The sequence below is a fragment of the Hyperoodon ampullatus genome (genome assembly GCF_949752795.1).
Source record: "Hyperoodon ampullatus genome assembly, chromosome: 7".
Classification (NCBI taxonomy): Eukaryota; Metazoa; Chordata; class Mammalia; order Artiodactyla; family Ziphiidae; genus Hyperoodon; species Hyperoodon ampullatus.
Genome location: NC_136920.1, coordinates 72,679,809 through 73,226,123, shown reverse-complemented (window position 1 = coordinate 73,226,123; position 546,315 = coordinate 72,679,809). Strand labels below are relative to the sequence as shown.

Sequence of the window (546,315 nt, the reverse complement as noted above, 5' to 3'; positions counted from 1 at the left end):
TTCAGGAGGAAGGTCCAGTGTACACTGCCTCTCTGCATTTACTGTCATCTGAAGTCAGTCTTGCTGGTGGGTGATTCTGTAGTCAAGATTGTGGCCACCCATCCAATGATCTACATGTCCTATAAAGCTTATCTAGCAGAACAGAATTTTCTCTGTCAAAATGAGAGAGCTAGAAGGTTCATGAGGTTATAAAGAAATGAACATTCTAATTTAAGATGTTTTAAGGTATTCAGGGAGCCAGACAGCCTACTCTATACGTCTCCCAAGAGAAGAAAGACCAATTTGGTCTCACTCATCACTGAAGAGTTTATATAGTTTAGATCTTTTCTTAAAAAATGAAAATCTACTTGTAAAAATTATCAGAATAGAAACTAGCAAGGTTTAATCTAGTGTTAGGTTTGAAGCTAACATTTAAATGAGTTATTTTTGTGTATACATTTACTTATACATGGTAAAGGAAGTTACAGCTTTTTTATAGTATACAAATGAACATAGGTGTATTAGCCAGCCAGAATGAAATAATTAGCATACACTTGATGAATCACGGTTTCTAAACACAATAAACACACATCATACACTGTTTTGGACCAAATGGCAACTACATATATAATATACAAGGCAAGTACTGGTACATCAGAGGTACCAAAATACCTTATTTGATGCAGTGACTTAGGAATTATAAAAAATAAGTATCATCCAACATTTGGATGCTAAATAAAAGAGCTGAGGGGCTAAACAGAGAAGTCACTCTTCCCTCCTTTGTTCCGACTTTTAGGAATTTGAGTTTATTCAAAAGTTTGACGTATTTAATCCTGTAACTAACTACTATCTCTCTTTCGGTAACTGCAGAATGGTAGTTTTAAGCAACTTTAAAACTTGTGCTCCTTCTGAATTTCCCAGAGAGTTTCTGCACCCTTTTTCAGACGGGCCTCTTCTGCAGAGGTCAGCTTTACCTTTATGAGGTCTGTAATAACATTCTCTCCCAGGATACATGGAACACTAAGGTATATTCTTCATTTATTCAATAGTGGCCCTGAAAGTAAAGACTTAAAAATTATTCCTTTCTCTTTTCTTCTAACAAAGGTCTGCAATATAAAAAACAACAGTTGCTGGGTGAATTGAGTATTTAACAGATTTGTAGTATGAACTGTGGCAGAAAAAGATACAAGGAAAGAACAGTTTAAAACAGATGACTAGACATATTTATCGTTCACATTCATCTGCCATCTTCCCACATAGGCCCCAACCTCTTGCCATGTTTGCTGGGACCAACCCTCCTGTTCCTATCTCCTTGCCTCCAAACCACTTCCTATCAGGGAACCACTTCAAAATTCCTATTAATTTATTCCCAGTGATTTAATTCCATTGTACTTTACCTTCTCCCATTCAAACTAGCAGAGGGATCTTACCCAGGCCCCAACTTCCCCCTCCCCGGGAGACCAACTGCTAATACTTTTGTGGTCAGTGCTTCTTTCTTAGGTCTCTTCACTGGACCTCACTGAAACTGCTAGAGAACAACTCAAAATGTGGCAAGACCTACCACAGTGGTTCCCAATGTTACTAGATATCTGTAGAGCTAGTTCACTCAGTTAAATAATAAAGATGCAATAAGACTTTTATCTAATAGAATGTATAAGAAATACCACACTAGGCCAGGACAAAGGTCTACAAAGGTAGGCCTCTTCCTCCTCTACCACCATCCCTTTGTCTCTGTCTCTTCAGCAGCAGCAGCAAAGAACAGATTTTAGGAAGAGAGGTGCTTCCACAAGATCAACTTCAAAAATTTTTATCAATGCTCTTTCACCTCTATCTTATGTTGATATTAAATATTTTTTCAAACATAAACATCCTACCTTACTCATGGTGGAAACTGGATGCACTCCTAAGATTCTCCAGAATACTTTGTTAAATCAGCACAGGTAGGGCAACACCCCATTTCTTTTTAATCAACTCACAGCCACTGTGGAGTTGGAAGAAATCATGAATATAAGTTAATTTTAGAAGACATACTTGTCTTTGAACATCCATATTGTGGCAGCCTGACAATGCCACAAATCTGATATGTTTCCATCAATAATTTCTCCTAGGAATTTCTTACAGGAGTTGGTTATGTAAGGTAGGAAAACAGAGTTATGACGGTAAGTACAGAGATCCAGAAGTTAATGTGAAATCAATTTTACTATTAACTGTAAAGAATATATGGCAACAATTAGAAAAAATATATTGTCAGTTAACAAGTGAGTGCCTACTATATGGTAGATACTGGGTTAGGCTCAGCAGTGAGTGAGACAGACCTAGTCCCTAACTGCTTAAGAGTTTATAATGTGAATATGTTCACACCAAAATAAAAGTAGAAGTGCTAAGGAAAGAAAAGTCCGGCAGATACAACAACATATACTTAAAGGACCCAAGTCTCATCCCTCTGGCACAATTCAGGCTTACAGCTAACTTCCAAGGTACTGAAAATACAAAACATACTACCTGGCAACCACTACTTTGTGGACATTTTCCTACTGCTCAGGTCTTTATCAGTTCCTTTATCTGAGTTCAGAACCTTCGGAGAGACCACAGCAGTGTTCACTCCACTCCACACAGGAACTAAGAAAAAGATACCCCCAAATCCATTCATTACATAGTATTATATAACAGGTGGTGGTTGTTTTTTTTTTAACCTTAGCAAAACTGTTACAATTGCCCTGAGTGGTTTACAACTAGGAACACTCAACAGAACTATCAAAAATTCAGATGTCTAAGCCCTACCCCACATCAGCTAAATCAAAATCTTAAGCGATGGAGCCCACAATTCTATCGTCTTGGCAGAGATTCTCCAAACAAGAAAGTGACAGTTTTGAAATTTTCAACTATAAATTTTAAGTTTTAACTCTTATCACTTCAAGTCCTTTTCCATAGCCAGGGGTTTGTATTAGATTGATTTCAAGGTTCTTAGCCAGAAGAAAGTAAGATAAAAAGGACTGCTATCATATTAGCACCCCTCCTCCTCTTCCCTTAATTTTCTCCAGTTAATAGGAAGAATTCATGCTACTTGAATTACAATACTGACCTTTCTGAACTAGAGTATCCCAACTTAAATGTAAACTACATCTTGTTACTTACTGCTGTGTTAAGAAAGCCTTATAATCTTAATTGTACATATATGTAGGATTGTAGTAACATTCTCATTTTTTTCAAACTTGTATTTCTGGTAAGTTATTTTATTATAAAAATAATGTGCTAAAAATTAAAACACTACTAAAAGGACCTAAAGTAGAATAAAAGTCCTTTCACCCAGGAGGTATTTTACTTTATGATTAAATATATGATCAATACAGTCTATATTTCAGAGAGTGTGCACAGCTCAGTGGTACTTTTAGGCTTACCACTTAAGTCTCTGTGCTCTCAAAGGACAAACCATGACAGCTTTCAGAGTGGACACCAAGCCTCTGCCCAGTCAAGAAATGGAAAGGGGCAGTGGCCAGATTACAGCCACTCCCGATAACTACAGTTTTGGGGAAATGCTCTTAACTTCCATGCTACAAAGTTAAGATACCCACTGAGAAGAAGAAATTCAAGTCAGAAAAAGTTCTCACTTTAACTGATAAACTTTTTTACATTTATCTAAATTAAAACTAAGTCTGATGTTTCATTGTGGGGGAACAAAAACAGTTCTCTATCCAACTTCAGTTACACCATAGTTTCAACAATATCTACCCAATAGAAATAAATTATGAAAACCTTTTGTTGCTACTTTGTATAGACTTTTGTGCAGAAACACACATTCATTCATGCCATTAAAAAATTTAAACACAAATCAATATCCCTTATCAAGTCTTTGAAATAATTTTTCTCAGAGAATAATCCATTTAGAGCAAAAAGCTTAGTTAAGAGGGAAACAGAGAAACAAGTATACATGGAATATAACTGTCAGGCAAAACATAATCAGGCCTTAGTCCCACTAGGCAAGGGAAAAAAATTTGGCATAGTCTGATGTTTTGGGTATGTGAACTATTTTAAACATTATTTTATCAGAATTTTTTCTCATTGAATTTAAAAAGTGGTAACTATTAGCCAGAAAGTTAGTGCAGATACAGAAATGGCAAACAAAAGAGAATTTCAAAAATAAAAAAGCATTACTAAGGATACACAGAGATACTACATAATATATGAAACAATCCAACAGTACATAATAATCCTGAACTTAGATGCAACTCATTGAAATGGCCTCAAAGTACATTGGAAAAAAATCGGGAAACGCTAGGTGGATTTGAGTAACTACCTTTATCAGAAACTGACAGATCAGTAATAATTAAAAATTTGTAATTTAGTAAAACTAAACCAAATCAATAAGTGTGAATGGATATAGAAAGATCATCCAATTAAGTCCATCCCCCCCCCAAATACATAAAGGAACATTTACAAAAACTGTATTAACTAGGTCACAAAGGAAGCCTTAACAGATTTCAAAGAGTGGATGTTAACCTGCATTTCTCTGATCTCAATTCAGCTACGTTAGAATCAACCGCAATATAACAAATTTTAAAATGTTTCAAAGCTAAAAGCATACTCTTAACTTGCTGAGTTAAAGAGAAAATAAAACTAGGAATTACAAAATATTTATACCTGAATGACAATAAAAGTGCCACAAAACAAAAGAAAAAGTGGTACTTACTGTTAAGTTTATATTCTTAAATGCATTTTTTAAAAACAAGAAAGATCAAGGATACAAGTTACTAACCATAAAGTAAAAGGAAGTTTTAAAAAATAAGCAGAAAGTAGTAAGATTAAAAACATCAGTATCAATAAAATAGAAAGTAATTCTTGGGGAGAGGAGGACTAATAAGTTAGAAGAACATCTAGCAAAATGAGGGCACAATGTCCCCAACAAATAATATTAGGAAACAGGAGAGGTAAGCACAAATACAGTAAAGGTTTAAAAAGTCATAAAATATGAAACACATGCCAGTATAAAACTTGGATGAAATGGACAGCTAGAAAAATTCCTAAAATGACTTAAGAAGAAATGGAAAATCTGAATAAACAAATTACATTAATGAACTTTTAACAAAAATCTAGCCCCTCACCCTTTCAACTGTTTTACAAACAAGTTATATCAAAATTTCAAGGAACAGTTTGTTCTTATGCAACCTATTTTATTAGATAACAGAAAAAGGTTTTTGGTGGGGATATAGTAAAACCTTGATATCGAAACTGAGCAAAGACCAGATAAAAAATAGTAAGCTCATATTATTTATTTACACAGATACACAAGTACTAAATAAAATATTAGCAAATATACCTAAGTGGGGTTTTTGAAAAATACTTCATGACCAAGTAAATTTTACCCCAGAAATGCAAAGATGGTTCAATATCAGAAAATCTATTAATATATTACACTATGTGAGATTTAAAGAAAAAGATCATTTGAATTGTACAAAAACCTGATGAAATTCCAAATCTATTAGGGTTTAATAAAAGTAAAACTCAACAATCTAAGAAGAAAAGGAAACTTAACCTAAAAAGGTATCTATCAAAAATCCAAAACAAACCACAAATAATGAAGAAAAATTAGAAGTATTTTCATTACAGTCAGGAACAAGACAAGGATACACCCACTATCACTGTTTCTATTTAACATCTAACTGGAGATCCTCCTAGCCAATGCAATAGGACAGGAAAAAGATAAAGGTCTTAAGTACAGAAAAAAGGCCTTATTTGGAGATGGTAGGTCTGTCTAATAGAAAATGTCTAGTAATTTGTAAACTATAGAAACTAAAGATCAGAAAGAAAACAAGAAATAACAGAGACTTGTGGGAGACCATTAAATACACCAACATGCGTTATAGTAGTCCCAGAAGGAGAGGAGAGAAAGGAGCAAACACATTCAAAGAAATAGTGGGTGAAACTTCCCAAATATGAAAAACATTAATCTGCACATTCAAGAAGTTTAAGGAACTCCAGGTAGGATATACTGAAAGGGATTCTTACTTAGACACACCATAGTTGAACTGTCAAAAGCCACAGAGAAAATATTGGAAATAGGAGAAAACAGACTCACTGCATACCAGAGAACCAAAATAAGTTAACAGCTAACTTCTAATCTGAAGCAATGGAGGCCAGAAGACAGCTGAATGACTTTCAAAGTGCTGGAAGAGAAACTCAACCAAGAATACTATATGTAGCAAATCTATATTTCAAAAGTGAAGGCAGAGGGCTTCCCTGGTGGCACAGTGGTTGAGAGTCCGCCTGCCGATGCAGGGGACACGGGTTCGTGCCCCGGTCCGGGAGGATCCCACATGCCACGGAGCAGCTGGGCCCGTGAGCCATGGCCACTGGGCCTGCGCGTTCGGAGCCTGTGCTCCGCAATGGGAGAGGCCACAACAGTGAGAGGCCCACGTACAGCAAAAAAAAAAAAAAAAGAATAATTAAAAAAAAATGAAGGCAGAATAAAGACATTCCCAAATAAAGATTGAGAGAATTCACTACTAGCAGCCGACCTGCCTTACAACAGATACTGAAGAAGTTTCTTCAGGCTGAAAGGAAGTGATGCCGGGCAGCAATTCATACCAACATGAAGAAAGGAGCACTGGTAATAGTGAAATATAATTTATTTATATAAATGTTTGTGTGTGTGTGTGTATACATACATACACACACATACACCTACCTCTTATTTAAAACACAACTGCATAAGACTATATAAAATTGTTGGGCCTACAAGATATATAGACAGAAGGTATTTGACAATAACAACCAGAAGAGGAAGGGAAAGATACTAGAGTAGAGCAAGGAAGTGACACCAGACAGTAACTCAAATCTAGACAAAGAAATGAATACCAAAAATGAAAAATAAGGTTAATATAAAAAAGTTCATGTATTTTTGTCTTAGCTTCTACAAAAGACTTAAGATTATATAAAGTAATAATTATAACACTGTATTGTTGAATTTTTAATACATATAGACATATACAACAATAATAGCACAAAAGTGGGTGAGGGATTGATGCTACAATGGAGCAAAGTTTCTATATTTTATTGGAATTAAGTGTGCAAAAATGTGAAGTACATCCAGGTACCTTAAGCTGATACTGTAACCCCAAGAGCAACCACTAAAAAAAAACCCCTCAAAAAACATAATTTAAAATTAATTAAATAATTAAAATGGTACTTTAGAAAATGCAAAAAAAGTCAGTAAAGGAGAAACCAAGGAACAAAAGAAGACACAAGACATAGAAACAGCAAAATGACAGGCATAAATCCAAACATATCACAGTAACAGTTAATGTGAATAAACAGTCCATTCAAAAGGCAGAGATTTTCACACTGCATAAAATGAGATCTAACTATATTGCTCTCTAGAAGAGACACACCTTTTTTTTTTTTTTTTAGTACTATCTGTATTTTGGGGTCATTATCCTATTTTAAGACAATAATATTTGTCTTTCTCTGTCTGACTTCATGTAGTATGATATTCTTCTAGGTCCATCCATGTTGCTGCAAATGGCAATATTTCATTCTTTTTTAGGGCTGAGTAATATTCCATTGTATATATGTGCCATATCTTCTTAAACCATTCACTCAGTATGATAATCTCTAGGTCCATCCATGTTGGCATTATTTCACTCTTTACTTCATACACACACACACACACACACACACACACACACACACATCATCTTTATCCATTCATCTGCAGTGGACATTTAGGTTGTTTCCATGTCTTGGCTATTGTAAATAGTGCTGCTATGAACATAGGGGTGCATGCATCTTTTCAAATTATAGTTTTCTCTGGATATATGCCCAGGATTGGAATTGCTGGATCATATGGCAACTCTATTTTTAGTTTTTTGAGGAACCTCCATTCTGTTTTCCATAATGGCTGCACCAACTGACATCCCCATCAACAGTGTAGGAGGGTTCCCTTTTCTCCACACCCTTTCAGTATGTTATCTGCAGACTTTTTAATAGCAGCCATTCTGGCCGGTGTGAGGTGATATCTCATTGTCATTTTGATTTGCATTTCTCTGATGATTCATGATGCTGAGCATCTTTTCATGCGCCATATAAATTTTAGGATTATTTGTTCTAGTTCTATGAAAAATGTCATGGGTAATTTGACAGGGATCACATTATATCTGTAGCTTGCTTTGGGTAGTATGGCTATTTTAACAATAGTAATTCTTCCAATCCAGAAGCATGGGATAGCTTTCCATTTCTTTGAATCATTTTTGATTTCCTCTATCAATGATTTATGGTTTTCAGCATATAGGTCTTTCACTTCCTTGGTTTATTCCTAGGTGTTTTTTTTAATGTAATTTTAAACAGGATTTTTTTAACTTTCTCTGATATTTGATTGTTAGTGTAGAGAAATGTAACTGATTTCTGTATATTAACTTGTATCCTGCTACCTTGCTGAATTCATTTGTTAGTTCTAATAGTTTCTGTGTGGTCTTTATTATTCTCTACGTAGAGTATCATGTCATCCACAAATAGTGACAGCTTTACCTGTTCCCTTCCAATCTGCATACCTTTTATTTCTTTTTCTTGTCTGATTGCTGTGGCTGGGACTTCAATACTACATTGAATAGAAGTGCTGGGAGTAGATTTCCCTGGTGGCTCAGTGGTGAAGAATCCACCTGCCAATGCAGGGGACACGGGTTTGAGCCCTGGCCTGGGAAGATCCCACATGCTGCAGAGCAACTAAGCCCGTGAGCCACAGCTACTGAGCCCGTGAGCCACAGCTACTGAGCCCGTGAGCCACAGCTACTGAGCCCATGAGCCACAACTACTGAGCCCATGTACCACAACTACTGAAGCCTGTGCACCTAGAGCCCGTGCTCTGCAACAAGAGAAGCCACCGCAATGAGAAGCCCACGCACCGCAATGAAGAGTAGCACCCACTCACCACAACTAGAGAAAGCCCGCGTGCAGCAACAAAGACCCAATGCAGTCATAAATTAATTAATTAATTAATTAATTAATTAATTTTTAAAAAATACAGTAATTTGGCTGAATATCACAACCTAGATTTCTGAGCTCCAGATTCATAATCAGCTACCAGCTACCTGTTTGATATCTCCTGAGTATCTTTTCAGATATCTCAAATTTAACATGTCCCAATTGGAAATCTTGGTTTTTCTCCCCTAAACTCAACACTCCCTCCTACTTCCTTCACTGACTCCCACCTCCTTGAGAGCATCACAATCCAGGTAAATGGAACTACCATCCAATCAATGGCTCAAGGTAAAAATCCAGAAGTCATTTTTTACTCTTCCCTGTCCCTCACTATACAAAATCTGTCAGTGGTCCTGCATGTTTTATTTCCAAAGTATATCTTAAATTTGTCCACTTTGTGCATGCACCAGTGAGGAGTCTAGTACAATCTTGGAGGGTTAGTCAATAAAGTATTGTGCTTTCACTTCAGCACCCTCAGCAATCTGGAAAACAGCGCAGATATGAAAGTCTTTAAAACTTGGATTTACACACGACGATTCAGCAAATTATCTTTTCATATACGTTAGTATTTAAAGAAATCTTCATTATGGTACACACACTGATTATGCAAAATACATGTTAAATTAACAAAACAGGAAGCGATTCTGGCTATATCAGTAGTTTAGAGTTTAATACCCATTATTTTTCTCTACCAAGTTACTAAACCCACCCTCACACACAAAAAAAATTATTATTCACTGAACAGCAAAATAAAGGTGACCTGGATTGGAAACAATAATCACTTTGCAGTGGAGACTGTGTTAGATAATACTGGAAATCATTAATTTAAACATGGACACATTTCTCTGGATTAAATCAAGGTATGTTTCTCTTTATCTGGCCTGCACCTTCTGTGATAATCACTATGTTGAGTTTGCAGTGACAAAGTAATCTGGGGAAAGATTTGAATAGAAAACATTATGGGAGAAAACATCTAACATTTAAGTACACATTTCCTGTTCAGCTCAATCACCACACTTCTTACTAAAGAGTGAGGTCCCTCAGATCTTCTACTATGCCCACAGCACTCTTAATTTCAGGAAACTAGTACTAAATTTTCCTTGTACATTTGTTTTAAAAACCTCCTAACATACATACCTCTTGCACTTCATAGAATAAAAGGTCAAAATGTACATTGTTCTGGTAAATGAGAATGTTTACTTAGAGATAGATGTGGTATGAAAAGACCCTTGAACAGGGAGATATTGGTTCATTCATTTGTTCATACAATTACCTCCTGGGTGCCAAGTAAATAAAGTACAGTAGTTAAGAACTTAGGCTTTTGAGTCAAAACAAAGGGATCAAATCTTTACTCCATCACTTTTATTTAACCTTGATGTGCAGGTGCATCATCTATGAAACATCATAGAATTGTGCTGAGGTTATTAAATAAAATAAAGTGCTTTAGCTCAGTGGCTGGCACAAAACGGGCAATCAATTAATGATTACTGTCATGATAATTACTATTACTGCTGCTCACAGGAACTCAGTCTGGTGCTGTAGGAAGCCCTGTAAACAAATTAAGTACAACCTAATGAAATCTGAACATGTTATGAGACTACAGGGTAGGGAGCAACCAACTTTATAACAATTGGGGAAGTCATGATATAAAGATATGATTTTCTTAGATATTTATTAATGTACTATTAGAATATTTATAGTATTTAGCTACGACAGTAACCTTTGCTGGAAATAATATTTAGGATTTTCATGAAAGGGCTGCCATGTTGCAGATCCACTGTCTCACCCATCAATTTGCCTTCGTCGGCACCCACAAAGGCAAGGTCATCACTCAAGCCCTGAAAAGACATCAGTCAAGTGGGAGAGGGGGCATCCGGATTAGCTGGAGAATGAAAGAAAATCCTTATACTGGCAATCTGTATCGACCTTATGAATTATCAGACTCAGGGAAGACGCACTGAATCTGTTCAACATGTCATCATGATATGAAAGTCCAAACCAGAAGAGAGACAAGCTACAAGGAGGAAAGCTCCAGCTCACAATTAGGAAAACAAACAGAGAAGCCATTTAATAAACAGAACAGTCTCTGGAGGTAGTGAACACCTCTTCAAGTTAAGCTGAGGCTGCACAATGATAAAGAAGGGATTCTGTAGAAGGAATTTCTCACCGGACTATGAGCTCCTAGAGAAGAGGAAGTCATTCATTTTCACTCATCTGGTGCTTAGCATTAACCTGGCACATAGAAGCTCAATAAAAGTTTTTTGAATAAATAGGTTAAAATATAGGGCCCTTTCCAACTCTAAAATTTTATAGTTCTTTTATCAAGCAATGTTACATGCAAAAAGGAATCAGTACTATATATTTCTAGCATGCTACTTCATATGTAATAAAGGAGGAAAATTATATATTGTATTTGCAAAAGAAACTCTAGAGGATACAAAAGAAACTGACAAGTGGTTTCCTAAAGTGGAATTTAGGGGAAAGGTTGGATGGAAACAGGATGAAAGTGTGACTTCTCTATGTACATCTCTTTTTTTTTAAACATCTTTATTGGAGTATAATTGCTTTACAATGGTGTGTTAGTTTCTGCTTTATAACAAAGTGAATCAGCTATACATACTATGTATATCTTTTTATATTACTTTTATTTTTTAACCTTGTAAATGTATTACCTTTTGAAAAATAATGTTGTAAATAACTACATATTATCTTTATTATATATTATTAAAATCTTCACCGAAAAAACCAATGGCTTTGAGCTAGTACTTAGAAATAAATGATCAAGTATCCATAATTTAAGTAATGTCCAACTTATATTGTTGGATCTTCTTACTTTACTCTAATTAATGGAAATTCAAAGCCAAGCACTTTAAACTTGAGTATAATTTGTTAGCCTAGAAGTCTAAACTGTATCACAAGGAAAAGGTTGTTGCCTAATGAGATGCCAATGCTTTCTGGATACTCTAAATTATTTACAGAGATTATAGTAGCATGGAGCAGAATTACACTATTGACAAAATTACCTTTGAAAGATAGTTTTTAAAATGTTCTGTGTAGAAATGAGCACACCTAGCACTCAGATCTTGGGTTATAATATCATGCTCCAATAAAAGGAATCAGGGCTCCTTGTGGAAAAAAAAAGGCTGATTTACGACTGAAGCAGAAAATATATGACATGAAGAAGCTGAAAGATCTTATATGCCAGAAACTACAGAAGTGCTCAAACTAAACAAAAACCCTATGTTGATGGGGTATGTCAAAGGGACACAGTAGTCAACTGAATGAGCTCCCAATGGCCAAAGCTGGAATGACTTGAGAAACAAAATAAAGATGCGCTTAATTATAACCCCAAATGTAAAATAAAATTCATGAGCCCATACTGATATTAGTCAATGACTGAATGAGTGAATAAAAAGGAGGGAAAAGACAAATCTCCCATGCAGAAGAATCCCAAATAATTTATGAAGATACTTTACTCCCAAGGAGAGGGAACAGAACTCCCCACGCCCTAAGTGTGGGCTGTACAGAGACTTCCTTCCAAAGAGCACAGCATGGAAAGACGGAAAAAAGAGTAATGTTACAGTAGCGAAACCTAACACTACCTCAGCAAGTGACTGAGGTCAACATCAACTGTAATAAATCATGTTGATAGTATGTATTCTGGAAATGATGTGATGAAAATGCTACCGAACTTCTGTGTCTTCCTCCCCAAAATCCATTATTTCAGTCTCACCATGAGAAAACCCCAAATTCCAATAGAGGAGCATTCTACAAAATATCTGACCAGTACTCCTCAAAACTGCCAAAGTCATCAAAAACAAGGAAAGCCTCAGGAATTCCCTGGTGGCCCAGTGGTTAGCATTCAGTGCTTTCACTGCCAGGGCCTGGGTTCAACCCCTGGTTGGGGAACTATGATCCTGCAAGCTGCGTGGCGTGGCTGGGGAAACAAAAATACACAAGGAAAGCCTAAAAAAGAAATTGTCATGGTCTAGAGGAGTCTAAGGAGACATGAATGACTAAATGTAATGTGGTATCCTGGAAGGGATACTAAAACAGAAAAAGAACATTAGGTAAAAACTAAAGTATGGACTTTAATGACAATGTATCATGTATATATTATCTATATACACTTATCTATTCAGGCAACTTGAAACAGTCTGTGGCTTTTTTCTCCTCTATAAAATAGATCTAATAATTACTTTTCAGGGCTGTTAGATAATGTATACAAAGCATATTGTTATTATAATCAATGTTGTAAACAAATGTGTTGGTTTTCATGTATGTGTATTCTTCTTAGCAATGAGGACACTGCTGATAAAGACATTATAGCTGGTAGGACAAAATGCGTCATGAGGAATTCCTATGATTGCTGGAAGCAGCAGGTGACGGTACCTGACGCTCTCGGTGCCTTATGTCATTTAGACGTGAAATCCAGGCCTAATCTTTTAAATCCAATAAATCATGCCAGGATTAAAGGCTACAGAAAGGTAGCTTGAAGAAATCTTATATTCCATTAATAAAAGCAAATCATAGCTAAAAGAGTTTATTATGATTTACCAAAACTTTATGGGTTCAGATCAGGGTAATATTCTTAGAAAGGGGTCAGATCTTTTTAGTCCTGTGTCTCTCCATTAAAAGTGGAAGCTAACTTTATTACCTACATCAATACTAAGAAAACTAAACACTAAAACTAACCTAACATGAATAAAGAAGGAAGAGAAATAAAAATAGAGACCAGGAAATGGGAGAGAGATTTTTAAAGGAAAACGATTATTGTATTTGTTACTAGTAGGACACCTACCACAACTGACAAGTTGCACACTCTTTTTCTGCCACCTATTTCTCCAGTTGTTTTACTTGTGAGCAGAGTTTCCTAGTCAAGCAAAGGGGGACCTCATAGTATCACCACATGAGTGAAAGTGAAATGTCAACATGCTTTCACATAGAGACGCTTCTAACACATAGGATACCATCCTAAGAACTAGAAAAAGCAGCCCCCTCTGGGTGGAACAATTAGAAAAGAGCACCTGTTCCTCTGGGTTAAGCCAGCAGGGGCTGGATAGGCCCCCATTCACCTCTTGAACTAGACACAACCTGCACAATGGTATGTGGTGGCCTTGCCTCCAACTAAGGAAAACTTGGTTAACCCAATGGCACAGAGCACATAACTTACTTTTTCTGGGGGGTGGGGGAAAAGGTAGATTTTTAATAACTGCTTTTATCACCAGGTTAAGTCATGCAGTTACAAAGTAGTTAGAAATTTCTGAAAGGATATTATTATTTAAAAAACTCATTCTTACATAAATAATATCTAGTACTTCATTGGGACACTACTGTTCAAAAGGTCCTGACCAAACAACTCCCAAACAAAACACAACCCTAGGCTGTTTCCAGCCCACTGGGAATGAAGCCATGCGCAGAAGATGAGGCCTGTAAAAGACGACACAAAGTCAGGGCGAGTCAGAGCCTTTGGTAATGCTCAGAGCCGCCAGCCAGACTCCAAAGACAGAGCTCAAGTGGTTTCTCCTGAGACACTCTACTTGAATTATTGTTCAATTAGTCAACACAACACATCTTCAAAAGAGAACAATTAACATGATAAGGAGATGACTGCATTCTTTGGGTTGTATGTCATAATTGTGGTTAGTAAATTCTGACAGGCTTAACAAAATAGCCTCCATCATTTGCAGGTATGAAATTCTCTACCAGGCTTTTTATTTTTGCTGGATGACAAAATGCGATTGATAAGCTATAAATGATACTGTTTTATGTTATAAAAATACTAGCTTTTTTCATTTATTATATTTACAGGCATTCACTGCTTGAGTCAAGGTTAGGCTTGTTAAGTGATTAAAGGCAATTTTATTACAGCAGCATGTATTTATTTTATTCTAAAAGAATAAAATGCAAAAAGAGAAAGTTTGTTTGTAACCTGTCAAAAATTGAGCTATTTTGCTGATGTAAAATACCAGTAACTCACTTGAGGACCATGCTACCTTCTGAAAATGCCATATACCTGCTTCTTACATGTGTCAAAGCACTTGATAGACTTGTCCAGAGCTGAAGCGGCAAGCTACTGACTGCTCTTGAACAACAGGTGCTTCCCTGGGGCTACAGCTGACTGTGCTGGGAAGCAGCCGGAGCAAGGCAGCACAGGCAGATGGAAAAAAACTTTTTATTTAAAGGCAAAATGCCCAAATGGCTCTCTGGCATAGCTAATTTCTACTATCCCGTATTCGCTTATATATGATCCCCTAACCTTAATTTTTTTCTTCTTAAGGGACTGATTTGGATTAAATTGTTGAGAATGGTGTATAACTTACTTTTTTTTTTTTTTTTTTTATAACTTACTTTTAATAAGATGCACAGGCCATAGCAACTGATCCACTTCCTTACTGGGATGAATGGCCTCTTCTGAAACGAAAATCTTAAAAGTCACGCTTGACGGTCGCCATCTTGAGGAAAAACTGCAAAGCCACAAAGCCTCTTCCGATTGATCTGGAATTGGTCTGTAGTGAGAGGGGGCATATAGAGAACTCCTGGGCCCCGGTGGGTAAGGAGGCGCTGCAGACACACAGGGAACGACAATGACCAGCAAAGCAGCTGGATAATTTCTGGCCAGCAGCCCAGCATCCAGGAGGCAAACCAAGGGGAGGAGGAGGAAGGTGGGTACAGTGAAGAGGGGTTGAGAGGGCGTGAAGGAAGGAAAAGGGTCTGCTCCACCAAAAATGAGACCTACCACCGGTAAAGTTATTTCAGCCTTTGCCCTGAAGCCTCTGCTCTTCCTTCCCTCCGCCCCCCGCGCCCCCATTCTTCTCCTCCCCCAGCTCTTAGCTCCAGGACCGAGCCCAGGGTCCAAGAGCCCACAGTCCCCAGGCTCGGCCGAGGACGTCCAGGCGCGCGGTACTTCTGGCCACCCTCACACGGGTGAAGGGCCAGCCGTCCCTCAGCGGGATGCATGCCGCCTGCAGGGGACACAGAGTCAACGCCAGGCAAAAAGCATACACTCCGGCGGCGCCCACTCTCCTGCTAACCCGCAGCACTCCCGCGGCCCAGCTCATGGCCACCCGAGGAAGAGGAAGAAAATGGAGGAAAGCGGAGGGAAAGCTGGTGGAAGCTCAGAGGAGGAAATCCTTTAGCTACTGAGGCTGCGTAAGGCGGCGCCCAGCCCGTATGGACCAGGTGCAGCGGCGAGGCCAGGAGGCGAGCTCTGAGGCACTGCGCCTGCGCCTGCGCCTGCGCCTGCTGTCTGTTGCAGGTTGAGGTTCCTGTGGCTGGTGGGTTTCAGAGAGGCTCCTTGGGCTCCAAGCGCACGAGGTGCAGCAGGCACACTTAACTAGAGGGCCTCAGCTCTCAAACGGAGTGTTCCTTGCCCAGAATCCACCAGGGAGCCCACGTAAATTTATTTCTAACGAAATCTTGTCCAGATGTATCGGATAAGGGCTTTTTGACTCTTGATTGGAAATTTTTCACCAGGGCTTTGGGAGAAAGGGATCTCAGGGCTACTGTTTACCGCCCAAATATGAGCTGAAGTAGAAAAAACATTTAATTTAAACCCTCTATGCAAAGGAGATTTTTAAATAAGATACAAAACCCTAAGAATTTGATCAGGGCAGTGCTAATTGATAACCATATATACAATTGATAACCATTTCTACAACTCATTATTTATGAAGTCATTAAATGTAGAATCTAATAAAATCCCCCTCTCATCCGTTAATTTGGGATGAACCAAGGTTTCCAATTCTCCCACCACATTCTACCCAATTAACTGTTTTCTTACTCATTTGTGAATCATAAAACATAATACACATCTGACAAATTCTTTTACAAAATGTAGAGCGGTGTTTCTCAACTTTTTTTCATTATCTTTCCCTCAAGAGCTTCTTCAGACATTAACCCTAATCGTTCAGCTCCCTCACCTGCCCCCACAGCATGAGATTAAATATTATGGAGTGAGACTTTTGTCTGGTAGGGTTGAGCTTTGGAGAGCCAAACCCTTGTAATATCAAAGATTTTTTTCACCAACCCTGCCCCCACCCAAAAACCAATTTTCACCCCCTTGGGGCAATATTGCTCCAGCTGAGAACACATGATGTACAGCAGTTTTATTTCCTAGAATATTCCCTGTAGAAAGTATATTTTGCAGCTTTTTGATCTCTGCAAGGATCTCCTAAAATGAAGCTTTAATTTGGTGTAAGAGAGGAGCTTAAAACAAGGTAAAATCCACAGAAGACTCCCCTCCCCCCCCATCCTAACTAAACTCTCATGACCATATTTTGTACATTCAAGGGAAAAGTTGAAAAAAAAGTAAAGACAACAAAATAATGGGAAACTAATTATGTTCAGTAATAGATGACTGACATGAAAGCTATTAAATAGCAAGAGTAACAGAGAGTGAACTGTAAATCTCTGACCAAATGGGTTTGCCTCCACTAGAGCCATGTAGGCCCTCAGGGTCCGCATATATGCCTTCTAATTTTTCCCACTGGTCCTGTCCTAGTCTAATTTGTAAATTACCTTGGTCCTGATTTTTTAGTTTTTGTTTCACTGTGTATTTCCTATAGCTGCCTTAAATTCTTTGTGGAATCAAGGAAATATATATTTTTGTATGAAGCACATGCACTCCTACCTTGGACACCAAGAGGGAGCTACCAATTGACTGTTACCAAGCATCCATCAATAACCAGTTAGATGAGGTTCCCTAAACACTCACTGTGAAATACTTGAGGGCAGAAATCATGTCATACTGAACTCATAACCATAACACAGCAAGCATAGTAGTAGTTTGCTAAAAGAATAACCTAGAGGATGGTCTAAACTCTCTGTGTGGTATTTCAACAGAGGGACCAAATCAACTATTTGAGTTTATATTAATTGGTATAATACTTGCAGGGTTGAAGATATTTCATTTAATTTTTTTATGCCATGAAGTTATATTTCTATTTTCCTTCTGATATACATTGTCTTAAAAATAAGTACTTAGAGGGCTTCCCTGGTGGCGCAGTGGTTGAGAGTCCGCCTGCCTATGCGGGGGACGCGGGTTCTTGCCCCGGTCAGGGAGGATCCCACATGCCGCGGAGCGGCTGGGCCCGTGAGCCATGGCCGCTGAGCCTGCGCGTCCGGAGCCTGTGCCCCGCAACGGGAGAGGCCACAACAGTGAGAGGCCCGCGTAACACAAAAAAAAAAAAAAAAAAAAAAAAAAAAAAAAAAAAATAAGTACTTAGAAAAGATTATATATAAACACATAAAGTTAATGAAGCAATATAAAGTGAATATGCTGGTGCCCTAATGGAAGAAAGCACAAAATGAAATTTCAGTACTAGAAATGTTGTTGTTTTATGAGAAGAATCATAAGTTCTATATTAAATGGATTATTATACATATTCTACTAAACCTGAAGACAACTTTTACATATATGACATACTTAGGAAGTATAACTTACATCTGTACAGGTTGAGTATCATTAGAATAGAGTAATAGAGAAATTCCTTTACCATTTCCTTTTTCTAGCCTTGAGAGGCTGGAGTTATGTCATAGGTCCAATGTTCTTTTATTTTTTAAAGATCAGGTGAAAATACTTTCAAAATGTAAAATATACAGTCTACTATCTTCTGTTCTATAAAACATGGAACATTAAGAGGTTTTAAAATATCAGGTCTTTTTGGACATCCCAAAGTGTGTTTGCACTCTTCTTTAAAAGGGCCTCCTCCTCAGAATTCAAGTTAACTTTCACAACATCTGAGACACCATTTTGGCCCAAGACACAAGGGATACTGAGAAAGATTTCTTCTTTTATTCCATATAAGCCCTAAAAGGCAAAATAAGGTTATTATTCAGTAACCTGATATGGAAAAGCAGCTATGCAAGAGAGCTTCAGAATAAGAATATACAGAGAGACTATGGAGCTCAAGAATCATTCGGAGGGCAGTGGAGTGATCGTCAACAATACGAAGAGCATCCTAATGTCCTATGACCGTAAGAGCTTGTGTTTAATGACATGAAGAATGTGCCAGATGCCTTCAAAGGGGCCAAAAAGGGCACTGTCTATTTTACTCCTTACCCTTGTCATATTTCTTTCTAAGCGGAATGCCATGCAGTCTGATGAAGGACTGTGAGATCAAGCAGGCTGTGTTTGGTGTAAAATAATCAAGAGAACAGTGAAGGCAGAAGCAGGAAGTGGCTGTGCAGGCTCTGCTTTGTATAATCTTTACATCAGGGGATGCCACTGGGTTTGGACAACAGATGCTAACAGGTGGCTTCTCAAGCTTCCAGAGGTGAAGCCTCTGGTGGAGCCTAAGGTTCCAGGTACTCACATGCTCAGCAGGGTTTATGTAATTCCCCTGCCAGTCACCAATGGAATGTACTGCTGCCTTCCTGGCTACCACCTGGCTACCACCTGGCTTCTATCCAGGACCTTCCATGATGGACAGGGCCATGGAATAGGTGCAGCCATGGCCACCACCCTATCCTAGGGCCATGGAACCTCCCATCAGCAGCCCTGATGTTCCCTCCACTCCTGCAGCTGAAGCCAAGGCTGTAGAGGCAGCTGCTAGAGCCTATTATAACCTGGGTAACCCACACAATGCCTACATGCCCACAAACCACCCTCCACCTCCTCCCTGGAAGGTAAGAAGACCCAGTAGACCTCTCACACCTCTCTGCCCCCTACCACCCATTGCCTTTTCTTACCCCAGAATGTAGGGTTGGAGGAGGCAATGGGAAGGTCTTGTTGTTCCTCCATGTGTGCCTGTAAAGTTACCAGGAACCAGCGTTGAGAAAGGGAGAGGCTCCTTGACCCTGGAGTGGTGCCTCCCAGCTTCCCATAATAGTTCAGAGCCCACAGGCACTACTCAGCCAAGCTTCCCTCTCACCGTCTCTGGGGCTCTCCTCAGGAGCTCAGCGTTCCTGTTTTACTCTAGTGGCCCACAGAGGGATTCCCTATCCACCTTTTCCACTGCAGTCCAACTCCCTCATTTTCGTAGCCACTTTATACTCAACCTCATGATCTGCATCAGAACAGCCACATGTCTTCTCCTCAGGGTCCCCTGCCAGGCTCTCCTCACATTCACTCCACTCTGGTCCGTGCCTCGCCATGGAAGGCCACTGTCCCACCAGACTGTCAGCCCACATTCCCTTCCCAGCCACATTCCAGCTGCAGTCACACTTGCCTGCCCCCGCTTCCCTTTCCTGTCCTTGGTCATTCTGTTGCTCCCTCTGTGTAGCACAATACCTTTCAGAGCTTTAACATGAGCTGCCAGGGGTTGGGTGGCATCAGGAACAAGGCAGCGTGGCTGGGGCAAAAGCCCTCCTGCCTTCCATGCTAGTGTTTCAGGAATTTGTTCTCTCTCCTTTCACTGTATCTCTTCCTACTAGAAAGGGCCTCTTGGATTAGAACTGGAAATGTATGTCCATGCCATTATGCCATTTGGGGGCTGCTGGGTAGACTGGAAACAAGGGCCCTGACCTCCAAGGCTGCCCTGGCCTAGCCCTGTGTACTGCCATGACCTGCTGCCCACCCTCAGCCTATCCTCTTCCCTTTAACCGTCATGCCTGGTTGGCAGTATGACCCCTGGATGCACTGAAATTTGCTTCCTTTCCTCATAGACTGGCCATGAAGTGAGGAAATGGTTATTTAAAGAGAATTCCCTATTTATCTGACAAAAAAATCAAGTTAATATATTAATGTTAAATAAACTCTATTGGCAACTTTATTTGTTGAAAATGAAGTAATAAAAAAGAAGTAACTGGGAAAAAAGATTAAGAGCATACAAATGATTTTGCTCTTTATGTCAAATGTTTAAGTATTTCCTATAAACTCTAACTCATCCACTGATTTGTTCAGTAAAGACTATGAAATTCCCATATTACTCAATCTCTTTTCAGGAGCATTCATTTGACACCTCCCTGACTCTTCTTCAGGAGCCCTCTGGGGGTAATTGCTTATTCCCCACAGCCCTTTGTATCCTCAAAAGAGGAAGAGTGTGGAAGCCACTGTATACTCCTCACTGTCTCTTCCAAATTATTAATCTCTTGCTCTCTTAAAAACAAAAAAAATTCCCCCTATTTTTTGAGGCCCATCTTATTCAGCTCTTCTTCCCTTTCTAATGACCGTCTACAAACCTCTTGAGTTTTCCATCTCATTCGTAACAGATTTTGACACCAGCAATCTTCTCTCTCTGTCCCAGTTTGTGCCATTATCCTTGGTGACTTAACTGTCCATGTGGATAAATGAACCAATTCCCTTTGTTTCCAGTTTCTTGTCTTCTTTAGCTCATGGGACCTTCTCCCACCCCAAGAATCTTACTCTGAACCTTGTTATGAGGTTCCTCCATATCCAACTTATATTCCTTTCTTGTAACTCTTTTGCTACACCCTAAGACCCTTTGCCTATTTTAATTTTTATAAATATTTCTTAAATTCTTTATTACTCATTTTCTTTTTGTAATTTATTCATTTGTATGTAGATAACATTTAAGGGCAATGGTGTTGAATTTGACTGTGACCCTTTAGCAGAAGGTCAAACTCATTTTTAACAAGTATAGAAACCAAAACTACCTACACCTCTATCTATCTCTCTCTTCCTCTCTTCTCTCTCCCCCTTTAACAAAACTCCACAAGTAAAACCCAAACCCAGATGAATTCAGTTATCTACTTTCTCCACTCCTGCACTCAGGTCCCTAGAGAAAACCACACAACCAAGCTGATCTTTAACTTTTGTCAAAATTAATGCTTATCTACCTCAAATAAGCATCCACCTGACAGTAATTCTGCCTTTATTTTTTGTCAAATTCTATTTCTCACTATCTACAAAGATGCTTTCAAATCTTCTCAAACATCTGACTTTTCTATACCTCCCTTGACTTTCAGTAGATGATTTTGTCTCCTTTCACTAAAAAGATAGAAGTCATCAGATGCTTTCAATGCCAAACCTACAAACCTATACGATTCACTACCTATCTTCTCTTTGTTATCCCCTATTTAAAAAGATAGTTGTCCCTCCTCCTTTCTAGGACTAATACCTTCACCAATGCTCTGGATCCCACCCTCTCTGCTTATTACTTCTATCTTCAATATCTTCTTTACATCTTATCTTTGAAACAACAACAACAACAACAAAAAAACTTGCCTTGCCCTGATTTTCCTCTCCAGTTACTGCTCTCTCTCCTTAATTTCACAGCCACTTACCTCAAAAGAGCTGTTTATACTGGCTTTAATTTCTCCAGTCCACTTAAAAGGTTCTCAGATGGAGGTGATTTTGCCTCCCAAGGGACATTTGGTAATGTCTGGAGACATTTTTTTTTAACATCTTTATTGGAGTATAATTCTGGAGACATTTTGGATTGTCAAAACAGGTATGCTACTGGCATCTAATGAGTAGAGGCCCGGGCTGCTGCTAACATCCCACAATGCACAGGACAGCCCCAATAATGAAGAATTATCCAGCCCAAAATCAATAGTGCCGAAGTTAAGAAAACCCTGGTGTACTCCAATCAGAATTTTTCATTTCTATTACTTTATTAAACATCTGCTAAGGTTATCAATGACCTCTGTTACTTTATCTTCCTGGCATTTTTAACCCTCATTTTATATGACTTCACATAAATCAAGAACAGAAAACCAATCCTTTCATCTTTAAGGCTTCCTCCTTTCACTTGGTTACCATGATTCCATGTTCTCTTGTTTTTCTTTTAACTCTGGCCACCACTTAGTCACCTTCGTGGACTCACACTATAAACTCTGCTGTTAATACTGAAATTCCTCAAGACTCAATCTCAATCTATCTTCTCACTTTATACTCTCTCCTTAGGCAAGCTCATTGAAATTCATGGTTTCAGTTACCATGTGTAAGGGATATCTACTGTCTTTGCTTGTCTAGTATCTCTCTTTTTTTTTTTTTTTTTTTTTAATGTTGACAGAACCTCTCTTTTCCTTTCAGGAACTGCCTCTCTCCAAACTGACAAGTATCACAGGAATGGACAAGTGATCCCAGAAAGGCCAATTATCAAGAAATTAATATGGGTAAAGGGAGAGGCAGGGTCCTGATACTATAGGTTCTAAGCCTGCAGATGCTGGGGGCCATCTTTGTTGCCCCATGGAAAAAGTCCACATGAGCTTGAAGCCAATAAGAGTGAAAAGATGAGCCAAGACTGTGGAGAGAAAAGGTAGCTCTAATGATATAGTCTGAGCATGTGGTTCAGGCCTCCTTGGCATTTCAGTTACATGAGCCAATATATCTTCTTTTTGCTCAAGCTAGTTTGGGTTGGCTTCTGTGGCTTTTAACTAAGAGTCCTAATATACACTTTTTATGCTGATGATGCTCATATTTATAACTCCAACCCAAAACTCTTTTATGAATTCCAGAAGCTTGTACCCAACTGCCTATTTCCTCTCAGATATTGCAAAGGCACCTCAAATTCAATTTCTCCATAACTACAAACATGATCTTCAAACCTGATTCTCTTTGAATATGCCTTTCCTCAGTGGATTATATAACCATTTATCTAACTGTGCAAAACAGAAGCCTAAGAATGACCTTTATCTCCCTTATTTCCCACTTCATTCCATTATCAAGACCTATGAATTTTACCTCTTAAATATAGTATAACTCAAATTTGCCACCTTCTCTTCATCTCTACTACTACCATCCTCTCTGTTCTGAGCTAATGCACATCCTCTTCCCAAGTTTACTCACCTCTACTCTTGTCCCCTTCAAATCTGTTCCATCCATCAGAGCCCCAGGAATCTTTTTAACAAAAGAAGATTGTAAAACCAGTCCCTTTCTTAAGTTCCTTTGGTGGCTTTCCATAGCTCTTATGGTAAGGACCCAAACCCCTTTATAAGACTTTCAGTGGCCTGACCCTGCTTACTTCCTCCAGCCTTATCATGTACTTCCCTTTGCTCCCTTTGCTCTGTGCGTTTCAACCACTGACCTTTTTTATTTTTTTCAGATCCTCAAGTGCTCTCTACTTATATCTACCTCAGGTCCCCTACACATGTGTTCCCTCTGCTTGGAATATTAGTCCAGTCTTGCAAATTAACTTGTACTCATTATTCAGATTAGGTCATTTTACTTCCTTAGGAAATCTCCCCTAACCACCACAAACGCCCCCTCCGCAGAGTAAATTCCCTTCTTGTATACTCTAAGAACTTCATAGTTTGTCATCATAGCACTTAACACAATGTGTTATTATATATTTGCTTTTGTAATTGTTTTATTAAGTTCCTATCTTTCATTAACTCTATGAGGTCTGGGCCTCTATTTTGTTCACCAACATATTCTCAAAATTTTGTATAATGCCTGGCACATAGTAAAGACTCAGCAATATTTAAACAAAGATGATAAGTGAAGATTCTATTTAAGCCTACCTTAACCATAGTGGAAACTGGATGCACTCTCCTGAGATTTTTCAAAATTGATCTTACCAGATCTGTCACAGACAGTCCAACAGCCCAAGAGGTATACCCCTTCAGCTTGATAATCTCATAGGCACTACAGTTGTGGAAAGTAAGAGAATCAAATTCATGAGAAGCTGATTCAGAGAGAACATAATATTTTTCAAGTATCTATTCTGAAGCAACCTACATGTCAATACCACTCTTAAAATTTTCTCAGAGATGTCTTCTTGAAATTATTTATGAATAGGCAATAAAAATTTCTATATTATTCTCATAAACTTCATTATTCACTTCAAATAATAATTCACCCTTCATTTATCATAAAGGTGGAATATTAGGTCATTGTGCCACTCAAAATGAAACTTCTAGTTTTAAATTTTTTCTTAAATATCCAAACATAGAGTCTGATCACCTTGAAAGTTGGCATATACATCTTGTTGACCACATAATATTGTTACTAAGGTGCCAGTGTAAATTTAAACTTTATATAATTATAAGCCAAGTTACACATTTTTCCCAAGAATATAATATTAAATCAACAACATACTGAAGTATGGGGAAATGTTCATAATACATTTTCAAAGGAAAATAGCATAATCCTAAACATTATGTAATTTCTTATCTCAGCCTTGTAAAAAACACAATGCATTTTTATAGGAACTTTAGAATCATATCAATCCACCAAATTATTGTGATTATTTTTGAGTGGTAGGCTTACAGGTGAGATTATCTTCTTTTTTAAATTAATTAATTAATTAATATTTTGGCTGCGTTGAGTCTTCGTTGCTGCATGCAGGCTTTCTCTAGTTGTGGCGAGCAGGGGATGCTCTTCATTGTGGTGCGTGGGCTTCTTATTGCAGTGGCTTCTCATTGCAGAGCATAGGCTCTAGGCGCACGGGCTTCAGTAGTTGTGGCACGCAGGCTCAGCAGTCGTGGCTCACGGGCTCTAGAGCGCAGGCTCAGTAGTTGTGGCGCATGGGCTTAGTTGCTCTGCGCCATGTGGGATCTTCCTGGACTAGGGCTCGAACCCGTGTCCCCTGCCTTGGCAGGCGGATTCTTAACCACTGCACCACCAGGGAAGCCCTGGGGTCACATTATCTTCTTTATGCTTATGAATTTTCTTATTTTCTACAATAAATATGTATTTTATTTTTGCATTGCCACCAACAGTGATCTCGGGTTTGGATTGACAGTAAAACTCAAAGGACAAACAAGTTTTAACCTAGCTCTTAGTTTATATAGTTTTGAGAAAAGGATCCAGGACAAGAAACACAGAATGTACAGTATCATTATTTGTATCAGATGGTCTTGCAACTACCTAGGCACAGTTTCAAGGCCCCAGGACTGCACACAACACACTCAGTAGCAAATTACACTGATGTGTAAATGGACAAGCTCAACACAGGATAGTTGGGGCTGGACTACACTTATTGTGGTGTCCTGTGATTTGACTATCAATCCAAAACCAGGGGCACTACTAGAGGCCATGAGGATTGATGTCAAAATTAAAATTAACTTTCAGATCCTCAATATAACCAAGACTCTGTGGGGTAAGTAAAAAGAAAGGAAGGAAAGTTTTGCCTAGAGACTGATTGACTAGTGGTGTATGAGTTGAAGAAAGCTTTGCAGTAGATAAGTGGGGGCAAATCTTACCAGTAGAATCTGGATGACAGGTTTACCCTCTCAGGAATTAACAAAATGTCTTGAGAAAGAGAAGAGGGTTGAGAAGAAAATGGCTAAAAACATAATCCTTTAGTTGCTATTAACCATCCTAATGAAATTAAAACCGCTGGGGTAAAAGGGAGGATAGAGAAGCAGTTTCAAGGCTAGTATTTTAAGACAAAAACTGACCCATGTTGTAAACTAAATGCTCTATTCAGAACCTGGAAAGACATCCTATTAAATCATGATGTCACTCCCCTGCAATTGTTAGTTAGGCACTGGAAAATCAGAGGCTATAATATAAAAGAGTTGAGTCATTTTTAGATAAGTACTAGCAGTATCCTGAGGATTCTTTGCAACTATAGATACTCTGCTAAATGAACAAGGGGCAAATAATTTAATGCTGGACACTGCATTGTTGAGAGGACTAACTGGAATGAGTACTGATCTGTAACGTGTTGCAGTGTTTGGTATTCAAATCATACGGGACTACAGTGGAAAATGTGATCTTAATCACTATTCCCTTATAGCAATAGTGTTTCAAATGAAAAAGAAACTAGCAGTCCCTGTAGTACAATTATCTGGGATTGGGCAGACAAAAGCCTAACACTGTGACCTCCCTATAAAGATGCGCTACTCCATGACATCTGGAAACCAGTATTGGCTAAAACATGTTCCTTTGTGGCTGGGTTATAACTGAGCCTCCAGATCAGTTAGATTCCTGCGTTTACTGGGAAATGGTCTCTAGTGGTCCCTGAAACTGGAAATATATAGTACAATATATGGGTAAGGGACATTTTTGTTAAGATATGAAATGATACTGTAATATTAACATATGTTTCATTTGCTAGGTATGAATTTAATCTCTTATCCAAAGCTTTGTGGCATCACAAAGGTTTGTAGGTCCCCTTAAGGAAATTTAAGAAAATGAAACATACCAATAAAAATTATCACAGTGAAAAGATATTTTGGGATATTGACCTGAAACTTCCAATTGATGTAGAAATAGTTTGACTAGAAGAAGAAATAAATTTGCTTTAGAGAAACTGAACACATAAATGCATCTATCAATAACTTTAATAAGGTACAAGTGATAGTAAATAAAAGGGCAAAATAAGATAGTCCAATTAGTTAAGAATTACCAAAACATCTGGTGAGGGATTTTGGTTACCTATTGGATCTTATAGATCCTGGTGATTATAGGTGTATACAAGCTTGTTTTTTTTCTATGTGTAAAATATTAGGACATGTTTGTCACAGGAACATTGCAGGATATATGATACAAAGATAATCACCCAGGTCATGGGTAAATGGTTAACAGCAGGTATGGACCCTTTCCAAAAAGGCAGGAGTATCTGGGAAGATGACTTTGAGTTTGCTTTTTCACAAAACAGTTTTCTAGGTTTAAAAATCTAGTTAAATACTGGAGGATTCTAGGAAGATGGAGAAGTAGGAAGCACCAGGAATCTATCTCCCCAACTAGACAATAACTGCACTGCCAGAATCTGTCTGATATAACTTTTGGGGGAACTCTGGAGTCTTCTGAAGGCTTGAAATTTCCAGGGGAAGGTTTGTATGTTAAACTGTGGCTAGTTTCAGCCAATTTCAGCCCTTAGCAGAGTAGCAGGGCTGTTTACATGTACCCAAAGCAGTTTGTGCACAGCCTGTGAAAAGCACCCTTTCCTCCAAATATCAGAGATCTGTTCCCTAATGACTGATTACTGCTTCTGATGACAGAGGTGTAGACAAAGAGGGCAAAGCCATTGTTGTTGTACCTCCCCACAACTGCTGCAAGCCTCTCCCCCTCTGGCTAAAGTAACCTCCAAGGAATGTAAAGGGCAGGCACCCTTTCCCCCTTCCCTTAATATTTCTTTTTCCCCTCATGGGAGCCAGACATTAAAGACCAGAACATACAAAAGCAGTTGCATATTTGGGGGAAATTAGAAAGTAATCACGTATGCCCAGGGAAAAGCACAGGCCTAGAAACAACCTCAAAGACCTTAAGAGTACACTTCAGGTTGGTCCTTGGCACAGAAACAGACTTCAACAATCAAAAAACAAAAGCAATAACAACAAAAACCCAGCAAACCCCGGGGAAGGGATAGAATCTGATAAAGTTGTCATATATTACTAGATTCAAACATCCAGTTTTCAACAACAGCAACAACAACAAAAAATCACAAGGCATACGAAGAAATATAAAAGTATGGCCCATTCAAAGGAAAAAATGAATCAACAGAAACTATCCCCGGGGGGAAAAAAAACTGATGGCAGATATACTAGACAAAGACTTTAAAACAGCTGTCTTAAAGATACTCAAAGAACTAAAGGAAGATGTAGAGAAAGTCAAGAAAATGATGAGTGAACAAAATGGAAATATCAATAAAGAAATATAAAACCTAAAAAGAACCCCCACCCCCAAAATTCTAGAGCTGAAAAGCACAATAACTGAAATGAAAAAAATCACTAGATGGACTAAGAAGCAGATCTGAGCAGGCAGAAGACAGAATCAGCAAACTTGAAGATAGGACAATGGAAATTACTGACTCTGAGGAACAGAAAGAAAAAAGACTGAAGAAAAGTGAAAAATAAGATCATCAGCAGATTTCTCACCAGAAACTTTGGAGGCCAGAAGGTACTGGGCAGATATATTTAAAGTGATAAAAAGAAAACAACTGTCAACCAAGAATCATATCTTATATCCGGCAAAACTGTTCTTCAAAAGTGAGGGAAAAATTAAGACTTTGCCAAAGAAACTAAAGCTGAGGGAGTTCATCACCACTAGACCAGTCCTGCAAGAAATACTCAAGGCAGTTCTGCAGGGTGAAATAAACAATAACTTGAAGCCATGTGAAAAAATAAAGATCTCAATAAAGGTAAATGCATGGGCAGTTATAAAAGCTAGTAATATTGTAACAATGGTTTATACTTACACTTTTTATTTTCTGCATAACTTAAGAGACTAATACATTAAAAAATTAGTCTAAAAGCTAGTATTACTGTGACTTTGGTATGTAACTCCCATTTTCAAATTTAAGAAACAATTGCATTTAAAAGAATTATTAGTTTATATTTTGGGGCAAACAGTGTGCAAAGATGCAATTTTGTGACATCAACAATCAAAAGGGGTAAGGATGGAACTATGAAGAAGCAGAGGTTTTGAATGTTATTGAAGTTAAGCTGGTAGAAATTCAAATAAGAGTATTATAACTTCAGGGTGCTAAAGGTAATCCCCCATGGTAACCAAAATGAAAATAGCTATAATAGCTATAGGATATATACAAAAGAAAATGAGACAGGAATTTAAATATTTCACCACAAAAAATAAACACAAAAGAAGACAGTAATGCAGGAAATGAGAAACAAGAAGCTCTAAGGCATATAGAAAGCAAATAGCACAATGACAGAAGCCCCCATTATCAGTAATTACTTTAAATGTAAACAAATTACACTCTCCAATCAAAAGAGACTGACAGGGCTTTCCTGGTGGCGCAGTGGTTGAGAGTCTGCCTGCCGATGCAGGGGACACGGGTTTGTGCCCCGGTCCGGGAAGATCCCACATGCCACGGAGCGGCTGGGCCCGTGAGCCATGGCTGCTGAGCCTGCACATCCGGAGCCTGTGCTCCGCAACGGGAAAGACCACAACAGTGAGAGGCTCGCGTACCACAAAAAAAAAGAGACTGACAGAATGGATAAAAACACATAAGCCAAGTACATGCTGTCAACATGAGTACATGCTGTCAACATGAAACTTACTTTAAAGCCAAAGACACAAATAGATTAAAAGTGACAGAATGGAAAAAGATATTTTATGCAAATAGTAACCAAAAGGGAGCAGGGGTGGCTATACTAACGTCAGATAAAATAGACTTCAAATCAAAAAAGTTTACAATAGGCAAAGAAGGACATTACATACTAATTAGAGGTTCAATAAAGAAAATGAAAGAAAACAAAACAATAATTATAAACATGTATGCATCTAATAGCAGACCATCAAAATACATGAAGCAAAAACTGACAAAACTGAAGGGAGAAATAGACAGTTCTATAATAATAATTGAAGACTTCAATACCCAACTTTCAATAATGGATAGATCAATCAAACAGAAGGTAAGTAAGGAAATAGAGAATTCAACACCACAGACCAACTAGATCTAACAGACAAACAGAACACTTTACCCGACAATAAAAGCATCTACATTCTCCTCAAGTGCACATGGGATATTTTCGAGAATAGACCATACGTTATGCCACAAATTAAGTCTCAATAGATTTAAAAAGACAGGCATCATACAAAGTATATTCTCTGACACAACGAGGTGAATTTAGAAATCAATAACAGAAGTAACACTGGAAAATTCACAAATCTGTGGAAATTAAAAAGCACACTCTATAACAACCTAATGGATCAAAGAAGAAAGCACAATGGAAATTAGGAAATACTTAGAGATGAATGAAAATGAAAACATAACATAAAACTTATTGGTCAGAGAGAAAGCAGTGCTAAAGGGCAAACTTATAGCCATATATGCTTACATTAAAAAACAAGAGGGGCTTCCTTGGTGGCACAGTGGTTGAGAGTCCACCTGCTGATGCAGGGGACACGAGTTCGTGCCCCGGTCCGGGAGGATCCCACATGCCGCGGAGTGGCTGGGCCCGTGAGCCATGGCCGCTGAGCCTGCGCGTCCAGAGCCTGTGCTCTGCAGCGGGAGAGGCCACAACAGTGAGAGGCCCGCATACCGCCAAAAAAAAAAAAAAAAAAAAAAAACCAAGAAAGATATCAATCTAACATTACAACTTAAGGAACTAGAAAAAAAAGAACAAATTAAACCCAAATCTAGCAAATGGAAGTAAATAATGAAGATCAGAAATAACAAAATAGAGAATGGAAAAACAATAGAAAAAAATCAATGGTTCTTTGAAAAGATTGACAACTTTTAGCTAGATGAATTAAGAAAAAAAGAGAGAAGACTCAAATTACTAAAATCAGAAGTGAAAGTGGAGCCATTATTACTGATTCTAAGCATTACCCATTTACCAAGGCCAGACAAAGTCACTATAAGAAAAAAACTAGAGGCAGAGGCACCACATGGTCCCGGGCAACTTCTGGGTTGGAGCCGTACGCCATGGCCCAGCATGTCGGAAGCGGGTGAGGAGCAGCCCATGGAGACAATGGGCGCCACCGACAACGGACACGAGGCCACCACTGAAGGCAAGTTGCCAGCTGGCACTGGGGTCACGGCGGGTGCTGAAGGCGGGAGTGCGGCGCCCCAGGCTGGCAACCAGAATGGCATGGAGGGCTACTAGATAAACGTCAGCAAGAACGAGGAGGATGCAGAAAAACTGTTCATTGGTGGCCTGAGCTGGGATACCAGCAAAAAGGACCTAAAGGACTATTTTACCAAATTTGGAGAGGTCGTTGACTGTACAATAAAAATGGATCCCAGGGCTTCCCTGGTGGCACAGTTGTTGAGAGTCCACCTGCCGATGCAAGGGACATGGGTTTGTGCCCTGGTCTGGGAAGATCCCACATGCCGTGGAGCGGTTAGGCCCATGAGCCATGGCCGCTGAGCCTGCGTGTCCAGAGCCTGTGCTCTGCAACGGGAGAGGCCACAACAGTGAGAGGCCCGCGTACCGCAAAAAAAAAAAAAAAAAAAAAAAAATGGATCCCAACACTGGCTGGTCAAGAGGGTTTGGGTTTATCCTCTTCAAAGATGCAGCCAGTGTGGAGAAGGTTCTAGACCAGAAGGAGCACAAGCTGGATGGCTATGTCATTGACCCCAAAAAAGCCATGGCCATGAAGAAAGACCCAGTAAAGAAAATTTTTGTGGGGGGGTCTGAATCTTGAAGCCACTGAGGAGAAGATCAGGGAGTATGTCGGCACGTTTGAGGAGATTGAAGCCACTGAGCTTCCAATGGATCCAAAGTCGAACAAAAAACAGGGCTTGTTTTCATCACCTTTAAAGAAGAGAAACCTGTGAAGAAAGTTCTGGAGAAAAAGTTCCACACCATCAGTGGAAGTAAGTGTGAAATCAAGGTGGCTCAGCCCAAAGAGGTTTATCAACAGCAGCAGTATGGCTCTGGGGGCCATGGGGGTGGCAACAAAGGGAACCGAGGCAGCGGTGGTGGTGGTGGAAGTGGAGGAGGTCAGAGTCAGAGTTGGAATCAGGGCTATGGCAGTTACTGGAACCAGGGCTACAGACCTAGCTATGGCGGCTATGACTACTCACCTTATGGCTATTAGGCCCCAGCTACGACTATAGTCAGGGTGGTACAGATTATGGGAAGAGCCAGCGATGCGGTGGCCATCAGAATAACTACAAGCCATACTAAGGCTTTGGCAGGAGTGCCCAACTGACCGCACATACTTTGGATATCAAATGAACACAGTTATGTACCAAATTTAACTTGGCAAACTTTCTATGGCCTTTCCCATGTGCATCTTATTTAAAATTCCCCCCCTGGAAATCACTCTTCTATTTAGTATTTCCAGAGCTCTAGTTATTTTAGGCAGAGAGTCTGTGGTGTCTCAAGAGGCCAGAGGGGCATTATAGGCTCATTTTTATTACCAGGTTACCCAGAACCAGACTGGAGTGTCTGCTTCCTGCTGCCGCTCTGCAGCCTGGATGTGTGGACCCTGGTTGTAAAGAGTAAACTGTATCTTAGGAAAAAGAAAAGAAAAGAAAAGAAAAAAACTAGAGACCATTATCCCTTATGAACAATGAGGCAAAAATCCTCAACAAAACACTAGCAAACCAAATTCAACAGTATGTAATGGATTATACACCATGATTTATTCCTTGAATGCAAGGATGGTTCAAAATACCAAAATCCACTGATGTAATACACCACATTAAGAGAATAAAGGAGGGAAACCACATTATTGTCTCAACTGATGCATAAAAATCGGTTGACAAAATTCAACACCTTTTCATGATAAAAACACTCACGAAACTAGGAATAGAAGGAAACTACCTCAACATAATAAAATCCATATATGAAAAACTCACAGTGAAGGTCATACTCAATGGTGAAAACTAAAAGCTTTTCCTTTAAGGTCAGGAATAAGGCAAGGATGCTCACTTTTGCCACTTCCATTCAACACAGTATTGGAAGTTCCATCCAGAGCAATTAGGTAAGAAAGAGAAATAAAAGGCATTCAAATTGGAAAGGAAGAAATAAAAGTATCTCTACTTATAGATAACATGATCTTACATGCAGAAAACCGTAAAGATTCTATACACACACATACAAAAATTGCTGAACTAATAAATGAATTCGGTAAAGTAGCAGGATACAAAGTCAACATTAAAAAATTGCATTTCTATATAATGACAATGAACAATCTGAAAAGAAAATTAAGAAAGCAATTCCATTTACAATAGCATCAAAAAGAATAAAATATTTAGGAATTAACTTAACCAAGGAGGTGAAAGACTTGTACAATGAAAGCCACAAAACTTTGCTGAAAGAAATTAAAGAAGACATAAATAAATGGAAACATCTTATGTTCATGGATTGGAGACTTAATATTATTAAGAGGTTAATACTACCCTAAACCATCTATAGATTCAGTGAAATTCCCATCAAATTCCCAAACATATTTTTTGCAGAAGTAGAAAAACCCACCCTAAAATTCATATGGAATCTCAAGAGACTCTAAAGGGCTAAAACAATCTTGAAAGCTGAAAGACTCACACTTCCTGATTTCCAAACTTACTACAAAGCTACAGCAATCAAAACTGTATAGTACTGGTATCAAGACAAACATATAGACCCAGTGGGATAGAATAGAAAGCCCAGAAATAAACCTACATATCTGACATTCAACTGATTTTCAAAAAGTGTGCCAAGACCATTGAATGGGAAAAGGGCAGTCTTTTCAACAAATGGTGCTGGGGAAACTGGATATCCATGTGCAAAAAATTAAAACTGAACCCTGACCTAAAACCATTTACAAAAATGAATTCAAAATGAATCAAAGATCTGAATGTAAGACCTAAAACTATGATACTCTTACATGAAAACATAGGGCAAAAGCTTCACAACATTGCATTTGGCAATGATTTCTTGGATAGAACACAAAAGGTAACAAGAGAAAAAACAGACAAATGGACTTCATGAAAATTTTTAAGTTTTGCACATCAAAGACACTATAAAAAGAGTAAAAAAAGAACCTGTGGAATGGAAGAAAATATGTGTAAATTATCTGATGAGAGATTAATATCCAGAATATAGACAGGACTCTTAAAACTCAACAACAACAAAAATAACAACAAAACAAACAACCCAATTCAAAAGTGGGCAAAAGACTTGAACAGACATTTCTCCAAAGAAGATATACAGATGGCCTATTAGCACATGACAAAATGCTCAGCATCACTAATTAGGGAAATGCAAATCAAACTACAATGAGATACTACCTCACATCCATTAGGATGACTACTATCAAACAGAAAATAACAAGTGTTGGTGAGGATTTGGAGAAAACGGAATTCCTGTACACTACTGGTAGGAATGTAAAATGGTATATAGCCACTGTGGAAAACAGTATGGTGATTCCTCAAAAAAACTAAAAATAGAATTACCACATGATACAGCAATTCCACTTATGGGTATATACCCAAAATAATTGAAAGCAGGATCTTGAAGAGATATCTGTACACCCACATTCATAGCAGCATTATTCACAATAGCTAAAGCATGGAAGCAACCCAAGAGTCCATCAAGAAACGAATGGATAGGCAATATGTGGTATATTTACATACAACAGAATATTATTCAGCTTAAAAAGGAAACTCTGACATATGCTACAACACGGATGAACCTTAAGGACATTATGCTAAGTGAAATAAACTAGCCACGAAAAGACAAATACTGTATGATTTCACTTACATGATATACTTAGAGTAGTCAAAATCATAGAAACAGAAAGCAGAAAGGTGGTAGCCAGCGCCTGGGGTGAGGGATTAATGGGGAGGGATTGTTTCATGGATACAGAATTTCAGTCTTAAATTATGAAGAGTTATGAGATGGATGGTGGTATGGTTACAGAGGATTATGAATGGTTTTTATACCATTGAACTATAAACTTAAAATGATTAAGATGGTAAATTTTATGTTATGTGTATTTTATCACAATTAAAGAAATAGGAAAAAAGAAAATAAATACATAAATTATTTATGTATAAATTATTTAAGATAAAAGTAGAATAGTAATCATAATGGAACAAGGTTATCAGCATTGCATATTATGTAACTCTTGATGTGTGCATTGCACCAGGACTAAAAGACTGGGAACAAGCATGCAAATCCTGAGGACTATGTGACAAGAACTGTATTAAAAACTGCTGGGAAACAAAGGCAGTGGCTTTCCTGTGCTGGGGTAGTCTGCTCTCATCCTTTGCAACTGAGTGTGCCCCCAGTAGTGATGGGGCCTGGAAGCTACACCTGAGAGTTTGCAACACCTCCTGAAGTAAATGCTAATATTCCATACTGTGTCTTCTGTCCAGTATCCTTTCACAAAGCTAGACAAACTTAATGCTAGATTAAAGTCTATTATGTACTGTTAGTTTGACAGTCTGAACTCTAGACCACTATTGGTAGCCATGTACAATACTCATTTTATTTTTTATAATTGTGGTAAAATTTGCCATTTAAACCATTTTAAGCATACAGTTCAATGGCATTAAGTACTTAAACAATGTTTTACCACCATTACCACCATCCTCTCCAGAACTTTTTCATCTTCCCAAACTGAAACACTATACCCACTAAAGTGGTCATGTGCTTTAAGATCAGAAAATAATATAGTTTATTTTTTTTAACTAAAAGTCATGTAGAGAATAAAACTAACCCATAATCACTTTTTTGTTATACTGTATGCCTTTTTTAGTCTCTGCCCTAATTCTTATACATTTTTGTAGGGTTGCTATCATAAATATACATTCAATAGACATGTGGCAGCTTTTATAGATTTAGTATTCCAGTTTTGAACATCCAAAAGTGATTTCTAAGTTCTATAATTTTACTAATATGTATCTTAGTTAAAGCATGAAGGAGAATCACGTATGCTATTCAGGGGATGTGTACAGAGTCAGACACTTCATTTATAAGTAAACCTAGTTAGTTAACTTCTGATCATCTGCGTTAGTTTCATGTTTCTTTTCATCAAGTCTTTTGAACTTAATCAGTTCTAGGTACCATTCTAAGCATTCTACACGTACTAAGTCACTTACTCTTCATAATAGCCCTCTAAGGTTGGCTCTATTACTATCCTCATTTTAAATATGAGGAAACTGAGCTTTCAATATTTTAAATAACCTCCCAATATCACACCACTAATAAATGGTGAAGCCAGGTTTGAAAAAACCTGGGCAACATGGTTCCAAAGTCCATGCTCCTAATCACTATGCTATATTGTTCTCAAACACACATGAGTTCTTATGAAGTGAGAAGTATATTTTTCTATTTGAAAAATGCCCCCCAGAAGAAAGCTATGCATTATGTAGATCTGAATTTGGGGATTTTCAGAATGTTATTTATCTCACAAAAAGCAAAGATCAACTTTTATACTTTTTGTCTGCAAAATTTGTTCTTACAATTGATTATTAAGGCACTAAGAAAGTGAATGACTAATGTTACCTTCCAACAACTTGTTTATGGATAGTTTTCCACTGGTCCTTGTCTGAATCAGTTCCTAACTTAGGGTCTAGAGTCTTCAGAGCAACACCAGCAACGTTTACTCCACTCCATAAGGGCACTGAAAGAAATAAATCTCAGAAGGAGCTCTTCTTCCCAGTACTGCATCAGTTGTTTAAGTTCAGTGGGTTTTTTAAGAATAAAGTTAGGTTACTACCTTACGCCATATATAAAAATAAGTTTCAAATAGACAAAAGAGGTAAATGTAAAAAATAAAATTATAAAGTATTATAAAATATGTAGAATTTACTTGTAATTGTGTAATAAGGAGGCATTTTAAGCAAGATACAAATATAGAATCCACAAAGAAAATAATCTATAAGAAATGATAAAATATTATAAGAGGGAAAAGAGCAATAAATTAATACCATACTATTAAACCATACATGGTTTTTTAAAAATAAAATCATGGAATACTAAATGGGAGAAATTAAAACATATCTGGCAAAATAACTTTTTTTTAATATAAATTTATTTATTTATTTATCTTTGGCTGTGCTGGGTCTTCGTTGCTGCACGCGGGCTTTCTCTAGTTGCAGTGAGCGGGGGCTACTCTTCGTTGCGGTGTGCAGGCTTCTCACTGTGGTGGCTTCTCTTGCTGTGAAACACGGGCTCTAGGCACACGGGCTTCAGTAGTTGTGGCACGTGGGCTCAGTAGTTGTGGCTCACGAGCTCTAGAGCGCAGGCTTAGTAGTTGCAGCGCATGGGCTTAGTTGCTCCGCGGCATGTGGGATCTTCCTGGACCAGGGCTCGAACCCATGTCCCCTGCATTGGCAGGCGGATTCTTAACCACTGCGCCACCAGGGAAGCCCGCAAAATTACTTTTAATAATTTTCAGGAGGAAGAGCTAAGACAATAACACATGCCAACAGGGTCAAATTAAGGCACTAGTCAAAGAAATATTTGTTTAAGTCAAATCAAAAGTATTTATTATACTACGACCCTTGAAGTATAAAGAAAAGAGAAGGGCTCATTAAATGTTTTGAATCAACAAATGGATGATTGAATAAATGAACAAATGGTGCCTATTCTCAACAGGTCTATTGGCATCATGGAAAGAAGACTTACACATATGACATAATTAGAGAACACTGTAAGTATAAAGTTCTAATTGTGTAGAAGAGATTAAATGTTTAAGTTAAGAAAAGAAAATGGTTCGTGTGACCTAAGTAATAGCTTAAATCACATATTAAGCAATTTTATTTCTATGAAAAGTCAGGTAAAAACAAATCTATAGAGTCAGAAAGTAGATTAATAGTTGCCTGGGGCTAGAGTGGGGGTGAGCGCAGGAGTGGGAGTTTTTTGAGGTGATGAAAATTTTCTACAATTAGATTGTGGTGATAGTTGCACAACTCTGAATAAAAAGCCAGTGAATTATACACTTTAAATGGGTAAAGTTTATGGGATTGTTTTATATCTTAGTAACTCTGTTTTTAAAATGACAATGAAACTGCTCCAGACAAAATAAACACTCATTGACTTTTAAAATAGCTATATGCTCTATGCACTATTTTATGAGAGGTAGCTAAATCAATGACACAAAAGACTGAAAGTAAAGGAATAGAAAAAGTTAGTAATATGCCAAAAAAATAAGTGCTGTACAGCTATATTCAAGAAAACATGCATTATTAAAGATAAGAAGTGTGATTGTATAATGATGAGTTTACACTTACCACTTGAATCACCATGTTCTCCAATAATCCAACCATGGCAGCTTGTGGGATGTACACCCAACTTCTCTCCAATTAGGTAACGAAAACGGGCAGAGTCTAGATTACAACCACTTCCAATTACACGAGTTGCAGGTAAGCCACTTATCTTCCAGACAACGTATGTCAAAATATCCACTAGGAAGAAAAATTTCTTGTTAGAAAAAGATTCATAGTAACTTCCTTTTACAATTTGATTTTTTGAATAGATAGACCAATTGTCTTAGAATCAAATACAGATTCATTACAGAGTTCAAAATGAAGCAAATCAACAAAGAAAAAAGATAATCTCCCAGATGCGTTTTTAAAAGATTAAATTATTCACCATCAGAATTTTAAAACAAAAGATTCTTTTTTGAAATAACTTATGTGCCTATCTGTATACTTAATAATTGGTGAATTATACCTCTTTAAGATCACCTAGATTTTTCCTCTCCATCACCACAGCCTCATCTAAACTATCAGAATCTCCTACCTAGAATAAGGCCACATGCAGGCTCAGGGCTATATGCAGGTGAGTGCATGCTCAGGAAAAACATGAGAAGATCCTAAACTTTAGCTCTGTCTAACCATGAGGCTCTGTGAAAGCAGGAAGTGAAGGCTAAGGCACGGTTATAAACTGCCTGGCTAAGTGTTGAAGGCATGCCCCAACTTGCACACAGAGCCTTCCAGCAAAGACTGGGAGATATCTTTTGGTTCCAAATATTTAAGGAAAGTTCTGTCCAATCACTGGCTGACAACTAAACAAATAGAACAAAGGCTTCTGTGTTCATGTATAATAAAGAATACAGACGACAGAATTAATTCATAAAAGTCATGAAACAAACAAACTACAAGCATCAGCAAAGCAAACCCTGGGAGGGAAGAATTTGACTTACAGAGTTTTCTTGCTATACATTTTTAATGTCCAGTTTTCAACAAAATAATTATGAGGCATTAAACAAAATAAGGAAATATGGATCATACAAAGGAAAAAAAGCAATCAATAGAAACTGTCCCTGAGTAAGCCCAGATATTGAACAACTATCCTACCTTCAAGTCCACTGATTCTTTCTTCTGCCTTCTCAATCTGCTGTTTTGCCCCTCCAGTTAATTTTCACTTCAGTTAAGTTTTTAACCTCAGAATTTATATTCAGTTTTTTAAAAATAATTTTTATCTATTAATATTCACTATTTGGTGAGATATCAGTCTTATATTTCCTTTTGTTCTTTAGACTTTGTTTGCTTTAGTTCTTTAAACATAGTTAGAACAGCTGATGTAAAGTATTTGATAAATCTTTATTCAATTACTCTGGCTAGAATTTCTAGCATGATGTTGAACAGAAGTGGTGAAAGGAAGCCTCACTGCCTCGTTCCTGGTCTTAGGAGGAAAACCATTTACTCTTTCACCACTGAGTATAAGCCGCGCTGTGGGTTTTTCATAAATATCTTTTATGAGGTTGAAGAAATTTCCTTTTATTCATAAGTTTACTAAGAGATTATTTTTCAAAATCATAATACAGTATAGAATTTTCTTTAATGTTTTTTCTGCATTATTAGCCCCTTTATCATTATATAATATTCTTCTTTGTCTCCAGCAATAATTTTTGTGTTAAAGTCTAATTTCTGTGATATCAGTATAGCCACTCCAGCTCTCTTTTAGTTCCTGTTTGTATGAAATATCTTTTTCTATCCTTTGACTTTCAGCTTATTTGTGCCTTTATTTTTTTTCTCTTTTTTTTCAATTTTTATTGGAGTACAGAGTTGATTTACAATGTTGTGTTAGTTTCAGGCATACAGCAAAGTGAATCAGTTATACATATACATATACCCACTCTTGTTTTTTTTTTTTTAGATTCTTTTCCCATATAGTCCATTACAGAGTACTGAGTAGAGTTCCTTGTGCTATACAGCAGGTTCTTATTAGTTATCTATTTAATATATAGCAGTGTGTATATGTCAATCCCAGTCTCCCAATTTATCCCTCCCCTCCCCTTATACCCTGGTAACCATAAGTTTGTTTTCTACATCCATGACTTTACTTCTGTTTTGTAAATAAGTTCATTTGTACCCTTTTTTTTTTAGATTCCACATATAAGCCATATGATATTTGTTTTTCTGTGTCTGACTTACTTCATTCAGTATGACAATCTCTAGGTCCACCCATGTTGCTGCAAATGGCATTATTTTGTTCTTTTTATGGCTGAGTAATATTCTATTGTGTATACATACCACATCTTCTTAATCCATTCCTCTGTTGATGGACATTTAGGTTGCTTCCATGTCCTGGTTATTGTAAATAGTCCTGCAGTGAACACTGGGGTGCATGTATCTTTTCGAATTACGGTTTTCTCTGGGTATATGCACAAGAGTGGATTGCTAGGTCATATGGTATTTCTATTTTTAGTATTTTAAGGAACCTCCCTACTGTTCTCCATAGTGGCTGTACCAATTTACATTCCCACCAACAGTGTAGGAGGGTTCCCTTTTCTCCACACCCTCTCCAGCATTTACTGTCTGTAGATTTTGTGTCTTTAAATCTAAAGTGAGCCACTTATAATTAGTCAAGAAAAAGAAAAAAAAAAAGATAAAAGGCATCCATATTGGAAATGAAGAAGTAAAACTATCTCTATCTGCAGGTGACATAATCCTATATATGGAAATCCTAAAGAATCCACAAACACACACACACCAAAAAAACCTATTAGAGCTAATAAATAAATTCAGTAAAGTTGCAGGATACAATATCAACACTCAAAAATCAGTTGTATTTCTATACACCAGCAATGAACGATCAAAGAAGGAAAATAAGAAAACAATTCAATTTTCAGTATAGAGTCAAAAATAATAAAGTACTTAGGAATAAATTTAATGAAGGAAGTATAAGACTTGTACACTGAAAACTATAAAACATTGCTGAAAAAAATTAAAGAGGAAATAAATAAATGGAAACACATCCCATGTTCATGGACTGGAAAAATTACTACTGTTAAGGTAGCAATACTCCCCAAATCAATTTACAGTCTCAGCTCAATCCCTATTAAAATTCCAATGGCCTTTTATGAAAAAATGAAAAAGCCAATCCTAAAATGCATATGAATTCACAAAGGTCCCTAAAGAGTGAAAACAATCTTGAAAAGGAAAAGCAAAGCTAAAGGACTCACACTTCCTGATTTCAAAACTTACTACAGAGCTACAGTAATCAACACAGTATGCTACTGGTATAAGGATGGACATATCAATCAATGGAACAGAACTGAGAGTCCAGAAATAAACCCATTTACCTATGGTCAATTGATTTTAGCAAGGGTGCTAAGACAATTCCATGGGGAAAAAATAATCTCTCCAACAAATTTTGGGACAACTGGATCCACACGCAAAAGAATGAAGCTTGATCCTTACCTCACACCACATACAAAGTTAATTCAAAATGGATCAAAGACCTAAATAAGAGCTGGAAATATAGAGTAAATCTTCATAACTTTGGATTTGGTAATAATTTCTTGGGTATGACACTAAGAGGAAAAATAATTAAACTAGACTTCATCAAAATTAAACATTTTTGTGCATCAAAATATACTATCAAGAGAGTGAAAAGGCAGCCCACAGAATAGGGGAATATATTTGTAAAACAGATATCTGCTAAGAGTCTTGTATCCAGATTATATAAAGAATTCTTATTACTCAACAACCAAAAGACAAACAATGCAATTTCAAAATGAGCAAAGAACTCAAATAGATATTTCCCCAAAGAAGATGTACAAATGGCTAACAAGCATTGAAAAGATGCTCAATGTCTTTAGGCACTAGGGAAATGTAAATCAAAACCACAATGAGATACCATTCCACATCCACTAGGAGAGCTAAAATAAAAAAAATAGAGAAAGTTTACAAGTGTTGATGGGGATATGGAGAACTGGAACATTTATAGATTGTTGGTGGGAATGTAAGTACAGCCACTATGGAAAACAGTTTGGCAGTTACTCACTAAGTAAACATAGAATTACCGTATGACCCAATATTTCTACCCGTAGGTATATACCCAAAAGAGCTGAAAACAAGTGTTCAAATAAAAGTTTGTACGTGAATAGTAGCACTATTCACAATAGCTAAAAGGTAGCAACAACTCAAATGTCCATCAAGTGACGAATAAATAAATACATTGTGGTATAGCTATACAGTAGAATATTATTCAGTCATAAAAAGGAATGAAGTACTGATGCATGCTGAAACATGGATGAACTCTAAAAACATTACCAAGTGAAAGAAGACAAAGACAAAAGGACACATGTTGTATGATCCCATCTATATTAAATATCCAGACTAGGCAAATCCATAGACACAGAAAGCAAATTAGTGATTTCCTGGGTATGGAGAGAGGGGAAATGGGAAGTGACTGCTTAATGGGTACAGGGTTTCCATTTTAAGTGATATAAAATCTGGGCACTAAACAGTTGTAGCAGTTGCACAAAATAAAATGTACTTAATGCCACTAAATAATATACTTTAAAATGGTTAAAATGGTAAACTTATGTATATTTTCCCACAATAAAAAAATACTTTCACTCAAAAATTTTTACTAGAGACAAAGAAAGACATTATATAATGGTAAAAAGGTCAATAGGTGCTGGGGAAAAAAGCATTTGACAAAATTCAACACCCATTCATGATTTTAAAAAAACTTTCTGAAACTATGAAGAGAAGAAAATTTAATGAAAACCCCACATTAAACATCAAACTCAATGATAAAAGACTGAATAGAGTCCCTATAAGATAAGGAACTAGGCAAGTATGTCCACTGTCAACACTTGTTGTGCAAAGGTGACATGCACAAATACCACTAACACCAGAGGCTATAGATATAAGCAATGTTTACTGAAGAAAATCTTAGAAGGAGAGAAGTAGGGAACCACAATCTGTACACTGAATTCTCTTTATTCCACAGTATAGGTTAGGCACAGATCTTCTCTATACAAAATTGCCAAGGGAAGAGAAGCCTCCTTTGGCTGGCAAGCAGGACGTTCTCTTGAAACTCCTACAAGAGAAAGAGTGAGCCCCACCACCTCACTATGTTACACATTTATATGTTAGCTTTGGAGGGAATGGAAACCCCTAGTTTCCTTAAGTAACAAAAAATTTATCAAGGGATAGCTGGATTCAGGAACAACGGTAAGAAGTATGCATTTCCAGGGCCAAGGTCTACATACCAAAGTCCCTGAAAAGAACCATGCATGCCGGGACTTCCCTGGTGGCACAGTGGTTAAGAATCCGCCTGCCAATGCAGGGGACATGGGTTCGAGCCCTGGTCCGGGAAGATCCCACAGGCCGCAGAGCACCTAAGCCCGTGGGCCACAACTACTGACCCTGCGTTCTAGAGCCCGCAAGCCACAACTACTGAAGCCCACGCAGCCTAGAGCCTGTGCTCCGCAACAAGAGAAGCCACTGCAGTGAGAAGCCCGTGCGCTGCAACGAAGAGTAGTCCCTGCTCGCCGCAACTAGAGAGAGCCCACACGCAGCAACGAAGACCCAATGCAGCCAAAATAAATACATTTTTTTGTTTTTTTGTTTTGCTCACTGTTGTAGCCTCTCCCATTGCAGAGCACAGGCTCCAGATGCACAGGCTCAGTGGCCATGGCTCATGGGCCCAGCCACTCCGTGGCATGTGGGATCTTCCCAGACTGGGGCACGAACCTGCATCCCCTGCATCAGCAGGCAGACTCTCAACCACTGCGCCACCAGGGAAGCCCAATAAATAATTTTTTTTAATCTTTAAAAAAAACAAAGAACCATGCATGCCAGGAATGCTGACGACAGCTTAAGGCCTTGCTGTCCCTCCACAGGCTGGCTCAGTTCAGCTGATTCAGCTATTAAGCTACCAAAAGGAAGGAGGAAATGAGTTTCCAGGGTCATACAGATTTGCCTCTCCTCGTTACCAATATTCATCACTGTACTGGAAGTCCTAACCAGTGAAATGAGGCAAGAAAATAAAAAGATCTTCAAATTGGAAAGGAAGAAGTAAAAGAATTAAAACCAGTAAATGGTTTGAAGATGACACGATAACGTACAGAGAATATCCTAAGAATATAAAGAGAATTACTAGAATTAATAAGTGAATTTAGCAATGTTTCAAGATACAAGGTCAATATATAAAAAAATAGTATTTCTATATGCTAGCAATTAAACAATTAGAGAATGAAATGTTAAGACAACTCCTTTTATAATAGCATCGAAAATATGAAATATTTAAGGATAATTCAACAAAATTTGTGTAAGACCAGGCTTCCCTGGTGGTGCAGTGGTTGAGAGTCCGCCTGCTGATGCAAGGGACACGGGTTCGTGCCCCAGTCTGGGAAGATCCCACATGCCGCGGAGCAGCTGGGCCCGTTAGCCATGGCCGCTGAGCCTGTGCTCCGCAACGGGAGAGGCCACAACAGTGAGAGGCCCACGTACCGCAAAAAAAAAAAAAAAATTGTGTAAGACCTAAACCTGAACACTACAAAACACTGCTAAAAGAAAATAAAGAAGACTTAAATAAATGAAGAGATATGCCACATTCATGGATTGGAAGACTCGGTAGTGTTAAGATACCAATCTCTTCAAATTTATCTACAGCCAGCATGTGTTTGTATAGAAATTGATACGCTAATTCTAAAATTTATGTTAAAATGCAAACAACACATAATATCCAAAGTAAGTTTAGAAAAGAAGAACAAAGAGAATTTATACTAATTTAAAGAGTTAGTGTAATCAAGATGATGTGTAATAACAAAATATATATGGAAATCAATGTAGAAAATAAGGAATCCAGAAGTAGACCCACATATATGATAATTTTCAACAAAGTTGTCACAGCAATTCAGATGCAAAAAAAGTATTTTCAACAAATGTTGTGAAAACTGGATATCACCATTGAAAAAAATGAATATCAACACTTACTTTATATTAAACACTAAAATTTATATGAAAATGAATCATCATCCTAAATATAAAAGATAAAACTATCAAACATACAGGAAAAAATCTTCAGACTTAGGGTAGGCAAAGGTTTCTTAACTAGGAGTCAAAAGAGCATAAAACACAAATAAGAAATTGATAAACTAGACTTCACCAAAATTAAAAACTTTACTCATTGAAAGATATCATTAACATTAAGAACACAAAAAGGCAAGCCACAGACGGAGAGAACCTATATGTGATACTTAATATCTGACAAAGAGACCTGTATTCAGTATATATAAAGAACTCCTATAATTTAATAATTAAAAGACAAAAGATCTAAGTTTTAGGGGCTTCCCTGGTGCCGCAGTGGTTGAGAGTCCGCCTGCCGATGCAGGGGACACAGGTTCGTGCCCCGGTCCGGGAAGATCCCACATGCCACGGAGCAGCTGGGCCTGTGAGCCATGGCCACTGAGCCTGCGCGTCCGAAGCCTGTGCTCTGCAATGGGAGAGGCCACAGCAGGGAGAGGCCACATCAGTGAGAGGCCCGCGTACCGCAAAAAAAAAAAAAGATCTAATTTTAAACATGGGCAAAATATTTGAAGAGACCCTTCACAAAAGAAAACATACTAATATTCAATGAACACATGAAAAGATTCTCAACATCTTTAATTATCAAGGCAATACAAATTAAAACCATAATGATATTGGAATGGCTAAAATTGAAAAGACTAACAATACCAAATGTTGACAAGAATGTGGAGCAACTAGAACTCTCTTGCAGTGCTAATAGGAATGTAAAATGGAACAACCACTTTGAAAATCTGTTTGGCAGCTTCTAATAGAGTTAAATATATATTTACCATATAACCCATCTATTTTGCTCCCAGGTATTTACTCAAAGAAATAATGATATATATCCATGCAAACACTTGTTCACAAATGTTTACAGCAGCTTTATTCATAATACTCAAAAGCTAGAAATAACCTAAATATCTGCAATTGGTGAATGGATAAGCAAAAAAAGTATTTAAAATGCATAAACAAAAGAATAATCAATCACTCTTCATCCATAAAAAGGAACAAATCACTGATACTCCCAACGATATGGATGAATTCTGAAAAAATCATGCTGTGTAAGAGAAGCCAGGCAGAAAAGATTCAGTATGATTCCATTCATTTGAAATTCCAGAAAAGGGGGCCAGAGGTGGAACAAGGGATGGAGTGCAAAGGAGCACAAGAAAACTTTAAGAGATAATGGAGATGTTCTTATCTTGATTATGGTAGTGGTTTCATGGGTGATTACATCTATCAAAACTCATTGTGGAGTGACGGCTGCAAAATGGCCCAATAAGACCTACCTCACTCATAACCCCCCCTCAACAACAATTTGGCATTCACCTATGGACAAAAGTACCTTTATGGAAGCTGTGGAATCTAGCACCATACACCAAGGGACCCCGGAGGAGACTGGCCTAACCGTGAGTCATGTAATAGGTATACAGACCTCAGTCCTGGCTGTGGATCCTACAAATGGCCCATATGTCCCCAGCCCCTTTCAGCTGCAGTCCAGTAGCCCCTGGAGAACAATGTCTTAGATAATCAACCACAGACAAGATAGCCTTTGTGGAAGCCCAGGTTTCCAACAGAGTAGTTCTAGGACACCACTGGAGCAAAAAAAAATATATGAATTTGGATGCATAGTAAAAGGAACAGTTTACCTTAACCTACAACACTCCTTCCCCCAGATGGCAAAGCTCAGGGCCAAGAGAGATCTTCTTAGCCTATGATTTCTTCCACAGGGGGAAGTGAGAGCATGTTAGTGAGCATCCAGCTTCCCTAGATGTGTGGATCACTGGCAAAGAGACCCATTTCTCTCTCACCCCATCTTGAGTACTGCATCTTGAGTTGCATGACTGGAAGACTGGAAGAGGCTGGGACAGTGGCAAGTAGGACCCTCACAGACCGTTAATGTGACATGGATCTTACTAACTGCATTGTGGACTCCATCAAGAAGACCCGCTCATAAACCACTGGGGATGCCTTGTCTATGGATTCTCCCCAGGTAACCCACAGGCACTCCTAGCTCTCCACGCACCTCACCCACACATATCCCCAACCTGTGGCTGGCTTCCTGTGTGTGCTCCCAATGGTAGCAAGAGCAAGCTTTGGCACATGGCTAGTGAGCACAGCCCAAATCTGTGGGTCAGGAACAGACCACAAACTTCACCTTTATCTATGTCCTTGGGAAAGCAATGTCCTTGGGAAAGCCTCCTTGGGAGGCTGTCAGCACCTGGCCTACTGAACTGAGGGTCAAGAGAAGGCATACAGGCTTAAGAATTCTGCCACACAGGGAGTAAGAAGCATGGAGTAGGCATACACATAAAAGGTCTGAGAAAGCCTCAGAATCCCTAGTAGAGCTGACAGAAGGAATTCTCTCCTGAAATCAGTGGGTAAAAAATAGAGATGACAGCTATTTCAAATGCAAAGACGGCAACACAAAACTTCAAGGAATGTGAGAAATCAAGGAAACATAACACTACCAAAAGATCAAAATAATCTTCTAGTAATCAACCCCAAAGACATGGAGATCTACAATATATTCAAGAATTCAAAATAGCTGTTTTAAGGGAGCTGAATGAGCTACAGGAAAACCGAGAAAGACAATACAATGAAATCAGGAACACAATTCATGAACAAAATGAGAAACTTAACAAAGAGAAATCATAAAAAAGAATTAAATTCTAGAGCTGAAGAAATGAAAACTGCAATAGAGAGCATCAACAGCAGAATGGATCACTGGAAGAAAGAATCTGTGACTTAGAAGACAGGGCATTTGAAATTATCTAGTCAGAGGAAAACAAAAGAGTGAGGACAGCTTATGTGATTTATGAAATTCCACCAAAAGAAAAAAATCTGCAAATTATTGGAGACCCAGGAGAAGAGAGGAAGAAGGAATAGAAAGTTTATTTAAATAAATAATGGTTGAGAACTTCTGAAATCTGGGGAGAAATGTGGGTATCCAAGTTCATGAAGCTCATAGGTCAGCAAACAAATTCAACTGAAAGACATCTTCAAGAGACATTACAGGACTTCCCTGGTGGCACAGTGGCTAAGAATCCGCCTGCCAATGCAGGGGACATGGGTTCGAGCCCTGGTCCAGGAAGATCCCACATGCCGTGGAGCAACTAAGCCCGTGTGCCACAACTACTGAGCCTGCGCTCTAAAGCCCATGAGCCACAACTACTGAGCCTGCGTGCCACAACTACTGAAGCCCGCCCACCTATAGCCCATGCTCTGCAACTAGAGGAGCCACCGCAATGAGAAGCCCATGCACCACAACAAAGAGTAGCCCCTGCTCGCCGCAACTAGAGAAACCCCGTGTGCAGCAACGAAGACCCAACACAGCCAAAAAAAAATTAATTTAATTAATTTTTAAAAAGAGACATTACAATAAAACTGTTGAAAATCAAAGACAAAGAGAGAATCTTAAAATCAGCAAGAGAAAAGAAGCTTATAACTTACAAGAGAACCCCCATAAAACTTCAGTGGATTTCTCAGAGAAATCTTTCAGGCCAGGAGAGAGCGGGATGATATATTCAAAGTGCTTAAACAAAAAACTGCCAACCAAGAAAACTCTACTCAGCAAAGTCGTTGTTCAGAAAGGTTAGAAAAGATAACATCTTTCCCAGACAAACAAAAACTGAGGGAGTTTATCACCACTAGATCTGCCTTACAAAGAATAATGAAAGGAATTCCTCAAGCTAATTATTATAATTATAAATTATAATTATAAAATTATTATAGTTAATGAAGGATGCTAATTAGTAACAAGAAAATACACAACACACTGGGTAAAGGTAAACGTATAGTCAAATTCAGAATACTCTACTACTGTAATATCATAGTATATTAGCCACTTAACTGTAATAAAAAAGTCAAAGGACAAAAGTAATAAAATAATTTGTTAATGAATATACAGTATAAAAGGAGGTAAATTGTGACATCAAAAACATAAAAGGGGGGAGTAAAAGGATAAAGTTTTTTTTATGCAATCAAAGATGTTGTTATCAGCATAAAATAGATGGTTATGTCTATTAGATGTTTTATGTATGCCTTATGGTAACTACAAAGTGAAAAGCATATACACAAAAGATAAAAAGAAGGTAATCAAAGCATACCACTAAAGAAAGTCATCAATTCACACAGGAAGGCAGCAAGAGAGGAAGAAAAGAACAAGGGAACAACAAAATAGCCATAAAACAGTTAATAAAATGTCATTAGTAAGTCTTTACCTATAGTAAGTAACTACCAATAATTACTCTTAATGTAAGTGGATTGAATTCTCCAGTCAAAAGGCAGAGTGGCTGCATGGATGAAGAAAACACTACCCAACTATATGCTGCTTACAAGAGACCCACTTTAGCTTTAATGACATACACAGGCTCAAAGTGAAGGGATGAAAATAAGGATATCCCCTGCAGGTGGAAACCAAAAGAGAGCTATACTTGTATCAGACAAAATAGACTTTAAGCCAACAACTGTTAAAGAAACAAATAAGATCTTTGTATCATTATCAGGACATGCACCCAACATCAGAGCAGTTAAATATATTAAGCAAATACTAATGGACCTGCAGGGAGAAATAGACAATAAAATAATAGCAGGGGACTTCAATACCACCACTTTCAACAGTGGATAGATCATCCAGACAGAAAACCAATAAGGAAATGTTGGACTTGAACTATACTTTAGCCCAAATGGACCTAACAGACGTACAGAACATTCTGTCCAACAGCAGCAGAATATACATTCTTCTCAAATGCATGTGGAACATTCTCCAGGATAGATAATATGACAGGTCCAAAATAATTTAGCAAATTTTAAAAGATTAAAATCATACCAAGTATCTTTTCCAAACACAATGTTATAAAACTAGAAATTAACAGGAGGGAAACTGGAAAATTCAAAAATATATGGAAATTAAACAACACACGCCTGAACAACCAAAGAGTCAAAGAAGAAATCAAAAGGGAAATTTAAAAATATCTTGAAACAAATGAAAATGGAAACACAACATACGAAAACTTATGGGATGAAGCAAGAGCAGTTCTTAGAGAGGGAAGTCTATACAGCATTAAATGCCTACATTAAGAAAAAAGAAAGACCTCAAATAAACAACCTCAAGGAGCCAGTAATAGAAGAACAAACCAGGTCCAAAGTTAGCAGAAGGAAGGAAATAACAAAGATCAGAGTGGAGATAAATTAAACAGAGACTAAAAGGACAATAGAAAAGATCAATGAAACGAACACCTGGTTTTTTGAAAAGTTAAAATTGACAACTAGACTAAGGGAAAAAGAGAGAAGACTCAAACAAATAAAATCAGAAATGAAAAAAGAGACCTTACGACTGATACCACACAAATACAAAGGATCATGACACTACTATGAACGACTATATGCCAACAAATTGGATACCCTAGAGGAAATGGATAAATTCCTAGAAACATAAACCTACCAACACTACATAATGAAGAAATAGAATAAATGAACAGACCAATAATGAGTAAAGAGATTGAATCAGTAATCAAAAATCTCCCAACAAAGAGAAGTTCAGGACCAGATGGCTTCCCTGGTGAATCTACCAAACATTTAAAGAATTAATGCCAATCCTTCTCAAACTCTTCCCCAAAATTGAAGAGTAGGGAAAACTCCCACACTCATTTTATGAGACCAGCATTACTCTAATACCAAAACCAGATAAGGTTGCTACAGGAAAACTACAGGCCAATTTCCCTGATGAATACAGATGCAAAAATTCTCAACAAAATATTAGCAAACCAAATTCAACAATATATTGAAAGGATCATAAATCATGATCAAGTGGGATTTATCCCTGGGATGTAAGGATGGTTTAACATATGCAAATCAATAAATGTGATATACCACATTAACAGAATAAAAATAAAAATTATATTACCATCACAATAGATGCAGAAAAAGCAATTACCAAAATTCAATATCTGTTCATGTCAATATCATATCAACAAAGTGGGTAGAGAAGGAATGCACCTAAACATAATAAAAGTCATATATAACAAGCCCACAACTAACATCATACTCAAAGGTGAAAACCTGAAAGCTGTTCATCTAAGATCAGCAACAAGACAAGTGTTCCCACTCTCACCACTCCTATTCAACACAGTACTGAAAAGTCCTAGCCAGAGCAATAAGGCAGGAACCAAAATGAAAAGGTATCCAAATTAGAATAAAAGAAGTAAAACTGTCTCTGATAACAGATGATATGACCTTATTTATAGAAAATCCTAAAGACCCCACCAAAAACTAATAGAACTAATCAGTACATTTAATGAAGTTTCAGGATACAAAATACAGAAATCAGTTGTGTTTCTATACACTAACAACAAATTACCTGAAAAATAAATTAAGAAAACAATCCCATTCACAATAATATCAAAAACAATAGATACTTAGGAATAAATTTAATCAAAGAGATTAAACATCTGCACACTCAAAACTATAAGACTTTGATGCAAAAAAATGAAGCAGACACAAATAAATGGAAAAACAACCCACGTTCATGGATTAGAAGTAGTAATGCTGTTAAAATGTCCAAATATCCAAACCATTCCATAGATTCAATGCAATCTAAAATACCAACGGCATTTTTCACAGAAATAGAAAAAACAATCCTAAAATTCATATGGGACCACAAAAGACCCCAAATAGCCAAAGCAATCCTGAGAAAGAAGAAAAAAGGTAGAGTCATCACACTGCCTGATTTCAAACTATATTACAAAGCTATAGTAATCAAAGCAGTATAGTACTGGCATAAAAACAGACATATAGACCAATGAAACAGAATCGAGAGCCTAGAAATAAGCCCTTGCAGATGCTGTCAATGGATATTTGACAAGGGAGCCAAGAATACTCAGTGGAAAAATACAGTCTTTACAATGAATGGTGTTGGGAAACTGAATAATCACATGCAGAGGAATGAAATTGGACCCATATCTTATGCTGCTCACAAAAATTAACTCAAAATGGATTAAAGCTTTAATCAGAAGCCTGAAAGTGTAAAACTCCTAGAAGAAAATGTAGGGGAAAAACTCCTTGACATTGGTCTTGGCAATGATTTTTTTGGATATGACACCAAAAACACAAGCAACAAAAGCAAAATAAATAACTGGGACTACATCAAACAAAAAAGCTTCTGCACAGAAAAAGAAACAGTCAAGAAAATGAAAAGGCAACCAATAGAATGGGAGGAAATATTTGCAAACCATGTATCTTATAAGGGGTTAATATTCAAAACATCTAAGGAACTCATACAACTCAATACCAAAAATTCCGATTTAAAAATGGGCAGAGATGGGCTTCCCTGGTGGCGCAGTGGTTGAGAGTCTGCCTACCGATGCAGGGGACACGGGTTCGTGCCCCGGTCTGGGAAGATCCCACATGCCGCGGAGCAGCTGGGCCCATGAGCCATGGCCGCTGAGCCTGCGCGTCCGAGTCTGTGCTCCACAATGGGAGAGGCCACAACAGTGAGAGGCCTGCATACCGCAAAATAAATAAATAAATAAATAAAAATGGGCAGAGGAACCAAACAGACATTTTTCCAAAGAAAACATACAAATGGTTAACAGGTGCATGAAAAGATGCTCAACTTCACTAATCATCTGGGAAATACAAATGAAAACCACAGTGAGATATCACCTGACACCTGTTAGAATGGCTATCACCAAGAGGATACATGTTGGCGAGGATGTGAAGAAAAGGGAATGCTCGTGCACTGCCTATGGGAATGTAAATTGGTACAGCCACTATGGAAAACAGTATGGAGGTTCCTCAAAAAAATTAAAAATAGAACTACCATATGACCTAGCAATCCCACTTTTGGGCATATATCCACAGGAAATGAAATCAGTATCTCAAAGAGATACCAGCACTCCCATATTCACTTCAGCATTATTCACAATAGCCAAGGTATGAAAACAACCTCAATGTCCATCTACAGATGAATGTCTAAAGAAGATGTGGTATATAGATATACAGTGGAATATTCAGCTACAAAAAAGAAGGAAATTTTGCCATTTGTAACATAGATGGACCTTGAAGACCTTATGCTAAGTGAAATAAGTCTGACAGAGAAAAAAAATACTGTATGATGTCACATATGTGGAAACTAAAAAAGCCAGACTCATAGAAAGAGAGAATAGAATGGTGGTTGCCAGAGGCTAGAGGAAAGGAAAAATGGGGAGATGTTGGTCAAAGGATATAAACTTCCAGATGTAAGATGAATAAGTTCTGAGGATCTAATGTTGGCTATAGTTAACACTACTATATTTTATATATATACTTGAAAGTTGCTAAGAGAGTAAATCTTCTCTTAGTGAATCTTCTCCCTCCTTTCTTTTGTGGTGTTCCCACCACAAATAACCACATTATATGCATTAAACTTACATGTTGGGCTTCCCTGGTGGCGCAGTGGTTAAGAATCCGCCTGCCAATGCAGGGGACATGGGTTCGAGCCCTGGTCTGGGAAGATCCCACATGCTGCGGAGCAACTAAGCTGTGCACCACAACTACTGAGCCTGTGCTCTAGAGCCCACGAGCCACAACTACTGAAGCCCGTGTGCCACAACTACTGAAGCCCGCGTGCCTAGAGCCTGTGCTCTGCAACAAGAGAAGCCACCACAATGAGAAGCCTGCGCCCCGCAACAAAGAGTAGCCCCCGCTCACTGCAACTAGAGAAAGCCCGCGTGCAGCAGCGAAGATCCAATGCAGCCAAAAATTAAATAAATGAATAAATAAATAAATTTATTTTTAAAAACTTACATGTTATATGTCAATTATATATCAGTAAAGCTGGAAAAAAACAAAGTATTGTGTATTTGGATGGGTGTGGTTTATTGTCATAAATTTACCTAAATGACATTGTTTTAAAAAGAAAAAAAAGGAATGGTATGGAAATATCATCCTTATGCAGTTAAACGGAGTAGAAGAGACTCACCTGGATTTGAAACAATAAGCATCCTACAGTCAGGACTATTTTGGACTATGGCAGGAATGATTGATTTCATGATATTCACATTACATTGGACCAGGTCAAGGAGACTTTCTCCTTCCTGCTGACGTGCACCTGCTGTGACAATAACTAATTTGGAGTTTGCAGATACACTGTAATCTAAAGAAGGAAACAAAAGAAACTATTTGGATCAAGACTGCCATAATCATTGTGCTTTAATTCTTTAAAAGTCTATTGTATGATGATGGTATTAAAGTACTACCTTCATGTCTGGCATTTGCAGATGAACAGATTTTCCATATAGTAATGTTATCTTGTATAATCTGAAGGAAATTTTGTCACTATGATTTACCAATGTTCACATGGCTTTTTAAAAAAAAATAATAACAGAACCTACCATGGCTTTTAGCCCACATTCTCATTTGTTATTAAGGCCTGAGGGACTGCAAGTCAGCTTTCTGGATTTTCAGAAATACCATATGAATCAGAAGCTTAGAACTCTGAGAATTTATGTGTGTTTCATGATTCAAAGAGTGAGAATGTATTTACTTACATTATTTACTTAAAATTATTATTATAACGTGTTTATGTATTTGAGATCATAAACAAGTTCTTGATTCACACAAGAAAATTAATTACCTTCTAAATCTGATGACCAGTTGTAAAATGTTTCACCTATTAAACCCAATGACAGGGCTTTCCTGGTGATGCAGTGGTTGAGAATCTGCCTGCCAATGCAGGGGACATGGGTTCGAGCCCTGGTCCGGGAAGTTCCCACATGCCGCGGAACAACTAAGCCTGTGCGCCACTACTGAGCCTGCGCTCTAGAACCCGCGAGCCACAACTACTGAGGCCTGTGCACCTAGAGCCCGTGCTCTGCAACAAGAGAAGCCACCGCAATGAGAAGCCCACACACCACCACGAAGAGTAGCCCCCACTCACTGCAACTAGAGAAAGCCCGCGCACAGCAACGAAGACCCAACGCAGCCAAAAATTTTTTTTAATAAATTAAATAAATAAATAAAAAAAACCGACAATATGTTACAATGCTCACTATCCCATACTGGACTTTTTAAAAACTATCATATACTTAGAAGTTATTTTCTATTTGGATGTCAAAAACTAAATTAGCTAAAATCTCTATATGCCATCTCCATTTTAAAAAATTTATTTTTATGCCCTTTTGAAAGGAAATTTGCTTGATTTTAAACATACTATTGCATCTCTATGATCATTCTTATATCTTTCTAATCCAATTTATAAACCATAAACATTTGAAAGGTTTTCCTGCCCCAGTAAAGATTTTAATCAGAAAGACAAACTTAGAGAATTTCATTTCTTAGGCTGGCAAGTTTCACATTAATCTGAGAGATTATCTTTCCCTTTTATCAAATAAAAGATCTACTCAGGGCTTCCCTGGTGGCGCAGTGGTTGAGAGTCCGCCTGCCGATGCAGGGGACACGGGTTCGTGCCCTGGTCCGGGAAGATCCCACATGCCGCAGAGCGGCTGGGCCCATGAGCCATGGCTGCTGAGCCTGCGCGTCCGGAGCCTGTGCTCCGCAACGGGAGAGGCCACAACAGTGAGAGGCCCGCATACCGCAAAAAAAAAAAAAGATCTACAGGAGGAAGTTCTCTTCTCTCTGCGTACATAGTCTACTCACTCTTGCTCAAAGACCTTGCTTGACATCATCTTCCATAAAGTCTTATCTAACCACAGAAATCCAAAGTAATCTCTCAACCTCTGTCTCTCTCTCTGTAACTCTCTATCCCAGCCCCTCGTTTTCTCCCTCCTCCCCCCTCGACTTTTAGAGAATAAACGGGCAAAAAACCTTGCAACTTCTCCAGAATCATCTCGCCATAGCTCAGATCAACTATTTGAAATATTATGTCCAACAAATTCAGTTAAAGTGTATACCAGAGTAAAATATCAAGTCTTTTCACAATCTGCCAACAAGTTAACTTACTAGCTTTGTGTCTTATTTTTATTTCAGATTTTCCAGGTACCCTGATTCTGTTAATGCCATCATCTCCTTACCTGTTATTTATTTTCCTTTCTAAATATAACTCAGTCCTCCCAGAGACCGCAAACCATAGTGGTCTGGAACAAAGGCTTTTTCAAATACCAATTCCTCTGCCAGGCATCCCTTAATTATATCATTCATAAATACTACTCTGACTTCACTGAATTTTTATAGCACTTACTGCCTATAATTCTCAAATAGTTCTTATTTATAGTGCCTTATATTACCTTCCTGTGGTTATGTTGTATTTATACCCCTAACTTGATCATTATATCCATAATAACAGATTCTGGTCTCATATTACCTTAAAACCTTAAAAAGGTTTACAACCTATTCATATTTAAATAACATATTAAGTTTTATCTGTTTTGAATCATAAGGTATGTATTACTTTAGATAAATATTATCTGACATTTATCCATGTTAATGTGTGTCCCTGTAGTTCATTCACTTTCATTGCTGTGTAATATTACAGTGCGTAATTGATCAACTTAGTATTGTATACAATGAATTATTTCCAGTTTGGGGCTATTACAAATGACAACACTATACATCCTTGTACATGTATCTTAGTGCACATGTACACAAATTTCTCTTGGGAATATACCTAGGAGTGCAATTTCTAGGTTTGGGATATGTTCATGTTCAACTTCACCAGGTAATGACAAACTTAAAAAAAAAAGTAGTTTTACTATAATACAATTCTACATGTCATGCATGAGAAAACCTATTGTTCCACATCCTGACAAACACTTAATATTATCACACTTTTGCCAATCTAATAGGTGTGTAATGGTATATTGATATACTTTTTATTTTCTTGGTTACTAATGAGATAGTCATTTCCTATATTTATAGGCAATTCGAGTTTCTTCTTTTGTGAAATGTTCAAGTCTTTTCCTATTTTTCTATTGGGTTACCTATATTTATCTTATTTATTACACAAGTACTTTTAGTCTGAACACTATTCCTTTGCCAGTTGTTTATGTTGCAAATATTTTCTCTCACTTTACGATTTGTCTCTTCACTCTTTTACAGTGCCTTTTTAAGAACATAAACATTAAACTTTATACTCTTTCCTTTACTGTTCATGCTTTTTGTGTCCTTGTGTTTAATAAATTCTTCCCTATCCTGAGGTCATAAAGATATTCTATGTTATCTTCTAAACAGAAGCTTTGAAGTTTTGCCTTTCATATTTTTGGTCTTTAACCAATTTGGAATTGTGTGTGTTATCAAGAAACGGTTCAGGGGACTTCCCTGGTGGTCCAGTGGCTAAGACTCTGTGCTCCCAATGCAGGGGGCCCAGGTTCGAGCTCTGGTCAGGGCACTAGATCCCACATGCCGCAACTATAGATCCTGCATGCCGCAACGAAGATCCGTTGCAGCCAAATAAATAAATAAATATTTTTTTTTAAAAAAAGGAAAGGGCTCAATTTTATTTCTTTCCATAAAAACAAATATTGCCATAAGAAAAAGAATTTATAAGTCTGCAAGTTTCCCATTGATCTACAATATGATCAGTGTTATATAACAATCTTTTGTTTGTCTCTGCACTTAATTAGTGTAGCTTTGTAATAAGTCTTGATATCTGGTAAAGCAAGTTCTCACCACCTTGTTCTTTTTCAAGAGTATTCTTGACTGCGCAGCCCAGGCTGTTGCCATGGTGAAGCTGAGCAAAGAGGCTGCAGCAGCTCTTCAAGGGTGGGCACTTTGCCATCCACTGGAGCTCTGTTCCTTTTAAGATTTACCTGGGATTTGAGAAGAATGCCTGAACCTACTGTTTTGAACCTGCTTTGGGGATAAAGGACTATTTGGTGATCTGGATTTGGAAGCGATCAATGGACAGGAAGAACATGGAAGGTGTGCACTCTGCCTGGGAGGTGAGATGGAACATCTTTCAGACATTTACCAGTTGGATGGCACAGGGTTCTCAATGCACAGCTGCATCTGTGGGAGAGTGGAACCTCTACTGACTTATTTATGATAGACTGTATCAAAATAAGTGTTTTTAACAATGTTTTAAAAAAGTGTCTTGTCTATTCTTGGACCTTTGAATTTCTGAATGAATTTTAGAATTAGTTTATTATGTACAACAATAACAACAACAATAAAACTTGTTGGGTTTTGACTGTGATTGCATATAATCTATAATCAATATAGGAAGAACAGACATCTTACAATATTGAGACTTTTATGAACAAGGCAGATCTCTTCATTTATTTAGATATTTAACATCTTTCAATGAGGCTGTATTATTTTCTGCATAAACGCTATTATACATGTCTTGTTAGATTTATTCCTAGGTACTTCCTATATTTGATAACATAAATAATACCTTTAAAATTTTTTGCTTCTTTTTGAATAGCTTTTTAATAATTAATAATAGTTAATATTATTAAGTTAATATTATTAATAGTTAATAATTATTAATAGTTAATAATTTTGTGTCTGGCATCCTTGCTAAACTCTTATTTAGTTCTATATGTTGTCCCTCTTCTTATATTTATCTTCTTTTTGATTTTTTTGTAAAATCAAAAAGTACATTTTTATAATTTTACTTCTTCCCCTTTACTAAAAGGATTGATTCAGGTACTTATCCTGCCATATGACTAGAAATTAAAGGCTGAATGATTTTTTAAAGTATTTTAATACAGGAGTAGCTCTTTTAACTTGACTCCACTCAATAAACTCAACAGATAAACTGATGTAAAACATACTGATACTCAAGGCACACTGAACACTCTCAACTAGCAGACTTCTGTCTAGTACATCTGTATACTTCTGCTCATGAGTTGCTGCATATCAAGAATCTGTCACGCTTATACCCAAATATATTTATGCCAGATATATCTATTAATTATATAATATGATGTAAATCACTAAAATATGAGGGTGAAAGAAATATATGGTAAAGGTAAACACTACATTCAGGATTGAGATATGAATAGATGTAACACACAGAATGTATCAAGTGAATTGGTAATGTTTTATTTCTTTTGCTGGGTGTTGGATACACTGATGTTTGTTATACTTAAAACTTTTTATATCTGAAGTATTTCATAATTAATTTTTTTAATGATTGTTACTATGAAAATTAAGTTGAATGCCTTAGAAAGACATATTAAAAGAAAGTTGTTTAAAAATCTTCCTTTTAGGTATGAGAGAAATAAAAATGGAGAAAAACCATAAAAATTTAATAGAATTTTGTGATTAGACTGCTTCATGAGTATCTTTAAATTAATTACAGTATTTTAAAGAAATAGAAATGATTACTACTGGTGTGCTATAAAAAACACACTGCAAAACTCCAGTCAGCTGAGCCATAATCAAAGTCCTTGACCTACAATCAGAAAATCAGCAAATGAAGTTCTAAGTACATTAACATGTTTAGGTCAATATAAAATTTTATGACGGTTCTTTCTAACAGGCATTTTAAAATTAAGTAACCACTTTCAGTTCCAATCATGTTAGATAAGAGGGATTCTAGTAGAAAGTACATCTGTTGAATCACATTACCAAAAAGCACACTACATACATCAGTGTATGATAAAAGTTATTTTTCCTAATACTCTAAGGCTTCTTAGTTGGCCAACACATGACGCTAATGCTAATGGGGCTAAGCTCTCCATTTGCTCTTCTATAGCCTCAAACTATACCCTGAAACCTGATCCTCTAAAAACACACATCAAAAAAACAGGTTAAGGGGCTTCCCTGGTGGCGCAGTGGTTGAGAGTCCGCCTGCCGATGCAGGGGACGCGGGTTCGTACCCTGGCCCAGGAAGATCCCATATGCCATGGAGCGGCTGGGCCCGTGAGCCATGGTTGCTGAGCCTGCGTGTCCGGGGCCTGTGCTCCGCAACGGGAGAGGCCACAACAGTGAGAGGCCCGCGTACCGCAAAAAAAAAAAAACTAAAAATCAGGTTAGGGACTTCCCTGGTGGCGCAGTGGTTAAGAATCAGCCTGCCAATGCAGGGGACACAGGTTCGAGCCCTGGTCCGGGAAGATATGCCACGGAGCAACTAAGCCCATGCACCACAACTACTGAGCCTGCACTCTAGAGCCCGCGTGCCATAACTACTGAAGCCCGCGAGCCTAGAGCCCGTGCTCCACAACAAAAGAAGCCACTGCAATGAGAAGCCCGTGTACTGCAACAAACCCCACAGAGCCATAAATAAATAAATAAATAAATAAAGCAGGTTAAATATAGATAAATGTATCAGTAATATGACAAAACTATTCAAGACTGCATATCCTTGAGAAAATATATAAGACTGAATGACAAGTTTAAAAAGCATTTATATGTCAGTTGTATAAAAAAACAAATGAAAAAAGGAAAGAAACAAAACCATTAACAGATGAGATTTAAAATTTTCTTTATACTTTTTTTGTATTTACCAAATTTTCTCCAATTAGAGTGGAATTTTTTTTTTTTTTTTTTTTTGGTATGCGGGCCTCTCACTGTTGTGGCCTCTCCCGTTGCAGAGCACAGGCTCCGGACACACAGGCTCAGCAGCTATGGCTCACGGACCTAGCCGCTCTGTGGCATGTGGGATCTTCCCGGACCGGGGCACGAACCCATGTCCCCTGCATCGGCAGGCAGACTCTCAATCACTGCGCCACCAGGGAAGCCCCTGGAATGTTCTTTTTTTCAAAAAATTAAGCTTCTAAACTATATGTGTTAATTACAATAGTGCTATTTTTTAATTTTATATTTATTGACAACAGTTTGATAAACTTCATTACTTGTTTTTAAAGCTCTGAAAATAACTTTATAAAACTAACCTTTTCCAGAGACAATCTTTGAAGTATTAAAGAAAAGACTGCCATGCTGAAGATCCATTGTTTCTCCCTTCAGTTTGTCCACTGCAACATCAACAAGGGCAAGCTCATCAGCCAAATCCTAAAACACATGAAAGTCCTGAATAAAATGTTCCCATTTCAATTTTAGGAGAAAGAGAAAAAATTTTGTGTCGTTATTTTATAATCAAAGGAGTGTTACATTTTTAATAGAAAAAGTGGTATAAAAATAATGGTCTTTATGGGAGTTCCCTGGTGCCCTAGTGGTTAGGATTCTGAGCTTTCACTGCTGTGGCTCCAGTTCAATTCCTCAGTCGCTGGTCGGGGAACTGCAAGCTGCAAGGCATGGCCAAGAAAAGTCTTTTAATGTGTCTAGAGAGACCAGAAGTTAAGGTAAACAAAAGAATGTAGCAAAAATTATTAATTGCTTTGCCTTCCTGTAATTGTTAAGCTTTGTAGGATTGGTTTTCTTCCACTTCAGGTAACAGTATAAAATGAATGAAAAGTTATGAAATCCTTTCAAAGGTTTTTATTATATTTAACCCTTATGCTTAATTTCTGAATTGGCTGAAGTTGTTTTTAGTATGAATGCTTATGGCCAAAATATAAAGGTAGCCACCTTTATATGTGGGAAACCATTTCATGTGGCTCAGTATATTACAATTCACATCCGCCCTCCAACCTAGGGATAGATATGCAGATACCAGACCCAACCAATTGTTCCATCCTTCCTTCTGGCTGCAGCAATTAGTTCACAAATGGGTATATGGCCCAGGCATAACAAATGAGCACAATGTCTATGAGGTTAGAAAATGGAGGATGAGAAATGAAGTCCCGTTTTTCTTTGCAATCATAAGCTCTAATGATATAAGACTCTAAGAACAAACTGTATAGCCATCTTCACCACCATATACAAAGACCCTGCCCAAGAATTAAGCCAACAGAGGAAGTATAGACTAAGATATGCAGAGACTGTGTCTTGAAATGTCTGAATTCCAGAATTTAGAAATATCTGAAGCTAGCTCTACTGAGATTTTTCCAGTTACATGAACAATATACAGTCTCTATATATTATACTATACTCTAATTTATTGAGCTTTCATCACATGCAACAGAATATAGAACTATATAGAAGGAATGTAGGGGACTTCCCTGGCAGTCCAGTGGTTAAGACTCTGTGCTTTCACTGCAGGGGGCATGGGTTTAACTAAGATGCCATGTGGCCAAAAAAAAAAAAAAAAGAAGAAGAAGAAGAAGAAGAAGGAATGTATTCCCTCAGATTCCAGTGGCCAGATTCCAAAGGTGAACAGTAAGGGAAAGGAATCAAAGTCCCTATTTACTACTGTTTCCCACCCCACCCTCCACATCGGGCACCATCTGGCCTTTCTGTAAAACTGTAAATTCTAAAATTTACTAAATTACGTGTCATACATCAGGAATAGGATAAGGATAAGGAGTTTCATCCAAAAGAATCATATATCACTTTTCAGCTAACTGATAAGAAAACCAGATCATGCTTACAGATCCATTTTTACAACTGTGTATCTGTCTGGTCTGGACAGAAAAACAGAAACCACTCTAAGCATTTCAACAGAAGGAATTTTTTTTTTTTTAAGAAGATGTTGGGGGTAGGAGTTTTTATTTATTTATTTATTTGTTTTTGCTGTGTTGCGTCTTCGTTTCTGTGCGAGGGCTTTCTCTAGTTGTGGCAAGTGGGGGCTACTCTTCATCGCGGTGCGCAGGCCTCTCACTGTCGCGGCCTCTTCCGTTGCGGAGCACAGGCTCCAGACGCACAGGCTCAGCGGCCATGGCTCACAGGCCCAGCCGCTCCGCGGCATGTGGGATCCTCCCAGACTGGGGCACGAACCCGTGTCCCCTGCATCAGCAGGTGGACTCTCAACCACTGCTCCACCAGGGAAGCCCCCTCTTTTTTTATTTTTAATAAATTTATTTATTTTTGGCTGCATTGTGTCTTTGTTGCTGGGCACGGGCTTTCTCTAGTTGCAGACAGCAGGGGCTACTCTTCGTTGTGGTGCCCGGGCTTCTTACTGTGGTGGCTCTCTTGTTGCAGGGCACAGGCTCTAGGCGCAGGCTTCAGTAGCTGTGGCTCACTGGCTCAGTAGTTGTGGCTCATGGGACCTAGAGCACAGGCTCAGTAGTTGTGGCTCATGGGATTAGTTGCTCCGCAGCATGTGGGATCTTCCCTGACCAGGGCTTGAACATTGGCAGGCGGATTCTGAACCACTGTGCCACCAGGGAAGCCCAATCCCCCTTTTTTAGTCCCATCCTTTAGCTCTGTCTTGTGAGGTAACTGATACTTCCAACTCCTGAGCCTTTCTGGGGTTCTGGAACTTAACTGGCTTTGCTTCTTCTCATCATCTCCCTATGCAGGTTTCTAAAAATTGTCTAAATAATGTAGTAAAGCTTTTAAGAGTACAGGATATGTGTCCAGATTGCCAAGTTTTGAATTCTGGCCTTTTCACCTACTAGCCATTTGACCATGAGAAAGCTATTCAACATCTGTGCTTCAGTATTTTCATTTATAAATGGAGATGATAACAGTATCTACCTCCTAAGGTTGTTATAAAGATTAAATAATACCTTTAAAAGATTTAGTGAGGTGAAAAGCTTAACGTTGGAAACTACAAAACTGCTGAAACAAATTAAAGAAGACACAAATAAATAGATATCCCATGTTCATGGACTGGAAGATTTAGTATTGTTAAGATATCACTACTGCGGGCTTCCCTGGTGGCGCAGTGGTTGAGAGTCCGCCTGCCGATGCAGGGGACACGGGTTCGTGCCCCGGTCCGGGAGGATCCCACATGCCACGGAGCGGCTGGGCCCGTGAGCCACGGCCGCTGGGCCTGCGCGTCCGGAGCCTGTGCTCCGCAACAGGAGAGGCCACAACAGTGAGAGGCCCACGTACCGCAAAAAAAAAAAAGAAATAGAAAAATCCATTCTAAAATTCCGATGGAATCTCAAGAGACTCTGCATAGCTAAAACAATCTTGAAAAGGAACAAAGCTGGAGGTCTCAAGCTTCCTGATTTCAATACTTATTACAAAGCTACAGTAATCAAAACAGTGTGGTACTAATATAAAGAGACATGCAGACAAATGGAATTGAACAGAGAGCCCATGGGAAAAAAAACCTCTCACATATATGGTCAGATATTTTTTTGACAAGAGTGCCAAGATCATTCAATAGGGAAAGGACAACATTTTCAACAAATGGGATAACTGGATATTTACATGCAAAAGAATAAGGTTGGACTATTTACATTATACCATAGACAAAATTAACTAAAAATGGATCAAAGACCTAAATGTAAGACCCAAAACTATAAAACTCTTACAAGAAAAGATAGAGGGAAAGCTTCATGACATTGGATTTGGCAATGATTTTTGGATATGACACCAAAAGCACAGGCAACAAAAGTAAAAACAGATAAATTGAACTACATTAAAATTTAAAACTTCTGGGCTTCCCTGGTGGCACAGTGGTTGAGAGTCCGCCTGCCGATGCAGGGGATGCGGGTTCGTGCCCCGGTCCGGGAAGATCCCACATGCCGTGGAGTGGCTGGGCCCGTGAGCCATGGCCGCTGAGGCTGCGCATCCGGAGCCTGTGCTCCACAACGGGAGAGGCCACAGCAGTGAGAGGCCCACATACCGCAAAAAAAAAAAAAAAAAAAAAAATTTAAAACTTCTGTGCATCAAAGGACACAACCAACAGAGTGAAAAAGAAACCCAAGGAATGGGTGAAAATATTTGAAAATCATTTACCTGATAAGCAGTTATTATTTAGAATATAAAAAGTACTCCTACAACTCAAAAAAAAAAAAAAACAATTTAAAAATGGGCAAAAGGACTTCCCTGGTGGTGCAGTGGTTCAGAATCTGCCTGCCAATGCAGGGGACACGGGTTCGATCCCTGGTCCGAGAAGATCCCACATGCTGTGGAGCAACCAAGCCCGTGTGCCATAACTACTGAGCCAGCGCTCTAGAGCCTGCAAGCCACAACTACTGAGCCCGTGTGCTGCAATTATTGAAGCCCACACGCCTAGGGCACGTGCTCTGCAACAAGAGAAGCCACCGCAATGGGAAGCCCATGCACCGCAATAAGAAGCCCACACACAACAATGAAGAGCAGCCCCCGCTCGCCACAACTAGAGAAAGCCCGCACGCAGCAACGAAGACCCAGTGCAGCCAATAAATAAATAAATAAATAAATAATAAAAAAGAAAAATAAAAACGGGCACAAAAGATTTGAAACAGACATTTCTCCAAAGCTATACAAATGGCCAACAAGCACATGAAAAGATATTCTGAAAATAGGAAGGAAAATTCAAGGACTTCCATTGTTATTTTATCAAATTTGGTACTTTTTATTTTATAATGAGAATGTAATACTTATATAATTTTTAAAAAAAATTTTAAGTGTAAGCCATTGGGAAATATGATTTTCACCCATTACTCTTCAAGGAAGACAAAGTGCTGAATCACTTTAACAGAAAATGTTATACTATTAACAAAATAATATAATCAGTGTGTCTCCTAGGAATAAATTTAAATAGTCTGGCAATGCCTAACAGATGGTAAACTCCAAATAAATGTTTCTTAAATTGTGTAAAAATCAGATGATACTTATTTGCTCCAACCCTGCACTCATGATCATCTACAAGACCTAAAAGTGCTTATTTTCAGCCACAGTATAGGTTTATCACTTACCTTCAATAAGATACAAATAGCACAAGCCATGCCTACAGCACCAGTTCCAACAATGGTGATCTTACTCTGGGAGACTTTATCTTCTTCAATTAGATTCTCAATAAGCTGCTCCTTGACAGTTGACATTTTGAGAACCTGATAGAGATAATGCAATTTCAGTGAAATCAAAGTCCCTGAATTAATCACACTCATACCTACCGATGTACTAACCACACTGAACATCTAAGGAACTACCTCTTGAGTTTGCAGAATTTTGGAGCCAGGAGCAGGGGGAAGCCAAAGAAAAAAATTCCTGGTCGAGGAGTGGAACACGGACCAGTCTATCTATCCGTATTAGGGACTGGGGAACCAACAGGTTTTTAAAGGTTCTCCCTGCCCCCAGCCACCATTTTCGCTCCAGTCCCAGTCACTCACAAACGCTTAGCGTGGCGCAACAGTACAGACAGCCCGAATGCGCAAGTCACGGCCGTTTGGCTGCTTTTTAAAGTTACACCAGGAAAAAAAGACGGCAAAGTCCGTTGAGGCGTGAAGCCCAGCGACAGTTACTCCCTGAACCGTTACGCAAGCACGCTCCCACGCATGGCTCTCCTCCGTCAGCACGCAAGCTCCGCCCCCGGCCAGCCCGGGCGCAGGCGCATTGGCTCAGGCTTGTCCTCTGGCCCGAGGGGGTTCCGCGCCACCTGTGGTTATGTTCTCTTAATATCGGTAGGTGGAATCCTAGACGGTCTTGAAGAGTGTGCAAGAGAGGGATATTGGCGTGTTGTTTCATTTCCTTCAGCGGGCCTAGGCTTCGGACTGATTTTAGGGCGAAGCTTTTTGGAGGCCAGACTACCACGTGGTGGGCAAGGGGCCAGGCTCGAAGTCGTCGTGGGAAAGAACTCTCCTGGGAGCGCCCCATAATCTCCAGTGGACCAGCTAAAACCAGCATCCAGAGGCCAGTCCTTCCAAATCTGAATTGATAGTAGCTAGTGGAGGCGAGATTGAAGATGGGCAGCTATCTTGGGACATATATGGCAGAGCTCAAGGCCTGAACGGACCTAACTTACCTCTCTATGAGAGGGCATGCTGAAGGGACCTGGGCCCCGAGGACGAAAAGGAATTTAAGGAAAGAGCAGACTTGGGAATGATCAGCCTGAGTTTCAGAAACAAACTTTTCAATGCACTTACATGCCCTTGTCCGAGCGTTTATTTGCAGGAATTTTAAAAATTATGATTAAGTTCTATAACTTCAGGACTGAGTGGTGAAATAAAGTTTGAATTTCTCTTGAGAACAGAGGGTAGTAATGAAAAGGAAAGGCCATGTCTAGTTTTCTAAGGGTGAGTTTAATTTATGCCAAGGATTTATAACTCACAGAAGGGGACACAACCTCCTTTGTCATCTTTTGTCATCACTTGCATTTGAATCCTTTTCAGAATCTAAAGGATAATCTATTTTCTGTATCAAAGCCAGTAGTTTGGTTTTTTTTTGTTGTTGTTGTTTTTTTTTTTTTTTTGCGGTACACGGGCCTCTCACTGTTGTGGCCTCTCCCGTTGCGGAGCACAGGCTCCGGATGCGCAGGCTCAGCGGCCATGGCTCACGGGCCCAGCCGCTCCGCGGCATGTGGGATTTTCCCAGACCGGGGCACGAACCCGTGTCCCCTGCATCGGCAGGCGGACTCTCAACCACTGCGCCACCAGGGAAGCCCAGTAGTTTGTTTTTAATGTGGGTTAGATCATGCAGTGAGGCTGCTTAAAACCCTTCAATGGCTTTCCATTACACTTAACCAGTTTTTACCACAACTTAAGAGACATTCGAGACTTGGCCACCTTCCAACTTCATCTCAAGACACTCACCACACTTCCCTCCAGCTTTTGGACAGCTTTTTCCTGTTCCATATATCTGGAAAGTTCTTCCCCAGCCCCTCTCAAAGTTGATTCCTCATTTTCAGTTTCGAACATAAATGGCACTTCCTCTAGCTTTCCTTGACTAATGTCTCAACTACCATCGGCTCCCTACATCTCTCCTGTTTCTCTTATGGCGCTTTTCACAACCTACTACCAGCCCCAAGCAAGGGGTTCACAGGAGTGGCAGTGACTGTTGGTCCTGTACTACCACTTGCTTGTGTGCTTCCTTCCACAGCAGCTCCTGGCCCTTGTACCTCATTTACCACAGGGCTGTGAGCGAGAGACAGCTGCTCTGGATGACCTCCAGATTCAAGCTCTACACCTGCCTCAGGCCAAAAGAGGGGTCATTTTAGTAGTGACCAAACTCCAGCTCTAGGTGAAGAGGCTCTTCATTCATACCTGCCCAAGGCACATGTTCTGAATGTCCCCTTTGCTTCCTCCACTAACTGGCAACTTGTGTGAAATGAGTCTAAGTCCTGCCTAATCCACTTCCCAAGGTTATTAAGACTAAAATTAGATCATATAACAGTAAAATCAGGGCTCCTAGCAGAGTTGGCCTACCCTTGCCTGGCGCAGGAAGGTGCAAGGTGAACATGGAACACATAATGTACCAGAAAGTAAGGAAGCTTTGTAAGATTAAATCTGAAAATTCATGAAAGATTAGTTTAATAAATCTGTTAAGCATTTTTTGTCACGTTGATACTGGCTAATTTATTGTATGAAATAATAAGAAGTAAGGGTAAATACTTTTTTTTTTTTTAAAGACTGAAGATGCGTCAAAGTCTACAGAAGGCTATAGGAATAATTACACATTTCTTTGGGGGGTAATTAAAAAGTTCTTAGATAGTGGTAATAGCTGCACAACTATGTGAATCCACAGAATTGTACACTTTAAAAGGGTGAATTTTGTGCGATGTAAATTATATCTTAAGGCTGTTATTTTTTTCAAAGCCTACAGGAAAGCAAATCCTATTATAACAGCTAATTGTCAAGCCTATGTAGGTTAGTCCTGTCCTTCTACATTTGAGACACATTAAAAAACAAAACAAAACATAATTCTTTCCCTTATCTAGCTCTCAAGAAGGAAACTTCGGAAAAAAAATCCTGGAGGAGTGATGACCATAAAGTTGTTCTAGTTAACCTCTATAAGTATGGTTTTTAGGCCTGGAGAAGGTCACAGTTATAGAAATATTTTAAGGGAAATCTAAAGAAAATTTTTGAGTAGACAACCACCAGGACTGTTTGGTTTAAAATTGTTAAGTACCATTATGTTACTGCCTCCAGAGAGTAAAGGTTCTTAAAAATTTCTGTCCCCCTGTAGTGGCAAAGTACCACTGCTTATGTTCAGTTGGCAAATAATGTTTTTTACATTCATGTACAGAATGTTACCTGTGTGAACTGTAGGGTACAAGTTATGATTAGCACTATAATCAAGTTATCTCATAATACTTTGGGCCTTAGTATATTAAAACGATTACAATGGAAATGGTAACAAAACAGCTAGTCAATCTAGTCACACCCTTAATACATTAGTTCTTATTAAAGTCTGGTCATTAGAAACAGTACCCCTTAAAAAATCATCATAGTGTTGCCCAAGAATAACCTAATGGCTCCCATTAATGTAATCAACAAATAACATCTTTATCACTTTGTATCTTAATAAATTAGCAGAGTAGTCACTGTTCAAGGTTTATTTATTGTTTTAGTTGGTGTAACAGAGAGTTGGCTGCATCATTTATGTTGATTTTTCTTTTTTACATTACATGGCAATGTATACTATTCTGATACATATAGTACATAAAATAAGATTCTTTAGAACAGTTATGCACAAGACATGCAATACTGGATTTATAATCAATCCCAGAATGTGATTAATTGCAGAAAAAAAAGTTGGACTAGGCATCTTGGCTAAAGGAACCAGGAGTTATATAACACAGAGTTAAATACGCATCTGGTTTGAAGGGCAACTGCAGCATCTGCAACATTGTCAGTGGTACCTCTTGACGAAATAGAACTATTTTACACGAACCAGTTTAGGACCACACAAGATAAGTGCCATGCAGCATCAGGATACAGCTGCAGGGTTTTATGAACCATTCCTATTGCTAATGTTAGGAAACTGATGTTTTTCCTAGGCTGTCTTAACATTACTGCTTTAGTCACAGATCAGATATAAAGGACAATATGCACAACCTCCAACTAAAATCCTGTTGTAGCCTAGACAGTGAAGTGGTATGATATTAGACTTTAAAACTGCAGCTCCTTCTGGATCCCCCAAAGTGTATCTGCACTCTTCTTCAAACACGCCTGTTCCTCAGGAGTCAGAGTCACTTTCACAACATCTGAGATTCCATTCTGTCCCAAGACGCAAGGAACACTAAGGAAGACATCCTCTTTTATTCCATACAAACCCTGAGGACAAAAATGAAAAATATTTTACGTTTTTTCTATGCATTCTGGGATCTCCCAAGAATTTCATTCTTTACAATTATGAAGCTTACTTAATACAACTTGATAAGTAGAAATTGCTTTCCAGATTTTCAGTTAGGATGTAATGAACAGTGTAAAAGAAAGTCATTAACATAGCAGCAAGATTTCCATTCTAAAAGAAAACCTAACTGATTGCCATTATCCATCGTATTTGCAATTTATTTTTGGCTGCCCCGCGAGACTCGTGGGATGTTAGTTCCCCAACCAGGGATCAAACCTGGGCCCTCAGCAGTGAGAGCACAGGGTCCCAACCACTGGACTGCCAGGGAATTCCCTGTTTTTATTGTATAACACTTTAGTAACTCTAACTTGACTGTGATTTCTGTTTTTCCCAAAGGAAAAAATTTGTTTTATAGTCTTCCACCCATCTCAACAAAACTGAGTAGAGTTTTTCAGTCAACAAGTTATCAAGTATCTATGTGCTGAACACAGTATTGGTGGACATTAATCCTAAAGCTCAACCATGTCTTTGCAGAAAAGAAAGTTGCAGGTGCATTAATTTATTTCACTTAAATCAATGATTGAGGACTTAACATTAATCTAATTGCTTTCTCAGAAGTTTTTTTTTCCTTTAAAGAACAGGAAATAATGGCATTCAAGTAAAACCTATTACTACATAGACCTACCTTAATCATGGTGGAAATCGGATGCACCCGCCTAAGATTCTTCATTATACTTTCTGCCAAATCTGCCACAGATAGTCCAATGGCCCAGGATGTGTAGCCTTTCAGTTTGATCACCTCATAGGCACTGTAGGGTAGGGAAGTGTAGGGAAGGACAGGGAAGGGTAGGAAAAGTAGGGTGGGAGGAACAAAGAAAAAGCTTTCACTGAACATATGCTTTATAATAAACCATTTTTATAGTAAATAATACTATATAAATAATATAGTAAAGTTGCATTATATACCTAAGTGTAACCTTTGCACATGTATGCCAGGATATTATGTATGGGTATGTTCACAACAGTATTATGGTAATAGCAAAAACCTGGCAACATGCCCAATGCTCTCCAAAAGGAGAATGGATAAACTGTGGTATACTCATACAATGGAATATCACATAGCTGTGAAAATAAATAACTGCAGCCACATGCAACAAAATGGATGATTCTTATAAATGCAATACTGAATTTAAAAATGCAAATCCGAGAAGATTACATATAGCATGCTTGACTTGGGATTATCTCAAGAGTGTGTATGTTGCGGGAGGCGTACACAGGGATCAGTGGGAGGAGCACAGAATTCACTCGTTTCCAAGCACCAGCAGACTACTAACTCCAACTCAACAAACGCTAGTTAGTTGACAGCGACTGTCAATGCTTCTTGGGTTGGATGATGGGTTAACAGGTTTTAACTAAACAAATACAAATAAGAGGGCCTTGCCTACACCCATCATGATTCATTCTCCAATTCCATAAACTTGAGATCCACACATGGCTACCTTACTTAAAGTAGATAATGCCACTAAGTTGAAAGTTTCCCTATTTGAACCATTTCTGACAGTTAACGATTATTTTCATTTTTTGTACCATTATGAATATATATACCTTGCTTAAAACTTTCTAATCATCTGAATAAATAAGAAGCTAGCTGTGTTTCTATTCAGAGACTATTATAAGTTTTTTAAAATTAATTAATTTATTTATTTATTGCTGCGTTGGGTCTTCGTTGCTGCGCACGGGCTTTCTCTAGTTGAGGCGAGCAGGGGCTACCCTTCATTGCAGTGCTCGGGCTTCTCATTGCAGTGGCTTCTCTTGTTACGGAGCATGGGCTCTAGGCCCGCAGGCTTCAGTAGTTGTGGCATGCAGGCTCAGTAGTTGTGGCTCATGGGCTCTAGAGCGCAGGCTCAGTAGTTCTGGTGCACAGGCTTAGTTGCTCTGCAGAATGTGGGATTTTCCCGGAGCAGGGCTCAAACCCTGTGTCCCCTGCGTTGGCAGGTGGATTCTTAACCACTGTACCACCAGGGAAGTCCCTATATAAGATTTTAAAATTCTGATTCATAACTAAATGAATCATATGCTTTTGAAGTAAAGACTGAATCTCAAATAGGGTAGACTTAATCTAACTTGATTTATCTTAGTTTACATTACAAATACAGAAAAGATTTATCATACTATAAATTGATAATTATGGCAAATAAAGATAGACTGTAGCACTAATGTCTGCGATTTTTGTTACTTTTCTATTTATTTTTACGAATGCTCATTAACAACTAGAAATGAACAACTGTAAAGATGAGGGAAAGATTCATAGATGTATAAAGCCATACAGAGATTCAGCATCTGTCTTCACAGCCCTTCAATAGTTGCGTCAATCTCTGCATTTACACCAAGGCTTCCTTGACTGTCCCAGCTGTACGTGGTCTTTCTCTCCTCTAACTGTTGATTGGCAAGTCAGCATGCACTACTGCCTTGAATATCTCTTTGTGGCCTTAATTGCCATTTTAATATTTGACCACGTTATAATGTCTGCGATTTTTAATCCCTTTACCTGTTTTATATTATAAGCTTTAACAAAGCTTTAGAAAACATGTTTTCTGACAACCAAATGCAAATGCTATTAAACTTTTAATCTTTTTTTTTTTTTGGCCACACCATATGGCTTGTAGGATCTTAGTTCCCCGACCAGGGATTGAACCCACGTATGCAACAGTGAACGTGCAGAGTCCTAACCATTGGACCTCCAGGGAATTCCCCAAACTTTTAATCTTTTAAATAAAAATAATAAGTTTCAACCTTCTGTGTTACAAATTATGAGATCTATTACCTGTCAACCACCTGTTTGTGAACTGCTTTCCAGTGTTCCTTATCTGCATCAGTGCCTAATTCGGGGTGCAGATTCTTCAGGGAGACACCAGCAACATTCATTCCACTCCATACAGGCACTAAAAGAAATAGTACAGAATTTATTTATTCCCATGCACCAGCCAGCAGACTAGTAATTCTGACCCATTCTTCTAAAATTGTCTTTTCTTATCTAAGGAGGATTATCTCCTTTTGGTAGGTGGTCAAGACTACCAATACTCTAACTTTTAGATTTTCATTGATTAGATTATGTAAAGCTAAGAATTTTCACTATATTCGAATCTGTTTTCCTAACTTGAGATACTATGAGATCATAAGAGGAATTTTCTTGGCATAAGGAACTGAGAACTCTGCACAAATTATAACATCTCTCAACTGTGGTAATAGATTTCTTTCTCATACACTCCACTTGGATTGGCTTACCTTTTCAGGGACAAGCAATTTGAGTCCAAATAGCTGTGATATTAAATGAAGTATCCTAAACACTATCATCTTATTTAATATGTCCATTATAATAAATAAATTTCATTCCCCATCCCTTATACCAAAAAATGTCATACAAAATGGCTAAAATCTTAGCAATTCTTAGCATACAATTATACCAAAAGGTAAGATTTCTGGAAACCATCTACCCTAATGAATGGATATTTGATTTAGGCTCTGATTTAGTAACGATACTCCTGTCAATTTTTTTTACACAATTTCTTGAAAACAATAAGAGAAAATAAGTTATGCTTACCACTAGAGTCTCCATGCTCCCCAAGGATCCATCCATGACAGCTTAATGAGTGAACTCCCAGCCTTTCCCCCATGAGGTAACGGAACCGGGCTGAATCCAAATTGCAACCGCTTCCAATAACACGGTTTTTGGGAAAGCCGCTTATCTTCCAAGCCACATAGGTCAAGATATCCACTGTGAAGAAAATATTTAGGCACAGATACTACGTGAATCATTAGATAAGGACTGAGTACTCAGGATACATGGCTCTGTATAGATCTTGATATTGATCATGACCAATCAATATTTTTGTTAATATTTTTAAGCCTCTATACTGTGTATAATATAGCAAATACATTAAGTATTCAAGAAGTGTAGTTTAATGAAAATAAGTTGTGCATCAATAACACATTATTGGGACTTCCCTGGTGGTGCAGTGGTTGAGAATCTCCCTGCCAGTGCAGGGGACACGGGTTCAAGCCCTGGTCCCGGAAGATCCCACAGGTGGCAGAACAACGAAGCCCGTGTGCCACAACTACTAAGCCAGCGCTCTAGAGCCCACGAGCCACAACTACTGAGCCTGCAAGCCACAACTACTGAAGCCCGTGCACCTAGAGCCCATGCTCCGCAACAAAAGAAGCCACCGCAATGAGAAGCCTGTGCACCGCAATGAAGAGTCGCCCCTGCTCGCCTCAACTAGAGAAAGCCCGTGCACAGCAACGAAGACCCAATGCAGCCAAAAATAATTTTAAAAATTAAACAACATATTATTCATAAACTTATCCCTTATCCAAGATCTTCTTAGGCAAGTAACAAATTTTAAAGTGCAGACTACATTAACGGCATTGTATCCCTTTTAATGTTTTAAACTTAACTATTTTACAAAAACACAAACTCACTCTCAGGAGGAAAATGAAAAATATGAGAAATAAATATATATACAGATTATGATATATATTGATACTATCAGTTTTACTCTATCTTTTTTTTTTTTTTTTTTGCAGTATGCGGGCCTCTCACTGTGGTGGCCTCTCCCGTTGCGGAGCACAGGCTCCGGACACGCAAGCTTAGCAGCCATGGCTCATGGGCCTAGCCGCTCCGCGGCATGTGGGATCCTCCCAGACCGGGGCACGAACCCGCGTCCCCTGCATTGGCAGGCGGACTCCCAACCACTGTGCCACCAGGGAAGCCCTAGCTCATCTATTTTTATGCCATTAAAAGTCTCACCTGGATTGGAAACAACAAGCAACTTGCAGTTTGGGCTGTATTTTACAACATTAGGAATGATGAATTTAAAGATGTTCACATTACGCTGGACCAAATTAAGACGGCTTTCTCCCTCCTGCTGACGTGCCCCAGCTGTGATAATAACCAGCCTGGAGTTTGCTGTCACGCTATAGTCTAGACAAAAGAGAAACAATAACCAGATTAAGGCCTTCAAGAAAACTCCAGCAAAAGTTTGTTCCATTAACTTTTTTAACGGACAGTTTTATCAGTGTTTTGCATATATGGCATATATGCCCAGACTCCTCCTTTTTGGAGTTCTATCACTGTGGCCACTTACATGGAGGAAGAATACATCAACACCTTCCTTGTATTCTGGTTTTAGTTATGTGGTTGGCTTTATATAACTATGACTGGGGGGAGCTGAAAGAAATTAAATTTATTTCATAGTCATATCAAATGAGACACATCCCCCAATGTGTCACCTGAGGTCAATGCTCACACTCTTCCACACTCCTATTTCTACTTAACTACTTAATTGTGGTCATACCAGCTCAGGGATAGGGTCTTTTTTTTTTTTTTTAAGCAGGGGCAACTGTACACTTATGAAGCATGTCTTGCTTCTAGATACCCTATGGCACAGGATGGTTAACCCTGGGTTGAAGATAATGAAGGGAGTCACCTATCAGATAGATGGTCAATGATTTTCATGTGTCAAAACAGACTCTATTAGGGCCTGTGTCTGTTTCCTGGCTGGTAATTTTAAAGTGTGATAGGGTTAAGCCAAGAATATCTGCTGAACAGACTCATTTACCCTAGTCTCAACCTTGTGTTACTGTATGAAAGGAAGCAGTGGAAGTAAGTATATTTAAATATTTGAAGCAATATGGTAAAATATGGACCTACAAAGCTTTGCTAATTACATTCTAATTCAGATGCTTTCCACACCATGGACGAACTGGATTTCCATTTAAAACCATTTGCTGGAAATTCAAACATTGATATCCATAGGTACCAATGCAAAATTGTTCAAAGGCTCTCTTATCCTGTATAAAAAAGAAATCTTTGAAGAGCTAGGATTCTCAAGCCTGATAAAGAATTAAGTCTAGCATAGAGTGTAATACAAACATGTTGAAATCAACCTTTGCCAGAGACGATTTTTGGTGTTCTAAGGAAAAGGCTGCCATGTTGGAGATCCATCATCTCTCCCTTCAGTTTGTCTTCTATGACATCAACAAGAGCAAGTTCATCTGCCAAGTCCTAAAAGACAAAAAATTTTCAGTTCAATGGAAAATTCCTATTTCCAAACTTTTAGAAGGGCATGCAAAATTTCTATATTTCTGGAATAGGAGAGTTCAGCTACTTTATTAAGTATTATCAGGACATACCTCAAAGTAGAGGCAGGCCTCCATTTAAGAGCTGACTCCCAGATGACCTATACATAGGAAAAAGCACTGACCCTCTCTCCAATCATCTCTCCTCATTGGAGCAACCTCTGCAGGAGGTCCACCACTACTGTACAGAAGCACAACACTGGATTGGCAGTGACTAACAACCAATTATGTAAAACTGCTCTATTTAGTCTCTCAAATTCAGTTTTACACATTGATTTTAGGTTGTTAGCCATTAAATAGATGATACTGATTAGGATTAAGACTTTAAAAAGTGATATTCTGGATCATTCCCTGGTTACACGTTTTCCATATATTAACCAACACCAACAGTTTTATTACATAAAGACAGATTTGTGCATTACAAAATGTTGGTGAAAAATAGCCTTCCAGATGAACCTTTAAAAGTTCATAGGTGCATCTCAGACAAGGAGCACCAGCAACAGCTTTAATACAAATGGAATGAGGACTATAACCACAGAGGTATACTAGCTGAGCTGCAGATCTACCCTTAATCATCTACAGTATAATGAGTGGTCTGGCAGTTACTCTTAGCCACACCTGAGTTGGGGGCATCACAGGTGTTTCATAGGCTTGGGAAAAATAAATGACATCAATTTCTGAACCAATGGGGAAAGAATAAGAGTTGGTATACTATGTGGTCTAAGAACATATAGAGCAACCTGTGTAGTTACAAGACCTTTGCATAGCTCATTTCTGCCTTCAGTCCCTTCTCATTTCAATCCTTTTCTGTTCAGAATCCAGAATTCATCATTTCACTCTCTTATTAGGAACTCCAAACCTGAACTTAAAATGAATTAATTTATGTATTTTTGGCTGTGTTGGGTTTTCGTTGCTGTGTACGCACTTCCTTTAGTTGCAGCGAAGGGGGGCTACTCTTCATTGTGGTGTGCGTGCTTCTCACTGTGGTGTCTTCCCTTGTTGTGGAGCACGGGCTCTAGAGAGCAGGCTCAACACTTGTGGCGCACGGGCTTAGTTGCTCCGTGGCATGTGGGATCTTCCCGGACCAGGGCTCAAACCCGTGTCCCCTGCATTGGCAGGTGGATTCTTAACCACTGTGCCACCAGGGAAGTCCCCCAAAGTACTTTTTATTCATTCACAAGTTCTCTTTTTCTAATTAAATTTTAGCTCCATAATTGGTACCAAAACTGCTATCCAAGGAGGGGGGCAGAGGGGATTAACATGGGTGGAAGACTTCCCACATTCAGTTTAATTTTTACCACGTATATATATCAATTTCAATTCCAAAATTACTTTTAAATAATTTTAGCTTGTTTAAAGGCATGGACTCTACTTTTTCATTTGTAGGAAACTAATGCAGGTTAATAAAGCACAGTGAATTTAAGAAACTGGGTCTCCAGCCTAAAAACCTTTCATTTTTGTAGTTTAGATACTCTTTTGGTATAGCATCATGTTTTACAAGTTTGTTTCACATAAAGTTCTTTGAATGAGTGCACGAACCTAAATATCTGTATGTACAATGTGATAATGCAATTCTTGGAGAGTGAGTGGAGGATGGATGGAGTCAAGGTATCCTTGGCTTCCAGAGTGATAGGCTCTCACTTACCTTCATTAAGATACTGATGGCACAGGCCATGCCAACAGCACCAACACCAACCACTGTAATCTTATTGTGGGGGGCATGTTCTTCCTTAAGAAGATTCTGAATCAGCTGATCCTTGAGAGTTGCCATATTGGACTTAGAACCGAAAGGAATCTATAAGGGGAAAAACATGCACTGTCACTGCATCCTCTTTAAACTAACGCTTATTAACCAAAAGGTGTTCTGAAAAAGCTTCTTTTGCTTCCTTTTGGGGTAGCTGCCACTAAAAATCACAAGAGATGACTAAAAAGGGGGAGGGAAAAAAACTTAAAGACAGACAAAGGAGAATTGAAAGGCCTAATGCCAGGATCTGGTCTGACTAGGATCTTGGTGTAAACGTCCTCACCTTGGTGTGGAAAAAAAATATTGACGTTTGGGTGTAAGTATAGCCTCCTGAGGGCTCACTCATCTTGACTTGTTAAGTCCAAGTGGAGCTGGCCTTTCCTCAAACAAGATCACTGTGAGCCGCCCGCCCAACTCTACTCCCGTCACCAGGACTCCTGCCAAGCCCCTTCAGGACCACAGGTACGTGAGTAAAGGGCCTTCGACGGCCTCACCGCGTTGCCCAGCGCCAAGGTGAGCTCTGCTCATGCGCAATCTCTCGTTTTCTTCTTCCTCACCCCAACCCCCGCCCCCGAAGAAGCGGCGGAGCCCGCGGATTTTACGCCCCGCCCAGACCCAGAAGATTAGCAACTACCCCTCCCCCACCCACCTACCCATTCAGTAACCCTGAGCGCAAGCGCATTTCAGAGTGCTAGTGGCCGCCGGCTACGGAGACGTGGACCCTAAACCAGACAGCACAGCGGAGGCTTGCGAGGCCCCGCCCGTGAGCAGACGTGACCAGAAACTAGCCTGCTCTCTGGGTCAGAGTGAGCTCAGAATCAGACTTTAGACTAAACTAGCTCTCCTACGCACACACGAACAACGTGAAGCCCGGCTGGCAGCCTGCCCGGCTGGCAGCCTCCCCGGCCTGGCGCGCTGCCAGAGCCAGATTTTAAATCGTGATATTAGGAACCCGGGACTGTTAACCAACCCACAGGGAGGCACCTCGTGTGGCTTCTGCCGTGATCCTCGTTGCAAGGGCGTTAGGCCGGGTATGAGGAAATTTTGTTACTACAGGAAGCTGCAGAGGCCTGAAGCCTGGAGCCCTAAAGTTAATAGATACTTGGTGGAACCCTCGATTTCCAGAGCCGGGGACGGGGGCTTCGACTCTGCTAATCCAAACCTGCACTGCATTCACTGGAGAGATTGTCGTAGATTGCATCCCCAAAGCACCACGTCTAATCTTGACACTGCCCCAAAGGGCAAAAATATCCGACAGGAATTCCAGGCAGGCAGCCCAGAGTCACCAAGCTGGAATCGAGTCTCTCCTTACAAATCACTGCTATTTCTAGACGGCCTTGTAAGGTTTCTGGCAGCCTGACGGGGGAAGGGAGTTCTTTCAGCGGACGTCTGGTTTCACCAAAACCTAAGCTCTGGGCTGCAGCGCTCCCTTCAATGTGGGGATACGGGTGCGGGTGAAGCCCTGAAGAAAGAGGGTCTACGCCCCAACTCTGCCACCCACTCACTGTGACCTTAGAGATGCCCCAACCAGTCTTAGGTTCCCCCATTTGTCAAAAGGAGGAGAAGGTACCGGATGATCCTCCTCTCATTACATTGTCTGAGAGGCGGGAGAGCTGGTACCCTTTCGGCTGCAAATTTGCATGCATCATGTCTAGCACAGCGCCCTATAACATCGTTAGCTGCTTAACACACGTAACTTGCGCAAAAAGCGCCCTTTAATCTGCAAGCAGCGGCTGCCCCCAAGGAGCCCACCTCTCGAGAGTCCGAGGGTTAAAATACAACCCGAGCGGCACCCAGCGCCTTTCCGGCTTCCAGGAAGCCTCCCCAGACTGCTGAGGCTTTTTCAGTTCCATGGACTCCCGGAACCCGACTTCGAGTTCTGTGCAGTTTGCTCGTTTCGAGCCCGGAAGTATGCCCTCAACCCCACCCTTCAGACCTGTAGTCTCCGGGCCCTTCTGCATCCACCCAGGCCTTCGACCTCAGGTTAGGTGCGGCCACCTCCTTGGTTCCCCAGCCCGGCCAGAAGCCACTGTGCCCACTTAGAGCCAAAGCAGGGTGCGGCCGGGCCCATTTGTGGCATGAGCCACCGCCCAAGTCTCAGGACTTTGCCTCTGGGAAGCAGCGCCCACCCCTCCCGTGAACAGGCAGCGCAGGGCCAGCTTAGCCCGAAGCAGTCGCTCTCCCCCTCGGGCGCAGTGCGCGCCGGGCCCGATCATACCGGGAGTACACGTCGGGCGGGCGGGCGTTGGCGGCAAGCGGCGCTGGACCCGGGGTTGGCGGCAGCTGCTCGGGTACTCCGACTGGAGAGCGGGAGGGGCCTTAAATAGTATCGCGAGGCTGACGTCAGGGGGGGAGCCGGGCGGACGTGCGGGAACCCACGTGTGGGTTGGGCTGGAGGCGGGCTCCGGGCGGGGCGGTAGAGAAGCCCCGGCGGCGCGCGCGCATCCTGAGGACCCGCAGGCTGACCGACCCACGTGCGCCGAGACATCTAAAGGGCTTTCCAGAGCCACGCTACCTCCGCACAAAAGTCCGGGCCAGAGTCATCAGCCGGGGTCAAGCCGACCTTCAATTTCCTCTTCCATAAAATGTGAAAGTTACTCTCAAGGAAGGCTCGATCTGAATTTTTGCCGCTGTTGCCCAGTGCCCAGAACAGCTCCTACCACGTCATAGACACTCGACAAATATTTGTTGAAAGAAAGAAAATGCCTAGCACACCGTCAGTCTGGTTACCTAAGTCGAGCGATTTCCAAAAATTGACCCTGCTTGTCCCCCTACTGCTAAACCTTCCAAGTCCCACAGTTCAAAAGTAAAGCCTCAGCCTCTCTGGTCGGCACTCCCTACTGCCCCCCACCCACCCCGGCCCAGCACCTTGTGTCCCAGCCACGCCTAAGAACAGTCTGGGGTTTTTTTGTTTTTTGTTTTTAGCATATCACGTTAATTTTACCTCCAGGCCTTTGCTCACGCTGGTTCCCGGCCGGCCTTCCTCCTCCACCTCTTCCAGCTGTACCCATCTTCTGCTACTCCCCCCACTCCCCCCACTCCCCCACCACATACACTTACAGAGTCGGTATCTCCCTCCTCTCTGCTTCCACCACACAAGTCTATACATCCTTCAAACCTGTTTGCCTTCGAGGTGTGTGGGGCTCTGCTCTCCCACCTGCGGGTGAGTCTCTTAAGGGCATGGGTGAGTCTATTTCCTCCCTGCACCTGGGGCACCAATTTAGCCGCCAGCTCTGAGAAAGATCCCTAATCATGGCTTCCTTGGTTTTGAAGGGAAAACTCTAACCTCATCTTCAGAAAAACAGGGCATCTCTCTAGCACATCCTAACCATTTTCCCGTCCCTCCAGGAGGCCCGGAGGAGCCCAGGAGGCCAGGAGGTTTGGGGAGGACCTAGGCTGTCTCCCCAAACATACAGCTGGAGGGGCTGAGGGCCAGCCACAGGTTCTCCAGGGTTCCTCAGGGCAGGGAGGACTGCAACAGTGTCTGTGGTTCCTCAGTCTTTGCAACAATGTCCTCATTCAGTCAGGGCTGGGCCCCTGGCTTCCTATCAATGCAACCGCAGCTGTCCGGAGGAGGAAGGCAGAGCATGGAGAGCAGACATTAGGCTGGGGAGACAGGTAGGAACCTTCCCCAGGAGGGCTCTGGCACAACCTCTGAAGATAATCTAGGCAGAAAGTTTGCAATCCCCTAAATTAAGGCACCTAACAACAGCTCACTCCAAGCACAGCTTCCCTCTTTTCATGTAGAACAGGAGCTTCTATTTAACTCTACAAATATGAATCAAACACGTACCATTTACTCAGCACCTCCTGTGTGTTAGGCAGCAAGCTAGGCAATCCCCATACTCATCGTCATTTTAATTCTTTGGAGCAGGCATAATTATCCCCATTTTTCAGATAAGAAAATTGAAGCTCAAAGAGATTACTGACTTCGCCAAGGTCCTACAGCCAATAATTGATTTCAGCTGGTACTTTAACCCAGGCTGATGACTCCAAAGCCTGTGATTTTTCTTCTGTATAGGATGTTGTCTCTCCCCCACCCCTTACCCCCCAATTCCACAAAGTCAAGAAATTATATAGCGGGCCCAAGCCAGTCCCAGGCTCAGTTTTCAGTGAGAGGCAGTGGGTGGCAGTGGGTGTCTCTGCCTGTCTGCTCGAGCTGAGATGGGTCTCCGCATCCTCAGGCTGGGACTTACACCATTGGCACTCTTGCTTCTCAGGCCTTTGGCTCGGGCTGGAATATATACCACTTGCTTTCCTGGGTCTCCAGCTTGCAGACAGCAGATCGTGGGACTTCTCAGCCTCCATAATCGCACGAGCCAATTCTTTATAACAAGTCTCATTATATATATATTTTTTCTTTCTCTGGAGAACCCTGAGTAATACAGTATCCTGACTAATGCAGTCCAAACAGAAGTATTTCTGTATAAAAGTCAAAGCCGAGGGTGGGGCAGGAAACTGTTTCAGAAGGCAGAACAGATTTCTCACCCTGACCAAATGTTTTTTTTTTGGGGGGGTGGCCTCTTTAAAAGGGAAAATCTCACAGAGAGGTGGTTTGACCAGGGGACAGGCTGGCCTCAGAGAATGGGTGCTACTCAACATCCAACATAAGATTTTCCTAAAGTGACCCTGGCCAGAGAATGGTGTCTACCCAAAACACAGAGTCATTCCTTTATCCAGTAAGTACTTATTATCTTCCTCCTCAAGAACATTCAATGGCTCCTCAGTCAGTGGCCTCCAGGATAAAATTCAAATTCCTTGGAAAGGCACACTAGGCTTTCTATGATCCAGTGCCCACATCCCTCTCTGGCATTATCTCCTATTTTCCTTCATGCCAGTCCCAAGGGTACTTACCACGTTCCCCAAATATGCCACCCACTTCCACGTGGGCGGTTCCTTCAACCCACATGAGGCCCTTCGCACCATCCCTGCCCACCCATAACCCACACCTCCATAGATCAAATGCTGTTCCTTGGGCTTTGTATTAAATTAGTTCTTATTGCTGTGCATCTCTTTCTCTCAGTACACTGTAAGCTCCTAATGGACAGAAACTTTCTCATTCATCTCCACATCACCAGCATTTATTTGTTTAATAAATGTATTTTGAATTATGTACCTGCTGTGTAAAGGGCACCATTCTAGGTGCTAGGGATACAAAAATGAATATGACAACTTTATAAGCCTTCAAAGCTTTCTCCACCATTTAGTGGAGAAAACCAACAACATCCCCCTCTATAGTTAAAGTGCAAGATAGAATGTAAACTAACACAAAAGATGTAGAAAATATTGCTCTAGTATTCAGAGGAGAGAGAGGTCCTTTGGCCAGGGAGACCGGTGAAGGATTCTTGGAAGAGGTGAGATCTGAGCTCAGCCTAGAAAAAGAGTTCAATTAATGAAGATCAGGTGTTGAGAAAGCAGAGAACAAACACCTGGAGACAGGAAATTCAAGGTACGTCTGGTGAATCTTTAGCTTTAAATGCCAGGCTGAGAAATTTGGGGGTTTGGGTTTTTGGTTTTTGGTGAACAGTGGAAGTCACTGAAGTTTTGGGAAATGGGAGAGATAGGGTGAAAGCAAGGTGGTTGAAAGGTGATGGTTGAGGGTCCTGAGTAAGGACATTGTTACACAACAGAAAGCTTCAGAACACACACAGCTCCAACCACCTCTGCACAAAACATACTCTTCTCTGACACACCCTACATGTCCCCATGGCACCTCTGAACACTCGCTGACAGCCTGACATTTTTTCACCTTTTCCACAGTTGCAAAGCTGATGGCTTTCCTAAGGTGCAAGGTCCAAGATGCAGATAGCCTCTTCCATCTCCATCCCTGATAGGCCAGGGCCTGCAGCATATGTGCCAAAGCAGAGGCTCCTCTCTCTGGGAAGAGAGCAGGTGCCTGCCCCTGGGAGACTGCTTCATGTCATCCCCCCAATCGCATCTTCTTCTCGCATGATGGGAGGGGAAGCTGAAGACTCCAGCCCGACTCCTCAAGTTCTCCTGGGTGCCATCTCTTCTGCTATCCTGATGTCTCCTTGCCCCCAACTCCTTCTTCTCCCCTCCTCCAAGCTGGCTCATCCTCAGGCACTAGGTGCTGCCTCTGTTTCCCTTTTTGGCTTAGACTGTCATTCCCTCCAGAGTTCATTCCTCACATGATCCCCTAACAATCCCCTCAGAAACTCTAAATTCCCTTTGCTGTATACTGAATGTTTGTGTCCTGCCAAAATTTATATGTTGAAACCTAATTCCCAATAGAATAGTATAATTTTTAGAGGTGGGGCTGTTAGGAGGTGATTAGGTCATGAAGGTGGAGACTCCATGAATGGGGTTGGTGCCCTTATAAAAGAGACCCTAGAGAGAGCCCTTGTCCCTTCTGCCATGTGAAGACACAGCAAAAAGGTTGCCATCTATGAACTTGGAAACTGCCAGCATCTTGGTCTTGGACTCCCAAGCCTCCAGAACCATGAGAAATAAATTTCTGTTGTTTATAAGCCACCCAGTCTATGGTATTTTGTTATAGCAGCCTGAACGGACTAAGGCATTACCCTTCCAGCCACTTTCTACCCCAGGAAAGAGATAAGACCTGTGTGCCCTTTTCTCTCCATCCTTCCCTGGCAGGGAGTTAGGCCTCAATCTTAACATCCCATTGACGAGTTCCAAGGCAAAGACTGCCACCAGAATATAAGTGGCTCCCAAACTGAGGCCTTCCAATATCAGTGCTGCAGAGGGAGTCCCAGGGCCTCTCCAAGCCAGACAATTCCCAGTGTAACAGAAGATGTCCCTTATCTAATCACAGCAGGGGAGGACTGTGGGAAGCTGAGACAGCCTTTCCCTCTGACAGGTTGGGTGGCAAGGACAGTGACAGTAGTGGCTTGGCAAAGATGAGTGAGCAACCTGGTGAAGAGGCAACCCTGACCTGGGGTTCTTGCCCCAGCTTTGTCATGGACCTCTGGGTGACATTACGGCAGTCACATTCCCTCTGTAGTCTCAGCATCCCTGCCTCTAAACATAAGAGGGGGGGCTTCCCTGGTGGCGCAGTGGTTGAGAGTCCGCCTGCCAATGCAGGGGACACAGGTTTGTGCCCCGGTCCGGGAGGATCCCACATGCCGCCGAGCGGCTGGGCCCGTGAGCCATGGCCGCTGAGCCTGCGCGTCCGGAGCCTGTGCTCCGCAACGGGAGAGGCCACAACAGTGAGAGGCCCGCATACCGCAAAAACAACAACAACAACAACAACAAAAAAACATAAGAGGGTCTCTCTCTTCCGGTTCAAACATCCCGGGAGGCTCTGAGCTAGGGAGTTGAGCCTCCACACACACCTTCATTTTTTCAGTTTTGCTCAGGACTCAATGGCAAAGGCTGCCCCCTACTTTGGAAAGTGATTGGGGCTACTATGGGGGTGGAGACAGACATCCAAGGCTCCTGGCTCCACCCATGGCAACAGAAAATCCATGCCTGTCACTCTCTTGTCCCCATATTAGCTCCAAAACGGGGTCCAAAATTCCCAAGGCACTGGTGGGTATTGGATTGTTAATAAAAAACAGTCTCACAGGGCTTTGAAAGTGAATTACTGATAATAGGAACTCATCTCTCTTTGATTCCTGTGTAGATGTTTCAAACCTTTACCAGATGGAGAACTACATTCCAAAGCCTAGCTCAAAAAAGAAGGGCAATTTCCTCTAAAAGTCCAAGAGGATCAAGCCAATTGTAAATATGAACACCACCAGGGAAGTGTATTGGTAATTTCCTGGGGCTAGGTGTGGGAAATGAATGGAAGTCTTCTTAGCTGTGCAACTGCTGACTGCAGGGCCCTCTCACTGAAATTTGGGTCCTAGGTTTTTGTTCAAGCTGTGGTACACAGGCACTCATCTAGCTGCACCTCACAACGCAGGCTCTACTGGAGAAGGAGGCCCTCTGCCCTGTTGTTTGAGCCTGCTCAGAGCACCCTGACCCAAAAAGGTAGCCCCACCTCATTTTTCCAGGGTACCAGAAGGGAGCCTGGGATTCTGTTAAGAGGAACAAAAGAGAGCTCCTTTGAACCCCAGGAGGGACCACAGGCTGTGATGGGTACAGACATGGAGAAGGCTTCCCTGCAGCTGGGTAAAGTTCATCGGGCCTTCTTTTATGTGTAGCTTAGGGGGGGCGTTCATATGCATTCTCTCAAGGCATTTTCACCTCAACCGAGAGAAGAAAGCAGAACAAGAATTTTGACCTCTGTTTTACTGGTGAGACTACCAAATCTCAAAAAATGTAATTGCTTCAGGCCCCTCATAGCTGGAAAGCAGCCAGGTGGATTTTAAACTCCTGGTCTAGTTTTTCTTCTCCTATGCTACTCTGCCCCTCTGTCTTTTTTTTTTTTTTTTACATCTTTATTGGAGTATAATTGCTTTACATTGGTGTGTTAGTTTCTGCTTTATAACAAAGTGAATCAGCTATACATATACATCTGTTCCCATATCCCTTCCCTCTTGCATCTCCCTCCCTCTCAGCCTCCCTATCCCACCCCTCCAGGCGGTCACAAAGCACCGAGCTGATCTCCCTGTGCTATGCGGCTGCTTCCCACTAGCTATCTCTTTTACGTTTGGTAGTGTATATATGTCCATGCCTCTCTCTCGCTTTGTCACAGCTTACCCTTCCCCCTCCCCATATCCTCAAGTCCATTCTCTAGTAGGTCTGCGTCTTTATTCCTGTCTTACCCTTAGGTTGCCCCTCTGTCTTTCCTGGGGTGCCTCACAGCCTGGAAAGCAGTTAGTCCTTTGCTCTCCGAATATCAAAGGACAAATGTGATAAATACTTCCCAAGGTCCAGACAGCTCATCTGCCCACAGGGCTGCTTCAGGGCCCTATCTAATAATCTAATCAGCCTCCCTCTTCCTGGTGCTCCATTAGCTTGGCAAAGTCCACATGTGTGCAGGGCCAAGCTCTGCCCTCTGTACAAACATACTTGCAGCGTCAGGCTGTCTTAAAGGACATTTTAACTGAGCTGATCTTCCAGTTTTAGCCACAGAAGGGATGAAAGCCTAGGAGAGGCCCTCACAGCCTTGGCCCTCCTTTACCCACTGAATCAGTGAGGGAGATCAGCCCCTCACACCTGCCCCTGCTTTGCTTACACTGCAGGGCCTCTCTGCAATCCGATTTGACTGCAGGGCAGACGTCATTGCGCAGTGGGGAAGTAGGGCTGGGAGAAGGGAAGGGAAGGGAAGTGCTCTTGACCCTACTGTAGTGTTTCGGGGTGGTGACTAAGAAACAGGAACCTCCCAACTAGTCTAGCGTTTTCTTCCCTGCACCAGACACCACGGCCTTCTCTACCAGCCTGGGCTGCTTCCTGGGCACTGTGGGTATGGCTCTACTCCCGGCTTGGCTTCTGGGGTTTTCCACTGTACCAGAGCCGCTTCGAACAAACCCTGGCTTGGGACTGGCAGCTTGGCGGAGAGGCGTCGCTCTGCAGGAGGCCACACCCCAGCCACTGAAGCCACAGGATTGCAGGAGGCCGCCTCAGCAGAGCGCTGTTCTCACAGAGCTCCTGGCCTCAGCCTCCTCTGCAGCCCCCTCGGCTGCAGGCTCATGATGTCACGGAGTCTCCCCCCAGGCTGAGCTAGTTCTCCAGCAACCAAATTTCTCCTCCTCATTTCCTAAGGGAGGCTGCCTGGCAGCCATAGATGGGCATAGCCTGTGCCAAGATCTCCATGGTAACCAGGGGCCACAGCTTCCTGCCTTGGGTGACCGATCCAGAGCCAGCACCCTTGGCAGGGCTCCCTTGCAGACTCCAGTGGGGCTGACTGTCATTCGGGGCCATCACACCCCACTGTCGTGCCTGGAACTTAGGAACAGCCTAGGGAGGAAGCCCAGCTGGGTTTCCCTGGAAGACTTCAGACCCAGCAGGAGTTCTCTGAGAAAAGTCTTGAAACGGGGCAGGCTAGGAAGGCTCTTCTTTGGAGTCCACCTGCTCCCTCCCACATGGAATTGATTTCTAAGGGCAGGCTGTGGGGCTCTGGTGGTAAACCTTTTTTAGGGTAATGGGTGAAAGTTGAAAATTGCACAGTGTGTTAGTTGCCTTTAGACTTTGCTCTCCCTGGCAGAGGGGGTGCTGGCGATGCAGGAGACAGTTTGCCATGGATTAGGCAAGAATCCCAGGTCCTTGTTACCCCTACCCCATAAAATGGCCCCTGATGCATTTGAGGAGCCGGCAGGCTCTTAACCAGGGTGGGTGTTTATCAGTGTGGAGTCAAAGACTCCAGAGTGACAGGGAAGGTAGGGTGGGTGCCCCGGGAGCAGAGATGGAGCTAAAACTCACTGCCACAGTGTCAAGAACTGGGGCGGCCTCTTCAGAGAGATTCCGTTTCCAGGAGAAAACCAAATCAGAATGCCAAATGGAACTGCTCCTGGTATGACCCGCTCCTCCTCTCAGCCCTCTGGGCGCATCTCCGGGAGGGAGCCTGAAATTCAGTTGTGTGGATAGTGGACCGGGCGAGGTTCATAGCCTTCCCTGTGCCCTGGGGTAGTCCTTCTCCTGTTCAACTTCTTTTCCCAGTCTCTGAGGGGAGTTCAGTTTTTGCTCAACTTGTGCCTTGGGCTTTTGAGATGCAGAATCAATACCTGGTTGGGGAAGACTGTGCATTTGGACTGGTAATGGAAGGGAGGATTTGGGTCTACAGGATGTTAATCTGTATAATAAAGAGGAAGAGAAAATGTCTCAAGGGAATTTTGGAGGCAGTGGAGGTGGAAGACTGGAAAAGAGTTGCCTTAACTTCTGCTGATGAAGGGAGATTTGAGAGTAAGGAGAATTCTTGGTCAATGCTTCTATGGACATCACTGTCATCTCCACTCTCACTTTGCCAAAGGGCGAGCCTGGGATTTGAGCTATTTTGAAATTACTTGTGATGCTGAAGGGTGCTTCCTAGTCAGTGCTAGGACACCAGACCTTGCGGGTGCAGACTTTGTGAACATTGCAATAATAATCACTCCCATGTTTATTGAACATTTAATATGTACGTCCCCAGCACTCCCACTAAACCCTTTAAAAGCACTGTTTAATCTTCACAGCTGCCCTGTGGAGTAAGGCACATCATTACTCCCGTTTTCCAGAAACAGGAACTGAGTTTTGGGGAGGTGAAGGCACTTGCCCAGAGTCACACAGCCCGATGTGCTATAGCCAGGCTTCAAAGACATGAAAGCCAGGTGGCATCTGGGCAAGTTCTCTGCAGGGAGACCAGGTGCAGCTACTGCCCGCGATAGCAATTTCCTCTCAGGAAATTGCTAGGCCGCGCTGAAGAGGGCTCTCTGTGGAAGCCGTAGCCTCTCACTGACCTAACGAAGCAGAAAAATCAACGAAGTTGACACCAGGCACCTCTCCATGGAGGCTGTTCCCTCACCGCTCTGAGCAGCAGGGGTGCGCCGGGGGCTGGCGTGATCATCCCGGACAGCTCCTGTCAGCCTGTTTTCCCGCCATTTTGTTAGTCCTGGGACAGAGACGTTGGGGAAAACAAAGCCCAGATTGACCCTTTCCGAGGAGGGCCCTGTCTATCTTTCTGTCCAGGCCTTTCAGAAAACAGACATCCCTGCAAACTCCTCCACTTGGAGGGATACTCTGCACATCTCCTAAGGGACAAGGAGGGGCAGATGGCAGAGCCTCCATCTGTGCTGCATTCCTCCGCTGCACCAAAGTTACTGTCCTTCAGGAGGAGGGTCTCCATGGGAACCTCAGCTTTGGGAGCCAGTCAGGTTCAAACCCTGACATGACTCCTACTGCCTGTATGTTTCTGGGCAAGTCACTTTCTAAGCCTTACGCATCTTTGAAATAGGAAAAACAAGGAAATTGCTCAATAAACCATATTCCTATCTCAGGAAATGAACGGAGGAGAGAGGCAAGTTTGTGGTCACTGCTCTGAGCGTTTGTTTTATGTATTTCAGACTCTAATTGGTTCAGAGCATTCTTCCTGGCCCTGCACCCAGGCCGAGCCTGACCCCTTCCTCAGGTGAGGATCTTCTAGAACCTGCACATAATGCCTGCTTTATCCAACCTTTTTTTTTTTTTAAAAGATACTTTATTACCTAGTACTAAAAGTGGTTGTATATACAAGGCTGGGCTGGTCAGGAGGGGCTGAAAGTTCCCTAGTGTTTTATGGCATACTCACCTTATGATGTACAGCTCATGGCTGTTTCTGGCCACCCTACGCTGGCTGGTCTCTGCCCCTTGCATGGATTCACAAAGGCAGCCCCTGCCCACGAGACCCTGGCCTCCCTCAGTTTTGGTTCTCTCACAGTTTGGAAAGAGAGGCAGCCATGCAATGTCCAGACAGCAGCAGGGTGAGGCCCATGTTTCCAGGGGCCAGGCCTGCTGTTGTCTTTCCCTCAGTATGGCTCTTTGCTTTGGCCTCACACTGCTCTGGGTTTGACTCCTGATTTCCACCACTCACTATGAGAACTTGAGCAAATTACTTCCTCTCAGGGGGCCTCTGTAGAATGGGGATAATACCATTTTCATAGGTTGTTGTGAGGTTTAAATGTAAAGCACCCAGCACCCAGTAGGTGCCCAATAAATGTTAGCTTCCTTTTCAATCCCTGGGGGGCAATCTGGAATGTTGAAATGAAGATACTTCTGGGAAGCTCTCAAGAGCCCCAATCGAAGAAGAGGGATGGCCTCCAGGAGCTGGGAGAGACCTTTGATACTACCTGTTGCCCCACCTGCGCTGCCTCATCTGGGCTGGAGCTATGCCAGGGGCAGTTCTGAGACAAGCGAGTGGCCTCCCTGAGGCTGAGAACTGAACGCTCTGTCAGTGACCAGCCCCTCCCATGTGCTCACCCTGCATCTCAGAGCCGCAGGAGAAAACGTGCAAAGGAATGGGGGTCTCTGGTGGCAGAAATGCAGCTCTAAAGAGGGAGGCAGTTTCTAAAGGCCAGCTTTGCTCTTCTAGTGCCCACACTCTGCAACTCACAACTGGCTAACTCCAACCAGACCTGAAGGATTTCTATGTCCATTCCACAAAAACAAACAGTGAGATGCCCACACTGGACAATCCTTAGTTTCCATTCCAGCTGGGGGAAGAGCACAGGCCCTAGGGCTTTTTTAGAAAGAAATGTGCTTCTTAAGTCTCCTTTCTGGATCATGTAGCACTAGCTAGCTGCAACTCAGCAGCATTGGTGTTTAGCAAATATCAGTCATTGTCACAGTGTTTGCCATTCCTGAATAGCACCCATACTACTCTATTCAACATGCTTCTTTAAATTGACTCCCCATTTTACTTAGCTTCATCCCTAGCAAAAATGTGCCTGATATGCCAGTTACATTAAATATATATATATATATATACACACACATTAAAATATATAACTATACAATTAGAAATTTGAAATGCTCAGTCATCTGATATTTACTCAACCCCCTGGAGGTGTGCTAACCACACTTTAGAAAACACTGGGCTAGTGAACAGCTTAGCAGTGGGATCATGTGATATGCTCACACACACACACACCAGGGGAAAAAGCACGAGCTCAGTAACTTTGGCTTGCTCTATGACAAGGAACGGAGGATAGCTAGTAGGGGTTTGGGTTGTGGACGAAGAATGCTGCTGGACAAATCATAAACAAAGGATGTTGTGGCCATCAAGTCATCAGCCACTGCAGTCACCCCCAACGGTGCACCCTGAGTGGATTCAGGATGGAAAAGAATAGTATGCTGGCCCTAGATAGTTGAGGTGCATATCAAAGGAATGATTTCAGTGAGCCCAGACTCTTGTACCTTCCCATACAGAGAAAAGCGCTAACTTCCTTAACTTGAGATGTTTGTTTTTTCTTTAATTAGCAGAAACCTTTTGATGTTCAACTACCTGGTTTGTTTTTGCAAAACTCTTATACATGCTGGCTCCTCCCTTACCTCTTCAGAAGGATCCTTCAGAGCTATATGAGAGGCTGTCTCCCGGGCTTAAGTCCTCAGTATGTCTGCCGAATAAAACACAATTCTCAACTTTTAGGTTGTGCATTTTTTTTCAGTCAGTTTAGAGCAGTCATCTTACGGGGCCTTTAGTCATGAAATAGTGAGCATTCACCTCGACACTAAAATAACCAAGATTCAACACTAGTGGGTCTCTGGTTAAACGCTGCAGATTGAATTCATATGTTTATCTTAGTTCCTTCCCCAAATCCTACTAAAATAATGGGAAAAGAACATACAAACGTGTAATCACACAAAGACCAAGAGACTGGAAGAGGAGACAACCCCAGCTGAGGTCTGTCAACCACATTTTAGAAAGCTGAAATCGGTGTGACTAACATGAGAGTGAAATCCAAGTGGTCACAGAGGGAGGTGGTGAAGAGATGGAAGCTGATTTGCACTAGACGGACTCAGGAGCTGGAGGGAGCAAGTCCTGTGGAAGATAGGAGTACAGTGTGGGCCTGAAACAAGGGATCTAAGAGACCAGAGACTCCTGGATTCCTTCCCCACCTGCGCAACAAAATGACTGCCTCCTGCCTCCACCCTCACTGAAAGTAAGGGGTTTACTCTTTGGGGAAATGCAATCAGGACGCAAGCACAGTGGTGAGAGGCACTGGGGCATAAGAGAATGTCTATAGACAGAGAACCCCCTTCCTGAGGCAATTCCCAGAAAGCTAGTCTCCAGGCTTATACTCCCAGGTAGAGACACAGAGCCTCCTTCTCTGGAGAGACAGAATGGTCTCAGAGAAAAGTTCCCCAAATACTGACATGTGAGAGACCTGGCTGGCAAAGCGGCTTCCCCCGTTACCCCGGTGGACGTCCTCTATTCGACAGACCTGCCTGTGCACATGGAGCTTCTAATCCACGTTAAATAACTTGCTCAAATATAAGGGCCAGCTGAGGGGTTTTACAGTCTGTTCAGAGTTTGGAGTGAAGTGGCCATAGGAGTGTTAGAAGATCAAGCCAACTGGAAACTGTGGTGAAAGAAAAGTTGGTCAAGAAAGTTAAGGGAACATTAGTACCCTGCTCAGCTGTGATGCTGGATATCTTCTATTTGCCCTGCCGGCCCACTCTCTTCTTCTCCACCCTGCTCTGGGTTCTGAGGGGCTGACCTGAAGGAACCACACAGCAACGGTGCCCCTATGCCCTCTGCCTTCCCTGCAGAGACTGGGGGAGAGGGAAAGTGAGATGGAGCCCTCCCTGTGGGACTGTGGGTGGGTTGTGTCCCTTAACTCCTGTCAGGGTCTCTTCTCTCCTGGTAACCACTTCTTTCCATCGTCTCATCAGGCCTAGGCCTGGTAACTAGGATACCGCACTATAACTTATGGTTTCTCTCTACTCTGCCTACACTTTGGAAAACTGTCCCTTTATTAAGCTCCTTAAATCACCCAATTTGAGGGTGCCATTTATTTCCTGCCAGGACCCTAACTGAAGCACCAAACTATTCACATTATCAAAATGTGAACACTGTTGATCATCAAAAAACTGTGAAATAACTATATTGGGAGGCTGGAGAGAGGGAAATGGGAATAATGATAAGAACACTAAATCCTTAATGACCATAATAGTGGAGAATAACAAAATTGGTAAATTGAGAATGGTATAATATAAGCTAAAAGAGTTGAAAGTGATTAATTCTGTGATGAGGGAAGTTGGTGGATTTGATGTTTTGGTATGCACCTTTTAGTGTTTTTGATTTTTTAAATTATGAGCATGAATAACTTTGCTAAAAAACAAAATTTTTTTTTTTTTTTTTTTTTTTTTTTTTTTCGGTACGCAGGCCTCTCACTGTTGTGGCCTCTCCCGTTGCGGAGCACAGGCTCCGGACACGCAGGCTCAGCAGCCGTGGCTCATGGGCTCAGCCGCTCCGTGGCATGTGGGATCTTCCTGGACCAGGGCACGAACCCGTGTCCCCTGCATCGGCAGGCGGACTCTCAACCACTGCGCCACCAGGGAAGCCCAAAATTAATTTTTAAAAAGTAAAATGTCAGGAGAAAACAGGACAGCGAAGGTCCGTTGAATTCTTCTGAGGACCCAGCACATAATAGAGGCTTAGGCACCAACAGCAGAGCTGGAGCCTGGATGGCCCTCCCTTAGGGCTTCAAATCCAAGAATCTGTGTCCGTCACTGCTCTTCAGGAGAATGAAGCAGTCTCCCAGCCTCAGAGCCACATGTGCTTGTCAGTGTGTGGCCTGATAGCACAGATCTCCCTTTTTCCATTATTTAGAGCAGGGAGAAAAGAAAGTTCCAACCTGCCTGAGCAGGGTGGGGAGACAGTAAGGCGATTAGGGAGAGAAAGGTCAATAGTTCGCAGCTGCACAGATTTGCTTTGAAGAGCTGAGCCTGAATCTTAGCTCTCCACTCTCAAATTGGAGTCAGGGTATTTAGGCAAGTCATTTCACCCTTCCGAGACTCAGTTTTATTAAGTTCCATGAAGGCACAGTCTATTTTACCCATCATCTAGGACAGTGCCTTTTCCTGACCCGGAGATTTTATACAGTGGGGTCTGTAGACTGATGTATAGTAGGAGCTTGATAAATAATTGTTGAGTGAATCCTAAGGATTAAGAATGTACATATAACATGGCAAATATCTGGCAAATAGATCTAATAAATATTAGTTTTTTTCCCTTACTCTCTGGTCCCTATCAATGTTGACATTTTATGCCAGCCTGAGTCAATAAGCTTTGAGCTGAAGCCAGGTAAAGGTAAATAATAAGAAATGGTACAAAGAACAATTTTTGAGTGCTTAGTTTGTGCCATGCAGTATTCTAAGCACTTACATTTATTAGCTTATTTAACCTTCACAATAAATCTGTAAGTACTCTCATTATGCCCATTTTAAAAGTGAGGAAACCGAGGCATGAAGTGATGAAGTAATTGCACAACTATTAAGTGGCAGGGTTGGGATTTGAACCCAGGTCGCTCAGCTGTAGAGCTTGAGTGCTTTCTCGTTTACTAGATTTTTACTATTCATGTAACACAGAAAATTGATCACTATTATGTTTTTAAAGAAATTCCTTCTTGCCTAACTAAGCTATACTTGTAATATGCAACTGTCCAGATGACAAATCACCATGTTTAGGTCTGGGGATGTGCTCACTGAAGCCTGTTAGTGACCTTGTTTTGAAGAGAAACCCCTTCACCTGTTTTATCAAGTTTCAAGGTTGCGCTCCTGCTAACTCAGCATATTTTCAACCCGTTTTTCTTTGATCCCAACCTCTATTTTTTCTCTTAATTTTTATTGGAGAATAGTTGATTTACAATGTTGTGTTAGTTTCAGGTATACAGCAAAGTGGATCAGTTATGCAGATACCCACTTTTTTAGATTCTTTCCCCATGTAGGCCATTACAGAGTACTGAGTAGAGTTCCCTGTGCTGTACAGTAGGCCCTTATCAGTGATCTATGTTATATATAGTCGTGTGTATATGTCAGCCTCCATCTCCCAATTTATCCCTTCCCCCGCTTACCCCCAGTAACCATAAGTATGTTTTCTACAGAGATCCCAGCCTCTATTTTTTTTTTTTGTTTTTTTTTTTTTGTTTTTTTTTTTTTGTTTTTTTGTTTTTGTTTTTTTTTTTGCGTTACACGGGCCTCTCACTGTTGTGGCCTCTCCCGTTGCGGTGCACAGGCTGCGGACGTGCAGGCTCAGCGGCCATGGCTCACGGGCCCAGCCGCTCCGCGGCATGTGGGATCTTCCTGGACCGGGGCACGAACCCGTGTCCCCTGCATCGGCAGGCGGACTCTCAACCACTGCGCCACCAGGGAAGCCCCCAACCTCTATTTTTAAGAAAAAATTTTAGCAAGTACTTAAAAGATAACAGGATGTGCTTCCCTTCCCCTTCTCACCAAAAAAAGGAAAGCTTTTTTCCCTAAATATCAAACATAAGATATGAAATGAAACATCAATTTCAAATGAACTTTGGATTCTAATTTACAGTATCTTTTAACTTACAGTTGTCTTTTGATCTGTATTTTACATCCCAGGGAAGAACACAGAAACGTTCTCCTCACGTTCTCAAACGAATGGCATTTATTTCATAAATACTGCAACTGAAGTGTGAAATCAGTAAGAAGCAATTTTATATGTATATTTTAAAGTAATTTGGAGAATGCAGGGCACCACAAAAAAGTGACTATTAATACATCTATTAAAGATAAGCCATGAATATTAGATTTGGGCAGTTTTTTGGGGGTAGAAGTACAAAAGTAAGCACCTTTACTGTTCTTTGAGGGAATTTTCTTCCATTTAGATTTCTAAACAGTGAAATCGAGAAGATGCTGCCTCTCACCGTGTGGCTCAGTGAAAACCTGTATCAGCATTAAGGACAGCACTCACCCTGCACATGTCAGGTGTTGGACTCTGCTCCAAGTGCCCGATATATACTCTATTGGTTATCCTCACAGTAATCCTATCAGTTAAGTACCCTAACACTCACTTTATAGATGAAGAAGAAACCAAGGCACAGATTAAGTCAAGTCACACATCTAGTGAGCTACGCAGCTGGGATTTGAACCCAGTGTAGGTCCAATGACTGCTCTAATGGCTCTGCTACACCATGTCTCTACTGCTGCTGAGGCTGCAGTCAATCCTGGGAGGGCCTGTTATAACACTACTTTTTCTCTACTTTTTATATCTGTGGGTCTAAATGTTCTTGGGTGATAAGAATCTGATTGTACAAGTAAAATTCCAAGGAATTTTTGCATTCAGGCCAGACATAGCCTGTTCTTATGGATAACCAGGTGCCAGAAGTAGCACACTAATGGATAAGATCAAAATTCACAAAAACTTAGCTTACAGAAATGGGACCATGAATGGGCTCTCTATGGAGATAAGCCCCATTGTCAGGGTTTATCTTAAAGGGTATAAATGTGTGCGCACGTGTTTCTTTGCTAGAAAGATCTTAGATTGTAGGTAAGAAAAATAATTTTAAGCACATAGAAAAATGTCCAGGAGAAAATACACTAAGCATTACCTCAAGAGAATGAGATTTGGGGGTAAGGATACAGAAACATTTTCTATTATTTTATATATGGCAGTACTATTCAAACCTTAAAAATATTATACTTTTGTAATAATTTAAAAAATGGACATTAATGGTCAGTGATTTTGTATTTGTCATTCCTTTTTCACTGCTCTGTTCACCACTTAGGTCCTCGAACCAGAAAGATATAAATTTGAGTAATAAAGGTCTTTGAATTCTAATACCTAGTGAACCTGAATTTGACATGAGGGGAGGGCAAATCCAGTGAGGTAAGTATAGACATTTCTGTGATTATAACTAGCATGTAGTTGAGTCTTGTTTTTCAATCCAATCTGACAATCTTTGTCTTTTAGAGTGTTCAGTCTGTTTTAATTGCTAGTAAGTTGGGTTTAAGTCTACCATCTTGCTATTTATTTCTATGACTACAGATGAGTAAAATTTTAAATTTAAGCCAGTTTAGGGATTTCCCTGGCAGTCCAGTGGTTAAGACCCTGCAGTGGGGATGTAGGTTCAATCCCTGGTCGGGGAACTAAGATCCGGCATGCCGTGCTGTGCGGCCAATAAGCAAATAAATAAATAAATTCAAGCCAGTTTATCTTATGCGTCAATCTCAGCCTACTTTTCTTTTTAAAGATAATTCATTTTTATTTATTTATTTATTGGCCGCGCGCACAGCTTGTGGGATCTTAGTTCCCTGACCAAGGATCAAACCCGGGCCCACAGCAGTGAAAGCACCAACTCTTAACCACTGGACTGCCAGGGAACTCCCTTCGGCCTACTTTTGTTATCATTCATCCCAACAAACACAGCAGGTTACCAGGTGGCCATCGAGGGTGTAGGTTTTTCATGCTGTTTTGTTAGGGGGAGTGGAAAGAGCTGGATCGCTGGCTCCACCTCAACAGGTTTAATTCCATGTTTGTCATAAATATTAGGGATTCTGCAAAAGACTATGAAAACAGGGCTCTGTGGTTACAAAGTTTGAATTCCAAGGTCTTTTCTGTGACTTAAATACACACCCAATCGAGGATATGGACTACAAGCTAAGGCTGATCACCCCTGAACCAGGTTCTAGGCAATGCTCCAGCTCTGAACAGTTTAAGAGCTGAAAATAACTAAGACTCCCCTGGCCTCAGGAACTGGGAAAACAGCTGAGTCTTGAAGAAGCTAAATTGGGAAAGGGCAGAGGTAATGCACTGAGGACTCCCATGCAAGTTCTGACACTGGAAATAGCAAATCTAAGTTTAAAACAGGCAGCTTTCCATACCAGGGCCACTGTTGGCTCCAGATGATATATGCACCAATAGGAAATCACTTTCTGGATTAAACCCTCAGCCTGGATGAGTGGCTTACCCTCCTAAGTTACAGGTGTTTAAGCAATCTTTTGCTTTCCAGACTGAAGCAGATGTCACAAAGTATCCTACTCATTTTGCAGTGTTAAGTCCAAAGTAGACTATCACTACTGATTTTGTTTTTCCAGGAGAAACTCATTCTCCTAAGGCATGACATGCTTTCACTATACTATTGTATTTTGCAGCCCTTTGGGCTAATGGGACCCACTAGGCAGAATAACCCCATAATGTGATTTGCCGTGGAAGAAGTACAGGATAGAATTGGAGGCAGGAATGACTGACGGGGCAGTCAAAGGAAAAACTATGCAGTGGAAGCCTGGGCTGGGGAATAAAAGCTTCCAACTTCACAAGCGTCTTGTCCCATCTCAGTGACTGCAGAAGCTTAGCAGTTTAGAATAAGCTCTGACACTTAACTGGGGTAAATTACTTAACATCAAAACCATTTCTAAAGGTGCTAGGAACAGTGCTGGTTTATCGCAGCTCTCAATCACCAGTGGCTATCATTTTCCACAATGGGAAGGTGGGGCCATAGTAGGTCTAAACAGCTGCCAACGTTCATTTTGAAAGGACTCCAAGGATCAAATATTTCAAATGTAAGCTGGACTTGAAAGTTAGAGCTACCTCTGGTGAAATCTCCCTTAAGTCCTTCATTCCTTATGAGACTTAATCATACACCTTAATGAAAGTCTTTATTCAGTTCCCTCCTTTCTATTTACCAGAATTCCACTTTAATTTGGACCTAGTCTGGATTATTGTTCCAAAGCCTTCTAGGTTTTGGCATCCCCAACTGCTGGACTTTTAATCCAACAAACCAAACAGAACAAGCAGAATACCCTCAGAAAAACAACTCATGTGCTTAAAATTTTCTCCAAGGTCCCCCGTGCCTAATGGGTAAGGTCTGAATTTACCTTGGCCTTACAAAGCCATCTGAAACCTGAATTAAACTGGTTTTCCCAGCCTCTTGTCACCTCCAACTCTCCAATCCAACAAACACTCTTGTCCCAACACGTGGGGGGGGGGGGTGCCTTTCAAAGTCTTCACATCTTCATCATGCACTTCCCTGTTCAACCTTCAAGGCTTAGCTAAAATGTTCCTTCTTCAGTGAAGCCTACCCAATTCCCCCAATGGTTTCTTCCTTCAGGTTCCATTTATCACTTAATCTCTAACAGAGCACTCAACAGAGCATTTTCTTTCTTTACGTCTGCCTTTCCCAACAGACGTACTCTTCCTTCTATTTCAAACATTTTTCTATCTGCTCGATTGCTATTGCTTATAGAGTAGTTGTGGTAATAATTCATTTGAAATGCACTTTGTAAAACTGTGAAGTGTAACACACCATTACTAAACTGATCTGAAGGAGAAATGGGACGACTGAAGCAGAAGAATGATGTTGCTACTTTTCTTTTACTGGTTCAAAGTCTGAACAGGTTTTCAACCTGTTGTAGCCATTTTATGAAAGATAACCAGCTTGTATAATGGCTTAAAAAAATAACGAGTGGCCCTCGAGCAGCCCACCCAAGTAAGCACCACACATAAGGAGAATCCACAAGATGTGTTACAGTTAAAAGAGTATCTATAAAAAGTTTTACTTTTTTCTGTAATTTTTAATACAAGACACCTAAAGTCTTAGATAAATGGTGAGCTGATACTATCAGGAACAAAATATGGCACAGATTCCAAAAACAAGAAAATATCTTTTTTTTTTTTTTTTTTTTTGCATTTAGGCTTTGCAGTCACTATGCAATGATTATCAATTCGCCAAGGACCGTAACAGTCAGATACTGGAGAAAAAGAGATATGAGAAACATCTTTTATTTTTTCTAAAGAGGTGAAAATAAGTAAGATTTCTTATATCTCTCACTCATTAGATTTTTAAACTCTTAAAAATGCAATTTCTTTTCAAAGCACATGCCATCTTAAAAAAAAAATCTTAGCAATGTACATTTGCACTCAAAGAAAAACATGCAGCACATTGTCCTCTGACAAAATTCTGCATAAAAACCCCACACGACTTTCTGCAAATATGTCCCCTCTTTATCTTTTAGGGACTCCAAACCACAAACATTCAGTGCAATATTTATTGTTTCTTATTTCCGTAGGAAACACAGGACCAATGATGTCTTCTGACTACAACTGTTTCTGGATGGCTGAGCAACAGTCTCCCTCTGCTTTATTTTAAAGTACTCTCTTTAACTTGCTGATGTAAGGTACAACTAGAATTCAGCAAAACTTGAGGATCCAAGTGGAAGATGGAGGAGAAATACTTAAGGTGTACCCTGTGCCATAAACTTAGGAAAAAAAATTTACACAATAACAAAACAAAACCAAAAATCCTCAGATTTTATCAATGCACCCTTTTAAAAAGTTTTTTTTTTTTTTAGATTCCTGAAAGCAGCTTAATGTGAATCAAAAGCAGTTCCTGAGTAACTGCTGTAAACAGTGTCTTTTTAAAATATATATATATATATATATATATATATATATATATATATATATATATATATATATATATATATATATATTTGCAACTTAGCTCATTTTGGTTCTGCCTTAATTTACCTCCCTAGCTTTTAGTTTAATCATAGTTCCCTTCTTTTCAGTTCTCAATGTGCAAGTACAATAGCATCAGCTCCGAGTCGGCATGGTACAGATGTTTCTTGTCACTTTCTTGTCACATGCAGGTGTGATCACCTGCATGTCTGACAGGCCAGGTTTCCAGAGTCACTGCAGGTCACAGTTCTCTCAGTCTCACAGAACCTGTGAGAGCCACGGACACTTCACGTTTTCTTCATCAGACGCCGTGACTGCCACGTGTGGAGCTTGTTGTAAGCTGTCTGGAGCATCTCCTCTATGTGACTTACCAACTGAAAAACATAGCAAGACACTTAGGCAACAATGGTAAAGCCTGGGGAAGTTACTGCTTCTGATTCAGATCTGGCACATACTTCAGTGTTGTTCGCAAGCTCTTTTTTGTTTCTCCAATGAGGCAACACACAAGTCCTCTGTGAAGGTGTTATCAGACACATTTTGTATAGAAAGGTAAGAGGGATGGTGGGGTATAGTAGAGGCTGGAAATTCACCTGCTTTGCCTGCACTGTATGTCTGCCCTGTCATTAACCAGCCGTAGGACAACACGAAATCCTGTGTTCTAGGCTTTAGTTTCTTTAGTCAAATGAGAAAGGTGAACTAAACTGGTGATTTCTAGATTTAAACATTAGTCTCTTGACTAAGATCAAGGGGGTAGCATCAACACTAACTTAGAGAAAATTTGAAAAATGCCCCACTCCCCTGAAGATTCTGAGGCAGCAGGTCTGGGATGAGACCCAGGCATCTTTTGATTTTCAAAAGCTCCTCCACTTAATTCTGCTGCACAGCCAACCTTGTGAAGCACTTTTCTATGTTCTCTAGAGTCTTTTCCAGGTCTAACACTTCAGGATTTCAATGTAACTCAGCAGATTACAGAAAAATCTAAATGGTCTCAAAGTTTCACACAAGTATTATGTCACGCCTTAGGTCAGGACTACGTATCTTGAGCAGAAAAAAATTTTACCCTCATCACAGACATAACTAGAAGTCAACAGGACCACACTGATCTAAGCTGATAAAGACTCCTAAGGCAGAGTGCCTTTGGATTATCTGTTTCCTCGGAAGTGGACAGCGTAATTTACATGGTTGGAAGTAAAAGTCTTATAAAAAGTCTGCAAGTCAATTTTGGCAGCATGGGGACAGAGACCAGGAAGTCCTAAATCCTTGTAGCATGCCAATAACTTAGATTCAATCTGAGGTAGTTAAAAACAAAATAAACTCTTATTTACCAAACCTGTTATCACTGTGTGTGTGTGCGTGTGTGCATGTGTGTGTGTGTGCACGTGCACAAGGGGGAGTGTTATGTTATTTACTTCTGTCTGGGAACTACACTGCTCCTTAGGCTGCAGTGGCTCCACAGAACCAGTTAGAAGAGATGAACGCCACAGCCTCCTGTAAGGCTGCACATGGCCTCAGAATTCTTTTGACTATAGTGCTCCAGGCAGGTACAGTCAATTGAGAAGGCACATAAACTGAAATCTATTTGTCACCCTTGCTCTGCTGTGGGAAGACACTTCAAGCTTCTTTTCTGATTATAAATAACATTGTTATATTTTAAGAAAAACCACTTAGAATGTTTAGGGAATAAAAACTTACTAAAAATATTACTGATGAAGATTTTTCAACTTTCAACTGTAAAACTCTGTTTTGATTATCCTACTTACTGAAACACTGAACTCTAAATTTGTACATACTACTTTTTTCCCTGTCATCTCTGAGAAAACTTGCATTAACACACAGAGAAACAATCTTGTGTGGTTGCTCTAGCCTTGCATTAAAAACAACGCTAAAGGGTTTCCCTGGTGATGCAGTGGTTGAGAATCTGCCTGCTAATGCAGGGGACACGGGTTCGAGCCCTGGTCTGGGAGGATCCCACATGCCGCGGAGCAACTAGGCCTGTGAGCCACAACTACTGAGCCTGCGCGTCTGGAGCCTGTGCTCCGCAACAAGAGAGGCCGTGATGGTGAGAGGCCCGCGCACCGCGATGAAGAGTGGCCCCCGCTTGCCACAACTAGAGAAAGCCCTCTCACAGAAACGAAGACCCACACAGCAAAAATTAATTAATTAATTAATAAACTCCTACCCCCAACATCTAAAAAAAAAAAAACTATTAAAAAAAAACTGTATAAAAAAAAAAACAAAAAAACAAAACCACGCTAAAAATCCTGGGCATAAGGTGACACTTCTCATTGCCTTACCCACTGCCCTGCCCTGCTGTCAACCAGGGAAGCTGAAGGCAGACCATAATCCAGGAACTGTTCAGCTTACTTTCATAGAATGGCAATTCTACCTTTCTTTGCATTGCTACATTTGTACTTGCTACTCAGGTTTTCAAAATAAATACCTTTAGGAACGTACATATAGGTTGTAAATGTATAAAGAAAAGCATGGAGGTGATTATTACAAATCCTGGTTAGTCATGGCCTTGAGAGAGTGGGACAGGGACACTCAGGGTACTGGTTCTATTTTTACCATGATTGGTGGGTACACAGATACTTGTTTTACTATTTAAAAGAACAAATGTATTTTATACACTTCTGAATGTATGACACATTTTACAATTAAAAAACAGTATTCCTGGGACTTCCCTCGTGGTCCAGTGGTAAAGAATCCGCCTTACAATGCAGGGGACACAGGTTTGATCCATGGTCAGGGAACTAAGATCCCACATGCCACCGGGCAACTAAGCCTGTGCGCGGCAACTACAGAGCCCACGCACCACAACTAGAGAGAATCCCGTGCACCGCAAGAAAGAGCCCGCGGCGCCGCAACGAAAGATCCCGCATGCCTCAAAGAAGATCCCGCGTGCTGCAACTAAGACCTGACGCTGCCAAAAATAAAATAAATAAATGCTCTTAAAAAAAAAAGAAAAAAAATCAGCCTTAAAAAAACCAAAAAACCCCCCCCAGTATTCCCAGCAACAGAAAAAAACCAACATATATACTCATTTACAGGAAAGCAAAGTTAATGTCATCATTTTACCACACAGAGAAGAATATTAGGCCAAAATTAAATTGTTGCCTTACATTTGTGCTTAAATACTGTCTCCGAATTTTTTCTTGGAATGGGCAGAGTTTTGTAACTTGGAATCGTTCCAAATTACTTTTCATTTTCACTACCTAAAAAAAGATGAGAGAAATAATGAATTACAGACTCTCAAAGAACCTACAGGGATCAAGAGAAAAACACACATAAGGTTTCTTTTTCTTTCTTCTTCTTCTTTTTTTTAAGATTAACTGGCTCCACCAGGCAGAGAAGCAATATCAAATATATTTAGATTCTTTTGATTTATAATTCATATCCTTCCTGATATTTTTTGTGCATATGTATAAATGCATATGTAGGAAATATACAGTATACACTGTTTTAAAATTCCACTTGGTTTAACGGGAACATCTTTAAGTTATTAAATACTAAGTCGTCATTTAAAATGGATGTATCTTTAACCAATCCCCTTCTGGTAGATATTTAGACCATTTCTACACAGACAGTGGTAGAGAAACATCTCTATGGCTCAATATTTCCATACATTCATTCTTAATTATTTCCTTAGGTTAAATTTCTAAATGTTGAATTTCTGGGTCAAAGCATGTCTTAAAAAGGTAGTACTTGTAGTGGAAGAAAGGACTGTCTTCTTAGCAACTTGGCCATCACTGATCATTCTAAGTTTTTTATCCTTTTACAAATTATAGATGACAAATGCGTTTTTTATGTAGCTTTAAAGATAATTTATTTGAATACTGAGTATGAAAATTTCCTCTTAGGTTTATTGGGCCACTTGCATTCTTCAGTGAATCGCCTGTTAAAAGTGTTTTGCCTATTATTTTAAATGGGGTATTTATCTTTCTCTTAAAGATTGTTTATAAGAGCAATCTATATAGTAAAGCTATTACTACTTTTTTAAAAATTGAATTATAGTTGATTTACAATGTTGTGTTAGTTTCTGGTGCATAGCAAAGTGACTCAGTTAACTTTTAAGATGCACAATTGTAAGTTATGGAACTGGTCTGGATCTCAAGTTTCTTTGTATACAAAATGGGTGTCAATACCTACTCCATCAGGATGCTGTGAGGCTTAAATGAAACAATATATGCAAAGTAGTGTTTAGCACACGGTAAACACTCAATACAATTTTCCAACTTCAAGATAACACTTCACTAAGTTACGCTACTACAACAGCTGGCTGTGTTTGGAATCGGTTCTGACCTTTTCTTCTAGGAATGGCGTATTAACGGGAAAGCAGGACCAGAAGTGCCGTAGAAGTTCCCCAACAGCCACATACAGGTGTTTCAATTCAGACTGAATATCATTTGGCACCATCTCTGCAAAAGAAAAAGTGGTCCATAGGTAGTCTCTGAAAGAATGACAACTCAGAGAATAAATCTGAATGCGCACTCTACCAATATTAAACCAGGATGTGCTATTCTGAGACAAGTTACTGATTTTGTGGCTGACAGACCACAGGATTTCCTTGGGGTTTTGGAGGAATTTTCAGGTTTTGCTTTAAGAGGTAGGAGAGGAAAAAAAATGTGTGACTAGCAATGTCACACATTACTAGTGTGACACAGCAATGTGCCACTGTTCGTAATATTAAAACAATACTGAAACATAAACTCTTGTCTAAATATGCTTCAGGATCTGGATGCATAAAAACAAAACAAAAATCCCAGAAATGTCCCAAAGAGAAACCAATAAAACTTAGCACTCTTCTCAAATTGCTCTTTTGAGGTTATTTAGGTAAAGGGACAGCAACAGGAGGTCCAGCACATACGGTTTATGGCTTGCTGTGTCCCTCCCTGCATCAGTGCTCCTCCAGGTGACAGTGCTGTGATGGTACTACTGGCAGCACTGCTTGAGAGAACCTGAAAGAAATTAAGACACAAAAAGTGGTTTCTCTTTTTTGGCCACCTTTTTAACTTAACATTTCAGTTCTATAGCAAAATGTCCAATAAGTCTTCATTCCTGTATAAATACATAAGTTATAGCAACCAGAGTGAAGGCTAGAAACACAGTATGTGTAGAAACAGAATACCTACCAATCTTCCAGGAATACCAGGCAAGTCTATAGGTACCTCAAAATACACACACTTTTGTCTAGTCAAGCCCCCCGCTTTTTTTTGTGTGTGTGTGTGTGGTACGCGGGCCTCTCACTGTTGTGGCCTCTCCCGCCGCGGAGCACAGGCTCTGGACGTGCAGGCCCAGCAGCCATGGCTCATGGGCCCAGCCACTCCGCGGCACGTGGGATCCTCCCGGACCGGGGCACGAACCCGCGTCCACCGCATCGGCAGGCAGACTCCCAACCACTGCGCCACCAGGGAAGCACCCCTCCCCCCACCTTTTTAAAAGTATAGTTGATTTACAGTATTGTGCTAGTTTCAGGTGTACAGCAAAGTGATTCAGTTACACATGTATATATCTATATTCTTTTTTTGATTCTTTTCCATTATAGTTTATCACAAGATACTGAATATAGCTCCCTGTGCAGTAAATTCTTATTGTTTATCTATTTTCTATATGGTATTGTGCATCTGTTAATCCCATACTCCCAATCTATCCCTGCCCACCACTCCTCCTTCTCCTTTGGTAACCATAAGTTTGTTTTCTATGTCTGTGAGTCTGTTTCTGTTTTGTAAGTAAGTTCACTAGTACTATTTTTTTTTTTTAAAGATTGGGAGTGAGTTATTTATCTATCTGTTTATTTATTTATGGTTGTGTTGGGTCTTCGTTGCTGCATGCGGGCTTTCTCTAGTTGCCAGGAGTGGGGGCTACTCTTCATTGTTGTGCACGTGCTTCTCACTGTGGTGGTTTCTCTTGTTGCGGAGCATGGGCTCTAGGTGCATGGGCTTCAGTAGTTGTGGCACGCAGGCTTATCAGTTGTGGCGCATGGGCTTAGTTGCTCCAGGGCATGTGGGATTTTCCTGGACCAGGGCTCGAACGTGTGTCCCCTGCATTGGCAGGTGGATTCTTAACCACTGTGCCACCAGGGAAGTCCCTGTATTATTTTTTAGATTCTACATAGAAGTGATATCATGTAATATTTGTCTTTCTCTGTCTTAGCCAAGCCCTTACTTAAGTACCAACTTAACTTAGGAACTCTTAGCACTGAAGGTAAAACTGAGTTTAAGGAAAGAAAAAAAAGACAATAAAACGAATGTTAAATCCTTACTGGCAGCTGACATAAGAAAGTCCAGCAAAGCAGAAATACATCATTTGTCATTTTTCAAGGAAGTGAATACACCTAGCCAAAAGGGGAAAAAACCCCACATTCCCCACTGTATCCATATCAACATTTAGGGACATAACTGATCTATCTCTTCATTGAGTGCCTAACAAGTACCAAGGGATAGCCATGGAGAGGAACAAATCATTTGCTGAATAGCTCAAGCACAGGTTTAGTGTGTCTCAGTGGGGTTTTTACAAGTAGAAACCTATGTGTGTATGGGCTGGATGAAAAAAATATTTAACTTGGTGTAAAGAGCACATTATAGGACAACTATGAGTCAAGGGGACATGAATGTTCACTTTATTCCTATTTCCTTTTGTTAGAAATGTTATAGTGCATTGTAATCAGAAGTCTCAGTGACTGCTGAGCTTGCCAACTGGTCACTGGCTACACTCAGGTATACACATCTGAGGGCAGATGACCTCTTCATGTGTCTCAGATAATGAAATCACTTTTTTAGGGGTGTGCGGAAGAATCTAAATATTTAAGACTGACCACAGCTTAAAAAAGTTAGGTGGACCTACTTTGGCCCAAGGGCCAGATGTTGGAGAAGTATAGTCTAGAAGGAAAGATGTAGTCAAACAATCCCATATTGTTACGTGAGCATAAGTATGTACAACACGTATTGCCTTGCTCTGTCCACTGAGGGGACAATGAAACCAGTAGCAAATGACATCCCAACAGTAATGAGTACACCTAGTACTCGCATCTTTGTTTCTAAATCTAAACACTTAAAGGAAGATTCTGTGGCTGGGCAGGGAAAGGATAAGATGAATTTGGAACATCTATCTCACTGTGCCATAAAGTAAGGAGGTGCTCAAAAATTGATGAAGATACTGTCATAAAGATACCGGAGCCAGTGTAAATAGCATGGGAAGCATCTGACTACAAAGGGGCAAGGGTACATTTTTTGGGTTGACAAAACTGTTTTTCATCGTGTTGGTGATTACACAACTGTACATGCACACTGAAAATCAAGGAATAGCCTGAAAAGGTGTATTTTACTGTAGGTAAGTTATACCTTAGTTTAAAAAAAGAAAAAACTGATAGCAACAATTTATAACCCATAGAATAATATAAAAATCCATGCTTATAAATAAATAAATGTAAATAAATAAATACAGGAGACAGGAAGGGAAGCTCAGAAGGTCAACTGATGGGAGGATAGAATTAGAAAATCACCATTTAACCACCAATATGGTAATAACTGTTTTCAGCAATTATCAACAGATTCTAAAATGCTAGTGGGTAAAAGTTTGATGGGAAATAAAAAATTTAGTGTCTCCCCACAAGATACTTATTACAAAGGGAAAAATAGTAAGTTTTTGGCGGAGAAACCAGGTAGATAGCACCTTAACCAAGTGATCAAACGTTAATATTGCAAGTTAGGACAAATACATACGTGCTTCCTGATATGATGCATAAGGGACAACATATCACTTACACATCATTCTGGTGGTATTTTTGCCAAAAACGCATAACATGAAATACACTCATGAGAAAATAGAGAAGCTGAAAGTGAGGGCATCCTCCAGAAAACTGGCTTGTACTCTTCAAACACCAAGGTCATGAAAGACAAAGACTGAAAAACCATTCCATTTTAAAGGAGACTAAGGAGACATAAGAACTGAATGCAATTCATGCACCTGACTTGGGAAGCTGGACCAAAAATAAAGGTTTTCTTTTACTATAGGGACATTAGTGGTACAATTGGTGACATTTTTGTAAGACCTACAGGTTAGATAATAATACTTTATCAATGTTAACTTATTGTTTCTATAACCATACTGTGTTATTTATGAGAATGTCTTGTTTTAGGAGATATGGACTGAAATATTTAGCTGTAAAAGGATCTACTCTCAAAATGGGTCAGAAAACTTTTGCAACTTTTTGTAAATCTGAGATATTTCAAAATAAAAAGCAAAAAGTCAGTCCCAATATGTGATAAGCACTACAATACAGTATGAATTCAGTGTCTCAGTGTTTATGAAAACAAAGAAAAGAGAAAAAATAACTCATTACTGGGCACATTGAGGACTGCTTTACAGAGGCAATGGAATTTGAGCTGTCTTGAATTATTATTATTAGTTCCCCAGACACAGGCAAAGGGCATTCTAAGAAGAGAGAAAGCATGAGCAAAAGTACAGGAAGCATGAGGATGACATGATTAAAAAACTCTGGGTAGTTTATAGTGTGTTAGGTTGGAGTATAGGACTCTTGGTTATGTGGGGAAGGGAACGGTGGAGACATGGCTGGAGCTGGGACTCGAGATGTGGGTTACAGCCAGATTACAGAGTTTGGCATGTCAGACAAGGACATCCAGACAATTACTGTGGGAACAAAGCAAAGGGAGGCAGTAAAGGTTTTTAAGCTGCAGAGTGATGTGATCAGAATCATGTTTTTAGCAAGATAACTTGCAGTGGCAATGTAGAAAACCAGTCAGGTTTGCCTAAGTCAAGGTAATGGAGTCAAGAAATACTGAGTTGACAGAACTTGCTGATCCACTGAAGTATGTACAAGGGCAGGGAAAAATAAAGAGTATGTAGAGAGTGATGTCCAGAAATTTGGGGAAATCTGGGAGATTTTTCCAATAAAACTGTGTATATGGAAGAAAAAATCAGCAATCACAAAACTCATTATCTTACTTTTCATCATCATCTTATCTTCAGGTATGCCAAATACCTCTTTTCTCTACCTCTGACTTTTTCAATTTATTAAGCAGAAATATGTCTTTAAACCCCATTAAAGTATTAGTTGTACAGTTCAATTTGAATGTGCTCATAAACTGAGAAAACGGAATGGGAATTCTGTTTTTCAAACAGTACAAGTCACCTACCTGAGTTAATTTGGGTGTATAAGCTTCCATTTCTTGTCTAATACTTTGAAAAGAATTAATAATGTCCTGGCTTGTTGCATACTGTAGTGACTGGATTGGAGTTGGACCATGATAATACCTGAAGATTAGCAAAGAAGAAATTACTAAGCATACAGAATAAAGGTGCTCAACATTTGTCTTTCAAATATTTTAGCAGTCTCAAGACAACATTCTCCCCAAAGTAAAGAGTTAAAGATATTTCAATAAAATAATTTAATTCCTGTCAGGGCAATAGGAAGAAAACAGCACAGATAGTCAAAATTTATTTTCTTGGCTTCCATCATTTAGGATCCTTTCCTGAGATGCACAAAGTAAATTTTTAAGGAAATAAGATACTGTATTTTATGGTAACAAACTAATTAAAACTTGAGTTCTATACTTGCAGAATATATTCTGCAATGACTTGTAATATAAAACTATTCTGTCTCAAGTTAATTTAATATTAGTCACCAAACTTACCTATCTGACTTCTTGAGGTTTAGTGCAATTGTTTTTATGGAATTATTTTTTCCCAAGTCTTCATATTCAATGGACTCTTGTAACTTCGCCTATAATTATCAACACAACACTTTTTATTGTAAAATTCTCTTACAAAAATAATGAACATGACTGAAAAAGCAAAACTGTACAGAGGGTAAAATATGAAGTCTTCCCAAAATGAGTCTCACTTCCTAGACATGACTGCTCTACAAATAGCTGAAGCCATTTTTTCACCATCCACTTACACAGAGTACCTGTTTTCCTACACTCTGACCAAACTAAGCATTACTGAACCTTTAATATTTGAAAATCTGGTAGATGAAAATGTGTATTTTACTATTTTCCCCCCAAATAAATAAAAATTAATTTTTTTACGTGTTGCAAATACTTTTCTTCCAATTTGGTGTTTTTCAATTTTAATTATTCCCTTTATGCTTATTCTTTCTGTGGGTTAATTTTTTGCTTAAATCTTTGATCCACTTAGAATTTATTTTGAAATAAGTAGTAAGGTAGGGAATCTGAGGGTTTTAAAAAATATTAAATTATTAATCAGTCCCCCAACACCATTTGTAGAATAATGTCTTTCCCCACTGATTCTGAAATGTCATGTTTATCATATATGCATTTAATCCCTCCATGTAAATATTTGGGTTTACTTCTGGATTCTTTATTTTGGTTTTACTAATGTGTTTTCTCCTGGACTAGTAACAAAATGCTATATTTCTATAGCCTTATAATAAAAACACATTAATTATAAGACATGATGACAATCTATGTAAACATTTGGGAAAACAATTTTACAATATTTCATCCCTACAGAGCTATGGAATTCATCTGGTTAGCTCTCATCTGTAGCTTCCCAGACTAGGATCAAAACGTTTAAGATATTAAATATACCTCAAAAAAGATCAATCTGAAAACAGTATTTTAAATTGCCCCTATTTTAAGAGTCTGAATAGTCCTCTTATAGTATAGGAACAAATCTGACCTCAGCATGCTATTCAGAGTAACACATCAAATCAGTCCCACCTTACCTAGACTCAGCCTAAGCTTTTATTACTTTCTCAGCTCTATACCCTTGAGCCAACTTCAAAGTATACTGATGTCATTACCTTTCCCATATGTCAAGCTCATTTCTACCTCTGCTGTTGCCTTACCCAAGTCATGTCCCAACCTAACCTCTTATATAAATCCAAATCCTAAGCCTCTGCCAAGGCCTAGTTATTCACCTAACTTTCATACTTTTTTTTTTTTTTTTTTTTTTTTTTTGTGGTACGCGGGCCTCTCACTGTTGTGGCCTCTCCCGTTGCGGAGCACAGGCTCCGGATGCGCAGGCTCAGCAGCCATGGCTCACGGGCCCAGCCGCTCCGCGGCATATGGGATCCTCCCAGACCGGGGCACGAACCCGTATCCCCTGCATCGGCAGGCGGACTCTCAACCACTGCGCCACCAGGGAGGCCCCTAACTTTCATACTTAACTGAAAGCTCCATGAACATAAAGACTCTGTCTATTAATACTTCTGGATTTCTCATTCTATAAATCGCTTGCAGAACACACAGCAGACAACTACTGACTTGAAAAAATATCTAGAGTCAGTTTATCATTGAATATTGTGAAAATTCACACAATGATTTTTGACAATTCTTTCACTACCAAGAATCACAGGTACTTAGTGCAATATTGCAAAGAAAAGCCTCACTTCCTAGATTTCTTCTTTAGCATCTCTAACTTACATTTTAGATTCACTTTGCTTAGTTTAGAAAAGAAATATCTTACTGACTTTGTTAATTTTAAAGGTGTATATCCCTGTAGAAACATATTAAGTGACTGAAATATATAAAAGACTCGCCCATAATTCTCTTTTAAAAATCATAAACTTAATTATATCATATTAGTCTGTTCTGCAAACTTTATCTACTTGCTCACTCTTTGGTTCCTATTGTAAATCACACAATTACTATACTTTAAATTGTTTTATAATTATTCTTTTGATTTTGTTTTACCTGTAGACACTAAATTCTTTGAGGACAAGAACCCAATCTTATTCTTTTTTGTTTCCCACCACCTAATATGGCATGTAAGGCAACTCAAAAATGGTTTCTTGAATTTAATTTTAATGAACTGAACTATCGTATGGTATATGTGAACTCTTTTTAATTCAACATATCATTAATCCTTTTAAAAAGCCATTAATTGTTGCACGCATCAATCTCCATTGTATGGATGTATCACGGATATTAGGATGGTTGCTATTTTCTCAATTATAATACTGCCATGAGTATTTGTATCTGAATCTTTGCACACATCTTTATTTTTTATAAAAAATAAATGTCCAAAGTGGAATACTATACAGAAGTGGAATTAAGGGTATAAACCTTTAAAAATTTAATACATATTGCCTGATTGCTCTCTAAGGAAGCTTTATCATAACTTATTTTTATAACGAGGGAGGGAGGAACTTAAACTGAGGGATACTGAAGCTTGGCAAAGTTGCAGGGAGAGAAGAAACATACAAGTAGGTAACTGTTCATATTCCCCCACAACCTCTTTTCAGTATTTAGTGAAAGACATTTCCAGTTCTGAAATGCCAGGTTTAACATGAGGGCCAATCTTATCTTTTAAAATCACATACACTACCCTTTAGTTTTTTCTTTCTGTCATATTGTCTTTGTTGAATACTCTTTCCCAGAAAATAAAACTGTATGTTAATATGTGTATGTGTCTACAGGTGAAGGAAAAAAATAAAACAAAATAATAAAAAGTTAACAGACTTGAGTCCATGGAAAGAAGGTTGGAAAGCCAAAACTGAGGAAGTACTCTTTAAAATGTTCTACAATTTAAGCCAAATGCTTAACAACTTGGTCAGAAGGAACTGAGTCATCTGAACTGATCAAGGGTCAACATAAGGTACTTGCAGTTACATAAGGTATCTGGAGAAATGTGAGTTGTAAATGTCCCAGACTTTTTACCCATACCCTTTTTACTGCTGGCTGAAAGCTATCTACATCTCCAGAATTTCCATCAATGCTGCTGGGCTCGCCATTTTGCTCATTTTGTGCTTCTCTGAAAACAAAGGAAAAAAAATTAATGTTGAAAACCACAGGCAGAACAACAACAAAACTCCATCTGGCTATCATGAAAAACCCAGTTACTGCATCTTAGCATGTGTACTTAACTGTTTCCTGAGACCTGCTGCCAGGACCATGGCACTGTGATGGTTAAATCTCTTGATGATGGCAGCATTACTATTCTCTCTTATGGATTTAGAATTAGAAGTAGACGGCACAGAGGAAATGCCATAGCCCTGTGAGAAACAATTTAGTAGATTAAAAATTAAAATAAACTTCTGGTTTTCTTATCTATTATGAGAGACATGTTGAGCCATAAAAACTTTCTGGATGACAGGACTTTATTATTCTGAGCATTATCAAATACTTACAGGTAAACATATAAAAATAAGTGACATTATACACACAAAAAATGAAGAAATACTACTAACTGCTTTTAGTATCACAAAAATACCTTAACTGTTAAGTGCTGCATTTTCTTCCTAAAGAGCAATTTTGGATCTAGATTAAAATACTAGTTAGAGGGACGCTGGGCTGTAAGCCAGGATACTTAGTTAAAACTCATAGGGGCTATGAAAGAAGAAGTGGTCACTCCCACCTGAGTGGGGTGCACAGAAGGTAGGGTAGGTTCAAAAAAGCTTCATGGAGCACCATAAGATGAATAGGTGCTTGCAAGGCAAAAACGGAGACATTTCAGGAAGAGGATTATCAAATAATTACTGAGTGCCTAATACCTCCTATGTGATGGGGACAGGCCAGTAATACGAACAGTCAGCCTCATGGAACTTACAGTCTACTGATAGAAGACTGACAACTGACAAGTAAAACAAAGTAAAAATAAGACCACTTTTGAAAGTGACAGATGCTATGAAGAAAATAAAGAAAAGAAATGGAGAAAATAAAGACATAGTGTAGTGACTGGAATGGGAGGAGATACTTTAGATAGGGAGGTTAGGGAACTAGGTCTCACTGAAGAAGTAACATTAGAACAGATGTCCAAAAGATGGGTAGAAGCTAGTTAGGTAGAAGAGCAGGAAGAAGGAACAGCAAGTGCAAAGGCCCTGAGGTAGAAAAGGCTTGATATGGACCTTAAAGAAGGCAATCATGTTTGGAGCACGAATCGAGTGGAAACAACCCCAACTGAGGGAGAAGTAGGCAGAGGCCAAATCAAGAAGAGCACAGTAGGAGTTTTGATTTTATTCTAAGTTCAATGAGAAACCACTGAAGAGTTTTACATAAGGGGGGCATTATGATCTGATTTGTAACTCTTACTGCTAGGGAAGAATAAACTATAGGGAACAAAAGTTGAAATAAGAAGATCAATTAGGAGGTTAATGCAAGCAATGAAGCAACGGTACCCTAAAAGCAAGAGGGTGTAAGTGTCTACGGAGACAGAGGAGATGTAGACAGATCAGAGATGTGTTGTTCATCAATTGAATGTTGGAGGTGAAGAAAGGGGAGGAATCAAGGAGACTCCTAGGTTTTGGCTTGAGTAACTGAGTCCATGGTAATGTTTTTTTTTTTTTTTTTTTTTAACTGACATATGGATGACCCAGGAAGGAATAGGTTTTTGAGAATGGGAATCAAAGGTTCTATTTTGGACATGTTATGTTGAAGGGTGTCTGTGAACTACCTTAGTGAAGATATCAAGTAGGGAGCTGGATATATGATTTTGGAGTTCTGGGGTTAGACAGACCAGGACTAACTGGGAGTCATGATTACATAATTAGAATTTGAAGCAATGGAATAGAAAGAATGTATTTACAAGGAGGCTCAAGTCTGTATCCTGGGACAGAACTACCAGAGGATGATAGGGGAAAAAGAGGCATTAAGGAACAATTGAATCAACCAACATTTTAATTAAAAGGACTGGTTATATAAATTTTTATATATCCCTACAAGGGAACACTAGTTGCAAGTCTGTACCCTTAAACAACATCTCTCCAATTTTGCTACCTCTCCCCAAGGTCAGACTATTAACCTCATTTTACAAGAAAACTTAGAAAAATGTTTCTAAACCACAGTTTAAGCCAGGTAAGTCTATGTACTTAACAACTGTGTGGTATATTTAGCTCAGACTAATAGTGATAACAGGAAAAGTGAAGAAAGGTATGCATAACATACCACCAATTTTATTAAAAAAAATTAAATTCCCCCTCCATCATATTAAGCTATATCTTTTTTTTTTTTGCTTTATAACAAATTTAATCAGTTATACATATACATATGTTCCCATATCCCCTCCCTTTTGCGTCTCCCTCCCACCCTCCCTATCCCACCCCTCCAGGCGGTCACAAAGCACCGAGCTGATCTCCCTGTGCTATGAGGCTGCTTCCCACTAGCTATCTACCTTACGTTTGGTAGTGTATATATGTCTTTTTTAAAAAAATATTTTTATTTTATTTTTGGCCATGCTGCGCAGCATGTGGAATCTTAGTTCCCCGACCAGGGATAGAACCCACGGCCCCTGCATTGGAAGCGTGGAGTCTTAACCACTGGATGCCAGGGAAGTCCCTTAAGCTGTATCTTAAGCTTCATTTTCTCCAGGTGATTAAAGAGGGCTACGTTTGTAATGTGTTGAGATTGACCAAGGAAGTGACTGAATGGTGAGAATTTTCAAGAAAACAACTGAATTTCATTAGGGAAATGACTCACTGGGACACCAAGGGTTACTTTCTGTTAATTTAATAATTTAGACTATAGGACACAATTTTAACATTGGTTTTCTCACGTGGTGCACGCATACACTAAGAGGAAAAAAGGGGGGGTAAAAAAAAGGAAGGAATGAGCATGTTTATATGGCCAACAGAATAGTAGCCAAAGGAAGGGCAAGCAAATTAAAAGGTAACAGTGTCAAGAGAATACCTGAGGAAAGCAGGTTCCTTCCTAGCCTAGAAGATAGAGGCAGGGATACAATTAGCCTTGATCAGAAGGGATCACCTATTTCTCCGTGATTGGATAAACTTCTCAGTCTGGAGTCACGATGCTGAGGTAGGTAGCTCATACTTGATGGTCTAGCTGTTGAAACATATTGGGGCTAACATAGGGTAAGGGTCATGACCGTGCTCAAGATCTGGCAAATAGTGGGCAACCAACAATGTTTGTTAACTTTTCCCTGTATACTAATACTTAGTCACATTTATTTAGATTAATGTTAGATACAGCATAAAAAACATTGTGTTAAACCTTCATTAATACCTAGGCAACTGTTGATGGGGGAGCTAGAAAATTCTTTAAAAGAATGTTTTACCAACTCATATAGAAATTTCAGTTCTCCAAGGCAATCTTAATAATAAACAGTGCTCTTGAAAAGCACTTTTGATAAACCACTCCAAATAACAGTATTTTGTTTGTTTTACCTTCTAACAAGTAGAATATCTATACTCAAGGCAATTTTAAAATTATACAAATGTTGAAGACTAGGAAAAGGCTATTTTCTCTCGTAAATCCTTTTACTACTACTTACCTCATCTAATGGTTTATCTTCCAAAGCTGTCAAATCAAGTAGTGGGTTTTTCACTCCCAATGAAACCATTGTTTTTAACCCTAGAAAATCAATGAAACAAAAAGTTGATTAAGTTTTCCTTTCTCAGAAATAAAAAAATTCACTAACAGCATTAATGACGAGAGCAGCAAATTAAATGCTAGAGTGTGCTTTCTGCCCATGGACGCCGCCGAGTAAGCATCGTTGATGTCTCCCCCGCCTCCACTGCCGTCATGTCTAAGTCAGAGTCACCCAAAGAGCCCGAACAGCTGTGGAAGCTCTTCATCGGAGGTTTGAGCTTTGAAACAACCAATGCGAGTCTGAGGAGCCATTGTGAGCAGCGGGGAGCGCTCACAGACCGTGTGGTAACGAGGGATCCAAACACCAGGTGCTTCAGAGGCTTCAGTTTGTCACATATGCCACTGTGGAGGTGGATGCGGCCATGAATGCAAGGCCACACAAGGTGGATGGAAGAGTGGTGGAACCAAAGAGGGCCGTCTCAAGAGAAGATTCTCAAAGACCTGGTACCCACTTAACTGTGAAAAAGATTTTTGTTGGTGGCATTAAAGACACTGAAGAACATCACCTAAGAGATTATTTTGAACAGTATGGGAAAATTGAAGTGATTGAAATCATGACTGACCAAGGCAGTGGCAAAAATAGAGGCTTTGCTTTTGTAACCTTTGATGACCATGACTCTGTAGACAAGACTGTCATTCAGAAATACCACACAGTGAACGGCCACACTGTGAAGTAAGGAAAGCGCTATCTAAGCAAGAGATAGCTGGTGCTTCATCCAGCCAAAGAGGTCGAGTGGTTCTGGAAATTTTGGTGGTGGTTGTGGAGGGGGTTTTGGTGGGAATGGCAACTTTGGTCGTGGAGGAAACTTCAGTGGTCGAGGTGGCTTTGGTGGCAGCTGTGGTGGTGGGGGATATGGCGGCAGTGGGGATGGATATAATGGATTTGGTAATGATGGAAGCAGTTTTGGAGGCGGTGGAAGCTACAATGATTTTGGCAGTTGCAACAATGAATCTTCAAATTTTGGACCCATGAAAGGAGGAAACTTTGGAGGTAGTAGTTCTGGCCCCTATGGTGGTGGAGGCCAATACTTTGCCAAACCCCGAAACCAAGGTGGTTCCAGCAGCAGCAGTAGCTATGGCAGTGGCAGAAGGTTTTGATTACTGCCAGGAAACAAAGCTTAGCAGGAGAGGAGAGCCAGAGAAGTGACAGGGAAGCTACAGGTTACAACAGATTTGTGAACTCTGCCAAGCACAGTGGTGGCAGGGCCTAGCTGCTACAAAGAAGACATGTTTTAGACAGTACTCATGTGTATAGGCAAAAAACCTCGAGGACTGTATTTGTGACTAATTGTATAACAGGTTATTTTAGTTTCTGTTCTGTGGAAAGTATAAAGCATTCCAACAAAGGGTTTTAATGTAGATTTTTTTTTTTTGCACCCATGCTGTTGATTGCTAAATGTAATAGTCTGATCATGATGCTGAATAAATGTCTTTTTAAAATAAATAAATAAATAAATGCTAGTGTGTGTCAAGGATAAACAGTTACCTTTTTCATCTATTTTGGCACATTCTGCAAAGAGGTCCTTTGACCCAGTATTCAGCCGGTCCCTGTGAAAATAATGGGACTGAAAGAAACGTGTCCAGAACTCCTTTTCTGTCATGTTGTGGGGAACATTTTCTGCATATTTCATTTTTACTGTGAAAAAAACCCATAATAGTTACATAGTGAATTTCCAATTCTTAAAACCCCTCAAATTAGTTTCAAAATAGACTAATAGCAAAACTAGATTATGAAAGTATTCAACTTTACAAACTGTATATAATAATTGTAAACATAACTTGAGAGATTAGGTGAGGCACTACCTTTATGAATCTTAACAAATTACAAACAAAACCTTATTTTGAATATTTATTTATTTGGCTGTGCCGGGTCTTAGTTGAGGCACACAGGATCGTCGTTGCAGCACGCAGGCTCTAGTTCCCTGACCAGGGATCGAACCCGGGCCCCCTGCATTGGGCGTGCGGAGTCTTAACCACTGGACCACGAGGGAAGTCCCACAGAACCTTATTTTGTACCAAGAAAATTAACAAGTTTCAAAGTTTTAGTGGAAACACCAAGCTTCTTGGAGTGGGACTTCAGTCTGCTTATTTGATCACTTATATATGGACACTTTTAATCCAAGGCACCGTATTAGGTGCTGAAGAAATAATAAATAAAGATCTCCATAACCCACTGGACTATCAGTTCGGCACTCCAGATGCTTACATTGTTCAATAAGCAAAGAGATTAAGAGGTTTACGTCTCTTAAGCTAGAGAGCCTAAGTTTAAAATTCTAGGTCTGCCACTTACTGTCTGTGTGATGCTGGACAAATTAATCTTTCTTTATCTTGGCTTCCTCATCTGTAATATGGGGGTAATGATAGTACCTACTTCATAGGTACTATCTGTGATGATTAAATGAGTTAATATACATAAAGGCCTTAGAATGGTGTCTGGCACATAGTAAACACTACATAATTATGTTATCAGAAAGATAATAAAATAATTACATTATAATGTGGTAAGACACAGAGCCCTATGGAAGGAATGGGGAGGGGGCTTATATCTGCCTAAGATAGTCAGGATTTTACAGAAGTGGCAATGAAGTGATGCTTGAGCTGAGTCCTGTGGGAGAGGGATGTTTCCTAAGGACTAAAGGGGCAGGAGTGAGGAAGTAGAAAGAGAGAATAGTGTATGGCTTGAGAGCTTTGTTTAGTTAGAATGACTGAAGCAGATGCTCTCAACCTTGGCTGCACATCGTAAATCACTAGAGCTAGAATCAAAACATTTATACTTTTAGGATGATTTCTGCAAGGGAGGCAGCATGAAGGATGATTTGAGTTAGTGCTGTAGAGACTCATTTATTGATGCCTCTGGAGCATGTCATCTTACTCATGTATGTTAAAGGGTATATAAAGTTTAGGAACTTCCATGGTGGTCCAGTGGTAAAGAATCCACCTTCCAATGCAGGGGACGCAGGTTCGATCCCTGGCCGGGGAACTAAGATCCCACATGCTGCAGGGAAACTAAGCCCGCGTGCTGCAACTACTGAGCCCTCACACCTCAACTAGAGAGCCGGTGTGCTGCAAACTACAGGGCCCACACACTCTGGAGCCCATGTGCTCTGGAGCCCACGCACCACAACTAGAGAGAGAAAAATCAGCAGGCCACAACTAGAGAGAAGCCTGCACGCCGCAACGAAGAGCCCATGTGCCGCAATTAAGACCCAATGCAGCCAAAAATAAAATAAATAAAATAAATTTAAAAAATATATACATAAAAAATATTAAATATTAAAGAAAAAAAAAGTTTAAGAACCACCGGTGGAAAGAATGGTAACGTCATCATACCAATGGATTGATGACAGCACATTATATGCTAAGCCATTAGTATCTACCACATGTCAGGCACTGGATAACGTACTTTACATATTTTATAGCACTTCATCACAGGAATAAAGGTAAAGCCTTTTGCTTTTCAATGATACATTACTGAATTCATCCAAACAAATATTTTAACTATATGAAAGAACTGATTCTTCTTACCTGCTGGATAGGTCCTAAATATGGACTCAATGATATCAGTTGTTAAATTGTATCTCAGACCATTACATCCATCTGTTTGGGGCCGGACATCAGCCTAAAATAAAGACCACATATATATCTGTATTTGTTAGAATATTGGGGGAAGATGCCTAAGAACCCAATGGACACTGGACAAAGGTGGTAAAACAGACTCTCTGAATGAAATACAGAGACAGAGATAAGTCCCTCACCTATACTTTTGGCATAGAGACAGGGCTCACAGAAGCCTGACCTGGTTTCACATAATTTTAGTGAACTGTAAAATCTGCTTTTTGAAAATACAACATGGTCAAATAGGCACATTTAAGTGTGGCCAAAGGCAGATATCTAGTGGAACTTTAACATAAAACTTATACAGTTACCAAATATTTAACTATTTGGTTACTAAGTAGTTAAATATTATCTGATTGGTTTCTTTAAGAAGGCCTTATTAATTCAATTCGCTGCTAAGCACTCACAAAGATGCCAAACATGTAACTGCTACTCAAATTTTTGTTAAATGTATAAATACTGCTTTGGTTTTACCAGAGTATAGACTGAATTTCACTTTCTAATTCCACACATAAGGTAGTCTCAATTTTCCTCTTAAGATACATTTTACAAATCTTACTTTTTTATAACCTGGTGGTCACTATACATTTAAACTTTGCATTATAAGTAAAATATTGCAATCATTAAAAAAAGGTAGCTGAAAGCCCTAAATTTAAAAGTATTAGGGGAAATAAGCATTAGTCCAGTTGCTAAAAGATTCTTTTTCAAAAGTCCATTTGATTTCCAGCATACTAGGGTCAAGTCCAAAAAACTAAGAAAATATAACTGGCAAAAAATATATAAATTAAAAAAGATACTGTATGTATATTTAAAATTATTTTAGAAGAATACCATGGATACTGAAGTATCCATTAATTTACTTGACGAAAATGCTAAATTTTACAAAAGAAGTGGCATCGTTAACACATATACCATGGTTCTTTTCCCTTTAGAAATCTAGAAGGGTCACATACCAGAAATGCTGCAGAAATGCCAACATCCTGCTTATGATTAGATGTGGAAGAACTCTCTGTTGCATTCACATTTAAACGATTGGCCCAGAATTCCTCAGCACTGATCACTTGACTCACAACAAGGTCTTTATAAAGCTGAAACAAAACAGGATCTTCTTGCAGCATTCTGGTGATAGAATATATCGAACATATTGAACTTTTAGAATAAAACACCATTTAGGTAACATTCAAAAAATACTTTAGCCATGTGAAACACCCAACTTTCATTTTGTGATGATTGAGCGGCAGAGGTCATTTAGTTCATTTGTTAGTAATTAAAAGCAAAAAAACATTTTTGGAGGAACAAATGTTAAGTGCAGATAAATAGAAGTCAGTCTGAAGAAGCAAAGGCTAAACTCTTTGAAGGCATGGATTTGGTCTTATTCATCCCTATATTCCAGTGATACAAAGGCTGTATTTGTACTGTACTGTATTCTCTTTCACAAAAAGGTGAATGGGGAAGAGAGATTTTCTAGCAACTAGTTTTTCATGGTGATAAGCACCTGGAGCCATAAGCACAGAAAGATACTTCATCTTATCAGAAATTCTCATTATTTTAGATGTTTTCTCAACTTTTTTACAGTATGACTACTTCCAGGTTTCTTATTCACATACACACTTCTAATGATTTAATATCTTCTCTGTGACAGAGAACTAGAGAATTAAGGGACCTTATTAGCACCTTCGAATCGCAGTTCTGTTCCTAATTAGACGTTAGGCTTGAGGCAGTTCGTCTGAGTTTATCTCATCTGCCGAAAGCCAACGCTAGTAAGATGCTGAAGTTAATAACCAAACACAGAGGTAAAGGTAACAAAGCCCGTATTTTCCTAAACTACACTGTCAAAGCACAAGTGGTGAGAAATAAACTATTACTTGACTGGTGAGAACCTAGTATCTCTTTAAAAGGCTGTTCTTTTCCTCCTTCACCTGTTTTTCTCTTCCAGTTCTTTATTTGCTTTCCTCTTGAATTTGGGCAGCAGCTGCTGAAGAAGGTCTTTCACTGCATCTCGCTCTTTCACTGCTGTGTTTTCATTGGAAAAATGGAAGTTAGTTGTGTCCCCTGCATGCAGGACCAGCTGAAGTTGAATTTTAGCTTTTCCTTCTGGACTGATTTTCTGGCCTAAAAAGAAGCATGAGGCTAGTTAGATAAGGACACTCACACTGTGGAAAGTCATACAATAAGTTACTTCTCTCAAGACTCAGGCTTCCTTTGGGCTTTAGTTGCCCTATTCCAATCTTGATGCTTCAGCAGAAATGTACAATTCTCAAATAATCCCATATAACCAGAGCATGGTTCAACAAATTCACTGCTAACACTTGGCTTCCTTCTTCAGTATCCTTTTTGTGTGGCACTTCTCACCCACTGCTTCCACCTATGGATACTAAAGGGCTTTGTTTTCCACTCAACTGGGCAGCTTTCTCTAAAGCTTTCTAAACAGCCAACTCAGAGTCCTGAATCCACCCTGAACAGTTGCTTCCAACTGACATTATCATTAATAAAAATGATTCGTCACGATTCAAAAAACTCCAAAACACAGCCCATGGCTTAATTACTAATTGCGAAGGAAAATACGTAATTTTACATTTGAGAGATCAGGTGTCAGCACTTTAACCAAGTGATCAAACTTAGCCTCATTAAAAATGGAACAACCTGACACTATGGGCTTTCTGAGGTGACAGAATAGCAACACCACCATTTATGTGTTGTTCTTGCTGAAAATGTCTAACTTGAGTATAATCAAGCCTGTAGACCTGACTTTTAATTTATAAGAAATACAGGTATACAGGAAAAAAATTAAAACCTTGAGGAGACCATCAGACATAATCAGAATGTGTGATATTCTACAAGTCCATACTCTTATTAAAGAACAGACAAAAGAGACTACAACTACATACATGAACCTAGACTAGGTATTGGTTAAAAAAAAAAAAATCACAGCTATAAAAAACTTTGGACAACTGGGGAAATGCAACAGTGGTCTGGATATTTATTAAAATTTTCTTGGTGTCATAATGTCACAAGCAGTCAAAGTGCACACTCACATAAAAGAGCAAATATGGCAAAATAACTAAATTTAGATGGTATACAATATACACGTATACACTGTACTATTCTTTAAAGTTTTCTGTAACTTTGAAGATTTTCATAATAAGTTGGAGCTGGAAATGTCAAAATATACCTACATAATAGAGATTTTATATTCTTAAAAAGTGGGCCTCGTGGCTTGTCCTCCTCATAAGGCAAACAGAGAGGAAGGGCCTTTGTCTCACTAAATGGGTGACTAATGGTAGTATGAACACATTACCTAGGGCTCTCTGCTCCAAGCAACCTACTAACACTTAAATAAACAGAAACGTTTTCAATGAAGATACTGCTTCCAAACCAACAGTTTAGATGAAATACCTTACTGCCAAAAAGAGCAATAGGAAGCAATTTACACTGTCAGCCAGCCTGTTCCATTATTCCATACCTCCAAAACAAACTATCACTCCTCTCTATCTTTTCTCAGTCACTGCTTTATTCTTGCTCTATCTTAGCTCATGCCTCTGAGAGGCCTACTTTTGAAGTTTTTTAACTATCTAACTGCTAATTTTCACCTTAGTAATGTATTATTGACAACTTTCAATGGCTTCTTTCAGAAATGAGCATTCTTTCAAATATTCAGCTTAAAATGAAAACTGATCTGGTGCAATCTAAATTTGGGTATGTGCTCTCCTCCCCAATAGCTGAGAAGAATTGTTGAAATACAGAAGATGGGCATATTCTTTATTGCATGCTGTGAGTATCACATTGAGTATGTGTTTTGCAAAGGTATAAGGCTAGCTTCCCGCTTAAGAGAAATGCTAATACAGGCAGTTCCTAATTTATGAGTCTATTGTAGAACAAATGTTAGTTTCTAAGACTACTATTGGAAACTTGGTGAGGCATTTCTCCACAGAAACAAAGTTTTGAAAGAAAGTAGTGTTACCAGGAGAGTGGACAAAGACCAGATAGCTTAGGCAGTACTGAATTATGATGAATTTTAAACAGTATTTCCTTTTGAAAATTAAGATTCTAAGTTATTTCAGTGGAGAAAGATGAGGATCTTGGTCGTTTCCAGCAGCAAATTAGAGGTTAAGTCCTTAGGGCAACTGTTCATACACAAAGGACATTTGTAAACTGACCACTTATAAGTTGAGGATTGTCTATGTTTTGAGGTGTCATGTTCCTTGAAATCTGTTCAGGATTTTATCTAGGAGAAGAATCTCATATCTAGGAAAATAAATGAATCCATATTAATGGTCACAGTTAAGATACCACAATTTGTTGAGGGCTTTGTTGCCCAACTCCCCTGGGGTCCCTCCTACTCAAGGTCTTTTAGTTAGGTGAATTGCAGAAGTCCCTTTCAGAGTAAAGGTTCTAAATCCCAGGATTCACTTGGTGCCTTTAAACCTAATTATTATTGAGCCACAAAGTACCATTTCCTTTGGGTAATAAATTCAAAGTTAATTTTGCAAATTTGAAAAGAGAAGGGGTTTTGATGTTAGCCTTCATACTTGAAAATCATAAAAAAGATATAAAAATATTATGCTCTTTATTCCTCCCATCTACATTTAGTATAAAATTAAGTCTATTTTCTCAACAGATGATGGATGGCCACATAACCAAAGATTAATTAGACGACTTTACTTAAAAGATACAATTTTATTAAGGGCAATCTGGCATCATCTATCAAGATTTTTTAAAAAATAAGTTAATTAATTTATTTTTGGCTGCATTGGGTCTTCGTTGCTGCATGCAGGCTTTCTCTAGTTGCGGCGAGCAGGGGCTCCTCTTTGTTGCGGTGCGCGGGCTTCTCATTGCGGTGGCTTCTCTTGTTGTGGAGCACGGGATCTAGGCGCACGGGCTTCAGTAGTTGTGGCACGCAGGCTCAGCAGCTGTGGCTCACGGGCTCTAGAGTACAGGCTCAGTAGTTGTGGTGCATGGGCTTAGTTGCTCCGCAGCATGTGGGATCTTCCCAGACCAGGGCTTGAACCCATGTCCCCTGCATTGGCAGTTGGATTCTTAACCACTGCGCCACCAGGAAAGTCCATCTATCAAGATTTTTAAATGCATGAACCATTTGAACCTGTAAGTCCATTGCAGGAATGTATCCCATACATAAAACCTCAAAAAGATATTAGTGCATAGATCAATACTGCAACATTGTTTTCAATAACAAAATTCTGAAAACTTCCTAAATGTCCTTCAACTGTGGACTGGTTAAATACATAAGTGTAAATCCATTCAGTGGACTATTATGCAACTCTTAAAAGAAGGTATGTGTGAAGATGTTTATGTGAGGTGGATTTACATGTACATACTCTATTATTGTAGAAAAGGCAGGTTACAGAATATATATTCAATGATCCTACTCTATAATTATTTTTATACAGTTGATTTTTTGACATTATAATAAAAACCCCACAAAGACTGTATAAGCAGTCTTCTTATAAAGTCACTAACAAATATGACATACATCAGACTTAGTATAGCCGACTTACATTTAATATCTGCATACATATGGCTGATGGTAAATCTATCTTTGCCTTCAGGTGCCCAAGCAATTCTTTCTGCCATGAGGTACAGAGCTCCATCCTGCTTCTTTTGTCGCACCTTCTTTACAATCAGCAAAACTTCTTCAGATGAAGTTGCCATGATGGCTAGAAGGCGCTAAAAAAGACAAAAAGATTTCACATCTCATTTAGGATTGGATTCGTTGACTTGAGTCCCTTCCAAATCTAAAATGAGTAACAAGGAGGGAAAAAAGTCTTTTCCCTCTTTCAGAGTTGAAGATAAAGCTGTATGGCGTTATTCCTTTAAAATCAAATTTCATTTTGCTCATACCACGGTATGAATTTACACAACACTGAAAGCTGACAACACCTGGCAGTTTTCAAACCATTTCCACATATGCTAATCAGAGTATTTTCAATTTATTTTTATTTTCCTGTTATATTATTAAATCTTAAACACATGATTTGACTACAAATATGTGGTCTGTAACCTATATTGCAGAACTTTAGAATTACACAGCACTCTATTGGATATTTAGTTCAAATTTGTTTCAAATGAAAAAACTAACAGCCAAAGGGTTTGTGTGACCTTCCTAAAACCACTCCTAGATCTAAAACCCGGTCTAACATGCTTAAAAATAAAACTGAAAGAATTTAACATTTAACACTTCAGATGCTATCTTCCCCATCTTTTAACAATCAAATGTCTTCAACTGCTCTCCAGTCTAGGCCGAAGATTCATTTGTATATGGCTAATTTGTTACCTAGGAAGAAAAAGCTTGGAGCTCCCCCCAACTTCACCCCATCCTGGGAATCTTAACCACCCAACCCAAATCCTAGAGTCTTGAGTGTAGCTGTCTGGAATATGAGGCTGAAAAGGATTTTGAGGCTGTCTGGGCTCAACAGGAAGGATGCCATGATTGATGAAGTCTGCCATGGGCTGCGATGGGGAAAGTTATGGCACAAATGGCACATATATGCCATTTCTGGTGAAGTTATGACATTAGCTTTCATTCCCAAAGGAATGATTTAAAATATAACTTAAAAATATTTACTTCTTCAGGTACAAATTATAATTTCAGAGAAGTTGGCATATCTAGGTGTCATAAGAATTAAATCTGAGCAAACAAGTGAAGCTTTACTGTAACATTTCTTATTCACTGAAACAGTGATTTAAAAATCAAAAATACAAGTAAAAAAAAAAAGAGTGAAATTTTAATTTCTCTGAAGTCGACTACCTGAATTTTGAATAGCGAGATCTTCCCTTTTAGTTTCCTTACAGGCTATTCCACCCCAAAAATGGAAAGGAAAAGGGTCAGTGTGAATACATTTATTCAATAGTTCTGTACTGAGCCAAGGAGTCTAGGGATTACCCGAAGACAAACACATGTCTGCCAGTAGTGATTTCTGCTTTCAGAAAGCTTCCAGTCTAGTGAGCAAGACGAGTGTGTGTGTGTGTGTGTGTGTGTATACACAAATTAGAATGTGTAAAGTCCCAAAAGGGAGACAAAAAACAGTTCTGAATTAGGACTCAGAGGCAATTAACTTCTTCACGTGAGAGGCTTTGTCAAATATTTGTCACAGATATCTTAGGGCAATAAAAAAAATTCAGTTATAATTAACTGAACAAACAAAATGCAAATCACTAAATGCATAGTCCTTAGGTGTTCCGTTTGATGCGTTTTGGCAACTGTATACACCCGTGTACCATTACCCAAAACAAGACAGAGAACATTTCCATCACCCCCCAAGTTCTCTCACATCCCCTTCTAGTCAATTCTCTACCTCCCACCCTCGAGCAACTGTTTTCTGATTTCTATCACCACAGCTTAGTTTTTATCTGTACTAGGATTTCATATAAATGGAATTCAGGCACTATGTATGCTTTTGTCTCTGGGTTTTTGCTTAACATGTTTTTGGAAATTCACCACATTATTACATGTATCGGTAGTTTCTCTTTTATACAGAAGTTAGTTATGAATTGGGACTTGAATGAGGGTTTTGACAGAGAAAAGGCAATAAGCATTATAGGCAAAGATAATGGCTTGGGGCAAAGGCTCCAGACTCTCTGCAAATGGTTAGTAGTCCACTCTGGATGTAGCACAAAGTTCATGATGGGGATCAGTGGGATATGAAGTTGGACAGTTAAGATGGAGGCAGATAGTGGAGAATACCCCCACTATGTGGCAGACAACAGAAAACATCTAAAGATTTGAATAAGGGAGTGATTTGTATTTTAGGAAATTAATCTGAGGCAATATGAGAGAGACTGAAGAGAGGACCAGAAAGGGTCTGAACCAGGCTGGTGGCAGTGAGAATGGAGAGGAAGAGACAAGCAGGAGTACTGAGGAAGCAAGATGAATAGACACTGTGCTGAAGGAGGTATCACAGCTGCTTGCTCATACCCCACTTTTAAGCCTAACTCACATGAGTACAGTGATGCCACTCACAGAAACAGTAACAAGGAAAAACAAGTTTGAAAGTGAAGGCAAGGAATTCAGCTCTGAAAATGAGCGTGAGGTGCTGTTGAGTCATGCAGGTAGAAATACTCTGTATTATGTGGGCATTTATAAATGTTGGGACAGAGCCTAGTAAGTTCAGTTAACAAAGAGGGATTTAAAAAATGCCACAATCTCACAACTTTAACATCAATTTTCTTAATTTTAAATTGTGCTTATCTGTACCCACCTTACAAATGTAATCATGAAGTACAGCCAATTATCTTGTTTATTTGTCATTGAAAACATTTTCCCATGTTACTTTACTATCTCCACAGTTTTAATATCCATACATTATATATGATAAAGGGTCAAAATTCTTAATATAGAATACCATCTTTTAACTGATTTACTTATTTGATGTCCTCCAAAGATTTTGATTAGAGGATTACTGTCGCTTAAAAAGTTTGAAAACCACTGTTTTAAAGGACTATTTTTTTTTTTTGGCTGCGCCGCAGCTTGTGGGATTTAAGTTTCCCAACCAGGGATTGAACCTGGGCCCTCGGCAATGAACATGCGCAGTCCTAAGCACTGGACCGTCAGGGAATTCCTTAAATGACTATTTAATGACATGAAAAGATAAACTGTTAGGTGATCAAAGCAAGCAAAAAAAGCATGTAGTTTGATTTCATATTCTTAAATTTTAAAAAACCTTCTAAAATTTATTGAATGCTTGTAATATGTGCCAGGCATTGGGCTAAGTTCTTTACAGGCATTAGCTCATTCAGTCCCCAGTTAACAATCCTGAGGAGGTTCTATTATTAGTTCTATTCTGCAGATAAAGGAAACTGGGTCTGAGAGATCAAGATGCTTTCCCAAAGCATCAAGAAGTAGAACTGGGTTTGAATCTGGGTCAGTCTGACCTTAGAGTTCCATTATACTATTTTGCAAATATATATGACTAGAGAGACATACACCCAATTTAACAGTGGTTACCTATGGTGATAGGACTACAAATGATCTGGATGTTCTTTTTGTTTTCTGGACTATCTACAATAAATATGTATTTTGTAATGAGAAAAGCAGTTACTAAAAATGTCTTTCCAGGAGTTTATTCTCTATCAAACCACATCTATAAGGTAACATGGGAAGGTGTTAGGGTTGGTAAGAATTAAAACTGTTATTTTCAATTTCTGTAATAAGTATTATTTTTATTTAGTATTAAAACTTTAATTTATAATAATTTTTATAACATCTATGGAACCATTAAATATTTTAATATTAATTTTATAATATTCATTATAATAAACATGTAACTATTAAAAACATTAAAAAACCTGTCTATACTATGTAAAATTAAACTGCATACCTATGAGCCACATTTTATGAAACATGAATTAAAATCTGAGAAAGATAGGAGAGGTGTGTGTGTGGAGGGGGATAAGTAGATAATTACAGGATAATTTTAAATATGTCCATATATGGAGGAAACACAAGGTTACAGCTGACAGAGCAAGTCACCAATTAACTGGGCTTACGGGCACAAATAAAAAGTGTTAACTTTGGAAAAGAACAAAAAAACCTTTCTGAGATGGGAAGGTAAGGAAGAAAGATGAATGAAGACAGAGAAACTGTAAAGTGGAGAATAAATTAGATTAATAGAACTATTAGAGTTGGCTACTTTAAATCAATTGGGGAAAAACATAGCCTCTTACGCATAGCATGTAAAACCATTCATATTAAAATCTATTTAGAGGGAGCTTTAAAAATAAATCAGAGATAAGTTATTGAACACTGGGAATAACTAGTGAATTGTCTCACAGCTAACCTGCTTGGCAAATTTCCCTGGTCATCTGTAGCACCGCTGTTAATTGTACAAGGACCAGTTTTAGGAAGTTTGATAGAACCAGTAGGACCATCCTACAATGGCTTCTATGATTTCTAGATTTTTCTTGAAGGTGGCTCCTTGGGTGGCAAAAACTTCTTTCTAGTAGAACTCTGTAAGAGCCACAGAATATTTTATGAAAAACATCGGTGCAGTTATATTTAAACAAAGCAGCTTGATGAAGATCTAGCTTTACTTAAAAGATTATTTACTTTATGAAATAATCTGCCACAAGACTTCTTTAAACAGCAAAATCCTCCAGTAAAGGCATTTATTCATTTGCAGTTAAATATTTACTTGCTTGAGGCTAAAGGCACATGCATGCCTTGTGCGGAGCCTCTGCACATTCTCCTCCCTTTCCATCAACTAGCTTTTACTCATTTTCTGTGTACTCTAAGTTTCAAAGTTACCAGTATTCTCCCCTTTACAACACTTATCACTGCTGCAATTAATTTTTTTTTTTTTTTTTTTTTTGCATTACGCGGGCCTCTCTCCGTTGTGGCCTCTCCCGTTGCGGAGCACAGGCTCCGGACACGCAGGCTCAGCAGCCATGGCTCACAGGTCCGGCCGCTCCGCGGCATGTGGGACCCCTCCCCCGGGATCAGGGCACGAACCCGTGTCCCCTGCATCGGCAGGCGGATCCTCCACCACTGCGCCACGAGGGAAGCCCTGCAATTAATTTTTTTTAATTAATTAATTTATTTTTGGCTGCGCTGGGTCTTCGTTGCCGCGCACAGGCTTTCTCTAGTTTCCACGAGCAGGGGCTACTCTTCGTTGTGGTGCACAGCCTTCTCATTGCAGTGGCTTCTCTTCCTGTTGAGCACGGGCTCTAGGCACATGGGCTTCAGAAGTTGTGGCTCACGGGCTCTAGAGTGCAGGCTCAGTAGTTGTGGTGCACAGGCTTAGTTGCTCCGTGGCATGTGGGATCTTCCTGGACCAGGGCTCGAACCCGTGTCCCCTGCATTGGCAGGCGGATTCCCAACCACTGCGCTACCAGGAAGTCCCTGCAATTAATTTTTTTGTTTGTTTGTTATGCGGGCCTCTCACTGTTGTGGCCTCTCCCCTTGCGGAGCACAGGCTCCAGACGCACAGGCTCAGCGGCCATGGCTCACGGGCCCAGCCGCTCCGCGGCATGTGCGATCTTCCCGGACCAGGGCACGAACTCGTGTCCCCTGCATCGGCAGGCGGACTCTCAACCACTGCGCCACCAGGGAAGCCCAAATTTTTAAAGAAATTCTTTTAATGCCTTTCTCCCCGAAAGACTGCAAGCTTCATAAAGAAGGGCAGAGGCTGCATGTGTTGTGTTCATGGCAATACAGAGCTTAGCAGCATATTTTAGTCCATAGGAATAGTCCAATAAATACCTATGACATCAAGTTAAGATCTCTGTTGTTAAAAGAATACAGTCTTGGTTAAGACATAACAAGAAACCATTGTACATACATCCTCGGCTAAACTCCAGGAAGCGCTAAAGCTCTCAACTCACAGATCACAGTACCATTCCTCACAGATTCCAATAACTGGCTTATAAGTAAACAGGGATAGGAAGAATTTGAAACTATTCAGGAGAAATCTTTAAACTTCCATTTCCTACATCTCATGTCTCTGCATTTCCATTACCTACATCTCCTTCTCCAATGTGCAGAGATAAATGGGGCAGACGAAAAAAAGGCAACAAGTGAAATATAAACTCCTTATCACTCTCTAAAAGGAGGATTGTTATTAGAGAAAGCGCTTCTGTGTCTGCCAGCATACAAAATGGAGACTGGAATGCTGCTTGCCATCGGGCAATCCTAAAAAATGCTAACAATTCAGCACTACAGGGAATAAGACCTTGGAAGTATGTAAAAAGTGACCAAAATGTACTGTTTTAAGGATAGATACACACATAAAGAAGATATCAAAGGGAATAACTAAGGTAGCAATTTTAAGACTGAGCACTTTTTCATTTTACAGCAGTGATGGGAGAGGCAGGAGGAGGAAAATGTGACAGAGATGCAAGATAGAGGGAAGAGTATGCTCATATTCACTAATAAATACTGCATGCTGACAAAGAGTACGATACCAAAACTGAGAGAGAAGCAATCAGTTGGTAATCATAAATGGAGCAAGGAGGGACTATCAGATGGATGCCTGACACTGTCACATTGCAGGCAGGAAAGAGAGAAAGGAGGAAGGGACAAAGACATTTCTTTTTTTTTTTTAATTAAAAAAAAATTTTTTTTTTGGCCGTGCCATATGGCATGTGGGATCTTAGTTCCCTGAACAGGGATTGAACCCATGCCCCCTACAGTGGAAGCAGGGAGTCTTAATCACTGGACAACCAAGCAAGTCCCCAAAGACACTTCTAGTAGCAGAATCCATGAAGTAGAAATAGTGGTCAAAATGCTAGGAAAGCTCAAGGTACACCTGACAACATTCTGATGGTAAGGGAAAAACCAGCAGCACAGAAAAGCAGGGCTAAAAGGTGTAAAGACAGCCCAGCAGGGATAAGATATAAGCCTTGAGAGCAGTTCGTACAGGAAGCAGCCACAACTGACTGAAGCTGATCGTTGGGTGCATTCTTTTTAACCGATTCCTCTCTTTTTGCACCAACCTTCCTAGTATTTTTAAAGAGCCCTCTCTGCATTTGTGTGGATTTTTTTTTAACATTAGCACTACTATATGTATTTAATATCACCTAGGAGAGACTCAAAGCTCATCAGTCTGATGCACTGCCAAGTGTTAGATGAATGAGAGTAGCAGAACAGGTTTAATGCCTCCAAATTCTCTCTCCCTTCTTTCCAAATAACAGATTTTGGTTTGCTAAAAGGTACAAAGTTCTTTCCAGAGTCTAGATCTTTTGCAAGCCATAAGCCTGATACTAGAGGTTACCTTCCCCTCTGTTGTGACCTCTCCATCTCATTTGTTCTAGTTTTGATTTTTTAAAATCGATCTTAGGGTTGGCAACTTTGGCTTAGTTACCAAAGCCCAGTTCATGATATTCACACTGTGCTCCAAGAGGGGAGGCTGAGCGCTCCCAAATTCAATTCCACCATGGCATGCTGCTTTCTATGTTGGGGTTTCTGGTAAGAATTCAACGGGAAAAATTGTTTCACTCCTTTATGCAATCAGTACTCACTGCAAGGTATATTTTAAACCACTTAGTTTTTGTATGTTTTTAAAATGGGGTCTTCTGATGGGCAAAAGGTTGTTTTTATCTCTCTCCTCCCGCCCCCCATTTTACAGACCCTAAAGCGGCCATTTAAGAGTCAACTGAATACTCTTCCTTAGACAATGTAGTCTCTGAGAACACTGGGGAATTTCTAAAATAATTATTTATTTCCATGTGTTGGTGCTTAAAGATGATCAAATTGGGCACAGACCAAAATGTGATGTGTGTGTAGGGGGTTGGCCTGGCACACGTGTTAAGAAGCTTTTAAGAGTGGTAAGTTTGACACGTAAAGCAAAAGGTGTGTGGACACTAGGATAAAAGCTTTTCCCTTACAGAAACCGAAAGACTCAACAGCACATTTTCTAACGGGAAGGGCTCCTCAGCCCCAGAGAGGCCTCCGCGTCCTTCATCCTCATGAGCCAAGTCTGATCCCGGCTTTGAATAAATCTTCGAGTCCCTGCTTTCAGTGGAGAGATAAGGCTTCCTACAGACAAGTAGATTAGGGGTCGCCTCTTCCTCGCTTCAGAATAATAAAGGGCTACGAGACCGCAGGCTTGGGAGTTGTGGCAACGGCGACAGGGACACAGGAAGAAGGGGCAGATTACGCGCCGTCCTGCGGCCCCCAGGCCTGTCAGCTCTTCACCCGCCCGCCCATCCCCATTCTTCGGTCTAAACTTACCAGGTGGGAGCTACGGCCTTGGGCAAGGAGTAAGTTACTGAGTTAGGTCGAGTCCAGTTCCGCTGCGCTTCTTAGAGACGCTGCCGGGAAGAGGCTGAAACCCAGCAGCCGCCGCCGTCGCCACCGCCTCTGTTACCAGGGGGTCTCGCCTCCATCGCTGGCTGCGAGAACTCTGAAGGCACGTGACCGGAAGTACCAAGGCGGGCCTACGGGGCACGTGACCCCAGAGCGCGGCCGCCATGACACCTTCCGCTAGTTCCCTCCCTTCCCCGCCGGTGCCCGCCTGTTTCATTTCCTCTCGCCGGCTTTAAGCGGTGAAGGTCCCGGGATCCTGCCTGGCTCACCCCTTTGGCCTAGAGCTCCTCCGCTCCCGATCGGCGCTGCGTCTTCGGCCGGCACCGGCCCGCTCACTGCAGGCCACAGAGAGCGTAATTGCGACCGCGGCCCGAGGGGGAGGGACCACGCGCCAACAGGGGCGTAACCTGTCACGTGACGAGGAAGTACCGTTAACAGCTTTGTCCCAGCGTCCCCGGCGCTCTGGGATGACGTAAGCCAGGGAGGGGAGGAGCAGGAGGGGAGCCTGAAGCTCAGGTGCGGCTCTTAGTGCGCGGTGAGTGTTAACGGCACCCAGCCGGGAGAGAGGGTGTGACCCATTGGAATTTGGGGGCTACCGGCCTGGAGATGTTGGAGAGGGGCTGAGACCTACAGGCTGTGAGCCTGGCTTTGAAAACTTGATTACCGAGGCACCTTTCAAGAGATCTGAGTATAGTATTAAAGTTACTGCTGTTAAAAAGTTAGGAGTTCCGCTAGTCAGGGAGCTTGTGGTCAGGAACTGTCTGCAGTGGGGTGTGCAAGGCATGCTGAGTGCATGAATGAGTGAGTCGCCATTTCTTGGTCTGAGGTGGAGAGTTGTTCTCTGTTACTTGGGTTTAAAGATCCCCGTTACGGGAATGAGGGAATCTCATACTTCCCCTCCGCATAATATCTTTAATTTTTGCTTCCTTTCTTTTCTCTTTTGCCTCCTCTTCCGTCCACGCCCCTAGTGGGGAAGAAGGAAAGCTGTGATTTGCATTGGGTGTTTGCGCAGCAAACACGAGTCCATTAAAATGAATAAAAATGAGTACTAGGACGAAGAGAAAAGCCTTTTCTTGATCCTACTGCTCCTTTAGTTACCATCAAGCAGTGTGGGGAAATGGAAAGGTAATTAGATTTGGACTCAGGATTAGTGGATTCTAGTCTCAGCTCTACTTGTGAGCTCTGTGACCTTGGGCAAGCCAACACTTCAAAAACTTCTTTCATTGACTTTGGTAAGCATTTATGACCCCTTCTATTTGCTTAGTTTTTTGCTAGGCTAACAGTGTGACAGACTTAACAGAAGTAATAGTTAAACTCGGTTCTGCAGGAAGATAGTGTTTTGTTAGATGGAGGAAGATTCAAGGAACAGCATATATTAAACCATGGAGGCACAGAAAGTTTATAGAATGAAAGGTTTGTACAGAGCTTTTTGTTGTTAAACACATACTTAACAAAATCTTGAATGTATATGTGTATGACGAAATCACTGTGCTGTACACTTGTAACTAACACAACATTGTAAATTAACTATACTTCAATAAGAAATCTTGTTCAAGAAAATTTAAAACATAGACCAAAGTAGACAGGATAATATAACGAACCCTCATGTACACCTAACCAAACTTTAACAGTTATCAGCATTATGCTGTTCTTGTTTGAACAGTTTTAAATTTTCTAGGTACTTTTTATATCCATTATCACATTTGATTAATGGCAGCTTTCAATTTGAGCTCGATTCTACTGTATCTAGGTACTGGCTAGGAAGATTATATTCATTTTATTTGAAAATTTCTTTGGGTTTTAGTTAACTGCTTACTCTGTTGAATCAAAAGTGTGACATGGCACATTGTAAAGCAATTATACTCCAATAAAGATGTTTAAAAAAAAAGTGTGACATGGCTACTTTAAAAACATATCTGGAAAAAAAAAGTCTGATACTATTTTAGGATGTAACATAGAAATTTAGTGTCCAGGTCAAGGAATTTAGTGTTTCTACTCTATTCTGTGTATCCAGCTACTTAAGGAGTTTTATGTTCAGTTCTGGAGACCACATTTTTAGGCAAGCTAAAGCTCTGTGTGGAAGGCTGATCAGAACAGAGAGGAATTTGGAAATTGTCAGGTCAGGAAGAACTGGGGTTGATGAATTTTTAGAAGACCTCATAACACTTTTCAAATACTGAAGGACTGTTTTGAAAGGAGTGAACTTATTTCCTTAAACTGTAGAAGCCACAGTTGGAAATAAAAGCTCCAAGTCATCAGGTTTCAGCCCAATAGTAGAAAAAGTACCTTATAACAGTGAGAGCTGTGGAGGAGTGGAATGGGCAGCTTCATGAGAGGGAGCAATTCCTTTCCCTTGCTGAAAATGTTCAGGGATCCAGGGCAAGACTAATTCCTGAATTACGTGGATGTGTGCACTGAATTACCTATGAGTCTTCCACTTTGAGAATTCTGGGAAGTGGACTTATGCTGGGCCTGAAAGGTTGGGCAGATTTTAGTAAGTAGATCTGGAGGGAAAGGAGTCATTTCAGAGAGTAACGCAAAGAAAAATATAAATTTGGAGTTGGCTTTACACTATCACTAGCAACTTCTCTTGAGAACTGACATTGTTTATGCTATTCCTTTTTCATTCTCATCTCTATTAAGTCTTTTTCAGAAAAATAGAAACGTACTAGGTTTTTTACCCTGTTAGGTCATAATTTCCAGGTCATTCTCTCTTCACTGAGATCGAGACCAAATGGTCTATCCGTCTCAGAGATTGTTTTAAGATTGCAAGTGGAAGAGATAGCCGCTGTGGTCCTGATGTCATTCCTTTCTGTCTTCCTTAGGATCTTGTACAGTGATTTTCTTTTCTTTTTTTTTGTATCTTCAGTCCCTTTCTTTTTTTAAAAAAAATTATTTATTTATTTGCCTGCTCCAGGTCTTAGCTGGGTCACACAGGATCTTAGTTGTGGCTGTGGAATCTTTAGTTGCAGCATGCGGGAATCTAGTTCCCTGATCAGGGATCAAACCTGGGCCCCCTGCATTGGGAGCATGGAGTCTTAACCACTGGACCACCAGGAAAGTCCCTTCAGTCCCTTTCATTCTAAAGCCTTTTCTTTTAGCTGCTACCTACAAATCTGTTTGCATCTCCCCTGCTCACAAGGTCGAGAGGTTTTCTCCTTCTCCACCAGATCTCTTGAGTAATTGAAAGGCCTTGTCTTTAGTTCCTCACCACCCCTCCCACCTTTTCTCAAGTCTTTGTTTTCTAGTGTCTACCCACAGCACTTCACAGAAATTACGTGATCTCCCAACACCAAATTCTTCAATGCCTTTCTGTTGCCTACCAAATTAAAATTTGTGCAGGTTCCTTAGTTTGAGATTCACAGTGCCTTGTACCTTGTGACTGAATTACTGTTCCAGCTTTATCTTTCATTTTTCTGTTGCTTGTGTCCTGTGTTTCAACCAAAGACTAAATTTGTATTCTCCAAATATATCCTCTGTATCTTTGCTTATTGCTGCCCTACCTGCTACCCTTTTTTTTCTCCTTGTGATAAAACCTACTCAGCTCCAGTGCTACTTCCCTTAGGAAGTTTTCTAGGGTTACTTTTAACTCAGTGTGATCCCTCTGTCCTCTAAGTTCCGACATAGGACCTTGCTTACGTTTCCCTTATGAGGGTGGGTGTGTGTGTGTGTGTGTGTGTGTGTGTGTGTGTGTGTGTGTGTGTGTGTGTGTGTGTGTGTGTGTGTGTGTGTGTGTGTGTGTGTGTGTGTGTGTGTGTGTGTGTGATTTGTCTTTTTCTCCCTAAGTTGATTATAAAGTGACTGATTTCTGGAATTATTTAATTTGTCTTGTTCGCACCACCATGCCTCATATTTTACTAGAAACTGTCGACTCAGAGAAAGACATACAAGATGAGAGTTGTAAGTTTAAGTTTTATTCAGGGACTTGCTGAGGACTATAGCCCGGCTAACAGCCACTCAGCCCTGAGGAAACTGCTCTGAAGAGGTAGGGGAGAAGACAGTTTATTTTATGTTATTTTATTTTATTTTTAAATTTTTATTGGAGTATAGTTGCTTTACAATATTGTGTTAGTTTCTGTTGTACAACAAAGTCAATCAGCAATGCATATACATATATCCCCTCTTTTCTGGATTTCCTTCCCATTCAGGTCGCCACAGAGCAATGAGTAGAAGTTTCCTGTGCTATACAGTAGGTTCTCATTAGTTATCTATTTTATACATACTATCAATAGTGTATATAGAGAAGAAAGTTTATATATGATTTTTGGCTAGGAAATAACTGCAGTTAAGCCTACATCTTGGTAAAAGATTACTGCTAATCACAAAGAATAGATATCTCAAGTTAATGATTTTAGTGCTTTTCTATGTATGGGAAGGTGCAAAAGTCTGGGGTGATTAAAATTCTTCCTGAGATATACATCTACAAAGGACCTGCTTTGTCCAAAGCAGAGGGCCTCATCCTGTTGTTAATTTCCTCTCAGAGTGCACTGGTGGTCAGCAACTGTAGTGGGTTACGATGTAACCCTTGTAGAACTGGATGGTGAGCAAAACTGTTTGTCTTAGTGATCCTGATTTTTCTGTATCTACAGTACTTAGTAAAATGAATGAGTGAAAAGGATGAGAGAAGATTTTTCTTAGATTAGGAATTCTCAAATATTTGAGTATAGGAGGACTACTAAAGAATTTTGTTTTTTCAGAACACCATTCTCCTTACAGAGATCAGCTGTATTACCAGCAGAAAATAAGACTATATTACGTGTATGCAGTAAAAAGTATTGTAAGCTTAGATATGGTTTGCCCCTGGAAAGTGTGCTCCATGAACGTTAGGACTTTGTTTTGTCCTCTGTTTTATCTCTGGGACTTAGAACAATGCCCGGCACATAGTTGGTGCTAAGTATATATTTGTTGAATAAATGAGTGAGTGAATACATGTGTTTCTGAAAAAAAAATTAAAACCACAAAGTATAAATTAAAAACAATTAAGCATAAACAATTGTTTCTGAATTTTTTGTAGTATTTGTTTTTTATTCTCAATTTGGTAGGTAACAAAGGATTGAGGAAAAGTTAAAATTAATGGATAGAATTTTCTTAAATTCTGCTTTCTTCTGGAAACTGGTATAATTTGACAAAAATGTACACTTGAGAGTTGTTGAACAGGTAAGAACTCTTGTGTTAGTTTACAAAGTCTTCACTAGGTAGTTGGCATTTGGTACCTTGTATTCTTATTCCTATTCTTTCCTATCAGGCCTCTTATTGAAGCTCTTATTCCTCTCTCTGCCTAATTCCCTATGGCCGACTTTTCACTTATTCACAGGCTGGAGAAAGCTATCCAGAGGCCCTTTCCTATTAAGCATGGTTAAAATGTGGGCTGATAACCATTGAATTTAACAAGAGACTTAAAAACAGAAGATTTACAGCTCAAAGAATTGCAGCTGGAGGTGCTATTTTACCACAGAGGAGCTTGACAAAATTTCCCCTTATATCCTGCAAGCGTCTATTCTATCTGTTCACACTGTTAGGTAAATAGAATGGGATAGGATTGTGGAGGGCCTTGAGAATCTGGATTTCATTCTCTGGGAGTTTTAGGAGTCAGGGAATAATCAGTACAAGCTGATGGTCACCTATAATGTCACCTGCAGTGTGTTTTCTTTCCACCTAGATGCCAAGGAGCTCCAGAATAGGGATCCTTGTCCCTTTCTCATGTTTCCCTGTTTTCTCCACCTGTTCATTAAATGCTTGCTGAAGGAGTGGTGAGCTTCTTAAATTATATTTTTGCAGGTTTTATTCAGGAATACTGTGCCTATCCCTCAACGTAGTTTCATCTTTCTGGGTAAATGACTTTCGTGCCAGTGATACCAGAGTCCTACAACCATGTTCTTGCAGAATTTGAGTCTCTGGATCCATTACTTTCAGCCCTGAGACTGGACTCTGCTCGTTTAAAGGTGATTTTCTTGATCCTTTTATCAGTTTTATTTTCACGTTCATATTTTTGTGTGCTCTCAGTTACGTGCCCCCCCAACCCCCCGTTCTTTATGTTTTATAGAATCTTGGGTGTTCTTACCCGTGCTAGTAATACTTCACATAGAAGTAGTATGTTGATAGTGCTTTCTTGATTTATTTTTCAAGCAATCGTTTGAATTCTTCTTTCCCATCCTTGGAAACTATGATATAGATTACTGAATTTTCCCGCCTCTAATCTTGCTGTCTTCTCTCAGAAAGTAATGTATTCAATTGAAAATAAAATAGTATAAATGAGTATACCCCATTGCATTTTGAGCAACACGAACCATTGCTATTAAACTAAGTTCGTTCCAAAGCAAGGAGTTTGATGTACCCCCTCTGTTTTAGGGAACAGAGCTAAAAATTAGCTTTACAAAATTAGCTAAAAATTAGCTCTGTGGGAAGGAGTATGTGCTTCCCTTAAACCCTGAATTCATTTGATAAACTCAGGAATGACATGGTAAAGAACAGTTTCATAACCAATTCCAAAATAATTTCATTCTTATCCTTTTGTTCCCACCCCAAAGCAGCTTTCTAGCCTCTGAGCAAAGGGAGAATAGGAAGTAATAGGCAAAGTAATATGGACAACAATTAAGAGGGTTGATATCAGACGTGTTTTAGCTTCAAGTTACAGAAAACCTTCTCAATAATAGCTTAAGCAGTAAAGGTGTTTATAACCTGGTTGGAGGTTATCATTTCTGGGTTTAGTGTAGTGGCCTTTGATATTCCTTAGGACCCAGGCTCTCCATCTTTCCTGTTCTACCATCATCTGTATATTGACTGTTGGTCACAGTTGCAAGATAAGTGTCCTGGCTCCAGTCTTGATGTCTCCATTAGCATCTCAAGCAAGAAAGAGGTGGCCGAGGACAAAGGCTTTTTTTTCTTCAGCTTCGGCCATTTATCTGGGAGGGCAAAGCTTTCCGGGAATCCCTAGTAGGGCTTAGTCTTATTAGCTGGATTTGAATCACAGGGCTCCCCCTAGCTGCAAAAGAAACTGGGTAAGTGAAGATTTAGGTTTTCCAGCTTCTACAGTAGAAAGCAACAAGGTCGAAGAGGATTGGGAATGCCTGTTCGTTCACCAACCAGTAATTTTTGTTACAGGGCATTGGGCACAGCCTGGCCACTGCTTTCTCTGGTGGGTAAGGAGAAGAATCAGTAGGCTGAAGGTGTGGGGAGACGTAATAGTACAGTGACTTGCATTTGCGTCCTCTGCAGTCTCACTTGCTCTCAAAGCTGTGGACATTTTGTGCTGATTATACAGACTAGAAGTGATTTATGTGAGCAGATGATTAAAGTGGTTGCTTTATCCCCTAGAGACTTACTTGATCTTCCATCATTGTGGTCAGTATTAGAATGACCTAGCTGAATTGCACAGAAGATGAATGGGCTAGTAACTGGCTTTTGCCAAGGGAAAATTACTCATTTATACAATTGAGCCTATTCAGCAATTTTGAGATTCAATTAAAAATTTAGAACCAAAATGTTCTTTCTTCTGTATCTATCACTATCTAGAATAAGAGCTTGAGTGCCATTATGTGGTGTCTAACTGGGCGGGTGGGGCGGGTGCGGGGAGGAACCTGACACAGATCCTCAGTATTTATTTCCAGTACATAGTTTATTTGTTAAATGACTGTGACAGTTTCACACTTGTCTGTTGCCATGTTTTTTAGTGCACGAGCATAGCTGTGTCTCGAAAATGGTTGGCTTTGGGCAGTTCAGGAGGAGGACTCAATCTCATTCAGAAAGAAGGATGGAAGCACAGGCTTTTTCTTTCGCACAGGGTAAGATTAAGGGTAGCCCTGTCGTGTACCATCCGGAGTATCTTTCATAAATTTGAATTTCTCTATTATCAATGATCATTTGGACTAAAAGAAGAAGGTAAAACTTGAGATTTAAAAATAAAAAATTACCCATTTTTGAGGAGCTGCTTAATATTTTTCCTTTTATGCTCTAGGAAGGTGCAATTTCTCAGGTCGCCTGTTCTTTACATGATGATGATTATGTTGCTGTGGCTACCAGGTAAGAAAGTGTTCTAAAACTGATCTTTTCCAAATGCATTTGAAGTTGACAAATGGAGTTGTGTGTTTGTTAGGGTGACCAGCCATCCCAGTATGCCTGGGCCTGACCCTGTTTTAGCCCTGAAAGTCCCATGTCTTAGGAAACCTCTTGGACGCAAGCAAACCAGGACGGACAGTTGGTCACCCTAGGGTCTGTGGAAAACACTAATATGAGGCAACAACATTTCTGTGACCTTAAAAGAGAAAGGTAACGGATAATTTAGAACATCTAAGTTCTCCTATTATATTGGATTGGTGGACTAAAGCAAGGAAATTAATACCTTGGCTTTCTACTTCCTCTTTTCTGAATAAGAATTTGCTTATATATTTAACATAGTTGATATTGTGATGCATTGAAATTGTACCTTTTTCACCATTGCCAAAAATTTGCTTTTGTGTCTCAATTCTTGCAGTCAAGGTCTTGTAGTTGTTTGGGAATTAAATCAAGAGCGTCGTGGGAAACCAGAACGAATTTATGTGTCTTCAGAACACAAAGGCCGAAAAGTTACAGCTCTCTGTTGGGATTCAGCTATTCTTAGAGTTTTTATAGGTGATCATATGGGGAAAGTTTCTGCCATCAAACTCAACACTTCTAAACAAGCAAAGGTGAGAACCAGTCCAGTTCTTTGTGTATGTAGGTGAGATATAAGGTGTTGTCTTACAGAATTTCAATTAAAGACACAATTTGACCTACTGTATCTCTTGGGGACTGATCTAGAGCTCAGACTATGAATTTTGAGAAGACTTGTTTGCATGTAGTACATATGGTACCCTGGTTTAGCTTGACACTGTTACAGAATGGCTTCTGTGAGCTAACTTCAGTAATTTGCAGTTGTCTATTATATTACTCCATAATTCACCTGCATGGCTCATTTAAATAAAGCATTCTTTAATACTAGGCTGTTAAGAAAGAAAAGATGGCTGGACTTCCCTGGCGATTCAGTGGTTAAGACTGTGTGATCCCAACACAGGGAGCACAGGTTCGATCCCTGGTCGGGGAACTAAGATCCCTCATGCCACATGGCACAGCCAAAAAAAAAAAGGAAAGAAAGAAAAAAGAAAAGATGCCTGTTTATTAGTTGTGTGAATAAAATAGCAAACATAGAAATGGTACCAATTGCCCTGGGTCCTATTCTCCTGGTCCCTGGTTAGAAGAAACTCATGGGTCTAGGTATATTTTCTCAGGATGGATGTAACTTGTTGTGAATGGAATCTTAAAGACACCTCCTGGATTACGCTAAGCAGTGTGGGTCCCCAGGCTTCCTGCCACAGTTGTTGGAGTAGAAAAGTTGAGTCTCAAGTTATCCTAACAGAATGCTCCAGTCTGTCATTAAGGCAGAGCCAGCCTGCTCCTCACTGTCCCTCTCCTCCAAAGCTATGATATCAGAAATGGGGGACTTGTCTCTCATTGACTTATTTGCATGTAGGATCCTGGTAGAGAAGAAGAGATCTAACTACTATTGGCTAAGTTATTTTAATTAACACATCAGAATATTCTTGATGTATTAATTAAATATTCATGATGACCCATCAAGGTTACTACTTGATTCCTAACATATTTTTGATATACATTTGGAATTCTACACTTATTATAGCTCTAATTTGTCTTTTTTCTAAAGGGAAAAGTACTGTCTATAGGTGAAAAAATTGTCTCACATATTCTAAAACTTGCTTCATCTTTTTCTTCCCAACTTCTAAGAATAGATAATCACAAACAGAGCCTTAAAAATTCTCTTCTGCAGTTATGTAGCAGATTATTTCACAAAACTTAAATGAGCGAAACTTGATATTCTAACAGGCAAATTAATTTTGGCCCATTTAAAGTTTTTATTTTGCTGTCTAAGCTGTTTTCATGTAAAAGGTAAAGAGAAGGGGATTATGTATATACGTAAAGATAAATGAACTTTATTTCCTTGTCACATCCCCTTTAGGCGGCTGCTGCCTTTGTGATGTTTCCTGTTCAGACAATAACAACAGTTGACTCCTCTGTTGTCCAGTTAGATTATTTGGATGGAAGATTACTTATATCTTCACTTACTCGATGCTTCTTGTGTGATACTGAGAGGTATATTGACTAACCATGAGTCATTGGAAATACAGAATTTTAGAACTGGAAGGGACTTAGAAGTCATCTTGCCCAAACCCCTCAATTCAGTTATACAGATATTAATAAGGAAGCAGCTGTGTGCAAGCTGATGTTAGTGAGTAGAGAGGAGGTAGAGGAGAGTGACATAGTCCAGTGGGTGACTAAGACAAATATTCAGTTAACTCTACCAAGAAGCCTGGTCTAAGTGTCATGAGGGAAGACTGAACAAAGGCCTGTTTCTATATGGGGAATTGGGAAGTCTTCCTTGATTGAGTTTGTTGTTGAAATTTTTTGTGTATTTAATAGAATTTTTACTATAGGGTAAAATTGGATGAAAAATAAGAACTTTATGAAGCTGACAGATATTTAATGAAATCTCAACAGTGGAACCAAAGGTCCAATGAATGGCAAAGGAGTATATTGGCGGTAGCTGTGAAATACCAGAACAGAATAGGAAATGGTTTGAAATGAATGTTGTGTATTGCTGTGTTTAAGTTCTTCAGCCATTCTCACCACAGGGAAATATTCACTGGGCATTTTTTTCCCCCTCCATTAGCCCTGTCCAGCTACCATATTCCTCAGGACCCAGCCCCTCTGTTAAAAATTTATTGTGGAGGGCTTCCCTGGTGGCGCAGTGATTGAGAGTCCACCTGCCGATGCAGGGGACGCAGGTTCGTGCCCCGGTCTGGGAGGATCCCGCGTGCCGCGGAGCAGCTGGGCCCGTGAGCCATGGCCGCTGAGCCTGCGCGTCCGGAGCCTGTTGCTCCACAATGGGAGAGGCCATGGCAGTGAGAGGCCCGCGTACCGCAAAAAAAAAAAAAAAAAAAAAAAATTATTGTGGAGAATTTTGAGCACACACAAAAGAAGAGAGAATTGCATAATAAACCACTGTGAGCCCACTAGCCAGCTTCAGTAATTTGTTGAGGATATTTAATAGGCGAAGTTTGAAGGAAGAGAGTCAAGAGGGGATAGGATATTCTAGCAGGAAGGAACAGCCTCTTGGAGAAAAGTGAGAAAGAATTAGGCATATCCTAGAATGTGTCCTCTGGCTTGAGTAGGGGAGTCGTGGGAGATCACATTGGTAAATTAGCACCACATGGAGAGTGACAGTCTTAAGTGTCACACTAATTAAGTATGTGGGTTCTTAGATCATTTTAAGAAAGTGTACATGTAGAAAATCAGGGTTTGGAAATTGATTCCCTTAGAACTATCCAGGATTGGAAACTTTTTATGTTTTTCCAGGGGTTCTTGTATCTCAGTTAGAAGACTGCTATTCTAGAAAGTAGGGGACTGGACTCCAAAAGTTTTGAAGGAATGTATGCTGACTGTCAGGGTTAGTAGAGGGAAGGATGAGGAGAGGATGCACTTTTTAAAAATTTTCTTGGGATGAGAAAGGTATGTGGGAAGGAGACCAGTAATAGTAGGTTGCAGATGTCTGGTATCAGAGAACCTAGCTGTACAGCAGAGGGGCAAGGCTTTGAGATGCGAAGGATCAGTTTACATGGAATTAGTAGGAAGGATGGTGTACTTGGTTCTGACTTATTTCAGACTGTAGATCGGTGATGAAGTTAGACTTACAGAACTGGAGATCATGTAGTGTCACTCTTTCATTTTTGCAGACCAGAAAGCCTAGTGAGTGATAGAGCTTGCCTCACATCATGCAGCTGGGAGGAGGCAGACTAGAATCTTTCTGTCTTGATTTTGTGCCTTTCCTGTTACCTCAGTTACCTCTAGTATATTCTTTGACATTGGACCTTTGGCCATTAAATCCATCCTTGAGATTTTGATATAATATTTGTTAGCTTCACAAATTTCTTAAATATTCTTCATTTATGGGTTTTCAAGTTTACCAAACAGCCCAATTCAGAAATTTGGCTGAAATTGACAGGTGGTCAGAACACTGAATTGAATGAACACCTTATTGGGGTTGTTTTGAGAATCTAGTGAAATGGTATAAAGAGCTAAATAAGTGGAGGCTTATTTTTCTCTGTGTGCAGTACAGTTGCTAATCATTTATACTCCCATTTTACAGGATTGTGGCTAGAGTTGGTTATGAGAATAACTAACTGCAAAAATAACATGTTTTAGAAATGCCTACTTTGTTAGCTAGAATTCAGTTTGGGGGTACATGGATAGTACAATAATTGAAAATTTTTATGTATGTTTTAAGTTTTGTTTCAAGGTATATTCCCTTCCAAACAAAGAAGCATCTTTCTTTTTTAAACAAAGCCTCCTAATAACTGATCGAAGTGAGATATGAGTTTGCTTTTCCTGCTGCTTTCTGTCAGTATCATTAATGAATGGGGTGGATCCCAGGAGGAAATAGAACAAACAGAAACAAAGAATTATGTTGTAGTAGAGAGAACATTGGATAAGGGAGCCTGACAATATGGTTTTAAGTTCTAGTTCTGCCACTTCTTAAACCTTGCCAAATGTCAGTTTCCCCATCCAGAATGTAGAGGTAGTTTTAAGGATTAACTAAGATAATGTATAGGAAATACCTAGCCTTGTGCCTGTCGCGTGTCATTTGAAAATGTGGAAAGCAAGATTAATGAGCATGCAAATGAGAATGAGTTGACTGTATTGGTTTACTCAGGAAATATTTATTGCACTCCTCTGAATTAGTAGCACGGTTGTTAAGCACCATAGAGGATGTGAAATAAGCAAGAAATATATTTTATTTCCCAAATAAGGAACATAGGTAATAAAACCGCAACTTCTTGTATTGCTCTGTATACATTTTAAAGCACTTTCATATCCATATTCTTCTAGTAAAGCTGATGTTATATTTTATTCATAAAGCAAATAAGTACAGGGATATTTATTGAATTATCTAAGGTCACGTAGTAAGTTCACGCTAGAGACCATATCAGGCCATTGTTCAAATAAAGAGTTTGAGTATATGGAGCACTACAAGGCACTGAGTGCTTTCTGGGGGCCAGGTACTGTGCTGTGCACCGGGAGTTCAGCTAAAGAAGAAAAAGAAATGACGTTTGTCCTGAAGAAAGTCACAATCTACTGTTCAAATAGTCACAACTACCATATGTAATGTGGTGAACGCTTTGAAAACATAGCATGGGAAGCATATCCTTCTGCTTATAGGGGTCAGGGAAGTCTGTCAGAGGAGGAATGGTGGAGTTAATTTATGAAGAATAAGTAAAGGAGTGTTTGGAAAGAGATATCCTCATTCTCACCTTCCATGTTCTCAGGCAGTTTTGTATATGCAGTTCTTTTATATATCTAGCTCAGGTAACCCTTAGGGAACAGAATGTTCCAAGGTACAGACTTCCAGAAGGACTTAGCATTTTGAGGAAAGAGTGAGGCATTTATTGGGTATATGTGGCCGAGGAGTGGCCTGGAGACAGGGTAGATCAGGAGCCTCCATGGAGTGGCCGAAGAACAAGGTGATTTGGGAAGCAGTCAGTAGGATTTAAGGATGTAGGAAATGGTTTAGTAGCACTTTTTAGTTTTGAAAAGAGCGTTCACATTCTATGGATAATAAACTGAGTACTAACTTGAAGTCATTTGCTTTCTGTAACAGAAATAGTTAATGGCAAATCAGAGCTAGAACCCTATTTTGACCTTTCCATTCTGTTCTTTCTAGTAAATTGCTAATATGAGGAGAGAGAGGACATTGTGGGTGGGGTTATTATGGCCATGCCGATATGTAGTGCCATTGCTTTTTACTTTTTTTGTGAGTAAACATGCTTTCTCTTTTCTGCGGGGGTTGGGTATTAGAGAAAAATTTTGGAAAATTGGAAACAAGGAAAGAGATGGAGAATACGGAGCTTGTTTCTTCCCTGGAAGATGTTCTGCCGGCCAGCAGCCCCTAATATACTGTGCTCGCCCTGGCTCCAGGATGTGGGAAGTGAACTTTGATGGAGAAGTTATAAGTACACATCAGTTTAAGAAACTCCTCTCATCACCACCTCTTCCTGTGATTAATCCAAGGTAATGATTTGTATGGCCAGTAGGGAGTATTTGAGGAACTTACAGGGAGGGTTTGGTTTGAAACCTCTGATATTCTGCATGCGTTAAAGATTTTATCATGCCTTTTAAGAGTGAAGTAGAATTTTTATTAAAAGATTCAGAGAAACCAAAAAGTCTTTAATCAATTGTCTTTCATATGCTTAAAGCAAATTCAATAAGGGCAAATGCAGTTAGGCTCTTGAATTTGTTTTGGAGGCAGAAATTTTCCTATATAGGGAAAAAGATACTTTTATATTTTGATTAAATTATGAATCATGTTTACTTCCTAGATCAGAACCTCAGTATGATCATACAGTTGGATCCTCCCAGTCTTTGTCTTTCCCCAAACTCTTATATCTTAGGTAAGTTTCTCCCTTCGATCCTTTAAAAAAAAAAAGAACACTTAACTTTTCCTCTTTGTTTCTTGTTCAAGGTAGTTAGCTTTTCAAGTTTGTTTTTGTACTAAGTGATTTTTAGAAAATTAGGAAATGACTGTGTTATGTGAAGTGTTCTACATATAAGAGGAATGAAAAAAAGCATAGAAATATGCTTCCCTTTCTGTTTTTTTTTTTTTCTTTCCTTTTTTTTTGCGGTACGCGGGCCTCTCACTGTTGTGGCCTCTCCCGTTGCGGAGCACAGGCTCCGGACGCGCAGGCTCAGCGGCCATGGCTCACAGGCCCAGCCACTCCGCGGCATGTGGGATCTTCCCGGACCAGGGCACGAACCCGTGTCCCCTGCATCGGCAGGCGGACTCTCAACCACTGCGCCACCAGGGAAGCCCTCTGTTTTGAACTGGCCTAAACCAGTTGGACCCTTCACAGTTGTTGAGAACTTTTGACAAATAGAGCTCAGAGCTGTAGATACACATTCTTTCATAACCTCTCCCTAGTGGGATATTCCAATGAAAGCAAGTCTCAGACTGAAGTCTGCTGCATATGTATGTTTCTTAGCAGGCAGGCACAAAAGTAGTTGTAGAACTTGTTGTAAGCTTGGTGAAATTTCAGCTCTCTATTCTTCAGGTACTTTGCATGAAAGATCTGCTCAAGGTGGATCCAGCCAGCCATATTCTAACATCCGAGTTCAGCTAGTTCAGCTAGCCTTCTAGTTGGATTAGGTACAAAAAAGTCCACTATTAAGTGGCAGCACAGGGAGCCACTTAAAGCTATCAACTGCTGGGCTTGCCAGTTCTTACAACTTGTTCTACAAGCATGGGCATGCCAGTGTATGATTTCCAGTCAATCTGTGTGTCTTGAACTCTTCTTATTTCAACAGCAGAATATTATTTCTAATATCTCTTAGCCTAATTAATAAGATCCCTAATGCAGATTCAGAGAATGTTATTTAGAGCTGGTATAGGGTACCCTGGAGTTTGGCTCCTGATCAAGTTCTTTCAAAGGCTAACTAACCGTGCTTTGAATGTAATTTTAAGTGAAGGTTTTTTTTTTTTTGTGTGTGTGTGTGTGTGTGTGTGTGTGTGTGTGTGGTATGCGGACCTCTCACTGCCGTGGCCTCTCCCGTTGCGGAGCACAGGCTCCAGACGCGCAGGCTCAGCAGCCATGGCTCACGGGCCCAGCCCCTCCACGGCATGTGGGATCTTCCTGGACCAGGGCACGAACTCGTGTCCCCTGCATCGGCAGGCGGACTCTCAACCACTGTGCCACCAGGGAAACCCTGAATGTAATTTTAAAAAACACTTGAAATGTTAACTAACTGCCCCTAACTAACGTATGTGTATGTCACACTACCTATAATGCAATATTTGAAAATAAATTGTAAACAGTATAACTCTTTCACAAGTCCATAATTCATCCTAAAAGTTACTGGAGAAAGACCACTATTTATTTGCCCATAGTTAGATAAAGCATATTAAAAATTCTTTCTTTACGGCACTTATCACAGTTTATAATTACATATTCAAACAGTATTTATGCCTCTCTTACTCCTAGACAGTAAGGCCCTTGAGGGCATCATGTCTGTTTTGTTCACTGTGTTATTCTCAGTGTTTGGCATGATGCCTGGCACATCATAGACACTTAACATTTGTTGGCTGTGGTGTGATATGTGGGGTGTGGGGAAGTCCCCTACCCAGGAGTATGTTTTCTAATGGCAAGGCCAGTCTGCTTGGTTCTCCTGGTAGTGTTTTTCCTTTGAGTTAAACTATTTAAAGCTCCCATACAAGTCCCTGCCATAGCAGGCAAAGCCCTGCATGATCTGGCTCCGCCTACTCCTCAGCTTAAGCAATAATTAATGCCACTTTGAAGCTTTTACTGACTCCTCCAGTGACTCACGTTAGACACTTATTCCCTTGCACTGTTGTCACATCTTGTTCATTTCTCTGTCACCACCCTGTTTCACTGTACTATGAATATCCATCCCAGTACCAGATTGTCAACTCCTTTGCTATGGGCACAGTGCTAGGCACATAGAATTTTCTCAGATAATGGTTAAATTAAAGAGTTTCACAAAGACTTTTTTGAAAAAACATGAATAAGAGGGCTTTTCTTTACTTTTTTCCCCATGTGTACACTTGTGTTTTGGTAACCTTCACTGTTACACCCACAAATTCTACGGGGAAGCAAATTTGTATGCTTCATTTTCTTTGGGGTACACTGGTGTCACTTTCTCTTCCTTAACTTTTTAAACAATGTTGTTAGACTTATGTCCCTGTCTGTTTATTATCAGTGAAGGGGAAGGGGATGAGGGGTGTGTAAATTACCAAGTCTTAGCTCTGATATGAGTCCCCCCCACCCCCCACCTATTCTTAAGGAATCTTTCCAAGCTGCATGTCAAGTTCAGCGTCAAAATCCTGATCCTGTGTCTCTTTATTCAGGGATCTTCTGGCCTCTGTGTTTTTTTCCCCCTCTGGCTCCTAAAGGCAGCCTTCCAATTTTACTTATTTTGGACTAGGATTCTGACCATTTCTTCCTTCTTTGTGACAAAGATTACTTTCCCATAGGGACAGTGATCTGATCTTATATTGGCAAAATGTTTAACATTTGTGTGAGGAACGAATTCCTGTTAAATATCGCCCTTAGTTTCATCGCCACATGATACCTTTTTTAGTACTCTTGGAGGCATAAACTTAAAAAAAAGTCCCTGTTCTCAAGATTATAGTTCATTGGAGAGATGTAGTTTATTTCTAGAAAATGTTTAACAACAATAAAAAATAAGAGTTGTGACAGTGCAATACATGATTAAGTGCTGTTTGAGCGGGGTTGACGAGAAATAGGTTGCGTACAGGAGGGAGAGTGCTGTGGGCTGTCGGGGAGGATTTCAAAGGGCAGTAGAACTGCTGCTGATGCTTAAGTGGTGGCTAGAATGAGACTGTTATATATGGGGAATGCTCTGACTGGGGATTACCAGTGGTATATAAAAAAATAATAGCAGCCTCGAGAGAGTAAATGAGATATATGAGCAAAGGAGTATAGAAGGAGATGAGCAGAGATGGAGAGTACCAGAGGACTGGAAAGGAAGGTGGACCAAGAAGTAGTGTCCAGAGTCTAGGAAGGCGAGATTCAGGAAGGAAGGAACAGTCTGCAGAGTTGGCCTCTGCTTGGGGATCAAGAAGGAAAATGAGAAAGTAGGTTATTGGGTTTGGCATTTAGGAGATCTGTGACTTTCCAAGAATGTAGTTAAGTGGAATGATCAGGATTCCAGATAACAGTGGGTGGGTCAGTGAGGATAAATGAGGGTAGAAGTAGCTTCTGTGAGGTATGGAGAAAAAAGTCCAGGTTTTGGAGCCAGACAGTCCTTGGTATAAATTCTGTCTCTTCTGTATTCATGCTGAATGGCCTTCAACATGTTATTTATCTCTCTGGGCTTCAGTTTTTCTTTTTTATAAAATAGGGATAACACTCCTATCTTGATGAGATGCTACAAGGTTAGATAATATAGGTATAGCCTTTAATGAAAAAAATAAACTCCCATAGTTGACTGGTAGTTTTCAACCTTTTATTGCCCACATACAACTAAGGACATCAAAATATTACCCTCCCTGGGACTTCCCTGGTGGCGCAGTGATTAAGAGTCCACCTGCCAATGCAGAGGGTACGGTTCAAGCCCTGGTCCGGGAAGATCCCACATGCCGTGGGGCAACTAAGCCGGTGCGCCACAACTACTGAGCTTGCGCTCTAGGGCCCGCGAGCCACAACTACTGAAGCCCGCGGGCCTAGAGCCCGTGCTCCACAACAAGAGAAGCCACTGCAATGAGAAGCCCACACACCACAACGAAGAGTAGCCCCCGCTCGCCGCAGCTAGAGAAAGCCCACACGCAGCAACAAAGGCCCAATGAAGCCAAAAACAAATAAATAAATAAACACATTAAAAATATATGTATATTATCCTCCCTAAAAGTGGCTCACTAGAGCAGTGATTGGTGGTTAGATGTGATGTTTAGTCTTTGTTTTAGATGTTATACCAGATATGGGAAGTTTAGATACTTTAACAAACGTCAGGTAAGATACCAGCCTTTTATTTTTCTAGAAGATATTTCGTGTATCTGAATTTTTCCCACTTTGGTGTCATATTATGCTATCTTTTACTGGCCTGTTGTTACAGACAGAAAAGAGGTGGTAGGATGTGATTGGCTGGATCAACTGTTGTTTGCTTTGTACAGGCTGATTTTGCTTTAATAGCTAATGTGAGGGTCTGAAATCAGGGAATTATAAACTTCTGATTCCGAGCAAACTAGAATTCTCTTGACCTCTTCCATTTTCTCTTGCAGTGAGCACTGTGTGCTGACTTGGACAGAAAGAGGAATTTATATTTTCCTTCCTCAGAATGTTCAAGTTCTTCTTTGGAGTGAAGTCAAGGGTAATTGTGTTTTTCTTCCTATGTAATTTTTAATCGCATGCTTGTGAAAGATTTAATTATTGTAGGAGGATTCTCTTGCACTGTAAGAAGTAGAAAATAGAATGAGGTGACATTTCTTTTAAAGATTAACATCATAGATGTATCCCATTATAAGGTACTTACAGAAGTATACATTTGTGAATCTATGTATAGTTATTTAGTTATTTTAAATACAATTTTCATTTATTCTTAAATATTAGCAACCACTGCTAAGGATTGAATGGGTTAATTTTTCCCTCTACTTACCCTGAATTTTATCCCTGTTAGAAGTCTTGCTTTAACTCCTGTTTTGTGTCTTAATAATTTAGGGTTGAAAAGTCCTTGTGGGAACAATAGCCATTTTATGTGGCTGAGGCAGAGAAAGTCAATCTCTGTATTCTTCTGGTTTAAACCAGAAATGGAGGAAATAAATCTAGCATTTTTAGCATGACTGCTCAGAGAGTGTATCCTGACTTTTGAGTCATTTTCTACTTTGTAAAAACATAAAAAAGATGAAGGAACCATTACTTACTGATCTGACCAACATTGATTTCTCGTGAATTAAGTTTCCTAAGGGTGTCCCGTGAAAACTAGTTTTTTAGGTCATTTCATGGTGTTCTGCCAAGACAGGTGTTTTTTCATGAAGGGTTTGTTGATTTACACACTGCACTGAAATCTGTTACTGGTATCAGATTTGTAACTCAGAAATGTGATAGTCTGGCCTCCGAAGTGCCCTCTTTAGTCCCAATTTCTTTTCACAAAAAATAGCATTTTTAAAAACAGAATTTTAGATCAGAGAGACATTTCTTTCTCTGTATCTTTTTTTTTTTTTTTTTTTTTTTTTTTTTTGCGGTAGGCGGGCCTCTCACCGCTGTGGCCTCTCCCCTTGCGGAGCACAGGCTCCGGAGCACAGGCTCAGTGGCCATGGCTCACGGGCCCAGCCGCTCCGCGGCATGTGGGATCCTCCCAGACCGGGGCACGAACCCGTGTCCCCTGCATTGGCAGGCGGACTCTCAACCACTGCGCCACCAGGGAAGCCCTCTTTCTCTGTATCTTTTATTCTTGATCTTTTTTAAAAGAATAGTGTCTAAGATATGATTTCTTCATTGAAATGCAAGTATAAAAATAGAGGTGAAATTCAATCAAGCCAAACCCTATATAGAAAATGAATTTATTAGAATAATTTCAGCCATCGCGAAAATGGAAAAGGAGTACATGGTTAATGTCCTGTGTGTTCACCCCTGTGGTTTTTGTAGATATTCAGGATGTGGCTGTCTGTAAGAATGAGCTGTTCTGTTTGCACCTAAATGGGAAGGTCTCCCATCTTTCCCTGTTATCTGTGGAACGTTGTGTGGAACGCCTGCTAAGGAGAGGCCTGTGGAACCTGGCTGCTCAAACTTGCTGTCTTTTCCAGAATTCTGTCATTGCCAGCAGAGTGAGTCAGAAAGCTTACATGTTCATCTGGGTTGCTAAAACCATTCTAGCTTGCAGGATTGTGCTACACAGTTGCTTGTCTTTACTAGCCTGCAGATTAAGCAGCAGTAAATCCCCAAAGGAAGCATGACAGATAAATCTGGAGTGGGGATGGGGATGAGAAAAACTGTATACTTTCTATTTAACAAATCAAATTTACCCACAAATTTATTTGAATTTCAGGCCTTGTTTTTTTTTTGTTTTTTTTTTTTTAGATGTTGGGGGTAGGAGTTTATTAATTAATTTATTTATTTTTGCTGTGTTGGGTCTTCGTTTCTGTGCGAGGGCTATCTCTAGTTGTGGCAAGCAGGGGCCACTCTTCATGGTGGTGCACGGGCCTCTCACTGTCGCGGCCTCTCTTGTTGCGGAGCACAGGTTCCAGGCGCGCAGGCTCAGTAGTGGCTCACGGGCCTAGTTGCTCCGCGGCATGTGGGATCCTCCCAGACCAGGGCTCAAACCCGTGTCCCCTGCATTAGCAGGCAGATTCTCAACCACTGCGCCACCAGGGAAGCCCAAGGCCTTGTTTTAAGTGAAATTATTATATGTACAGTAACTCTAAGTTCTTAATTCCTAAGAGAATTCTTATTAAGTCTTTTACTAGCTTTTAAAGCCCTTTGAAAGCACCTTTGAGGTTTTATGTTCTATGTTTGACCTCTTTCAATGTATTGGCCATTTGAATATAGATTTAGTTACAAACAGAAAGCTCTCCTATTGGTTCTACTTATCCTTTTATTAGGGAAGAAAAACTTTGACTATAGATAAATTGGAACATTTGAAATCTCAGCTGGACTTAACAACCTATGGTGATCTGATTTCCCAACTGGAAGAATTGATCTTAAAATTTGAACCTTTGGATTCAGCTTGTAGCAGTAGAAGAAGCTCCATTTCATCACATGTAGGTATTCTCACTTTTAAAAGGGTTTTGCTGTACAGTAAGATTGTTCTACATTAGTTTGTACTCATTTACCTCTAGTATCCCAAAACTTACCTTCCTTTCCATGTTGTATATTGTTTGGGGGGGGGGTGGTGAAGAGGGGGCTTTCTTTCAGGTGTTGGACAACCTTATGAAGCCTTCATTTAGGTGTGTCTTAGAGCCGTATTTTGTTTTGTCATTGTTTATTATATTCTGTTTGAAAATATACCTCATATAGCCTCCAGAACAAGTTAAGCTACCCCTAATATGTGATTTCAGATGCCTCATGCCAGCTTGAGTCTCAGTGCAGCTCAGGATTGTCTCATTTAATCCTCATTCTCACATTTTCACAGCCAGGCTTCATGGAGACCCACTAGAGAAATATGGTAGCATGATGCCATGAGCAGGTGAGAGGGACCTGGCTGCCAGGAGCCTAGACCTTGCTCACCATTTTGTTCTAATAAGCCATAATTGTCGTTAATGACTTGTTTCTTTTAGTGTTGATTTTTCTCTTAAAAAGCTATATCGTGTTATAAAAGTTTAACTTTTCTTTAATTCTTTTTCTTTTTAGGAAAGTTTCAGCATCTTGGACTCTGGTATTTATCGTATCATTAATAGTAGAAGAGGCAGTCAGTCAGATGAAGACTCTTGTTCCCTTCACAGCCAAACCCTCTCAGAAGATGAGAGACTTAAAGAATTCACCTCACATCAAGAAGAGGACCAACCAGATCAGTGTTGTGGCTCACACGGAAATGAAGGTGAGGAATGTGTCTTTTATTGGTTGCTGATGTGAAGCAGTTATTTTCTGTGACTTCTGTTTGCCAAGATTTTCTCACGCATAGAGTTTTCTACAAGGTGTTAATAATTTTTATTAAGTTGTTAGACTTTCCATCCAGACCTATTGATCTGTTCACCATTAGAAGAACGGATTTGTGTTTAGTTGGGTTTTTTTCCTCTCCTGTTTAGGCTAACATTGGTAAAGTACCTAATTATTATCATGCATCAAAGTGCTGGAAAGGTTAAGAAAGGAGGTCATTAACCAAAAGAGTGGAACGATTTTATCCTAACCAAATTATTTTCCATTTGGAATGAAAAATTACTACAGTTTTGGGGGTCATTGCCTTCACTTTTCGATGTTCAAGTATTCCTGTGACCGAACTGTTGAGAAGAGATTAATAGCGACTCTAAGCTTCCTTTCTGACTTATGGGGATTCAGGGTTAGTAGGAAAAATGAAGGTACCTGTCCAAGTGTTTTATATGTGGACCATCCTGTGCATCTTGTAAACCTGTGTTCCACTCATTTGTATTTGGGTCAGTTGTGATTTTGGTATTGAATCCTTCATTTCCTTTGCTTTATTCATTTCAGAATTTCTTTAAAGGTTAAAAAACACTTCATGTGATTAGATTTTGTTTTTTCTCCCCAATTCCATTCATCAGACAGTGTTTCACACGCTTCAGTGATGTTTGAGACAGATAAGAATGAAACTTTTCTCCCCTTCGGCATTCCACTGTCATTTCGTTCTCCATCTCCTCTTGTGTCTCTTCAGGCTGTCAAGGAAAGGTAAACTCATTAGTCTTGTCATTTAATCCCACTTCTGGTTTTACTTCAGTTGTCATGTTAGGCACTTTTGCGCTGAGAATGGAAAGACATTTTAAATGAGGAAAAAGAAAGTATCTAGATTATTCCTCATATAGCCTGTTATACGAAGCCGTTTACTTCTCATTTCAATCTTGGGGAATTTATCTTCCCTGTTTGTTTGAGTACCTGGATATTTGAGTTGTTACAAATGTGGTTTTTTTCCCCCTCAGGCTGAGCAAAAGTTTAAAAATGTTTTTTTCCTCGTCCCTGATAGGAACAATTTCCATATATCATTAGTCATTTCTTAACTTAATCATTTCTCAGTTTGGGCTCAGAATTGAAGACTCTTCAGAAGTCTTTCTAGCTACTCCATGGGCCCAGAATTGACTTACATGAATTTATGTCCAAGTTTTTCCACTTAAACGTTTTACCATAATAGGATAAAGGCTTCATAATTATAACTTAATACAATACAATGTGTCATTGAGTCCCTGTATTATGAATAAACTAATGATTTCTGTAAAAAAAAAAAAAGACATTTGAGTTTGAAAGAGAAGACTTCTGCAGCTCCTTCACTGCTAATGGGAGTTTTACTGGATACAAATTTTGCTTTTTCAAAGGATATATTGTGACAAATCAGCAGCTGAGTTTCCTGAAGAAATTCTTTGGCTAGGATGGGGCAGGTTTTCACATGGCCTTCTTTGCCTAAGTAGACAGAAACATTGCAGGCACAGCTGCAATTAAAGACCTTTTCTTTAAGATTGAATCAGAATAGTTTAGTAAATGAAGTAAATCCTTTTTATAAATTTTACATGGGCCTTATGTGAAATATGTAATTGATTAAGGAAGTTGCTGTAAAGAGTCTTTCTTTATAGCAAGTAAAGAAAGACTTGCTAAGTCCAAGTTGCCTTCAGGGACTGACAGGAACATAGAGAACTCAGATACTGAAATTTTCATTCTTGGCAGTAATGAGATTCTTTTCATATTAGTTTATTGGTATTTGACTTCCAGCGTTTCTAGCTTTGTGCGTAAAACTACTGAGAAGATTGGCACCCTTCATACGAGCCCTGATATGAAAGTGAGACCAGAACCCAGGGGTGATGAGCAGTCATGTGAAGAGGATGTGGGTCCAGTCACTTGCCCAAAGGAGGAAGACACTGAGTAAGCCATTGCAGAGAAATCTGTGTAAATTCTAGAGGACACAATTGTCGGGTTGAAGAGAGCCATAAACCATGTCCTCTTGAAGAAGACACATGTATGACTCTGTTCATTGTAGATTATTTGCATAGCTTATAAAAACTGTGAATACCACAGAGTAAGTGTTGGAAAATTACATCAACCCATAACAAGTCTGTTGCGACAGAATTTTAATTTAGCACCTCTTCTTCCATCTTTCCCTGAACAACTTCCCTCACCTCCGAATCTCTTCAAACTTCTGCAGTGTTAGAGAAGGAGTATTAGAGTAAGAGTAGGATAACCAAGGATATAGGCCTTGTTCTGGTTCTGCTTCTGACTAGCATGTGACATTGGTGACTAATGCCCTCTGGCCTGTAAGATGAGAGCATTGGCATTAATGTTGTCACGTGCCTTCCTATGAAATGCTGGTGGCATAGTCCTCATGTAGTGGAGTTGTAGCAGAGCCCTTGGTCTGGCACAGTGTGAAGTATCTTTTTTTTTTTTTTTTTTTTTTTTTGCGGTACGCGGGCCTCTCACTGTTGTGGCCTCTCCCATTGCAGAGCACAGGCTCCGGACGCGCAGGCTCAGCGGCCATGGCTCACGGGCCCAGTTGCTCCGTGGCATGTGGGATCTTCCCAGACCAGGGCACGAACCCGTGTCCCCTGCATCGGCAGGCGGACTCTCAACCACTGCGCCACCAGGGAAGCCCAGTGTGAAGCATCTTGTCCATCTGGTCTCTGCCTTTTCTCATAATTCAGGGGACCTGGGCATTGGAGGCAGGCAAGCTCAGCACTCACCCAGGAATTGAGATAGACCCACAGGGCCAGTGTATACTGACTGGACATTCAGATGAGAAAAAAGGTGTGTTACCCTTAGAGTAACTTAGTTATGAATCCATATGTATATTGGGAAAAAAGTCTAGATAGTGCTGTGGCATTTAAGGCAGCCCTCAGTCTGATGTTAGCCCACCTTTCCAGCTTCATTTCCAACCACATCTTTCTAAGCACTCTAAATTCTAGTCCTGGCAGAGAAGTGGGTGTGTATACCTCACTACTTTTCTTCATGCTGTTTCTCCCACCTGCAGTATTTTCCTCCCATTTTTCCTAACGCAGATACACCTCCTCAGGAAAGCTTCTCTTGATTGCCTAGTCAGAATAATTATTCCTTTTTCTGTGCTTTCAGATCACAGTGCTTGTGCTGCTCTTTAGCATTCATTCTATTCTTTTTTATATTACAGTTGTTTTCTTGCCTTTCTTTCTGACTAGGGCTTACTCTGACTTGAACTTACTCTTCTTGAAGCCATGGACCATTTTTTATACTCATCTGTTTGTTTCATGTATCATTAAGTACAATACCTACCACTTAGTGAGCACTTAGAAATATTTGCCCAAGAAGGTTCTAATCCCCTTGAACTCTTCTCACACTTTTCTAGGGGAAAAGAAGAAGTAACTAGTCAACCTCCAGAAGAGGACAAGTTTCAAGAGCTCAGAATGGCAACAGCAGAAGCAATGTGAGTATTTATGGGTGAGAAAGTTTTATAGTGAGTGGGAATGACTTTTTGAGATCATTAGTAGTGGTCCTGAGACAGTGTGGGCAAGAGGCAGTTTCATTTGGAATTGAAATTCATGAATTAATACAAAGGTAATGTTCTCTGTGTTGTTGTCTTGCTACTGAGATAATTGTTATTTAACGAGTTGAAAAGTAACATTTATTCTGGATAAGCAATATTGTATCTGTTAGGCTTATTTAGCATGAAACAGTTTGTTTTTGAAAAACCACGTAAAACATAAATTTCATACTTGTCTGCCTTATATAGGACCAAGCTACAGGACCCACTGGTATTGTTTGAACCACAGTCTCTGAAAATGGTTTTACAGGAGTGGCTTTCACAGTTAGAAAAAACATTTGCCATGAAGGACTTTTCAGGCATTTCAGATACTAGCAACTCATCCATGGAATCAAACCAGGGTATGCTATCGCTTGATGAGTCAACAAAGGGAATATTAGACGAAGAAGATGAAAAAGAAAAAAGGGACTCTTTAGGCAATGAAGAAACTGTTGATCAAGCAGCATGTGAATCTGTGAATAGTCTGAGGGAGTCCCTGGATGATGACATTTTTCAAGTATGTTCTCCATGCAGTATACCAGGCAGTCTTCAGAAGGACCTGGCTGAAGTGACAACATTGTGTTTGGAACTGAATGTATTGAATTCTGAGATCAAAAGTGCAAGTAGACATGTAGACCACACTTTGCAACAGTGCTCTCCTGAAATTCTGGCTTGTCAGTTCCTAAAGAAGTACTTCTTTCTTCTGGACTTGAAAAGAGCAAAGGAGAGCATCAAGCTGAGTTATACTAACAGTCCTTGTGTTTGGGATACTTTTATTGAAGGACTGAAAGGTAATAATCAGATTGCCTTACCAAAGATAGAAGTTTATATAGAGGACAGTAGCATCTTGGCATTTTTGAGTTTAAAGAAGAAGATTTAAGTAGAAAATCACCTCTGTTCTGGTCAACCATCCATTCAGTTTTCCACTCAATTTAGTCTTTTGTTGTTTTTTTTTTCCCGTTGAGATTGCTCACTTTTTTTTTTTAATTGAAGTATAGTTGATTTACAACTCAATTTAATTTGTAATAGTTCTTGCAACTATTATAAGAAGTTAGTTTTATTTCTCTCACAGTCATTCAGAAAATGATACAGCAATGTTGGAGAAGTTGGGTTTAAGTAAAATTTTATAAATGCAGATATATGAAAACCAGAAAATCCCTCATGTAACTTACTAATATAGAGATAATATATACCATTTATTGAGTACTCACCAAGTGCCAGATAATATGCTAAACACTTTGCCAGGATTCTTTCATTTCGTCCTTACAACACTTTGGAGTAGATGGTGTTATTCTGTTTAATAGGTGAGGAAACTGAGGCACAGAGAGATTATAATAGTTGAGTAGGCTAAACTGCTGTAATATCTCATAATAACTCAGATACAATATAATAACTCAGATATGGTAGTTTATTTCTTGCTCATATATCAGCCCAGGACAGATGTTCCAGGTCAGCGGGCAGCTCTGTTGCATGTGGTAACTCAGGGTTCCAAGTTCCTTCCATTTTTTTGATCTCTATCCTCCCTTAGGGCTGATGATTAAGACTGGGTTGCTATGTCCAGGGGGAAGCATGTGGAAGAGGCAGACAGGCTCTTACAGGGAGGTGTGGCCTGGTAGTGGCTTACATCTCTTCTGTTGGTGAGAATTCTATCTCATGGCCCCACCTAACTGCACAGGAGTCTGGGAAATGACCTCTCCAGGTGTCTAGAAGGAAGAGGATGGACATGGGTCAGGAGCTTGCATGTCTGCCTCAGAGATTTTGGTGGGCAGTCAGCAGCCTCTACTTCACACTTGATTGAAGGTTACATTGTTGGTCATCCTCATGTAGAAACCAGCTTTCATACCCTAGAGGCCATGCCTGGCCTTTCTACTACATAGTCCCATGTTTTTGAACAAGTGGATTTTCTTAACTCAAAACTCTGAATAACAGATGTCATGTTTCTAATAATTGATGTAGACTTTAAGCAAACTTTTTATTCATTACCAAAAGTGAGTAGTCACAAGTAGAGATACATTTTTATATTATCTGACTTAAAGATCGTTAAGGTTTCTAGAAACAAGGATCTTTGGTTACAGTTCTACCTCAATTTACATTTAGCAGTTAAAAGCATAAGAAATGATTTCAGCTTCTTTTTCTGAATTGAGGTAGACTGTCTTTTATTTTGAAGTAAGAAGAGTTATTTCTTTTCGAATAAGTTCAAATGTTTGATATTACTTACTGGAAATTTGTTATATCTGTCTCTATTATGTGATTGTACCCAACCTTGGTTACAGGAAAATAGCAAAAAAAAATAACCACTTCATCAACCTGAGTGGTTAACTTATTGCCGGAGCTGGCTGGAGCAAGTGTGGTGGGTGTTTGAGATGATGCAGCTGCTTCCAAATTGAATTTAAGGGGATAAGTTTGGCTTAGCACCCACCCAATCATAAAGCTTTCCCTCACTTCATATGCTCTAAATGATGACCTTCTCCTCTGAATCCCTTTAAATACTTACTGTCTGACCCAATCAAATTGGAAATAATGAAACTGGGAAAAATTGATATATTTTTTAAACAAATATATCGGAAATTGAAGGTTTGGCTCTTTAGAAATGGTCTATTGAACAGGTTCTACTCTTCTAATGATGTTGTAATCATGAAAACAGCTTTGGAACTGTTCTTTGGGATTTATCTTCAGAGCTAGTTGAAAACTTCTTGAAAAAACTCATTTTACTTTAGATTCATATATATGTAAACATATATTTTTTAACTACAAGTAGTTTTAACTAGATCTTCACTCACTTTATTTACACACTTGGCTTTAAATGACTTGGCTATTCCCCAAAGTCAGATCTTCCTTTGGAGGAAGATTTGCTATAACTGATGTTTTTAAAAAATAGGTTAAATATTTTTAAGTTAATTTAATTAAATTTAATTAACTTATTTTGTTCCAAAAGATGGATTAGGGATATCAGTTCTAGAAAAAAACTGAAGAATTTGGTATTGATGGTAGAAATATAGCTTATATATATATTAGCTTGCATATATAATAGCTTATATATAATAGCTTATATATGTAATACATATATTACATATATAAAGGGGACATTTTCAATGGTAATAGTCACGTATTGGTTATCTGTTCCTTTATCTTGTTTAAAACTTCCAATATGCTTTGCCTCCCAATTTGATTTTTTTTTTAACATCTTTATTGGAGTATAATTGCTTTACAATGGTGTGTTAGTTTCTGCTTTATAACAAAGTGAATCAGTTATACATATGCATGTGTTCCCATATCACTTCCCTCTTGAGTTTCCATCCCTCCCACCCTCCCTATCCCACCCCTCTAGGTGGTCACAAAGCACCTAGCTGATATCCCTGTGCTATGCGGCTGCTTCCCACTAGCTATCTCTTTTACGTTTGGTAGTGTATATATGTCCATGCCACTCTCTCACTTTGTCACAGCTTACCCTTCCCCCTCCCCATATCCTCAAGTCCATTCTCTAGTAGGTCTGTGTCTTTATTCCCGTCTTGCCCCTAGGTTCTTCATGACTTTTTTTTTTCCCTTAGATTCCATATATATGTGTTAGCATACGGTATTTGTTTTTCTCTTTCTGACTTACTTCATTCTGTATGACAGACTCTAGGTCCATCCACCTCACTACAAATAACTCAATTTCATTTCTTTTTATGGCTGAGTAATATTCCATTGCATATATGTGCCACATCTTCTTTATCCATTCATCTGTTGATGGACACTTAGGTTGCTTCCATGTCCTGGCTATTGTAATCAGAGCTGCAATGAGCATTTTGGTACATGACTCTTTTTTTTTTTTTTTTTTTGTGGTATGCGGGCCTCTCACTGTTGTGGCCTCTCCCGTTGCGGAGCACAGGCTCCGGACGCGCAGGCTCAGCAGCCATGGCTCACGGGCCCAGCCGCTCCGCGGCATGTGGGACCTTCCCAGACCGGGGCACGAACCCGTGTCCCCTGCATCGGCAGGCGGGCTCTCAACCACTGCGCCACCAGGGAAGCCCAACATGACTCTTTTTTTTTGCGGTGTGTGGGCCTCTCACTGCTGTGGCCTCTCCCGTTGCGGAGCACAGGCTCCGGACGCGCAGGCTCAGCGGCCATGGCTCACGGGCTCAGCTACTCCGCGGCATGTGGGATCCTCCTGAACCGGGGCACAAACCCGTGTTCCCTGCATCGGCAGGCGGACTCTCAACCACTGCGTCACCAGGGAAGCCCGATGACTCTTTTTGAATTAGGGTTTTCTCAGGGTATATGCCCAGTAGTGGGATTGCTGGGTTGTATGGTAATTCTATTTTTAGTTTTTCAAGGAACCTCCATACTGTTCTCCATAGTGGCTCTGTCAATTTACATTCCCCCCACAGTGCAAGAGGGTTCCCTTTGCTCCATACCCTCTCCAGCATTTATTGTTTGTAGATTTTTTGATGATGGCCATTCTGACAGGTGTGAGATGATATCTCATTGTAGTTTGTTTTTTTTTTTTTTTTTTTTTTTTTTTGCCGTAGGCGGGGCTCTCACTGTTGTGGCCTCTCCCCTTGCGGAGCACAGGCTCCGGAGCACAGGCTCAGTGGCCATGGCTCACGGGCCCAGCCGCTCTGCAGCATGTGGGATCTTCCCAGACCGGGGCACGAACCCGTGTCCCCTGCATCGGCAGGCGGACTCTCAACCACTGCGCCACCAGGGAAGCCCCTCTCATTGTAGTTTTGATTTGCATTTCTCTAATGATTAATGATGTTGAGCATCCTTTCATGTGTTTGTTGGCAATCTGTATATCTTCTTTGGAGAAATGTCTATTTAGGTCTTCTGCCCATTTTTGGATTGGGTTGTTTGTTTTTTTGATATTGAGCTGCATGAGCTGCTTGTAAATTTTGGAGATTAATCCTTTGTCAGTTACTTTGTTTGCAAATATTTTCTCCCATTCTGAGGGTTGTCTTTTGGTCTTATTTATGGTTTCTTTTGGTGTGCAAAAGCTTTGAAGTTTCATTAGGTCCCATTTGTTTATTTTTGTTTTTATTTCCATTTCTCTAGGAGGTGGGTCAAAAAGGATCTTGCTGTGATATATGTCATAGAGTGTTCTGCCTATGTTTTCCTCTAAGAGTTTGATAGTGTCTGGCCTTACCTTTAGGCCTTTAATCCATTTTGAGTTTATTTTTGTGTATGGTGTTAGGGAGTGTTCTAATTTCATACTTTTACATGTACCTGTCCAGTTTTCCCAGCACCGCTTATTGAAGAGGCTTTCTTTTCTCCACTGTGTATTCTTGCCTCCTTTATCAAAGATAGGGTGACCATATGTGTGTGGGTTTATCTCTGGGCTTTCAATCCTGTTCCACTGATCTATATTTCTGTTTTTGTGCCAGTGCCATACTGTCTTGATTACCCAATTTGATTTTAAAGTCCTTAAAAGCAGAGCTTGTCTCTTGTTCTGTTTTTGTCTCTCCTATGATGCTTTACAAATGTTGGGACTTGCACACAGTCGGTGCATTACTAATGATTGTTGATTAATGTGTTCATGAATAAAATATTTACCGCTATGAGATGAAGGGAAAGGGGTGTGCTTTGTCTTTTAGAAATGGCAAGTTCCAATCCTACATATATAAAGATGGAAGAAGGAGACCTTCCAACAAGATTAAAGTTATTGGATGACTTGGTCTCTTTTGACAGTCCTTTGTTGATTGCTTATGCTACCCGGTGAGTGGTCCTGTATGTTGTTCATGTGAACTAAAGCACAGACATTTTCTTCATCTCAGTCTGTAAAGTTTTACTTTGTTACATGTTGAGCAGCTTCTTGTTAGTGTATTTATTTTCATTTCTAATAAATACATAGATAATGTAACCAAGTTATATTATCTTACTGAAGTTGGAGACTAACATGTTTTGTTTTTAAATGCAGATTGTATGAGAAATTTGGAGAATCTGCCCTTCGATCCTTAATCAGGTTTTATCCATCCATTTTGCCTTCAGATGTCATGCAACTTTGTCATCATCATCCTGCTCAGTTTTTGGCTTATTTAGACAGTCTGGTAAAATCAAAGCCTGAAGATCAACGGTGAGAAGGAGAGAATATTTGCAGACCCTCCTTTTTTTTTTGGACTCTCTTTTGATAGGGCACTGTTTCTCTAGTATAAGCAGTTGGAACATTTTTACTATTAACTGCCACAGGATTGAGGCACCTGGTATGGAAGAGGAGGATTTTGGCAGTTATGTTCCATTCTTTCACAATTCACAGCACACACCACAAATGTGCGCATAACCCACACTTCTCTTTCCTCCCTCTCTCCCTCTCAGAGATTCTCAGATCAACAGTGTAAAATTAAACTCCGTTTCAAGGCCTAGGCTAAGAAAGATAAGCTTCCTTGTTGTCTCTGCCAGCGAGGGGATTTTCTGCCACCTTTTTGTTGGTGATATATCCCAGCTTTCTGTGGGTGGATCTCAGTTACAGCTCTTAACTTCTTTGGGCTGAGGCCTCACTTCCTATCTCCACATGGCAGTAAACACACATGTCCTTTGGTTATTGAGAATGGCAACTTCCCCCCTCTGTTTCTTCTGATTGGTTCACATTTGCTATACTGGTATTTATTTCTCCTTTTTTGGGGGGGCCCTTTGGTATTTTCCTTATTATCTTGAAGCTCAACTGTTCAGTTAAAAGGCTGTTAGATTTTCACCAGCATTTCTTTACATTTTGTAGCAGAAGAGTTTTCAAGTTATTTCATCCACTGTCTTGATCCCTTAATAACATTTTCTTCACATCTGCACATTTTATCTTTCCTTTCTCAGCATGAATATTGGTGATTTTTTCCCCAACTTTCTCTTAGGCCATTTTTCCTTGAGTCCCTCCTACAACCAGAGTCTTTAAGATTGGATTGGCTGCTGTTGGCAGTGTCCCATGATGCTCCCCCAAGCACCAGCACTATGGACGATGAAGGAGACCCCAGGTATAGAAGGAGTCCTGTTTCTAAGCTCTGCTGCTCCTTTAGAATGGAACCAGTTTATTCACATGTAGCATTCTGGGCTTACTTCAGGAACAGCTATGGAAGCAACTGACTCAAGTCATGGTAGTAATCAGATTGAGTGTACTGCTTAGTGGTTCTGAACATTTTTTGAATCACAGACCCTCTAAGAATCTGATGATTCCTCTCAGAAAAATGCACATTTATGCAGAATTTTGCACATTATTGCAGAGAATTAAACTGGGCTACTGAAACTCTTTCATGGACCAACATTAAGAGACCTTGGTGACTAAACCTGTGTTAGAAGAAAATTGTTAGAAAATTGTGTGTGTGTGTGTGTGTTTTCTTCCTAGAAATTTGCCAAGGGATGTTTAGATGTAACCTGATATAGGATTTTTTTTTAACTTGGACTCTTTTTTTTTTTTTAAAGCTTTTCTAGTACTTTTTAAAGCTTTTAATTATTTTTTGGCTGCATTGGGTCTTCGTTGCTGTGCACGGGCTTTCTCTAGTTGTGGTGAGCAGTGGCTTCTCTTGTTGAGGAGCATGGGCTCTAGGTGCATGGGCTTCAGTAGTTGTGGCACACGGGCTCAGTAGTTGTGGCTCACGAGCTCTAGATTTGCAGGCTCAGTAGTTGTGGAGCACGGGCTTAGTTGCTCCGCGGCATGTGGGATCTTCCCGGACCAGGGATCGAACCCGTGTCCCCTGCATTGGCAGGCGTATTCTTAACCTTTGCGCCACTGGGGAAGTCCCTGATTAGGATTTTTAAAAAAACAGAATTCATAAAAAATACACACTGTTACTTGTAATCCATCAGAAATATTCCTTGTGTTTTCCTCCAGGAGAAACTTTTTAAAAGCTCCCAAAATGCCTATCTTATATGCCTAGGGAAAAAGGTCTGGAAGGATATAAAATGGCTCTCTGTGAGTGATGGAATTATGAGCTTCTTTCTTTTGCTTTTGATTACTCAAATACATAATTTAAAAAAATAAACAGGAATTTGTCATTGGAAAAATAGCTGTTTTAATTTTTCAAAGGCCAAGTAGAAATGTTTGAAAAATATAATAATGGAAAAAATATAATTAAACTCTGATCTTACCTATCAGCTGACGAATAAGCATTTTTGTAGAGTTTATTTCCTGTCTAATTTACTGATATGTTTTTCATTTTTCAGGCCTCATTCCCACTTGTTTTCCTGGGGTTACAGTCAGCTAATCCTTCATCTAATTAAACTTCCTGCAGATTTTACAACAAAAGAGAAAGCGACTGACATCTGTAGGTCTCATGGGTAAGTGAGAATTTTCCTAGAAGCTGAAGTTAAGATTAGAATCATTTTAGTTAGTAACTTTGTAGTTAGGGGCCTGAACGGATATGCTGTGTCATTTGGGATTTTTTTTTTGCTGCATAAAGGTGGCTTTTTGTTTTAAGTGATAATAGACATCTTTTTTTGTCTTAAATTTTGAGTGTATTTTGTGTATGGAAGAGACTGGTCCTTGCTCATTCCTCTCTCCCCCTTTTGCTTAGTTGTTAGCCCCAGTTCTCAGGTTTATTTAATTAAGCACCAGACTGTGTGATACAGTTATAATTGATATAGTTTCTGAGAAGGGAGAGATCAGAATGGGCTTAGTAGAATGGCTGGTGAAGGACTCAGGGAGGAGGTGAGACTTTGAGGTAAGCCCTAAGGCTGGGTAGGATTTGTATTCAAACAGGAGCCAGGAGGAGGGCAAGTCAGGTGAGAGAAACAGCAAGAGCAAGGCCATGAAAAACTGACATTGCTTTTTATCTGTACCACATATTCATCAGTTATTCATGGCCTGAAGATGTTATCTTATGGCTTTATCTGGATTACAGTCTTTTGGAGATAGGGACATATGCCTTCCTTTTCCCTCATGATGCATACTTCATAAAGTGGTAGGCACTTGGTACATATTTGTTCACTGATAATGAGGGATGAGACTGGCCAGGTTGTGGGCCATGAGATCATATAGGACCTTGAAAGGTGGTTAGAAGAATTTAAGCAGAGACCCTTTTAGCCTTTTTGGTACAAAAATGACATGATAAAATGGAGGTTTCTGGAGATCATTTCTGGTTTCATACATGAGAAAGATTGGAGACGAGAAAGGAAGGCCAGCTAGGAAACTGGTGCAGTAATTCAGGTATGACCAAATTGATTCTAGGTCAGCAGAAGGAGCACATCTAATGGCACATTTCAAAGGAAAATGCAGTGGGACCTGTAGATACTGGGTATAGCAAATGAAGGAAGGGGGAGTCAAGGAGAACTTCCAAAGTTTGCATACTTGGGGAAGAAATATGCTAGTTTGTTATTGAACCTTAAAGTTTATGAAGTGTATAAGCTTAAATGTCTCATAATTGGGGCTTAGCCTCAAATGTCAGTACTTATTGCTAGCTTTATTTATTTATTTTCTTAAATGCTCTAGATCAGGGCTGTCTAATAGAATTTTCTGAGGCAGTGGAAATATTCTATCACGCTGTCTAGTATGGTAGCCACTAGTCACATGTGGCCATTAAGTACTTGAAATATGAATTGGTCAACTGAAGAACTGACTTTTAAATTTTATTTAATTTAAATATAAATAGCCACATGTGGCTAATATCTACAGTATTGGACCACACAGCTCCAGATAAATTCACTGCCTTTTATTCCTCTCTCCAACTTTGCTCTCTTTGAAGTTTCTGGCCTGGATATCTTATTCTCTGTTTGGAGCTGGGGAGAAGAAGAGAGGCCTTCACGAATATTGTGTATCTGAATGATATGAGCCTGATGGAAGGGGACAATGGTATGTAAATCCCAATCGGTTATTCTTGGTTATAGTATTTTAGAAGTCACTACAGACTATTCAGTAAAGAAATTTGATGGGCTTCCCTGGTGGCGCAGTGGTTGAGAGTCCGCCTGCTGATGCAGGGGACACGGGTTCGTGCCCTGGTCCGGGAAGATCCCACATGCCGCGGAGCGGCTGTGAGCCATGGCCGCTGAGCCTGCGCGTCCGGAGCCTGTGCTCTGCAACGGGAGAGGCCACAACAGTGAGAGGCCCGCATACTGCAAAAAAAAAAAAAAAAAAAAAGAAATTTGATAAATATTTCAATGATCATTTATGTTACTCTAGCTAGCTGTCTCATTTTTGGAGTTTTTTTTTGTTTTTGATCTGTACTACTTGGTATACCATGAAATCATAACTAGAAATAAACTACAGGCAACTTTTCTGTTTCATGAGTGCCTACCATGTGAGGCATTATATTGATACCTGATGCTTTTCCATATGCTGTTTAAATGAGATATTAAACCTGTGGGATAGTTACTATTATTTCAGTTTTAAAAAAGTTATGATTGAGGCCCAGAAAAAAGGATAATTAGTTTCCCCACAGTTATACAACTAGTTAATGCTGGAGCTGGTGTTCAGACCAGGTCTGACCATCTCTAAAGCTTGTGCTCAGGTTTTTTGATCTGCATCATGTTGCCATTTTACACAGCCCGAAGTTAGGTATCACTAAGATGAACTTAGAGTAGAGTAGCAGTCAGATTTTCCTAAGCCTTTACAGGTACTTAGGGTTTTTTTTTTTTAATTTTCGTCAATTCAATACAGATAAAATGGGAGTCAGGAGGCCAGGACTTTGACACACTGATTTCTGAAGTCTGAGAGTTCATCCTGCACTCAGAGAGGTGGTCTTGGTCTGTTTTGTAGTGTTACTTTATTCATCTCAATGCAGAGATGCCAGCAGCATGACATCAGGATCCTTCATCTAACAGTGTGACCTACAGCCTTTTTCAGCCCTATTGCTGTAGAAGAAGAAAAGTTATAACCAAGCAAAGAAACCAGATGACTGGCAAAGAGATAGCCTCAGGTGTCACAGTTACAGCAATAATAACTGAATCATCTTTGTTTCAAAAATGAAACAAGAGGGTCACATGGTTTTGTAGAACTATAGATGAGTTCACTTTGGAAAAATAACCAGAAAAGTTAAGATATAAATGATTTATGCTTTTAAAGTTACAACATGATGTTTGTTATAGAAAAAAATGGAAAATCTAGGAAGAATGAAGAAGATATCACCTAAAATTCTTCCCACCCAGATAAAAGTACTCTTAATATTTTGTTAATATAATAATAATAGCTATTCTTACCCTTGGTATATTAAATGGGAGTCTTTTCTTGACATTTTTCTCTCCTAACTTATATTTCACTTCAAAGAATGTTGCTTTTGCTGCCAAATATATATCTCATATCTATATACTTTCTTTGGCTCCACCACAGTCATTCTGATCCCAGCTATTTGCCTGGTTATTACAATAACTTTATGATTGGCCTTCTGGTTTCCATTCTTGCCCATCTTTAACCGATTTTCCTTATAGCAGCCAGAATGGTTCTTTTTTTTAATTAAAAAAATTTTTATTGAGATAACATTGGTTTATAACATTATATAAGTTTTATGTGTACAACATTATATTTCCACTTTTGTATACCCTGCAGTGTACTCACCACTAAAAATTTAGTTTCCATCTGTCACCGTGTTTGTTCCCTTTTACCCATTTCACCCTGCCCCCGCTTCATCCCTTCTGGTAACCACTACTTTGTTCTTCGCATCTACAAGTTTGTTTTTGTTTGGTTTGTTCATTTATTTTGTTTTTGTTTGTTTTTGTATTCCACAAATGAGTGAGCTCATATGGTGTTTGTCTTTCTCTTTCTGACTTACTTTACTTGGCATAATGTGCCCAAGGTCCATCCATGTTGTCACAAATGGCAAGATTTCTTCTTTTTTTTTATGGCTGAGAAGTATTCCATTACGTGTGTTTGTGTGTGTGTGTGTGTGTGTATCACATCTTCTTTATCCATTCATCTATTGATGGGCACTTAGGTTACTTCCATATCTTGGCTATTATAAATAATGTTGCAGTGAACATAGGGGTGCATATATCTTTTCCAATTAATGTTTTCATATTCTTTGGATAAATACTCAGAAGTGGGATTGCTGGATCATATGGTAGTTCTATTTTCAGTTTTTTGAGGAACCTCCATGCTCTTTTCCACTGTGGCTGCACCAACTTACATTCCCACCAACAGTGCACAAGGTTCCCTTTTCTCCACATCCTTGCCAACATTTGTAGACTTTTTGATGATAGCCATTCTGACAGGTGTGAGGTGATATCTCATGTGGGGTTTTTTTAATATAAATTTATTATTTTTATTTATTTATTTTTGGCTGCGTTGGGTCTTCATTGCTGCACGCGGGCTTTCTCTAATTGCGGCGAGCAGGGGCTACTCTTTGTTGCGGTGCACAGGCTTCTCATTTTGGTGGCTTCTCTTGTTGTGGAGCATGGGCTCTAGGTGCATGGGCTTCAGTAGTTGTGGCTTGCAGCCTCTAGAGTGCAGGCTCAGTAGCTGTGGCTCACGGGCTTTGTTGCTCTGCAGCATGTGGGATCTTCCTGGACCAGGGCACGAACCCGTGTTCCTTGCATTGGCAGACGGATGCTTAACCACTGCACCAGCAGGGAAGGAAGTCCCTTGAAGAAGGTCTTTTTGTATTGAGGTAATTAGGTGTTCTCTTAGCTTCATGGACTTGTATATCCAGTTCCTTCTCTGGTTTGGGAAGCTCTCAGCTATTCTTTAAATTAACTCTTGCTCCCCCCTCCCTTTCTTCTCCTTCTGGGATACCCATTACCCTAATGTTGTCTTTCCTAAGGAGTTGGATAGTTCTCATAGAATTTTTTCATTTTTTAAAGTATCTTATTTCTTTCTTCTTCTACTTGTGTCATTTCTAGAGTTCTATCTTCAAGCTCACTAATTCTCTGTCCCATGTGATCTGCTCTATTTTCAGTGCTTTCTAATGTATTCTCCAACTCATTTATTGAATTCTTTAGTTCTAGAATTTGTTTTTCTTTTTTAGAGTTTTAATCTCTTTTGTAAAGTATTACTCTGTTCATTAATTTCGTTCCTGAGTTCATTGAACTGCCTATCTGAGTTTTCTTGTAGTTCCTTGACTTTCTTCATGACAGCTATTTTGAATTCTCTATCAGTTAGACCACAGTATTCTGTGACTTTAAGTTTGGTTTCTGGAGAATTGTCATTTTCCTTTTGTGGTACAGTGTCACTATGGTTCTTCACTGTGTTTGATGAAGTTGTTCCTCTGCCACACATTTAAAGTAGCAAGTACCTTTCTGCTTGATTCTAATGATCCAACAGGTTAGAAATTTAGAGGCCTTTCTTTTGTTTTCCAGTAGGTGGCGCCATAGCACAAGTTTTGGGTTTCTCTTACGTCAGCTGCCTCTGGTTATATTTGAGAGTCTGCACTTTGTGCCCTCTACCATCTCCATCTGTGGTGTGGCCCAATGCCTGCATTATCACTTCCTGTACCTGCAGGGTCGCCTTACTTCTGCCAGTGTTGCTAACATTGCCACCTGGTGCACCAGGATGGTGGGCTCCCTCCTGTCCAGGAGCCCTTGAGCGACAAGTTCCACTGCTGTTGGGGAGGAAGGGGCGGGGGCAATAGCTAGGATTGCTCAGGTGGCCCTGCCATGTCCAGTGTTGTAAGATTCATGGGCTTGCTACTTCGAGTGGGGGGCTGGGGGCTGGGGTCATGTGCACTGCTTCCCCTGCTACCATCAGCTTCTCTGGGGCTGGAGGGCTGGGTCTGCAGACACCACCTCCACTGGTTCCCTGGTTCTGCCTCTTCTATGTGTTCCAGTCCATCACCTTTAGTTGTATAGATATGTGGAGAATTCTCTGGTTTCTTGGTGTGTCGGACACAAGAACCTTTGTTGTGTTGTGGATGTTTTACTGGTTGTAGATTAAGGAGAGAAACAAAGGTAGCTTTTCACTCCACCACGTTGCTGACTCTCAGAATGGTTCTTTTATTTATTTATTTATTTATTTATTTATTTATTTTTGCGGTACGCGGGCCTCTCACTGTTGTGGCCTCTCCCGTTGCGGAGCAGAGGCTCCGGATGCGCAGGCTCAGCTGCCACGGCTCACGGACCCAGCCGCTCCGCGGCATGTGGGATCTTCCCAGACCGGGGCACGAACCCGTGTCCCCTGCATCAGCAGGCGGACTCTCAACCACTGCGCCACCAGGGAAGCCCCAGAATGGTTCTTTTAAACAAAAATTGGATTATGTGGCTCTCCTCCTTGAAGCCCCTTACATTGGACTCAAAATAAAATCCAGATTCTTAAGCTGTTCCCTTATGGCCTGGCCCTGTCATCTCATTCTCAGTCCTCACTGCCACCTTTGTGCATTGTAGGCCTTTTTTGAGTTCCTTGAACTCACCTAGTTCCTTCCTGTGTCGAGTCATTTTCCATGTTTCCTTTGTCAGAAATGCAGGCTCCTTCACCCTCCATTCCTGACACCTTCCCTGCACGTTTGTGCACATATGGGCCACAAGCACATGCTCACTAAACTTGTCTCATCTTTCAGCTCTCTGCTTAACTGTGACTTCTGATAGAGCCCTTCTCTGAGCCTCAAAAAAAACCCCCAAACCTGCCGATCTCTCTAATGGCTCTTTGATCTTTTCCTTTATAGCAAGCACTTAGCACAGTTTATAAGCATAGATTTATTTATGTGTTTGCCTAAGTTCTGTCTCCTTTACTGGACCCTGAGTTCCACAGGAGTGCAGGCAGGGCTCATCATGTCTGTTTGTTCCTCATTCACATTCAGTGCCTAGTATGGAGTGTGCCCTGGGTAATTACTTACTGCGTGAGCAAATGAAGGAATGTTGAAGCTAATTTTATGGCTTCTCCTTTTCGTGAGCTATTTGTTCAACAAATATTCAGAAAACAATTCTGTGTTGGGGATAATGAGGTTATATTCTTTAATATTTTTATGTTTTGGTATGAAACATTTTCACGAATGGTTTCTCCTGTATGCAGGCAGAGTGCTAAGAGCGATCAGAGCCCACATTGTTTCTCTGTGTTTGAGTAGGTTGGATCCCAGAGACTGTGGAGGAATGGAAGCTTCTCCTACATCTGGTACAGAACAAGAGCACAAAGCCAGCCCCCCAGAAGTCACCAAATGGGAACTTCAGCGATGGGCCTTCCCCTATCAACGTGGAGAATGTGGCTCTCCTGTTAGCTAAGACCATGGGCCCAGACCGGGCCTGGTCACTGCTACAAGAATGTGGTTTGACCCTTGAGCTGTCAGAGAGATTTACCAGAACCTGTGATATCCTGAGGATTGCCGAGAAAAGGCAGAGGTAATGTATGTCTGTCCTGCCCTATCCACAGGCACCTGGGGAATGTAGAATTGCACAGATTTTCAGAGGTGGATGGGACTATAGAGATCACATAGTCCCAACCCCTCATTCATAGATGAGGGGACAGAGACTCCTCTGTTGATGAAGGTGATTAAGGGAAGAGGCTAAAGTAATATTTGGTCCACAGTCATGACCAAAACACTGTTTAGGTTAATGTGAATACCCAAATCTCATGTGTACTCAATTCTTTAAGAATATTATTGGTACCGCATACCTAATTGTCTCAGTCAGGGGTTTTTTTGTTTTTGTTTTTTTTAAACTGTGGTAAAATACAGATAACATAAAATTTCCTGCCAACCGTTTTTAACTACTTAGTTCAGTAGTGTTTAGTATATTCATATCAGTGTGCAGTCAGTTTCCAGAACTTTTTCAACTTACAAAACTGAAACTCTATACCCATTAAACAACAACTCCCCCTTTCTCCCTCCACCTAACCCCTGGTAACCACCATTCTACTTTCTGTCTCTGATTTTGACTACTCTAAGTACCTCACATAAGGGGGATCATACAGTGTCTGTCTTTTTGTGACTGGCTTATTTCACTTAGCATAATGTCCTTAAGATTCATCCATGTTATAGCATTTGTCAGCGTTTCCGTCCTTTTTAAGGCTGAATAATATTTCATTGTGTGTATGTAACCACATTTTATTTATCCACTCACCTGTTGATAGACACTTGGGTTGCTTCCACCTCTTGGCTATTGTGAGTAATGCTGCTATGAACATGAGTTTACAGATATCTCTGAGACCCTGCTTTCAGTTCTTTTGGTGTGGAATATACCCAGGTGTGGAATTGCTGGATCAGATGGTACTTCTATTTTTAATTTTTTGAGGAGCCTCCATACTGTTTTCCATAGAGCCTGCACCATTTTACATTCCCACCAATTATAGCACATCCCCACCAGCACTAGTTATTTTCTGGGGTTTTTTTGTTTTGATTTTTGTTTCGTTTTGTTTTTTTGGATAGTAGCTATCCTAATGGGCATGAAGTGATAACTCATTGTGGTTTTTATTTGCATTTCCCTAGTGATTATTGATGTTGAACATCTTTTCATATGCTCGTTGGCCATTTGAATGTCATCTTTGGAGAAATACCTGTTCAAGTCTTCTGCCCATTTTTAAATTGCATTATTTGTTTTTTGTCATATGAGCTCTTTACATATTCTCAATATTAACCTCTCAGATATATGATTTGCAAATATTTTCTCCTGTTGTATAGGAAAGGATGCCATATTCACAGGATGCTTTTTCACTCTGTTGATTGTGTCTTTTGATGCACAGAGTCAGTCAGCCTTTGTAATCCTTTCTTCTGAAAAGAACGAACAATGACAGCTAAATTTGCCTGTTTCTTTTCTTTGGGATTTCAGAGCCTTGATACAAAGCATGCTTGAAAAATGTGATCGGTTTCTCTGGTCTCAGCAGGCCTAATTGAAGAAGATTCAGCAGGGTGTCATGACATTTTGAGAAAAACGGAATCGTGCTCCGGAACCTTCTGAATGCATTTGTTATTGAAGGAAAGGCCCCACCTGAGATCCCTGCCACCTTATTGGGAGCACTTTTGTCCGTGTCTGTAACCTCTGCATTTGTGGCTCTATCTGTACCTCAGTGTTTTTCAACTGAAGTTGAATTTTGAAAGGAATCAGTCCTTATTTGCTGAAATGAAGTGCCCTGGAAGGAATCAGAATGTGAATATCCCCAGCTATGCAGTCCTTATTCTGAACCACAGTGTTATTTGTTCCTTGCTGGCAGACTGGGGGAATTCTTTTCTCATCGTGACTGCCATGTAGGGAGCAGAAGTTTCTCATCCTGGTCACACGAAGACATACAATGTAATTGACAGAAATTGAATTCTTTTTTTATCTTCTCTGGGACACTTGAGAAATTACCAATGTAAGATCTGGTGTAATGGAATTAGCACATAAAATGAGTGAAACACTGAAGATGCAAATCAGATGTTTAAATGAAATGGCCCCATATTTAAATTGAGCTAATTTAAAATGTATTTTTTTTCCAGTGCTTGACATTTTCTAATCTGAACCTATATACAACTAATTCATTACTGGAAATGTTTTACTCCAGTCTTTCCTAAACAGTAGCCTAAAGGAATCATGAACTTTTAAAATTTGTTTTTTAAAAGCCATAATAAAGGAAGGCTGAGTACTGATAAAGATTGCAGCAAGTGCTTGTATTATTTAAGCCAAGTACTAGATTGCCATTTTCAGGCCCCTGTATACTTACACAGCATGTTATATTAATAATAAATGTAAAATCTAATTTAAAAATTTATTTGAGTAGAATGTAGACATGAGGTTTATAGGAGCAATTTGCAGGAAGGTGTGGTGTAAACTCAGTGTGGAATAAGCAAAGTGTTGGGTACATTGAATGATTCACTTCTTTCTTTCATTTATAGCACAGCCAGAGAACTGTAGACACAAATTGCTGTCATACTTCCATGGGACATTTGGATATGACGTAACCAGATTAGTTGAAGAGATGATCAGAGGAGGGAGGCTTCACAAAGCTTCTTAGCATTTTGGGAAGTGTGGAAAACCTATCAATTTTGGTCACCAGTGTGTGGTAGAGTGTATGTGGTATGTCTCCCCACGCCAAGCAATTCTCCAACACCAGCTGGCTGTCCTACAATTCAACTCAATTGAAAGTATCTCCCTGGAGATAGCATCCGATTTCACAGGTTAGGGGCTCAGAACCACAAAACTGCCCACACTTCAGATGCCAGTCACAAGTCCAGGTTGTTAACCGTACAGGCATACCTCTTTTTATTGTACTTTGCTTTATTGTGCTTCACATATACTGTTTTTTTCTTTCTTTTTTTTTTTAACAAATTGAAAGTTTATGGCAACCCTGTGTTCAGTAAGTCTATCAGTACAATTTTTCCAACAGCATTTTCTTACTTTGTGTCTCTGTCACATTTCCCTGATTCTTGGAATACTTCAGTCTTTTTCGCTCTCATTATTTGTCAGGGTGATCTGTGATCAGTGATCTTTGATGTTACTATTGTAATTGTTTTGTGGCACCACTGCACCCATGTTTGATGGTGAACTTAATCGAGAAACGTGTGTTGTGACTGCTCCAACTGGCCATTCCCCATCTCTCTCCCTCTCCTCAGGCTTCCCTATTCCCTGACACACAGCAATATTCTTACGTATTCAAGTGAAAGGATGAGTTACACATCTCTCACTTTAAATCAAAAACTAGAAATGATTAAGCTAAGTGAGAAAGGCATGTTGAAAGCTGAGATAGGCTGAAAGGTAGGCCTCTTGCATCAAATAGCCAAATTGTGAATGTAAAGGAAAAGTACATGAAAGAAATTGAAAGTGCTACTCCAGTGAATACAAGAATGAGAAAAAAGTGAAAGAGCCTTATTGCTGATATGGAGAAAGTTTTAGTAGTCTGGATAGAAGATCAAACCAGTCACAACATTCCCGTAAGCCAGAGCCTAATCCAGAGCAAAGCCCTAACTCTTCAATTCTGTGAAGGCTGAGAGAGGTGAGGAAGCTACAGAAGAAAAGTTTGAAGCTAGCAGAGGTTGGTTCATGAGGTTTAAGGAAAGAAGCAGTCGTCATAACATAAAAGTGAAGCAGCAAGTGCTGATGTAGAAGCTGCAGCAAGTTATCCAGAAGATCTAGCTAAGATCATTAATGAAGGTGGCTACACTAAACAACAGATTTTCAGTGTAGACAAAACGGCCTTATACTGGAAAAGGATGCCATCCAGTACTTTTCATAGCTAGAGAGGAGAAGTCAATGCCTGGCTTCAAAGCTTCAAAGGACAGGCTTCCTCTCCTGTTAGGGGCTAATGCAGGTAGTGACTTTCAGTTGAAGCCAATGCTTATCTACCATGGTGAAAATCCTAGGGCCCTTAAGAATTATGCTAAGTTTACTCTTCCTGTGCTCTATAAATGGAACAACAAAGCCTGGATGACAGCACAAGTGTTTACAACATGGTTTAATGAATATTTTAAGCTCACTGCTGAGACCTACCGCTCAGAAAAAAAGATTCCTTTCAAAATATTACTGCTCACTGACTGCACCTGGTTGCTCAAAAGCTCTGATGGAGTTGTACATCAAGTTTAGTGTTGTTTACATGCCTGCTAATACAACATTCATTCTGCATCCCATGGATCAAGGAGTAATTTCAACTTTCAAGTCTTTTTTTTTTTTTTTTTTGCATTACGTGGGCTTCTCACTGCTGTGGCCTCTCCCGTTGCGGAGCACAGGCTCTGGACGCACAGGCTCAGCGGCCATGGCTCACGGGCCCAGCCGCTCCGTGGCATGTGGGATCCTCCCGGACCGGGGCATGAACCCGCGTCCCCTGCATGGGCAGGCGGACTCTCAACCACTGCGCCACCAGGGAAGCCCAAGTCTTATTTTTTAAGAAATACATTTTGTAAGACTATAGCTACCATAGATAATGATTCCTCTGATGATTTGGGCAAAGTAAATTGGAAACCTTCTGGAAAGGATTCACCATTCTAGATGCCATTAAGAACGTTAATGATTCATGGGAAGAGATTAACATATTAACATTAATAGAAGTTTGGAAGAAGTTGATTCTAACCCTCATGGATGACTTTGAGGGGCTCAGGACTTCAGTGGAGGAAGTAATTGCACATGTGGAAATAGCAAGAGAACTAGAATTAGAAGTGGAGCTTGAAGATATGACTGAATTGCTGCAATCTTATGGTAAAACTTTAACGGATGAGGAGTTGCTGCTTTTTTTTTTTTTTTTTTTTTTTTTGCGGTACACGGGCCTCTCACTGCTGTGGCCTCTCCCATTGCGGAGTACAGGTTCCGGACATGCAGGCTCAGCAGCCATGGCTCACGGGCCCAGCCGCTCCGCGGCACGTGGGGTCTTCCTGGACTGGGGCACAAACCCATGTCCCCTGCATCGGCAGGCGGACTCTCAACCACTGCGCCACCAGGGAAGCCCGAGGAGTTGCTTCTTATGAGTGAGCAAAGGAAGTGGTTTTTGAGGTGGAATCTACTCCTGGTGAAGATTGCTGTGAAGATTGTTGAAATGACAACAAATGATTTAAAATATTACATAAACTTAGTTAATAAAGCAGTGGCAGGGTTGAGAGAAAAATGACTCTAATTTTGAAAGAAGTTCTACTGTGGGTAAAATGCTATCAAACAGTATTGCATGCTACAGAGAAATCATTTGTGAAAGGAGGAGAAGGAAGAGTCAGTGATCTGCCAAAATTCACTGTTGTCTTATTTAAAGAAATTGCCACAGCTGCCCCAACTTCAGCAAACACCACGCTGATCAGTGAGCTACCATCAACATGGAGGCAGGACCCTCCACCAGCAACAAGATTACAACTTGGTGAAGGCTCCGAAGATGGTTAGCATTTTTTTTTTTTAGCAATAAAGCAGTTTTAAATTAAGGTATATACATTTTTTAAGACAATGCTATTGCACGCTTCATAGACTATAGTATAGTGTAAACATAACTTTTATATGCACTGGGAAACCAAAAAATTCATGTGACTCACTTTATTGCTGTGGTCTGGGGACCGAACCCACAATATCTCCAAGGTATGCCCGTACTTCTGACCAACTGGCTATAAATCAGAGGTTCCCGTGACCCACTCCTTGGGTTCAATTACTTTGCTAGAGTGGCTTACAGAACTCAGAGAAACATTTTACTTACTTAGATTATCAGTTTATTATAAAAGGCTCAGGAACAGCTGGCTGGAAGGGTAAGGTATGGGGAAGGAGCAAGGAGCTTCCATGCCCTCTCCCAGTGCCACCCTAGACCAGTCTCCACATGTTCACCAACTGGAAGCTCTAGATAAAGCAGCGGCAGCATTGAGAGCGGAGATGGGCTGGAGGTTGAGTTCAGTTGCCGGTGGCCAGTGTCAAGAGTGGGACTGAAAGTTCCAACCCTCTAATCACATGGTTGGCTCCACTGGCAGCCAGCCCCCATCTTTAGGTGTGGTCCAAAACTCACCTCATTAACGAAAGACACTTTTCTCCCTCTCATCACCTTGGAAATTCCAAGGGTTTTAGGAACTCTGTGCCAGGAAAGGAGATGAAGACCAAATATAAATTTCTTATCACAATATCACACCTTCCCACTAGTTCAGCTGGATTGTGGCTGTATTGGATTAAGTTGACTGTGAGTCTGTTTAAGGTAAAGGGTGAGAGCCCTCCTGTCACTTTCAGCTTTTGTCATTACACAGTGACTGTCCAAAAGAGGGTGTGGAGGAAATCTCAGGAGGAGGAGACACCCTGAACTGGCACAATTGTGCAGTCATTTCCCGACAGTTCTTTCTAGGGCATGTTACAGCAATCCTCATTTACCTAAAGGGTAACAGAATTATCTAGCATTAAAACAAAACAAACACCCCCCAGAAACCCCACATCATCTGCATTTATTTTCTAAGGAAAACAAACAAAAATCCCATTCAGTTAAACATTTAAATTTGAACAGTCTACTTGGATATTAGGCAGTGTTTTCAAATACAACTTGTAATCTTTCACTTGCCTAAAAATGATAGATTGATTCATGGTTGCCTCACTTTTATTTTTGCATCCAGACTTGACTGGTGTTTAACAGGGCTTCAGGGTATCATAGGATGCGCAGGCTCAGCGGCCATGGCTCACGGGCCCAGCCGCTCCGCGGCACGTGGGATCTTCCAGGACCGGGGCACAAACCCGTGTCCCCTGCATTGGCAGGGGGTCTCTCAACCACTGCACCACCAGGGAAGCCCATGAGTTAAGTTTTATTTGGGGCAAAATGAGGACTACCGCCCGGGAGACTGCATTTCAGATAGCTCTGAGAAACTGCTCCAAAGAGGTTGGGGGAAGATCAGTGTTGTAAATGATTATAGTGAAAGGGGGTGGTGCGTGCAGTCAAGCATGCAATTGGACAGAGGCTTGCTGCTAGTCAGGAGGAGCAGATGTCACAGTTAATGATCTTAGTACTTTTCTAGATGTGAGTAGATGCAAGAATTGGAGCTCATAAAATCTTCTCCTGAAAATATCTAACTATATGAAGACCTGTTTTGCCAGTTTTTCCCAGATCACCGAGTGCCTCATTCCTGATCTCCACCCTGACCTCCTTTCAGAGGGTGTTGAAGGTCAGCAGGCACAGTGGCTCATGATTTAATCCCTGTAGAGGTAGATGGCAATGCCAGATTTTAGTTGGCAGGTTCTGAGGCAGAGTGGCTTTGAAGGTCTGCTCTTTAGATGATCTTAGGTGAGTTCCTTTGTTTCTCCAAGTTTCAGCTTCCTCATCTGTCAAATATGGATAATAGTAGCAGTCCCCTTGGGGGTAGTTTGAGGATTAAATGAGATAATGAATGTGAACCAGAGGTACCTCATAGTGACAATTAAATGAGACTAAAATGCAGAGCATGGTGCCTGTGGCATAGTGTCTGGGTAATAAATATTAGTTGTCGTTTGAAAGATTTGGAATATCGTTTCACCCAGTAGTGATCAGACCCATGTACATTGGTTTTCATGAATGAAAGAGAGTGGGAAGACCAAAATTGAAATAATTTCCTTGCATGTGTTTAATTTGTCACTGCCCTGGCCAAGGCTCAAAACCTTGTCGTCATTCTTGCCCCCTTCCTCAACCCTCACTTCCAATTACTAGGTAAATTCCCTCAATTCTACATTGGTGGTGTTTTCCATTAGTCACATATTTTTCTATTCTCTATTGCCACCATCCCACATTCTCATTACTTCTTGCCGAGACAATTACATCAGTCTTCAGGGAACTTTCTTCACTTCTGTTAAAAAAACAAAATTCAACAGTACATTTGAAGATCTAGTTGGCTTTATTCAACGACTCATGAATCAAACAGCATCACATCTAGCAACTAGAAGAGTGCTCTGAATGGGTGTACGAAACAGAGAGCTTTTATAGGAAGAAAGGTGGGACAAGGGAGTTATTAACAAAAGAAAAAAGATTATTTCTAGGTCAGGATATCTTCTTTTTGGGGGAAAGGGATCATCAAAACTTTTATCATGCATGTTACCTCTTCTGGTGGGGGGCGGTGCGTGGATGGAGAGGGCCCACATGCAGATTACCTCTTTGGTGCCGACCAGAAAATTCCACTGGTTAAGATTACATTTCTGGGGAGGGTTGAAACTGCAACTAAGTCAAGTATTAAGTCTAGGCTTGGTATGGGAGCACAAGTGGCACCATTTTGGGCCTGTGGTTTTCTCGTTAACACTTCTAAAGGCTGCCTTCCCCACCACCACCACTGAGTCTCAGCACATCACAATGGAACCAGCATTAGGTACCACCCAGTCAGGTGATTTCATGAGCTTGCCATGCATCAGAATCATCACAGGAGCTCTTTAAAAATACAGACGCTGGGATCCTGCCCCAGACCTGGAACTTGTAGATCTAAGGACTAATTTAACCTCCTTCAGCTTGTCTCCTACCCCCACGTTATTCCTAAATTTAGATGTAGAGTTATCCTAGTTTGTAGATAAACCTAGGCCCCTGAGAAAGAGTGATTCCCTGGGTCTCATGGGAAGTTAATTGGAGATATATTGTCAGAATCCTTGTCCTCTGAGGCACAGCCTTAAGCCACTTCCCAATCAGAAACTTTCGGTGGCTCTCCTCTGCTTTCAAAATAAAGCCCAAATCCTTGAGATTGACATTTAAACTGATGAAACAAAATTATTTTAAGGCAGGACAAGAAAAAAATCTAATGTAAAATTCTCTCTGCTTTTTGAACCACTATCCCCTCCCCTTTAGTGTACGTTGTGCATCTGTATTACATATTAACTAGGTTCCCTTAAAAGACACAGGAATGCCTACTTGCCAAAAAGAAAAAAAAAAAAAACAATTTCCTCCTGGCACCAGCAAGGTAACCCTTTTTTTAAAAGTTATTTTTATTTATTTATTTTTGTGTGTGGTACGCGGGCCTCTCACTATTGTGACCTCTCCCGTTGCGGAGCACAGGCTCTGGACGCACAGGCTCAGTGGCCATGGCTCACGGGCCCAGCCGCTCCGTGGCATGTGGGATCTTACCGGACCGGGGCATGAACCCGCGTCCCCTGCATCGGCAGGCGGACTCTCAACCACTGCACCACAAGGGAAGCCCCCAGCAAGGTAACTCTTTAGGAGTTAACATTTCCTTTTAATCCTGTAAGGAGTCACAATGACCCACTGCTTGCCTGTTGGACTACATAGTCAGTATGTCACTTTGATGTATAACCCTTTGCCTCAAAAACTTATATAACTGCTTTGACCTCTAATGGGTGGAACGGCTTGCAGGATCTTAGTTCCCTGACCAGGGATCGAACCCTCATCCTCGGCTGTGAAAGAGCAGAGTCCTAACCACTGGACCACCAGGGAATTCCCCTCAGAGCTTTCTGAAAGACTGTCTCCTGAGTTATAATCTTCATATTGGCTGGAATAAAATTCTCTATTTCTTTCTTAGATTGACTGCTGATTAAAATTTTTTTGTCGACAAGGCCCTCTGTGACTTGTTCCCGGACTCTTGTTTTCAGTTTCAGAGCCCAAGTTTGTCTCTCATCCTGGGCTCTCTGTTCTTGGACACGCTCTGCACTTGCCCTCCAGTTGTGCCCCTGCTCAATCAACCCTGAGCTGCCCTTTGCCCCAGGGCCCACCTGCTGAAATTCCACCAGGGTTCTGTTTCTTCAGGTTCCACATGTCAAGTTGTTTTTTTAAATTGTAAACTACAGATACCATAAAATTTACCATCTTAACGATTTTGTGGCACAACAAGGGGCTGAAATCATCCCTTGCACCAGGAACAGTAACTTTAGAGTAAGGTCAGAGCAAAACCCAGCTTTTCCCTCCTTTTCATTTAGAAGAAATCTGGATACAATGAAACTTCTTGAGTAACAGTACAGAATTACAACACAACGCTGCTGTGCAGAGGCGACCAGCCTGGAGTTTCCAGTCAACCCCGGTCTAGTGGATCAAATACAAACCACAAGAGAGGCCTGGAAAATTCCTGCTTGGCATTTCTTCCTAGAGGGTTCAGAAAAATACTAACTGGCACCGCCATGTCCTAAATACAGAGAATGTTTTCCCAGATTGTGGTTTTCCCATCTTCCCCAGGTAATAATACATTATTCCAGATGGACGACTCTGAATCAATCTGAATATTCAAGTTGATATATTCTTCTAGCAATCTAAGCATGATTTTATCTGATACTAATAGGCAAAGCCTGGGTTTAGTGACTTTGTATCAGAGTTTTTAATCCCCTGGCTGTCTGTGTAGCTTTTCCTAGGAAACTGCCCATCTTTGTGGCATGAGGCTTGTGCAGCTGTGGAGAGCCCCATGCTTAGCACGGCCCAGTGCTTGGTTAATACCCTGCTTTCACCATCTTAGAATTTTTAATAATTTCTGAACAAGGTCCGCACATTTTTATTTGTCACTGGTACCACACATTATGTAACTGGTCCTGGCTGCATAGTAGATCTGAGGTAGAACTTGAGATTTTGCATTTCTGGGAGGATCCCAGGTGACAGTCTCACAGCTTGTTCTGTTCTCAGTTTATTTAGACTTAAATAAACTTTCTGTGCCTGGGGACTTGACTCCAGCTGGATCAAACACAAGCTCAGGCTCTCTGGTCCCTCTCTTCCAGTGATTCTGGATGCTGATTAGGATGGCCTTTATTATTATTATTATTTTAATTGAGATATAGTTAACACATTACATTAGTTTCAGTTATACAGCATAATGTTTTGATACTTGTACATATTGTGAAATGATCACCCCAATAAGTTTAATTAACATCAATTACCATACACAGTGACGAAATTTTTTTCTTGTGATGAGAACTTTTATATACTTACATGTGGAATCTAAAAAATAAAACAAACTTGAATATAACAACAACAACAAAAAAAAAACCCAACAGATTCATGATATAGAAAACAAATTAGTGGCTACTAGTAGAGAGAGGGAAGGGCATGATAGGGGTAGGGGATTGAGAAGTATAAACTACTATGTATAAAACTACAAGGATGGGGCTTCCCTGGTGGTGCAGTGGTTGAGAGTCCACCTGCCGATGCAGGGGACACGGGTTCGTGCCCCAGTCCGGGAAGATCCCACATGCCGTGGAGCGGCTGGGCCCGTGAGCTGTGGCCGCTGAGCCTGCGCATCTGAAGCCTGTGCTCCGCAACGGGAGAGGCCCACGTACTGCAAAAACAAAAAAAGTACAAGGATGCACAGGGAATAGTAGCTAATACTTTATAATAACTATAAATGCAGTATAACCTTTAAAAATTGTGAATCACTATGTTGTACACCTGAAACTTACATAATATACATCAACTATACCTCAATTAAAAAAAATTTTTTAAAGATACATGCACCCCTATGTTAACTGCAGCATTATTTACAACAGCCAAGATATGAAAGAAACCTAAGTACTTAAATGTCCATCAATGGATAAATAGATAAAGAAAATGTGGTATATATATATAATGGAAATATGTTTTATAAGAAATGTAATGCATTTCTCTTACCTTGAAAAAATTCCCTTCTTACTAATAAGTTAAAAAATAAATTTTCTCAATCGTTCATGTATTCAATAAGTGTTTGTTGAAGTCCTATTATGTGCCAGATACTTTTCTTGGTGCTAGATAAATGAGACAGAAATTATTACAATCTAGGCTGGAAGACAGACCAAGAAAACAATCAAAACCAAAAAACCACCCAAATAACAGAAAAAGTAAACTGAGAAATGAATAAAATCATCCCACATATTGATAATTGCTAAGAAAGAAAGAATAGTCATGGTAGGTCACTCAGAGTAGTCAGAGAAGGCCTTTCCAAAGAGGGATTTCAAGTGAGAGGCACAGAGAAGAAGGAAGCAGCCATGTGAAGGGGAGGTGGGAAGAGTGTTCTAGGCAAAGGCAATATCATGTGTAGACACCCTGGTAAATTAGAGCTTGACTTGTTGTTAGGACTGAGGGAAGACCAGTGTGGCTGGAGAGCAGTGAGCTGGGAGGGTGTGGCATGAGATGATGCTGGAAGGTGACCAGGGACCAGATCTGCTAAAGGGTTTTAAGCAGAAGGGACACATGATCAGATTATGGTTTGCAAAGATCAGCCTGAATGCTAGACAGACAGGCCTATTTTGATCAGAACAGTTCCAGTTTATTCCTGTCATCCACATATAATTATCAATAATGTCCCTTTCACAATGGAAAGTGACTTGGTTTAGATGATAAACTATACAGTCACACTTAAGCAGAGGCAGAAGCCATGAAGATGGGGAGACTACTGAGACAGCTGTTGCAGGAACCCAGGTGAGAACAGGTGTGGCCAGGGGCACTGAGGTGCACATGAGACCAAGCTAATGGGCTAGAGATGAATTTTGGAAGTAGAATCACAGGGCTTGCTAGTGGATTGGATGTGGAGGTAAAGGCAAGGGAAGCATCAAACACATTTCCCAATATCTGGGGTGAGCCACAGAGAGAAGAGTTGTGTCATTTGCTGAATTGGAGGGGCCTGGGGCTGAAGAGTTCTGGAGGGAGATGAGTGTTCCCTTTGGACATGCAGAGTGTGAGATCTCTGGAAGCCATCCAATCAGCGGTTTCAGGAGGCCAATCAGATCAACAAGCACGGAGCTTGGAAACCAGGTTCTGAGGGGGAGATATAAGTTTCAGAGCCGTCAGCATGTAGATACTATTTGCTGTGTTTGTTGGGGAGAATACAGAGAAATAAAAAGTGAGAGCCCAGAACCAAGTCTGAGGGACACTTAGAGTGTGGGGAGATGAAAAGACCCAGCTAAGGAGATAAAGGAAAACTGAAGGGAAGCAAAAGGAGAGTGTGGTACTATGAAGCCAAGAGAGAACCTTCCAGGAAGGAGGGAGAGGACAACTGGGCTGAGCACGGCTCAGAGGCCTCCTGATAGGAGGAGAGAAACATGTCAATTGTTTTGGCAACATGGAGGTCAGTGGTGACCAGAGCTGTTTGGCTGAGTGGTGGGGACAGAGGTCAGGCTGGTGGGGGTTCAAGTGTGAGTCAGAAGCGAGGAATCAGAAAGTGCAGATGGGCAGGTTTTCAACAAGTCTGACTATAAAGAGGAAGAGGAAAACGTGCAAGAGTGAAGAGTGATGTGGATTGAGGTCAGGGTTTTCAATGTGGTGCTTTATTGGGAAAGCTGTTACTGACGGTCTGGACTCTGCAAGGTTTTGCCCATGTGAGGAACAAGTACATTCTCCTCCCTGGCGTGAGTGTCACTGGGTGTCCTGTGCAAGAGAAGACCACCACAGGAGCTGGGCGGAAGGAAAGCACAAACCAGGAAGTGTTTGAGCCCTGCAACGTCCCTCCTGTGCCCTGAAAGGACAGAGATTAACACTGGGCCCAGCTGGCACAGGAGAAATGTTCACAGGGTCCAGTTCCAGTATCACAAGCGGGGCAAAGAAGGGTGGATGTGGAGCTCAGAGTAAATAAACTGATAACCGGCACACACTCCTGCTCTGAACGTGGGATTCAGGAGCACTCCTAAGGGGAGACGATTCATGATCTCTGTAGGGGAAAGACAAGTTTAATTTCCTTGTCAAGGAGGAAGAAAAAGTGTGTCTATAAGGTAGTTAGTCACAGGAGAACTTTCTCATACAGGTCCCATCAGAAGGCACTGTCAGACGTGTACATAGAGGAGGCTTAAGGAGGATTCAGGCTGTGTCTCAGAAAAGTGGGTCTGACAAAATAAAGCAGGAGCAGGGTAACTGGGATTAGGGAGAGTGCGGTGGCAGATTGGCTGGCGAGAACAGGCTCACAGCACTGCTGAGTTTAGGGTTCTAGTGGTAAAGTCTCAACAGACCCCACGTTGTAAGGAGACTCCTGTTATGAGAATGTTCACTATTAGATTTCTATCCCAGGTGCTGAAGGTATGGATTTTTGCAAATGAGGGGAAAGAAAGGAAAAGTAGGAGAAAGGATGACTTGAAAGTTTGGATAAAGCAAGTTCTCCAAATTATTGTAAATAGGAAAAATTTAATAATCACCCTTTTTATTACTTGAAATAAAAGTTGGATACAGAAGTCTAGTCACTATTCTTTTTTTTTTTTTTTTTTTGGCTGCATTGGGTCTTCATTGCTGTGCACGGGCTTTCTCTAGTTGCGGCGAGCAGGGGCTACTCTTTGTTGCGTTACGCAGGCTTCTCATTGCAGTGGCTTCTTTTGTTGTGGAGCACAGGCTCTAGGCATGTGGGCTTCAGTACTTGTGGCTCGCAAGCTCAGCAGTTGTGGCTCACGGGCTCTAGAGGGCAGGCTCAGTAGTTGTGGCGCACAGGCTTAGTTGCTCCGCGGCATGTGGGATCTTCCCGGACCAGGGCTCGAACCCGTGTCCCTTGCATTGGCAGGTGGATTCTTATCCACTGTGCCACCACGGAAGCCCCTATTCACCACTCTTTAAAGTGTTAGATCATTTTAGTTCTTGGAATCTGTAATCTGAAAAAACCAAACACCAAAACCAAAGTTTTTATCCAAGGAAGAAGGTTATTGGTTTATCTAGGAATTTGTGATTTATTGAGTCACTCATAATTCCTGTGCTCTAACAGGCCCAAACCCCTTTTACTAGACACTGTTTTCCTCAATAAGAAGTAACATGCTGGGACTTCCGTGGCAGTCCAGTGGTTAAGACTTAGAGCTTTCACTGCCGTGGGCCTGGGTTCAATCCCTGGCGGGGAGAACTAAGAGCCCACGAGCCGTGCGGCATGACCGGAAAAAAAAAGTAACATGCTGCTGGCTTTCCTCTGTTGGGAAGGGTCCAGGGAGAGAAAATGACTTCTTCTCAAGGACCTGATACATATCCAAGGCAATACAAAACCTCCTGATACTTGATCTTGATGTTGTGCCTATGCCTCCGTTTCTTGACATGTTTATTCCTGGACACTTGCATAAGGCAAGGAATATAGAGTGAAGGGAAACTGCTTTGGAGGCACTTCTGGATGGCACAGACAGAAATTGGTTCATAGATGGATTTGTAGGTGTTGCTGAGAAATGAACAGAAGATCAAGGTGCAGTTGCTGGAGCAGGATTCCACGATCCAGTCCTCCCGAGGCTGTGTCCCCTGCCCGCACACAGACACCACTGAGGACGAACTAAGGGGACTAGACCCCAGGGCAGAGAAGCTGACAGGACACAAGTGCCAGGGAGTGAAGAGGCCTGAATACAGAAGGGCCTAGAAAGAGCTCCACTGTAACCAGAGGGGCCTGGAGGGGAGCGGGTCTGATTAGGGGAAGGGGTGGAGCAGGGTGTCTGCCCTGTATGATGCTGAGATTGTGGCCCCGACACCCAAGACACAGGCACAGACTCGGCCTTCATGTGGGTGTCCAGCCATCACCCCTTGGGAACTAACTGGCTGTCCTCATATCAAAGAATAACACACGGTTTTCAACATTCAATCTCTTAAGCATTTATTAGATCTGCTGGCTTCTGTGGACAGAGAACACACTAGCTCAGCGTCCCTGCCCTTGGGGGCTCACAGCCCCGTCGTCTCCTGAGCAGAGTGAGAAATAGCTCAGTATTTTTTGGGCAGGCCGGCAGGTCTGAAGTGATTGGGGTCTTTGCCGCTCCGGCCCCATTCATTGGCCTCCTGGTCGGCCCTCGAGTCCTCCAGTCCGTGGCCACTGTCTCCATGCTTAAAAAAGTCTGTGACTCTCGGAATAGCCTCTCTGGCATCGCTGGAATGGAGGAGGGCAGGTAGGGGATTACTCCAGGGCTGACGAGCAACAGCCCACCCTCCCCATCTCTCCTCTTTCCAAGGAATCAAGGACTCTGACAGGAGCTAGGAAAGAGGGGATGAAGCCTGAGGCTGCCCGGACTCAGCCCACCTCAGCCCTGCGGGTCCCCTTATGCTGGGTGAACAGCACCCATGCGGGAGGCTTGGGAATCGTCTGTGCCACCAGCCTTGCTCTGCTCTTCAGCCACTCAGACCCCACACAGGACACAGAGGGTGAGGGTGGATAAGAGGAGGAGAGGCCACAGCCCTACAGGAAGTCCTCCAGGGCTTGGCCCCTCCTGCCTGTCCGAGGCTCTCACACCCATCCCTGCATCCTCAGGGCCCCTGGTACCTGATCACTTCAGCAGCCCAGACACCCCCAGGTCCCCTTTGGGCAGCATCATAGTTGCCCCGGGCATGGAAGTACTTGTCTGAATTTTTGTAATTGGCTTCTCTCATGTCAGAGTAGGCTCTCCACATGTCTTTAGTCCCTGGGAGGAAAGCACATAGAGAAAGGATTATCAGGTGGACAGAAAACTGTGCCACACCTCAGAGAAGAATCAAGGAATGAAAAATCTTCCACTGACTCAGTTTCATCCTGTGGCTAAAGCACCATGAGTGCCATAGGTTGAGAAGAGCATTCTTCATGCCTAGTTTCCTGCTCCTGGTAACTCGAATGAGAGTCGTTATGGGGGGAGGAGCACAGCTGTGTTGGACCTGGTTGTTGGACCCCGATGATGCTGTCTCTGGACTGCATCTCACTTAGGGCTCTATGTGATATGTTTAAAGGAGAGAAGGAAGCTATCATTATAGGGCAGGATTCCTCAGCTTCATACTATTGAAATTTTAAGCCAGATAATTTTGTGTTGTTCAGGGCTGTCTGGGGTATCGTAACACGTTTAACAGCATCCCTCACTTCTACCCACTAATGGGCAACCTATTCCCCAAGTGTGACAAACAAGAACGTTTCCAAACATTGCCAAATATCTCCAGGACACAAAATTGCCTTGGCCCCGAACCACTGTTATAAAAGGAAGCTGCATAGGATAAGATCCAGGGGACTTGGGTGAGTGAGCAGGTGACATGGAGGACAGATTCTGAGAAAGGGGCAGACGTGCAGCACCTCTGCCCTGACGCCTAAGAAATGTATTTCTGCTGCGCGAATGCACTAAATGTGACTTGATTCCCCTGCCTGTTAGGCATGTGAATGGCATCCTGAGAACTTTCTAGTGGCCGGTATTGATGATATGGGCTGCCTGAGGAAGCAAGCCCTCGAGCAGTGGGTCTTTTCCTCAGCCTGGTTACACTTTCCAATCAGCTGGGGAGATACTGAAAGTCCCATGAGACCTACCTCACACCCCAGGCCAATTACCTCACACTCTCTGGGGTGCGTCTCAGGCATCAATAGTTTTCATTGCTCCCCAGGTGAATCCAACATGCAGCTGAGATTGATAAGCCCCCAGCTTGAGGAAGTGGTACTGGGACAAGCCTGCCCAGCAAGAGCTTTGGCCTCATGCACAGCTGGGTTCAAACTTCTCTCCTGCCACCTGCTGACTGGCTCTTAGTCCCTGGGCAACGGACTCGGCTGCTCTAAGCCTCGGTTTTCTCCCCTTCAGGTGGGGGAAGATGCCTCCCTCACGGAGGTATTCTGCAGGTAAGTAGGTGACCAACTGTCCCAGCCTAACCAGAACTGCCCCTGTTTTCCTGGAACTGCCACAGTTAGCGCTAAAAGTGTCCTGGAAAACTCCTCAGACCTGGGCAAAGCAGGAGAGTTGGTCACCCTGAAGTGCATGTAAGGGCCAAGTTCCTACTGGAAGCTTGATATATGTTATTAGGTTCCCCCCCGACCCTGGTCACACACGGTTTTTTTTGTCAGTTAAAAGGCTAGAAAAGAGTAGGAAACAGACTAAACCAGGGACAGTGTCACTGAGTATAGGAAGCAGGAGCAAGAGCTAAGCTGAAGGTCCCTGAATTATCCAATTAGGAAATGGAAGGTAAGAAGGAAGAGAAGAAGAAGAGTGGAAGGAAGGAAGGAAGGAAGGAAGAGAGAAAGGGAGGGAGGAAGGGAGAAATGAGTGGAGGGAGAGAAGAAGAGAAGGGAAATAGATGGATAGCTTTCATCCAACTTCATGCAATTGGTCTGAGGGAAATGCTGTACCATTTCAAGACTTATTTTATGTCTTCCATTCAAACTTCCATTTCAGCTGGGAATGATGACTGTTCTTCCTCTAGTAACTGATAGACATAAATCCTGTGGTTTTCAATCGGTCTGAAAAAAAGCTCCCCAAACACCTGGCACATTCTACCACATAGGGCAGCACCGCCTAAGACAGTAGCTCCAACCCTTAAGAGTGCTCATGGTGAATCCCAGAGGCCCTTGGGTGTCATGCCCCCTCCACCAGCCTTACCTTCATAAGCCTCACCAAGGAAGGAAAACCATCCGCTGTGGACTCCCAGCACCAAGGAGCAGAGAATGAGGCCTGTGAAAAGCTTCATTGTGCTGAAATGAAAAGAGAGGGTCAGGGAGACACGGACAAGCCTTGTACACCCACCTTGGGATTTGTATGTCAAGGAGGGCCTGGCTGTTCTTTCCACTTGTTCTCATTAGACTCTCAGTGGTCCACCTAGGGAACATTGCAGTAGGACCTCACTCGGAGCCACTAGCCCTCAGCTCTGAACCCACCAACCCTGAACCCAAGACTGTCTAAGAGGTCACCAAGGTGTCTATGGTGGAAGAAGAGCGCAGCTGGGACCTAGTTGTGTCTTGCTAAAGCAGCCTGTAATTAATCAAAAAGCATTTCCCATGCACCACTCTGCCAGCACTGACCTCATACAGGACAAATACAAAACAGAAGAATTAAAGTAAGTGTGTTCAAAGAAATCACTCCTTGGAGAAGTTTCTCACCTGAACCGGGTGGAGCAGACCTGCTGGGGACAGGTGGCTGTACTTATACTGAGCCATCCCTGCTGGGGTCATGGGGTGAGAAGGAAAGCTGGACTGGTGCCTGGGGGAGAGTCCCTGCAGGTCATTTCTCCTACAAAACTGCAAAGGGTAACTTCCTGGAGACCAGTGGCTGTCCTCATCCACAGGTCATATTTCTCATTGTGCAACCCTGAGAAAATCGGTAGGCCTGTTCTGCCTGGTGGCCACTGTCAGGGGTGGAGGGGCTGAGGCCCAGGCCACCTGGGCTGTGGAGAGGAGTGTGTGGAGCTCCAGGAAGGAGGCCCCCAGGCTGCTGGAAGGTGTGTGGTTAGAGGATACTCCTCTAGCCTGGACCTTGCTTTCCTTGTCGTTTCCTCAGGATGGTCCCTTCTGGACCAGACAGCAGCGGTGTCAGAAATTAAATCCTTTGAACTCATGTGTAAATCCCTTGAGCTTCAAAACTGACAGGTCACCCCACCGAATGTCGTGGGTGCTCTGAGCACTTTCCACCACTCTGTGTACCTGTGCTGAGCTCTCAGCTCCAGGGCAGAGAAAGCCCTCTCAGCCTCTCAGCCATGCATTTTATAAGGGTTCACACCTATTATGACAAAAAAAAAAGAGAGGTATTCTAAAATAATGAGAAGTTTTTTGACTCGATAAAGGTTAAATACCAATAATCTATAGCAGCAGTTCTCACAGTGTGTTCTAGGGAAACCTGAGGGTCTCTTAAGACCCTTTCAGGGGAGTCTGTGAGATCAAAACTATTTTCACAGTAGCACTAAGATATTCTTTTCCTTTTTCATTCTCATTTTTTTTCATGAGTGTACTGGGTATGAAATATTCATTGATATGGTTTTAGATTTCTACATTGCAACTGACCTTTAAGAAACTACCACTAGTCAAGTTTTGGTATCGTATCAAAGAATTGCCTGAATTATCTTAAAATGCTATTAAAATGCTCTCCTGTTTTCTACCTATATGTTGTATCTGTGTGGTGTGAATTTTTTTGTATACTTCAACCCAAATAATGTATTGTGACAGATTGAGTGCAGGATCAGACATGAGAATCCAGCTATCTTCTATTAAGCTAGATATTTAAAAATTTTCAAAAATATAAAGCTACTATTTCTGTTATTAATTTTTTTGGATAAAGATTATTTTCATTAAAATATATTATTTATGTTAACATAATGGATTTATTATTGTGTTTTTATTTATTCATTTATTTATTTGACCATTTTTTAGATACTCTGCAAGGGGTTTTTCATAAATTAACTCAGTCCTCATAAAACTTCATAACAGCACAATATATTATTGTGTTTTTAAATGCTTAAACATTTTTTCTTTCCAGTGTGTTAAATCCTGATAGAGTCAGGATAAATAAAAGTTCTTTGAGGTCCTCAATAATTTTTAAGAGTATAATGGGACCCTGAGACAAAAAAGCTTGAGAATCATTGCTCTACAGCAAATATTATGTGTAAAGAAGAAACTTTAGGTGCATTCTCAAGAAGGCCAAGAATGAGACATGGATGTCCTATTCTGATCACCTCAGTTTCACATTCTCCTGGAGGACCTGCCCATTGCTAAGACAAGAAACATGAGAAGGATAAGAAATGGAACAGAAGAAATGAAACTATCATTATTTCTAAATGATGCAACATTTTGCATAGAAAACCCATCAGAATCAAATGGCACACTAATGAAGCCATTAAGAGAATTCAGTGAGATTGCCATGTTTCACATAAAAAATCAATTGAGTTTCTCTACACCAATTCTTTTTTTGTTGTTTTTTTGGCTGCGTTGGGTCTTCGTTGCTGCCCGCGGGCTTTCTCTAGGTTGCAGCGAGTGGGGGCTACGCTTCAATGCAGTGCACAGGCTTCTCACTGCAGTGGCTTCTCTTGTTGCGGAGCACAGGCTCTAGGTGTGCAGGCTTCAGTAGTTGTGGCTCATGGGCTCAGTAGTTGTAGCTCGTGGGCTCTAGAGCACAGGCTCAGTAGTTGTGGCCCACGGGCTTAATTGCTCCACAGCATGTGGGATCTTCCTGGACCAGGGCTCAAACCCATGTCTCCTGCAGTGGCAGGCGGATTACTGACCACTGCGCCACCAGGGAAGTCCCAACACCAATTCTTAACAGTTAAAAAAAAATACAATACAAAATAGTACCAAAAACATTAACTGTCTAGGGAAAACTTTAAAAATACACAAATATTTACAGAGAAAATTTAAGTTTGTTAAAGGATAAAAAGTGGGGGGTGTATGTCACGTTCATGGAGAGGATGTTTTAACTTAGTAAAGATATCAGTTCTCTTTGGATTAATTTATAAATTCATTGCAATGCTAATCAAAAATTCCCAGTGGAATTTTTTTAGGGACACAACAGATTTATTTTTTATGGATGAATAAAGGTCCATGAATAAGTAAATTAAAAAAAGTAAGGGCCAAGAGGAGACATGCACTGGTCTCTAAGATGCGTGATCTTGGGATTTACCCCAAGGGGGGAGACAACTGTGACTGCTGTCTCTGTCTTTGGGCCAGAGGGCATCCCCAGGGACCAAGAGAACTGAGAGATGTTTGCAGCACCAGTTATGTCCATAATAGGCACCAGAGAAGTAGAGCCATACAGCTTTGAAGATCGTCCTTAACCCAGGTCTGGATGAAACAATTTCACATCAAGCAATGGGTACCCATGGAGAAGTGTGTGTACCATCCTCCATGTCACCATCCTACAGGCAATGTTAAAATGGTGTTGGACTGCACCTGGGGACGGTTCATGAGAGATGTGGCAGAGATGGTGAGGACCCAATGGGCATCCGATCTCATCCTCCCTGCACAGGCACAAGTAGTGCAGCCAGTGCTCTGTGGCATCAAAGTGACCGGATTGTTACTTGAGGTGTGGTGCAGACCGGGGAAAGAAGAGTGGGAACAGTGGATGGAACACACTGAGGATGTAGGAATGGAAGCTTCCGCGGGATGGATGCAGGCAGGTGGCGGAGGACATAGAGAGTGCACTTTTTGGGTTGTGATTGTGGAGTGGCAGGCTGGGGACAACAATGTGTAAAAGCCGAGAAAAGAGGAGGCACTTGCACTTTGACTGACAAGAACGCTAGAACATAGTTGAACCTGCCGTTGAGGAGTTCACTAGGTCCTTGACCATTCTGCAGAGGGGGAAGAGTGGACCGCTGGGTGTGGATTGAGACTGGAGACATTTAGGTAGAAGAGTAGAGATTACAGGGATTTACATCAAGATAAAGCAAGCCAGGCAAGGATCCAACATCCACTGACAAGAGCCTCATACAGCCCGGCTCATCTGACAGCAGCGGGATGCCTGAGCCACTCCAAGGATGCCTCAGAAGTTGTGTTAAACATGTTTTTCCATTCTGTATCTGTGTTTTTGATGCTTTCACATCCTGGGGCCTCCCTGCCCCTGGAGGGACTGCTTCTCCCAGAGGTAGCCAATTCTTACAGATTAGTAAACTAACCTGTGATGGTAAACTAACCTGTGAGTGAGCCTTTCAAATACAAACCAACCAATCCAGAGCTCACACTTTAACCACCTCCTTTATTGCGCCCTCACGCTCTGGGCCACTATCCACCTGCCCTGATCACACCAGACCCAGGTACGAGACAACTAGGAACCAACCCCTATGCCGAGTGAGATCTGAAAGTATTCAAAGGAGCCAGTCCTAAACCCGCTCACCCTGCCTCACTGGTCCTCCCACAGAAACCACAATAAAGGCGTTTGTCATGTTTTCTCCCACTCTCTCTGTCCCCTGGCCCACCCTGGGTGCTTCCTCGTGTGGCCACTCCGTCCCCCTTGGTGTGATGTGCCCCCTTCTTTGGGGATCTGTGAGTAACAAACTGTCTTTTTTTTTTTTTTTTTTTTTTGCGTTATGTGGGCCTCTCACTGTTGTGGCCTCTCCCGTTGCGGAGCACAGGCTCCGGACGCACAGGCCCAGCGGCCATGGCTCACGGGCCCAGCCGCTCCGCGGCATGTGGGATCTTCCCAGACCGGGGCACGAACCCGTGTCCCCTGCATCGGCAGGCAGACTCTCAACCACTGCGCCACCAGGGAAGCCCCAAACTGTCTTTTTAATGGCAGTTGTCTCCTGATCTGTTGGCCTTACCATCCATACCTGAATAATAATAAAACCTATATTTTAAACAGAAATCGTCTTATTGTTACAAGTATTTCAAGAAGAAAAGAAAGCCAAAATGTTGAAAATAGGAAAAACAGAAACAACAACCAAAAACCCCACACACATCATCAGAGGGACAGGAAGCATCCTGAGTCAGCCAGGCAGGAATATTAGTTGAGAGGCTGGGTGAGGTGTTAGCCCTGACGCATTACAAAAAGTCAGGATTTATTTTTTTTTTAACTTTCTATTTTGTATCGGAGTATAGCTGATTAACAATGTTGTGATAGTTTCAGGTGTACAGCAAAGTGATTCAGTTATGCGTATACATGTATCTATTCTTTTTCAAATTCTTAGAGCTTATAAATCTCATTGGAGTTGGGATGGGATTGGGGTGAAGGTCTGAGGAAGCACAAAGTATTTCCTTCCCCAGTTGATGACCCCCCATCTGTCTGAGGGATCCCACAGGATTAGAGTTGGGGAAAAGGGAAGTCTTGGTGGAAGTTGGGAAGCACATTTTAGGACATGCGGTAGCCAGCTGGACCACAGGAAGCCATGACTGTTTTTCCTTGACCCTAAAACCTTCTGACTGGTCCAAATGCCAGTAATTCCAGGCCTTTCTCAAGTGTACAGGTCCTGGAGGTGGGCAGGTCTGTGCGCCAAGAAGGGCAGGTAGGCCAAGCAGGGGCTCACATCATTATCCCCAGTCTTTCTCTGAGTGGCACCTGCCCCAGCTTCCCTTCTGACCTGGGGTCAGTTCTCCATGCTGTGAGTTCCCCATCCCTGGAAGTAACCGGTGAGCCTGGAGCTCCTGAATCAGGCTGGGGGCTTCGGAGAAGTGGGGTCTCTGTTTCTGGGCAGTATGCTCATCCAGCAAGTCTGACCAGAGGATACACTGCTGGGAGTATGGAAAGACGCAATGTATCAAGAGAGATGTGAGTCTCCATTTAGGCAGAGAATCAAGTTAGTTCAAAGAAAATTGGAAGGCAAATCACTTGGATCTGGACATACTTTGTTTATTGAACCACTCACTGTGTTGTAAGTCACATTTCTCAGAAGAAAGACTAAGAGAAACCAGGGAGGCCAGGATGTTTAGGACACAGAGAGCTAAACAAGCACTCCTTATTTTGTTAATCAGGTTGAGACAGACTCTCCCGTAAATCTAAATGTTTGACTTTGCTCAATCATACGCAGTAAATTTCCCAAGTTGGATTTTCCTGCCAATGAATGTAGAAGGAAAAGGACTCTCTTTTTGACATAACATTTTATTGTTCATCTAAAATGAAAAGCTTTTCTATTTTATAAAATTGAAAAACATGCTTAACAATTTGAAGAGCCTAGCAAGTACAGAAGGTTTCATATGATTCATAAGATATACTTATTGTTAATCACTTGAAATTTAAACTAAACATAAGAAGAATTATTGGGGCTTAAAAAATTTCCCCTCCCACATGATATCACACATATGGAGTCTAAAATATGATACAAATGAACTTATTTACAAAATAGAAACAGACTCACAGACATAGAAATCAAACTCATGGTTACCAAGGGGAAAGGGGGTGGGGGAAGGGATAAACTAGGAGTTTGGGATGAGCAGAGACACACGACTATATATAAAAGAGAGAAACAACAAGGACCTACTGTATACACTGCATAGCACTGTATACTGTATAGGAACCATATTCAATATCCTGTAATAACCCATAATGGAAAAGAGTATGAAAAAGAATATATGTATATATACAAATGTATATGTGTATAACTGAATCACTTTGCCATACATCAGAAACTAACACAATATTGTAAATCAACTCTACTTCAATAAAAACAACAACAACAAAATTATCCCCTCCCCAAATGAGTTCTTAGTTTCACCAATATTACACAATTCCACAAGAGATTTGGAGCTTTGCATTGTCTATGATTCAGTACTCCCTTTTGCAAGTGTTTAAAAAGAAAGAAAATAAAATATTTTAAAACACAGTGCAGAGCTTTTTGGTATGTTGACAACACCAGTTGCCGGCCCTGAGGGTGGCCTTGCTGTTGCTAACAGGGGGCTGGTGACATAACCCCACAATGCTCCCCTGCACGTCCATTATCTTGATCCATTCCATCAGTTAGAATCCAGGAGGCTTCAGAGGAGCAATACAACAGCCTTTGGGGGAAGAGACTCAGAACTAAGTACAGACAGGTTCAAACCGGGATTTCCTGGTGCCTGGAGGATGCAGACTGGAAACTCTATGCTAGTAGGAGAGTGTTCTCTCTAATGAGGGGTGTGGGCTTTGCAAGAAGGGACACACACCAAACAGAATTAGGAGTCCATATCCTTAAGTAAATTGTTGGTCCTGGACTTCCCTGGTGGCGCAGTGGTTAAAAATCTGCCTGCCAACTCAGGGGTCACGGGTTCGAGCCCTGGTCTGGGAAGATCCCACATGCCACGGAGCAACTAAGCCCATGCACCACAACTACTGAGCCTGCACAACTACTGAAGCCAGAGCACCTAGAGCCCATGCTCCGCAACAAGAGAAGCCACTGCAATGAGAAGTCTATGCACCGCAGCGAAGAGTAGCCCCCGCTCGCCACAACTAAAGAAAGCCTGTGTGCAGCAACAAAGACCCAATGCAGCCAAAAATAAATAAATAAATTTATCAAAAAAAAAATTGTTGGTCCTTTTACGTGCTTAATGATGAGCATGTTAAGTAGAAGAAACAGGTGGAAAATCATTTCCCCTGTCCTCCCTACTGCAGTAATGGAGAGCCTACTGGCTGGAGGAAGTAAAGGGGCAGGAAACCTTTGACACCTGAGCCATTTCTGATTTTATTAATTTTAAGGAGGAAGGATGGGAATGAGTCATGAAGTTAATATCTGAGGATTGTTGTTCTTTGGGGGAGATAACAATCTTAGGGGGATGAGTGACACCTTGCCTTCTCTTTTCTTTCACTATACTTTTTGTACATAGTCTTTCCATTTTATTTATTGGAATCTTACTGATTTTATCATAAAATAAGTATGAGCTTTCTCTCTATGCATGTATAATCATTTTTCTCCCCAATTATAAGTCTCATTTTCATGAAGGCATAGCCTGGACCTGGTTATTTCTTGTCCCCTCTCCCTGCAATATATGCCCAACGTCTAGCGTAGTGGCTGTTGCATTGAAGGTTGAATAGGTGATGAATGAACATATTGTAGGAAATCCTAAAAACCCAGAATAAGATGAACACTTCTCACTACCTAGAAACATGGATACCATTTGATATACAACTTCCTAGCTTATGTTTCACAGTGAGAGAATGTCTTTTAACAAACACGGGATCACATTCTATTACATTATTTTCTCCTTAGATGTTAACTATGCTTCTCCAGGTCAGTAAATGCTCTTCCACAATATGAGTATATGACAGAGCAGAAGTCATGCTAGGTGCACCCAAATCCAGGGCTTGGCTCTTAACGCTGCCTCTAAGTCCAGGTGGCTGGGTTTTAGGGTCTGTGATGGGAACTCAGTGCCACAATCTCTACTGGGAAGGTATTCTGGTGTTTTGTAATGAATCTTTCTATCCGAGATAAGCATGGAAAAATGGAATGGGCAAAGTTCTGGTTTCTACTGCCAGAAGCTCAGATTGCTGTGTCCAGTGGCATTCTCCCAAACCAAATAACGCAACCTGGAATTACCATAAACCATCCATCATATTTTTAAGAGGTTTGCCAGTTCTCAGAAGAGAGAATTTGTTTAGCTATGGAGGCAAGGGGCTGGAGTAGAAAGAGCACCGGCCAAGGCTTTGTGTGCCTTCTTGGTTCTGGTACTTGAGTAAGCCATTTATATTCTCTACAGCTTCTCCATCAGAAAGGAGTTTGGAAGTGGATTGTTTCTTTCTTTTTAAAACATTTTTACTGGAGGATAGTTGATTTAAAATGTTGTGTTAGTTTCAGGTGTACAGCAAAGTGAATCAGTTATACATAAACATGTATCCACTCTTTTTTAGACTCTTTTCCCATATAGGCCGTTACTGAGTATTGAGTAGAGTTCCCTGTGCTATACAATAGGTACTTATTAGTTATCTATTTTATATATAGTAGTGTGTACATGTCAATTCCAATCTCCCAATTTTATCCCTCCCCCACCCCTAACCCCCTGGTAACCATAGTTTGTTTTCTATATCTGTAACACTATTTCTGTTTTGTAGATAAGTTCATTTGTATGGAAGTGGATTGTTTTCTTAATGAGTAAAAGAGAGGCATTCCCAGGAGACCTGGTATACATGTGAGAAAGAATGAATTGGCTGTGACTCTATAAAAGATGAATTTATAAATAAATAGAGCACCCCTGTCCTAAGGAGAAAATTGGGGTCCTCTTCCCAGTAATTAGAGATCTCGGGTGGTAGAAAGCCCTGGCCTATTAGGCCTATGGACACTAAGTTTGAACACTGTGGGTCAGCCTGAAAGATCAACTTCTCATACATATTTCATAGTAAACATGTGTTGGGAGTATACCTTACCTGCTCTCTCTAACCTCTTTCCTACCCTGCTCCTTTGTTGATCTATTCTCTCTAGAACTTCTGTTATTAGGAGGAGGGGGAGATCAGAAAGGCAACCCCATTGTTTCATTTCACAGTCCTTTTGGACTTTGGAGTGGGGGGCAGTTCTACTGGCTCATAAGTATCAGCCTTCCACAGCACAGCACTGCACACTCAGCCCCAAGCAGTAAATGATCCCAGCCTGCTGTCACTAAACAATACGCTAAACCACTATTTCCTTTACCCCTGTCATCCTGTCCCTTCTTTCACTTAACAAAAACTAATTGCTCTATGGGTCAGCCTCAGACCTCTTTACATTCTACCTGCCTTTCCTCTGAGCCCTGGGTGAGAAGGCTCTGTGGTGAGTACTCCCCTTTATCTTTGCCTATTTTTTTTCCCTGTTAGAAAAACCTGAAACTTGCCTTTCCCATATCGATTCCACTTTATTGTCACCTTCTCCCCTGGGGTACACCTCCTGCAACTCCGGAACAATAGAATGGGAAAGAGGGGGTCTCCCTCCTCTTTTTCCTCCACTGCCATTTCCACAGAATTTACCCCCGATGCTCTTTGGAGTGTCTTCTCCTAAGTCCCTGTCAAATTCTTTACTGCTCTCTCTCCAGCCTTACCAATGTTCTCTACACAAGTGATTTCCAAAACAGGGAGATTTTGAAACACAGGCATTCAAACTTGCTGAATCAGAACCTTCAAGATTCTGGCCCACGACTCTGCATTCTTCAAACGCCCACAGGATGCTTCTGAAATAGACAATCTGATTAGCAATATTTGAGGGCAAAGCATGTCTCTATTATATTTGCTGATAGATCTCCCCAGTCCTCTCCCACCTTCCTGGAAAATTTCCTCATGTCACTTACAACCCTCATTTCAACATATTTGCTGCCAGCACTCTTAGTGACCGTTAATTATATCGTTGAACCTTCCTGCATCCTGAAATTTAAGATCTTGCTCTTCCCAAAGCCCCAGTATGCAAATATCTGGGAAAAGAATGTTCCAGATGAAAGGAATAAATAACTAAGCCCCTGGGGTGAAATGCGCCTGGAGTGTTTTTTTTTCCCCCCCCCGGTACACAGGCCTCTCACTGTTGTGGCCTCTCCCGTTGCACAGCACAACCCCGGACGAGCAGGCTCAGCGGCCATGGCTCACGGGCCCAGCCGCTCCGCGGCATGTGGGATCCTCCTGGACCGGGGCACGAACCCTTGTCCCCTGCATCGGCAGGCGGACTCTCAACCACTGCGCCACCAGGGAAGCCCCGCCTGGAGTGTTTAAAGATCAGGGAGGAGACCAGTGTCGTGGATGGAGGGAAAGGAGTGAGAGGAGAGACATAGGCCATGAGGTGTGAGTGAGACAGAGCAGAGTATTGTAAGCCATTGCAGGGCTTTGGCTTCAGCTATGGGTAAAACTGAGATCCTCTTGAGCAGAGAGTGACATGATTTATCTTGTGTTTTAACAGTCTGGTTGCTGTATTGAGAAGAGACTAGTTGGGAGCCAGGGTGGAAATATGGAAGCCAGTTAGGGATTCATTACAATAATCTAGATGATGGTGCAGAATAATGAGTTGGAAGCTGTAGAGGTGGTGAGAAGGGTTTGTTTTCTGGATATATTTTTTTGACAGTAAGTTCAGCCATTCAAGTAGGCTGGGTTTTCACTGCATACAAACAATGTCCGTATTCATCTCTAAATGACTGATACTACACAGTGCGCATCATTTCAAAGCTTTTTCATTCTTCTTAACTTCCAAACTCCACCTGCACAAGACCTCTAACAGTCTCCTCCTTCATTCACTTATTGATTCATTCAATCAATAAAAAGAACCTGTTATAGTTGGGGTGCTGTGCTAGGTGTTAGAGATACAGCAGATTTCCTGTCAATAAGTCAGACAAGGTTCTTACCCCTGGGTTTTGTGCACTGTGGTGCCAAACTCAGAAATGCACACAGGTAGAGAGTGATGAGTCCTGTGACAGGTAAAGACAGGTGTTCCTGGTTTCCCTCAGTTCTCTCTCCTCCATCTCAAAATACATCTTCCTCATCCTCTCTCCTTTCCTTCCCTCATTAGAGAAAGACCTGCTCCTACTACACCTGGGCAACCACATCCCTAGTGGTCCTGTGGACTCTTGGACCTTGGAGAATCTGTTATGCTCATCTTTCACTCTCAGTCACTCACTCTCCCTTTGTTAATTCTCTCCCTCTATACTTTAACCATCCCTCATCTTTAAATGAATTCTCCTTTGACCTTTGCATGTATTAATTCATCCAATAATTCAACAAGTATTTAATGAGTGGTGATATCCAATTCCCCACTTACTTCAAGTCTACACTTTGGCAACTGAATTTGGTCAGAGAAAAACACACAGCCACAGTGACTAGCCTCACTTTCAATTCATGGTCATTAACCTCGAGCTGCCTTGCAATCTGACTACACTTCCTCAGTTCATTCCCTGTGCCATTCTCCTAGATGATGATATTTCACTTCTCTCCTGAAACTTCCAACACCTATTCCTCCTCCATCCTCCTCTCAGTTGATGACTTTGCTCCATATTTCACTGAAAAATAAAAGCAATCAGAAATGAACTTCCAGGGCTTCCCTGGTGGCGCAATTGTTGGGAGTCCACCTGCCAATGCAGAGGACACGGGTTCAAGCCCTGGTCTGGGAGGACCCCACATGCCACGGAGTGACTAAGCCTGTGTGTCACAACTACTGAGCCCATGTGCCATAACTACTGAAGCCTGCACGCCTAGAGCCCGTGCTCTGCAACAAGAGAAGCCACCACAATGAGAAACTCGTGCACCACAACGAAGAGTAACCCCTGCTCGCTGCAACCAGAGAAAAGCCAACGCACAGCAATGAAGACCCAATGCAGCCAAAAATAAAATAAATAAAATAAAATAAATAAATTTATTAAAAAAAAAAGAAATGAACTTCCACAAGGTCCCACCACCAAATCCACTGACTTACCTGCATTTATTCCCAGATACTCTGCTATCTCTCTGGTATGTGATATGTGTGATGTGTGTCAATATCACTACCTAAGGCCACCCTTAGGTTTAGACCCTGCAGACAACAGTGATGCCCAATGCCAGAGTGATCAAGACACATTAAACATTAATGTCTATTCAAAAATTTAACTGCAAACACAGTCTCATATTATCAGGGTGATAAAAAGTAAAGGCAATATAAACAGTCATCCATTTAACATGTTTGTGTGTGCGTGTGTGTGTGTTTCAATAAGTGCATCACCTATAACTTCAGACCATTGTTTACAACCATCTGTATACAGAATTTCCAGTGCCAGGTAGAAAAGACTGTCACCCAGCTCCTTGAATTTGGACAGAGATTACTCTTAGATGTGTATTTTTAAAGTTATTCTGTCGCCAATATTCCTGTATATTTTATTATACAAAAATTATTGGCATTATCTTTAAAAATTTTTTAGTTTTTAAGATTTACAGTGCATATTTGTTGCCGTATAGGAAGAAAACAGAATTTGTATTCACCTTTCTAGAGTATTAGCATGGATTTCACACAAGACACCAACAAATGGGCTTATTAATTATTAAAAAATTAGGCAATTGGTATTTTGTTTTATATTGTGTAGATATTATTGATGGATTGTTAAACAGGTGCTCGAGTATTTCTGATATTATTTGTAAAAATTGGCTAGGGAGGGATTAGTATTTTTTCTCTTGTAATATAATTGATATTCAAAAATTTGCTACTCTTGACCCCTAAAAAACCACTGCTCCGCAACACACTGTCAGGAATGGATTAGATTTAGATAATGAGGGATGTCACTATTTGTGTTATATACTTATTGATTAGTCACTACAACATAAATGCCATGTGGCTAGAGACATCCAGCACCCGGGTGAGTGCTGGCATGTAGGGACAGCTCAGCAAGTAACTGCAGAATGAATAAAGTAATGAAAGAGTGCCTGTTATTCACCAGATAGCGTGATGAGCACTATATGTACAAAGGTGACAAGACAGACATGGTTTGTGTTAATTTAAATTTAAATTGGTCCTTGGAAGAGGTTTTTTTTAAAATAGTCCTATAAGGCAACTTGACTTGAGAAATTGTTTGCATTTCTTGTACTTTTTTTTTTTTACATCTTTATTGGAGTATAATTGCTTTACAATGGCATGTTAGTTTCTGTTTTATAACAAAGTGAATCAGTTATACATATACATATGTTCCCATATCTCTTCCCTCTTATGTCTCCCTCCCTCCCACCCTCCCTATCCCACCCATCCAGGTGGTCACAAAGCACCAAGCTCATCTCCCTGTGCTATGCGGCTGCTTCCCACTAGCTATCTCTTTTACGTTTGGTAGTGTATATATGTCCATGCCTCTCTCTCGCTTTGTCACAGCTTACCCTTCCCCCTCCCCATATCCTCAAGTCCATACTCTAGTAGGTCTGTGTCTTTATTCCCGTCTTACCCCTAGGTTCTTCATGACATTTTTTTTTCTTCTTAGATTCCATATATATGTGTTAGCATACGGTATTTGTTTTTCTCTTTCTGACTTACTTCACTCTGTATGACAGACTCTAGGTCCATCCACCTCACTACAAATAACTCAATTTCGTTTCTTTTTAATCTCCAGTTGAGGATGAGGCACAAGGGATTTTCTCTTGAGAGTTGAAAGCTCTGCACATACATACACAGGCCTCATCTGCTGGGAGGACACTGCTGATATTTTTGACTCACAGTGACACCCCACATACACCCCTACCAGGAAAATACAGCAGACACCTCAACCATTCCCCTGACTAGGAGCCTGGCACTTCCCCATTTGGGCTGCCATTTTCCATAACAGCTGTTACACCCCTCTGTCCTATTAGAGGTTTCTTAGAGTTTACACACTAGTCCCTTGCACCAAAACACTCTCACTCCCACTATGATGCATCTCCAGGATGCAGGAACTAGCAGGAACTCCCCTCTACTAGGATTACCCCCATCTCAAGAGCCAGCTTAGATAATACACCTCCTGTTGGCTAGGAGGTTGAGAGGGCTCTCTATTGCCTTGGAGCTGAAAGCTCAGCATAGGCACACAGAGTGGTGGAAGGTGCTCAGGGCACACATGTGAATCGGTGGGGCTGGACTGTCAGTTTTGAAGCCCAAGAATTTGGACATGAGCTCAAAGGATTTAATTTCTGGAACATCTGCTGTCTGGTCCAGAAGGGACCATCCTGAGGAAACGACAAGGAAAGCAAGGTCCAGGCTGGAGGAGTATCCTCTAACCACACACCTTCCAGCAGCCTGGGGGCCTCCTTCCTGGAGATCCACACCCTCTTCTCCACAGCCCAGGTGGCCTGGGCCTCAGCCCCTCCACCCCCGACAGTGGCCACCAGGCAGAACAGGCCTACCGATTTTCTCAGGGTTGCACAATGAGAAATATGACCTGTGGATGAGGACAGCCACTGGTCTCCAGGAAGTTACCCTTTTCAGTTTTGTAGGAGAAATGACCTGCAGGGACTCTCCCCCAGGCACCAGTCCAGCTTTCCTTCTCACCCCATGACCCCAGCAGGGATGGCTCAGTATAAGTACAGCCACCTGTCCCCAGCAGGTCTGCTCCACCCGGTTCAGGTGAGAAACTTCTCCAAGGAGTGATTTCTTTGAACACACTTACTTTAATTCTTCTGTTTTGTATTTGTCCTGTATGAGGTCAGTGCTGGCAGAGTGGTGCATGGGAAATGCTTTTTGATTAATTACAGGCTGCTTTAGCAAGACACAACTAGGTCCCAGCTGCACTCTTCTTCCACCATAGACACCTTGGTGACCTCTTAGACAGTCTTGGGTTCAGGATTGGTGGGTTCAGAGCTGAGGGCTAGTGGCTCCGAGTGAGTTCCTACTGCAATGTTCCCTAGGTGGACCACTGAGAGTCTAATGAGAACAAGTGGAAAGAACAGCCAGGCCCTCCTTGACATACAAATCCCAAGGTGGGTGTACAAGGCTTGTCCGTGTCTCCCTGACCCTCTCTTTTCATTTCAGCACAATGAAGCTTTTCACAGGCCTCATTCTCTGCTCCTTGGTGCTGGGAGTCCACAGCAGATGGTTTTCCTTCCTTGGTGAGGCTTATGAAGGTAAGGCTGGTGGAGGGGGCATGACACCCAAGGGCCTCTGGGATTCACCATGAGCACTCTTAAGGGTTGGAGCTACTGTCTTAGGCGGTGCTGCCCTATGTGGTAGAATGTGCCAGGTGTTTGGGGAGCTTTTTTTCAGACTGATTGAAAACCACAGGATTTATGTCTATCAATTACTAGAGGAAGAACAGTCATCATTCTCAGCTGAAATGGAAGTTTGAATGGAAGACATAAAATAAGTCTTGAAATGGTACAGCATTTCCCTCAGACCAATTGCATGAAGTAGGCTGAAAGCTATCCATCTATTTCCCTTCTCTTCTTCTCTCCCTCCACTCATTTCTCTCTTCCTTCCTTCCTTCCTTCCCTCTTCTTCTTCTCTTCCTTCTTACCTTCCATTTCCTAATTGGATAATTCAGGGACCTTCAGCTTAGCTCTTGCTCCTGCTTCCTATACTCAGTGACACTATCCCTGGTTTAGTCTGTTTCCTACCCTTTTCTAGCCTTTTAACTGACAAAAAAACCCGTGTGCGACCGGGGGCGGAGGGTGGGGAACCTAATAACATACATCAAGCTTCCAGTAGGAACTTGGCCCTTACATGCACTTCAGGGTGACCAACTCTCTTGCTTTGCCCAGGTCTGAGGAGTTTTCCAGGACACTTTTAGCGCTAACTGTGGCAGTTCCAGGAAAACAGGGGCAGTTCTGGTTAGGCTGGGACAGTTGGTCACCTACTTACCTGCAGAATACCTCCGTGAGGGAGGCATCTTCCCCCACCTGAAGGGGAGAAAACCGAGGCTTAGAGCAGCCGAGTCCGTTGCCCAGGGACTAAGAGCCAGTCAGCAGGTGGCAGGAGAGAAGTTTGAACCCAGCTGTGCATGAGGCCAAAGCTCTTGCTGGGCAGGCTTGTCCCAGTACCACTTCCTCAAGCTGGGGGCTTATCAATCTCAGCTGCATGTTGGATTCACCTGGGGAGCAATGAAAACTATTGATGCCTGAGACGCACCCCAGAGAGTGTGAGGTAATTGGCCTGGGGTGTGAGGTAGGTCTCATGGGACTTTCAGTATCTCCCCAGCTGATTGGAAAGTGTAACCAGGCTGAGGAAAAGACCCATTGCTCGAGGGCTTGCTTCCTCAGGCAGCCCATATCATCAATACCGGCCACTAGAAAGTTCTCAGGATGCCATTCACATGCCTAACAGGCAGGGGAATCAAGTCACATTTAGTGCATTCGCGCAGCAGAAATACATTTCTTAGGCGTCAGGGCAGAGGTGCTGCATGTCTGCTGCTTTCTCAGAATCTGTCCTCCATGTCACCTGCTCACTCACCCAAGTCCCCTGGATCTTATCCTATGCAGCTTCCTTTTATAACAGTGGTTCGGGGCCAAGGCAATTTTGTGTCCTGGAGATATTTGGCATGTTTGGAAACGTTCTTGTTTGTCACACTTGGGGAATAGGTTGCCCATTAGTGGGTAGAAGTGAGGATGCTGTTAAACGTGTTACGATACCCCAGACAGCCCTGAACAACACAAAATTATCTGGCTTAAAATTTCAATAGTATGAAGCTGAGGAATCCTGCCCTATAATGATAGCTCCCTTCTCTCCTTTAAACATATCACATAGAGCCCTAAGTGAGATGCAGTCCAGAGACAGCATCATCGGGGCCCAACAACCAGGTCCAACACAGCTGTGCTCCTCCCCCCATAACGACTCTCATTCGAGTTACCAGGAGCAGGAAACTAGGCACGAAGAATGCTCTTCTCAACCTATGGCACTCATGGTGCTTTAGCCACAGGATGAAACTGAGTCAGTGGAAGATTTTTCATTCCTTGATTCTTCTCTGAGGTGTGGCACAGTTTTCTGTCCACCTGATAATCCTTTCTCTATGTGCTTTCCTCCCAGGGACTAAAGACATGTGGAGAGCCTACTCTGACATGAAAGAAGCCAATTACAAAAATTCAGACAAGTACTTCCATGCCCGGGGCAACTATGATGCTGCCCAAAGGGGACCTGGTGGTGTCTGGGCTGCTGAAGTGATCAGGTACCAGGGGCCCTGAGGACGCAGGGATGGGTGTGAGAGCCTCGGACAGGCAGGAGGGGCCAAGCCCTGGAGGACTTCCTGTAGGGCTGTGGCCTCTCCTCCTCTTATCCACCCTCACCCTCTGTGTCCTGTGTGGGGTCTGAGTGACTGAAGAGCAGAGCAAGGCTGGTGGCACAGACGATTCCCAAGCCTCCCGCATGGGTGCTGTTCACCCAGCATAAGGGGACCCGCAGGGCTGAGGTGGGCTGAGTCCGGGCAGCCTCAGGCTTCATCCCCTCTTTCCTAGCTCCTGTCAGAGTCCTTGATTCCTTGGAAAGAGGAGAGATGGGGAGGGTGGGCTGTTGCTCGTCAGCCCTGGAGTAATCCCCTACCTGCCCTCCTCCATTCCAGCGATGCCAGAGAGAATATTCAGAGAGTCACAGACTTTTTTAAGCATGGAGACAGTGGCCACGGACTGGAGGACTCGAGGGCCGACCAGGAGGCCAATGAATGGGGCCGGAGCGGCAAAGACCCCAATCACTTCAGACCTGCCGGCCTGCCCAAAAAATACTGAGCTATTTCTCACTCTGCTCAGGAGACGACGGGGCTGTGAGCCCCCAAGGGCAGGGACGCTGAGCTAGTGTGTTCTCTGTCCACAGAAGCCAGCAGATCTAATAAATGCTTAAGAGATTGAATGTTGAAAACCGTGTGTTATTCTTTGATATGAGGACAGCCTGTTAGTTCCCAAGGGGTGATGGCTGGACACCCACATGAAGGCCGAGTCTGTGCCTGTGTCTTGGGTGTCGGGGCCACAGTCTCAGCATCATACAGGGGCAGACACCCTACTCCACCCCTTCCCCTAATCAGACCCGCTCCCCTCCAGGCCCCTCTGGTTACAGTGGAGCTCTTTCTAGGCCCTTCTGTATTCAGGCCTCTTCACTCCCTGGCACTTGTGTCCTGTCAGCTTCTCTGCCCTGGGGTCTAGTCCCCTTAGTTCGTCCTCAGTGGTGTCTGTGTGCGGGCAGGGGACACAGCCTCGGGAGGACTGGATCGTGGAATCCTGCTCCAGCAACTGCACCTTGATCTTCTGTTCATTTCTCAGCAACACCTACAAATCCATCTATGAACCAATTTCTGTCTGTGCCATCCAGAAGTGCCTCCAAAGCAGTTTCCCTTCACTCTATATTCCTTGCCTTATGCAAGTGTCCAGGAATAAACATGTCAAGAAACGGAGGCATAGGCACAACATCAAGATCAAGTATCAGGAGGTTTTGTATTGCCTTGGATATGTATCAGGTCCTTGAGAAGAAGTCATTTTCTCTCCCTGGACCCTTCCCAACAGAGGAAAGCCAGCAGCATGTTACTTTTTTTTTCCGGTCATGCCGCACGGCTCGTGGGCTCTTAGTTCTCCCCGCCAGGGATTGAACCCAGGCCCACGGCAGTGAAAGCTCTAAGTCTTAACCACTGGACTGCCACGGAAGTCCCAGCATGTTACTTCTTATTGAGGAAAACAGTGTCTAGTAAAAGGGGTTTGGGCCTGTTAGAGCACAGGAATTATGAGTGACTCAATAAATCACAAATTCCTAGATAAACCAATAACCTTCTTCCTTGGATAAAAACTTTGGTTTTGGTGTTTGGTTTTTTCAGATTACAGATTCCAAGAACTAAAATGATCTAACACTTTAAAGAGTGGTGAATAGGGGCTTCTGTGGTGGCACAGTGGATAAGAATCCACCTGCCAATGCAGGGGACACGGGTTCGAGCCCTGGTCCGGGAAGATCCCACATGCCGCGGAGCAACTAAGCCTGTGCGCCACAACTACTGAGCCTGCCCTCTAGAGCCCGTGAGCCACAACTGCTGAGCTTGCGAGCCACAAGTACTGAAGCCCACATGCCTAGAGCCTGTGCTCCACAACAAAAGAAGCCACTGCAATGAGAAGCCTGCGTAACGCAACAAAGAGTAGCCCCTGCTCGCCGCAACTAGAGAAAGCCCGCGCACAGCAATGACGACCCAATGCAGCAAAAAAAAAAAAAAAAAAGAATAGTGACTAGACTTCTGTATCCAACTTTTATTTCAAGTAATAAAAAGGGTGATTATTAAATTTTTCCTATTTACAATAATTTGGAGAACTTGTTTTATCCAAACTTTCAAGTCATCCTTTCTCCTACTTTTCCTTTCTTTCCCCTCATTTTGCAAAAATCCATACCTTCAGCAGCACCTGGGATAGAAATCTAATAGTGAACATTCTCATAACAGGAGTCTCCTTACAACGTGGGGTCTGTTGAGACTTTACCACTAGAACCCTAAACTCAGCAGTGCTGTGAGCCTGTTCTCGCCAGCCAATCTGCCACCGCACTCTCCCTAATCCCAGTTACCCTGCTCCTGCTTTATTTTGTCAGACCCACTTTTCTGAGACACAACCTGAATCCTCCTTAAGCCTCCTCTACGTACACCTCTGACAGTGCCTTCTGATGGGACCTGTATGAGAAAGTTCTCCTGTGACTAACTACCTTATAGACACACTTTTTCTTCCTCCTTGACAAGGAAATTAAACTTGTCTTTCCCCTACAGAGATCATGAATCGTCTCCCCTTAGGAGTGCTCCTGAATCCCACATTCAGAGTAGAAATGTGTGCCGGTTATCAGTTTATTTACTCTGAGCTCCACATCCACCCTTCTTTGCCCCGCTTGTGATACTGGAACTGGACCCTGTGAACATTTCTCCTGTGCCAGCTGGGCCCAGTGTTAATCTCTGTCCTTTGAGGGCGCAGGAGGGACGTTGCAGGACTCACACACTTCCTGGTTTGTGCTTTCCTTCCGCCCAGCTCCTGTGGTGGTCTTCTCTTGCACAGGACACCCAGTGACACTCACGCCAGGGAGGAGAACGTACTTGTTCCTCACATGGGCAAAACCTTGCAGAGTCCAGACCGTCAGTAACAGCTTTCCCAATAAAGCACCACATTGAAAACCCTGACTTCAATCCACATCACTCTTCACTCTTGCACGTTTTCCTCTTCCTCTTTATAGTCAGACTTGTTGAAAACCTGCCCATCTGCACTTTCTGATTCCTCGCTTCTGACTCACACTTGAACCCCCACCAGCCTGACCTCTGTCCCCACCACTCAGCCAAACAGCTCTGGTCACCACTGACCTCCATGTTGCCAAAACAATTGACATGTTTCTCTCCTCCTATCAGGAGGCCTCTGAGCTGTGCTCAGCCCAGTTGTCCTCTCCCTCCTTCCTGGAAGGTTCTCTCTTGGCTTCATAGTACCACACTCTCCTTTTGCTTCCCTTCAGTTTTCCTTTATCTCCTTAGCTGGGTCTTTTCATCTCCCCACACTCTAAGTGTCCCTCAGCCTTGGCTCTGGGCTCGCACTTTTTATTTCTCTGTATTCTCCCCAACAAGTGCAGCAAATAGTATCTACATGCTGACGGCTCTGAAACTTATATCTCCCCCTCAGAACCTGGTTTCCAAGCTCCGTGCTTGTTGATCTGATTGGCCTCCTGAAACCGCTGATTGGATGGCTTCCAGAGATCTCACACTCTGCATGTCCAAAGGGAACACTCATCTCCCTCTAGAACTCTTCACCCCCAGGCCCCTCCAATTCAGCAAATGACACAACTCTTCTCTCTGTGGCTCACCCCAGATATTGGGAAATGTGTTTGATGTTTCCCTTGCCTTTACCTCCACATCCAATCCACTAGCAAGCCCTGTGATTCTACTTCCAAAATTCATCTCTAGCCCATTAGCTTGGTCTCATGTGCACCTCAGTGCCCCTGGCCGCACCTGTTCTCACCTGGGTTCCTGCAACAGCTGTCTCAGTAGTCTCCTCATCTTCATGGCTTCTGGCTCTGTTTAAGTGTGACTGTATACTTTATCATCTAAGCCAAGTCACTTTCCATTGTGAAAGGGGCATTATTGATAATTATACGTGGGTGACAGGAATAAACTGGAACTGTCCTGGGCAAAACAGGGCATGTAGTGACCCTACCTCTCAGTCTAGCATACAAACTATACTCAGATCATGTCTCTCCCCTGATTAAAATCCTTCCATGGATTCCCATGTCCCTTAGAATATAATCCAGGTGCTTATCATGGCTTACAAAGCCCAGTGTGATCTGTCCCTGGCCACCCTCCAGCAGCATCTCACGCTACCCCCTCCCAAGCTCCCCACTCTCTAGTATCACCAACAAACCAAGATATTATTTGGCACAGAACGTTTGCAGGTGACATTTTCTCTGCCCACACACTCCTCTGCTTGCTTTTCACATGGATGGGAGTGTCTCACCTGTGTGGCTCTCCCGAATTCACTCTTTCTTGAGAGAAGCCTTCCTGATCATCCTGGCTGACCTACTCTGGTTATTCTTTACATTTTACCAATTTTTAACATGTGGGATTCTTTTACTAAATTTTTGGCTTATTCTTCTGATTTTTGTTTGGATTTTCTTTTGGTCCATCTTCCTCCCTTGTATTATAGAATCAGTGAGAGAAGTGACCATTTCTCTCTTATTCACCCCTAATATCCAGTACCTGGCATATAATGGCATCTCAACAAATGCTTATTGAAAACGAATAAATGAATAACTTGACCTAATTTTTTATTTTACTAATACAAGAAAGGTTTTCTTTCAAAGAAGGTCAGGCTAGTTATAAGGAACAGGAAGGAGCTAAGGAAGAGGGAGATAATAAAGATAAAGAAGAAGGAATAAGAGCAGAGTCAAGGGGAAGCAAGAGGCAGAGGGATCAAGCCCACAAAGGATGGTTAACCCCAAGGGGAGCAGAAACTTCTCTGGCTCTGAGAAAGGAACGAAGGTGAAGAGAGTGGGGTCAGGGGATGCAGCACATTTGAGATGGATGACAGGGACCTGCGGGAATCTGGTTGTACCTGCTCTTGCTGTAGGTGAGTGTCCCCGGGACTCGTCACACTCCAGTGTGTTTGCCCGTTTTCTTGTCTGTCTTTAGAGCCAGTAGGTAGGGAACCCAAGGGCAAAGGCCTGTCTCTTTTATTGTGTGTTGTCATTGTATCCACAGTGCCTGTCATAGGGCCTCACAAATAGTAGCTGCTGTATAAATATTTGTTGAAATGAATGAATAAAGTCTGAGAAGAGTGTTGTTCAGAAGTGGACAGAACTGGGGGGAGGGTTTGGGAGTTGTAGAAAGTATGGATGTGGTTTGGATCTGCAGAATGCGGTAATGAGTCACTTTGAGGTGACTACCAAATCTGTACAAATATCATACGGACACCAGCCAAAACGATGTAATTTTACTTCATCATAGAAAATATTTAGTTTTCTCCAACGATACTGTGCACACTCTCTCATAGAAATGAAAATTAGAAATGCCATGTGCAAATAAACTGTTAGACATTGTGGTAGCTGATGAGAAGCCTTGGGAGAAATAAATGAATATTTTGAATTTCCAAAGTACTGTGCTGATTATCAGAGGGGCAAGTTAGCAGAGAACACTCTGTGAGACTAGAGGAGGGGAAAAAGGACACACTGTATTTCTCTGAGTCTAAGACCCCAGACTGAAAGATGTGTTACTATTTATACACCATCAAGAAAAAAGATGCTACCATTTAGATTCAGACATAATGTTTTCTTATCCCTCTGAATTTTTATTTTACACTTACTGAGAGAGTTCTTTTAAACTTAGACACAGATTTTAATCTTACATCACTCTTGTGTATAAACAAAAAGGAAAGCATACACAAAATTAATCCTAAAGCAATGACAACAATTTCATGAATGCTGCCTGGTCATTAGTGAATGTAAGGCGTGTCCTAATTTCAGAAACGTATAATCAAGAAATGTGTGTCTTAGAAATGATGAAATATGAGACTTAAGTGTAAACCTATGCAAGTTCTCTCTCTCTCACTATATTTACTGAGAAGAAATAATAATAAGCTTTGAGCTGTTATTAATCATCAGATGTGATGGGGGTGCTCCTGAGGTGAGGTTCAGCTTCATACCAGCCCTTCAGCTATGGAGGACCTCCCCAGAGAGGAGCAGGTTATCCACAACTGGTCCTGATGTTGGTCCATGTTCCAAGCTCCCTCCCTAGCTGAGGTGTCGCCTCACCCGGAGCAGCACTGCCTTTACTCTAACCTCAGGGGTCTTTCCAATGGATTCCAGTGGAGCCCCCAGAATGACTGAGGGCCTCTTCTCTTCCTGCAGAGATGGCAGATGGGAAAGAGCTCACCCCATCTCCTTCCTAGTCACACTCCACCACTGCCTCTTTAAACTCTGCTGGCATGGGTGCTCCATCCTTTAGAAATCCCCAGAACAGTCACCGGCTCCTACACATGTCAACTCTCTCAAGAACTCCCTCACCACACTCCCTTCTGCTTTGATAGGGGCACCAGAATGAGCTGGGAGTGTTTGCAGTGAGCATGCACTCAGCTGAGAACTGAACAGGCATTCTTCTATTCTTCTTGGCACCCTGAACCAATTTGAGGAAATCACCTATCTCCACAAATACTGCACTCCCCACAAGACTGACAACACTGCCGTCTCTCCCTCCCTTTCCTCTGGCGTTTCCTAAGTGGACCAGAGGTGGAATGGGTTAGAGAGATGTTGATTGCAGAGGCCGGCACTGCTGCCTCTTTGTCAGCCTTGGGAGTTTACTGAGGTCTGGCCCTGCTTCCTGGATGCCCTCTCTAGGATGTGGGGTACTTGGAGCGACTGTGTCCTCAGCTGTGGGTGATGGAAAAGAAGCATCACTCAACAGCCTGTTTTTCACTCTCGGGTGCATAGGGAGCACTTTCACCATTCTCTAGTTTCCCAGGTTTGCTTTTTGAAATCTGTAATTATGGGAAAGAAGACCAAGGTCCTCTCTGAGAATAGTGTGCTTGGTTTACACACACATTTATTACCTGTGGAGTCCTGTCAAACCACTCTGTTGAAACCATATTTGCAAAATCTCCCGTCAATGACCCACTGATACGTTTCCTGAAAGAGTTGGGCAAATGGACAATAACTCAGGCTGGCCAGCGTGCCTAGTTCCTGAACCATCTGACCTGGGAGGGAGCCAGTGCACTGAGATCATCCTTTATTCTCTGCAGGATGGACTTGGGACTGTCCAAAATAGTCTAGCAAAGAGTCTCTAAAAACCTCAATTTATTCTTCCAGTAAAGATGCCTACAGAACTCATTAGTCCTTTTATTCACTATTCAACACCCGTTTAATGATTCCCCCCAGTATGTGGCAGGAACTGTTCTGGGCCCTGGGAATCTGAGATAGACAAGATCAGTGCTCTCATGCAGGTAACATTCCACTGGAGAGGTATTATTAAGCTAATCAGTATTTAATGAAATTGAATTAAAATATATCGTCCAGTTATTTGTTTATGTGCTATAACGGCTGCCAAGTTCAGGTGTCAACTCTATAACCTATGGCTAAGAATCCAAATGCTCAGTCTTCACAGGCTGGATTTGAATTTCGGCTTTGCCATTGACTTTGTGGTAGGTAAGGGTAGTAACATGCAAAAATGATTATAATAAGCTGTGGAGTGAAAAAGCAGAACATAAAATGATAGTATTATATCACCCTGTTTTTGTTTATGGGTTCATATGTCTACATGCACTGAGACAATAGATTGGAAACATGACATTTCTACAGAGGTTCTTCCTGCACACCGGCCCCCCACCCACACCCCCGCCCCGTCTAGGCTGATGAAATTAGTATTGCTTTTATTTTCATCTTTATACTTATTTAAAATTTTTCGATTTTCTTCAGTGAACATGTTTGTCCAATAAGATTCATTAAGTCTGCCTGTGTCTAGGCATTTTCCTAGGTACTGAGTATGATGATGAAGGAAACCAACAACCCAGTTCCTGTCCTGATTGGGATTCCAAGGATGAGATAAGGAAAAATAGCAAAGGTCTATTTATAATATAGTTGACCTGTATATGCCTCTCTCTCTTTACACACACATCTCCCCACAACAACACTAAATATGCAAACACATACGTACACATAAATAATGCACCCAAATTAACAACAATTATAAGATAAGAATCGATAAATGTGTCAGAGTCACATAAAAAATTTATAATGGAAGATAAGAGGAAAAAAGATGTTCCTAATCTTCATGTGCCATATTCCATCTGTTAATAATCCTATTCTGACCTTTTCTTTTCCATATGATTTCTGTTTCTCTCAGGACTGCATCTCTTTCAGTGTTAAACAATGTGTTTCCAGCACTTGACCTTGAAAACTACAGGCCCTACTCGTCTCTGGCAAAAGAAGTCTCCTCAAGATAAGAAATAGAAAATATTCCCTCTCTCCTGGAGCTGCAAGAATAGCAGATAGGATCACAAAAACTGTATCCAGAAAAGTTATTTCTAACAGGGGAGTTTTTTAAAAAAACAACAACAAAAGAGACATCAGAGATTGTCACTGTGTCCTGTGAGAGCAACCCTGTAACACTTTACTTATTATTTAGACATTAATCTGTGTATTTGAAGCAAAATTCTTTTTTGATGGAAGCTTTTAGACTGGAAAAGCGGATAGCTGGGTCATGCCAAGGCAACGGCACTGAGCTATAGAAATCCTCAAAACTGTTGGAGGGCATGTGGGCAGGGCTGCCCTCCTGGACAGCAGAGTGATACTTCACAGTGAAAACAAGGATATGCACGCCAGCAATATCACTCCTTTGATATACATGGCACATTGCAGATGTCATCTTTTTTCTGATCTAATGCATGTAACGTCTGCTTGTTTCATTTGCATTTTTCTGGTTACTAATGATTTGTACATCCCTCTGTGAGCTTATTACTTATTGTGTGTTGTCTGTAAACTATTTTTTGTGTACCTTTCACCCATTTTTCTATTGGGGTTGCCGTCTTTTTCTTAATGATTCACAGAAGTTCCTTGTATATTTGAAATATTAATCTTTTGCCGTAATTTAGACGTTGTCTTTTCCCATTCTCTATCTGAAAATAAATTCTTAATTTTCATGTAATGAAATACCATTTTATGTCTTATATTTTGTGCTTTTGAAGTTTTGTTTAAGAATTTTTTCCTCATCTCCACATCACAAATATATTATTTGATATTCTTTTCTATTAACTTTATAGTTTTACCTTCATGTTTACATATTTAATACTTCTGGAGTCAACATTTGTATACGTATTAGGTAAGGATCCAGTTTTATTTTTCTCTTTCCAAAACTATTAAGTAACCCATCCTATCTTCAATGATTTGTGATGCCTCCTTGATGGTATACTAATGTCCTATATGTGTGACCCTAGCTCTGTACTCTCTATTCTATCCCATTGGTCAATATATCTTTTGTTGAGCAAATACTACTGTTTTTTACTGTGCTCTTCTGTACGTCTTAACACCTCGTATGGTAAGTGCCTCTTCTTAATAGTCTCCATTTTTAGGATTGACTTTTGTATGCATGAACCTTTACTTCTGTTATGAATTTTGGAGTAATTTTCTTCAGTTCTGGGAAAATTCAACTGGAATTTTCATTAGAATTGCATTAAATTTCTGGATTAATTTGGGGTAGAATCAACATGTCTACAATATTAAGTCATCCCATCAGTGAGCCAGGAACTTCTCTCCATTTGTTTGAATCATCTTTTAAGGTGTTTATTAGAGGTTTGAAATCTCCATGTGGTGCTGTGTATTACTGGTGAAAACAGTCCTTAGGAACTTTATAGTTATGTTGTTACCATGAATTGTTTATTATTATTAATCATATTTTCCATTTTGTTATTTCTGCTATGGAGCAATGCTTTTGGCTTTTGGATCAAGTGTTGGGCAACCTTATTAAATTTCCTTAGTAATTCTAGAGTTTGTTGATTTTGTGTGCTTTTTGAGGTTGAAGATTATACTAACTGCAAATATGACAGTTTCGTCTCTGCCTTTCCAATCCTTGTATCTCTTTCGAAATTTTCTGTGGCATTGGCCAGGGCTACCAGAGCTGTGTTACACAACAGTGGTGATAGTAGCATTCCTTTTCTCATTCCAAATCCTGAATGGCAATGAATTAAAGATTTTTCCATTAAATAAAATATGTGCTGTAGCTTTTTGGCAAATAACCTTATAAAATTAAGAAATTTCACTTTGATATGTAGTTTTCTAAAGGATTTTTAAAAAGAAACCATAAATATGCCGTCAGCTTTATCAAATGCTTTTTAAAAATCAGTTGAGATAATATTATTTTCTCCTTTAAGCTATCATTGTGGTGAATTACATTGATTCTTGGAATGTTGGCATTCCAAGAATAAACCTCACTCAATTATGAGGCACTTTTAATGCTCATATTTGGTTTGGTAACACTATGCTGGGTTTTGAATTTTTTGCACCTTTGGAATTGAAATGGGACTATTGTTTTCTTGTATTGTCCATCTCTTGTTTTAGAACCAAGTTACTCTAGCTTCTTTAAAATGGCTGCCCAACTTCATTCTTTATCTGTTTTCTACAACAATCTCTGTAACTTAGAATTAACTGTCCCCTGAGATTTTAGCAGACTGTCTTGAAAAACCATCTGGCTTTAGTGGAGGATACTGGGAGGAGAGATCTTTGACAACCACTTCAACTTAGCTAATACTTATTTGTTTTCCTAAAGATGTCTATGTCTCTTTGCATCAAAAGGATGCTTACTTAAACAAATAACCTTGAAGGTGTTAGTTCATCTAAATTAACAAATGGTGTGTCACCGGTAAGTTGATTATATGAAGATCTGAGAACAGTGACTCTGTATTAAGCCCAAATTTGAACAAGGAAAGGGGAACTCAGATTAATCTCATTTGGGTCTATATAGGGAATCTCTCTGTCTCTTTGAACTGGTTCTAACCAGCTCAGAATAATGCTTTTATGCTGAGAAATGCTGAGAAATGCTATAGTCGTTTAAAGGTAGGATAATTATTGGGTTTGGTTGTGTTGCAGTTATTGTTGTTGGTTTTTTTTGGCCACGCCATGCGGCATGTAGGATCCCAGCTCCCCAACCAGGGATAAAACCCACATCCCCTGCATTGGAAAAATGGAGTCTTAAGCACTGGACCACCAGGGAAGTCCAGTCATTGTTGTTGTTGATTGCTGTCTTGTGGTTTCTGCCAGAAGAATGCAGGTGCAGTCTTACCTGTGAGCCACCAGTGGTTGACTGAGAGGAGAAACGTGGTAGATCTGTTCTCTTAAATGGCTGTTTCTAGGTTTGATAGTGAGTTGTGTTAGACTTGTGTGTGATTCTAGGAAGTCGGTCATTTCTTTATGACACTTGCAGTCCAGTGGAGGGTGTTTTCCCGCACTCTTGGAGCATGGGAAGAGTGAGGAGCCCCCCAGAGCAGAAACCACCCACCTCCTAGCAGGTTGCCTCGCCTCAGTATTAGGGAGCTGCTGCTCTCTACCAGATAAACATATAGGTAAGTGTAGGTCCTGGTCTCAGGAAGCTCAGAGCAGCTGTGTAAAAAATGTTTCCTTTTCTGATGTATGCATTTGCCCCCCATGTTTGTTTTCTTGGGGAGAAAATGCAGTCATATAATCAAGAGTGTACACAAGAATTTAATATTTCTTAAGTTGTTTGAAGGTAATATTCTCTTTTAATCTCCCTGAGTGAACTGAAGGATAGGGAATGGGGGATCCAGCCTTTCTGGTGCTGAAGCTGTGTATTTGCAGAAGCTGCCCTTGCCTCAAGGATTGGTTTGTCAGTGCCTAGAAGAACAAAGGAAAGGACCTGTGGAACTTGGAATTAGAAGTAGTCCCAGGCATGCGCTGGGAATTAAGAGGTGGCTCTCTGGAAGAAAAAACAGAAAACAAAAAACAAAAACCCTGACTTAAGTGTTTGTCAATTTCCATGGTGTAAATACTGCCACCATGGCTAATTTCAAGTGACGAAGGCTTAACAGTTGCCTTGCAAAATCCCTGAAAATTTAACAGTTAGCTCTCCTGAGCTAGTATGAGCTGATTCCAGCACACCAGAAGGTAATCCACTTTCAAAGGGTACAGACTACCAGCTATACCTTTGAAACTAAGTTGAAAGTTTCAAAGATTTCCCAGGTGAAAATAGGAAGCAAACCAAACTCTTTTAAAAAGCACTGGCTTGAAACTTCCCTGGCAGTCCAGTGGTTAAGATTCTCAGCTCCCACTGCAGGGGGCACGGGTCTGATCCCTGGCTGGGGAACTAGGATCCTGCATGAACGCACAGCATGGCCTTAAAAAAAAAAAAAAGTACTGGCTTTTTAAGAAAACTCTTGAGAGAAAAATTAAAGTTTACTTCCCACAGTGCTTGCAAAGATAGCTATGTCATGGGTTATATATATTCTGTACCTTGAGCAAATACATTAACAAGTTATAGAAGTTGGTTGTCAGAGAATGAATAAGATAATTTTCCACTTTAAAAGATGGTTCTTAATTGAAAAAAAGCTACAACAAAGGTAAGCATTAGTGTTCATCAAAAGATACCATAAAGAAACTTTTTAAAAAAGCAAATTTATTAGACAACTTTGCAGTTGCTGGGATTAAACTTATTACTCTAAAAATTGATAAATAAAGGGAAATAAAACATTTTAAAAGAATTAGTGCATACCTGTACATTATAATTTTGTTGAATCATAAGTTTGTTAAATATAAAACCAAATACATTACTCCCATAAAAATGACTGAAAACATGAAAATAAAAGCCACAAACTGGGGGAAGATATTTGTAACATACATAATCAAAAGGCTTTATATGAAGTATATAAAGAACTCCTACTAATCAATAAAAAAGGAAAAAGAAATAAATATAAGTTTCACAGAAGAGGAAGTACAAATGGCTCATCAATATGTAAGAATGGGGAGTCTCACTGACAATCAGGAAAAAGCAAATTTAACCTACAATGTGATACTATTTATCACTTACCAACTTGACATATGACCTAGGATGTGGAGCAAGGGGGCCATGTATCCACTACTTGTGGGAATATAAATATATAAAATATATAAATATGTATTGTAAATATATATATATATACATATATATATATATATATATGTATATATATATAACCAGTTTGGAAAGATAATTTGGTATTACCAACTAAAGTTCAACATAATCATATTTTATTTCACTTCTAGGTCTGTACCATTTGAACTCTTGTACTGGGATATTTGTACAAGATTGCCAGAAGCAACACTGTACTAGCAAAACAGAAAAAACCCAAATGTTGAAATAAGCTGTGATACATTCATTCTTGGCAATAGTCTTCAGCATTGAAAATGAAAGAAATACTGAAACTGTCATCAACATGCCTATGTCTAAAGAACATATTGTTGACCCAAATAAGCAAATGACTAGTGAATCCATACAATAGAAATCTATTTACAGAAAGTTCAAAAACCGGAAAAATCTTAAAAATATACTGTTTATGGATATGCATATGTGATTAAAAAAACAATTTAAAAAAAAACAAGGGAATGATAACACAAAGTTTGGGAAGGAGTTTACCTTTGGAGAAAGGGCAGGGAGAAGCATGCAGCAGAGAGAGGGACACAAGGGGCTTCTGTGGTGTTAGTAATATCCTTTTTCCTGGGTTGCTTGTGGGGGGCTTCCAGAGGGGGGATACTTTAAAAGTTTTAGATGGTAAAGTAATATATTAAGTTTAATTATTCTGCCACTGATCCTTCAAATGAACAAAATTACATAAATTCTAAAACTGCTCAACAAAAGATATGGTCATAGCACACATTGTTTCTTTTTAAAAAATTTTTATTGAAGTATAGTTGATTTACAATGTGGTGTTAGTTTCAGGTATACAGCAAAGTGAATTGGTTATACACACATTGTTTCTTAAATCATTCTAGTAATTTCCAAATAATTTGTTGATTTTTTAGTTGGTGTGTGTATTGTCTGACACGGCTGAGACTAGTCAAGTGGTGCCCTTTCTGTGTCATGATTTGACATGGGGTAGCAGTGTACTCTTCAATACTTACCCATCAAATTGAAGTTGTTGTATGATGTGTAGTCCCAATAAGGGGAGAAAGAAAGGGTCCATGGTGCCGAATTCTTTCTGTACCCTGTAAGGTAACATGTTCAATTAATTAATGCTGGGATATAATTGACATATAACATTATATTAGTTTCATGTATACAACATAATGATTCAATATTTGTATATAGAGTCGGCCCTCCATATCCACGTGTTTCATATCTGAGGACTTAACCAAACTTGGATCTAAAATATTTGAAAACCAAAATTTCTAGGAAGTTCCAAAAAGCAGAACTTGAATTTGTTGTGCTCTGGCAACTATTTACATAGCATTTACATTTTATTAGGTATTATAAGTAAACTAGAGATGATTTAAAGTACATGGGAGGAAGTGCTTAGGCTATGTGCAAATACTACGCCATTTTATATAAGGGACTTCAGCATCTGAGCATTTTGGTATCCACAGGGGTCTTGGAATGGATCCTCTGCAGATACTGTGGGACAACTGTATTGTGAAATGATCACCACAAGAAGTATAGATAATATCCATCACCACACGTAGTTACAATTTTTTTTCTTGAGGTGAGAACTTTTAAGATTTATTCTCTTAGCAACTTTCAAATACACAATACAGTATTATTAACTATAGTTGCCATGCTGTACATTACATCCCCAGGACTTAATTATTATTATTATTACTTTATTTTATTTTTTTGCGGTACGCGGGCCTCTCACTGTTGTGGCCTCTCCCGTTGCGGAGCAACAGGCTCTGGACGCGCAGTCTCAGCGGCCATGGCTCACGGGCCTAGCCGCTCCACGGCATGTGGGATCTTCCTGGGCTGGGGCACGAACCCATGTCCCCTGCATTGGCAGGAGGACTCTCAACCACTGCGCCACCAGGGAAGCCCAGGACTTAATTATTTTATAACTGGAAGTCTGTACCCTTTGACGCCCTTCACTCCTTTTACTCGTCTCCCACTCCCTGCCTCTGGCAACCATTAATCTGTTCTCTGTATCCATGAGTTCAGCTTTTGATTTTTTTTAGATTCAGCATATAAGTGAGATCATGTGGTATTTGTTTTTTTCCATCTGACTTATTTTACTTAGCCAAATGCTCTTAAGTTCCATCCATGTTGTTGCAAATGACAAAATTTCCTTCTTTTTTACAGCTGAATAATATTCCACTGTGTGTATATGTGTGTATGTGTATATACATATACACACATATATATATGTTGTATATAAATAACATTTTCTTTATCCATTCATCCATCAAGGGACACCTAGGTTGATTCCATGTCTTGACTATTATAAATAATGCTACAGTGAACATGGGGCTGCATATATCTTTTCAAGTTAATGTTTTCATTTCCTTCAGATAAATACCCAGAAGTGGAATTGCTAGATCATTTAGTTCTATTTTTAGAACTAATGTTTTTGGTAGTTCTATTTTTAATTTTAAAATATCCTCCATACTGTTTTCCATAGTGGCTCTCCCAGTTTATATTCCTACCAACAGTGCACAAGGGTTTCCTTTTCTCCACATCTTTGCCAACACTTGCTGTTTCTTGTCTTTTTTATAAGAGCCATTGTAACAGGAGTGGAATGATATCTCATTGTGGTTTTTATTTGTATTTCCCTGATGACTAGTGATGTTGGAGCACCTTCACATGTGTTTGTTGGTCATTTATATGTCTTCTTTAGAAAAAGTGCCTAGTCAGATCCTCTGCCCATTTTAAAGTCAGATTTTTTTTTTGCTATTGAATTGAATGAGTTCTTTATATATTTTGGATATTAACCCCTTATCAGATATATGATTTGCAAATATTTCCTCTCATTTGGTAGCTACTTTTTCATTTTGTTGATGGTTTCCTTTGCTGTGCAGAAGCTACTTAGTTTGATGTAGTCCCACTTGTTTATTTTTGCTTTTGTTGCTTTTTGGTGTTAAATTCAAAAAAATCTTTCCAAGACCAAAAGGAGCTTACTACCTATGTTTTTTTCCAGGAGTTTTATGGCTTTGGGTCTTACATTCACGCTTTAATCCATCTGAGTCAAGTTAAGTTAATGGTATAAGATAGTGATCCAGTTTCATTCTTTTGGAAGAAAGTTTGCCCAGTTTTCAAACACCATTTATCCTTTCCCCATTATATATTCTTGGCTCCTTTGTCATAAATAACTGACCAAACATGCGTAGGTTTATATCTGGGCTCTCTATCCTGGTCCATTGATCTATGTGTCTTTTTTTAATGTCCACACCATACTCTTTTCATTACTATAGTTTTGTCATATAGTTTGAAATGAGGAAGTGTGATGCCTTCAACTTTATTCTTTATTCTCAACATTGTTTTGGCTATTTGGGGTCTTTTGTGGTTTCATATGAATTTTAGGACTGTTTGTTCTATTTCTGTGAAAAATGGCATTGGAATTTTGATAGGGATTACACTGATTCAGTAGATTGCTTTGGGTAGTATGGACATTTTAACAATACTAATTCTTCCAATCCATGAGCACTTAAATTTTTTAAAAAGGTATTGTAAAGATGCTAAATATAATAGTTATTTTCAAATATTTTATTTTATTTTTTTAAAACACCCTTCCTTTATTTATTTATTTATTTGTTTGTTTGTTTGTTTATTTATTTATTTTTGGCTGCATTGGGTCTTCATTGTTGCACGCAGGCTTTCTCTAGTTGTGGCAAGCATCGGCTTCTCATTGCAGTGGCTTCTCTTGTTGTGGAGCACGGGCTCTAGGCACGTGGGCTCAGTATTTGTGGCTTGCGGGCTCTAGAACACAGGCTCAGTAGTTGTGGCGCGCAGGCTTAGTTGCCCCGTGGCATGTGGGATCTTCCCGGACGAGGGATTAAACCTGTGCCCCCTGCATTGGCAGGCAGATTCTTAACCACTGCACCACCAGGGAAGTCCTCAGATATTTAAAATGGTGCATGAATTGTAACCTTAAAGAATCCCACAAATGTTCTCACCTGGATACTAAACAGGTAGTTCATATTGGACAGAGAAATCTGAAGAGTAAGGCAAAAAGGAACTCATGCAGATAGAAATTCAGATAAAGTATTAACTATAACAAAATGGGGGACTTTAGATAAAAAAGATTATACACTCAATATTCCATGTTCATTATCCTACTTTGGCCTTTCCTTTTCCTTTTGGTAAGAACTTCTCAAACCCGTCTCTCTTTCTTTCAGTGCTATGTAGTGGAATTACAGGGCTTAGCCTTAGAAAAACTACACGGCCTCCCAATTGCTGGTGAAAGAAGTCCTGCCAAGGTAAGCAGAGACCATCACTTCTTCTCTTGCAGCTGCAACAAATACAGATGGTTTTCTACATCAAAACTATCCTTGCAACAGTTATTTCTGACAAAGGAATCTTGAAAGACACACAGACTTCAAAAAATTTTTGCTATATCATTTATAAGGTATAAAATTAAACCTTGATCTTTAAAACTGTATTTCTGACTGGTAATCTTACTTATTAATGTGTTAATAATGTGTGGCCTTGGCAATAATATATTAACTCATCTTTCTGTCTTCTGAAAAGTATAAATTATTATGAATTTTCTTGGTTAAGCCAGAAGAGTTAAAATGTATTAAGCACTTTACCCATGCCCAGAACTGATCCAAGCCCCTTTCAACATTAATCATTTAATTCTGAAAACAACTCTATGAGGTAGGTACCATTATTTTCTTCACTTATATTCATGGAACTGCTCATGAGTTTTTCCCGCTGTCCCTCTGAGTCTGCGACTTAGGCCTCAGGTGCTACTCATGGTCATGGTATCCTGTGGGGCGTTCTTCGTTTGTTCTGTTTTCTGATTCTTCATAGACTTGGTGTTCTTCTCTTCCACTTATATTAATTGTAACAGAAAAAATGGAGATCACTTAGGCCTCTCAATAGCCTTGTTACACACGGCTTTTAAGGTAGGGGGTACCATATAATTTACTATGTAAACCAGGTCACTTTCAAAAATAAAACTATTTGCTAATTGTCACTGACTGTTAACAATTAATCTGAGACAATAGGCACTAACAGAGACTGTCTCTGCAAACCAGGACACAGTGACTCATGGGAGACTCTTGAGGAATACATTTAAGGCTTGAAGATTCTGATATCGCCATGACAGGATGGCTTTCTTTTGCAGGAGAAAAAAGTGAAAAGAGCTGACTGTTACTGTTGTCTATTGTTCTGAGCGTGGCCCTGCAAGGAACTGTGTCCCTTCCAGGGATACAGAGTACCTAAAGTAACAAAGGAAGAGAACTTGCAATGCTTGACTTGGTGTCTAGAAATTGTACTTGTGGCTCCCTAATGATTCTATCAAAGAAGAAATGACTGAATGACGTGAGAAGGTGGGGAGTGGATTTCCAGCAACGAATGCCTCCAAAGAGAGTAAAAGAAGTGCAACAGGATGTGACCACTGGCCCATGATTTCTGCCCTGAGGAAAGTAGGGGAAGGGGTGTGGACAGCACAGCAGTCCTCTTTGGAGTGGCCCTCCACGCACCCTCGTGACCAGTGGCTGTGGATGGTTGACAACGGCCCCTTCACCCCACCATGTTTACTCGTGAGACCAAGTCAGGGACCTGGACTACCCGGACCACGGGGAACCCCATCTTTCCCAAGGAATGTAAACTGTGTTGGGAATATTTGAATGTTGCTTAGCTTTGCCCTGGATGAGAACCAAAGGGACCAAGAAATCCTTTAGACAGTTATCTGCCCTACATGTTCATCTCATTACACCTACGAGAAATAAAATATGACTCAGACCCAGAAAGAGGCATCATTCTAATTTTGACAAGCTCTAATCTAAGACAATGATTCCCAGACACCAGTGTAATCCTCCCCTGATTTGCTTCCTCCTGGGCCAGTGTGCTTCTTTCTAATGTCCTACTCATATTTCCTCAAGTCTTGTAACAAACTGGAAGTTCTTCATTCTCATTCTTCTCTGGATTACTAGTTGAGCACAAGGCCCACGTCCTTCCTGACTGTTATTTACCATCTTCCAACATCTTATCTATCATGTCTCCATGATTTGTTTGCATCTGTCTTGGAGATCACTTCCCTGTATCTTCAATGCACGGCTCACATTGCTTTTCTCCTGTCAGCACTCCAGGCGAAACTCCTGAGGTGGTGCTCCCTGGGCTGGACCTTACTTGCCCTACTACAGTCCTCAGGCTCCAGCCAGGGTGCCATTATCAGAAGGACCAGCTCTGATGCCCTCTGGATCCCCCACTATCTTTGCCATATTACACATGCATCACCCCTTTTTCTATAGGGAAATCCAATGACTTTTAAAATTTCCCTTTTGGATGAAGGGGCAAGGCTGGGGCAACTGAGGGGGCCATGGCCTCCAGCCTCCTGATACCACAGGTACACATTTCTTCCCAAGACAATCTTAACCAGCTCACAGAGTAAAGCAGAGTCTGGTTGAAACATTTGTTCTCTGCCATCATACCCTCCCAGCATTCTTGTGCTAAATTTCAGCTTTCTCTGCATCCTTCTTGAATCTTCTATTCTGATAATTTAACAGTTGGTTGGCCATTTCCTGATCATTTTTATGATGTGTCATTTCTACACAACACTGTAGAAAATTTCTGCACTATACTTCAACATTTCTGGATTATGGTGACCTCCAAATATAACCTGCCATTATGACCTTATAAATAGAGTCAAGTGGAGGACTCCCTTTTTCAGTGTTGAGGTCACCCCACGTTGGTGCCGGAAGTTTGACTCTCCTGGGTTTCTCTCTCTTTTTTTTTTTTTAATATCTTTAAATGCTTTTACTTTTGGGGTGAATTTTTTTCTCTTATTAGTCATCAATTTTATACACATCATTGTATACACGTCAATCCCAATCACCCAATTCATCACACCCCCACCCCCACCCCCCTGCGGCTTTTCCCCCTTGGTGTCCTTACGTTTGTTCTCTACATCTGTGTCTCAACTGCTGCCCTGTAAACCGGTTCATCTGTACCATTTTTCTAGGTTCCACATATATGCTTTAATATATGATATTTGTTTTTCTCTTTCTGACTTACTTCACTCTGTATGACAGTCTCTAGATCCATCCATGTCTCAACAAATGACCCAATTTCCTTCCTTGTTATGGCTGAGTAATATTCCATTGTGTATATGTACCACAACTTCTTTATCCATTCGTCTGTCCATGGGCATTTAGATTGCTTCCATGACCTGGCTATTGTAAATAGTGCTGCAATGAACACTGGGGTGCATGTGTCTTTTCTTTTTCTTCTTTTTTTTTTTTTTTTTTTTGCAGTACATGGGCCTCTCACTGTTGTGGCCTCTCCCGTTGCGGAGCACAGGCTCCGGATGCGCAGGCTCAGTGGCATGGCTCAGCGGCATGGCTCACGGGCCCAGCTGCTCCGCTGCATGTGGGATCTTCCCAGACTGGGGCATGAACCCGTGTCCCCTGCATCGGCAGGTGGACTCTCAACCACTGCACCACCAGGGAAGCCCCCATGCATGTGCCTTTTTGAATTGTGGTTTTCTCTGGGTATATGCCCAGTAGTGGGATTGCTGGGTCATATGGTAGTTCTATTTTTAGTTTTTTAAGGACTCTCCATACTGTTCTTCATAGTGGCTGTATCAGTTTACATTCCCACCAACAGTGCAAGAGGGTTCCCTTTTCTCCACACCCTCTCCAGCATTTGTTATTTGTAGATTTTCTGATGAAGCCCATTCTAACTGGTGTGAGGTGATACCTCATTGCAGTTTTGATTTGCATTTCTCTAATAATTAGTGATGTTGAGCAGCTTTTCATGTGCTTCTTGGCCATCTATATGTCTTCTTGGGAGAAATGTCTATTTAGGTCTTCTGCTCATTTTTGGATTGGGTTGTTTGTTTTTTTAATATTGAGCTGTATGAGCTGTTTATATATTTTGGAGATTAATCCTTTGTCCGTTGATTTGCTTGCAAATATTTTCTCCCATTCTGAGGGTTGTCTTTTTGTCTTGTTTATGGTTTCCTTTGCTGTGCAAAAGCTTTGAAGTTTCATTAGGTCCCATTTGTTTATTTTTGTTTTTATTTCCATTACTCTAGGAGGTGGGTCAAAAAAGATCTTGCTGTGATTTATGTCAAAGAGTGTTCTTCCTATGTTTTCCTCTAAGAGTTCTATAGTGTCTGGTCTTACGTTTAGGTCTCTAATCCATTTTGAGTTTATTTTTCTGTATGGTGTTAGGGAGTGTTCTAATTTCATTTTTTACATGTAGCTGTCCAGTTTTCCCAGCACCACTTTTTGAAGAGACTGTCTTTTCTCCATTGTATATCCTTGCCTCCTTTGTCATAGATTAGTTGACCGTAGGTGCGTGGGTTTACCTCTGGGCTTTCTATCTTGTTCCATTGATCTATGTTTCTGTTTTTGTGCCAGTACCATATTGTCTTGATTACTGTAGCTTTGTAGTATAGTCTGAAGTCAGGGAGTCTGATTCCTCCAGCTCCATTTCTTTCCCTCAAGACTGCTTTGGCTATTCAGGGTCTTTTGTGTCTCCATACAAATTTTAAGATTTTTTGTTCTAGTTCCATAAAAAATGCCATTGGTAATTTGATAGGGATTGCATTGAATCTGTAGATTGCTTTGGGTTGCATAGTCATTTTCACAATATTGATTCTTCCAATCCAAGAACATGGTATATCTCTGCATCTGTTGGTATCATCTTTAATTTCTTTCATCAGTGTCTTATAGTTTTCTGCATACAGGTCTTTTGGCTCCCTAGGTAGGTTTATTCCTAGGTATTTTATTCTTTTTGTTGCAGTGGTAAATGGGAGTGTTTTCTTGATTTCACTTTCAGATTTTTCATCATTAGTGTATAGGAATGCAAGAGATTTCTGTGCATTCATTTTGTATCCTGCTACTTTACCAAATTCATTGACTAGCTCTAGTAGTTTTCTGGTGGCATCTCTAGGATTCTCTATGTAGAGTATCATGTCATCTGCAAACAGTGACAGTTTTATGTCTTCTTTTCCCATTTGTATTCCTTTTATTTCTTTTTCTTCTCTGATTGCCGTGGCTAGGACTTCCAAAACTATGTTGAATAATAGCAGTGAGAGTGGACATCCTTGTCTTGTTCCTGATCTTAGAGGAAATGCTTTCAGTTTTTCACCATTGAGAATGACGTTTGCTGTGCGTTTGTCATATATGGCCTTTATTATGTTGAGGTAGGTTCCCTCTATGCCCACTTTCTGGAGAGTTTTTATCATAAATGGGTGTTGAATTTTGTCAAAAGCTTTTTCTGCATCTATTGAGATGATCACATGGTTTTTATTCTTCAATTTGTTAATATGGTGGATCACATTGATTGATTTGCTTATATTGAAGAATCCTTGCATCCCTGGGATAAATCCCACTTGATCATGGTGTATGATCCTTTTAACGTGTTGTTGGATTCTGTTTGCTAGTATTTTGTTGAGGATTTATACATCTGTATTCATCAGTGATATTGGTCTGTAATTGTCTTCTTTTCTAGTATCTTTGTCTGGTTTTGGTTATCAGGGTGATGGTGGCCTCATAGAATGAGTTTGGGAGTGTTCCTTCCTCTGCAACTTTTTGGAAGAGTTTGAGAAGGATGGGTGTCAGCTCTTCTGTAAATGTTTGATAGAATTCACCTGTGAAGCCATCCGGTCCTGGACTTCTGTTTGTTGGAAGATTTTTAATCACAGTTTCAATTTCATTACTTGTGATTGGTCTGTTGATATTTTCTGTTTCTTCCTAGTTCAGTCTTGGAAGGTTATACCTTTCTAAGAATTTGTCCATTTCTTCCAGGTTGTCCATTTTATTGGCATAGAGTTGCTTGTAGTAGTCTCTTAGGATGCTTTGTATTTCTGCAGTGTCTGTTGTAAATTCTCTTTTTTCATTTCTAATTTTATTGATTTGAGTCCTCTCCCTCTTTTTCTTGATGAGTCTTGCTAATGGTTTATCAATTTTGTTTATCTTCTCAAAGAATCAGCTTTTAGTTTTATTAATCTTTGCTACTGTTTTCTTTGTTTCTATTTCATGTATTTCTGCTCTGATCTTTATGATTTCTTTCCTTCTGCTAACTTTGAGTTTTGTTTGTTCTTCTTTCTCTAGTTCCTTTAGGCATAAGTTTAGATTGTTTATTTGAGATTTTTCTTGTTTCTTGAGGTAGGCTTGTATAGGTATAAACTCCCCTCTTAGAACTGCTTTTGCTGTATCCCATAAGTTTTGGATTGTCGTATTTTCATTGTCATTTGTCTCTAGGTATTTTTTAATTTCCTGTTGGATTTCTTCAGTGATCTCTTGGTTATTTAGTAACGTAGTGTTTAGCCTCCATGTGTTTGTGTTTTTTACGTTTTTTCCCCTGTAATTCATTTCTAATCTCATAGCGTTGTGGTCAGAAAAGATGCTTGATATGATTTCAATTTTCTTAAATTTACTGAGGCTTGGTTTGTGATCCAAGATGTGATCTATCCTGGAGAATGTTCCATGCACACTTGAGAAGAAAGTGTTATCTGCTGTTTTTGGATGGAATGTCCTATAAATATCAATTAAATCTATCTGGTCTATTGTGTCATTTAAAGCTCCTGTTTCCTTATTTATTTTCATTTTGGATGATCTGTCCATTGGTGTAAGTGAGGTGTTTAAGTCTCCCACTATATTGTGTTACTGTCGATTTCCTCTTTTACAGCTGTCAGCAGTTGCTTCATGTATTGACGTGCTCCTATGTTGGGTGCATATATATTTATAATTGTTATATCTTCTTCTTGGATTGATCCTTTGATCATTATATAGTGTCCTTCCTTGTCTCTTGTAACATTCTTTAATTTAAAGTCTATTTTATCTGGTATGAGTATTGGTACTCCAGCTTTGTTTTGATTTCCATTTGCATGGAATATCTTTTTCCATCCCCACACTTTCAGTCTGTATGTGTCCCTAGGTCTGAAGTGGGTCTCTTGTAGACAGCATATACATGGGTCTTGTTTTTGTATCCATTCAGCAAGTCTGTGTCTTTTGGTTGGAGCATTTAATCCATTCACGTTTAAGGTAATTATCGATATGTATGTTCCTATGACCATTTCCTTAATTGTTTTGGGTTTGTTTTTGTAGGTCCTTTTATTCTCTTGTGTTTCCCACTTAGAGAAGTTCCTTTAGCATTTGGTGTAGAGCTGGTTTGGTGGTGCTGAATTCTCTTAGCTTTTGCTTGTCTGTAAAGCTTTTGATTTCTCCATTGAATCTGAATGAGGTCCTTGCTGGGTAGAGTAATCTTGATTGTAGGTTCTTCCCTTTCATCACTTTAAGTATATCATGCCACTCCCTTCTGGCTTGTAGAGATTCTGCTGAGAAATCAGCTGTTAACCTTATGGGAGTTCCCTTGTATGTTACTTGTCATTTTTCCCTTGTTGCTTTCAATAATTTTTCTTTGTCTTTAATTTTGCCAATTTGATTACTATGTGTCTCGGTGTGTTTCTCCTTGGGTTTATCCTGTATGGGACTTGCTGCGCTTCCTGGACTTAGGTGGATATTTCCTTTCCCATGTTAGGGAAGTTTTTGACTATAATGTCTTCAAATATTTTCTCGGGTTCTTTCTCTCTCTCTTCTCCTTCTGGGACCTCTATAATGCAAATGTTGTTGTGTTTAATGTTGTCCCAGAGGTCTCTTAGGCTGTCTTCATTTCTTTTCATTCTTTTTTCTTTATTCTGTTCTGCAGCAGTGAATTCCACCATTCTGTCTTCCAGGTCACTTATCCGTTCTTCCCCCTCAGTTATTCTGCTATTGATTCCTTCTAGTGCAGTTTTCATTTCAGTTATTGTACTGTTCATCTCTGTTTGTTTGTTCTTTAATTCTTCTAGGTCTTTGTTAAACATTTCTTGCATATTCTTGATCTTTGCCTCCATTCTTTTTCCGAGGTCCTGGATCATCTTCACTATCATTATTCTGAATTCTTTTTCTGGAAGGTTGCCTATGTCCACTTCATTTAGTTGCTTTTCTGGGATTTTATCTTGTTCCTTCATCTGATACATAGCCCTCTGCCTTTTCATCTTGTCTATCTTTCTGTGAATGTGGTTTTTGTTCCACAGGCTGCAGGATTGTAGTTCCTCTTGCTTCTGCTGTCTGCGCTCTGGTAGATGAGGCTATCTTTGGGGTGAATTTTTAATGCTCTTGTCCTGAAGGGTTTGCTGCCATCTTCCTATTTTCTGTTTCAGCTATGTTCTGTGGCAAGTGGTCTGCACTTTACAATCACCACGAAGCTAGAGAGCCCGGGACCGCCTTGCCTTCTGGTCGCGTTCTCCAAGGGGGCGCGACCACTTAAAGACCGGCAAACCGATCTCAATGCGGCGTTCTACCACCTTCCCGCCCCCGCTGCGCTTCCGCCTCCTGATGACTTACACCCCCGGGTTTCCTGGGTTTCTATCTCCTTCTTTTCTGACTCCTGTACCCTGGGGTCCCAGCTTCATCCTGAGCTGTCCCTTGCAATGGCCCCGTACTGCTTTTCCTTTTGCCCTGTATCCTCACATTCTTTAGGCAATCACCTCTTTTTTTCTAATATTGATTATTCTTCACAGCAAAAGTCAGTATATTATTGTGTGGGGAAAACACCTTTCCCCGCCAGGAGTGAGACTGGAAACAGACAGAAGCAGCCCAACTTGCTACACCCTTGAAAACTGCCAGATTACACAATCCAGGAGAATTAGATGTGTGTGAAGAATAACCCTGCTGTTTTGAAATGCTGTCAAGAGGAATTTCCCAAATTTCGTTCTTTCCTGTTTGTTTGTTTTTCTTCTTCTGGTTCAAACCTCTCTTCTCATTTGCTCCACTAGCCAAGTGTCAGTATATAAAGCACCAGCCCCGTCTCCCAGGCAGGCGGCACAGGCAGCTCAGCTTCGCCGGGAGCCTCAGCAGGAAGGCACAGCCAAAGGTGAGGTGCTAGAACTTTCTAAACTTTTCCTCTTTGGAGATTCTCTCTCTTCACCAGCATTCTTGTGCTGTAGCCCAACCCTCTGTTTCCTTCCTGAATCTACTATTCTGACAATCAGAATTCACCAGCTGTGAATACTTTGGGAGATAGGGGCTCCATATTCTTCTGTGTGAAGTCAGTGATAGGTAGAGCAGGCAGTCTACAAATGCTTGTGCATTGTTTACCTCATCTCATATTACAGAGAGGTATAGTGCCCAAACTCCTAATGCCTTTGGGAAACTTGCTGTGCAGTTGGGTTTCAGGGCTGATAGGGGATGATTGGACTGGAAATGGTTTATACTAAAAGCCCGTTGCAATCCCTCACACAGGAAATCATTGGGATTCCAGTGAGACACACGGAAACGAGAACTGGATCCTCTGTAATGCTATCTATCTATCGGCTATATATTGAGATAAAATTCAGTGGAATTTTTTTTTTTTTTTTTTTTTTTTTGGAATGCAAGGGTGTATCCACATTACAAACAAAAACAAGAACAAAAACCCAGACCTGTCATCCTTGTTTGTGTCTGCTCATCTCCCTACAGCAGGATGAAGCTTTCCACGGGCATCATTTTCTGCTTCCTGATCCTGGGGGTCAGCAGCCAGAGATGGGCTACATTCCTCAAGGAAGCTGGTCAAGGTAAGGATCAAAGGATGGGTCAGGGGAAGGATGCATCTTCAGCTCCCAAGATTCACCTGAGCAGAGGTCACATCCCCACAGGGCAAAGGCCATAAGAGGGAAAAAAAGGAGCTTGGTTTCCGTGGTAGCACTTCCCCAGGTTTTTCTGGCCAGCTTTGCACCCTTGGGATTCCCAAGCCCGAGGTCACATAGAGTTTGGGCCCCAACTTTCAGCAGGAGTGAGGAAGAGATCTGGGTTCAGGAGGTGCATGTTCCCTAAATACAAGTGGGGCTCTGCTGCCCCCTCGTGGGCAACCAGGGATGGCTTATTTCCAAGTCTCAGGTACCGTGAAGTGGGTGCATTAAATGGGTGGGGAATGTTCACCCTCCCCATCCACTTAATAATTATAACTAAAATACCTGAGCTTTTAATACCTGCTAGGCACTGTTCTAAGAGCTTCACATGCATGAGTGAACTCCTTGTCATCCTCAGGTTTTAATCCTTTAGTCCTGCAATGTTGGTACCATTATCCCTTACCAGAGAAACTGAGGCACCAAGAAATTAAGACACCTAACAAAGTCCTCCAGCAGAGTGGGATTTAACCCAAGACATTGAGCTCCCCCAGACCTTGCTATTAACCGAGGTATTATATGCCTCCCAGACAAGAGTACACGTGGGAGAGTGAGGGATTTGTGAACACATGTCCTGCTCTGTATCTGAGCAAATGGCAAATAGTGGGGATGTGGTGCCTTTAGAAGGCAACTTGATAGAGCTCCTCTCCCCACCATAAATGGCACAATGAATTACCTTGACACTGGTTCTACTGAGGCTGAGACCTGGCCAGAAACCGATAGCAAGAGATGTGTACCTCACTAGCCAGAGTGAAGTAGCAAAAATTTGTTTATTTCACAAAATTATTTTGTGTTATTATTTTTCTGTGATAGTTACTGAATAATTGTTTTAAGAGTTTGCTGGCCATTCTATCTAAATTCTCACAGACCCAGCTAAAAATATTTTTTCATCTCTTAGGTCAGTGTTTTTCAAAGGGTTGTTCTAGGGCCACTTGCATGAGAATCACCCGTGGTCTGGGGTGCTTTGTGGAATGCAGGTGCCTGGGGCCACACACAACCCTTCCCCTGAATCACAATCCCTGGGGTTGAGACTAGACATCTGGCCTTTATTAAGCACCCCAGTTGATTTTTATGCACACTGAAGTGTGCATAGTACCTCTGGTATTGCTGACCTTAGGTGAGAAGATATGCCAGGCATTTTGGAAATATTTTTTAAGAAAGTCTGGACTTCAAGGACCAATTTAAATCAGTAACTCAGTGGGAATAAGTATAGTAGGAATGTCATAACTCTCAACAAAACTATCTTTCCAAATGCCAGACATGACAAATATATAATATGAAGATAAGTTATCTCATAGAGTCATTATATAAACCCTGATTATAACTCTACATTGGATTTTTCTCTTTGTCCTGGTAAGTTTTTTTTTTTAACTTTGCCATTTAATTCTAGCGGATCAGAGTCCTTCTGTCCATAACTCCCTGCTCCTCATCTTCATTCTTTTTCTTTTTTTTTATCCCATTCTTCCTAAGGACTAGAGAGGTCATAGTATACTGAGCACCTACAACGTTTTAGTTCTTAAACCTGTATTTCCTCAGTTCTTCTGTGTAACCACTCTGAGGGAGGCAATACTCCTCTATTTTATTGGAGAGGACACTGAACTTTAGAGCTGGTATGTCAGTTGCCCTTTTTCTGCATCTGATTACCCTGTTTCTTCAAAGCTCTCTTAAGGAACTCACCTTTATCACCTGCTGATTGAATTTTTTTTTTTTTTTTTTTTTGTACGCGGGCCTCTCACTGTTGTGGCCTCTCCCGTTGCGGAGCACAGGCTCCGGATGCGCAGGCTCAGCGGCCATGGCTCACGGGCCCAGCCGCTCCACGGCATGTGGGATCTTCCCGGACCGGGGCACGAACCTGTGTCCCCTGCATCGGCAGGCGGACTCTCAACCACTGCGGCACCAGGGAAGCCCCTGCTGATTGAATTTTGACAGTTGGCCGGGTCCAAATATGCCCCGGACATTCAGATATACTCAGGACCGAGTTGTCCTCACTTTGTCCACAGGGATGGATTTCTCCCCTTGACTAGGTTGGGAGCATCCTATGTCTGCAACCTCCCTCAGAATCGCCGTTGTTCTCAAGCTCTGGTCAGAGGGTTTCCTGTATCTTTCCAGGTAGAGGTCCATTGTACAACCAAACATCCCTTAAAGAGCATCCGACCTCCTCTTCGCATGCATCACACACAACCAAAAACGAAGTACCAACAGACTTAGGATGGAATCAAACAGAGTAAAACTTGCACCATGTATGATTCTCAAAACATTAACCCAGGGAAGTGAAAAGTAAAGGAATATTCATTTCAAGCCAATATAATAATCTCCAAGGGCTTAGTCAAAGGCTGAAATCTGGACCCAGTGAGAGGAAAATGTTTTCTTTCTCTGTTTTGCTGAGACGTGATCATGTTCATATCATCACTTTCTTTTCCTCCCAGGGACTAAAGACATGTGGAGAGCCTACTCTGACATGAGAGAAGCCAATTACAAAAATTCAGACAAGTACTTCCATGCCCGGGGCAACCATGACGCTGCCCAAAGGGGACCTGGGGGCGCCTGGGCTGCTAAAGTGATCAGGTACCAGGGGCCCTGAGGATGCAGGGATGGGTGTGAGAGCCTCGGACAGGCAGGAGGGGCCAAGCCCTGGAGGACTTCCTGTAGGGCTGTGGCCTCTCCTCCTCTTATCCACCCTCACCCTCTGTGTCCTGTGTGGGGTCTGAGTGGCTGAAGAGCAGAGCAAGGCTGGTGGCACAGACGATTCCCAAGCCTCCCGCATGGGTGCTGTTCACCCAGCATAAGGGGACCCGCAGGGCTGAGGTGGGCTGAGTCCGGGCAGCCTCAGGCTTCATCCCCTCTTTCCTAGCTCCTGTCAGAGTCCTTGATTCCTTGGAAAGAGGAGAGATGGGGAGGGTGGGCTGTTGCTCGTCAGCCCTGGAGTAATCCCCTACCTGCCCTCCTCCATTCCAGCGATGCCAGAGAGGTTATTCCGAGAGTCACAGACTTTTTTAAGCATGGAGACAGTGGCCACGGACTGGAGGACTCGAGGGCCGACCAGGCTGCCAATGAATGGGGCCGGAGCGGCAAAGACCCCAATCACTTCAGACCTGCTGGCCTGCCCGACAAGTACTGAGCTACTTCTCACTCTGCTCAGGAGACAGGGCTCAAGCGAGTGGAGACAGTGCTGAGCTAGGTTGCTGTATTCTGTATCTGTAGTTCTTGATAGTTGATAAAGAGCACATAAAAATGTTGAACAAATGCTTGTGAAATCCAGTTTGTCTTTGGCATTTGGAAACAGCATATGACAGTCTTCTTGGGAACATGAGCCTATTTAATACCATGGGGATGATCAATAAACATCACAGTTTTTAAAAAGGAGGTAATGCACTAATAAACAATAGTAATAATTTGGGGTAAAACTTCACAGTCATCCACTGGTATCTGCAAGGGATTGGTTTCAGGATGCCTGCGGATATCAAAATCTGCAAATACTAAGTGCCTCATATAAAATATCATAGTATAGTTGACTCTCCACATCCGCTGAGTGGAACCCACCCATGTGGAGAGCAGGCCAGCTGTATGTCCAGAGCACAGACTATACTATATAAACCATATATGGACCATTATATGGACCAATTATCAGGCCATAACTCCCTGTTCCAAATCATGGAAAAGATAATAAGAATACCATGGGGGCTTCCCTGGTGGCGCAGTGGTTGAGAATCTGCCTGCCAATGCGGGGGACACGGGTTCGAGCCCCAGTCTGGGAGGATCCCACATGCCGTGGAGCAACTGGGCCCGTGAACCACAACTACTGAGCCTGCACGTCTGGAGCTTGTGCTCTGCAACAAGAGAGGCTGCGACAGTGAGAGGCCCGTGCACCGTGATGAAGAGTGGCCCCCACTTGCCGGAACTAGAGAAAGCCCTCTCACAGAAACGAAGACCCAACAGAGCCAAAAATAAATAAATAAATTTAAAAACAAAACAAAAAAACTCAAAAAAAAAAAAAAAAAAAGAATACCATGAACAACTTTGGCAATAAAGCTTAAAACTTGATAAAAATTTACAAATTCTTAGAAAAATACAACTTACAAAAACTGACTCAAGAAGAAATGAAAACTTGGATTATTCTATAATTATTGTAAAAGATCAAATCTTCCCCCAGAGAAAATAGCAGTCCCAGATGGTTCTATAGACAAGTTAACCCTTCAAAAAAACAAATGATTGTTTTTTGTACAAACAGTTCTGCCCAGTAGAAAATATCCCCATCCTTTCTGTGAGGGTAGGAAAATTTGACACCATGAAAATTGAAGGAAAATTCAAGCAGTCAGACCTTTACAAGACTGGCCTGGTGGTACAGTGGTTAAGAATCTGCCTGCCAGGGCTTCCCTGGTGGCACAGTGGTTTAGAGTCCGCCTGCCGATGCAGGGGACGCGGGTTCGTGCCTCGGTCCGGAAAGATCCCACATGCCACGGAGTGGCTGGGCCCGTGAGCCATGGCCGCTGAGCCTGCGCGTCCGGAGCCTGTGCTTCACAACACGAGAGGCCACAACAGTGAGAAGCCCGCGTACCACAAAACAAAACAAAACAAAAAAGAATCTGCCTACCAATGTAGGGGACACGGGTTCAAGCCCTGGTCTGGGAAGATCTCACATGCCCCGGAGCAACTAAGCCCGTGTGCCACAACTACTGAGCCGTGCTCTGGAGCCTGTGAGCTACAACTACTGAGCCCACACGTTAGAACTACTGAAGCCCGCACGCCTAGAGCCCATGCTCTGCAACAAGAGAAGCCACTGCAATGAGAAGCCCACGCACTGCAACAAAGAGTAGCCCCCACTCGCCGCAACTAGAGAAAGCCTGTGCACAGCAACGAAGACCCAACACAGCCAAAAATAAATAAATAAATAATTTTAAAAAACTAGGTAGCTAAAAAAAAATAACTTTACAGAATATTACTAATAACAAGTTGTGAAGCTGAAAGAAACTTTCAGCCACTGATAATTTCCTAAACTACCAATTATAATTTTAAACATTTAAACTATGCTAAAGACAGAATTACCTATTTTTTGTTACAGAAAATGTTCTCACAAGGTCACTGTTATATAAAAAAATGATCAAAGAAACCTCAGCAAAAAGTATATTAAAAAAGGATTGTAAATAGGCAGAGCACAGAGGATTTTTAGGGCAGTGAAACTAACTACTCTGTATGATACTATAATGGTAGATATCTGCCATTATAAATTTCCAGAGCCATAGAATGTAGAACACCAAGAGTAACCCTAATGTAAACTATGGACTCTGGGTGATAATGATGCACCAGTGTAGGTTTATCAATTGCATCAAATGTTGTACATTGTATCTGGTGGGGAATGTTGATAATGGTAGAGGCTATGTATGAATGGGGGCAAGGGTTCTAAGGGAAATCTCTGTACCTTCTGCTTAATACTGCTGTGGCTAAAACTGCTCAAAAAATAAAGTCTACTAAAAAAAGAAAAAGAATTGTAGAAGTGTGTCAGGCTACTTACTAATAAAAACAGTTGTATATTTTCCTGGATTTAATTTTAAGGTATTTGTTGGTTTCTTAAAATTGGTGATTTACTGTGATTTCTTTTTTTCCCATTCTAAATAAATATTTCCTATTGTAACAAATTTAATATTTGTAATTTTGTACTGTTTCCCCTAAAAGGGGCTTCTGAAATTGCATAATTCAGGCCCCACAAAACCTGGGTCTGCCCCTGCACAAAAGGTGAAAAAATGTTTATAATTATTTGAGCCTAGGATCTAGTTGTATTTTATGTATTAACACACAGTATTTTTTGTCCTGTTTTAATATACCTTAAAAATTTCCATAAGTGCAATTGCTGTGTAAATTGGAACTTTATTTTGTTAGAAATTTTACCATCATCTGTTCATGATTTTGAGAAGCAGGGTCGCTGAGGAACCACACCCATGTCATTCTGTATTTGTAAATGTGGGGCTCACAGTAATTTGATGTGTATGTGCCAAAATCGGAGATCTTTGTTATATCTTCTAGTACAGTTGTGCCGGAGCATTTAAAACATTAAAATACATATTTTATTTAAAATTAATTTTATTTTTTCTTTCTGTAAGGGAATCATATTGGTATTATCGGAATTACATGTTGAGGTAAGTTATATCATCTATAAATTTCATTTCATTAAAGTGGTGTTCTAAAATTTTTGCTGTGGGGTTTGGTGGAGCGTTGGGTGTGATGTTGAGTGCCATCAAACTAAATAGAAGCAGGAACTGAAAACACAGGGAGTTGTAATACTGACGTTCTTCCTGGTGACTTTCGTCTTTTCCAGGATTCCGACCACACCTGGGAGAAGAATGATGTCTTTAAGAATGGCAAGTGTGCCCAGAGGTCAGAGGTCCGATAGCTTCACGTCTGTACTACAGACATTGTGCTGTTCCGTGCCCGCACCCCCCGTCCCTTCCAATCAGACTAAGGGCTCTTGGAGAGATGGAATATCTGGTCCAGTGAGGGTGACAAATAACAATTATGAATATAACCGCTCTGCGGTCCTGGGTAGAGCGTCGGGCTGGCAGGGCTCCGGGCAGCAGGGGGCGCTGTGGCGGGAGCCGCGCCGTGCCCTCTTGGCGCCTGGAGGCCTCTCTCCTCCTCTGGCGGCTTCCGGAGCTGCTCTCGCGCGCTAGAGGAGGCCAAGTCATGGACCGCAATCCCTCTCCGCCGCCGCGGAGTCGGGACGGGGACGAGGAGGAGGAGGCGGCCGGGGGGGACTGCATAGGCAGCACGGTTTACAGCAAGCACTGGCTCTTCGGCGTCCTCAGCGGGCTCATCCAGGTGCGGAAACTCGCGCCTCGCGTGGGCTCCCTGTACGTTCCCCCAGACCCCCACCCCGCCTCTGGCAGCCCCCTACTGCTGGGGGAGCCGCCGTCCCCACAGCGGCCTCCTCCCCAGGCCCCAGCGGCCGGGTCTCACCCTTTGTGTCCTCGCTGTCTCCCGGACCCTAAAACTGCCGGGCGCCACTCCCTGTGCCCCTCAACACAAAGGGAAGTGTAATGGCAGGGATGCTGGAATGCTTCTAATTAAAATGTTTTACTTTTGAAAATTTTCCAAAAATACGTGACCATGTAAATTCATTGCTAGGGTTTTTGCCCCTCATTCCCACTCGTTTCTGAAGCCCAGGTCCTAATTGATCTGTTTCGAGGACTTTCGTTGTAGTAGAATAAATGGTGATTTTGCAGTCAAACAGCCCTGTTGTCAACAGCGCGGCTTACCCAGCGTGACTTTGGGCAAGTCGCCTAACCGATTTCTTTCTCAGTTTCTATAAAGTGGGATAATATTTATATTATTGTATATAGAGTTATTGCGTAGATTATATAAGATTATAATAGCCATAGAGTGCTTACTATAGTGTTTGCCTCATAGGAGCCTCTCAGTAAATATGAACGTTCTTATGTTTCCCTAACTTTTTTCCTACTTCCAATCACTGTCCTCTCCACTTCACCTTCTACACAGCTGCGAGAATGATCTTAAAAAAAAAAAAAAAAAAAAGCCATCTGTGGGAACTCCTCAGAGTTACCTTTGCCTACAGGAGAAAAATACATATTTCTTAGCTTGGAATCCAGGACTCTTTGCAACTTTTCCAGCTTCATCTGCCCATGACACACTAAACTGCTTACCATTCCGCACACATGCTAGGCCCTTTCTTAACTCTGAACTCTTGTACTTTCTTCTGTATGCTCTTCTCCCTTCTTCACATGACAAACTTCGATTACCCCTCAAAGATTTAGCTTCAGTATCACCTCCTAAGAGAAGCTTGGGGAAACTTCTCCCAGACGTAGGTCATTGGTCCATCATTTTTGTTCTCACGGCTCTTTGTCCACAATTCAGTTGGATCACTTAGCTTTTTCTGTTGTGATTATCAGTTTATGTCTTTTCCCCACCGGATCCTAAACTACTTGGAAGTAAGGGATTAAATCTTGTCTATCTTTGTGTTTCTACCCAATGCCTAGCAACAGTGTTTACCCAAGGTACCCAAGGTACTAATTTCCTTTTTTTTTTGGCGGCATGGGGTGGCATGCGGGACCTTAGTTCCCCAACCAGGGAACGAACCCGTGCCTGCTGCAGTGGAAACTCGGAGTCCTAACCACTGGACCACCAGGGAATTCCCCCCCTTTTTTTTGTGACCTGTAAATGATTATGGGGTAATATTACTTGAGGAGTACTGTGGACAGCCCTTATTCATCTCCTTCCTTTGTGTTTCTGAAGATTGTTAGCCCTGAAAACTCCAAATCCAGCTCAGATGATGAGGAGCAGCAGATGGAGCTTGATGAAGAAATGGAGAATGAAATTTGCAGAGTGTGGGATATGTCAATGGATGAGGTATGGGGTTGGAAATGGAACTGAAAAGACTGTTGGGTAAGGAGGTAGTGAATGGATTTTTTTTTTTTTTTTTTTTTAGGTTCAGTCCTTAAGTCTCTGGGGAAAAACTTTAATGTCTGTAGTCACTCCTATTTATGGTACAGGGATGAGGTCCCAGGAGCTGTAAATGCTCAACTTTTGTCTTTGAAGGCAGAAAATCTGAGTGTCATTAGATTTGGGCTATATAGATAGTTCTCATGAATGCTGGAACGCTTGTAGCCCACGAAAGTTCTGATACTTATCTACCTAAAAAGAACATTGGCCTTATATTTGAGAGCAGGTTAGGAGTTTGGAGACCACTGAGGTACCACAATTAAACTAGAAGAAAGGGACAAGAAGGAATTACATGTATATAATTGCAATAATATTTTAACGTTTGTATTGTACTCTGTAGCTTGAAAGCATTCTGTCTGCTCTTCACAGTAACCCTGTGATATAGGTAGTATCCTTATTTTACAGGTAAGAAAAGAGGCAGAAAAAGAGGTTGACTTACATAATCTCTCATTTTATTAGTTGGACTTTTGCAGTAGATTTCTGATGAAAATCCTTGTGTTAGTCTCTTTCACCTCCCTCTGTCCTCCACATTGCTACCCAAGTTATCTTTTTCCTAAAACACAGATTTACTTGTATTAAAATTCTCTCTTAAAATTTGTCAATGGCTACTCATTGTCTTCAGCCATTTTGTAAAACAGCTTTATGAGATATTATTGACACAAAAATCCTGCATATATTTTGAGGTGTAATTGAAGTATAAAAACCGCACATATTTAAAGTGTACAATTAGAAAAATTTTAATGTATGTATTGGCGCATGAAACCATCACCATAATTAAGACAGAGAGCATGTCTGTCAGCCCCAGAAAGTTTCTTTATGCCCCTTAAGGGTGATCCCGGTATCTTACCCCTCCCTGCTTCTACCCTCTCCAGGCAACTACTGATGGGCCTTCTGTCACTTCAGAGTAGTTTGCATTGTCTAGAGTTTTGTATAAATGGGATTGCATTCTTTTTTCGGATGCGTCTGGCTCTTTCATTCAGCATCGGTATTTTAGGTTCATCCATGTTGTTGTGTATATCTATAGTTTATTGTTATTTATTTATCTATTTATTTATGTATTTTTTTGGTACGCGGGCCTCTCACTGCTGTGGCCTCCCCCGTTGCGGAGCACGGGCTCCGGACGCTGAGGCCCAGAGGCCGGGGCTCATGGGCCCAGCCGCTCCACGGCATGTGGGATCTTCCTGGACTGGGGCACGACCCCGCGTCCCCTGCATCGGCAGGCGGACTCTCAATCACTGCGCCACCAGGGAAGCCCTATAGTTTATTATTTTTTATTGCTGAATGGTATTCCATTATATGTGTATACCATGATTGATTCTTTGATGGATATTTGAGTTGTTTACAGTTTATTACAAGTAAAGCTTCTGTGAATGTCTGTGTATAAGTATGTATGGATAGATGTTTTCCTTTCCCTTGGGTGAGTACCTAGAGTAGTGTGGCTGGATTATATGGTAGGTGTATGTTTAATTTATAAAGAAAAGATCAAATTATTTTCCAAAGTGTTTTTTACACTTCACGTTGCCACCAGCGGTGTATGAGATACAGTCCAGTTCCAATTTCTTCTCATCCTTACCAACACTTGGTATGGTTAGTCTTTTTAATTTCAGCCATTCTAATAAGTGTGTTGTTATTCTCACTGTAATTGTGATTTAGATTTCCCTAATTACTAATAATGGTGAGCATATTTTCATGTGCTTATTTGCAATCTGTGTATTTTCTTCAGTGCAAGGGGCTGTTTAAATCTTTTGCACACTTTTTAATTGTGTTTTTTTTTTTTCCTGTAAGTTTTATGATTTTAGGTTTTACTTATAGGTCTGTGATCCATTTTGACTTAATTTTTGTGTTTGATGCAAGGTATGAACTGAATTTCACTTTTTTTTCCCTACGGATAACCAGTTCTAGTTAGTGTGTTTAAAAGACTATTCTTTCTCCACTGAATTGCCTTTGCACTTTGTCAAAAATCAGTTATCCATACATATACACATGAGTCTATTTCTGGACTCTATTCTGTTCCATTGATCTATTTGTATCTTTTTGCCAATACCACATTGTTTTGATTACTGTAGCTTTGTAATAAATCTTGAAATTAGGTAGTGTTAACCTCCAACTCTGTTCTTTTTCAAAGTTGTTTTGGTTGTCCTATGTCCTTTTTATTTCCAAATTAATTTTAGAATCAATTTGTCAATTTCTACAAAAAGCCTTCTAGGATTTTGACTGAGATTGAGTTCAATTTATTGATCATTTAGGAAAAGAACTGATAAATTAAAATAATGAGTCTTTTGACCCATGAACAAGTTCTATTGCTCCATTTGTTTAGGTCTTCTCTAATTTCTTCAAAGTTATGTAGTTTTTAGTATTTAGGTCTTTCACATCTTTTGTCAGTATTTCATATTTTGGGGAGCTATTGTAAATAGTATTTTTAAAAAATTTCAGTATATAGATATACATTGATAGTATATAGGTAGTATATAGATATACAATTGATTTTATAGACCTTGGTCTGTCTTGGTTAATGTTCGATGTTCACTTAAAAAGAACGTGTGTGCTCCTGCTGCTGGTGGGAGTGTCCTGTAAATGTCAATTTGATCAAGTTGGTTGAGAGTATTGTTCATCTTCTCTCTACTTTTTCTACAGTTATTAAGAAGCTATGATTTTAAAACATTTTTTAAAAGAAACAACCTGTTTTTCAAATGAAATCTTAGCGTGAAATCCTCAAATATCAAATAGGTAAACTAGAGCTGCTGTTTGAATGAGATTGTCCGTGGAGGCAGGGTCATGCTCTTGGCCTCCTCTTTGTCCTCTTATGGTAGCTCTTGAAGCACCTCTGGAGAACTGAGCTGCCCACTGATTCACTGGCATAAATTCCCTCCAATGAGACTACATCTCACACATTGCCTGCCACTCAGTGCTTCAGCAGGACCAGAGACTTCCAGATGCTTCCTGCATTTTCATGTACTCATGCTCTGTTCATGCCACTCTGCATGGAATGTCCTCCACCTGCAAGATCTTTCCCACCTTTTATGGCCCACCTCAAATGTCACCTCCCCTGTGATGCCTCCCCAGACACTCCAGGCAGGATTCCTCTCTTTTCTGTGCTCTCATGGAACCTGTTCATTCTATTACAAAACACTTATCCTGTTATTCAGTGATTGTTTTGAGCCTGTGTCCTCTGATGGATTTAAGCTCCTCCTCTTAAAAGCTTAATGTCACCTCTTCAGAGATACTTTCTCTGATATATCTAGAGTAGCCCCCCTAGTCTTCATTTCTAGCACACACCATCTTGTTTATCTTCTTTGTAGCACTTAGGATTTATGTAATTTAGTTGTTTATATGTTTATTGTTTGTTCATCCCTCTAGAATGAAAACTCCACTGAGACGTTATCTGTCTTATTCACTGATGTGTCCCCAGAGCCTGAAACAGTGCTTATTACTCAGGTTTTTCAGTAAATGTTTTATGAAGAGGTAATCAATGGATGAATACCTGACAGTTACTATGGTGTGCTGGTTAAGGGTGTGGACTTGATCAGACTCATCTGGGTTCAAATTCCGGCTCTGTTCTCCTACTGATTGTACAGTCTTGGGCAGGTTGCTTAACCCTTTAAAACTGCAGTGTAATGGGGTTAATAATAACTACTTCATAGGGTTATTTGAGAATTAAGTGAGATAGCATGCAAACCACTTCACTGGGCCTGGCATTTAATACTTGTTCAATAAATGTTAATTGCCATTATTGTTATTATTGGCATTGGTATTATTAGGCTACCTAATTATTGATATTATTCCTACTACTCCAGGAATTATTAACTATCATTAAATAAATAAATTGCTGCATGCTACAAGGAGTTGCCCACATGACAGACAGCTTGATCACTTAGAGTGGAGAGCATCTGCTGCTTTGACTTTCAATTTGGAGTATGTCTTTGAAATAGTCTCTCTGACTATGATCTCTTAATAAGTGCAATATATCTCTTCCAGTCAACAGTCATGCAGGTTACCCCAATTTCAGCTGCTCTGAAGGATTACTCCCTCTCTCTTTGAGAGCCCTTCGAAGGGCATTTTTCACATGAGACATATAGCCTGTGTTCTAAGTTAAGGTATTGTGAATACACACCTCAAGTTTGGTGAAAATACGAGGCAATAGACAGCCAGAAACTTAATTTTATCTAAATATTTTACAATGCAAATCTCCACAGTTAATTGATTTAGTTTTGGGGCCCACATTTCTAGCGAGATTGGGCCACATGTCCACTCCAGGTTCATTCACCTGTGTGGTGTGTCCCTTTAGGCAATGGGGACTGGGCAAACTCTCTAGGAAGATGTGAAGCTGTCACAGTTACATTGTGATCAGATTTTTTTTCTGTTGAGGATTTTGAAAGCAAAAGTTCTGGTTTTGGACATAACCCAATAGGAGTTTTTAATGTTTTCTCTATCAAGTTTTAAGCTCTTAGAAGACAGAAATTATGACTTTTACTTTTTTCCCTTATCCTATCTTCTAGCATGATACCTGGTAATCAGCAAATGTGCCTGAATGAGTTAAAGAGAATTCCTGGTGGGTAGAAAGATCATTAAGGTAAATACATACAAGGCAGTAAAAGGAGGACAGTCCTTTGGAATATCACAATTAGTTCAGATTTGTTTATGGAATTGTTCCATTGCCTTGAGACCAGATACCACAACTCTAACATTACTTTTGTCTATTGACACAATTCCTAACCTTGTGGGGTTTTTTTCCTTGTCCTTGAAAGGAGATATATATGGAATTTTTTTTTTTTTATGGTTGCCTGAGCTATGGTGTTTAAGGAGGAATATTCAGCATCCAAGTTAATAATCATTTTTATTTTCAGGATGTGGCTTTGTTTCTCCAAGAATTTAATGCTCCTGACATATTTATGGGAGTATTGGCCAAATCCAAATGTCCTCGATTAAGGGTAAGTATGTGCATTTCTAAAGCTGCCTCTTTGGAGCAATAACAGCAGATAGTGCTGGATAGTCTTTCATTTTTCTCACTTTAATGTTCTTAATGGCTACAAATGAGTCTGCAGATGTTTATTGAACATTACCGGGTACTAAGTAGTATGCTATTTAAAATTATTACAGTCATAGAATTTTAGATTTGGGCTGGCCAGGGAGATCCATACTTTAATTTAACAGCTATGGACACTAGATAGTCCCAATCATCATTATGCCACTAATATGTGGCTGAACAGGGAACAGTGCCCGGACCACTCATTTCTCAGTTTATTGCTTTTTTTTTTTTTTTTAAGTCATAAAATCCTCTATTGCTTAAACTCAGCCTATTGCTCAAGACTCTCCACAATCTGAATCCAATTCGTCTTTCTAGCATAAAATATACCCTCCAGATAGTCTTCTAATTTAGCATGGCCTGTCTACTCCTCACCTCAGGAGCTTACTGTGATCGTTGCCATCTCCATGCCTTCCTTTGTATGCCTTCCATCCCCTCTCAGTATTCACATCTATTTTCCCAAGATGGTAGTTTACTTCCAAGCCTTCCCAAATAAGTAAGCTCTCAGTGGCCAGTGATGATAGTGAATGCACCAAAACAATTCTGTACTCATTAAGTCTTCTGTGCTTTAGTGCCATTTAGGTTTGCCATCTGCTAGGTATATCGTGAGTGATTAGCAAATGTTTATTAAGTAATTGTAATCATGAATAACTGCTATTTACTTAGTATTTCATTTTACTACTCTATGAGGTAAGCACTTATCTCTACTTTGTAAGTAAACTAATTTTAAGAAAATAAGAATTGTTCCTTTCAGGAGTTAGTCCTATTATTATATATGTCTGTGAACCATAGCCTGTCTATGAGAGCGATTCTCAGCCATGGCCACAAGTTAGAATCACCTAGGATGTGGGCTTTCCAACTTCAGTATGTCCCAGAATCACTGATTACTGAGTCCACCCCCAGAGTTTCTGATCCGGTAGTTTGGGGTAGGATTGAGGAGTTCTAACAAGTTTGCAGTGATGTTAGTCAGGTTTTGACCAGCACCAAGGCCCAAATTTTGAGAAGCTTTGCCCTAGGGAACTTTTATAAATCCCAAGTCAGGCCATTCTCAGATCAGTTGAAATAGTCTCTCCAAGTGTGGGACTCCAGACAGCTTTTAAAGTCCCCCCAGGTTATTTCAGTGAGTAGCTGAGACTAAAAAACTTGATATTTGATTGGAAGTTCAATTATTCCCTCTTTAGTTTTTAGGGGAAATGTATGTGTATCTTTTCTGGCCCTTTTCTCTTTTACTCTTTTCCCAACATTTGACCACCCACATTTTATTGAAACTCTTTACTCCTATAGCTTTGGTGCCACCTCACTCTCCTGGTCTCTAACCTCTCCAGTCACTTCTCTGTTACTTTTTTTGACTTTTTATTGATACTTTCTTCCTATGCTGAGTGTGGACTCCTTTTAAGGTGTAGACTCAGATCCCTTTTCCTCTTTATATTCACTTCCTTGGTGAGTTCATCCACTCTTTACACCTTTGGGAGTAAATCTTCCCTGTGGGATCAAAGCTACGACCTCCCTTCTGACTTCAGGTGCTATATCTCTAACTTTCTTCAGGCATTCTTTAGTTGCATGTTGCATGTTCCAATCCAAAAGTCCATATGTCCTAACTCAGTGTTTGTCGCACTTATCCAATCATATAAATCATATGATGTGCTTGGTAAACAACTTCCCGGACCGTACCCTGGAGATTCTGATTCAGTAGCTCTGAGATGGGACTTGGAAATTGGTATTTTTAACACACTCCCTGAGTGATTTTTGTGTTCGAGCAAGTTTGGAAACACTATCCTAACTGAACTCGTTGTGTTCTTTCCTATGCTTTCTTTTCCAATTTTTTTGTCAATGGAACCAATCTCTCCTACTGGAGAAATGAAACAACTTGAAACCTAGGAGTTATGTTCAGCTGCTTTCTCCCTTTACTCCCATCAAATTATTCTGCTTTCACCTGGAATCTTTCTCAGCTTCATTCCTTTCCATGCCTGCCATCACCACCCTCATCTTCCTTCACTTGATTTCAGAGATGCAGTGTGATACGGTGAAATGCTCAGGCTCTGGAGCTGTGTTATTTCCTAGTTGGAGATCTTCAACAAGTTGTTTAACTTCTCTGTGATTTGGTTTCCTCATCTGAAAAATGGGGACAATAATGGTACATACCTCATAAATTATTGTATGAAATGTTACGTGGAAAGTGCTTAGGGTAGTGCCTGGGTGTAGTAAGTGCTAAATAAACATTAGCTGTTACTACTGAGGTTATGAACTTCTTTTAAAGCTTTTTCACTATCATTTTGCTTCCAGAGTAATCTACCTAAAATAACATTGCAGTATGTTGACCCCTTCCTTGAGGACCTTCATGTCTCCAAATAACCTACTAAATTAAGTAGGCATTTAGGGCCCTTATCCTGATCCTTTTTACCTGCTGTATTTATCTCATGCTCTCCTCCCACTGTGTGCTACTAATAACTGTGTACTGATACAGGCAGCTTTCTGTATTAGCCTTTGTCCACTCTACATTAGTCCCTTCCTGCCTTTGCTGATACTTTCCCCCGTGTTTGAATGTCTGTCTTCTTGTTTGTATATCTAAATCCTAGCAATCATTTATGACTCAGTTCATCCGTAAGATTTCTTATTCCATAACTCCTGCCTGCCTTGGATCTTTCTTTTTCTTATGTCTTTCATCTTCTCTCAAACACTACTGGAAACTTGTCAAATTAGGGTGCAGGCAATGTACTTCTGTGTGCTGCCTCTCCTTCTTTTCTCTCCCCAAACTTGGCTCAGTGAAAGTTTTTTTTTTTCAAGTTGTTATTTTGTATATGTGTCTTTTACCTCAGAGCGACTGTGACCTGTGAAATTTGATTTGGCAGGAAATCTGTGTGGGAATTTTAGGTAATATGGCCTGTTTCCAGGAGATATGTGTGTCCATCAGCAGTGATAAAAATCTTGGGTAAGTTTTATTACATAATAATTATGTTTTTAAAAAATAGGTTCATATTTCATATCCCTAAGGAAATCCTAATACATAGGACAGATAGGGAAACATTATGAAATGAAGTACTTCCTTTCTCCTGATGAGCAGTCTCCAGGAACTTCATTGTGTGTTGATGATGGCTGGGGACTTGCGCACTATTTATGGACATGATTCAGGATTTAGGCCTGTTTTCTGTATTGGTCGCAGAGGGGCCTGAATCGTCAGCAGGTGGTAAGCCACATGGGATAAGAACCAGTGGGGCAGAGCTTGGAGATGGAGGCACCTGACCAGAGTCCAAAACAGTTTAGGCTCAGAGCTAGAGTCTGGAAAAACTAGACTTGTTGACCAGTGTCACCCTGACACTGGTCAACAAGTCAGTTCTGACTTAGATGGTGGTGATGGGGGACTTGCCAGCAGACTAGAGGATACAGCGTGGCCCCTGTGATTCAAACGCTCTCATACTTCTGCTTGGAGGCCAGTTCTCTTCTACATGTAGGAAGTTTTGGGCAGAGGATTTCTAATGGTGGAAACCCTGGTGGTTATTTTAAGAGGTCTGAGAACACCCTGGAATTACATGCTACATTTTATGAGTATATTCATTTTCTAGGCAGAGGGTTTATGGCTGTTAATCAGAATCTCAAAGAAATTTGTGCCCACAATAGGTTAAGAAAACTCTTCTAGGCGGTTATTTTCAACAAGGGCTGTAGGGTTTAACACAGGATTCAAGTACCTGGGGCTCCAAAATAGAGGTTATTACCTCTTCTAGGTGTGAAAGGACTTTAAGATCCTAGTTTAAAGTATTTATTCTTCCATAACTTATAATCATTCATGCAATAAATGACTCAGGATTATGTTTGGTCTCTAGTGATCCCTATTAAAAATCTGTGAATGAGTAATATTGACAAATTTTATGAACTTAATTAAATGCATATCTTAAAATTAATATGAAACAGTATACATTGCTGATGAGATATAAATTTGCTCAACCACTTTGGAACAGTTGGGCATTACCTAGTCATATTAGAAGGTACACATATGCTATGACCCAGTGATGCCACTCATAGGTATATGGTAAGAGAAACCGTGCACACATATATCAGTATACTCATATAAAAAGTATTATAAGACTATTGCTTGAAAGCCCAAAATTGGAATCAACCCAAATGTTCATCAGTAGTAGGCTGGAAAAAGAAATGGTGCTATATTCATACAATGAAATGTTCTGCAGCAATGAATCTGCAGCTACTGGAGATTCATTGGAACAAGATGGGTAGATCTTAAAGACATGGTGTTGGGCCAAAGAACTCAGACTCAAAAGAATACATACAATATAATTTCTTTCATACAAAGTTCAAAACCAAAATATATAAAATGAACTATAGAGTAAACCAAGAAAATGATTGCTGGATAAGTCTGGCTAGTAGTCATTTCTAGGTGGGAAAGAGAATTGTGATTTGTAAGGGACACACAAGGGCTGCAGAGATGCAGCTCTGTTCTTTTTCTTGCTTTATAATTATTCACTAAGTATAGATTTGTATCTTACAGGTTTTTATGTATATATGCTATATTTCACAATTAAAATGTTTAAAAAGTTAAATAAAAACTTAGTTATTTAAGTTTTTATAAGTAAAAGTTAAGGATGAGGTCCAGATTTTATGGCTTTGATATTTGAAATGAGAGAAGTGAGGCATATTGGGTTAATTTTTTTGTTTTTGTAGCCAGGTATTATTGTACTGTTTGTGTGATTCAGACCCTCCTACTCTACTGGAAACAAGCAGGTATGCTTTCTTCTTTTTATGGATTCTATATACTTACCCCTAAGGGAAACTAGGAAAATAGAGTTGCTCTTTCACTCTTGAGTTTCCTTTACTGTTTTTGAAAGATAGATACTAAGCTCACATTTATCACGCACGTAGGTTGTTACTTACTTGCCTTTCCCAGACAGAAGTGGCCATTGTCTGGGTTGAAAGAATCCGAGAACATCCAGCTATTTATGATAGCATTTGCTTCATCATGTCAAGTTCAACAAATGGTAAGTCACCATGTAATGTAGAAAAAAATATTTTTAAAATTATATTTAATTGTTAGGAAACCAGGTAACTATTTCTGGAGGTCAATTAAAGACTAAGTGTTAGGTGAGAAGGTATTTCAATTCAAGATATGAAGTTTCTTAAACCCTCAGGATACTGATAAATCCCCCACTTAAAAATGATGGAAGCCAAGCAAATTTAAACAAAGGAGGTAAACAAATTGCCCTTGGAATAAATAATGCTTTGGCAAGATTTGGCTTTCTTGGAATAGTTTTAAGAATTTTGATTAGACTTACTACTTTAAAAATTTTGTTTCTTATTTCAATATCTCTTTTATTCTCTGCAGTTGACTTGCTGGTGAAGGTCGGGGAGGTTGTGGACAAGCTCTTTGATTTGGATGAGAAGCTAATGTTGGAATGGATTAGAAATGGGGCTGTTCAGCCTCTGGACCAACCCCAGGAAGATTCTGAACAGCAGCCAGTGTTTCGAATTGTGCCCTGTGTACTTGAAGCTGCCAAACAAGTACGGTAGGTGAGCTCTTTTGTGCAAAATGTTCTGGGAAAATCCAGTTGCTAGAAGTATCCTTAGATATGTCTTTTTTTTTTTTTGCGGTACGCGGGCCTCTCACTGCTGTAGCCTCTCCCGTTGCGGAGCACAGGCTCCGGACGCGCAGGCTCAGCGGCCATGGCTCACGGGCCTAGCCGCTCCATGGCACGTGGGATCTTCCCGGACCGGGGCATGAACCAGTGTCCCCTGCATCGGCAGGTGGACTCTCAACCACTGCGCCACCAGCGAAGCCCAGATATGTCTTTTTAGTTTCCTTTCAATAGGATGAGTAGCACATAGCTGATCTGTGTCAGGTTTGATTCACTACTGATATTGGTAACAATATATTTGCTCTTTGCAAGAATCATAATGGTTGCAAAATACTTGTTCTAATATTACTTAGTGGTAGGCTACTGTTAATTAATTATGGTTACTGTTTTAAAATCTTCTGCAGTTTCGTATAATTTATATCAAATGGAAAAGATTTTCTTTGTGCTTTATTTTCCACTGGTCATGTGACAACTTCTTCAGTTAATGTCAGACATCACTTGTTTTCTTGCTCCTTATGTGTATGTGCCAGTCTTGGACAAGTGACTGGCTTTTGGGGTCTGATGTCTTCCCAAGAGTGATTACTAGGTGTTTTAGGTCATTGAAACTGTTTATTGCTATCACTAGAACATTAATTTATGAATTGATCTGCTTATTGGTCAACTGTGCATTCTTAGTGCTTTATAATCCACATTTTTTTTTTTTTTGGCTGTGCTGCGCAGCTTGTGGCATCTTAGTTCCCCAACCACGGATTGAACCTGGGTTCTCAGTAGCGGAAGCATGGAGTCCTAACTACTGGACCACCAGAGAATTCCCTATAACTCACATTAAAACCTTTTAATTTTATGTCCTTTATCCAAGTGAGCATTAAACTCATCATCTTTCCCCCAAACCTGCTTCTTCCGTATTCTCAATCTCAGTAAATGATGTAATCATTATTCCATTTGGATAATGTGGGAGAAACGTGGAAGCCATTACCGATACTTCCCCATCCCAGTCTTTTCCCATGGCCAGTGAACCTCCTCCAGTCCTTCTTCCTGACTTTTTCTGGGACTCCATCTGTGCCACCACCAGGCCAGTGTCTCTTACCTGGACTGCTACAACATTCTCTGAGTTCCCAGCCTCAAGACTAGCTCCTTCCAAGCCTAGACTGTAGAGCTGTTTTTCCAGAACATATGCTGGTCACCTCACTTTCATGCTTCAAACCCTTCAGTTGCCTTCCTTAGGATGAGGTCCAGATTTTTATTGCTTATAAGGCCCTATACTGTGCTTCTCCATCCTTATTCCTTGTCTTCTGTTTCAACTGTATGAAATTTCCTTCATTTCTTCAACTGAACCAAGCTCTCTCAACACCAAGCCATTGCACACCATGTTGTCTCTGCCTCCAGCACTTCTTTGCCCCTTTGGGTTTCTGTGTAACCATTTCTCTTACGATACATTCCCTGATTCTCCAAACTAAATTAAACCCTCTTGCTGTGTGGTCCTCTAGCACCTTGGACTTCCGCTAGTGCTACATTCATATTACTTTATTGTTATTACCACTTTAATTATTGTCTTTCATTTTAGACAGTAAATTTCATGAAGCTAAGGACGTTTTATACATCTCTGTTTTCCCAGCCCCTAACATAGTGCCTGCAAACTATAGGCACTTAAATATTTGCTGAACCATCTTTTAATTGTTCACTATCTTTTTCACTTAATTGTGTGGTTGAAGAACTAAGATTGTGAGTTTCTAGGAATCCAAACTGTTGATCACAAAAATTATACTTATCTGGTTTTAGTATTCTCAACTTGGGAGCTAAGATGATCCTATGAAGTTTTAAGAACATCATTATTGTCAGTGCTTGGTGCAGTGGGCCTTACATTCATTCTATAAAAATCTCAGTCATTTTTTGTCCTGATTATTCAAGTAAACCAGAATGGTGAAGTATCACTTGATAGGTTTCTGCATTGTTGCTTTCATGGGACAGGGCCAAAAAGAATTTTTACTTCTTGTCCTGTGTGTGTTGATTGTACTACATAGTATTTGTTTTTTGACTGATTTCCCCATCAGAATGTAAGCTCTGGTGAACACAGAGACTTTGTTCTGTTCCCTGTTTTATCCTTAGCATATAGGGCAGTGCCTAGTACAGAGTGATAAATATTTGTTGAATAAATGATTGATTACAGTCCCATAGACAGTAAAGTTGATTGAGTTTTTGCTTTTTGTATTTAGTTCGGAAAATCCAGAAGGGCTCGATGTTTACATGCATATCTTACAGCTGCTGACTACAGTGGATGATGGAATTCAAGCAATTGGTAAGATGTTATATGGGGAAGCATGATAGTTACTCATTTAATTGTTTTCTGTTTTTGAATTACTCCTTCCTTCATCATTTTTATTAAGTACAGTGTCCTGATACTGGAAAAGACACTTGGAATTTACTTTTTGACCTGGTGTGCCATGAATTCTGCCAGTCTGATGATCCACCCATCATACTTCAAGAACAGAAAACAGTGCTAGCCTCTGTTTTTTCAGTGTTGTCCGCCATCTATGCCTCACAGGCTGAACAGGAGTATCTAAAGATAGGAAAAGGCAAGTATAATTTTAGTTCACTAAATTAAATTCTAGTCTATCAGCTGTGTTTGCTGTTCATTTTATTTCTTTCTTCCATTTTTTTAGTGCTTTTAGCCCCTTGAATACAAAAACATCACATGCCCAGTACAAAAAAAAATTATAAAATTTATAAAAGGAAGCCTAGTGCTTGTAATCTGATCATTCAGAGATAACTACTATACACTCACATCCGTATGTATTTTTTTGCCTGTTTTTTAGGCAACTTTTTTCATTTATAAATATAAATGAATATTTTCCTATGTAAACAAGTGGTCTTTCACAGAATGATTTTTATGACTAATACAATTAAATCCATGAACCATCTAGAATTTATTCTGGTGTTACATGTGAGGTATGGTTTCACGTTTTTTCCAGATACCCAGCTGTCTCAACGTTATTGAGTAAGTAAACCAGTTTACCGACACAGATTTGAATTTTCATCATTACTATGTTTTATATTTCCCTATATATTTTATTCAGTTCCATTGCTCTATTCATGTATCAGTAGCCACAGTGTTTTAATTATTAAAGCTTTATATTTTGATACCTAGTAGGGCTAGTACTCCTGCATTCTACTTTTTCAGAATGTTTTTGACTGTTATTATTCTTTTTTTTAACACTGAATTAAACTGACAAGTTCCAAAAACAAAACCAAAAAATTTTCCTGGTTTTTTTAATTGAGATCATGTTAAATTTGTAGAGTATCCAAGAACATGTGCTTTTCCATTTGTTCAGGTCTTATTTTATGTCTCTCAGCAATGTTTTATGATTTTCTTCATACAGATCTTGCATATTTCTTGTTAGGTTTATTGCTAGATATTTTATCTTACGGATTGCTGTTGTCTATGGTATCTTTTCTTCCATTGATTATTCTTGTTGGAATATATGAAGACTGTTGGTTTCTGTATATTATATTAATGTTGCATCTAGTAACCTTACTGAATTCTCTTACTGTTTTTAATGGTTGTTCCAGTGGTAATCTTGGACTTTATCTAATATTATTTTGGGTTTAACTTAGATATGTCTTACCGCTTTTCTACCTCTTCTTTCTTTTATTTAATGGGTTGCCTTGGACCTCTGGGGTTAAGTAATAATGGTGATCCTTGCCTTTTTCCTGACTTTATTGGCCATGATTCTAGAGGTTCATCATTAATCATGATTCTGTTTTGGGCTTAAGCTATTTATGTTGTACCATTTGAGGAGATATTAATCTATTTCTATTTTATAAAGAGTTTTTTAATCAAAAAAAATGATGACTATTTTCAAGTGTCTTTTCTGCATTTATGGATGTTACCTCACTGAGAAGGTGACATTGAGTACAAACCTGAGGGAAGTAATGGAGTGAGTCATGTGAATACTTGGGGAGAAAAGCATTCCAGACGAGAGAATGACGAGTGTAAAACTGAATTAGAAGTGTGCCTGGTATATTTGAGGAAGAGCAGTGAAGCCCTGTATGGCTGGGGCGGTTTCAGCCTGGGTAAGAGGAATGGAACCTGGGGCCAGAGAGGCAACAGGGGCTAGAGTGTAGAGGGCCTGGTTTTGCCTTTTACTTGGAATGAGTTAGGGAGCTGTGGAGGGTTTTAAGCAGAGGATGGACAGACAGGAGCCAACTTTAATAGGCTCTCTTTGGCAGACGTGTTGATGAGAAATGCAGGGGGAGGGCAAGGGTACAAAAGGGAGACTAGTTAGGAGGCTGCTGTGACCTTGAGGCACGAGATGGTATAACTTGAATTAAGGTGGTAACAGGGGCGGTGGTGGGGAAAAATAATCAGATTCTGATCACTTTTAAGTAGTGCCAACAGGATTTGCTGACTGATAGGATGAGGAGGGTGAGAAAAGTCAAGCTATGTCTGGCATTTTTGTCCAGAAGAGTTGCCATTTACTAAGATCGGAAAGAGTGGTGTTTTAAACATGATAAGTTTGAGATGTCTACTCAATGTTCAGCTGGAGCTGTTGAGCTTACAGTCTTGAGTCTGGAGCTGAGGAGAGAGGCCTGAGCTAGACTATACATGTTGGAGTTGTCAGTTGTTATGCTGATTACTTCTTCCGTAACCTTAGTTATTTCTATTGATTTGATTTGATGTGGAAAGAGAGGAAAATTAATATTTTTTACTGCCAATATTTTGTCCTTTTCATCATTTGTAGTTCTTAATGAATGTTGATGGCATGTTATTTGGTATATAGACATTCATTATAGATTGCCCATAATGCTTTTTCTTTTTTTGGCTTAAATCCTTTTATATCAGATAAAAGGATTTTATCACATCCCTGTTTTCCTTTTGTTTGCATTTGCCCCTAATACCTTTGTCTATCTTACTCTTTTCAACCTTTCTAAATACTTTGTTTTAGGTGTTTTGATTTCTTTTTAATAGATGAGTTAAACTCATTTAAATGTAGTAATAGTTATGTTTAATCTGAATGCTGTTGTATTACATTTTTCATTACGTATATATATATTGAAATACTTTAATATATAATTTATTTGCTTTGTTTTTGTGAGTATTTCTGGCATTTAGTAAGGGTTGTATTTTGGGTCTAGTGGTTACCTTTATAACTGGCTCAAAATGTAATTATAACTGCCCCTCCCCTATTTTTTTAATCCTTAATATCTGATAACTTAAAACATACATCTCAATGTTGACTATTTCTTATCAATTTTCCCTGGTACTTTCAAATTTAAGTCTTGGGGGATGAGGGGCTGTTCCAGAATTATATTTTCAGATATCTATTCTTTTTCATCACTTTGGGTTTCTTCTTCAATCTGTGTTATTTATTTGCTTATTTGAGAGTATAAAAATGTAAGCCTCTTGAAGTCTGAGGCCTTGATGATCTTGTTTACCACCATATCTGCAGTACCTAAAATACAGTGTCTAGCAATAGTAGGTGTTCAGTACATGTGCAGGAATGAATGAATGAATGTAACCAAATTTAACTGGCTAATGCCATGCCTCTTGATTTGTTTGTACAGTAGATCTTCCTCTAATTGACAGCCTGATTCGTGTCTTACAAAATATGAAACATTGTCAAAAGAAACCAGAGAACTCAGCAGAGTCTAACACAGAAGAAACTAAGAAGTCTGATTTAACCCAGGATGACTTCCACTTGAAAATCTTGAAGGATGTTTCATGTGAATTTCTTTCTAATATTTTCCAAGTTTTAACAAAGGTAGGAAAGAAGTATTAATGCTTTCTTCAGTAAAAGAAAGTATGGATTGCTTACTGCTCCAAATTTTATTATTAGTGTTTTTATTTTTTAATTTTACATAAATTTGGGAAAATAGAGAAAGAAAAAACTTACCATAAGTTTATACTCTTAAACTAACAGCTGATGTAGTTTGGTATATTTATTTATGTGTTTTTCACATACTTATCACCAGTATATACAATTTTTGGAGGCTGCTCTTTTCACGTAACATTACAAGCACTTTTCCTGACTCCTGATCAATACACTGAAAGATTTTTCACTGAGAGCCAGTTTGTTTAATACCCAATTTGCCAAAAAATCAATTTTCAAAATTTACTGTAAACTTGTTATAAGGAGTATTCTTCCTGATTATGTGTAGGATTATTAACATATTCTTTCTTTGAGCATATTCTTTCTATCCATATATTTTAGGAAAAATATATTTATGAATATAACTATGAAGAATGTATTCATATTCATTGACTTTTTTAAGAAGAATATTCCTTAAAACAAGCTTCAGTTATTCTGGTGATTTGTATTTTTGGTGAATTATCTTGCTTCCCTTCTCCAGATTTGGGATTATTACCTTAGCATAGGTTTTCAGAAGTCAAATTGCTGGTTTCGACATGATAAATGTGAAGCTGACTGAGGCATAAATGGCTACATATTGCCAAAATGCTTTTGACATGTGAAAATGTTGGTTTTACTTGATCCTTATTATTGTGTATTATAATTTTTATATCAAGTAAAATTCAACAGGTGATAAATTGTGCCTTTTTTAAAAATTTAATTTTTTAATGTTTTATTTATTTTATTTATTTATTTTTGGCTGTGTTGGGTCTTTGTTGCCACGTGTGGGCTTTCTCTAGCTTCAGCAAATGGGGGCTGCTCTTCGTTGAGGTGTGCGGGCTTCTCATTGCGGTGGCTTTTCTTGTTGCAGAGCACGGACTCTAGGCGTGTGGGCTTCAGTAGTTGTGGCACGCGGGCTCAGTAGTTGCTCATGGGTTCTAGAGTGCAGGTTTAGTAGTTGTGGCACACGGGCTTAGTTGCTCCACGGCATGTGGGATCTTCCTGGACCAGGGCTTGAACCCGTGTCCCCTGCATTGGCAGGTGGATTCTAAGCCACTGTGCTACCAGGGAAGCCCCAAATTGTGCCTTATTTTGATTTGCATTTTTATTATTAGATTGAATATCTTTCCATATATTTATATATTATTTGTGTTTCCTGCTTTATAAACTTACCCATTTTGGCTGTTTATATGAATTCCTTGGGTAATTCTATATCTTTTGCATATTCGTTGAAAGTATTTTTCCCATTGCTTGTTGTTGCTTTTGTTGTTTTGGAGGGAGGGATGTAGATGTTTCTTAATATTTATGTGGTAGGAATATAGGTGGAAAGTGGGCTGAGAATAAACCAGAGATATGTCTTGAAAATTCCGATATGCCACTTAATGGAATTTGGACTTAATCTTGAGGAAACTGAGGAGCTACTAGAGATTTTTTTTAAGCATCAAGTGATGTGATCTGTTTAGAAAGATTACTCCAAAAGCAATGGAGAGAGAGGATTAGAGCGAGTTGAGGCTGGAAGTCAGGAGACCAACCAACAGGCTCTTGTGGCTGGTAATCTTCAAGAATAATCTGTAAAATAATGAAAGCTTAGACAGTGGAAGAGTGGATGGAGAGGAGGAGTGGGATGAGAGAGATTTAGTAGAGTAGAATTAAACACTTAGGGGGAGCGGCTAGCAGCAGAGGAGGAAGAAGTCTTGGCTGTAGCCCACATTTTTGGTTTGTGCAGCAGGCTGGGTGGCTGGTGGTGCCTTCACCAAAATAAGGGCTGCAGTGGAGCACATGTTGGGGTTATACAAGGAGGAATGATGGTGGGTTTAGTTTGGGACATTTGAAACGCATGTAGGATCAGTAGGGAATTGTAAATACTGGTTTGTATTTACTCACCAGATATAGCTTTAGAAACTTTCCTTTTTTGACATCAGATCTTCTTGTTTGTTTTAGGAGACTGTAGCTCAGGGACTAAAGGAGGGCCAGTTAAGCAAACAGAAGTGTTCCTGTGCATTTGAAAACCTTCTTCCTCTCTATAACCCTGTGGTGAGTATGAGTAAATGTATAGGTGGCTGAGTTTCAGGGGATTACTGAGTAAAATGTTTTAAGTGAGCACTTGATCTTTGAGGCCTTTGTCAAAAAAGATAGTGCATATAATGCGCATGACTTAATGCCTTTATCAGATAGATGACTGTTGGATAATTCATGGCACTAGCCTGAGTAACAGTTTAAATTTTAAGAGAAAGGAAACTGAATTTATAGTACCCCTTTCTGTTATAGCATATATATTAACCAAAAGTAAGATTCTTGGGTAGATACAGTCAGTAGGTTTTTATGGTCCTTCAAATTACATTGCATTTGCTACCATTAGAGGCAATTTCAAAATAACTTTTTTTAGGAAAATGAAGTATGGAATGTGGGAGTGAGGGGGTGGGTCAGCAAGGAGGATGATAATACAACTCCGGTAATGGACCCTCAAGGGGAATCAGTAGGAGGATAAATACTAGTTTAAAAGAAAACAAATGGAAAGGGCTAGTCATTTCTTTGAGGTTTCAGAGGACCATCCAGGAAGTACTATTATTGTCATCTGACAAGCTGTCAACATATCTTTTCCATCGGACTGTTTACAAAACATAGGTAGAGCATTTTTTTTTTTTTTTTTTTTTTTTTTTTTTTTGCGGTACGCGGGCCTCTCACTGTTGTGGCCTCTCCCGTTGCGGAGCACAGGCTCCGGATGTGCAGGCTCAGCGGCCATGGCTCACGGGCCCAGCCGCTCCGCGGCATGTGGGATCTTCCCGGACCAGGGCACGAACCCACGTCCCCTGCATCGGCAGGCGGACTCTCAACCACTGCGCCACCAGGGAAGCCCGGTAGAGCATTTTTATAGACAATAGTCAGTATCTTAAAACATCTTTTCCTCTACTTATGTTTATTTGGTTCTTTTGTTTGACTCACAGGTAGAAGACTTCCTCAAAATCCTACGTGAAGTTGATAAGACCCTTGCTGGTAACCTGGAGGAAAGCTTCCCAAGTTTGAAGGTTCAGACTTAAAAACTATTGGAATTCCTCTGCTGAAGAAATGAACTCTATTTTCCTTGCTGACAGTTGAAATTGACAAACAGGAAATATTAGACCATAATTGTTTGGTATTATACTCATGCCCTTCTCCTCCAGCCTTATCTCATTTTTGTTTGGCATTGGAATCTAATTTCACTACCATCAAACATCATCTCCCCGCCCCCCCTTCTTTTTTGTATTGGTTGTGCAGTGTTTTGTCTTCTTCAGGTAAAGAAGACAAAATACAAGCTTATCATTGAGGTTCTTTTTTGAATATTTGAGGGGTTGGTGAGGATTTTCTGTGTAGCTCTTAATTTGATTTTTACTCAGAATTTTGTATTCATATCCACTACAAGTACATTCACCTGCAGTAGTAGAAAACCCTACTATAGTAGTAGCTTAATCTGATAACTTGTATGTATTTTTTTGTGTGTGGTACGCGGGCCTCTCACTGTTGCGGCCTCTCCCGTTGCGGAGCACAAGCTCCGGACGCACAGGCTCAGCGGCCATGGCCCACAGGCCCAGCCGCTCCGCGGCATGTGGGATCCTCCCAGACTGGGGCACGAACCCGTGTCCCCTGCATCGGCAGGCGGACTCTCAACCACTGCGCCACCAGGGAAGCCCCAACTTGTATGTATTTTATGCAATAAGAAGTCTAGAGGTGGGCAGTCTAGCCCTGATAAGGTGGCTCAGGGACCCTGACTCCTTTCACCTCTATGTGGTCTGCCAGGTAGACCTTTGTGTTCATTTTTATTGTCTTGTGATTAAGGGGACTATAATATCTCTGGTCCTTTCTTCCATATTCAGGGAGGAAAAGGGAGAAAGAGGCAAAGGGGCTTTCTTCTAGCAAGTCTTTACCTTTTTATTTGGAAAGGACAGCCCTCCCTGGCCAGAACCATGTCGCATAGCCATTCCTAACTGCAGGTATTTGAAATCAAGTACTTTTTTCTTTCTAGCCTCTACAGGAGAGAAAGGCAAGAGAGAAGGGAGATATGAATGGCTTTTGAGTGTACCCAATCCATGGTGTTTGCCACAATATGCAAACCTGTCTATCCATTTTACTTGTATTGACTCCATGCTAGGTTGTTAGTAACAAAAGCAATTACTAGTTTAGCTTTGTTCAGTTTTCTTTTTTCCAGTGTTTTATGTATGAAGATGGAAATGCTAACATTATGATAAAAGCATGTTAGCAAAATTCTTTATCTTCAGAGAAGATAGAATAACAGTGGTTTAATTTCAGAAAGTGATTTGCTTGAGTGACTTCAGATTTTTTAAATTAAGATTGAGGGAGTTTCATAACTTCTGATTGTTTATAAACTGTGCTATACGTGATTCCCCTCTCATACTTTATCATTCTTTATAGTGCTTCTTGATGAAATATATTCAGAGAATCAACCAGCTACACTTACAGGAAGCACCCAGTTTGCATTATTTCAGTTACTGAAAGTGGACTTTTAATAGATTTTCAGAAAATACCAGTTATGAATGAAAAAGCCAGCTCTTTAAACCTCTCTTCTGGTATAGCCTCCTTTCAGTTTATTGCAGAATCTTTTAGGCTTTAAAGCATTGGTCTTGCCTCACACTTTGTATTCTTTCCTTGAGTGACTTTTGCTGATAAAACACAGGGGTGTCCTGTGTTATTTATAAGAGATAAATCAATTTAATTTCCAGTTTGGGGATAGTTTTATTGTTGAAAGTATCCCTGCTGAAAAGGATTGAACTATAAAACTAAAATCGTACCGATTAAACTCTAATTGGTAGGTCTACTTTATGTGTATTTGTATGTCTTTGGTGATGACCTTATCCACAGGTTGATTGTGGCTTTAATGTGAGCTTTCAAAGGCACCGATGAAATCACTCCTACCTGCTAGCCAGTGCTAAAATTTCCACTCTTGTTATCTCTTGAAGCTTAAGGTTAAGATGCAAATAACCCCGTAAGAGTAATACTCCAAGTTATTGTCATGTTTACCTCATTGCATAAATTCACATTCTGTTTTCCTGAGAGCACATTTTAAAAGGGGGAGCACAAGGATCTTGAGTTTCTGAGCAAGAGTGCCTCACAGAGTGGGTAAGTTACAGAGGGAGAAAAAGGATACATCATGGGGAGGCTAGGGATGTCCAGGTTATTTTCTACTTCCCATTTCTGTCTTGAACCTGCCTTATTTACTTGTTACTTCTTGCTATTGTAACGTTATGAGGTGGTACGTATTTTCATAGTACTTTGATATGTTTGAAAACTTCCTAAATCTATGAATTATAATAAATAGTTTTTTTAAAAAAGTGAGCAGTGTTAAAAATTTTTTAATGCTACACGGTTTGAAGAATTTACCAAAAAATTTTAGTGCTTGCATCAGTTACAGTGATATTTTAAAATGGTGCTTTCTCCAGAAGCATAAATATGAAATTTGGAATTTTATGTACAAATGAAATTGAAACTCATTCTCCCCCATACTTTTTTGCAGAGGAGGGAAGAAATTACAAGAGAAACTTCAGTGAGCATTTGTTAAATGTGTCATTCTATTTCTAATTAAATTTGAGTTTGATTTTTGAGGTATTTAAACCACTTAAGACAGACACAGAAGATATGTTTTCTCTCTGCCTTTTTTTTAATTCCCTGCAATTAATGGGATATAGCTAAATTGTTCTCTTGGCTGATCCAACTTTCAAGATCAAAAGACTTTTTCCACTCTCTCTCCAACATTTCTCTTGCCTTGCTTTGAATTAGTTCCCCTGAATAACTTTAGCATGTAAGTGGAAAAAAGTTTGAAAACCATCTCTCTTTTATACTTCTTAAATGAAGCATATGTAGAAACCAACCATAGACATTAAGAAGCAACCTGTGTTTAGGGTTCAGAAAATCTTAAGCGCATGAACTGTTGAACAGCGTTTTCTATGCTGCAGGACTGGTCTATAGTGATGCTGGTTCTGACAGTTAACTGTGAATTTGAATAAATTGAAGAAAAGGAATATTGGGGTTATAGATTATCTTGCCTGTTTTAAATAGTATTTTTTAAAAAGCTCATCAATATCCCTTTTTAGAAAAAAAATAGATCTATATTAATTTAGAACTCATCTCTGTATTCTCCATGAGAATATGTTGTCGTTTTACCACTTTGCAACTCCTCTTCTCTGCTCCTGGCAAAAGTTTTAAGAAGGAAAAAATAGGTAAACACCCCTCTTGAATTAGTCCATATCAGTGTTTTTCTTTTTATTGCCAGGATGAGATTTAATCTGAGAACCATTATTAAAAGTTATATATTTATAGTGAAGTGGTATGATGTCTTGAATTTTCTTCAGAGTAGTCTGGGACGAGGGGAAGGAAGTGGGTTAAGGGAGGAGATGAAACAGGATTGGCCATGAATTGGAATTGCTGAAGCTGGGTTATGATGGCATGGGGATCCGTTATACTATTCTCTCTATGTTTGTATGTGTTTGAGGTTTCCTATTTAATGTTTTTTAAAAGCAAGTAAATCATACACATAATTTTAAACATGAATTTAATTACAAATGATGCTTGTTTCTTTTATGTCTAAATAAAACTCACACTATTGTATTGGCATTAAATACTGTTGAATTCAGCACAGTTGAAACCAACACAAATACTTGATAGAAAAGATTATCATCAGTATATAACCAATTATGTAAAAATTATTATCGTCACTGTTTTAACTGACTTGACAATGAGACTTTTTTTAAAGTGAGTGAGATTTTTTTTAAAATTAATTAATTAGTTAATTTTTGGCTGTGTTGGGTCTTCGTTTCTGTGCGAGGGCTTTCTCTAGTTGCGGCGAGCGGGGGCCATTCTTCATCGCGGTGCGCGGGCCTCTCACTGTCGTGGCCTCTCTTGTTGCGGAGCACAGGCTCCAGACACGCAGGCTCAGTAGTTGTGGCTCGTGGGCTCTAGAGCACAGGCTCAGTAGTTGTGGTGCATGGGCCCAGTTGCTCCGCGGCATGTGGGATCCTCCCAGACCAGGGCTCGAACCCGTGTCCCCTGCACCAGCAGGCAGACTGTCAACCACTGCGCCACCAGGGAAGCCCCGACAATGAAACTTTTATCATGAAGAATGTGAGTGACTATTAACCAATTAGGAACTGAGGTCATATATGTTTTATTACCACAGTGGGGTACTTTTACTAACAAAAGTTCTTTTTAAAAAATATTTATTTATTTATTTATTATGGCTGTGTTGGGTCTTCGTTACTGTGCACGGGCTCTCTCCAGTCTAGCCCCCTCTTTGTGTTGAGTGAGGGCTACTTTTCGTTGCAGTGCGAGGTACTCTCATTATAGTGGCTTCTCTCGTTGTGGCTCACGGGCTCTAGAGTGCAGGCTCAGTAGTTGTGGTGCACGGGCTTAGTTGCTCCATGGCATGTGGGATCTTCCCGGACCAGGGCTCGAACCTGGGTCCCCTCCATTGGCAGGCGGATTCTTAACCACTGCGCCACCAGGGAAGTCCCACTAACAAAAGTTCTTATTGGTGATCTTTAATGGTATATTTTGTGGGTAGAGGAGACTAAGAGAGAGAAGCAGAATCACAGAATTTTTGAGATGGACAGATTATTAGACACTCCCTATGTCAAGTGCTTATTCATTGGGCTAGTCAAGCCTACAAGAGACTGGGTCAGTGTAGTCCTGAGGGCCAGGCCAGACCTAAAGCAGCACCCTAAGATATCAGATTAAGACTAGAAGCAAGAGGAGACCTTGTGGTGGATGTTTCCAGCCTTCCATTCTACCTCATGGTTTTTGCTCGTCAGCCAGACTGCTCTGTATCTCTGTGTAGAATTCAAAGCCTGCGTTGCTAAAATATTATGATGTACCTTAGGTTAATATGCATAAAATCAAACTTGCATAAATCAAATTTTGTGCAACTCAGGGAGCATCTATAATATAAAAGCTGAAGAGCCTCCATGGGTTTCTAGTTAGTTTTCAAAGCCGAAGATTTTATTAGGCTACTCCTAATATCATAATTATTGTGCCCATGTGACTGCCCTTTTTTAACAGCTGTGTTTTCCTTAGAAGTCTAGGCCTGCAAGATTTAACCTAATTTTGGGAATTCCCTGGACCACCTAATTTTGGGAAATCCCTGGTGGTCCAGTGGTCAGGACTTGGTGCTTCCACTGCTGTGGCCCTGATCCCTGGTCGGGGAAATAAGATCCCGTAATCCACACAGCGCGGCCAAAAAAAAGACTTAACATAATTTAGCAGCATCATGGAGTAGGCCATTCTCATTTTACTCTAATTTTCCATGCTTCAGGGCCCTGGCAAGAAACAAAGTTCTGGGAAGGGGCCATGCCACACTGAAACCAGACCTGAAAGGGAGAGGATCTGTACATCAGGTAGTTGGGGTCACTGACCAGCCTGTGGATTGGCTATTTTGTGCTAAGTGTGCACTCCTAATACAGTCAACTAAAGTGGAAATTAAAATGAATGTGATACAAAGTTTGAGGATACAGAATGATGTAGTAGACACCAGGCCTACATGCTTGGTAGAAGTAGACACCATTTATTGAGAGTTTACTGTGTGCCAAGCACTCTATAAAGATCTTTACATATATTTTCTTATTTAACTCTGAAACGATATCAAAAGGTAATTAATTGTTTCCATTTTACAGATAGGGAAATGAAGATTCAGAGTGACTAAGTAACTTGGCCAAAGTTATATAGACAGTAAGTAGTTGACCCAGGGTTTGAATCCAGGCTGCCTGACCCTAAAGCATTTTCTTTTAACCACTGTATTATACTTGCATCCTGTAGGTAGACACGGACCAGATCATGAAGGGTCATCATATGTATCCTGTGGGGTAGACATCTGGGATATCTGCTTATCCATGCCCCCTTCTCTGAAAATTGTCTCTGACCTACCTACATTTTTTCGTCCAGTTACAGCGTATGGTTGATTCCTGATCCAAGCTGGGCAAATCACACTGGTTCAGGAACACTGGACTCTAAAGATCATGTGACTTGCAAGGCTGAAGACCCTATTTCGGGGCAGCCAGTCCTGTTTATTGTCTACTGTGTACCAAGTATTGTTCTAAATACTAAGAAGACAGCAGCCAACTAAACAGACAGGATTTGCATACTGGAAATATTGTAGTGGACAAAGACAAGAATCTTGCCAAATGGAGCTTGCATTCTAGAGTTTTTTGCAGAGTAACAGGGGAAGAAGCTGGTCTGCATAGAACAGAGGAGGTCATGCAGCTTATACAGATTAGATCATTGTTCTCAGTTCTTCACCTCTGTGTATCCATTCTCTTGCCATGGCTTCTTGGTGAATGGAGTATACTTCCCTGTCTTTTGATTTTGAGCTTGGCAAAGTCATTTTGCTTTGGCTAATGGAATGTTAATGAAGTTGATGTAAGCAGTGTCTCAGTATGCCAGTCTTTTTAGAGGCTGAATAGTATTCCACTGTATGTATATATGCTACATTTTCTTCATCTGTCAGTGGGCATTTAGGTTGCCTCCGTGTCTTGGCTTTGTGAAGAATGCTGCAATTAACATGAGAGTGAAGATACCTCTTTGAGGTCCTGATTTCAGTTCCTTTGGTTAGATACCCAGAAGTGAGATTGCTGAAGCATAAGTAACTTAGCTAAGGGAATAGTTAATTCATCCCCCACCCCCCAACTCTTCTCCTAAAATAATGATTTTTTTCCATCTTTGTCAGGATAAGACTGATCTGGAGCACAGTAACCCTGATTGACTTGTCCCAATATTATTGAGATGTCACTTTCTGTTTGCAAACAGTGTAAGCTCTCCATTTGTGCAGCATTCTGTCTAGGTATGACTAGGTTTTATTTTTAATTTTTTCAGGAACCTCCATACTGTTTTCCACAGTGGCTGCACCAATTTACGTTCTCACCAACAGTGTACAGGGGTTCCTTTTTCTCCACAGCCTCACTAACCCTTATCTTTTCTTACTAACACTTGTATATGTATAATAGCCACCCTAACTAGTGTGAAGTGATATCTCATTTTGGTTTTGATTTGCATTTCCCTGATGATTAATGATGTTGAGTACCTTTTCATATTCCTGTCGGCCATTTGTACGTCTTCTTTGGAGAAATGTCTATTCAATTCCTTTGTCAAATTTTTAATCAGGTTATTTGTGGGGTTTTTTTGCTAGTGAGTTGCAGGATTTCCCTATTTGAATATTAATTCTTTCTCAGATATATGGTTTGGAAATATTTTTTTCCCATTCCGTAGGTTGCCTTTTCATTTTGTTGATTGTTTCCTTTGCTGTGCAGAAGATTTTTAGTTTGACGTAGTCCCACTTGACTATTTTTGCCTGTGCTCTTGGTGTCATATCTAAGAAATGATTGCTAAGACCACTGTCAGGAAGCTTTCCTCCATGTTTTCTTCTCAAGAGTTTTTACAGTCTAGGTTTTACATTTCTGTTTTTATCCATTTTGAGTTAATTTTTGTGTATGATGTAAGATAAAGGTTCATTTTCATTCTTATACACATGGATATTCAGTTTTCGCCAATACCACTTACTGAAGAGACTATCCTTCCCCCACGGTATATTCTTGACACCTTTGTCAAAGACTGGTTGTATGTGTTTGGGTTTATTTCTGGGCTCTTTATTTCTGTTCCATTGGTCTATATGTCTGTTTTTAAAACAATCCCACTTATAATACCATCAAAAAGAATAAAATACTTAGGAATAAGCTTAACTAAGGAGGTGGAAGACTTGTACACTAAAAACTTATAAAACAGTGACAAAAGAAATTAAGGCAGACACAAATGGAAAGACATCCATGATCATGAATCGTAAGAATAATATTGTTAAATTGGCCATACTACCCAAAGTAATCTACAGATTCAGTGCAATCCCTATCAAAATCCCAAAGATATTTTTTTACAGAAATAGAAAAAAAAATCCTAAAATTTGTATGGAACCATAAAAGACTCCAGCCAAAGCAATTTTGAGCAAAAAGAACAAAGCTGGAGGCATCGCACTTATGATTTCAAAATATATTACAAAGCTTTTTAGGTTTTCTTGAATGAGGTCTGAAAAGTCTCAAAAATCTGAAAATTCTACAACCACATTTATTTTTCACCAGAGATAAATTAAGTAAAATACACCATATTTGATACTTCATTGCAAATGTGATTTGTACCAGAACATCAAGTACAAATCATATCAACATCTCTAGCTGCAGTCTTACTGTATGCCTCTTGCTGCCTCTAAATACCTTTCCTGTGCAATGGTTTTAGATTAACTTTTAAACACCAGCTTCCTCTGTTCCACTGCTAAGGCTACAGCATATATTTATAAAAACATTTCTGCTCACTAGGACGCCTAGTTAATTACATACTGAGCTTGTATCAATACTGGGCTTGTTGACCTGCAGGCTGTTTAGAAGTTGGAGCCGTAGGAGACCATCTGCCAATCTCTGCCATTGGAAGTGCTTTTCTCTATTACTGTAATGAAATCACTAAAATCATTTCCTGTTTCCAGTCCTTGTTCAGATCTTCTATCTATTGTCAATAAGAGGATATTAAAATACTCAGGAAAGTCCACATGTCCTTTTCATCCTAGTCCACAATGTAGCAAGTGTCTTTGTGTTTTAGTATTGGAAATAATAAATAATGACGTCAAGTCTATTGTAATAAAAGAAAGCCTTATTAAACTCTAGCTGCTTTTCCTTTGACATCACGGGATCTGTTTATAATTACTTTTATGGGTTTTCCCCTTTACCATTCAGGGTTTATATGATTACATGAGAAACTGAAGCATTTTGGGGAACAGTCCCTTCATAGAACTGACAATTTCCTGCTCAGGCCCATTGTGCATGCAAACTCCAACAACGAGATAGTGAGAAGAAAGGACAAGGAGGCTTTCTGTACTCTGGAGGAGTTTGACTTACTGAAGTATGGGCTTGCTTCCGCTAAGGAGTGTATGTTGAAAGCAAGGTGTGTGGGTTGGTGGGGAACTTATATTTATCATAGTCCACAGTTCAAGAGAGTGCATATAAAAGTCACTCATTCGATGTAGGATCATGTAATTTTGTTTTGAATGGCTCCTACTGACCCCATACCATTTGAGGAATTTGGCATCTTTGGAAATTAACTCTCCTAGGAACTGTATTTGGGAAGGCTGGTGGCATTTGTAAACCTATGAGTGTGCTTTTTTCACAATGCAACTGGTGTTACCCAGGAACAAGCAGTCACGTGGCCAGTCAGCAAGCACTTCTACTGGAGCAAACTTATGTCCTGTAACTTCTCCATCACAGAGAAGCCTGTATTCTGTCACCACTGGTAGGAAAAAAAAAATTCTGCTGATGTTGTGGACCCTGGAACAAAGTCCCCAAATTGAATTTTCTAATTTCTTTTTACGTTTGGACAAAGCAGGTACCTGTCCTGTGTGTCCTAAGTAACTTATAGAAGTTACTTTAATTTTTATGATTATAATATTCAATATTTAAAGCAGCTTGGAGACTTCCTGCTCCAAATGCACCCCTTTGCTTGTTGCCCACGTCAAGTGATATCTGAATGGTCTTTAAAAATCCAAATTTCACATTTCTGGATGAGTCTTGAGTGATCTGAAAATCTTAGTAGACTTTTTCTTTTCTATTTGGACATGTTTTAATGTGGTTTGGCAATTTCTTTAGGGCAATTGCTGGAAAACACACAGTTTTCCAGAACAACTCACAAAGCACTCAAGGATTATTTTATCTTTTTAGGAAGTTGCCACAGGTTGTGCCCTGAGCACTTACAGCCCAAAGGAAACCAGGAGGATCATGCTGCAGAAGCCCTTTGGAGGAACGTGCCAGCTGCTCCGTAACCATGAGTTGGCTCTCCTTTGATGGAGAGATTAATAGTTTCCATAATCATATCATCCTGGTTGCTCTGTGCCCAGAGTTTACTCAGACTTGAAAGAAATGGAAATTAATTGAAAAGGAAAAAAAAAATTCTTCCTCTCTTGCCTCCCCTCCGAACCTCTCATCTGGAAAAGTGATGAGAAAGAGATTCAGGGGTTTGTAGCCAGTGGGAGCTGAGATATTTATTTTCTTTTGCAATTCTGGATATAAAGGACCAGAAGAAAGCAATTGGACGGTGGGGAGGAGGCAGGTATGGGAAGAGAGTCTAATGTTTAAAGGCCTAAATAATTCCAAACAGAACAGAAACACTGGGCATTGGAAGCAGGATACACACAGAGGGTTGTCTGTGAAGCCATGAGCATCTGCTCCTGGAAATAAATGCAGAGGGAACAGAAAGGGTTTTTTTTTTAGCTGCTGTGATTGTCATCAGATGAATTGGGTTGGTCTAGTGGTTTTTAAAAAAATTTTATTAATTTTATTTTTTGCTGTGTTGGGTCTTTGTTGCTGTGCGCGGGCTTTTCTCTGGTTGCGGCGAGCGGGGGCTACTCATTGCGGTGGCTTCTCTTGTTGCAGAGCACGGGCTCTAGGCGTCCGGCCTCTGTAGTTGTGGCATGTGGGCTCAGTAGTTGTGGCTCACAGGCTCTAGAGCGCAGGCTCAGTAGTTTTGGCGCACGGGCTTAGTTGCTCCGCGGCATGTGGGATCTTCCCAGACCAGGGCTCGAACCCATGTCCCCTGCATTGGCAGGCGGATTCTTAACCACTGCGCCACCAGGGAAGCCCTGGTCTAGTGATTTTTGTCTGTGTCTACTTCTACCACAGAGGAGCTGCCATGAGTTTATTTGCCACATCCTGAGTTTGGGAACTACTTATCTTTGGTTAAAATCTATTTCTTTTCCGGCTCTGAAATTTGAGCTCAATTCTTTTTAGCCTGTACCATCACTCTGGACCAGTTCTCTCACCCTACATGCTCATGTTGATTTCTGTTAACATTGCTGTTGAGCCTTGAAGTATTTTAGTGGCAGAGGATTTTGTCTTCTGTGAGAGAAAATGGATGTTCATAAAACACAGGTCTCTTGTCACATCTTTAATCAGGGATAGACGTCCAGTATATGATCAGTAAGTGCTTTGTTGGAGTTTACTGAACCAGTAAGAGAGAAACTGAATTGTGGATGAACACTTCTCATTCATTCGTGCCCTGTTATGTTGTAATGTGTTGAACTTGCCATGTGTTAAGTAAGTAAGCACTGTGCTCAGTGGGACTAAAAAGTTGACAATTCAAGACAGGAAGAAAACAGAGCTAGTTAATAGACGTTTATTCCATTAGTTTCCAAAAGTCAGAGTCCATGTCACTTCTCCTGAAATGATATACTTTCACTTCTCCAAGTTACATGCTAGTCAGAGATTTGGGCCTCTCTTGAGACTTACATAACTATAAGAGGTGTATAGGTCCCTTTGTGGGTAGATAGATCCTTGCAGTTAAATGCAGGCCCAACAGCAAGCTCCCTTTCACTGTTGCCCATCCTCCATGACAATTAAGGACATCAGATAAATGCTTGCCCCCACTCTTCTTATGGGATCTTGTAAGGAAAGCACCTCCAGCCGAGGGCTTGGCTACATCCCACCTGCAGAGGGAGGCTCTGAGAGCAAGTGGAGATGCCAACAGGCCTGCTGTAGCAGAACATGGTGATGCCACAGCAGAGGCTGGAGGGAGGGGAGGCTCTGGTCCAGGAGGCTGGAGGAATGATGTGTATGTCGGAGACTCAAGGGTTTGTTGCCAGTGGGAGCTGAGGTGAGGCCTAGTCACTCAGGGAGCACTATGGAGCCTGACCCAAGCCCAAAGAGACAAAATCCTGAACTTACAGAAGCTGTAGGACACAACCTCAAATGATGGTGAAGCACAAGCACTCCGGAAGCTAAGAGGTCAGAGTTGGAAAGAACATAATCTTCACATCCACCCTGAGGTCTCAGCTACACCCCTCCTCTCCACACCTGGACAGCATCTTAGGAGGCAGTTTGTGAGACACCCAGCCTTTAAATTTTTTTTTTTAGTGAAAGATTGCACAGTCTTGAAGGGCCTATTTAAATTATTGGACCAGAGTGAATTTAAACAGAATTGGATCTTTGGTTTTTTAATTTTCCTGCTAATAACAGATGGGGATCCAGAGAAATATCAGATTTGTTATGGTAACAAAATGAAGTTGTTACTTTTTCTCTCCACATCTGAGTAACAATGTGAGTTGAATTTTTTTTAAGGTCAAATATAATTTTAGTTAAACCTGAATTTATTATAAGATACCTTCTTTTTTTTTGAATTTTATTTTTTTATACAGCAGCTTCTTATTAGTTATCTATTTTATACAGATTAGTGTGTATATGTCAATCCTAATCTCCCAATTCATCCTGCAGTGTGAGTTGAATTTTGAGACCCTGTACCATGGGGAAAGAGTCAGAGGAGATGGAGTTGCCAAAGTTTTAGCAGATAAGTGAGAATCCTTACAGACTCCTTTTGGAATTTCTATAGTCAGATATACTCAGTATTTCTCCACATAGATTCATTTCCAAGAAAACAAAGAGGAGGACAATAGATGAAAAAGATATTTCATTACATTTCAGGAGGCTTGCTGGCTGACATCTTTTGTATCTAGAATCCATAGGGACCACCTAATATGTATGGTGGAGCCATGAAGGATCTTTATCTTGGGGTTAAAAGCTGACACATCTAAAGGAAAAGAAAAACTGGAGAATTCCAGATCTAGTGTACAACCAGTCTCCTCTGTGAAACAGGAGAGACTGCCTAAGTAGTGTTCATTGATACATTCAGCAAGCATTTAGTGATCGCCAGCTACGTGTCAGGCACAATGCCAAGTGCTGGGGATACAGTGCTTGGAATGTGGCAGTTGTTCCACAAATGTTAAATAAATGAATGAAAACTATGCTCCATTTCCAGAGGTAGCCTTACCTGAAGCTAATAAAGCGTAAACTTAAAGCAGTGGTTCCCAAACTTTGACGAACATAGGAATCACCTAGGGATCTTTAAATGTTTAAAAGAATATACTGGGGCTTCCCTGGTGGCGCAGTGGTTGAGAGTCCACCTGTCGATGCAGGGGACACAGGTTCGTGCCCCGGTCCAGGAGGACCCCACATGCTGCGGAGCGGCTGGGCCCGTGAGCCATGGCCGCTGAGCCTGCGCGTCCGGAGCCTGTGCTCCGCAGCGGGAGAGGCTACCACAGTGAGAGGCCCGCATACCGCAAAAACAAAACAAAACAAAACAAAACTGATGCCTGGCTCTCACCTCCAGACATTCCGATTGGTATGGGGTGCAAACTGGGCATCAGGAATTTAAATCTCCCCAAGTGGTTCTCATGAACAGCAAAGTTTGGGGACCACTGGTTTAAGGACCCCTCACTTGCTTAGGCCTCTTCCAAGTCTGTTGTATTGATTGGATTTCAAGGTTAGCACAAAGTTTGTGACTTCATAGCATTTCCAGTGCAAGGCCTTTTCAAGCAACACACTGGTCTTTTTACTGTGTCCCCGGAATTCTGTACGTCACCATCCCCCCTACCTTTCTTGGAGGAGTTGCCTGGTGACACTTATGAGGCTGATTTAAAGCTCTACAAACTTTATTCAATGACTTTATTACAGAGGCAAACAATAACCATGTCTGCTGCACATGTGGGCCAGTTGGCAGAGAGGAGGGCCACGTGTGGAACTTCCTCTTCTTTGCCTTTGTCCAGGTGCACACCTGGGAGTGTATCTCCATGACTCAATAGGGTGAGCACGACCACAGTCTGTAGAGGAAGGAATGGAGCAGCTCGCTGTGCAGCTGATGAGAGGCTCTCAGTGGTGTTTTGAAGTGGCTTTGAACTTGCTAAGTGTCTGTGTGACCTGTATTTACCCATATCATCCACGGAGTACAAAGCCTGCTCGGGGTTGTCTGAGGCTTCCTTTTCCTGGCCATGCTTTGGTGTGAGTCCTCTTGGCCGCTTCTGTGTATCAAACACCTACTTAGCAGGTCACATCCAAGTTATTAATGCATCTGATTATCAGTGGCTTTGTTGCCCTCTGAGGAAAATGTTATGTAACACATAAACCAGAGCCCCCGGTGATGACTAAAGGCAGATTAAGGGCATGGCTGCTCCTCTGTCTCTAGGGAAGGACTGGGACTTTTTGGATTAACTTCTGCTGTAATAGAGTCTATAAAGTCTTCTAATATCTGGCACCTAAGAAAATGTGCCCCCAACTAACCTCTTCCAGGGTGGGGTCTGGGGTATTAATGCCATGTAGATAGAATTTTTCTATCTCTCCTTTCTGACCCTGTGGAACTCCAGGAGTGGCATTCCTTGTCTGTCTGAATGGTATACCTTCCTCTCTTGCCTCTTCCAGGTGGTCACTTTTAGAGTCTTTCAGAATCTTCCTGATGATTGTGAAAGCTTGGCCACACTGTCTTGAGCTCAGTTGGAGAAACAAAGGAGAAGGGATGTTAATCATCAAGTTTGCTCATTTTCCCTGATGCAGACTCAGTGATACCCTTTCATAGAAGCTTCAGAGATCATTAATTAGACAAATGGTACTGGCTTTGCTTTCTGCAGCCCCAGCAAATGCTATTTGACTTGTAGGAGGAATGACTAGTTGCATTGAATGAGAGGGGTGATAATGCCTGTTTAAACAGTACAAAGCAAACATTAAGACAGCAGATACTGGGGGAAACCAAGTGTGCCCAGGCAATGGGCCCTGTTTCTTCAAGCACAGTTGTTTCTCATGCTATAAGATAGTCTCTCTCGCCCTAAAAATCTGAATAGCCAGCACTTCCTAATAGTGGCATTTTCTCACACTGTTTGCTTTATTAACTTGAGCAGGAATGCTATATTGCACAACTCCAGGGAGCACCATTCGCATTGTCTTTTGTAAATCATGCTCCCTGGATTTAGAATGTCTTGGGTCCTTCAGATGGTATTGGGTGCTTTCATAATTACTTCTCAATAATGGACTAGGAGGTTTCCATATGACTCAGAGCCCAAAGTCAAAGAAGTCTAGAAACCTGAAGAAACTAAAAAAGGGAATAAATCCTTTGGGTTCCTTAGTCCATTTTTTTTTGAAATTTTGTGGTACATGGAGGTGAAAAATTCTCTGGGTTAATTGAGGTCTTGGATTCTGGCCCCCCTCTGTCACTGCCTGTGTGACTTCAGGCAAGTTATAATGCACAGCAAGTAGAAGGCTTTGTCATGACCAATACTAACTGGGCTTGTTTTGCTCAATGTGTTTGACCACAAGCCAGCGTTTTTTGGAGTAATGTGTTGAAGCAAAGATGTTCAAATGATAAACAGAGTTTCCAATTGTAAGTTGTTTTGTTTTTTTTTATAGCTGCATTGGGTCTTCTTTGCTGCACGTGGGCTTTCTCTAGTTGCAGCGAGCGGGGGCTACTCTTCATTGTGATGTGCAGGCTTCTCATTGTGGTGGCTTCTCTTCTTGTGGAGCTCGGGCTCTAGGCGCGCGTGCTTCAGGGCTTCAGTAGTTGTGGCTCGCGGGCTCGGCTCTAGAGCGCAGGCTCATGAGTTGTGGCACACGGGCTTAGTTGCTCCGCGGCATGTGGGATCTTCCCGGCTCGGCGCGAACCCGTGTCCCCTGCATTGGCAGACGGATTCTTAACCTTTGCTCCACCAGGGAAGCCCCAATTGTAATTTTTAAAAGTGGAATTGAGAATTGAAGCAGATTTGGAATGAAACCTGTGTAAAGCTTGTGTAAACAGACTCTTACATGTGAGTCATTTGGATGTTATCAGAGATGAGTGATCACTGAAGGCACCATGTTGTAAAGATTAATGTTTTTGGAGGGAGATTTAGTGGATTTAGATCTTGAGGACTCAGGAGATTATGTGTGACCTGATCTCTCTCCTCATCTCTTTGCATCATCAAATTAATTCCATCTGAAAATGGATAGAACCCCATATGGCTTCTAACATCTGAGGTCTTACTGCACAAAAAAGAGAAAGTCCTCCGTACATTCCATACAGTATACACAGTATACACCCACATTTGATATATTATTTAATGACTCAAAACTAAAAATTCAACATGACTTTGGCTATCTTAGAAGTGTGGCATCTTGGGACTACAACTTTTAAAAATAATTGTGCAGATCACGAATGCTATTGTTACTTTTCAGACTTTGATTAGCTATTTGTATTAAGGTTTTAGAGTTAAGACATGTATTAAAATAAATGTTCCTGTCTGTGGTGATATTCTAGTTTATATTGAAGAGCCATAAGGAAAGGAAGAAGAAGGAAACTTCCAATTATTGAGTGCTAGGACCTGATCTGGGGAATTTACATACATAGTCTTACTAATACAACAGTCTCTCAAGGGAGATAATATCATCTTTGTTTTCTGGATGAAGAAAGGTTCAGAGAGGTTGAGAAATTTTTTGATGATCACAGAGATAGTAAGTGGAAGAATTGGAATTTGAATTGAAATTTGTCTGACTATAAAGCCCATTTTCTTACCTAAAAATTCTTCCTTTCCTACATCTATCATATCGAGCATTGAACTGCCATCATGTGAAATGCTGTATCAGTTTTACTTATTTTTCCCAAGGAGACACATGAAATGACAAAGACAGCAAGTCTCCAGAATTGGAACACTTTGCCTTGTGTGAGTATTCTGAAAGTATAATACCCATGCAGTCTTTCTGGAAAAAAAAAAAAAAAGTCAAGGATTTACTTCAAGAAGATAAAAAATAAATTCATGGTAACATAGCCTTTGGTTTAATAAAAAAAAAGGGGGCAAGCTTCGGGTATGGCTGGTTCCAGACATTCAAACAAAGTCATTAGTCCTACTTTCTCTTCATGTTTCAGTAGTACTCTTCTTCACGTTGGTGTCATTCTCCACTGGCTAACTTCCATTAACTCCAGGCTTTTATCCTCCAAGGTTAAAGATAAGAAATAGAATCTTCTTCTAAATTAGAAACAAGTCTTAGGCCTGATTCTCATTGGCTCATATTGACCCATCACTGAACCGATTAATCTGGCTAACGGCTTACAGTACTCTGATCAGCTGTTTAGAGTCATGTGGCTACCCTAGGACTGGGTAGGGAGCAGGTAGAATGAGGTCCACCCAAAGCAAATAGACTGAGACTGGGAGAGCTGTGGGTCTCCAGAGGAAAACCGGGGTTCAGTTAATGGAAGAAGAAGAAATAGATGCAAAGCATAGAAACAGTAATATCCTCTACAAGCAATGAACCAATAAATCAGGAAATGTGTCAGTTAAGATCAAATAATCACCGGGACTTCCCTGGTGGTCCAGTGGTTGGGACTCTGTTCTTCCACTGCAGGGGCACAGGTTCGATCCCTGGTTGGGAAACTAGGATCCTGCAGCATGCTGCGTGGTGCAACCAAAAAAAAAAAAAAAAAAAAAAAAAATCTCAAATAATCAGTGATGAAGTTAATGGGGCATTTGATGCAATTGTTAAATGTTAATGTACTAACAACTTGTGACTAAAATTCCAGATGATTGCAACACATGGTTGAAGCTCAGTAAAGAATTGTTGAACAAATGAATGAGACATTAGGAGGTTCAGGGTGGAGTGGGCAGAGTTAAAACAGAAGTAAGAGCATTCCAAGTGCCTTGTCTTATTAAGGAGAAAGGTTATGGATACTGACTAATCTTGGTGTTGTTAGGATTATATACATTTAAGTATGTCAAGCATTCAAAAGTGGTTACTATTGAAATAAAAAAAAAGATGTGGAATTGCTAAACCACTAGTTTAAAAAAAAAGGATCAAAGAAACTTTGATCTATCCAGCAAAATCAGGTTAGGAAAGAAAAATAAATATACATTTTAGGACTAAATATACCCATGATATGAATGAGTTAGATCCCATTATTAAAAGATAAAGATTTTTCTCAGAGACAAGATCAAGTTTTATTTTGTTTACGAGAGACAAACCTAAAACAAACAACACTCAATAAAGGGGTGGATAAAGATAAACTAGGTAAGTGATAAAATAGAAAGCAGGAATTGAAAAACTAAGAATAAAATTAACAGCAAAAAAAAAAGATACCTGGGCTATTTTATAAACTATAAGTGATACAATTAATAAGATGTAACAGTCATAAACTTTAGAATACCAAATAGTAGTGGGAACAAATATAATGCAAATTTTATTAGAAATACAAGGAGAATTTTTATTGTAGGAAACTTAAACTTACCTCTCAGAAATGGACAAACCAAGTTAAAAAAAAATCAAAGTAAATTAAAAGTAAAGACATAGAGAATATGAATAACAATATTTTTAAATGTTGATGTTATATATTTTAATTATTTATCAAATCTATGTGCCAGGCATTATTCTAAATACTTTATAAGTATGAACTCTTTTAATCCTTATAACAGTCCTCTGGGACAGGCATGTTACTATCTTCATTTTACAGGTGGGAAAACCAAGTCATGGAAAATGTAAGTAACTTGCTTCAGGTCACACAGCTGAGTAAATGACAAGACTGTGTATGGCTCAACAGTCCAGCTTTTAACTCCTATGCTCTGAATGCATACATATATAGACCTTTGTACTCTACAGTAAAGAATATTTGGGGGACTTCCCTGGTGGTGCAGTGGTTAAGAATCCGCCTGCCAACTCGGGTCACGGGTTCAAGCCCTGGTCCTGGAAGATCCCACATGCTGCGGAGCAACTAAGCCCATGTGCCACAACTACTGAGCCTCCGCTCTAGAGCCCGTGAACCATAACTACTGAGCCCACACACCACTACTACTGAAGCCCGCGTGCCTAGACCCCGTGCTCTGCAACAAGAGAAGCCACTGCAGTGAGAAGCCCACACAGCACAACGAAGAGTAGCCCCTGCTCACCACAACTAGAGAAAGCCTACGCACAGCAACGAAGACCCAATACAGCCAAAGATAAATTAAAAAAAAAAGAATATTTAGGCTTTCCATATTTCGTTCTTATCTTCTTCCTGGACTTAACAGAAGACTAGACTTCAAAGCTCTCTTGTTATAAGGAAGAGCAATGTGATTAGTTATAGCCAATGAAATGAGAACAGCGATGACAAGTATCAATTCTGGGCCAAAGCATTTAAGAGCTGACATACCACTATGACACCCTTCCTTCTCTTTGTGTGACAGCCATAGCTTGAGGTGGCAGAGCCACAGGATGAAGTTGCTCAAATCCCTGAGTAACCACACAGAGAACCACATGCAGAGGAGCTTCCCTGGAGTCACACAATACATGTTGGACTTAGAGTGAGAGAGACGTAAACTTTTATTGTGTTAACATAATAAAGGGATTCATTACTGTAGGATTGCTTACTCTGCCCTGATTATTACATACCCCCAAATGAAGAATTCACATTCTCTTCAAATTTAATATAACATCCATAACAATAGATAATGTGATGAGCCACAGACATCCTAATAAATTTCCATAAGTAGAAATCATACAGACACATTTTTTGACTCAGGAGCAGTAAAGAAAAGAATTTAGAACGGAGGAAAACCAGAAGAACATAACCACATGGAAACTGAAAAAAAATTTTTCTATGAAAAGACTCAAAACTAAACCCAGAAAGAGGCAGAAAACCTTAAAAGACTAACATTCACATTGAAAAGGTAATAAAAGAACTACGCCATCTCTACCTCAAGGCAACAGAAAATGGTGGGAAATTTCTGAGTTATTTCTACAGAGATAGCAAAACTGGATAAGAACAGTCACACACAAAAGGAAACTATAGGCCAATCTTATTTATTAATATGGATGCAAAAATTCTAAACAAAATGCCAGCAAATAAAATTCAGATATATAAAAATGTATTAAAAATATATAAAAATACATATTTAAAAAACCTATCATGATCAAGGTGAGTATCTCATGGATGCAAGGATAATTTAACATTAGGAAATATTTTCATGTAATTCATTACATTAATGGACCAAAAAAAGTAGAGCTGTGATCATTTCAGTAAATGCCAACAATTCACTTGATAAAATTTTACATCTGTTTCTAAGAAAAACCCCTTTATAGTCTGAAATAAAAGAAAATTTCATTAACATAATACCTATAGCAGATACGATTCTTAATTGAAACATTAGAAACATTCCCATTAAAGTCTGGAACAAAACAGGATGTTAATCATTGAAAATTGTTCTGACATCCCTACTAATAGAATGGGATGAAAAACAAATAGGTATAAGGTTTAAATATTGAAAGGCTCAAAATGTTATTTTTTTATAATTTATTTTGTTTTTCATCAGTCTTTTTCTTGTCAAGTAGCACACAGAAGCAGAAAACTGAATCTTATTGAATTATTAAAAAGCAAATAATCCTGTTTCCATCACCCAGCTCAAGAAGTAGAACTTTTTTCAGTCGACCAGTTGCCCCTCTATATGCCCTCCAAACCACTGTACTGACTTTTACGACGATCACTTACTTAAAAAGTGCTATAATTTTTTTCAGGTTCCCTTTCAATGGATATAATTATATACCTAAGAAGTCAAGAGACTCACCTGACTGACCTATTAGAACTAATGAGATCAGCGGGATGGACTTTGCTCCTACAATTACCTTCTCAGTTTCCTCAGTCATCCATTTCTTCTGCCCTGTTGGGTCATTCTTTCTCTAGTATCTCCTGTTTAAAAAACAAAAAAAATCCCTCCCTTTACCTCACATTCCCCTCCAGCTGCTACCACATTTTTATGCTCCTCTCTACAACAAAACTCCTGAAAGAGCTGACATCATTTCTGTGGCCTAATATCACCTCTGCACATGTAAACTGGATTCCCTCTGCCCCACATCACTGACATTACTCTTGTCAAGGATCCCAATGACTTCCCTGTTCCTGGACCCAGTGGTGACAATTCTGTCCTCAACTCGGAGTAGCATTAAAGGCAATTGAAGGTCTTTTTAAAAAAATTTTTATTGGAGTATAGTTGATTTACAATGTTGTGTTAGTTTCAGGTGTACAGCAAAGTGAATCAGTTATACATAGATATATATCCACTCTTTTTTGTTTTTTCAAAGGAGTGACCCAGAACTTGTACCATATGCTTTTTCTTTTTTTAAAAAAATTTATATATATATATATTTTGGGGTGGGGGTGCTGTGTTGTATCTTTGTTGCTGTGCACGGGCTTTCTCTAGTTGCAGCGAGCGGGGACTACTCTTCGTTGCGGTGCGTGGGCTTCTCATTGCGGTGGCTTCTCTTGTTGCAGAGCATGGGCTCTAGGTGCATGGGCTTCAGTAATTGTGGCACACGGGCTCAGTAGTTGTGGGGCATGGGCTTAGTTGCTCTGCGGCATGTGGGATCTTCCTGGACCAGGGCTCGAACCTGTGTTTCCTGCATTGGCAGGCGGATCCTTAACCATGGCGCCACCAGGGAGGCCCCGCTCTTTTTTTTTTTAAGATTCTTTTCCCATATGAAGTTCTCTTCTTTTTAAAAATATTTTAATTTTGATTGAAGTAGAGTTGATTTACAGTGTTGTGTTAGTTTCCGATGTACAGTAAAGTGATTCAGTTATATTCTTTTTTTTAAATTTATTTATTTTTGGCTGCTTTGGGTCTTGGTTGCTGCGCATGGGCTTTCTCTAGCTGTGGCGAGTGGGGGCTACTCTTCATTGCAGTGCGCGGGCTTCTCATTGTGGTGGCTTCTCTTGTTGCGGAGCATGGGCTCTAGGCATGCAGGCTTCAGTAGTTGCAGCACGTGGGCACAGTAGTTGTGGCTCGTGGGCTCTAGAGTGCAGGCTCAGTAGTTGTGGTGCATGGGCTTAGTTGCTCTGCAGCATTTGGGATCTTCCTGGACCAGGGCCTGCATTGGCAGGCGGATTCTTAACCACTCTGCCACCAGGGAAGCCCCTCAGTTATATTCTTTTTCATATTCTTTTCCATTATGGTTTATTACAGGATACTGAATATAGGTCCCTGTGCTATACAGTAGGACCTTGTTGTTTATTTTATATATAGTAGTTTGTATCTGCTAATCCCAAACTCCTAATTTATCCCTCCACCTGCCCTTCCTCTTTGGTAGCCATAAGTTTGTTTTCTTTGTCTGTGAGTCTGTTTCTGTTTTGTAAATAAGTTCATTTGTATTGGGGAGTTCCCTGGCGGTCCAGTGGTTAGGACTTGGCACTTTCACTGTGGTGATCTGGGTTCAATCCCTGGTTGGGGAACTAAGATCCTGCAAGCCATGCAGTGTGGCCAAAAAAAAAAAAAAGTTCATTTGTATCATATTTTAGATTCCACATATAAGTGATGTCATATGGTATTTGTCTTTCTCTTTCTGACTTACTTCACTTAGTATGATAATCTCTAGGTCCACCCATGTTGCTGCAAATGGCATTATTTCATTCTTTTTTATGGCTGAGTAGTATTCCATTGTATATACATACCACATCTTCAAAATAAAACCCTATACCCATTAAGCAGTTACTTCTCATTTTCCCCTGCCAGCTCCACCCACCCACCCAACACTCTGCCCTTGGCAACCACCACACTGTATTCTGTTTGTATGGATTTACCTATTCTGGATATCTCATATAAATTGAGTTACATAACATGTGACCTTTTGTGTCTGTTTCACATAGCATAACATTTTCCAGGTTCATCCAAGCTGTAGCATGTGTCAGTACTTCATTCTTTTTTATGGCCGAATAGTATTCCATTGTATGTATCTACCAGCTTTTTTATCCATTCATCCATTTTTGGACATTTGGATTATTTCCATTTTTTTTTACTATTGTGATTATTGCTGCTGTGAACATTTGTGTATAAGGACTTGTTTGAGTGCCTGCTTCCAATTCTTTTGGGCATATACCTACAAGGGGAATTGCTGGGTCATATGTCAATTCTCTGTTTCACTTTTTGAGGAACCACCAAACTGCTTTCCATAGTGGCTGAACCATTTTTCATTTCTACCAGCAATGTACAAGGGTTCAAATTTCCCCACGTCCTCACCAACACTTGTCATTTTCCCAAGTTCACTTTTGAATATGTTAAGATGACAGTGGGTCATGGAAGTGGAGATATAAAATAAGTTATTGGGTATAAAGGTCTAGAGTTTAGAAGGGAGATTTGGGGTTGAAATATACATTTTGATGTTGTTAGCATATCAAGGATGCTTAAAGACATGAGAGGGGATGACACTGACAAGGAAAAGGGTATGGACTGAGAGGAGAAGTGGGCCTATATCCTTGCCTGGAGGAACCCTGAATATCTGGAGGGAAGAAAGGAGGAGCTGGCAAAGAAGATAGAAGGATCAATTTAAAGGTACCATCAAGCCAGCTTAGCATGTGAGAAACTGGAGATTAGGATGCATCACCTGTCAAACATGTTCTGCTGAAGATCCAGGCAGTGTAGTGAGGTTTTTTTGTTTTGTTTTGTTTGTTTGTTTGTTTTACCATCCATGGAGTCAGTACTTCTAATATCTCAAAAGCCACATCTCAGGATCAGAAAACTTTTGCCATAGATTCTACAGATCAAGATGATAGGACCAACATAAGGAGATACACAGTATCCCATCTGGGTACCACTCAAAGCTTATTTTGGTACAAAGATGTTCATGTCCTAATTTCTGGAACCTGTGACTGTTATCTTACATGGCAAAAGGGACTTTGCCGATGTAATTAAATTAAGGACTTGGAGATGGGGAGATTTTCCTGGATTATCTGGGTAACCACAAAGTATTCACAAAAGTCACATGTGATAGAGGAAGGCAGGAGAGCCAGAGAGAGATTCAAAGATGCTACATTGCTTGCTTTGAAGATGGCTGAAGGGGTCATGAGCCAAGGAATGCAGGTGACCTCTAGAAGCTAGGAAAGGCAAGAGAACAGATTCAATCCTGGAGCCTCCAAAAGGAACATAGCCTAGCTGACACCTTGATTTTATTTTTGTTTTTGTGTTTTTTATTCTGCTAAGATATAAAAATGATAATCTTATTTGTTCTTTCAAAACATACTTATATATTATCTTTAGCTTGTATTGTTTTCTAACTTATTAGCCTTGTCCCTCTACTTACATAATAAAAAGCTCTTCAGGCAAGAAAGATTATTAATTCTCCTCATTTCCTTCACAGTACCTAGCAACACACTGGGCAGATGCCAGACACTCAGTAAAATTTATGCAAAATGTGTAACATGTAGAAACTCAACTGTTCTTTACAATCCTTCCTCCCTCAGCAAAAGGTGTTTCAAATTTGTGAAAACACAATAGCTAAAAATGGAATTTTGTGGATATCTAAAAAACAGATGCAAATATTTTTACAATCCTTTTTGCCAACAAAAAGTAGTGGAGGGAAGTATGAATTTACTAACTCAAAACACAGAGAAGGAGACATGGATAAAGGATAAGAAAGCACTCATGTTCACTGTAACCTACTTTTACATAAGCCGAAATGCAAAAGAAGGATATAAAGATTACAAAAGTGAAAAACTGAAAAAATGCTCAAGACTACAACACATGCTTCAAGTAAAAGTGATTGTGGTTATGAATAATTTGAAGAGCTTGATTTTTTTAAAGAGGAAAAAAAGCCTTTTTCACAAGTCAAATGCAAAACACTTCAATGTTTGTTTCAGAGAAATTTCACGTTATAATTGAAGTTTAAAGTCCCAGAGTGTTTCAAGCTAGTATAATATAATCAGGAAGTTTTATATTAAAAACAAAGCCAAATGGACTATAAAAAGTAAAACCACACAACGCTCATTTTGTTCTTGGTTAGTAAAAGTAGTATTTTACCTGATTCTTAACAATGTTACCAGTCCTTCACTTGAACACAAACTAAATTGATCTATGTAAGTAAGTTGACAACATTTCTTTTTTTTCCTTTTTTTTTTTTTTTTTTTTTTGCGGTACGCGGGCCTCTCACTGTTGAGGCCTCTCCCGTTGCGGAGCACAGGCTCCGGACGCGCAGGCTCAGCGGCCATGGCTCACGGGACCAGCCGCTCCGTGGCATGTGGGATCTTCCCGGACCGGGGCACGAACCCGTGTCCCCTGCATCAGCAGGCGGACTCTCAACCACTGCGCCACCAGGGAAGCCCAGTTGAGAACATTCCTTATTCTTGACTTACTTCAAACATTTCAGGCAAATTGAAAACAAAGTGTGAATATGTAAAATTGAATTTCATCTGAATTAGTTGGAGAATGTAAACTGATTGCTTATATTGTTAACTTTATTAATAACTCCTTAATTAGCAAGGCTTTAAGTACCTGTAGTTTGAGGATTAACACATATTAAAAATAAGTGTGAAGTAACCCAATTTACAATATCAGGAGATGATAATGATTTTGTAGAGAGAAACAAGGTCTAATAAAAATAATCTAGATTCCTAATACCACTCACTGACAATCACAGCTTTATATCATGCTAAAGTTACATATGTATCTCCTCATTAGCAACTAATCTCACTCTTCTTGCCAAACCAATTATGAGAAATTTTCGGACTCAAAGGAATTAATAGGACACTTGGACCTCTCTCAGTCTTCTCATGACTCAAGTAATTAGCATGCACTTGAATATAAAATCCAAATTGACACCTTGATTTTAGATCTGTGAAATCCATTTGGGATTTCTGACCTCCAGAACTGTAAGATAATAAATTTGTGTTGTTTTAAACCACTAAATTTATGGCAATTTGTTACAGCAACAATGGAAAATGAATACATTCACTAAGACTGCTTCTTTTCTTCAAGTGTCTTGATTAATTTACCTCTTTCTAAACTTCCATGGAAATGTCATTTTTTTCACTCTGTGGTATTGGTTGGCATTAAGAGTAATGAAATGCTTCTAATTAGGCAAATATATATATTTCTCCACTGATAGTTCTTTCTCTGTGCCTTGTCAGAGTATGTGAATTTAATTTAAATTGTATCATTGAGTCCAGTGAAAATTCTTAATTGGTAGAATTCCAGGCACCATGCTGGAGATGTTTTGGGAAGGGTCAGGGTCATGTTAGAATTCTGTCAGAGAAGTGGGAAAGCACACCCAGATGCCTGGAGTCTCTCCAGGGTCGTGGGAGTTGAGTATGCTCAGAGAGGCTCAGAAAAGATTCCTGCTTTGCTCAGTCCTTCAAGGTGACCTTAGATGGGCTTCATTTATATCAACTACTCAAGCGTCTCCACCTCAGGGCCAGTGCCCAACCTATTCTCCTGATTTCCTTGGCTATGGATTCACTGAATGACTTGGCCCAATCTCTCTTCTTTAACAGAGGTGGTTCAAGCCCTCTCATAGACCCAACTTTAGGAAAGCCATCTTTCACCCCAGCTTGGTTCTGAAAGGTCTCTCTACCTGGCCAGTGATTTTCATGGTATTGTAGTAAGAACACCAGATTTAAAGTCAGAATGCTTTTGCTTGATTCTTGATTCTGTTTACTAGTCTGTGCCAGAAAAGGGTCATAGAGCCTCCCTGAGCCTGAGTTTCCTTATCTATAAAATGAGGATAATATTTACCTCATAGAATTATTATGCAGATAAAAAGAAAAATGCGTTTGAAAGCAGTAGATGCCCTGCATTTTATTTATTTATTTATAAATGTATTTATTTTATTTTTGGCTGTGTTGGGTCTTTGTTGCAGCGAGCGGGCTTCTTATTGCAGTGGTGTCTTTTGTTGCGGAACATGGGCGGAACATGGGCTCTAGGTGCGCTTCAGTAGTTGTGGGCTTCAGTAGTTGTGGCTCGCAGGCTCTAGAGTGCAGACCCAGTAGTTGTAGCACATGGGCTTAGTTGCTCCGTGGCATGTGGGATCGTCCCGGACCAGGGCTCGAACCCACGTCCCCTGCATTGGCAGGTGGCTTCTTAACCACTGCGCCACCAGGGAAGCCCCTGCATTTTAAAATATATCCATATTCAGCAGTGAAAAAGAACAAATTACTTATAGACATGCAACAGGATGGATGACATTCAAAAGCATCATGTTAAGTGCCAGGAGACTAAAACCACACACCATATGATTCCTTTTATATGACATTCCAGAAAAGGAAAAACTAGAGGGACATAACATCAGTGGTTGCCATGGGTTGGATGTTGGGGGAGAGAATCGAAACAAGGGAGCTTTTTTGAGATGATGGAAATGTTCTATATTCTGATTGTTCGATGGTTACACAACTGCATATGTTTGTCAAAACTCACAGGAATGTACATCTCAAAAGGGTGAATTTTACTGTAAGTAAATTATACATCAACAAAGTTGACTTTTAAAAACTCGAAGCAAAAAATGTTCTACAATATAATGTGTTACATATATAGTCCTTTAAGACAGGATCTTATGGACTGAGCACTCAATCAATAAATAAGCTAGTCTAAATTTTTGGCTTCAGTGCCATGTTGTTCACATATGATTTTCTAATATAGCATGCTCATCCATTTGCAGCTTTAAAGTTTAATTGGAAAGGTACTGAGCACTTCCCTTCTAAAAAGGTCAAGTATTGCTTTGCCTTAAGGAACAAGGGAAGTCACCAAGAGGATGATGAGGCAGGGCTGGACTATCAAATAACCTAGAAGCACAGAGATATCTGGGAAGTGGAGGGGGGTTGAGGGGATTCCTGCTTTGGTCGCCAAACGGGAGAAGCAGTACAAGCCTACGAGATGTCATATTGTCAATAACGGATGTTATCTTGGTTTGGAGGGAATTTCCAACTCCGTCGTTTAATATTAGCCAGACTTCTGTAGTTAAGGACGGCCTAACATTAGCTTAATTAAAACACCAGTCAGATACACGTGAAGGCAAAGGCGTGCGAGTCTCGGCTCAGGCTGGCGGGGACCGTCAGCGCGGAGGAGGTAAGCTCCCTGGGCACTCCCCCAACCCGGCAGGCGAACCCCTTTCTTATTGGCCACTGCCTGGCCGCCTCGGGCGCCCATTGGCCGGCCCCTACGCCTGCTTCTATAAGAGGCGGGCAGCGCGAGGCTGTGGGCTGACCCAGCTCACTGCTAGCGGCGCCCGAGGTGAGTGGGGTGGCCCCTTCCCACCGGGACCAGGGACCACCGTCGCGAATTTGGGGGCACTGGGCTGGCTCGAGGAAGAGGCAGGGTCATCCTCCAGGAGGTAAATGCCCGTGGGGAGCTGGGCCTGGGAAATCAAAGTCGCACTCCTGTGGTCACTCACTCTTCTCCTTTCCTCCTACCCTCTTTGGTGAGAAAAGACACTATTTTTGAGGGCCTCCCCTGTGCCAGAAACAGGCTCTTTACATGTCATCTGATTTCACCTCCCCAGCAAACCCTGTGAGATAGATAGTTCTTGAATTTTACAGATGAGAAAAGTGAGGTTCAGAGTTGAACCCAAGTCAGTGTGATTCCTCTGTGCTAGCAGAAACAGATACATTCTTCTTTCTCTTCTCCGTCAAATGGCAACATCTCAATTTTCCTTCTCCTCCTATAAAGGGAACCTTCCCTCAGACACCCTCAAAGAAAAGGGAGTCTCTGAGGCAAAGCCTTTCAGCATCACATCTCCTCACCTCCACCCCAACATGGGACTAAGAGCCGGGGTGCAAGGTTACAACTGACAAAGAGGCATAGGACCTAGTAGTTCAGATCCTGTTAATAGTCCAGGTAAGTTTAACCTTGCCTCTGACCATTTGGTTTTCAGGAGTTTAAAATTAACTCCCCACTGATGCTCTACTCTAGTTGACTTGGGGGAAGAAGACTAGAGTCGAACTTTCTAGCCCAGTGAAAGTTTGTGCCTGTCAATTCTCAAAGGAAGATGGAATTCACTTATTTGGTTTAAAAGTAGAAGTGAGCACAGCTTAAATTAACTATAAATGGTTCTGTAAAGCTATAATCTGTGGCCTATGAATGTGATCACTGGAGTTCATTTGTACACGTATTATTATCATATTAGATTATCTTCAGGCAGGGATGTATCTTCTATTTCCATTTTCTTTGCTGGTGCCATTATTTCCTGGAATAATGCTTTTCATGTTTTCTTTTATATTTCATCTTTACTTTCATCCTCTTTCCCTTCCCCCATTCAGAAAAGAAAATCAAGATTCTCTGGAGGATTCTCTCCTTTCACACCAGTCTTTCCCAAAGCTTTTAGTTCTGTCTTCAAACAGCATCCATGCTTTCAAAATACTTTAATTCGATAGTGCTTTGTGCTTCCTAGATCATAGAAATTTAAATTACACTCTTACTGATTAAACTAAGGGGAGAAAAGAGTTAGTCAATTGACCTCTACTATACTAAGGGGCTGTTGATCTTCTGACCGACTTCTTGGTATGTGTTCCTTATTTCCAGTGGCAGGTCCTGCACACCAGTACATCTTTAGTCAGGTCAGGAAATTCGATAGGAGAATGACTCCCAGCCTCTCAAAGAAAAAGGGGAAGTACCAGTTGGCATTGGCCTATTAGAGTATTGCTTTAAAAGTAAAATATATACTTCTTCATGAGACATGGATCCAAACAAGTGTGACCCATTGGACACTTCATAGCCTTTTATCTTACCAGGCTAGTACTGTGGGTTTTGCCCCTGAAGGAGTAGGAGGGGGTAGGTAGCTGGAAGAGGGAAAGGAAAAAAGTGATGGAGGAAATGCTGAGGTTCTGAAAGGGGTTTGGGAGTAACAATAAAGACAGAATAAAGATGCTTCATCAGTTCTGTCTGTCAGGCCAAGCTGTGGCCAAATTTTAGTAAAGGTCAAAGCCTTGTGCTCTTAAGCTTATTTTGGGGTGGGTGTGGGGGAGGGGTGAGAATTCTTTTCTTCTGGTTTCTAAGCAGAAGTTCCTTTTGAGAAGCTTCATTCTTACATTGACTTAACAAGAGGGATAGGAATATTTCCAAATCTCAATGTAAAATGCCTTACTCATCATAAATATTCCATTCATGTATCCTTCGCCTTCCTTTGCCCCCACCCATTAGGGAAATGTTGGTGGCAAAACTAGATCCATTTTAGAACCAGGGGAAAAAGAGAATTATGAACCCCAAAAGGTTGGAGTTAGATTAGCCATGACTATTAGTACCTTCTTATAATGGCTCCTGCCAGGGGAGCTTAAGGGTCGGTTTTGAAATGTGAAAGAAAATCTTGATATAGTTTTATATGAAGAGCATTCTAAGCTCTGAGGGATCGTTGAAGGATGACCTATCAGGAGATCTGAAATTCTGTCTGGTAAATTCTGTTACCACCGACTGGCAAAAATCACTTTTCTTTCCTGTTCTCTGATCCTTGCTCCCAGTTGTTAAAGTTTGCTTACATTATGAAAATAGTAGTAGACCAGGAAATAGGTTATATTTGCAGAATCCTTTTACTCCAACGTGTTATGGTGACAATATGAGGGAAAATGGGGACTCAGTAAATATAGGCTGATTCAGTAAATTGTACTTTGGAGTCTTCATCTGTTTGTTTGCAAAAGAATTGCTAAATTATTCACTTGAGATTTGGAACTTAATACACTTGGGTTTCATAAGAAATAAACTAATGAAACTGAAAATCACCTTAAGACAAAAGAATACTTAAATGTTATGTCATAACACAACCTTTCCATGTGCTTGTTACTATAAGAAATAGGTTTATAACTATCTTGTGAATGCTTAATTCCCAGGGTAAGAAAAATTTTTAGCCAGGAAAGTTTAGAATGTCCACTTTATTACATTTAACATTTTCTTTTTTTGAAGATTGGGAAATTTGGGATGCACTTCCCATTATTAGAGCTAATATTTACTGAGTACTTAGTGTAGGTCAGCATCTGTTCTAAGGGTTTCGTATATTATACTCCTCCTCCTTATAGCCACGAAATTGGTGCTAATTAGCCTCCATCCAATTTTGCAAATAAGGAAATTAATGCACATAGAAATTATAGCTTGCCTACATGGATTTGTAGTTGGATTTATTACTAGCAATTTGCTTTATTATTTTACATCTCTCTTATTGTTGGCAACCGTATACTATAGGACAAAGTCACCCATACTCTGGAAGAAAAAAAAGTGCATGGTCTTTGAGTGATAGTTAGATACGTAAGAATGTTTCCAAAGGTTTTCACATCTCCAAAAGCAGTTTTAAATATGTGTTCTTACATTCTCTAGCTGTGTGACCATGGACAGGTTAGTTAGTTTCTCTGAGCTTCAGTTTTTCAGAATATAATTCCTGTCCCCCTCCACCAAGATTTTATGAGAATTATATGGGATAATATTAGTGCATGATATATATAGACATTTGACAAATATCAGTTCCCTTACCCACCTCTTGGGTTGCTAAGAATGGATGGAACCTTGTTATCATAGAGTGGGAATTTCTTTCTTATTTCCATACTCTCTGAACTTATATGTAGAAGTCCTTCAACTTAGTATGTGCCTAATAAATATTTGTTAAACTAAATTCCAAAGCTATCAGAAAGACCGAATTCTGAAACAGAAAATTGTATTCCATTGGCAGATTTAGTAGCAGACTATTGTTTATTACCATACAGTTGAAAATTACTGAGCCATATTTGGTACTTTATACCCTCTATCAAGCCAGATAGGGCTCTTGGGGATGCCTCTTATAAGGTACCCCAAATGTTATACAGTATGGGTTAAGAAAAAGTCTTTATGGCAGAAAGAGAAAACTCACAATAGTTCTCCGGTCAGTAGGACAGAAATTCATGAAGCTCCTCATTTTGATCATCCTATAGAAAAGCATTTCAAAGCCAGGAATTTAGCTTAATGGAAAACTACCTTGTCCTAACTTTTCTCATTTAGCCTTTGATCAGACTTGCCATGGTCCTGAGATGGGTATTTGGATGTGCATAGAAGATCAAGTCCAAACTCCTCTGCATTAACTGCAGAGCCTTTTGAAGGATCTGGCCCCACTTACCTTGCCTACATGATCCCTCATTGATCTGTGGTTGGTCACCTCCTCATCCTTTGTCTTTCACCTCCTCATGGACTCTTTCCTCTCTTTTTCTTTAAGACCTAATTCAAACACATCTTCAGTGAAGCACCTCTGAACACGTACCAGAATAATTAATCTAGCCACTGCCATCACGCCACCATCTGTGTTCCCTGTTACAATGCTTATCCTTCATTCTCTTTCTATGAGACTTTTAGTTCCCTGAGGGTAGGGACCATGTCTGTAATCAATCTTTCCTTCATTCATTCAGTGACATCGATCCACTCCCTGTTATGTGCAGAGACTGTGCTAGGTACTCACAGTGGTGCATAAAAGCATACGTGATCTCTGCCCCCACAGAGCACACAGGCTAGTTGAAGAGACAGACACAACCATATACAGAGCTACAGCTGCACCTGCGACTGCTGTTATGAATGGGAAGTATCTGGTGCCATGAGAACCAACACTAGGGGTTGACTTGGGGGCGTCATGGAAGGCTTCCACGAGTAAGGGAAATTTGAACTGCGGGGGACTGGAACACAGTCTATCTGGCTTCAAGCCCTCGCCATCCTACGATACCTGCTCTACAGGCTTGGATCAACACATGAGAGCAGGTGAAAGGCAGTGAGATCGGTTATGTCAATTTAAGTTGTTAAAGGTTAACTCCACTAGAACAACAACGTGAAACTGGGCAATTAGGGAGAATTAATAACCCAAAGAAAACTAATAACCATAAATCTTCAATATGCTGTTTCCATTTATTAATCCAAATCTTACTTCTCAAGTGTCTATTTCTCAATTGAGAGTCACCAGTACAAAGTTACCATACCCTACATCTATCCCCCACAATATCTTCACCTCCCCTATAAAGAAGATATGGTACATATGTATAATGGAATATTACCCAGCCATAAAGAGGAACAAAACTGGGTCATTTGTAGAGATGTGGGTGGACCTAGAGTCTGTCATATAGAGTGAAGTAAGTCAGAAAGAGAAAAATAAACATCGTATATTAATGCATATATGTGGAATTTAGAAAAATGGTACAGATGAATCTATTTGCAGGGCAGGAATAGAAATGAAGACATAGAGAACAGACGTGTGGACATGGGAGAAGGAGAGGGTGGGATGAATTGGGAGATTAGGTTTGACATAAATATAGTACCACATGTAAAATAGATAGCTAGTGGGAACCTGCTGTATAGCACAGGGAGCTCAGCTCAGTGCTCTGTGAGGACCTAGATGGGTGGGATGGGGGTGGGGAGGGAGGTCCAAGAGGGAGGGGATAGATGTATACATATAGCTGATTCACTTCACTGTACAGCAGAAACTAACACAACATTGTAAAGCAATTATACTCCAATAAAAAAATAAATAAAAAATTTAAAAAAGGAAAAAAAATCCTCACTTCCCCCAACACACACACACACACACACACACACACACACACACACACTTGGCACTTGTAGGCCAATACTAAAAAGGCTTCAGGGCCGATGGCCTAGGGGATTCCACAGTCAGAGAGAAAGTAGATACTTATATGGAACCAGAATTCTCTGGGCTAGCAGCTATTCTTCTAGTCCACCTGTGTCCAGAGCTGTCCAGGGTCTTAAATTTACAAATGAAATAGGAGGCCTTCTCCCTGTTCTGAAGAAGCTTGCTGTCTTGTTAGAAGACATGTCACATATATGAGTGACACATTTGAGGAAGCCATTCAAGACCCAGTATAAACACAATGAACAAATGGCAAGGATGTGGAGAAAAGGTAACACTCCTGCACTGTTGGTGGGAATGTAAAGTGGTGCAGCCACTATGGAAAACAGTATGGATGTTCCTCAAAAAACTAAAAATAGACTTACCATATGATCCAGAAATTCCCCTTGGGTTTATACCCAAAGAAAGTGAAAACACTAATTCAAAAAGATACATGCATCCCAATGTTCATATTATTTTTAATAGCCAAGATATGGAAGCAACCTAAGTGTCCATCAACAGATGAATGGATAAAGAAAATGTGGTGTGTATGTATACATGCATATATATGCATACATATATATACACACACATACAATGGAATATCACACAGCCATAAAAAAAGAATGAAAAAAAAGAATGAAATTCTGCCATTTATAACAATATGGATGGACCCAGAGGGTATTATGCTTAGTGAAATAAGTCAGACAGAGAAAGACAAATGCTGTATGTTATCACTTATATGTGGAATCTAAAAAATGAAACAAGTGAATGAATATAACAAGAAGAATCAGACTTACAGATATAGAAAACAGACTGGTGGTTACCAGTGGGGAGAGAGGAGGATGAAGGGGCAAAATAGGGGTAAGAGATTAAGAGGTACAAATTACTATGTATAAAATGGATAAGCTACAAGGATTATATTGTACAGCACAGGGAATATAGCCAATATTTGATAATAACTTTAAATGGAATATAATCTATAAAAATATTGAATCACTATGTTGTACATCTGAAACTACAATAAGACCCAGTACAATAAAGTGCTAAAATTGTAAGGGGAGAGGAGGTAGGCTTTCATAGAGAAAGAGTGCCCAGTTCAGGCCACAACAGGAAGACTACAAGAAACCCATGGGCTTGAGTCATGCCCTGAAAGGATTGGATTAGAAAAAAAAGAAAATTACTAATATGTATTGTATATCTTTTATATTCTAGGCACTATGCTAGGCAATGTTTAGCTTATTGTCGTCTCATTACAGTTTTGCAAAGTATATATGTACATCCATGTTTTACAGGTGAGGAAACTAAAACTTGGTTAATGTTATCAGATACTGTCTGAGTTTCAAATATTATCTATGCTACCAAATATTGTCTGCATTGTACAACTTTTTTTTAGAACTTTCTCTCTATTTTCATACTTTATTTTTAGAGACGTACACCAAATTCATCATGATTGAAGACAATAAGGAAAACAAAGATCATTCCATAGAAAAGGGAAGAGCAACTCTCATTTTTTCCTTAAAGAATGAAGTTGGAGGACTTATAAAAGCACTGAAAATCTTCCAGGTAAGCAGTCTCTGTATTTCTGCATAAAACTCTTATAAAATGGGTCTGTAAGATTATTTGTAAATTCTTTAGAGGTGGACTACAGAAATGTTTTAAACACTTAAATTTCTAAAATACTGCTCGATTCTATCAAATGGGCAAAGGATACAAACAATTTATAGAAGAGGAGGTACAAATAACTAATAAAGAAATGGGGGAGGAAAGACTCACTTTACGGATTTTGAAGAAACAATTTTTTATTTTATTTTAATTAACTGAAATATTGAAATTTTAATGAAATTATTTAATGATACATTAATATATTAAAAGCTACTTTTTATATAGCAAAATAACAAAGATTCTACAATTATACTACTCCCTACTGTCAAAGCTTCAATGCATTTGGCACTTAAATACACCTTTGGTGTGAGGGAAAATTGATGTGATGTGTAGGGAAACAATCTGGTAATATGTATTTTGAGTCTTAAAATGTTCACATATTTTGACCCAGTAATTTTACTTCCATAAATCTATCCTAAGGAAATCAGGGTCAGTCAGTTAGAACAGGAATTTTTACTGAGTACTTACTAAGTGCAGCACGTCCTGCTAGATATGAAGGTGTGTACCCTAACAAAGCAGACACAGTTCCAGCCCTCACAGTTGTGTATAATCTAGTGAAGACAGACACTAAACAAATAATTTCAGTAAACAAATGATTACATGTGTGTAAACTGACCTGAAAGAGAAGTACCAGGTACTATGATAGCATTGAACTGGGAGACCTAACCCAGTTTAAGAGACACAAAGATTTATTTATGGGAATTAAAAAATTATAAACAAACTACTTGTCCTAAGGTATGGGACAGGTTAAATTATACTACTAGAACATCATTGGTATTAAGCTTGTAGGTAGGCTCTGAAGGCAGGCCACCTGAGTTCAAATCCTTGCTCTGTCACTTATTGGCTGTGTGATGGTGGGCAAATTAATTAGTCTCTCTGCGTTTCATCTTAGCATCTATAAAATGAGAACCCTACCTACCTCACAGGGTCACTGTGAGAACTAATAAAATTAATATATTTCAAGTGCTTAGGATAGTTCAAAGTAAATTATCACTAAATGTTACCTATTTAGAAATCAGATTTATATCCATATGATATACTATTAAATAGCAGTTTGAAAATAATATTTCAAAGAATTTAAAATTCTAAATATAACAAATAGTCTAGAAGAGTTTGTGATAAAAAGCACCAGTTTTTTACCCAGCACCTCAGTTCCACTCCCTAGAGGCAATCTCTTTTAACTATTTCTGTTCTTTAGTTCTTTTAGCGGTGAATTTATAATGTCTAAATATTGTCCTGATCTCTCTGAGTTATCAATTTACATGATATTTATTTACTCTCTATTGTGAATGATACTGATACTGACACTTCTGTCCCTTCTTCCTCCTTCTCCTCCCCATATTTGATAATTACGTGATAACTGCAAGCTCTTCTTTTGACTACCTTGGAGTCTTTAAATAGTATACCTATATTTCTTCCATCAACTTTCTTTTTTATTTTGTCTTTAATCAGATAATACTTGTGCATGGTTTAAAAAGTCAACCCCACACTATAAAGCTTATAAAGAAAATAGCAGTCTTCTGCTTCATCTCTCTTCATTCCTAAATTCCATTTAATTTTTATGTTGACCTAGGTGCAGAGGGTTGAGCTAATCGCACTCCTTAAGTCACGTGGACACTGTCAACACTGATGTATACAGCCTCCTCCTGTTTTATTCCATCTCCATTTCTCTCTTCTGATAGACAACTGCTCTGATACGTTTGATCTACACACTGAATTGTTTTTTATGTTACTTAGAATCTATGTTGAGTTTTTGCATGTGCATGGACTGGTAATTTATATAAATGTTATTGTACATACACTTTTTCTTTTACTCAGCACTGTGTTTTGAAGACCTACCCATGCTGCTACATATCCATCTCATTCGTTCTTCTGACTGCTGCAGTGGTGTTGTGGGTGTGAATCCACCTATTTTTACTCATCCTCTGCCCATAGGGGGCAACCATCTTCAACGCTTTAAACTATATTTTCTCATAGTAGCGTCCATATTTATAAACAATATGCTTATTCTGCTGCTATTCCTTGTTTTTTCCGTTTGTAGATATTACCTATTGATTTTCTCCAGCGGAAGTGAAGAGTTAGCTTCCTTGGCACAGCTCCCTTTCCAGCGGCCCCTCAACTTCCCTTCCCCCCATCTTCACAATGTAGTTATGCCCCAATTTTTGGCTTTATCAGTCTTCAGTGTTTTCATTATAAAGATGATGTAAATCTTGTTCAAAGAAGAACCATATTATCCATTATTCTGACTCTTCTTTTCTTGTACAGCAGGATTACAACATAGTTTTTTTTTTTTTTTTTTTTTTTTTTTTTTTTTTTGTGGTACGCGGGCCTCTCACTGTTGTGGCCTCTCCCGTTGCGGAGCACAGGCTCCGGATGCGCAGGCTCAGCAGCCATGGCTCACGGGCCCAGCCGCTCCGCGGCATATGGGATCCTCCCAGACCGGGGCACGAACCCGTATCCCCTGCATCGGCAGGCGGACTCTCAACCACTGCGCCACCAGGGAGGCCCTACAACATAGTTTTTAAGGGCATAGACTGTGGAGCTAGACAGCCTGAGTTTGAATTCCAGCTCTTACACTGATTAGCTGTGTGCATTTGGGCAAACTGCTTAACCTCTCTGTGCCTCTGTTGCTGTAATTGAAATATCTGATAAGGAATGTCTCACTTATTACTTTAACTCTACCTGAATTTTCCTAGACCTTCTTGACTAAACTTTTCTTCCATGTAACAAGAAAAGAACGAAATAAGTTTTAAGTTATTTAGTTACATTTCCTCACCAGATTCCATCAAGTTTTTCATTTTGATAGCACTCAATTTTAGATTACTTTAGGAAGAATTGACATTTTATGTATTTTACTCCAAAAACATAATTTATAGCTTTATATTTATTCAAGTCATCATTCGGAAAATATTTATGAATGTACTCTTATTCTAAAAATTCATAAGAAATAGATTAAATAAAACTTTCCTTTACTCCTGATCAATTCCAATATATTTTGTAACTGGCTCTCTTGTATTGATGCCATGATAGATTCTACATTCCAGGATAAACCCTGCCTATTCCAATTTCCCAACATCCCTGACATTCACTCTCCTTTCTTATTTATCAAGTTAATGTTCCCTGATAATTATCTCATCCCGACCTTTGCTCATACAAGTACCTCCTGTTTGGAATCTTACTTCTTCCCTTCTGTCTTCCTGTTCTATCTATTTTTTTAAGACTCATCTCAGGGTTTCCCTGGTGGCGCAGTGGTTGAGAGTCCACCTGCCGATGCAGGGGACACGGGTTCATGCTCCGGTCCGGGAAGATCCCGTATGTGTGGAGCAGCTGGGCCCATGAACCATGGCCGCTGAGCCTGCGCGTCCGGAAGACTCGTCTCAGCTCCTGTCTGCTCCTAGAACCTTCTACCTTCTCAAACTCCTGATGTTTTTTTTCCGTTTCTGAACATCTTCTGCGCCTGAACACTCACTATTTGTATTTTCTCTTAGTCTTTCATGTGTTAGTCAACTAGATTGTAAACTCCTTGTACGTCTTGCCCTTCTTTGTATGCTTCACAGCCATTACTTGGCTACACAGGTGTTCACTAAGTTAATTTAGATTCAGCTGGTTAGTATTGGAGATCATCTACTCTAACTTTCTCGTTTTTTAGATGAAGAAAACTGTTGGGTGGCTGGTTCTTATGTTTCATGATTATGTCACCAGGGCTTTTCCTCAGCACCCAGATTGGTAAGAGAAGATGCCTTCCCCCCACAGGTTTGCACATATGGCACCCCACAGCTCAGGCTGGCATGTGAAGAGATCAGAAGCAGCAATCTGATTCAGCTGGTTACTGAGTTTGTAGCTTAAGATATTGGAGGTATTAAATATTCCATGTTCAAGCTGTTCATCTAATTGTATTAAATGCATTATTGCAAAGGAGACTTTTCTTTTTAAAGGACTAACACTAGATCACTTAAAAAAAAAACCTAGCCTTTATTTGTGAGAATTTTCAAAGGGTTCTTTTTATCTAGGAGACTAAGTCTTGTGATTTGAAGGCCAATCAGTTCTGGCAATCTGAGGGACTTCCTACTGGGTGTTAATTTAATTAGATTCTGGAGGGTGTGATGAATTTTTCAAACTTTTTTTGAATAGTACCTAATATTTAGGGGGAATTACTTTGCTGTTGATGGCACTAAAAACAGCCTTTTTTCCCTTTGGCTATTATGACAAGTGATGAGACTGATTTTTAGTGGTAATGGAAGTAATCTGCTCAGAGACTATACCCATTTGAGGCAGTCATGTATAATCTTCATCCTTTGCTTTCCACAGGAGAAGCATGTGAACCTATTACATATTGAGTCCCGAAGATCAAAGAGAAGAAACTCAGAGTTTGAGATTTTTGTTGATTGTGATATCAATAGAGAACAATTGAATGATATTTTTCATCTGTTGAAGTCTCATACTAATGTTCTCTCTGTGAATCTACCAGATAATTTTACTGTGAAGGAAGATGGTAAGTTTTTTTTTTTTTTTTTTTTTTTTTTTGCGGTTAGGCGGGCCTCTCACTGTTGTGGCCTCTCCCCTTGCGGAGCACAGGCTCCGGAGCACAGGCTCAGTGGCCATGGCTCACGGGCCCAGCCGCTCCGCGGCACGTGGGATCTTCCCAGACCGGGGCACGAACCCGTGTCCCCTGCATCGGCAGGCGGACTCTCAACCACTGCGCCACCAGGGAAGCCCAGATGGTAAGTTTGAAAAGTGAAAATACTACTCAGAAGATTAAATGCATAGTATGTGTCCTATCTTATGTTTAGCTTGAAGGCATGAAAGTAAAAATAAAACACTATTCAAATTGCTTACAATCTGATAATGAAGAAGATGCAAAATGTAATTGCTCAAAATGCTAAAGAAAAATTATAAAGCAACATTTTATCAAGGGCGAGAGAAGTGAAAAGGAAAACTTGAGTACAAGAAAGAATTTAGAATAGTTAGAAATCCATTGTTATCTCAGTTTCCAAATCATCAGGCATTTCTTGATTTCACAAACCTCCAATTCACAATCCCTGAGCACTTAGTAACTTACAGGGCAGATACCTAGCAGATATTAAGTGAATATGAATTTGTTGAGAATGTTGACAATTACTGACAACTACGATGTGAAATACTCTATATATGAAATACAATATTCTTCCTTGTCCTCACTTCCACCAAAACCAAATGGAAAGCTTCTGAGTTTTCAGATACTCAGGCAGCACAGAGATAATCTAAAATCTTCTACTGTGAAAAAATCCTTGCAGTTTACTTGGGGCAAGAGACAAATGGATAAATCAGTCACATTTTTTTTTTTTTTGCGGTACGCGGGCCTCTCACTGTTGTGGCCTCTCCCGTTGCGGAGCACAGGCTCCGGACACGCAGGCTCAGCGGCCATGGCTCACGGGCCCAGCTGCTCCGCGGCATGTGGGATCTTCCTGGACCGGGGCACGAACCCGTGTCCCCTGCATCAGCAGGCAGACTCTCAACCACTGCGCCACCAGGGAAGCCCAGTCACATTTTATATATGGTACTCAATTTAAAATAATCCCTTCAGATTATGTCACAATATTTGGGTGTAATCAGGGCTGATATTCATCTGTTATGTATTCATATGGCTGTATAAGGTATTAAAATATCAAGATTCTACGTCCATGTCTGGCTGGCAGATAGCTTTTCTCCTGAGTCCCTTAAGTGCTCCTCACCATGCCTGAAGCCTATGTGCCCCCAGTTCTCCCCTAGGAGTCCTGTGCCCACCACAAACAACTAAAAGATTAACACCTGGTAGAGCAGGAACCTGGGACTCTGCTTGTGTCTATTTTGAGTGATTGGTGCCCCTGTTGTTTTGTTGCTGAATCTCTTGAATATCACTTCTGGGTATGTTACAGCATGAAACTGGAGCAAGAAGAATTGAGTCCTAGTCCTCTCTGTTCCATTAGAGATGAATGATCTTGGATAAGTTACTTCACCTCTCTGGCAAATGAAGAGTTTATTTATCGAGTCTAAATGGTTCAGCTGATCTTTAGGGAACACCAACTTGTATCAGATATTTCTACTAAGAAATGGGGATATAAAAAGAAATAGTCCTACCCTGGAGTCGTTCCCATCCTTTTCTGTAAGACAGCCATATGCAGATACATTATAGTAAAACATAGTAAAAGCTTTCAGAGAATTGGAGTCATAGTCTTGGGAACCCAGATGATAGAGAATTAGCGCCACCTACAGGGTCAGGGAAGGCTCATTTGATTTGGGTCCTGAAGGAGGAGAAGGATATTCTCAGGAAAACAGAAGGATGAGGTGCAGCAGGATGTGGGATGAGATAGGTATTCCAGGGAGAAGACCAGCATTCACAAAAACTCAGAGTTTTAGGAGAGCGTGTATGTATGAGGGATAGTGAGAAGATCAAAGTGGCAAAGACATAAATGATCTCTAAGATCCTTTTAATCAACAAAAATAAACATTCAGAGTTTTATTTAAATTTGCTAATTTAAAATTAGCCTTACTTTTTAAGGCTAGCTAAATATGTAGCTTAAATTTTTTTGAACTTTTGGTCTATTACTAAAGTACATCATTTCTGCAATGCTTAGGAAATTAAGGCTTAAAATATTTTTAAACTCAAAAACTTTGAATAAAATTTACTTATTAAAACTAGACCAATTTACTTGTATACATTGTGCCTCAATGTACAAGCTAAAATTAAAAATCTCATTCAAATGCATTTATGACTTTCTTAATTTCTTCTTCTTTATTGCCTAATTTAAGATGGTCTCTTCAACTGTTAGTGTTTTTTGTATTTTTCAGGTATGGAAACTGTTCCTTGGTTTCCAAAGAAGATTTCTGACCTGGACCATTGTGCTAACAGAGTTCTGATGTATGGATCCGAACTGGATGCTGACCATCCTGTAAATATTTTAAATAAATATTTTCATGAAAATAATTTAAAGCAAACTAAAAAATTAAGGGTATTATTTTTCTTTTCTGGAGAAAGTGCTTATTCTAGACTAAATAGGATCTTGATTAATCTGGGTTTCAGGAAGTGTTATTAGTCCTTCATGTTGGTGGACTTGAAACCAAGTGACTGAAGAGCATCCAATTTCATTGGCTCCAAAACATCTGTGTCATGCCTGGAATTCTTATCACTAAGAGCTATTCCAAGAATTACACTACAATGAACACCATATCTGCAGTCGGTTTCTATCAAAATGGGCATGGGCTATTGGAGAGGGGAGTAAAGATAGGAAGGGGAAAATCATCACCCACACTGCCCAGCATAATTGGTTTATTATGCAGTTGATGAATTAGGAAGCTGTTTCCTTGGAAAATCATATGGGATACAGTACAGGCATGAGTTGGAGAATTAGTAAGTCTAGAGCATTAGGACTTCTTATGGAGCTCTGGGATCCTAGGAGGGGAGGAGAGAAGAGAGTCAGCAGTAGAGTTGCACAGACCAGGGATTTATTCTAGCTTCTACCACTTATTAGCTGTGTGAATGTGACCGTATACTGCCTTAGACAACCCCCAGCCGATCCATCCATTTATTCTATAATATCTTATTGAGTAAGTATTGGAATTAATAATTTGCTGTACCTGCCCTCTGGGAGCTTCCAGTCAAGTTGAAAAAGTAAAGCACACACACATACACATATATATATAAACACACATACAAGATTTAAATATGAAAAGTGTGCTAAGTGGCATGAACAGACTGCTTTGAGATATACACAAGAGAGTAAACACTTCTAGCTGAAGAGGTCAGAGAAGGGCAACCTTGTTAACTTGGCCTTAAAGAATTTTGGCAGGAAAGGGATGGAGAGGAAGGACAGTTCATTGCACAATGAGCAAAGTTTCAGAGGCAAGAAAATCTGGGGTGTGTTTATGGAAAGGTGTGTAAATGAGTTTTACTGATCTACTACCAAGTCCTGATTTTCACCTCCAAAATACTTCTTTAATTTGTTCCTTGTTTATTCTTACTACCACATCCCTTAACTGGTCTTCCTGCCTCCAGCCTTGCCGCCTCAAACCTGTCCTCATAGTCACTAGAACGATCTAAAGCCTCAGTGTGACCGTTATCCCTCTTGTGCCTAAAAATCACCAATGGTACCTCTGTACAGATCTAGGAGAATTGAAAACATAAGTCTATGCAAAAACTTGTACACAAATGTTCATAGAAGCATTATTCATAGTAGCAAAAAAGTGGAAACAACCCAAATATCCATCCACTGGTGAATGGATAAGTAAAGCATGGTATGTCCCCAACATGGAATATTAATGGCCATAAAAAAACCATGAATTACTCAACATGCTACAACAGGGGTGAACCTTGAAAACACTGTGATAGTGAAAGAAGCCAGTCACTAAAGACCATACATTGTGTGATTTCTTTTACATGAAATATCAAGAACCGGCAAATTCATAGCAACAGGAAGTAGATTACTGGTTGCCAGGGCTGGGGGTGAGGGAAAATGAGGATAGACTGCAAATGAGTAGGGTGTTTTTTTTCAGTGTGATAAAATGTTCTGAAATTATGGTGGAGGTGGTTGCACAACACTGTGAATATCCTAAACCCCCCTAAATTGTACACTTTAAAATGTCAGTTTTAAGGTATGTGAGTTATATCTCGATAAAGCTGTTATTTAAAAAAAAAACAAAAACCCAATGGTTTCCAATTACCCCAAGACTAAAATCCAAGCTCTCAAACAGACCTTTACTAGCAGACCCATAACTAGTCTTCACCATGCTCCACCTCACTCTCCAGGCTCCAGCAACATTGGATTACCTGTATTTTCTTAGGCGCAACATGCTGTTTTTCATTTCTGCGCTGTCCTTGGTGCTGTGCTTTCTGTCCTCCTCCACCTGGCTCTCTCCACTCCTCTTTTAGCTTAGGAGTCATTGCTAGGAACCCTTTCCTGACCCCCACTACCCTCTTCGCATACTCTGGATTATGAGTTTCTTTTTGAGTTCAAGTGGTATTTTGTGCCTGTCTGTAATAAGGCATTTACCATACTGTTTCAAAATAATTGGTTAAAGTAAACTCCTTGAAGACCTAGATTGTGCTGTTTCTCTGAATTTCAGCACAAGGCCAGGTGCATAGTAGGGACTTGTAAATCTGTGCTAAACACACACGTCTCATTCTTTGCTTTCAGGTGTCCTCCCCTTCTTTCCTATTTTGTATTATTGGCTATTTCCTCCTAAGGTTTGCTTTTTGATGCCTTATTTTGTCTATTTTTTTCTTAAATATTTTTCATAGGTATAAATTCTAATGTTACTATTTTGTCTATCTTTTTATCATTATTTGCTTCTACAAATGATTAATATGTCTGCATTTTGCAATAAAATCTGAGGCTAGATTCAGTTGCCATGATTTCAAATATTAGTAATTACTACTTTGTTATTAATTACAGGAAAATATAACTGAAGATGTAGTCAAATGATTAAGAAAAAACTCACCCTTGGAAAAGAGCCATGTATTTTAACTAGGGTGGTACTTTTCTTTTTCCTCAAACTATTTTATTTTTGTAGCTACTGTAGTATTTTTGTATCTATAGTATCTTTTATCTTTGCAGCCACTATTGTATGAATCTGTCATATAATGTTGACTTTAAAATAAAAATGATCATAAATTTCTAAACAGTGCTTGCTCAAAATAACAGTCATATAGCCCTTCAATATAGTCACTTGAATAATAATGAAATGTTTTCTAAATCATTTGTTAAGTATTTTTTAGTATGCATATTTAAAAACTTTTCTTTAATTATCAGGGCTTCAAAGACAATGTCTATCGTAAAAGACGAAAGTATTTTGCAGACTTGGCTATGAACTATAAACAGTAAGTGTACTATAAAAATAACTTATTCAACTTTGAACTAATGAAATAAATGGAGTAAATTATGCCTATATAGTAAATAGAAAACAAGATACGTGCTACTGTTTATTGGATGCTAATTCAAGATAACTTCTCTTTATCTCATTAGTGGAGACCCCATTCCTAACGTGGAATTTACTGAAGAGGAGATTAAGACCTGGGGAACTGTGTTCCGAGAGCTCAACAAACTTTACCCAACCCATGCCTGCAGAGAGTATCTCAAAAACTTACCTTTGCTTTCTAAATACTGTGGATACCGAGAAGATAATATCCCACAATTGGAAGATGTCTCAAACTTTTTAAAAGGTAATGAACTGATTAATTTTTTGTAAGGGGAATATTGAACTCCATTTCAATCACAATAGAATTTTTAATAGAGGACTAAAGTCCAGTTATTTGGGAGGTCAGAATTTTTCTGTATTCTGTCCTGGCAATTCTCCAGGCACCACATTTGAAGAGGGACATTCATAACCTGGAGCAAATGTAGAGGAAAGTGAGCAGAATTGTAAGAGGATTGGAAAATGTATCATATAAATAAAATTTGAAGGATTCTTAGGGTGTTTAACCTGGAAATTTAGGGGACTTTATAGATTTATTTAAATATTTGAAGGTCATCTTATGTTATAGAGGGATTCCTATGTGGCTCTGAAGTAAAGGACAGTCGGATAGAAACAGCAAACTTTTAGTTCGAAACAGAGAAGATCCTGTTAAAAGAGCCATTTGAAAATGGGACAGGCTCATGAGATGGTTAGTTCTACATCCATGGAGATGTTCATGCAAAAGTTCCACACCCACTAGAGGGATGTGATAGAGGAGATTCAAGCACCTTCGGGAAGGTTGGAGTAAATGATCGCTGAAGCCCCTTTCCACACTAAGATTCTATCGTTTTCCCAAAGAAGAAGATGTGTTAGTAGAAGCATAAACAAAGACTAAGGACAATTTTGCTCCTTTTAGTTCATCATGCTTACTTGGTCCAGGCTTCCTTATTTTTTCTCACTAGTATAGGAAGTAAAAGGATCAGTGATCTCCAGGATCTACAATATGTAAGAAAAATAAATATCCCCCTTTGATCTCAGCAGATTAGAACCTTAGGGAAAAAAATAGGCATTATATTTTTGACTCAAAGGGAGTTTATCTTATTTCCATCATGATCTGAAATTACTATCTTTGAATTTATTATATAGACTTATAAAAATATACATATTTATTCAATTCCATAATTCTCATTCCTCAACCACTATACACAAAATTAAGAACTAAACAGGAGAGGGCAATATAGTTTTTACAAGGGAAGAACTCATATAAGCGGTTCCTACAAAACCTAGATTTAAAAAAAATAGTGATTAAGAATGGCAGAGAACCAAAGCACATGACCTTGTGTGACTTAACAAAGATGGACTAGCATATGCTACAGAAGTTGTTATCAAATCACACTTGCATGAGATCTGGAGGAAATATTTTGTTATAGATGCGAAACTGAAAGCTGATCAGTTGGGGTCTGGAGCTTGAGCAGGCTGCAGAGCTTGTTTCTAAAGGTGTTTCAAGGGAACGTGTCAAAGAGAGAAACCAATATTAAAAGACAGTTCAAACAAAACGTGAGTTGGAAGGGGCTACCTGCCCTAGCAAATATGGTGGCCACTAGACAACTGTGGTTGTTTAAATAATTAAAATGAATGTAGGGACTTCCCGGTGGTCCAGTGGTTAAGACTCTGCCTTCCAATGCAGGGGGCATGGGTTCCATCCCTGGTTGGGGAACTGAGATCCCACATGCTGCGTGGTGCGACCAAAAATAAATAAATAAATAAAACTTAAAAAAAATAAAATGAATGTAAATCAAAATGTCAGTTCCCCAGCCACATTAGCCACATTTCAAGTGCTCAATAGCCACATGTGGCTAGTGGCTAGCAATAGGCTAGATGTTGAACATTTCCATCTTTGTGAAAAATTCTTTTGCCCATCGGAGTGGGAGAATCCAAGTACAAAGCATTGGGGTGGAACTGGAGTTACCAGAGTGTGAGAGTTTGAAATGAAGGACAAGGTCAGAGCTTATAGAGGTCCCCAGAGCCACTGCAGCCTAGTGGAAGGTAACTTTTACAGTGGGCATGCAGACTCAGGTATTGGGGAATGAAAGAGCACCATCCAGTTTAGATAACACGAAGAAACTACAAGAGGTAGTACTGGCTAAAAATGACGTAGTTTCAAAAATGGTTCTGATCTAAATTAATAGATCTTGTTAGTGAGTTTTTTTAAAAAAGAAAAGTAAGATTGTCTAGGGGATAGTCTAAGCCCTTCAGGGAGACAGCAAGGTGTAATGTAAGGCTTGGGTTCTCATCCTACCTTTATCATCTACTGTGTGGCCTTGAGTGAGACTCAGTAATGTGGGCACATTACTGAGTCTCTGAGCCTTAGTTTTTTAGTTGTCACAATGAGGAGACTAAACTTTAACTCATATTGTAAATATGAAAGGCGATGTGATGTGTAAAAAATCCAACCCATTGCCTGGCCATGGTTAGTGCTTAATAATTATGACTTCCCTGAAGTGCATGTATGATATATTTTAGTTTCATGTTCTCCCTCAAAGTGTTACCTCGTGCCACTGGCAGAATTAAAATGTTGCAGTAAATAGTCTATTCTAGTGAAGATTTTCTCCTTTGCTTTGCAGAGCGCACAGGTTTTTCCATCCGTCCTGTGGCTGGTTACTTATCACCAAGAGATTTCTTATCAGGTTTAGCCTTTCGAGTTTTTCACTGCACACAGTATGTGAGACACAGTTCAGATCCCCTCTATACCCCAGAGCCGTAAGTACTTCTACTGCAGCATCCATCCATCAATATGGTACCTACGTCATGATTTTTTGTGAGGATCAAGCAAATTAGCACATGTAAAGCATTTTGAATGGTGCCTGGCATGTAATACATGTTCCATGCTCGATACATGTTAACCATTATTATTACCATCGTTAATTGACAACCTATTAGGTGCCAAGTGCTGTCCTAAGCATAGGGGATGTAAGACTGAAAAAAATCAAAGTTTCCTGCCTTCATAGAGCTTATATACCAATGGGAGATATAGATAATAAACAAACAAGTAAATATATATATATAAAACTCAGGTGGTTATAAGTGCCATGGAGAAAAATAAAGTAGGGAAAGGGGACAGAGTTGTGTGTGGGTGGGTGTTTCTATTTTGAAAAGGGTGATCAGAGACCTGGTTTGGGGGTTGGGGGGTTGACATGTGGATGTCTGTGCATATTTGTATGAACTTACATATGTGTGTTTGTGAGTGGCCAAGGTTTTGAACCAAAATAGTTTCTTTACTGTAATAGTGTCCTTTGTGGTCCATTTCCAAAGTAATACCACCTGATCAATTTGAATAAAAGTAAGATCAGGTTTTGATTTAATTGAATGGTTGATTATGCATTTATGTTAAATGTCACAGTGTGACAACTTGTACCTCTTTTTCAGAGATACCTGCCATGAACTCTTGGGTCATGTCCCCCTTTTGGCTGAACCTAGTTTTGCTCAGTTCTCCCAAGAAATTGGCCTGGCTTCTCTTGGAGCTTCAGAAGAGGCTGTTCAAAAACTGGCAACGGTATAAATCTGGAAATAGCTGTATAGATCAGTAATCTTTAACTGGGGTGGGATGTGGGTATTTGTGTAGTTTAAAAGTACCTACTCAAGATGAGCATTAGAAAATTTGTCTTTGCTCATATTTAATTTAATTTAAATAATTTAAATAACATTAAAGGAAGATGTAAAAATTTAAGGCTTATCCAAAGAAGACCTGAGCTTTAAAAAAAAAAGGCAGAGAAACAGAGAACACTAGAATGCAATAATGTTAACAGTTGGTATACCTTCTTTTTTTAGTAAAAATGATAGGTTCCCTAAAAATAATGCTAAAAATATTTTTGAGCACTAGGTACAAAACATGCTGGAAATAGAAAGATGAATAAGGCCTGGTTCCCACCTTCAAGGAACTTATACACAGGCACTTACATTAGAATGAGAGGAGGTCTGTAAAGAAGCTCAGGCAGGGTGCTCTGGGAGTGCAGAGAACTGCCTGGGGAAGGTTTCATGGAAGATGAACATCTGGACCAGCCCTGGGAAGATGAGTAATGTTTTCACCTGCCAGGAAAAGAAGGAAGAGCATCTCAGGATGAGGGCACACAAGGAAAGACAGGAGGTGCTTGGTGTATCTGAGGAAATGATAAGAAGCTGGAGCAGAGTGTGTGAGGGTCGGGAAGGTGGTGTGAAATAGGCTAGATGGTTAGAACAGTGCTCTCAAATTGTAGTTTGGGGACCCCACAGGGTCCTTGAGTAAAAGATCCATTCAAAATGCAGAGTGGATTTTAATGTGAGAGACAGAGTTCATTGATATGGTTTCAGATTCCACATTACAGCTGTACTTTAAGAAACTACCACTTGTTGAGTTTTGATGTTGTGTCAAAGAAGAATAGCCACAATTATCTGAGAAGGCTATTACAATATTCAGCCCTCTTCCAACTACTTATCTGTGTGAGGCTGACTTCTCTCCACATACTTGAACCAAGACAACCTATTGTGACAGGTTTAATACAGAAGCAGATGTGAGAATCCATCTGTTTGCCAGCCAGACATTAAATAATATCAATCTGGACACTAAAAAGATTTGTGACAATATAAAACAATGCAACTTTTCTCACCATGTTTTTGTACAATATAGTTACTTTTGATTAAAATGTTATTTGTGTTACCATAAAATGGTTTATTATAATTTTAACATTAATTAATAAACATTTAAATTTTTCTCAGTTTACTTTTTTAATATGGTAAATATAGCTAGCTCTATCCCACATAAACAAAAGGTCTTTGGGGTCCTCAGTAATTTTTTAAATTTTATTTATTTATTTACTTATTTATTTTGGCGGTGTCGGGTCTTAGTTGCCACACATGGGATCTTCGTTTCGTCATGTGGGTTCTTTAGTTGCGGCATGCAGACTTCTTAGTTGAGGCATGCATGCAGGATCTAGTTCCCCGACCAGGGATCGAACCTGGGCCCCTGCACTGAGAGTGTGGAGTCTTACCCACTGGACCACCAGGGAAGTTCCTCCTCAGTAATTTTTAAGAGTATATAAGAGTTCTGGGAACAGAAGTTTGAGAAGTCTGGTTTGGAATGAGGCCAGATTGTAGAAATACTTGTGAGCTATCCTGGGGGTCTTGGATTTTATTCCAGGGTACTTTGGGTCAGTGACTAAGAGTTGTAATTTGTTTTAAATTGTGTCCTTCAGGATGTGAAAGTAATACTGATGTCCTTTTGCAGTGCTACTTCTTCACTGTGGAGTTTGGTCTATGTAAACAAGAGGGGCAGCTAAGAGTCTTCGGTGCCGGCTTACTTTCTTCCATCAGTGAACTCAAAGTAAGAGCTGTAAATCTTTGCACATAACCATATTCACTTAATGTAACTGACACGACCTGAAATAGTTTCTGGATTTTAATTTATTTATTTTTATTATTTTTGGCTGCCTTTGGTCTTTGTTGCTGCGTGTGGGCTTTCTCTAGTTGTGGCAAGCGGGGGCTACTCTTTGTTGTGGTACGCAGGCTTCTCATTGTGGTGGCTTCTCTTGTTGTGGAGCACAGGCTTTAGGTGCATGGGCTTTAGTAGTTGTGGCACGCGGGCTCTAGAGCGCAGGCTCAGTAGTTGTGGTGTACGGGCTTAGTTGCTCTGCGGCATGTGGGATCTTCCCAGACCAGGGCTTGAACCCATGACTGCTGCATTGGCAGGCGGATTCTTAACCACTGTGCCACCAGGGAAGCCCTAGTTTCTGGATCTCAATAAAAGCTTACTGTGGAAAATACTTGGGGTGGCAGTAAACATTACCTAAGAGGCATTTTTCTCTATTTCCTAAGTTTTCTGAATAGATATAGATAATTATTCAGAATGTAATTATATCTTTTAAATAAAAAAGTATTTTAAATCAAAGTCTTGCTGTTTCCTCACCATTTTTGGTGTGCTAGCAACAACTTCAGTAATTTCTAGGGAATTCTTTGAGGTGTATTATTTATTCAATAAAGGAATGAACTTATGTTTGTCGAGTGGTGGATGTGCATGAAATATTGTCCAAGGTACAGTCTTTCTCTCAAGGAGCCTACCACCTGCTGGTGGGTACAAGTCATGTATAGGAATAACTAGTGCAGGGTAGAAAGCAGATGCCATAATGCAGGAATAAATAAATAAAGATCCTTGGGTACCTCCTAAATGGAGAAGAGTGTTAGAAAAATGCAGTGGTCTTGGGGCATTTATAGGGAATAGCAAGCCATTTGTTTTGCTGGCTCTGGCAGTTGTGTGTAGAATGTGGTCATGAAAATAGATAGTATCCTTTGATTCACTGACTCTTCATCCTCTAGCACGCACTTTCTGGGCATGCCAAAGTAAAGCCCTTTGATCCTAAGATTACCTGCAAACAGGAGTGTCTCATTACAACTTTTCAGGATGTCTACTTTGTATCTGAAAGCTTTGAAGATGCAAAGGAGAAGATGAGGTAAAGTATATCATCCTCATGCCTTAATTTTTCTCTGCAAAAGATAGATCCAGTAATGGTAACAAGTCACAGAAGTAAGCAGCTGGATAATTAGAAGCCCACTAGGCACCTTTTGCCTGTAACACATCTCTCTTTCACAGTAAATATTTAGGGTGTGTTGTTTATAATGATGTTCAGTGTTGCAAATATAAATCAGATACACTGAGAAATTGGTTACTTCCTATTCCTTCCTATCAGAGAGTTTATAATCTAATAGGAAAAATAAACTGTATGCAAATTACTATATAACAACTAGGAAGCCTTAAAGAGATACAGATGAAACACTGTTCTGCATTTTATTCAGGAGCAATTCATTCCAGCTAGGGGAACAGGGAAAGCCTAATGGCATTTGAGAAAGGACTTGAAGTATACACAAGATTTAGATATGTTAATTTTTAGACTAATGGACAGTATTTGGTTTTTATCATTTTCTCCCTAGAAATTGATTGCCTCATGTTTGTTTTCTTAAATAGAGAATTTACCAAAACAATCAGGCGTCCATTTGGAGTGAAGTATAATCCGTATACACGGAGTATTCAGATCTTGAAGGACACCAAGAGCATAACCAGTGCCATGAATGAGCTGCAGCATGAGCTTGATGTTGTCAGTGATGCCCTTGCTAAAGTCAGCAGGCAGCTGAGCATCTGACAGTTGCCAGTCCTAATCCCGAAAGCATCTGAGCATTCAGAGGCCTGTGGGCCAACTGTTGCTTTGCTTGATGACCTGGTTGTGGAGGAACAGCAGCCAAACAATATTCTCTATTCTCATTCCTTAATGGACCATTAGTCTTTGAAAATGTGTACCTGGATACTCTAGCCACTACTTTTTTTTTTTTTCTTTTGGTAACAGCTTTAGTGAAGTATAGCCTAATTTTATTTTCCCCAGTTCTTCTTGAGTAAAATGACTTTGATGATCACTTAAAATACCTTGGTGGTTATTATGGAGCTGATCCATATTGTTACTTAAGATTCTCTTATTTCTACAATAGCTTACTTATAACTGAATTTGTGCCAAGCTTGGTCACATTCACATGCCCAAATTTAATAGGGGATCAGCTGTCTCTGCTGCTAGCCTGAGCAAAAGCAGAGAGGCCTTTGCATATGAAACATACCTGGTAAAGAGCAAATAGTCTATTTTCAAGTGTAGTGTCTTGTATGGTAAAAGGAGTATCTAAGTCTAAAAAGGTTGATTGGAGTATAATCCTTAAGTCCAGGTGAAGAATTTGTGACTTTATTTTGAAGGCACTAGGGAGCCCCTGCCCGAGTGACCATCCTCTTTGAAACTCTTTTCTTTCTGTGGCATTGCATATGTTTTACATTATCTGTCCTACTCAAGAGGCCAAAGGGAACTTACAAGGCCCTGAACTCCGACATGCAGCCCCAGAGAATATCCTCAGGTTAGCAGGAGACAGTGTTGTCAAAGGGAGAGTTCAAACTGAGACAGATGAGAGGCGTGCAAACTTTAAGTTGGAAAAGCAGTGCCAAGCACTTTATTTCCAAGGTATAAGGTGAGACCATAAATAGGAAGGCCAGGCGTGACAGTCGAGTGTGGGGAAATGGGGAGGAGATGGTGTAAGAAAAGTCAAGAAGAGCATTTTAGGACTGACACTGTAATAATGAAGGCTGCAAGCACTGGCTTTTATGTGGTGTCAGCAGTGTAGTACAGGGAGCAGGCTTGGTATAAAGCAGTAAAGCTGGAATCCCCAGGGTAGGCTTGTGTCTCTTCAGTTTGCTCCTTTCCTCTCCCCACCCACTAAAGGAAGACTTGCCTCAAGTTTCTGTCTTTAGCCCTCTTCTCTGTCTACTCTCTGTTCACGGGAGATGTCATCCATGTCCATGACTTTCTTATTTCATATGTCTCCCATATTTGCAATTCTAACCCTGACATCTGTCTTGAGTTTTTGCCTCTTACATCCAGCTGCCTGCCAGATATTTCCATCTAGATGTCCCATGAATTAGGCCAATGTTGTGTAACTTCTTGTGGCACCATTCATTAGAATGAAATGGGGTTGTGCAACATGGCAGCCCTGCCAAATATCTTAAACTCTATAGGTCCGAAAAGAAACTCAGAATCACCAGAATATTGTGCCCCATCAGTTTCCTCTCCCAGTGATCTCATTTCTATTAATTGTATTAAGGGTCATATTTTCAGCCAATTTCCCATTCTTAATCAGCTATTTAAAGACCGTGTCCTTAATTTTTTCACATTAATAGTCAAATTGAATACCATTTAACATGTTTTATTTCAACAGACAACTAGATATTTTAATCCTTTTTAGGCCTCAAAGGAAATTATTTTAAAAACTCTTAAAAATTTATTTCATTTTATGTTATACAAGGAAATAGAATTAGGAAGAATAATTCATGCTACTTCAGAGTTTTACATTACTTATAAATTTTAATAGCTGATCAACTGTTAAGTATACCTTTGATAGTACTAGATCTAAGTCAGCTAATCTAAAACCTTTTGAAATATTGGTTAGGTCATTTATAGTTAGTGTATTTGGTTGCAAGGAAATCTATGAAGCAAACTATGATAGATAGCAAATAACAACAAATCATGCATACTGTATCTGGTTTGGTTATTTTCATACAACTTTGATCATTGCAAAGAATCATAGTTATTGAATTTTTAAATGATGGTATTTCAAATCACTCTATGACAAAAGCACACTAAAGTAAATGTTAAAGACACAACGATTATAATTCACATCTTCAGAATAATGGAAATATTTAATGATTGGTTTCAGTTCTTTCTTCTAACCTCTGAATTTATGATATTTGGTAAATAAGGAGTTCTGAGAGTCTTAGAGTTTTCATGCATTTTAAATATATTTCTTCAAATATATGAGAACAGAATTGAACCAAAAGTGTGGTTCATAATTCTTAATCAGTGAGTTATTACTCAGAGACATAGATGGTATTTTCCTGACTTTTTGAAGAATGCTCCAAAATCTGGTTGTCAGTTGCCTGCATTTCTTAATCTGCCTATTTTGTCATTTGGAGTTATACAGTGGTTATGACACACCAAAGTGTACAGAATTATAGTTCACTTTTAAATTGCCTTCCAAACTGAAAAAATAAAAAATCCTGGAATTGTCTAAAGGAACACATAATAGAGTTCATATATTAATTTCTAGGAAATGTATAAAGATACTGTGGTCTTATTTCAGTCTAGTCTTTATTTTACTATATGATATACATTTATGACTTGCAAGTTTGTTATTCAACTGGATAATAAAAGGACACAAAATTCATGTTCTCACTAAGCATTTTTTTTGTCAAATGTATGTTAAAAACTGATTAAATGTATATTAGCAATTGCATTAGTTTCAGAAATCTGTAAGATCCTTATACTTCTTTAAAAGCCTACAAATATGTGATGTAAGGGGAGCCAAACACACCTGGAACCTAGAAACCACTTTTTGGAATTCTTGATAAAGTCTCAGTCTCATATTCCTCATCTGTAGAGTGAGCTAAATCTACTTTACTGGGTTATTGTAAGAATTATGTTGTGAGAGGACTTGTAAAAAGAAACATTAGCCATATGTAAAGAATCATTAATCTCCTAGTCAGAGATCCCCATAGCTTCTGGATGATTTTTACCTTCCTTCAGAGGGAATTAACTTTTGCATCGAGCAGATAGCATATAATGGCAGGGGAAGCTCACCTTAGTCCTAGCAGGGATTAAGCCAACTTGAAGCTGCGTTTCAGTCTTTGTGAGGGCTGGTTTATTTCCAGTGCACCTCTACTCTTAGGGTGCAGCCCTTTAGGGATCTCAAAGCAAAGCTACGTGTGTGTACCAGGGCTTCTCCTTGGGGACCCTGGACTCCTACTTTTCTCCCCTCCTTTACTCTCATTCCCCCCCCACCTCCCGACACCATAAAATTGCTAAAAGTACTGTTCAGTTTCTCAGCTTCTTAGCTAGCTGTTGCTTTCAGCCCAGTTTCTTAGCCTCCAAGTCACTGCTTGCTAATTAGCAAACGCTTCAAGCAGAAAAGTAGTGCCAAATATAATCTCTCAGCTTTTAGATCTTGGCCCTCCAAGTTTTGGCTGCTTTGATAGCTCTCTGATGACTTGAAACATTTAAAAAATATTTTCCCCCAGTTTTTCTAATTGTTTTTGGTGAGAGAACTGGTCTGTAGCTAGCTAATCTGCCTTTATTTAAAGTGGAAATCTGGGCCTCCCTGGTGGCGCAGTGGTTGAGAGTCCGCCTGCCGATGCAGGGGATACGGGTTCGTGCCCCGGTCTGGGAGGATCCCATATGCCGCGGAGCGGCTGGGCCCGTGAGCCATGGCTGCTGAGCCTGCGCATCCGGAGCCTGTGCTCCGCAACGGGAGAGGCCACAACAGTGAGAGGCCCGCATACCACAAAAAAAAAAAAAAAAAAAAAAAAAAAATAAAGTGGAAATCTGACCTTGGAGTAACTCATTTAACTTCTTTGAGCCTCAGTTTTCTCATCTATAAAATAACGATTCCAACAATACTTATCATACCAGTAATATTGAGAGGATCAAATAAGATCATCTAAAAGAAAAAATTTCCTAACCTGTATAGTATAGAGGGATACTCTGTATACTTGAAATACTTTATATTTTCCTCTTATGGGAAGACAAATCACCTGAAAGTGATACCAATTTAAATCTAGCTCCATTCAAGAACTGCAACTCAACCAAGCTGCTAATGGGAAGAGCTAGTCAGTGGTACGTACGTAGGTGAAATCGTAGCTGCATTTCAACACATCTCAACACTTCCAAGAAATTGTATTATGGGATATAACATAATAATATAACTGTAAGTTAAAGTTACAGTTAATATAAATTGATGCATGTATATACAAGGGATGAAATTGGGAAAAAACTGTATCCTTCCAGACCCTCTCTCTATGAAAACTGACTCTGGGTAGTTCCTTCTTGCCCCTTTGGATGAAATCTCAGGTCCCTGTCTTGAATTTTCTGCTCACTCTAAGTCCTTAGCTTCTAATCTCCCTCTCCACCCCCCACCCCCCCATTTCAGTATTTTAAAATTCCATTGTTCTGTAAAAGTTAAAACATTAGATTTTAAGGTTAAAGTTTTTCTTCTTCTCTAGAACTGAGAAAGGAAGAGGTGTGCATTGTGTCCTTATTTTCTTGCTCCTTTTTTCTTACTCACAAGGATGCCTCTGGCTTCTCCAGGGTTTGGGAATGGTGGTGGGGAGGAGAGGTACGGAGTAGGAATTTCTTTTTGGTCTGATACTGTTGTGAGTTGGCATATGTGCTTTCTGTACTTGCTAAGTATTTAATGCTGACTCATTCTCTGTGGGTGTTTTGAAACACCTTCCCGCTTCTTATTTCTTGGGATCTCTTGATGTGGGTAAACATACCTCTCTGACTGGGCTGTTGAATTCATCTCGCTCAGCCTCTAGGAATCTAGTAGTCAACTCTCCTGTGGGTGTGTCCCTTCAGCTCTCCAGAAATTCCCTTGGACTGGGTCTAAAACCATCCCCTGGCCAATTTGCTCATGCTTGGGAAACACTCACATGGGAGATACTCAGACATTCTTTGTCTTAAAAAAGACATAAAAGACCTCTGGGCATGAAAGACCTCTCCAAAGCATCAATCTCTTTGCTGAACTCTCAGAGCAATTATCTGGCCACAAGCCATTGGACATTTCTCAGCACGAACTGGACAGTAACCTGCCTGGCCCCAATCTGGAGGGATACATGCCAAGCTCTCTTAGTGGCCCTGCTGAAGCATGCCTTTCCTTAGACACGAGATGGGCAAGACTCACAGCACATTGATAACTACCGCCACACATCCTATCAGAATTCTCTCTCAGCCTCTCCAACCTCTTTCATAGCCTGGAAGTCGTACAATGGTTTCTAGATACCTCGTTCACAAGTTCTGTTTTGGTGGTTTTGTACCTCACTTTATTATGTGGGAGGTATTGGCACTTCATTCCTTAGGGTCTTAGCCAAAATGGAGATGGGAAGGGTCCCATTTTTACACTATCACACATGCTTAAAAGGAATGGTCAGAATAAAAAAGGCCACTCATAAAACAGTCAGCAAACAGTATAGTTTTTGCACATCAAGTTCTCTTGAGAATGAAGAGCTGCTTTGCCTTTCTGAAGTTTGCATGTTTATTAGCATGGTCCTCCCTGTTCTCAAGATGCCACAGGCTGGAGAGGTAAAGGTGAGGTGCTGCCCTTAAGCGGTCTTAAGGCAGAAACACCAAGGAGTGGGTGGAGTGAAAGAATGGGAAGGACTGTAAGAGCTCAGGGAGACACTTCTCAGGGCCTCCAAGCATAAACGGTGATGAGTACTGGAGGCTTGTGTCAGTAGAAGGGTCAAGAACTACTGAATATGGATTATCTTCTTTAATGTGACCCCATTTGTACCCACAAGATAATGTGTGGCTTGGAAAATGTGGGTTATGTACAAAAAGTACAAAAAAGAAAATAAAAATGACCTGTAATCCACCACCCAGCGTGTGCGTGTGTGTGTAAAATTGGTATATTTACTTTAATGACATATCATGAATATTTCCCTTATTTACTATCTTCCAGAACATGTTTTTAATGGCAGCCTAGTATTCAATTGCATGGCTGTATAATTTAATCAATCTGATTTTGGATTTTAAGGTAGTTTCTAAGATCTTTACTATTATATGTAACCCCATAATGAATAACTTACAGTCTAAGGGTTTGTGCATAGTTCCATTTTTTTCTTGTGATAGAGGAATAGAAGTGGAATTACTAGCTAAATATCTAAGTATCTATCTTCATATTCCTAATTTGCTTTGCCACATTTTCCTTCAGAAAAACTGTGCTTATTTAGCTCCTACCGGTGGTGTATGAGGGTGTCTGATAAAAGCCATTTTATATGAAAATTTTGGGTGGGTGAAAATTATCCAGTTATTATCCAAGTTATTACCTTGATGATCGGAATCCAGGCCAGGGCCATGCTGGGAGCGCTGAGAGTTAGAAGGCCGCCCCGGCAGGAATCAGTGAGAACCAGCCTCCTTAGTTGTGTCGGGGTGTGTGTTCTCGCTCCGTGCCAGGCGCTGAGGGTGACGGCAACGATGCAAGACCCTACACTCGCCCACCAGGAAGCTCCCTCCGATTTTGCAAACTGCACACCAAAGCGGGCCCAAAGAGAGTTCGCCCTAAGACACTGGGTCAGGACCCTTTCCACCCGCTCCCAGGCTCAATTCTTCCCCATCAAAGGGTGATGCAATCCCCGTCCCGTCAGCCATTCTGGGCTGTCGTGGGACACTAACCTGAGGGAGCTTTGTGAACTGTTGAGCGTAGTGCACTCGTATAGAATTTTTACTCAAAATAAGGAGTGCGAGGGGAGGAGGGAAAGAGAGGCAGAGCGTCCCAGCGAGACCGGAGGCCGCGGGCGGAGACGCTCAGAGCGCGCCGGGACTGGGTGACTGGGAGGCGGTTCCGTGAGGTACTTGTTCTCTCCCGCGGGCGCCAGGTTAGCGGCCGCAAGAGGGAGCGGTCCGCGGCCCCGCCCACTGAGCGGCCCCCTTCCCCCACACCCCAGTCACCAATCCCTCCCCAGGCCGGCCCCTCCCTTGGCAAGCCTCTCCCCCGGCGGGCCCCGCCCCCGCACTGGCCCCGCTCCTGTCTCCAATCCCTCCCCCGCGCCCGCCCCTCCCCCTGAGAGCCCGCCCCTCCCCCTGAGAGCCCGCCCCCGCGCCAGCCAACCCCCCTCCCCCGGAAGTGCCGTCGGAGCGTTCCAGCATGGAGCGCGAGCCGAGCGCCGCGGCAGCCGCCCCTGCTGCGGCCGCGCTCTTCGCCTGGGTACGTGACTCCGCCTCCGGGCCGCGGCCGCTGGGACTGAGGGGCGCACAGACGCTGGGAGCGCCCGGCCTCGGCGTGGGCGGTCCTGGGGCCAGGCAGCCGAGGTCCGAGAGGCGCTCCGGGTTGGAGGATCCTGGCCTGGGGGCTGAGGAGGAGAGGGCGGGGAGGGAAGGGTCTTCATGGGGTGACTTAGGGGCTTCTGGCTGGTGGGGTCCAGACCGGAGGGGCTGCGGCGCAGTGGGAAGAACCTGCCTCCAGGACAGAGCGTCTGGGTCCGCGACAGACTTCAGGCCCGGATAGCGCCGGGAGAGGCGAAGCGGAGGGCTCTGTGGAGAGAGGATCTCCCCGTCCCAGAGCCCTGTGGGGCCACCTGTGCCCTTCACCCTCCCATTGCCAGGAGGATGAAGGCCTTTCCCCATCCCTACCCCAGCCTGGCCGGAGCAGCCTTTGGTGTGGGGCCGGCGGTGTTGGGCCGTGCACAAGGCGGAGACCCTGCATAGTTACCGATACTTGGCTGTGACTGGGTCTTGCCTGCACGGGGGGTGTGGGAGTCTGCGCTGGTGTCGGTTTGACGGGAGCACTGAGAGACAGGGTCATCTTTATGTGTCGTGGCTGGAAGAGAGGAGAGTCTGTGCACAGGAGTGTGTGGCAGGCAGCCAACCAGAAGCACGGGAACAAACAGACATAGTGTCTTGTAGTTCTTCATAGCACATGCTTGTAATGAAACGTATAACTTGTTAATGTCGGTCTCCTTGGCCAGAATGTAGGCGTCACGAGGGTGGGTGCCGTGCATGTCTTGTATGGTGCCTGGCTTGTGCCTGGCACATTGTAAGGTGCTCAGTACATGTTTGTTGACTAATGGATGAATGAGTACCTGTTGTGTGCCGAGCTATGTGCTGGTCTTTTGGGAACAACAAAAGAGTGAAAGACTTCCAGCTCTCGTGTTGGGGGCGGTGGGGGGAAGAGAATAAGACCTTTACTGCTGTTAAAACCAGTATGTGTAGACTAATTTACAAAATGGCAATTATCAGTACCAGGCAGCATTTATTGAGTGCAAGACTGCTGCAGACCGGCAGAAGGGAGAGCGTGGTGTGGCCCGAGGTGGTCTGGTTGTGTCTTTGGGGTGGCACTGGAGCTGGGGGTGGAATTAGGGATTGAATGTGTGCCTGGGTGGGTGCTTATCCCAGGCCAGGGACTGGGGTCTGCGTAGACAGAGGAAACATCTGACAGAAAAAGCCTTTCATATATGGCCTTGTCAGTACTGAAGCAAAAATACTGTTGAACCTAACTTCGTTGCTGTGCTTGGAGGCTTGCTGGTATTTTCTTCCTGCTGCATTATCTGTGTGGAGGGGTGTATTAGTTTGCTAGGGCTGCCATAACAAAATACCACAGACTGGGAGGCTCAAACAATGGAAATTTATTTTCTCGCAGTTCTGGAGGGTAGAAGTCCAAGATCAAGGTGTCAGCAGGTTTAGTTTCATCTGGGTCCTCTTTAGCTTATAGATGGCCTCCTTCTTGCTGTGTCCTCATGTGGCTTTTTCTGTGGGTGGGAGCATTCATGTGTTTCTTCTTATAAGGATACCAGTCATATTGGATTAGGGTCCCATCCTTATGACCTCATGGAAGCTTAACTACCTTTTTAAAGGCCGTATCTCCAAAAACAGTCACAGTCTGAGGTACTGGACGTTAGGGTTTCAACAAATGAATTTCAGCGGAACACAATTCAGTTCATAACAAGGGGATTTACCTTTTTGGATGGGTGTGTGTGTGTGTGTGTGTGTGTGTGTGTGTGTTATGTCTGGAGTGTTTGTAAGGAAGGCAAATACAGCTGTAATAGATTGTATTAAAATTTCCTTTTGTTTTGCTTTATCATGGATTTAGAGCCTCTTGCTGCATTACAAAAATGTAGTGCCATTGTTTGAATCTCATAATACTGGCTCAGCAACCTGTAGCCCTGGTAATGGGGCAGCCATGGAGATCTCATGGCTAACAGAGAAATCCTCTGCACATGCTTTCCACTTCACACCGTGCAAGTCTTTCATTTGCTCTTTCCTGAGGGACTCATAGGGTCTTACATTAATTCACTGTAAAATATACGCACACCTTCTTTGGGCCAGCACCATTTCAGATGCGGGGGAATTAGCAGTGAGCAGAACAAAGCTCCTGCCATCATGGAGTTACTTAACTCTCTGAGCCTTAGTTTCTTCATCTGTGAAATGAATGATAATGCCTCCCACCCTGTGAGAATTAAAGGGGAATGCCCAGCACACAGAGAAGCACTCAGTAGTTGGTTGCTAATATTGCCCTGAGGGCCTCTGGGACCTGTGTCCCTGCATGGCTCCCTCGTCCAGCATGGAGTCCTTGCAGCCCAGGATGGCTGTGGAATAGACCACAAGGGGCAGGAGTTTGTATATATGTATGCATTTTTTGTAGTTATTTTAAATCACTTTTTTTCATTCAGGTGTCTTCAAAAACAAACACATTTTAAAAGTTTTACTACTCAAGAACCAACCAGCAGTCGGTGGTTGGAGAAATTATAAGGATTTCCAAAATCTTAATAAGATTTTCCCTGCGGGTCCATAATCCCTTATCTTCAATTTTGAATACAAAAAGCTCTGTAAACCCAGAACTGACCTGACATGAGGCTGTTTATAGTCTTTGCCCACTAACTGAGTATTTGTACCGTTTACTGCAGAAATAATACTGTTTTACTTACGGGGTGCTGCTCCCAGACCTTGCAGCAGTGTATATGATTTATATACTGTATTACTTTTCTAAAGTCTATAAAATTCTGAGTCTGAAGTACATCTGGCTGCAAGGGTTCCAGATTAGGGATTCTGGACCTTTATCATATAATAACGACAACAGACATATTGCCCATCAAGGGGAAATCTGTTTCCTTAGAGGAATCTCACCACGTGAATCTTAGAGTAACAAAACATTGTACTTGGAAAGGCCCTTAGAGATCATTGCCAACCTCTCTCACCTCTTTCAAATGAAATAACAATGGTGTGCCCTGCTTGAGGGCACAAAATCCTCAGCTAACTTTGATTCCAGAAAGTCATTGCCACTTTTCCCAGTGAGGGTGTGGGGAGAAGGGACAAGAACTAGTCCTAGCGTATTTCCCACCCACTTCGTTCCTATTTTCCTTGATTATTTCTTTACGTAGCTTCCCTAGATAATTACCTTTTATCAGAAGGAACTCCTATGCTGTCCCCTAAAGGCAACACATGTAGGCTGGGGCATTGGAAGGGGAAGGGGAAGAGTATCACTGGATGAGTTGTGGATGCTGAGAGCTCCTCTCACATGGAAATCGTGGTCTTCTGGGGATGGGGCCACTGTCCAAGTGTGGGTTGCACATAACAACTTCTTAAGAATGAGTCTATGAAATCTCATCTATTATAAGCTCTGAGAGGAGCGTGAGGGTGAGAAAGATAGGGACAGGTACATTCAAATTGACGGTTGGGGTTCCCATAGTTTTTCGTCCTTGGCTTATTTTATCCCTAGGGTGCAAATAGCTATGGGCAACTTGGCCTTGGCCACAAGGAAGATGTGCTTTTGCCGCAGCAGCTGAGTGACTTCTGTAATCCTGGATGTGTCAAGAGGATCACGGGAGGAGGGGGCCACTCTGCTGTTGTCACAGGTAACTTCCTTCAAGAATATATCACCTCTCATTTTCTTATTTAGACATTCTCCCCTAGGGTGTTATATTACTATCTTTCAGGCTTTTGTATTTTGCAGAGGACAACTTTTTTTGTGAAGGAATCACGTTACCATCAGAGAATGGCAGACTGTCAGAGCTGAAAGGATTTCAGAGATCAAGGCCACCCCTCTTTTCCCCTCGCCTGCTCTCCAAATGAGGCTCAGAGAGGAAAATTGCTTAAGGTTACAAGACAAGTAGTGGCCGAGTTGCAACATATATTACATTTTATACCATAGATTGATATTTAGCTTTCATATATGAGTTAGAAGTTGGCAGTTAAGTTAAATATTCCTTGAGAGCAAGAATTTTATATTTTCCATAATCTTCCCTCAGAGTACCTAGGATAGTACTACAAGTGCTATAATATTGCAAAGGAGGGCATATTGCATCCTGGTTAAGAACATGAACTCTGGAATCAAACCGTGTGGGTTTAAATCCTGGTTCTCTTAATTGTTAACTGTGTGGCCTTGGGCAAATTACTTAATTTCTCTGTGCCACAGTTGCCTCTCTGTTACATGGGGATAATAATGATGAGAACCAATGAGTTAACAGGGCTGCATTATGACTTTCATGAGTCCTTGACACTTTTGCCTTTGTGGACACCTCCTTCCATAAAGAAATATTTAAAATTATGTTTACAGCTGCACTGACATAAAGATTAATATAATCCAGGCTAGATTTAGTATTATATATTCCTATTACATATATTTTTTATTAAAAAATTAGATTAAAACATTTTTGTGGGCTTCTACAAGTATGGTGGGCCCCAGGCACTGTGCCTAAAGGGTAAGTCAGCCCCACGCCTGAGGCCCTCGGAAGAGTACTTGGCACATTCTGTGTCCTGAATAAACGTTGGCTTTTATTGTTACAGTAGATGCTCAATTTGGTAATTGATTGGCCACTGCTGTAGGACTTGGAGTTTCCATTTAGATGTTAGATTGGAGCTCCTTGGACTTGTGCCATTTGGTCCAGAGCACATTAGCATGCCTGGCTTATTAACTTGGGTGGGAAAAAAGTTAGTGGGTCCATGACTCCAAATAATTAATGAAATCCTTTTGCTCATCTTAGCAGTTGTAATTTCCCCTGTGCACACTACCACCAAAACCTTTATATTTTGCAGATGAAGGAAGCCTTTTTGTCTGTGGCCTGAACAAAGATGGGCAACTGGGGCTTGGTCACACCGAGGATGTCCTGTACTTTACCCCCTGCAAATCCCTCCTTGGATGTCCCATCCAACAGGTGGCCTGTGGCTGGGATTTTACCATTATACTTACAGGTGAGTACACTCCTAGGTAAATCTTTATCACCACAAAGTCTTTGGGTGAGAAGAGCATGATGTTGGGCCCTGATTAAATGAAATCCTCTTTGTATTTAAAAACACACACAAGTGTTCTCTCTGGTTGTCAAGGAAAGTTGCAGGGTGCATTTTGCAAGGAGGGTTTTAACAGTAAAGGAGATAGGGCTGGAAAATCTGGACTGTAATTATTAGAATCTAAACAATAGCTCTCATTTATGAAGTACTTAGTGTGGGCCTGTGTCAGAGTTGTAGGGAGTCAGTAGGTAACACTCTGTTTCTTGCTCCGATTTGGGATCAATTGTGAGACAAGCACAGAGCAGTCAGGCAGGTAGAGATCAAATTATCAGCTTTTTACTGATAAAGGCTAAATTGGAGGGCAAGGTTAATTGTCAGGCCAAGAGGTTCTGCTGATACTCCTCTGATCCAAACCCACTCCCCAAACTCTAGGCCTCCCCCGTAGGGGAAACCCTTACTATGTGTCAGCCCAGAGTGCCTGAGAGGAAGGTGCCAAGCCGTACTGTCCTGTTCCTTCTCCCAAACTCACCAACTGGCTAGGTTACCCATCCTCCCCTAGAAAGCAGTGAGCATGGGGAAGGGCAGGGAGAAAGGCCTGGAGTATATTAAAATTATGGAAATTCCATCTCATGGAAATATGAAAAGTGGGAGATAAGTATCCTCCATCCCAACACTAGGCACATGGCTAAGCATTCTCCACAGCTAACTTGTCATTAATTAGGTGGTGTAGTGGAGAGTCTGTGTAAAACGCTTAGCCCAGTGCCCACTGTTTTTGTTCCTAGCGGGACAGAGCAGGGAGTATGGACTGAATGTGCTGGAGCCCAGGGCCCCACTCACTCCTCTCATTCCTTTTGCTCTTCTCATCCTTCAGCATTTACCCACTGGTCACGGATGTCTTACTTCTTAGATTTGCAATTCAAGTATTTGTATTTTGCAGAAAATGGTCAAGTTCTCTCATGTGGATCCAATTCCTTTGGCCAATTAGGAATTCCTCATGGGCCTCGAAGATGTGTGGTCCCCCAGGCCATTGAGGTAAGGACAGCCCCTAATATTGAGCTTGCCTGTGTACTGTGAAGTGTCTCCAGGTATCACAGTTATCCCTCCCTGGACTAAAAGACTGGCTGGGTCCCCGAAAACCCATGGGGTAGTTAGAATTTAAGTTGAAAAACTCAGGTTCTCCTGGGAAAAATTAGGTAGGAGGGGTGGATGTTGTGAGTGAAAAGCCTCTGTTAGCTCTCATACATGTTATAATTTTTTGTGAAATAAAACAATAAAGTAATATATCTTATAATGACATGAATGACATTTTACAGTTCTAAAAGTCGTCATAGTGGAAACTGTGTTAGAAACAGGTCCAGTGGGAATTGACTCACCTAAAGACACTAAGTGAGGCAGATGGCATAGCCCCGCACTGTCCAGTGGGAATGTCACGTGAGCCACATAGGTAACTTAAAAGTGTCTAGCAGTGCCATTTAAAAAAGTAAAAAAAAAAAAAAGGTGAAATTAATTTTTAAAATAACAGCTTTATTGAGATATGTCATATACCATAAAATTTACCCTTTAAAAATGTGTGTTTCAGTGGTTTTTAGTATACTCACAGAGATGTGCAGCTACCACCATCATCTAATTTTAGACCATTTTCATTATCACAAAAGAAACTGCGTACACAATAGCAGTTAACTCCCATTTTCCCCTCCCACCAGCCCCTGATGACTGCTAATCTGTATATGTGGATTTGCCTGCTCTGGGCATTTCACATAAATGGAATCATACAATATGTAGCCTTTTGTGGATGGCTTCTTTTACTTCACATGATGTTTTTAAGTTTCACCCGAGTCATGGTATGACATGGTAAAATTAATTTTAACAACTTTTAAACTACTCTAATGTAGCCAAACTATTATTATTTCATTTTATATGTCACCAATATAAAACTTTATTAACGAGATATTTTATATTCTTTCATTTATATGAAGACTTTTTCTGATGTACATGTTTTACTTAGAGTATATCTCAATTCAGTCTAGTCACATTTCAAGCGTTCAACAGCCATGTGTAGTTAGAGGCTACCATATTGGACAGCACAAGTGTTAGATAGGACTCCTAGTTTTAGTTCAGAGCTCTTTTCACTGCATCATACTTAAAATGTACACATTTTTGTGAAGATTATATTGTAAGCAAGCTTTTAGAGGAATTATGCTGGAATCTAAAATGAGTTTCACCACCTAAGCTGCTCCACTCATATCTAATTTCCTTAAACAGTGACTAAGAGTGGGAGATCTGTTTTCACTGGAGAGAGCTTAGGTCTGCTCCTGTCACTTTGCTGAATTCTAATTGCTGGTATTGTGGGGTATTATTTGGGGACATGGTTTGGGCCATTCTAACAAAAATATTATAGACTGGGTGGCTTAAACAGCAAACATTTAATTTTCGCAGCTCCAGAGGGTGGGAAGTCCAAAATCAAGGCACCGGCATATTTGATATTTGGTGAGGGCTCACTTCCTGGTTCATAGACAGCCATCTTTCTGCTGTGTCCTTACACGCCACCAGAAGGGGAAAGGCTCTCTCTGGGGTCTCTTTTATAAGGGCATTAATCCCATTCATAAGGGCTCCGCTCTCATGACCTACTCACCTTCCAAAGGACCCACCTCCAAATACTATTATGTGTTGGGGATTAGGTCTCAACGTGAATTTCCTAAGAACACAGACACTGAGTCTGTAGCACATGGTATGCATGGAAGTCTAGACTCTGTAGTCCCTGTTGTAAGAAGTGCTACAGCTTCTAGTTGCAAATAGGTAGCTTTTTAAGAACCTAGGTATAAGTTATAATTAATTTAGCTTAAGTCACATGGTTAAAGAAGACAGAGAGGAGCAATGGTTAAAATATGTTGGATGACAGAATCAGAAGGTAAAAACATTTTGACACACTGTATCTTATAGAACAATGGGAGGAATGTGCCAAAGTGAAGTCTAAGAGAAATTCATTCATTTTTTTAATAGCAACTATTGTGTGTAGGTGCTGTATTTAGGCAGGGGGGACAAAGGTGAGTAAGACCCAATCCTAGCATTCGAGGGCCTATAGTTTAGTAGTACGTGTTAGATACAGAAATACCTAGATGCATTACCATGTTAGAACTATGATAGATGCATGTATAGCCTCGAAAGGGAGTACTGAACTCTTTCTAGGGGAAGGTGGGGTGAGAACAGACTTATGCTGAATCTTGAAAGTTGAGTAGAAATTTCCCTGGCTTGGAATCGGAAGATGTGCAGAGTAGGTACAAAAGAAGCACATTACAAACAGAAGGAACTTTGTGAACTAGGGTATAGAGCATAAAACAGGAGGGCTTGGGATACTGCAAGCAGTTTAGTATGATTGGAATATAAGGAAGTGGTAGAAGTGCCAGTAGGGATCGAGCAGGCAGGGAGGTAGTGTCTGATAAGTAGGTAGTGTCTGGTAAGAACAGTGAGTTAGAGAGGGGCCACATGGCGTAGTGTGGGGGGTGGATTGAAGGAAGATTACTCAGAAAACTCTTGCTAATAATCCAGATGAGAGATGATCCTGCCCCACACGAAAGCAGCAGTAGTGGGGATGGAGAAGAAGGAATTGAGGTAAGTTGGTTTGAAGAGAGTGACTCCGCATATAAAGCCCTTCAGTTAGCTTTGAAAAGGAAAAAAAAAATTAAAAGAAAAAGAATTTAAGGGTGGTATATTCAAATTGTATGAGCAGTAAGATTTGATCTTCCCCAAAGCTAATGTGATTGTGGGCTGAATTGATAGAAATATAGTCTCCAGAAGAAGGGAGGCCAGAGCTCTGTCCTTCTTTGTGCTGGTCACACTGCATCTAGGATGTTGTGTCCTGGTGTGGGTTTGGTTCTTAGGCCCTGGGCACTGAGGTGAATAAGACTCAGACCCTGCCCTTGAGGACTCTTAAAGTTTAGAAAGACACTGTGGATCTGTAAATAAGCAAATACGGTAAAGTCCCATAGGGGCTGTGATTGGTGCATATACAGTCCCTTAAGAGAGAGAGACTGAGTAACCAGAGCATAGAGGAAAGAAACCAAGAGGGGGAGGGAATTTGAAACTAGGTGATGGCTGATGGAATTGGGGATGTTTTTCCTAAAGAAGGGATGTGTATTAGTTATCTATAGCTGTGTAATAAGTTACCCCAAAATTCAGCAGCTTAAAGCAACAAGCATTTATTATCTCACAGTTTTGGAGGGTCAGGAATCTGGGAACAGCTTAGCTGGTCTCATGACTTTGCAGTCGAGATGTCAGCCAGGCTGCACGAGGTCTGCTGGAGGCTCAGCTGGGCTGGTTCCACTTCCATGCTCCCTCATGGACAGGAGGCTTTAGTTCCTTGCCATATGGGCCTCTCTATAAGACTGTTTAGACATGGCGTCTGACTTCCCCGAAGAGTGATGAGAGAGAGAGAGAGAGAGAGAGAGAGAGAGAGAGAGAGAGAGAGAGAGAGGCAGGCTGGTCAAACAAGAAGCCTCAGTGCCTTTCATCAGCTAATCTTGGAGCCACTTATCACTTCCTTATCCTACTCATTAGAAGCAAGTCACTAAGTCCAGCCTGCAGTGAAAGGGAGGGGAATTAAGCTGCACATCTTGAAGGGCAGAGTCTTAAAGAATTTGGGGACCACAAGGTGTCTTAGGACATGACAACTGTCTTCAAATGTTTGGGAAGCCTTGTCAGAAGCAGTAGGCAGATAGGTCTGGTTCCACCTAAGGAGACAGATGGAACCGTGCAAAGATGAGCAGGCACCTGGGGAGGTGGTGAGCCCATGTCACTGGAAGTAGGTATTTGACAGGGGTCGTATGACCACTTGGTGGGGTGTTGTAGATGGGTTTCTAGCATTGAATGGGGATTAGACTAGATAAGCGGTCAGCTTGGTAAATAAAGTTTTATTGGAACACAGCCATGCCCATTCATATATTTATTGTGTATGTTGCTTTTATGTTACAATGGCAGAGTTGAGTAGTGTGACAGAAACCATGTGGCCTGCAAAATCTAAAATATTTACTATCAGGCCCTTTACAGAAAATGTTTGCCAACCCCTGGACTGGATGACCTTGCAGGTGCCTCCTAGCCCTGAGTGGCATTGTAATATGGTATTTTAAAAAGATTTTGCCTTTTAGGGATACATACAGAGGCATTTATGAGTGGAAACGTTGGGAATTGGGAGCTCCAAACCAGTCAGACACATAATGAGGATCATGCTGTGTTGTGTTTGGGCATAAATTACATAAAATTTTGTAGATGGATAATTCTGAGATTGCCGTCCTTTTCTTTGTTTTGACAGCTCCTGAGAGAGAAGGTTGTTAGTATTGCTGCTGGACTGAGGCATGCTTTAGCCGCAACAGGTGATCATTTTGCTTTTATTTTCTTGATAAGCATGTAATACGGAGACACGGAGCTTTGGAAGAAATAAACTTTAAGGAGTAATTCAGAGTGTCCTGCTGTGCTGCAGTCTGATTAAAAGGAGGGGACATAAGGCAGAAGTCATGTGGGAAAGCCTTTAGCAGGTAGGGAGGAAGGAAATGAAGTTGTCTAGCTCTTTGTTATGTTCTTAGGCATGGTGCCAGTTTCTCTTGATTTAGTTAGTACCTCATTTAATCCTCACAGGCACGCAGTGATGTGAGTTAAAATTTTTTTGTATTGAGGTATAGTTGATTTACAATATTATGTTAAGTTTTAGGAGATGTGATTCACATAGTGATTCACAATTTTTAAAGATTATACTCCATTTATAGTTGTTAGAAAATATTGGCCATATTCCCTGTACAATATATTCTTATAGCTTATTTATTTTATACATGGTAGTTTGTACCTCTTACATATGAAGAAACTGAGGTCCAGAGAGGCTAAAGTGTTTGTCTACAGTTACACAGGGTGTTAGGAAATAAAAGGTGAGCTGGGATCAGAGTCTAGGACGGGCTGGATTCCAAGACCCACATTCTTTGCCATGAACTGCATTGCTTTCCTAGTGGATGTAAATGTTTATTGATTTAAATGCTTCAAGTGAGTTTGTCTCCTGTACCATGAGAGGGTGATGCACATAGGGCTGATGGTGTGTGTGAGGTTGAGGGTGGAAAGCGGAGGAGGCAGTGACACTTTTTTCTCTCTTGCTCATTTTTCTGCTTTCCGTTCCCACTTCTTTGGGCTGAAGGACAGCCCGAACTGGCTATGGTAGCCGAGGCTCAAGCGTTGGTGAGTCCAGTTGTGGAATGGGGAGAAGAGTGGAGGCAAGGAAGAATCCGGTGCATCATGGTGCTGGTGGTCACTTGGGGCTTAGTGTGATTATACTTTTTGAAAAACTAAACCTTTTATTTTAAGGTAATTGTAGATTCACGTGCAGTTGTAAGAAATGAAATAGATCACACTCACTCTTTGCCCGTTTCTCTCAGTGGTAACATCTTGTGAAACTGTAGTGTAATAGCACAACCAGGATGTCTTGACACAGTCAGGATACAGAACAGTTCCATCACAAGGATCCCTCTTATGGCTCTTTTGTAGCTGCACCCACTTCCTACCTACTCTCACCCCTTAGCTCTTTTGCTCTCCCACAGTAATGTTGTCATTTTAAGAATGTTATATAAATGGTATCATACAGTATTTAGCCTTTGGGGGTTGGCTTTTTTTGCTCAGCATGATTCCCTGGAGATTCATCCAAGTTGGGAGTATGAATAATTTGTTCCTTTTTATTACTAAGTAACATTCCATGGTATAGAGGTACCACTGTATTAGTTTGCTAGGGCTGCCATAACAAAATACCACAGAGTGGGTGGCTTAAACAACAGGAATTTATTTCCTCACAGTTCAGGAGGCTAGAAGCCCAAGACCAAGATACCATGAGGGTTGGTTTCTAGTGAGGCTTCTCATCCTGGCTTGTAGATGCTGCCTTCTTGCTGTCTCTTCACATGGTTTTCCCTCTACGCACGCATGGAAAGAGAGAGAGATCTCCAGTGTCTCTTCCTCTTTTTATTTTTTTATTTTATTTATTTTTTTAAACCGGGAAATGTTCTCTCTGGTTTGTTTTATTTATTTTTATATATATATATATATATATATATATATATATATATATATATATATATTCTGGGCTGTGTTGGGTCTTCGTTTCTGTGCGAGAGGGCTTTCTCTAGTTGTGGCAAGTGGGGGCCACTCTTCATCACAGTGCGCGGGCCTCTCACTATCGCAGCCTCTCTTGTTGCGGAGCACAGGCTCCAGACGCGCAGGCTCAGTAGTTGTGGCTCACGGGCCCAGTTGCTCCGCGGCATGTGGGATCCTCCCAGACCAGGGCTCGAACCTGTGTCCCCTGCATTGGCAGGCAGACTCTCAACCACTGCGCCACCAGGGAAGCCCTCTTCCTCTTTTTAAAAGGACACCAGTTCTGTCAGATTAAGGCCTCACTATTATGACCCATTTAACTTTTATCACGTCCTATAGGCCCTATCTCCAAATACAGTTACACTGGAGTTTAGGACTTCAGTATATGAATTTACGGGGAACACAATTCAGTCTATAACGACCACGGTTTGTTTAACCAGTCACCCATTGAAGGACATTTGGTTGTTTTTGTTTTTTAGCTATTAAGAATAAAGCTATAATCATTTGTGGTCAAGTTTTTATGTGAACATAAATTTTCATTTCTCTGGGATAAATGCCCAGGAGTGTGATTACTGAGTTGTATGGTAGTGATTACGCTTTCATAAGCAGCTTCTTCTCTTAGGAATTAGAAGGACCAAAGAATTGCCTGTCATTGGTTTCCTTGCCCCTTTCCTACCAACATTTTGTGATTGCTAGTCTTATGTGTAAATTTTTGTCCAGTTAACAAAGCAGCACAGTTCCCATTATGTGTTTGATTAATTTAATTGTAAGTCCTCCCCTCCCCCATTTAATCTGTAAATATTTCTTCCCACATCTCTAAAAGATAAGGAATTTTTCTGAAAACATTACCAAAAAATACCATCATCGTAACTACAAAAAATTATCAGTAATTCTGTAATTTCATCAAGCATCTAGTCAGTATTTAAATTTCCCTGATTATCTCAAAAATATTTTTTTATGGTTTGTTTGAATCAGGATCCAAATTAGGTTTAGCATTGCAATTGGTTGATACGTATCTCAAGTCTCTTTCTCTCTCTTTTAAAGTTTATTTATTCCTTTTAGTTTTTTACTGTGATAAAATACACATAAAATTTATCATCTTACCCATTTTTACATGTACAGATGAGTGGGATTAAGTACATTCACATTATTGTGCAACTATTACCAAAATCTGTCTCCAGAACTTTTCTCATCTTGCAAAACTGAAACTCTATATCCATTAAACAATAACTCCCCATTCCCCCTTCTCCCAGTCCCTGGCAACCACCATTCTACTGTCTATTTCCATGATTTTGGCCACTCATACAGGTACCTCATATAAGTGGAATCATACAGTCTTTGTCTTCTTGTGGCTTATTTCACTCAACATAATATCCTCAAGGTCTATTCATGTTGTAGCAAATGTCAGAATTTCCTTCCTTTTTAAGACTTAATGATATTCCACTGTATGTGTATACCACATTTTGCTTATCCATTCTTCTGTTGATAGACACTTGGGTTGTGACCACATTTTAGCTATTGTGAATAATACTGCTATGAACATGGGTATACAAATATCACTTTGAGATCTTGCTTTCAGTTCTTTAGGATATGTACCCAGAAGTAGGATTGCTGGATCATATAGTAATTCTATTCTTAATTTTGGGGGGAATTGCTGTACTGTTTTCCATAGTGGCTGTACCATTTTACATTCCCACCAGTAGTCACAAGGTTTCAGATTTCTTCACATCCTTGCCAACCCATGTTATTTTCTTCTTCTTTTTTTTAATAGTAGTCATCCTAATGAGTGTAAAGTGGCATCTCATTGTAGTTTTGATTTATATTTCCCTAATGATTAGTGATGTTGAGCATCTTTTTATGTACTTATTGGCCATTTGTATATTTTCTTTGGAGAAAAGTCTTTTCAAGTCCTTTGCTCATTTTTTTTTTTTTTTTTTTTGCTGTATGTGGGCCTCGCGCTGTTGTGGCCTCTCCCGTTGCGGAGCGCAGGCTCAACGGCCATGGCTCCCGGCCGCTCCGCGGCATGTGGGATCTTCCCGGACCGGGGCACGAACCCGTGTCCCCTGCATCGGCAGGCAGGCTCTCAACCACTGCGCCACCAGGGAAGCCCCCTTTGCTCATTTTTGAATTTTTGTTGTTGTTGTTGAGTTTTAGGAGATCACTGTATATTTTAAATATTAATCCTTTATCAGGCATCTCCAGTCTCTTTTAATCTTTATGTACCTTTTCCTCTCTTTTTATCCTCTTGCAATTTATTTGTTGAAGAGATGGTAAGTTTTGTTTTATTTCAATACTGTGTTTTGCTCGCATTGTGCTCAGTCATCATCACTTATATTTCACAAAGCATGCTTGTCTGTTTACAGCCTAAAGGACCATTGGGTATAGGATACTTCTGGAGGAGCAGTACCTTAATGTTGCTGTTGGATAGTGAATCCTAGTTACACACATCTGACTGTAGACAAAATATACAATATTTCATCTCTGCATTTGTATGAGGTTCAGAACATGGGTACATGAATTAGAGTCAGTGAATATGGAAATAAAAGGCCATTCCATTGAAGTAGTGGCTATTAAGAAGCTATCTTGCAGTCATAAATACGTATTTATTTGGTGATTAGGAATCTTTGAATTCATCTTGGGGTAGTAGAAAAGACACTACATTAGGTGTAGGAGAGTTAAGTCCTGGTGTTTTCTCTGCTACTAGCTCCCCGTATGACCTTGGACAAATCACATCTCCTCTACAGGGCCTCAGTTTCTCATGCAGTAAATGTGAGGAATGGACGTGGTAAGATTCAGGGTTCTTTCCTGCTTGGTCTGGAGTCTCAGTTGTCCTTTCAGGTTAATCATGAAAAAAATGTCATTCCAGTAATTTGACTCTGGAGGAGTGTCCTAGAACTTTCTGGAGGGAGTTTTACTATGTTGGAATTTCCTTTGATGGTCTTAGATTGCCCTGAAGATTGGATTTGTGATTGACTTGGTGGTAATCCCTATGACCAGCCATAGGGCCTCTTGAGGCAATAAGCTTTTCCATAATATGCATGTTAACTGAGCATGAATTGGGAATCTTTCATGGCATTGAGGTTCAAAGAGCAATCTGGTCTTAATCCAGATAAAGATTTTCTTTTTTCTCTCCTGCTCCGCTGGGAAGCTAATGGCACGGTGTTCCAGTGGGGAACTGGTTTGGCATCATCTGGACGGCGGTTGTGCCCTGGGCAGACTCTCCCACTGTTTTTGACAGCAAAGGAACCAAGCATAGTGACAGGTAAGGTCCTTACTTCTTCTGAATCCTGTATTTATTCTTTGTTTGGAAATGGAGACACAGGCATGCAGAAAATGGGTAAATGGAGTTTGCTTTTGCTATTTCTTGGTCTCTCTGTCTTAACTCTCTCCGTTGGTTGGTCTGTTAATTTGCTGGGATTTTTGTGGGCCCAGTAAAAGTACCCCTCTTTGCTGCCAGAGTTTGGAACCCATTGAGAAGTAGATGCGAGTCAGGTGGGTGGAAATCAAAATGGTAGCTCTAGAGCTGTTACAAGTTAGGTTGGAAGACATGGCTTAGGTGTTTGGAAATAACATGTAGCAATAGTGAGCCTCCAGGTTCTGAGTCCCAGATTGAATTTACCCACCAGACACTGGAGCAGCTGTATGCATTCAGTCCTGCTAAGCTCATGGTGCAGCTGAGACCATGGAGGAGGTGCCCTCTGCAGGCAGGCACATCCCAGAGGGAGAACCCACAAGGAATGTGCCTGCCTGCCCAGCTCCTCCGGAAAGGAAAGCAGGAGCGGGTGAGGATGTGGAGAGAGGGGCTAGGAGCGTTCCCCGAGGGAAATCTCTCTTCATGGGCACATGAGGAATAGGTAGGAAGGGTGCTGCCCACAGGACTCCTGGTCTCTAGGACTTTCTTTCTCTGTCTCTGTCTCTCTGTCTGCTCTACACTCTCTTCGTGGGGCCTTTATCTCTCTGTTTGTAGCACCATGTCTCCATCTCCTCCTCTTCTTCCTCTCTCACTCTGACTTTGTGACCCAGTTTACTGAGGGTTAGCTGTAGGAAAAACCTGTCAGGAAACCTCTCCTCTCCTCTAGCTCAGAACAAAGGAGGGATTTTTGAGGGCAGTAGGAAGTGGGGAGAGAAAAGGGAAGGGTGAGCCGCAGTCGGAGTGTCGTACAAGTTGTTGGGATCGTTCTGATTCTCTTAAGTCCTTGAGGCTTTCCCCTGTTGTGGGGGTGAGGTTAGCGCCCTGAAGCCCATGAGTTGAGTTGGGGAGGGTTCTCTTAGAGAAGGAGAAGGGGCCACTGGACACAGGACAGTCTACTTCACATTGAAGGCATTTGTAATATAAACTCATACTTCCCAAACATCTTTCCTGCCTCACCAAGGTATTAACTGCTCCCTGGGCATGCGCTGTGTTCTTATTCCTCTGTGCCTGTGGGCAGACTGTTACCTCTTCCCAGGATGCCTTTTCCTTCCTGTTCCCCTTGGGAAAATCCTGATCATTTTTCAGGTCCTAGCTCAGCTGCAGTTTTCTCAGGAAAGACTCTTCCTTCTTCTCACCTCCATTGCATTTTCTTTTTTTTTAATTTTTATAAATTTATTTATTTATGGCTGTGTTGGGTCTTCATTGCTGCGCGCAGGCTTTCTCTAGTTGCGGCGAGGGGGCTACTCTTCGTTGTGGTGTGCAGGCTTCTCATTGCAGTGGCCCCTCTTGTTGTGGAGCACGGGCTCTAGGCGTGCGAGCTTCAGTAGTTGTGGCACGTGGGCTCAGTAGTTGTGGCTCGTGGGCTCTAGAGCGCAGGCTCAGTAGTTGTGGCACACAGGCTTAGTAGCTCTGCGGTATGTGGGATCTTCCCCAGACCGGGGATCAAACCTGTGTCCCCTGCATTGGCAGGCAGATTCTTAACCACTGCGCCACCAGGAAGTCCGCATTTTCTTTATGTGCATGGATAGCACAACGTATTGTATTGTTATGAGTTGTTTACATGTTTTCCCAAATGCCAAAGATGATGAGCTTTTTAAGGGTAGGGATTATGTCTACTGTCTGTTTTAGCACAGCTTTTGTATCTAAAAGGAATCAGAAGTGTTTTTATTTGATTTGATTTAAATGACCTGGTTGGGATCTGCTTGGGGCACAGCTTAGATTCAGAGTTAATTTGGGGGAATTTTCTGATGAGATGCTGGAGAAGATATCAGTTTCCTGCCCTCAAAGTCTTTCACTTTTCGTTGTCCCCTCTTCACCTCATTGCCATCTGTTCTGGAGCTGGAACCCTGGATGTCCTCTCCCGACCCGGCCACTAGGAGACCAGTGCTTCCTCTCTGGTGAAAGTGGCAGAAACATCTTCTTTGTCCCTTTCTCATTCCACAGGATACTTGAAGGCATGAGGGGAATTTTATTAAGACACTAGTAAATTGAAGAGAAGTGTAAGAAGAAAGAGTTACAGAATAAGACTCCCATTTCTCTGCATGCCAGACCAGGTGACCACAGCATCGAGCAGAGTTGATTAGGGTTTACACTGTTGTTGAAGGCAGTGTATTTACGGGTGGAAAAGGGCTGGATTTGGATATGGGAGGCAAGTTCAAATTCTAGCTCTGCCTGTATGTTGTTAGGAGGCCTGGGCTTGTGTTTCAGTGTCTGCATGTGATAGCAGCTGAATGTATGACATGTCATTGCTTCTAGGCCCGCTCCGTGGACAGTGCTAGGAAATATACACGTACACACACGTTTATACATATGTACACCTATGTCTGTTTATCTCTAGTAGAAACCACAAGTCTACACTGACTTCAATTACAATGCAGTATCACATGGTCAATTCTAGCCTTTAACCTTTTCATATCTGTACCTTTCTTCTCCTTTCTGATAGTGAGAAATCTGACTCCTTTGTCCTCAAAATATTTATTTATTTGTTCAACCTCCTGGATATAAGCAGTCTCCCTACCATGCCAGCCACCTTCTTGGCCAGTGCCGCTGACTCAGACCTTCCTGCACTGGCTGAGAATTTCTCTCCAGGTGCTGTGGTCACTGGCTATGGGCCTCCTGTGCCCAATTTGTTCTGTTACAAATGTGATTTCAAAAGAATTTTTTTTTTTTGTAGGCCTAGAGAATTCTCAAGCAGTATGTGTTCTTGCTGGCTCAGACCACTCAGCTTCACTGACAGGTAGGTAACATGCCATTCAGAATTCTGGGTGTTTCTGCCTCAAGTGATTCTATTGGGATACAGAGGGAAAAGCATAGACTTTGGAGTCAGAATTCTGATGCCACCACTGGTATGATCTTAGGCAAGTCATTTTACCTTCCTGAGACCATTTCCTGTTCTATAAAATACTTTGTGGATAGTTTTGAGAATTACATATGATAATACACGTAAAACACTCATGTGAAACAGAGGCTCACTTCCTTTCCTCTGAGTTTGTTTTCTTAGCTGTTCAATAGGGATAAAAATATCTTCTGTTCAATAGGGATAAAAATATCTTCCTTTAGGGTAATTGTGATTGTCACATCATATAACCAACAGTAAATTTATGTATAATATGTTGTTATCTTATCCACCTAATCTATTTTGATGTCTAATATAGCTGTCTAAGCTCTCTAGTTGTCTATTTTCTCTAGCTGTTTAATCTCAGACTAACCTATTTTATCCACCTATATCTTTCTTCTCCATTTATCTGTCACCCTGTCTGCTCTCTCTATTTATCTACTCTATTTTATTTAACTATATATCTCTATTTTTATTTATCTTCCATCTTTGTGTCTTCCTATCTAACCTAAGTCTCCATAATCTCTAAGTCTAGTTGTGTGTATGTTTCTGTAATCTATTTTATATTTTTATGTTTTCCTCTAGTTGATCTCTCTATTCCATCTCTTTAATCTGTCTATCTGTCTAGTCTTTATTCTCTCACACAGTGTGTATATCTCTCTGTCTTGGCCATGTATCTGTCCATCCATCCATTTGACACACCCAGCCAATATAGTATAAACTTTCTAGTGATAATGCAGCATTTTCTTGAAAGTGAAGGTTATCGATCTATCCTAAAGGTTTTTTTCAAAGCCCAGATTGCACTGACCCCTGCTGGTAGACTGGATACTCTAGCTCTGAGAGATTTATGTTGGTAAGACCTCTCACCCGGAGTTGAATGCATTACATTTTTTAAGCAAAGGGAAATGACTTTCATACACAGTGTTTCCAGTGTTTCATGTGGAAATTAAGATGTGTACACAGTATCTGTAAGTTAATGGGGGCATGCATTCTTCAACATCAAATTTGTAATGCAGTCCAACTGAGGAGCTGTTACTGTTTCCAAAGCACAAGAGCCATAATGTGAGATTTTAAATGCTTAACAGATTCTGAACTACAGATAATTTGATATTTAATGAATTAAAAACAACTAACTAATGAAAGAACTAGCTGCTTTTAGCCTGTGTCTCATGTTAGGTAGATTTATAGATATGTTAAAAGGGTTGAGTTAAAATGAATGCCAGGGCTTCCCTGGTGGCTCAGTGGTTGGGAGTCCGCCTGCCAGTGCAGGGAACATGGGTTCGGGCCCTGGTCTGGGAAGATCCCACATGCTGCGGAGCGGCTGAGCCCGTGTGCCACAACTGCTGAGCCTGCGCTCTGGAGCCCGTGAGCCACAGCTACTGAAGCCCGTGCGCCTGGAGCCCGCGCTTCGTGGCAGGAGAGGCCACCACAGTGAGAAGCCCTCTCGCCACAACTAGAGAGGGCCCACGTGTGGCGGCGAAGACCCAATGCAGCCATAAATAAATAAATAAATTAATTTAAAAAAAAAAAAAGAATGCCAGCTCTAAGGGACTCCTTTCGTCATGTGGTCCCACCTCCCCTTTTATGGGGAGGTGGGCAGAAGGCCCCACGACAAGAAGTGACTAGTTCATCCCCCACGGTCCTCACTAGCATTGGAGGAAGGTATTCTTTTCTGAGAATAAGAACAGACTAAGAAAGGTTTCTTTTTTTTTTTTCGGCCATGCCATGCAGCATGTGGGATCTTCTCTGACCAGGGATCAAACCCATGCCCCCTGCGTTGGGAGCACGGAGTCTTAACCACTGGACCACCAGGGAAGTCCTGAGAGATTTCTACTCTGTTCTAATTCATTTGAAATGGCTGGTATTTTGTAACCTAGAGATTCTTCTAGTTGCTTGCTAACATCGATTTCTTAAAAACTCTTGTAATTAGTAAAGCTATTTTTTATTTCATATGTGGAGCATTTTTACTATGGTGTTTTTAAAACATAGATGTTGGATTTTTTATTGTGATATAATTCATATATGAAATTCACTCCTTTAAAGTGTACAGTTTAGTGATTTTTAAAGTATATTCACAAAGTGAATTGGTTTTGGATATTGTGAAAGTGAATTAAAAAGGGTCAAGATTAATATCCGTCTTTCCTGGTCTAGTTCAAGCTGTTACACATTGGATTTTGTTCAGTGTTCTTTAGACCTTCTGTCTGGAGTTGTAGATTATGTAACTATTTGACATTGCAGCAGAATTTAGTTTTGCCTGCTGATGCAACAGTGTAATGATCTGCATGTGGAAGACAGTTCGTCTTTGCAAAAAGATGGTTTAGACTTACTAAGATAAATGAAGGCTTTTTACAGACGCAGGCTCATTGTCAGTGGTACCTTGGTAGCTAAGCACTCCATTTAATGGGTTGAAGCTTTGCTGAGGGGTCCGCTGCCCTCTTGTAAAGGATCCTCATACTTCATACACCCTGGTGAGGTCCAGGGAGGTTGCCCTCTCTCTAGGCATGAAATAAACCAAATTCCTTGTATAGCACTGCAGAATGTCAGTGCTGCAAGGTCACCTGGGTGACGAAAAGGCTCCACTGATTTATAGACCCTCAGACTCTATGAAACAGAGACCCAGAATGTGAAGTGATGTGCCCTGTGTCACAGAGTGATCCAGTAGCAGATTTGGGACTTGAAGCCTGAATCTTGGTCTAGTATCCTTTAATGATACTGTTCGGCTTCTGATCAGTTTTGGAGAATAGACCAGACTGCCTCAGGGCAAGCAATACTGTAAACCTTTACTGGGAGGTCACAGAATGCTGTGGAAGCAAAAAACTTGGCTTCTGCTCCCACTTGATCCCTTCTTAGCTATGTGATATTGAAAGTCACTTAACATCTCCAAGCCTTGGTTAATTTATCTTCTAGAAGAATGCTGTCTAGGAGAAATATAATGTGAGCTGTATTGCAAAAAGTAAAAAGAAACAGGTGAATTAATTTTAATAATTTATTTTACTTAACCCAGTATATCCAAAATATTATTTCAACATGTAATCAGTATGAAACTTATTAATGAGGCACATTCCTTTTGGGTTGTTTTTGCACTACGTCTTTACAATCCATTGTGCTTTGTTTGTCTTCAACATGTCTCATTTGGACTAGCCACATTTCAAGTAGCCACATGTGTGTACCATGTGCTTACTGTGCAGTGTAGAACCTTGGAATGTTAGGGTTGGGAAGGCACTTAGAAATCATCCAAGGAGTCACAAACTGTAGATTTATAAGCCAAATTATGGTCTATGGCCCCATTTTGTTTGACTTCCAGTTAAACATTTGTTGAATGTGAGTGCCTTTTGGACAAGCATGTGCCCTCTGGTTTGCTGCCGTCACCCACAAGTCTCTCCTGTTAACAGTGTCATCAGTTATATCGTCTGCCCTTCTTGACCAAACCGCCTTCCCCTCCAGTCTTCAGCTGGTGAAACTAAGGCTTGGAGAGGAAGTGGTTTGTCCAAGGTCAGTAGCTAGTTAGCAGATCCAAGAATAGAAGCCAGAGTCACTTGACTCTGAAATTGCTCTCTTTCTATTAAATCACAGTGTCAGTCAGTCGCATTCCTGCTTATATCACAGGATTATTGTGAGGTTCAAATGAGCTTAAGTGCTATGTGGATGTGATATGATAACATTATATTTTCTTCTGGACAAGGCATGTAGTGAAATCATCTTATATTTATAAAGTTTAAGCTTTAAACAATTTATCTTTTAACCTGTTATTTTAAAAAGCTAATATATATTTTTCCTAACAAAAGGTAATGCAAGCATTTATTTTAAAAATGTAGAAAATAGAGAAACATATGTCTTGCACATGGTAGATGTTGAACAAATATTTGGCTGAATGAATTAATGAAAAAATAAACTCACATTCCTATTCCTTGACAAACTGCTAAGACCATTTGGCTTTTTTTCCTATTTAAAGAATTTTAAAAAATCTTGTGTAAAATTATGCTATACATGAATTTGGTATCTTGTTTTGCTCTATTCAACATTGTAGGATTAAGAGTAATACAACTTCTTTTAACCACTTTTGTTTTTTTCAAACTTGGGTTATTTTCCATCATTTTGGACTAACGTTCCTTCACCTCTTTTGTCCCCCTTTTGTTTGTTTAAGATGCAGGAGAGCTGTTTGTTTGGGGAAGCAACAAGCATGGGCAACTGGCTTCCCAGGCTGCTTTCCTTCCTGTGCCCCAGAAGATAGAAGCACATTGTTTTCAGAATGAAAAGATCGCTGCTGTCTGGAATGGGTGGACACACCTGGTTGCTCAGACAGGTGAGAGTGGCAGAGAGTTTGTGGTTGGGAAGAGCAGCTGGGAGACAGCTGTCTAAGTAGCTATGAATGCTCGGGATTAGGTCGTTTGGTTTTTACTGATGAAAAGCTTTAAGGGTTGGGAAGGGGAGGACCTGGGATCTAGTTCTGCAATCAGCCAGATATGTGGCTTTTCCTCTCTGGATCACAGGTTTACACGCAAAAAGGCAAGGCTGGCTTAGGTTAACTCCTTCTGGCCCTAAGAGTCCAGGAGGTTTTGCGAAGGAACCCACTGCAACAAACATCACCTAGAAATTTGTCCAGGTTGCTGGGGAGTCTTTGCCTTGTCATAGCTAAAGGGATAACTGTATTTGCATTTTCACTTGAGTCTAAATTAAAGGTGTCAGAAACTATTAAGTTAAATATTTTAAGACTGAGACAAAAGCATTACTTTGAGTCATAGCTGGCATGGTATTTTGATTTAAATTTTTATTAACCCTAACAAACTTTGTACATTGATTCAAACATCCCACATATTCCTTCAGATGTTATCTTACCAGGCCATGCCATCCAGCTTTTGGCATCTTTATCTTTTCTTGATAATATCTTCGTTGATTTCTCATCTTAGGGCAGTTCTTCTTGCCTGGTCTTCATATTCCTGACACTGTTCTCGGGGTTTGTTTTTTCATGGCCTCCCTTCTTCCCAGCCTTCCTAGAGCTCTTGCTGACTGACACAGTTTCCCAGACCAGCAGTTTGTAATTCTTAAGAACCGTTATTGTGTCAAGGCCTTCTGAACTTCAGGGGTTCTCAGGAGTCCTCTTGCCTGCTCTTGGCCTGCTCGTTAGTGACACACAGATCTGTAGACTCTCAAATACCTGGTGACTTAATCCAATACTTTTGTAGGTTTTTAGGTCAGCTTCAGTTATCCTGGGTAAGTCACACATACTACACGTTTGAACACACAGACATAGACTTATGAGTATTTATATCCATGGTGCTTTTAATTGGTTCTTAAAAATTTTTTTAAGATTGTTTTGGTACAGAGGCCTATATAACAAAAGTGTATAATAAACTTCCCATATTTACCGCTTCAGAGGATGCTCTAATGATGTCATTCATTTGGAGGAAAATCATGACTTTCCTCAAGAAGTCCAGACTGCTTGAAGATTGGGACCATTGACAGAAATTTTTCTTAGAGAGACCCTGAGCATAGTAGCCGCTTATTTGTGTAATTGTTACTCTCTCTCTTCTCCTCCAGACAGTGAGCTCTGTGATAGGAGGCACCATATTCATCTTGCTCACGTCTGTATCTCCAGTGCCTAGCAGAGAAAGTATTCATTGCCCACATTAAACTGTTTCTAGTTAAAAGAGACTAAACATATTCAAATGCATAGGAGGCAGGGTAGACTGCGAGGATTTCTCCTTTCCTTGGACTCGCTGGTCCATGATCAGAAGGCTTCAGTTTGTCTCTTTGGATTCAGGAGTCCAACCAAATCGGTTCTTGTTTATCGTGAACCTTTTGAGCAGTGTGCTAAGACTTGAAGAAACAGAGAAGATGTGGGCCATGCCCTCCCACTGCAATGTATGGACAGGCTTAAGTCTAAGAGTATAGAAACAGAAGACTTTATCATCCATCTGTCCATCATACAGATGGTGAGGACCTGTTTATGTACCATGCCTTGTACTAGATCCTAATCCTGCCCTCAAGGAGCCCACTGTCACTAGGGGAGACAGACCTGTTATCAGATTTCAGTGCAGCAGTGGAGCTAAGTCAGTGTGCAGGAATGGCACAGACACTAGCAGTAGTCTGAGTCACTGGGTGTTAACAGGTAGGCGTTTCATGCTTAGTCAGTCTTCAAAGAATTGCAGTGCAGTAAAATACACTTACTACCAAACCATAGTGAGTTTAGTTGAGTCTGTCAGTAAATCCGTTAACTGGTTAAGCAGCTGACTAATGAAAGACATAAAGATGTTGCTGCTTTGATTCTAGCTTTGCAGCACTGTAACTCATGCTGATTTCCACGTCTGGGCCAACAGCCCAGCACTCAGGGTGGGAGGTTGGAACCTATGTCCCTGACACTGTCTGAGTCACCCCAGCTGCTCTGGGGCTCAGCTTCAGGTCTGCACCTCCACTTGAGAACGTGATCTTTGGGTAATGTTTCAGCTGTTTAATTAACTTGTTAATTCTGATCTCTTGTTTATGCACTTTCTTATTTTCCCCTTTCTCCTGAGTCCAGAGTGGTTAAAAGCTGGGATGTTTGAGCGTCCTGGTTGTTGCGCTGAGTTTTGGGTAGATGAGAGTCTCCTGCTGTTTGGTTCACCAGTTTTGCCCTCCTCCTAGCAGCCGTGGAAGCCTTTGCCCTGGCGCGGTGTCATTGAGAAGAAACAGCCAGGACTTCCAGTTTAATCAGACCCAGCTGCTCATTTTAATGGGAACAAGATTTGCTCACAGGGTCAAAAGCAGCTCATTATTGGGCCAAGGAGTTATTTGACTCTAGTTGTTTTCACAAGCTCCAGTGGAGAATTGTTCCTGGGGCCTACCTGCAGCCACATCAGCACAGAGGCTGCCCCCAGTCTCGTTCTGGAAGACATTCGGGGTGTGTTATTGACTAAAAACAGCTTATGTGCAGTGACCATAGATCCGTCCAGTAAGGTGGGCTAGGCTGGGCTGGGTTAGGTTGGAGACGGGGAGCAGACTGTGCTTTCTCCCTTCTCATAATCCCTACACCAACTTTGTCCCTTGGGGGACGTTTGCAGTGTCTGGAGCCATATTTGGTTGTCACAACTGGGGGTGGGCGTGCTACTGGCATCTAGTGGGTAGAGGCCAGAGATGCTGCTAAATGTCCTACAATGCAAGGGCAGCCCCCCGCCCCGACACAGAAATACCCAGCCCCAAATGTTAGTAATACCATGATCGAGAAATGCTGCCCAAGACTGCCATCCCCAGTGGTAGGTGCTTAGCGAGGGCAGTTCACATGATATCAAGATAACTTTACTTTAGTTCGTCTATGTGGGAATCTGGGATGCAGTCTCTGTTCTCCCTCTTCAGGAGTCTGGTGCCTACCTGCAGTGCTTGTGATAGAAAAATACTTTTCTCCATTAGAGGCACTTGGAAAGAGTCCAAGAGAACCTGTTCTAATCTGGGAAAGCTGGCAAGGTACCTGTGTCTCAGACTGGTGGAGCTGCATTCTAGAAACCCTTCCCAAGCTGCTTAATGTCCCCGATCATTGTTCTCGGAAACTTCATGGGACTCCTGTGTGACTTTATCCAGGCTCGGTGACCTGCAGCTCTCTCCTCTGAGATTCATGAGTTCCTGGCCCGAAGTGCTTCTAGTGAGAACTGGGTGGTGGATCTGTGTGCCTTCCTAGTTGGGTGACCTTAGTTGAGTCACTTCACCTGTCTAGGCCTCAATTTCCTCCTCTCTCATGCAGGGTATTAAAACCTACCTCCATTCTACAGACAGCTGCTGTGAGTTTCAAATGAATGAATCTGTGTGAAAGATCCTAACTAACTGTAAAATGCTGTACATACCTGTACAGGGGGTGCCCGTGCTTGGGATGTGTGAGTATACTAAGGAGTTAGCAGTTGCTTTTAGAAAGGCTTCTGTTTCGGCAGGGTCTGTGCAGGGCTTGAGACACACCAGCTTCTCCCCTCAGGGCTCATGAACTGGCCAGGTCTGACAGGCAGAGTTTTCTGAGGTCTTTCACTTACATGCACCCAGCACGTAGCTCTTTTATATTATCAATATAAGATCATCATGGCCTTACAGGTAATTTTTCCTGTTAAAATCTCTGATCACACTATTCTTCCTTCAATGGATTGTATACATACCACGAAACTGTATTCTTCCTACAAAATGGATTGTATACATCCACTTGCATTCTTATTTGTTTAATGTCTAGACTGTAAATTCCATGAGAGCAGTGTCTGTTTTGTTCACGGCTATATCCCCAGCACCTGGCACAGGCCCGGCACATAGTAGATGATTAGTAACTAATTGCTGAGCGAATGAATAGATGGTAAGGTAGAGAGAAGCGTGGCTTTGAAGTCAGACAGGTCGAGGTGTGACTCAGCTCTGCCAGCCTCCTGATTGTGCCAGTGCCTCTCTGTCACCACCGTGGTGCAGGCCACTGTCACCTTCTTGCTGGATCCTGCAGCGGCCTCTGCCTGGTGTCCTCAGCTTCCCACATCGCTCCCTCTCCCCCCAGTCTGTTCTCCATGCCTCAGTTGGAAGATCTTTTCAAACCCATGTGTCACATTCCAGTGGCTTCCCATTGCTCTTATGATAAAGACAGTCCTTAGTGGTTACCAGGCCCTGCGTGGTCTGCCCTCTGCCTGCCTTCCCAGCCCTCTTTCTAACTGAGCTAGCTCTTATCTCTGGCTGACCTCTACTCTGGCCTTGGTACCTGGAATGGATCCTGGATTTCCCACCATAGTGCTTGTGCAGCTGATGTTCCCTCTATTTGCCACACTTACCCTGCTCTCCTTCTTCATTTTGACTTAGTTACATCCTTTTTTTTTTTTTTTCCCCCAGACCTCAACTTAGTCATCACCTCCTCAGGGAGGCCTTCCCTTGACATCCCTGACTCATCACTTTTCCCTTTTATCTCTTCTCAGGGCACTACAGCCTTTCCTTTGCGCTATTTTCTTTTTTAAAAAATTAATTTATTTTTGGCTGCCTTGGGTCTTTGTTGCTGTGCGCAGGCTTTCTCTAGTTGCAACGAGTGGGGGCTACTTTTCGTTGTGGTGTGTGGCCTTCTCATTGTGGTGGCTTCTCTTGTTGTGGAGCACGGGCTCTAGGTGCACAGGCTTCAGTAGTTGCAGCTCGCAGGCTCTAGAGCGCAGGCTCAGTAGTTGTGGCGCACGGCCTTAGTTGCTCTGCGGCACATGGGATCTTCCTGGACCAGGGCTCGAACCCGTGTCCCCTGCATTGGCAGGCAGATTCTTTTCTTTTTTAAACACATTACTTCTTCTTTTTTTTTTTTTTTAATTTATTTTTGGCTGCGTTGGGTCTTAGTTGCCGAGCGGGCTTTCTCTAGTTGTGGCGAGCGGGGGCTACCTTTCATCGCGGTGCACGGGCTTCTCATTGTGGTGGCTTCTCTTGTTGAAGACCACAGGCTCTAGGTGCTCAGGCTCAGTAGTTGTAGCATGTGGGCTCTAGGGCTCACAGGCTTCAGTAGTTGTGGCGTGCAGACTCAGTAGTTGTGGCACACAGACCTAGCTGCTCCATGGCACATTGGATATTCCTGGACCAGGGATCAAACCCGTGTTCCCCTCACTGGCAGGCGGATTCCTAACCATTGCGCCACCAGGGAAGTCTCAACAGGTGGATTCTTAACCACTGCACCACCAGGGAAGTCCTGTGCTATTTTCTTTAGGATTCTTTAACTAATTCCCATCCCTCTAGACTGTAAGCTCCATCTGGGAAGGAGCCGTGTCTGTTTTGCTCAGCATCGTGTCCTCTGTGCTTAGCAAAGTACTTGGCACATCCGAGATAGGTACTCAGTGCATGCTGGACAAATGAATAAGCCTCATTTCTCTGAGCTTATTTCTTCATTAGGAAAACGGGGAAATATTGCTGACCTTGGATGAGGATTAAATGAGATGGTGTATCAAAGCTTCCAGCATCCAGCACAGAACAGGATTCATGTCAGTTCAGTATACGGTGGCTTCCTTTGCCCTTTGAAACTCTGGAGTGATCAGGAGGTCAGATGTCCCATATCTTCTCTTTCCAGCAGAGGTCTCCGTAGGGCTGGATCTGAATGTCTCTGAATCAGTAACAGGTTGATTCAGGACTCTCCTGGCGAGTGCAGAAAGATCAATGCTTACAAATGCTAAGTGCTGGTTGCTGGTGATTTATTAGAATTTCAAGGGGAATGATTTACACATGATCCAAACCTTACATGGGTTGGGCAGAATGTTTAGAGCCCGGTTGCCTTGGGGATGCTGGATGCTTTCCCTGGGCCACGCAGTATCACAGAGCAGCCTTGTGGTCTCACAGAGGCTATGGATTGATAAAGTGGGCCCCAATACAGAGTTCCTGACATTCTTCACTCTCTTCAGTGTCACCTTAAAAAGTCCTAAAGTCTTATACGTTTTAGAGAATCAGAAATGGAAAGAGAGGGCTTCCCTGGTGGCGCAGTGGTTGAGAGTCCGCCTGCCGATGCAGGGGACACAGGTTCGTGCCCCGGTCCGGGAAGGTCCCACATGCCGCGGAGTGGCTGGGTCCGTGAGCCATGGCTGCTGAGCCTGCCTGTCCGGAGCCTGTGCTCCGCAAAGGGAGAGGCCACAGCAGTGAGAGGCCCGCGTACCACAAAAAAAAAAAAAAAAAAAAAAAGAAATGGAAAGAGAAACTTCCTCACTTGGCAAATGAGAAAACTGAAACAAAGAGGCAAGACAGTGCCTTTATGTCAGCATTGAGATCTCCCTGGGCTATGTGGCTGCTTCCCACTAGCTATCAGTTTTACATTTGGTAGTGTATATATGTCCATGCCACTCTCTCACTTAGTCCCAGCTTACCCTTCCCCCTCCCCGTGTCCTCAAGTCCATTCTCTACGTCTGCGTCTTTATTCCTGTCCTGCCCCTAGGTTCTTCAGAACCTTTTTTTTTTTTAGATTCCATGTATATGTGTTAGCATACGGTATTTGTTTTTCTCTTTCTGACTTACTTCACTCTGTATGACAGACTCTGGGTCCATCCACCTCACTACAAATAACTCAATTTCATTTCTTTTTATTAAGCCATTAATTTTTATACTAGAATCCTTACAATGTCAGGAATGGATGAGAACTTAGAGCTCATCTGGCCTGACCCCCTCAGCTTAGAGATGGAGAAACTGAGGACTGAAGAGGGGGAAGCACAGAGCGTGAGGGAAGGAGGGAGGACAAAACTCAGGTCTCATGGCCTCGGTCTAGTGCTCTTCCAACCTTGTCATTTTCTCTCCAGAGGTGAGGAGGAAATGTGGATGGCTTAACTACTCACACCCAGCGACTTGATCCAGGAATAATAGTTCCTTCTGTACGTGAAATTCTGCTTCAAGAAAACACTAATTCTTACCTGAAATGTGTAGCCAGAGATTCCCTTAATGGAGTTGTGTGTGGAGTAGAAATTACGAGATAGTGCTCCAGGAGCGTGGGTCTGGAGGCCATCCCAGGATTCACAGAGGCAGCCACATTTCCATTTATGATAATACAATAGCAGTCATAGCTCTTGTGGACCACTTTTATCACTGTAAAGTGCTTTCATCTCCATTTTCTCATCTGAAGGTGGCAAGTTGGGTGTTATTATCCTTGCTTTCCAGACAAGTCCCTAATTGGTTAACTGCGCTGCCTTGGTTCACATAGTTGGGCAGAGTTAAAACTTGAACCTGGTCTTTTGTCCCCAAGCCTGCTACTCTAACTCCAAGTAATATGTATCTCAGAATGCTCTAGCCCATGAACTAAACTTCTTTTACTTTTCAAAGAAACATTGTTTTTCCAGCTTTTGCCAGTGATTCTCCCAAGCAGTAAGGAAGAAAATTCCTAGTTATCCTTGATCCTTCAGAAGGTATCTGTGGAATGCTTACCTAGATATATATAGCACTATGCTACAGACTACAAGGAAACATAAAATCCAGAACTACCTTCAGGAAGTTTATAGTTGGATGAACAAATGAAATATTCAGTCGAAGAATGAAAAAATATGGCAGAGAGCCAGAGGAGTGGCCTAGACACTGAAGGCTCTAGGGTTTCAGGGGAAGGGGAAGTCAGTGTGGGAGAGGGTAGTCAGGAAAGGGTGTGAAATCCTTTGGGAGGGTCCCATTTTAATAGGTGGAGAGTTTGAGACTTGGTTCTGTTGCTTTCTTTGTCTTCTGGCAAGACACAGAACTCTCTGGTCCCCTTCTTCCCATCTGCACAATAGGAGGTTGTGGACATAATGATATCCAAAGGCATTCCAGCTCTGAAATTCCATCCTATTAAAAAAAAGTAAAACGGGCCTAAGGAAATTATTATGGGTACATTGGGAGATTAAGTATAATACCATTCATTGCAGCCTGATTTATAATGACAAAAACAAATACATGGAAACAAATGAAATTGTAGGGGGAACTGGTTAAATAAATTATGGTACAAATTTGGAATATATGGTATGTTGGAATATATAGCCCTTAAATAGAATGTTTTAAGAGGATATTTAATGACAGAGGAATATGCTCATGATAAGGTAAGTAAAAAGAGTAGGTTACAGTAAGGTACTACACTACAACTTCTAATTTTTTTTTTCCCAAAAATGTTTGCATAGAAAGACCAGGAGGAAATATGGCAGAGTATTATCTCTGATTGGTGGGATTATGAGTGAATTTTATTTTCTTTTATATTTTCTATGCTGAATATGTAATTTGCAGCCTGATTATATCCCGCATAAGTGTTAATGAGTAAACTTTCTCAGTGCAGGGAACTGGCCTCTTTGCTGGTGTATTCCTGTGTATATATATGCCCTTGACACATCACTTCCATGGACCTCATCTGGGAGTTTGCATGGAAAAGAGGCAAGAGGCTGAAGGAGGCAGGAAAGCGGGGATCTATTTTTGGCTCAGTCATGAGTCAGCTTTGTGACCTCAGGCAAGTCCCTTCTGAACATCCCTGAGCCTTGGTTTCCTCATCTGGAGAGGGGAGTTGGAGGTCACAAAAGGTCCTTTGAGCTCCAAGATATACTCATTCCTAAAGATGGAGAATTTCTCCACTGTTGTGGAACCAGCTCAGAGGCCTCATTGGTTCCTTCCGCCTGGCGTCCTTTCTTTCGGTCTCGCTACGCTGTACCTGCGCTTAGCTGCCTAGCTGTAAGATGATTTCTCCCGTTCAGAGTTCAGGGTAGGATGGAGTGGAGTCGAGTTATAGGGCCGAGCTGAGAGGGTGTAGTGACAGTGTTACACCACTAGAGGGAAGCATTGTTTGACTACTTCCCCCTTTCTCACTGTCCTATTTGCTCAGCAGGTGAAGAGTGGCCTTGATTTGCCTCAATTTGGCTTCAAATTCTAGAATTTTAGATTTTAAAGGACTTTGAAGATCATCCAGCAGAACTCAGTTATGCAGATGTGAGATAATAGAGGCCAGAAAAGGCAAGTGACCTACTTGAAGTCACACAGTATTTTTTTCAGGGTCTGTACTATAGGGTTTAGAAGAAGGCTGCAGACAGAGCCAAGAGTGTGATCAGTTGAGTCCACAGAGCGTGGACAGTTCCCATGGTTGTGCAGGAATCTGAGGGATCTGCCTGTATACACGTTTACCCAGCTCCTCTGGCCAGGTGCCAAGAGGCCTGGAGATGGAGAAGAAAAGATAGAACTCCACCCTGAGGAGCAGTCTGGTGGGGGAAGCCCATGCAAACACATTTATGCTACCTGTGTGTTTTCCTCACCCTCTGTCGCCCTCTGGCGGTCTGCCTAGCCTAGGATCCAGGCTGTGGTGGTGCTTGGAGACTGGTTTACAGAAGACCTGCAGGCGTCCTCGTGAATGATGCCCTCCAAGGTCAGGAGGTACCCTGGCCACCTCCAGTTTGTTACTTCCAGTGAATTTCTGCAGGCACTGCTCACATATTCACATGTCCTATCTTACCATTTCTTGAGGTTTGCAAGGAATCCTGACAGTTTGTTTCCCACCTTCCAAAGGTTTTGTTTACTTGACCCTGGACTGACTCTACTTTTGGTTTCCAGGGTGCCCACCAGCCCTAAGCATTGTGGTAAAGCAGAATTGGGCGCTGGTCTGGGAACCAGGCAGCTGTGCGACCTTGGGCAGGTTACTTCCTCTCTTTGGGCAGGGAGGTCACACTCTCAGCTGCAGCTGTGTCATCTCTGCTAGAGAGATGAAGTTCTGCTGTTATTTTTGGTTTTTGTGTTTGGCAACGAATACCCATTGATCTGTGGTCCAGAGGAGTGCAGTGTGTGTCCAGGTGCAGCAGAAGCAAGATTCACCCTTTGAAGTAGGTGCGCTCGAACAAGGGGCTTGCAGAGAGCCTGGCCAAAGCCAAGTGCAGCTGGGCCTGGAGAGCCACCAGATGGCAGCAGTGGGCAGGCAGATAGCCTTGTGGGTGAGGCCGGTATGGCCAGCATCCAGAGTCAGAATTAGCAAGGTCAGAGCTGAAAGGACCCCAGAGGTCACTACCAGGCCCAGAGAAAGAAGGAGGTTACCTAAGGTCTCCCTGTGAGTTAGTCTCCTCGCTTGTTAGAAGAACTGAGATGGGTTTGGCCTCTAGCTGGCTGCCCCACAGGAAGAGTCAGGAGACAAGAGCCTGGGCCCTGGGCCAGTGAGCTGGAGGTGGGAAGGGAAGGGGACAGCAGTTAACTGTCTGCCTTGATTGTGGTTTCTTTGAGCGTCTGGTCCTAATGATCTCCACCCTCCCACCTGCAGTAAGGTCAGTGTCCTTTGTCTTTTCTGCTCCTGTCTGCCCAGTTGTCCTCCGGTTCAAGGCCCTCCTCTTCGTCAAGGGTCATCTCGATGTCTCCACATCCAACAGATGGGCCTCACCAGAGGTACATTGCAGTAAGTTAGCACAGTTGGTTGAACCAAAAAAAATTTTTTTTTAATTTCCAAGGGGGTCAGAGTAGGTCAGGGAACCAATCTTTGCCAAGCACTTACCATGTACCGGGTGCTGTGCCAGGTGCTGCCACTTACGTACTCTCATAACTCTCTGAGGTAGGGTTCATTTCCCCTGTAGTCCAGGTGAGGAAATTGAGGCTCAGAGAGGCTGAGTGGCTTGTCTAAAGTAACACAGCTAGTTAACCAAGCAGACACTCGAACCACGCTCTGTTTGATGTCACAGGTCAGACTCATTTCACTTCCTCATGCCACCTCCCCTTAAAGCAACTGCACTGGAAATGTAGCAAGCGACTCCCAGGCTGGAGGGCAGGGAGGAACACGTGTTTCTCTCTTCTGTGGAGAAAGCTTGTGGTGGGCTGCTGCGGGGAGGAGGCCTGTGAAGCAGTAAAGGGCAGGTATTTGTGGAGCAGGTTCGGGGGTGGTGTCTGGTGGTAGAAGGCCTTCTGAGAAGAGGTCAAGTACCTTTCCTCTCTGCATCTGGACCCCAGCAGTTCCCTCTGCCAGGAGTGCTGGTCTCCCTGAGCCCCACCCATGTAGCGATTGCCACATTCCCATCACTCTGCCCACTGTCACCTCCCATAGAGGCCCTCGCTGTGCACCCCACTGAAAGTGGCTACCTCCACCTGTCTCAGACCCACTCGACTCCGCGCCCAGCTTTATTTTCCACCAGAGCAGTTTTCACTGCCTGAAACTACAGTATCATCGTTTGTTTACCCTTTTGTCGTTCTCCCCTTATCAGGTGCGAGCCCCACGGTGTTGGGGACTTGGTCTGTTTCATTCCCCCCGATCTCCCCTGGCGTAGAAGAAGGGCTCCATGAGGGTTAGCTGCATGGAGTGGCTGCAGATTTCGGATGTGGGAGCGATGCCGTTTTCAGTGGCTGTGCTCAGGAGACCGGCCTGTGGCCCTGCCCTCTTCCCACCTTCTTGGAGAGGCCCAGGGAAGAGAGAGCTTCAGCTCCCTGAGGCTGGCAGTGATGCCTGGTGCCCTAGGGTTGTGGGGTCTCGGCTGCCCCATCTGTCCCTGGGGCAGGGGGTTGGCACACCGGCCATGCTGCGAGTTCACAGGGTGGTTCTGGTAAGGGCTCGGAGGTCCCTGGCAAGAGGGCTGAGATTCCATTCAAAGAACCCTCCTCTTTCCTGGTGGAGATTGATTTGTTCCAGGAGCTCTCTAAAAGTGAGCATTAAGTGACCGGCCTGTAATTGCGCCATCATTTTTAGGTTCTTGACAGATGGCACTGTGCTTGCCCTTTCTCAGGGGACCTTGCCTGTCTCACGGGAACTCTCAATAATCATAGTGACAGCCAGTGCCTTAAAGTGCTCTCGGACGTGTGCCAAGATGAAAGCGGCCCATTTTGAGGAATCTTGGATCAGCTTTTTCCGAATCTAAGAGTGACTTTTTACCTTAGGAGGAAGCCTGAGGTAGCCAAAAGAGCCCTGAAGAGCCAGGTTCAAGTTCTAATTTGGCTGCTTGTTGGCTGTGTGATCTTAGGCAAGTCAATAACCTCTCTGGGCTTGAATTTCCTCATCTGTTAAATGAGAATCATAATCCCTAATTTGGCTGCCTCAGTGGGGATATATATCATGTCATTCACTCATTCACACATTCCTTCTTTCATGCCTTCACTCTATTATTCAACAAATATTTATTGAATAGCCGAGGTGAGGGCAGGGCATTCCAGGCAGAAGGAATCCTGGAAACAAAGGTATAGAAGTGGGAAGTGCACCCTAGCGTAGTTTGCTTAACATGGAGCCAGAGAGGATCAGAAGGGACTGGAATCCTTCAAGAATAACAGGCATGGGTCCTTATTAAGGCTTTATTCTGTGAGCAGTGGGAGGAGCAGCTGAAGGTTTCGGGGTGGAGGCGATATCTATGAACAAGGGAGGGAGGGCCCTGCCTCGGGGCAGCTCTTACAGGCTGCTTTCTGCTCAGGTCTCTCTGTGGCTGATTTTGAGGTACTCTGGATTCCCAGGAGGACCCTCTCCCCCATGACCTGGGCAACCATTAGAAAGGCCGAGACTGGTAGGGACTGGAGTTACCTGGCTCACTGGTCCACCCTCTGGGGAGCTGTCTCAGGCCACAGGGAAGTTTGCGTTTCCTTCCGTCTTGAAGCGTTTCATAAGGGCCTGAAGATGAGCAGCTTTGGGTTTTCTCCCACACCTCCCCGAGGAGATGGAGGGTGTGGGGAAGGGTTATTCATGTTTACCAAGGACGCACTTGTGTGCCAGGCGTTCTGCCAGGGCTTTGCAAAATCATCTATGTAATCCTTACACAAAGTTTGCTGAGCAAAGCTCCCTCCCGATTTTACGTGTGAGGAAACTGAAGAGAGGTTAAGAGACATGGACTCAGCCCACCTAGTTACTTGGCCTTACCTTGCTCAGAGTGAAATGGGGTCAGCAATGTCACCTTGTCTACCGGAGGACATTGTGAGGATCAAGTAAGATCCTGGATGTGAAAGCACTTTGTGCATGCAAAGTACTGTGTGCGCAAATGGGATCATTGACAATACTGTACTGCTTCCCAGAGAACTCTCTGTGATTCGCTTGGGCCTTTCCTGCCTGGGTGATAGAAGGTACTAACTTCCGGTTTCTCCTCTGTGTATCTTCCTCCAGCCAGCCCCTGGGTCAGGGGCTCCGCTCAGCACTTTTCTCATTTAGCCTGCAAGTACGAAGTCACTGCTCTTCTTCAGAAAATTAACTCTACAGTACAAAATTAATATCAAAGTATGCTTACTTTGTTTGCCATTTTGGTGAAAACAATAAGAAGTCATGGACTTTTAATGCTGGAAGGGACCGTCTCATCCTTGTTTGAAATTTGAGGAACCAGAAGCCCGGGGAGACGGTCCCATAGCTAATGGACGCAGGGCCAGGATTAGAACCCAGGGGTCTCTAGCCCAGGGCTCCTCCATTGCCCTGCAGCGCCTCTCCTAAGAGAGACTGTAATTGCTTCGTCTCCTTTATGGAGGAAGGAAGAATCCAGTTTAATAAATTTCATTACACCAGCCCCTTTATGTAACAGGGCTGTTTCCGGGTCCTGGCAGATGGTCCATAGTAACAGTGCTTTGCTGATTTGGTTGGAGCTGATCCTATGAAATGAAAAATCCTGTGTAGCAGATGCCTTTCCCAGTCCCTGGCCATGGAAAAGTCAGCCTCTCCAGGGAAGGCACTATAGCTTTGGTGCTCACCGTCTCTAGTGGGACTCAATGTGAACGCCTCGGAGGTCATCTTAAACCCAGTCAGGTTTTTACAGAAGGTCACGTTGGTGGAATTTCTTGGTGGGTGGGGTGCTGGTAAAGTGTGTTTTTTTCTGGGGCCTGAGGGACAGATGGGATCAGGGAGCAGAGTGGGAGAGAGATCAGATGTGGAAGGGAAGGAAATACAGGCTGTCTCACCGTGGATCTGGCCTGATGGCCCTTCACACCATGAAGCCTTGGACCTCCAGATGAGCAATTTGAATGTAACCTGCAGGACCCCTTTCACTGAAATACTGGGACTCCAAGTCTGATTATCTTCCCTTTCCTGATGGGTGCTTGATCGTAACAGGTTCTCCTTATGGCTTCTTCTGGTGGTGCTTCTTACTGCCACTGCTTGAGGCAAGTGGCAAGTTCCCAGACCACTGACAGGGGGTGGGCGTCACTTCCATAGACTCCTTCTGACCTTGTCCTGCTGCTCTGTTCTCGCTCTCGCAGGGTCCTTACATGTGGGGGTGGGAGAGTCCCCCCCATCTGTGAGTGCAGCTCTCTTAAGGCCCCAATAGATCTTTTATACTCAACTTTCCTGAAGAACTTGGGACAGTTCCCAGGGGTGGGGTTAGAGGAAATTTGAGAGGCACCATCCAGAGTCATGTCCCAAGACGTTCTCACTGGTTGACCACAAACTGGCATCCGGGACAGGCTCCCTCCCCTCCTTGCTCCTACCCCTGGGTGAATTATTTGCCCACCCTAGGATCGGGGGCAACCTCTGTCTCCCTGCTTGAAGATGTTAATCTGGGCCTCCCGTTAACTAACAGCCAGTTTCTCTTTGGAAGCCAAGGATGCAAAGAGTATTGGGGGATCTCTTGGGTTTTGGGAGGTGGGACCCTGGTTTCCCAACATGACAGCTTGGATACCATGGTGAGCTTTGCAGAATGTGCTGGCCCTGCTCCTGGTCCTGCTGGACCTCAGGATGGCCTGCAGGGGGCGCTGTGTGCCCACAGCCAGGTGCTGGGACTTTACCCAAGGGACTCAGGCAGCGCGTCTCTGCAGGCCCAGGCGTGCTTGGGAGCTGCGGCTTTCCCTTGGCTGTGCCCAATCACCCAAGTCTCATTCCCAGTTCCAGCCTCCAGCTCGGGCACTGTGAGTCATAGTCATCAGTGGAAAACGCAGCTTCACCAACAGCTGGGCTCAGTGCTTGGCCTTTTTTCTTCTTTTTTTGTAACTTCACAGAGATGGAAACTGCTGATGATCTTTTGCAAGAGACAGCAATTGAAGGCAAAGTCCAGGGCTAGGTGGGGAGAGGAGAACCCTGAAGCGATGGGGGTAGATATGTGCGTCTTTCCATTACCCTGCTCTTGGGCCTTCCAAGAAGCCATGCTAGAGAAGCAGGCAGTGAGGAGCCGTGTGGACCTTGCCTGTCTGTGCTCTTTTGTGCCAAGGAGCCCAGGAGGCCTTTGGTAATTAGCTAATGCAGGTGGCAGTTGAAGCTTTGAGAGGTTGACGTAGTTTTCTAAGAAGCTGTGAGTAGAATGTGCTAGAAGTCAGAGTGACCTGGGTTCTAGTCTTGCTTTGCTTCTAACCCACTGTTACCTTACCTTGGGTAAGTCAGTTACTTTCCTTACTGGGCTGCACTTTTCCCAGCTGAAGCAGACGGTAGGGTTAGAGTACTCTGAGGTCCCTTCCTGCTCTGGTGGTCTGTGAGTCTGAACTGAATGTAAAGAATTTTGAGCCTTGTTCCCATAATCATCTTGAACATCTGAGACCTGTAACCGTTTCTCCTTATGCAGTGAGCAATGCTCACGGAGAATGACACAAGTACAGGTTCCTACTCTCCAAGGACTTCACATCTACCTTCTTCCTCTCCTCTCCCCACGAAGCAGTGGACAGAGGTTCCTGGGAGGCAGGAAACTGGGATTCGGGTTCTGGCTTTGCCAAATAACGTTGTGTGTCCTTGGGCAAATCCCTCGCCTCCTTCAGCCTCGTTTTTATTTTCTCCAAAATCAAAGATGAGACTTGCTTCTTGGCTTCAACTCCCCCCACTCCCTCCGGCCGTCTTCCCCATCCCCACCTGCAGCCTCCTGCTAGCTTTTCTTCAGGGTGTGATTCTTAGCTGCAGAAGCCCTGGGGTATGGTTTCCTTTCTTGCCGGGAGGGAGAGAAGCAAGATTATTTTTTTAATTACGCAGCTAAGATTAGGCAGCAATCTACATTTTAAAGTGTTATTAATAAGAGTCTAAAAGTGTGCGAAGAAGCTTGGGAGTTGGAATGTGAAATGAGTTGGGAAACATCTGCAGAGGCACGGGCCTCAATCAGGGATGTTTTTCTCTGGGTGCCAAGTGACTGCTAGGTGTGACTGGCAGCCTGATGTGCCTCTGGGCTCCTGGAGGAGCAGGAAGCCCAAGCACTGGGCCAGAGCAGGGGCCAGAGCCCCTCAGGTCAGGGGCTCACGGTCCAGGCTCTCATGATGGTTCTTTGCAAACTGGCTTTAGAGAAAGAGTGATAGTCATGATACTTCCAGCACCTCTATTTAGAGTTTATAAAGTGCTTTCATGTTTATTGTCTCCCTTTTCATCATAGTCCTGAGAGGTAGTTAGAACAAGTCTCACTGTCCCTTCAGGAGTTGGGTGAGGGCTCTTCAATTTAAGTTTCTTCCTTTAAGAAAGGTGGTGTGCTATTCACGAAAAGCCCTGGACAGGAAGTGGGGAGCTGGGCACCTGTGCTGGGCCTCCACCTCCCTCCCCAGCTCTTCCTGTCTCCTTTTCCTACTTTGTATTTATAACACTTAAAGTCGTTTGCCAGGGGATATGTTTTATGTGATTTTTGTCCATTGTCTGTCTTCCCCCTGCTAGAATGTAAGCTTCGCCAAGGAAGGGAGTTTTGTCTGTTTCGTTCACTGCTGTGGCCCCTGGCACCTGGGACAGCACCTGGCCTATAGAAAGTACTCAGTAACTATTTGTTGAATATTGAGAGTGCCCGGCTCTGTTTCCGAGTCGTCTGTGTGAAGAGTCCTTGGTTTTCCTTAGTTTTGTATTCTCTTTGGGTAGTTGGAGGGGATGGTCTCTGACATCTGGTGGCACATAAATGCTTGTGGTAAGAGCAATGCCTGTGACTCTTTTTCCTTCCAGCAAACACTGAGCACCTGCTCTGGGTCAGGCCCTATGCTAGGTGCTGTGAGGAATACAGACAGCATAAGGAAGGATCACTGTTCTCCACCCTTCAGTGGATATGATGGTTAATTTTATGTGTCACCTTGACTGGGCCATGGGTGCCCAGATATTTAGTAAATGTTGTTCTGCGTGTTTCTGTGAGGGTGTTTTTGGAGATTAACATTTACATCAGTAGACTGAGTAAAGCAGATTGCCCTCCCTGATGTGGGTGCGCCCCATTCAATCAGTTGAAGACCTGAACAGAGCAAAAGCTGACCCTTCTCTGAGTAAGAGAGGATTCTCCTGCCTGACAGCATTTGAACTTGGACATTGGCTCTGCAGGTTTTGGACTTGCCAGCCTCCATAATCATGTGAGCCAATTCCTTATAATAAATCTTGCTCTATAGAACCTACTGGTTCTGTTTCTCTGGAGAACCTTGACTAAGACAGTGGGCAATGTAAGACATGTCATCAAATGAGCTTATATTTGGTGGCATAGAATAATAGTTAGAACAGGGGTACAAGCACCATGCCAGTGGCTCCTAAAGAACGGATGGCCTATTCTGACTAGGGGATAGTGGAATACTTTAGGGAGGCAGTGGCTTTTGAGCCAGGCCCTGAGGATGAGAAGGAATTCTGTGGGTGGAACAAGCAGGCCGACCAGCGGTGCAGGCTGGGGCACAGCACAACCCTGAGGCCTGGGAGGGAGGAAGTGGAGCAGGCCCTTGACAAAGGGGCAGTCACCCAGCGCTAAGAGAACAGAGGTGCTTGGAGGGAGGGGCTTGTGGAGGGCGAGGGAGCCAAATACACAAACAATCTAGGACCAGGGCTTCCTGAGATGCCCTCACCAGGTTTGGAGAAGAATCCAGTCCTCCCTGCTTTTGTCTGGGAAGCCCCCATCCTGCGTGGTACAGACAGTCCTACAGCTGGTCCAGGGGCTCCTCAGGTGCAGTCTGTCTGGACTTCTTTCACCAGTGCCCCTGATTTGACAGCTAATAAAGTGAGTGGTGAAAATGGAGCAGCCGTGTGGAGTGCCTGGCACGTCTTAGGACTCTGATCTTTGTCGTATAGGCCGAGGGTGATGCTCCCTTAGTGATCTGGCCAGGCTGTCTTTGTGCCCCTAGCCCACACAGGTGTCCCTGTGACTCTGAACAACCTCCAGAAGTCCTTGGGACTGTCCACTTTTAAAGAGGCAGTGTGGGCCAATGAAAAGTGGAGCTGGGGTCACATGGACTGGTGGGTCCCCTGCAGGGCAGTGACTGGGGGCAGCTGGAGGCTCTGAGCTTGAGTTTTCACCTCCCTCTATGCTTCAGTTTCCTCCCCTGTAATTTGAGGGGAGGAAAATGCCTTCTCACGGGGTGTTTTTGTGGACTAAATGGGACAATCCATGTAAAGAGTTTGGCATGAAGTAAGTGCTCTCAAAACATTAATTATTGTTATTATCATCATCATTATTGCAGCTTTGCCACTTCCAAGCTGTGTGATCTTGAGTAAGTCATTTAACCTCTGTGACCTGTTTCTTTTTCTGTAAAATGGGATTCACACCAATCATTCAGTGTTGATTAAATTATATAACTTCATAGCAGTGCCTAAAATAGAGTTTTACACAGAGTCAGCTCTCAACAAATAATTCTCCCCAGGCCCTTATGTTTTTATTCAGTCTCTTTGCAGGCTGCTTCTTCTCTTCTTTGTAGTTGGACAGCTCATGTTTGGAAATTTTATTCCTGTATTAACTTAAAAAAAATTCCAGACCTTTTGTTATGTGATATTATTCATGATACAACTTCGGAGACTTGGGAAATTTTACAAAAACAAACAAACAAACAAGATATACAACCAAGTTCCCAAATTTTAAAATTGGTAACCATAACATTGTAAATCAACTGTACTTTAATTTAAAAGAAAAAGAATGCATATATATGTAAAACTGAGTCACTTTGCTGTACAGCAGAGATTGGCACAGCATTGTAAATCAACTAGACTTCAATAAAAATTGTTAATCATATTAGTGGTCTTTGATATTAGAGTGGATGTTTTATTCAAGGACGCTGGTCAGACTAAATATTCAAAAGGTGCCAAGAAAATTGAATTGTACACCACTCATTTTGACCCTGAGGATTTTTAGACATCATTATTAAAGTTTAGACCAAGAAGATGTCTCAGAGGTCATCGATCCCAGTCCTCTTGTTTTATGGATGGGAAAAATAGGGCCCCTGGAGGGAAGGGTTGTGTTCAAGATCACGTAGACTTGGAGAGAAGCCAGGATTAGGATCCAGGTCTTCTGAGTCTCTGGTTAAAGCTTCTTATCTTCTCCAGCTCACCTTGCTTCATCTGTTTTCCGTTGCTCTCTTCCACTCTCTTCCTTTTTACCCCCTGGTTTAAATTTATTTTTGTTGTGTGATGCGATGTGCCATATACTATGCTTTTATCTTACAAAAATCCCCAAATCCAATGGTGAAGGCTTCAGTGCCCTTCCTCTTCTTTATCAGTAAGATAAAGATGATGACTTACCTAAGACTTACCTAACATGTCGGTAGTTGGCAGCTGGCAGAGGAGATTTGACAAATTGGTAGAAATTGGGGGTGGAACGATGGAAATCCTTGGTAAGGCTGTGGTGTTCAGTTTGGGAGGATAGTAGTAACAGTGGCTAACATTTACTATTATGTGTCATGCACTATATGAAAAAGTATCCTTGCAGCAGCCCTACAAAGAAGATGTTATTTTTCCATTTTTCAGATGTTGAGTAATTTGCTTAAGATTATGGAGCCAGCAAATGATAAAGTTTAGTAGTTGGGAGCAAGAAGTAGGTAGGAAGAGATGGTTACATTGTTCATTTGTTCATTCAAGCAACAAATACTTTATTGAGCATCTACTCTGTGTTGGGCATTTTTCTAGGATACAGGGATGGGCAGAAACAGTCCCTGCTATCACAGAGCCGATTCTCTGGAGGATGAGACAGACTTTAATCAACGGTCCTCCTAATGAGCATACATTTATAAACTGAGACAAGTTCTCCCAAGATGAGGAACATGGTTCTCTGAGATTGTTGCACAGAAGAGTCTGATCTGGGTTGAGGACTGAGCAGAGTTGAAGGGTGAATACATGTTGACTAGGTGAATGGGCTCAGGGGTAGAGGAGACAGCGGGGGCGGAGGGGAGGGGTGTGGAAGCCTTGAGGAAGAGCAGGATGGCACGTCTGCGTGGGGGAAGCAGCCTGGTGTGCCAGTGTCCGGCCCCTGTCCTCTGAGCTCTCCCCTCTCCTCCTTCTTGCACGGGAAGACTAAGCTTGGTGACTGTCGGGCAGTTAGTTCGGTGTTCGAAGTTCTTGGTTTTTATCATCAAGTACCTTTTTATAGTCTCTGTCCACATGGCAGAACAAAGGATGGGTTATAGAAATGAGGTTCTTACACTCAAAGGACTTAGAATTGATAACCCTGAGAGTAACAAGTGTTTGTAAACGGATAAATTATATGATGAGTATAACTCATAGGTGCAGAGAGGCCTCCTTGTGTGTGTGTGTGTGTGTGTACTCCAGAAGCATTTGAGGTGGGAGGGACTAAAGAGGTTGTGTGGACTTTTTCTGCCTGACCCATGGGATTCTTTTTACAACATCTACCTCTATTTGCTATAACTCCATTTTGATATCTTCATGGCATTCTGTTTCCTTCTGGGACAGATTATGTTAAGAAAATATGGATGTTCCTTATATCACACTGTAATCTATCTTCTTATCACCTTCAGGACCCCTTTTCCCAGAACAGCGTAGAAATACCTCTTCCTCTGAGGATCCAGATACTGCTGGAGCATCTCCTCACTGTGCCCGTTGCTGTGGCTGCAGCACCTGCCCCTACCAGCATCCTGGGCAGCCCTCTGGCTGGTGAAGGAAGCTGGCCCCCCGACCATTCCCCATCCACCCCCCTTTGTGTCTTCTCTGATCCCAGAGCACCCAGGGCTTTGCACCTCATTTTCTTTCTCCTCATTCGCTCCCCCTTTATTTGTATTTGACTGTTATAAGATGTTTGCACAAGGCCCCAGAAGATTTAAATCATTTGGTAATGAAATAACATTGCATGACTCCTGTCAATGGAACCCCTGATCTAGCACCCTCTGCGCCTTTTTATATTTTAATGGCACACCCCCACCTTCCCACTAACCTTGAAATCCAGAAATCTCAAGAGTGCTGTGTATCTCCTCCCGTTTCCTTTCTCTTACGTCAGATGGGGTGCCAATCCTTGCAAATTCTTACCCCCTTGCAACAACTTCAGCCTTGGCTTTAGCTGATGCCTCTTAGGCTTGTGTCACTGTAGTGGCTTCCTGCCTTCCTTCCCTTTTCACTTACTCCTACTGTGACTTTGCTTGTCCCCTCTCCCACTCCTAGAACCTTCTCTCTGTCAGTAAGATGGGGCTGGTAAGAATACCTGTCTCACGGGGTTGTTGGGAGGGGTAAACAGAATACTGCATAGAGAAAGCTTAGAACAGTATATAGAGAATTCCTAGAACAGAATGCTTAGGCACATAGCGGTGCTGGGGAGGGAAGTGTTAGGTATGAGTATTATTATTACTGGCCCCCTGCAAGCCTTTGCCAAATGTACCATCCCCCAAACACTCATTTCATCAGGCCCCACCCCTGCCCAAAAGTCTGCAGTCTCCCCATGGTCTATGTAGCAGTAGTTCCTAAAGTGAGCATGCAAGATGAATTGCCAGGGTGTGGGAAGAGAAAATTCTGACTTCTTTTATGTTTTTATCTCATTGTTTTAAATTTTCTACTTTTGGAGTGTGTTTTCCCTATATAGTTTTGAATAAAGGTACCTTTATAATTCCCATATGTGTATAATGTAAGTGTATACTTTAATAAATAAATGAATATACATGTATTAGAGGTATGTTAAAAATATTTTGCTGATAAGGGAGTGCAAGCAAACGAGTCTGGAAGGTGAGGTCTGGACCGTGAGCCTGGCGTTTCTCTGAGGTGGCCCCAGCCTGGCAGCCCCGACTCACCGGCGCCGCCCTGCCTCGTGACCCTCCCTCTCTCCACCTGCCCCACCTTGTGCCTTTGGATTTCTGTCGTTGCTTATCTCCTCTCCCCACTCCTGGAATGTTCTCCCTGATCTTCCCATTTTCTTTTCCTTTCCAGAAGTTCACCTTAACGCCACTTGTTCCATCAAGCCTGCCGGGGCAGTTCCAGCTCGGAATGCTCCCTCCAAGCTCCCTAGACGGTCTTTGTCAATACCACTCATCTGGCCCCGTTGTTTCCTCCATTGTGTTGGGACCCTTGGCCGTGTATATTTCTTGGCTCCCTAGTTATTCTGTTAATTTTCGCATGCGTGTGCCTTTAAATTATATTTTACTTGCTGACTTTATTTTGAGCTGTTTGTCATTTCTCCCATTTATCTGGAGACACATACCTATACTCGTTGGATGGCATTAATGTATCTATTTTTTGTCACAGTAATAGATAATTATTTAATCTAAGGTAGATTCATTTGTCATACATTTGGGATCTAAATGTCCTTGGATTTGCCAGCTTGCTTCAGCTCGAGGCAGACATTTATCTACAGTGCATTAATGAACATCTTTTGTATGTGGATTCATTGTTTTCTTTCACTCCAGGTGACCTAAAAATCGTAATCCTTGTGTTTAATGCCTTTATTTCACTGCTTATAGTTCTGAGGTCTGCATGGTCTCTTGGGAAGGAGGCCATTCTAGTGAGGAAAGCTGGACGGTACACAGAACATATCCATTTAATCTGAGTTTCCCCCCGCTCCTCAAACACTGTCAGAATGGCTGTTTCATCAGCCAGGTTTCATCAGTTTGTGACAGCAGCTGTGCAATCATTGGATCTGCCATTGGTCTTAGAATCAGAAGACAGAGGTTTATAATTTGCTTTTACCACTGGCTGGGTTTTTCTGGACTTGATCAAGTCAGTTAACCTCTCAAGTCATCTAATCTCCTCTGTAAAATAAGCTTAATAATCTATACTTCACAGAATTTTTATGAGGATTAATTGAGATATTGTCTGTTAATGTGCTGAGCTCCTGGGAGGTGGTCAAAAATGTCTGTTTAAAGGAAAAAGAAAAGAGCTTCCTCTGTCCCCTGTGAGCCTTCTGATGCAGAGTATATTTTGGGGAGAAGCAGACAGACAGCTTCAGGGAGTGTACCTACCTGACTGCACAAACTTAGGTCGGAACCCAAAGGCTGGCCATCCAGTCAGCCTGGTTGTCTGTAATAAAATGTCTGTGGCCTCCCCAGGGAGCATGAAGATTAATTAGTTCATCTTTGTAAAGTGCTTTGAAGGTGAAAAGTGCTACATAAGTGGAATGGTTGAATTGTTATTGGAAATGTAATCATGGTAGCACCATATTCTGGCAGTCTTGCCTGTCTTGGACATCAATAATCAATAGCAGAGGAGGTTCTAAGATGTTTTACTTGATAAGAAAGGATTCACGGTGGGGTTTGTGATAACATAATTCTTTCTGTAGTCTTGCAGTTAGCAACTTGCCAGTTCTTCTCAGCAGAGGAACGCTAGGATCCTTTAAGAAGTAACAGTCTCATCCTCTGGCTTCTTGGGAATCTCTCTGCTAAGGCAGTCTGGTTGTAAATCCCAGCCAGCTCAAGCAGAGGGACAGTTTGCCAGTTTGGGATGCTTTGTGGGTCCTGGGCACGTGAGCTTTTTGGGGGCTAATCCTACAGAAGTGAAGGAAGTGTGTTTATGCAGTGATTTGGGCCAGTGTGATTAACCAATACAGAGTGGTACCATGGGCTAGTAGAAGGAGTGTGGCTTAACTGTGTGACCCTGGGCTGGTCACTCCTTTGAACTTTAATTTTCCTACCTGTTAAATGGGATCCTAGTAGTTGATGAGTACAGTAATAAAGGTAGCTCAGAGGAGGGAGGGTTTCACCTGTTCTGTGGAGAAATAAGAAGTCAAGAAAGGTTTTGCAGAACTGGTGGTCCATGAGCTGGACTCTGAAAGTTGAGCCATAGTTTATGAAATGAATGATGTAAGGAAAGGGCATCTATGGCAAAAGGAATAGCACTTGTGAGGCCATGAAATAACACATCTGAATGGACCCTCTCCCTGTTCTTGTAATATATCTGGTACCCCGTGGGTTGCACAGACTTCGTTCCCTCTTCGAGGAAGCCTGGAAGAACTTCTTGGTATCTATTTTGGTGTCCATGAGCAGATTGATCCTGAGAACTGTATCCCTGCAGAGCCCTGTACCCCTTCAAAATTCTGACATTTCCCCTATGAGTCTCTGGTTGTTTTTTAACTGACACTATAAACCATATGTTGAATGTGGGACCAGATGAAGCTTTGATACTAAACACAGAGTATGTAGTAGATTTGTCTAGAATTTAATATGCATTACTTGGTGTTTTGTCTCTTAAGCAAAGTTTCTCTTTGTTAAAATAAACATGTATAAAGAATTTATACAGCGCACATGGTTATGCATATTTATTGCAGAGAATCTGTTAATAATCTATGCCTCATCAGATTTTGCATTTCTGTTGAAATAACAAATGTGGCACTTGGTACAACTGAATAAGTTTGGTGAATTCTCTCTTATCTGGGAGAAAAAAGGCCATTTCTTTTTTCCAAACTTCATTTTCTTCATTCGTCTTTAGCACTGGCCAGCTTCCCAGATGGTGCATCTGGGGAACTGAATGCTTTTCTGGCTGTAAATGATTTTTCTTTTTTTTCCTTCTCTCACTCCTTTCCCTCTAGCATACATAGGCACTCACCTTGGGACTATTAGAATTGCTCCTGTGGGTAAGAGCATAGACTCTGAAAGGTCCTCGATGTTACATGGAGGGAAAAACACATGAAACTGGCCATTAATTGAGCTCAGAGTAAGGCCCTGAGAGACTGTGGCCTGGGGCAAGTCTGGAGCCTGGGGAACCTCAAGGTGGCTGACAGAGGGCTCTGGATTGGGTGAGAGGGAGGGGAGCCTGAGAACAGACATCCTCTATCCCTGCAAAGTACAAAGAGGGTGTGGGGGAGGGGAGAGGGCGCATAGGCCATACAATGCCATTGAGGTGTTCTCTGTGGCCATGTCCATATCTGTTAAAATGCAGGAGCCCAACCTGTAGAAGTAGCCTCGGTTGGAATCCAACTTTGGCACTCAGCCCTTGTTTGATCTTGGTTAAGTCATACATCTCACCTCTCTGAACTTCAGTTCCCACATCTATAAACAGGTGAATATGCACACTTTCTTTGCAGGAAGATAGGAAGGCTCCTGCTACATAGTGGTTGGTACCAAAATTAATGATCATACTTTCTCTTGTAATTCTCGCTTACCCATGAGAGCATAGCTGTGGAATATAGCCTTAATTCAAGTAAGTTTTTTTTTCTTTTTTTAGAAACTGGCAAGGTATTTACCTGGGGCCGAGCAGACTACGGTCAACTGGGGAGGACATTGGAGTCTCATGAAGACTGGAAACCGAAGAAGCAGGATCCATCCCTCCGCTGCTCCAGGCCATCAAAGAGCACACCTTCCTCTCTGCATTGCTTAACGGGAGCAACTGAGGTAGGAAGTGACCTCTTTCCACAGAGGTGATGCGTTTCTCTTCCTTATCTTTCAGAGGAGCATTCACTGAGAGCCTACTGTGTGCTTATAGTTTAGGCCTTATGGTGGGTTCCATGCAGAAGCCTGAAGGGGTCCTTGCTTCAAGTTGCTCGGGTTTAATATGGTAGAAAAGGCAGTTACCTGGATACCTGTGCCGCAGGGCAGACTGTGTGTGACTCCTTCAAAGGTTCCAGGGGCTCTGGATCCGCTTCAGAGAGTGAGAGATGAGTTCAGGGTACAGGACTGGGTTCGGCTTTGTGGAGGACACGGCTTTGAGCTGTGCCTTGGAGGATGGAGAGACTTGAGCAGGCACTGTGAGAGAGAGGAGGACTTTCCAGTGGGCACAGCAGCTGGAGCAAAGTCACGGGGGTGGGAAAGGGAAGAAAGTGTTTGGGGAGCACTGGTAGTTCTGTCTGGCTGGAGCACTGTGTGTCTGTGGGGCTGAATATGAAGTAATATCAGAAGGTTGGAACCTGATCAGAGGGGCCATTAATACTAAGCTGAGTATTTTGCTCTTCTGTTTATATTTCCCAGTGTAGAAAAACACGGTAGTTCAGTTGTTTATTCAAGCCCCTTTAATTCCCTGAAATGTCTTGAATTTCTGCATTTAAGGCAGGAGTCTTAATTTCTCCAGGGTATGTGTTTCTGTTACTAAATTTTACTTTACTGCTGTCCTTAAAAAAAAAAAGAAAAAGAAAGGGCTAGGTTTTTGAGAAGAATGGGGATGGCCACTCAGGAAATGTGCCTCTGAACCCAAGTTGGCTTAATGAAGGAATTCAGTCTTCATTCAGTCTGTCAAAAAAAAATTAGGGCTTCCCTGGTGGTGCAGTGGTTGAGAGTCCGCCGATGCAGGGGACACGGGTTCGTGCCCCGGTCCGGGAAGATCCCACATGCCGCGGAGCGGCTGGGCCCGTGAGCCATGGCTGCTGGGCCTGCGCGTCTGGAGCCTGTGCTCCGCAACGGGAGAGGCCACAACAGTGAGAGGCCCGCGTACCGCAAAAAAAAAAAAATAATAATAATAAACTAGTGAGACTTCTGTAATTAGCATCAGACTAATTACAACCCTCTCCATACCTAGAGGGCTTCCCTTCCCCTCGGGCCTGCCTGGCCTCCTCCTTCCGGGTATGTAGGACGTTTCTCAATTTCTGCCTTACATCCCATCCCTGGTCCTCCTGGGCCTTTCCTTGGTGCTGGGTTGAGTCTGTCAGTCTGTCTGTCTCTTTTTCTTTAATTGTAAAGGCACTGAACAACACCACAAGCACAATTTAGACATGGTAATACTAGTAATAAAACCACCCATAATCTTACCACCCTAACACAACTACATTCCTTTTCTGCATATACACATATACATACTTTACAAAGTTATAGTGGTGGCATTTATAATGTTTTCTATTCAGTGGTAATTTATCACAAATGCTTTGCTTTGTTTTGTCTTGGTCTTTAAAGATCATTTAAAATGGCTGTATAATATTATATGATTTGAAGATTCTGGGATTTTCCAAGTCATTCTGTGAATGTTGGACATTTAGATCATTTCCCTTTTTTTTGGTCACTATAGTGAACTCTGCAGTGAATACCCTGTTGAACTGTTTCTTTAAGGCAAAATCTTGGGAATGAAATTGCAGGGGCAAAGGCCATGAGTATCTTCATGGCTTTTGCTGTATTTCTCTAGATTCTGTTTGAAAGAAGTTGACTCCAGTGAAAGAGGGAATGCAGTACTTAAGCTAGTACTGTCTGCTTAGTGAGGGAAGGTGCTGAGAGCTTGATATATGGTGCTTTATACTGTTTAGCTTTCCTTTTCTTTCCCAGAACACTTAAGACTTAGTGGTCAGGTAGCACAGCAGAAGCATAGAGGCTTCATGGGTTTTTCTGAGTCTCTGGTTTTATTGGTAAGATGAGGGTAATAATACCTACCACAGAAGGTCATCGATGAGGATTACATGCCAAGTTCTTGGCACTCTCCAGGCACTCAGTAACTGTTGGGTCCTTTCTCTTCTTCCCTTTGGAACCTTTGAACACTGTGTGGTGGCCACGCTGTGCAGCACTGTAACAGACATGGCCAGTGTAAGCATATAGCCAAAGAGCCTCACACTGATGTGACTTAAATTATTTAGCTTCTTGGCAGGGCAATGTGAGGAGTCGGCTTGAGCCCCGAGCCCTATGGCAGCTTCATTTTCGTGCTCCCCTCCATCTGTGCTCTGGTCTCTGGGGAGCTGGTGCTCGTGTGTGTTCTCACTGGTCTCAGGTTCAGACCCCAGGCTGTTTCCTGCTGGTAAATTTGGTCTGGGAATTCTCTCTGCTGTTCATGTCCCGGTCTGGCCTGTCAGGCATCTATTTGCTGCAGGGCCAGAGCTATAAGCTGCTAGGGGTGGGTTCACCTTGGAAAAGACGAGAGCTGTGCTAAACTGGGTGATACCCTGGCAGGGGCTTGGCCAGGGAAGTGCGCAGACACCTGGGGAGACAGGAACAGCCTTGGACTAAACTGGTAATTCCTGACCTTCAAGGACCTGAGTGTCCCATAGCTGGCCAGTTACCTTCTTCTATATCCAGGGATAAGCAGAGGGAGGTGTGAGCTGTCTGGGCTGAGGCCTCAGGTAGGATGTCTGCCCAGAAGGGTCCAGAGAGACAGCCAAGTGGGAGGGGAAAGCACAGGTAGACAGAGCTGGACTGTGGTATGACCAGCCCTTCCCATGAACAAAAGAAAGCAAATAAACACAATGTTTCTTGGTGGTTATTATGGTCCAGGCAGCGTGCTAAATGCTTTACATATGTTCTTTCCTTTTCACAATAAACTTGGGCACAGGTGTTACAATCACTGCTTTAAGAATAAGGAGACTAATGGGTAAGTCACTGGCCTTGGATCACATAGTAGGTAAACAGTGGGGCTGGGGCTTGGACTTGAGGAACTGGAAGCTCACAACTTACTGTATGGATGAAGTAACGGTGCATATGTACCCTCACCTGCAGGAAAGTTCCAGGAGTCAGGGTCTCTGATTCCCTGAGAGTCTCAGTTCTTTTCTTCTGAGCCATGTCTCATCTCTAGCCTGAGAAAGACTGAGATTTTAAACCAGATGGGCCTTTGTTCAATGTTCTTACAGTGCTGAAGACTGAAGATTGTGTGTTTTGTGCACTGTCAGCTTTGCCTTAGGTACTGGCCCTCTCTAGCCCCTCTTGGAAAATTTCAGGGAGAGCACCGTGGTTGGGATTACCCCCATGCCCATGTCAGGGCAGGGTTCGTGTGAACGCACTGTTTGTTTGCTCCCTGACAGCAAACGTACACACCAGCAGCTTTTTGCTTTCCAAGCTTCTGGTGGGGCTGCTCCCTGCCCATTTCCTGTGGAACATTGGCTCTGAAGTCCACTCAAAGGTGGAAGCCTGCACTTCACAGGAAGAAGTGCCTGTACTCACTTAGTGGGTACAGTGGGGCTCCCCTAAGATTCTGAAGCAGCTACAGCAGGGTATCTGGTGTGTTAGTGGGACCATCAGGAGGCCTGCTTGACTGAAGGTCAGCAGCCTCTGGGGGACAAGGTCTGGATTGGGGGTCAGAAGGCCTGGGTTCTAGCCATGGTTCTGCCCTGACTGGGTGAACTTGGGCAAGCCCCTTTCCTCCTTACCCTTAGTTCCCCGATACGTAGGTTGAGGTTGTTAGACCAGGCGATTCCTATAAAGTTTCTCATAGATCTAAGAGTCCCTTCCATCTCTGATTCTTATTTTATGGAAACGATCACTACTTAAATTTGTAATGACTCCTGCCTCTAGAGTCCCTTGGTGTCATAGCCAAGATCACTCAACCCCGAGCTGCTGGCTCAACTTTGGCAGACCTGGGAATGTTAACTAATCTAGAAGTTCCACACTTCAGTACCGCTTGAGCCTTGCTCGGCCTCTTCGCCTTGGCTCTGTTCTCTGCCCTTGTTCCTAGTCCCCAGGGCTTCCTGTTCCCTCTTAGGTCACTGGGACTTAGTATGATGCTCCCACCTGGCCCTCCTAGGACTTGCAGTTTGGCTTTGACTCCCGTCCCTGTGGCTGTGACCTTATTGTCGGGAACAGGCAGACCTTGGTGACTCTACCTTCCTGGATTCCCCTCCCGCCACCCCCTCCACTGGCTCTGTGCGTGCTGTCCCACCTGTGTGCATGTCTCCTGGGTTTACCCCCTTCTTGGCTTTGGGTTCTTGTCCATTCCTTGTCAACCCAGTGAACATTGGTTGACACTTACCATATACTTGCTTTGACCACACAGTGGCGGTGGGTGGGGAAGTGGATACAAAGATAAAGAAGAATCTTTGCCCTCAAAGAACTTCCACGTACGTAAATAAATTCCTTACCCTGTAGAGTGAAAAGTGCTGTTAGAGGTGTGTACGAAAGGCTAAGGGAGCAGTGAAGGTGGAATAATTTATTCTGAAGACACTAACAAAAAGAAGTGTTTGGACTGGGTTCTTAAAAATGAGTAGGAGTTTGGCAAAGGGAGAAGGACATTCCAGGCAGAGGGGACAACACGAGCTAAGGCTGTGAATCTGGATCTGCTTTTAGCTCCTGATACAGTTGGGATGCCTGTCCCTTCCAGTGGTCCAGCCTAGTTTTGTAGTCTGGCTGCCTGTTTCACCTGCCCCATCACTGCCATCCATCCTTCTGATAGGAGTATGTCTAAAGGAAAATAACTCTTGCATACGTTATCTCTTTTGATCCCAGTGTGATGCTGGGAAATAGGCAAGAATAGGAATGATTACCCTCATTTTATAATTGAGGAAACTGAGGCCCAGAGAGGCTAGCTGGGAATTAGGAGAAGACCTGAGACAAAGAGCCTTCCTGGTGTTTCTGAGAACCTTGCTCTGGGCTCAGTCTGCAGCCATGGTCCTGAGTCATGTTCCTGGTTTGAATTCTGCCCACGTTTGGTTGAGGAGCACCAAATCCCAGCCAGGGAGCTCAGTGCACACGTGCACGTGTGTGCACACACGCAGCCATTGGAGCAGCAGCAGGAAACGTGGAAATAAACAAGAGTCGAACCAGGGATTGGGTAATTGTCAAGCCCAAATGCCACCAGCCCTCATTTTGCTGCAGGACTAAAACTGTTTGTTGGAGAATCAGCCTGTGCACAGGGTCTAAGTGAAATCTGTCAGAATGAGTGGGAAAGAAGCTATTTTTAGTTTGCAGAGTCACTCACTCGGCTGTGTTAGCTGAGGTTTGAGCCAGTCCCCTACGCTTTCCACAGTGTTATTTCTGAAGGAGAAATACCACTGGAATGCTGTGTAAAACACATTAATGAACCTGGAAGTTTCCAGGGTGTCTTTGTCCTGCAGCTCCCTCCGAACGCTGCCTTTCCTGAATGACCTTCCTCCTTTCCTATATTTAATGCATTTCTAATTTTAAGTTTGTGTCAAGACTGTGGGACTTCAGTGCCCTAAATAACACAGAAATCTACCACCAGCAATCAGCTGAGTCTGGAGGGCTCTGACAGATGAACACAACCTGAAAAAGCATCCCCAGGTAGCTCTCTGGTAAGTAATCCGCAGCATCATCGCTCTTCTCAGAGGGGCAGGAGGTCTCTGAGACCATGGCGGCCAGGCTGCCCAAACCTTCCAGGTGTAGCGGTTTCAGAGGCCTCCCCAAATGGGATGGCAGTGTTCATCCAAACACGGTTTTGCTGGAGATGAAAAAAGCTAGCACATCTGTGCTGTAGCTGCTGACCTAACGGGGAGAAAAACACAAAGCAAACCTCAAAGCAGGGGACTGGATTTGTCCGTGTGAACACTCAGGAGAGAGAAAGAGCCACCAGCCAGGGCTGTTTAGTTTGAAAGAGATGGTAAAGCATCTGATACAGAAGCATTTATTCACTACCTGCTGTTTTCTTTTATTTGTATTTATCATCTCTTCTCACTGAAATATAATATCCAGGAGGGCACGGGCCCTTGTCATCTTGTTCAAAGCTGTGTTCCCAGTGTCTGGAATAGCTCCCGGCACCTCATAGGTGCTTAGTGCATGTTTACTGACTGAGCACATGAGAAGGAGGCGGTCCTTTAGGGTGATGCCCTTTAGGGTGAGGCCTTTTATACAGCTCCTCTTCTCTCTCTCTCTGTCGCTGCAATCTGTGCCTCTCAATCCCAGGCCAGTTCTGGAATAGGGATTTCCATGTTCTCAGGCATTTGGGCATCAAATGTCATGCAGAGCCAGAGGACAGGCACCGACCCTGTAATGTGACTGAACAACCCGGAAGTTTCTTATGAAGTCTGTTGATGGTGAGGCTTCTAGTCCTTTAGTGCTTTCCTATTTGCCAAGTGCCTTCACGCATATTCATCTTCGCTTTTTCTTCTTTTATCTGGCAAATGCTTATGTGTGCCCGTCTGTCCAAGCACTACATTTGCCGAATAGGGGGAGCAGAGAAGAGTGGGACAGATCCTGTCTTAGGAGCTTGTGAGCTGGTGGCAGAACTAAGATAAGTTGATTGCAGGACAAGCAGAATGTGACAGAGGCTGTGAGAGAGTCTGACATTGAAACTATGTTGATCCCATCCCTTCCCCTATTCTTGGGGACCTTTTCTTTCTTGCACTTTTAGTCCCTATGGTTCTGTTGGACTCTGCAGGGTTGGGCTCAGGGGGGATGGGGTGGAGGTGGTAACTGGAAAGCCTTCCTGAGTTGAAAGCTTTGACATTAAATTAGTTCTCAAGGGAGCTAATGTGAAGTAACAAGGCAATCTTGGCAAGAACTTGCATTGAGAGGAAAGCAGAGGAAGAGCAGCCAGATAGAGACTGAGTATTGACAAGAGAGGGAGAAAGCAAGCCAGGAACTGCAGTGTCGCAGAAGCCAAGGGGATTTCAGCAGGGAGGTCAGGGAGCTTGGAGACTGAGACAAGACCACTGGCCTTGGTGATGGGGAGGGGTGGTGATGCTTCTGAGAGCAGCTTCGAAGGACATGGGGCAAATGAAAGGGTAAGGGGAAATACAGGCTGCAGGTGCAAACAACAGAATCGAGAGATTCGGTGGTCAAAGGAGGATGAGGACAAGCTCAGGAACTCGAAAGGAGAGCTTGGTTCAAGTTAGTTTTGTAAGCTCGGGGAACCTGAGGTGGGTCCGAAGGCTGAAAGCAAGGATTAGAGAGAGGGAAAGAGAGAGAGAGAAAGCTTCTGAGGACAGATGCAAGAGGGAGGCAGGATGGCTGGAGCAAGGCCTCCAAGGAGATGAGGGAGAGGAGGGAAATCACCGTGAAGGAGTTAGTTCTGACAAGAAGGAAGGCTACTTTTTCTTTCAGGACAGGAGTAAAGAGAAAAGGGGATATGGGAAGATGGAAGTTTCCAGGTGGAGAAGAGCAATTCTTTCATTGAAGTGTGTGTACCCTTTGTCGTCATGTCTTATGTTAGTTTTATTTATTTATTCAGTAAATGTTTACTGCATCCTACTGTGGGCAGCACCGTACAGTGTGCCAAGAATTCACAACGAAAAGACAAAGTTGCTGCCTGATGCTGGAATACCGTGTTTATTAGTAATACAGTACTTATTAACATGTCCATCTCTAAATCAAACCTAGAGTCTTTTGAAGGCCCACACTGTCTTATTTATCTTTGTATAATTAGGGCCAGGCTCGGTACAAAGTAAATGATCAGTAGAAGTGTGCTGAAACAGTGTGAGAGCTCCTGTTGGGTGGCTTAAATCTTCCTGCTTAGATTGAAAGAAAAATTGTCTGCCTGCGTGTTGAGGTTAGTGCAGGGCGGCCTCCTCCATGGAGGGACTAGTTTGCTTTACTCTGTAGTGGGTGCATCCAGCACAGTCTGGTAACTGCCTGGAAACGTGAGAAGAAATATTCCATTACTGACTCTGATCCCTGAGTGGTGGGTAGAGCAGATGTTGCTGCCCTTATTCTATGGAGGTTCAAAGAGAAAGCTGTCATGAGCTTAAGGTTATATACTACATGGCAGGGACTTAAATCTGGCTCTCAGAGCCCTCCTTCTTCTCATAGCTAGCCCTGTGCACCAACAGCTTCCTCTCTGGACAGTTCTGATCAGAATGTGGCCCTGGTCCCTGGCTTTGGCTATCACTGCATGGTAGTTGGGTCTGACGGAGACCTGGTAGCACTCCCCAGACTCATAATCTGGGTCATTGTCTTATGAGGAAAAGCAGCAAGGAAAGGACTGGCATCAATGAGGACTGGGACAGAGACATTAACTCATGATTGTGGTAAACCCTAGTGCTTGCTGGAGTTGGAGTGTGATGGATAGAGGCTTGAATGTGGAGTGAGACCAGGGTTGGAATTTCTGCTCTGTCACCGACAACTCATATGACTTTGGGCCAGTGAGAACCTCTCCAAGCCTTAGTTTTCTCATCTACAAAATGGGAGTAATAATATCTGCTTTACGTTGCCCACAGAGCTATTGAAAGATGCAAATAAGCTATATAAGGGCTTTTATAAACTCTAAAGTGCTGTACAAAAGAGTTACTGTTGGGTTCATGACAAGTGGGCCACTCTATGCTTCAGACACAGGTTTTATTATAAGTCTGAATCAGAGCTGCTCTTCTGTCTTAATCACTTGAGATCTTAGGAGCTACAAAGAACTGTCCTGGATTTTGTGGTAAATACTTCTTAGAATCGGAACCAGTGAAAATATCGGAGGCCAGGTGCTTGGTAACCCACAGCCAGTCTCCATGCAGGGCCGTGGAGGGTGAATTCCTGTCTTTTGAGGTAGCCATCAGCATCAACAGCAAGGATGTTTCTGGTGCTTCCTCTCAGCGGCAGAGGAAATTCATCAGCGCTGATTTAAACTGCAGTGACCTCGTGTGTCACCACGCTGCTCTGCAGCATTACGACTGCCCCAGGCCGTGCCTGGGGTCACCCTGGAGTTGACCAGCTGTCTTTTGTTGGCTTTGACCTTGAAAACAGGGCTGTCCCAGGGTGAAAGTAAATCATGCCAAGGTTTAGAGTGAAAACAGAAGCCAACGAGGCTTCAAAGGAGGCTGCAGTGGTTTGATGAGAGAAATACAAGGTCTGTGAAGGCTGAGTGAGCTGTAAGTTAATCGATTGGCCAGGGCACTAAAACTACCTCCATTTCCACCACTGTTCCTCTAGCTTGGACCCCCATTATCTATTGCCTAGTGACAGTGACCACCCCTTAGTTGTGAACCCCTTGTCTCTAGTTAGTTTGTGCACCTTCTAGGTGCCCCCACCCAGCTGCCAAAATGACGTACTAAAATATGAATCTGATCATATTATGCTCTTATTTTTAAAAAAAGATTTTAAGAAAATATGGAGGGAGGTGGGAGAGGGATGGATTGGGAGTTTGGGATTAGCAGGTGCAAACTGGTATGTATAGGATTGATAAACAACAAGGTCCTACTGTATAGCACAGGAACTATATTCAATACCCTATGATAAACCATAATGGAAAAGAATATGAAAGAGAATGTATATATGTATAACTGAGTCACTTTGCTGTAAGCAATAATTAACAACATTGTAAATGAGCTATACTTCAATTTAAAAAAAAAGAAAATACAGGAAGCATTTATTCCCACAATAAACACTTATTGGAAATGTACTATATGGAAGAAACTTAGCTGAGCCTTCTGGAAATAGAGGAGAGTAAGACCCAACCTCTGCCCTCAAGAGGTAGGAGAAACACACAATCCCTCATCTCCACAGCTAGTTGTGCAAAGAATGCGGTTATTAGAGTGTGACTGTAGGCCTTGTTCACCACTGTGTCTCCATCACCTTAATTAGTGCCCAGCACACAGTAGGTACTCAGCAAATAATTATTATAGGGATGAATGTATACCTTTACTTTTTGGCCTCCCATCTAGGATGATGTCTGTAATCTCTGGCTTGTCATAAAAAGCTCTTCTTGATACCGCCCCTGTCAATATCCAGCCTCACCTACCAGTCTCTCCCTTGCACCTTGCAATACATCTGTGTCAAACCAACGAAATCGTCATGTTGTTTGATACTTCTGGGTCTTTGATTCTTCTGGTTCTTCTGCTTTCCTTTGCCCTTGGCTGCTTGGACAACTACTTCCCCCCACTCCCCCAACAATGGATAACAAGGACAATGTCTTATATTCATCTCAGTATTCCTGCCATTCAGCCTAACAGACCTGCCTCTTCTTTCTTTCTCAGCTTTTCTTTGCTTGGTGCCGTTACCCCCCTTCCTTGACTCTTGTTGGACTGCTGTCCCTGAAGCCCTTTTCCACCTTTCTTCAACCTCCCTTGTCCCTGAGACCTCTTGCGATTCCAGATCTGGCATTTGGTGGGCTGCTGGAGGCCTGGCTCCTTGGCTGTGATGAACCCTGGCCTTCCTTTTGCCTTTCTTAAATGCTTTCTCCCTCCCACACTGACCCCGTCCAGACAGCTGGACCTCTCTGCTAGTTCCACTAGCACAGGAACCCTACCCTGAGCAGAGCCTGGATTTTGCCAGTCTCATTGCCCGGGGCCTGGACTCTGTGTTCTGGACCCCTGGTCACTGTTCAGGACCTTGTTCTGAATTCCCCAGTAGAGTGCCAAGTGTTTGATTCCAAGGGTTATTGCTGCTCAGAGCTTCCAGCTTGGAGACCTTCTTTGATATTGGCAAGGGCCTGAATCAAGCCTCTCTCTGCCAGAGGTCTTTGGGTACGTTATATTGAATGGCTGCCTTAGGAACCAAGCCTGTAGTCACCCCTCTTCCCCAAAGGTAATCCCATCCAGTTCCAGCCTCTTCTTGGCCTGAAGTGTCCTGAGCCTCTGAGGCCTTGGCTGGTAGGCACCCCGCGAGGTAGATAAAGAGAAAACATTGCTCTTGTCACTTCCAAGGAAGCAAACCAGGCCATGCTTTTGGCATGTAGCCTTCAGAACCCGAAGACCCCAGGCTGTTTGGTAGTGGGACCACCAAATTATGACTAGAAGGAAGAAGTTAGTCTTTGTATGATTGTGTAATTCCCTTCTGTGATGTAGTGGTTCTCTCTGTGGGAACACTGTCAGTGCTGGTGGCCACCTCCTGCATCTGCAGATTGCTCTTTGGATGAGAGCTGTTTTTACTGGATGCCTGGTGTCATCCAAGATGGATTTTTAAGAAATAATAATAATGATAGCTCCTATTTGTTGAACATTGATTATGTACCACACATTGTGCACTGTATAAATATCACTTTCAATTCTTACCTCATTTCCATGGAGCAGTGTACATCCCCATTTCGTAGATGAGGAAACCAAAACTTGGGGAAGTAACTTGTCTGAGGACACAACTAGGGAGTGGCAGAGCTAACACAGTGGCAGTGTCCTAGACTAATGGACATCCAGGTGACTGGATGGTGGTTGTTCAGGCTGGAGGGCAAAAGGGTGACTGAGAATGGTGCTCACCACCCGCTCCTAGACATCCAGATGGTGTCCAAAGAGGTAGAGCCTGTGACAGTTCCTTCTCCCCTCTTTGGTGTCTGGGCACAGACTAGGGGAGGTGAATGGCTTTCCTTCACCAGAAACTCCCACTTTAAAGGTGGGACAGTGAAGTATGCATTTGAAGAGTTGAGAAAGGATATTTTAGTTCCTCATGGTCCTTTCTTGGGCTTCTGTTTCCATTCATAGTGGCAACAAGGATGAGTTTCGTAGTATCTCAATCCCAGCCCCCTTCCCTGCAAATCCAAGTTGTACCACTTTACAAGGCTCAGATTAGAGCTTACCTAGTTGATTCTACTTTGGACAACTCCAGTTGCCATTTCAAATATAAACTACTTGAGGACAGGTACCATGTCTTGGTTGCGGTTGTATCTTTTGTGCATGGCACAGTGCCTGTCAGAAAAAAGGTGGTTGAGATTTGTTGCAGAATTGAATGGAAACCTCTCCTCACCTGTTACTATTTGATTTTGCTCTAGCATCTGAGCACCTTGTGTGTGGTGGTCTTCCAGAGGATAGCATATGGTGCTGGAGAGTGGGCACTGTATTTTAGGATTTGGGGGGAATGTCATACCCTGAAGGGCAGGGGGCAAGGGGCTAGGTCACACAGCAGGCACTTGAAGAAGCCTCGGGGATTTGAGCTCCACCTACTCAGAAGCAGGCTTGGAGAGGTCTGCCGGCGGTGGGGATAGCTGTAGGTTGCTGACAGAGTTGTGATATATTCGTTCTGGAAGGAGAGGAATGGAAACAGAACGCTGACTCCTCCAGTTGTCTCAGCTTGAGGGTCATAGAAATATAAACATCTTTCTCAGTCTGCAGTGCTCCATTCCTCAGATGCCTATTTAAGGGGAAGAGCACAGAGGCAAGAAAATGGTACATTTCCCTTTGCACCCCTCAAGGTGAAATTTCTGCTACTGTTTGGGGACTTGTGGGAGCAGTTCCGTAGTTACTGCTGTACAATGCATTTATCATTCTGCTCCCCTGGCACATTTTGCCAAGCTGCATAATTTCCCCGTTCTTTCCTATACTCACCAGCTCCATGATGATGATGCGTGTGGTGGCCGAAGGCTTCCCGATCAGAGTTTGCGGTGTAGTGGAAAGAGCAGCGTCTTCGCTAATAATGATAGCGGGTAGCATCCACCAAGTCCCAGTGGGGTGCCAGGGTCTCTGCTAAACACTTTCTAGACATGGTCCCTTTAATCCTCGTGACAACCGAGCAGCATTGGGATTATTATTCCTCAGTTTTTAGATGAGGAGAGTGAGGCTTGGGGGTGGTCACTTGTCCAAGGCCACATGGCTGGTAAGTGACAGAGTTGTGATTAAAATCCAGATCCTACTGCAAAGCCTATGCTGCGAAATACCAGGATTCCATTTCGAACTCGAATGTTAACTCTCTGCGGGACCTGGGGTCAGAGACTCTGCTTCCTGGGCCTCAGCTTTCTAATCTGTGTAATGACAAGCAATTCCAAGGGTTCTTCCAAAGCTCTAAGGCCACTAACATTCTGGTTTAGTTAGAACTCTTCCCTATCCGGATTTCTTTTTAGCTTTAAGATTTTTTTGTTTGTTTTGTTTCATAGTGGCAGGCTAGTTGCTATGCATTACTTCCACAGTAACAACATTAATATCAGGCAGTTAAGAGTATACATTATATAAAATAGTATGGATCAGTACTCTCCAGTAGAACTTGATATGATGATGGAAATGGTCTGTATTGGTGCAATACAGTAGCTGGTAACCACAGCTGGCTCTTGAGCACTTGAAATGTGGTTAGTGTGACAGAGGAATTGATTTTAAGTTTTATTTTATTTTAATGAACTCAAATACCCACATGTGGCTAGTAGCTACTGTATTGGACAGTGCAGGTATAGATAGTATAATAATATAAAACCAAATAGAATATAGATTCTTCCATTCACATCTCATCTTTAATTTGTCTCTTATATTCCAACTAATTCTTATGATTTTCATGTTGATTTTTCCAGAGGTCTAACGCTTGATATATTATTACATTTGTATTATGCTTTCAACTTTCAGCATACCCAAACATACAATATTGCATCATTTTTTTTCCTGCCTGTGAGGCATATGGAAAAGATGGGTAGTGTTATGCATTTCACAAATAAGGAAACTGAGGTACAGAGGGTTAAATATGCTACCAGGAGCTAAGTAAATACTTTTTGCATGAATAGGTGACTTACCTAAAGCCAGTTTTGGAGCAGTAGAACCAGAATTGGAAACTTAGGTCTTCTGATTCTCAGAGTTTTCTTCAGTTTTCGTATCACTGGTGGGCCAAGCATGGAGAGATTCTGCTCATTAGAGATAATTCTTTTAATGTTAGGTGGGGAACTTTTTCTTTTCATTTGATATTTTTCTGTACTATTTGATTTTCAACTCCATATAGGCATCATCTTAATTATAATAATAAAATAGATATTTGGAAAAATTATATGAAATGCTATGAGGCTGCATATTGGAGCTGTTCCTATTTTGTAGATGTGAGAACTGTCATGCTAGTCAAACAGAGAGGCAGGTTTCCCATGTGTCATCTGTGGTCAGAAGAGGATTGAATCCCATCTTGATTCCATTTCTGGTAATGGTGGAGTAGTTCTTTTGGACCAAACCCCACAGAAAGCAACTGTAAACTCAGATAAAATGTAAAAAAATAACCACCTGAAGGAAGTGGAGAGTGACCAAAAGCAGGCCCATTCTTCCCAAGTGTCAAGGTCCTGAAAGTCAGGGACAGACTGAGGAACTGTTCCAAATTGAAAGATTCTAAAGAGGTGTGGCAACTAAATGAAACATACAATTGTGAACTGGATCCTTTTGTTTCACAGGACATTAATGGAACAATTGGTGAAATCTCAGTGGAGTCTGAAGTTGTGTTGGTACTCACATACCAATGTTAATTTTTTAGTTTGTTTTTGTTTTTTGTTTTTGGCCACGCCGCATGGCATGTGGGATCTTTGTTCCCTGACCAGGGATCAAACCTGTGCCTGCTGCATTGGAAGCTCAGAGTTCCAACCACTGGACTGCCAGGGAAGTCCCAATTTTTTAGTTTTGATGGTTGAATTGTTATGTAGAGAGTGTTGATGGTTTTGGTCACAAATACACTAACATGTTTTGGAGTGGTAGGGCATCAGTTTGATAACTGGCTCAGAGATAGTTCAGAAAAAAAGTGGAGAAAGAGAGGAAAGGAAATATAGAGCAAAGATGGTAAAATGTTAATATTTGGGAATATGAGTTTTCTTTATATAGTATTGCAACTTTTCTCTGCTTGAATTCATTTCAAAATAAAAAGATTTTAAGACTTCATGCTGAATTTCGTCAAAAGCTTTTTCTGCATCTATTGAGATGATCGTATGATTTTTATTCTTCAATGTGTTAATATTATACATCACGTTGATTTGCAGATATTGAACCATCCTTGCGACCCCACTTGATCATGATGTATGATCCTTTTAATGTGTTGTTGTTAATATTTTGTTGAGGATTTTGCATCTGTGTTCATCAGTGATACTGGCCTGTAATTTTCTTTTTTTGTGTGGTGTCTTTGTCTGGTTTTGGTATCAGGGTGATGCTGGCCTTGTAGAATGAGTTCAGAAGTGTTCCTTCTTCTGCAATTTTTGGGAATAGTTTAAGAAGATAGGTTTGGTAGAATTCACCTGTGAAGTTGTCTGGTCCTGGACTTCTGTTTGTTGGGAGTTTTTTTATTCCTGATTCGATTTTATTACTGGTAATTGGCCTGCTCATATTTTCTATTTCTTCCTGATTCAGTCTTGGGAGATTGTACATTTCTAAGAATTTGTCCATTTTTTCTAGGTTGTCCATTTTATTGGCTGAATAATAATGAAAATTTGTGGGATGCAGATAAAGCAGTGCTTTTAGGGAAATTTATATACTTAAGTGCATGTATTTGAAAGGACTAGATTCAGTGAGTTAAGATTCCACCTTTAGAAGGTGGAAAAAGAAAAGTAAGCCGAAAAGTAAGAATGACGGAAACAATAAAGATAGAAGCAGAAATTAATGAAATAGGAAACACAAAAAATAGAGAAAAATAATAAACCCAAAACAATTCTTTGAAAATATCAACAAGTATCTAGCTGGACTGATCAAGAAAAAAGAGAAAGAGATCACAAAATACCAGTATCAGAAGTGAAAGTAGGTGTGTATATATATATATATATATATATATATATATATATATATATGGAATCCAAAAAAAAAAAAACAGAGTAGAATGGTAGTTGCCAGGCAGGAGAAATGGGGAGATGTTGGTCAAAGGGTTCAGTTATATGGGATGAATAAATTCTGGAGATTAACATATAGTATGGTAAGTATAGTTAATAATACCGTGTTGTATACTTGGGATTTGCTAAAAGAGTAGTGTATCTTAAGTGTTCTTAACACACACACATTAATTATGTGAAGTGATAGATGTGCTAATTAGCTTGATTGTAGTAATCATTTACAGTGTACACGTAGATCAAATTCCATTGCACATCTTAAATACATACAATTTTTATTTGTCAATTGTACCTCAATAAAGTTGGAAAAAATTTTAACATCCATTTGTGATAACTCTAATTCTGGCAAATTAGAAATAGAAGGGAACTTCTGATATCTAATAAAGGGCATTTATAGAAAGCAAATATCATAATTAATAGTGAAAAATTGAAAGTGTTCCTTTTAAGATCAGACTAAGGCAAGTGTGCCCTCTATCACCGTTTTTATTCAACATTATACTGGAAGGAGGTTCCTAAGTGAGTTCCATAAAGTAAGAAAAAGCAATAATAGGCTTAAAAATGAGAAAGGAATAAACCTGTTTTTATTCACAGATGACATAATTCTTGACATAGAAAATCTTAAGGAATCTATAAGATAACTTTAGATAGAACCAAGAAGTGAATTTAACAGAGTACAGAGTCAACAGTCAGAAATTGATTATATTTTTTATACAGCAACAACAAAAAATTGAAAGATCTTAAAAAAATATTTTACAATTATGTTACAAAGCATAATAAAATATTTAGGTATAAACTTAAAAAAAATCTGAAAAGACTGTACATAAAAACTGTAAAACAGTGCTGTGAGAAGTTAAAGAAGACCTAAATAAATGGAAAGATAAATCACATTCATGGATTGAAAGACTCAGTGTTGTCAGTCCTCCCCAAGTTGACTTATAGATTTAAAGCAATCCCAATCAAAATCCTAAGAGACTTTTCTTCTGGTAGACATCGACAAGCTAATTCTAACATTTATATGGAAATGTAAAGGACCTTGAATGTCCAAAGCAGTCTTGAAAAGGAAGAAAAGTTGGAGGATTCACATACCTAACTTGAAGATTTGCTATAAAACTACAGTATGTCAACAACAGAAATAAAAATAACTTGATTTAGAAATGAACAAAAGAACTTGAATAGGCATGTCTTCAGAGATGATATACAAATGGCCAGTAGCATATGAAAAGATGCTCAACATCACTAATCATTAGGGAAATGGAAATTAAAACCACAATGAGATACTACCTCATACCCATTAGGATAGCTACTATGGAAAAAAAAAAAGAAAAGAAAAGAAAAAGAAAATAACAAGTGTTGGCTAGGATGTAAAGAAATTGGAACCCTTGGGCACTGTTCATGGAAATGTAAAATGGTGCAGCTGCTGTGGAGAACAGTATGGTGGTTCCTCAAAATATTAAAAATAAAACTGCTATATAATCCAGCAATTCCACATACGGATATGTCGTCAAAAGAATTGGAAGCGGGATCTTGAAGAATGTTCATAGCAGCATTATTTACAATAGCCAAAATGTGGAAGCCACCCAAGTGTTCATTGACAGATGAGTGGATGAGCAAAATGTGGTATATCCATACAATGGAATTATTACTGAGCCTGAAGATGAAAGGAAATCCTGACACATGCTACAGCAAGGATGAACCTTGAGGACATTATGCTAAGTGAAATAAGCCAATCACAAAAAGGTAAATAGTGTGCGATTCCACGTATATGAGGTATCTAGAGTAATTAGAATAATAGACTGAAAGTAGAATCTTTATTCACTATGGCCCCAAACTGGGACCAGTCCAAGCATCCAACAGTAGGAGAATGGATAAAGAAATGTAGTATATTCATGCAATTCAGAAGGAGCGAAGTGATACATTCAACAACATGGATGAAATCTCAAAAACGTTCTGAGAGAAAGAAGCCTTGTACAAAAGACTACATCCTGCATGATTCCATAAATATGAAATTCTAACAGACAAAACTAAAATCAATAATATATATTCAATTAGGTACATATTATCATCTCTGTCTTACAGATGGGGACACTAGAACTCAGAGAAGATAAGCACTTGGCTCAAGGCTGCACAGCAGGTCAGTGGCAGAGCTGGGCCTGCCACCCAGATTCCCAGTCTCTTCCACTATCCCAGGTGGCCTTGTTAGCTTTCTGGGATATTAGTACATTGAGAAGAGTGCCAAGGGTACGAGGTGGCTCAGTTTTCCTCTGACTCCTCTTTTTGGTCTGAAAAGTGGTCTTCCAGCTTCCGTGTGGAGCCTACTAGAATGGACTCAGTTGATTTGCTAGACCCCATTCTGCTTTCCTCTTCTTTGCTAGACTGGAAGAGGGAAGGAGCGGCCCAGGTGGAGAGTGTACTGTCTGCATTATTAGAAAGGTTTTCCTAGGTCTCTTTCCTCTGCAGTTAACACCTTTAATTAAAAATAAAATGAACAAACAACTGTGTTCCTTCTCCTTTCCAAATATTGCTGAGAATCTCTGTGGCGTTCCTTCTCCTTTCTCCTTTCCAAATATTGCTGAGAATCTTTGTGGCATTGTTCTTGGTTGCATGTCCTGATGATGTCTAAGCACTAAGTGCAAATTGAGAAAGGGACTGAGAACATCATTACCAAAGAGGTTTTCTCAAGGGGAATGACTGAATCTAGAATAGAACAGCCATCTGCTGCCAGATGGACAGGGCGCCACTGAGCTATGAATTTGACCCAGGGGCTGGCCTTTTCTTTGTGTTTGCACTTTGGGGATACACCTTGTGTCTTTGCTTCCTGCTGGCTCATTGACTCTCCCTCCCCCACCCAGGCTGCCCGGGCTCTCAGGAGTCCTGCTGCCTGTGATGTCTGGGCAAACCCGGATGATCCAGTGGAAGCCAGCAGCAGCACGCTCTATTCATGCAGCGAGGCAGCACCTCTGCCTCTCTGCAGTGAAACGCCCAAATTAATTCACCGTTGTTAGTTGTTAGCAGTCCTCCCAGCTGAGAAGACTCATGGCAGTTCAGAGTGTTCTGGTGCAAGAGGCGGGGCTGAGGTGGATTTTTCTGTCCACACTCAAATGTTCTTGCCTGATTTACCTTGATACTTCATTACCCTAGAAGCCGACAGGCTAGGGAGGGAGGTGGAGACAGGTCAGCGGGTGGATAAAAATCAGAGTAATGAAGTCCACCGTCCCTTTTATGTTAGAAAGAAAAAACCCTTACGTTTCCTGCCTTGTCATCCAACTTGTTTACTATGAATATATACTTTTCTACTCTTACTTCTTTCCTCTACCCTAATCTTCCTTCCCCTTTCTTCTTATCCTGCCACTCTCTCTTCCTCTCGGCCCTGCCCCACCTTCTACTCTCGTATCATTTATTTTCTGAGAATATGAAAATATGGAATGGTAGGGGGAGTACAGCACATCACCAAATTGCTGCCCCTTCCCCAGGTAATAGAGGCACCATCTTAAAGAGGGAGTCAAGCATGTGACATTCCCTCGTTCAGAGTTTATCACATTTGTTAGAGTCTGTCCCACACAGTGAACTGTCTGATGAGAGCAAGGCTACAGCCAAGCTAAGGAGGACCAAGAAGCCAAGGTGAAAATGGAGCATCTTTCCCTCACACTCATCTGTTTCATCAATTCAGTCTCCTTTGATAGCCACGAGTATCCCTGCCTGTCTCCTCTGGGGAGCAGTATGGATGATTGTAGCTTTGTTTATGCATCTCCTTAGCATTAAGATGCTATTTGTTCACTTTGTTTAACTTGGTTCTGTATCAGCCATCCTGGGGGAGCAGGGCCTCTCCTGTCTCCTCATACCCTCCTTCCTAGCATGTGCTGACATTTCCCGTTTGCCCACTGTCAATTACTCCTGAGTCCCAAGTATGAACTTCATATATCCCCATGTTGCAGTCACTGACAACTTAAAATAATGACTAAAGTCTCCTGCAATCCTGAACCCACAGGAGGTGGGAGGGTCTGGGACTCCTCATGGTATCAAGGGTCCTAGAGTCCCTGGAGAGTCAGGGATTCTGTAATGTCACACATTGAACTGGAAGTCAGGACACCCAGGCTTAGACCCTGTAACCCGGTATACTAGCCAGTAACTTGCTGCATGGACTTCAACAAATCACTGTCCTTCTTTGAGTCTTAGTTTTCTCATTTTTCACAAGCTTTATTGCCTACAGGGGCATTCTGTATTTTGACCAAGCCATACAAGTACTCAGGTATATTGTTTTTTAAAACACTTGGTGGACCAAACAAATGGTGGGACAAACGAAAAACATCTGAGGGTTGTATTTGACACTCTCACTTGTCCTTTCCTCCATGCCATATCTGGACCACAGCTGCAGAGCAAAGCCTTAGGACCAGTTTAGGTCCTCAGGGAAGTTAGCATGAGGACTGTATCTGAGAGTCAGTAGCAGGGGTCCTAGCGACATGTTTGCTGGGCAGAAGGGCCTTTACCACTTGGAGTGTTGGAAGCTGGTAAGGGCACAGTGGCCACTGGCTGCTAAGATTGGTCCCCTAGAGGGTCTCTCTTTCTTGGCCACTGACTGCTTGCTTTACTCCTCATAGCACATACAAGCACATGCTTAGCATAGCTAAGCATCAGGGTACTAGACAGGAAGGGTGGGACCAGTCCAACCCAGCTCTGCCCTGCCAACAATGCAAGACACATGCTGAAGGTGGAGGGATTTCACAGAAGGCTCTAGAATCCCAAGTTCTGAAAGTCTGACCTAATCAAGGGCCGTATGGTCACACAGCAATGCTTGAACCCTCTCCCTGGGTATTCCGTTTTAGGATAGTTCTTACTGTTAGAAAGCTCAGCCTTCATATTTGTGTTTATTACTACTCTGGGAGATAGGTAAGACAAGGATTTTTTTAAAGTAATTTTTAATTTCTTGTTGTAAAAATAGTGCGTGCTCATTGCAGAATTATAGAACACCGAGATCATCCATAATTTCACAGTTTAGCAAAAATGACTTGTAACATTCTAATGCATTTTTCTGTTTTTTTCTACATGTATTAAAAAACACCACAAAATATGCATATTTTATGTTTGCTTTATATACAGATTTTCCACCGGCAATTATATCGGGAACATTTACCCCATATCGTTAAATATTCTTAAAAAAATTATTTAACATTAAAAATAACATTTTATTATTTCGATATGCCACAATTTATGTGGTTATTTATGGAAGTGTAGGTTGTTTCCAGTTTTTTGCTACTGAAAATTATGCTGTGATCAACATCTTTGAACTTAAAAATTTGGTCAAATCTCTGATTATCTTCTCAAGAAGGATTTCTAGGAATAGGATTCCTGGAACAAAGGATATAGAATCTTTAAGGCCTCTCTTTTTTTTTTTAAAACAACATGTGCTTTCATTTATTTATTTATTTAGGCTGCGTTGGGTCTTCGTTGCTGCGTGCAGGCTTCTCTAGTTGCGGCGAGTGGGGGCTACTCTTTGTTGTGGTGTGCGGGCTTCTCATTGCGGTGGCTTCTCTTGTTGTAGAGCATGGGCTCTAAGCATGCGGGCTTCAGTAGTTTTGGCATGCGGGCTCAGTAGTTGTGGCTCGTGGGCTTAGTTGCTCCTCAGCATGTGGGATCTTCCCAGACCAGGGCTTGAACTCGTGTCCCCTGCATTGGCATGCAGATTCTTTTTTTTTTTTTTTTTTTTTGCGGTACGCGGGCCTCTCACTGTTGTGGCCTCTCCCGTGGCGGAGCACAGGCTCCGGACGCGCAGGCTCAGCAGCCATGGCTCACGGGCCCAGCCGCTCAGCGGCATGTGGGATCTTCCCAGACCGGGGCACAAACCCGTGTCCCCTGCATCGGCAGGTGGACTCTCAACCACTGCACCACCAGGGAAGCCCGGCATGCGGATTCTTAACCACTGCGCCACAGGGAAGTCCTTTAAGGACTCTGAACACACACACACACACACACACACAAACACGTTTAGCATTTCTCAGATTTATTGCCAATAAAACTGTTATTTTGCAAAACACACACAGAAGGAGCCCTTGAGTGTTTACTTTGACAGATATTTTAAAGAACTTTTAATTTTTTAAAATTTTATTTATTTTTATTTTTTTAATTGAAGTATAGTTGATTTACAATGTTGTATTAGTTTCTGGTGTACAGCAGAGTGATTCAGTTATATATAACTATATACTATTTTTCAGATTCTTTTCCATTATAGGTTACTACAAGGTAGAGTATAGTTCCCTGTGCTATAAATAGGAAATTGTTGTTTATCTATTTTATATATAGTAATGTGTATCTGTTAATCCCAAGCTCCTAATTTATCCCTCCCCCCCCACCTTTCCCCTTTGGTAACCACAAATTTGTTTTCTGTGTCTGTGAGTCTGTTTCTGTTTTGTAAATAAGTTCATTTGTATCATTTTATTTAATATTCTACATATAAGTGATATCATGTGATATTTGTCTTTCTCTTTCTGACTTACTTCACTTACTATGATAATCTTTAGGTCCATCCATGTTGCTGCAAATGACGTTATTTCATTCTTTTTCTATGGCTGAGTAATATTCCATTGTGTGTGTGTGTGTGTGTGTACACACACACACACACACACACCACGTCTTCTTTATCCATTCATCTGTTAATGGACATTTAGCTTGCTTCCATGTCTTGGCTATTGTAAATAGTGCTGCTATGAACATTGGGGTGCATATACCTTTTCGAATTAGAGTTTTCATCTTTTCCAGATATATACCCAGGAGTGGGATTGCTGGATTGTATGGTAGCTCTGTTTTTAGTTCTTTAAGGAACCTCTATCCTGTTCTCCATAGTAGCTGTACCAATTTACATTCCCACCAACAATCTTGACACATATTTAGTAAGGTAAGAGTTATTAAAGTTTGCATTTCATTCCTTGATCCCTATGCTGATCACTTCTCTAGTGGTAGATGCCTCAGTGTCTAAAGCATCTCATTTGAAAATTTCCTGTACCCCTCAAATGGGGAAGGGATTTTAAAGGGACTTTAAAATGTTCTTCCCATCCTCAACCCTACTGAATGACACCCCTAACTTGCGAGTCTCTCTGTGAGGGGCTCGCTTGTTTCCTTGGTCAGAGCCACACCCATACCAGAGTGCAGGCCCTGGAGAGCAGGAAGCCTCTTTTTTACCTTGGATTGAATGAGGGGCCAGCCTTCCCTATTAGAACATGAAAAAAGTGCTGTTCTGTTACTTGTCAGATGAGAATAATGCATGTGAAAACACATTGAAACCTGCAAAGAACTCTATAAATGTGATGTGTTATTATCAGGGTTATTTTGGATTCAAATAATAATGCTAATATGATTACTGAGATATATAATGCTTTTGGCATATTAAAGGGTGTTGAGATTTGAATGATAGCATGGAACTTCAGAGAATATTTACTCTGACCCCCTTATTTTATAGATAAGGAAACTGAGGTTCAGAGAACTTAATCATCTTATCCAACGTCCCATAGCAGAATAAGCCTGGCAGCCAGGTCTCCTTACTTCTCTCTCTCTCTTTTCTTTTTTTGGCAACATTCTTGACTTCTAGAGCCAAGTGCAACAATTAATATCTTGCTCATGTGTGCTTCTAAAGTACCATTTAACATTTTAATTTTATTTTTTATTATTTTTAATTAAGGTATAATTGACATACAACATTATATTAGTTTCAGGTGTACAACATAATGATTCGATATTTGTATATATGGTGAAATCATCACTATAATTAGTTTAGTTAACATCTGTTACCACACATATTTACACAATGTTTTTTTCTTGTGATGAGAACTTTTAAGGTTTACTCTCTTAACAACTTTCAAATATGAAATACAGTATTATTAACTGTAGTTGCCATGCTAGACACTACATCCCCATGACTTACTTATTTTATAACTGGAAGTTAGTACACCTTCACCCATTTTGCCCACCCCTCTACCCCTCTCCTTTGGCAGCCACCAATTTGTTCTCTGCATATATAAGTTTGTTATTTTTTTATTATTTAAAATTTTTTTTAATTTTAAGATTTCACATATAAATGAGATCATATGGTATTTGTGTTTCTCTGATATATTTCAATTAGCATAATGCCCTCAAGGTTTATCCATGCATCCATGTTGTCACAAATGGCAAGATTTCTTTTTTTTTAACACTGAATAATATTCATGTGTGTCTGTGTGTGTGTGTGTGTGTGTGTGTGTGTGTGTGTGTCTATATATCACATCTTACTTATCCATTTATCTGTTGATAGATACTTAGGTTGTTCCCATATGTTGGTGATTATAAGTAATGCTACAATGAACACAGGGATGCGTATATCTTTTTGAGTTAGTGTTTACTTTTTCTTCAGGGAGATACCCAGAAGTGGAATTGCTGGATCATATGGTAGTTCTATTTTAAAAATTTTTCAAGGAACCTCCATACTGTTTTCCACAGTGGCTGTACCAAATTACATTCCTACCAACAATGCACAAGGGTTCCCTTTCCTCTACATCCTTTCCAACACTTGTTATTTTTTGTCTTTTTGAAAATTCTAACAGGTGTGGTTTTGATATTTCATTGTAGTTCTGATTTGCATTTCCCTATAGTTAGTGATGTTGAGCATCTTTTTTAGGTACCTGTTGGCCATTTGTCTTCTTTAGAAAGAATTCTATTCAGATCCTCTGCCCATTTTTAATTGAACGTTTAATATTAAGTTACATAAGTTCTGTATACAGTTGACCCTTGAACAACTTATATGTGGATTTTTTTCAACAGTTAATACTCCAGTACTAGATGATACACAGTTGGTGGAATCCATGGCTGCAGAACCACAGATAGGTAGGAACCACACACATAGAGGGCCAACTATAAGTTATATGTAGATTTTTGACTGTGCAGAGAGTTGGTGCCCCTAACCCCCTGGATATTAACTGCTTATCAAATATATGATTTGTAAATATTTTCTCCCATTCAGTAGGTTGCCTCTTCATTTTGTTGATGGTGTCCTTTGCTGTGCAGAGCTTTTTAGTTTGATGTAGTCCCACTTGTTTACTTTCACTTTTGTCACCTTTGCTTTTGGGGTCAAATCCAAAAAATCATCACCAAGATCAGTGTCAAGGAGCTTACCACCTATTTTTTTCTGTAGGAGTTATATGGTTTTCAGGTCTTACATTCAAGTCTCTAATCCATTTTGAGGAGTTTTTGTGTACAGTGTAAGATAGTGGTCCAGTTTCATTCTTTTTCACGTGGCTGTCTTGTTTTCCCAACACCATATATTGAAGAGACTGTTCTTTCCCCATTGTATATTCTTGGCTCCTTTGTCATAAATTAATTGACCATATATGTTTGGGTTTATTTCTGAGCTCTCTATTCTATTCCATTGATTTAGGTCTGTTTTTATGCCAATACCATACTGTTTTAATTACGATAGCTTTGTAATATAGTTTGAAGTCGGGGCACGTGATGCCTCCAGCTTTGTTCTTCTTTCTCAAGATTGCTTTGGCTCTTTGGGGTCTTTTGTGCTTCCAAACAAATTTTAGAATTGTTTGTTCTATTTCTGTGAAAAATGCCTTTGGAATTTTCATAGGGATAGCATTGAATCTGTAGATTGCTTTGGGTAATATAGGCATTTTAACAATATTCTTCCAATTCATGAGCAAGGAATATCTTTCCTTTATTTGTGTCTTCTTCGTTTTCTTCGGTCAGTGTCTTACAGTTTTCAGTGTACACGTCTTTCACCTCCTTGGTTAAATTTATTCCTAGGTATTTTATTCTTTTTGATGCAATCATAAGTGAGATTGTTTTCTTAATTTAGCTTTCTGATAATTTGTTATTAGTGAATTTTTGTCTATTTATTTTGTATCCTGCAACTTTACTGAATTCATTTTATTCTAACAGTTTTTTTTTTTGATGGAATCTTTAGGATTTTCTATATCAAGTCATCTGCAAATAGTTTTACTTTTTCCTTTGCAATTTGGATGCCTTTTATTTCTTTTCCTTGCCTAATTGCTCTGGCTAGAACTTCCAATAGTATGTTGAATAAAATTGGTGAAAATAGGCATCTTTGTTTTGTTCCTGATCTTAGAGGAACGTTGAGTATGATGTTAGCTGTGGGCTTGTCATATACTGCCTTTATTATGTTGAGGTATGTTCTCTCCATACCCACTTTGTTTTTAATCACAAATGGATGTTGAATTTTGTCAAATGCTTTTTCTGTATCTATTGATATGATTATATGGTTTTTATTCTTTATTTTGTTAACATAGTGTGTATGTTAACATACACATCCCTGGAATAAATCCTACTTGATCATGGTGTATGATCCTTTTAATGTAATGTTGAATTTAGTTTGCTAATATTTTGTTGTATATTTTTGAATCTATGTTCATCAGGGATATTGGCTTGTAATTTCTTCCTCTTGTGGTATCCTTGTATGATTTTGATATCAGGGTAATGCTGGCCTTGTAAAATGAGTTTGAAAAGTGTTCCCTCTTTTTCCATTTTTGGAAGCGTTTGAGAAGGATTGGGAGTAATTCTTCTTTGAATGTTTGGTAGAATTCACTAGTGAAGGTGTTTGGTGCTGCACTTCTGTTTGTAGAGAGTTTTAAAATTACTGATTCAGTCTCCTTACTAGCAATTGGTCTGTTCAGATTTTCTGTTTCTTCATGATTCAGTCCTTGAAGGTTGTATGTAGGAATTTATCCATTTCTTCTAGGCTGTCCAATTGGTTGGCATATAATTGTTTGTAGTAGTCTCTTACAATCCTTTGTATTTCTGTGATATCAGATGTAATGTCTCCTCTTTCATTTCTGATTTATTTATCTGAGGCCTCTCTTTTTCTTGGTGAGTCCATCTAAGGGCTTGTCAATTTTGTTTATCTTTTCAAAGAACCAGTTCTTGGTTTCATTGATCTTTTCTTTTGTCTTTTTAGTCTCTATTTCATTCATTTATGCTCTGATCTTTGTTATTCCCTTCCTTCTGCTAACTTTGGGCTTTGTTCTTCTTTTTCTAGTTCCTTGAGGTGTAAAGTTAGATTGTTTATTTGAGATTTTTCTTCTTTCTTGAGATAGGCATTAATTGCTATGAGCTTCCCTCTTAGAACTCCTTTTTCTGCATCCTATAAGTTTTGGTGTGTTGTATTTTCATTTTGTTTGTTTCAAGGTAGATTTTGATTTCACATTTGATTTCTTCATTGACCCATTGGTTGTTCAGTAGCATGTTTAGTCTCCACATATTTATGACTTTTCCAGTTTTCTTCTTGTATTTGATTTCTAGTTTCATACCATTGTGATTAGAAAAGATGTTTGATATGATTTCAGTTTTCTTAAATTTGTTAAGACTTGTTTTGTGGCCTATCATATAATCTGTCTTGGAGAATGTTCCATGTGCACTTGAGAAGAATGTGTGTTCTTTTGGTTTTGGATGGCATGTTCTGTATATATCTGTTAAGTTCATCTGGTCTAATGTGTCATTTAAAGCTTATTAATTTTCTGTATGGATGATCTCTCCATTGATTGTAAATGAGGTATTGAAGTTCCCTAATATTATTGTATTGCTATCTATTTCTCCCCTTAGGTCTGTTAATATTTGCTTTATATATTTAGGTACTCCTTTGTTGGATGCATGTTTACAAATGTTATATCTTCTTGTTGGATTGACCCCTTTATCAATCTGTAATGCCCTTATTTATTTTTTATTACAGTCTTTGTTTTAAAGTCTATTTTGTCTGATATAAATATAGCTAACCCAGCTTTCTTTTGGTTTCCATTTACATCGAATATCTTTCTCCATCCCTTCACTTTCAGTCTGTGTATAGAGGAATAGAGGAATATGTTTCAAACAAAAGAACAAGATAAAACCTCAGGGGGAAAAAAACCTTAATAAAATTGAAATAAGTAACTTACCTGATAAAGAGTTCAAAGTAATGGTCATAAAGATGCTCACTGAACTTGGGAGAAGAATGATGAACACAGTGAGAACTTCAGCAAAGAGACAGAAAATATAAGAAAATTTCAAACAGAAATCACAGAACTGAAGAATACAATAAGTGAAATGAAAAATACACTGGAGTAGTTCAGCAGCAAACTAGATGAAGCAGAAGAAAGTTTCAGTAAGCTCAGAGACAGGGCCAAGGAACTCACCCAGTAAGAGCAGCAAGAAAAAAAAAAAAAGAATGAAAAAAAAGTGAAGATACCTCAAGGGATTTATAGGACAACATCAAGAAGACTAATATTCACATTATAGGAGTCCCAGAAGGAAAAGAGAGGTGAAGATGTAATGTATTTGAAACATATTCCTCTATTTCCTAATTTTGCTTGACTGTCTTTGTTGTTTTCTATGCATTAGATGAAACAGTTACTTCTCCCAGTCTTGAAGGATTGGCCTTGTATAGGAGATGAACCTTATCATTCAACTCTACCCTAGTTCTTGGTTCTCTGTCAAACCTTTGTGATTTTCCAAGCAGCCTATTTTATTTTTAATAGTTCCCAGTAGTTGAGGATGTGCCAAGACCAGTCAGTGTCCCAAACAGGAGGATCTCAGTCAGCACCTAGATTCAGGCTGATTGGAAGCTAGACCTGCAGGCAACAGCTTTTAAACAATACAAATATATACAGTCCTGTGGGACTGCAAACATAAGCCCCACTGGCCCCTAGAGCCAGGTGATCTGGAGGTGTCTCCTGGGAAGCAGCTGCAAAAATTGGCGTTCCCGATGAGTGTACAAGCTCCTTTCTGGGAGATACCAGTGAGCTGTAGTGACGCAGAGGGTGAGTGCAAAGGTGGTATCCCCTGGCCTACATTCCCTGAGAGCACCTCTGTAGCCTCTAGATATATGCCAAACCTGAAACCTGCTTCTACAGCTGAAGCTCCAGGACTAGCAAGTGGAAAGGTTGGGAGTGTGTTTCAATCTGCTGTCGGTGCAGTGCCCTGGCTGTGGTAGCCTGCCTAGAACTGTCTGTCTGATATAGTCCCATGGGGTCCAGGAACACAAGCTCACCTGGTCACCAGAGGAAGGCGATTAAAGGGTATCCCTTGGGCAGCAGCTGCAGAAATCAGGGCACCAGACATAAAAACTGGTGTACCAGTTATGTTTAAGAGCTTCCCTCTGAGACATGCTGACACTGTGGAGTGAGGCAGAGGGGGACCACAGATATAGTGCCCATCCTATGAGCTCTCAGGAAAGCTTTACAGTCAGCCTTGGATGCGTGTTTAATTAGAAGCCTGCCCCTCAGGCTGCAGCTATGATGATAAGCTAATAGGCCTCTTTCCAGAAGGATTGAGCTCCTGGGTCCATTGCCTCTTGCAGTGCCCTGAGGGTGGTAGCTATTTCAGAACTCTTTCTCCATTGGTCATAGTCTTGTGAGGCCCATGAGCATAAGCTTCACTGGTCATGAGAGCCAGGTGATGTAGAGGTGTCCTCTGGCAGCAGCTGCAAAAATCAGAGCACCAGAGAAGGACATAAGCTCCTTTCTCTGTAAGATACTGGTGAGCTGGGGTAAGCCAGAGGGAGAACGTAAAAAATTACATTCTCCAGCAAACTAGTGGTTACCAGTGGGAAGAGGGAAGGAGGGAGGGGAAATACAGGGATAGAGGATTAAGAGGTGCAAACCATTAGGTATAAATTAAGCTACAGTGATATATTGTACAACAGAGGGAATATCGCCAATATTCTATAATAACTATAAGTGGAGTTTAACCTTTAAAAATTGTGAATCATTATATTGTATACCTGTAACTTATATAATATTGTACAGCAACTGTACTCAAAAAAAAAAAATTGCGTTCTTCAGCCTCCATTCCCTGAGAGCCCCTCTGTTGGCCCCTATAAGGGTGCCAAACCAGAAACCTGCCCCTCAGACCAAAGTTCCTGGGCAAGCATATAGGCCTCTTTCTCAGAAAGTCTGGGGGTATGTTTCAGTTTGCTGTCTGTGCAGTGCCCTGGGAGTGGTAGTCTGCCAAGGACTGTCTCTCCAATTGTTAGTCCCATGGGACCCAGGAACACAAGACCCCCAGTCTCCAGAGCCAGGTGATCAGAGGGCTTCCCCTGGGTGGCAGCCACAAAAACTGGGTCACCAAACATAAAAACCGAATCACCAGCGGTGTGTTGAAGCTCCCTTCTCTAAGATACTGGTTCTCTGGGGCAAGGCAGAGGGAGAGTGTGAAGATGGCACTCACCAAAATAAAAAAGAAGAAACAGAAAAGAAAAGGAAAAGAAAAAGAAAATTTAGAGAAAAAAAAAGAAAAAGAAAAAAGGAAAGTACCAAAAAAAAAAAAAAAAAAAAAGATGGCACCTGCTGGCTTTAGCAAGGCAGAGAGAGAGCTCCCAACAGCCTCAGTCCCTGGAGAGTATCCCAGCAGGCCTCTGCCCCTCAGACCAACATTTAAAATTAGGAAATGAGTCTCATTCACATAAAGTGGGCATTTTTCAGATTGCTGCTTCTGCATTGGTCCCTGGGGCAGGTGAGTCTGTGCCCAGGCCCTTTAGGAGACCTTCCTCAATTTACCACAGCCCCATGCAAGCCTTGTTGGTCTTCAAAGCTAGATGTTTTGGGGGCTCGTCTCTCAGGTGGCAGTATTAAAATTTCGAGTGTTTGATGTGGGGCACAAACCCTTTGTTCCTCTGGGAGAAGCTCTGGGTTTTGAGTTCCCTCCCGATTGTGGGTTGCTGTGCCAGGCATGAAAATTATGGCAGGGTTGTGTCTCAGCCTTTCCTACCTGTTTTGATGAATCTTCCCTCTCATTTGCCCAACATGAAGGGGTTGCTCTGCCAGTATTTAGGTTTTCTTCGGAGGAAATTGTTCCATATATCGCTGTGGATTCAGTGTGTCAATGGGAGGAGTTGAGTTTGGGATCTTCCTACATCGTCATCTTCCTGTTTAACATTTTTACCAAAGAGTTTTAACACTCTGCTTGTTATATTATACTTATTTGCTTTGTATGCCATTTAAAAAAGTAGATAGAGTCCTGGAAAATTTCAGATAGGCTTACCATTAGATTATTTCTTCTTCCGAGTTAGTGAGCCTGAATTAGCGAGAATTATAGCACATACATACATATTCTTATCAGGTACATAAAGACCTAATGACTAGTCTCTGAGGAAATGTACCAGTTGCAACCTCTAACCTCCCACCCTGGTGCCTTCATCCCCCTTCTTTACTTTATTGCCTTCTAACATACTGTATACTGTACTCATTTGTTTTGTTTATCTTCTATGTTCCTCTACTAAATTCTAAGTGCCGTGAGGACAGGACTTTTTGTTGTTGTTGTTGTACCTTTTAACTTCTCAATGCTTAAATCAGTGCCTGGCATACAGTAACATTTGATAAATATTTATTGTAGGAGTGAATGAATAGTTCCCAAATTAGTTTGGGATGGAGACCTGGGATCTAATTCTAGTTCCTAATCATCTGTATGAGCTTGGGCAAGTCTTTCTTCTTTTTGGGTCTCCTTTTAGCATCTGTAAAATACCATCAGTGGATCTGTAAGGTTCTTTCTAGCTCTAACATTTCATGACTCTATGCATCCTTAGTTTTAAATGCTTAGTAGTAATAGAACAATTTTTTGTTTTATTTTCAAGTAAAATTTTATACAGAATCTCCAAACGTAAAACAGATAAAAGTGGAACTATTCTGAATGAATTGGGCATAGGGGTAGGAATGTGGGGAGCGGGAGAAAGAGGCCTTACAACTTGGCTGCCTGCTAGCAGGCCTGCTCTTCATGGGAGCTCCAGAGGTGTGTCTAAGAAACACAAGGTCTCTCTAGGACACAGTTTGAAAATGCTTTCTCTAGGTTAAGTGAGAAATGGGAAGTAGTCATACATCTGAGTAAAATTCTGTTTGTGCTCAGATATGGATTTGAAGGAGATGTTGAATAAATGAAAAAAGGTGTGGTTTAGATGGTGGAATTGTAGATGGAGTTTTCTTTCTGCAAATAATTTTATTTATTGTTATACAAAAATGAAATTAGGATAAACTTTTTTTGGTTCTGTGATTTTATTAGAAACTCATTTGGTTGAGGTTTCTTAATACATCTTGGTCTCTAGTTCCTTTTTCTTCCAGGACTACAAGTCTCATATAGCCTGAGGCCTAGAGGTCTGTTTGTTTTGGAATTGCCAGAGGATTAAGCGTCTTTATGAAGTTTTTACATTAAGATTCCCCTACCACTAGTCCCATCAAGATGAAGTGGACCATTTTTATAGTTAAGAGTAGAGCTAATGTCTAGGCCATGGGTCTTACCTGGAGGAGAGCTATCAGACATATGGGTTTAACAGGACAAGGAACAGGCAGTTTCTTGTCTCCGTAACTGGATTGAACTCTGTCTGGGCACCAGCTGGGAGGCAACTAAGCTAATATTTGTCTAACTCTGTGATCTGAATTGTTTGAAGGATGGTTTGACTTGTTTGAATTTGAGTATCCACTAATAATTGAGAGGTTGAAAGCTCTTGTTTTGTTGAGTACATATTTACCATGTATTATATTACCTTTTATTAATATGGCAGCTCAAGAAACAATCAGAGTAAATTGTCTATGGACTCATTGGTTGGTATTCCTTCCTGGATAATAGCAGTGATAAAAATACCCAGATAATACCTTTCATTCAAGGATCTCAATGCTTTTTAAAAATCCTAGTGTATTTCATTATTCAATTTATTCTAAAAACCACTTGAGTCTTGTTAATTCTGTGAGCATTTTGAAACTGTATGTATAAGCATAGAGGCACCACCTTTAGTAGAAACTTTCTTGTAGCTGTCATCATAGGAAAAGCAGAGCCTCTTATTGATTGCCCCAACTGAATGGTCCCATCTGTTGCTATGGTAACTCTAACATCATATTTGGGATTATTCAAACTCAATTTTTCCAAAGACACTAATTTTGATGATCCAAAATCTGAGTATCTAACAACACTGAAAACCATTTTCCAGTTTTCCTACCTGCCTATCTTGATATCTGTGATCCTTAAAGCAGCATATTTTTCTCTGTCTAATTTTGAAATCTTTTCAAAGTAGTTTATTCTTCAGTGGATGGTTTGTTTGCTTGTTTGGTTTGAATTTAGGGGAATCTAGTTACTATCTCACTATAACAACTCCTTGTTTTCTCAGCTGCTCATCACAAAAATTTGGTGAATTTTGGCAAAGATTATTGTTTCATTTAATATACGAGGAAGCTGGAGCCTAGAGAGATGAAGTGGCTTTCCCCAGGTGATAGCCAGTAGAAGCGAGCAAATACCAGAACCCAGGTCTCTAGATTCCCAGTTTAGTGCTTTTTCTAATAGAGATCCAACTCAATGCTCATCATTTTTGTTCCTCAGTCTGCCATTTGGATGTCACAAAATGACATTAATCAATCAATAGATTAAAATGAGAGAAAATCAATGGGAGCCAGTAGTGAATTGGAACAACATCATTAAATTTACAACCCTCCAAGCCCAGAGAGTTTTTTAAGCTTCTATTTAAAATGAAAGATGTTAGAAATAAACTATCTTTAGATGGATTTATGATTAACCATGTATATCTTTTCCTTTGTGACCTGTAGAAACTCAGATCATTTCTACAGGAAATTTGCTGTTACAGTACAGCTGACTTTTCGTTATTATTGTCTTCCTCGGTATTTAACATTCTGTGGTGTGCTGGAGGAAAATTGCATTTGGATCATAAAATTAGATCTAACTTGACATTGACTTTGATTCCAGGAAAATAGATATTTTAAAATCAAATGTACTATCTTAAAATTTAGTTGCAGTAAAATATTAATGTATAACTCAGTATAGCCTTTATCATCATGGGCACTTTTTATTACATTGTTGCTCCACATTTTAAAATGTTATGATACTCTTTAATTAAGAGTTAATTCATTGACTGAATTAATATGCATAAAAGCAATCCATTGCTCATAATGCTCTCCCTTCCCCCAGTGACCCAACTGCAAGTTGCTCTGCATCACCATTCCCACCACAAAGCAATAAAAACAAGAAAAGACAAATCAAAATAAAAGCTTTTGGACCACAACTAAACTGTGCTGGGTTTATTTCACCACCTGGTGGCAGAGACCAAGAACAGTTCTCCAAAGAAGGCACATGAAAAGATGCTTAATATAGCTAATTATTAGAGAAATGCAAATCAAAAGTACACTGAGGTATCACCTCACACCAGTCAGAATGGCCATCATCAAAAAGTCTACAAATTGGGCTTCCCTCGTGGCGCAGTGGTTGAGAGTCCGCCTGCCAATGCAGGGGACGCGGGTTCGTGCCCCGGTCCGGGAGGATCCCCCGTGCCGCGGAGTGGCTGGGCCCGAGCCATGGCCGCTGAGCCTGCGCGTCCGGAGCCTGTGCTTTGCCACGGGAGAGGCCACAACAGTGAGAGGCCCGCGTACAGCACACACAAAAAATAAAATAAATAAATAAATAAATAAATAATATATATCTCAACATTCTTTCATTACCTCTTTTCTCCTTCTTGGGCTGGTCCTAGCCCCCTCTTTTGTTTGTTATTCAGAGCTCAGCAAATCCTACCTTAAACAATTTCCTTCTCATACGTACTCACATATTTCTTCCTCCCTCTTTTAATTCCCCCTTCATTTTTAAAATTTAGTGACGTCACAACATTCATTGCTCCTTCCTTTTTTACTTTTCATCATCCTATTTATGAGCCCTCCCCCACAAAAAAGTGACCTTATTTGTGGTTGCTGAGAGCCCTGCTAGTGAATGTGTGGGAACACCCTCTAAAGTGACGAGTTCTCAGCTGAAGGGACGAAAAGGCTTATATTTGGTAGTGAAGTACCGCACAGGAAAAGGCCTGGGGACTGATGCCTCAGAGGCTCCTGAATATGCGAAGACATTCCCTTCTGCATCAGAACCAGCATTTCTGTCTCTTCCTTCCTCTTCTAATAAACATGCTTTTTCCAAAATATGAACCTTTAAGATAATTTTAAAAACCTATTTCTTACCTGGTTTCCTTGTTTTTCTCTTAGGTTTAATGGACAACTTAGTTTTCTACCATTTTTTTTACTGCAAATATTCAGCGTTTGGGATGCTCTAAGGCAGTGATTCTCAAACTTAAGCATGCATCGGAATCACCTGGAGGACTTGTTAAAACAGACTGCAAGGCCCAACCCAAGAGTTTCTGATTGAGTAGGTCTGGGATGGAGCCTGAGAATTTGATTTCTAACAAGTCCTCAGGTGGTATTGATGCTGATGGCCTGGGAGCATACTTTGAAAACTCACTGCCCCAGCGTTATGGGGCCTCTCTGGTGTGGATGTTGGGCAGTGTTTTGCAATCCATTCTTTGGCCTGAGTGCCTGCAGAGACCATTTTCCTGCATATAGACCTGGTTCCCATCTGCCACTTTTTCTTCCACAGCTGGGACCACTTAACCTGTAGCCTTAGACTTTGTTTAAGGACAGAATTTGTGTTCTACCACTGTTTCTCCAGCCCTAAGAAGAATGGCTAGTGTATATTAAAAGGTACTTAGTTGGGTATGTGTTTGGGGGTGAGGGTGGATATTGTTGCAAGGCAGCAGGCCTGGGGTATTGAGCAACATTTATAGTATTGTTTCCATAAGAGAAAGGCTCTGGGTTTTGAATGGATTACATTATGCTGTGTAGCATTACTTGTTTTGAAGTAGGCATTATATATTTGCCCCCATGTCTCTTCTGATAGTAGTCTGATTTCCAGTGCAGGTCAGCAATTCATTAAAGGTATTGCTTTTGTGATGGAAACAAAGTAAGGAGAAGATTGTTTTCTGGGTCAATTTTATTTAGCAATTTTATTGATTAGTCTTTATAATACTCTAGTTAGTCTTTAAAAAAAAAGACCTGAAATACCCAAGCAAGTGGCAAATGGTAGCTGTTACGGGGAGTGCCTGTGACGATACTGTCTAGTACATTGCAAGCGCAGAAGGAACAGGTGCAGGGCTGAATCGGGAGACTAAATAGGCTCAGGAAATACTATATTAACTTTTCCTTCTGACCATTTCATCTGCTGTGCAATGGAAGGTGCAGCAGAACGTCAGGTCAGTGGTGTGAGCGACTGAGGAGCCCCCCTCTGCCCACTGGTCACAGATGGTAGACATGCATCTGGAATCTCAGCTCTTTAGTGCTGAAAGCGCCCTTAGAACTCATCCTAGTCCAGTCCCGTCCATTTACAGATGGTGAAATGAGGCCTAGATAAGGGAAAGACTTGCCCCAAATCACACATCTGGTAGATGGCAGAGTCTGGACTTGAATCCTGCCTGGAGTCTAGGCCTACTAGCGCTCCTCCCATTGCACTGCACTGCTTTCCCCTCACTGGTCTTACAAAGTAACTGTAGCCCATTGTAGACTTTTGGGTTCCCTCCAATTACCTACAGACAGCAGGTTTGGGGAAGAGAGTTATGTGTGCTTTTTTCCGAATGCTTCAAAGGCCATTTTCTGGCCTGAGGAATGAACTCAGTCTCTGCTACCTTCTCCCAAAGCCACAGCCATTTGATCTCCAATTGCAGGCTTGGTCCTGGGCCCAGTGTTGTACCTTGATCAGGTAGATTTAAGAAGCTCAAGTTCACAGCCTGGGAGTCAGTAAGATGTCATCTGGGCTGCTGCTACCCCTGTCCTGACTTGCCCAGTTCCAATCTTGTCACTCTATGCCTGATTCCTGTCTTGATAAGTTGATAAGTTCCTGTAGGATTGGGGCCCTGCCTTGCTGTTATGAATTCTTTTTTCACTATAGAAGAGTTGAGGTGGGGGTGGGGGTAAGGAAGTATTATTTGTTAAGCATCTATTTTGTGCCAATGACTTTTCTCACATATTATTTAATCTTAACTGCATCTTCATGAAGTTTTATTTCATTTTATAGATGAGGAAACTGAGGTGTAGAGAGATCATGGGACTCGCTTAGGGTGACACAGCTAATGAGCACTGGAACTGGGGTTCAGGTTTGAGTCTTTTGAGCTCCAAATCGCATACTTTTCCCAATATACCTGTCAGGGCCAATGGTTCACCCATAACTCCCAGTTCATTTATTTGTTTAGGGAATATTTATGGAGTTCTGTTGTACTTCAGCCTCTACGCTAGTCACTAGAGAGGCAATCCCTGCCCACGTGGAGCTTACCATCTATTGGGGAAGACCAAGTAATGATGAGTAGATAGCGTGTTAGAAAGGAGATGCTATGACATGCCTAATCTAGTCCTGGGTGGGGTGAGTGTACAAATCAAGCAAGACCTTGTGGAGGAGAAACATTTAAGCTGAGGCCTGTGCTGAAGCATGAAAGGACCTTGCACAATGACCTGAAGGAAAGCTAATGAGGCAGGAACATAGTGAGCAGCTGTGGACTGATATTCTGCTACTTACTAGAAATCCACTTATGGGGACTTCCCTGGTGGCGCAGTGGTTAAGAATCCTCCTGCCAGTGCAGAGGACACGGGTTTGAGCCCTGGTCCGGGAAGATCCCACATGCCACGGAGCAACTAAGCCCTTGCGCCACTCTACTGAGCCTGCGAGCCACAACTACTGAAGCCCGAGCGCCTAGAGCCCGTGCTCTGCAACAAGAGAAGCCACTGTAATGAGAAGCCCGCGCACCACAACGAAGAGTAGCCCCTGCTTACAGCAACTAGAGAAAGCCTGCGCACCACAATGAAGACCCAATGCAGCCAAAAATAACTAAATAAACAAACAAATAAATAAATTTATTAAAAAAAAGAAATCCGCTTATGCTGCCTGCCTGCCTAGCACAGTGCCTAGCATATAATGAGTGCCCAGTGAATGTTTGCTGAGTGAAAGCATGATGGATGAAACAATAAATGAATGGCAGTTCTGAAAGCTCATTTTGTTTCTTATATGATAAGTTACCTTGGTGGAATGGTTCCTCCAACTCCTCTTTCTGTTGTTTTGGGTTTCCTCGCTATATTTTGAATGTCCTTACACGTGTTCTGCCTTTCTCTCACAGCCATGGGGTGTCTTCCTGCCTCAAAGAGAGCAAAAGCTGAGCTGCCCTATTATCCTCTTAGTGGCTGCCTTGAGCATGAAGTTTGAAATAGCGTCAGTGATTTGATTTTTTCCTCTGGGGATCTGGCAATTGAAAATAAATGTAGAAGGAGCCCCAAAGGAGGTTTTTCTTGGGGGCATGAGAGATGACAGCACCAGTTATTGGTGCACTTTGACAATGCAGAGTTATATAAGTGGATGAAAAATAGAGGCTATTCCATCAAAGTCAGCTTGCCTTACTTAAGTGCTTTTATATTCACAAAAGTGGGTGGCCCACAGTGGTTCTGTAACTCTATTTGCAAATTCCTAGTTCATGGCATAGAGAAATAGAAATCTGTAGATTGAGGTTCAACAAATGTTAATTTAAACAATGAATGTGTGCTGGGTACTTTCACATTGCATTTAATATCTAAAATATAAACAATATCCTGTTTCTAAAGAATAAATTTTCAACTTAACAATTCTGGCAGGAGTAGCACAACATTGCAGAACCTGAAATAGGTGAGAATAGCCTACTTGTTAGTATACCTTGGTCCAGAAAATATTCCAAGCCAGTTTGAATCCCAGTTTTTTCCAGATTTAACCTCCTGGGTCTCCTCTTTCTGTTCTAGCTTCTGGGCTGAGGAGTAGGCCTAACTCAGTGAATTTGAAAGGCAGTCTTGACTGACAATGACAAAAATGAGGAAATGATCTTTGGTCATTGTTTGTTTGTTTTTCACTGGTTGGTCCATTCATTCATTCACTCATAAAACATTTGCTGAATGACTCCTATGTCTAGACCACCATAGATATAGAGACAAGTTTTACAGTCCTGTCCTCACAGAACTTGCAGTGCCTTGGTAAGACAGATAGGAGTATGCCATACAAGATGAGGGGGGAGTGTTGGGGTGGCATTTAATGCAACATTGATAGTCAGAGAAGGCATCCTAGGAGAAGGTGACTCCTAGAGGTCCACCAGGGGTCTGCTCTCAGTGATGATTCACTAAGTGAGGACGGGGCTGGCCGGAGTCCATTCAGTAAGTACTCAGAGTAATCTTGTCCACATTCCCCACCACAGTAAGAGTAGGATTATTTAAGAAGGATAATCAGGAAGTAATCAGGAGTCATACTGCCTTGCTCCTTTAGGTTCTGTGTGGGGTTTGGAGGTCTTGGAGATTGATTTTTGGAGGCAGAGTATAACTGTAGCTAATGGCTTATGAAGAATTTTATAGTCAGATCTCCACTTTAGATTTCTATCAGAGTTGGGGAAATCAGGTGGTCAGAAGTCCTCCCAGACAATGTATGTAGTTATTGTGTGATCCTGAAACCATAAGGTGGAAGAGGGCCCTTTGGCAGGTGCAATGAGGGGTTTTGGAGCTGGGCTCTGAGGGTCATAAGTTATTTTTTCCGTGTACTTAGGATGAAAAATGGGCACTGTGACATTGAGAGTGCCTCAAGAAAGGAGTCCCTTTCTAACTTGCTGATGACCTGCACAGTCATCAAGTCTGAGCCTCCCCTCCCCTCCCCTCCCCTCCCCTCCCCTTCTCTTCTCTCCCCTCCCATCCTTCCTCCTCCTGTCCCCTCCATTGCTGGGGAAACAGGCAATTGAGATATAGCCTTTGCATAGTGGGTGATGTAGCTCTGCAAACAGAGATGAATAATTCTACAGTGTGGAGTAGAATCCCATGTCAGAGGAGCAGGAATGGAGGATGGACAGGGAGGCTGCCTCCCAGGGACACATAGAACTTAGGGCTTAGGATGTTTTCTTTGCTTGTCTCAAAGCCTTGTTGGCTGAATGAGACTTTCTCAGCTGGATGGTCACCAAGCCTGAAGCTGGTCTTCTGCCTGGATCTGGAAGCAAGAACAAGGTTTGTTTAGTCTATGCTGCTTCCAGTTTTTGCTTCTCTCCTCTTCTCTTTCTGCCCCATGGGACTGACTCCATGTAGGTCTATGACCCCAGAGGTTGTGGCCGTCTCCCACCTCTGTCCTGCTTGTAGGCTCGGGCAGTGTTCCTTTGAGTATGGTCTTACCTGTGGAATTCCAACTGAGACTGAAGTCTTCCGGTAGGTGAGGACAAGTCAGGAGACAGTTGGGGCTGGGAGGAGTGCTGTGGTTTCAGAGGTGACCTCTTTGCTGATTTTAGAGCTCTGTTCAGTGCTTGCTGGCCACCTGCCAGTACAGAAGGAACTCTGGATTCACTAATGCTTGGTTCATGGTTAGACTTCTGTGCATAATTAGTATTTTTAAGTCATTTTATCTAAAGACTTCAAATTTAGAGACTCTGAGTACTTGAGAGATATTTTATGGATCACAGCTGAGTGTAAAAGGATCTTGCAGCATCTCTCCCCAGCCCTTACTCCTGGCCAGCTGCTTCTAATCACATTCAGCAAAGTCCTGTGACAGACTCATTCTTCTTCCAGCTTCTTGCAGATGTCATGCTCCAGGTCAGCCTGGGTCTTTCTGAGGAGCTGTAGAACAGTGTTTCTCAAACTGCAGTGTTCATGCAAATCACTTAGGGATCTTGTTTAAATGCAGATTCTGATTCTCTAGGTCTGCTCTGCAGCTCTAGCAAGCTCCCAGGTGATGCTGATGCTGTGGTCTGAGAACTACCCTTTACTCAAAGGAAATTGCTGAAAGTCAGGCATACAAGTGGAGGATATAGAGGCCCAGATAAGGAGAGTGGCTTGCCTGAGGTCACACAGCGAATTAGTAGCAGAGACCAGGACTAAATCTGCTCATCACTTTCCCTTTGTGTTGTATATACTTTTTTATCTGCTGACTTGGAAAGAACTAGAAATAAAGAATTAAAGAAGTAGAAGTAATGTTTCCTGTTTGCATTATCAGGTTTAGAGCAACCTCATAGAGCCAAAATCTAATATGTTATAGTCTAGACCCACCTGGCTTCCTTCTTTCTCAGTGAAAGAAGGAATTGGTGAAATATTTTCTGTGTTAACCTCAGGATTTTAAACAGAGCCTCCCTCACACCACTCTTGGTGTCAGCAGTGCTTGTTAAACAGAACTTGAGTCCCTTCCACACAGGAGCCAGAAGGTGCCAGATAGCCCAAACTGAGTGTTTAGATTGAGGTAACTCTCAGATTCCAGGAGCAAAAGGGTGGTATAGGACACTGAGCCAGCCATCAGGCTTCAGAACTTGCTTAGCACTTTGGCTTGTAGAAACCAGTGGCAAAGGAGACATACTGGGAATGGGGTAGGTAGGTTTGACCCAGAGATGCTACCAGGGGTCTGGGGCTGTGGGAAGAGCATGGCAGCCAGAGAACATGGCAATAACAACCACACTTCTGTCCATCAAGAAGGTCCTGGGGGTGGGGAGGGTACATAGGCGCAGGCGGTTTGCAGTCATCTAGGCAAGTGGGCAAACCTTTCATTCAATATTTATTGCATGCCTACAACATGCCAGATGCTGAGCTGTGCACTGGTGGATATGGAGATGAATTCCTAGGAGCTCTGGTTTCAGGAGGCTCCCAGGTAGATTCTGGATCACAACAATCTCTTGGAGTAAGAGCAAGGTGGGACTCTGGTGTTGGTGGAATGGTTTACTAGGTGGGGATTCAGATAGAGGAAACAATTCAGGGTCATACTTGCTGGACCTCTAGCACAAAGCAGGGAGGGCATGGTTTCTGGAAAAATGCCTAGTGCTGAAAACCAAGGAAAAGGTCAGAACAGGAATGGCAGCACCCTGAGCTTGCTTCTGATCTGCTAACCTCAGATGCTTAAAACCTTTCCTAACTGAGGACAGGACTGACTGCTCAGGGTTGGGCTGGGACTGAGCCTGCAGGTAAAGTCACCTGGTGAGGACACAGAGAGAATTTGGCACTCTGAGACCAGAAGGACATAACCATACAGGCTTACCATCTGTTTACTTGCACACCCTTCCTACCTTTGGCTACTTTGATTGTAAGAATCATTCTGTGCTTATGGAGAGTAAGGTGCTAGAGGCTTCTCATGATCAGGCCCTCTGGGGTAACAGAGGTGCCAGGAGGCCCCCGTCCCCATCATCATTTATACTAACATCTCCTAGGGTTGAGATGGCATTAGGTGTCTCCTGATGGAGGCAAGTGACTAATGCTTCACTGGGGAGAAAACTGGATGAACGGGTACATGACTTAAGGCCACAGACCAGGCTGCATTTGAAATTGACATCCAGTGACTAAGCTGGAAGGGGTGCATTGTTGGTAGTGGTGGTGACAGTCGAGGGAGAGCAATGCATGGCACCTGCTAGGCCCTCAGTAGATACGTGTTGACTGAGTAGGTATTGACAAAGTGCTTTACAGTATGCAAAACACTTCCAAATACATTCTTCCCCCAGACTCTGTGAGATAGGCAGAGCATTGTACTATACCATTTGATACTGAGGAAGCCGAGGCTCTGGGTGTTACGTATTTTGCCCAAGATCACACAGCTGGTAAATGGCCAAGCTGACACTAGAACTCAGCTCTTCTGAGTCTCTTTCTGATGTTTTGTCTTTGAAGACATGTCTGAAAATGCACACAGGTACTGCCAGGGACCTGGCTGTTGCACATTTGATTTTTGGTACTTATTAAAAAGATATCTTTTTTTTTTTTTTGCGGCACGTGGGCCTCTCACTGTTGTGACCTCTCCCGTTGCGGAGCACAGGCTCCAGACGCGCAGGCTCAGCAGCCATGGCTCACGGGCCCAGCCGCTCCGCGGCATGTGGGATCTTCCCGGACCGGGGCACGAACCCGTGTCCCCTGCATTGGCAGGCGGACTCTCAACCACTGTGCCACCAGGGAAGCCCCAAGATATCATTTCTTAATGCAAAACATTTTTATTCAAAGGAAATGTGCCTCTCTGTGTGCATTTTTACCAAATTGAGCCCTTGGGTGTCTTTATTTTTAATAAGGAAGAAACACTTGGGTCTGGAACAGCTGAACCAAGCACCATTGCTGCCTACTCATTAGCTCTGTCTAATTAGATTGAAACCAAGAATGGAAGTGGCACAGGCAACCATTTTGTTGTGGCAGGAATGGTCGTGTATGGCCTTGAGCCCTCCCTCCCATCCTCTCCCCTCCAGAAGGCCGTTAGGATGTGACTCCTTTCACAGGACGATAGTATACTTCCATCACAGAGAGAGAGAGAGATTGAGAGACAGACAGACAGACAGACTGATTTCTGGAACCCTAGAGATTTGGTGAGTCATTGCATTGCATCTTTCTGTTGGCTTCCAGACGTGTAGGACAAAGAGGCTATTGTTTTTTCTTTAAGAGCAAACTAGATACAAGCCATTTCTGTGAAGTACTTGGAGGACCTTGGGTTCCTGTAAATAGCTTTTTCTTTTTTTAAAAAAAGTACACCTGAAAGGTTTTGTCCCTGAAACTTGGGCCCCAAGTTTGCATGTGAGTAGAAAGGTGCAGCTGGCCCTGATCCCAGGCCTGTTGTAGGTTGTTTTGTCCAGTCCTCAGTGGTGACTCTGACCTCTGGGCCTGCTTACTTGACTCAAAGCTTTCAGCTGGAATTTTCCATATTCATGCTCCTCTGTTGTTGCACAAACGTAAGGCAGCAAATGAGGAGAGAAGGTGATTGATCGAACTCCTAGGCCCAATCATTATACGAAGGAGCCTTGGGGACTGCCAAGGGCCAGTTGCGGTTTTTCTGAGGCTAGTTTCTACCTAGCTCCTTGAGCTGGCTTGCTTCATTTCCCCCTCTCTGTTCCCTTGCCCCCAACCCATACCAGCACCCCCCCACTGCCCTGTGTTCACTCCCAGTCTTGCCCCCTTTTCCCACCTTCCACACAGGAAGTGCCTGTGCCCTTCCTTCCCTGCTCAGAACACCACAGTGGCTCTTCACTGTCTCCAGGGAGAAGCCTGTTCTCCTTGGCAGAGCATGCAGGGAATTGCTGGCTCTTCCTGACCTCTTCAACCTGTGTGCTACCACTGCTTGTAGCCAGACTTGTAGCAGCTCCTGGACACACCAAATTCTCTCTCCTGCCTCTGTGCCTTTGCACCTGCCAGTCCTTTCACCAGATTTTAGTTCTTTAGCTTTTTTTAAATTAATTAATTTTATTTTATTTATTTATTTTTGGCTGCATTGGGTCTTCGTTGCTGCACGCAGGCTTTCTCTAGTTGAGGTGAGCGGGGGCTACTCTTCGTTGCGGTGCGCAGACTTCTCATCTTGGTGGCTTCTCTTGTTGCAGAGCATGGGCTCTAGGTGTGTGGACTTCAGTATTCGTGGCATTCAGGCTCAGTAGTCATGGCTCGTGGGCTCTAGAGCGCAGGCTCAGTCGTTGTGGCTCACGGGCTTAGTTGCTTCGTGGCATGTGGGATCTTTCCAGACCAGGGATCGAACCCATGTCCCCTGCATTGGCAGGTGGATTCTTAACCACTGCACCACCAGTAAACTCCCAGTTCTTTAGCTTTTAATTCAAGTGTTGCCTACTCCTCCGTGAAATTTTCTGTATATGCCCAGGCAAAATTTTCTCTCTCCTTTCTCCTCTTAGTAATTCAGACGTATTCTTGCTATATTTTTTAATGACATAATTTTTTAATCACTTGTTTGAATGTTTACCCCTCTATTTTTACCCCAAATTCATCAAGCATTTGCTTGTACATTTGATTTTTGGTACTTTTTAAACAGATAGCTTATTTATTTATTTATCTATCTATCTATCTATTTATTTATTTTGGCCACACTGCTTGCGGGATTTTAGTTACACCACGAGGGATCAAACCCGGGACCACTGCAGTGGAAGTGTGGAGTCCTAACTACTGGACTGCCAGGGAATTCCCGACAGGTAGCATTTTTTAAATGCAAAACTTTTTTTTTTTTTAAGGAAATGTGCCTCTCTGTGTGCATTTTTACCAAATCGGGCTGAACCCTTGGGTCTCTTTATAAAATAAATATATAAATATAAAGGTCTGCTTTGTACTACTGTTACTACCTAACCATTGTTGAGTTCTGACTCTAATAAATCAGGCATTGGGCTAAAGTAAGGGCTTTACATTCACTCCTTTCCTCCTCCTTGGGCATAGAGCTTATTATTATCTCCACTCTACAGACTAGGAAATTGTGACTTAGAGAGTTTCAGTGACTTGGCAAGATCCCAGCTAGAGAGTTGCAGTGAATTGGCAAGATCCCAGAGCTAGTAATTAGTAGACCTGGCGCTCATGCCAGGCACTATGCTAGATGCCATAGATACAGCATTCAATATGACATCATCTCGTCCCTCAAGGAGCTTGTGGTCTAGTTGGTGAGACAGGTAAGTCATTGTCAGTCCAGGATGCTGAATCCAGTGATGAGGGCGTTTGGAATGCTTTGGGGGAAGGGGGGAGGGCAGACTGGGGCTGTGCACACCCACCTCTGAGTCCCCAGCACCCAGCACCGTGTTCAGCTGTTTCCCTCTGTGACCAGGACTCCACATCTCAGTCACCTTTTGTTCCACTTTCTATATCTCATCAGTCCTTCTGCAGCACCTTCCTCTCCATCAAGTCTGGAATGTGTGCTGCCTACATCCTGGTCCAGGCCCCATTCATATAAACCGATCCAAGTGTGTGAGGATGTGTGTGAGAGTGGGATGGTTTCTGGAGTACCAGGAGTCTCTGGAGATTGCCTGTGCTCAGCTCATTTGTCATTGCCTAGGCTTCCTGGAGCATTTCCATGCTAGGAAAATTTTTCTTGGCCTCAAGACAGAACTTCTAAGAACATGTCCCAGGATTGGGCCCTCTGGCACCGTGTCCTTCTCACTCCACCAGCTCTGGCTAGCCTCTGCCATGCGCTGGATTCTTGCAGATCCGAGAGTTCTGAGGTGTGACCCCTGTTCTCCAGGGGCTTGGGATCCAGTAGCCCAAACCAGGTGAGGGGCAGAAGCCCGTCTAGGTCTGGAGGGTGATCCCTGGGCCTGTGGCAGGGCTGAACCAACAGACAGGAATCAGGTGTGAGGGGAGAAGGTTGCATGGGCAGGGAAATAAGCTGACCTCATAGATGAGTCAGCTGCGGTTGGAGGTGCAGTGGACCGTCCGAGGTCAGAGTAAGGAGACATGTGAGAGCACTAGCCCCGGCCGGGATCATTACCCACCTTTCTCCCTGTTAGAGTAACCCCCATCAGGAAGGTAGTGTCAGATCAGGCAGAGGCTCCAAAGGATAACTGTTTTGATCCCAAACAAAAGAGGTGAACCCAGTGCCTAGAGAGGAAAACATTCTAATTTCTTAGGGACACAAAGAAAAGGAATAAAAGAGTGGGGAGCAAAATATAAGGAGCCCCTCCTGTGTGCATTGTGCCAGGTTATTATGTAATAACATGTGTGTTAAGTTCACAACAACCATCTGAGTCTACATTTATCGATGGGGAAACTGAGACTGAAGTAGTGCAGCTGGTAAACAGAGAGTAGCCTTTGAAGCCAGGTCAGTCCTGAGCTTCACCTCAGCTTGCTGCTTGTTCCCAGAGGACTGAAAAATACCCCCAGGGGAGACAATTGAGTAAACTTGAAGTACCACACAGGAAGCCCCAGACTAGCCAGTATGAAAGTGCCAACCAAGGAGCAAAAAGTTGTTAATGTGATCTTTGTCAGCATGGGCTAGGAAAAAAGCCCCTACGTTTTCCGCAAAGAGTCAGGTTCTTTTTACTTTCTCTTCCCTGCTCTGGGCATGACTGTCTCTTCCTAGGGTTCTCCAAAAGCTCCGGGTATGATCCTGCAGTCTCTGAGGGAGCCCTCTATCTCACCGTGTTCTGTTGGCATCTTGATGAATAACCCCAAGACAATTTAGGCTGGCCTGCCAGAGCCCTTTCTGTGAGTGTGTGTGATCTGTCTTAACTGCCAGAGCTCATTTGAGCTCGTTTAATAATTGAAGGCCAACGTTAAATGTTTCACAGTTTGTCCTTCGCTGACAGGAGCAGTTTTCTGTGTGTAAGTGATATGCCCTGTTTCCCAAGGACGCTGTGTTTCCTCAAGTGTAGCTGATTCAGCACGCTCAGACGTGGCCACTGGGTTACTTAGATTTCGTCAAGTCCTCTTTTCAAGAGCGATCTCTCATGTTTTACCTTTGCAAGCAAGCATGGGAGGCTCAATGGCTGGGGCTGGAGATCTCTTTACTGGGAATTTGGACTAAGGAAGGTGGGCTATGGCAGACATGCTCAGCCACTTCCCATTGTTCAGAGGAGTCAGTGCCTTTTGTCACTTTAACACAAAAAGAGAGGCCATTGCAGGTCTAAATACCATCTGTTTACTGGTCATTCTAGGCCGGTTCTAATTGCAGTTTCTCCAAGTCATGTACTTGTTCTTGCTTCCAGACCTCCCTGCCTTCCTCACCTTTCCCCACACTGCTGACCTCTGTCCTCTTTCTGGCTCAGTCAGGTTTGGCTCTCCCTGAGGTCTGGAGTGAGGGGTATCTCTCTGCATCTCTGCGGCCCTCTGTGTCTCCCTCTTTCTCAGCACTCATCCCCTTGTGTGGGAGTTACCTGTTTACTTGCCTTTCCCCGGTGGACTGAGAGCTCTTTGGGGATGATGGAATCATGAACAAATGAACAAATTGAGGTAGTTTGTAAATTCTGCTGCTGGAAAAATCACAATAACAATTAAAGAGGAAAATTGATGTTTATTGAGGACCTATTCTGGCCCAGGCACTGGGCTAGCTGTGCTATCTCATTGAATTTTCACAGTGGCCTTGGGTTGTGGATGCTAGAGGTTACATGAAGACATCAAGCTTCCTGCAGTCTTTCATTGTGATCCCTCTGGTTTTGGACTGACTCATCATAAATGACCTGCTTCATAATTTAATAATGAGTACATTTGAAACTTTAAAAAAACTGCTTTCTTTTAATTTTTCAGTTTCACAGTTTAGCATTGAGTACAATAATGTATCAGATGATTGTCAAAATGCAGAACCAACTCTTTTGCCGGAAATAGTTATACTTTGCCAACCCCGTTTATTTTGAGCAGCTCCAGTGCGTTAATGTACTGTGCTGTAAATTGAGCCTGTGATGTATGGATTATGCAGGAGGATCGGAGTGGCAATGAAACCAAGGGCAGATCCACTGGATGGGTGGTAAAAGGGACACAGAACACGTCCCTTTGTTAAATACATTCTCCTGAAGATGAGTTTATAATTTGACAAGTTAGACAGCTGGAAAAATTAGGAGCTGCTTTGCTGGAGAAGCTGGCCTGATTCTTCAGACTTGCACTTGGGAAATGAAGCCATTGGTTCTCTTGGTGATTCTCTGGTCAGAGTGCTTGTTTCTCAGGCTGTAGGCAGTTCAGGATCTGCATACATGGACTTGCCCCAGCCAGGCCAACTCTGCTGTCTTGTGGGCCTGGTTGCTGTTGGCTCTAATCTCACATTTCTCACTGCCTGCTCATTATTGCCTCCCAGATGGACCATTGCCCCCTCCAAGCTGTCTAAAGCAAGACTCAGCCTGGCAGAGTGGAAGCTGGAGTTAGATTTGTGTTTGAATTCAGGCTTCCACTACTGAATGAATACTGTTATTTAGGGGAAGTTGCATGACCTCTCTGAGCCTCAGTTTCCTCATCTATAAAAGGAGGTAATTCATTGAACAATTATTTATTGAGTGCTTGTTATGTGCCAGCCATTGTTCAAGGCATTTGGGAAATAGACAGAAATCCTTGTCTTGGTGGAATATACATTTTAGTGAGGGGAGGCAGGATTAAACTGTAGACATAGTGAATAAGAAAATTAGATCATATGTTAGAAGGTAATGAGTACAATAAAAAGAAGAAAAGAGAGAGAGAGCAGGGTAAGGGACATTGGGGATTCTGGAGGGAAGCTGGGACAAGTGTGGGTTGCAGTCTTCAGTAGGCCTCATTGAAGTGGTGACATTTGAGCAAAGATGTGGAGCTGGTGAGGGGGTGGCTGTGCAGGTATCTGGTGAAGAATGTCCCAGTGCAAAGGCCCTAAAGTGGGGGCAGGCCTGGCACGTTTGAGAAACAGCAGCGTGGCTCAAGCAGAGAGAGTATGGGCGAGAATAAGGGAAGCTGAGGACAGAAGTCATGGCGTTAATTTCCCTCGGGTTGTGAGGATTAAATGAAGAGGTGTCTGTAAAGTACCTTTGCTCTTCCATCAGACTTCCCATTTTCCCAATGGCATTGTCACTCTCCCAGCCACCCAGGATCCAAACTTCAGTGAGACTTTGACGCATGCCTTCTCTTTGCCCCCATCGTCAATCACTTGCTATGTCCTGTAGCTGTGTCTTTCTCTTCCATCCCTTACTTCCTCATTCCCATTGTCCTTAACTTAGCTGGTGACCTCTCATCTGTCCAATCACAGCAGTCTCCTGGCCATTAGATCTGCTGCCTCGGATTCTCCACCACCATCCCTCTTCTCACCCCCGATTTTTCCAGGCCATGAGGCAGTATGGAGCCATCTCTCTCCTGCTCATGACCCCTCAGCTGCTCAGTAGTGCTCTCACTTGTTCATTCCTTTGTTCATACATTCAGCATCTTTTGAGCATCTACTAACACTCAAAGTCATTTGAGTAAAGACTAACAGAGGAAGCAGACTAGAAAATAAAGTACAATACCAATTCAGAAATGTTTGGTTTTTACCCTAGCTTGTTTCATAAAGGACTTGGAGTTCAGCGATTTATTATGTAGTATGATGAGCAACGTGAAGCACCTCTCTCTATATGTACAAAGTAAAGTTCTCAACCTGGCATTGAGAATCTCCCCTGCTTTGGTGCAGACCTGCCTTTCTGTGCCTTCATCTTCCACTTCCAAGGTAAGTGAGCCTATTGCTTCAACCAAGGGGATAACTTGCAGTTCTACAACACGGCCTTCTCCTTCACACCTCCATGCCTTTGTTCACACTCTTCCGTCTGCCAGGAGTGCCAGTTTTGCCTAATCCATGTTCTGCCTACCCTTTTGGACTCAGCTTTACATGGCACCTCCTTGGGAAGTCTTCCCTGATCTCTCCCTTCTCTGACCTTCCACAGCATTTCTCTTGTCACTCATCACTTTCCACCTTGGATTATAGGTAGGGACGTGTGTGTGTATGTATACTTTATTTTCCTTACTGGACTGTGAATTCACTGAGGCATGGATCATTTCCATCTTTTACCACCCATAGCACCTGGCACAGCACCTTTTCCAGAGGAGGCACTCAGTGAATCTTTGAGTAAGAGAGTGAATGGATGTTTCCCAAGCCATAACGTCTGGGGAGGGACTTGCCTTGGCAGTTCTTTCTCTTATGCTGATATGAATGAAGTACTAACAAGTTTCTGGAGCCCAGGTGTATCGACCCTTCAGGGAGCTGCTATCATCTGGTGCTATAACTCAGAATGCATTTTCTTGTAGAAGCCATGACGTAAATAGTTTCTGTGAGTAATCCCATCAGTAGTTCCAAATATCTGACTTAGAAACACATGCTTTTGGCAGCTTGCTTGTTCTTAAGTTGGGGACAGCCTCTTTTTTTGAAGATGCTCCATTTGTACTGGCAGGCAAGCAGTGTCTGCTTAGCCAGACTGTCAACCACTTTCCACAGGGACCAGGAGGTGAAGAAAGGGACACAGTCTTAGGTCACTCAGAGATGACCAGCTCTACCACTTCTTAGCTATGTGACATTCAGCAAGTTACTTTACTGATTTGAGCCTCAATTTTCCAATCTGTAAAACAGGAATAAAAATACCTACCACTAGGCTTAATGAGGATGAACAAGGTAACCTGTATAAAGGACAGTACCTAGTAAGTACTTATAAATGCCATTTAACAACACTCAAAACAATAGTACATTTATTTCCCTTTTATTTTGTGCATCTCTGAAGTTCCTGTGGTCTAGGACAGTGCTGCTCAGATGGTATGGTGCATGTGAATCACTTCATTAAAATGCATAATCTGATTTAGTAGGTCTGTGATGGGGCCTGAGATACTGTGTTTCTAATATGCCATGCTGCTGATCCAGGGACCATACTTAGAGTAGCAAGAGGTTAGGGTGATGGCTCTCAAGCTATGGCCTGCCTCCAAGTCACCTGGGAAGCTTGTTAAAGTGGAATTCTGGGCCCCACCTCTAATGATATATTCATTTAGTAGGTCTGGGGTGGGGTCTGAGAATTTTCGTTTCTAATAATTTCCAAGGTGATGCTGATGCTGCTGGTCAGGTACCACACTCTGAGAACCACTGTGCTGGTGGGATAATAGGGATGAAGTTAATAAAAAAAAAAAGAGGGAAGTAATGGTAGTTCTGGAACTCCAGGATACTTGTGCTCTCTGCTCTTTTGGTTGTAGAAGTCCATACGGTAACTATCAATATTATCTGACCAGGCTCTGGAATGCCTTATTAATAATTAAATGACAACAACAAGCAGCACTTTCTGAGCACTTATTATGTGCCAGGCACTGTGCCAAGAACTTTATAGTTCCATTTAATTTGATAAAAATCCTACTGAAATGGATACTGTGATTTTCTAGCTTGGCGTTTCCCGTGTTAACCAATTCGTAAGAGTCATCTGGTGTGATTGCTAAAATTACACATTTCTAGGTCTCTACCCTGGTGATTTAATTTGGTGAGGCCCAGTGCCCCGGGTGATTCTTACACTCAGGTAAGCCTGGAAATCTCTCCTCTGGTTAATCAGCTCTCTACTCCTCTTTCATCTATGTCCAATATTAAAATTGCCAATTTCAAAGAAATACTCTAGCAATATAACACAATATATTTGACAGTAAAAGTTACACTAAGTCAAAAAATATTATAATGTTTCAGAAAACCCTTTGGGAGTCCTAGATGCCTGGGAGCCCTCATTTTGGCCCTCCCTGGACTGTAAAGTTGCAGAAAGACCAGGTGATAGAGCATTCTATTTACTAGAAGGCTAAGGAAACCCATGCCAACTGAATAATATTTGGCTCTCTTGAAGAAAAGCATTTTGTTTGGAATGTTTTTCTAGAAAATTGGTCTCCATTGCATCCAGATGGATTCTATGATTCCACAAGATTTTAAGAAAGATGAAAAGAAAATACTGTACTTGCTTCTCTACAGGCCAGAGCTTGCTTGCCCACACAGCAAGGCCAGCTGGCCAACCACTTGCTTGGAGCATGCATACCCCATCACTGCATCAACAGCCCCAGCACCTGCTGGTCTCCCTCACCTCTCCAGGGCCTTAAGCTCTTCTCTGGTTTTCCAGCCACTGGCTTCTTTGCATGGGCTTTCCCATTTAGCCAGGGGTTGTGTGTTCCATGTTTCATTGGAACTATGGCTAAGGATGGAAAATGGGAAATGTTCAGAGTTGTATTTATAGTTGGAAATTCACCAACCCCTCACCTGCTCTGGGGGGTCTTGTCTGTCTGCCTTGATGGGGGGTGGTGGTGTGGGGCAGTGAGGTGTAGCAAGGGTGAAGTTGTCTGTTAAATGCACCACGGTGTAGCATCAGGAGAGAGTTTTCTGAAACCAAAGAAAATTGAGACTTTCTTTAATGCTCTTGATGCTAATCTGAGTTACTTCTTGGGCCAGTTGAGGTAACAACCCTCAGAATAACTTTCTGATGCTAATTGGAGAAGTGTTTCAGTTTGATGGAATGAGCATTGGACCTAGAGTCAGAAGAGGTGGGGACTCAGGTCAGCTCTCCCTCTGACTTCTGTGTTCTTAGGTCATTTAGATAATCACCTCTCTGGATATCACCTTTATCTTTAAAATTTGGAGATCTAGCGCAGGGATCTCAGGATCAGCTTGGTATTCTGTGATCTTCTGATGACCTGTTCCCAGGAACATGTGCCATCACAATAACTTGTCCCATCACAATAACTTGTCCCAAAATACAGTCAGATTCACCCACTCAACCAATATCTGTTGAGCATCTAGTGTATTTCAAGTACTGCCCTGGACACTATGGGTGATGTAGCCGTAGATAAGCCACACAAATCCATTCACTCATCCATTCTTTCATTCATGCATACACAATCATTTATTTATTGAGCATCTATTATATGCCAAGCACTGTGCAAAAAGCTGTGAGTGATACAAAGATGAATTAGACGCAGGTTTCATTGTCAGGTAACATGCTGTCTTGAAGGTAGATAAGATATACATAAATAAAACTGTTTGTAACTACTCCCTCTAAAAGAGGCCCTCTCCTTTTGTTCTCCATCCCCTTACCCTACTTTTAATAGCATTTATCACCTGACCGTATATTATCTGTTTCCTATCTGTCTCTCTACCAGAATGTAAGCTCCATGAGAGCAGGGGCTTTGTTTTGATCACTGCTATATTCTAGTACCTAGAATAGTGCATGCACAGAATAAACACTCAATAAAATCTTTTAAAAATAAAATATCTACACAAGAAGCTAGAAATTATGTCTATATTTATATAAAATTCTATAAAATTCTGGCTATTTATATTTGTATAAAACTTCCCTTCAGTTCAGTGAAGGGAAAGATCACTTCTAACTAGGACTATGGTCTTGAAATCCTGCACATTAGAAGCACCTTGTGAACTTAAAAAAAAAAAATCAGTTGCCCAGGTCCTACTCCATACTGATTAAATCGGCATCTCTGAGTGATGATTGGACATCAGTATTTTATAAGCGCTCCCCAGGTAAAGATAATGGTAGCTAAAATAATGTGAGCTAGTGTAATCAGGGAAAGCTTCATGGAGGAGGTAGGGTTTGAGATGGCTTGAAAATCTGGTAGGATTTCGATAAGAAGGAAGCATTCTGGATGGAGTACACAGCATAAACAAAGTGCAGAGACAAGAATTACAGGCAGAGTTCAGGAATCAGAAGTAGTTCATTTGGGCTGGAGCCTAAAGAGCATGAAGAGGAATAATTGAAGCAACATTATAAAGGTTGGCTGGGGCCAGTTTGAGAAGGTCTTTGAATGCTAGGCCTTGAGATTTCAACTTCATTTGGTTTTATAGCCAGTGAAAATCGTGAATGGTTTTTAAACAGAAGTGATGTCATCAGACCTCTCCCTGGCTGCCCTTGGAGGATGGCTTGGAAGCAGACAGGGAGACCAGTTAGGAGGTGGTACCATGGTCCATGTAATGTGGGCTCAGCCTAAGGTTGCATCACTGGTGTTGGAGAGAAGGGCTGAGGTAGAGCTGGGCTGCAAAGCCTGCCCACCCTCCAACTGCGGGTCTTCTTTGAGGGCTCTTGGTGGAATCACTGGCATTGCAATGATCAGTACCTTTTGATAAAGCCAGGGGAGTCAGGCTCCACTGGCATCCCTAGCCCAGTTTTTTCCTATGCATGACTGATGAACTGATAGTGCAGCTAGGCCTCCTTCCTGTTTATCTAGAAAAACAGGTCTACATGTGGAACTCAGTATCATGCCGGGCTACCTTTGAGACAGAGGTTTCTGTTATTTTAATACTGCAGTGTGTGTCTTTGCTTTATCTCTAATTCCAGCACCATGGACACCATGGGGTATGACTACCAGTATCTGGAACTGCTAATTTCCTAAGCCCTGGGTGTACTGAGGAGAGCCTGCTTCCAGAGACAGCTTTGAGCAAGGGCTGGGAGCCATGGGCCAGGGGGTATATTTCCAGTAGCCTCATAGCAGAATGTTCATCTACAAAGAACTGACGTTTCTGGGGGCACAGGACATCTGCATAGGCAGGGACACCATATGTGTGGGGGGCTGGGGAAAGCAGGGTTGGTGGAGAGAGGACGGTGATTGGATCTAGTTTGCTGATACAGGCTTGTACCGAGAGTACTGCCTGCCCTTGGCCAGATGCTGCCAGTAGCTGGTGCATCCCCAAGGTCATATACTACTCAAAAGGACAGGCAAGCAAGAGTTGCTAGTACAGATATTTTTTTCCTCCTCTGTATCTGTTTTGCCAGGGCTGACCTTATTCACAGTCAGTTTCAGAATGTCAGTCCCTCAGAAATGCACAGACTTTACAGTTCGCAAGGAGTTTTCACACCCTTTATCTCAATGGAATGTCACAACAGTCCTGTGACTTAGTTAGGACAGGAGTTGTTGATCCATTTTACTGATAAAACTGGGCCTAGGTTGGGGTTAGGTAGTTTATTCTAAAGTCATGTAGATATAAAGCATAAAGGCTAGGACTTGTTCATGCAGGAGCTAAGAGGCCACTGGTCAGGGCTGCTTTAGATGGCATTTATGCACATTGCAGTAGAAGAAGTTAAGGTTTGGGCTCCTTCACTCCTGACACTCCATTGCTTACAGATGTAGTACTAGCTTGTCCTCTATATAAGTCTCATTAGTGTGATGATACCGTAGCCATATCATCAGTAAGACCTCCATACTGTGACAGTTACTTGCACAAAATAACACATTATTCTGTGCCATCCCTGCTGGGCTCTATCTAGCTTACAGGGTCACCCTCATTAGCACCATTCTTTTGGATTAAGCATTGCCTTTTCCAGCAGCATCTCCCACTGGAAAAGGTAACATATTAGGCCCCTCATATCTTGAAGTACATTCATTTATCAACAACGTGTTCCTCCCCTTCACAAGGAATGTGGAACAACTTATAAGCACCAGATGCCTTGGGACAGAAGAAGCTCAGCTGTGGTCAACATTCATAATAATAGATGACCAATTACATTGTTGTCTTCACTTACAAAGTATCTTATATCTCATATGTTCCTTTAAAGAATTCTATGAAATCGGTATTATGTTCCCATTTAACAATGAAGAATCTAAGATTCCTAGAGAAAATAAAAGGCTTGGCTTGCCCAAGGTCACAGAGCTAGTAGGTGGTAGAGCCACCTAACTCCAAACCCTATTCTCTTTCCATTGTACCCCCTGGCTTCTCCTACCAGTATCTTTTTGATCTCTTAGGCTTGTTCTGGCTTAAGCTCCAGGCTTTTTCTGTGATTCTAAGCTAAACTATTTATTACTTTCTCTGCAGCTTCTCTATCTTTTTAGTCTTGGAAGAGTTTCATAGCATCCATCAGGAAGAAGTTTATTCCTATTAGACCCTGAGATTCTTCTGTGACTTTCCATGCTGACTCTGGAACTCCATCCATCTCCCTTAGCTAGAGCTCCCACTGGTCTCTGCCTTTATTTTTCCCACTGTCAAGTTTACCCTTGGTCTGAACCTTAGACCCTTGTTTTTTTTTTTTTCTCCTAATTTGTCCCATGTTTCTCAAGGTTCTTCCTGTCAGTCTTACTTCTGTGATAGACTAAGGCTCCCCCTCCTATCAGGTAGGCTCAGTTTCCTGCATTTATTTACTTATTCTTTCACTCACTCATCAACCGTTTCCTGAATGCCAATATCAAGCACTGTTTAGGCACTGGGGGTTCCAAGATGTTAAAACATGCTTGAGGAGACCATGAGGAATCAGGAGCCTTTACACTTCAATATGGTAATGGTTGTAAGGGCATAAACAAATGTTTCTGTGGGAGCATAGGAGAAGGGACATGTGATCCAGATCGGGGGTGGGGCAGGGGCGGTTGGAGGAGTTTTCTTGGAAGAGATCATTCTGAGCTGAGTCCTAAGGAATGGGTTGGAGTCGGCTTAGAGCAAGTGGTGGTGGTTGTTGGGGGAGTTATGGGGAGGGCAGAGTGCCAGCCAGAAAGACCTACTTATGTAAAGACCCAGAGCTTCGTGTTCAGGGAACTGAAAGCACTTTGGCCTCATTGGAGCAGAGATTGTAGGGGTCGTGAGGATGAGGCAAGAGAGGTAACCTGGAACCAGATTGTACAGGGCTCTTATTTTGTCCCGAAGGTGATGAGGGGTCATAGAAAGCTCTTAAGTAGAGGAGTGACTTGTTTAGCATATCATTTTAGAAAGATCGCTATGGTGGCAGGGGAAGGATGGATTGGAGAGAGAAAGAGAGAGAGAGAGAGAGAGAGAGAGAGAGAGATAAGAGGTGAGTCAGAAGACTGTGGCAGTGATCGAGGCCTGAGTTGATGAGAACCTGAACTAAGGTTATAATGGAGGTAAGTAAATGGATTCAGAATATACAAGAGGTGGAATTTCTGGGGCTACTAGCTGATTAGCTGTCCCTGCAATTGAGAGGATGCATGCTCTTTTGTCTCACCCTTACCTGTGTCTGTCTTGCCTTCTCCTTCATGCAGTCCCTGTGGCTGTCACAAGAGAAACCTGATGTTTGTTTCCTAGCTGGCTCTGTTTACCCATCCCCCTTCCATTACCCCATTCTCTCTGCAAGGTCCTTCTCCTTCTGGCTAACCCTGCCTTTATCATCTGTCTGGTCAATGTCCAGGGCATTCTTTCTATTTGCATTTGGAAACCTGAGTGAGACTTCAGGTCAACCAAGAGGTGTCCCTCAGGTTTCTGTCTGGGTAACCCTCATTCCCCCTCTGCCTGGATAGTGCCAGCCTCTTCTAAGAGTGTACCTGGGGAGGAGTGAGATATAAGGTAACTTTATTTGCTGAGTTACCTCTAAAGGAGGAAAAGGCAAGATTCCGTCTTGCATTTTTAGAATAGAAAAATCTTTAGGGGAATTCCCTGGAGGTCCAGAGGTTAGGACTCCACGCTTTCACTGCCGAGGGCCCGGTCAGGGAACCAAGATTCCACAAGCCATGCGGTGCAGCCAAAAAAAAAAAAGGAAGAAAGAAAGAAAAAAATCTTTAAACATGGGAAAGAACATGTAACTAATTCCCATTAAGAGAAGAGGAAGCTCAGTGTGGGCAGATTGAAATGCTCCAGGTTGGTGACATTCGGAACTGTCCTTTCCGTGGCTGTGCCAGTGGGTTTAATCTTTTATGGAATAGAATACAGCATTAGCATCAGAAGAGGCCTTGGAGATCATCCTCATTTTGCAGAAGAGGACTTTGAAGTTTCTAGGGGTGGTGTGGTTTGCCCAAGGTCACTATTAGCTAGAAGCAGAACTGGGACCAGAATCAGTTCTTATTTCACTCGCTCCATAAAAGTACAGGATTCTTTTTTTCCATAAGTTTGACAGTTTGACAGTCTGGAGAATCAGACTTACAGGCTGTTTTAATGGTAAATCTAGTTTGATAGTACCCCCCGCCCTTCTCAATAGACTGGAAATAGCTTGTCCAAGGTCGCAGGGTGAGTGAGGGGCAGAGGGGCCTCCAGACTTGTACTCTAGTGCTCTTTCCAGCACAGCCCAAGGTCTCACCCAGGGCCCAAGACTTGGACAGCTTGGCTCCACGGACACTGAACAGAATCATTCTTCAAATGCATCGCAACCACAGTCGATTTTGTAAGATCTGAAAAACACTATTTCCTTCTTTCCTCTTTTTTCCTTGAGTGTTTCTTTTTTTTGTCTTTCTTATTTGATAAAAGTGTGTGGCTACGGAAATTACGTCAGTTTAATTAGGCTGCTTGACACGGTACTTTTCCACTGAGTTTACTAGGAACTGTGAATTTGTTGTAGCAAACTGCACTGCAGGCTGCAGTATCTGATTGGCATGCCAGGAGCATCACTAGCGAACAGCTAGAGACTGGGGAGAAAACTGGGTCAGGAAGCAGGCCTTCCGTACCTGCAGCGGCTGCGGAAGGCGACGCAGAGGCGGCAGGTGGCCACAGTATGGCACTGTCTCCCAGGGCCTGCACCACCGAGCACCCCGCCCCCCAAGCTCTGTGCTGCAGCCCCGGCCCACCCTTTCCTTCGCAGGTGATTATTCCTCTGGCCATTTTGCCTTCTGTTACTCTACAGACTGCAAAGCTATTATACCTGGCAGCTCAGGAATGGCTTTTCCTCAATAAAAGAAGCCAAAGATTGGTTCAGATGGAATCTTCACTAGCCACTGGTATTCCAAACCATGGAACAAGTCTTTTGGCTTTCCAGAGCTGGGTTTGTCAGGGGGCTGCGACTGGGTTTGAGAGTCCTGCACAGTGCTGAGGAAAGGCTTGGTAATATTTCCATTTCTCTCTCTCCCGGTTTCCCTTCCTTTCTCCTGCCCAGAGATTATTGAATTCATCTCTGAAAGTCTCAGTGCTGAGCAGCAAGACAAATCAGGGTCTCCTAGAGGGAAGAGTGAGTGATTACGCCAGTAGGTTCAGGGGAAACTTCTTGAAGGCAATTGCATTCAAGCTAGGCTTTGAGCAGTGAATTGGATCAGCACAGGAAGAACTGAGGGGAGAATGCTGGTGTCCTGCCATGCTGGCCTCAGAACTGCCTTGTGAAGGCTGGAGACCTCTCCACTCATCTGGGGCTAGAATCTATCTCAGCATGTCTGAGCTCACTGGGTCCCTAAGGATCTGTTTTTCTAGGCTCCTTATTTTGCAGATGGGCAAATGAAGGCACAAGAGGATGGGACTGGAAGATAGACCAACCCAGTGCTTTTAAAACCACACTATGCCCGGTCATGCACTTGTCCTCATTTCTAACAGATCTCTGAGAACATCCACCTCTTCTTCTGGGTTTCACTCCTGTCATTGTCTTTTGACTCCCATCATGTGAACTCAGAGATGCCCAGTGATCTCCACCTGTAAATTACCCATTAGGGAAGGAACCTGGGTCCTGCTGTCATTGGATTTCTAGGTCACTCGGATCCTTGCTGGATAGTCATATTCCTTTCCTTCCTCAGGCCAAGCCAGATCAGGCCAGGACTGCTTTTTCAGAAGGGCTGGTGCCTCCCCAAGAATGCTTGGTAGGAATGGGTCTTGCCTCAGAGCAAGGGCTCAAATTTTCACAGTCAGAAAAGCTGAGCATGGCAGGAATCCAGGCCATTGTACTTCTATGTTATTTAGTGAGAAAATTCGGCTTATTTTGGCTGAAAATTGTTTTCAATAAACTATACTTAAATTTACTGAAATTTGCTTTAAAGACAACTTTTGCTAGACCATTTTAATTCTGTACAGCATCTCTTTTCCCTTTTGAGGCGAAATCAGAGTGTGGGAATAAAACTGTCTCCCTAGTAATTTTCCCTGGATGTTTTGGATGGTCTCAATTCAATACGAGAAATTCTGTCTTCGGATCAAGTACTGATGTCACAATTGAAAGGCAGAAATGTATACCAATTTTGGATAAATCCACCAAAGTTTGCTGATCAAATGAAAAATTTGTGCAGGATCTTTCAAAGCTAACTTCAAGGCCAACTTTTTTTGAAAGACAGTTGATAATTCAAATGTCAAGTAGTCTCTGACATGAGCTAAGTGGAGTGAACAGAAGAACAAGCCCATTAGAATAGTCATCAGACATTCTGGCTGCGAAGATCAGCCTTTGATGGCCCTGGTAGTCGGCTGGCCAGAACAGATCCAGTCTTCCTCAAATCAGAGGTTCCTTTATTTTATTTTACTTTATCTTATTTTATTTTAGGTCAGAGCAGGTGGTTTTAAATGCCTGTAAATAATTTTCCTGGCTTTGGAAGGTTATATTCATTTGCAAATGAGTAGGCCTTACATCTAATTGGTATTTGCTGAAAGAAAGGGAGAGAGGGAAGGGAGGGAAGGAAAGAAGAAATGCTTCTTGATACTTGGCAGGTTTCCACCCTGAAGCTGACACATTCATAGAAATTTCCATATATTCTCATTTTGGGGTCATACTAGGACTTGTCGCTAGAGTGAACATCATCTGAATGTTCATAGAAGTGGTTGGAAGAGACAGAAAAGCTGGAGAGAGACTGTAATTTGAAGTTTGCCAAGAACCACCTATCTTCCTTAACAGGGTTACATAAAGGAAGTGAAAGGCAGGGCTGCAGTCACAGTGAAATGCCTGGGCAGGCTCAGTCTGGCCTGACAGGGGCCCTCTGGATAGTCTTTCCTGAGTTTGTCCACCCCTGGCCACGGCCTCTTTAGTCATGGACACTTAAGAGTGGTCCTTAGGGCTTCCCTGGTGGCGCAGTGGTTGAGAGTCCGCCTGCCGATGCAGGGGACACGGGTTTGTGCCCCCGTCCAGGAAGATCCCACATGCCGCGGAGCAGCTAGGCCCGTGAGCCATGGCCGCTGAGCCTGTGCGTCCGGAGCCTGTGCTCCACCACGGGAGAGGCCACAACAGTGAGAGGCCCGCGTACCGCAAAAAAAAAAAAGAGTGGTCCTTAGTTCTCAACCGTTCATGTTAGCTGCTGCCGAGGGCAACTCGGAGAACCCACGCTCTTCTTCTTGAGGACCCCTCTCTGCTCCATTGGTTTAGGCTGTGGCCCATGCTCCCATTTCCAGCCTTAGCAGTGCTTTTCTGTTTCTTGGAGCCCTCGTTAGCCCTCTTTAAGGAAGAAAGGATATGAGACACAACCAGGATAAGGTCTAATGCAGTGGGTTTCTCACATTTTCTCTTCTTCCCTCTGACACTTCCCTGAATGGAGCCCCCTGGCCCTAGATGCCCACCCCTCTGTTCTGGGCATAGAGCAGATAGGGGCTGGCTGCTCTGGTGCTTTATGGTCATGCCTTCAAAGCTTGTAAAGCTGAGGTGGAGGAGGGATTGTTCGATGCTGATGGCTGTTGTTTTGTCCTTTAAGACCATCCACAGGGCATAGAGATTCCCCTTTTCTTCTCTCTCCATTGCTGTCCTCTTGCCTACTTTGGTGACTCCCCGACTCTGGGGCCGGTTAGAAAGCTCAGGCAGCTTCAGTGTGTCTCTTCCTCACTTTCATATATATCCATTCAATTATCAAATCCTATGATTTCACCCCTGCAATGTCCCTCAAATCTATCCCCATCTTCTCATTTTTCTTGTCATGTGAACAACTGCAAATCAGCTTCTCTTCTTAAACCTCTTCTCTGGAAATATCTGCCCTGGTTGCAGCCTTCACAATGTCAGCTTCCACTGCTTGCTGCCAAGGCCCCTCATCATTTACTTGTTTGCATCTCAGGCTCTTATATTAAATGTTCGTTAAACGTTCTATGATCCATCCAGAGCAACCTTGTCAGAACAGAGAGGGGGAAAAGCAAATATCTATCTTCTTTCTTGTCATTTCTCTCAGATGAATGAATTAAATATTTTTATTGCCTTGAAGATTAATTATCTTTTGTCCCTGGGCCAGCTTTAATATTCTCACTGTATCTTCTTGTGACTGGGACCTGACAGCTGGAACTTATGCCCCCACTCTAAACCTGTGCTTTTGCCAAGCTTCTCAGCATCTCTGTACAATGTGGGCTTCTGCAGTGAGTCACAGCCCAGGGGTTCAGAGAGATTGGAGTCTGACCTGCAGGATTTAGATTAGGTTCTAGATCATAGATCTTAGACCTGAGAGACCTCCTGAAATCTTCTGGTCCTTTCTGGCACATGAGATACTGTCATTACACTTAACAAATAAAACACCTGAGACCCAGAGAGTTTAAGTGACTAAGCCATGGTCACCCAGCTCATAAATTCTGGACCCTAATACCAGACTAGACTTTAGGCTGTAAATGTACTCTATCCTCTCTGGGTAAGGCAGCTCTCTATTTGTAGAAGGCACCAACTCTCTGAATTTCTCTTTGCAAATAAAACAATATGGGACCCCCTTTTTGTAGTCCTATGCCTTGTCAATGTAAGGAAGGAAAGGCAGCCTAGAAGTGACCTCCTCCCAGACAGGTGATGTCTGGTGGATAGGCAGACATCCCCTGTCCCTTGTTCACCAGAGAGCTCAGGGGGTAGGCCTGTGGGACACTTTGTCCTACATGGTTCTTGTTCAGTGAATCCCTGTAGGCCCTCATGCACAAAAGGAGGGTTTTGTTTGTTTCTAAGATGGTTTCTCAGTCCCTCAGGACCACCAAGCACTACTTCCTCATTTCTGCCTGTGTTCCACCTCAAGCCAAAAGACTAAACTAGTGTTCTTTCTGCATGTGCCTTATGCCCTCCCCGCCTCCCAGCTACCTCTCAGTTCTCTGGGTGTTCTTCTGTTCTCCTAATTACCTGAGCCTGGAGTCCTCTGTGATTCGGCTTGATAAGCATTCTCCAGTCATTTAGTCTGTCAGTGCTCACCAACCCTGTCATTTTTTCCCTTGGACATGCCTTGCAAAGCCAACTGTTCCTGTCTGCTCCCTTGTGGCCGCCATCTACCATGGCCAGGTAGCTGTGCCCTCTTTCCTGGATCACTATACCAGCCTCTTAGTGATTTCCTGGTCCTTTGTCCTTCATCCATCATGCAGACTGGTAGACTCTAAACACTGCCCCACTTTTGAATTTAAAACTCCCTGAAGCTATCAGACCAAGCATTCCAACTCTTTCATAATCTAACCTTCCATCTCTAGTATGAGTTGTTCATAGTGTCATACTGGGCTACTCATGTCTCCTACATATTTAGTGATTCTCTGCTCATGTATTCCCTCCATCTCTCTCTCCCTCCTTCATTGAAAAAAATATAATAACTATAAAGCACGCAAAGTTTTATTGGTTCAACAAGTACTGCTGTGTGAAAGGGAGGAATGGGGTTTTGGATTTGGTGATTTACCTACTGTGTGTTGATAGTTTGCATATATTACCTTTTTTTAATCTTCTTGATATTCCTGTGAGTTAGGTTGGGTTATGTTCGTTTTATAGATGTGGAAACTGAGGCCCCAAGGAATAAAGCACATTCTCTTCTGCCATGCCATGGACCTGGCGCCAGAGTTGGAGTGGTAGGTAAGAACTAAAAGGTCTCTAGGCTGGCAGGAGGGGTAGGGCATGCACTCAAACAGCTGTCATGGAAAAAGATGCCTGTTGTCCTGAGAACTACAGATAAGGTGCTATGGAAATTCTGAGGATGGTGAAATTTCTCCTAGCTGGAGGATTAGGGGAGACTTCATGGAGGGGGTAGAGTTCCACTGAGTGTGAAGGATGGGCAGTATTTGACAGAAGGATGTAGGGAGCCAGGCCAGGAAAGGAGGGACCAGCGTAGAGGGAGGCACAGAGAGGGAAATGCCCTTGGTGTCAACAGAGATCATCAGTGAATGGTCCACTTTGGTTGGAACACAGAGTTCTTGTAGGGAACAACATGGTGGGATATAAGGCTACAAACTTGAACTGTAGCCTGTTCATAGATGGACTTAAGTATCTGGTTAAAAGATTCATGATCTGGGGAATTCCCTGGTGGTCCAGTGGTTAAGACTCGGAGCTTTCACTGCTGTGGCCCGGGTTCAATCATCCCTGGTCAGGGAACTAAGATCCCACAAGCCATGCGGCATGACCAAAAAAAAAAAGATTCATGGTCTGTTCTATAGGCACAGGGGAGCTATTAGCACATTTCGAGCAGGTGAGTTGCTAGTCAAAGCTGAGATTTAGAAAGCTTACCTTGGGCACCCAATAAATTGGAGAGAAGAAGAAACAACAGAGAGAGGAAGTAATTAGAAACTATTGCAATTGTCGAGTACAGCTGCTCTGAGGGCCTGAAATGGCACAGTGACAATGGGGATGGAGAAAAGGGGCAACATGAGAGCAGAACCTGGAGATAGAATTACAGAACTTGGTGATTGGCTGGACTTGGGGCAGGAGAGGAGGACTCAGAGATGATTCCGAGGTGACTGCGAGGATAGAGGAGGGTCAGAAGAGAAAACAGATTTGGGGGTGGGAAGGGCTGAGGTGGTGGTAGAGGATTTGTTCTGTTTTGTGCGGGTGGAATTTTAGGTGCTGGTGAGTTGCCTGTTTCACACCTGTGTTCAGTGCTCTTCACCACTACTGCCGCCATCCTCTCTGTCCTTCCTCTTTACTAAGCAAAACTTTTGGCTGCCTTTTATAGTCCAGCTGAATAAAGCCCTCTGGTGAACCCTGTTTATCTTTGAATCGCTGATGTACTGTCCATGCCACTGGATATTTCCCAAGTCCAATCTCCCCAGCATGTGCCGCCATACACATACGTATACCTGATATATGTGGGATGAGCGTCTGGTGGTTATAACTGACATGATTACAGCTGTAGTTCATGTTTGTATGAAAGTTTATAGAAACACATTGAATGGTCAGAAGTGTGTTGTCATTTCCTGTCAGTCCCCCTGGTGGGGTCACTGAACCATTGACTCAATAAACTGAAAAGGTTTTTAGGGAATAAATGGTAAATTTTAGTTTAATAATAAACACAGTTGAAGACATTAGCACATATCAAATGGGAAAGTTGGGATGCTGCTATAAGTAAGTAGACTCTGTCAGAAATAATGGTCAAATTAAAAACTATATATCTGGTGATATCCATGCTGAGATTGATGTTTTGTGTGTGTTAAGAACAAAGACTCTTAGCATTGTACTTTGCATATAGCACTCAATAAAGCTGGATTATATTATTACTGATGGAAAATATGAAACTGTAAAATGGAAAAAAAGCCATTTTTTAGTATAGGGCCAACATTTTGATTAATATGGAAATATATACAATGTTTTTGTTTTTGTTTTTGTTTTTGTTTTTTTTTTTTTGCTGTACGCGGGCCTCTCACCGCTGCGGCCTCTCCCGTTGCGGAGCACAGGCCCCGGACGCACAGGCCCAGCGGCCATGGCTCACGGGCCCAGCCGCTCCGCTGCATGTGGGATCTTCCCAGACCGGGGCACGAACCCGCGTCCCCTGCATCGGCAGGCGGACTCTCAACCACTGTGCCACCAGGGAGGCCCTACAATGTTTTTAAAGTGCCATTTAGAGGTCTAAAATCATTGTTAGTTGACGAATATAAAAATGTTTTGTTTGCTCCTAAAATTATCCTGGCTGACACATTTGGAGAGCATCAAATTCAGGAAATTTGGAAGAGTTGTTTTTCTCTTCTAAATATTTAGTGAAAAGATAAAAGTGGTCTGGGGAAAAAAAGAGTACTTCCCCATCTTTCAACAATTTCCCATTTCCCCCTTTGTTTCTCTGGGCCATCAGATCTTCAATGCACAAAGCAGAAAGGGAGCTAGCATGTGTATCTACTTTGTCCAGGGTACTAAATACAGGTAATTGAATTCAATCTTTGTGATAGTCCTGTGAGATTATTGCTATAATTCCAGCTATGCAGATGAGGAAATTGAGGCTTAGAAAGTCTTAGTAGCGTGGCCAAGTTCACAGAACCAACAGGTGCTAGAACCAGAAGTGAGACCTTTCTCACCTAGACTATTGCAGTAGCTCCCTGACAGTCTGTGATGGAAGAGCTCATACTCTTTCCCCCCTGCCATGCAACCTTCTTGCTGTGTGAGGCAGAGGGTGGCATGTTAGGGTTTCAGCTTCACATTAGAGCTGCCAGAACAAGTAACTCATTCAAAAATATTTGACCTCTGGTTTGTTTGAAGGCAGGTCCAGATTCTTGAGTTCCTCAGTCACCATTGCTGCCTGCTACTCATTTTAAATACGTTTAAAAGTAGTGTTAAGTTACTGTGAATACTCAGCCCTCCCAGTATGTCCCCTCTATAAGTGGGGCATATTGTAAGAAGGAACTTGACAAGAGAAATCTTTGTAGCATAGCTTTTTGAAAACTTGGTTTCTCGCCTTTGGAATGTGTGTTTTAAGGTTTCAGATTGTGCTTTTGATAGAATGTTTATCCACATTAGAGACTAATGAGGCTCTCAGTCTTGTTCAAGTGGCAGAGAAAGAAAGGAATGTGCAGTGGTGTGTTCTGTGCTGGGCTGAGGGCGCAGGTGGAGGCAGAAAAGTCAGACGGGAGGGGATGGGGCCAGTCAACCCACCCACACCAACCCCAGCCTTTCTATCATTATAAATTAGATTTGTTTTTTTCTAGAATCATATTAATGGAATCATACAGTATGTACTTTTTGTGTCTGGCTTCTTTCACTGAGCACAATGTTTTTGGGATTCATCATGTTATGAATATCAATGTATTTACCTTTTTTTATTGATGGATAGTATTCCATTTGTATCACAGTTCGTTTATCCATTTACCTGATGTATTAGTTTTCTGTTGCTGAGTAACAAATTACCACAAACTTAGTGGCTTAAAACAGCACCTCTTTATTAGCTCATAGTTCTATCGGTCAGAAGTCTGGGTAGGCTCCGCTGGGTTTTCTCTCAGGATTTCACAAAATCCAGGTATCAGCTGGGCTGGAATCTTATCTGGAGACTCTAGGGGAAAATCTGCTTCTAAGCTCATTCAGCTTGTTGGCAGATATCAGTTCCTTGTGGCTACAGGGCTGAGGTCCCATTTCTTTGCTGGTTGTTGGCCTGAGGTTGTTCTCAGCAATTAGACTCTGCCCTCCAGTCCTTGCCCCTCCATCATCAAAGCCAGCAATGGTGCCTCAGGTCCTTCTTGTGCTTCGAATCTTTCTGAATTCTCCTCCTGCCATCAGCCAGAGAAAACTCTCTGCTTCCAAAGGGTGTGATTAAATTAGGCCCATGTAGCTGTCCAGTTTTCCCAGCACCACTTATTGAAGAGGCTATCTTTTCTCCATTGTATATTCTTGCCTCCTTTACCAAAAATAAGGTGACCATATGTGTGTGGGTTTAGCTCTGGGCTTTCTATCCTGTTCCATTGATCTATCTTTCTGTTTTTGTGCCAGTACCATACTGTCTTGATTACTATAGCTTTGTAGTATAGTCTGAGGTCAGGGAGCCTGATTCCTCCAGCTCTGTTTTTCTTTCTCAAGATCGCTTTGGCTATTCGGGGTCTTTTGTGTTTCAATACAAATTGTGAATTTTTTTGTTCTAGTCCTGTGAAAAATGCCATTGGTAGTTTGATAGGGATTGCATTGAATCTGTAGATTGCTTTGGGTAGTATAGTCATTTTCACAATGTTGATTCTTCCAATCCAAGAACATGGTATATCTCTCCATCTGTTTGTATCTTTAATTACATGTAAAAGAATGAAATTAGAACACTCCCTAACACCATACACAAAAATAAACTCAAAATGGATTAATGACCTAGATGTAAGGCCAGACACTGTAAAACTTTTAGAGGAAAACATAGGCAGAACACTCTATGACATAAATCACAGCAAGATCCTTTTTGACCCACCTCCTAGAGAAATGGAAATAAAAACAAAAATAAACAAATGGGACCTAATGAAACTTCAAAGCTTTTGCACAGCAAAGGAAACCGTAAACAAGACCAAAAGACAACCCTCAGAATGGGAGAAAATATTTGCAAATGAAGCAACTGACAAAGGATTAATCTCCAAAATTTACAAGCAGCTCATGCAGTCAATAACAAAAAAACAAACAACCCAATCCAAAAATGGGCAGAAGACCTAAATAGACATTTCTCCAAAGAAGATATACAGATTGCCAACAAACACATGAAAGGATGCTCAACATCACTAATCATTAGAGAAATGCAAATCAAAACTACAATGAGGTATCACCTCACACCGGTCAGAATGGCCATCATCAAAAAATCTACAAACAGGGCTTCCCTGGTGGCGCAGTGGTTGAGAGTCCGCCTGCTGATGCAGGGGACACGGGTTCGTGCTCCGGTTCGGGAAGATCCCACGTGCCGTGGAGCGGCTGGGCCCGTGAGCCATGGCCGCTGAGCCTGTGCGTCCGGAGCCTGTGCTCCACAACGGGAGAGGCCACAATAGTGAGAGGCCCGCGCACCGCAAAAAAAAAAAAAAAAAAAAAAAAAAAAAATCTACAAACAATAAATGCTGGAGAGGGTGTGGAGAAAAGGGAACCCTCTTGCACTGTTGGTGGGAATGTACATTGATACAGCCACTTTGGAGAACAGTATGGAGGTTCCTTAAAAAACTAAAATCAGAACTACTGTACAACCTAGCAATCCCACTACTGGGTATATACCCTGAGAAAACCGTAATTCAAAAAGAGTCATGTACCAAAATGTTCATTGCGGCTCTATTTACAATAGCCAGGACATGGAAGCAACCTAAGTGTCCATTGGCTGATGAATGGATAAAGAGGATGTGGCACATATATACAATGGAATATTATTCAGCCATAAAAAGAAACAAAATTGAGTTATTTGTAGTGAGGTGGATGGACCTAGAGTCTGTCATACAGAGTGAAATAAGTCAGAAAGAGAAAAACAAATACCGTATGCTAACATATATATGTGGAATCTAAAAAAAAAAAAAAAAAAGGTTCTGAAGAACCTAGGGGCAGGACAGGAATAAAGACGCAGACGTAGAGAATGGACTTGAGGACACGGGGAGGGGGAAGGGTAAGCTGGGACGAAGTGAGAGAGTGGCATGGACATATATACACTACCAAATGTAAAATCGATAGCTAGTGGGAAGCAGCCACATAGCACAGCAAGATCAGCTTGGTGCTTTGTGACCACCTAGAGGGGTGGGATAGGGAGGGTGGGAGGGAGACGAAAGAGGGAAGAGATATGGGGATATATGTATATGTATAGCTGATTCACTTTGTTGTACAGCAAAAACTAACACACCATTGTAGAGCAATTATACTCCAATAAAGATGTTTTAAAAATAAGTAAATAAAGTAAAAAAAGAAACAAAAAACAATTAGGCCCAGCTGGAGACAGCCCTCCCACTTTTGGTAGACTTCCATTTTTAGAAGGACCTTTTTGATTTTAAGCTGTTCTTTGACATTTTAAGCATTTCTATCCATTGATCCTCATTCTGCCATCTCATTCTGCAATCTGATTCCTTTTCTCCCTGTCCCGTGGCCCTTGTACCATTCAAGTTTTCTCTTCCCCAGACTGAAAACACTTATTTTTTTTTCCCTGTATTTTTTACATGACATGTTGTAGCATAGCAGTAAGTGTACTCTCTGGAATCACACGTAATTGGATTTAAATTCAGCTATGCCACCTACTAACTGAGATATTGGACAAGTTAACTTCTCTGAACCTTGGTTTCCTTATCTATGCATATGTTATAGGATTAATTCAGAGATTAAATGAGCTAATGCATGCAAATCTCTTAATCACTTTCCCATGTCACATTATATACACCCAATACATAGTAGCCACTATTATTATTTCCATAGTTACCCTTTTCCAATTTTGTTCTTTTTTTTTTCCTGGATGTGATTTATTTTGACAATGACCTTAATAAAATATGCTGCTCGAATTACACAAGTGTCTTAAAAAAGTTCAAAGTCCTTTATCCAATAATTCTACTTTTTATAAAATTTATCCCAAGGAAATAATCAGAAATAAGCAAAAATTTTTGGTCAACAGTGTTTGTCACAACACAGTTTATAATGGCAAAATATTGAAAGCAATCTAGGTAACTAAGAATAGGGAAATAATGAAATTACGGCACATTCCTATGATGCTATAAAGCCATAAAAATCACATATTTAATGAAAGTGATGACATGGGAAACATAACATTTTGTTAAGTGCCAAAGTCATAATATAAAACAGAATATATAGCATGACCCTAACTGTGTTTCTGAAGTTATGTATATTTTATTCACACACAGACAAATATTGTTAGGGAAAGGATTGAAAGGAAACATGCCATGTGTTAATAGTGAGTGGTGGGATTATAGGTGTTCTTTATTTTCCTCACTATATTTTTTTCATAATAACTATGAACTATTTTTATAATCTGAAAAAAATTAACAAATTTTATTTTAAAATAATTTTATGTATGGAGCCTAGAATAGAACCTGCCAGGCCACAACTTTGTCCTGAGCCAGAAAAGTTGCAGAGTCACATCAGTAGATCAAGAGAGTACCTCTGATGGTCACTCAGCTAGGAACTGGCCTGAAGGCAGTGGGATTCTAGGAGGCTGCCCCTGGGGACAGGATGGCAGTGCTCATTAGACTGTTGACTAGTGGGGCTGCCCCTAGGAAGGAAGTCTGTCTGGCTGGGTCACATGGCACAGTCAGTTGCCGCAGATACAACAGTTACTCTTGGTGCTGTATTCATTGTTATACTGCACACGCTTGTTATGATAAGCTTTGATGTCTCTGCCACATCTTATCTGCATCCTTGGCTTTTTAATCCCAGAAAGAATAAAGCCTTAGGATCTGGACCTCTAGACTTTGTTTTGTTTTGTTCTGTTCTAATCAAAAATGCAAAATTGATTCTTAGTGTGAGGGGCTCCAGGGCACCAGAGGGCCTCTTGGTCAGGGGCCATGTTCAGGTGGTCCTGCCCTACGCCTGGCAATGGCCCAGCCAAGCTCTACTGTGTAGCTGCTGAAGCAAAGGTAAAGATTCTTGCGTCCTGTGCACAATGGCTCAGTCAGCCTGTAGGCTTGTTTTTGTTGCTACTGTTGCTGGGGATAGAACTGAGAGGGGAAGGAGCTGTGTTGTCTCCATCCACACACTAGGGGTCCACTTTCTAACTGCTCCCACCCTGGGGCATGACCCAGGGGCTTTTCCTCAGGCCTTGTGCGATCTACCTGTCTTGTTGTGGGAGGCCATTCTGTTTATCCAGTGACTCAAATTCTGAACATCTGAAGAATCATCTAGTCTCTGAATTCAACCAATACTTACAGAGCTCAAAGCATTTATGAGACCCTGGTAAGGAGTTGAGGAAATTCAGATAAATCCAGTGTCATTCATCTAGCATTTCCTGAGTACCTACTCTGTGTGTCAGATTCTGAGCCATGAACTGTGGGAGGTACACAGATGTGAGTGACTTTAATTCAACAAACATCTGATTAGGACCTGCTATGTTCAGGGCACTGTGCAAAGCACTAGGGAAGTAGATTAATGAGACACAGTCTTCATGCTTAAGGAAGTGGCAACCTATGTAATCTGGGAAGAGAGAGACGCGGGAACCACTTAATAATAAGTGGAATAAGTACTATTTCTATAGCAGGGCCCAGAGGAGAGAGTAATTACTTCTGAAGTGGCCTGGCTACTTACTGGCTATGTGCTTTTAGTCAAGGTATTTAACCATTCTATTCCTTAGTGAATGTATCAAATAAAGATATGATGAGTTAATTCCCATAAAGTGCCTAGAATGGGATTTAGCAGACATAGATGTTAACAATCCTTTCCCTTCTCCTCTTCACCTCCCTCCTTCCCAAGGATGAATGGTGAAGATTTCCCTGAACGGAGGGGAGAGCATGAGCGAGGCGTGATGAGGAGCAGGGTGGCAGAATGGGTGTATGGGGTCTGATGAGGCTGGCATGCAAGTACTTGTGGATAATTCTACTGGGGAAAGAGACTAGAGAACTACACTAGGTCCAGACCATGGAGGATCTTCAATACCAGACAAGGAATGTGGGTTTGGGCGACAAAGAGCAAACTAATCCATGTGTACTTTCGGAAGAGCATCTTGGCAGGGCAAGGAGAGGTTGGGGAAGAGAGGGACACCACAGAAGCCGCTGCAGAATTCCAGGCAAGAGTGAAGGCCAGAAGTAAGACACTTCTCTGATTCCCTTAGTGTGGTAGGGGCTGAGGAAGAGATTTAGTTCTCTTTCTGTGGGCCTGCCTGTGGGTTTCTTGCTGAAGGAACATTGGTTTGAGTGACAGTTTGTCCCATGTAGCCCGTACATTTTAATATTCTGAGATTATGTTCAGTCTCTGACCTCAAGGCTGATCCACCCATACATTCCTGCCCACTTAGCTGCACTCATTGCATTGTATGTGAGGTGAACATATATATGAGACTTCCTGTGCTTGGACACCAGTGGCTTGCACAGAGCCGGGCAGCTGTGGAACCTGCTGAAATCTCATTGCAGGGGAGCTTTTATGAAGAGAAGCGTAATATTTAAAATTACAACAATGAAAATTCATATAAAGACATATTTTCCAGAGGCCTTATAATATAAAAAGAGTTGGATATCACAGGAGATTGAAGTAACATTTATTGAACTACGTCTAAGTATCAGGAGCTGGGGTGGGTTCTTTGGCATACTTGATCTCACTGAATCTTTGCAATCCTGTGATGCAAGCATTAGTGTACCTGTTATACAGTGAAGAAATGAAGGCTCAGAGGTACAGTCTTTATGCCCAAGGTCAGGTGACTTAACAAGTGTCAGACTTGGGACCAGGCTCTTAATCTCCATGAGCCTCAATTTTCTCATCTACCTTCAATACCTTTACTTCTTTGCTCAGTTCCCCTGTATGAGACCAGTCCACTGTCCCACACACAGTCCAGCTGCTACCTTCCTTGCCCAGGATCCCGTTCCCCACCAGGCCACTGCTGTCCAGCCAGGCTCTGAGCCTGCACTGGGCTGCTGCCGCCCCTGCTGAGCCACTTGCCTCACATGGGTTCCCATCATCCACTCCCCTACTTGGTCACCTTCCTTCCTTTTGGACTGAATTATTCAGGAAGGAAGGCTATACTTTTTACCTTACTTTTCTCTTTTTCCTTTTTGTTTGTTTTGGTTGAAATATAACATAAACACAGTAATATGTGCAGATCTTAAGTATTCAACTCAATGAATTTTTACATTTGTACATACCTATGCAATCACCCAAATTAGGTACCTCAGCAAGCCTCCCTCATGCCTCTTCTCAGATACATCCACCCCAAGATTACCACTGTTCCACACTTTCACCGTAGATTAGTTTTGCTTATTTAAATTTTTTAAACACCTTTATTGGAGTATAATTGCTTTACATTGTTGTGTTAGCTGCTTCTGTATAACAAAGTGAATATTTAAAATTTTTAACTTTTTATTTTGAAATAATTTCAAATTTATAGAAAAGTTGCAAGAATAACATAAAGAACTCTCCAAATCCTTCACCCAGACACAGCATGTTTTAACATTTTACCATATTTGTGTGCATTTGTGTGTGTCTCTGTCTCTCTTTTCTAAAAATTTAACATTGGTAGAACACTGTTATCTAATCTACAGAGCATCTTCAAATTTCTCCAGTTGTCTCAATGATATCTTTTTTTTTTTTTTTTGCGGTACGCGGGCCTCTCACTGTTGTGGCCTCTCCCGTTGCGGAGCACAGGCTCTGGACGCGCAGGCTCAGTGGCCATGGCTCATGGGCCCAGCTGCTCCGCGGCATGTGGGATCTTCCTGGACCGGGGCACGAACCCGTGTCCCCTGCATCGGCAGGCAGACTCTCAACCACTGTGCCACCAGGGAAGCCCTCAATGATATCTTTTATGACAATTTTTCACTTTGATGTAGGATTCAATCCAGGATCATATATTGCATTTAATTGTCATGTCGTTTTGGTTCCTTTAATTTGGAAGAGCTTTTCCTTATCTTTTATGACATTGATATTTTTAAGAGAACAGGACAGTTGTTTTGTATAATGGCCCTCAATTTGGTTCTATCTGATTTTTCCTCATGATTAGATTTCATTAGGCACTTGCAGCAGAAATACTAAATAAGTGATGTTTCTTTAATGCATCACATGAACAGGCAACTGATGTTGATTTATCCCACTGGCAGTGATGCTAACTTAGATCACTTGGGTAAGGTGGTGTCTGCCTCCTTTCTCTACCATAAAGCTACCATTTCTCCTTTCTTTGTAATTAAGTAATCTGTGAAGAGATACTGTGTGACTCTGTAAATACCCTGTTCCTCTTCATACTTTTGCCCAGTAGTTTTAACATCCATTAATGATTCTTGCTTGAATTCACTATTACTATTGCAAAATTATTTTCTTGCCCAATTATTCCTTTTACATTTATAATTTTTTACATTGTACTATAATGAAGAGCTTTCCCTGCTCCCCTATTTATTATTCATAAGTATAGTATGTACTTATGAATTTTTATTTTATTCAGTGAGTTATAATCTGTTGTCATTATTCATTTTGATGCCCAAATTCTCCCTGATTTAGCCAGTGGGAGATCCTTCAAGCTTCTGTGTCCTTTTGACATGTCACTGTCATTCTTTAATCACTTCCTTTCTTCCTGGCCCAAATAGATGTTCCAGGCTCAACTTGTTCTTTCCCTGTCTCAACCCTCGAATCAGCCATTCCTTCAAGGAGCTCTGGTTCTTCTTAGTTAAACAGTATTTAAAAGCCAAGATCAGTGCACCAAGTGACCTCATTGCTGCTGGGATGTCTTTGCTTCTGGGCAATTTCATACTGATTTAACTCAGCCTGTGTGTGTGTGCATGTATAATACTGTGAGTTCATACTGATACCTTTAATTCTAACTCTTGTGTCCACGGGGTTCCTCTTTGCCCTCTCTCATTACATATTTGTGTTTTCTTTGTCTGCAATGAAAACTCTAGCTCCCAAGAACATTAATGTATTTCCCCATTTGCACAGTCCTAAAATATATACAAAATACTTTCAGAATTAATACATGCATACTGCTATGGAAAAAAAAAATGAATCCACTAAGTAGAGTTAAGGATGTTTTTAACAGCTCTTTTTGTTTTCAAAAGGACCTTGTTTAGTCAAAGTACTCTGTTTAAAAGTTACTAGGGGGTGTGGTAAGAAGGGAGTTAGCGTCTCCCCACAACTAGGGTGTCTGCCCGCGGAGGAGGGGGGAGGAGCAGTGGAGGCCAGACAAGATCAGTGCCCCCTCCTCTGGCTTCCCTGGTGGCACAGTGGCTGAGAGTCCGCCTGCCGATGCAGGGGACACGGGTTCGTGCCCCGGTCTGGGAAGATCCCACATGCCATGGAGCGGCTGGGCCCGTGAGCCATGGCCGCTGAGCCTGCGCGTCCGGAGCCTGTGCTCCGCAACGGGAGAGGCCACAACAGTGAGAGGCCCGTGTACAGAAAAAAAAAAAAAAAAAAAGATCGGTGCCCCTGAGGCCAGGGAGATCAGGAGAGGCAGGTGGGAGGGGCCCTGTGGGAGGAGAGAGAGAGGAGCAGAGGGCGACTGACCTGTCCACTTGGGCACGGGGAGCCTGCTGAGCTCCCTGGCTGGTCCCCTGCCCTCCAAGGCCCCGCCTTCCCCCCACCAGCAGCATTAGTCCTGGGGGCATAGGAGGGAGGCAGGGAGATAGGAGAGGCAGGTGGGAGGGGCCCTCCCAGACCCCAGACCGGAGGAGCAGTCTGGCGTTTGCCCAGACTGTGGGGCAAAGTAGCGTTTGCTCTGCCTACTTGAGCCCAGGAAGCCTGCTAGGCTCCCAGGTGAGATCCCCTGCCCTCTGAGACCAGGGTGGGGGGCACGCCTGGGCCCCTTCGGTTCCTTGAGCCTAAGCCACACACCCCCACAGCCCCCAGGGCCTTTTCCAGCCCTGTGGGTCCTGAGCATTGGCCCTCCCCACCGCCCAAATCTTGCCCTTGCTTAGGCCCCGCTCTCCACGCCCAAGGCCTTCCCCCCAACCCCTGCCTTTTCTTTTTTCTTTTTCTTTTTTTCCTTTCCCTCCTCTTTTTTACTATTGTGGTACTGATGTACCTTCCGGTTGTTGATTCATCTATGTTTTTATTTTTACATTCTTTCTAACATATCTGTTCGTTTCCTAGTCTAATTTTATTTTTCACTTCGTTATTTTTCTCTCTTTTTTTTGCCACCCCACACAACTTGCAGGATCTTGATTTGTGAGCTGGGGATCGGGGGGAGGCTCCTGCGGTGGGAGCTCTGAGTCCAAACCACTGGACTAACAGAGAACCTCAGAACCCAGGGAATATTCATCGGAGTGAGGTCTCACAGAGTTCCTCATCTCAGCTCCAAGACCCAACTCTACCCAATAGCCTACAAACTCCAGTGTTGGAAACCTCAGGCCAAACAACCAGTAAAACAGGAACACAATCCCACTCATAAAAAAAAAAAAAAAAATGAGAAGGCAAAAAAATATCTCAGATGAAGGAGCAAGGTAAAAACCTACAAGACCAAATAAATGAAGAGGAAGTAGGCAATCTACCTGAAAAAGAATTCAGAGTAATGATAGTAAAGATGATCCAGAATCTCAGAAATAGAATGGAAGCACGGATTGAGAAAATATAAGAAATGTGTAACAAAGATCTAGAAGAACTAAAGAACAAACAAACAGAGATGAAAAACACAATAACTGAAATGAAAAATACACTAGAAGGAATCAATAACAGAATAATGGAGGCAGAAAAACAAATAAGTGAGCTGGAAGACAAAATGGTGGAAATAACTGCCAAGGAGCAGAATAAAGAAAAAAGAATGAAAAGAATTCAAGGCAATCTCAGAGACCTCTGTGACAACACTAAATGCACCAACATTCGAATTATAGGGGTCCCAGAAGAAGAAGAGAATAAGAAAGGGTCTGAGAAAATATTTGAAGAGATTATAGTGGAAAACTTCCCTAACGTGGGAAAGGAAATAGTCATCCAAGTCCAGGTAGCACAGAGAGTCCCATACAGGATAAACCCTAGGAAAAAAACACCAAGACACATATTAATCAAACTAACAAAAATTAAATTCAAAGAAAAAATATTAAAAGCAGCAAGGGAAAAACAAAAAATAACATACAAAGGACTCCCCATAAGGTTATCAGCTGATTTTTCAGTGGAAACTCTGCAGGCCAGAAGAGAGTGACAGGATATACTTAAAGTGATGAAAGAGAAAAATCTACAACCAGGATTACTCTACCCAGCAAGGATCTCATTCAGATTTGATGGAGAAGTCAAAAGCTTTTCAGACAAACAAATCTAAGAGAATTCAGCACCACCAAACCAGCTTTAAAACAAATGCTAAAGAAACTTCTCTAAGCGGGAAACACAAGAGAAGAAAAAGACCCACAAAAACAAACCCAAAACAATTAAGAAAATGGTAATAGGAACATACATATCTATAATAACCTTGAATGTAAATGGATTAAATGCCCCAACCAAAAGACACAGACTGGCTGAATGGATACAAAAACAAGACCCATATATATGCTGTCTACAAGAGACCCACTTCAGACCTAGGGACACATACAGACTGAAAGTGAAGGGATGGAAAAGATATTCCATGCAATTGGAAATCAAAAGAAAGCTGGAGTAGCAATACTCATATCAGATAAAATAGACTTTAAAATAAAGACTGTTACAAAAGATAAGGAGGGACACTACATAATGATCAAAGGATCAGTCCAAAAGGAAGATATAACAATTATAAATGTTGATGCACCCAACACAGGAGCATCCCAGTACATAAGGCAAATGGGAACAACCGTGAAAGGAGAAATCATCAGTAACAGAATAATAGTACGGGACTTTAACACCCCACTTACACCAATGGACAGTCATCCAAACAGAAAATAAATAAGGAAACACAAGCTTTAAATGACACAACTGACCAGATAGATCTAATAGATATTTATAGAACATTCCACCCAAATGTGGCAGAATATACTTCTCAAGTGCACATGGAACATTCTCCAGGATAGATCACATCTTGGGTCACAAATCAAGCCTCGGAAAATTTAAGAAAATTGAAATCGTATCAAGCATCTTTTCTGACCACAACACTGTGAGACTGGAAATCAATTACAGGAAGAAAACTGTAAAAAACACAAATACATGGAGGCTAAACGGTGCACTACTAAATAACCAAGAGGTCACTGAAGAAATCAAAGAAGAAATTTTAAAAATACATAGAAACAAATGACAACAAAAACACGACAACCCAAAACCTATGGGATGCAGCAAAAGCAGTTTTAAGAGGGAAGTTTATACCAATTCAACTTCACCTCAAGAAACAAGAAAAATCTCAAATAAACCACCTAACCCTACACTTAAAACAACTAGAGAAAGAAGAACAAAGAAAACCCAAAGTCAGTAGAAGGAAAGAAATCATAAAGATCAGAGCAGAAATAAATGAAATAGAAACAAAGAAAACAATAGCAAAGATCAGTAAAACTAGAAGCTGGTTCTTTGAGAAGATAAACAAAAATTGATAAACCCTTAGCCAGACTCATCAAGAAAAAGAGGGAGAGGACTCAAATCAATAAAATTAGAAATGAAAAAGGAGAAATCACAACTCACACTGTAGAAATACAAGGGATTATAAGAGACTACTATAAACAACTATATGCCAATAAAATGGACAACCATGAAGAAATGGACAAATTCTTGGAAAGGTACAATTTTCCAAGACTGAACCAGGAAGAATTAGAAAATATAAACAGACATATCACAAGTAATGAAGTTGAAACCGTAATTACAAGTCTTCCAACAAACAAAAGTCCAGGACCAGATGACTTCACAGGCAAATTCTATCAAACATTTAAAGAAGAGCTAACACCTATCCTTCTCAAACTCTTCCAAAAAATTGCAGAGGGATAAACACTCCCAAGTTCATTGTACGAAGCCACCATCACCCTGATACCAAAACCAGAAAAAGGTATCATGAAAAAAGAAAATTATAGACCAATATCACTGATGAAAATAGATGCAAAAATCCTGAACAAAATACTAGCAAACAAAATGCAACAGCACATTAAAAGGATCATACACCATGATCAAGTGAGATTTATCCCAGGGATGCAAGGATTCTTCAATATATGCAAATCAATCAGTGTGATACACCACATTAACAAACTAAGGAATAAAAACCATATGATCATCTCAATAGATGCAGAAAAAGCTTTTGACAAAATTCAACACCCATTTATGATAAAACCTCTCCAGAAAATGGGCATAGAGGGAACCTATCTCAACATAGTAAAGGCCATATATGACAAACCCACAGTGAACATCATACTTAATGGTGAAAAACTGAAAGCATTTCCTCTAGGATCAGGAACAAGACAAGGATATCCACTCTCGCCACTCTTATTCAACATAGTTTTGGAAGTCCTAGCTACAGCAATCAGAAGAAAAAGAAATAAAAGGAATACAAATTGGAAAAGAAGAAGTAAAACTGTCACTCTTTGCAGATGACATGATACTATACATAGAAAATTCTAAAGATGCCACCAGAAAACTACTAGAACTAATCAATTAATTTGGTAAGGTTGCAGGATACAAAATTAATGCACAGAAATCTCCTGCATTCCTATACACCAACAACGAAAAGTCAGAAAGAGAAATTAAGGAAACACTCCCATTTACCATTGCAACAAAAAGAATAAAATACCTAGGAATAAACCTGCCTAAGGAGGCGAAAGACTTGTACTCAGAAAACTATAAAACACTGATGAAAGAAATCAAAGATGACATAAACAGATGGAGAAATATATCATGTTCTTGGATTGGAAGAATCAATATTGTGAAAATGACTATACTACCCAAAGCAATATACAGATTCAGTGCAATCCCTATCAAGCTACCAATGGCATTCTTCACGGAATTAGAACAAAAAATTTTACAATTTTTATGGAAACACAAAAGACCCCGAATAGCCAAAGTAATCTTAAGAAAGAAAAACGGAGTTGGAGGAATCAGGCTCCCCGACTTCAAACTATACCACAAAGCTACAGTAATCAAGACAGTATGGTTCTGGCACAAAAATAGAAATATAGATCAGTGGTACAGGATAGAATGCCCAGAGATAAACCCACACACATATGGGAACTTAATTTACGACAAAGGAGGCAAGGATATACGATGGAGAAAAGACAGCCTCTTCAATAAGTGGTGCTGGAAAAACTGTACAGCTGTTCATGTAAAAGAATGAAATTAGAACACCATACACAAAAATATACTCCAAATGGATTAAAGACTTAAATGTAAGACCAGACACTATAAAACTTTTAGAGGAAAACATAGGAAAAACATTCTTTGACATAAACCACAGCAAGATCTTTTTTGACCCACTTCCTAGAGTAACAGAAATAAAAACAAAAATAAACAAATGGGACTTAATTAAACTTAAAAGCTTTTGCACAGCAAAGGAAACCATAAACAAGACAAAAGACAACCCTCAGAATGGGGGAAAATATTTGCAAATGAGACAACAGACAAAGGATTAATCTCCAAAATATACAAACAGCTCATGGAGCTCAATATCAAAAAAACAAACAATCCAGTTAAAAAATGGGCAGAAGACCTAAATAGGCATTTAACCAAGGAAGACATACAGATGGCCAAGAGGCACATGAAAAGATGCTCAACATCACTAATTATTAGAGAAATGCAAATCAAAACTACAATGGGTTATCACCTCACAACGGTCAGAATGGCCATTATCAAAAAAGCTAGAAACAATAAATGCTTGCAAGGGTGTGGTGAAAAAGGAACCCTCCTACACTGTTGGTGGGAATGTAAATTGTTACAACCACTATGGAAAACAGTATGGAAGTTCCTTAAAAAAGTAAAAATAGAGCTACCATATGACCCAGCAATCCCACTGCTGGGTATATACCCTGAGAAAACCATAATTCAAAGAGAGACATGCACCACAATGTTCATTGCAGCACTATTTATAATAGCCAGGACATGGAACCAACCTAGATGTCCATCAACAGATGAATGGATGAAGAAGATGTGGCACATATGTACAATGGACTATTACTCAGCCATATAAAGAAACGAAATTGAGTTATTTGTAGTGAGGTGGATGGACCTAGAGTCTGTCATACCGAGTGAAGTGAGAAAGAGAAAAACAAATACTGTATGCTAATGCATACATATGGAATCTAAAAAAAAAAAAAAAAGTGGTACTGATGAACCTAGTTGCAGGGCAGGAATAAAGAGGTAGACATAGAGAATGGACTTGATGACATGGGTGGGAGAGCAAAGCTGGGGCAAAGTGAGAGTAGCATCGACATATATATACTACCGAATATAAAATAGTTGGCTGGTGGGAAGCAGCAGCATAGCACAGGGAGATTGGCTTGGTGCTTTGCGATGACCTCGAGGGGTGGGATAGGGAGGATGGGAGGGAGGCGCAAGAGGGAGGGGATAATGGGGACATGTGTATGCATATGGCTGATTTGCTTTGTTGTGTGACAGAAACTAACACGGTATTGTGAAGCAATTATACTCCAATAAAGATCTATTAAAAAAATAGTTACTAGGATTGGTTCTTTTTTCCCCTCCTTCAGAACAGTTATATTATTTATTTGAAATAAGTTTGCCTATTTTTGAGCTTTATGTAGATAGTGTCATACAATATTTACTCTTCTGTGTCTGGTTTCTTTTGTTCACCACTTTCTTGAAGATTTATCCATGTTTTGAATAGCAGTAGGGTTTTTTCCCCATTGTTATAAAGTATTCTGATTATACTACACTTTATTCATTCTACTGATGATCAGTATTTGGGTAATTTTATGTTTTTATTTATTATGAATAAAGCAGCTGTGAACATTCTTGTACATGTCTTTTGATGGAAGTAAGTAATTGTTTATTTTGGGTACTTGGGAAGTAAGTATCGTTTGTTTTGGGTGTGTGTGTGTATGTGTATGTATATGTATGTATTTACCTTTAGTAGATACTGCCAAACAATTTTTCAGTGCAGTTGTTGAATTTATATTCCTGCCAGCAATGTAAGAGATTTCCAGTTATTCCACATCCTCACCAGCACTTGGTATTGGCAGTCTTTTTAAATTTCAGCCTGTGTTGGCTATTAGGGAAAGGGTTCAGTTTTTGTTTGTTTTTTACATCTTTATTGGAGCATAATTGCTTTACAATGTTGTGTTAGTTTCTGTTTTATAACAAAGTGAATCAGCTGTATGTATACATATATCCCCATACCCCCTCCCTATCCCACCCCTCTAGATGGTCACAAAGCACCCAGCTGATCTCCTTGTGCTATGCAGCTGCTTCCCACTAGCTATCTATTTTACATTTGGTAAAATGTAACTCTCTCACTTCGTCCCAGCTTCCCCTCCCCCCACACCTCCCACTGTGTCCTCAAGTCCATTCTCTGTGTCTGCTCTTTATTCCTGTCCTGCCACTAAGTTCATCAGAGCCATTTTTTTTTAAAGATTCCATTTATATGCATTAGCATACGGTATTTGTTTTTCTCTTTCTGACTTACTTCACTCTGTATGACAGACTCTAGGTCCATCCTCCTCACTACAAATAACTCAATTTCGTTTCTTTTTATGGCTGAGTAATATTTCATTGTATATATTTGCCACATCTTCTTTATCCATTCATCAGCCAATGGACATTTAGGTTGCTTCCATGTCCTGGCTATTGTAAATAGTGCTGCAATGAACATTGTGGTACATGACTCTTTTTGAATTATGGTTTTCTCAGGGTATATGCCCAGTAGTGGGATTGCTGGGTCATATGGTAGTTCTATTTTTAGTTTTTTAAGGAACCTCCATACTTTAGGGTTCAGTTTTTTTGAGAAGCATGCTGTAGGATGTTTGGCTGGCCTGAATCTGTTAATTACCTGTCTTGAGGTTGGCTGTTCAGCTCTCATGGTTGTATCCTGTTCTCAAGAGCATAAGTAACTTACTGGTGTTGCCTTTACTGAAATTCAGATGCATTGTTGTGTTAGGCGCTTTTAGTCTGTAAGGATCAGAGATACTCTCAGGTTACTTTAGTATTGTAAGGATGGTCATAAGTACTGGAAACAGGTGAAGCAAATGCCTTATAAAAGAACAACTGGAAGGTCACTTAGAATGCAAGGCAGCTCAAAAATCTAGACTTTCTTGCACCGTCAGCAATAGGATCTAGAAAACTCACATTCCAGTGACCTAGCTACTCTTCTTTAGTTTGTTCCTGCTGCTTTTGACTCTTCTGCCAGTAGCTCCTCTGTATATTAACCTTTCTTGGGTCTATATTTTCCAGCTACGGCTCCAGCTACCACCTAGAGGACTCACACCCTACAACCTTTTTCAGGCAGAATTTCCACATTAAGCCACTTCACAGGCTGTGGCCTATCTATGCATTAACCACCTTTGGGCAGGTATCCACCCATAGCCCATCCACACCAATTAGGCCACAGGTGCACATAGTATCAGCATAACAACTTAGGAGAAAGGAATTTTTCTTAGAAGTGCACTATGGGAAAAGGAAGCATTCCGGGTGCCTGTTTAGTTTAATTGTGTATATTAAATTCAAATTCAGTAGACATTTCTCAAGTCCTCTCCTTATCTGCCAGTAGAGTAACTCTGTTGAAAAAGGAAATGAGGGGCTTCCCTGGTGGTGCAGTGGTTGGGAGTCCGCCTGCCGATGCAGGGGACGCGGGTTCGTGCCCCGGTCCGGGAGGATCCCACGTGCCGCGGAGCGGCTGGGCCCGTGAGCCATGGCCGCTGGGCCTGCGCGTCCGGAGCCTGTGCTCCGCAGCGGGAGAGGCCACGGCAGTGAGAGGCCCGCGTACCACAAAAAAAAAAAAAAAAAGGAAATGAACTGTTCATAGTGAACCTATGCCAGTTCCTAACACTTATAGTTTCCTTTTACATGTTCCCAAATTATATATTTTATATGTTCTGGAAATGTATCTGCAGAACAGGGTCAAACTCAAAGTGAATTTTATTCTGTGGAAGTTGGGGGGTGGTGTGAAAGGGTTTTAGGATGTATGAGATTCACTTGTTTGTTAATATCCCATTTTAAAGATGAGGGAACTGAAGTCCAGAGAGGTGAAGAGATTTGCCCAAGGTCATATGACTAGGAAGTGGCAGGGCAAGGACTCAAATCCAAGTATTCTGGTTCCATACTTAGAGGTCTTCCCACTACCCAACACTGCCTGGGGAGACATACCCTACGGCCACACTCAAATTATTAACAGGACAAAGGAGGTTTGACAAAAGCAAACTTTAGCCAAGGGAAGTGGTAGGATTTGAGAGAAGGCAGATCTTTTAGGGGCTGAGATGATCTGGGAGACTTCCTCAAGGCAGTGGGTTTTGAACTGGGTCTTGTAAAGTTGGTAAAGTTTAGAATGGTATGGAAAAGGGAGAATGGTGCAAATAACCATGCAAAAGCTATGCTTTTAGGTAGCTCTTAAAAGCATCCAGGTTGGAGTGAAAAGGACTGAACTAAGATGGTAGCAACTGAAAAATCAAGATATTGAGAAGGCAGAATTAACAGGATCTTGAGACAGAGTAGGAGGAAGATAAAAGAGTCAGAGATCTGTTAGTCACTTGAGAGTTTGGGCCTTAGTGACTGGGGCAGTCTGGAACCAGTATCAGAAGAAGAGGGGCAGTATGTGTAGTGGTTAAGCTCACAGGCTTTGGATCAAGGCTGACCTGGGTGTATAGTGGGTGTGACTTACCTAGTTTAAGACTTATTTTCGTATAGAATGTGCAAAAAAAAAATTGCTTTGCAGGGAGAATGGGTTCTTTGCCCCTGGACTTTGAGGTGGAGGACAAGATGGAGCCTCTGGGCCCAGAGGTCTCATTTTTTGGCCTCCGTTGACATCTAGGCTTCAGTCAAAAGCTGAAGCCCTCACAAAGGGAGTTAAAGGTGTCTTTGTAAGGCTAGGTGCTTCCAGAAGCAAGCAACTGTGCTGCCTCTCTGCTGTCACCAGGACCTCCTTTGAGGCTATTTCTGAGCCTAGGGGTAAAGCTCCGTTGGCTGACAGGACTGCACTTTGCTGTAAAACATGCCCAGACTCCCAGCCTGCTTTTCTAACAGGTTTGGAAATTCTGGTTTGTCTCCCCAGAGTTCTAAGCAGATGGCAACTGGGTTAGGGCAGAGTTTAGCAAAGGCTGCACTGAAGCGCCCATTCCCTTCCCTGTTAACCCTGGCTGATGAGAGGCTGCTGTTCTGGAGCTGCTTCCCAGCCTGCTTTTTCCCCCCCGGGCTGGGCGGCGCCTGCCAAAGACCAGCCGAGAGGGTGGGAGCCTGAGCGGAGCAGCCAAAACCCTCCCCCAGCAGAGTCCCCCACGGAATGGACGCCCCACCCCGCCGTCACATCCTCCACACGTGCGCGTCGTTGCCATAGCATCGGCCGGCGCCCAGGCCCATTGGCGTGAGGCGGAACCAATCAGTAGGCCCCTCCGGCTGCTGCGCGCCACGGGGGGTTCCTGAGCTGCTACCCCGCCGCTGGGACGAAGCTGAGGATGGTCCCTGGTTGGTGATGGGGACAAGTCTCGGGTCCTGGCTTCTGCCTGGTTCCTCTCCTTGGAATCTCAGTGCTTCTTCCCCTGAGTCATGGTCGCACCCCGCCCCACTCTGATTTCCCCGTTCAAAGTGTGCAGAGTTGAACAACCTGGTGGAGTTCCCGGAGAGGTGATAGCTTCCACAGCGAAGGCACAGGACCAATGTTTGTTGCCGTTTTACAGCCATTTCCCCAAAGAAAAAGCCCTGGAACAGCCCTTGATAGACCTAGAGGTGGGTACTCCTAGCCCCAGGAAGATGTTTGAGCCTAGTAAACCTGGGGCTCTCCCAGCATAAGATCCCTTGATAATTGGCACAGGGTTGCCAGATGTAAGAACTGGGTGGCGGTGTATTTCCATGCTGAATGGGAATAGGAGGGGTTTAGACAGTTAACAGGACAAAGTTTGAACGAGAATGGTCACAGAATTCTGCACCTCCACCAGCTGTAACACACTGGTAAGTTACCTTACCTCTCTGAACCCCAATTGCCTCATTTGTAAAGCGGTTGTAACAAAGAAATCTTAGATTTAGTATAAGTTTAAATGAAATAATACAAGCAAAGCAGTTAGCCAGGTACCTGGCCATAAGCTCTCAATAAGGGCCTGTCAGCTGTTTTTAGAAATGGTACAAGTGTACCGGTGGAAACTGAAGTGCTCACATTCAACATTTGGCACATATTTTTACATTAATCTACTGTTTGCTTATTCATTTAGTTATTCATTCATTTAACCCATTAATGTATTCAGCATATATTTACTGGGCATCTACTACCAGTCAATTCTTAGCCCAGTTCATCCCTGTCCAACTGTATTTAGTGGGTTCCAGCCCCAAGGGGAGTTGCGGCTCCCTTCACAAGAGCTGATGGAGTCTAGCTTGGCAGGAGGGGTGCTGGGAGATCTTGTCCCTGTGGCCGTTGGGGCTTTGGAAGTTGTTTTTTGCAGCTCTGCCTCCTCAGGCTCAGTTGCCTGCACAGAGCAGACCCCTCTAGTACTTGAGCAGCACTGAGACAGGACAACTTTCCACAGGCTCCTCTGTCCCCCATCCCTCACCCTTGGGGAAATGTGCCCCCTGTATCTTGAAGGCCCCAACCAGCAAGCCGGAACCCACTTTCTCTACTGTGGGACTCTGTCACCTAGGACTGACCTCTGTTGGTGGCCCACAGTGCTTTGCTGTCCTAGGATTCCTGGAACAATCCTGTGCTTTTGATACCCCATCACCTCTACACTCTATTCTTTTAGTGCCCTTCCCTTCCGGCCTTCACTGTGCATCTCAGTGCCTGTCTCCATTTGCCTAGAGTCTCCACACCACGACTCACACTTGTTTTGTGACCATCTAACTTCTCTGGGCCGTCGTCTTTGGGCCCCTTCATGTCCTGTACTTGGGCTGTGTGGCAGAGGTGTTACTGGGCAGACACCCTGCTGGATCTCTGAGAGACAGAGGTGCTTAACACACACAGTTCATAAGCAGACATCTCATGTGTGCTAAGGGCCATGATGCGTGGCACTGTGGGAGAAGCCACGGTAGAACAGCTGGCTCCGCTTTGAGAAGTCAGGGAAGGCGTTGCCAGGAGGTAACCTAAGCAATCTTAGAGGATTTTGCTAGATGGACAGTGGGAGAAAGGGAAGTCACATCAAGGAGAATAGCATGCATAAAAGCCTGAAATCACATGATATTCTTACAGAAAATGTAGTGTGAATAGAAAAAAGGGAATATGTTCTTTGGGGTTGAGAGTTCATGAGTAGCAGGGGGAAGAAGTGAGGCCAGAGAGGTAAACAGGGGCCTACACGTGAGGGCCTTGTGAGCCATACTGTGTACTTTAGACTTTGCCCTTCCAATGCTGGGATCCTGTGGAGGGTTTTCTATAGGGGCATGGCATGTGCAGAGTTGTATGTAAGGAAGGTGAGACCCGTGGCTGTGAGGGGATGGGTTGTCTCATTTGTCCTCTAGCAATTCTCTAAGGCAGATGGGAAAATACTGTTTCCTACTTTTTACGCCTGAGAATGCTGAGGCTCCAGAGGTTAAATACCTTGCCAAAGGTCTCAGAACCCGAAAGCAGAGGACCTAGGATTCACCTGGCTTCCTGGATCTGAATCCCTTTCTCATGGGCACACTGCCATTGTTAACAGAATCTTCTAGAAAGCTGGGCAGTGAGTAGATGCTGACAGAAGCAATGTGAAGCAAATGGTCATTGATACAATCTTGTTGAAGGAGTGTAGCGCTGGGATTTTGTGGCCTGTGGTGTTCAGTCTCCTTACCTCTGTGCCAGTGCACAGACAGCAAGAAACAGCGGGGAGCTTTGAGCTTCAAGTGCAACATTGCCTTGACAAAATCCATTCATCACTGTCTTACTCATTAATTCACAGCAGCGTCTGCTGCCTGACGCTGGCGTTTGTCAGTAGCTTGTTTCTGGAAGCCCCTGGTCTTCAAGGCTGGTCAGCTCTGCAGCCCGCAGCCCCAGGGTGAGCCCGGGCAGTGAGAGGCAGGTCCTTTCTGCCTACATTTTGTAAAATGAAATAACTTTATTTTTTAAAATACAAAGGTAGCGTGACCTAGCAGTACAGAACATGAGCTTGGAGATAGGCAAACCTGGGTTTTAGTTCTATGGCTGTGCCACTTAGCAAGCTAGGAAAGTTATGTAATATATATGAACCTCAGTTCTCTTCTCTCTAAAATGAGCAAGGTCAAACCTACCTGAGAAGATGATCATGATGAGGAAGATGAGATAGTGTTTATAAAGAGCCTTGGCATGACACCTGGCACATATGAGTCCTCAATATGGTGGCTTTAATTCCTGCTCTTATTGTTCCCACCACCACCACCAGCCACCCTGCTGCTACCGTCAGTTAAAGAATGTTTGAAAAATAGAAAATAGAAGAAAAAAATCTTATAATCTCATCACCATGACACAGCTACCCTTATAATTTGTTTCCTTCAAATCTTTTTTCCCCACTACTTCAGGGTATATCAGATTTTACAGCATATTTATTTATAGCCAGGAAGGGTTTTTCCCCCTCTATGGTGGGAACTGCATTATATTTATTTTTCTTATTTTTAATAGATAATTTTTCTGATTATAAAAATAGTGTGTAAAATTTAGAGAGCATAGAAAAAGTCAAAGGGAAAACCATACTCATAATACCTCCTTTATGCTTAGCCCAGAGGCTATCACTATTAACTTTTTGGAATAACTCCTTCCAGTCTTTTATTCATATTTTATTATAGAGTTGAGATCATATTACATATACAGTTTTTATGTGGTTTTCCAGTTCATAGGATATCACGAGTTTTTTCCTTTATTGTAAACATCATTTTCCAAGGCTGCATAATAATTTCCAAGTCATCAGATGGCTCTACCATAATTTACATAGAATTCTCCTATTGTTAGACACCTGAGTTTTTTTCCCCAGTTTTTCAATCTAAGCAGCTTCCTATGACAGAACCTAGGGAACCAGCCTCAGTATAACCAGGAAGCATATGATGAACTTGTGCTGTGTGTATGGCCTGAGTGAGGCCTGGGGGGACCCCTCAGATAGATACAGAGCCTGCCTCAAAGGAGCTCAGAGACTAGTCACCCTGGAATTAGTTACTGGGGTAAAAATATACAGGTACTTCTTTGCCAGACGGTGTCAGGGAATCCACCTAAATGTGGGTAACCCTCTTCCCTGTGGAAGCTGAGGTCCTGGACGCATAACTTTTACAAAGAAAACAGCCTCCGAAGGCTTGCTGCCCATTCTCACCTACCAGTGGTTATTTGGCCTCCAATGCTCAAATGCCTTTTGAGCCTGCTACCTTGCCTGTCGGGGGCCTGTGCTAATTACCTTTGAATATCACTTCCAAGTGGTTTTTCACTGGGAAAGAGTGAGAAGCTATAGCACCAAGAAAGGAACTTGTGTGAGAATCAGGGAATCAGAGAGACCCTAGTCTTTGTTTTGACACACACACTTCCTCTGGCACCCGAGGCAAGTTATTTTCTCTTCCCAAGTGTGTTTTCTCCTTGTAGTGTTAAAGATTGGACTAGATGACCTCCAGGGCTCTTCCAATTGACATTCCATGTGTACCTGAAGCCTTTTTCTTGCCAGGAGCTAAAGTGAGCGTCCTGATAAAGGTCACAGGATGCTTCTCCAGAGTCTCAGGTTCCTTTTAATTAGTACCTGAGGAGCCATTTATACTCTTATATTCCCAATCACTTCCTTCTGGTAGCATTTGAGACATGCAGAGACTGAAAGGCAAGAAGTCTCTCTCACTGGGTGCAGCCACAGGATTCAGAACCCCAAATGATTGTCTTTTATGTATTAGGTATTTGTTCTTTATGTACTTTGTTCTTTCATTCATTCTCTCATTTAACAGGTGTTAACTGAGCCCCAAGTTTTGTGCAGTCCATCTGTGTAATACAGAGGGGAACGAGTCTCAGCGTTGTTCTCAAGACACACACAGTCTAGTGAGGAGACAGGAAAAAATGTAAAAGACAACAAGATGATTGCTGCAGTGGGGGTACATATAAGTTGCATAATGCAAGGAGTACTTGAGTCTGCCTAGAAGCAACAGCAAGAGAGTCTCTGGATGCTTTGAAGTTTTAAAGGATGAGTAGAAGTTTTCTAGGTAGGCAGTTGAGGAGAGGACATTCCCGGCAGAGAAACAGCATGTGCAAAGGCCTGGAGGTGTTGGGAGAACATATTGTGTTCAGAGAACTGCAGGTGGTTTGTGTGGCTGGAAGGTGAAAGGGAGAGTGAGCAGATGAGGAAAAGTCAAGCATTTTTCCTCAGGCAAGTCTGTTTCTACTGAATTCTTTGCTCATTTTATCAGTCCAGATGAGAGTGATGGATTTTTAGCTCAGTTTTCCAAAACTGTGATTTGTATTCCCTTATATTTCCATTTTTATAGTAACACATGTTCATTATAGAAAGTCTGAAAAATACAAAAATGTAGAAAGAAGAAAGGATTAAAAAAGTCGCTCATGGTTTCTGCCTAAAAACAAATACTTTAACACCTTGGTGTATTTCCATTCAACGGTTTTTTGTTTTTTCATTTTTTCTTTTTATGTAGTCATGAGTGTATCGTAACTATAGTCTTTTGTACATGGTGCCCCTTTCTACTTCCTAAAATTTGCAAGAAAATAGATGTTATTATCATTAAAATATAACTGATCATCAAATATAATGGCTGAAATATATTTTTTGTTTAATGTAACTTATTTTCTTTCTCTTTACAGGTCTCCTGTGGCTCAGAGCATAATCTGGCAGTGATTGGTAAGTAATTAGTATACTGATAACTGTGTTTATTCTGAAACTCATGGGCAGAATTGGAGGACTCTTGGTTAACCAAAGGCCAGGGTGCATGCGTGTGTGTATGTTGGGGAAGAGTCTGGGAAATGGAAGCCTTTGTTGACCAAGGCTTTGCCAGAAGCCCTTTTTCTAAAAATTTCTATTCAAAAAGGTGCCTGAACTGGCCTCCCTGCCTCAGGAAGTAGCATTTGGGAATATTAAAGATCTTACAGGCTGGGGGCATCCCGTGTAGAAAGCCGGACATAAAAGGGGAAGAGTGGGCTTCCCTGGTGGCGCAGTGGTTGAGAGTCCGCCTGCCGATGCAGGGGACACGGGTTCGTGCCCCGGTCCGGGAAGATCCCACATGCCGCGGAGCGGCTGGGCCCGTGAGCCATGGCCGCTGAGCCTGCGCGTCCAGAGCCTGTGCTCCGCAACGGGAGAGGCCACAACAGTGAGAGGCCCGCGTCCCGCAAAAAAAAAAAAAAAAAAAATGGGGGAAGAGGATTGGGCTGCTCCTGGTTCTTGAATAAATCCTTTGCACTGAGTTCTTTCCTCTTGCTTGGCTCTTTCTTTGGAGATGGGGGGGTTCTGCTCACTGCCCTCGCTGCCATGTGTTTCATGTCACTCTGGAACTCCCAAGTCTCTGATAAATTGAGGCTTCCTCTTATTGACTCTGAATAACCAAGGTTCACTGTTTTTATAATCAGGCGTGTGCGTAGTTCCTTCAAGAAGCCGCCTCATTACTTCCACACGTAGGCTCAGTCGGTACAATAAAGAGACAGTGTAGGGCCTGACTACCTGAGTCCAGTGCAGGCTTCTGCTTACTAGCTGTATGAACTCAGGTAGTCGGGCCCCACACAGACAAGGTGCTTAGCCCTCCATGCCTCATTTTTCTCACTTTTAAAATGGGGAGGGCAGTGGCATCTTCCTCATAGGGTTGTTGCAGTTGTTGTGAGGGTTAAAGGAGTTGATACACGTAAAGCGCTTAGAAGAGCACTTAGCTCCTGGTAAGGGTTTTAAAAGTGTTTGTTGCTATTTTCTGATATCATAGTTCAAATAATTGCCCTCCTTGGGGCTTTAGGTCTCCCATCTGTGATAGGGAGGGATAAAAACAGGAAACCAAGGTTCTCTCCAGCCCCAACATTTTAGGACTCTGTTACAGCCCCATCACTATCTGCCTTGAGGAGGTGATGTCTGTCCTGTGTACTTCCCTCTCCCAGCCTCTCTCAGCTTCTGAGGGGCAAGGCCCCTGTGTTTTCCTTTTGTTTCCTGCTTATTTGCAGCACCCAGAGCAGTGCCTGGCCCTCAGCGGAGACTCAAGCACTGTTTTCTGAATTAAGCTAGACTGGCTCGCTCAGCTGCCTGGGGTGGCAGCAGTTTGAAGCACTACTTTGCAGGCCCGAATGTGATGTGCAAGGAGGCGGAACCAAGGACAGCAGAGGAGGTAGGCTGACAGCCAGCAGAGGGGGTGGGGAGTAAAAAGTGCTGGAGTCAGAGAGGGAGTGAGAAAATATAACAGCAAACCTGCATGCTTTGCAACACCAGATACGTTATACCGGAACTACTCCAGCCTGGGTGTAATTAAGACAAGCTAATCAAAGAATCAGAGGCTGTGCCTAGGATGTTGCTGCTGCTGTCACTGGACTAGGAGAGAGGTTGGCACAAACAATAAGATTGCAGGGAATCTAAATACATGAAAGAACAAAATCCAGTTGAAGGAGGAGGCCAGAGCCAGCAGGGTGGCAGGCTGAGGCGACAGGCAGCTTAGGGCTGTAGAAAGAGCATAGACTCTGCAGGCAGACAGCCTTGGTTTAAACCAGCTCCATCTCTGTGTGAGCTTCCATTTTTTTCCCTTATCTATATAATGCAGATAATTCCACCTTGCAGGATTGTTGTTGTGAGGAATAGAGGAGATAATGCATGCGAAACACCTGGTACTATATAGGGGATGTGTAAGAAATTAATTCATAATTCCATTTCTTTTTCATTTCTCTTGGTCTGGGTGGGGAGAAGGGAGAATCACTTGTTAGTGTAACTGTTCCAGTGAAGTAATTCTTGGTTGGGAGAGAGAAATGATAGCATTCTGGAAAGGTGTGTCTAGCGTTACTACCCAAGTGAGGAAGGCAGCAGAGGCTGTGGGAGAGCAGGGCATGGCGTGCTGATGAACTCCTCGAGGGCAGCCCTATTATTTTCTGTTTTGTCCCCAATGCCTGGGGCCTGGCTCGCAATCTGCTGAATGAATGGTTCCAGAGTCAGGAAAGGTGGGCTCAGTCACGGGACTCTGGACGTGTCCACCTGCCTGCATGTGAGCCGGGATCAGAGGCTCCCTGACACCTGGGGGAGGGGGCCCTCAGTGGGTGCCCTGCAGGGTGCAAGCTGTGTAGCAGGAAGCGATGAGAAGCCTCCTGTTAGCCCTGGCAGGAGGCCAGCAAGAGGAGGACAAGCTGGAGGAGGAGAGTTCCTACCAGCTGAAAGCCTGGCTCTCACAGCCAGCTCCCCGCTCCCCACTCCTGCCCTTGCCTACTTTAGGTGGATTTCCCTGCCTTCAGTCCCATCCCCGAGATGCAGGCCCTCAGTGCCTGGTGCTGGGTCACACACGTGACAGGCACAAAATGGTTGTAGAATAGACTGGAACAGAATATAGAGAAGCCAAACTTTGCTCAAAAGTAGAGGTGGCCTTAATATCTAATGAATGCACAGCAGACAGATCAAACTGGAAGGGAGGGGAAAGAGATGGGTGAAAGGATATAATTTAGGACCTACTCTGTCTAAGAATGGACACAACTCCATGAAGTGTTTTTGTTGTACCCACTTCATAAGGAAGAAAACTGAGACTCAGAGGTTAAACAAGTTGCCCAGGGATAAGTACCAGTAAATGGTAGAGCTGTGTGCCTGACTTCTAAGAATGCTCCTTCGACTCTCTCATATCCTTGGGGCGGCAGGATGCGTAGTGGTTAAGAAGAGCACAGGCACTGGGATCATATCGCCTGGATTCAAATCCTGGCTTCTCCGCTTATGAGCCATGTAACCCTGTATAAATGCCTTAACCTCTCTGTCTTGATTGCCTCATCTGGAAGATCATATTATTGACCTCAAAGGGTTGTTATATAAAGTGCTAACAGTGCCTGACACAAAAGTAGGCTCGGTGAATGTTCGCCGGTGTTGGTGTCGTTGTTATATGTTAAGAATATAAGGAAGTAATTGTAAGATGACTGTAAGAAGGCTGAGGCTCAGGGTGGGAGTCTCAGAAGCTGGAGAGAGAAGTGTCTCCCCCACCTAGAATGCCAGGGTCCAGGGCAGGACCTCAGCATAGCTGCAGAACGGATTTGTAAACTGGAGCCTGGGTACCCCGATCTGGGGGATCTGGAAATCCCAGCAGCCCTGGAAACAGTGCCAGCCCAGATTTGCTCCAGGTCAGGATTCTGCTATCCACTGTTCCAGGCAGGGACTCGGGACCTGAATGTTCCAGCCTGAGGGAAGCCCCGCAGCAGCCACATTTCAGGCTTCTTAGGAAATCAAAATAATTCGACTTTGATACTGCATTGCTTCCAGTTTTCTTTTCCCCCCCTTCTTTTGCAATTTGGTTTGCTTCTTTTCTTAGTTTTCCAGTGAAGTTTCTCTTGACCTGTTCTGTGTTTGCTGCCAGGTCACTCTTCCTCAGTGAGCCTGATTCCTCATCTGTGAAACCAACATCACAATACCCACCCCTAAAAGTTGTTTTTCCAAATGGCATAGATATGTCGGTTGCCTGTGCAGTGCCTGCTACAGAATAGGTGCTCAGCAGGAGAACTTGGCAGGTTCATGAGTTCATTTGCTTGCTTGCTTGCTTGCTTGCTTCCTTCCTTCCTTTTCACCCAGGATTTCCCTCCACATCTGACGAAGCTGGCTGGCTCCCATTTGTGGGCATAGGCGAAGTCAGCAGAGGTGAGATGAGGACATGTGGCCACCACTTGCTCAGAAGATCCCTGCCTGCCAGGGGCAGGCTCCCCAGGCCCAGCTCTGTCTTCGGGGCCCTCACTTCCATGTCTGGTTGAATTGGCTCCAGCTGTTTTGCTTCCCCCCAGGAGCAGCTTATTTTGGCTTGAATGGGCGATTTGTTTGCCTTCTCTCCTGATTTTCGGTTGTTCAGCCTTCCCTTCCTGCAGAGAAAAAAGAGCTGACCACATTTCCTTTCTTCCGCTCCACGCAGACCCTTGGAAGGGATTTTATTGGTGGCCTTTTCCTGGAGCACTCATGCTTGCCAGACGGGCATTGTTAAAGCGTTAGATATTTGGCAGCAAAGTGTAGAGCGTCCTCCTCCAAGCAAAAGCATCTCTTTTACCAAATTGGAGCTATAATCTATGCAAGGATCTTTTATTTTTAATTTTTTTCATTTCACTGATGACTTCCAATTGTTGAACCTTTGTACCTTTGTAATATGTGTGGCAGAACAACTGACCTTGCATGGCATGAGACCCATCAAGTGGGGTCATGTGAGGATTTAATAGCGAGAACTAACTCATTTTGACACTGGCTGTAGCCCTGAGAGGCAATACCTCCAAACCCAGGGCCTTGTAGAGAGCTTAGAGGCAAGGACAGACTTGTACGGTCCTATGCACAGTAGGATGGGCAAAGTGTAAATGCTTTACTTATATTGTCCCATTTAATCCTCATACCACATTGATGCACTGTTGTTAACCCCATTTTCTAGATGGGGGAAGCTGAAGCTTAGGCTGAGCAGTTTGCCCCGCCAGGTCATCTGATCAGGAGGAATTTGTGTGTCGGGTCTTTAACCCAGGTCTCTATCTCCAGAACCTGTGGTCTTCTGCCTGCTGCTGCCTTCCTGCAGACCGTGACTGTCTGGCCTGTTTTTAAGGCCACCAGATAAGATTATTTCATCTCTTCATTTCAATATTTAGTTCCCCTTCATGTTGGCAAGTTCTTCTGTATATGTAGATTATATGTAATCTGCTTCAGATTAAGCAGTTCTCGGCATAATAACCAGATAAAATCGTGACATTGATGACATTGTGTTGTCATCACACTTCCCTCCCTACCTTCTGAGATTCCCACCCCTTTTAGGATTCTTCTTCCCCCTTCCATTGTCCCTTCTCTTTAAAAAAATTTTTACTTATTTAATTTTCGAGTAATTAGTACATGTATATTATTTAAAACTTAAAAAGCACAAAAAGATTTAAAATGAAAAATTTCCCTCCTGCTTTATCTCCCATCTATCCAGAGTGCCAAAACCCTTCTACCACATGTGCAGCTAATGCCTATTATTAGTTTCTTTTTGCAAATATAAGTGAATACTAAGATATATTTTTATCCCCCTTTTTACGTAAATTGTAGTATACTTTACATGCTTTTTAGTGTCTGATTTTTTTTCTTTCAATAATTGATCTGGGAGATCTTTCCATATCAGTATAAAAGCCTTTCTAGTTCGTTATTACAACTACATAATGTTCCAGTGTACCTATATACTGTGATTTATTTAATCAGTGCCCTGTTGATGGACATTTAGGTGATTTCCTGTCTTTTGCTTATTACAAGTAATGATGTAGTGAATTACCTTGTATATATGTTATTTCATATGTGGGTGAGTGTAGCTGTAGGATAAATTCCTAGAAGTAAGATTACTGTATCAAAGAGTAAGTGTATTTGTTATTCTGCAAGATACTGCAAAAATTGGCTTCCATAGGAATTATACCATTTTCCACTCCCACCAGCAGTGTATAAGAGTGCCTGTTTCTGCAGCCTCCCTAATAGTAGTGTGTTAGGAAACTTTTGGAGTTTTGCCAATTTAATAGGTGAAAAACTACTCAGGGTGGTTTTGGTTTATTTTACTTTTTAAATTGAAGTACAGTATATATATATATATATAGAGAGAGAGAGAGAGAGAGAGAGAAAAGTGCACAAATCTTAAGGGTTCAGACTGATGAGTTTTTATGTATGTATATACTTAAGAAACCACCACCCAGCACAAGATACAGACCATTTCCAGCACCCACCCCAGAAGCCTACCTCATGCTCCTTCTCAGTCAGTACCACACCCCCAGAGGTAACCACTATTTTGACTTCTGTCTCCAGAGATGAGTTCTTGCCTGTTCTTGAGCTTCATATAAACGATGTCATACAGTGTGAACTCTTTTGTGTGGCTTTTTTTGTTCAACACATGTGTCCATAAGAATCATCCATTCTCTATGTAGCAGTAGTTCTTTTTTATTGATCAGTAATACTCCTCTTATGAATATACTATAACTTATTTATCCATTTAACTGTTGAAGAGCATTTGAGTTGTTTCTAGTTTGAAGATTGTGAATAAAGCTGCTATGAACATTCTTATATATGCCTTTTGGTGAACATATACATTTATTTCATTTGAGTACATAACTAAGAGTAGGATTTCTATGTTACTAGGTCATATGTATAGCATTAACAGATTCTGCTCAACAGTTTTACAAAGTAGTTGTACCAATTTATACTCTTACCAGCAACATATGAGAGTTCTAATTGTGCCATATCCTTGCTAGGTATTTTTAATCTTATTGATTTAGGCCATTCTGCTGAGTGTGTAGTATGGACTCTTACTGTGATTTTAACTTGCATTTCTCTGGTAACCAGTGATGTGAAGCACCTTTTCATATGCTTATAGGCCACTTGGGTAGCTTCTTTTGTCTAGTGCAAAGACTTTGCCCATTGTTTTAAAGTGGGTTTTGTCTGTTTTTCTTAATGATTTGTAGAGATCGTTTATCTTATGGATTCAAGTTCTTTGTTGGATTATATGTATTGTGAACACCTCCTAGGCAGTCACTTACTCTTTTGTTCTTTTAATGATATCTTTTGATAAATAGATATTCTTAATTTAATTTAATTTTTTTTTTTAATTATTATTTTTTTTTTGCGGTACGTGGGCCTCTCACTGTTGTGGCCTCTCCCGTTGCGGAGCACAGCCTCTGGACGCACAGGCCATGGCTCACGGGACCAGCCGCTCCGCGGCACGTGGGATCCTCCTGGACCGGGGCATGAACCCGCGTCCCCTGAATCGGCAGGTGGACTCTACCTCCCTCTTTTTCTTGATGAGTCTGGCTAATGGTTTATCAATTTTGTTTATCTTCTCAAAGAATCACCTTTTAGTTTTATTGATCTTTGCTATTGTTTTCTTTGTTTCTATTTCATTTATTTCTGCTCTAATCTTTATGATTTCTTTCCTTCTGCTAACTTTGGGTTTTGTTTGTTCTTCTTTCTCTAGTTCCTTTAGGTATAAGGTTAGGTTGTTTATTTGAGATTTTTCTTGTTTCTTGAGGTAGGCTTGTATAGCTATAAACTTCCCTCTTAGAACTGCTTTTGCTGCATCCCATAGGTTTTGGATTGTCATGTTTTCATTGTCATTTGTTTCTAGGTATTTTTTGATTTCCTCTTTGATTTCTTCAGTGATCTCTTGGTTATTTAGTAACGTGGTGTTTAGCCTCCATGTGTTTGTGTTTTTTATGTTTTTTCCCCTGTAATTCATTTCTAATCTCATAGTGTTGTGGTCAGAAAAGATGCTTGATATGATTTCAATTTTCTTAAATTTACTGAGGCTTGATTTGTGACCCAAGATGTGATCTATCCTGGAGAATGTTCTGTGCGCACTTGAGAAGAAAGTGTAATCTGCTGGTTTTGGATGGAATGTCCTATAAATATCAATTAAATCTATCTGGTCTATTGGGTCATTTAAAGCTTCTGTTTCCTTATTTATTTTCATTTTGGATGATCTGTCCATTGGTGTCAGTGACGTGTTAAAGTCCCCCACTATTATTGTGTTACTGTCGATTTCCTCTTTTATAGCTGTTAGCAGTTGCCTTATGTATTGAGGTGCTCCTATGTTGGGTGCATACATATTTATAATTGTTGTATCTTCTTCTTGGATTGATCCCTTGATCGTTATGTAGTGTCCTTCCTTGTCTCTTGTAACATTCTTTATTTTAAAGTCTATTTTATCTGATATGAGTATTGCTACTCCAGCTTTCTTTTGATTTCCAGTTGCATGGAATATCTTTTTCCATCCCCTCACTTTCAGTCTGTATGTGTCCCTAGGTCTGAAGTGGGTCTCTTGTAGACAGCATATATATGGGTCTTGTTTTTGTATCCATTCAGGAAGCTTGTGTCTTTTGGATGGAGCATTTAATCCATTCACGTTTAAGGTAATTAGCGATATGTATGTTCCTATGACCATTTTCTTAATTGTTTTGGGTTTGTTTTTGTAGGTCCTTTTCTTCTCTTGTGTTTCCCACTTACAGAAGTTCATTTAGCATTTGTTGTAGAGCTGGTTTGGTGGTGCTGAATTCTCTTAGCTTTTGCTTGTCTGTAAAGCTTTTGATTTCTCCATCCAATCTGAATGAGATCCTTGCCGGGTAGAGTAATCTTGATTGTAGGTTCTTCCCTTTCATCACTTTAAGTATATCATGCCACTGCCTTCTGGCTTATAGAGTTTCTGCTGAGAAATCAGCTGTTAACTTTATGGGAGTTCCCTTGTATGTTTTTTATCATTTTTCTCTTGCTGCTTTCAATAATTTTTCTTTGTCTTTAATTTTTGCCAATTTGATTACTATGTGTCTCGGCGTGTTTCTCCTTGGGTTTATTCTGTTTGGGACTCGCTGCGCTTCCTGGACTTGGGTGGCTCTTTCCTTTCCCATGTTAGGGAAGTTTTCAACTATAGTCTCTTCACATATTTTCTCGGGTCCTTTCTCTGTCTCTTCTCCTTCTGGGACCCCTATAATGCGAGTGTTGTTGTGTATAATGTTGTCCCAGAGGTCTCTTAGGCTGTCTTCATTTCTTTTCATTCTTTTTTCTTTATTCTGTTCTGCAGCAGTGAATTCCACCATTCTGTCTTCCAGGTGACTTATCCGTTCTTCTGCCTCAGTTATTCTGCTGTTGATTCCTTCTAGTGTAGTTTTCATTTCAGTTATTGTATTGTTCATCTCTGTTTGTTTGTTCTTTAATTCTTCTAGGTCTTTGTTAAACATTTCTTGCATCTTCTCGATCTTTGCCTCCATTCTTTTTCCAAGGTCCTGGATCATCTTCACTATCATTATTCTGAATTCTTTTCCTGGAAGGTTGCCTATCTCCACTTCATTTAGTTGTTTTTCTGGGGTTTTATCTTGTTCCTTCATCTGATACATAGCCCTCTGCCTTTTCATCTTGTCTCTCTTTCTGTGAATGTGGTTCTTGTTCCACAGGCTGCAGGATTGTAGTTCTTCTTGCTTCCGCTGTCTGCCCTCTGGTGGATGAGGCTATCTAAGAGGCTTGTGTAAGTGTCCTGATGGGAGGGACTGGTGGTGGGTAGAGCTGACTGTTGCTCTGATGGGCAGAGCTCAATAAAACTTTAATCCGCTTGACTGCTGGTGGGTGGGGCTGGGTTCCCTCCCTGTTGGTTGTTTGGCCTGAGGCAACCCAACACTGGAGCCTACCAGGGTTCTTTGGTGGGGCTAATGACAGACTCTGGGAGGGCTCATGCCAAGGAGTACTTCCCAGAACTTCTGCTGCCAGTGTCCTTGTCCCCACGGTGAGCCACAGCCACCCCCCACCTCTGCAGGAGACCCTCCAACACTAGCAGGTAGGTCTGGTTCAGTCTCCCCTGGGGTCACTGCTCCTTCCCCTGGGTCCTTATGCACACACTACTTTGTGTGTACCCTCCAAGAGTGCGGTCTCTGTTTCCCCAAGTCCTGTCAAAGTCCGGCAATCAAATCTCACTAGGCTTCAAAGTCTGATTTTCTAGGAATTCCTCCTCCTGTTGCTGGACCCCCTGGTTGGGAAGCCTGACGTGGGGCTCAGAACCTTCCCTCCAGTGGGTGGACTTCTATAAATGTTCTCCAGTCTGTGAGTCACTCACCCAGCAGTTATGGGATTTGATTTTACTGTGATTGTGCCCCTTCTTCCATCTCATTGTGGCTTCTCCTTTGTCTTTGGATGTGGGGTGCCTTTTTTGGTGAGTTCCAGTGTCTTCCTGTTGATGATTGTCCAGCAGCTAGTTGTGATTCTGGTGTTCTCACAAGAGGGAGTGAGAGCACATCCTTCTACTCCGCCATCTTGGTTCCTAGTCCTAGATTTTCACTTTTTGTTTTTGCTTTTGATGTTTTTATTTTGTCCTATTTTTACCAGGCAACTTTTTCTTTCACCGTAGATGAAATTTACCAGTCTTTTCCTTTATGGCTTCTGCATTCTGAGTTAGAGGATCCCTCCCCACTCCAGGGTATAAAGGACTTTCTTCATATTTTATTCTAGTACATTATGGTTTTATATTGTACAAGTAAATCTTTGATCCATTTGGAATTTATCCTGATATACAATGTCAGGTATGGATTCAACTTCATTATTTTTCCAGATAGCTATTCAAAGTCTCAACACTATTTATTGAATTCACTTTTTTTGGCTGCCTTCCTGAGTCCTGTCACTACCAAAGTAGTCCTAAGGCATAGAGAGAAGCAATGACTTAACCCAAGATTTCCCAGCTAGTCAGTGGCAGAGCTGGGGCCAGCACTTGGGGCCAGCTCATGTTGCTTAGACAGGGCCTGTGGATGGTTCTCAAGGAGTTTCCTAAGTGGTTGTGATCTCCCGGGCTGTTTGCCACGTGGAGAGGCACTGCTAAGGCAGAGCAGCATCTTTTAAGCCATTCCCTAGGTTCTGAGTGCTGTCCCAGGTCCTGCTTCTCTCAGCTGCGGAGGTGATACACTTGTTGCCATTATCACACCGCTTGAGACACCGTATTTTCTTCTTTGCCAGGCCAGAATGTGATCAGATCTTTCACATTCAGGAGAGATGTTTCACAGTTAATACAGAGATATTTTTACAGACCATTGGTTATCATTCGAGTCATATTTCTATTGAGTCATTTGTTTTCAGGGCATAGCCTCACATCACAAAAAGTGCCTTCTTAGCTCTCAGTAAAGTTTTTCACTATTACTCCTAAAGAAGCAATGTTTGTGTCACTCCATAGTAGTCATTCTACATGAGACCACAGGTGAGGGTGCCAGGCTGTCAAGGAGGCTCACATAACTTGCTAAATTACTCACTCTCTCACGCCACCCTTTTTGGGCACGAGATTAACCACCATGTTTTGGCATAATGCTCTGGTCCTTTTGGAGTTACTTACCGTAGCAAAAACTGTAATTGTGACCCACTGTACTGGTTTAAAAATACTCAAGAAGCTTGGGGCCTTGCAAAGGTAAATCTAACTAAGGTGAGCTCAAAGTAAAAAAGTACGAAGAGTTAGAGCAAGACAGAGACAGCCTTCTGCAGTGGAAGGGCTGAGCTCTGCTCCCAGCTCTGTCTGCCTTTAACTCTCTGTGTGATCCTGGGCAGGCCCCCTCCCTCTCCAGGCCTTAGAATCCCCATCTGGGAAATAGTTCTAAAGTCTGCTCCATCACTCAAGCCTGTCCTCATGTGCACAAACTCTGTTGTGCATCTTAATAGACCTGCACTGTCTACACTTGCCTTGCATGCAGTAGGTGCTTTGTATGTTTGTTGAAAGCTGAATGAATGTTATATACAGTATTTTCCTTATTCCCTCCCATCAGCTTGCTAGTGACTGATAATGTGCCCTGTAGCATTCTGGGTGCTGAGAAGGAATACAGCAAATGGTCTTACCTTATGGAACTCACATTTTATGGGAAAGAGACTTAAGCCTGGCACGTGATATGTGCTTAATAAATACTGAATGAACAGATGAGTGAGTGCAGAGCAGAAGGTGACAAGAATTAGAAGAACGAGTGAAGAGGAAGGAATGATTAATTTTGGAAATCCTCATGGCAGAGGGGGTTTCTGAGCGGAGGAAGGGTAAAGAGCGTTCTGTGCTGAGGGATCAACACGAGCAAAGAGAAGGAAGGCTTTAAAGTGTGAATCATGGTTGAGAGACAAGTGGTCAGCCAGCAAGACAGCGGAGGGTCAGCTAAGGCCGTCTCCGGTAGCATTGACTTTACTGTGTAGACAGTGTGGTGCCATTAAGGGTTATTTAGCAAGACACTCAAAAGTTGACGATTGCAGCAGTGGATTTTTTTTTTTTTAAGATAATACCTTTTTACAGAGGAAAAGAGAACTGACAGTAGTAGGTACCTACTAAGTATGGGCACCACTCTGAGCATTTTGCATATATCATTTCATTAGGTCATCACCATGCAAGGTAGAAAGTAGACGGGTTTTCCAGATGGGAAAATGGAGACTCAAAGAGGTGAAGCCCTGGATTCAGACTGACATCTGCTGACTCTGAGGTCTGCATTTTCCCCCTCAAGTGCTCCCTGCAGAGGTCAGGCTTTGGCTTAATTAGCATATCAAGCAGCATCTATTATACTAAGCTTATAGCATGCACGTGACTTCTTCGGAAGACAGGAAAAAGCAATAGCAACTGATAGTACAATACTTGTCTGGAAGGGCAGAGGCCAGCCTGTATCCCGGTCTATCCTCAGAGCCTAGCACCTAGGGGACCATGTGCAGTGTGGGGCAGCTTTAACAATGGCCAAGCAGTCAGGCCCATGAGCCTGCTCTGTCCTTCCTTAGACAGGAGCAAGCTTCCTGAGTCTGAATGGCACCCTGGTATCTCCCTATGAACGCCCAGACTCTCAGTGTTGCCTCAGTGTAGCACCCACAGGCCTCAGCTTGCACCAGGACCCCTAAATACCACCTACCCAGTGGCTGTCCCTGTTGCCTCCTGTCTCTGTGGAATCCCCTATTCCTCCCGGGTGCATCTAAGCCCTTAAATGCAGAACAGCTGTGACATTCATTTCAAAGTGCTCTCCCTAGGCAAGGCTTCAGCAGCATTCTGTTTGCCCGTTTGATTATTCACAGATTTAGTCACTCATTAAGAAGCTGCACCATGTAGTAGAAAGAGTCCTGGGCCAAGGGACCTGAGTACCAGATTAGCTGCTGTCACCTTGAGCAGGCACTTTCCTTCTCTGGGCGTGCTTTTCTTTATGGATAAAATAAAAGAAATCTGTAAGATAATCTTCAAGGTCTCTTCCAGCTCTGACACTTTCTGAGACTGTGTCTTGTTCATAAAATTCATAAACTCACACCTTCACCCTAACATGGGGTTAGGGAATACTTCTAAGAGAAGACATGATGTTTGAGATGGGTCTTAAAGGATGAGCAGGAGGAAGAGAAAGACATTCCAGGGAAGGGGATCAACATGAACAAACGTATGCAGAAGACATGGCAAATTGGGAGGGGAACAAAGCAGTGGGAAACAAGGCTGTGGGGATGCCTGAAGCCTGAGGAGACAGGACTTCATCCTCTGTGGTAACAAGGAGCAGGAAAGGTCTTAAAGCAGAGGAATGAGTTGATCTGATCTGTTTGCAGAAGCAAATAGCTGGTCAACAGAGGAATCTTGGAGTAATGGCAGTGGGTTTGATTTTGTGGCTTTGTAAGATAACTAATTCGGTAAGTTTGTGGTTTTCAGCTTGAGGCAAGGAAGATGCTGCTGCCCTTTTGGCCTCAGCACACTGGATGTCTGATTGTTACGACTAGGCGTTGTGGCTCCTGAATCCCCATCAGACTTCTTGGCTCGGACTCTGCCCCATACTAATTGCAACTCCAGTTCCACCCCAAGGCCAGTCCCTCCCTCTTCCCGTGGCAGCCAAGATGCTGACTTAGTCAGGAAGCTGTGCAGTGTGACCCTAGTGTGGCATGCATGCATATGCCAGTAGCCTCTTATGTGGCCTTTGTGCTTTGTCAGTTTTTTGAAGCTGTTCACTTTATTCAGGCAGCACTTCTTAAATAAATTCTGCACATGAAGAGAATTTACTGTGATCAGTTGGGAACTGACTTGCAGAAATTTTCAGCAAATGGCATTATATAGCAAGAAGATTAAAAAAAAAAAAACCCACAAGTAAAATGATAGGGACTCTTGGACAGATGCTTTTTAAAAATTTAATTTTGCTAAATGGAATGGATGGCCAAAGGCTTATAGGTTTCTACTATGAGAGGGGACTGCCTTTCTGAGGGAGGGGAGCAGAATTTTAGCTGATCTAATGTAAGAAGAGGCATAGGGTCCTAGAATCACAGAATTTGAAGGTGGAGGGGACTTCAGAAATGACCTAATCCCCACAGAAGAGGAAATGAAGGCCTAAGTGAAGAAATGATTTGCCCAGAGTCACGCAGCAAGTCAGAGGCTGAGCCCAGGATGCCAGCCCCCAGGTCCTGACTCTAGCTGGCACCACCACACCTCTTTGGAGACAGAGCATCAGCAACTTCTGAGGTGAGCTCCAAGGCCCCCACCCTTGTCACGCTGACCTGGCAGCCATGGCCTCAGGAGCCCTTGATTGGGCTCACTTCTGGGTAGTTTCTGCTGCACATCCACACCGGTGGTACCATATCCTCCATTTCCCTCTGCTGCAGCAGCTTACAGATTTTTAGCAAATGCAGCCTGGTAATGGACAGAAATTAGACCTGTTTCCTTTTATTTCTTAACTTTTGAGCCTCTCCCAGGGGTTGCTACATGAACTCAGTTGTACTTAGAAAAAAAAAAAAGGGTAAAGATTTCAATAATTCAGCTTTTGGGGGGAAGGTAAGGAGAAATAAGGGCCTAGGAAGCCAACAGAGGAGATTATCAACTCTCAAATAATCTTTAGGGACCATGCTAACAGTAATAGTTGACATTATTGGTCCTTACCATGAACCATATGCAGTTTTACACAATATTAATTTATTCTTTACATCAACCATAAAGTAGGTACTGTTATACCTGTTGCACAGATAGAGAAACTAAGGCACAGAGAGGTTAAATAACTCATGGAGAAGAACATTGTCCTGGGTGTTCTACAGTGTAAGGGTCTGGGTATCCAAGTGGTGGATTCAGAATTAGGGAGTGATATTCTCCCAAATTATCAATAAATTGATAAGAGATGCAAAGGGATCTCTTATGGCTGCCAAAAAGCTCCAGCCTCAGCCTGTCCCCATGAAAGCAAAGAAGGAGAGTGTTCCACTTTCTATGATAAAGAAAACTGGGAGGGTTTATATACACAAAGGATGATAAGATCAGAAGCTAAACAGGGGTGGAAATGTGAGCTGAAGTCAACAGATTGGGCATAAATGTAAGAGAGGGTGTTGACTGCCTCCATGATTCCTGGTCAGCTGGCACTAGTGAGGCGAAGCCGGGGGAGGTGGCTGTGGCCGTGTTCTCAGAAGGGAGTATTTGAAACTGTGATACCTTCCAAATGCAGGACTTCCCATACCCTAAGGAAGATTTCTTTTTAATCTGGCCCTTGAGACTATTCAGATGCTTTTATTAATCTTCTGGGTTTTTTGTGACTTTAAGTAAGTAATATGCTTTCCCTTCAAGGGCTTTAATTGAACAACTATAAAAATAAAGATAATAATCTGGTCCCCCCCTTCTTGTTTCATAAAGGCTTCCTGATGTTGTAAAATGTATAACTGATTAGAAAGGAAAAGTAATCATTTTGCATAAAAATCAAGATAGAATATCATAGTTTTAATAAATATTGTTTTATTATAATTCTCAAATGAATTCAATGTGATTTAGTGGGGACACTAAGTCCATGACAGTTGCCTGACTGGGTTTCAGATCTCAGCCCTGGCATTTTCTAGCTGTGTTACCTTGAGTGAATTACAACCTTCCTGAGCCTCAGTTTTCCTATGTGGATAAATGAGAATACTTAAAGTGTTATTATGACAATTAAGTAGGATAATATATGTAAAGGACCTGATACATGACACCAGCAGTACATAAAGATTTCTTTCTTTTTTTTTTTTTTTTTGCTGTACACGGGCCTCTCACTGTTGTGGCCTCTCCTGTTGCGGAGCACAGGCTCCTGACGTGCAGGCTCAGCAGCCATGGCTCACGGGCCCAGCCGCTCTGCAGCATGTGGGATCCTCCTGGACCAGGGCATGAACCCGCATCCCCTGCATCCGCAGGCGGACTCTCAACCACTGCACCACCAGGGAAACCCAGATTTCTTTTTTTTTTAATCAATGCTAAATATTATCCCTTTTTAGAAAATTAATTTTTATTGGAGTATAGTTGATTTACAATGGTTTGTTAGTTTTGAAGATTTCTGTAACTCCACATCCTTGCCAAAACCGGGACTGATCCAGCTACTAATTTTTACTAGTCTAATAGGTTCTATCAAAATCAAGATTTTGTTTCTGAGTCAGAAACACTCTGCCCAGGTTCAACCAGAGAAACAGACCCAGTAGGAGACATATATTAAGAGATTTAATGCACAGAATCTACATGGACAACTGTGGAAGATGGCAAGTCTGAAATCCACAGGGCAGATCTTCAGGAAGGGCAGGCTGATGCTCCAGTCAATAAGCAGAACTTCTTCCTCAGGGACACCCCGGCTCTCTTCTTAAGGACTTTCAACTGACTCAGGCTCACCCAGATTATCTAGAATTAATCTCCTTTACGTATCAATAAAATCAACTGATTATAGAGGTTAATCACAGCTACAAAATACCTTCACAGCAACACTTAGATTCGTGTTTGAATAACTGGATACAGATTGACACATAAAACTGACCATCACATAGTCCAACTTGTATTTTAAGAAAATCATTCTGGGGATGGGAGGAAGGCTGAGTTGAAGGAGAGAGAACCTGGAAGCAGAGAGATGAATAGAGAAACCAGAGCATTACCTTAAGGGAAGGGTGATGAGGACCTGAATTAAGTAGTGGCAGCTGAGGTAGAAAGTCAGAAGCGACTTAAAAGGCCACGCTCAGCTTGTTGGGACTAAGTGACCTGGTATGAACAGGGTTGAGAAGAGAAGGAGAAGAATGGGCAGGCTCAGGGGTGGTACCGAGTTTTCTGCTTGGTAGACTGGGTAGATGTGTTGCCATTAACCGAGACAGGACATACACGGAGAGGAAAGAGTAGGCTTTAGGGAAAGTGATGGATTTATTTTTTAACATAACAAAGTGTGAGATGCCTGTGGAACACCCAAATAGAACGATCTGGTAGGGGATTGGCATGAAGACTTTTAGCTCTTTAGAGAGGTCAGAGAGATTTTGTAAAGAGAGGTTAGTGAAGCAGATCTACTTAAGTAGTTTTTTCTTCATGTATATATGGATAATGTTTCTGCTAAGTGGCTTTGGTATAGGGTGTGCTGTTGTGATGCCTTTGAAAATGTTACATCAATGTAACCACTCTGTGATTATTCCTGCTGCTGCAGTAAGTTAGCCCAGAGCAGAGACTGCTTTCCTGGTCGACTTTTGCAGGGACCTACCCGTCTTACAAGACTTTCTCCCTAGAGGTCAAGACGCCATTGTGAGGGTTAGGTCCTCAGGAGGAGCCCATATCTATGAAAGCTCTGTCTCCTGAGGAAAATCCAGGATGGAGTCACTAATTTCTGGGGAGTCATCTGAAAGCACATATACAAAGCATGATTAATGACTACGTGCCAGCTCATAGCCCCCTAAAATACGGCCAGCCCAGGCACACTGTCTGGGAGGAAGCACCCTCTGCTTTCCCAATTTCCAGTCCTAGACCTCCTCTGAACAGGTCTGCAGATAATGGATGGGGGTTTTGTGCACTGGGAGGCATGGGAACATGGGGAAGAAGAAGGAATGAACATTCACTGAGCACCTTCTATGTGCCATGCAGTATGCTGGGCACCTTCAATTAAAATGGTGACAACTAACGCTCACCAAGATTTGCCTTGGTGCAAATGGCTTGTATGGTGCAAATGGTATGTATGGTTTATTTTCTTCTATTTAATTGTCACAACAACCATATAAGAGGGGTACCATTATGAACCACATTTTAGAAATGAGGAAATCAAGGCAGAGAGATGAAGTGACTTGCCCAGGGTCGTACAATTGGTAGATATCTAAGGTGGGATTTGAAAAAATGTTCTGTTTCTGTGCTGTCTCTCTCTGATGCTGACACAGCCACTCTCCCCTCCCTGGTCCTGTCATTCAGGGGAGCAAGACTACAGGGTTCTTTCTCTAACAGTTCTTACAGATTTCTGTCTTCACAACTTTAAGGAGCAGGTGGGTTGGAGGAAGCACTGGGTGGGGATTAGGACACACTTAGGTTCCTGTCCCAGCCTCTGTCTGACTTTGGACCTTAGACCTTAGCCTTTTGTTAAGATTCATCATCTATAAAATAGACATACTAACATCTGAGGATCAGATGAAGAAATTGCTAGGAAAGTGTTTTTGTAAACTTTGGGGGTTATTCTGTTGCATCTGTACCTACTGCCTTGCTTTTCAGAATATCCTCTTGCCCGTTATCTTCCCTAACCCTGACTCCTCTTATCCTTTATTATGACTTATGACATTTTTATCACTTAAAAGTCTCTGATAATCATGCCTTGAGGCAGGAGGCCACTAAAATTCTTATATAAATAATTTCACCTCCCTGGGCCAGCTGGAGGGGGCGGGGAGGTGTAGCAGATTTAGCAGCTGTTGAAGCTATAACCAAGAGAAGTCTTCTTGTCAGTCACAGGAGTGAATCATTCAAATAGCTGCTTTGCTGAGTCCTTCCCAGAGCCATAAGGCAAACTGGATAGCAGTGGTGCTTTCATCACTCACTAAGCCTAAAATGAAGTTCAGCTTCTTACTTTGAAACGTAGCAGGCATATGTATTTGAAAGGGCATGGGTTCTGGAGCCAGCATTGCCACCTACTAGCTAAGTGACCTTGGGCAAGTCATACTGCCCAACTGGGCCTCAATTTCCACATCTGTAAAATGGGATTGATAATACCTGCCTCACAGGGTCATTGTACGGCTCAGATGAGACCATGGGTGTAAAGGGCCCAGTGTGTACCAAGTGCTTATTAGACTCTCAGTAATTCTTCCTGCCCTGAGTCTCTGAGCTGTGGGAATGAGCACCTTGGGGAGGTCGATTTAATGAGGGGTGAAACAATCTGGTTTCCAGAATGCAAAGGCAGAGGACTCAGTAATAGACTTGAATCACAGTTCTATTTTTAGTTCCATCCAGCCTAAGGTTTAAAAATGTGGTGTCTTTACCAAGGGGGGAAGGTGGTGGGGAGGTGGTGGGATGAATTGGGAGAATGGGATTGACACATATACACTAATATGTATAAAATAGATAACTAATAAAAAAATTTTTTTTTAAATGTTGTCTTCCTCATGTGTCCCTTCCTCCTTTCTGTATAAGCAGTGGAGGATCAGGGTGAGGAGGGGATTGCCCAGCTTCTCCTGCCTTGGCAATCCTGTCTTTCTCCTCATTGGAATCCAGCACGGTCGCCTTGGTTACCATCAGCTTCAAGGGAATCCGTGCAAATGCTTGAACACGAGTGTTTTACTCTAGTCTTCAGTCTTCTAGTCTTTACTCTAGGTTCTCTCACTGCCAAACTGGCCTTCAACTTAAAACTTTGGAGGAATTTCATCCATCACCCCTGCCCATGTTCACAGTGTGGCTGACTTCATGAATTTAGGGCACAGCAGTAAATATTTTTCCAGCAGGTCTTGTTCTCCAGAGGCACACATGCCCCACAGAGCCCACCAGCCTCAGAGCTCTGGAGAGCCTCCTGGCGCTCATGTGACGTAGAAGAGGAATGCAGACTACTGGGCACCCAGGAGGCACATAAGAATAATAATAATAGCAAATGTTATTTCATGTCTTCCTTGCAGCACCCCTCTGGTAGGCTGGAGTATGGTTTAGTGGCTAAGCACAGGGTTTCAAAGCAAAGAGAACAGGGTTTGAATCCTAACTCTGCAACTTAACACTGTGTGGCCTGGGGCAAATTACTGAACTCCTGAGTGTAGGTCTCCTTATTTGTCAACTGGAGATAATAGTACTCATCCCACAGGGCTGTGAGGATGAGTGAAAGAATGCATGTAGAGCCTCAGCACAGGGCCAGGTACACAGTAAGCACGAAACACAAAGTAACTGTGGCATCAGTTTTACAGCAGAGGAAACAGCAGCCCGGGGAGGTTAACTCATTTGTCTAAGATAGGCATTATCCCTATTTTATGTAAAAGGAAACTGAGGCTGAGAGGTCAAGGATCTTGCCCAAGGTTATACAACTAGTAAGCAGCAGAATCTGAACTTTAAACCAGGTCTCCTGATGTTTTACCAGAAGCCTCTGGAAAACTGGAATAGATACCCCAGACCAGTTTATAACTGGCCCCCTGGTGGTGGAGCTCCAGCCCAGCCTCCCTTCTGCTGAATCCCTCTCTCTAGACATGGGTGCTGGTGAAACGTGTGTGCGTGCACACACACGTTTGTATATAAATACATACATCTAAATGATGGAGCAGGAAAATGTCTTGGGAGACCATGATTCCCCAGAGTGCTCAAGGGATACAGTGTTTTGGTTAATGGATTTTCTCAGAGTATTAACCCCTTGGCTTCAGCTGTTGTTGAGGGTCATTTTGAAATGCATTGCAGCCATTCACTTTCTGATGCTAGAAGGGGCTGTCTAGTGAGCATAATTAAATCCTCCTTAAATGACAGAGAATCTTGGCAGAGTCTCCAGTCATCATTAGAATGACCAGTCATGATGTTCAGGGCTTTAACAATCTGTACATCTGTCTGGGTCTCTTACACTCACTGTATCATTGAATCATGGCAACAGCCCTTTGTGTGTGTTGGGAGTGAGGAGCAGGATGGGGACATAATTATCCTCATCTCACATGTAAGAGACAGGACTCAGCATGAATGCCTTCTTGGGGATCATATAGCTTAAGAGTAGCAGAGCTAGAACTGAAAGGACATTTGCCAAGGTAGGGCAGTAAAGCAGAAAATAAATGGTTTTTGACTCAGACATACCTGGGTTTAAACTCAGTTTTGACATTTACTAATGGTATTGACCTTGAGCAAATTACTCAATCTCTCAGGTCCCAACATCTCTCATCTGTAAAGACAGGGAGAATAATAGTTCCCTTGCTGAAATTATTTTAAGGTTATTCCAAGTATATAATGCACGTAAAGCAGCTAGCGTTGTGCCTGGTCAGAGTAGGCCCTTAGCACATGGAAACTGTTATTTTTCTGTGTCCTAGTCCAGCGCTCTTCCTGTTTTACCAAGATGTCCACTACTGTGATGTGGAAGGTTCAGGAGAATGGACTGACCTGTCTTGAGCCCATCAAACTCTAGAAGTGCCTTTCTGAAGTAAATATATTCTCATTAGCTTAAGAGGATGGGGTTTTTTGTTTTGTCTCTTTCTAGTAACAGAGCCTGAGACAGATTTTTATTCATAGGTAAACTTATATAATTTTACATCAATACAAGAGGTGTTGCAAAGCAATAAAGTAAGTATTGTAAATGGATATTACTGATAGTGAATGCTCATAGTCTGGAAATACTTTTTGGATCATGTAGGTCTGTCGTTAAAAATAAAAAATAAATATAAAATAATAATAATAAATAAATAAATATAAAAATATGCATAGAATTTGAATAGGAGAACAGGAGACATTTCATGTAGGGTCAAAGGTATGAAGATAAGACAGTGTAAGATATGCTTGACTAGAACAGAAACTGTAATATAAGAGGAGCATACATGATACGGTTGGGAAAAAGGCTCATATATAGAGCTTCACATGTGCATGTAAACATATACATATTACTCTCATCTCTTACCCATGTACATTACTAACCTAAACTCCTTAGTTGGAAGTGATCAGAGGCATTGGCCAAATAGATCTTACTGCACTCAGCCTTGATCCATAGGAAGGCAATACGACGTAGAAGAAAGAGCCCTGGACCAGGAGTTAGGAGATTCCAGGATTGCTCTTGGTTCTATCCCCAACCAACAGTGTGACTTGGATGAGACATGTAAGCTCCCTGGGCCTTACTCCTCATTTATAAAAATGGGCCACTTTCAGAAAATCCTTTGGAACTATTTATCAAGAGCCTTGAAGATGTCCATTCACTTTCTTTCTTAATTCATATCCTGAAACTGTCTCCTTAGGATAGATCTTAAATATGGAAAGAGCTTTATGGTTAAAGATGTCGATCATAGTGTTTTATAATTATTACAATTAGAAGTTGCCTAAATGTCCAACAATTGGGATTAGATAAATTTATGGCCCATCTGCTTGACTAAGTTGGTCACATAAAAATGAAAACAAAAAGGCATATGTTAAAAAAAATACTGGGAAGATCATACTTCCCAATGTGGGTAACATTCTTGATGTCCTCTGGGATTCTTCACAATCTGGCTCTAGCCATTCACACCAGCATCCCTGTGCCCCCGCTCTTTACCATATATGACGACCTTACTATGGTGACCTGAGGACATTTTCCTAACAGACGCCTTTCTCTTTGTAATGCTTCTATATGTCCTGTTCATCCCTCCCGAAATGCCCTTCCCTCCCTTGTCCAGCAAGTGAACACCTGTTCTCCTTCTGGCCCAGCTTTAGATTTCCCCAACTTCTTAGAAAGAATCAATGGCTCCCTCATCTCTGTTCCTGTGCATTTCATAAGGGGCCTCTAACACCTGTGTATCATGTTAGTCTTCTGTGTCTGTTTCTGTCTTTCTGTCTCCACACATAAACTGGACATCTCCTGAGGGCCACATCCCCAGTACTTAGCAGAGGGCCTGGCATTTAATGGGCATTCAGTACGTGTTGATTGAATTATTTTTCACTTTTTACTTTTACTTTTTCCATGTTTTCTGCATATTTTGTAATGACCCTGCTTATGCACATAATGGAAGAAAAAAACTAATTCATTCATCCATTTATTTTTAAAGAAGTGACTGGCCTAATTCAAAGGTTCTCAAACCTGGCAGTGCATCAGAATCACCAGGAAAGCTTATTAAAATGCAAATTCCCACATCCCTAGACAGGCTTCCTGAATCCCAATGTCTAGGGCAAGGACCTGAATCAGTATTGTTAACAAGCCACTTGGTTATTGTGATGCTTAGCCATGTGTGGGACTCCTTGACCTAAGTACCTCTAAGGTGCTTTCAGCTTAGAGTCTTTCTCCTTCTCGGAGCGGCCTCCTGTCCCTTGCTACCCCTGCCATGAGAGACTTCACCATGAGGGCATTGTGGAGCAACAGGCCAGACAACAGAGAATAGCTGTAATAGCTGCATTTATTGAGCCTCTGTTCTGTGCCAAGGACTGCTTGTTTTATCTGTACAACAATACTCTAAGATCAGTTTCATTATCTCCATTTTACCGATGAGGAAACAGAGGCAAAGAAACGTTGTGTCTTGCCCAAGGTTAAGTACCAAGAATGCAGTGGAGCTCGTATTTGAATTCAGTTCTGTCAGGCTTCAAAGCGCAGGAACCAGAACCTGCCTTACTGCCCCTTTCTCTGCCTCCCACTGAAGGTGTCCCGGCAGGGCCAGGTGCAGCCCTGCTGTGTGCAGATATGCCAGGTGGGGTGGGTGGGCCCCGGAGCCCCTGCCCTCTGTGCAGACGTGTGGGATTAGCATGCTTGGGCAGCCATTCGCCACAGAAGTGGGGACTCCTGCTCACTAAATGTGCTCTGACACCCACCCACCTGTTTACTGGGTGCAGTGAAGCAGCGGAATTCAATTTGCGGCAGTGACCTAAGAGGGGCTATTTTTAGTAAGAAAGTAGGTCAGGGGCTGCAGCGGTGCTGCCTGAGAAATGAGCAGCCTCCCCTCTCACCGGGAGGCTTGTTCACTTCTCACGCAGCCGGTGTGGAGGTGCAGAAGGCAGACCCGACATCCTCACATGACTGCAGTCATAATCGTCACTGCGGAGCCACTTGGGGGAAATACACATACATCAAAGACACAGAGGTTCTTGTCTAGGTTTGCCTAGTTCCTGGCCCCAGTCTTCCTCAAGAGATTAGAATCCCTTCGGGGAACATCTCGAACATGATAGGAGGCTCATGTATTGTGCTCCTGCTACGATTTGGGGTTTGGTATGCATGATCTCATTTAATCCTTGCAAATACCTCTGCAAAGTAGATATCATTATCCCCATTTTGCAGATGTGGAAACCGAGTCACAGGGACATTGAGACCTATGCAAGAGCACACAGCCCATGTGTAGTGGAGCCAGACTTTGAATCCTGTGTGAGACTTCAAAGCTGAGGACCAGATGACCAGTTCATCAAACCATGCTGGAGGTGATGTTTTTAAATTACCACTCCACCCCTGCCCCATTTTGCTCGGTACTTCAGAGAAAGCAGTCGAGGTGGCTTTCTCCAGCTGGACTTATCTGAGTCAGACAACCTACTCCTTCCAGGGCAGGAAAGGGTACGCAGACGTCTTCCCCAGAGAGGAGAAAGTACGTTTCTGCATGCTGCTGCCCAATCACTGAAGCCAGTAGTTGCCAAAAACAAACCAACCACCTGATCTTCCCTGTGCCTGGAGTGTCTCAAAAGGCTCTGTCCCACTGGCTCTGCCACATATTAACTGCAGACCTGTGGCAAATTGCAGGGCACTCATTGGCGATGCACAGGCGGACACAAGCTTGTTAACAGAATGCAGTAACTGACACATCGTGATTCATTATGCACAGCACGGAGGACTATAGCAGAAGCCCACTTTGTGGCCAATGGCTGCTGGCACCACCAGCCTTGAGAATTTGTTCCTGGCTCTGTTCTGGCTCTCCAGCTGGAAAGCACTGTACCTTCAGGGCCAGAAGCAGTCTGAGGCTCCTGCCTTATCCTCCTCCCTCCCTCCAGGCAAGGAGTGAGGATATTTCCCCTGTCCCCAGGCTGCATAATCTCTGAGGGAGGTTATTTGTTCACTCACTTATTCAACATGTTTTTTTGAAAATGTGCCAGGCATGTCACAGAGAACAAGACAGACAGTTCCTGCCCTCACAGAACTTACAGTCCCTCTCTGGGCCTCAGTTTACTTATCATCAAATGGGTAGGGAAGAGAAAAGTGGATTGCTCAATCTCTTCTAGCTCTAAGATTTCAGAATCTATGATTCTGGATTATAGTGTCAATCTTAGTCATTTATATCCAAAGCCAAAGGAAAAAAAATGAAAATCTAGAATTTCAGAAGCAGATGGGAACCATGGACATAAGCTAGTTCAATTTCTTCACTTACAGATGAGAAAAATGAGGCTAAAAGAAGAGCGTGACTTACCCAGTGGCAGAGCCAGGCTAGGGTGGCCAGTGCCCGCTGAGCCCAAGCCTCACCTCCAGCCTTCCAGAGGCTGCCTCCTCTCTCAGCACACTGATGACCCCCTCCCGGAACCCTTTCTACATCTGGCTTCTCTAACGCTGAGCTTTCCTGAGTCTCTCCTACCTACATCGCCAACCCCTGTTTCTGGGCTCCCTTACCAGCCTCAGAGCCTGCGGCCTGCGAGTGGAAGAGGAAGGATTAGCTCTGCCTCAAAGGTAGCGAACCTGGTAGCTGAGCCTCAGAAGGTGAATAGAATTGGATTCATTATACCAAGACCTCCAGATAGATGGCCGAGAAGGAGTGGAAACAGAGCAGGTAGAGTTTGCTCTGAGCTCTCAAACAAGCAGATACAGACAAACTACAGTGAACCTGGAAGGGAAGGGGAGCCGGTGGCGGTGGCCGGGGAGCAGTTGCGCCGTGAGCTCACAGAAGCACTGCAGAGGGGCCGGCCTCCCCTCGTGCCGCAAAGCCCCTCTGTACCTCTGCCCTTTGCCTGCGTCCTCCATTTAGCCCGTGGAAAGAATCTCAAGTGGGGAGGAAGAGAGGATCTTTCTGATGATCTAGTGGGGCGAGGGTATTGAGTTCACAGTGGAGAGGTCAGCAGTGGGAGGCGCAGCACTTTTTCAGTGACCAGAACGTCACTCCGGGTGGGGAAGATGCTGTGGGTAGACAAGGCTGTAGCCAGCTCCTAAAGTGCCTGTTTGTCTGTGGCTTTCCCCTTCTCTCCGTCACAGTCTGGGAACCAGTACCTTGAAGCACTTGATTAATTAATAAGTTTTCTGCACTATAATGATCCCCTAGGTTGGAGGTGCTCAGAGGTAGGAGGGTAGGTCAAATGTGGGTCAGAGGCGAGCAGAGGATGAGAATACTGTTCTTGATTATGAAAACCTATATCCATTTTGTGTATCCATGTATAATTTTAGTCTCCTAAATTGATCTGTATTATTTTCCACACTGTATTTTTGTAGAATATAATTTTCCAGTAGGCATGTAACATTGTTCTCAAAGAACTACCTAATCCATGTACATAAAATGTGCCATATGTGCACTTATAAAAGTATATATCATGCTTAAAAATAAATCATTCTGAATTTTTAAAAGATGACTTCAAGTCACTTGGCTGTGAGGTGGAAACATAAGTCTGAAGCATTGACTCTTGTGTGTCCTTGGGCTGCTCACCTTCCCTTTCTGCCCCTCTGCTCTCATACCTCCAGAGCGAAAGGGTTGGATCAGTGTGGTTTTGCTCACCTGGCCTGTGAACCAGTTCTATCGAATCAACTTGAGATGATTGTTCAATGTACAGATTACTGGGCCCAGTTGCAGATCTGTAGAATTGGGAATTGAGTACTTGCAAATTTTTAGTTCTAACAATCCTCCAGGTGACTCCAGGTCATGCAGCCAGGTTTGGAATAGTTATCTTCCAAGAACCCCACTGGTTCTGTTTTAGAATCCTCTGCCTTCTCTTTCTTGCTCAGTTTTCCTGATTTTCTCTAATCCTTCTTTTCCCTAGAGAGTTCCCCTCACTAGACTGTGAACTTCTCAGGAGCAGGGCCACGTCTTGCCCACCTCTGTATCCCTGGAATCCAGTACAAAGCCTGGCACACAGGAAGTGCTTAGTAAGCAGAAGGAGAGAATGAATGGACTTCCGTGGCTTCACTACCATTTTTGCACATCCAAGTAGTTTCCATAATTTTTCCTGTAGATTCAGTCATTATATATCTTCTGATATGATAAAATGAAAAAAACAGATTTTGGAAACTAACAGAAATGGATGTGAATCTCAGTTCTACCTCTACTTGTATAGTAATTTATTCCAAGTCATTTAATCTCTTTAAACTGCAGATTCCTTGATTGTATAATAATAAGGATAATAGCACCTGTTGCTCAAGATTGTTGTAAGGATTAACTTACTACATGAGCATATGCATGTAAAAGTGCTTGACATTAAGTAGGAATTCAGATACTTTAGTTGCTTTCTTCCTTTACATGGAAGAAACTCAGAAGACTCAGAAGAATGGATCATCCCCAAGCCAGCCACTGAGGATGAAATATGGTCTTTTATCATCCCCTGGCTTCCCGGGACCCTGAGGCTCTGACTGAGGTCCAGGCCTTGCTCAGTCCTGAGCACATCAGAATTCGGACTTAGAATCTCCTGACTCCAAATGCAGTGTATTCTCTCTATTACTCTGCTACAGGGACGTAGAAAAAGAAGTAGCGAAAGAAATTCAAGGAACTATTACAGGTTTGGGTTCCCCATGCAGGCCTGATGTCTGGGCTTGCAGTGAGAAACCCAGGTTCATTGAGAGGGGTTAGTTTCCAGGGCCGAAGGTCTTTGGGTTGGTTTTGTTAGCACATCAGCTCCCCTCTCCACACACTCTGGGCTGGAACTGCCACAGCATGCTGCTTTCCATAAAAGTCTTTTTTTTTTGGCCGTGCCCCTCGGCTTGCAGGATGTTAGTTCCCCGACTAGGGATCGAACCCGTGCCCTCAGCAGTGAAAGCGCAAAGTCCTAACCACTGGACCCTCCAGGGAACTCCCCTTAAAAGTCTTTTTCAAACCAAGTCCAGCTGTTTTATCCCCCAAAGGGCAGCCAGATTCGTTGTCCTCTGGGAACAATGGTAAATGGTTATCCCTCCCCACGATGCCTCCAGCACCACAATAACAACAACAGCCACCCTTTACCAAGTGCCTCCTGTGCTGAATCTTCCCTGTGCTGACATCACCGTGAGTAGGTATTATTAGCTCCATTTTACAGGGGAGCAGGTTGTCCTTAAGACTGTAGACTTCAGAGTTAGACTGAGGTTCAAGTCCTGGCCCTACCATGTTCTAGCCAACCCTCTCTGAGTCTCAGTTTCTTTATCAGCAAAATAGGATTAGTAATGTATACCTCATAGTACTATAAGGACTGTGTGAATACCACATACGTGGTACTTGACATAGTGCCTAAAACATGGTAAGGAAATCCTCCATCAATGTTAACTGTGGTGATGATGACCCATGACAGTGATGGTGACAATGCCATGATCTCTTGATCTATAGAAGGTAGGCCATCATAGTAGATACTAGAGGGATGAGGAGAGATGGCAAAAAACCCCAGTAGTTCCTAAGACAAACTCAAGAGAACCTCAGGAATGGTGTTGGAAAGGAACATGGTGTTATTGGTTGGAATAAATTCAGGGAAGAGCTGTGTTTTACTTATTCATTTACTGTATTTTTATTGACTACCTACTATGTGTCAGGCCTTGTGCTAAAAGCTGGAGATACAATAATGATACAACAGATATGATCTCTGCCTTCAAGGAGCTTACAGCCTCATGGGGGAATCAGACACTATTAAAATATTTACACTAGGATAATTATTAAAATAATTATAAAATTACAAACTAGGATAAATGCTATGAGATAATGGGACAGGTTGCCATGAAAGTATATAACAAGGGTCCTGACCTACTTCAGGTGATCAGGGATAGTTTTACTGAGGAAGTAACACTGAGCTGAGATTTGAAGGATCATTAGGAGTTTAGTAGGTGAGGGAGTGAGTGAAGTAGAGAAAAGCTTCCTAAGCATATCGACCAGTATGGCCCCTAAGGTGAGAGGTAGCTTAGTGCTTTCAGAGAACTGAGAAGGTCAGAGTGACTTCAGTGCAGAGAGTGGGGAAGAGTGTGAGACTGGAGAGGGAGATCAGGGCCTTGCTGAGGATTTTTTTTCTCCTTATTCTACGGTCATGGGGACCATTGAAGGATTTGGAACAGAGGTTATTATACATGTGTATTGCACATGTGGGGAGTGATATGACCAACTTGGTATTTATAAGAGATCTTTTTGGCAGTGGTGTTGAGAATGGGTGGGAGGGTACAAAAGTCACTGTTGGGAAACCAGGTAAGAGGATGCTTTGCATTAGTCCCCCCCACAAATAATGCTGGATTGGGCTGAGTAGTGACATCAGAGGTGAGGAGGGAGAAGGGGTTTGAGATATTTAGGAGGTAAAATTGGCAGGACTTGATGATGGACCTATGAAGAAAGAGGAAGTAGGAAGGACAGCTCCCAGGTTTCTGGATATACAAATGAATTATGGCCCTGCCATTCTAAGCTTAACCAAACAAACAAACAAAAAAGCTGAAAAAGATAAGACCAGATTTGGGTAGAAAGATCTTGATCTGCTTTTGAGCACATTGTGTTTGGGGTGCCTTTTAGACATCCAGATGTAGATGATCCATGCCTGGGGCTACCAATGGTAGGACACAGTAACCTTGGAATGCCTTTGGGCGCTCTGACCCAGATCCAGGCTCTCTGGGGGTCAGGCTTGTTTAGTCCAGTTGGTCTGAGGACTCATGATTTGCTTCTCACCCTTCATGGTTCTGTTTCCTTACCAGAATATCCTGAAAAGGGGTGTCAAGAGGGAATTCAGCCCAAGGGAGGGGTACAAACAGTCTGGGGAAGAGAGTCAGCTTCCCCAGGGGAAACAATTCAGATATTGATACATGTTGTCTTAGGTGTTTATTTCCCCATTTCTGTGGTTGAGATATTTGTGTTTGATGTGTGTTCATTTCTTTATTCATTTATTAATTAAAATGTTTTCTATTAATATCTATCTACAATATGGCAGGCACAATGCCAAGTCAGAAAGGACCCCTGGTTCTTTGGGAAGTGTCATCCCCAGAACCTTTCTGGCATTGCTGTTCTTGTGATCAGAAAGAAACCACATAGGATGCTGCCCTTTTTCTGAATACTAAATCTCCAGGATGCTGACTGCTGACTTTTATCAAGGGGCCATGTCCTTGACTTCAGAAAGTTGGTTTGTCAGGGGCTCCCTCTGAAGCTGAGACTCCCAGATCTGTCTCTGGGCTTCCTCTCTTTCGCAGAGTGTCCCTAGACAGGATCTGCGTCAATGCCAGTTCTTTACTGTGAAAGGGGCACAGCTGGGCAGCCTGAGCTCCAAACCCCCATGCCCACGCCTGGGCCACGTGTTCCTATTTGTTGTCCCAGAGCATCTTTCTGTGTCCAGGTGACGGTGAGAGAAGTGGCAGTGCAGGCTTTGTGTCCTCATCTGAAATGGCCGAGGAAGGGGGACTGGGGGGCAGAGGGGGGAGAGCAGAGGAGTGACTCATTCAGCCCGGCACCATGTGATAGGATCTGCGAATACCCATGTGCAGCAGGTACATGCTGTAAGAACATTTGCCTTGTGAAACTCTAAACTCACGAGCCACACGACTTCAGGACAGTGATTACCATCATGAAAGGGAGCATAGCGTCCTTTCAAAAATCCTCTAGCATATTTAACATGCAGTGCAGTGAGGGAGGGGAAAAACTACGCCAATTTAGGCACTTGGGGGAAGTTGACATTCCCCATGTCAGTGGAACAAAGAACTTTGTACAACTGGAGTGGATGGTGAGCCCCTGTTTAGGGGAGATGTTCCTGCTGAGGGTGACCGTATGTCAGGAGGGACAGAGAGACTCCTTCCCAGGGTGGGATGGTAGACTGAGAATTGCATCTCTAAGATTCTCTGATTCTTGGCTTTGCTTTTCATCTTGAAAAGTAAGTCTGCCTTAGGCAAGTCTGCCAAGGATGGAAGTGTCCTTGAAGTCAGAAGGACCTTGGCTAAATCCCAGCTCCACCTCTCCTAACTGTGTGACTTGGGCGAGTTGCTGTCTGAACCTCCTTCTCCCGGTCTGCAAAACCAGGTCCATAATACTTTGCAAAGTGTGTGTACAAGGGTCAAATGAGTTAAGCCTAGCAGCCAGCACCCCAGGATATGAGACAGGGAGAAGCTTTGCGGAGCGCCTAATCAGCGGATCAGCTGTCAGCGCTGGTGTGTGCGCACGGCCTGGGTCTGCACACTCTGGTCAGAGAGAACATTCGTTGCTCCCCAGAGCACAATGCAGGGCATGTGCCAGCTCGCTGGCAGCCTGGGGCTGGGACACACTGTCCTATTTCTGCCTGAGGAGACATGGGCTTAGCAAGCAGTTAGCCCACCTGGCTTAAGTTTCCCCAGAGAACTCAGTCCTCATTACAGAGAAATCCTTTCAGGTTCCAAGGGTGGCATGTTGCTGCAATCTGACCCCTGTAAGAATTCTGGCTATGTCCCCTTCTCATGCCAGCTCTTTCCTAAAGCTGATTTTGTGAGGAGTTATTTTCCTAATGTGTTGGATAAAATCCTGATGCATGTTTCTGATGGTGTCTTAGGAGGTTCGCACTGTTTTTATTTTCCAGGGGATCACTAACGAGATATGAACTAGCCTTTGGATGGAGCTAGCACAGTCACTGTCAACTCAAGGCCATTTGCTGCCTTCAAAATCCTCGGTACCCCGGGCATGGCTCTGGCTTCATTGTCACCATCTAGCACATGTGAATCATGCCAACCCGAAGACACTTGTCCCAGTTCAGGGTGCCTAGCACAGTCATCACAGTTTCCATCTGCACATACAATGCAGATTTATATTCATTGGTTATTTTCTCCTCCAACATCCCTGCAGGCTCTATAGGGTAGAGTTCTTGGCCCCTTTATTCAGATTAAGAGAATATGGCTCTTGCAAGTAACCATAATTTGTCTGACATCACACAGCTGATTATTGGCAGAGCTGTTTTTCAAATCCTGGTCTTTTTAAGGGGCAGCCTGACCGAGTGAAACACCATCCAGCATTTGCATCTCATCTATGACATTCACGAGCTGTGTGACCTTGCACATACTAGTCATTATTATTGTACATGGTTATCAACATCAGTGGTAACAGTGAAGTTTCCAGAGCATCCAGCATGGCGATAGGAGCTCTACACCTCATCTCATTGCATCCTCCCACTAGACAGGAGAGATGGGTGTCATTATTATCTGTTTTACAGGTAAGCATCCTGAAATTCAGAGAGCTAGAGTAACTTGTCTGAGCCTCAGTTTCTCTATAAAATAAGGATATTAACACCTCCCTGGAAGGGTGATTACGAGGACTGAATGAATGTGTGTAAACTGCATAGCACAGGGCCTACAATGGATGAGACACTCAATCAATGCTTCCTTCCTTTCTCTAGTTCCCCCTCTGACTCCTAATCCAGTGGTCTTTCCACTGCATCCCATTTAATCCATTTAGAAGCTAAGGTCATGCTGAAGTCCTTTCATAGCTCTCTCTCTCACTCTCTTCCCACCCCCCAGAGGCCACTTCAAGTCTCTGATCTGAGCTGTCTGTCAGATACCGCCTCTTTAGTCTTCTGCCAGTTCAGGAAGCACCATCTTTTCCTGGCAGGCTGCTCCACACCCCTGACATTTGCCCCAGGGCTATGTGCTGGCACCCTAAAGCCTGCCCTGGCCTCTCCAGCCGCAGGACGCTCCCCTTTCCCGACTTTCTCTAAGGCAAACACAGGTGTTTTTTTTTTATTTTGGCATCTTGCCTGAAACCTTCATGTTGTTATGTTGTGTTTCATGAGGGCTGGCACAAGGCAGTGACCTGGAACCCAGGTCTCCTGACTTCCAGCGTCATGTTCTACAGCTTATTATTTAATGTTTGTAAGAAGCATATGCAGTAGGTCATGGGCAAAAATAGAAGCCCTGTCTTTGGGGATCCTCAGAAATGTATTTATTTGGCTCTCAATAAATGTTTATTTAGCATCTGCTCTCAGCCAGGCCCTGGGTGTGGCAGTGAAGGAAACAGGCGGGTCTGTCCTTCGTGGAGCTTTCCCAGAGCTCACATTCTAGGGTAGGAGGTAGAGAATAAAAACGTGAAGTAAGTTGGAAAGATATTTTGAGATTTTAAGTTTCATGAAAGAAATTAATTGGACTGCGGGATAGAGAGTACCTGGTGGGTGTTTTGTGCACTGTGATTAGGTAGGGTGGTCAGGGAAGGACTCCTTGAAGAGGTGCCATTTTGAGCTGAGATCTTCAAGGAAAAGCTGGGGCAGGAGGATTCCAGGCTGAGGGAGCAGCGAGAACAAAGACCCAGGGGTGGAAAGGGCTTGGCTGTTCTAGGAGTGAAATGGAGACCTGGATGACTGGGACACAGTATGCCAGAGGGAGGAGGGAGGAGGGAGAAGGTCGGGAGCTGGAGGATGTTGGGCCCCGGAGGCCAGAGAGTTTGCGTTTCTAGATCCAGTGAGAAGCCACTGAAGGGCTTTAAGCAGAGGAGTGATGCGATCTGAAAGAAAGCTGAGGTGGCTAAGTGGAGAATGGATTGTAAAATGTGAACGAGGAAGCAGAGATACCAGTTAGCAGGCTGTTACAATAGCCCAGGAGAGTTGACAGTGGCCTGGACTGGGTTATGACAGTGGAGACAGAAGCAGTTTGTGATTATGTTGAAGTTAGGACAGCGGGGCTTGGTGAAGGATTAGATGAAATAATCCATTCTGCTCAATCTATTCAGTACCTATTTAGCATAAATCAAAGTGATCCCTAGTTTCAGTTCCTAAACTGGGGGTTGAGGGGGACGACAGACATCTGGCGGTGGGTAGACCGGAGAGGTGACGGACCTGACTGCCAGGACGTACCTCTGCAAGTTTGAGAGACCATAGATAGAGGCTAGTCCTTGCATCTCTGAAAGACAGCTTGGAGGAGTGAAAAGGGGAGATTTTTCAAAGAATTCATTCGTTCAGCAGTCCTATAGCAAGTGCCTTATCCATGGCTGGTGTTCTGCCAGTGGTGAGTAAGATAGGGCTCTGCTCTTTAGCACCTCCCTTCTCTTGGGGGAGGTAGAAATGTAAACAGACAAATCTCAGTGAGTCGGGATAATGACAAAGGGATGAACAAGGGGATGTGGGAACATGAAGGAGAGGACTTTTCATAGGGGAAGTAAGGGAAGGCCTCACAGAGAAATTGGGCATCAAAGGGGTTAGGAGAAAGAACATTCCAGAAAAGGGAATAGCATTTGCAACGGCCAGAATCCTGAAAGACGGTGGTATATTCAAGAAACAGAAAACAGCTGAGTGTGGCTGGGGTTTACAGTGTATGGTGGGGAGGAACAGGCTGGTATTTAAGGTTGCTGACTGCTCTGCAAAGTGCCTTGTGTGCCATATTGAGTGTATTGGACTTAATCCTTTACACATCCAGGGACCAATGGAGGTCTTAAAACCAGGGTCTAGATAATGGAAAGCATATAGCTGCCCCATACCTGCTGCATCTGGATGCAGCCTCAGGAACGTTCTTATCACAGCTCTCCAGGCAGTCACTTCCAGTCAACCAGAATTGGCAGGGGATGAGGCCTATTTGCCATTCCCAAAAGAAGATGAGTCTGTGGAGGAGTTTAAAGAGAGAAGTGTTCTAGGACCAAAAACTACCTTTTATAGTTATCTCATCAGCCACAAGTATAAATTGCCTACATTGTGTAAGACCTGGAGGACAGTCAGAGAGAACCCAGCGTCCCTGCTGTTGACGGGAGAGTGGCTGTTGGGCCAACAGAAGAAATAACAATCTAGCCTGAAGGAACATATTTCTGAGTGTGGCCGTGGTTGTATGAACTCCAAGGGGGCAGTGCTGAGGCAGGAAGTACCAGGCTTTCAAGGAACTCTGGTCCACTAGCCCTTGAATGGATGCACTTGACCTGTAGGGAAGTGCAGTATTTTAATAAATGCAAGGCCTCCTTGTCCAATTGACATTGGTCTTTTTCCCCAGGAAGCTCTTTTGAAAAGGCCATGTAGCTCCTTTGAAGAAGGTAAAATATCCTGGGCTGAGGAACCAGGAAATAACCAGTAGTCTAAGAGTTCAGTGATGGCTGTGATTGTCCTTGCCAGTTCCATATCCTTGGCACCCAGCACGGGACCTGGCACACGGTGTGTGCTTGGTGATGTTTGTTGAGTAAATTAACTAGGAGAAGAAAATAACCAACCAACCAACCAACCAAACATCCAACCTGGGATCTAATCCCAGCTCTTGAATTTCATTTCTCTTAACTATACAATGACCTGGTTGGTCCCTATGGCCCTTCACATTCTGCTGTCCTAGGATTCGAGGATGATGAATAGAATGGTTCAGAGCAAGCCAAGTCATCACTCATATCTCTGATATGCCTCAAATTTAATCAGAATAAAACATCAAAATGAAGCAATACTTTACAACGTCTCAGATATGCCTTCTAAAAACAGAACCTGCGTCTGTCTCTGAGTTGTGAAGAAAATGTATTAGGTTATATTAAACAGCAAGATTGTCCTTTTTGTAGGAAAGAAAATGAATTAAGTCTTGTCTTCCTGACTGGGGATTTTAATTGGGATTTGAGTCAATTTGATCTAAATTTGAGCATCCATCCAGAAAACATTTATTGACATCTGCTATGAGCAGGGCTTTGTGCTAGGCATGTGGGAGAGAGGAAGATGAACAAGACACAAGATGTACAAGAGCCTTCTAGGCAGAAGCTGAAAGTCTAGTCATCAAGGTAAAACATATACACACTTGACTGTGACCCCAGGTAGACTGAGAATCAATGGGGACTGGACTAGGGGAGGTCAGAAGAGGAGACCCCTTCAAGTACATCATACAGGCAGGAAGTCTACCTCTTAACACACCACGTAGGGCTCAGAATTCACTGAGCCACCGTAGCCATGAGGATGTGCTCAGGGGCTGCCCAGAGCCCCTGGTTATTAGCCTACAGCCACCAAGTCGAGCTCCTCAGCACAAGCTGTTGTTGGCAGGGAAAATCACCTCAGGCATTCAGCCATTTGCCTTTATGAGCAATGGGTACACTGCGCCACCAAGCTCAGTGACCCCTTTTTATGACTCACATCCTTGGGGCCAATTCAAAGAAAAAGTTGTTCACTGCAACAGGAATTCATATTTTTTCTTTTGCCCCTGTTACCCTTTCTGCCTCAGCTCCCACTGAAATTCAAAATCTAACTAAAAGGGGAGCATGTGCTTTCTGACATTCATTCAACAATCACTTGTCAAAACCTTCTCTGGGCAGGGCCCTGTGATAAGTGGTAGGAGACTCATGCAGGCCCTGCCCTCAGGGAGCTGACAAAAGGCTGCAAGGGCCAGGCCCAGGGAGAACTGTTATACCAGCTGTGAGAGGGGGCAGATGAAGTGCTCGCAGTCAGAGGGGAAAGAGTTTGTTTTTAGGCTTTAGAAAGGGAAAACCTAAAGGAGATCCATGGGATTTGGACCTCAAAAAATGTAGGGATCATGCATGTTGAAATAGATGTAGTAGGGTTTCTAAGATAAAATAATGACAAAAGCATTGAGGGAGCAGAAAATTTCCAGGCATGTTTAGGAAACTGGGAATACTTCAGTTTGACTATAACAAAAGAAACATAAAGGAGAATAATGCTTTAAAAAAAAAAAAAGTTGGGGCCTGAGTCAGTTTAGGCTGCTATAACAGGGTACTGTAGACTGAGTGACTTAGACAACAAACATTTATTTCTTACATTTCTGGAGGCTGGAAGTTCAAGATCAGAGTGACAGCATGGTCAGGTTCTTGGTGAAAACCCTCCTTCTAGTTCACAAATGGCCTTCTTGCTGTGTCCTCACATGGTAGAGAGCAGAGAGAGAGAGAGAGAGAGAGAGAGAGAGAGAAAGCTCTCTTTCTTTTTATCAGGGCACTAATCCCATCATGAGGGCCCCACCCTCATCACCTAATCACCTCCCAAAGACCCCATCTCCAAACACCATCACAACAGGGATTAGAGTTTCAACATAATGAATTTTGGGGGGACACAAACATTTAGTCCATAGTAGGGCCAGATTATTGAGGGCCTCCTTAGATGTTCCAGGGTAAGGTAATTATATATTTAATTCTGTAGGCAATCAGATGTCACTAATAGTTTTTAAGCAGAAGTGTTCATAAAATCCTAGGGTTGGAAAGGACTTTGGAGATGACCCAGTCCAGCCCTCCATCTCACACATGAAGACTGAATCCCAAAAGGGGAAGTTACTAACCCAAGGTCAGACAACTAGTTAATGATGGAGCTGGAGCCAGGACCAGCACCAGATCCAGATCTTCTGGCTTCAAATACAGTGGTCTTGCCCTCTGTGATGAGATCTGCACCTTGGGAAGATAATGAGGCTTTCTAGTGGAGGTAGACTGGGAAAGGAGAGGCAAGCATCAGGCAGAGCTTTGGGAGACTTTTGTATAAAGTTTGGATGAAAGACAACACCTGAGGTCTTTAGGGCCTTGGCAGTGGGCTGACAAGGAAGGAGCTGATGGGGGAGAAACACAGAAGTCCAGCCAGTGGAGCTTGGGTGAAGAAGGCAGATGGAAGGGAGAAGTCCACTTGTACTTGCTTCGGCTGCTGTTCTTTACTGAGTTGTCCCATTAGTTCCATTTGGTAAACTGCCTCAAAGTGGACAGGGAGGGAAATAAATCCAACATAAATGCACCAAACACCTTCAGTATTTTCTAAGTTATTCCTCTTTGTAATTTTTTTTTTTTTTTGGTCCCTCTTGCCTAGAGGACCTGGTCCTTTTCCAGAGCCTGGCCTTCCAGGTCGTGAGTCCTCAGCAAAGTTATCCATTTACCAGCCAGCACTCTGGCTTTGTGGTTTTACGCATGGGACACTGGAGCTACCATCGTTGTCTGAACATCTCTGGTTTTAGGTTTCCTACCAGGCCCTGTGAAGGTGCTGTTCATGTGACTTGCCTCCCATCCCATGACTCTAGGTTTAGAACCAAAGCCCTGAGATGACCTCCAGCAGACACCGAGCTCCTGACTTCTGACCTGAGGAAGGCCCTGGGCCAAGACCACCTGCCTCAGAACCTGGGAGCATGAAAATGCAGATTCCCGGGCTCCCCCTTACACCTACTGAATCAGAATTTCAGAGTGGGGGCCAGGAATCTGTATTTTGGACAAGTGTCCCAAGTGATTTTTATGTACCTTAACGATTGAGACTCTGGGGAAAAATGCTAAAAGTTTTACATATATTTATAAAACTAATATGTATGTAAAATTATTACATGTATTACTAAGTTTACAATCTTGGGATCAAGAAAGTTTGAAACATTTCTCAGACTGAAATACACTGAAAACTGGTAAAAGGTCTGAGTGCTCCCACCTGGAGCATGTCTGCTTACCAAGCAAGAGAATATATGAATGAATACTTCCAGGAAAGATAAAACCTGAAGCAAGGTCATTAAGCTTTCTCTTCAATATCTTCCACCTCATGCATTCAGTCAGCATTATTCACTGAGTGCCTAATATGTGTCAGGGCACTGTGCCAGGCTAAGAGTATAGAGATAAATAAGACATGGTCCCTAACCTCGAGGGGTTGGAGATCAATACGGAAATGAATGTTCAATACAATGTGATAAGCACTGGCTCCAGGGTGGGTAGAGGGGTGGGTATTACTGCTCTGGCGACAAGAGCAGGAACCAGCTGTCAGGGTAGGTGTCACCAGCGAGGTGACCCTAAAGCTCTGTCTTGAACACAGGTACAATTGTTCCGAGGAGAACCCCTTTCATAGTCCTTGTCACTCACTGGCTGCCTTGTTTCATTCCATCAAATTCTCTCATCAGTTTCCTCTCCTCCTCCCCCATCAAACCAGTCTCAGGGACCCAGTTTTTTCCATCTTCACTGTACCAAAGCCTGCTTTCAGTCTAAGTCAATTTTTAGGTTTAATCATAAACACTGGGGTTTAAAACAATGCTTTTTTTTTGGAGAGGGTGCAGTTTACATGGTTACCGCCAAATGTTACCCCCGAACAAAGCTCTATTGGAGATTTGTTTGTTTCTGTTTGTCTTTTTAAAAAATTTTATTTACTTGATTGCACTGGGTTTTAGTTGTGGCAAGTGGGCTCCTTCGTTGCAGCACACAGCCTCCTTAGTTGCGGCATGCGAACTCTAAGTTGTGGCATGCATGTGGGATCTAGTTCCCTGACCGGGGATCAAACCCAGGGCCCCTGCATTGGGAGTGCAGAGTCTTATCCACTGCACCACCAGGGAAGTCCCTGTTTGTTTGCCTTTTACATCAGCTAGCTGATAGGAGAGGTGTTGTGCTTGGTTGGTTAGTTGTTTTTTCAGGGGAAGAGGATTGGTGACAAGTGGTTTTCCCCAGCCCTTGTTACTTTACATAAATTATTACTATTTTGCTTATCTGTAAAGAATTAAGGATTAATACATAGTCGAAGTTGAGTTGTATAATGGCCTTCTTAGTGTTTTAAGGTAGAAAAACAATAGGTAATGAATCAGACCCTAAACTGAGATAGCCCTTCAAAAGTTATAAAGTGTTCTGACCAGGCATGTCCTTCCTACTCCAAAGGTGATCCCCAAGTTCTCAACCTCAACCTTGGCCCGCTCTGAGTAGAAATGCAGAACCTCAAACAAATTTATGGTTGCCAGGGGGTAAGGGTGGGGAGGGAAAAATTGGGAGATTGGGATTGACATGTACACACTACTATATATAAAATAGGTAATTAATAAGGACCTATGTATAGCACAGGGAACTCTACTCAATACTCTGTAATGGCCTATATGGGAAAGGAATCTAAACAAGAGTGGATATATGTATATGTATAACCAATTCACTTTGCTGTACACCTGAAACTAACGCAACATTGTAAATCAACTATACTCCAATAAAAACTAAAAAAAAAAAAAACCAAAGGAAAGAAATGCAGAACCTCAGGCCCTACCTGAGGCCTGCTGAATCAGAATCTGTATTTTAACAGGATTCCCTGGCAACTCATATGTATGTACATTAAAGTTTGAAAGATACTCTGAAGTTAGTGAGTTATCCCCATTTATTGATTAAGACACTAATGTCCAGACAGATTAAGGAACTTGCCTAAGATCACATAACAAGTATAGGATTATCCTGGTTTATCACATAATAAGCCAGGATTCAAGCCCTGGTCTCTCCAATTCCAGGTTCAGCGCTCTGTCCACCGTACAGCTGGGCTTCTTTGTACCATATTAATTAAGTACACTTCTTGAGTAGTTCATGACCAATGAAGAGGGGAAACAATGATAATTTTTCAAAGTACAAGTGTGTCTTCTTGAGAGCTGCAGGAGACAAGGAGAGTCAGAGAGCTCACACACTGAGCTTTAACTTTATGCCAGGCATGTAGCCTTGTCTCCACTTTACAGATGGTGAGACTCTTTAGCATTTTACTGAGCATACCAACCTGTAGGGACTCAGGAAGGTAGGGGTTGAAGGTGGTATTTAAAGGTCTGATACTAGGACTTCCTGGATCAGAGGACAAGGAATCAGAGAGATTGTGAACATTTTTTTTCATACTTGAAGTAAGATCCTCTTCCTGTACGAGGCCAGCTTCTTCCTTGACTAATCAGGTTTGGTGGCTGCTTACTCCCTCCAAAATCAGGAATTCAATCTTTGGTCACTTGGAGCTCCTCTTGATTTATGAACAGCTCTGTCTCGTAGTGTAAAAGTGGTTTTCCCAAAGAGGGAAAAAATAGCTTAAAAGAAGGCCTTGAAGAATCAAGATGACAAAATGTATTATTTATAAGAGCCTAAAATAAGTGCTGGATCCTCCACTCAAAGTGAGCAGGCGACAGCCAAGCACTGTGTGGAGTGGAGCCCAGCCGACTCCAACTAGATCCGTGTGGCAGGCTGGTCAGCCACAGCTCTGCTCAGGATGCCAAGACTCCTTCTTAGGAGGTGGTCCCCCTGCCAACACAGGGCAGCCCGTGTAGCTCGTACAGATGCGTCCCACCTTACAAGTGAGTACAATAGGATCAGTGAAACAAGGTAATTCTTGAAGGAGAATGTGGGAAATGCAGCGAGAGTCTGTGGATTGGTGGGAACACACACACATCTGTAAGATTATTTTGAGTTCCCAACTTAATAGCTCAAGGATACAGGTATGTTTTGGGAGCGAGGAGGACAGGAGTAGATGCAGGTGTCTCAGCACTCCTTCGCTGGCTCCTGGGTCTGTAATGGAGCGTGTAGCTGATGATGGCACTGGCCATGCAGAGTAAGTCCTGCTGCATCCAGGTAATAGCCACTTCTTGTGGCATAACAGGTCTTTTTTTTTTTTTCACTCAAGGCTTGGCTCATCATTCTTGAAGAACTTAAAACAATTTCTCTGTTTTCTTTTAAGAGAATGTTTACAAACATCTCTCCTACGAAAGGGTCTCCTTCTTTTTGAAAGAAACTCAGGGTCAGCAAGTCTACATTTTGTCCAGTGGGGAAGAGGCGGAGTCAGTGTCCAGGGGCCTCAGATCAATAGCCAGCATTATAGAAAACCCATTTCCCTTGGCTCTGCCATAATACCTTTGTTAACTGGGTGCTTGTGATACTGACTTATACCTGAGGACCATTTCCCAAGTCCATTTGTCCACAGAAAGGAAGATTCAGTGACAGGAGGGAGGTCACTGAAAAGTAGAAGGGATGCCAAGAGACTTCTGAAGACACCCCAGGCTGTCAGGAGACTGTGCTCCAGCTTCAGAGTGATGAGAAGTCTGCTCTTACCAGTAGAACAGTAGGCTGGGATTTAAACAGAGGTGTAGCCTTCAGAACCCTCTCACCTGTCTCTTATCCTTCCTCTGTTTCATCCTTTTCCTTCCTCTTACTCTTCAAAATTTCTCTTCTGGGCTATGGTGACTACACTGTGGGGGAGAAGTGCTTTCAGTAGCTTTTGCTGTATTTGGAGCTTGCTATGTGTTCTCTGTTGACTGATGGCCTCCTCCCCAGCTATGGGAGCTTGTTGTGGTCCATGGGGCCAATGCAGCTGGCAGCATCAACTGGTATTGCCTTAGGTTCTAATCTCAAGGGTCTTCCAGTTTCCTCTCATCAGAATGGTTATCCCTGGAGTGTAGGGTACCTATCAGTAGGCTCAGGTTTACCTATGTGCCCTGACAGTGCACGGAGCCTTCAAGAAAATGGATGTCTGACCTTCCTACCCCCCACACCCCAATTCAGAATAATAAAATCTTAAGACTAAAAGAAATCTCAGCATTTTAAATCCAAGTAGCTATTCAATATTTGAATGAGGCAGCATGGTATAGAAGGACGTGGTATATTGAACTGGTTGGGTTCAAATCTCATCTCTACTACTTTCTAGCTGTGTGATCCTGAGCTGGTCACCTGATGCCTCTAAGCAAGAAATGCCTTGTAGAGCCAACCTGGAGAATAAAGGATGATATAGCTGAAGTGCCTACATATATGATGTGCTTGATAAATAGTGGATAATATTATCATTATCCTGAAAACCAGGGGCTTTCAAAAACTTTTGCCTGCAGAATACCTGAGTTCTTTCAGATGCTTTCCATCATATATGGTTTTTAGACCCCTTACCACTCTGGTTACTTTAGTAGTAGTAGTATTACTATTACTATCTTTATTGTGGTAAAATATACCTAATAAAATTTACCATTTTAAGTGTACAGTTCAGTGGCATTAAATAGATTCACCTTGTTGTGCAACCATCACCTCCATCCATCTCCAGGACTTTTTCATCTTCCCAAACTGAAACTCTGTACCCATTAAACAATAACTCCCCATTCCCCCCATCCTCCCAGCCTGGTCACTTTCTTTTAATAGCATGCTCCAAGTTCTTCAGTGTCTTTCTTCCTACCATAAATGGGGCTTGGAAAGAGCCTTTTGGTAAGGGCTTCTTTTTTTAAATTTATTTTTATTTTTGGCTGCCTTGGGTCTTTGTTGCTGCGTGCGGGCTTTTCTCTAGTTGCGGCGAGTGGGGGCTACTCTTTGTTGCGGTTCGCGGGCTTCTCACTGGGTGGCTTCTCTTGTTGCAGAGCACGGGCTCTAGGTGCATGGGCTTCAGTAGTTGCAGCACGCAGGCTCAGTAGTTGTGGCTCATGGACTCTAGAGCACAGGCTCAGTAGTTGCGGCGCACGGGCTTAGTTGCTCCGTGGCATGTGAGATCTTCCCGGACCAGGGCTTGAACCCATGTCCCCTGCACTGGCAGGCGGATTCTTAACCACTGTGCCACCAGGGAAGTCCCTGTAAGGGCTTCTTTGAGTTTGCAAACTCCCACTGGGGAGCCCAAGAGTTAAAGCTCTGTGTCAGTTGCAGCAAACTTTGGGGATTACAGATAGTTACAAAATGGATGTCAATACAGCTGCTTTGCATGGAATGGATCTGCAAAAAGCCTTCCAAGGACTGGTACATTCCTTCCAAAAATATCCAAGGATGTGGTTTGGCACAGCTTTAGGGAGAAACCAACAGTTTTTGGATTCTTCAATAGCATGTACCTCATGGTGAAAATTAAATGAGCTAATTCATGTCGAGTGTATAATACAGTGCCTGGCACAGATAAGGCCTTTATATGTAGGCTGTTGTTACTATGATTGAACTGTGGCAGAGTTATTATGTATGTTTTTGTATTTAATCCCCACGGTGGGTAGATATCAGCTTCATTTTACGTGAGGAAACCAAGGCTCTGAGCTGTTAACACCCCTGAAATTACAGAGCTAGTGAGTAACAGAGCTGGGATTCAAACCCATACTCTTTCTCTTGTAAGATGCCACCTGTTGTGATATACCAAGAAGGAAACTCTATGGGTGGGTGAGTCATATTGACTTCATTCTTGGTATTTCATCTTTCCATCTACCCTAGCCTTTTTATGAGGTCCTATCTTCTTGCTATTTCTTCTTCTTAAATTCATACACCTAATGTCCAAGGCTCAGAGCTTTCTGGATTTACCAACCCCTGTTCTCTGCACCGTCTGAAAGTGATCACTCATGGTCTTCAGTAAGGTCTCTGCTCTAGAATAGGAAACTGAAACCATGTATGTAAACCATGGAACTCTCTGGCTTTATTGGATGAGTGTCTGAGAGCTAATGCATTGTTCATGAAATTTAGAGCAGTCATTGGGGTTTTGGTCAGGAAATAGTACTTTCCAGGACATTCAAGTCACCTGGCTGGAATTTGTTCAGGAAAGAAAACACACCTGACTTCCATGAATGACTAGGATTCATCCTCCTTTCAGAGAACAGGACCAAGACACTCTGTACTTTGCTGTGGCTCCTAGGAAGCTCAAAGCCAATTTGAATGCTTGAGTCACACACAGCATGTACATAAATTCCCAGGGCTGATATGTCTGATCCTCCTCCTTTTCATGGTTTTGAATCTCCACTTCTGTTTTACTCACTATATTATGGGAATTCCCTTTGGAAAGAGATGAGCTTAGGGTAAGTAACTCAGTAAAGACTATAAGTGCATAGAAGTCAAGGACCATGTTTGGTTATGGCAGTGTCCCCAGCACATAGCCTAGTGTCTGGCATGTGGTAGGTACTGAATAAATGTTCATCAGTTGAATGAATGAAAGATGTTAATGAATCAGCATTCAAAATGACTTAAAGGGTGGTGTCTTTGGTACTTTCCTGTGGACTCTCAGCTCACGAGGTCATCAAGGTGGAAGCTTTAGAAAATGTTCCTTAGACTTTGGAGGTCTATCAGTAAGGAATTTTGTGTGCATGCTAGCAACGGAAACCAGAAATAATAATGGCTTAAAAAAAGAGAAGAAGTCAGCTTTCTCTCACTATTATGAGCTAAATTGTGTCTGCCCAAGATTCATAGGTTGAAGCCCTTACCCCCCAATCTGACTGTATTTGGAGATAGGGCCTAAAAGGAGATAACAAAGATTGAGTCATAAGGCTGGAGTCTTAATCTGATAGGGCTGGTGTCCTTATAGAAGAGGAAGAGACACCAGAGATCACTCTCCCTTCATGTGGGCACAGAGGAAAGGCCATCTGCAAGCCAGGAAGACAGGCCTCACCAGAAACCAACCCTGATCTTTTTTTGGCCGCATTGCACGGCTTGCAGGATCTCAGTTCCTGGACCAGGGATTGAACCCAGGCCACAGCAGTGAAAGCCCAGAATCCTAACCACTAGGCCACCAGGTAACTCCCCAACCCTGATCTTGATCTTGGACTTCTATCCTCCAGGTCTGTGAGAAAATCAATTTCTGTTCTTTAAGCCACCCAGTCTGTGGTATTTTGTTATGGCAGCCCGGGGAGCCTAACACACTCACATATGAGAAGTCTGGTGATATTCAGCCCAGGGCTGGTATAGTAGCTGTATGGGTAGCACGGATTATTTCCAGTAATCTCCATCTCTCTATTTTACTCTCCTTAGCATAGGCTTTCATCATCAAGGTTTTCTCATGGTTCAAGATGGCTGCTAGAGTTCTAGCTGCCACATCCACATTCAGCCATGAAACACATAGAAGAGAAAAAAACAAAAAGAGGACCTACTAAGACACTTTTCCTGAAGTGGTACCCAGCCATGTCTGCTTGCAACTCACTGACCAGAACCTAGTTACATAGCTACACCTAACCTAATGAAGTCTGGGAAATTAGTCTTTTAGCCGGGCACATGGCTGCCCTGAATAAAATTTGGAGAGGATGAGTCTTGAGTAGATAACCAGTAGTCTATGCCTAAGAAACATGAGTACTTTAGGAAACGAGGAAGCTGGAAATGAGATTCTCACTGACAAGAACAGTCCCACTTCTCAGAGCCTGTGAGCTACCACCCGGATCTAAATCCTTGCTCTCCCATACAGAAGAATTCCAAATCATTTATGTAGAGGCTCCCCCCTTTAGGAGCGGGAACTTAACTTCCCATTCCCTGAGTTGGGCTCTGCTCAGTAACATGCTTCCAAAGACTGGACCATGGAAGGGGGAGTGGTGGAAAGGACAGAAACTACAGTGAAGAAACCTGGCAAACGTTACTTTGGCTGGGTGATCGAGGTTAACATCATCAGTGATAAATCGTGTTGATATTTTGTGTACCTTTGATATGATGTGATGAGAAGGGCACTTCATCTCTGTGGTCTTCCTCCCCAAAACCCATAATCCCAGCCTAACCATGAGTAACACATCAGAAAAAGCCAAATTGAAGGGCATCCTACAAACTACCTGACTAGTACTTTTCAAAATTGTCAAGATCATCAAAAACAAGGAAAGCAAGAGGAACTATAACAGACCAGAGGAGCTTAATGAGACATGACAACTAAATGTAATGTGGTGTCCGTATCCTGGAGCAGAAAAAGGACATTAGGGAAAAACTTGTGAAATCTAAACAGAGTGTAGCATTTAGTTGATAGTAATGTACCAATGCTGGCCCCTTAGTTATGACGAATATACTATAGTGATGTAAGATGTTAATAGTATGGGCAACTGGGGGGAGGGGTATTTGTAAACTATCTGTTTTTTCAACTTTTCTGTAAATCCAACACTCTTCTAAAATTAAAAGGTTATTGAAATGAATCCCTGCTTTCCTGCTCACTCATTGTATGACTTGGGCAAGTCACTTCACCCCACTGGGCTCAGTTCCTCAACTGTGCGATGGGGTGACAGCGCCTTCACCGCGGGATTGAGAAAAGGCTTCAGTGAGACAATGTGTGATGGTGCTTTGGAGACAGTGTCCCCACCTTGTGGCTCAGCATGCAGCGTCCCCTTCTGCCTCTGCAGTTCCACACAGGGGTGTCTTCCAGAGGTTTCCTCAGAGGCCGCTGCTGCTGTGGCACCCAGCAGGGCCCAACCCTCACCTGACTGGACTTCCTTTATAGCCACAATTCTCTGCAGGAAACTTCTCCCTCACCTCTCTTGACAGGTTGCTCTGAGGGACTAAGATTGCATTTTTATTTTCATATTTCACTTCATTTCCCCCCCCCCCTTGAATTTAGTTTTTCTCTTTAGGAATCAGCATATGACTCAAACTGCCAGTTCTAAATTTAGTTTTGCCTGTGATATGCAGAATGCATTTAGTGCTGCCTAGGATATGTATTTGGAAATAATGGTTTTATTTACCACATCCCGTAATTCTGACTGCCTGCTGGGTTCTTTCAGGAAAGAGTTTGTCATCTCCTTTCCTCCTAATGATGAAATGTTGCCGGCTCAGGTCCCAGAGGCCCAGCCCAGGCCAGACGCTGGTGACTTGAGTCTTGGTTTATTTAAACAGTATCATCCCCAGGATTCTGCAGTCATGGGTTCTCTCCAAGCCTTCTGTTTAGAGGTAGTTTGGAAACAAGGTCTAGAAAGGGCTCATGGGCTCTTTGGAGGCTGGAAGCTTATCTCTGGGCTCTAGGCCGGTAAGATTTGCCCCTTTTTTCAGAGTTGCCCCTTTAGTGCTGGAATGGACGAGAGGGGAGGAAGTTCCACATATATGGAGCATGTGTCCTGGACTTTGGGTGCTGAGGATATAGAAGTAAATCACAGACAGCTCCTGCCCTCTGAGAACTGCAATTCATTCATTTATTCAAAAAATGCATTAAGCATCTACCATGGACCTGACACCATGCTAATAATTAGGGTTATAACAGTCACCAAATCAAAGTTTCACTCCCCTGAAGCTTGCTTTCTCATGCACATGGTCTGTATGGCTCTGACATAAAGCAGGAGACGAGGGATGATATGTGATGTTAGGGAGATAGGCAATGTGTATTTGTTTACCAGGGCTGCAGTAATAAAGTACCATGGTCTGAATGGCTTACAACAACAGAAATGTATTCTCTCACAGGTCTGGAGGCCAGAAGTCTGAAAACAAGGTGTTGGCAGGGCCAGGCTCTGTTTGGAGACTTTAGGAAAGAATCCTCCTTTGCCTCTTCGGTCTTCTAGTGGCTCCAGGCATCCCTTGTCTTGTGGATGCAGACTTCAGTCTCTGCCTCCTTCTTCACACGGCCCTCTCTGTGTGCCTGTGTCTCCTTGTCTGTCCCTTACAAGGACACTTGTCTTTGAATTTAGGGCCCACCTGGGTAATCCAGGATGATCTCCCCTCAGGGTCCTTAATCTAGGTACATCTGCAAAGACTCTAGGGAAAAATGTATTCTTTGCTTCCTCCAGCTTCTGGTGGCTGTTGGCATTCCCTGACTTCACTCAAGTCTCTGTCTCCATGGTCACATTGTTTCCTCCCCTTCACTCTGTGTGTCAAACCTCCCTTTGCCTTTCTCTTAAAAGGACATTTGTGATGGCACTTAGGGCCCATGCCCGTAATCTAGGACAATCTTCTCATCTCAAAATCCTTAACTTAATCACACCTGTAAAGACTCTTTTTCCAAATAAAGTCACATTCAGGGGTTCTGGGGGTTAAGATGTGGATGTATCTTTTGGAGGGCCACTGTTCATCCCACCACACAGTCCAAGAGTGTAAGGTCTGTGTATATTCACCCTGTGGGATAGATTTTATTCTCATTTTCCACACGAGGACACTAAGACTCAGAGAAATTAAGTGATTTACCCAAGGTCATTCACAAAGGAAGTAGCAGAGCCAGGGATGGAAACCTGGAGTTGTCTGACATTGAAGCCCATTCCTTTCCTCCCATGGCCTCCTGACCAGCCAAAAGTTTTGAGAAATCTCTCCTTTGGTTTCAAACACAAATGCACATTAGGAAGACCACACCTAGCTTTACCAGACATTAAGATCTAGTGGGACAAAAGCCCAGGACCAGATGGCTTCACAGGTGAATTCTATCAAACATTTAGAGAAAAGCTAAAACCTATCCTTCTCAAACTCTTCCAAAATATAGCAGAGGGAGGAACACTCCCAAACTCATTATACTAGGCCACCATCACCCTGATACCAAAACCAGACAAAGATGTCACAAAGAAAGAAAACTATAGGCCAGTATCACTGATGAACATAGATGCAAAAATCCTCAACAAAATACTAGCAAATAGAATCCAACAGCACATTAAAAGGATCATACACCATGATCAAGTGGGGTTTATTCCAGGAATGCAAGGATTCTTCAATATACACAAATCAATCAACGTGATACACCATATTAACAAATTGAAGGAGAAAAACCATATGATCATCTCAGTAGATGCAGAGAAAGCTTTCGACAAAATTCAACACCCATTTATGATAAAAACACTGCAGAAAGTAGGCATAGAGGGAACTTTCCTCAACATAATAAAGGCCATATATGACAAACCCACAGCCAACATCGTCCCCAATGGTGAAAAACTGAAACCATGTCCACTAAGATCAGGAACAAGACAAGGTTGCCCACTCTCACCACTCTTATTCAACATAGTTTTGGAAGTTTTAGCCACAGCAATCAGAGAAGAAAAGGAAATAAAAGGAATCCAAATCGGAAAAGAAGTAAAGCTGTCACTGTTTAATGCAGATGACATGATACTATATATAGAGAATGCTAAAGATGCTACCAGAAAACTACTAGAGCTAATCAATGAATTTGGTAAAGTAGCTGGATACAAAATGAATGCACAGAAATCTCTTGCATTCCTATACACTAATGATGAAAAATCTGAAAGTGAAATTAAGAAAACACTCCCATTTACCATTGCAACAAAAAGAATAAAATATCTAGGAATAAACCTACCTAGGGAGACAAAAGACCTGTATGCAGAAAATTATAAGACACTGATGAAAGAAATTAAAGATGATACAAGTAGATGGAGAGATATACCATATTCTTGGATTAGAAGAATCAACATTGTGAAAATGACTCTACTACCCAAAGCAATCTACAGATTCAATGCAATCCCTGTCAAACTACCACTGGCATTTTTCACAGAACTAGAACAAAAAATTTCACAATTTGTATGGAAACACAAAAGACCCCAAATAGCCAAAGCAATCTTGAGAACGAAAAACGGAGCTGGAGGAATCAGGCTCCCTGACTTCAGACTATACTACAAAGCTACAGTAATCAAGACAGTATGGTACTGGCACAAAAACAGAAATATAGATCAATGGAACAGGATAGAAATCCCAGAGATAAACCACGCACATATGGTCACCTTATCTTTGATAAAGGAGGCAAGAGTATACAGTGGAGAAAAGACAGCCTCTTCAATAAGTGGTGTTGGGAAAACTGGACAGGTACATGTAAAAGTATGAGATTAAAACACTCCCTAACACCATACACAAAAATAAGCTCAAAATGGATTAAAGACCTAAATGTAAGGCCAGAAACTATCAAACTCTTAGAGGAAAACATAGGCAGAACACTCTATGACATAAATCACAGCAAGATTCTTTTTGACCCACCTCCTAGAGAAATGGAAATAAAAACAAAAATAAACAAATGGGACCTAATGAAACTTCAAAGCATTTTCACAGCAAAGGAAACCATAAACAAGACCAAAATACAACCCTCAGAGTGGGAGAAAATATTTGCAAATGAAGCAACTGACAAAGGATTAATCTCCAAAATTTACAAGCAGCTCATGCAGCTCAATATCAAAAAAACAAACAACCCAATCCAAAAATGGGCAGAAGACCTAAACAGACATTTCTCCAAAGAAGGTATACAGATTGCCAACAAACACATGAAAGAATGCTCAACATCATTAATCATTAGAGAAATGCAAATCAAAACTACAATGAGATATCATCTCACACCAGTCAGAATGGCCATCATCAAAAAATCAAGAAACAATAAATGCTGGAGAGGGTGTGGAGAAAAGGGAACACTCTTGCACTGCTGGTGGGAATATAAATTGATACAGCCACTATGGAGAACAGTATGGAGGTTCCTTAAAAAACTACAAATAGAACTACCATATGACCCAGCAATCCCACTAGTGGGCATATACCCTGAGAAAACCATAATTCAAAAAGAGTCATGTACCAAAATGTTCATTGCAGCTCTATTTACAATACCCAGGAGATGGAAGCACCCTAAGTGTCCATCATCGGATGAATGGATAAAGAAGATGTGGCACATATATACAATGGAATATTACTCAGCCATAAAAAGAAATGAAATTGAGTTATTTGTAGTGAGGTGGATGGACCTAGAGTCTGTCATACAGAGTGAAGTAAGTCAGAAAGAGAAAAACAAATACCGTATGCTAACATATATATATGGAATCCAAGAAAAAAAAAAGGTCATGAAGAACCTAGGGGTAAGACGGGAATGGAGACGCAGACGGGAATGGAGACGCAGACCTAGAGAATGGACTTGAGGATGTGGGGAGGGGGAAGGGTAGGCTGTGACAAAGTGAGAGAGTGGCATGGACATATCTACACTACCAAACATAGAATAGATAGCTAGTGGGAAGCAGCCGTATAGCACAGGGAGATCAGCTCGGTGCTTTGTGACCACTTAGAGGGGTGGGATAAGGAGGGTGGGAGGGAGGGAGACGCAAGAGGGAAGAGATATGGGAACATGTGTGTATGTATAACTGATTCACTTTGTTATACAGCAGAAACTAACACACCATTGTAAAGCAATTATACTCCAATAAAGATGTTAAAAAAAAAAAAAAAAAAAAGATCTAGTGGGACTAGTCCGAGGGTACAGTTAGCTGACAGTTGCTGTGGAGCCGGACAGGTAGTGTGTGGGATGGAGGGGAGTGGGGGCAGAGGGCTGGTAGTGAAGAGAGCGACTCAGAGCCCAGGGTCGGGGCAGGGATACCTACTAAATAAGGGAAATAGCACCTAAAGGAGAAGCGGGCCATGCTGTGCCGTCTTAGAGTTTGCCCAGCACCTTCTCTGGTTCTCTCCTGCGTGAAGGACGTCTCTGCTTGCCTGCAGCGCTGGGGGCCGGGGTCGTCTGGCCAAAGACTCTCTGGTACAAGCTAGAGGGCCTGAGAACGCATAGGGAAGAGCTCTCTGGGTTTGAGTCATCTGTTCCTCAGACATTTCCAAGCAAGGCCATGAGTGAGGCACCGGACACTCAGAGATGAATACCTGTGGTCCTTGCCCCAAGGCAGTGACAAAGTAGAAAAAGATCGAGACCCAAATCGCACTCTGCCTCTCTCACTGTGTTACCTCAGACAAGGTACTTTACCTTTCCAAACTCTGTTTTCTTATCTGGAAAATACAGACTTTTTTTTTGAGATTTAATGGAGATAAAAATGCAAAGTGACTGGCACAGCTTTGGAATATAATAGGGTCGATGGATGTTACTTCCATTTCTTCAAAAAACCCACTCTCCAGGCCAGAGCAGTGGTTCCCAAACTGTAGGCTCTGGCATCTTAGAATCCAGAGTATACAACAAGGTCCCCAGATTCCTCTCTACACCTACATGCAGCATCGTTTTCAAATATATAGATGGTATCATGGTGACTCAAATGCAGTTACATGTAAAGCAATTATACTCCAATAAAGATGTTTAAAAAAAAAAGCTTTACTGAATTCATGGTGACTTTGTCATTAAATGTTGTCTTGTTCAGTGTGTATGGAAAGATCCTGAAATTCTCTGATACTAAAAAGGAGTCCTTATGCTCAAATATGTTGGCAACCACAGGTATAGTTGTGGGAGTCAGATTTATAAACTGACAAATCAGATTAGGTGTGATTAGTGCTATTACAGAGCTACGTTCAGGTTCTACAGAAGCAGAGAGAAAAGCTCTACAAACTGCCTGGAGAAATCTGGGAAGGAGGAGGTGACATTTAGGCTAGACCTTCAAAGATGAATAGGAGTTTGCCTCATTTGACGAGCAGACATTACAGTTATAGAGAACAGCAGGTTAAAAGGCACGGAATCCAGGTGGTGAGGACTTTGGTTTTGGTGGGGGTTAGGGGAGGGGAAAGGCCAGAAAAGCAGAAAGGAGCTGGGTCAGGGACAGGCCTGAATGCTATGCCGAAGAGTTTAAGATGACCGTAAGTAGGAGTAACGAGGGAAGGGTTTGAAGTAAAGAATAACAATATTAAACCGGCCTTTTAGAAAGATCACTGCCTTAATGGAGGATGGAGCTTGGGAGGCCTGTAAGAGGGCTGTTGGGGAGAAGGCGTGGGGCTCACAGCAGAGTGGGAAAGCACAGGTTTCAGGAGCGACACAGCCTGGGTCTAAATCCCAGCTCTGCTAGCTATCAGATGAATGATCCATTTAATTAGTCTCTTTGTTCCTCAATTTCCTTTCTGTAAAATGGACATAAAATTCTATCTACCTCATAGAAACTATTAGGAGGATTAAATAAGAAAATGTATTTCATGGAATATTATTCAGCCTTAAAAAAGGAAGGAACTTCTGACACATATTACAACATGGGTGAACCTTGAAGACATTATGCTAAGTGAAAGAAGCCAGACATAAAAGGACAAATGCTGTATGATTCCATTCTTATGAGGTACTGAGAATAGTCAAACTCATAGAGACAGAAAGTAGAATAGTGGTTGGCAGGGGCTGAGGAGGAGGAAGAATGGGAAATTATTGTTTAATGGGTACAGAGCTTCATTATGAAAAGATAAGAAGCATTCTGAAGATGGATGGCAGTGATGGTTACACAACAGTGTGAATGTACTTAATATCGCTGAACTGTGCACTTTATTTTATTTTTTTAATTAATTTATTTATTTTGGCTGCGTTGGGTCTTCGTTGCTGTGCGTGGGCTTTCTCTAGTTGTGCAAGTGGGGGCTACTCTTTGTTATGGTGCACGGGTTCTCACTGCGGTGGCTTCTCTTGTTGCGGAGCACGGGCTCTAGGCGCGCAGGCTTCAGTAGCTGCAACACGCAGGCTCAGTAGTTGTGGCTCGCGGGCTCTAGAGCGCAGGCTCAGTAGTTGTGGTGCATGGGCTTAGTTGCTCCGTGGCACCTGGAATCTTCCTGGGCCAGGGATCAAACCCATGTCCCCTGCATTGGCAGGCTGATTCTTAACCATTGCGCCACCAGGGAAGTCCCTGAACTGTGCACTTTAAAATGGTTAAAATGGTAAACTTTGTGTCATGCATATTTTACCACAATTTTTTTAAAAGAATAAAAATTTAAAAATGTATTTCAAGTGCTGCATAGTTTGGTGTCTGCACATAGGAAGCACTTAGTGATTATTGTTAGTTAATATTATCATGCCAGGTAAGTGATGATGCAGGCCTAACCTAGGACAGGAAAAATGATGGTGGAGAAGAGGAAACATCGTCTGGATCTTTTTAGGCAGAGCCCATAGGGCTGGGTGACAGAGCGCTAAGGGCACAAGGCAGAGCCACAGCAGTTTTCCTGGGACTCCACAGAGCCAGGCCCAGGTCACACACCTCCATCAGAGTCACTCCGAGGACCAAGCTGTGACTTCTCAGACCCATGAATTTCTGAAGTATGTCCTGCAGGGGCAGAGGGCCAGGGCCAGGTGGTGCTGAGTCACCCACTGGGCCTAGTGCTGCCAAGGGCCCATCTCTGTACCCGTCTCCCAGATGACAGCAGCTGCTGCATCCCAGACACGGGTGACTTAAGGGTCTGCAAAGCAACAGCCTCCATCTCCCCAGAATCAATCCACAGGAACCTTACCACGATGGCCTTGCCTCCTTCCCATGAGACCTGAGAGCTAGAGAGGAATCCCACCAGAAACCTGAGAGAAGAGATGGGGGGCCCTTTGCCTTCTCTTTGATCACTCAAGTCCAAGCATGGAATTTCCGTTCATACATTTTATGGGAACCTCACGGAAACAGAGTCTGGGGAGGTTTGTGCAGCCTTGGCTCTACAGGAGAGGGCCAAGCTGGCAGGGAAAGGCTCAATTCCCCTGGGGGAATTGGGGAGCCTGTTGTGCGTTTTTGGAGAGGAGTTTGGTGCAGTGATAAAGTCTCCAAGCTCACGCCAGGGAGTCTGGGTTCACAGCTCCTCTGTGCCACTTACTAGCAATGTGGCTGTGAACAAGCATTAACCTCCCTGAGTTCCGGTTGCCTTGTCTGTAAAGTGGAGATACCTCTCTCATGGGATATATATGAAATATAAATGAGATACATACATATAGAGCCTAGCACATTATAGGTGCTTAGTAAACATATTTTCTTTCTCTGCTATAAAATTTCATACTTCATTTTTTTTCTTGTAACCACCCTGAAAGGAAGAATTTTCTCGTTTCCTTTTTTGTTTCAGATAAGGAAATTGGAACTCACAGAGATTAAGAAACTTGCCTAAATCCCCACAGGAAAGGGATGGTAGCTCTGAGACCCTCTAAGCCTTTGCCCTTCCGCTGGGAGACACTGCTTCCTGTGTCTCACTCGATCCTGGGTACAAGAGGGTTCACGTATGAGACCATTTCTAGAACAGCACCTGGGCTGAGTGGACACCCAGAAAGCTGCAACCACACAGTGTCCATGCACTGTAACTGAAAAGTGTGCCCGTGGTCCCAGGAGGCTGGCTCTCCTCGGCCTTCTGTCTCTCTAATGGGATGTGGGTTATGTACATAATCATATATAAAAAGTACTTCGGAAACTGCACCCGTTCAGAATGACCTGCTGGCAGAGCCTTTCTGAGGGCAGTGGACATCCATTGCTGGTTCTCATCCCAGAGGACAGATGAGGTCAGCTGGCCTCCCTGAATTCAGCCTGGAGTGGTTGTAACACAGTTCCTACCAGGAAGGGCTTGAGAAAGGATGCAACCTTTGGGTTGAATATTTGATTTGCCTCTTTTTAGCTATGTGGTCTTAGCTCACAGTGCTTAAGCCTCGGTTTCCTCAACCTTTAAAGCAGGTTTGATAAAACTAACATGACAGAGTTCTTGTTTGAATTAAATGATATGGAGCCAGACTGCCTGGGTTTGAATCCTAGCTCTGCCACTTACTGGCTGTGTAATAAGGGGCAAATAATTTAATCTCTCTGTGCCTTGGTTTTCTTGTCTATAAATGAGTGTAATGATAAGACCTAACTAAGGGCTATGGTGAATGAGTAAATACATGTAAAGTGCTAAGAGTAGTGTCTAGTACCTTGTGTAGTCTCAGTAAATGTTAGTTATTATCGTTACTATCATCACTAGCTTTTGCGTCTCCCTGGAGTGCTGGCTGTTGGTGATCCCAAGCTCTAGCAGCTGTGTAGACATGCAGGCAACTCTTTTTTTTTTTTTTTTTTTTTTTTGATGCAGTAACTCCAGCAGCAGAGGAGAGGAGGGATCCCTGTTCTCTCAGTAGACACAGGAGACCGTGTGCCTGCCAGGCAGGCTTCCTGGGGGAAGAAGCACTTTTCCTGGTCCTTGAAGGACTCTTTGGTCTATAATGTGCAAAGCTACTTCCCTGCTGAGGGGGGTGAGATTTCATCTGAAAGGTGATATCATTTACCTGTCACCACGTTCCAGCCCATTACCTGAAGAGGAAGCATGACCCTCGGACCAGACCCAGGAATGAAGGGCTTGGCCCAGGCAGGAGGTGGAGTTGAATCTGGATCTCTTGACTTAGGCCACGAGTGGGACAAGACTCTGTAGGACAGGTTTCCCAACTAGGGTGTCAGGACAGCGAAGCCCTCAGCACTTAAGGGTGGCGGCCTGGGCTAGCAGGAGGTAGTCCTTGGACTGCACATCCACCTCTGCATTTATCCAGTGTGTCAAACAGTATCATTTTTGATGTGGGCCTTAACATGTTGGGAGGTACTGCCCTGCGAGGCCGTGCCTTTGAGGCAATATGCCAGATAGTGACCAAGTGGAAACCGTTGCACATTCAGTTGACTGGAAGCTGAGCAGAGGCTTCTGCAGTTGTATGTCCCAGCCCTTTGGAGAGAGGGGACAGTTATTAAAGAGTCAGAAGGCTCATCTTGGCAGCCCTGCCTGCCTGTAGAAGTGTTTGGATTGCTGTGATGATTTCCTTTTCAGGGGCTCCTAGCATTTAGTAAACTTCCTCCTGCAAATCCCACCCTGTCTCAACTGCATTAAGGGGAATGGAGGAAAGAGGGCTCATCCATCCTCAGGCTAAAGTTGTTCAGGGGAAGAATGCTCCCCCTTCCCTGGGGACACAGTGGTGGTGAGAAACCTTTTGGGGGTGGGAGAAGGGGCAGCTTGAGAGGCAGAGGAAGGCTGCGTGCTCTGTTAGAGAAAGCAGCCCCATTGGAGCTCATCACTTGAGTGGAGAGCAGTCTTCCCGCTTCCCTGCAGGAGCCAAATGAAGCAATCTCTTGTAAAGACCACTCACTCATGGACTGACACTCAGGGCTCAGGTTTAAAAGTGATGAGACCCCAAAATGTCCATGCAGACTCAAGTCTTGGGTCCAGATACAGATCCCAGGAAGAATGGAAATCCTTAAGAGACAGTGTTTTGCAAAAGCAAGTCTTCCTGCTTGATTAGCAAACCTGTTCATACCCCTGGTTTCTGTTGTCATTAACTGCCTCCCCCCCAAAAAAGGAGAACTGAGAGGAAATCAGCCACACTGTTTGGTGAGGAATTCTTGTCCCAGTGTTCTTTAGAGAAATTCTACTTCTTCATGGCCCTATGGTAAAACTGATAAAGCATGGGTTTTGGAGTCTTCCTTACCAAGTGGCTTGACTTTCTAAACCTCGGTTTCCTCGTTGGTGAACAAACCTCAGAATAGCAAAACCTACCTCTCAGGGTCACTTAGAGGATTAAATAAGGTAAATTAGATGAAAATACCCAACCCCACCTGTACTAGGGTTCTCAAAAGAAGCAGAGCCAATAGGATATACTATATCTATCATCTGTCTACCTTCCTGTCTGTCTAAGGTTAGCAATATTTTAAAGAATTGTCTCACTCTATTGTGGGGGCTGGCAAATCTGAAATCCTCAGGGCAAGCCAGCAGGCTGGAGATGCAGATAAGAGTTGATGCTTCAGTCTTGAGTCCAAAGGCTGGAAACACAGGCAGGGTTTCTGTGTTGCAGCCTTGAGGCAGAATTCTTTCTTCTTCAGGACATTTCAGTCTTTGTTTTTAAGGCCTTCAACTGATTGGACAAGGCCCACCACAACTGATCGTAAATGTTAATTACATCTTAAAAATACCTTTACAGCAACATCTAGACTAGTGTTTAACAAAACAACTGGTCACCATGGGCTAGCCAAGGTGACACAAAATTAACCATCACACCATGAGAGGGTTAGGGTTCTAGACAAAGACTTTTCCTTCCTTCTCTCCCACGCTTCCTCCTTTTCAAAGTCATTGCTGAGGTCTGAAGAGGCTTCACTCAGTGACATCCCTGGTGTATGGGCCTGGAAGCTGTTAGACTGAGCAGCGGGACCTGTGTGTCCCTCCTGTCTCTCTCAGATCTGCTTCTGCTGACTTCACACTCCAGGGAATCAGTGTCCCTACATCCCAAGTCAAGCCCTACTGTAGCCTTAGTGGTTTTCCACTGAAGTCTGTACTCCAAGCCATACCAGTTTTCCTCTGTATCCAGTCCAAATTGTTCCCAATCTGCTTCTCTGACCTGTGCAGTGTTGCAGTTTCTGAGGTTACATCAGAAGACCTGGGCTCTGCCACAGCAAGACTGTGTTAGCTGCCATGATGACCTTTACTGGCATGGGTTAGTTAGCAGTGACTGAGAAACTGGAAGGAAAGCCTTGATGGGGGATTAAGAGTTACTCCCTGCCTAGTGTGTTTCAGGTGGCATTCTGCCTGGAAGTAGAGAGCTGGACTCTGTTCCAGTTCCGAGATTTATCCTCCTCAGGTAATCCAGAATGCTTCTCATTTTAATGGAATGTGGAATTGGTTTTGCCAAAGTTGAAGAACGCCTGGGTGGGATCTCTAAGGCAGCATGAGGTTGGGAAAGAGCTCTGGACCAAGAATTAGAAGACCTGGACTCTGTTCCTCCACAGTCTCTCTGTGCGATCGTGGGGAGGTCACTTCCTGAGTGTAGGCCTCAGCTACCTCTTTCATAAGATGCTGGAAGCAACACTTCACCTTACCTTTGCACAGAGACCACTTCACGGCTTTCAGAGCATCTTCACGATTCATAATCTCTGTTCCTCACACCAGCCTCATGAGGTAGGCAGGACATAGGTATGGAAATGGATTGTTCCCATTTTGCAGACAAGGTTCAAAGAGGTTAAGTGACTTGCCTAAGTTCACACAGACAGGAGGTCATAAAGCTAGCAATGAACCCAGGATCCTTAGTCCAGCTTGTTCTGGGGTCCCCTTTTGAGTATGGTAATGTCTATGAAACTGTAAGGGAAGGAACACAGTGGAGTTGGCAGAAAGCTAGTTGGGGGGGGCGCCCAGCAGGAAGGACAGCAGCACAGGAGAGGGGGTGACACTGCCTTCATGCCCCCAAAGCACCAAGGCTTTGGAGGGAAATGGTAGCCTGAGGGGACTCCCATAAACTGAAGGAGGGCTGATCTCTAGCTACTCAAATTAAAATGTTTTCTCATGCTGTTAATTCAATTTGGAAAACATTTATTGAGGCTTTATCATGGACCAGGTTCTCTACTGGGGTGCAGAATAAGTAACTAGACGTGTAATGCAGAGCAGATTGTCTGTCTGCTTCTGTAAGCAGAAGTAGAATGAAAAGTGTTATATTTGAAATGTAAACAGAGGGCTTTGGATTTACAGTGGAAGGTGTGTGTGATTAAGTCATCCTGGGAGAAGAAGGCAAATACAGCTGAGCCCTGAAGGATGAAGCAGGATTTGACCATCAGGAGACAGAGGAGGAAAGGGGTCTCTGCCCTGCTCTTCCTCCTACACCCTACGCCCCGCCCAGGCTGCAGCCACCACTGCTCTGGTGTGACAGGATGCCGGCTGCCATGGCCTGTTTGCTGCAGGACCTGGCCAGCTGTGACCCTGGTGGAGCCTCCTCCCTTGCTTGTCAGATTTGGTGCAATGCCCTGAACCATGTACTGCAAAGTGAGAGAGATTCTGCCTGGCAGCTCTGGGAAGGTTTACAGTAGGAGGGGGGACACGTGGGGCCCTTGGCAGGGAATGGCAGGTCGGAAGGAGCTGCCTTTTCTAGTGATTATGCCTGCCCCTCCTAAGGGGCTGAGAGGCAGGAGCTATTGCTTTGCATGCGTGATGTTAGACTGAGGGTGTTTCGTGTCTTTATTTTAAAACTGGTTTCTCAGTCTCCTGTGCAGTCTTCTGTCAGCTTGTTGCCATGGAGAAATCGGTTGCGGCTGAAAGCTCTGTCCCTCTCTGTGTCAGCATTTCTGGACCTACCAGCTGCCTCCTGCCCCTTCTACAAATGGAGAGAACACAGACCCTCCCTCTGCAAGGCCTGGAGCTGCATCGTGACTCCCTGTCAGGGAGGAGCCTCCTTTATCCACACATCGACAGCAACTCTGCCTTGAGTGCCTTCATGTGCCAGGCACTGTGCTGGGCGCTGCAAGGATGACGATGACTGTGGCTGGGGACACATGCATCTTCAGACAGGACCCGCCAGCATGCTGTCACACCATCCTGTTCATCAGCCTCATTCTTACTTCAGAATTTAAAGGACCGGGTTTGTTTCTCTTTCAGTCTTGGTCGCTGCTCGTTTAGAATCTCCCTGGAAGTCACCTCCTAGTCTCTGCACTCCTAGATCTCGTTTCTTCTCTGTGTCCCCAGTGCCCAGCACAGGGCCTGGGGCAAAGAGGGGCTCACCCAGGAAGTGTCCGTCTAATAGAATCCTTCCTCAGACCTGTCCGTCTGTCCTGTCTTTCCTCCTCAGTTCTGAGCACAGAGACAGCATGTGTGGCAGCGTCAGCCAGTGGAAAAAGGAAGGACTTTGGGACCAGATACATCTGTGCTTGAATTTTGGTTCCACTTTTTCCTAGCTCTGTAATCTCAAGCAAGTGGCTGTTTCACCTGGAGGCTTAATCAAACCCAATACATTTCTTTAACTCCACATCACCAGTCTGTCAATAATTCAGTAATTGAGTTTTGACATTTTAAAAAACAACATATAACTTACTGGTGGCCATTAACTCCATCAGGCGCTCTCCTTCTACACCTGTATAGGACCCAGCTGAGAAAAGGTGCCCTGCAGAGGACGTCCTGGGTTGGGATCAAGAGACCTGGACTATGCCCTGGCTGTGACCCTAATGAATTGTATGACCTGATCAAATCCCTTTCCTTACCAAGACCTCAGTTTCCCTATTCGAAAAATTCAGGTATTGGATTGGGTGATCTTGAAGGGTTCTTTTTGCTCTAAAAGTCTGAAGACTCGGCTTTAAAAGAAAAATCTTCCCTCAGCTGCTGCTACCACCATCACCAATGCCCCAGGCTGGAGGCTGACCTCAGCATGAACCCTTCTGCCAGCCTCTGGAAGCTGCTTTCCCAGGAAGCTCTGGGCTAGAACCCTGGCACTGGATGCAAAAATCTCTTTCGGATGTAAAAGTCCCTTTGAATGCATCATTTCTATTCCCACCCCCAGTCCAGTGGCTGGGCTTGGCTTGCATCCCAGAACAGTGGAGAATTGCTGGAAGGAGGGTTTTTTCCCTTCTTCACCTGTGTCTTGCTTTTCCTTCGGACCTGATGCCTTCAGGAGCCTTTGGCTACTGAGGATTCTATTTCCCAAGCTCCCTGCAATCCAGGGCTCTGTGCTAAGCACGGAGAAGGATGCATAGATATAGAAGTCATTGTCCCCACAGACAGTCTCACAATCTGTGATGTGGATGGGTGAAACAAACCAGAGCTGTGAAGGTCACAGGAGGCTGTCCAGGGAATCTAGTCGTAGCTCTTCTCTTGGGCAAGTTCTTCCCTCTCCAGACCCAAGCTTCCTCTTCTGCACAGTTGGGAGGGTTGGGCCAATGATCGCTATGTTCCCTTCCAGCTCTGAAACTTCCATTCTAAGTGCTCAGTGAAGGAGTGATTGTGGTAGACTTTCTAGAGGAAGGAGGACGTGAGCTGAGCCTTGAAGGCTAGGCTAGGATTTGACCTGGCCCAGGAGAGATACGGGAGGGTGGTGTATGAACACAGGCAGAGACTGGAGTGCAAGGCAGGAGGCCCTGCTCACTAGAGCAATCTCTGAGCAGGCAGCTCTTGCCTTCCACCCGAGGACCCTCGTCCCCAGGAGCTTGGGGCACTGGTGGTACCTGCAGGACAGAGAAGCAAACGAGGCAGGCGGAAACCAGGGCTCCCTCCCTACCTGGACGCCCCAGTCTGATGTATATCGTGGCAGAAGGACCTCCACCAGGAAGACACGGGGTCAAAGCCAGGAGAGGGCACCCCTCTCCAGGTCTTTTCCTTCTCCCTCCTATCAGCAGGTCTCGGTCAGCAGGACCAGGGCAGAGTGTGAAAGGGTGAGTCTTCCTGGGAAAGCCGCCCTTCGTTCATGGTCTGTTCCTCTCCAAACGTTTTTCTGAACTCAGGGTGACAAGAGGAATATTTCAACTGTGTCTTTGGGTTAGATTCTAGACTCAATCTACCAGGACGCCTGACTCAAGGAATCACACACCCTAGACCTAGAGGTGACCTCCATCCTCCCAGTCTTCTGGCTAAGGCTGTCTGATCCTCTCAGCACCCGCCCCTAAGCACAGCTTCACAGCTCCTGCCTCCTTGTTCCCCTCCAGCCATCCCTCTTCTGCATCCTCCTGTCTCCAAACAGGTCTCCCGAGTCCCTCCTCCACCGTCAGTCTCAAGCGTTCAGAAAAGTGCCTGGCACAGCGTAAGGGCTCCATAAATGTTATCTATCAGGACGACAATGACAGTGATGATCGTTATTCAGATTTTGCTTCTGAAGCACAGCTCTGATTCTGCTGCTTTCTTGCCCCAAAGCTTTAGTGGCTTCTGTGTGGCTCCTGAATAAAGTCCAAGTCTTTAGTCAGGCATTTTGAGGATTATATTTCCTGAGCCATTGGCAATGATGCACACCCTACCTATCATTCCAAATTTATTTCGTTCTGCCACTTCTTACACTTCTTCCAAACTGAACTAGCATCATTAGCTCTACAAGCTCCACCTACCTCCTCTGCTAGGCCTTTGTTCCCACTGGGCTCCCTACTTGGAATGCCCTTCTTCCTCTCTCCCCTAACTTTCTTTCTCTGCTAGGAAGTCTGCTGATCCCCTAGACTTGATGGCAGATGCCACGAACAGTTCATCCTATACCCCTGATGGCATCTACCAAATAAAACTCAATAAATGTTTTATGAATGTCTGGAAAGACCTGGTTCAGCCCCTGTTTTCAAGCAGGCTAGAGTTTACATGAGGCAAGCTCAGTTGCCAAGGCCTGTCCAGCCAGGCCTCTATGCCTGTATATTTCCTTAGAGGTTCTGGAAGTTCCCTGGGGTCTGTGGGCACATATTCAGTTAGCTAGTTCCATGTGCTCATGATCCCTTTATTCTGTGTACAAGCAAACTGGCAGGAGAAGGTAGAAACCTAGGGGAACCATATCGGCTGTGGAGTTAGCTCCTGCTAGGTGAGGATAGAGATCAGCCATCCAAGGTGTAGGGGCCTGTATGATCCTGGGAATGTCAGTATCCTGGAGGGCCCATTTGGGGTCCTCCAACAGGCGGGCCAGGGGTCTGACAGAGGAATCATAAGGTAATTATCAGGCATTCAAATTCCAAGTGTCCAGCCAGAGAGCAACTTGGGGGATAGATGAAAGGGTCAGATAAAGGTTCAGGTGGTGGGATGGCAGGAGAGTCTAGGCAGGATGTCAGGGGTCTGCCCAGCCAGCTAGAGTTTGACTCAGGCCTCTATCCCCAGAAGCCCCTAGTTTAGGGCTCACTAGTCCTATGGCTGGGCATTCCCAGTGGGAGTCAGCAGGGATGCTATTAAAGGGAAATGAGCTCCCTTTCCGGTCAGGATTGACTTGGAAATAGACATGACCTCAATTTGGAAACACCTTCTGCTGGGCTTCAGGTCCCTTAGGCGAGCAGGTCTAGGGGAAGCAGTGGCTGACATGTCCTCAGGCCCAGAAGTGAGTCCTGCCTCCCCTCCTGGGTCACAGTCTGGCCCACCAGGCCCTTGCCTCCATTTCAAACTCAAGCCATGATCATGCCTCCCTCTGGGCCACCATTTGGAAAAGCCAATCTCAGGCTGACACTTGCTGCCTATAAATGGTGTGGAATTAGGCTAATCAGTGGCTCTTAATTCTCCAACAAATGTAGATGCTGTGCTAATTGCCAGGGTCCATGCCAGCAGATCCCTGGTTGGTGGCATCAAACAAGAGAAGTGGTAATTTGGGGGCTGGAGTGGGGGAGGGCCTGCTTTGTTGGCTGAGCCAGTTAAAACCGTATTACCCCTTGAGCGAGGCACAGTGCAGAGAGCCAGAGCCTGGCCCCCTTCTCAGCCAAGGGGCTGGGGGAGAGGCCCACAAGTGTGTTTGCAGGAGCTGAACCTCAGCACCAGCGGAGCAGTTTTCAGTCCATTAATGGGGTTTTGTTGTTATTGTTGTTCCTCAAGGAAGATTCCACCAGCAACCTGGCGTGGCACTGCCAGGGCAGCTTATTGGGGATAAAGCATCCCAAACCTTGGTCTGCTGTTACCATGGCAACATGGCATTTCCAGACTCTCCAGGCAACCTTACTGGCATCTGCTGCTGTGAAAGATTCAGATGGAGAAGGGCCACTACTCTTTCTCCATTAGAGACGGAGCAAATTGGGAAGACAGGGAGCCATGTACCAAGGACCAGGAAAATGCTGTTCCATTGATGTGAGGGCTTTTTGATGAAATAGAATTTGTCTGTTACAGTCTCTTGGAGAGAGCTGCAGGATCAGAAGAGAACCCCTGGAGGAGAAAAATAAGGGGAGATGGAATGTAAGGGGACAGTGTGACAAAGGCCTCACTGGGGAGGTAGCTGGAGTGTGGAGATGGCATGGGCAGTTCAGTTTGGTGGGAGAATGGACGTTGGTGGAGGTGGGCAGGTGTCAGCTATGCCTCTCTGAAACCTGCTGGTTTGAACCCTATTTGGCAAAAGTCCCACCTTTGGCTTCATTCTACCCAGATTATGTCCTATGGCTTTCTCTCCTGAGGTATGGGAACTGATCTCCACACCTCACACTTCATGTCAGGTGGACGTTTCTTGCTTTCTGTCTTGGTTCGTAGTTGTTTGCAGTACGCCCACTAGAATCATTGACCCTCTACATTCCATAGAGGGAGCTGAAACCCAGAGAGGAAGGTGTCTGCCTAAGGTCCCCAGCAATACGGAGGCCATGGAACATAGGGGTTAGAGCTTAGGATCTGAGACAGACTGACCTTGGTTCGAGTCCTGGCTGCATCACTTAGTTTTCCAGTGAGCCTGAGCCTCAGCTTCTTTAGGGGTGAAATAGGAATCTTGAACGTTCCTACCCTGTTGGGGTATTATGGGTGTGAAATGAGACCGTGGAAGTAGTACAGCAGAGTTCTTGGTATATAGTAAGAACTCAGGGAACGTTGGTAATTATGAGACTGGGAATTCCTTAAAAATGGGGACTATCTTATTCATCTTTGCTCATTCCTCCTCTTACTTCCTTGCACAGCTGAGGCACCCAAATACTACTCTCTCTGGAATTGATACTAGAAGGATGTTTGTTAACTGGATGAATGCATGAATGCTCAAAATAAAAAACTGTTCAATTTGATGGGCTGTATGATCCTGTTGAATGTTTTCAGCTTCGGTGAAGTTTGGTCTCCATCGGACTGGAACCAGGCCAAGCCGAGAATCTGTCCTGTGTAGCTCAGCCGCACAGTAAAGTGACTTGCTGTTCAGGTCCCATACCCACCAGCCCTGTGACCCAGGGCTTATACTCCTCAGAGCTGTGGGTTTCTTAAAGGACAGGTGGAGTCGTTTCCTCTTGATCTTTGGGCACAATATATGGTATTACTGGTAACTAATGTATAGCTTTATAATATATAAGTTTCCATTCACACTCACACGAGTCTCACCGTAGCACTGGGTTTGTCCGGTGTAATATCCCAGGTTGTGGATGGAGACCCCGAGGATCAGCAGCAGGGAGTGGCTGGTCTGAAAGCACGTGGCAGGAGGGGCTGGAGGAGGGGCATGGTCCCATCTTCTGACCCCAACTCTGGTGGTCTTCCCACCGGATGAAGTCTTGCTGGGTCTGTAGTTCTTCCTGGGAGATGATCCCAGTAAGGTGAGGCGCATTGGGCTTGGGCTCAAATGCCTTGATTTTGGTCACGGCCCCGTCACCTAGAGGGGTGCAGCTCTTATGTGAGCCACCTCTCTCCTCGATGTGCTCACTCCCTGATCTTCCTGCTTTGGGTTTGTAGTGGGGCTGAGAGTGCTTTGGAAAGTCTGAGATTCCAATTTAGTGACTGGGGAGAGAGACGTTGTTTTTAGCCAGTGAGGTATCCCTGAGCCACCTCGAGCTCAGCAAGGCTGCAGCCCCAGCAGGTCCAGATGTGCTGTGAATGACAGCCTGGGTATATCAGAAAGTACATGCCATCGTCCTAGAACACTAAGCGTCAGAGCTGGGAGGGTCCTTGGAGATCAGTAAAGCTGCTGCCTTCGGTTCATAGGTGTGGAAATGGAGGCCCTGCGAGAGGTGGTGAGTCACCCAAGACCGTGTGCTGAGTTGTTGGCAGAGCCACCCCATGCTCCTCTGAAAGGGCCACGCTGCAGCCCTGCCCGGCCTGGTATTTGCCCTTACTGTGAGTGCCTCATTTGAATTCATTTTAAAGCATCAGATTTTTTTTTTTCGGTCTCTGAAAACCCTGCCCCTGAAAAGCGGGCCTCTCACTGTTGTGGCCTCTCCCGTTGCGGAGCACAGGCTCCGGACTCGCAGGCTCAGCGGCCATGGCTCATGGGCCCAGCCGCTCTGCGGCATGTGGGATCTTCCCGGACCGGGGCACGAACCCGTGTCCCCTGCATCGGCAGGCGGACTCTCAACCACTAAAAGCATCAGTTTTTTAAAAAGAGTTTTTTTGAAAGAACTGTGTATATCAGACAATATTTTCTATAGTGTTAGTTTTTTTAATTGTTTATTATAAAAGTAATTGCATTGAAGAAAATTTGGGTAATACAGAAAAGTTCTATTTAGAAGATAACAAACTGAGTGATATTAGTAAATCTCAGAATCACCCTGTAGGCAGGTTGCTGTTTTTTCAATGGAGGCTTTTAGACCAGTGGTCCCCTACACCCTGTAACATTTTCTGGAAGTTTAGCTACAGAGAGTAGTAGAGTAACAATCCATAGAGACCCCTAAGGACTTCATTTAGTTCTACAGACTTCAGATAGGTAGATGTACTACTAATGCTAGTTGTTGCCATCCGTAGAGTCTCTTCCAGGTAACAAACACCACTTCTTCATAGGTGTTCTCATTTGATTTTTTGATGGTTATAAGAATCCTGTGAGGTAGGGAAAACAAGTATTATTTTCCCAATGCAAATGAACAATTTGAGCCCCAGAGAGATTAAGTAATTTGCTCAAGATACACATCTAGTAAGTAGAAGACCTATATACTTCAAACTACGACTTGGCATAAAGACAGCAGAAGGCACCTAATAAATATTGGTGAGTGAATGAATGAATGAATGTATGGGAAGGCACTAGAAGTCATCTGGTCTGGTGGTTTTCAAACTGTGCTCTGGGAAGCCCTAGAATTCCATGGAGCCAGTTGGGGGTAGTGGGAGGTGGAGTTGATGGGGGCTCTGAGCCCCTCACCCCTGCTCCAACCAGTGTTATCCATTTTACCTACTGGGTAAATTGAAAACAATTTAGCTAATCGAACTCCTACACCAGTGGTTCTCAAACGCTGGTGTGTATCACAGTCTCCCTGGGAGATTCTGACGGTTGCCCTGAGGTGGGTGCCGGGACTCTGATTGTTAACAAGTACAGATGGGCATCAGGCCATGGTTGAGAAACAGTGGCCTACTTCTTGCAGTTGAGGAAGGTAAGACCCACAGAGAAGCAGAGAGTAATCCTCAGTACCTCGTCTGCTGCCCTCCCCCCTGTACCACAACTGAAGCTGATCCAGAAAACAAATCACATAGCAGAGAATAACAGAACAGTTTCCATAGCAATGCTTCATGGTTTGTGCCTGTCAGGACACCTCAGACAAACACTCATCTGAACCCTCCGCTAGAACCTGTGTGAATCTTATCTACTTGTTCCACGCAAGGGGTCTGGGGATGGGAGGAATTGAAGAGGGATGGATGGCATGCTTTTGTCATGTGCCCCTGTACTGGGGATTCTCCCCAACTTACCAACAGCTGGCAGCAAGATAGAGCAGACCAAGGAGGGCTAGGAATGGATTCTGAGCAAGAGGCATGGGGCCGTCGCAGCAGCGGATGGGGAGATGTGGACGGGAGCAAGGGCCATCTGGGCATGTATCATGTGATGGGCATGTATCATGTGATGCACGTTACCTATTCATTCAAAAAAAGAAAAAGTAAAGGACATATGATTGGCCTTATTTACAGATGAAGAAACCAAAGGTCAGACACACACCTCTCGTGACAGAGGAAAGATCAAGTCCAAGTCTGTTAGGCTCCATAGCTACTGAGCAACAGTTGCTTTCAAATTCTCTGGCTAGTGAGTGAGGACTTGGGATATATACTGCCCAGCTGGCTCCTCCTTGTCTCAGGAAGGGGAGGGTCAGCCTACAGGCAGCTAGGTAGGTGCTGGTGCTCATGCAAAGAGCTGAAAGGGACTGTGCGAGGGCATGGTTGGTCCTAGAGCCGGAGGTGGAATCTGTCCAGTCTTTAGCTGTAATGTCTCCCTTCCCCCACACTTAGGGTTCTGGTGCCCTTCAAACCGCAGGTGCCTTCGGCATGGGCTGTCCCGACTGCCCCCTCCACACTCACCCACTGCAGGTCCTTTGGACTGGTGGCCCCTGTGGACGGGCTGCCCAGCTCTCTGACTTGGCTTCGCCTCAAGGAAATGAGCTCCTCCCGGGGCAAGTGACATCCATTCATTTCTAGAACAGATGTTCATTGAGCACCTTTTATGTTCCTGTAACTGTACTAAGTGCTGGGGATGCGGCAGTTGAACAAAATGAAATTTTTGCTCTCTTGGAGTTGCCCATTCTAGTGGGGAGACAGACAAATAGGTATATGATGGGGTGCGACATGCTAGGAAGGAAGATAAAGCAGTGTGAGTGGTAGAAGGATGGGGTTGAGTGGTCAGGGAAGGCCCTCTGAGAAGGTGACATTTGAACTAAGACCCAAATGAAAGGAGGGAGAGAAAGAACCGTGTGGATATCTAGGGAGGAGCATTCCAGGCACAGTGAATGGCCAGCGTGAGAGCTAACGCTGGAAGCGTGCCTGGCCAGTTGGAGAAACAGCAAGGAGGCCGGTGTGGCTGGAGAGGAGTGAGTGAGGATGAGAGTGGCAGCAGTGGAGGGAGGGAGCTGGGGACCAGATGGTGTGGAACCTTAGAGGCCAAGAGCCAAGCTTTGGATTTCCTTCTGGGCTAGGGTGCCACTGGAGGCTTTGCACCCTGGGGACACATGCCTGGCTTCAGCCTTAGAGCCTCCAGCCCCCTTGTATGGGAGGGGAATCTGTCACCTGGGACCGAGCCCACAGGAGGCTGAGTAGCCCCTGCTGGGGACGTGAACAGTCCCACAGGCAGGGAGCCCAGCGACACTTGCCAGGCCTCCCCAGCTGCAGTTGTTTCTTCCAGGCCAGGGCTAAAGGGTCTCTTGGAGCTGGCTACCTCCAGGCCCCCATGTCTGGGTGGCCTTACACTCCTCGGAGTTAGAAGGTATCCCAAAGAGAGTCTGGTGGCAGGGCTGCAGCATTCCCGGAGCCTGCACGCCATCCTCTGGGAGTGCCGCTTCTTCCGCTGACACCCCGGCCCAGGGGAGGAGCCCTGCGCCTGTGTATCCCAGCCCAGCAGCCTGGCCGCTCACCAGCCTGAGAGAAGAATGCTGCTTCCCACAGGACCAGTGGGAGGACTCGGGCCGGTGGGTTATAATTACCCAAAGTGCTAATTTTGTTTCAAATGTTATGTGTTTTTTATGAAGTAGGGACATTCATGAAAGAAATTTATATATTAGCCCATGTAGTATGCATTCGTCCCAGTCGTGCACTTCATTCAAGAAACTGGAATTCAGAGTGATACAGGCACCGTATATTGACCCCATCGAATCATAAGCGCACCGAGCTGCCCACTGCTCACCTGGTAGCTCCTGCCATCTGTTATTTCCACGGTTTCTCGCTTCTCACTCGGGTCATTCATTCATCTCTAATGAGTACTTCCATCTTAAAATGTCCAACACAGAACTCTTGATTTTCTCCCCAAGCCGACCCCTCCCCACAGGCTTCCTCACCTTGATAAACAGCCTGACTCTCCACCCATCGCTCAGGGAATCCATCTTGAACCCTTCTTTCACTCACTCCCTGTGAAATTCCATCAGCAGGTCCTACACTCTCTACTTCCAAAAGAGATTGTAAATCCGGTTGTTTCTCTGTCCCCACTGCTACCAGCCCACTCCAAGCACCACCCAGTCCTGCCTGGCCTGGTCCTCTGCAGTGCAGGGGCCTCCTGAACCATCTCCCTCTATTTTGTCCTTCACCAAGTAGCCTTTTCAAATGTAAGTCAGACCTGATCACCCACTGCTTAAAACCCTCCAGTGGCTCCTCAGCCTCCCCACAAAACACTCCTGGCCTCTCCCCAGCCTTCCCTAGGCCCTGCCTTCCCTTCACGTGGAGGCCTGCCTCTCTGCTGGCTCTTGGCCCCAGACCCCACTGGCCTCCTGCCTGTTCCTGGAACCGGCAAAACTTCCCACTTCGGGCCTTTCTGTTTGTCGTTTCCTCTGCCTGGAAAGCCCTTCCTCCAGGTGACTGTATGGCTGGCTCCTCCTCATCTTTCAGGTCACAGTTCAGAGGCCACCTTACTGGAGAGGACTTCCTACCACCTGTCCTTCTAATCATATCACTCTGTTTTGGTTTCTTCATAACTCTTATTGCTAGCCACATGCTGATGATTTGTATGTCTGCTTGCTCACTGGTCCCTTATTAGAACGTAAGCGCCTTGAAGACAGGAGCCTTGGGCCTTGGTCTCTGCTGTACCCCTCCCACTAGAGCCGTGCTTGAACCTTACGGGCACTCTGTAACTGTTCATCCACTCACTTATTCATTCATCTCTGGTACATAAAACCAGAGATAAGTAGGTGGAGCACAGAAGAATTTTAGGGCAATTAAACTATAATGATGGATAACATGTCTTTATACATTTGTTCAAACCCATAGAATGCACAACACTAAGAGTGACCCCTAATGTACACCATGGGCTTTGAGTCATAATGATGTGTCACTGTAGGTTCATTGATTGTAACAAATGTACTGCTCAAGTAGGGGATGTTGATAGCAGGGAGGCTGTGAATGAGTGGGGGCAGGGAACTTTCTGTACTTTCTGCTTAATTTTTCTGTGAACCTAAAACTGCTCTAAAAAGTAACATTTTTTAAAAGAAAAAAATGCATTAATATAAATTGAAAGTATTAATCCCTTAGTTGTTTCCTATTTTGTACTATAATTTTTTTAATGTCATGAAGTTCAATAAAAGTTGACTGTCTGGAAAAAAAAAAAAAGATAAATAAGAGACAGACTGTATTCCCAAGGGGGTTTGGTCCTTTTGAAGAATCAGCCGCTGCCTTTCTGGGCGTACCTTTTCCAGGGCACCCGTCTCCCTGCGCTATCACGGTGGGATGGGTGGCCACCTCCTAACCTAGCATTTGTACTGTGTAGGAGCTGTGTAGCAAGTGGATTGGGCTGAATTGGGCACAGCACCCAACCCAGAGCATACACTCAGAAGGTATTTATGAAGTGATTGGAAAGCCTAGGAAGAATTCCTCCTCAGGTTTGTGTCCTCCAGTGGCTTCTCAGTGGACTCTAGTGCTCTAACCTCCTAATCTGCGTGTGGTTTCTTCTGGACCTGCTACTGGGTTCCAGAACAGACCTTCTTACACCCACTCCCATTACTGCTTTAGCTCCCAGCCTCCTCTCCTGCACACGGGTTGTTCCCAAACAGGTGTGGGGAGAACAGTGTCGAGAGGCTCTGCTGTGACCAGGCTCCAGGAACGGCAGCAGGCCGGCTGCTCCGGGCCCCAGAGCTGCATTGTGCCCCTGCCCCTCTGCTGGTGCCCCTCAGAGATATTTGTTGCAGACATCTTGAAATTTCCGGTCAGGTCCAAACACCAGCACCCAGGCCAGGCTTCAAGGAAACATAGTACAGCAGCTCCTGCAGAAACAGTTTAGTGCTGGACTTGGGCCATGCGGAGAGTCAACGGACTTGGACTCCAACACGGCTAATGTGGCTTCAGGCTAAACTGATACAGGCAGCCTCTGGGACCAGGTGTGCATCTAGATAGAGCCCTTGGCCAGTTTGGGGAACGTACTTCTAGAGGGATGATGACAACTTGGAACCTACCAAGAGGAGGGGCCCCTGACTGGCCATGGAGGCAGGCCACCAGGTTATACAGAGGGATGATATATCACCTGAGTTAAGAAGTCTAAGAGGATAGGAGAACCATGTGCAAAACACTTAAAGGGATTAAACTCCACAGGCGCCATGCTGTGCCCTTACTGCTCCATCACCAGAGCCAGACCCCTGCCGGCAGCACCAGACTCCACCTCGGGGCCTGCTCGTTCACAGCCTCGCCCTGGAGCCACATCCCAGAGCATGCTCCTCCTCTGGGACCTCTCCCAGAGTCTGTTTTTTCATGAATAGAGTATGATCAAAATACCTCCTTCCCAGGGCTGCTCTGTTCAATGAGATGGGTCACGCAGAGCCCTTAGCACAATACATGGTCATAGTAGGCCCTCGAGAGGCTGAGTTGCCTTTTCTGTTCCTTCTCCCAGTGCAGCCAAGAAGCCCAGAAAGCTAGCAGTTCGGACAGAGAACACAGAATTCAGAAAGACAGTCTGTGGGGAGGAGTTCAGTTGTTTATAAAACAGGCCAACACGTTTCCACCTCGTAAGTTCTAAATCCATCATCCCTAGCTCCCTAGGTCTAAGAATAGTCACCCAGTGGAGCCAACGTGCCGCAGCACGCTCTCTCCGCAGGTGACCGCGGCCGCGCAGCCACAGCAGCCTCAGCGCCTCCTCCTCCTGCGGTGGGAGTGGGGAGGGCTGGCCTCCGCCGCTCCCAGCTTGGCTGTTTCTGAACCTGTCTCAGACTCAGCTTTCTTTCCCTTCCAGATCCTTCCTCACTGGGCTGTTTTAACCATCAAACCTCAGTGATACACAGGGGGAGATAGCAGTGGGAAGGTGTGTAGGGGGGGACCTTTGGTGAGGTGCCTCCCCACTTCTGGGCCTCAGTTTCCTCTTATGTAGAGGGATAGAGAACTACTGAGAGAACTGAACAACCTTTTAAGCTACAAGAAGTTCTAGAGCAGTCCCAGCCTTGCAGCCTCAGAACGAGACCTCTGAGGGCAAACCCATCAATTCAACCTGTTTTTATTTATCCTCTGAACCGGGGCCACTCTTCTGTCAGGTCCGAGGGAGCCAGCCTGAGGACCTGGGTGTGTGGCCCCCTCTTCTGCTCTTCTGCCTACACCTTCCTTCTCTCTCTCTCTCCATCATACGCATCCGTACCCACCACACCGCCGCACAAAGTCGCCAGGCTCAGGAGGACATTGGCTCTGTCTCATCCCAGAATCTGCCCACTGTTAGGAATGCCCTCGCCAGCTGGGGGCTCAGGACCTCTGGTGCAGGCCACCTGCCACTCTCCAGGGTGGCCTTCCAGTCCTTACGGCGTTCTTCCTGATGGTGAGCAGAAATCAGCCTGCCCGTGGCATCTCCTCCCCACATCTGTGGACTCTCTTTTAGCCTCTGGGAGAGAACAAGACAGCTCCGTACTCTTGGTAGCCATTCATTCATTTGTGTGTTCATTCATTCAAACAACAGGTATTAGTACTAATGAACTGTTAGTACAGTTTCAGGTGCTGAGAAATAGCAGCAAACAAAGAGTCCTGCTCTCAAAGAGCTTGTGTCTGGTCAGGAGAGAGATAATAAATAACCACTTAAAAACATAAAGAAACATAAAGCAAGTGAGGAGACAGAGATGGGGTGGGGAGTAGATTGCTACTTCATATAGAGTTGTCAGGGAAGACCTCTCAGATAAGGTGACATTTGAACAAATACATGACAACACGAGGGAGTGAACCTGTGTACATCAGGACAAGAGCATTCCGACTGCAGGAACAGCAGACGCAGAGGCCCTGAGGCCAGTACTGTTTGAAGAACAGGAAGGAAGTCAGTGTAGCTGTGGTGACGTCAGCAAGGTGGAACTTGACAGGACATGAGGTCCAGGAGGAAGCCAGCTGTTGTTTATCTGAGTCAGAGGAGAAGCCATTGGAGGATTCTGAGCAGAGCAGTGCCATGTCAACTTAGAGCCAGGTTTTAACAGGGTCCCTCAGGTTTTGTGTAGAGAATACAACAGAAGCAGCAGAGAGGGCAGGTAGGAAGCCCTTGTAGGAGTGCCAGTGTGAGGTGATGGGCTGGTGAGAAGTGGCCAGATTCCGGCTGTGTTTAATACATTACCTTCCTAAACCCCTCATCTTTTCTTACCTGGTGGATGGCCACAGCCTCCTCTCTGGCCTCCTTGCCTTTAGCCCTCATCCCCCATCTCTTCCTCTCACCCCATTCTCAGTGCTGTGATGGATCCTTGTCTGGAAAGGACCCCAGGACAGCCATCTTCTACTTAGCCTTCCCTGAGGCAACTTGGGCTACAATACCAAAATATCTCCAGAGTAACACTGGGGGCTAACAGCCCCACTTCCTGATTCTGGAACGGCTTCTTCCTGCTGCTTCAGATCCTGCCTCGAGGGCATCATTGGCCCTGGAGAGTGATGGATGGTCTACTAATTGAAAGGGTCCTACACTGACAGTGCCTCTTCCCTCAGACTGGCCCATTGGGACCGTTGTCCTCACAGCCATTCTCTAGGCCGTTCTGTTGTAGGAGCTGCCCCTCTTCTGGGCAGTGTAACCAGGGACGGAGACTCACAGCTCTCTGTTCTTGAGGCCGGTGGCCAGGAGGCAGCTCTGGCCACAGATCAGGGAATAAAGACAAGCAGCCAGGCACAGGACTGGAGTTGATCTCAGCATTATATGTGTGTATACTCCTCCTCTGCTGCTCTCCAGACAGAGCAGGGGGCTCAGAAAGACTGTGGGCAGGGGAACAGCCCAGATGTGTTCACTTCCACTCAGTAGCTCTGTCCTGAGTGCCTGTACCATGTGCCTGAGGGCTGATTGGTGAGCGTGTCCTGCTCACAGCACCTGGCTCCCATCCCCAGCTCACAGTTACAAATAGAAACACCTCGAGATCCAGGAGGAGTGTGGTGTGTGTGCTAAGAGAGCTCTGGGTATCTTAAGAGCTTAGAGGAAGTGAAATTAATAGCCTTCCAACAGCCCAGGAGGACCCAGCCCTGCACCTGCCCACAGTTCACCCCTGCAGCAAACAGGATGCCATCAGGATCCATGAAGGCAGCTCAGAGTGGGCAAATGTCAGTGGGTACCCTCTATTTAAGACTGGTAAACTCTTATTCATCCTTCAAAGCCCAGCTAAGAATTAACCCCTGGAACTTTCAGGGACACCTGCCTCCTCTCCACAATAGAGTGTATCATCCTCTCCTCTATGCTACCTCTGTCCCTTAGAAATACTGTTATTTTTTTGATCATCATCCTGTGTTATTGCTTTTTAAAATATATGAACACACAACAAAGAAAATCTCAGTTGCCCTTCCCCCATTTCTCCCTCTCTTCCTCAGAGACTGTTCTCCGTTTGGGATGTATTCTTCAGGATCTATACCTACAGAAATATATAGGGGCTTTGCATAAATTGAATCATACTCTCTATATTGTTCTGCAGCCTATTTTCTCTTAAAAATGTCTGCAATATCTTGCCATGTCAGGCCACAGCGTGCTACCTCATTATTTTTAATAGCTGTATATTATTCAACAGTAGGCTCAAACTGTAGTTTCTTTACACACTCCTCTGTTGATGGGTATTTAGGGGTTTCCCCCCAGTCTTTCACGATTACAAACAATGCTACAGTAAACACCGTTTTGCCAGCCTCCTTGCGTACACATGCCATTGGTTCCTGTAATCGTCATTCCCCATGGCTGTCTACCCTAGTGGCCTGGGAGCCCCAGGGCAGAAACTGGATTTTCCTCTTCGGGCTGTTTTGTCCATACAGGGCCCAAGCCACAAGAGGCGTCCACATGATGAGATAAATGGACTCATCTGAGCAAAATCACGACTGTGTGAAAGGCCTGGGTGGACTCAGGGAGCAGCAGCAAGCCCATGGGGCTGGAACAGAGGAAAGAGGGGTGATGCGGCCAAGAGGGACAGGCCGCCCTGAGAGCCAGATAAGAGGCCCATTGTAGGTAGTGGGGAGACAGGAAATTGTTCATGGGAAGACCTAGTTCATGCTGTGTTTCAGCCTGGTTTCCCCCACCCAGGCCAGCTACCTCAGAAGAAACTAGCTTTTGTAACTGTCCAAGCAAGAGAGGATCAGTACCTGAACCTCTTCTTTCTGTCCTGAGGTTGCCACCTAGACCCAAAACACTTCAGGAGGCCTGAATTCCTCGCTCACAGCAGGACCTAGGAGCCACCAATTACTGCCCAAAGGGTGAGATACTCATGAGCTTGGGCAGCTAGACACTGAGAAGTTTCTTCGGATTTGCCCGGCTCCAGAGCCAGCTCCATCCACACTGGCATTGACCACCTGCCCGAATCCAGAGACTTCCTCTGCGTGAGGCGCTCAGACCTCACCCCTCCTGTCTCTCTCTCTCTCTCTGCTTGGTGTTGCAGAAGAGCAGCCCTGCCTGATGCCCTAGGTCCTTGTGAGGCCTTGTGAGGCCTTGTGAGGCCTAGGTCCTTGACAGGCAAGAGACAAGGTGAACCATTGGCTGCCTAACTTTTCGCACCATCGCGCCCTCCTCTCCCCACCCCACCAGATGCGGATGGCGGTGGGGTGCGGCAGGGCCTGCTGCTGCTGCCTCTGCCTCAGCCCCAGCGCTCACAAGGGCTCGGAGGGGTTTCTGCTCCTCCGCAGAGTGCTTCTCCCACCAGCTACAGCTCTGGCCTTCCCTCGCTGACCTTGTTCCTGTACAGGTGTGCCATGACTCTCTACCTTTTCTTCATTACCTAAGGAACAGAGGTTTGGCTAGAGAGGACAGTATATATTAACAGAAGAGGTTCTGGAGTCCTACTGCCTGGGTTTCAGTTCAGCTCCGCTTCTCACCAGCTATGTGATCTTGCACAGTTCATACCACCTCCCTGGTGTGTTAGGCTATACTACCTCACAGTCTCGTTGTGAGGATTCGGTGAATTAATATGTATAAAGTGTTTATCACAGGGCCTGGCATACACTAAGTATTCAGTGACTTTATTACCGTTTTGGAACTAGTGAAGGAGCCTGAGACTCAGGAGTCCTGGATCCTAGTCCTGACTAGGATGGCCACGTGACCATGGACAAGTTCTTTTACCTCTCTGAGCTTAGTTTCCTCATCTGTAAAATGGAGGTAAGAACACCTCAGAGAGTTGCTGTGAGAATTAAGGTAACATTTATGTGAAACTGAGAAGCACCATCCCGAAGTTGTAGCCCTCATTTTCATGGTCAGAAATGGCAGCTAGAGCTCCAGCCATCACATCCACATTTCCAGTGACAGGATGGAGGAAGGGGCAAAGGGCACATGCCATCTGTCTTTGAAGGAAGGATCCCATAAGCTACTACAGAACATCTCAGCTCAAATCTCATTGGCCACGCCCTGCTGCAACAGAGGTTGGGAAATGTAGTCTCCATTCTGTGGTTCAGGGACCACCAGGAGTTTCTGCCACACATACTCAGGTGTTTGCCCCTCTTAGGCAAGACCCTCCAGCAGAAACGCTGCCCCCTTCCTACAGTTGGGCTGCAGTCCCAGCACCATAAGGCCCTGTGAGGACCCAGGTTGCCAAGAAGCTCAAGCAGGTGCCACAAGACCTGAACAGATTTGGGTACTGTGTCCAGCCTGTGCTGGGGACCCTGCCAGCCCCGAGGTTCCGCTGCCTGCAGGGCTCTTAGGCTGACGCAAGTGTGGTGGGCCATGAGCTTTGTCACTTGTCACAGCCTGCATCAACTCCACTGAGCCCCGTGAGCAAGGGCCCGAACTCTGAAGAGGCTAGGGAATCCCTCTGTAACTATGAGCTCTCCACCCAAGGCTCAGCTATGTGCCCCGGGGCCAGTAAAATAGATCTAGATCAATCAGGTGGGATCTCAGTGTCCTCAAGAACCTGGCGAGTGCCAGGCACACTGCAGAGAGTCCTCTGTAATGCCAGGAATCATCATGAACGCACCTGTTTTGAAAACTGGGTGTCCCGTATTCCAGTTAGCTTAGGAAGAGGCTTATCATGGGCTGTCCTTCCTCCCACCTCTACATGAGAACAGCCTGCATAGTAGCATCTTGCTGAGTCCAGACGGCCTTTCCATCTTCACAGTGCCCCTGAATAGGTGGCCCTAAGTGAGGGTGGGGGACAGGGGGTGTGCTTGAAAGATATTCTAAAATGCTGGAGGAGCTCAGAACTGAAAAATGTCCTGTGTGAGTCCTTCTGTTACTGGGATGGCCCATCTTTCATTCTCCGAGTTCAGCAGCCTGGTTTCTTTCTATGGGAGGTTTGTTTAAAGTGTTGGGGAACCCCTGACTTGTCATTCTACTCTAGGCCTTCCCATCTGCTGGGAAGGTTTGCCACCAGCATGGCCTTCCTTGCCTTTTCCTCCTTTCCCCGTGGTCTGCTTCATATGTGGGTGTGAGCTGTCACCATGTGTCAGGCACTGTGCCAGGGCATTAAATGTATATCAGCACATGCAGACCTCCTCCTAGCAACCCTCTGAGGTAGCTGGGGACAGACGTACCATTGCCACACAGCTGTGTGGTGATGTGGGATCCAGGACAGCGTAGCACAGTCCACAGTATGTATTATATATATACCAGGGGCTGACGGAGTACAACCCACGGGCCTGCTGTGTACGGCCTTGCGAGCTAAGAATGATTTTTAAAGGCTTGTAATAAAGAATAAGAATATGCGACAGAGACCGAATGAGACCATTGAACCTAAAGTATTTACTGTTTGCCTTTATAGAATAACTCTGGCAAGCCCTGGTATAGAATATGCAGGGTTTAGCACAGATTCCGGAACCACACTGTCTGGGTTCTAGAGCCTCAGTTTCATTAACTATAAAAGGAGAATAATCTATAAAACATGGCTGCCTCACAAGGTTGTTAGAATTAAATGAGATAAAGGATATAAAGCACATAACCTCGAGTCAGCTTCTTTGGAAGTATTGAGGGAAACTGTATCTGAGCCTTTGCCAGGCTTCTCAACCCAGTGGGCTACCCCGGCCCCAAACATGGCTTCCTTAGAGCGTTTCCTTTGGCAGGAGGAGAGAGACCTGCCAGCTGCCCGTTGTGCCGCGTCCTGCTGGTAGGTCAGCGCTGCCTTCCTCCCACCCCCATTCCTGCTGACCGTCAGCTGGTGCCACTCACCAGGGCTGGGCGCAAAGCCCATGCCAGGTGCCGAGCTAGGCCCGCAGATACCCAGCCTGTTCCATTCTCTACCTCGTGCCTTAGATCCACCTGGCTGAAACTCCTGCTTAACTGCAGGACTTGTGGCCTGGGGTTCATCCTCTCTGTATGCATTTCCTCATTCATGGGCCAAACAGGCAGACATCTGTGTTCCCCCAAGCCCAAGCTTTTGGCTAATGATTGCCTTCCTACCAGGGAAAAGGAAAGAGAAGGGTAATCCTGGGCCAGCCAGCCTCCCTCTGTGAAAGAGCGGTCTGCAAAACAGATTTTCTTTGGTTAATGAGTGAAATGTAAAGATTTTTTAAGAAACTCGGATCATTGAAAAAAATCAAAAGAATATTTTCTGATCTGGATAGGGATAGGCTTTCAATTCTTACAAACTATGGAAGAAATGATAAGATAAAAAAACAAGAAATTGTACTACCTAGAACCATAAAATTTACGTTTTACATCAAAAGACCTAAAACAAAATTTTAAATCAAACTGAGAAAAAATAGTTATGCCAGATATGGCATAGAATTAATATTCTTCAAATAAAAATCTTTAAAACAATAAGGCTCTTGAGAACAACGACAACAGCAAATTTTCATTTAGTACAGTAGTGCCCCCTTATCTGCAGTGTTGCTTTCAGCAGTTTCAGTTACCCCACTGTCAACCACGGTCAGACAATATTAAGTGGAAAATTCCAGCAATAAACAACTCTTTTAAATTGTGTGCCATTCCAAGTAGTGTAATGAAATCTTGCTCTGTTGTGCTCCATCCCACCCAGGATGTAAATCAGCCCTTTGTCCAGCCCATCCATATTGTACATGCTACATGCCCATGAGTATAGGAAGAACCAGTATACATAGAATTTGGTACTCTCCATGGTTTCAGGCATCCACTGGGGGTCTTGGAAAGTGTCCCCTGCACAAAAGGGTGGACTGCTATACTATGTATTTTATATAACTTTGCTCATTTAATCCTTATAAATGAATAAGTATTTATAACCTTTATGATAAAGGTACTATTATTATCCCCGTTTAACAGATGAGGGGACTGAGGCTCAGAGAAGCTAAGTAACTTGCCCAAGGTCACGGCTAATAAATGGAGAAGATGGGATTGAACCCAGGCCATCTGGCTCTTGGGTCTGAGCACTTAAACTCTTCTATATGAAACAGGAAAAATGTATTAAGCAGACAATACACAAAAGAGGAAATTCAAATATGGGAGGAAAATAAGAATTACTTTTCAATTTCTGTGGGAATCAGAAAAGTACAAATAAAAATGATGAGATACCATATTTGTCTTCAAATTAGAAAAGGTTTTTAAATACTATAATAACTAATGAATACTGGCAATGCCGGAGTGATACAGAGAGTCCCACAGATTGTTGTAGTTATACTCAGGTGGCCTTTCTGCAAAGTATTCTGGCAGTACTCAAAACAATACTCAGGAATCTCAAAAATGTCCATACCATTTGACCAGGAATTCCCATTCTAAGAATCTAATTTGAGAAAATAGAGGTGTAGACAAAGATTCATGCACAAAGATGTTCATAGAAATGTTATACAAAATAATGAAAAATTAGAAATAAACTATCTATCTGATAATAGGATACAGGTTAAGGAAATTGTTTAATCTCCATAATGGGCAATTAGGCAGTCATTCTACATAAATCTGGACCACAAAAGAGACCATAAACAAAGTGAAGAGATACCACAGACCCCTGGGAGAAGGCACTTGCAATGCTTATAACAATTATATATACAAAAGAATATACAAAGAATACTTATAAATCAGTAAGAAAAAGGCAAACAAAGAGCGAAACAGGCAAAGAATGTAAACACGCAATTCACAGAAAAAGCAATTTAGGGCTAGTAACATGAAGACATGCTCCATCTCACTAGTAGTCAAGAAAATGCAAATTAATCACATGTACTTAATCAGAATAACGAGTCTAAAGGCAAAGACAGAGGGAAACGAATTCATATCCATTGCTGATGGGACCATAAATGATGGGACTACAGCCATGGTGGAGAGCTGTTTGGACACACCTGGTAAATGTAAACATGTGATTCCACCACAATCACACTTCTAGGGATCAATGTGCACAAACACCAATTTGTACAAGGATACATGTTCCAGGATGTTCACTGCAGTGTTGTTTATAGTAGCAATAGTAGTAATAGTATTGTTGTAAAATATTATGGTATATTATATATTGTAATATATAATGTGTAATAAAGTAGCAACAATTATCATCATTAAAGAACTGTCCATCAGAAGGGAAATGGATGAGTAAAATACGATTTATGCATAATGGGATATGTACTATGCACAGTTAAAATAAATGAACTAAATCTGTAACTATCAGCTCAGAGAGATTTCAAAAACAATGGCATAAAGAGCAAGTCATAACAGAAGATACATATTTGAATGACACTACTTATGTAAATCTTTAAAACAAACTAAAATTTTTATATAATATTTAAGGACACATACATGTAGAAAAATATAAAACAAGCATGCAAGTAACGTACACCAACTTCAAATAGTGGTTACTTCCAGGAAGGAGGGAATGAATGGATGGAGGGCGGAGGATGGGAGGTGGGTCTTAAACTGTATCTTTATAATTGATTTATTTTTTTAAAGGTTGAAGCAAATATGGCAAAATGGTAACTAATGTTCTGAATCTGATTGAGGAATATGTCTTTCTGTTAAATTATTTTTTGTACTTTTCTGCCTATTGAGCTTTTTCAAAATTTCAAACAAATTATCTTTAATTTACTTTTTGAACAATTCCCAGTTCTATGGAGAAATGCTTGTGTTATTAAGGCATAAAAACAACACAATATATACACAAATATTTACAAGTTTCACAAATTGAAGGTTTGAAAGAGACACCTAAAATATTCATAGCAGTGGGCAAGATTCTAGAAGTCTGCTTTTCTTTACACCTATCCATATTTTCCTTTTTTTCCCCCCTTTTTACCATGAAGATGTATTACTTTTATATCCAGAAAAAAAATTTTTTTAAACAACTACAGAAAAGTGTGAGCGAGTTTAGCTAGGCTCCAGGAAAGGGTCCAAAACCTAGGAAGACGTGCTGTGATGGGGTGGGAGCATCACAGGCTGTCAGAGAGACCTGTGCTCGAATGCTGGCTTGGAGATTGGCCGTAGGACTCTGAGTTCTTCAATCTTTGATCTAGTCAGCAAACCCCTGTTGAGCCGCAGCTGGGGACCAGGCGCTGTGCTAGAGACAGGGCAGCGAACAGAACATATGTGTTCCTTCTCTCACTGTAGGGCAGACAGTCTAGTGAGGAGGGGATAGTAAACACATCACCACCCAGACCGTCTATCCGCTGCCTATGAGGGAAAGTACAAGGGCAATGACAAGAATCCAAGTTGATTGGGTGCCGGGGAATCTGGCCTCTGAGCATGATTTAAACAGATCCTGGAGGATGGGGGTTGTGGAGTCCAGTAAAGCCAGGACTTGGAGAGAAAGGCCGGCCCCACACGGCATATTTCAGGGACTGAAGGAAGGCAGGGGTTCTGGCATGCAGTGGGGTGGGGAGAGTTGTGCATGGGGACCCCAGCAGGCTGGATGGGCCTCACAGGCAAGGAAAGGCCTTTAAGGGTGGGGGTAAGTCAGTGAAGGGCTGAAGCAGGGGAGTGACCTGGTTAGATCTGCATCCTCAGAGATTGTTTTGATGCTCTTTGAAGATCAGAGTTGCTGGCGAGCCGCCCAGTTAGTTAGTTGGCTACTGGTGTGGCCCAGATGAGAGAAAATGGGGTTGGGATCAGGGTGATGGCAGTGGAGATGGAGAGGTGTGGAAGGATTTGAGAGACTTTCAGAGGCAGAATTGGCAGGTCTAGGATTGTGTGTGTGTGTGTGTGTGTGTGTGTGTGTGTGTGTGTGGTGGGGGGAGATGCAGGTGTGGGGGTGGGAGGTGGCACTGAGGGAGGGGCCACGGAGGAGAGCCCGGTTTGGGACCTGAACGGTTGTGGGCTGGTGGGAGTGAAGAAAAGAGCAGACTCAGGAGGGCAGGGGAGGAAGCAGAGATGGCGAGCGGGCCCCCGGGTGTGGCTGAGCTTTGGTTTTCTTCCTGCGTAAACTGGGGGTTTGCGGTGATACCTGCACCCCCAGGGTGAGTGTTTCGGCCCTGTTCCCCAGAACCACGTCTACAGCAGTCTCGTCTCTCCCTCGCAGGCGGGACATGTTACTCTTGGGGCTGGAACGAGCACGGCATGTGCGGGGACGGCACCGAAGCCAACATCTGGGCCCCAAAGCCCGTGCCGGTTCTGCGGTCATTGTCGGGACTCCGCGTGGGCTGCGGGGCCGGCCACTCCCTGGCCCTCTGCCGGCGGCCAGCTCTCCCTGCCCTGGGCCAGCGCCCCAGGGTCACTGATCCTTTCCCAGATGCCACCAAGGAAGCCGGATCTCAAGAAGCCATGGACCAAGAGAGAAACTGGAAAGACAGACATGCAGAAGCTTCTCCCCAAAGCCAATCTGACAGGTTCAGAAATGGGGGGCTTGTGACAGAGACCCTTTAATAAAGCAACTTTACTCACCCAAGTGTCCCCAGAGAAATGCTTGTCAGGTTGCGGTGTTGGCCTGCGAAGGATTCAGGAGGCACTCTGGGTGGGCTGACCAGACGGGAACGATAGGAGCTCAGTGTCTGGGCTCAAGGAATGGACATCCTTTCTGCCCAGCATGTGAGAATGAGGGTTCAGTCCTCACCCCAGGACATGGGAAGCAGAGGAAGGCTCCAGCCTGTCCCTAGCTGGTGAGGACAGAAAGCCCAGCTCTGTCCCCAGTGGTTGCTTTGCCCCAGCAGGCTTTGATTCAGCCAGACAAAGGTTCCTATAGGCCATGCTTAGGGCAGCCACAAGCCTCTCCTGGGCTTTCATTCTCAGCACCCAGAGCATGTAGTTTGCTGGTTCAAGGATATCGAGGAACCCTGATCAGGTGGCTGGTTAC

The 546,315-nt window shown here is 42.1% G+C and overlaps 10 protein-coding genes and 3 pseudogenes across 20 annotated transcripts; 9 read left to right on the top strand and 4 right to left on the bottom strand.

Moving 5' to 3' along the window:
- Positions 1-18,595: 18,595 nt before the first annotated feature.
- LOC307056319 (L-lactate dehydrogenase C chain) lies at positions 18,596-66,055 on the bottom strand (the record flags this gene model as incomplete). Its single annotated transcript, XM_079708967.1, has 7 exons — positions 18,596-18,760; positions 24,319-24,442; positions 36,655-36,772; positions 38,385-38,558; positions 54,370-54,543; positions 61,187-61,304; positions 65,930-66,055. The coding sequence occupies 7 exons, from the start codon at positions 66,053-66,055 to the stop codon at positions 18,596-18,598; spliced, it is 999 nt and encodes a 332-aa protein (XP_079565093.1).
- On the top strand, positions 18,852-19,653 carry LOC307056574 (WW domain-binding protein 2-like; annotated as a pseudogene). Its single transcript has one exon. The product of its transcript is annotated as a WW domain-binding protein 2-like (transcript).
- Positions 31,147-32,343, top strand: LOC307056318 (heterogeneous nuclear ribonucleoprotein A/B-like; annotated as a pseudogene). Its single transcript has 2 exons — positions 31,147-31,458; positions 31,685-32,343. The product of its transcript is annotated as a heterogeneous nuclear ribonucleoprotein A/B-like (transcript).
- Positions 66,056-69,489: 3,434 nt separating the features above from the next.
- On the bottom strand, positions 69,490-78,168 carry LDHA (lactate dehydrogenase A; the record flags this gene model as incomplete). 3 transcript variants are annotated; one of them, XM_079708964.1, is made up of 7 exons in its annotated part: positions 69,490-70,225; positions 70,930-71,053; positions 73,069-73,186; positions 73,846-74,019; positions 75,052-75,225; positions 76,191-76,308; positions 78,028-78,168. In XM_079708964.1, the coding sequence occupies 7 exons, from the start codon at positions 78,151-78,153 to the stop codon at positions 70,061-70,063; spliced, it is 999 nt and encodes a 332-aa protein (XP_079565090.1). In that variant the 3' UTR covers positions 69,490-70,060. The 3 variants fall into 3 exon arrangements, with proteins under 3 accessions (XP_079565090.1, XP_079565092.1, XP_079565091.1); XM_079708966.1 differs by lacking the exon at positions 70,930-71,053 and having other exon boundaries at positions 69,490-70,103; positions 73,092-73,186; positions 78,028-78,153; XM_079708965.1 differs by lacking the exon at positions 75,052-75,225 and having other exon boundaries at positions 78,028-78,153.
- Positions 78,169-100,921: 22,753 nt separating this feature from the next.
- On the bottom strand, positions 100,922-126,468 carry GTF2H1 (general transcription factor IIH subunit 1). The gene is made up of 14 exons (XM_079708019.1): positions 126,312-126,468; positions 122,715-122,907; positions 121,749-121,914; positions 120,706-120,799; positions 118,667-118,816; positions 117,083-117,162; positions 113,725-113,852; positions 113,524-113,611; positions 110,527-110,615; positions 110,029-110,146; positions 105,741-105,831; positions 105,176-105,291; positions 103,996-104,088; positions 100,922-101,247 (listed from the first exon to the last, which is right to left on the bottom strand). Exons 1-14 carry the CDS (start codon positions 126,463-126,465, stop codon positions 101,161-101,163), a joined length of 1,647 nt encoding a protein of 548 aa, XP_079564145.1. The 5' UTR covers positions 126,466-126,468; the 3' UTR covers positions 100,922-101,160.
- LOC307055690 (heterogeneous nuclear ribonucleoprotein A1-like) lies at positions 117,334-118,278 on the top strand (annotated as a pseudogene). The gene has a single exon. The product of its transcript is annotated as a heterogeneous nuclear ribonucleoprotein A1-like (transcript).
- Positions 126,469-140,388: 13,920 nt separating the features above from the next.
- On the top strand, positions 140,389-176,879 carry HPS5 (HPS5 biogenesis of lysosomal organelles complex 2 subunit 2; the record flags this gene model as incomplete). 2 transcript variants are annotated; one of them, XM_079707869.1, is made up of 22 exons in its annotated part: positions 140,389-140,496; positions 142,225-142,335; positions 142,509-142,573; positions 143,025-143,217; positions 144,543-144,676; positions 148,436-148,648; positions 148,957-149,028; positions 153,390-153,478; positions 154,852-154,931; positions 155,706-155,864; positions 156,454-156,640; positions 157,320-157,443; positions 158,473-158,622; positions 160,070-160,147; positions 160,454-161,034; positions 165,817-165,937; positions 166,140-166,295; positions 167,062-167,181; positions 168,368-168,481; positions 169,885-169,991; positions 175,123-175,393; positions 176,819-176,879. In XM_079707869.1, the coding sequence occupies 22 exons, from the start codon at positions 140,389-140,391 to the stop codon at positions 176,877-176,879; spliced, it is 3,294 nt and encodes a 1,097-aa protein (XP_079563995.1). The 2 variants fall into 2 exon arrangements, with proteins under 2 accessions (XP_079563995.1, XP_079563994.1); XM_079707868.1 differs by having other exon boundaries at positions 154,753-154,931.
- A 14,067-nt stretch (positions 176,880-190,946) lies between these two features.
- Positions 190,947-193,643, bottom strand: LOC307055329 (serum amyloid A-2 protein-like; the record flags this gene model as incomplete). 2 transcript variants are annotated; one of them, XM_079707497.1, is made up of 3 exons in its annotated part: positions 190,947-191,109; positions 191,500-191,638; positions 193,556-193,643. In XM_079707497.1, the coding sequence occupies 3 exons, from the start codon at positions 193,641-193,643 to the stop codon at positions 190,947-190,949; spliced, it is 390 nt and encodes a 129-aa protein (XP_079563623.1). The 2 variants fall into 2 exon arrangements, with proteins under 2 accessions (XP_079563623.1, XP_079563624.1); XM_079707498.1 differs by having other exon boundaries at positions 190,947-190,998.
- A 15,085-nt stretch (positions 193,644-208,728) lies between these two features.
- LOC307055957 (serum amyloid A-2 protein) lies at positions 208,729-211,402 on the top strand (the record flags this gene model as incomplete). 2 transcript variants are annotated; one of them, XM_079708292.1, is made up of 3 exons in its annotated part: positions 208,729-208,816; positions 210,711-210,849; positions 211,351-211,402. In XM_079708292.1, the coding sequence occupies 3 exons, from the start codon at positions 208,729-208,731 to the stop codon at positions 211,400-211,402; spliced, it is 279 nt and encodes a 92-aa protein (XP_079564418.1). The 2 variants fall into 2 exon arrangements, with proteins under 2 accessions (XP_079564418.1, XP_079564417.1); XM_079708291.1 differs by having other exon boundaries at positions 211,240-211,402.
- Positions 211,403-236,587: 25,185 nt separating this feature from the next.
- LOC307055956 (serum amyloid A-2 protein-like) lies at positions 236,588-240,679 on the top strand. The gene is made up of 4 exons (XM_079708290.1): positions 236,588-236,646; positions 237,231-237,325; positions 239,863-240,001; positions 240,392-240,679. The coding sequence occupies exons 2-4, from the start codon at positions 237,235-237,237 to the stop codon at positions 240,552-240,554; spliced, it is 393 nt and encodes a 130-aa protein (XP_079564416.1). The 5' UTR covers positions 236,588-236,646; positions 237,231-237,234; the 3' UTR covers positions 240,555-240,679.
- Positions 240,680-244,111: 3,432 nt separating this feature from the next.
- On the top strand, positions 244,112-265,477 carry SAAL1 (serum amyloid A like 1; the record flags this gene model as incomplete). Of its 2 annotated transcripts, XM_079708749.1 has the most annotated exons (12): positions 244,112-244,246; positions 245,678-245,791; positions 250,729-250,812; positions 253,757-253,836; positions 255,579-255,638; positions 255,777-255,892; positions 256,237-256,417; positions 258,700-258,782; positions 258,871-259,059; positions 262,049-262,245; positions 264,274-264,366; positions 265,278-265,477. In XM_079708749.1, 12 exons carry the CDS (start codon positions 244,112-244,114, stop codon positions 265,368-265,370), a joined length of 1,425 nt encoding a protein of 474 aa, XP_079564875.1. In that variant the 3' UTR covers positions 265,371-265,477. The 2 variants fall into 2 exon arrangements, with proteins under 2 accessions (XP_079564875.1, XP_079564876.1); XM_079708750.1 differs by lacking the exon at positions 250,729-250,812.
- A 33,250-nt stretch (positions 265,478-298,727) lies between these two features.
- On the top strand, positions 298,728-317,185 carry TPH1 (tryptophan hydroxylase 1; the record flags this gene model as incomplete). Of its 2 annotated transcripts, XM_079708114.1 has the most annotated exons (11): positions 298,728-298,740; positions 299,878-300,014; positions 304,422-304,605; positions 306,921-307,081; positions 309,878-309,945; positions 310,091-310,287; positions 312,644-312,779; positions 313,446-313,572; positions 315,280-315,375; positions 316,365-316,498; positions 317,011-317,185. In XM_079708114.1, 11 exons carry the CDS (start codon positions 298,728-298,730, stop codon positions 317,183-317,185), a joined length of 1,428 nt encoding a protein of 475 aa, XP_079564240.1. The 2 variants fall into 2 exon arrangements, with proteins under 2 accessions (XP_079564240.1, XP_079564241.1); XM_079708115.1 differs by lacking the exon at positions 298,728-298,740 and having other exon boundaries at positions 299,898-300,014; positions 306,921-307,021.
- Positions 317,186-324,266: 7,081 nt separating this feature from the next.
- SERGEF (secretion regulating guanine nucleotide exchange factor) lies at positions 324,267-545,905 on the top strand (the record flags this gene model as incomplete). Its single annotated transcript, XM_079709338.1, has 12 exons — positions 324,267-324,326; positions 327,834-327,969; positions 329,150-329,305; positions 330,279-330,373; positions 334,647-334,707; positions 339,603-339,716; positions 342,541-342,603; positions 346,847-347,005; positions 372,248-372,414; positions 462,505-462,541; positions 541,208-541,360; positions 545,545-545,905. The coding sequence occupies 12 exons, from the start codon at positions 324,267-324,269 to the stop codon at positions 545,886-545,888; spliced, it is 1,545 nt and encodes a 514-aa protein (XP_079565464.1). The 3' UTR covers positions 545,889-545,905.
- Between the last annotated feature and the right edge of the window lie 410 nt (positions 545,906-546,315).

Excerpts from the sequence above, each read along its gene's own strand:
- GTF2H1 (XM_079708019.1), bottom strand. The coding sequence starts at position 126,465 with ATGGCAACTTCATCTGAAGAAGTTTTGCTGATTGTAAAGAAGGTGCGA. Across the intron at positions 120,800-121,748 it reads GCATTTCTGCAGCATTTCTG|GCTGATGTCCGGCCCCAAAC; the intron begins GTATGTGACCCT and ends TCTTTATTTTAG. Across the intron at positions 113,612-113,724 it reads GCAGCAGGTCTCAGGAAACA|AGAAGCACAAAATGAGCAAA; the intron begins GTTAAGTACACA and ends CTTTGTTTTCAG.
- LOC307055956 (XM_079708290.1), top strand. The coding sequence starts at position 237,235 with ATGAAGCTTTCCACGGGCATCATTTTCTGCTTCCTGATCCTGGGGGTC. Across the intron at positions 237,326-239,862 it reads CCTCAAGGAAGCTGGTCAAG|GGACTAAAGACATGTGGAGA; the intron begins GTAAGGATCAAA and ends TTTTCCTCCCAG. Across the intron at positions 240,002-240,391 it reads TGGGCTGCTAAAGTGATCAG|CGATGCCAGAGAGGTTATTC; the intron begins GTACCAGGGGCC and ends CCTCCATTCCAG.